Genomic DNA, 576,716 nt, shown 5'->3' with positions numbered 1-576,716 from the left:
ATGAAGTGTAAGGCTTTCCAAAGCTGCCGAATAGTGTTTCTTTCTCTATTTCAAAGGTATTCTGCCTTGTATAACACACATTTACAACTCTAGTCTCCTTTAAGTAAAGAATATTGGATTCATACAGTGTTTCATGTGATCTTAACTCCAATTCAGGATTTCCCGGATCTTAGCTACTTTTCTACACTAAGAACTGACTCGGAGAATCTCTTTCAGCTTTTCTAAACGAGTTCTCATCTGTTTACAGTCAATTTCTCTGAATTATTCATGTTTTCATGTAGTTTCCTATATTCTGCCTTCTGGTCCAAGTTTAAGCTTTGCCCACTTTATCAAACAACTTCCTACACACTGTTATGACCTGAGGCAGCTCGGGAACATTGTCTCTCAACTGTGTTATAGAGTGTAGTACTACATTACAGTGAAGTGTTTGGCTTTCCAAAGCTGCCGAACGTGTTTCTTTCTCTATTTCAATGGTATTCTGCCTTGTATAACACACATTTACAACTCTAGTCTCCTTTAAGTAAAGAATATAGGATTCATACAGTGTTTCATGTGATCTTAACTCGAATTAAGGATTTCAGGATTTAGCTACCTTTTCTACACTAAGAACTGACTGGGAGAAACGCTTTCAGCTGTTCTATACGAGTTCTCATCTGTTTACAGTCATTTTCTCTGAATTATTCACGTTTTCATGTACTTTCCTATACTCTGCCTTCTGGTCCAAGTATAAGCTTTGCCCACGTTATCAAACAACTTCCTACACACTGTTATGAACTGAGGCAGCTCGGGAACATTGTCTCTCAACTGTGTTATAGAGTGTAGTACTACATTTCATGAAGTGTAAGGCTTTCCAAAGCTGCCGAATAGTGTTTCTTTCTCTATTTCAAAGGTATTCTGCCTTGTATAACACACATTTACAACTCTAGTCTCCTTTAAGTAAAGAATATTGGATTCATACAGTGTTTCATGTGATCTTAACTCCAATTCAGGATTTCCCGGATCTTAGCTACTTTTCTACACTAAGAACTGACTCGGAGAATCTCTTTCAGCTGTTCTAAACGAGTTCTCATCTGTTTACAGTCAATTTCTCTGAATTATTCATGTTTTCATGTAGTTTCCTATATTCTGCCTTCTGGTCCAAGTTTAAGCTTTGCCCACTTTATCAAACAACTTCCTACACACTGTTATGACCTGAGGCAGCTCGGGAACATTGTCTCTCAACTGTGTTATAGAGTGTAGTACTACATTACAGTGAAGTGTATGGCTTTCCAAAGCTGCCGAACGTGTTTCTTTCTCTATTTCAATGGTATTCTGCCTTGTATAACACACATTTACCACTCTAGTCTCCTTTAAGTAAAGAATAGAGGATTCGTACAGAGTTTCATGTGATCTTAACTCGAATTAAGGATTTCCAGGATCTTAGCTACCTTTTCTACACTAAGAACTGAATTGGAGAATCTCTTTCAGCTGTTCTAAACAAGTTCTCATCTGTTTACAGTCATTTTCACTGAATCATTCATGTTTTCATGTAGTATCCTATATTCTGCCTTCTGGTCAAAGTATAAGCTTTGCCCACTTTATCAAACAACTTCCTACTCACTGTTATGAACTGAGGCAGCTCGGGAACATTGTCTCTCAACTGTGTTATAGAGTGTAGTACTACATTTCAGTGAAGTGTAAGGCTTTCCAAAGCTGCCGAACGTTTCAATGGTATTCTGCCTTGTATAACACACATTTACCACTTTAGTCTCCTTTAAGTAAAGAATATAGGATTCATACAGTGTTTCATGTCATCATAACTTGAATTAAGGATTTCCCGGATCTTAGCTACCTTTTCTACACTAAGAACTGACTTGGAGAATCTCTTTGAGCTGTTCTAAACAAGTTCTCATCAGTTTGCAGTCATTTTCTCTGAATTATCCATGTTTTCATGTTGTATCCTATATTCTGCCTTCTGGTCAAAGTATAAGCTTTGCCCATTTTATCAAACAACTTCCTACTCACTGTTATGAACTGAGGCAGCTCAGGAACATTGTCTCTCAACTGTGTTATAGAGTGTAGTACTACATTTCAGTGAAGTGTAAGGCTTTCCAAAGCTGCCGACCGTGTTTCTTTCTCTATTTCAATGGCATTCTGCCTTGTATAACACACATTTACCACTCTAGTCTCCTTTAAGTAAAGAATATAGGATTCATACAGTGTTTTATGTGATCTTAACTCGAATTAACGATTTCCCGGATCTTAGCTACCTTTTCTACACTAAGAACTGACTCGGAGAATCTCTTTCAGCTGTTCTAAACGAGTTCTCATCTGTTTACCGTAATTTTCTCTGAATTATTCATGTTTTCATGTAGTTTCCTATATTCTGCCTTCCTGTCCAAGTATAAGCTTTGCCCACTTTATCAAACAACTTCTTACACACTGTTATGAATTGAGGCAGCTCGGGAACATTGTCTCTCAACTGTGTTATAGAGTGTAGTACTACATTTCGTGAAGTGTAAGGCTTTCCAAAGCTGCCGAGTGGTGTTTCTTTCTCTATTTCAAAGGTATTCTGCCTTGTATAACACACATTTACAACTCTAGTCTCCTTTGAGTAAAGAATATTGGATTCATACAGTGTTTCATGTGATCTTAACTGGAATTAAGGATTTCCCGGATTTTAGCTTCATTTTTTACACTAAGAACTGACTTGGGAAATCTCTTTCAGCTGTTCTAAACAAGTCCTCATCTGTTTACAGTCATTTTCTCTGAATTATCCAGGCTTTCATGTAGTTTCCTATATTCTGCCTTCTGATCCCAGTATAAGCTTTGCCCACTTTATCATACAACCTCCTACACACTGTTATGAACTGAGGCAGCTCGGGAACATTGTCTCTCAACTGTATTATAGAGTTTAGTACTACATTTCAGTGAAGTGTAAGGCTTTCCAAAGAAACCGACCGTATTTCTTTCTCTATTTCACTGGCATTCTGCCTTGTATAACACACATTTACCACTCTAGTTTCCTTTAAGTAAAGAATATAGGATTCATACAGTGTTTCATGTGATCTTAACTCGAATTAAGGATTTCCCCGATCTTAGCTACCTTTTCTACACTAATAACTGACATTGAGAATCTCTTTCAGCTGTTCTATACGAGTTCTCATCTGTTTACAGTCATTTTCTCTGAATTATTCATGTTTTCATGTACTTTCCTATACTCTGCCTTCTGGTCCAAGTATAAGCTTTGCCCACTTTATCAAACAACTTCATACACACTGTTATGAACTGAGGAAGCTCGGGAACATTGTCTCTCAACTGTGTTTTAGAGTGTAGTAGTACATTTCAGTTAAGTGTAAGGCTTTCCAAAGCTGCTGAACGTGTTTCTTTCTCGATTTCAATGGTATTCTGCCTTGTATAACACACATTTACCACTCTAGTCATCTTTCCTAAAGAATATAGGATTCATTCAGTGTTTCATATTATCTTAACTCAAATTAAGGATTTCCCAGATCTTAGCTACCTTTTTTACACTAAGAACTGACTGGGAGAATCTCTTTCAGCTGTTCTAAATGAGTTCTCATCTGTTTACCGTCATTTTGTCTGAATTATTCATGTTTTCAGGTAGTTTCCTATATTCTGCCTACTGGTCCAAGTATAAGCTTTGCCCACTTTATCAAACAAGTTCCTACACACTGTTATGAACTGAGGCAGCTCGGGAACATTGTCTCTCAACTGTGTTATAGAGTGTAGTACTACATTTCATGAAGTGTAAGGCTTTCCAAAGCTGCCGAATAGTGTTTCTTTCTCTATTTCAAAGGTATTCTGCCTTGTATAACACACATTTACAACTCTAGTCTCCTTTAAGTAAAGAATATTGGATTCATACAGTGTTTCATGTGATCTTAACTCCAATTCAGGATTTCCCGGATCTTAGCTACTTTTCTACACTAAGAACTGACTCGGAGAATCTCTTTCAGCTGTTCTAAACGAGTTCTCATCTGTTTACAGTCAATTTCTCTGAATTATTCATGTTTTCATGTAGTTTCCTATATTCTGCCTTCTGGTCCAAGTTTAAGCTTTGCCCACTTTATCAAACAACTTCCTACACACTGTTATGACCTGAGGCAGCTCGGGAACATTGTCTCTCAACTGTGTTATAGAGTGTAGTACTACATTACAGTGAAGTGTATGGCTTTCCAAAGCTGCCGAACGTGTTTCTTTCTCTATTTCAATGGTATTCTGCCTTGTATAACACACATTTACCACTCTAGTCTCCTTTAAGTAAAGAATATAGGATTCGTACAGAGTTTCATGTGATCTTAACTCGAATTAAGGATTTCCAGGATCTTAGCTACCTTTTCTACACTAAGAACTGACTTGGAGAATCTCTTTCAGCTGTTCTAAACAAGTTCTCATGTGTTTACAATCATTTTCACTGAATCATTCATGTTTTCATGTAGTTTCCTATATTCTGCCTTCTGGTCCAAGTATAAGCTTTGCCAACTTTATCAAAAAACTTCCTACACACTGTTATGAACTGAGGCAGCTCGGAAACATTGTCTCTAAACTGTGTTATAGAGTGTAGTACTACATTTCAGTGAAGTGTAAGGCTTTCCAAAGCTGCCGAACGTTTCAATGGTATTCTGCCTTGTATAACACACATTTACCACTTTAGTCTCCTTTAAGTAAAGAATATAGGATTCATACAGTGTTTCATGTCATCATAACTTGAATTAAGGATTTCCAGGATCTTAGCTACCTTTTCTACACTAAGAACTGACTTGGAGAATCTCTTTGAGCTGTTCTAAACAAGTTCTCATCAGTTTGCAGTCATTTTCTCTGAATTATCCATGTTTTCATGTAGTATCCTATATTCTGCCTTCTGGTCAAAGTATAAGCTTTGCCCACTTTATCAAACAACTTCCTACTCACTGTTATGAACTGAGGCAGCTCAGGAACATTGTCTCTCAACTGTGTTATAGAGTGTAGTACTACATTTCAGTGAAGTGTAAGGCTTTCCAAAGCTGCCGACCGTGTTTCTTTCTCTATTTCAATGGCATTCTGCTTGTATAACACACATTTACCACTCTAGTCTCCTTTAAGTAAAGAATATAGGATTCATACAGTGTTTTATGTGATCTTAACTCGAATTAAGGATTTTCCTGATCTTAGCTACCTTTTCTACACTAATAACTGACTTTGAGAATCTCTTTCAGCTGTTCTATACGAGTTCTCATCTGTTTACAGTCATTTTGTCTGAATTATTCATGTTTTCATGTAGTTTCCTATATTCTGCCTTCTGGTCCAAGTATAAGCTTTGCCCACTTTATCAAACAAGTTCCTACACACTGTTATGAACTGAGGCAGCTCGGGAACATTGTCTCTCAACTGTGTTATAGAGTGTAGTACTACATTTCATGAAGTGTAAGGTTTTCCAAAGCTGCCGAATAGTGTTTCTTTCTCTATTTCAAAGGTATTCTGCCTTGTATAACACACATTTACAACTCTAGTCTCCTTTAAGTAAAGAATATTGGATTCATACAGTGTTTCATGTGATCTTAACTCCAATTCAGGATTTCCCGGATCTTAGCTACTTTTCTACACTAAGAACTGACTCGGAGAATCTCTTTCAGCTGTTCTAAACGAGTTCTCATCTGTTTACAGTCAATTTCTCTGAATTATTCATGTTTTCATGTAGTTTCCTATATTCTGCCTTCTGGTCCAAGTTTAAGCTTTGCCCACTTTATCAAACAACTTCCTACACACTGTTATGACCTGAGGCAGCTCGGGAACATTGTCTCTCAACTGTGTTATAGAGTGTAGTACTACATTACAGTGAAGTGTATGGCTTTCCAAAGCTGCCGAACGTGTTTCTTTCTCTATTTCAATGGTATTCTGCCTTGTATAACACACATTTACCACTCTAGTCTCCTTTAAGTAAAGAATATAGGATTCGTACAGAGTTTCATGTGATCTTAACTCGAATTAAGGATTTCCAGGATCTTAGCTACCTTTTCTACACTAAGAACTGACTTGGAGAATCTCTTTCAGCTGTTCTAAACAAGTTCTCATGTGTTTACAGTCATTTTCACTGAATCATTCATGTTTTCATGTAGTTTCCTATATTCTGCCTTCTGGTCCAAGTATAAGCTTTGCCAACTTTATCAAAAAACTTCCTACACACTGTTATGAACTGAGGCAGCTCGGGAACATTGTCTCTCAACTGTGTTATAGAGTGTAGTACTACATTTCAGTGAAGTGTAAGGCTTTCCAAAGCTGCCGAACGTTTCAATGGTATTCTGCCTTGTATAACACACATTTACCACTTTAGTCTCCTTTAAGTAAAGAATATAGGATTCATACAGTGTTTCATGTCATCATAACTTGAATTAAGGATTTCCCGGATCTTAGCTACCTTTTCTACACTAAGAACTGACTTGGAGAATCTCTTTGAGCTGTTCTAAACAAGTTCTCATCAGTTTGCAGTCATTTTCTCTGAATTATCCATGTTTTCATGTAGTATCCTATATTCTGCCTTCTGGTCAAAGTATAAGCTTTGTCCACTTTATCAAACAACTTCCTACTCACTGTTATGAACTGAGGTAGCTCAGGAACATTGTCTCTCAACTGTGTTATAGAGTGTAGTACTACATTTCAGTGAAGTGTAAGGCTTTCCAAAGCTGCCAACCGTGTTTCTTTCTCTATTTCAATGGCATTCTGCCTTGTATAACACACATTTACCACTCTAGTCTCCTTTAAGTAAAGAATATAGGATTCATACAGTGTTTTATGTGATCTTAACTCGAATTAACGATTTCCCGGATCTTAGCTACCTTTTCTACACTAAGAACTGACTCGGAGAATCTCTTTCAGCTGTTCTAAACGAGTTCTCATCTGTTTACCGTAATTTTCTCTGAATTATTCATGTTTTCATGTAGTTTCCTATATTCTGCCTTCCTGTCCAAGTATAAGCTTTGCCCACTTTATCAAACAACTTCTTACACACTGTTATGAATTGAGGCAGCTCGGGAACATTGTCTCTCAACTGTGTTATAGAGTGTAGTACTACATTTCGTGAAGTGTAAGGCTTTCCAAAGCTGCCGAGTGGTGTTTCTTTCTCTATTTCAAAGGTATTCTGCCTTGTATAACACACATTTACAACTCTAGTCTCCTTTGAGTAAAGAATATTGGATTCATACAGTGTTTCATGTGATCTTAACTGGAATTAAGGATTTCCCGGATTTTAGCTTCATTTTTTACACTAAGAACTGACTTGGGAAATCTCTTTCAGCTGTTCTAAACAAGTCCTCATCTGTTTACAGTCATTTTCTCTGAATTATCCAGGCTTTCATGTAGTTTCCTATATTCTGCCTTCTGATCCCAATATAAGCTTTGCCCACTTTATCATACAACCTCCTACACACTGTTATGAACTGAGGCAGCTCGGGAACATTGTCTCTCAACTGTATTATAGAGTTTAGTACTACATTTCAGTGAAGTGTAAGGCTTTCCAAAGAAACCGACCGTATTTCTATCTCTATTTCACTGGCATTCTGCCTTGTATAACACACATTTACCACTCTAGTTTCCTTTAAGTAAAGAATATAGGATTCATACAGTGTTTCATGTGATCTTAACTCGAATTAAGGATTTCCCCGATCTTAGCTACCTTTTCTACACTAATAACTGACTTTGAGAATCTCTTTCAGCTGTTCTATACGAGTTCTCATCTGTTTACAGTCATTTTCTCTGAATTATTCATGTTTTCATGTACTTTCCTATACTCTGCCTTCTGGTCCAAGTATAAGCTTTGCCCACTTTATCAAACAACTTCATACACACTGTTATGAACTGAGGAAGCTCGGGAACATTGTCTCTCAACTGTGTTTTAGAGTGTAGTAGTACATTTCAGTTAAGTGTAAGGCTTTCCAAAGCTGCCGAACGTGTTTCTTTCTCGATTTCAATGGTATTCTGCCTTGTATAACACACATTTACCACTCTAGTAATCTTTCTTAAAGAATATAGGATTCATTCAGTGTTTCATATGATCTTAACTTAAATTAAGGATTTCCCAGATCTTAGCTCCCTTTTTTACACTAAGAACTGACTGGGAGAATCTCTTTCAGCTGTTCTAAATGAGTTCTCATCTGTTTACCGTCATTTTGTCTGAATTATTCATGTTTTCATGTAGTTTCCTATATTCTGCCTTCCTGTCCAAGTATAAGCTTTGCCCACTTTATCATACAACTTCTTACACACTGTTATGAACTGAGGCAGCTCGGGAACATTGTCTCTCAACTGTGTTATAGAGTGTAGTACTACATTTCATGAAGTGTAAGGCTTTCCAAAGCTGCCGAGTGGTGTTTCTTTCTCTATTTCAAAGGTATTCTGCCTTGCATAACACACATTTACAACTCTAGTCTCCTTTAAGTAAAGAATATTGGATTCATACAGTGTTTCATGTGATCTTAACTCCAATTCAGGATTTCCCGGATCTTAGCTACTTTTCTACACTAAGAACTGACTCGGAGAATCTCTTTCAGCTGTTCTAAACGAGTTCTCATCTGTTTACAGTCAATTTCTCTGAATTATTCATGTTTTCATGTAGTTTCCTATATTCTGCCTTCTGGTCCAAGTTTAAGCTTTGCCCACTTTATCAAACAACTTCCTACACACTGTTATGACCTGAGGCAGCTCGGGAACATTGTCTCTCAACTGTGTTATAGAGTGTAGTACTACATTACAGTGAAGTGTTTGGCTTTCCAAAGCTGCCGAACGTGTTTCTTTCTCTATTTCAATGGTATTCTGCCTTGTATAACACACATTTACAACTCTAGTCTCCTTTAAGTAAAGAATATAGGATTCATACAGTGTTTCATGTGATCTTAACTCGAATTAAGGATTTCAGGATTTAGCTACCTTTTCTACACTAAGAACTGACTGGGAGAAACGCTTTCAGCTGTTCTATACGAGTTCTCATCTGTTTACAGTCATTTTCTCTGAATTATTCATGTTTTCATGTACTTTCCTATACTCTGCCGTCTGGTCGAAGTATAAGCTTTGCCCACGTTATCAAACAACTTCCTACACACTGTTATGAACTGAGGCAGCTCGGGAACATTGTCTCTCAACTGTGTTATAGAGTGTAGTACTACATTTCATGAAGTGTAAGGCTTTCCAAAGCTGCCGAACGTGTTTCCTTCTCTATTTCAATGGTATACTGCCTTGTATAACACACATTTACCACTCTAGTCTCCTTTAAGTAAAGAATATAGGATTCATACAGTGTTTCATGTGATCTTAACTCGAATTAAGGATTTCCGGGATCTTAGCTACCTTTTCTACACTAAGAACTGACTTGGAGAATCTCTTTCAGCTGTTCTATACGAGTTCTCATCTGTTTACAATCATTTTCTCTGAATTTTTCATGTTTTCATGTACTTTCCTATACTCTGCCTTCTGGTCCAAGTATAAGCTTTGCCCACTTTATCAAACAACTTCGTACACACTGTTATGAACTGAGGAAGCTCGGGAACATTGTCTCTCAACTGTGTTATAGAGTGTAGTAGTACATTTCAGTGAAGTGTAAGGCTTTCCAAAGCTGCCGACTGTGTTTCTTTCTCTATTTCAATGGTATTCTGCCTTGTATAACACATATTTACCACTCTAGTCATCTTTCCTAAAGAATATAGGATTCATTCAGTGTTTCATATTATCTTAACTCAAATTAAGGATTTCCCAGATCTTAGCTACCTTTTTTACACTAAGAACTGACTGGGAGAATCTCTTTCAGCTGTTCTAAATGAGTTCTCATCTGTTTACCGTCATTTTGTCTGAATTATTCATGTTTTCATGTAGTTTCCTATATTCTGCCTTCTGGTCCAAGTTTAAGCTTTTCCCACTTTATCAAACAACTTCCTACACACTGTAATGACCTGAGGCAGCTCGGGAACATTGTCTCTCAACTGTGTTATAGAGTGTAGTACTACATTACAGTGAAGTGTAAGGCTTTCCAAAGCTGCCGAACCTGTTTCTTTCTCTATTTCAATGGTATTCTGCCTTGTATAACACACATTTACAACTCTAGTCTCCTTTAAGTAAAGAATATAGGATTCATACAGTGTTTCATGTGATCTTAACTCGAATTAAGGATTTCCGGATTTAGCTACCTTTTCTACACTAAGAACTGACTGGGAGAAACGCTTTCAGCTGTTCTATACGGGTTCTCATCTGTTTACAGTCATTTTCTCCGAATTATTCATGTTTTCATGTACTTTCCTATACTCTGCCTTCTGGTCCAAGTATAAGCTTTGCCCACGTTATCAAACAACTTCCTACACACTGTTATGAACTGAGGCAGCTCGGGAACATTGTCTCTCAACTGTGTTATAGAGTGTAGTACTACATTTCAGTGAAGTGTAAGGCTTTCCAAAGCTGCCGAACGTGTTTCTTTCTCTATTTATGGTATTCTGCCTTGTATAACACACATTTACCACTCTAGTCATCTTTCTTAAAGAATATAGGATTCATTCAGTGTTTCATATGATCTTAACTCAAATTAAGGATATACCAGATCTTAGCTACCTTTTTTACACTAAGAACTGACTGGGAGAATCTCTTTCAGCTGTTCTAAAAAAGTTCTCATCCGTTTACCATCATTTTGTCTGAATTATTCATGTTTTCATGTAGTTTCCTATATTCTGCCTTCCTGTCCAAGTATAAGCTTTGCCCACTTTATCAAACAACTTCTTACACACTGTTATGAACTGAGGCAGCTCGGGAACATTGTCTCTCAACAGTGTTATAGAGTGTAGTACTACATTTCATGAAGTGTAAGGCTTTCCAAAGCTGCCGAGTGGTGTTTCTTTCTCTATTTCAAAGGTATTCTGCCTTGTATAACACACATTTACAACTCTAGTCTCCTTTGAGTAAAGAATATTGGATTCATACAGTGTTTCATGTGATCTTAACTCGAATTAAGGATTTCCCGGATTTTAGCTACATTTTTTACACTAAGAACTGACTTGGGGAATCTCTTTCAGCTGTTCTAAACAAGTTCTCATCTGTTTACAGTCATTTTCTCTGAATTATTCTTGTTTTTCATGTAGTTTGCTATATTCTGCCTTCTGGTACAAGTATAATCTTTGCCCACTTTATCAACCAACTTCCTACACACTGTTATGAACTGAGGCAGCTTGGGAACATTGTCTCTCAACTGTGTTATAGAATGTAGTAATACATTTCAGTGAAGTGTAAGGCTTTCCAAAGCTGCCGAACGTGTTTCTTTCTCTATTTCAAAGGTATTCTGCCTTGCATAACACACATTTAAAACTCTAATCTCCTTTAAGTAAAGAATATAGGATTCATACAGTTTTTCATGTGATCCTAACTCGAATTAAGGATTTCCCGGATCTTAGCTACCTTTTCTACACTAAGAACTGACTTGCAGAATCTCTTTCAGCTGTTCTAAACGAGTTCTCCTATGTTTACATTCATTTTTTCTGAATTATTCATGTTTTTATGTACTTTCCTATATTCTCCCTTCTGGTCCAAGTATAAGCTTTGCCCACGTTATCAAACAACTTCCTACACACTGTTATGAACTGAGGCAGATCGGGAACATTGTCTCTCAACTGTGTTATAGAGTGTAGTACTACATTTCATGAAGTGTAAGGCTTTCCAAAGCTGCCGAATAGTGTTTCTTTCTCTATTTCAAAGGTATTCTGCCTTGTATAACACACATTTACAACTCTAGTCTCCTTTAAGTAAAGAATATTGGATTCATACAGTGTTTCATGTGATCTTAACTCCAATTCAGGATTTCCCGGATCTTAGCTACTTTTCTACACTAAGAACTGACTCAGAGAATCTCTTTCAGCTGTTCTAAACGAGTTCTCATCTGTTTACAGTCAATTTCTCTGAATTATTCATGTTTTCATGTAGTTTCCTATATTCTGCCTTCTGGTCCCAGTTTAAGCTTTGCCCACTTTATCAAACAACTTCCTACACACTGTTATGACCTGAGGCAGCTCGGGAACATTGTCTCTCAACTGTGTTATAGAGTGTAGTACTACATTACAGTGAAGTGTAAGGCTTTCCAAAGCTGCCGAACGTGTTTCTTTCTCTATTTCAATGGTATTCTGCCTTGTATAACACACATTTACAACTCTAGTCTCCTTTAAGTAAAGAATATAGGATTCATACAGTGTTTCATGTGATCTTAACTCGAATTAAGGATTTCCGGATTTAGCTACCTTTTCTACATTAAGAACTGACTGGGAGAAACGCTTTCAGCTGTTCTATACGAGTTCTCATCTGTTTACAGTCATTTTCTCTGAATTATTCATGTTTTCATGTACTTTCCTATACTCTGCCTTCTGGTCCAAGTATAAGCTTTGCCCACGTTATCAAACAACTTCCTACACACTGTTATGAACTGAGGCAGCTCGGGAACATTGTCTCTCAACTGTGTTATAGAGTGTAGTACTACATTTCAGTGAAGTGTAAGGCTTTCCAAAGCTGCCGAACGTGTTTCTTTCTCTATTTCAATGGTATTCTGCCTTGTATAACACACATTTACCACTCTAGTCAACTTTCTTAAAGAATATAAGATTCATTCAGTGTTTCATATGATCTTAACTCAAATTAAGTATTTCCCAGATCTTAGCTACCTTTTTTACACTAAGAACTGACTGGGAGAATCTCTTTCAGCTGTTCTAAAAAAGTTCTCCTCTGTTTACCGTCATTTTCTCTGAATTATTCATGTTTTCATGTAGTTTCCTATATTCTGCCTTCCGGTCCAAGTATAAGCTTTGCCCACTTTATCAAACAACTTCTTACACACTGTTATGAACTGAGGCAGCTCGGGAACATTGTCTCTCAACTGTGTTATAGAGTGTAGTACTACATTTCATGAAGTGTAAGGCTTTCCAAAGCTGCCGAGTGGTGTTTCTTTCTCTATTTCAAAGGTATTCTGCCTTGTATAACACACATTTACAACTCTAGTCTCCTTTAAGTAAAGAATATTGGATTCATACAGTGTTTCATGTGATCTTAACTCGAATTCAGAATTTCCGGATCTTAGCTACTTTTCTACACTAAGAACTGACTCGGAGAATCTCTTTCAGCGGTTCTATACGAGTTCTCATCTGTTTACAGTCAATTTCTCTGAATTATTCATGTTTTCATGTAGTTTCCTATACTCTGCCTTCTGGTCCAGGTTTAAGCTTTGCCCACTTTATCAAACTACTTCCTACACATTGTTATGAACAGAAGCAGCTAGGGAACATTGTCTCTCAACTATGTTATAGAGTGTAGTACTACATTGCAATGAAGTGTAAGGCTTTCCAAGGCTGCCGAACGTGTTTCTTTCTCTATTTCAATGGAATTCTGCCTTGTATGACACACATTTTCCACTCTCGGCTCCTTTAAGTAAACAATATAGAATTCATACAGTGTTTCATGTGATCTTAAATCAAATTAGGACTTCCCAGATCTTAGCTACCTTTTCTACACTAAGAACTGACTTGGAAGGAGGATCCAAGATGGCTGCTCAGGTAGACACCTAGCCACAGCAGCTCAGAACAATTTCAAGGGAATACAACTAAAATGTAGAGTGGACATTGCCCAGAGCTACAGGTAGTCGACTGACTGAAAACTCTACAATAGGAAGGAGGGAGAAAACCAGAAGGAAAATCATAGGAGCTGAAAAAAAGCCTAAGGTACGGAGACATGCGGCGTGCTCGCAGGCACGCGCGCGGAGAGGTGGCAGCCAGAGAGGAGGAGAGGGCTGGGTGCTGCCTGGCGTTCCCTAGCAAGAAGGAAATAGAACCCCCAGCCTGGGCTGAACCCCCGAACCGGCAGCACTGAGCCCCAAGTTATGGGCCAGACCCTGGGGACCCAGGCTCCGGCAGGGGGAGACAATCCTGGGGGATGGCGAAAGGCGGGGCCCCCGGAATCGCGCGCACATGGCGCGCAGAGAACTGAATGTTGACTCTGATGCTGGATTACCCTAGCTGGAAGAAACAAAGCCTCCAGCGGCAGCTCTGAGCCTCAGTCCAGACCGCCCCGAACTCCACGTCTGGGCCAGTCCCTGGGGACCCAGGCTTGGGCAGGGGGAGACTGAGCTGTGAGGTGGAGTCCTGGGAGCGAGGCGAAAGGCCGAGCCCCCGGAGTCGCGCACACTGTGCGCAGAGGACAGTCTGTTGACTCTGATCCTGGACTCCCCTAGTGGGAGGGAGAAAGAAAGCTCCAGACTGGAGGAACGCGATGAGGAGCAGGAGCCCCTGCCGGACACCGGCCAGCCGGGCGCCAGCAAGGAGCCGGGCGACGGGGCCCCCAGGGGGGGGGTGCCCCTGAGCCTTCGACTGCTGAGCGCGGGCAACAGAGCCAAGGATGGGGGCTGCTTCCTGGGCGGTGCCGACCCCGGCAACAGGCTGGAGCAGCGCGGGAGCCCGCAGAGAACAAAGGGGTGCCACAGGCCAACCTGCTGAGCTCCCAGGACAAGGAGGAAGAAACCAAAGAAGTTCTCAATGTGAAGAAATCAAGTGAGAGCAAATGATAGTAAAATTACTTAAGAAAGAATACAAAGAAGATCTTGAAAAATCAAAGACTAAGTCAGAACTCAACGCACCAGCCAACATTGCAACATAAATGCGTTTTGTTTTTTTTAAAAAAAGAAAAAAAAAGAGACAGAATGTTGGAACAGCGGCGACCAGGCCTAGAGTGGCCAGGCACAAGGCAGTGGCAGCTGGGCCCGGAGCAGCAGTGGCCAGGCCCCAGAGCAGCAGCAGCCAGAACAAGAGCATCAACGGCCAGCACTGGAGCAGCCAGACCTGGGGCAGTGGCAGCCAGGCCTGAGGCAGAGGCGGCCAAGCCCAGGGTGGCCAGTCCAGGAACACCCAGACACAGAGTGGCTGGGCCCGGAGAAGCCGGGCCCAGAGCAGCCGGGTTGGGAGCAGCCAGGCCCAGAACAGCAGTAGCCAAGCACGGAGCAACCAGGCTGGGAGCGGCCAGGCCCGGAGCAGCCGGGTCGGGTGCGGCCAGGCCCGGAGCAGCGGCTGCCATTCTGGGAGCGGCCAGGCCCAGAGCAGCTGGGTCTGGTGTGGCCAGGCCTGGAGCAGCGGCTGCCAGGCTAGGAGCGGCCAGGCCCGGAGAAGCAGCTGCCAGGCTGGGAGCAGCCAGGCCCGGAGCAGCCGGGTCTGGTGTGGCCAGGCCCGGAGCAGCGGCTGCCAGGCTGGGAGCGGCCAGGCCCAGAGCAACAGCTGCCAGGCTGGGAGCGGCCAGGCCCGGAGCAGCCTGGTCTTGTGCGGCCAGGCCAGGAGCAGTGGCTGCCAGGCTGGGAGCGGCCAGTCCCAGAGCAGCCTGGTCTGGTGCGGCCAGGCCAGGAGCAGTGGCTGCCAGGCTGGGAGCGGCCAGGCCCGGAGCAGCAGCTGCCGGGCTGGGAGCGGCCAGGCCCGGAGCAGCCGGGTTGGGTGCGGCCAGGCCCGGAGCAGCGGCTGCCAGGCTAGGAGCGGCCAGGCCCGGAGCAGCGACTGCCAGGCTGGGAGCGGCCAGGCCCGGAGCAGCCAGGTCTGGTGCGGCCAGGCCCGGAGCAGCGGCTGACAGGCTGGGAGCGGCCAGGCCTGGAGTGGCCGGGACCGGAGCAACCGGGCCCAGAGCAGCCGGGTTGGGTGCAGCCAGGCCTGTAGCAGCAACAGCCAAGTCCAGAGCAACTAGGTCGGGAGCGGCAGTGACCAGACCTGGAGCAGATGGTTGTGGAACGAACCAGAGCAACAGAGGCCAGGCCCGGAGCAGCCAGGCCCGAAACAGCTGGCTCCTCGCCTGTACCTGCCCACGGCTGCCTCTCAGACATGGCTGGAAACTTTTGCGAGAACTTGAGGGTCTGCTGAATCAAGTGATGAAGGCTCAGATCTGGATGTGTTGAGTTAGTATAGCGCTGGGGTGTTGATCTGTGAGTGCCTTGGGTGGGGCCTGGATGAGGCTGGTTGACCTATTTGAAAATGTCTTTTGTGTGAAGTGTATCATTGGGCATGTGGAGGTATTATTGATATGAGAAAATGCTAAGTAACAAATTTACTATCTGAAAAGGGATTTACTATCGGGGGGGGAAGAGACTGAACATAAACTGTGCACCTATGGATGAGGACAATGGGGGATGGGGAGGGGACAGAGGGTGGGGTGGGAACCTGGTGGAGGGGGGAAGAAATGAGGAACCTTTGTAATAATATGAACAATAAAGATTGATTTAAAAAAAAAAAAGAACTGACTTGGAGAATTTCTTTCAGCTATTCTAAATGAGTTCTCATCTGTTCACAGACATTTTCTATGAATTATTCATGTTTTCATGTAGTTTCCTATATTCTGCCTTCTAGTCAAAGTATAAGCTTTGCCCACATTATCAAACAACTTCCTACACACTGTTATGCACAGAAGCAGCTCGGGAACATTGTCTCTCAACTATGTTATAGGGTGTAGTACTACATTGCAGTTAAGTGTAAGGCTTTCCAAAGCTGCCGAACGTGTTTCTTTCTCTATTTCAATGGAATTCTGCCTTGTATGACACATATTTACCACTCCCGGCTCCTTTAAGTAAACAATATAGGATTCGTACAGTGTTTCATGTGATCTTAACTCGAATTAAAAATTTCCCGGATCTTAGCTACGTTTTCTACACTAAGAACTGACTTGGAGAATCTCTATCAGCTGTTCTAAGAGAGTTCTCATCTGTTTACAGTAATTTTCTCTGAATTATTCATGTTTTCATGTAGTTTCCTATATTCTGCCTTCTAGTCAAAGTATAAGCTTTGCCCACATTATCAAACAACTTCCTACACACTGTTATGCACAGAAGCAGCTCGGGAACATTGTCTCTCAACTACGTTATAGGGTGTAGTACTACATTGCAGTGAAATGTAAGGCTTTCCAAAGCTGCCGTACATGTTTCTTTCTCTATTTGAATGGTATTCTGCCTTGTATGACACACATTTAACACTCTAGGCTCCTTTAAGTAAAGAATATAGGATTCATACAGTGTTTCTTGTGATGTTAACTCGAATTAAGGATTTCCCGGATCTTAGCTACCTATTCTACACTAAGAACTGACTCGGAGAATCTCTCAGCTGTTCTGAAGGAGTACTCATCTATTTACAGTCATTTTCTCTGAATTATTCATGTTTTCATGTAGTTTCCTATATTCGGCCTTCTAGTCCAAGTATAATCTTTGCCCACTTTATGAAACAACTTCCTACACATAGTTAAGAAACAGAAGCAGCTCAGGAACATTGTCTCTCAACTATGTTATAGAGTGTAGTACTACATTGCCGTGAAGTGTAAGGCTTTCCAAAGCTGCAAACGTGTTTCTTTCTCTATTTCAATGGAATTCTGCCTTGTATGACACACATTTACCACTCTAGGCTCCTTTAAGTAAAGAATATAGGATTCATACAGTGTTTCATGTGATCTTAACTCGAATGAATCATTTCCCGGATCTTAGCTACCTTTTAAACATTAGGAACTGACTTGGAGAATCTATTTCAGATGTTCTAAACGAGTTCTCATCTGTTCACAGACATTTTCTATGAATTTTTCATGTTTTCATGTAGTTTCCAATATTCTGCCTTCTAATCCAAGTATAAGCTTTGCCCACATTATCAAACAACTTCCTACACAATGTTATGAACAGAAGCAGCTCGGGAACATTGTCTCTCAACTATGTTATAGAGCACATGTGTCAAACACAAGGCCCGCGGGCCTAATCCAGCCCGCCAGGACTTGCAATTTTGCCTGAACCTCGCTGTCATCACTGCTCTCCCCTGTCAGTTTATGACATTGTCAGTTTATGACTGTTCAGTAAACCATTCGGCCCGTGATTTAGGCTGGATTTTAGATTTTGTCCCCTTCTCTGATTGAGTTCGACACCCCTATTATAGAGTGTAGTACCACATTGCAGTGAAGTGTAAAGCTTTCCAAAGCTGCCGAACGTGTTTCTTTCTCTATTTCAATGGTATTCTGCCTTGTATGACACACATTTACCACTCTAGGCTCCTTTAAGTAAAGAATATAGGATTCATACAGTGTTTCATGTGATCTTAACTCAAATTAAGGATTTCCCGGATCTTAGCTACCTTTTCTACACTAAGAACTGACTTGGAGAATCTCTTTCAGCTGTTCTAAACCAGTTCTCATCTGTTTACAGTCATATTCTCTGAATTATTCATGTTTTCATGTAGTTTCCTATATTCTACCTTCTTGTCCAAGTATAAGCTTTACCCACATTATCAAACAACTTCCTACACGCTGTTATGAACAGAAGCAGCTTGGGAACATTGTCTCTCAACTATGTTATAGGGTGTAGTACTACATTGCAGTGAAGTGTAAGGCTTTCGAAAGCTGCCGAACATGTTTCTTTCTCTATTTCAATGGTATTCTGCCATGTATGACTCACATGGACCACTCTAGGCTCCTTTAACTAAAGAATATAGGATTCATAGAGTGTTTCACGTGATTTTAACTCGAATTAAGGATTTCCCGGATCTTAGCGACCTTTTCTACACTAAGAACCAACTTGGAGAATCTCTCAGCTGTTCTGAAGGAGTTCTCATCTGTTTACAGTCTTTTTCTCTGAATTATTCATGTTTTCATGTAGTTTCCTATATTCGGCCTTCTGGTACAAGTATAATCTTTGCCCACTTGATCAAACAACTTCCTACACATTGTAATGAACAGAAGCAGCTTGGGAACATTGCCTCTCAACTATTTTATAGAGCAGGGGTGTCGATCTCAATCAGAGAAGGGGCCAAAATCTAAAATCCAGCCTAAATCGCAGGCCGAATGTTTTACTGAACAGTCGTAAAGTGACAATGTAATAAACTGACAGCGGAGTGCATTGATGACAGCGCGGTGCGGGCCACATTGCAAGGCCTGGCGGGCTGCATTTGGCCTTGTGTTTGACACATGTGTTATAGAGTGTAGTACTACATTGCTTTGAAGTGTAAGGCTTTCCAAAGCTGCCTAACATGTTTCTTTCTCTATTTCAATGTATTCTGCCTTGTATGACACATATTTACCACTCTAGGCTCCTTTAAGTAAACAATATAGGATTCGTACAGTGTTTCATGTGATCTTAACTCGAATTAAGGATTTCCCGGATCTTAGCTACCTTTTGTACACTAAGAACTGACTTGGAGAATCTCTTTCAGCTGTTCTAAACCAGTTCTCATCTGTTTACAGTCATTTTCTCTGAATTATTCATGTTTTCATGTAGTTTCCTATATTCTGTCTTCTGGTCCAAGGATAAGCTTTGCCCACATTATCAAACAACTTCCTACACACTGTTATGAACAGAAGCAGCTCGGGAACATTGTCTCTCAACTATGTTATAGGGTGTAGTACTACATTGCAGTGAAGTGTAAGGCTTTCCAAAGCTGCCAAACATGTTTCTTTCTCTATTTCAATGGTATTCTGCCATGTATGACACACATTGACCACTCTAGGCTCCTTTAAGTAAAGAATATGGGATTCATACAGTGTTTCATGTGATCTTAACTTGAATTAAGGATTTCCCAGATCTTAGCTACCTTTCCTACACTAAGAACTGACTTGGAGAATCTCTCAGCTATTCTGAAGGAGTACTCATCCGTCTACAGTCATTTTCTCTGATTTATTCATGTTTTCATGTAGTTTCCTATATTTGGCCTTCTGGTCCAAGTATAATCTTTGCCCACTTTATCAAACAACTTCCTACACATTGTTATGAACAGAAGCAGCTTGGGAACATTGTCTCTCAACTATGTTATAGAGTGTAGTACTACATTGCAGTGAAGTGTAAGGCTTTCCAAAGCTGCCGAACGTGTTTCTTTCTCTATTTCAATGGAATTCTGCCTTGTATGACACTCGTTTACCACTCTCGTCTCCTTTAAGTAAACAATATAGGATTCATTCAGTGTTTCATGTGAGGAAATCTTTCATTAGAGTTAAGATCACATGAAACAGTGTATGAATCCTATATTGTTTACTTAAAGGAGCCTAGAACGGTAAATGTGTGTCATACAAGGCAGAATACCATTGAAATAGCGAAATAAATCCATTAAGCAGCTTTAAAAAGCCTTACACTTCACTGCAATGTAGTATAACACTCTATTACATAGTTGAGAGACAATGTTCCGGAGCTTCTTCTGTTCATAACATTGTGTAGGAAGTTGTTTGTATATGTGGGCAATGCTTATACTTGGACAAGAAGGCCTAATATAGGAAACTACATGAAAACATGAATAATTCAGAGAAAATGACAGTAAATAGATGAGAACTGGTTTAGAACAGCTGAAACAGATTCTCCAAGTCAGTTTTTAGTGTAGAAAATGTATCTAACATCCAGGAATTCCATAATTACAGTTGAGAGCACATTAAATAAATGTATGTCACACAAAGCTTGAAAGAGAGAAATAAGCAAATTGAGCAGCTTTGGAAAGCCTTACACTTCACTGAAATGTATCATTAAACTCTATAACATAGTTGAGCGACAATGTTCCCAAGCTTTTCAGGTTCATAACAGTGTTTAGGTAGTTGTTTGTCCATGTTCCCAATGCTTATACCTGGACAAGAAGGCCTAATATAGGAAACTACATGAAAACATCAGTAATTCTGGGAAAATGACAGTAAATAGATGAGAACTCACATAGAACATGTATAAAACACTTCTCCAAGTCTGTTGTTAGTTTATAAAAGGTATCTAAGATCCAGAAAATCCTTAATTAGAGTTAAGATCACATGAAACAGTGTATGAATCCTATATTGTATACATAATGGAGCCTAGAATGGTAAATGTGTGTCATACAAGGCAGAATACCATTGAAATAGAGAAATAAACACATTAAGCAGCTTTGGAAAGCCTTACACTTCACTGCTCTGTAGTATTATACTCTATAACATAGTTGTGATACAATGTTCCCGAGTTTCTTCTGTTCATAAACCTTTGTAGAGGTTGTTTTTATATGTGGACTATGCTTATACTTGAAAAAGAAGGCCTAATATAGGAAACTACATGAAAATATGAATAATTCAGAGAAAATGTGTGTCATTCAAGCCACAATACCATTGAAATAGAGAAATAAACACATTCAGCAGCTTTGCAAAGCCTTACACTTCACTATAATTTAGTATTACACTCTATTACATAGTTGAGAGACAATGTTCGGGAGCTTCTTCTGTTCATAACAGTGTGTAGGAAGTTGTTTGTATATGTGGGCAATGCTTATACTTGGACAAGAAGGCAGAATATAGGAAACTACATGAAAACAGGAATAATTCAGAGAAAATGTCAGTAAATAGATGAGAACTCGTTTAGAACAGCTGAAACAGATTCTCCAAGTCAGTTCTTATTGTAAAAACGGTATCTCAGATCCAGGAAAACCTTAATTAGAAATAAGAGCACATTAAACAGTGTATGAAACCTCTTTTATTTACTTAAAGTAGCCTACAATTTTACATGTGTGTCACACAGGTCTTGAAAGAGAGAAGTAAGCAAATTGAACAGCTTTGGACATCCTTACTGTTCACTGTATTGTAGCATTAAACTCTATAACATAGTTGAGAGGCAATGTTCCCAAGCTTTTCGGGTTCATAACAGTGTTTTAGGTAGTTGTTTGTCCATGTTCCCAATGCTTATACCTGGACAAGAACGCCTAATGTTAGAAACACGAGAAAACATCAGTAATTCTGGGAAAATAACAGTAAATAGATGAGAACTCGCCTAGAACATGTATAAAACACTTCTTCAATTCTCTTGTTAGGGTATAAAAAGAATCTAAGATCCAGGAAATCCTTAATTACAGTAAAGAGCTCATTAAACAGTGTATGAAACCTCTATTATTTACTTAAAAGATACTAGAACTGTAAATGTGTGTCATACAAGCAAAATATCCTTGAAATAGAGAAACAAGCACATTTCAGCATCTTTGGAAAGCCTTAGACTTCACGACAATGTAGTACTAAACTCTATAACATAGGTGAGAATCAATGTTCCCGAGCTTCTCAGGTTCTTAACAGAGTATGAGCTAGCATTGAACATGTAGTGAACACTTCTCCAAGTAAGTTATTTGTGTAGAAAGGTATCTAACATCTAAGAAATCCTTAGAGAAAAGAGCACATTTAACAGTGTATGAAACCTCCATTATTTACTTAAAGTAGCCTAGAACTGTAAATGTGTGTCATGCAAGGCAGAATATCCTTGAAATAGAGAAATAAGCACATTTAAGCAGCTTTGGAAAGCCTTTGACTTCACTGCAATGTAACATTAAACTCTATTACATATTTGAGAGACAATGTTCCAGAACTTCTCAGGTTCATAACCGTGTGTAGGAAGTTGTTTGTCCATGTTCCCAATGCTTATACTTGGACAAGAAGTCCTAATATTGGAAACTAGAAGAAAACATCAGTAATTCAGAGAAAATAACAGTAAACAGATGAGAACTTGCATAGAACGTGTAGAAAAGACTTCTCCAATTCAGTTGTTAGTGTAGAAAAGTTATCTAAGATCCAGGAAAACCTTAATTAGAGTTAAGATCACAGTAAACAGTGCATGAATCCTATATTATTTACTTAAAGGATCCTAGAACTTTAAATGTGTGTTCATACAAGGCTTGAAAGAGAGAAATAAGCACAATTAAGCAGCTTTGGAAAGCCTTACACTTCACTGCAATGTAGCATTAAACTCTATTACATAGTTGAGAGACAATGTTCCAGAGTTCTCAGGTTCAGAACCATGTATAGGAAGTTGTTTGTCCATGTTCCCAATACTTATACTTGGACAAGAAGGCCTAACATTGGAAATTAGAAGAAAACATCAGTAATTCAGAGAAAATAACAGTAAATAGATGAGAACTCGATAGAACGTGTAGAAAACACTTCTCCAAGTTTGTTGTTAGTGTAGAAACGGTATCTAAGATCCAGGAAAACCTTAATTAGTGTAAAGAGCACATTAAACAGTGTATGGAACCTATATTATTTACTTAAAGTACCCTAGAACTGTAAATGTGTGTCATACAGGGCAAAATATCCTTGAAATAGAGAAACAAGCACATTTAAGCAGCTTTGGAAAACCTTTGACTTCACTGTAATGTAGCATTAAACTCTAAAGCATTGTTGAGAGACAATGTTCCGGCGCTTCCCGGGTTCAAAACAGTGTTTAGGTAGTGGTTTGTCCATGTTCCCAATGCTTATACTTGGACAAGAAGTGCTAATATTAGAAACTAGAAGAAAACATCAGTAATTCAGAGAAAATAACAGTAAATGGATGAGAACTGGCATAGAACATGTAAAAAAAACTTCTCCAAGTCAGTTGTTAGTGTAGAAAATGTATCTAAGATCCAGGAAAACCTTAATTATAGTAAAGAATTAAGAGCACATTAAACAGTGTATGAAACCTCTAATATTTACTTAAAGGTGCCTAGAACTTTAAATGTGTGTCACTCAAGGCTTGAAAGAGAGAAATAAGCACAATTAAGCAGCTGGAGAAAGCCTTAGACTTCACTGCAACGTAGCATTAAACTCTAAAACATAGTTGAGAGACAATGTTCCCCAGCTTTTCAGGTTCATAACACTGTTTAGGTAGTTGTTTGTCCATGTTCCCAAATGTTTCTTTCTACCTGGACAAGAAGGCCTAATATTGGAAACTACAAGAAAACATCAGTAATTCAGGGAAAGTAACAGTAAATAGATGAGAACTGGCATAGAACAAGTACAAAACACTTCTCCAAGTCTGTTGTCAGTGTATAAAAGGTATCTATGATCCAGGAAATCCTTAATTAGAGTTAAGATCACATTAAACAGTGTATGAATCCTATATTATTTACTTAAAAGAGCCTAGAACTTTATTTTTTTTAACCTTTGAAGCACCTTTTTTTTTTAATCAATCTTTATTGTTCATATTATTACAAAGGTTTCTCATTTCTTCCCCCCTTCACCAGGTTCCCACCCCACCCTCCGCCCCCTTCCCACCCCCCATTGTCCTCATCCATAGGTGCACAGTTTATGTTCAGTCTCTTCCTCCCACCCTTTCCCTGAGAACAGTCAGTCCACTCCCCTCCCATATCACCGACTCTACTACAATGAACAGCTATTATTGTTCATCAGGTTTTTCAATCTCCTTTTTTGTTGTCGTTGTTGTTGTTGTTGTTGTTGTTTTTAATTAATAAACTTTTACACTTCTAAGAATAAATTTTAAAATCTAATAATTTTAAACTATGTTTTTTTTCTGCCCTGGGAATTGAGAAGCAAACTTGTTTACATGTAAACTTGCCCTTTGGCTATCAAAAGGTGTAGCCATTCAAGTGTAAATGGACTCATTGTTTAAACATGGCTGCTGGTTGGAATTGGATTACCTGTTCTGGGTGGGAAGGGCTTGTCATTCCCTTTCTCCATTAAAATTAAGGTGTTAGCTTTAAAACCTCTCTTTGGCAAGAGACCTTAAACTTTCAGAACTTTAAATTTTTCAGATAGTAAATCAGTTACTTAGTATTTTCTCAAATCAATAGTACCTCCACATGCCCAAGGATACACTTCACACAAAAGACATTTCCAAATAGATCAACCAACCTCATCCAGGCCCCACACAAGGCACTCACAGATCAACACCCCAGCGCTATACTAACTCAACACATTCAGATCTAAGCCTTTATCACTTGATTCAGCAGACCCTCAAGTTCCCCCAAAAGTTTCCAGCCACGTCTGAAAGGCAGCCTTGGGGCGGAGGCAGGCAAGGAGCGAGCTGTTCCAGGCCTGGCTGCTTTGGGCCTGGCCTCTGTTGCTCTGGTCCACTCCACAACCAGCTGCTCCGGGTCTGGCCTCTGCCGCTCCCGACCTGGCTGCTGCTGCTCCGGGCCTAGCTGCACCTGACCTGGCTGCTCTGGGCCCAGCTGCTACGGGCCGGCCACTCAGGGCCTGGCCACTCCGGGCCTGGCCACTCCCAGCCTGGCAGCTGCTGCTCCGGGCCTGGCAGCTCCCACCTGGCTGCTCCGGGCTTGGCAGCTGCTGCTCTGGGCCTGGCCATTCCTGACCCGGCTGAAGAGCCTAGAACTTTAAATGTGTGTCACACAAGGTTTGAAAGAGAGAAATAAGCACAATTAATCAGCTGGAGAAAGCCTTAGAATTCACTGCAACGAAGCATTAAAATCTAAAAGTTGAGAGACAATGTTCCAGAGCTTCTCGGGTTCATAACCATGTGTAGAAAGTTGTTTGTCCATATTCCCAATGCTTATTCTTTGACAAGAAGGCCTAATATTGGAAACTACAAGAAAACATCAGTAATTCAGAGAAAATGACATTAAATAGATGAGAACTTGTATAGAACAGGTGAAACAGATCCTCCAAGTCAGTTGATAATGTTGAAAAGGTATCTAAGATCCAGGATATCCTTAATTAGAGTAAAGAGAACATTAAACAGTGTATGGAACCTATATTATTTACTGAAAGGAACCTAGAATTGTAAATGTGTGTCATACAGGCAAAATATCCTTGAAATACAGAAATAAGCACATTTCAGCATCTTTGGAAAGCCTTAGACTTCACTGCAATGTAGCATTAAACTCTATAATATAGGTGAGATACAGTGTTCCTGAGCTTCTCAGGTTCATAACAGTGTGAGAACTCCCATTTAACATGTAGAAAACACTTCTCCAAGTAAGTTGTTGGTGTAGAAAGGTATCTAACATCCAGGAAATCCTTAGAGTTAAGAGCACATTAAACAGTGTATGAAACCTCTATTATTTACTTAAAGAAGCCTAGAACTGTAAATGTGTGTCATACAAGGCAGTATATCCTTGAAATATAGAAATAAGCCTTACACTTCACTACAATGTAGTATTAAACTCTATAACATAGTTGAGAGACAAGGTTCCTGAGCTTCTCAGGTTCTTAACAGTGTAAGAACTAGCACTGAACATGTAGAAAACACTTCTCCAACACTGCTTAAATGTGCTTATTTCTTTCTTTCAAGCTTCTATGACACACATTTACAGTTCTCTTAACTCTATAATTAAGGATTTCCTGGATCTTAGATAACTTTCTACACTAACAACTTACTTGGAGAAGTGTTTTCAACATGTTCTATTAGAGTTCTCATCTATTTATTGTTATTTGTTCTGAATTACTTGTTTTCTTCTAGTTTCGTATATTCGACATTCTTGTCTTATTATAAGCATTGTTAAAGTTTTTAATGCTACATTGCAGTGAACTCGAAGGCTTTCCAAAGTTGCTTACATGTGCTTATTTCTCCATTTCAAGGATATTCTGCCTTTATGACACACATTTACAGTTCTAGGCTCCTTTAAGTAAATAATAGAGTTTTCATACACTGTTTCATGTGCTCTTCACTCTACGGATTTCCTGGATGTTAGATACCTTTCTACACCAACAACTTACTTGGAGAAGTGTTTTCTATACGTTCTATGCGAGTTCTCATCTATTTACTGTTATTTTTCCTGGATCTTAGATATCTTTTCTACACCAACAACTGAGTTGGAGAATCTGTTTCACCTATTCTATACCAGTTTTCATCTATTTATTGTTATTTTCTCTGAATTACTCATGTTTTCTTTTAGTTTTATATATTAGGCCTTCTTGTCCAAGTATAAGCATTGCCCACATGTACAAACAACTTCCTACACACTGTAATGAATCTGATAAGCTCGGGAACATTTTTTCTCAACTATGTTTTAGAGTTTAATACTATATTGCAGTGAAGTCTAAGGCATTCCAAAGCTGCTTAACTGTGCATATTTCTCTCTTTCAAGCCTTGTATGACACACATTTATAGTTCCTGGCTCCTTTAAGTAAATAATAGAGGTTTCATACACTGTTCAATGTGCTCTTGACTGTAATTAAAAATTTCCTGGATCTTAGATAACTTTCTACAATAACAACTTACTTGGAGACCTATTTTCTACATGTTCTATGAGAGTTCTTATCTGTTTACTGTTATTTCTTCTGAATTATTCATGTTTTCATGTAGTTTCCTATATTAGGCATTCTTGTCCAAGTATAAGCATTGCCCACATGTACAAACAACTTCCTAAACACTGTAATCAACCTGAGAAGCCAGGGAACATTGTCTCTCAATCATGTTTTAGAGTTTAATGCTACATTGCAGTGAAGTCTAAGGCTTTCCAAAGTTGCTTAATTGTGCTTATTTCTCTCTTTCAAGTCTTGTATGACACACATTTAAAGTTCTTGGATCCGTTAAGTAAATAATAGAGGTTTCATACGATGTTAAATGTGCTATTTATTCCAAGGATTCCCTGGATCTTATATACCTTTTCTACACTAACTGAATTGGAGAATCCGTTTCACCTGTTCTATACCAGTTTTCATCTATTTACTGTTATTGTCTCTGAATTATTCATGTTTTAATATATTTTCCTATATTAGGCCTTCTTGTCCAAGTATAAGCATTGCCCCTACATACAAACAATTTTGTACACACTGTTAAGAACCTGAGAAGCTTGGGAACATTGTCTCTCAACTATGTTTTAGAGTTTAATGCTACATTGCAGTGAAGACTAAGGCTTTGCAAAGCTGCTTAATTGTGCTTATTTCTCTCCTTCTAGTCTTGTATGACACACATTACAGTTCTAGGCTTTTTAGTAAATAACAGAGGTTTCATAGACTGTTTAATGTGCTCTAATCTCTATTTAAGGATTTCCTGGATCTTAGATACGTTTTCTGCACTAACAACTGACTTGGAGGAGTGTGTTCTACATGTTCTATGCGTGTTCTCATCTACTTATTATCATTTTCTCTGAATTACTCATGTTTTCTTGTAGTTTCCTATATTAGGCCTTCTTGTCCAAGTATAACCATTGCCCACATCTACAAACAACTTCCTACACACTGTTATGAACCTGAGAAGCTCGGGAACATTGTCTCTCAACTATGTTATAGGGTTTAATGCTACATTGCAGTGAAGTCTAAGGCTTTCCAAGGCTGCTTAATTGTGCTTATTTTTCTCTTTCAAGCCTTGTATGACACATATTTAAAGTTCTAGGGTCCTTTAACAAATAGAAGTTTCATACACTGTTTAATGTGCTCTTAACTCTAATTAAGGAGTTCCTGGATCTTAGATACCTTTCTACACTAACAACCTACTTGGAGAAGTGTGTTCTACATGTTCTATCCGAGTTCTCATCTATTTACTGTTATTTTCTCTGAATTACTGATGTTTTCATGTAGTTTCCTATATTTGGCCTTCTTTTCCAAGTATAAGCATTGCCCACATATACAAACAACTTCCTACTCACTGCTTAAATGTGCTTATTTCTCTCTTTCAAGCTTCTATGACACACATTTACAGTGCTCTTAACTCTAATTAAGGATTTCCTGGATCTTAGATAACTTTCTACACTAACAACTTACTTGAAGAAGTGTTTTCAACTTGTTCTATTAGAGTTCTCATTATTTATTTTTATTTGTTCTGATTTACTAATGTTTTCTTGTATTTCCTATATTCGGCCTTCTTGTCTTATTATATGGTTCATTACAGGGTGTAGGAAGTTGTTTGTACATGTGGGCAATGCTTTATTATATGTTTTATGCGAGTTTTTATCCATATACTGTTATTTTATCTATATACTGTTATTTTCTCTGAATTATTCATGTTTTCTAATAGAGGTTTCATACAATGTTAAATGTGATATTTACTCTAATTAAGGATTTCCTGGATCTTAGGTGCCTTTTCTACACTAATGACTGACTAGAAGAATGTGTTTCACCTGTTCTATTGGAGTTCTCATCTATTTACTGTTATTGTCTCTTGTTTTGATGTATTTTCCTATATTAGGCCTTCTTGTCCAAATATAAGCATTGCCGCCTTATACTTTGTAGACACTGTTAAGAACCTGAGAAGCTCTGGAACATTGTCTCTCAACTATGTAATAGAGTTTAATGCTACATTGCAGTGAAGTGTAAGGCTTTTCAAAGCTTCTTAAATATGCTTATTTCTCTATTTCAACGATATTCTGCCTTAATGACACACATATACAGTTCTATGCTCCTTTTAGGAAATAATAGAAGTTTTATACACTGTTTCATGTGCTCTTTTCTCTAATTAAGGATTTCCTGGATCTTAGATAGCTTTCTACACTTACACTTACTTGGAGAAGTGTTTTCTACATGTTCTATGAGAGTTCTCATCTATTTACTGTTATTTGTTTTGTATTACTCATGTTTTCTTATACTTTCCTATATTAGGCGTTCTTGTCCAAGTATAAGCATTGCCCACATGTACAAACAACTTCCCACACACTGTAAGCAACCTGAGAAGCTAGGGAACATTTTCTCTCAACTATGGTTTAGAGTTTAATGCTTCACTGCAATGAAGTTTGCAAATCTGCTTAATTGTGCTTATTTCTCTTTCAAGCCTTGTATGACACATATTTTCAGCTCTAGGCCCCTTTAAATAAATAATAGAGGTTTCAAACACTGTTTAATGTGCTCTTAACTCTAATTAAGGATTTTCTGGATCTTAGATACCTTTCTACACTAACAACTTACTTGGAGAAGTGTGTTCTACATGTACTATACTAGTTCTCACCTACTTACTGTTATTTTCTCTGAATTACACATGTTGTTGTCATGTAGTTTCCTATTTGAGGCCTACTTGTCCAAGTATAACCATTGTGCGCATGGACAAACAACTTTCTACACAGGGTTATGAACCTGAGAAGCTAGGGAACATTGTCTCTCAACTATGTTTTAGAGTTTAATGCTACATTGCAGTGAAATATAAGGCTTTCCATAGCTGCTTAAATGTGCTTATTTCTCTATTTCAAGGATATTCTGCCTTGTATGACACACATTTACAGTTCTAGGCACCTTTAAGTAAATAATAGAGGTTTTATACACTGTTTAATGTGTTCTTTACTCTAATTAAGGATTTCCTGCATCTTAGACACACTTTCTACTCTAACAACTGACTTAGAGAAATCTTTTCTACCCGGTCTATGCCACTTCTCATCTATTTACTCTGAATTACTCATGTTGTCTTCTAGTTTCCTATTTGAGGCCTACTTGTCCAAGTATAACCCCATTGTGCACATGTACAAACAAGTTCCTACACACTGTTATGAACCTGAGAAGCTCGGGAACATTTTCTCTCAACTATGTTATAGAGTTTAATACTACAGTGCAGTGAAGTCTAAGGCTTTGCAAAGCTTCTTCAATGTGCTTATTTCTCTATTTCAAGGATATTCTGCCTTGTATGACACACGTTTACAGTTCTAGGCTCCTTTAAGTAAATAATAGAGGTTTTATACACCGTTTCATGTGCTCTCTACTCTAATTAAAAATTTCCTGCATCTTATATACTGTTTCTAAACTAACAACTTTACTTTTTTTTAATTTATATAATTAAGCAAACTTCTAAAAAAAAAAAAAAATGTTGCCATAGGAGTTTGGAAGAAGTTTATAGTCATTCAAATGCAAAATACCACATTCCTTAGCACACTTTGGGGGAAGTTTTAGCACAAAATCTGGCCTCACATTTTTTCATGCTTAAAAGACAAAGACAGATCTTAAATTTTTTTCTTTCTTTTTCGCTTTCTGAAGTAATAAGTAGCACCCAATTTGGCCAAGATCATCATTTCCCTGCGAATTCTTTCATGATTTTTAAAGAAAACTTTAATCTCACTGCAGGGGAGCAGATAGCCTTGCCTTCTCCTGGCACCTTTGAATTTCTCCACAGCAGAGGCAGTTTCAGCTGTGGAGTCTCATTTCTTATTACAGATTTTAAATTCCAAATACAAACTAAGATTTTAATTAGAACCACATTCTTTAAGCTTACAAGATTCTATAATAAAATTTACTTTATATTTATAACCTAATTCTTCCCCATTAGCCTGACTGAAAAAGACGTTCCCACACTACTTACAGTTCTCGACTCTGCAGCTGGCCGTGGGCTTTGGGTGCAGTGAAATTCCCTCACCTTTTTTCTGGTGAATCTTCCACACCTTTTCTGGTGAATTTTCCATACCTGTCCCGGTATAATTTTCTTTCTTCCTTTGCTCTTAGGCAAAAAATACCTTCTCCAGAAGTCCCGAGTTGAAGGTGCAAGATATAGGACTCTCTTTCATGGCCCGCGTAGAAAGAGTTCCAATTCCAGGTTCAGGTTCTGGAGAAGGGGCAGCTCACAATGGAGTGTCCTGGGATGCTCTATGGGCCTTGACATCAAGGAGAGAGCTGTTGTCAAGTCCGAGAAAATCACTTTCCACTCTGGGGGCACTGCCAGGGTCCCTCCAAAGGTACTTACTGGTCTGGTTGCCCGCCTCCTTGTTCCAGAAGCCCCACCCCCTTGTTCATTCGACCAATGAGCGAACAGCACATGCCAGGCTGCCCTCCTCAGACACAGAATAGCCCCCACCTCTGGGAGCCCTGTCAGGTGCCTAAATCCACCAACCGCACTTGGGCCTCTGCTCACAGGGTGCCTCCTGGGTCCCCAGGCCTGGGCAGACCAGCCAGCCCCCACTTCAGGACAGCCATGGGCCTCTGGAGCCTCAGGGGAGGCCCAACCCCTTAGCTCCCACCAAGGGGCAGCTCACAACAGAGTGTCCTGGGACACCCACAGGCCTGTCTGTGGCCTTTGACATCGGGGACAGAGCTGTGTCAAATCCGAGAAAATCACTTTACACTCTGGGGGCACTGCCCGGGCACCTCCAGAGGTACTTATTGTTCAGGTCACCAGGCCCTGAGGGCTGGATTTCAGCCCCATTCGAGGGAATGCCCTGCCCAGAGGACAAGGGACCCTCTTGCTGGCTTCCAGTCTGAACCACAGTAGAGTGGGTCTTTGGCAGTTATAGGACTAGCTTTCACAGCCCACTTAGAGTTCCAATTCAAGGTTCAGGTTCTGGAGAAGGGCCACAAACAAATGAAAAGAGACTTGAAGAAATTCAATTTGGTGTATGGGGTGCCAGGCAGTAGTCCAACTCTAGTGGGAAAACTACTACTACTACTCTGGCCCTGCCATCCCCTTTAATTGAGGCTTTGGGGAAAACATATCAGGGAACATAAACAGAAATTTACATGTAGCCATTAGGCAGGAAATAAAAGAAACTTTCACAGGACAAAAAAGGTAGCATCTGTTTCAGCTAAAAATATCTCAACTAAAGGTTAGAGCAATTAAGGTTGTTGACCAGCCTTCCTGGCTTCCTGTCAACATCTCTTTTTTAGTGAAACTGATTTGTTTTCCAGCAGGCGGCCACTTGTTCATTCGACCAATGAGCGAATAGCACATGCCAGGCTGCCCTGCTCCTCAGACACAGAATAGCCCCCACCTCTGGGAGCCCTGTCAGGTGCCTAAATCCACCAACCGCACTTGGGCCTCTGCTCACAGGGTGCCTCCTGGGTCCCCAGGCCTGGGCAGACCAGCCAGCCCCCTCCACATTCAAAGGGCCCCAGGGCCCCAGCCAATCAACCACTTCCAGTTGTTGCACCTGGCCCCAATCCATTCTTCCCTTGACTGATGCAGCCAATCAACCGGTCTCCACGCCAAACCCCCCAGCAACCTCTTTAGGTCCCGGCTGCGGGCAGGCCAGCCTGCCAGTCACCCATATCCCTGCTGCAGCCTTTCTCCTGCTTGCCTCACCACTTCATGCTGTTCAACTGGCACTGCTCCCTTGTTCTCATGACCACCTCCAGCTGGTTACTTGACCACGCCCCCTCGTTGACTTGACCGGGTTCAGCTGTGGTCCTGGGCCCGCCTCCTTATTCCAGAAGCCCCACCCCCGTGTTTAATGGACCAATGAGCGAGCAGCACCTGCCAGGCTGCCCTGCTCCTCAAACACAGAATAGCCCCCACCTCTTGGAGCTGTGTCAGGTGCCTAAATCCACCAACCGCACTTGGGCCTAAAACCCCCAAAGGCACAAAGCAGAGTGCTAACAGGGGGACTCCCAGGAACCCAAGCGTGGGCATACCAGCCAGACCACCCTTCAGGACAGCAATGGGCCTCCATTAGCCTGGGGTATCCTACGATGGCCACAGCCCTGTCACATTGGGGAAGAGCTCTGTCAAGTCCGAGAAAATCATTTTCCAATGAGGGGGCACTGCCCAGGCCCCTCCAGAGGTACTTACTGATCCAGCCGCCAGGCCCTGAGGGCCAGCTTTCTGGCCCATTCATGGGGAACACCCTGCATTGACAACAAGTGAACCTCTTGCTGGCTTCCTGTCTGTAGTTGAAGAAGGTGGGACTTTTGCTGAAGCCAGCAAAAGGTTCCCTTGTCCTCAGGGCGGTGCATTTCCTGCAATTGGGGAATAAAGCAGGCCCTCAGGGCCCGGCTACCCAACCAGTAAGTACCTCTGGAGGGGCCCGGGCAGTGCCCCCAGAGTGGAAAGTGATTTTCTCCAACTTGACACATCTCTCTCCCCGATGTCAAAGCCCAACCCTAACCCTCAACCTAACCCTAAGGCTAATCCTAACCCTAACCAGTGGGTAAGGCCCTGGGACCCTGTGAATGGGATTGAGGGTCCCAAGTGGCCACAAAAGCCCCACCTTCCTGAGCTCACCGTCATGAGCTCCAGACTGGAAGCCAGCGAGAGGTTCCCTTATCCTCAGGGAGGGGCGTTCCCCGCCAATGGGGCATAAAGCAGGCCCTCAGGGCCCGGCTACCCAACCAGTAAGTACGTCTGGAGGTGCCCGGGCAGTGGCCCCAGAGTGTAAAGTCATTTTCTCGGATTTGACACAGCTCTCTCCCCGATGTCAAAGGCCACAGACAGGGCTGTGGACGTCCCAGGACACTCTGTTGTGAGCTGCCCCTTGGTGGGAGCTACGGGAGTTGGGCCTCCCCTGAGGCTCCAGAGGCCCATGGCTGTCCTGAAGGGGGGCTGGCTGGTCTGCCCAAGCCTGGGGACCCGGGAGGCACCCTGTGAGCAGAGGGCCATGTGGGGTTGGTGGATTTAGGCAATTGACAGGGCTCCCAGAGGTGGGGGCTATTCTGTGTCTGAGGAGCAGGGCAGCCTGGCAGGTGCTGCTCGCTCATTGGTCTAACGAACAAGGGGGCGGGGCTTCCAGAACAAGGCGGCGGGCCCAGGCCCACACCTGAACCCGGTCAAGTCAACGAGGGGGCGGGGCCAGGTGAGCAGCTGGGTTAAGTGGAACATGACTGCAATACATTTTGCACAGTATATTCTAAGTTGCCTTATTTTGCTTGATTGTTGACCTCGGGGTGTGCTTCCCATCATGGTGCTGGGCTAGTGGAACTCAGGCTGCTTCTCTTACCCAGTGCCAGGCCTGGGGACCTCAGGCTGTGCTCCCCACCCCAGCACCAGGCCAAGGGAGCTCAGATCACACCTCTGGCCCAGCAGGGATTGACAGGGAACCTCAGGCCACAATCCCTCCCCCAGCACCTGGCCAAGTGACCAGAGGCTATGCCCCCCCTTGTCTGGCTGGGCTTGAAAAGGGACCTCACACCATGCCCTTCAACCAGCAGGGCTTGACATGGGACCTCAAGGTGCATCCCCAGTGTCACGTAGGTATAAGCCCTAAGTGTTGGTCTCCATCCTCTGAGTACAGTTCGAGCCTGGAGGAATGTCTGAGCCTCCAGGGCAGTCTGGTAACTCACCTGAGCATCTGGGTTATGGAATAGTTGTTTGAATTACACCTGATACAACACTATGTTCCAGTTGGGCCAATTAAGCCTCGCCATGAAGGTCTGGGACCTGGATGTAAATCTGGGTGCTCAGGCATGATGTGGTCACTAGGGGGCGCTATGAGCCCAGGCGTGAGCTTTGGGACCTCGGGATGATGAAAAGGTGTATAGGATTAGCCGGGTTAATTGGCTTCCAATTAAGGAATAGGCACTTGCTGCCAGTATGGTTTCCAGGAATAGCCTTCTGGTATTCGCCACAGTGGTCTCCGACCATGAGGTTGGTCTGGGCCCTTGATGGATTTCAGGGTCTTGGGAGGACTTTTGGGCCCGGCAGGGTGGTCTGAGCCCTGGGGGTGGTCTGGTACCTTCCCCTAAGACTGTTTCCCAAACTTCTCTCATGATGAGAATCACCTGGTGGAGTTGTTAAAACACAGATTCCTGAATCCCAACTAAGAAGTGCTAAATTAGAATTTTTGAGAACATATAGGTAAAATTGCATACCTAACTTAGTGCTCTGTATATAACATCTGTCTTAGAGCACTAGTTAAGTATACAATTTTACCTATATGTTCCCAAAAATTCTAGTTTAGCACTTCTTAGTTGGGATTCAGGAATCTGTGTTTTAACAACTCCACCAGGTGATTCTCATCATGAGAGAAGTTTGGGAAACACTGCCCTAAGACAACACTGGCTTTTGGAAAAGGTGGTCTTGCTTACCAATTGAGAAGTAGACCCAGGATACAAGCGTGGAATCTGTGTTTTAGGCCTGTGCCCTGGAAAATCTTCTCTGCCATGCCATGATAATCTGGGTCCCAGTTGCATGTGTGAGCCCCAGGTGGAGGTCTGGGTCCTCTGAGGGCAATTGGGGCACAGAGGAAAGTCTGAGCCTCCAGGGCGGTCTAGTACCTCACCTGAGCATCTGGGTTATGGAATACTTGTTTGGATTACACATATAGATCTCTTCCCTGATATAACTCTGTGTTCCAGGTTTGTGGCCTGGGCCCTGTGTGGGCCTATTAGGCCCCGCCATGAAGGTCTGGGACCCAGATGTATGGCTGGGTGCTCAGGCATGGTGTGGCCACTAGAGGGCGCTATGGGCCCAGGTGGGTTTGGGTCAAGGGCAGGACCTCAGGATGATGAAATGGTGGTCAGGACTAGCCTGGTTATTTGGATTCCAATTAAGGAATAGGCCCTGGCTTCTGGTATGATTCCTCAAAATGGCCTTGTGGTTCTCGCCATAATTATCTGCAAACCAGAGGTAGGTCTGTGCCCCGGACAGAGGAATGGGTATTAGGAGGGCCTTTCTAGCCACAGAGGGACTTCTGGGCCCCTGGGGGGTGGTCTACCTCACCTGGACCTCTCGATTATGGAAATGGTGGTCTGGATGACAAATTGAGAAGTATACCCAGGATACAAGTCTGGATTCTGTGTTTGAGACCTGGGCCCCGGGATAATATTCTCGGCACTGTGGGAAAATTCTGGGTCCTAGATGTAGGTGTGAGCCCCAGGTGGAGGTCTGGGTCCTGTGAGGGCTGTTCGGGCCCAGAGGAAAGTCTGAGCCCCAGGGACGTTCTGGTACCTCACCTGAACATCTTGGTTAAGGAATAGTTGTTGGGGTTATGCATAGAGATCTCTTCTCCTGATACAACTCTGTGTGGGGAGCTGCCCTGAAAGCATGGGTCTCACTTGTTGAGACATAGCTCTCTTTTCCTCCCTCGCTACACAGCAGGCAGTAGGAAACTACTGCTCTTTGCAGTTATCAGGAATTGTTTTGACTTTCAGCACAAGGATTGTGTGTATTGCTAGCCTTGACATTTACTTGATCTGGTTAAAAAAGTCAGTAGACTTAGTGGCGCAAAAATATTTTTCGTAAACAAGGAACTTACTGCTTTTGCCTAGTTCGTTGTGTGTGCTTAAATATGCTGTTTGGAATAAACTCGGGACTGCAGAATTCGGTCTCAGTCCTCTCGACCCCATCTTTTCTTGTCTGTCTTTTTTCTCATCCTCACCCCCTCAATTAGGTACTGTTCATTGCCAGCAGGTTCCAGCAACTCTGTGTTCCAGGTTTGTGGCCGGGGCCCTGGGTGAGCCTATTAGAGCCCACCATGAATGTTTGGAACCCAGGTGTAGGTCTGAACACAAACTTGGCTATCATTTTCCTTTCTTAGTGCTATAAGTACTTTGATACTGTTATATAGCTCTATGAAAATGAATTGTTAAGTGTTTCAACACCCATTTTTCCCAAAAAACACCAACTAATTTTGACAGTAAAGACAAATGTAAACAGTACCACACCAAGTTCTCAGCCTTTCAACACCTTTTCCCCATGACCACATTGTATTAGTCAGGTATATATTTCTAGTGTATGAAGCACGTTTCTAAAAATCTTTGTAGTGTGTAGTTTTGAATTCTCAGTGTTACACTCACATTTGTCCAGTGATTGCAGCTCATTCATTGTGAATTCAAAGGCTAATACACCACAACCCCTCCTGGAACCCGAATGCTAACCCTAAGCCTAGCCCTAAAGCTGGCCCTATCCCTCAAACTAACACTGCCCTCTAGACCAGTGTTTCCCAACCTTCTCTCATGATGAGAATCACCTGGTGGAGTTGTTAAAACACAGATTCCTGAATCCCAACTAAGAAGTGCTAAACTAGAATTTTTGGGAACATATAGGTAAAATTGTATACTTAACTAGTGCTCTAAGACAGATTTTATATACAGAGCACTAAGTTAGGTATGCAATTTTACCTATATGTTCTCAAAAATTCTAGTTTAGCACTTCTTAGTTGGGATTCAGGAATCTGTGTTTTAACAACTCCACCAGGTGATTCTCATCATGAGAGAAGGTTGGGAAACACTGCTCTAGACCTCACATTGATGGCATCAACATTCCCAGCTTGTCCCTAGGCCAAAACAATTACCACCTGAACAGCTGAGCCTGTCCACCTGGCCCCTCCCACTTCATGACGTCAGCACTTCCGGTTTCAATGCTTCACCAACCTTCTTTCAAAAAACGCCAACTCATTGGCACTGAAGTATAAAGATAACCAGTATCCACCTCGTTTCTCTGGTTTTTTAACATGATTTTCCTGTCATTACACAATGTGTTACAGATATGAAGGCTCTTTGTTAATGCATTCCTAGTGTTCTAAGCTCGTTCTTAGACATTAACCTAGCTTCTGTTTGTGAGTTTCCAGAGTTTATTAACCTTCTGCCAGTGTCTGTAGCTCCTTCATTGTGAATTCCAAGTTTGAAACAACGTTTTTACATTAGTACCAGCACTATAAATAACAATTATGATCCTTTAAGGACTATCCTGCCTTTCCCAGCGCTTTGAAGGCAAATTCTCAATATTTCAACACTCAGTGGATATGTGAAAGTTCTCAAACGAATTCCAAGTGTTGTAGGACACTCTCACACATACATTTTTCTGGTCTGTTATTTGGATCTCTGAGAGTGTTTACATTTTAATACAGGTATCATAAGTGCTATGTAAGGAACATTATTACTACTTTGTACACAAGCTTGGCTATCGGTTTCATTTCTTAGTGCTTTAAGTACTTTGATTCTGTTATATAGCTCTATGAAAATGAATTAAGTGTTTCAACACCTGTTTTTCCAAAAGAAACACAAACTCATTTTTACAGAACAAATGTAAACAGTACCACACTAAATTCTCAGCCTTTCAACATGTTTTCCCCATGACAACATTGTTTTATTTAGGTATTAAATCTATTTAAACATATATTTCTAAGGTATGAAGCATGTTTCTAAATATCTTTGTAGTCTGTAGTTTTGAAATCTCAGTGTTACACTCACATTTGTCCAGTGATTACAACTCATTCATTGTGAATTCAATGGCTACTACATCATAACCCCTCCCGGAACCCGAATGCTAACCCTAAGCCTAGCCCTAAAGCTGGCCCTATCCCTCAAACTAACACTGCCTTCTAGACCTCATATTGATGGCATCAGCACTCCCAGCTTGTCCCCAGGCCAAAACAATTACCAACTGAGCTCTTGAGCCTGTCCAGGTGGCCCCTCCCACTTGATGATGTCACACTTCCGGTTTAAATGCTTAACCAAACTTTTTTCAAAGACTACAATTCAGTGGCCCTGAAATGTAAATGTAACCAGTATTGAACTTGCCTCTCTGATCTTTCAAAATGATTTCCCTGTCACTAAGCAATGTTTTACACATATTAAGGCTCTTTGTAAGTATTCCTAGTGGTTCCAGCTCATTCTGAGACATTACCCTAGGACCTAGGTTATCATTGTGAATTTCTGGAGTTTGATTCCCTTTTTTCCAGTGTTTCTAGCTTACACTTTGTGAATTCCAAGTGCTTAAACAGCATTTGTACATATATACCAGCACTTTAAAGAAGAATTATTATCATTTGAAAGACTATTCTACCTTTTACATTTGTATCCTTTCAATACAAACTCAGTATTTCCACATTTAGTAGAGATGTTAAGCTTCTAAAACATATTCGAGGTGTTTTGGATACACTCTTTCACATTCCCCTGATCTGATATTTGGTGTTTTTAGAGTTTTAACATTTTAATACAGTTATCATATGGGCTTTTTAAAGGTACATTATTACTACTTTGAACTCTAGCCTATCATTTTGATTTCTAAGTGTTTTACATACATTCATACTGTTAAATAGCTCTAAGAATACGAATTTTCCAGCGTTTCACCAACTTTCTTCCAAAAGTGCCAACTCATTTTGATGGGAATCATAAATGGAAACAGTATCACACTCATTTCTCAGGTCCTTAGACACGATTTTGCAGTGACAAAATTGTGTTGTTCAGATAGTAAATCTATTTGAGCATGTATTCCTAGTGTATGAAGCACTTTCCTAAATATTTCCCAATTTGTCCTTGTGAATTCTGTGTTACATTGACATTTGTCCAGTGACTAAAGCTCATTCATTGTGAATTCCATAATCCTAAACCTAGCCTGAACCCTAACCCTAACCCTAACCCTAAACCTAACCTTAACCCTAACACCAACCTGAGCCTGAAACCTAGCCCTAACCCTAACCCTCAACCTAAACCTAACCCTAACCCTAGTGCTAATCTAGATGACCTCAGCACTCCCAGCATGTCCCCTGGCCTAAAGGATTACCACCTGAGCACTTGAGCCTGTCCAGGTGGCCCCTCCCACTCAATGATGTCACACTTCCGGTTTAAATGCTTAACCAACCTTCTTTAAATGATGACAACTCATTGGCACTGAAATGTAAATGTGACCACTATTCAACATGCCTCTCTGATCTTTCAAAACAATTTCCCTGTCACTAAGCAATGTTTTACACATATTAAGGCTCTTTGTTTATGTATTCCTAGTGTTTTCAGCTCGTTCTGAGAAATTTAAATTGTTTTTCTCTCTGTCCTTTTGTTGTTGTTTGCTTGAATGTTGATTATATCTAATTTTTATGCTTTTTTGTGAGAATGTTTTGTTTGTTCTTTTTTGTTTGTTTGTTTTGTTAGCTTTGCCTTTGTATGTTTTTTCCTTCTATTTTCCCTTGCCTTGCTTGATATTAGCTGATGTTTTAGTGTGTATTAATCTCCAGGTACTCGTTGCTGGTATTTGCTGGGATCAGTGGTTCTAATGGAGTTTTTTCCCCAAATATATAGTTTGTTCCCCTTTTTTTCATAGCCTCTTTCTTGTCTCTCTCTTACTTTTTTTTTTTTTTTTCCTTTTCCCAATTTCATTTTGACACTCCTTTTTTATCTTCTTCTTTCTCTCCTAACCCCTAATTTGCCTTTCTCTGCTGGTCATCATTATTGGAGATTATTAATATAGTGAATACATTTCTGTTCAGTGCCTTGTGTGTTATACTGGTTATTTTGTATTTTGTGCCTTTATATTAATGCAGGAGAGAGAGAACTACATAACTACACATCCTGAGAAAAGAGACCAGGAGGAGACAAAGAAACAGCCTGCATATAAAAGAAAAGCAGGCATCACCAGAAAAGGAAGAAACAAAATAGAGACAAGGAAACTATCAGAAAAGAATTCAGAAAAATGGTCATAAGGTGACTGAAAAGAATGGAAGACAAATTCGACAATATGAGTAAGAACCAAGAGAAAATGAAGAACTAAGAAGAAATGAAAAATGACATCACTGCTGTAAAGAACTCAATAGGATTAGTCTAGAAGAGGCAGAGGACCACATAAGTAAGCTAGAAGACAAGGTGAGAAAAAATACTCTGGTAGAACAGCTTCTAGGAAAAAAAAAGTTAAAAAGCAGGAGACCCTAAGGGAACTTTGGGAAAACACAGAAATAAAACAACATCCACATAAAAGGGGTTCAAGATGGAAAGGAAACTGAGCAATAAATAGAAAACCTGTGTTAACGAAAAAAACATTGAAACCTGTAAAGAATTTTTTTGTGAGTTTATTTGAGCCAAAATTGTCGACACGTGCCGGGAAGCAGAACCTCAACGGATTGAGATAATGCTCCGGAGAGTGGCGGGTTACATTTCTATATTTATACATTGCAATCAAAGGAAAGGGTCATAGGTGAGTTACATGAAATTCGTTGGCGATAGATTAGGGAGGTGGGACAAAGTGAAGCGGGGAAACCTCTGGGATAGGGTAAAAGGTTAAATGATGGACATGAGCTTCTTTCACAGAGATGGATACAGGATACTCTAAAGCACATGTGTCAAACACAAGGCCCGCGGGCCAAATCCGGCCGGCCAGGCCTTGCAATGTGGCCCGCACCGCACTGTCATCACTGCACTCCGCTGTCAGTTTATGACATTGTCAGTTTATGACTGTTCAGTAAACCATTCGGCCCGCGATTTAGGCTGGATTTTAGATTTTGGCCCCTTCTCTGATTGAGTTCGACACCCCTACTCTAAAGTAACAGTTGACAATTAACTTGATAACAATAACAATGAGGAATGTCTCGAGGCCATTTGTTGTGCCCTGAGGGGTCTGGGGTAAAAGGAAGTTACAAGTTACCCAGACATCTCGCAGATATGTTATCTTAGATGCAGGAAGGCAGAGGGGCTCAGTAAAAGATCAAAGTTGATCTTTGTCAGGTGAAATCTCTGGGACATGACTACCTACTATAACCTGTTAGATTAGGGGTATCGAACTCAATCAGAGAAGGGGCCAAAATCTAAAATCCAGCCTGAATCTCGGGCCGAATGGTTTACTGAACAGTCATAAACTGACAATGTCATAAACTGACAGCGGAGTGCAGTGATGACAGCGCGGTGCGGGCCACATTGCAAGGCCTGGTGGGCTAGATTTGGCCCGCGGGCCTTGTGTTTGACACATGTGTGTTAGATAATTAATTTTCAAACCATCTCTTGTGGTTATCTTAGGTCTCTGGGTTTGCAAGACCGCCACACAGGCCTTCCCTGAACTTGTCAGGTTAGCTTGTGGCTTTTTTCTTTCACACCTGTTTGAAGACATAATGACAGGAAACTTTCCTGATATAGGGAAGAAAAAAGCCACACAAATCACAGAAGCTCAGCGTACCAAAATGAACTGAAAATGAACCGAAAAAGACCAATGTGAACCGAAAAAAAACCAATGAATCAAAAAAGCAAAATGAACAGAAAAAGACATATCATAATGAAATTGGCAAACACCAATGACAAAGTAAGAATTTTAAAAGTGTCCAGAGAGACACAAAAAATTACATGCAAAGGAACCTCCATCAGACTAGCAACTAATTTCTCAACAGAAACTATCAGGCCAGAAGGGAAAGGAATGAAATATACAAAGTCATGCAAAGGAAGGGCCTGAATCCAAGAATACTGTACTCAGCAAGGCTATCAATCAAAATTGAAGGTGAAATCGGGAGCTTCACAGACAAAAAAAGAACTAAGGGAATTTATCACCACGAAACCAGCAAAGCAAGAAATGCTAAAGGGTCTTCTTTTAAAAAAAAGGGGGGGGGGCGGGGAAAGGAAGCAAAGAAGGAACACAGTGGTAAAGAATAAAAATTGTGACAAATAAGTACCTATCAATAATAACTTTAAATGTAGATGAATTAAATTCCCCAATCAAAAGACACAGGGTAACAGATTGGATAAGAAAACAAGACCCATATATCTGCTGTCTACAAGAAACCAATCTCAGGGGGAAAAATAAGAAAAAGACCACACACAGACTGAGGGTGAAGGGATGAAAAAAAGGTATTCCAGGGAAATGAAAATGAAAAAAAAAAAAAAAAAAAAAGCTGGGGTAGCAATATTTATATCTGATAAATTATATCTCAAAGTGAAGGACATAACAAGAGATAAGGAAGGCCACTTCATAATACTAAAGGGAGCAATCCAACAAGAAGAAATAATTCTGGTAAACATATACCCACCCAACACAGGAGCACTCAAATACATAAAATAAATAAATAAATAAATAAATAAATACTCCTGGAGGATATTAAGGGAGAGATTGACAGCAATACAATCATAGTAGGAGACTTTAATAACTCACTATCACCATTGAAAAAATCCTCTAAACAAAATATCAGCAAAGAAACATCAATCCTAAATGATACACTAGACCAGATGGAATTAATTAACATATTCAGAACATTTCAGAAACATTAATCCTAAATAACTCACTAGACCAGATGGAATTAATTGACATCTTCAGAACATTTCAGAAACATCAATCCTAAATGACTCACTAGACCAGATGAAATTAATTGACATCTTCAGAACAAAGCCACAGAATATACATTCTTTTCAAGTTCACATGGGTCATTTTCAAAGATAGACCATATGTTGGGACATAGGCAAAGTCTCTTCAAATCAAAAAGATACAAATCAGCCAGGACTGGTTTGGCTCAATGGATAGAGCCTCGGCTTGGGGACTGAAGGGTCCTGGGTTCGATTCCGGTCAAGGGCATGTACATGGGTTGCGGGCATGTCCCCGGTGGGGGGTGTGCAAGAGGCAGCCGATCAATGACTCTCTCTCATCGATGTTTCTAACTCTCAATCTCTCTCCCTTCCTCTCTGTATAAAATCAATAAAATATATATTTTTTAAAAAGATACAAATCATATCAAGCATCTTCTAAGACAGGGGTCCTCAAACTTTTTAAAGTGGGGGCCAGATCACGGTCCCTCAGAGAGCTGGAGGGCCGGACTATATGAACTACTAATTCCTACTGTAACACCTCGGCTGTGCTCACTGCCCAAAAAACCTGGCAGGCCGGATCAGACTCCTCTGCGAGCCGCATGTGGCCTGCGGGCCGTAGTTTGAAGACCCCTGTTCTAAGACCACAGTAGCATAAAACTGGAAATCAACTACAATAAAAACAATCCAAAGAATCAAACATATTGAGACTAAACAGCATGCTATTAAACAATGACTGGGTTACCAGAGAGATCAAGGAAAAAAATTTTAAAAACATCATGGCAACAAATGACAATGAAAACACAACAATCCAGTCTTGAGAGGAAAGTTCATAGCTTACAAGCCTACTGAAAAAAAAAAAAGGTAATAAATTACCTAACTCTACAACTAAAAGAGTTAGAAAAAGAGCAACAAAAAAATCCCAGTATAAACAGTAGGAAGGAAATAATAAATGTTACAGCAGAAATAAATGACATAGAGACCAAAAAACAATACAACAGATTAACAAAACCAAGAGCTTTTTCTTCAAAAGAATAAACAAGATTGATGAACCTTTGCCAGGCTCACCAAGAAGCAAAGAGAAAGGTCCCAAATAAACAAAATCAGAAATTATAAAGGTGAAATAACAACAGACCCAACTAAAATACAAAAGATTGTTTAAAAATACTATGAACATAGGAACGAAGATGGCAGCATTAGGTAAACACTCCTAAACGGCTTCTGGGCACAACAAGTCCAAAAAAACTCTATAAAACAAACGTCTATCTCCCAAAAACCAAACGAAAGCTGGCTTTCAGGAAGCCCTACATCTAGACTGAAAGAGAAAGTGGAGAATCCAGGGCACAAGCGCTGAAAAACTGAGGTAGGGCGGGCGAGGACGCGATAAGGGCTGGTGGTGGATCCAGGCTGGCAGAAGGCAATGCTTTCTTCAACCTAAAGAGAGACAAGTGCCTGAGCTATCTGAAATCCAATTTCTGGGGAGAAGCTAGACTGTCTGCCATTGGGTCAGAAAGTGAGGCTGGCTTGCTTGCAGAGCTGATATTGTTTACTGTGCTGTGGTGCAAGACATGGGGAGATGTGGGGACACCATCAGATAGGCAGTGAATGGAGGGCAGCCATCGCTGTTGGCCACGCCCCAGCCTAGTGACACCCTGAGACTCTGCCCCTCACAACACATCCAAGCTACAGGCATTGGACTTTGCATATGAATGACCCTCTCTGTTGCAGTTTAACAAAATTGCAACCTGGGGCAAACAGATCCAAGGAGGACAAGACTGTAGTTCACACTGTAGCTTCTGTGACAGTACTGGCCTCAGACAGTAGCTGAGACCCAGAAACCAGAGTTCTAGTGCTCAGTTTCAATCCCTCACACCCATAAGTGACACTTTAGGGAGATGGTCTCAGTGAGCACCAAAGCCCCACTGAAGGTGTGTCTCCAGTGCAGCAATTCTTCCTTTATAGACACAGCAGATCCTCACAGACAATTGGCCTGGAGGTCAATTCCTCCAAGTGTACCAACAGCAATCAAGGCTTAATTACACCAAGACTGTGCACTAAGCCCACAAAGGGATATAGCAAAAGTGACCACGTCAAGTGATTGAGGAAGCTGAGCTACTGACCCCTATAGGCCACCGACCACACAAAGCCAATCTATCAACACAGGGAGAGAGCAAAAATGAGGAAACACAGAAACATGACACTTATGGGAGAGATGGAGGAGAGTAAACTAATGGATGACATACAGTTCAGAACACATAAGATTACTCAAGAATCTTCTAAAAACCTTTGAGAAACTTGATGAGACCTCCAAGAAGCTTGGTGATACCTTAAAGTACCTTAATGAGAATATTAAAAAAAATGGAAAAGGATCAGCCAGAAATTAAGCATACACAGTCTGAAATAAAGAATATACAGAAATTCAACTATAGATTAACATGCCCAAAGAATCAAACCAAAGAACTGGAATATAAGAAAGCAAAAATCATCCAACCAGAGGGTCAAAAAGAAAGAAGAATCCAAAAGTGTGAAGATAGTGTAAGGAGCCTCGAGGACGGCTTAAAACGTACCAACATCCGGATTTTTGGGGTGCCAGAAGAAGAGAGTGAGCAGAATATTTAAGGCTTAATGGAAGAAATAATGACAGAAAACTTTCCCTACCTGGTGAAATAAATAGACCTACAAGTTCAGGAAGTACACAGGACCCCAAACAGGAGGAATCCAAAGAGGACCACACCAAGACACATAATAATTAAATGCCAAGATCAAAAGACAAAGAGAAAATCTTACAAGAAGTAATAGAAAAACAACTAGTTACCTACAAGGGAGTACCCATACGACTGTCAGCTGATTTCTCAACACAAACTATGCAGGCCAGAGGGAATGGCAAGAAATATTCAAAATGATGAACATCAAGAACCTACAACCAAGATTACTCTACCCAGCAAAGCTATCATTCAGAATTGAAGTTTAGATAAAGAGCTTCACAGACAAGAAAAAGTTAAAGGAGTTCATCAACACCAAACCAGGATTACATGTAATGTTGAAGGGTATTCTTTAAGAAGAGGAAGAAGAAGAAAAAGGTAAAGGTAAAAAATTATGAAGATCAAAAAGGCATCAAATACATACCTACCAACAAGCAAATCTAAAAATCAAGAGAATAAAAAAAAATCTGAAGAACAAAATGGACTGGTGAATATAATAGAATCAAGGACATAGAAAGGGATTGGACTAACAATTCACAGGGGGAAAGGGTCTGAGGGGTGTGGGAAGAGATTGGACAAAAATCTTACATCTACGGATGAAGACAATGGTGGGGGTAAGGGCGTGGGGTGGGGTTGGGAATAAGGTGGAGGGGAGCTAAAGGGGGAGGGGAAAACCTGTAATAATCTGAACAATGAATATTTATTTTAAAAAATAATATAAAAAATAAAAATACTATGAACAACTCTATTCCAACAAACTGAACAACCTAGAGGAAATGGATATATGCCTATTAAAATATAACCTTCCAAAACTCAATCAGGAAGAATCTAAATAGCTCAATAGGCTGATGACTATAAAAGAAATTGAAGCAGTCATCAAAAAGCTTCCAGCAAACAAAAGCCCGGGGACAGTTGACTTCACAGGAAAGTTTTACCAAACATTCAAGAACTAAAACCTATCCTCCTCAGACTATCCCAAAAAATTCAAGAGGAAGCACCACTTCCAAGCTCCTTTTATCAAGCCAGCATCACCCTAATATCAAAACCTGTTAAAGACAACACAATGAAAGAGAATTACAGGCCAATATTCATCATAAACATAGTTGCCAAAATCCTCAACAAAATTCTAGCAAATCAGCTCCAGCAGTACATCAGAAAGATCATATATCATGACAGAGTAGGATTTATGCCAGGAATGCAAGGATGGTACAATATCTGAAAATCAATAAACGTGATACATCATATAAACAAATTGAGAGATAAAAATCATATAGTCATATGAATTGATGCAGAAAAAGCATTTGATAAAATCCAACACCCTTTCCTGATAAAAACTCTCAACATGTGGGAATAGAAGGATCATACCTCAACATAATAAAAGCTTTATATGATAAACCAAAACAAACATCATACTCAATGGGCAAAAACTAAAATCATTTCTTCAAAGAACAGGAACAAGACAGGGATGCCCACTCCTATTTTTTCCCCACTCCTATTCGACATAGCACTGGAAGTATTAGCCATCGCAATTAGACAAGAAGAAGAAATAAGCAGCATCCAAATTGGAAAAGAAGAAGTAAAGCTGTCCTTATTTGCAGATGACCTGATATTTTACATTAAAAAACCTGAAAGGCTCCATCAAAAAACTAATAGATTTAGCCGAAACTGGTTTGGCTCAGTGGTAGAGCGTTGGTCTGCGGACTGAAAGGTCCCAGGTTCGATTCCGGTCAAAGGCATATACATTGGTTGTGGACACATCCCCGGTGGGGGGATGCAGGAGGCAGCTGGTCGATGTTTCTCATCGACATTTCTAGCTCTCTATCCCTTTCTCCTTCTCTCTGTAAAAAAATCAACAATATATATATATATATATATATATATATATATATATATATATATATATATAAACTACCATATTTTCCGGCGTATAAGATGACCTTTGAAATGAAAAAAAAGCCTGCTCAGATTGGCCAGAGTCAGAGAGGCGGTCTATTAAAAAAAAAAAAAAAAAAAAAAAAACTGGTGTTGCCTCGGAAGTGGGGGGTAGTCTTATACGGAAAATATGGTAATAGATTTAATAAATGAATTCAGCAATGTAACAGGATACAAAATTTATGCCAAGAAATCTATGGCTTTTCTATACAGCAATAGTGAGCTTACAGAAAGAGAGACTAAAAAAGCAATCCCATTCACCATCGCACCACAAAAATTGAGATATCTATTAATAAACTTAACAAAGGAGGTAAAAGATCTATATGCAGAAAACTACAGGCCACTGAAAAAAGAGATAGAGGAAGATGTAAACAGATGGAAGAACATACCATGTTCATGGATTGGTAGAATCAACATCATTAAAATGTCCAATCTATCCAAAGCAATCTATAGATTCAATGCACTCCCCATTAAAATACCAATGGCAGGAGAGAAACCAAGATGGCGGCATAGGGTAGACACCTGAATGCAGCCTACCACAACAAATTTGAATTTAGAACTGGAAAACGGGAAACATTGCCCTAAAGTGCTGGATGGCTGGCTTAGAGGAGGCTCTACCATCTGGGAAGGAGAGAGAAGGCACGCTGAACTGTGAAGGTGCGGAGAACTGTGCGTGCGAAAAGGCGGCCACCCGACTTTGCTGCTGGCTTACTAGCGGAGCAGGGAGAGGGCGGGCCAAGTTTGCTACTTGCTTACTCCTTGCGTGTGGAGAGGGCGGACAGCTAATGCGCAGCTAGCTTTTTTGTTCAGGAGGAAAACAGAACCACTCTATTGCTCTGATAGACGGCCCCAGACAGGGAGAGGTCAGACTGCCAGGCAGTGGGCAGAGATCTCTCGGAGGTGTGTGAAGCCAGTGGCCATTACTGCGGGACTCAAAAACCAGACCCTCATAGGGAGGAGCTGAATAAAGCTTGTCTGCACCACCCCGAGACTCCGCCCCATCCAAGCGGAGCACCAAAGCCCTTCAGTGGCTAGCTTTCTCGTTCGCCGTGAATAGGACTCTCCCAGGGAGGGACAGAAAGAAATCCAAAGCTTGTCTGTGCCTATACCAAAGAGGTGCGCGCGCCTACAACCAATCTTGCAGGATCACCAAAGCCTGGCTGTGCCACCCCAAGACTTCGCCCCTTCCAAGCCGAATACAGAAACCCTCCTAGCTGAGACACTTCTGATCCTCATAGCCAATTGGCTTGGAGATCAACGCTTACCAGTGATACCAACAACAAGCAAGGCTTAACAACAAGACTGCACACACTGCCCACAAAGGGCTACACCAAGACTGTCCACCTCAGGTAACTGGGAGGCTGACCCACTAAACCATATAGGACACCGTAGCACATAAAGCCACCCTACCAACTCAGGGAAGCTGTGAAAATGCCGAGACAATGAAACAGATCACAAACAAAAGAAATGGAGGACAAGAAGCAACTGGATATAGAGTTCAAAACCTTGCTTATAAGGTGTTTCAAGAATTTCCTGGAAAATGCCGATAAAATAAATGAGACCTATGAAGATATGAAAAAAGGATCAATTAGAAATAAAGAATACATTGTCTGAAATAAAAAACAACAACAATTATACAAAGTCCTAAAAACAGAATGGAAGATCGCAAGAATCAAGTCAAAGATTTGGAACACAAAGAGCCAGAGGACATTCCTCCACAGAAGCAAGAAGATAAGAGAATCCAGAAAGTTGAAGATAGTGTAAGAAACCTCTGGGACAATTTCAAATGAACCAACATCAGAATTATGGGGGTCTCAGAAGAAGAGAGAGAGCAAGATACTGAAAGAATACTGGAAGAAATAGTGACAGAAAACTTGCCCCACCTGAGGAAAGAAATAGACTTACAAGTCCAGGCAGCACACAGAACCCCAAACAAAAGGAATCCAAAGAGGAACACACCAAGACACATCATAATTAAAATTCCAAGAGCAAAAGACAAAGAGAGAATATTAAAAGCAGCAAGAGCAAAGCAGGTAGTTACCTATAAAGGAGCACCCATATGATTATCAGCTGATTTCTCAACAGAAACCATGCAGGTCAGATGGGAATGGCAAGAAATATTCAAGGTAATGAATAGCAAGAACCTACAGCCAAAAATAATCTACCCAGCAAAGCTATCACTCAGAATCAAAGGCCAGATAGAGATTCACAAATAAAATTTTTTTAAAAAAGCTACAGGAGTTCTTCACTGCCAAACCAGAATTATATGAATTGCTGAAAAAGGTTCTTTAGGAAGAGGAAGAAGATATAGATAAAAATTATGAACAATGAATACGTAACTATCAACAAGTGAAACTAAAAGCCAAGGGAATTAAATAACCTGATGAACAATATTAACTGGTGACTATAATATAATAGAATCAGAGGTATGAAAGAGGAGTGAACTGATGATTCTCTGGGAAAAGGAGAGTGGGGGATGTGGGAAGAGACTGAACATAAACTGTGCACCTATGGATGAGGACAATGTGGGGTGGAGAAAGGGCAGAGGGTGGAGTGGGAACCTGGTGGAGGGGAGCAATGGAGGGGGGGAAATGAGGAACATTTGTAATAATATGAACAATAAAGATTTATTAAAAAAAAAATACCAACGGCATATTTCACAGATCTAGAAAGAACTCTCCAAAAATTCATCTGGAATTTAAAAAGACCCTGAATAGCCACAGCAATACTGAGAAAGAAGAATAAAGTAGGAGGGATCTCAATACCAGATTTCAAGCTGTATTACAATGCCAGTGTTCTCAAAACAGCATGGTATTGGCACAACAACAGATAAATAGATCAATGGAATAGAATAGAGAATCCAGATATCAACCCAAATCACTATGCTCAATTAATATTTGACAAAGGAGACATGAACATACAGTGGAGTCAAGACAGTCTCTTCAATAAATGGTGTTGGGGAGATTGGACAGATACATGCAAAAACATGAAATTAAATCACCAATTTTCACCATACACAAAAATAAACTCAAAATGGATACAGTACTTAAATATCAGATGGGAAATCATAAAAATACTAGAAGAATCCACAGGCAGCAAAATCTCAGACATATGCCAAAAGAACTTCTTCACTGATACTGCCCCTAAGGCAATGGAAGCTAAAGAGAAAATAAACAAATGTGACTACATAAAAATACAAAGATTTTTCACAGCAAAAGAAACCATCAACAAAACAATAAGAAAGCCCACTGTATGTTAGAACATATTTGCAAATGTTATCACTGATAAAGGTTTAATCTCCAACATCTACAAGCACCTTATACAACTTAATAAAATGAAGATAAATGATCCATTTTAAAAATGGGAAACAGACCTAAATAGATTTTTTTTAACATATATTTTATTGATTTTTTTACAGAAAGGAAAGGATAGAGATAGAGAGCTAGAAATGTCGATGAGAGAGAAACATCGACCAGCTGCCTCTTGCACACCCTTTACTGGGGATGTGCCCGCAACCAATGTACATGCCCTTGACCAGAATGGAACCTGGGACCTTTCAGTCCACAGACCACTGAGCCAAACCGGTTTCGGCTAAATAAATTCTTTTTGAAAGAAGACAGAAGGAAAGCCAAGAGACACATGATAACATGCTCAAAGTCATTAATTATCCAAGAGATGCAAATCAAAACAATACGGTGCCATCTCACACCTGCTAGAATGGCTATAATCAACAAATCAACTAACAACAAGTGTTGGCAAGGATGTGGAGAAAATGAAACCCTCATGCACTGCTGATGGGAATGCAGACTGGTTCAACTACTGTGGAGAACAGTATGGAGTTTCCTCAAAAAACTTAAAATGGAACTCCCATTTGACCCAGTAATCCCACTCCTAGAAATATATCTTAAGAAACTAGAAACACCAATCAGAAAGGATATATGCAGCCCTATGTTCATAGCAGCACAATTTACAATAGCTAAGATTTGGAAACAGCCTAGGTCAGTGTTTTTCAACCTTTTTTGGGCAAAGGCACACTTGTTTCATGAAAAAAATCACGAGGCACACCACCATTAGAAAATGTTAAAAAATTTAACTCTGTGCCTATATTGACTATATATAAAGTAATTCTCTTGAATAGGAATCAAATAAACACAAAGAAAGTATTTTATAATTACTTTATTATGAAATATTAAGTAAACAAAATAGTGAAAAATTATAAAATTCTTGTCTGCACCTACGGCACACCAGGCAACATCTCGCGGCACACTGGTGTACCGCGGAACAGCGGTTGAAAAACGCTGGCCTAGGTGCCTGTCAGAAGATGACTGGATCAGAAAAATATGGTACATCTACACAATGGAATACTATGCTGCCATAAAAAAGGAAGGAATTCTTTCCATTTGCAGCAACCTGGATGAAATTGGATAACATTATGCTAAGTGAAATAAGCCAGTCAATGAAAGAAAAATTCTACATGATCTCACTCATTTGTGAATAATAACATTATAAACTGATGAATAAAAAGATAGATACAGGGTCAGTAAAGCATCAAACAGACTGTCAAATTATAGTGGGAAGGTCAAGGAGAGGTGGAGGAGATGAGATCAACTGAAAGACTTGTATGCATGCATATAAGCATAACCAATGGACGCAAAACTCTGGGGGTTGAGGGCATGTATGGGAGTGTGGTGGGATGGGCGATGGTAAGATATGTACACATATAATACCTTAAATAATGAAAATAAAATATAATATAAATAAAATAAAATAAATAATACAGACCAGTAAGCCAGGTAAAAGAAGGCAGTATGTGGGGACAGGGGGGGTGGTAGATGCCCGAGCCACCTGCAGCAGCTGGAAGAAACAGCAGCGGTGAGAAAGTGGGAAATGCCAGACAATAACCTTACATCTGAGCTGCTTACCAATAAATTAAAGGATTTAAGTATTTGGCTTACTAATTAAAAAGTTAAAATTACAAAAAAAAAATAATGAAAGTATAAAAAAAGAAAACATTCCCTTTGAGTTAGAGGGCTTCCAGTGCCTTGAACTCTCCCAGAGAGGCTGAAAGATTTAACCCTTTAAGTTAGGGTAGGGGGCCAGAGGCCCTGTTCTTACTTACAAAGAAACCTGTGAGAAATGTCAAGGTCTCTGTCAGGAAAGAGGACAGGTGGGAAAGCAAGAGCCTAATGCCCAAGCCACCACCGGAGTATTTTGCTATGTGAAAATTTGCCTTTCCCTGCAGCCCTGGCTGTGTTTGGCTCACCACTAGACACCACGCAATGGTGAGATACCAGGATGGCAAGGCCCTGTAACTGGTAAACAAAGTTAAGAGGAAAGGGTAAAGGGAAGGCACTCTCCATGGACCAGAGAGCCTTTAGGACTTTAAGACTGTTCTAGAAAGGAGGAGTCTGACTGAGGGACTGGCCAAAACCCCACTGGGCTGGGAGGACCTGAGGCTGTATGTTGAACTTGTAGACCAAAGATTGCTGGGCAGACGTTCAGGCTTAGTTGTGTAAAGGTTGGCTTCCTATATTCAGCAAAATAACTTTCTCCCATGCCAGAATGCATTTTAGGGAAATTAGACAGACTGTGTTTGTGACTAGAGAGAACTAGCTGCCATGCACAGCCCTGCCAGTGGATTGCAGAGAACTGAGTAAGGTGACTTTCCTGCTATACTTCCAGGTCCTGGTTATAGCCAAGAGCATGGATCACCCTACATGACCTTAGAGCAATGCCCTACATCAGTGTTTGGCAAACTCATTAGTCAACAGAGCCAAATATCAATAGTACAACGATTGATATTTCTTTTGAGAGCCAAAATTTTTAAACTTAAACTTCTTCTAATGCCACTTCTTCAAAATAGACTTGCTCAGACTGTGGTATTTTGTGGAAGAGCCACACTCAAGGGACCAAAGCCGCAGTTTGCAAACCGCAGTTTGTAAACCACTGCACTACTTGAAACACTTGGCTGATGCCTTCTTCTCATGAACATGGCTCCAGAGAGTCAAGGACAATTTTACTTTGTTTAGAAAGGTAAAATATAAACTTAATTACCTTCCTGAGATGTTTGTATAGCCCTACCATATGTCATGTTTGGTAGCAGAAGATTTGGCTGACAGAAGCAGCTGCAATGCCAATGTTATACTTCATTATGTTAATACTAGAGGCTCAGTGCATGAAATTTGTGCACTGGGGGTGGGGATTGTCACCCCAACCTGCACCCTTTCCAATCTGGGACCCCTCAAGAAATGTCCAGCTGCCAGTTTAGACCCAATACCTGGGGGATCGGGCCTAAACCATCAGTCGGATATCCCTCTCACAATCTTGGACTGCTGGCTCCTAACCACTCTCCTGCCTGCCTGACTGATTGCTCCCTCACCACTTCCCTGTCAGTTTGAATGAATGATACCTAACGGCTCCCCTGCTAGCCTAATTGCCCCCAACTGCCCTCCCCTGCTGACCTATTCACCCCTAAACTGCCCTCTCCTGCAGGCCTGGTCCACCCTAACTGCCCTCTCCTGCAGGCCTGTTTCCCCCCAACTGCCCTTCCCTGTCAGACATCTTGTGGTGATCATCTTGTGACCACATGGGAGTGGCCTTCTTGTGACCACAGCGGGGTGGCCATCTTATGCAAGGGCATGATGGTCAATTTGCATATTACCTCTTTATTATACAGGATGTTGTATTAACTTTTAATTCTCTTAGATATTTAAATGAAACTGCCACCAATTACTATAGAGCTATGTAGGTCCACAGGCTTTAGTAATCTTTGGGAGTAACTGGCAAATGTCCAGTTGGAAAATGACACTAACTGTCATTGTTATAGCCATATGTTAGCTATCTTAGAAAAGGGTTATATAAGGTTAAATCCCAAATGAAATAAAGCGTACCTAGCTGCCAAAAAAGCAGGTACCCAAATGGGCAAGGAAAATCAGAAAATCTTAAAACAGGTCAGTATATTTTTCTCCTTATATAATTCCTCCGAAATTTGACAATTCTTAATAAATAAATAATACATTCCTTTGCATAAATTCAATAAGACTGGTTTCCAAGAGTGGTTTTATTAACTAAAAACTTTTACTGGATTATCATGTTTTAAAGAGCCCTTTCTGATCTCTAAAGACTTGAAGCCAATAAGAGTGCCACAGAGAAAACCTGGTATCCTGCTTGGTAGCTCTGAAAATAGCTGGTGCTAGAGCATCAGGCCCATACCCTACCATCACTGATGGTTGGTCAGAGCAGAAGGAGAGCAATAAGGGCACCTCTGTGTCGCTGCAGAACCCCCAAACACTCTAGGCAATGAGGAGTAGGAGGGCAGCTGAATAGCTTGGCTTCCCAGCCCTATGAGGCACATTAAGATTCAATCACGAAATTCCAGCAAATGTAGTCAGTTACCATTCTTATTGTGTTTATACAAACAATCAGGCCAAATTGAATACACATAAGGGTAATTTTAAGGAGAAAAATTTATATTTCAATAGAGGTTATTAAAACTGAAATGTTTTCTTTCCCTTGCATTGGACCATTTGTTACAGTTTGTTTCTGCCAGGTCACAAGCACACCTCCTTCTGTGCCCAGGCCTTATTGTCCCTATGACAGACAGCAAGGATCTCTTGGCTCTGAAAAGAAAACTCCATCCTTCTTCAGCATGGAAGTAACCAGAGGAACCCCACTGACGTCCATTTTCCCTGAAAGAATTCAGAGCCAAGATCCTTGAGGTGATATATTAGGCAGTAAGGCAGACATGAGCAGAGCAAAGATGATGAGCCAGGAGTAACTAAGTCTTTTCACTCCTACATATGTGAGACAAGGTGCATTGCAAACAGGATTCTCACCCAAAGACTTGGCCCCTAGAATAGGCCAGTAGCCTACTTGTCCAAAAGACTTAACCCCGCTGCATCTGGGTGGCCTGCCTGCCTCTGGACAGTAGCAATTGCTACTATACTTGTCAAGGAAGCACATGAAGTAGCCCGGAAGGCTGCCCTAATGTGTAGAGGCCCCAACTGCACTAGAATGTGTAGTGGGGCCTCTACACATTCTAGTGACTCTTTAGACCCTGACCTACCCACCTCACCAGCTTATGTGAAACCCAATCTAAAAAAGCTGACATCCATAACCAATCTTTTTAAAAAAATATTTTTATTGATTTTTTTTTTTTTTTACAGAGAGGAAGGTAGAGGGATAGAGAGTTAGAAACATCTATGAGAGAAAATCATTAATAGCTGCCTCCTGCACACCCCTTACTGGGGTTGTGCCCACAACCATGGTACATGGCCTTGAAAGGAATCGAACCTGGGACCCTTCAGTCCACAGGCCTATGCTCTATCCACTGAGCAAAACTGGTTAGGGCCATAACCAATCTTTATTCAAGTCCTTATAGGCTTTACAGTCCACCAAGAAAGCAGTCCAGAAGCACAGTCAAGAAGCTCTGCCTGTACCAACTTCTGATCCTGTCCATCCTTTCAAACCCTGTACCTCTCTATATAGGTAAATAAATTTGCCACCCAAGGACTAACTCCTACCTGGAAAGGACCACACACTGTCATCTTGACCACCCCAACAGGAGTCAAGGTCAATGGGATCCAGATGTGGCTTCAGCACATTGGGCTTAAGGCAACCCAAGCAGAATAAAGAATCCAAAACTCTTTAACAGACCCACTAAAGCTGAGTCTCTTGTATATATTCCTGGTGCTCATTCTGGACCATTATTTTATAAACTGATTTATTAACTTTATACAACAGAAAATTAATTCTATTTAAGTTCATGGTCCTCAGGGGTAGATATGATCCTCTCCCCAACAATGACCCTCAATAGTCAATAATTTGACTCAGTACATAAAACTAGTGGGAAATGAAGCATACTAGTAATCCCTCTTTTGGAAAACCTGCTATTTGAAATTCTCTGCTATTTTTAGATAGTCCCTTGCTCTGTAAGTGAACTCTGTCATTTTTAGATGGTCTCTTATTCCATAAAATAACTTTGCTTTTTAGCTTAAATAATAGGGAAGATAAATTTAACTGCCTGAACTGGCAAGCTATCCATTCAACATAAGGGGCTGATACAGTGATACTCATATGTACTCCCATACCAGGTGTCTGTATAAATATGATATGTACTCAAGGTTACAAGTTGTCTATATATATGTGACAGGTGTTTGTTAGATATGATATATACTCAAGGTTATAAGCTGTCTGCAAAAATAACTTACACAAAGACCTAGAATTATATAAAAAGAGAATACTCCTTCCTGTGTTTGTTCAGAATTTGACAGAGGTATTCTGCTCTGAACCTGCATGAAATAAAGATGACTCCTAACTAAATGACCCATGAAGTCTTCTTGTGTAGCTCGCTGATTTACTATACAACAAGAGCAGGTGATATTTAGGAAAAGTGCAGCACACTTGGCAGGTTATGTTTATAAGATAACTCCAAGACAACGGGACATGCACAGGTGTGGGTGGTCAACAGGCTCCTGCTAAAGGTCTAAAGCTGAAGCAATTAGGCTAACATCCATCCTGAAACCAGGTATTTCCATGGAAATCTCTTAGAAAACAATGGGGGAAATTATAGATTCTTTCTCAACTTACCTAACAGTTTAAAATCAACATGCACAATGCAAAGCTGTGGTCATATTTATTATTCCCAACTTTGGAATGTTAAACAAAAGCTTTACATCCAGAAACTAAACTAGTAGATTATTCCAAACTTCATTAATAAAATCACCCAGTCCCAAAAAAAGTTACTTTAGATAACTTGATAAATCTTAGTTCAGGACAGGGTAAAGTAGATGTACTTCCAAAGTATACATTCTATAAAATATCTGGTTACTTTCTTAAGTGGGAGAGAAACAAACTTCCTTCTAAACTCAAGGTTTTCCTCTGGTCTAATAATCATATATGACACAGATTAGCAACAGAAATAACCACCTGTAAGACATACATATGGATGGGTCCCTCACATACATGAGTTAGAGACCTTGCCTGCAGGAGAGGCTGAAACAGAAAGAAAATATGGGTACACACACAAGGCATTTGGAACTTGGGGCCTTCAAGTCCTTGCAAAATGGCATGAGAGAAGCTTTAGTAGAGAGATGCTATTCTTAATATGTACGTTAGGGGGCAGCAGAGATGACTATTTCCTTGGGCAGGAAAAGGGGTGGGGCCACCAGTTTTGTCTGAGTCTTGATAAACAGCTTAAGATAAAAATTCCATAAAGCAGTATCACCGTGGTGGAATGATGATCCCTTCATAAGGAATATGAATTGTCTGTGACACCAGTATTCTTTAGATTGGCAAAATGCATGAACAAATTCCTTTCTAGAAATATACTTCCTCATGGTACAGTTTTTTAATGTCCCACAGGACATGTTTGCTAACAGTCCTAATGTCTTTAGTTCCTCTATAAGATGTAACAAACATGCATACATCTATGTTCAGTAACCCCACTTCTCACCAAAACTCTCACTATATCACCACACACAATAAACTAAAACAAACCGTTTCCCACACTAGCTATCCCCTGCTGGTCCTCGGTAGGCAGACACTCTTTCTGCCTCATCTTTCCTCAGGTTTTGTGGAGATGCCTGTGGTCCTATGGAAATGCCCCAAAGTGTCTGCTGAGGTACGTAGAGCGGCCTCAGCGACATGGTGTCGCAGAGGCAAATGTCTCGGGCTCACTTTCTAATAGGGCTGAGCTGCCTGCGCATTCACTGGACGCCAGTACCACAGGCTGAAGGCACAAGCGCCATGTGGGTCAGAGAGGAAACTCAGGTGCTCCCTGCAAAGAACGTGACACCCTGGGAGACGGAATTCCACAAGAACCACTGCAGGCATCTGGATATTGTTGTGTGTTTTTTTTCTCAATTCTCATGCGTCACTTTCTAAGGACCACTCTATACTGTAAATAAGAATCAATAATCTTGACCTTTTAGTTTCCAGAATTCACCATCAAGTTTCCCTCTTTGAAATTGTAATATTTGTCATATTGTGACTTTCTCAAATTATCTACAGCAGACACAATTTCATTTACATAAACTTCTGATTTCTAGAACACCATACGTCCAGACCCTGACTTCATTTTAAATGCAAAGAAAGTTGTTCCTACTTCATTGAATCATTAAAAAACTTAAAACTAAGAAAAAGAATTTTTCTACCTTCTCACATATTTCTTCATGTTTTTCCCAAGCTTAAACTGCCTACATATGTGTGGCAGGGTTTTTTTTTGTTTGTTTTTTGTGTGGGTTTTTTTTTTTTTTTTTTTTTTTTGGTGTTTTTTTGCATTTAATCATCACTAATTATACAGAGAGAGAGAGACAAGGGGAGACAGACAGAGACACATCCATGAGTCAGAGAAATGTGGATTGGTAGCTGGGATCCCAGCCTCACCCTTTGTTGTGCATAGGAGGACAGTCAAGCCACCAACAGCTCTACACAGGTTTCTACATAGCTAACACACAGTATCATTGTTCTTGTAAAGCTGGGAAGAGGGAAACAAAAAGCAGCTTAGCACAGAAGGAACAGGAGAGAGCCAGGAGGGGCACATTGGCTCCTGGAGAAATAAAACTCCAAGTGACAAAAGTGAGCAGAGAAAGCTGGCCTCACTTGTGGCCCAGCTCTCATCCTGACCATATCCCCATAGCCAGCCCCACTGTCCTCAGCTCCTCCCCCTGCTCCCCTCTCCCCTCAGCTCCTCCCGCTGCTCCCTTATCCCCTCAGCTCTTTCCCTGCTCCCCTCTTCCCTCTGCTCCTCCCCTGCTCCCCTCTTCCCTCTGCTCTTCCCACTGCTCTTCCCTCAGTTCATCCCCTTGCTCCCTTCTCCCCTCAGCTCCTCCCCCTGCTCCCCTCTTCCCTCAACTCCTCCTATGTTCCCCTCTCCCCTCAGCTCCTCCCCCTGCTTTCCTCTCCCCTCAGAGCCCAACCATGCTGCTTCCTTCTCTTCCTTCTTCAGGCAGTTTCTGCACTTGGGAAATGTGAGGGAATTGAGTAGTTCTTCTAAGTTAACAAGTCTATTGTTAGGAAACTGTTTATGTCACTTATAATACTTCAAACCTAAATTGGTAATTTGCGTTTTCTCTTTTTTCTTCCTGATTAGTCTAGTTAGGGTTGAATAACATTTATTGATCTTCTCCCCCCCCCCCCAAATAAATATTTGGTTTTAGTATATTTGTATAGTGTTTATTTATCCTTTCCTAAGTACTCATTTCTTTGTTCAACACTTTCAGCCATATACCATGGACTTAGTTTGCTTGTTTTTCTAGCTTAAGGTGGCAGTTAGGGCTACTGACTATGCTTTCCTTTGTGTCTAATGACTTGAAATTTTTCTTAATTAGTTATTTAACTAGAGGCTTGGTTCACAAAATTCATGCATGGGGAAAAGGGGGTGCTGGTGTCCCTCAGCCCAGCCTGCACCCTCTCTAATCTGGGACCCCTAGAGGGATCAGGCCTAAATGGGCAGTCTGACATCCCTCTCACAATCCAGGACTGCTGGCTCCCAACTGCTTGCCTGCCTGCCTTCCTGATTGCCCCTAACCACTTCTGCCTGCCAGCCTGATCACCCCCTAACCACTCCCATGCCAACCTGATTGATGTCTAACTGCTTCCCTTACAGCCTGTTTGCCCCAACTTCCTTCCTTCACCAGCCTGGTCACCCCTAACTGCCCTCCCCTGCAGGGTTGATCACCCCCAACTGCCCTCCCTTGCAGGCCTGGTCCCTCCCAGTAGCCCTCCCCTGCTGGCCATCTTGTGGTGGCCATCTTGTGTCCACGTAGGGGCAGGATCTTTGACCACATGGTGGTAGCTATTGTGTGTTGGAGTGATGGTCAATCTGCATATTACTCTTTTATTAGATAGGATAGAGGCTTGGTGCATGGGTAGGGGCCAGCTGGTTTGCCCTGAAGGGTGTCCCGGATCAGGGTGGGGGATCCCTTGGGGCCTGGGGCATGGGGCAGCCTGGGCGATGGCCTGTGGTGGTTTGCAGGCTGGCCACACCTTCTGGTGACCCAAGTGGAGGCCCTGGTATCTGAAATTTATTTACCTTCTACAATTGAAACTTTGTAGCCTTGAGTGGAGGCCTAGGCCAGCTAGGGTAGGTGGAAAGCTTGGCTTCTTCCATTGCTAGAGAAACCCAAGCCTCCCTCCTGCTCTCTGTGGCCGCAGCCATCTTGGTTTGGGGTAATTTGCATACTCGCTCTGGTTGGTGGGTATGGTTGGTGGGCGTGGCTGGTGGGTGTAGCAGTGGTATGGTTAATTTGCATAATTTTCTTTTATTAGACAAGATTTTATTCCACAAATTTTAATGGGTTGTGTTTATATTCAGTTTCAAATATAGTCTAATTTTTTTCTGAGTTTCTTCTTTGACCCTTTTCCACCAAGGGCCATTTGGATATTTTTAACATCCAAAGTTATGAACTTAAAAATTAGCCTGCTATATTTTGTCACAAATTTAATTAACCCTCCACTAATGCCATGGCAGGGCCAGACCCAGCGATTTCTCGGGTCTAATAAAAGACCTGCAGAACAGACCTTCCCCAACTCTGATGTAGAAGATTGTAGTTTTATTCCCAACAATTTTTGTGACTGAATTCTAAACTAATTATTCTGTATGAAAGAATGTACACTATATATTTCAATTCTTTTCCATTGAGACATTTTTGTGGCCTAGAATGTAGTCAGTCGTGGTGAATACTCCCAATACATCTGAGTGGAAAATGCTCTCTTCTGCTGTTGGGTAGAGGTTTCTATAAATGACAATGAACTTAAATCAAGTAATAAACCATAACTCTCAGGTAAAGATATTCTTGTTGGTTCCCCCCCCTAATTTGTTCTATCAATCACTGAGAGAAGAGTGTTAAAATCTCAAGGTTTTCTGGAATTGTCTATTGCTTCTTTCAATTTTGTCAGTTTTGTGTATTTTGAAGTTATATTATTTAATCATACATATTTAGGAATATCTTTTTGTTGAAATTATGTTTTCATTATTATGGAATATCCCTTTAACACTAATGATTTTCATTGTTGTAATATTTCTTTAATGAAATATTAATATTTAATTAATACAACCACTTTACTTTTCTTATAATATTAATGTAGCCACTGCAGCTTTCTTATAAAAATTTTAGGTAATTTTAAAGAAATGATTTTACTTGCAAACCTTTTGGTGCCTTTATAACTTTACAATTAAAATGTGGGAACCAGGGGGGCAACTGGTGTGGTTTGGTGATTGAGCATTGACCTTTAGGCCAGGAGGTCCCAGATTTGATTCACAGTTGGGGCACATGCCTGGGTTTGGGGCTCAATCCCCAGTGTGGGGTGTGTAGGAGGCAGCCAATTGATGATTCTCTCTCATAATGGGGACTTTGAAACACGGGGACTTGGAAACACGAAAAGGCGGAGACAGTTGACAGCAGCCATTGCTCTTTGCCAGGCCGCAGCCTAGTGACATCCTGAAACCCTGCCCCTCCCTGAGGCCCCACCCCCCACATTCTACAAATCGGCCCAGGCTCCACACAGCTGCTTTTGCATATAAATGGCCTGTATTGTGACAGCTTAACAAAATAAACTGCAGCTCCAGCTCCAAAACTGTCAAATCCCAAGGAAAGAGGAGAAAACTGGAGTTCTTGCCATAGCTCCTGCTGGGTGGCCTCAGACAGTAGCTGAACTGTACACCCCCTCCCCCCCCTAGAGATCTGGAAACTAGTGTATCTAGTGGTCAGTGAGAGACAAGACCAGATTTCAACTACTCTCATAAGGGACACATTCAAGAGGCAGACTCAGTGAGCACCAAAGCCCTACAGGAACAAGTCCTCCCCAATAAACATGTCTCCAGCACAACAATTCTTTCCTTATAGACACAGCAGGTCCTCACAGCCAATTGGCCTGGAGGTCAATTCCTCCCAATGACACCAACAACAATCAAGACTTAACTACAACAAGGGTGTATACACAGTCCACAAAGGGGTGCACCAAGAGTGCCCACCTCAGGTAACTGGGAGGCTGACCCATTGAACCATATAGGACAGCCAGGCCCACAAAGCCACCCTACCAACTCAGGGAAGCAGCAAAAATGCCGAAAAAAGGAAGGAGATCTCAAACAAAAGAAATGGAGGAGAATGAAAGACGATATAGAGTTCAAAACCACGGTTACAGGTTTTTCAAGGATTTCCTAGAAAAGATCAATAAACTTAATGAGACCCTCGAGGATATGAAAAAGAAATTAAACCAACTAGAAATTAAACATACACTGACTGAAATAAAAAATATTATACAGAGACCCAACAGCAGACTAGAGGAACACAAGAATCAAGTCAAAGATTTGGAATACAAAGAGGCAAAGGACACTCTTCCAGAGAAGCAAGAAGAGAAGAGAATCCAGAAAGTTGAAGATAATGTAAGGAGCCACTGAGACAACTTCAAGCATAACAACATCAGAATTATGGGGATGCCAGAAGAAGAGAGAGAGCAAGACACTGAAAACCTATTTGAAGAAATAATGTCAGAAAACTTCCCCCACCTGTTGAAAGAAATAAACTTACAAGTCCACAAAGCACACAGCACACCAAACAAAAGGAATCCAAAGAGGACCACACCAAGACACATCATAATTAAAATGCCAAGAGCAAAAGACAAAGAGAGAATCTTACAAGCAGCAAGAGAAAAACAGTTAGTTACCTACAAGGGAGCACCCATACCATTGTCAGCTGATTTCTCAACAGAAACTATGCAGGCCAGATGGGAGTGGCAAGAAATATTCAAAGTGATGAATAGCAACAACCTACAACCAAGATTACTCTACCCAGCAAAGTTATCATTCAGAATTGAAGGGCACATAAAAAGCTTCACAGATCAGAAAAAGCTAAAGGAGTACATCACCACCAAACCAGTATTATATGAAATGTTAAAAGGTGTTCTTTAAGAAGAGGAGGAAGAAGAAAAAGGTAAAGATAAAAATTATGAACAACAAATACATATCTAACAACAAGTGAATCTAAAAGTTAAGTGAATTAAAAATCTGAGGAACAGAATAAACTGGTGAATATAATAGAATCCAGGGCATAGAATTGGAGGGGATTGATAATCCTCATGGAAAGGGGTGTCTGTGTGGGGGGTTCGGGAAGAGACTGGACAAAAATCATATACCTATGGATGAGAACAGTGGGGGGAGAGGGGAATGTAAGGGCAGAGAGTGGAGTTCCCCAGGTGGAGGAGAGCTATGGGGTGGGGGGAGAAACAATTATAATAATCTGAACAATAAATATTTATTTTTAAAAAATAAAAATAAATAAAAAAGAAAATAATAATAATAATAATAACTCAACTCACATTCCCTTCTCTTAGGGTATTTCTAGGTGGTCAGAAACATTTGAAATCATTGCTTTTGCTACATAATATTGTGTGTGTGTGTGTGTGTGTGTTTATAGGTCCTGCCATGTGTGAACCATTTATTGGAAACCATTGTGTAAGACTCCAGGTTCGGGTGAAGGAGGAAGACAGAGATAGGCTTGGAGGTTTCTTTCTTCTGTATCAGCACCTACTGACAGTTATAGGCCATCAGCTGCCTGATGGCGCTGGGTGTATCGCGGGCGAGATGAATGTATAAATTACTGCATTGCTTTCCTCGATTCCTATGACCTCTAACCTTTGTTTGCATGACATGCTTTGTTAGGTACATTGTGTATGAATAAATATAATGATCATTAAAAAATATTCACATAAGCATTTGTGTTGAATATCAAAATATCTGTGTAGCCCTGACTGGTTTGGCTAGGTGGATAGAGTGTCACCCTGCAGACTGAAGGGTTCTAGGTCCAATTCCAGTCAAGGGCATATGCCCAAGTTGATGGCTTGATCTACAGTAGGGGGCATGCACGAGGAAACTGATCAAGATTCTCTCTAATCATTGAAGTTTCTATCTCCCTCTCCCTCTCTTTCCCTTCCTCTCTGAAAACCAATAAAGTATATTTTAAAAATGTATCTGTGTAGCATTATAAAGACCAGTGTTTCTTAAAAAGTACCCACCTTATAGCATATATTAAATTATGGAGAATATAAACTAATCTAATGTAAAGGATGGAAAATGAATGATTGCATGGAAGACTGGGAAAGTCAGAAAGAGAGATTATAAATGGGCAGGAGGAAAATGAAGAATGTGGGAAATGTAGAGTTAGAGTTGTTGGTATGGAAAATAATAATTAACAAATAAAAATACAGGAATAAACTCTGCTTTCACCTGTGCCTCAGTTGGGTGGTTGTCATCCAGTGAACTAAATGGTCCCTGGTGAATTCCAGGTCAGTGCACAGACCTGCCTGGGTTCCCAGTAAGGAATGTGTGGGATGGAGCTCATAGATATTTATCTCTCCTTTCTCTCTTCCTAAGTAAAATAAAATAAAGGTATTTTAAATACATATATTTTTTAAAAGAACAAGAGATGTGTTTTGTGTACACACAATTGAAAGCCTACTTTTGCCACACCTTGTATATAGTGACAGATAAAATTATTTCACATGTGATGGCTTCACAGCTTTAATGCACTTTCCTGCATGTACGCTCTTATATCCTAGGATAGGGGTGTCGAACTCAATCAGAGAAGGGGCCAAAATCTAAAATCCAGCCTAAATCGCGGGCCGAATGGTTTACTGAACAGTCATAAACTGACAATGTTAACCAGAAATGTGAATTTAAAATGAGTGGAACAATCTTTTCCTTAACAGTGCTGTTAACCAACTCACATGCTATCAAGCAAAACAGTAATATTGGTATCAAGCAAAACAGTAATATTGGAATGTACCTAAAATGCTCATTGTTTTGTTTTCTGGCTAGATGTCTGACACCGTTTTCCCCGGATCAATGAGTCAATGTTCGGTTTTATTTCTTGGGCTGTAGCAACCCGCAAAACAGCGTGGAGGTTGTCATCGTTAATGCGTGATCTGTGCTTGTTTTTGTTCAGATTCATTATTGAAAACATCTGTTCACAAAGATAGGTGCTCCCGAACATGGATAGAATACGGGCAGCATGAAGTCGGAGCTCTGGCATTGAGTCAGGGGGCAGTAGAGGGTAGAAGTCCTCAATTTCAACATCCTGAAACCTTGATTTCAGGCCACTGTCAGACTGAAGCTCGATTATCTCCATCTGAAGGTGATGGGGCACATTGTTGACATCAACTGTAAAAGGATTGGCAAAGATGTCAAAGCCTGAGTGCTGTGTTCTAAAGTCAGAGAAGCGCCGCTCAAATTCACTTAGTAAACGGCTAACTTTGGTAGCCAGCCGACTGCAAGGAAAAGTACCAGAAATAGTGGTTGAGATACTCAAACAAACGAGAAAGTGGGCAAGATTGTCCTGTTCCAGTTAGGACTTCCATAGTTGAAGTTTACGCTGGAATGCTGTGATCATGTCAGACATCTTCGTGATGACTTGTTTGCGTCCCTGCAGCTTCAGATTCAGTTGGGCGAGATGCTCGCATATGTCACACATCATAGCAAAATCACATGGCCAGGTGGGATCTGACAGTTCAGGCAAGGGCTTTCCTTTACTTTCCATGAAAAGAGCAATTTGTTCTCTGAGCTCAAAAAATCTTTTGAGGACTGCGCTCTTGCTCAGCAGCCATCTTACTTCTGTGTGGTATGGCACGTCTCCATGCTCTGCACCCACCTCCTGTAAAAACTGCTGGAACTGGCGATGATTCAGGCCACGTGCCCATATAAAGTTAGTAGTTTTAATGACTGTGGTCATTATGTCATTCATGTCCAGAACTTTTCCACACATAGCCTCTTGGTGGATAATGCAATGATAAGTAATCAAGGGTGTGTGGCAGTGACTTTTTTGCATTCTTTCCTTCATTATTCCAACCAAGCCTTTCTTTTCTCCGCACATTGAAGGTGCGCCATCGGTAGTTAGCCCCACCAACTTTTCCCAGGGTAATTTAAAATTATTTATAGATTTCTCCACAGCCTCAAATATATCTCACCAGTCGTCGTCCCATGCATGGCAGCTACATCCAACAGTTCCTCAGTGACAGAGAGGTCGGTCTTTGTAGCACGTATAAAGATGGACAGCTGCGCTGTATCAGTGTTGTCTGTGCTTTCATCGATAGCAAGTGAAAAAGCGAGATAACTGCATGCCTGTTCGGCCAGCTGTGATGATAGATTTCCTGAGAGTTCTTGAACTCTATCTGCAATGGTGTTTCTTGACAAACTGACATTTTGAAAACTCTGTATCTGGTCTGGGCATTCTTGCTCACACACTTTTAGCATGCATTGCTTCAAAAAGGCACCCTCTGAAAAACACCTTGAAGTACGGGCAATTTCTTCAGCCACTATAAAGCTTGCTTTCACTGCAGCATCATTTTTCGCTGTAGCCTTTGTAAACATTTGCTGCTGTGATTGTAGTTTGCCTTTTAGTTCTTTAACAATTTTATGCTTTTCTTCCAAAGTATATTTGCCATACTTAACATTATGTTTGGTGTCAAAATGACGACGTATATTGTACTCTTTCATCACCGACACTGTCTCATAACACAATATACACACTGGTTTGCCCTCTCTAAGCACAAACATGTATTCATTTTCCCATTTGTCATTAAATTGTCTGCCTTCACCGTCAACTTTTCTTTTCTTGGACATTTTGGGATCAATATTGGCAGTAAAAGATGTAGTTAATTGGAAATCTGCGTTAGAAGGAAAAAGTTGAAAACTGCACAGGGATAGCTTGATTTGGCAGATGGAGTGGAGAAAAAAAAAAGTCAGTCGATAAATGCCTGGCTGGGTACAGATAGCAGATTCTGTTGCGATTTTTATGCCTGCACTTTATGCCAGGAACTGGCAGCTTCTGCTGTGTATTTTTTATGCCCGCACACTCACTCTCTCCTCTGCTCTGCCACCCGCACAACCACATCGGATGCCGGACTATAGGTCACGCCTCCTGAATCTCGCGTGACTTGTTATCTATGCGCATGCGTAATAGATAGCAAGTACAGCAGCCGGCGAGGCGGCCGGCGAGATCACAAGCCTCCTATGTCACCGCGCATCATTGTGATGGAACGCAGCGGAGTGCAGTGATGACAGCGCGGTGCGGGCCACATTGCAAGGCCTGGCGGGCCGGATTTGGCCCGCGGGCCTTGTGTTTGACATGTGTGTCCTAGGAGGAACATCATTACCGCACTGGTAGCAAACATTGGCAAGCAGTGAAGATTATGCCATAGGAATCAACAGTAATGGTGACTGGTTACAAAAGACACATCCTGAGACTGATTACAGGATTATCCTTCCTCTAGCTTTGAGTTCTTACAAAATGAGAAATGACCTTGAGGTGAACATGCTACAGAGGCCACGGGAACCCACAAAACCATTAAATTATTTTCTCTGCCAATGATTTCAGCTATAGGAAATAGTTATAGAGGTCCTGACAATATCTGTTCACAAAGGTCACACAAGCCACACACCCCGGAACATTTTGGATTTACATTCAGATGAGGCATTTTTCATCTAATTTACTGCAGTCTCTTCTATCACTATGAAGAGTTTCTGTCTCAATAGTAGTTTAACCTCAGAGTCTTGCAACGAATGCCAGCAACCCATATAATTTTGTATTTCACGGCATGTGGCTCCTTTGCAGTATGTGGGGAGGAGTTCCGCTCATCATTGCTGAGATTTATGTAGTACATACTGTGAACAGAGAACATAATTCATATTGTTCACAGAATCACAGTACAAGGCCTTCCCTTCAGGGTGACCATTGACCTCATAAACAAGGTACCAGGCTCCAAATTAAAACCACAAAGTCATGAAGCCTTTCTTTCAAGGCTTTGGGCAGCAATGAAAAATAAGCCCATTTTGAACAAAGTGTGATTTTCTACCAGCATACTCTTCCTTCAGAAGCACAGAAAGTTTTATGGCCCCATAATATCTGTTCACATCTACATGCTGACAGATTACAACTTTGCTTTCAAATCATCACAGGCAGTGAATAGAGCAAAGACAATTAAATATGAAAAAAAAAAAAACCACCTTTACAAAAATATCATAAACCAGAGCCATGTACAGCAAGCCAATTCATATTGGTGAAATAGGTCCTAAGCCAATCATCACAGAATAATATGAAAACCACAATGTCTCTGAAAGAGGTACCACTTCTTAACTGACTATGGGTGTTCTGGGAAAACCCTGGATCATGTCCATTTTCTAGTCAGAGAGAAAGGAATGAAGATTCTGCCAAGAGTTCAGAATATTCAGAATTTTCTCAAGCGCAAGTGAGCGTGCAGGGTTTGTGACTGATTCACACTGTTCAGGTGAGCCAGGTGGTGGAGGCTCACTCCAGCCACAAGCACTCACAGTGACATCAATGGCCTGGTCCGGATCACAAGTGCAAGCAACTCCTTAAAGTCTCACTTGTATATGAAAGTTATGAGGAATCTGAAATATAATAGCAATCATACTTAGGTAAAAACTGCTGTTTGAATTTTAACCCTACTGTTCTGACTTCGACCTTCACTTACTTGTTTTGTTCATCACGTGATGAGCTTAGGGAGGATGAATTCAAATTCTAAGCAAGGTTACAGGCAGAACTTCCTTTTTTTTTTATTAAAGAGCCAGCCCTATGTGCACTTAGTGGTTATCTTGATGCTGGCCTTGAAAAACAATGCTGTTCTATCCAATTGAGAAGGTGCACCTGGCATGGTATTGAGATTGTGGGCATATCTGGTCTCAGGCCTACAAGGTCAGACAGCTAAGTTTATCTTCATCATTCTTCAAATGGGCTAAAGCAAACTAGAAAGCAACATTTTATCTAGGAAGAACAGCAGAAAATTCCAAACAACAGTTTGTTGCAGAATGGGTGTTTTCCTTCTCAGAACCTTTAAAAATAACTACCTGCCCCTAAAGTTGCTCAGTCGTTTGGAGCCCGCCTGTGTGTGGTGCTCTTGCGGCTGCCCTGGCCAGATATTTTAATAAATTCTTGCCTGCTTTCTTAATTAACCCTTTGCACTCCACTGTCCCCTCTCAGGGGACATCAGAATTCTAGCATATCACTTGGATGTCCCCTCTCAGGGGACATTGCAGTTTATTAGTGATTACGGGGAATTGAGTTAATTCAACTCACGTTTCCGCCGCAAAGTAGCGTCGAGTAGCTGGTAGCCAATGTCCAGAATGGTTTAGAGTGCAAAGGGCTAATCATCAGCCTCCGGTGGTCTTATTTTGAACCCAGGGTTCGAACCCACAACAGAATCTAACAGGGTGTGTGTCCTGATAAAAGGGCTTTATATTAACGTAAATGTGTATCACAGATTCTCCTTCATCGTTATTCTCAGTAAAACGAATAAAATTCCCTGTGCATTTAAGGCTCTTCTCCAGTGTGAACTCTCAGGTGTCTAGTAAGGTTATATATTTTGGCTAAAAGATTTTTTAATCAGTACGTTCAAAAGGCTTTATCCCAATGTGTACTCTCTGATGTTGAATGAGTACATAGATAAGCCAGAATGACTTTCTATAGCAAGTATGTCAAACTTGCAGCCCACAATGAATATTTTTGTCGCCCAGTCAATATAATGGTATGTAAGAAATGTTTTAGCCAAAACCGGTTTGGCTCAGTGGTAGAGTGTTGGTCTGCGGACTGAAAGGTCCCAGGTTCGATTCCAGTCAAGGGCATGTACTTTGGTTGCGGGCACATCCCTGGTAGGGGGTGTGCAAGAGGCAGCTGTTCAATGTTTCTCTCTCATCTCATCGATGTTTCTAGCTCTCTATCTCTCTCCCTTCCTCTCTGTAAAAAAAAAAAAATCAATAAAATATATATTTTAAATGTTTTAATAAAAAATTCATAACTTAATTTTTACAATATCCTGTTATACATAATTATTAATAATATAAATGTTCACTAAGGACTGTGAACAGTATTGTATTACATCCATTTCCCTATGGGCAGGCACACCATTTCTCTACATTAATACTAGCAGTGAATATTTTAGCAGCCAATTGCCATGCCATTAGTCATAGTATGACTTGTTTGGTATGCACAACAGGAAATATTTTGCTTTCAGAGAATAAGAAAAAATATGTTTATTTGCACTACACTTATTAATTCGTGCAGTTATTCAGTGTCTGGTAAGTTAATGTTCAAGAAAAAAATATTAAATTTTTATTAAAATGTTCTATTATTTTATGTTAGCAATTACTCATTTATTTCAGTCCTTTGTATTCAGCATGTCTCTATAGAAATAAACCTACATTTCTTTGAAAATTGAAACTTTTGTTTTATTGCAGCCCACATACACTTAAACCTTGTCTATTTCGCCCATGTTAGCCTTTGAATTTGACATGCTTGTTCTATACTCATTATCCTCATATGGCTTTTCTCCTGTGTGAACTCTTTTGTGTGTATAAGAAGGTGACTCTTTTACCTAAAAGATTTGCACATTCACTACACTCATAATGTTTTTCTCCAGTGTGAACTCTCTGGTGTTATGTGAGGTTACCACTTTGACTGAAGAACTTCCCACAATCACTACACTCATATGGATTTCCACCAGCATGAACTCTCTGATATTTAATGACAGTTTTACTTTCACTGAAGGATTTTCCACATTCTATATATTCACAGAGCTTTTCTCCAGTGTGAAGTCACTGGCGTTTAATGAGGTTAGACATGTATCTTAAGGACTTCCCACAGTCACTACACTCATATGGATTTTCTCCAGTGTGAACTCTGTGATGTCTAATGAAGTAAGATCTGGGACTAAAGGACTTCCCACAGTCACTACACTCATACTACATTTCTCTAATGTGAAATCTATTATGTTTAATGAGAGCAGTACTTTCACTGAAGACCTTCCCACAATCAATACACTCAGAGGGCTTTTCTCCAGTGTGAACTCTCCCATGTTGAACGTGGTTAAAGATTTGCTGAAACACTTTCCCACATTTATTATACTCATAAATCATATCTCCAAAACAGAGACCTTTCTGATAAACAACTTTCTGTTTCTGGCTGGCAGCTGTTTCACATTCAACCCACTGGTGATGTCTTTTTCCACTGAGAAAAACCTGTGAAATCTCATTGTTACTGTGTGGCTCCTAAGTAGTAAGAGTGGCCTGGTACTGGAGAAGCCCTGAGACCAGTATCCAACTCACGTCTCAGCTTTTTAAACTTGATATCCCAGTGACTAAATAGTGTCTTTCAGATATTAAAGCTCTTTGAACATGTATTCCTTGTATACGAAGCACATTGTTAAATATTTCCCTGGCCTATCACTGAATTCTCATTGTTTGATTCACTTTTATCCACTGATTCAAGCTAATTCACTGTGAATTCCAAGGATATATTCAACTTTTTTCCATATATACCAGCTCTTTAAACCTAAATAATTACTATGTTGAACACTAGCCTAATGATAATTTTATTCCTATGAGTTTTGAATACATTCATACTGTTATATCAGGTCTATGAAAATGAATTTTTAAGTGTTTAACCAACATTCATTCAAAAACACAAACTCACTTATATTAAATTATAAATATAGCCAGTATCCAACTCAGTTCTTAGTTTTTTAACACGATTTTCTAGTGATTAAACAGTTTCCTTCAGATATGAAAGCTCTTTAAACATGTATTCCTTGTGTTTCAAGCACATTCCTAAATATTTCCCTAGTGTATCATTGTGAATTCCCAGTGTTGAGTTTTCTTTTGTCCAGTGATTCAGGATCATTCATTTTGAATTGCACATGTTTTTACAGCATTTTTCTATGTATACCTGCTCATTACATATAGGAATCTCTTTCAAGGCTTACATGGAAAGAGTTCCAATTCAGGGTTTGAGTTCTGGAGAAGGGTCTCACACAAATGAAAAGAGACTTGAGACCTGAAGAAATTCAATTTGGTGATATGGTGGGCCAGGGGGTAGTCCAACTCTAGTGGGAGAACTACTACTGCTCTAGCCTTGCCATCCCCTTTTATTAAGGCTTTGGGGAAAACATTTTAGGCAACATAAACAGAAATTTACATGTAGCCCTTAGGCAGGAAATAACAGAAACTTACACGGGACAAACAAGGTGGAGGCTGCTTCAGCTAACAAAGTCTCAACTAAAGGGTGAGTGGTTAGAGCAATTAAAGTTGTTGACCAGCCTTCCTGGCTTCCTGTAAACATCACTTTTAGTGAAACTGACTTGTTTTCCAGCATTTCCCCCATTTTCTTTCCTTAAAAAAAAAAATTTGCATATGCAGACTAGAAATAAAAAAAAAAAAAAAAGTGAAACAAGCAACAATGGCTATGCTAAGAGTCAAATGAAATCAGTCTGCAGTAAGTTTCTTTCTGGGCCAACAGTTTTTGAATCCCAGATTCAATGTCCAACAGTTTTTTGAGTACATGTCAGCAATGGTATCCAGATGGTGGACAAATGGTGGCAATGCAGTCCAACCTCTGGTTTGGTCCTGGGCAACCTGCAGTAGTGACGCACAACTGCTGACTGCTAGCATGGCAAGGCATTATCAGCATCTTCCATCTCTGGATTGTTTTTCCTCTTGTCTTTATGGCTGGAGTATTCCTGTCATTTCCTCTCTGTTGCAGAAATCCTCATGGTTTTGGAGTTGTTTTCTGAAAATATACAAACATATCTTGACCAAAAGTTAATAAAGGAATCTTTTCTATAAATTTCACTTGAGAGCCTTTTAATTTTTTGCCTAAACAATTTTCTTCTGACTTATTTTGATACCATGTGTGTTTTTCATCCTGCTGTTAGCATTACAAATGAAAATTAGTTTTTTAAAGAAAATAAATTCTGGATGTGTTTCCTTACATAATACTTTTCCACTATCACCTCTTTTTTATTTAATTATTAGGAGGCTTTTGGAAAATTTTTATAATGCAGTCTTCAAATTTTAATTTTTTGCACAAAAATATTACTGCTTTTAGGTTCATTACATGTTAAGCAATTTTACCATGAAATGAACTACCAATAGAAATTTTAGTTAATGCTTTAGAAACAGCTTTTTGTACAATGAAATTTTCTTGAATATTTACTTATTTCAATTAGCCAATTGGAATTAATCTGAAAACTTGACTACTATTTTACTGTAAAATTTAGTACTCTAACAATAATTTTAGTTTACCGTATAAATATTAATGCAAAGGATTATTTGCATCCTTGAGAAGACTCTAAGCATTCCTGGTATTAGACTAGATTTAGATATAGGGCAGCTGTTGTCAGCCAAGTCTCTGATGCCTGGGTCCTGATCTGAGCTAGACAAGTCTCCATTTGTTGCCTGGGTCCCAATCTGAGTTGGACAAGTCTCTGTTTGTTGCCTGCTTCCTGATCTAAGCTGGGCATGGGAAGCGCGAAGCAGCCATGGGGCAGGAGACCTCCCTCAGAAGAGGCGAAGGTTCAAGCCCCTGCAATGTTGAGGGGCTGAGGATCTGTGCCCCACCTCTGTTGACCCCCAAGTTCTCTCCTGATGGCCCCTCTGTGACTGTGCCTGTCTTAGGTTGTTCCTCCCTTGAGGAATCTTACCCCTCATTGGCTAGACAACCATCCTCCGGGGCCAAGCAGGGTGATGTGAGGTTTTGTTCTGTCTCCTTGGTAGCTTATGCCCCTATGGCCTCCATGCCCAGTACCTGCCTTGGGATCCCCTCGCCTGCTGGTGGGGCCCTGGCATTGATCATATATCTTGGGGAACCCAGGTTTCTTCTCCAGGGAGGGTCCAGCTTACACCATTGGACAAGAGACAGATAGATGGTACCAGCTACCACAAGGCTTCAACCTCAGCATAAATTGAAAACTCAGGCAACAGCTGTGGGTAATTGGATTGTGAGAAGAGGGTCTCTCTTTGGCAAAAAGAGCAAGAAGGGCCAATATAGAATGCTCAAGTGCCTTCCCAGGGGGCCTTCCACACAGTGGAAGGGATTAAATCCTTTCATGTGCTTTGTAAATTGCTGTCTAACATTCAAAAACTTAGATTTTTAAGTTTGTTTGGTATATGCTGGTATAAAATATAAAAATTATAATGACATTGTAGAATAATATCATATAAAGATATTCTTTACTCAAGGCCATGGCAATTCAATTTTAAACTAGCTTTCAATTTCTTTTCGAATAGATAAGGTCTTAGTTACATTTTCTGCACTTCTCCCAGGAGCAAGTAGTGATAGTCCCCTACTCTCTTTAATTTTTACACACAAAGGAGCAGTGGTTAATTTGTCCCAATAAAGATAATTCGAGCTGTACCCGTGCTACTTGGGTTGAGGAAATTGCCTGCTCAACCCTTAGAAACTCATTCCTAGCTTCATCAGTTAATGTTTGAGGAGAGGAAAAAGTAGAGTAACCTCTAAGTAAACTAAAAAAATTGTCATTTCTCCTGTAGAGATCTTCAGATAAGGCCTCAACCAGTTAATGTTCCCTAATAATTTCTGAAAGTAATTTAAAGTTTTAAGACAATCTTTTCTTATCTCCACCTTCTGAGGTCTGATGCATTCACTGGTTTTCAATTATGGTTCCCAAATATTGGAAAGGTATTTCTTTCTGTACCTTTTTTGGAGCAATTGTTAAGCCCCATTTAGAGAGTTCCTCTTCTAATTGGGAAAACATGGCCAAGGTCTGTACTTCTAATGGGCTTGCTAAGAGCAAGTCATCCATATAATGAATAATGTAACATTGGGAGTATTTGTCTCTTAAAGGCTGAACAGCTTGAACCACATATTTTTGACACAGAGTAGGGCTATTGGCCATTCTTTGAGGTAAAACCTTCCATTGATATCTTTTCATAGGCTCTATATTAATAGATGGCGCTGAAAATGCAAATCTTTTTTATCTTGAGGTGCCAAGGAAATAGTGAAAAAAAGAATCTTTAAGATCTACTACTATGAGAAACCAATTTAAAGGGATTTGTGAATGTGCTGAGAATCCAGGTTATAAAGCTCCCATGTTATGCATAGTAGCATTAACTGCTCTAAGATCATGTAACAATCGCCATTTTCCTGTCGCCTTTTTAGGGATTGTAAATATAGGTGTATTCCAAGGACTATTGGAAGGTTTTATGTGGCCAGCCTATAATTGCTCTTGTATTAATTCATGAATGAATTAATTTCTCCTTGGTTAATGGCCACTGATCCACCCATACAGGTCTATCATCTTTCCATTGTATAGGATCGGCATGAGGGTGAGGAGACTGAGCAGTGACCGCTCCTAAAAAGGTTGATATCCTATTTGAGTTATTAACTGCTTTCCATTGTCAGTAACAATACATGCCTATAAACCTTCTAAAATATTTAAAGTATATTAATGAATTTAAATATATATATATATTTTATTGATTTTTCACAGAGAGGAAGAGAGAGGGATAGAGAGTCAGAAACATCGATGAGAGAGAATCATCGATCAGCTGCCTCTTGCACACCCCCCACTGGGAATGTGCCCGCAACCAAGGTACATGCCCTTGCCCGGAATCGAACCTGGGACCTTTCAGTCCACAGGCCGACGCTCTATCCACTGAGCCAAACCGGTCCCAGCATATTTATTAATTTTTATTTAATAAGGCTTTCCATGCAATTTCAAGTATACTAGATCTGTTTTAAAAATATTTCCTTTAAGAAGAAATTTCTTGTATTACTCCCGGCCCTTGGAGCTTTCCAAGAATCATCTCTGTTAAGGTTTTGAAATTTTAACATGAAAAAAAACCATCAAACATATATCTATTGTTGTGCCCAAGTGTCATAAACCCCAAAGACTACCAGGGAGCTGAATCCGATACAATTGCAGAAAGCCTGTATTTATTTCGGACTAGTCCGAGCTGGGTCCCACTTACACAGGCAACGGCATGGCGGGAGAGAGAAAGAATTTAACATATCAATGGGTTTAATGCGGGGGCGGGGGGGGGGGGGTGCCACTATCTTGGCTGACCTGATTAGTTGAGTTAGGGCTAGGGTCCAATTACCAGGAGCTGGCCCCGCCCGGCCCTGCCCTCTCACCCAGCCCTGCCCTCTCATTCCCCGCTTGTCTTGAGACTTAACGGGCTCAATCATGGGACCATTTGCACTTCTGAAGGAAGGAGCCTTGATTTGACATTTTGGGGGAGTCCACGAGATGTGTCCAGTGGAGACACAAGACTACACAGCGGGGTCGGGAGTGTCCAGGGCTCAAGTGAGTCTTTCCTCCCGAACCAGTGTATGGGGGGGTGTGGGGACTCCTGCAGCCGGAGCGGCCACAAACAAAATTTCCAGTATCAGGCAGGTTGAGTGCACCATAACTTGAGCTTGAGGAGGTTGTCTCGGTCTCCTTCGATGCTCCATTGGTTGGCAAAGTCTTCCTGGATGGCAGAGGAGTCAGCTTGCCGAACATGGTTGTGGTGGACCCAGGTCGCAATGCTGTCCACTTTGAGGGTGGTGGGTGTCGTCAGCACCAGGATGTATGGTCCTTTCCAACGTGGTTCAAGGGTCTCCAGGCGGTGTCTTTTGACAAAGACCCAGTCTCCCGGCCGGTACTGGTGGGGCGTCAGGATTGGGCCAGCCTCATAGATGGCCTGTAGGCATGGCCAAATGTCCTCAAGTGCCCTCTGGAGCCTTCTTAAAGAAAAAGATATTTCTTGGTTTTCAAATTCAGTTAGCAGTTCTGCCTTAAGATTGGGAATGATAGGTGGGGCCTACCAAACATAATTTCATAGGAAGTGAAGCCTAGGGTATAGGGTGAATTTCTCACCCGATAAAGAGCATAGGGAAGGAGAGCCACCCAGCCCCCGCCAGTCTCCATGGTTAGTTTAGAAAGGGTCTCTTTTAATGTTCTATTCATTCTTTCTACCTGTCCTGAGATCTGGGGCCTATAAGCACAATGTAATTTCCAATTTGCCCCTATAGCCTTGGCTACTGCCTGTGTTACCTGTGAGATGAAATCAGGGCCGTTGTCCAATCCTATCATAGCTGGGAAACCGTACCTGGGTAGAATGTCCTCCAGTAGCTTCTTAGCGACCGTCTGGGCTGTTTCATGCTTAGTTGGGTATGCTTCTACCCATCCAGAAAAGGTGTCTACAAAAACTAGAAGATATTTATAGCCATACTTTCCTGGCCTTACCTCAGTGAAGTCAATCTCCCAGTGCACCCCGGGCTTTGTTCCTCTGAGCCGAGTTCCTTTTCCACTTGACCCAGCCCTTGCATTTGTAAGCTGGCAAGTTTTACAGGCTGATACAATTTGATCTATTCTGGCGTCTAGCTGGTGAATTTTGATCTTAGCATGCCGGACCAAATCCTTTAGTTTCCGGGACCCTAGGTGAGTCGATTGGTGTATGTGTTTCAACATTGGGATCCCAAGCTGGTCTGGTAGCAGGAACTTCCCCTCTGGAGCATACCACCAGCCTCTGACTTCCTTGTTCGTGGGGTGGCTTTTGATTCACTGTAATTCTTCCCGGATTGGCTGATCTGGCAGAATTGGATTCCCTGGTCTGGCAATTGCAGGGCCAGTGCAGGGATTGCAGTGAGGGCTACTTCTTTGGCCACCTGATCAGCCTTCTGGTTGCCCTTGGCTACAGGATTGTTGGCTTTCTGGTGTCCTGGGCAGTGGATGATGGCTAACTTGGCTGGGAGCCATAAGGCAGCTAGCAAGTCGAGTATTTCTTGTTTATTTTTTATAGTCTTTCCTTCTGCAGTCAACAGCCCTCTCTCCTGATAGATTGCCCCATGGATGTGAGCTGTGGCAAACGCGTATTGGCTATCTGTATAGACACTGAGTCATTTTCCAGCCCCTAGTGTCAATGCCTTTGTCAGAGCGATGAGTTCTGCCCGCTGGGCTGACATTCCAGATGGCAGAACCTCTGCCCATAAGGTGTCAGTCTCAGTTACTACTGCCTCATCCAAGTTTCTCATGAAGCTGCTCCCATTGGTAAACCATGTGGCCTCTGCATCTGAGAGGGGCTGGTCCATCAGGTCCTTCCGGAGCCCATGCACCTGTTCCAAGATCTCGGTGCAGTCATGTAGCAGGGTATCCAGGTCGGGGTCAGGCAGGAGAGTTGCGGGGTTGAGGGCTGCACTGGGGCGGAACTGCACTCTGGGAGGGTTTAGGAGGAGGCACTGGTAGTGAGTCATGCGTGCATTACTCATCCATCTATCACGTGGCTGTTTTAGAACTCCCTCAATCGCATGGGGGGTTGTAATCCAGATTTCTTGCCCTAGAGTTAGCTTGTCGGCATCCTTCACTAGGAGTGCTGTTGCAGCAATAATCCTCAAGCACGGTGGCCAGCCTGCAGCACTGGGTCTAGTTTCTTAGACAAGTAAGCTACTGGACGGCTCCAGGGGCCCAAGGCTTGAGTTAAAACCCCCTTTGCTACCCCTTTGCACTCATCTACAAAGAGGTGAAAGGGCTTTGTAATGTCTGGCAGTCCCAGAGCCGGGGCATGTAGGAGGGCCTTTTTCAACTCCTCCAAAGGTAGCCTCCTCTTTCTCTGTCCATTCAAATGTCTTCCCTTCTCTGGTAGCTTCATACATAGACCTGGCGATCTCAGCAAAACCCGGAATCCAGAGACAGCAGTAGCCAGCTGACCCTAAGAATTCTCTCACTTCTCTTCGAGAGCTGGGTATGGGGATCTTTAGGACAGTTTCTTTTCTGGCATCTGATAACCGCCACTGTCTGTCCTCCAAGATGTAGCCCAGATAACTTACCCTCTCTCTGCATATCTGTGCCTTCTCCGCGGATGCCCAATACCCCAAGACCCCCAGGGTGACCAGCAAATCCTGGGTTCCTTGTTCACAGTCCTCGGCTGTGTCAGCAGCAATCAGGATGTCATCTACGTACTGTAGGAGGGTGAGGCCAGGGTGCTCCCTTCTGTACTCACCCAGGTCTTTGTGTAGTGCCTCATTAAAGATGGTGGGCAAATTCTTGAACCCCTGAGGCAGTCGTGTCCAGGTGAGTTGTCCGCTGTAGCCCTCCTCTGGATCATGCCACTCGAAGGCAAACAAGGGTTGTCTTCTGGGTGCTAGCAGCAGACTGAAGAAGGCGTCCTTTAAATCTAATACAGTATACCAGATTCTGGTGTGCCCCAGGGAGCTCAAGAGAGTATATGGATTGGGGACAGTTGGGTGTATGTCCATGACTCTTTTATTTACTTTCCAGAGGTCTTGCACGGGTCGGTAGTCATTTGTGTGAGGCTTCTTGACCGGCAGTAGGGGGGTGTTCCAGGCAGATTGGCAGGGAACCAGCACCCCTAGACTCCACAGTCTCCGGATATGTAGCTGAATTCCTTCCCGGGTCTCCTGAGACATGGGGTACTGTTTGATCCTTACCAGACCTTCTCCTGGCTTTAGCTCCACTAGGACTGGGGTCCTGTGAGCAGCTAGTCCTACCCCTCCTGTCTCTGCCCAGGCTGTGGGGAATTCTCGTAGCCATCTATCCATGTTATCCCCCCTTGGGAGTGCCTCCTGGTGGAGGCGGTACTCACCCTCTAGCCTCAGAGTCAGAACGTGGATGGGGTGGCCCTCACCATCGGTGACCTGAGGCCCCCCTTGTCTGAAAGTTATCTGAGCTCCAAGCTTGGTCAGTTAGTCCCATCCTAAGAGTGGGTAGGGGCATTCCGGTATTACCATGAAGGAGTGGGTTACCCGGCTCATCCCTAAATCCACTGTTCTTCGGGTAGTCCATGAATACTGGTTCATACCAGTTGCCCCTTGCACCCAGGACTTTTTGCTAGCTAGTTTTCCTTATGGAGTGCAGAGGTGTCAACAAGGAAGTCAACAGGGGTCCCCTCCACTCTAAGAGTTACCCTGGGCTCGGGGAGGAGGTCTGAACCCTGACTCCCTTAATCACTTAGTTCATCAAGCCCCAAGACCTTTACTCGGTCTGTCTTGCTCCCCTTCCCACTTAGGACACTTTTAGGACATTCTCAAGCCCAATGCCCTATCTTCTTGCAGTATGCGCATTGATCCTTCTGCAGTTTCCACCTCCCTTCCCTGGAGGTCTCCTTACCCTTCTTTCGATCATTTGCAAGCTGTCGGAGGCAGAGGTCCCGTTTCTCAGGGGAGTCCGCAGTGGTGGCCCACAGGATCCTAGCCAGGTCTCGGGTCTGCCTGCCAGCCTGTTTATCTTCAGGGGGCTCCCAATTATTGTACACCTTTTCAGCCACCACCAACAAGTCCTGCAGACTCTTCTCTTCCAGTCTATCTATTATTTTCAATTTTCTCCTAATATCTGCAGCAGACTGGTTTACAAAGGCTACAATAACAGCTGCCTTACTCTCAAGGAGCCTCTGGATCCATGGGGGGTATAGGTGCGGAATGCCTCCATGATCCGCTCTAAAAAGACTGCTGGAGATTCATCTTTCTCCTGCTGTATGCTCCCTACCTTAGTCAGATTAGTCGGCTTTTTGGGAGCTGCCTGGAGATCCCCCATTAGAGCCTGGCAGTAGACCCGGAGCCTTTCCTTACCTTCTGCTGTGTTGAAATCCCATTCAGGCCTAGTCAGAGGAAAAGAGGTATCTATCTGAGCCTGGTTGGTGGTAGGATTCCCATCCATGCCTCGAACCAGCTCCAGGCCTCATTAAGGATCCTCTCCCTCTCCTCGGTAGTGAACAGGACCTGCAAGAGCTGCTGGCAGTCATCCCAGGTTGGCTGATGGGTAAAAATGATAGAATACAACAGATTAATAAGTCCCACTGGCTTCTCAGAAAACTCAGGATTTTGAGCTTTCCAATTATGGAGGTCGCTAGTGGCGAAAGGCCAGTAGTGATGGGGCTGATCACCCTTCTCATCTGGGGGACCAGTGGCTCGCAGGGGTAAAGTCTTAACAGTGGAGTTGGCAACAAAGGTGAATGGTTCCCTCTGGGCTCTTTGTCTGGTATATGGCAGGCTTCCCGCTCTCCTCGTGGCATCTGCTTCCCTCAATGGAGGAGAGTCAGGTCCTTCCTCCGGCACCCTGGGGAACTGATATGGGGGAGGAAAAATTAATTCTTCTTCAGTTCCCCCCTGCAAGACAGAGTAGGGGGGAGCTGATGGCAGGGTGGTTTTCTTCTCTGTCCTCTCCGTTCCCTGTAAGGCAAAAATAGGTTCTGGCTCTGAGGGATGCGGAACCACGAAGGGCTTAAGCCAAAAGGGTAGGTTCTCCATAAGGTCCTGCCACATGATAATGTATGGGAGCTGATCGGGGTAACCTGTCTTGGGTTGAGAGACGACACTCCAAACCCGGCGAATGGTATGGAGATCGAATGTTCCTTCTGGTGGCCATCCTACATTGAAAGCTGGCCACTCACTTCCAGACCTCCATACTAAAATTGTTAGCTCTTTCCTCTACTTCCTAAAAATGATTAATCACAATGCTCAAAGGAGTAATCTGAGTCTGTCCCATAACATCCATACCGTGAGTTCATAAAATAACACATAAAATCACAACAGCCACCAGGAGAACTCCCCACATCAACATTTTCAGTATTATAACAATTCAATACATTCAGATTTAAGTTTTTTATAGCAAATTTACAAACAAGAGCAAACTGAAACCCTTCCCTTACTTATACAAACCTACAAACAAACAAAGAACACAGGAACAGACGGGGGGGAGGGGGGGGTTCTAAGAACAGCCTTCCAACTCCGTGAAAGCGGCACCTAAAACTAAACGATGGCCTCACGCAGAGTACCTCATCCTGAGAGGGAATTCTATGTCCCTCCTAAAGGAGGATCAAAACGTCTTTTGATCTCTCCGGCCTGTGGTCTTCAATAGCACGTCCGCTAGACCTTTTGGGCACTTCCCACAGGGATCCATCTCTTCACACACTTCTACCGCGGCCAGACAGGCTCTCTGGATTCAGTGTCCCTCAGTCTTGGAGATCCCAGACGAGGCCCCAAATGTTGTGCCCAAGTGTCATAAACCCCAAAGACTACCAGGGAGCCGAATCCGATGCAATTGCATAAAGTCTGTATTTATTTCTGACTAGTCCCAGCTCGGTCCCACTTACACCAGCGACAGCATGGCGGGAGAGAGGGAGAGAGAAAGAATTTAACATATCAATGGGTTTTATGGGGGTGGGGGGTGCCACTACCTTGACTGACCTGATTGGTTGGGTTAGGACTAGGGTCCAGTTACCGGGAGCTGGCCCCGCCCCATTCTGCCCTCTCACCCCGCCCTGCCCTCTCACTATATCCATATATGATTTAAATATTATAATACCTTTTATTATTATCTTAAGATATCAATTAGATTTATACTAGTTTTTGCATAGAAAATTTTTGGTTGAGCCGGTACTGATTTGGCTCAGTGGATAGAGCATCAGCTTGTGGACTGAAAGGTCCTGGGTTCGATTCCAGTCAAGGGCATGTACTTTGGTTGTGGGCACATCCCCAGTAGGGGGTGTGCAAGAAGCAGCTGGTCGATGATTCTCTCTCATCAACGTTTCTAACTCTCTATCCCTCTCTCTTCCTCTCTGTGAAAAATCAATAAAATATATTTAAAAAAAAAATTTTGGTTGATATCACAAAATTAATCCTCTTTTAATAAACAATAATAAACAACTTATTTTGAATTCCTAATTATTAGAGAAAACATATTTTAATTATATAATTTCTCCCCATTTAATTTGCATTTTGAACTTTTAAAGCTGGAAAGTCAAATATATTTTGCATATCCTAGCTTAATAACACTTTACATTTCTAAGAAAAATACAAGATATAATCAATTAAGAGCTTTAATTCTGTTCTCTAGATTTTTTATGATGCAAATTTAAACTTTATTTTTTTATTTATATAATTAAGCAAACTTCCCCCCCCAAAATTTTTTTTTGCCACAGGAGTTTGGAAGAAGTTTGTAGCCATTCAAATGCAAATCACCACATTCCTTAGCTTACTGGGAGAATGGTCTTCCATTTTGTATTGTCACGTGTCTCTTTCTTCCCACATCCTGCTTACTTCAGAAGTTTCTGCAACAGGTCTGGCCACACATTTTTTTCATGCTTAATAGATAAAGACAGATCTCAAATTTTTTCTTCCTTTTTCGCTTTCTGAAGTAATAACTAGCACCCAATTTGGCCAAGGTAACACCCAATTTGTAAGTTCTTTTATAATTTTTAAACAAAGTATTGAGTAATCTCATTGTGGGAGAGCAGATAGCCTTGCCCTTTCCTTTGAATTTCTCCACAACAGAGGAGGTTTCAGCAATGGAGTCTCATTTCTTATTACAGATTTTATTTTATTTTTTTTATTTTTTAATACATTTTTATTGTTCATATTATTACAAATGTGTTCCTCTCCCCCCCCCCCAATTGCTCCCCTCCACCAGGTTCTCACCCCACCTTCTGTCTTTTTCCCATCCCCCATTGTCCTCATCTATAGGTGCACATTTTTGTTCAGGCTCTTCCCGCACCCCCCCCTCCCCTTTTCCCCAAGAATCATCAATCCACTCCCCTTCCATACCTCTGATTCTATTATATTCCAGTTAATATTGTTCATCAGATTTTTTAATTCCCTTGGTTTTTAGTTTCACATGTTGATAGTTACGTATTTGTTGTTCATAATTTTTTAAAATCTTCTTCCTCTTCCTAAATAACCCCCTTCAGCAATTCATATAATTCTGGTTTGGCGGTGATGAACCCCTTTAGTTTTTTTTTTTTATTTTATTTGTGAAGCTCTTCATCTGGCCTTTAATTATGAGTGATAGCTTTGCTGGGTAGATTATTTTTGGCTGTAGGTTCTTGCTATTCATCATCTGTTGAGAAATCAGCTTACAATCGTATGGGTGCTTCTTTATAGGTAACTACCTGCTTTTCTCTTGCTGCTTTTAATATTCTCTCTTTGTCTTTTGCTCTTGGAATTTTAATTATGATGTGTCTTGGTGTGGTCCTCCTTGGATTCCCTTTGTTTGGTGTTCTGTGTGCTTCCTGGACTTGTAAGTCTATTTTTTTCCCCAGGTGGAGTAAGTTTTCTGAAACTATTTCTTCCTGTATTCTTTCAGTATCTTGCTCTCTCTCTTCTGGGATCCTCATAATTCTGATGTTGGTTTGCTTGAAATTGTCCCAGAGGTTTCTTACACTATCTTCAACTTTCTGGATTCTCTTTACTTGCTTCTGTGGAGGAATGTCCTCTGGCTCTTTGTGTTCTAAATCTTTGTCTTGATTCTTGCGAACTTTCAGTCTGTTTTTAGGACTCAGTGTAATATTTTTTATTTCAGACAATGTTTTCTCCATTTCTAGTTGATCTCTTATTATTTCTAGTTGCTCCCTTTTCATATCCTCATAGGTCTCATTTATTTTATTGGTCTTTTTTAGGATATTCTTGAATAACCTTATAACTGTAGTTTTGAACTCAATGTCCAATCTTTTCTTTTCCTCCATCTCCATCCTTTGTGTCCTGCCTCTTGTCTGCATTTTAGTTGTTTCCCTGATTTGATGGAATAGTTTTGTGTGCTAAGCGTTCTGGTAGACCCCAGTAGCACAGCCTTCCCAGTTACCTGCGGTGGACAGTCTTGGTGTAGCCCTTTGTGGACTGTGTGTGCAGTCTTGTTGTTAAGCCTTGGTTATTGTTGCTGTCACTGGGAAGCATTGATCTCCAAGCCAATTGGCTGTGAGGATTAGCAGTGTCTCAGCTAGGAGGGCTTCTGTAATCCTCTTGGACGGGGTGGGGTCTCAAGATGGCACAGACAATCTTTGGTTCCCTGTCAGTCTCGCTTTAGAAAAGTCCTGTTTGCAGTGAGTTTCGGAAGATTGGTTGCAGGTGTGCGCACCTCTTTGGTAAAGGTGCAGACAAGCTTTGGATTTCAGCCAGTCCCTCCTTAGAGAAAGCCAGCCTCTGGGAGAGCTTCTGTGCTCAGCTTGGATAGGTGCAGACAAGCTTTGTTTTCCCGTTGGCTCCTCCCCAAGTCCGCAGTAATGGCCTCTGGCTTCACATGCCTTGGAGAGATCTCTGCCCGCTGCCTGACAATCTGGCCTCTCCCTGACTGGGGCTATCTATCAGAGCAATAGGATGATTCTGTTTTCCCCTAGAACAAGAAAGCCAGCCACGTGTTAGCTATATGCCCTCTCCACGAGCAGGGAGTAAGCCAGTAGCAAACTCAGCCCGGCCCACCCTCTCCGAGCACCAGGAGTCGGCCAGCAGCAATCTCAGTCCAGCCCTTCCTCTCCACGTGGTGGGAGGAAGCATGCGCCTTTTTGTACGCACAGTTCTCCATACCTTCACAGTTTCTGAGGGTCAGTGCGCCTTCTCTCTCCTTCCCAGATGGCAGAGCCTCCTCTCAGCTAGCAGTCCGGTGATTCAGGGCAATGCCTCCCCTGTTTTCCAGTTCTAAATTCAAATTTGTTGTGATAGGCTGCATTCGGGTGTCTACCCTATGCCGCCATATTGTTTTCTCCTTATTACAGATTTTAAATTCCAAATACAAACTAAGATTTTAAGTTGAACAAGAAACCACATTCTTTAAGCATACAAACAGAAATCCTATAATAAAATTTACTTTATATTTATAACCTAATTCTTCCCCATTAGCATGGCTGAAAAAGATGTTCCCACCCTACTTGCATATCTGGATTCTGCAGCTGGTCCGTGGGATTTTGAGTGTGGTGAATTTCCCTCACCTTTTTCCGGAAAAATTTCCACACCTTTTCTCGGTGTAATTTTTTTCCTTCCTTCGCTATTAGGCGAAAAATACCTTCTCCTCCAGAAGTCCCACATTGAAGGTGCCAGATATATCTCTGTTCATGACGCAAGATATATGAATCTGTTGGACACCAGATATATGAATCTCTTTCACGGCCTGTGTGGAAAGAGTTATAATTCAGGGTTCAAGTTCTGGAGAAGGGCCGCACACAAATGAAAAAAGATTTGAGACTTGAAGAAATTCAATTTGGTGATATGGGGGGCCAGGCAGTTGTCCAACTCTAGTGGGAGAACTCCTACTGCTCTGGCCCTGTCTAGTGTTTCAAACTCCGTCATTGTGAATTCCAAGTGTTTATATAGCATTTTCCCATATATACCACCTCTATTATCGTGAGTGGGTTACTATTTTAAAGACTATACTTTCACAGTTCATGGAATACAAATTTTTTTTTTTTGCAAATTCAATCTTTTATTTTTTAATTTAATAAATCTTTATTGTTCAGATTATTACAATTGTTTCTCCTTTTCTCCCCCCATAACTCCCCTTCACCTGGTTCCCAATCCACCCTCTCTCCTTATCTCCCCCAACTGTCCTTATCCATAGGTGTACGATTTTTATCCAGTCTCTTCCCGTACTCCCCATAAATACACCCCTTTCCCCCTGAGGACTATCAATCCCTTCCTATTCTATGCCACTGATTCTATTATATTCACCAGTTTATTCTGTTCCTCAGATTTTTAATTCACTTGAATTTTAAATTCACTTGTTGATAGATATGTATTTGCTGTTCATAATTTTTATCTTTTCCTTTCTCTTCTTCCTCCTCTTCTTAAAAAATACCTTTCAGAATTTTATATAATACTGGTATGGTGGTGATGTACTCCTTTAGCTTTTTCTTATCTGTGAAGCTCTTTTTTAAAAAAATATATTTTATTGATTTTTTTACAGAGAGGAAGGGAGAGAGATAGAGAGCTAGATACGTTGATGAGAGAGAAACATGGACCAGCTGCCTCCTGCACACCCGCAACTGGTGATGTGCCTGCAACCAATGTACATCCCCTTGACCGGAATTGAACCTGGGACCTTTCAGTCCACAGACTGATGATCTACCACTGAGCCAAACCGGTTTCGGCTTATCTGTGAAGCTCTCTATGTGCCCTTCAATTCTGAATGATAACTTTGCTGGGTAGAGTAATCTTGGTTATAGGTTCTTGCTATTCATCACTTTGAATATATATTGCCACTCTTGTCTGGCCTCCATATTTTCTGTTGAGAAATCAGCTGACAATCTTATGGGTGCTCCCTTGTAAGTAACTAACTGTTTTTCTCTTGCTGCTTTTAATATTCTCTCTTTGTCTTTTGCTCTTGGCATTTTAATTATGATGTGTCTTGGTGTGGTCCTCTTTGGATTCCTTTTGTTTGGTGTGCTGTGTGCTTTGTGGACTTGTAAGTTTATTTCTTTCAACAGGTGGGGGAAGTTTTCTGACATTATTTCTTCAAATAGGTTTTCAGTGTCTTGCTCTCTCTCTTCTTCTGGCACCCCCATAATTCTGATGTTGGTATGCTTGAAGTTGTCCCAGTGGCTCCTTAAACTATCTTCAACTTTCTGGATTCTCTTCTCTTCTTGCTTCTCTGGAAGAGTGTCCTTTGCCTCTTTGTATTCCAAATCTTTGATTTGTTTCTTGTGTTCCTCTAGTCTGCTGTTGGGTCTCTGTATAATATTTTTTATTTCAGTCAGTGTATGTTTAATTTCTAGTTGGTTTAATTTCTTTTTCATATCCTCGAGGATCTCATTAAGTTTATTGATCTTTTTTAGGAGATCTTTGAAAAACTTTGTAACCGTGGTTTTGAACTCTATATCGTCTTTTATTCTCCTCCATTTCCTTTGTTTGAGATCTCCTTGTGCTCTTTTTCCTTCTAGTGTAGAACTTCCACTTAGCCAGCTTTCCCATGGTTATGAGTGACAGATGTTTTGTATATTAGTTGTAGTTTTGAAATTGTTGTGCAGGCTGGAATTTTAGGTGATTATCTTTGCCTCCATCTTGGTTTCTTTGCTCTTGGAATATAAATTGTCTGTATTTCAACTGTGCACTAGAGATATTATGGTTCCACAAACATATTCCAAGTGTTTCAGACACAATCCTAGGCATTTCTCTGTCATTTTTAGCTGTGACAGTTTTAGCATTTTCATACAGGTGTCTGGGCCCTATAAAAATGAATGTTTAAAATGTTTAACCAACCTTCTTTCAAAAACGCCAACACTTTTGTACTAACTTATAAATGTAACCAGTACCCAACTCAGTTCTCAGCACTTTGAACACAATATCACAATGAGTAAACAGTTTTTTTAAAGATATTAAAGCTCTTTGAACATGTATAGCTAGTGTATGAAGCACTCTCCTAAATATTTACCTAGTCTATCAGAGTGAATTCTCAGTGATTACTCACTTAAGTCTCATTCAAGCTCATTCATTGTGAATTCCAAATTATAATACACCATAACTTTTACCACAATGCTACCCATAACCCTAGCACTAACCCTAACCCACACCCCAACCCTAAACTTAGGCCTAGCCTTACTCTTAACACTAATATTACCATAACTCTAACCCTAACCCTAAACCTAGTCCAAAACCTAACAATAACCCTAACCCTAACCTTAATCCAAAACCTAACCCTAACCCAAACCAAAACCCTAATCCTAACACGGACCCCAAATGTAACCCTAACACTAATCCTAGACCTAGCCATAACCCTAACCCTAACCCTAACCCAAGACATATCCTAGTGCTAACAATAACCCTAACCCTAACTGCAACCTTAAACCTAGCACTATCCCTAATCCAAGCACTACCTCTAACCCTAACCATAACCCTAACTCAAACCTAGACCTAAACCTAGCAATACCCTCGCAGTAACCTTAATCCTAATGCTAACACTAGCCCAAACCCTAAATATAACCATAACCCTAACCATAGGCATAGCCCTAACTCTAATCCTAGCCCTAACTCTAATCCTAACCCTAACTATAACCCTAACCCTAACTCTAAACCTAACCCTAACACTAAACCTAACCCTAACCCAATCCTATAACTAGAAGTAACCTTAACCCAAACCCAAGCTCTAGCCTAGTGATAACACTAATCCTAACTGTAACCCTACACTAGCTAAGGTGACCAGACATCCCACTTTTGGTACGACAGTCCCTATTTTTAACAATTTGCCCTGTGTCCTGCGGCATTTTTTAAAAAATCCAAAAGATTTAAAAGATTCTTTAAAAAAAAAAATTGGGACTTTTTTAAAATGCCACGGGACGTGGAACAAATTGTTAAAAATTGGGACTGTCCCGCCAAAAGCGGGACGTCTGGTCACCTTAACACTAGCACTATCCAGAACCCTAGCCCTAGCTCAACCCTAACCCTAGGCCTTACCCTAGCCCTACCCTAGCACTAACCTTAATCCTAACCATAACCCTAACCATAACCCTAAATATAACCCTAGCCCTAACCCTAGCCATAGCCCTAACCCTAATCCTAGCCCTAACTCTAATCCTAACCCTAACCCTAATCCTAACTCTTACCCTAACCCTGAACTGTCAAGTCAGCTGTATGAAAATAACTTTTTTAAGGTATCTGAGCCTTATGAAAATGAATTTTTAAATGTTTAATCAACTTTCTTTCAAAAATGCCAACTCATTCAGACTAAATTTTAAATATAACCAGTATCCAACTCAGTTCTCTGCTTTCGACCTCGATATCTCAAATACTAAAGAGCTTCCTTCAGATAATAAAGCTCTTTGAACATGCATGCCTAGTATATGAAGCACATTTTTGAATATTTCCCTGGCCTATAACTGTGAATTCTCATTGTTTGAATAACTTTTATCCAATGATTCAAGCTCATTCATTGTGGATTCCATGGATTTATACAACCTTTTTCCATATATAAGTTATTTAGACCTAAATTATTGCTATGTTGAACACTAGCCTAATGGTCATTTTGATTTCTATGAGTTTTTAATACAATCATACTGTTATATCAGGTCTATTAAAGTGAATTTTTAAGTGTTTAACCAACTTTCATTCAAAAATGCCAAATCATTTAGACTAAATTATAAATATAACCAGTATCCAACTCAGTCCTCTGCTTTTTGAACACATTTTCTAGTGATTAAACACATTTTCAAGTTTCCTTCAGATATGAAACCTCTTTGAACATGTATTCCTAGTGTTTCAAGAACATTCCTAAATATTTCCCTAGTCTATCATTGTGAATTCTCAGTGTTTAATTGTCTTTTGTCCAGTGATTCAGGATCATTCATTATGAATTTCACGTGTTTTTACAGTGTTTTTCCACATATACCAGCTCTATTATTGTGAATGATAACTATTTGAAAGACTATCCTACCTTTCACAGCTCTTGGAATACAAATTGTCTGTATTTCAACTGTGCACTAGAGGGATTAAAGTTCCACAAACATATTCCAAGTGTTTTAGACACATTCCTAGACATTTACCTGCTCTGTAATTCTTAGCAATGAGACTTTTAATGTTTTCATACAGGTATCTGGGCCCTATGAAAATGAATGTTTAAATATTTAACCAACCTTCTTTCAAAAACCACAAATATTTTAGACTAAATTATAAATGTAAACAGTATCCAACTCAGTTCTCAGCGATTTGAACACAATATAATGATAGAGCTAAACTAAACTGATTCCATTAAGTCTTTCTTGTTACTTTTATAATGCTTCCTTCTATAATGTTTCTTTTGTTCTGTACCTGCTGCCGTTCTGCAACTCCTCCTACTGTCCTTCCCTGTATACCACGAAAATGTAACAATTACACAAACCTGCCAATAAAAATGCAAGGAAGTGGACTCAGTCCACATTAGGCAAACTGCACAGTGCTCCTGTGTGACCAGACCACAGATCCTGCCCCCTGACCAACCGATGGTGCCACAGACGTTCCCCCTGCCCGCTGCTTTGGACACCCTATAAAAAGCCCCTTCCTGAAAATAAAAATAAAAATTATGAACAACAAATATGTAACAATCAACAAGTGAATCAAAAAACCAAGGGAATTAAAAAACCTGATGAACAATATTAACTGCTGAATATAATAGAATCAGAGGGAAAAGAGGAGTGATGGGTGTGGGAAGAAACTGAACATAAACTGTGCACCTATGGATGAGGACAATGGGGGTGAGGAAAGGGCAGAGGGTGGGGTAGGAACCTGGTGGAGAGGGGGAAAAATGAGGAACTTTTGTAATAATATGAACAATAAAGATTTATTTAAAAAAAAAAAGCCCCTTCCTCTCAAGGTGTTCTCTCTCTCTCTCTCTCTCTCTCTCTCTCTCTCTCTCTCTCTCTCGCCATTGTGCTGGTGATGGCTGGTGACGGGAGCTCATGCTAGCATGGAATTAAAGACTCTTTTGTTTTTGCATCGGACTCGGCTCCCTGGTGGTCCTTGCAGATCTTGAAATCTGGGCATAACATTTGGGGGCTTGTCTGGGATCCCCAACACCCGCAGGGACCCTGACCCGGAGAGACCCCTGACCCGGAGAGCCTGACTGGCCAAGGTAGGTGTCTCTTTGTTCTTTGTCTCTTTTGTGTAAGCTCACTTCTGAAATCTGTAGTGCCCAACACGGCCTAGGTGGATGCACTGCTTGAAGTTCATGGGTGGGATGAATCGGGAGACATTCCGATCCTCCATCCATCCAGAGGGACGTGTACTCCCCTCGAACTTCTGGGATGAGGTGGGTCACTCCCACTGTTCGGAGTGAGGCCGTTGTCCGCACTTTCGGTTAATGGCCCTTTGTTTGTTTGTGTCTGTTATTTTCTGTTTGTTTTTGTGGACTCTAGATAGACATCATAGGACAGACTCAAACCACTCCTTTAAGCATTATAACATCATTTCAAAGAGGTTAAAAGGAGAGCTAGCAACCTCAGTGTGGAGGTCCGGAAGGGCCGGTGGCAAACTTTTTGTTCTAGTGGCCAGCTTTTAGCATCGGGTGGCTGCCTGAGGGGACCTTCAATCTCCCCACCATCCACCGGGTGAGGGACATCATCTCTCAGCCCAAGAAGGGACATCCTGATCAATTCCATTACATTATTACTTGGCAGGACCTCGTGGAAGATTCACCCTCCTGGCTTAAGCCCTTTCTGTCCCCGTGCCCCCCAGAGCTGAAACCTATACTTGCTTTGCAGGAAACAGAGAAGGTAAAGAAAAAGGATCTCACCCTGCCTTCAACACCCCTCTACCCCATCTTGCAGGGAAGAACTTAAGAGGAATTAATCTTTCCTCCACCATACCAGCCCTCTAGGAGCTCACAAGGGGGTGTTCCTCCACCGCTGGGAGAGGCAGACACAGTTGGGGGTGGGGGGGGGGAATTCCAGGGCGAAGAGGGGAGTAGTTCTGCTTCCTGTGGGGAGCCGCCCTTCACCAGACAAAGGGCTCAGAGGGAACTGTTCAGTCTGGTCGCAGACTCCACAGTAAAGGCTTTGCCTTTAAGAGCGGCAGGGCCCCCAGATGTGGAGAGCAACCAGCCTTTCACTACTGGCCCTTCGCCACTAGTGATCTATACAATTGGAAAGCTCAAAATCCTAAGTTTTCTGAGAAACCTGCAGGGCTTATTGATTTGTTAGATTCTATCCTTTTTACCCATCAACCAACCTGGGACGACTGTCAGCAGCTTTTACAGGTTCTGTTCACCACCAAAGAGAGGGAGAGGATCCTCAACGAAGCCCGGAAAATAGTTCCGGGCATGAATGGAAATACCACCACCAACATAGCCCAAATAGATGCTTCCTTTCCCCTGACTAGGCCTGAATGGGATTTCAACACAGTATAAGGTAAGGAGAGGCTCCAGGTCTACCACCAGACTCTAATGGGGGGTTCTCCACATGGCTGCTAGGAAGCCGACTAATCTGGCCAAGGTAGGGAATGTGCAACAGGAAAGGGATGAGTCCCCGGCTGCCTTTCTGAAGCAGATCATGGAGGCATTCTGTACCTACACAACCATGGATCCAGAAGCTCCCAATAGCATGGCGGCTGTGGTCATGGCCTTTGTAAACCAATCGGCCGCAGACATTAAAAGGAAACTGCAGAAGGCAGGCTGTGGGAGAAGAGTTTAAAGGACCTATTGGAGGTAGCTAAGAAGGGTACAATAACAGGGAGCCCCTGGAAGAAAGGCAGGCTCCTGCTGTGGCGGCTGCTAGCAGCAGACAAACCCGAAACCTAGCTAAGATCCTGCTCGCCACCATCGCGGACTCTTCGAGGAACGGAACCGCCGTCTCCGCCAACTCGCCAGCAACCAAGAGGACGGAAAGGGGACCACCGGGGTGGGAGACAGAAGCTGCAGAAAGATCAGTGTGCTTACTGTAGGAAGATGGGCACTGGAAACAAGAATGTCCAAAAAAGGGAGGCGAAGCGGATCGAGTGAAGGTCCTGGAGCTGAATGAACTGAGTGATTAGAGGAGTCAGGGTTCGAACCCCTTCCCCGAGCCCAGGGTAACTCTTAGAGTGGAGGGAACCCTATTAACTTCCTTGTCGACACCGGAGCGCAATACTCGGTCCTCTGTACCCCTCAAGGAAAATTAGCAAACAAAAAATCTTGGGTACAAGGGGCAACTGGTATGAGCCAGTATTCATGGACTACCCAAAGAACAGTGGATTTAGAGACAGGCCAGGTATCCCACTCTTTTAATGGTAATTCTGGAATGCTCCTACCCCATTAGGGCGAGACTTGCTCACTAAGATCGGAGCTCAAATAACTTTTAGACAAGGGGGGCCACAGGTTACTGATGGCGAGGGCCACCCCATTCAGGTCCTGACCATGAGGCTGGAGGATGAGTACTGGCTTCACCAAAAAGCCTCTCCAGTAGAGGACAGCATGGTCGAATGGCTGCAGGAGTTCCCCAGGTCCTGGGCGGATACAGGGTGAGTGAGGCTTGCCACCCACAGGGCCCCAGTCCTAGTAAAATTAAAACCAGGGGGAGGCCCAGTGAGAATCAAACAATACCCCATACCTCAGGAAGCCCGGAAGGGAATTCAGCCACACATTCGGAGACTGAGGGGCCTAGAAGTACTGGTCCCCTTCCAGTCTGCCTGGAATACCCGCTCCTGCTGGTCAAGAAGCCCCACACGAATGACTACTGGCCGGTACAAGCCCTCTGGGAAGTAAATTAAAAAATTATGGATATACATCCAACGATCCCCAACCCATACACTCCCCTAAGTTCTCTGCGCCCCCCCCCCCCCCACACGTGTCTAGTATATTGTGTTAGATTTGAAGAATACCTTTTTCAGTTTGCCACTGGAACCCTGCAGTCCACCCCTGTTCGCCTTCAAGTGGCATGACATGGAAGAGAGCTACAACTGACGTAGACCCGGTTCCTTCAGGGGTTCAAGAACTCACCCACCATCTTTGACGAGGCCCTGCACAAGGACCTGGGTAAGTACCAGAGAACACACCCCAACCTCACTCTCCTTCAGTATGTGGACGAAATCCTGATTACAGCAGACATGGCTGCGGACTGCAAGGAGGGGACAAGGGACCTGCTGACCTCCTTGGAGGCCCAGATATGCAAAGAAAGGGTGAGTTACCTGGAATCCATCCTAGAGGGTGGACAGTGGCAGCTGTCAGATGCCAGAAAAGAGACTATTTTGAAAATCCCAACCCCCACCTCCCAAAGGGAAGTAAGGGAATTCCTAAGATCAGCTGGCTACTGCCGCCTCTGGATACCGGGTTTCGCAGAGATTGCCAGGCCCCTATATGAGGCAACCAAGAAAGGAAAGGCATTTAAATAGACTGAGAGAGAAGAGAATCTTTAAGCAATTGAAGAAAGCCCTCCTAAGCGCTCTGGCCCTGGGCCTGCCAGACATCACAAAGCCCTTCCATCTCTTCGTAGATGAACCCAAAGGAATAGCAAAAGAGGTCCTGACTCAAACCCTGGGCCCCTGGAACCGCCCAGTGGCTTATTTGTCCACGAAGTTAGACCCTGTAGCTGCTGGCTGGCCTCTGTGCCTAAGGATTATAGCAGCAACAGTGCTCTTGGTCAAAGGCGCTGGCAAGCTGACTCTGGGGCAGGAAGTCTGGATCACCACCCCACACGCCAATGAGGGGGGTCCTAAAACAGCCTTCTGATAGATGATGAGCAACACACGTATAACCCACTATCAGAGTCTCCTTCTCAACCCTCCCAGAGTACAGTTTCTCCCCAAGGCGGCCCTCAACCCTGCCACCTTGCTGCACAACCCCAACCTAGATGCCCCCTTACATGACTGTGGAGGAATCCTAGAGCAAGTGCATGGGCTCCGGAAGGACCTGACCGACCAGCCCCTTCCAGATGCAGACGTCGCCTGGTTCACAGATAGAAGCAGCTTTGTATGGGAAGGAAGCAGGTATGCAGGTGCAGCTATAGTCACTGAAACAGACACTGTATGGCAGAGACACTGCCCTCCGCGACATCAACCCAGAGAGCAGAACTTATGGCCCTCACCAAGGCCCTGACACTGGGAGCTGGGAGGTGGCTATACATCTACACAGACAGCCATTATACATTTGCCACTGCTCACGTTCATGGGAAAATCTACCAAGAGAGAGGGTTACTAACAGCAGAGGGGTGGACTATAAAGAATAAACAAGAGATACTAGACTTGCTCTCAGCCTTATGGCTCCCCCCAAATTGGCCATTATACACTGCCAAGGGCACCAGAAGGCTGATGACCGAGTGCCAAGAGAAAACCACAAGGCTGACAAGGTGGCCAAGGCAATAACCATTTCTCTGATCCTCACCATGGCCTTACAGCTCCCAGACCCAAGGGACCCAGTTCTGCCAGTTCAGCCAGGATATTCCCTGGAGGAGTTACAACACACTAGGAAGCTTTCCCAAGCAAAGGAGAAGGGGTGGTGGTAAAACCACAAGGAGAGCTCATACTGCCAGACCAGCTTGGAGTCTCCATAATAAAACACATGCACCGGTCCACTCACCTGGGGGCTCGTAAATTAAAAGACTTAATCCGACATGCGAGAATTAAGATCCACCAGCAGGACATTAAAATAGGACAAGTTGTATCTGCCTGCAAATCCTATCAACTCACAAATACAAGAACCAGACCGAGTAAAAAAGGAAGCAGACTCAGAGGAACCAAATCTGGAGCACAATGGGAGGTCGACTTCACTGAAATTAAACCAGGAAAGTATGGCTATAAATATCTTTTAGTATTCGTAGATACCTTCTCCGGATGGGTAAATGCATATCCAACTAAGCATGAAACAGCTCAGACGGTAGCTAAAAAGCTACCGGAGGACATCTTACCCAAGTAAGGTTCTCCTGCTGAGATAGGGTTGGACAATGGACCAGCCTTTGTCTTGCAGGTAACGCGGACAGTGACCAAGGCCATTGGGGCAAATTGGAAATTACATTGCACGTATAGGCCCCAAAGCTAAGGGCAAGTAGAGAGAATGAATAGAACTCTAAAAAAAAAACAAAAACCAAAAAACAAACCACTTATCAAATTGACCAGAGACTGGGTAGCTCTCCTTCCATATACCCGGGTTAGGAACTCCCCCTATACCCTAGGTTTTACTCCTTTTGAGATCATGTTCGGCCGGCCACCCCCTATTATCTCTAACCTTAAAGCCGAATTTCTTACAGAATTTGAAAGTCAAGAACTATTTCTTTCCTTGAGAGGGCTCCAGAGGGTGCATGAGGACATTTGGCCGCACCTCCATGCTATCTACGAGACCAGCCCAGCCCTGACTACACATCAGCATAAGCCCTGGGTCTATGTCAGAAGACACCGCCAGGAGACCCTTGAGACACATTGGAAGGACCCCTACGCCGTGGTACTGACGACCCCCACTGCTCTCAAAGTAGACGGTGTTGCAACCTGAATCCATCACACCTACGTTTGGCTGTGATCCAGGAAGACTTCGTCACCAAATGGAGCATCGATCAAGATCAACACAACCCGCTCAAGCTCAAGCTATCGCACACCCAACTCGCCTGACATTGGTAACTCTGTTGACTCTATTCATTGTCATCCATACCGCCGGGAGTCCCCACACTCCTTACAATCTTACCTGGCAGATCATAGACACTAACTCAGGGACAGTACTCAATCAAACTTCCCAAATCCATCCCAAAGACACTTGGTTCCCGGACCTCTATGTAGAGCTCCTCACCCTTTTTCCAGATAACAGCCATAGTCTGGGGGCTAAGGACTTCAGTGCCTTCCATTTCTATGTTTGCCCCAGGCTTTCACAGGGTTACACCCGGAACTCAAGTGGAGGGGCAGAGGACTACTTCTGTGCTTCCTGGTTGTGTGTCTCGACCACGCTCATCTGGTGGACTCCACTGAAAACTGGGGACCTGATAACCGTGACACGACTGGAGGTGCTCTTATCCTGGGCGGGGTATTGGCTACTATGTCTGGAAGGACCACTATAACCCTGTACGAATATCTTTCACGGAACAGGGAAAGAAAGCGACATGATGGGACACTGGTAAAATCTAGGGAATCAAGGGGGCCCAAGACATAGGGATGCTGTTCACCATCCGGGTACTGGTAGCCCGGCAGCCTTCAGTGGGGGTACGGCCAAACCAAAAACTGGCCCCCCAGTCTGCCCCAACACGAACGTCCCCACCCAGGGACACCATGCCCTTGGCTTCATAGCCCTCTGCATTCCCAGTCCCTATCAGGACATCACCTGCATCTTCTACCCCGACTCACGGCCTTCCACTTGATGCAGACCCCTTGTAAAGCACGGTTGTCAGGGCATACCATATTCTAGATGCTTCAAAGCCTGACCTGACTAAGTCATGTTGGCTCTGTCTAGATATCCAGCCATCATACTATGAAGGCATTACTCTTAGCAGCAAGTATACCACAGCCATTAATTCCAGCTCCTGTAGATGGCAGCAGTTTGTTGCAAAACTAACCCTCCAGGCAAGAACTGGGCAGGGCACTTGCATAGGCCACGTGCCCCCTGAACAGTTGCATCTCTGTAATGAGGCCCTTACTGTTCCCAATAGGACAGTCTATCTACTTCCCCCTGAGAATGCATGGTGGGCCTATTCCAGTGGCCTCGCTGCCTGCATCCACTCAGGAATCCTCAACTCCCCGAAGGAAGGCTTTTACATAATCGTCCAATTGATCTCCAGGCTCCTATTATATATCATACGTGGGACGAGATACTTAACAGATTTGGCTCTGCCAATCCCAGAAGCAAGAGAGAAACTATTACCGCCCTGACTATGACAGGACAAGAATTATGGAACACTAAAGCCAGCCATAGACTTAGATATAGAAAAAGTTAAAAAGTCAGTCTCCCATCTACAGCAATCGCTCACTTCCTTATCGCTCACTTCCTTATCGGAGGTAGTATTACAAAATAGAAGAGAATTAGACTTATTGTTCATACAGCTAGGGGGCCTTTGTACGGCCTTAAGAGAGGAATGTTACTTCTACCGTGTTTCCCCCAAAATAAAACATCCTCCGAAAATAAGACCTACTTACAGGTTTCCTTCTGAGTGAAATAGAAGGCATCCCCCCGAAAATAAGGCCCCCCTAGGCTCTGTCTCAGAATGAAAATTAATTTACCATAAACTGGTCGCTAGGGCCGCCCCAACTGGTCTAGCAACCAGTGAAAAAGAAAAAGCTACTCCATGGAGTACAAGAAAGAAATTGTGGAAGACCCTTGGGGTCAAAATCGTACTGCTTTCTGCAAAGAGAAGATGTTGAGTATCCGATTGGTCTGAAAATGGCGAGCAGAGTATGGTAACCTCATTGAACAAATGGACAAGGGAAATGCTAAAAAGCACAAGTGTGGATCAGGTCCGCAACCATTATTTTCCGAGCTGGAAGACCTAATCTGTGAATGGGTTGTTGACAGGAGAGCAGAGGCTTTGGTTGTGAATAGGGCTCAGATCCAAGAATTTGCCCTTGCAATGGCACCACAGTTTGACATAGCCCCCGAAGACTTCAAAGCATCACAACACTGGCTGGATAATTTGCTTTAGTGAAGTGAACTGTCTTTAAGAAGATCTACATTGTTTGGGTTGGAAGATACTCAAGCTATTAAGCGAGCACTTGCATTCAAGTCCTTTATTAATGATGCTGACTTCTCTAAATACAATCTTTCCAACATGATTGCTATGGATGAAACTGCAGTGTTTATGGGCCAATCATCTCAAACAACAATTGAACAGCAGGGTGCCTCCATCGTGTACATTCCCTCCACTGCTTACAAAAGTGCACATGTTTCCTGTATTTTGGCAATTCATCTGGATGGCACTAAAATCCCACCTTTAATCATTTCTAAGGGCAAGAAGGAAAAGGTTGAAGGTGTTTTGGGTGTTTTTATTCTTGAAACTGAAAAAGCCTGGGCCACACAAGCAGTTATAAGGAAGTGGGTCGATTTAATGCTGCTGCTTGTTATGCGAGGGAGCCAAAGAGGTCTGCTTGTCTGGGATGCAGCCAGCACTCGCCGTGCTAAAAACATGAAGACATTTCTTCACGAAAGAAAAATAGATCAGATAATGATTCCCGCAGGAATGACGGCCTATCTCCAGACTCTTGATATTGCAGTAAACAAGCCATTCAAAGACAATTTGTGCACAGAAATTAATGACTACATTGAAAATAGAATAGAGAGAAATTAGTGTGGAAACTTTGTGAAACCTAAACTGCAAGAAGTTGTGACTTGGGTGAAGAATTCCTGAGAGAAAATCACTGACAGTTGCATTGCAAATGCACTGCGAGCAGGCTACCTTGACAAGAAGCACTCAATTAAAGACAGTGCTATTGCTAAACATGAGAGATTTGGTCCACTGATTCTGAAAGAAATGGAGTCACAAGAAATTCACCAGGAAATTCAGGAATTGGATTGTTATGATGATGTTCCAGAAGATGATGACATGATTGTCATTGAATAAATGAGTAAATTCTTGATACTGTATGATTCACAGTTTGTCTGGTTTGTGTTGACAACTACCGTACTACTGTACGGTGTACAGGTAATAAAATTTCCTTTATTTTCATTTAACAATAAATGTGTACTGTATTCTTCTTCATGGAAAAATAAGACATCCCCAGAAAATAAGACCTAGCACATCTTTGGGAGCAAAAATTAATATAAGATACTGTCTTATTTTTGGGGAAACAGGGTAAAATTGGTAAAATTGCTTAACATGCAATGAACCTAAAGCAGTCATATTTTTGTGCAAAAAAAATTAAAATTTAAAGTTATCAAGACTGCATTATAAAAATTTTCCAAAAGCATCCTAATAATTAAATCAAAAAAGGGGAGATAGTTGAGTAATGTTATGTAAGAAAAAATATCCTGAAAGTCAATTGCATTTAGAAATTTTTACTTTGAAAACTAATTTTCATTTGTAATGCTAATAGCAAGACACCCATGAAAAAACACATATGGTGTTAAAATAGATAAAGGAAAAATCATTTGGACAAGGACAGAAAGGATTCCAATTCAAATTTGCAGAAAAAAATCCTTTATTAACTTTTGGTGGAAAATAGATTTGTATGTTTTCAGAAAACAACTCCAAGACCATGCAGATTCCTGCAACAGAGAGGAATTGACAGGAATGCTCCAGCCATGAAGACAAGAGGAGAAACAGTCTAGAGGTGGAAGATGCTGACGACGCCTTGCCATGCTAGAAGTCAGCAGCTGTGCGTCACTGCAGGTTGCCCAAGACCAAACCAGAGATAGTCAGACCTGCATTACCACCATTTGTCCACCATCCAGAACTGAAATATCATTGCTGATATATACACATAAGAAAATGTTTGGCATTGAAACTGGACTCAGAACTGTTGAACATTGAAATTGGGACTCAAACATTTTTTGTTCTTTTTTTTAAAAAATATATTTTATTGATATTGTACAGAGAGGAAGGGAGAGAGATACAGAGTTCGAAACATCAATGAGAGAGAGTCATCGATCAGCTGCCTCTTGCACACCCCCTACTGGGGATATGCCCACAACCAAGGTCCATGCCCTTGACCAGAATCGAACCCGGGATCCTTCAGTCCCCAAGCTGACGCTCTATCCATTGAGCCAAACAAGTTTCGGCCATTTTTTGTTCTTATATGTTTATTTCTGGTCTGCAGAGGCAAGATTTTTTTAAAAGGAAGAAACAGGGGAGATGCCTGTAACCAATCATTGTCTCACTAATAGAAAAATGTCAAAGGCTGGTCAACCTTGAAGCTCTGAAAGGGCAGAGCCAACCACTCCCTATCTAATTGAGACAATGGTAACTGAGGCAACTTCCCCATCTTGTAATCATGTAAACCCTTACTGATATGATAATCCACTTATTACCTGCCTAAGGGCGATGGGTGTCTCCCAAACCTGCTTAAGGGTAATGGGTGTATCCCATAGCCTCAATAAAAGGGATAGCAAGGCCAGAGCTGGCTCCCATGTTGCCAAATAAAATTTCTTCTAGTCTCTCTTTATGTGGCCCCACTAAAGAACTGGGACCCTGAGCCAGAAACCTGGACCATGCGGGATGTGAAAGGGATTTCCATAGCCTAGGCCTAACCCTAACCCTAATTGTAACCATAAAACTAGCACTAACCCTAACTCTAGGTCTATCCCTAGTTCAACCCTAACCATAACTCTAATCCTAACCCTAGCCCTAGCCCTAAACCTAAATATAATCCTAGGCCTAATCCTAGCCCTAGCCCTAACCTTAATTCTAGCCCTAACTCTAATCCTAACACTAACCATAACCCTCACCCTAACCCTAACCTAACCCTAAACTGTCAAATTAGCTGTGTAAAAGTAATTAAGGTATCTGAGCCTTATGAAAATGAATGTTTAAATGTTTAAGCAACCTTTTTTCAAAAACACCAACTCATTTAGACTAAATTTTAAATATAACCAGTATCTAACTCACTTCTCTGCTCTTTGAACTTGATATCCCAATTACTAAACAGCTTCCTACAGATATTAAAGCTCTTTTAACATGTATTCCTAGTATGTAAAGCACTTTTTAAAATATTTTCCTGGTCTATTATTGTGAATTCTCATTGTTTAAATCACTTTTATCCAGTGATTCAAGCTCATTCATTGTGAATTCAAAGGGTTTATAGAACTTTTTTCTATATATACCAACTCTTTAAACCTAAATTATTACTACGTTGAACACTAGCCTAATGATCATTTTGATTTCTAAGAGTTTTTAATATATTCATACTGTTATATCAGGTCTATGAGAATGAATTTTTAAGAGTTTAACCAACTTTCATTCAAAAACGCAAACACATTAAGATGAAATTATAGATTTAACCAATATCCAACTTAGTTCTCAGTGTTTCTATAAGGATTTCTCAGTGATTAAACAGTTTCCTTCAGATATTAAAGCTATTTAAACATATATTCCTAGTGTTTCAATCACATTCCTAAATATTTCCCTAGTCTATCATTGCGAATTCTCAGTGTTGTGTGCACTTTTGTTCAGTGATTCATGCTAATTCATTGTGAATTCCAGATGATTATACACCATAACCTTAACCTTAACCTTAACCATAACCATAACCATAACCCTAGCCCTAACTCTACCCCTACCCCTAGCTCTAGCCCTAGACCTAGCCTGAGCAATAACCCTAACCCTAACCCTAGCCCTAACCCTAATCCTAACCCTAGCCTTAACCCTACACCTAACCCTAACCCTAGCCTTAACCCTAACCCAACCTTATCCCTAGCCCTAAAACTAACCTTAACCCTAATTCTACCTTTAATCCTAATCCTAACACTAGGCCTAACCATAAACCTAGCCTTAGTCCTAACCCTAGCCCTAGCCCTAACCATAGACCTAACCCCAGCATTAACCATAATCCTACCCCTAGCCCTAAACCAAATCCAATCCCTAACTCTAACCCTAGCCCTAAACCTAGTCTATCACTAAGCCAAACCCTAACACTAACTCTACCCCTAACCACAACCCTAACAATAGAACTAACCCTAGCCCCTAGCCCTAGCCCTAAATCTAACCTAACCTTAGCCCTAACCTTAACCCTAACCCTAGCCCTAACCCTAACATTAGACGTAACCCTAGCCTTAACCTTAGTCCAGCCTTATGTCTAGCCATAACCCTAGCACTCACCCTAGAACTAGCCCTAGCCCTAGCTCTGGCCCTAAACTTAACATGAACCCTAGCCCAAACATAACCCTAACCATAGATATAACCGTAATCATAAAATTAGACCTAACCCTAGCCTAAACCCTAACTTAGCCCTGGCCCTAAGCCTAACTCGAAGTCTAGCCCTAACTCTAGCCAAATATCTAAGCCTAATCCTAACCCTAACCATAATCCTAGAACTAATCTTAATTCTAACCCTACCCCTAACCATAACCCTAACCCTAACACTAGCCCTAACCCTAACCCTAACCCTAACCCTAAACTGTCAAATTAGCTGTATAAAAATAACTTTTTTTTTTTTTTTTAAATATTTTATTGATTTTTTACAGAGAGGAAGAGAGAGGGATAGAGAGTTGGAAACATCGATGAGAGAGAGTCATCGACCAGCTGCCTCTTGCACACCCCCTACTGGGGATGTGCCCGCAACCAAGGTACATGCCCTTGACCGGAATCGAACCCGGGACCCTTCAGTCTGCAGGCTGACGCTCTATCCACTGAGCCAAACCGGTTTCGGCTATAAAAATAACTTTTTAAGGTATCTGAGCTTTATGAAAATGAATGTTTAAATGTTTAACCAACCTTCTTTCAAAAATGCCAACTCATTTACACTAAATTTTAAATATAACCAGTATCCAATTCATTTATCTGCACTTTGAACTTGATATCCCAGTGACTAAATAGTTTCCTTCAGATATTAATGCTCTTTGAACATATGTATGAAGCATATTTCTAAATATTTACTTGTCTATCATTGTGAATTCTCAGTGTTTAATTTATTTTGTACAATGATTCAAGCTCATTCATTGTGAATTCCAAGGGTTTATCACTCTAACCCTAACCCTAACCCTAACCCTAGACCTAACCCTAACACTAAACTTATCATAGTTCTAGCCCTAGACTGAGCCCTAATACTAGCTCTAACCATAAACCTAATCCTAACCTACAGGCCTAGTTCTATCCCTGGCAATAACCCTAACCCTAACACTAGTCCTAGCCCTAGCCCTAACCCTAGCCCTAGCCCTAACCCTAACCCTAATGCTTACACTAACTCTAACTATCCCCAGGCCTAACTCTAACCCTAGCACTAATAATAGCCCTAACCCTAAACTTAACCCTAACCCTTACAATTAACCCTAGCCCTAACCCTAACTCTAACTCTAACCCTATACCTAGTCCTAACTCTAACTCTTACCATAATCCTAAACCTACCCATAGACCTAATCCTAGCCCTAGCCCTAATTCTAGTCCTAGCTCTAGCACTAGGCCTAACACTAGTCCTAGATTTAACCCTAACCTTAACAATAAACAGTCATATAAGCAGTATGAAAATATTTTTTTCAAGGTATCTAAGCCTTATGAAAATGAATGATTAAATGTTTAATGGAACTTCTTTCAAAAATGCCAACTCATTAAGACTGAATTATATGTAACCAGTATCACACTCACTTCTCAGTTCTTTGCACAAGATTTCCCAGTGACTAAATTGTGTCCTTCAGATAGTAAGACTCTGATCATGTATTCCTAGTGTATGAATCACATTCATAAATATTTCCCTAGTCTATCATTGTGAATTCTCAGTGTTTGATTTATGTTTGTCGTGTTTCAAACTCATTCATTCTGAATTCCAAGTGTTTTATACACCCTAACCATAACCATACCTCTAGAGCTAGCCCTAATCGTAACACTAACCCTAAACCCTAATCCTCACACTACTACTAGCCCTAGCCCTAACCTGATCCCTAAACCTATCCCTAATCCTAACCCTAAACCTAGCCCTAGCCATAAACATATGCCTAATGCTAATCAAAACCCTACCCCCAACAGCAGCCTTAGTCCCAAACCATAGCTCTATCCCTAAACCTAACCCTAACCCTAACACAACTCCTAGTCCTTTCTCTTACCCTCGTCCTAACCCTAACCTTATTCCTAACCCTAAACCTACTCCTGGCCCTAACTCTAGCACTAATCCAAGCCCTACCCCTAACCCAAGACCTAACCCTAACTTGAGAGCTAACCCTACCCCTAAACTTAGCCCTAGCCCTAGCCATAACCTTAGGCTTAATGCTAACCCTAATCCTAACCCTACCCACAAACCTGGCCTTAGTCCCAACTTGAGTCCTATCCATAACCCTAAGGCCACTCCTAGCCCTAGACCTAATCGTAACCCTAGCCATAACCCTAAACCTAAACTAGTGCTAAGGCTAGCCCTAGCCCAAAACCTAACCCTAGCCCTAACCCTAAATTGTCATATAAGATGTATGAAAATAATTTTAAGGTATCTGATCCCTTTGAAAACGAATGTTTAAGTGTTTAATAAACCTTCTTTCAAAAGCGCCAACTCATTTAAACTGAATTATAAATGTAACCAGTATCCAACTCAGTTCTCTACACCTTGAACATGATTTCCCAGTGATTAAAGAGTGTCCATCAGATATTAGGACTCTATTAACAAATATACGTAGTGTTTTAAGTACATTCCTAAATATTTCCCTATTCTATCATTGTGAATTCTCAGTGTTTGATTCACTTTTGCGCAGTGATTCAAGCTCATTCATTGTGAACTCCAAGTGTTTATACAGCCTTTTCCCATATATATACCAGCTCATTAAACATAAATGAGTACTTATTTGAACCCTAACCTAACTATCATTTTGTTTCTTAAGAGATTTGAACGCTTTCATATTGTTATAACAGATCTATGAAAATGAGTTTTTAAGTGTTTCATCAACTTTCTTCCAAAAATGCCAACTCAATTGAACAGAATAATAAATGTAAACAGTATTGCACTCACTTCTCAGCTCTTTGAATAAGATTTCTCAGTGACTAAATTGTGTCCTTCAGATATTAAACCTCTTTAAACATGTATTCATAGTGTATGAAGCACATTCCCATATATTTCCCTGGTCTACATTGTGAATTCTCAGTGATTTATTTTATCGAGTGATTCAAGCTCATTCATTGTGAATTCCAAGAGTTTATACAGCGTTTGTTCCATATATACCCGCTCTTTATTTTTTTTAATATTTTTTATTGATTTTTTACAGAGAGGAAGGGTATATTAGATAGAGAGGCAGAAACATCGATGAGAGAGAAACATCGACCAGCTGCCTCCTGCACACCCCACATCGGGGATGGCCTGCAACCAATTATACCCACTCTTTAAACATAAATTATTACTACTTTGAACACTAGCTTATCATTTTGATTTCTAAGAGTCTTGAATACTTTCATACTGTCATATCAGCTGTATGAAAATTACTTTTTAAGGCATCTGAGGCCTATGAATATGAATTTTTAAATTTTTATTGAACCTTCTTTCAAAAACGCAACTCATTCAGACTGAATTACAAATGTAACCAGTATCCAACTCAGTTCTCTACTAGCCCTAGCCCTAACCTGATGTTTCAAATACATTTTTTTAAAATAAATCTTTACTGTTCAGATTATTACAAATGTTCCTCTTCCCCCCTCAATTGCTCCCCTCCACCAGGTTCCCACCCCACCTCTGCCCTTTCCCCACCTCCCATTGTTCTCATCCATAGGTGCACAGTTTTTATTCAGTCTCTTCCCACACCACCACATCCCTTTTCCCTGAGAATCGTCAGTCCACTCCCCTTCCATACCTCTGATTCTATTATATTCACCAGTTAATATTGTTCATAAGATTTTTTTTAATTCCCCTGGCTTTTATTTTCACTTGTTGATATTTATGTATTTGTTGTTCATAATTTTTATCTTTATCTTCTTCCTCTTCCTAAAGAACCCCCTTCAGCAATTCATATAATTCTGGTTTGGAGGTGATGAACCCCTTTAGCTTTTTTTATTTGTGAAGCTCTTTATCTGGCCTTTGATTCTGAGTGATAGCTTTGCTGGGTAGAGTATTTTTGGCTGTAGGTTCTTGCTATTCATCACCTTGAATATTTCTTGCCATTCCCATCTGGCCTGCATGGTTTCTGTTGACAAATCAGCTGACAATCGGATGGGTGCTCCTTTATAGGTCACTACCTGCTTTTCTCTTGCTGTTTTTAATATTCTCTCTTTGTGTTTTGCTCTTGGCATTTTATTTATTTATTTTTAAAATATATTTTATTGATTTTTCACAGAGAGGAAGGGAAAGAGAAAGATAGCTAAAAACATTGATGAGAGAGAATCATCGACCAGCTGCCTCCTGTACACCCCCCACTGGGGATATGCCCGCAACCAAGGTACATGCGTTTGACCGGAATCAAACCTGGGACTCTTCAGTCCACAGACCAACGCTCTATCCACTGAGCCAAACCGGTTCAGGCTGCTCTTGACATTTTAATTATGATGTGTCTTGGTGTGGTACTCTTTGGATTCCTTTTGTTTGGGGTTCTGTGCACTTCCTGGACTTGTAAGTTTATTTCTTTCACCAGGTTTTCTGTCACTATTTCTTCCAGTATTATTTTGGTATCTCTTCTTCTGGGACCTTCATAATTCTGATGTAGGTTTGCTTGAAATTGTCCCAGAGGTTTCTTACACTATCCTCTACTTTCTGGATTCTCTTATCTTCTTGCTTCTGTGGAGGAGTGTCCTCTGGCTCTTTGTGTTCCAAATCTTTGTTTTGATTCTTGATATCTTCCAGACTGTTTTTAGGACTCTGTGCAATATTTTTTATTTCATACAATGTTTTCTTTATTTTTAGTTGATCCCTTTTTATTTCTAGTTGATCCCTTTTCATATCCTCATAGGTCTTGTTTATTTTATCAGCCTTTTTTAGGATATTCTTGAAAAACCTTATAACTGTAGTTTTGAACTTAATGCCCATTCTTTTTTTCTCCCCTCCACCTCCTTCCTTTGTGTCCTGCCTCTCCTCTGCATTTTAGCTTCTTCCCTGATTTATTAGAATATTTTTGTGTGCTAGGTGTTCTGGTAGAGCCCAGTAGCACAGCTTTCCCAGTTACTTGAGGTGGACAGTGTTGGTGTAGCCCTTGGTGGGCTGTGTGCAGTCTTGTTGTTAAGCCTTGCTTGTTGTTGATATCACTGGGAAGCGTTGATCTCCAAGCCAATTGGCTGTGAGGATCAGCAGTGTCTCAGCTAGGAGGGCTTCTGTACTCCACTTGGATGGGGCGGAGTCTCAGGGTGGCACAGCAAGTGAGTCCCGCAAGATTGGTTGCAGGCATGTGCACCTCTTTGGTGTAGGCACAGACAAGCTTTGGATTCTTCCTTCCTCAGGAGAGTCCTATTCATGGCGAAAGAAAAAGCCAGCCTCCGGGAGAGCTTCCATGCTACACTTGGATGGGGCAGAGTCTCGGGATGGTGCCGACAAGCTTTGGTTTTTTGTCAGCCCCACAGTAATGGCCGCTGGCTTCACACACCTCCGAGAGATCTCTGCCCACTGCATGGCAGTCTGGCCTCTCCCTGACTGGCGCCGTCTATCAGAGCTATAGGGTGGTTCTGTTTTCCTCCTGAACAAGAAAGCCAGCTGCGTATTAGCTGTCCCCCCTCTCTGCGTGCCTGGAGTAAGCCAGTAGCAAACTCAGCCCGCCCTCTCCGCAAGCCATGAGTAAGCCAGCAACTGATTTCTCAACAGAAACTCATCAGACCAGAAGGGAATTAAATGAAATATATAAAATCATGCAAGTAAATGTTCTGAATCCAGGAATACTTTACCCAGCAAGGCTATTAATCAAAATTATAGCTGAAATCAGGAGCTTCATATTAATAAAATAAAATAAAAAGACTAAGGGAATTTATTACAACCAAACCAGGAATGCAAGAAATTCTAAAGGGTCTGCTGTAAAAAAGGAAAGAAAGAAAGAAAGAAAGAAAGAAAGAAAGAAAGAAAGAAAGAAAGAAAGAAAGAAAGAAAGAAAGGAAGGAAGGAAGGAAGGAAGGAAGGAAGGAAGGAAGGAAGGAAGGAAGGAAGAAAGAAAGAGAGAGAGAGAAAGGAAGAGAGAAAGGAAGAAAGAAAGAGAAAGGAAGCAAGAAAGAAAAGAAGGAACACAGCTGAAAAGAATAAAAATGGTGACTAATAAGTACCTACCGATAATAACTTTAAATGTAAATAGATTAAATGCCTCAATCAAAAGACATAGGGTTACAAATTGGATAAGAAAACAAGACCCATATATCTGTGGTCTATAAGAAACCCACCTCAGAAAAAAAGACGCACACAGACTGAGGGTTAATGGATGGGAAAAGTTATTCCAGGCGACTGAAAATGGAAAAAAAAAATCTGGGGTAGCAATACATATATCTAACTAAATTAGATCTCAAAGTGAAGGACATAACAAATGATAAGGAAGGCCATTTCATAATACTAAAGGGAGCAATCCAACAAGAAGAAATAACTCTAGTAAACATATATGCACCCAATATAGGAGCACCCAAATGCATAAAAAAAAAAAAAAAACTCATGGAGGATATCAAGGGAGAGATTAACAACAATACAATCATAGTAGGAGACTTTAATGCCCCACTATAACTCTTGGGCATATCCTCTAAACAAAAAATCAGCAAAGAAACGTCAATCTTAAATGACTCACTAGACCAGATGGAATTAATTGACATTTTCAGAACATTTCAACCCAATGCAACAGAAAATACATTCTTCTCAAGTGCACATGTACATTTTCAAATATAGACACTATGTTGGGACATAGGCAAAGTCTCTTCAAATTCAAGAAGATAGAAATCATATCAAGCATCTTCTCAGACCACAGTGGCATAAAACTGGAAACCAACTACAATAAAAACAATCCAAAAAAATCAAACACATGGAGACTACGCAGCATGCTATTAAATAATGAATGGATTACCAGAGAGATCAAGGAAGAAATAAAAAACATTATGGCAAAAAATGACAATGAAAACACAACAATCCAAAATCTATGGGACACAGCAAAACAATCTTGAGAGGGAAGTTTCATAGTTATACAAACCTACTGCAAATAAATAAACAAACAAACAAACAATGGTAATAAATCACCTAACCTTACAACTCAAAGAGTTAGAAAAGGAGCAACCAGAAAGGCCCAGTGTAAGCAGAAGGAAGGAAATGATAAAGATCACAATGGAGATAAATGACATAGAGATCAAAGAAACAATACAAAATATCAACAAAATCAAAGCTGGTTCTTTGGAAGGATAAACAAGATTGATGAACCTCTAGCCAGGCTCACCAAGAAGCAAAGAGAGAGGACTCAAATAAACAAAACCAGAAATGAAAGAGGTGAAATAACAACAGACCCACAGAAATACAAAGGATTATTACAAAACACTATGGACCAATTTATTCTAACACACTGGACAACCTGGAGGAAATGAACATATTGCTAGAAAAATATAACCTTCCAAAACTCAATCAGGAAGAATGTAAACAACTCAATAAGCCAATAACTATGGAAGAACTTGAAGTAGTCATAAAAAAACTTCTAGCAAACAAAAACCTGAGGCCAGATACCCTCAAGGAAGAACTAAAACCTATCCTCCTCATACTATTCCAAAATATTCAAGAGCAAGGAACACTTCCAAGCTCATTCTATGAAACAGCATCACCCTAATACCAAAACCAGAGAAAGACAACACAATGAAAAAGAATTGCAGGTCAATATCCCTCATGAACATAGATGCCAAAATCCTCAACAAATTTCTAGCAAATCAGATCCAGCAGTACATCAGAAAGATCATATACCATGACCAAGTAGGAATGCAAGGATGGTACAATAACGCAAGTCAACAAATGTGATACATCACATAAACAAACTGAGAGATAAAAATCACATAGTCATATCAATTGATGCACACAAAAAAAGCATTTGACAAAATCCAAGACCCTTTTTGATCAAAACTCTCAACAAGGTAGGAATAGAAGGATTATACCTCAACATAATAAAAGCTATATATGATAAACCTACAGCTAACATCATATTCAATGAGCAAAAACTAAAATCATTTCCTCTAAGAACAGGAAAAAGACAGGAGATGTCCACTCTCACCACTCCTGTTTGACATAGTACTGGAAGTATTAGCCATTGCAATTAAACAAGAAGAAGAAATAAAAGGCATTCAAATTGGAAGAGAAGAAGTAATGCTGTCCTTATTTTCAGATGACATGATATTGTACATAAAAAAAACCCTGAAAGTCTCCATCAAAAATCCAATAAACTTCATAAATGACTTCAGGAATGTAGCAGGATACAAAATTAATGCCAAGAAATCTATGGCCTTCCTATACACCAATAGTGAAATTACAGAAAAAGAGACTAAAAAAGCAATCCCATTTACCATTGCATCAAAAAAATTAAGATATCTAGGAATAAGCTTAACTAAGGAAGTAAAAGACCTATACGTGGAAAACTACAGGACACTGAAAAAAGAGCTATAAGAAGATGTAAACAGATGAAAGAACATGTTCATGAATTGGTAGAATCAACATCATTAAAATTTCCATACTACCCAAAACAATCTACAGATTCAATGCACTGCCCATTAAAATACCAATGGCATATTTCACAGACCTAGAAAGAATGCTCCAAAAATTTCTCTGGAATAAAAAAAATTACCCCGAATAGCCACAGAAATCCTGAGAAAGAAGATTAAATTAGGTGGGATACCAGATTTCAAGCTGTATTACAAAGCCACTGTTCTCAAAAGAGCCTGGTACTGGTACAAAAATAGACTTATAGATCAATGGAATAGAATCTAGAATCCAGATATCAACCCAAACCACGATGCTCAATTAATATTTGACAAAGGAGACATGAACATACAACGGAGTTAAGATATTTTCTTCAATAAATGGGGTGGGGAAAAATATACAGATACATGCAAAAAAAAAATGAAATTAGATCACCTACTTACACCATACACAAAAATAAACTCAAAATGGATACAGGAATTAAACAAAAGATGGGAAACCATAAAAATACTAGAGGAATCCACAGGCAGTAAAATCTCAGACATATGCTGAAAGAACTTCACTGATACTGCTCCTAGAGCAATGGAACCTAAAGAAAAAATAAACAAATGAGATCTGATGTCAGCAACTTTTCTGCATCAGAGAATAAATGGCTTATGGTCCCTTTAAAATCCAATTCTTTTCTCATAAGTTGACAATCATAGACAATATGCAAACAAATAGGTGTGACTCTATTCCAATAAAATTTGTTGACAATAACCTGCAAATTCCATATAATTGTACTACCCTGTTTCCCCGAAAATAAGACAGTGTCTTATATTAATTTTATCTCCCAAAGTTGTGCTAGGTCTTATTTTCAGGGGATGTCTTATCTTTCCATGCGCTAGGTCTTATTTTCAGAGGATGTCATATTTTCAGGGAAACACAGTAGTTGCCCAGTGCACGAATTCATGTACAGGTGGGGTCCAGCTGGCCCGCCCCAATCGGGGCCAATAAGGGCCAGGCTGCGAGGGGGAAGTGAGGGCCCTGTAGGAGATCAGCCAGCCCCAACCTGGTGTGGGGGCCAACTGGGGATAGGGCCGAATGGAGGGAAGGGATGCAGGAGGTTGGAGGGCTGGCTTTGCCCCCGATTGGGCATCATAGCAACTGGTCATTCCTGTCATTCTGGTCTTTCTAGTCGCTTGGCTTTTATATATCTACTAGTGGCCCAGTGCACAAAATTTGTGTACATTAAAGGGGAATGTATATACATTTTAATTTTTTTATTAAGGTATCACATATTTGTCATCATCCCCCCATTCCCATCCCACACCCCTGCCCACGCATGCTCCACCCCCTTGTTGTCCTTGACCACTGCTTAGGCTCATATGTATGCATACACACAAGTCCTTTGGTTCATCCCTCCCCCTTATTCCCACCCTCCCCTACCTTCCCTCTGAGGTCTGATAGTCTGATCTATGCTTCCTTGACCCTGGGTCTGTTTTTATTCATCAGTTATATTGTTCACCATTTCCCCTAGAATAAACTTACCTAAGGAGTTAAAGGAACTATATGTGGAAAACTACACAACACTGAAAAAAGAGATAGAGGAAGATATAAACAGATGGAAGAACATACCATGTTCATGGATTGGTAGATTCAACATCATCAAAATGTCCATACTACCCAAACCAATCTATAAATTCAATGCACTTCCCATTAAAATACCAACAGCCTATTTCACAGACCTAGAACAAACTTTCCAAAAATGTATCTGGAATTTAAAAAAGAGCCCAAATAGCTACAGCAATCCTGAGAAAGAAGAACAAAGTAAGAAGGGATATCAATACCAGATATCAAGCTATATTACAAAGTCACTGTTCTCAAAACAGCCTGGTATTGGCACAAGAACAGACATATAGATCAATGAATAGAATAAAGAACCCAGAAATTGATCCAAATCACTATGCTCAATTAATATTTGACAAAGGAGACATGAACATACAATGGAGTCAAGACAGTCTCTTCAATAAATGGTGTTGGGAAAATTGGACAGATACGTGCAAAAAAATGAAACTATACCACCAACTTACACCATACACAAAAGTAAACTCAAAATGGATAAAGGTCTTAAACATAAGATGGGAAACTATAAAAATACTAGAGGAATCTATATGCAGAAAAGCCTCTGACATATGCCGAAAGAACATCTTCACTGATACTGATGCTAGGGCAATGGAAGCTAAAGAGAAAATAAACAAATGGGACTACATCAAAGTAAAAAGCTTTTGTACAGCAAAGGAAACCATCAATAAAACATTAAGAAAGCCCACTGCATAGGAGAACATATTTGCAAATTATATCAATGATAAGGGTTTAATCTCCAATATTTACAGGGAACTCATGCAAGCAGCTTTAAAAAAGAAAATAAAAAACTCAATCAAAAAATGGGCAACTGATCTAAATAGACACTTTTTGAAAGAAGACAGAAGGCAGGCCAAGAAACATATGAAAACCTACTCAAAGTCAGTAATCATCAGAGAGATGCAAATCAAAACAATAATGTGGTACCATCTCACACTTGTCAGAATTATCAACAAGTTAACAAATGACAAATGCTGCTGAGGATTCAGAGAAAAAGGAACCCTCGTGCACTGCTGGTGAGAATGCAGACTGGAGCAGCCACTGTGGAGAACAGTATGGAGTTTATTCCAGAAACTAAAAGTGAAACTCCCACTTGACCCAATGATCCCACTTCTAGGAATATATCCCAAGAAACTAGAAACATCAATCATAAAGGATATATGCACTCCTATGTCCATAGCAGCACAATTCATCATAACTAAGATTTGGAAATAGCCTAAGTGCCCACCAGCAGATGAGTGGATTAAAAAACTGTGGTATATCTACAAAATGGAATACTATGCTGCAGTAAAAAAGTAGGAGCTCTTACCATTTGCAACAACATGAATGGAGACGGAGAGCATTATGCTAAGTGAAATAAGCCAGGCAGAGAAAGATAAATATCACATGATCTCACTCATTTGTGGAATATAATGAACAACATAAACTGATGGGGGGGGGGGGGAATAGATCCAGAGACAGAGAAACATCCATCAGAACATCAAACCTCAGGGAAGAAATTGTGAGTTAATCAAAAACCCAAGAATGCCTGAGAACGCCTTCTTAGCCATGCTAGCAATCATCAGACGTACGGTAATATTACCTGGGGCAAATGAGGAAATATTTTGGACTTATGCTCCTGACCCTTCATGACTAAGACCCCTTACATGGGCTGATCCCCCTCCTGATGTAGTCACCAATAACATCAAACACCTTGGTCATACAGGAAGACCTTGGGTGGGACAAGGAAATATAATTACACAAGGGTCTCCATCTAGCTTCCCTTTTGTATGACACAAAACCAAACCATTGCTCCTTTGTATGTAAAATTAAAGAGAGATTTTTGGCTTGTGCAGACACCAAAGGAAAGGACTGTCATTACTTGCTCCTGGGAGAGGTATAGAAAATGTAACAAATACCTTGTCTATAAAAAAAGAAATTGGCAGCCAGTTTAAATTGAAATTGCCATGGCCTAAGCAAAGAATATTCTTACATGATATTATTCTACAATGACATTATAATTTTTTTCTCAGATTTGTGTTACCCCCATTACCTATAATAGTACCTCGCACCCTTTGGGTATCAATAAAAAATCTTTTCTTTGGTACTTGAAGACAAAGGTAACACATCTCTAGATATTTTAGAATTACAATAGCATATTATCCCAAACAAACTTACAAGCTAAATTCTTTGAATATCTGGCAGCAATTTGAAAAGGACATGAATGGATTTAATCCTTTCCACTGTGTAGAGAGACCCTTAGGAAGGCACCTGTGCATTCTATATTAGCCCCTCTTGTCCTTTTGGCCAAGAGGGACCCCCTTCTCACAATCCAGGTGCTCATAGCTGTTGCCTGAGCTTTCTGTTTATGCCGAGTTTGAAACCTCGTGATGGCTGGTATCATGGATCTGTCTGGCCCAGTGGGGTGAGCAGGGCCCTCCCTGGAGAAGAAACCTGGGTTTCACAAGTTATGTGATCAGTGCTGGGGCCCCACCAGCAGGCAAGGCGATCCCAAGGCAGGTGCTGGGCATGGAGGCCATAGGCTACCCAGGAGATAGAACTGAACCTCACATCACCCTGCTTAGCCCAGGAGGATGGCTGGTTAGCCAGAGATGGGTAAGATTCACCAAGGAAGAAACAACCTAAGACAGGCACAGTCGCAGAGGGACCATCAGGAGAGAACTTGGGGAGCAACAAAGGTGGGGCACAGACCCTCAACCTCCCCAACTTTGCAAGGGCTTCAACCCTTACACCTTCTGAGGGAAGTCTCCTGCCCCCACGGCTGCTTACCTTCTCATGTCCAGCTAAAATCATCGTGACCTGGGTAACAGACAGAGACTTGGTTGACAGCAGCTACTCTCTTACTGCAATAAGACTTGTTTGAGTTGTCTTGTACCCATGGTGAGGGGAAGGGGTTTTTGATATCTAAATCCAGCCTACCACCAGGAATGCTTAGGGCCTGATCAAGAAGGCAAATAATCCTTTCCACTAATATTTACATGGTAAATAGTATACAAGTTTTCAGGCTAATTTAAATAGGATAATTGAAATAAGTGAATATTCTAGAAAAATTAATTGTACTGGACAAAACAGTTCCTAAAGTGTTAACTAAAATTTTTATTGGTAGTTCATCTCATGATAAAATTGCATAACATGTAATGAACCTAAAGCAGTGATATTATAGTGCAAAAAATTAAAATTTAAAAGCTATCAAGACTACATTATAAAAATTTCAAAAGCCCCCTAATATTTAAATAAAAAAAGGGGGGATGGTAGAAGAATATCATGTAAGGAAAAATATCCTGTAAGTAAATTACATCTAGAAAATTTTTACTTTAGAAAATTTAGTGTAATGCTAACAGCAAGACACCCATGAAAAACACATACGGTATCAAAACAATACAGAGGGAAATCATTTGGGCAAAAAATGAAACATGATCCTAAGCCAATTTTATAGAAAATATTCCATTACTAACTTTTGGTCGAGAATATGTTTGTATATTTTCATAAAACAACTCTGAGACCATGTGGATTCTGGCAACAGAGAGGAATTGACAGGACTACTCCAGCCATGAATTCAAAAGAGAAGCATTCCAGAGATGGAAGACACTGACATGTCACCTTGTCAAACTAGTGTGTCACTGCAGGTTGCTCAGGACCAAACCAGAGAGGGTCAGACCTACATTACTACCATTTGTCCACCATCCAGAACTGAAATATCATTGCTGACATGTACTCATAAGGAACTGTTTGGCATTGAAATTGGGTCTCAAAAGAACTGTTGGCCCAGAAAAAAACTCACTATAGACAAATTCATTTGCCTTTCAGCATAACCATTATTGCTTGTCTCATTTTCGGTTCTTATAAGTGTATTTCTAGTAAGACATGATCTCACTCATCTAGGGGAAATGATGAACAACATAACTGATGAACAAGAACAGACCCAGGGTCAAGGAAGCATAGATCAGACTGTCGGACCTTAGAGGAAAGGTAGGGGAAGGTGGGAATAAGGGGGAGGGATGAACCAAAGGACTTGGGTGCATGCATACATATGAGCCTAAGCAGTGGTCAAGGACAACAAGGGGGTAGAGCATGCGTGGGCAGGGGTGTGGGATGGGAATGGGGGGATGAGGACAAATATGTGATGCTTTAATCAATAAAGAAATTAAATATATACAATATATATATATATATTTCCTCTAATTAATTCCCCTCTAATGTACACAAATTTTGTGCACTGGGCCACTAGTAGATATATAAAAGCCAAGCGACTAGAAAGACCAGAATTACAAGAATAAGCAGTTGCATGCTCGCTTCGGCAGCACATATACTAAAATTGGAATGATACAGAGAAGATTAGCATGGCCCCTGCACAAGGATGACACTCAAATTCGTGAAGCATTCCATACTAAAAAAAAAAAAAAAAAAAAAAAAAAAAAAAAAAAAAAAAGAATGACCAGTTGCTATGAAGCCCAATTGGGAGCAAGGCCAGCCCTCCAACCTCCTGCAGCCCCTCCCTCCATCCGGCCCTATCCCCAATTGGCCCTCACACCAGGGTGGGGCTGGCTGACCTCCTGCAGGGCCCTCACTTCCCCTTCCCAGCCTGGCCCTTATTGGCCCTGATCGGGGCGGGCCAGCTGGACCCCACCTGTACATGAATTCGTGCACGTGGTAACTAGTACAATTATATGAAATTTGCAGATTATTGTCCACAAATTTTATTTGAATAGAGTCACACCTATTTGTTTGCATATTGTCTATGACAGTCAAACTATGAGAAAAGAATTGGATTTTAAAGAGACTATAAGCTAGCTCAAGAACTTTGCTACTAGAAATAAGTTGGCAACCATTTGGTTTTCAGAAGGCATTTTGGTATTGAATCAGAAGTCTTTGTCCTTACTGTTCAATTTCTAGATATTGATCCTGAGGACTTAAGAGTTCATTAGCTCATTATTCAGTAAAGCATTATTTAGGTAGTAAAAATCCAACAGAGGTCTGTATCATAACAGCCATTGAAAATGTAAATTACGTTAATGTGCATTTAAATAAAGACCTTAAACAAGAAAAAAAAAAAAAAAAAGAGACCATAGGCATTTACTTTATGATGCAGAAAAGGTTGCTGACATCTGATCTCAGATTGTGAATTCCCTTTATAATTTTTACATAGCTCTTTAGAAACATTGGTGAGGTCTGTTTTACTAGAAACAATCATTTTCATGATAGATAACTATGCTTTTGACTTTCATGGATATAGAAACATTCTGGAACATCCTACCTAATAAAGAGTGAATATGCTAATTGACCCTTACACCATTGCAAAGATGGCGGCACCCACAGCCAATAAGGAGGGAATATGCTAATTGACTGCCCTGCCCTAAAAAATGGTGATGTCCACAGCCATATGATGGAGACACATAGTCCCCTCAGCCCCACCTGCCTCTGGAGTCCCCCTGTCTTATCAGCCCCCTAGTCCCACAAGGGCCAGCCTGTGGTATAGGCTAGCCTTGGATGGCAGCTGCCCAGCCACCTAGGGCTGCCCAAAGCTCAGGTAACCAGTGCTGGCAGTGGCAGCAGCAGAGGTGTGATGGGGCGTCGCCTTTCCCTGATTGCTGGGTCGCCTCCCACCCCTGAGGGCTCCTGGACTGTGAGAGGGAGAAGGCTGGGCTGAGGGACCGCCCCCCCCTCTTCCAGTGCATGAATTTTCATGCACTGGGCCTCTAATCTATGCATATGCTTTTATAATTTCATGTGATGGTAGTGTACACTCAAGTGGACCAGTCCATGGCAGCTGCTGCTCTCTGTACAGGCTCATGATGGATCTCAGAAGCAATGGGAGTGTTTGAATGAGTGTCTGGTCCCTGAAGGCCATAATGTTCAGACCATTTATACTCATTGTAAGTTGCCACTAACAACACAAGAATTGTGTTGTGACTTGTCAATGTGTTTCATGATATCATAAAAGACTGATGCTAGTCTTGGTGTCTAAACTGTCATAGTCAACTAGTCCCCAAGACCAAGATTTCTTCTCAGACAGTCTAAAGAACATGGGGTCCCAGTAGCTCAGCTGTGGGCCTTACTCTTGGAGAGTCCCAGAGATGCTCAGGGCCACAACATCCCTGGCCTTTGGCCTCTCTCTTAGAGATTCCTAATGAGGCCTAGTGCCTGGGCAGCCTGCACCCTGGGCATCTATCCTGTAAGTTCAAATGATGCCTTGTAGCCTAATACATCCAAATTATATGAAATTCACACTCTAGTATCCACAACTAAAGATTTATTTGAATGCAGTTTTAATACAGGCCAAACACCATTTATCTACACTCCGGCTGGTCAAGAAACAGCTTGCTGACCTTTGGTCTAGGACAGTGGTCTGCAAATTGCATCTCTCAGCCACATGCGGCTCTTTGGCCCCTTGAGTTTTTACCAAAGGCCAGCTTAGGAGTACCCTAATTAAATTAATAACAGTGTACCTACCTATATATCATAGTTTAAGTTTAAAAATTTTGGCTCTCAAGAGAAATTTCAATCGTTGTACTGTTGATAGTTGGCTCTGTAGACTAATGAATTTGCCAACCACTGGTCTAGGATCTTGAATTTTCTTTATAACCTTTGCATAGCCATTTAAGTACTTTGGAGAAACCAGTTTTTATAAAGATAATTTATTCATACTAAGTAACAATTCCTGATTATAAAAATGTCTGTAATGATGTTTTATAAATCCTTGTGAAGTTGGAGTAACTCAAATGAAAGCAGCCCACTGCAGCTGCTGCTCTCTGTACAAGTCCTTGATGGAATTCAGAGGGAATGGGAGCTGGAATGAGCACAAGCCTATCTGGTGCTCAGAAACTCTAGCCTCACTGTAAGTGGCCCCTGCCAGCACAGAAACAAAGCCTGGGAGAGTGCGAAGATCCCAGCCAGTGGGCAACCAATCACCTGCTGGGCTTTGGAGTGTGGTGCAGGGCCCTAGCTTCCAGCTGAGCCTGCCACTTGGTGTGTCTACCTTCAGAGAGAGATCTCTGCCTCTTGAGAATGAGATATCCAGCCTGTTAACATGCCGAAGCTACAGGGTATTGAGGGACCAGTAAGATGTCTACTCACAAAGGGCTGGTGGTGGCACAGTGCAATCCTGCCAGTATTAGGGAAACTGACACAGTGGAGCTGGTAAAACTGGAGCCACTGATAGAGAAGAACTGCAAATGGGAAATCAATGACCCACGTAAGGAAGAGCAAGCATGCCAAGGAGGAGGAGGTGCGGTCCTCACCCTTCTGCTGCATGCACTCCATGCCCTGGAGAAGATGGAGAAGTTCATGTGTGAGGTCTGGAAGAGAGCTGGTGGGCCATCAGTATGATGTGCTCCCTGACTGGCTGAAGAACTGCGATGCACTGCCTCAGGCCATACGCCACCCATCCCTCTTCAAGGAGCATCTCCCGCATCCATACAGAATGCAGCTGTAACTGGGCTCCCCTGCTTGGGTTTGTGCTGTTTTCTTCCTGGGACTCGACATGCTCACACCAAATATGTATTCCACGGCTCCTGTAGGAGAAAGTGTTTTTTTTGTTGTTGTTTTTTTAAATATATTTTATTGACTTTTTACAAAGAGGAAGAGAGAGATATAGAGAGTTAGAAACACCGATGAGAGAGAATCATTGATCAGCTGCCTCTTGCACACTTCCTACTGGGGATGTGCCTGCAACCAAGGTACATGCCCTTGACTGGAATCGAACCCAGGACCTTTTAGTCCACAAGCTGATGCTCTATCCACTGAGCCAAACCAGTTTTGTCCAGAAGGTGATTTTGGAATGTTCTTGGGGCAGTGCTCTGCCTCAGCTCTGCCTGGCTCTTTCCCACCATCTACTGCCATTCATAGAGAGTTTCTGGGACAGTTTCCATCCTGGATTATTCAAAGATTGCTCTCCTGAGTATGGGAGCTGTGTCCCTAGGCTCTGTCACTCTTTCTATTGCTTCCACAGCCACAGCTCACCTCTTTTCCAACGTCTGTGTCCTGGGCATTTCTGCCATCATCATGGCACAGGGGGACCAGTCAGTCCAAATCACTAGCAGAAAGTGAAGGAGTGTTCCTGGAACTTGGCTTGAGTGGCCTTGTGCCCAACATGCACTTTACTATCACCAGGGCCAAACACCAGGGTGGCTTTCGCTTAGAGATTCTTGCAGTAATTACCGAGAGACACAGGGGCCTCTTAGGGCAGGGCTGACAGGAAGTCAATGCTGTCTGCTCCACCCTGAGATTCTGCCCCATCCAAGCTGAACACAGAGGCTTTTGCAAGTCTTGTCTCATAAGGGTGTCTCCAGCACAGAAGTTCTCCCAGCATAGACACAGCTGATCCTCACAGCCAATTGGCCTGAATTCAATCCCTACCAGTGATCTCAACAACAATCAACACTTAACTAGAACAAGACTATGCACCAAGAGTGTCCACCTCAGGTAACTGGGGATGCTGTGCCACTCGGCCCTATAGGACATCTTGCACAAAGCCACTATCAACTCAGGGAAGCAGCCAATTGCAGAGACAAAGAAACAGATCACAAATGAAAGAAATGGAGGAAAGCAAATGACTGGCTAGAAAGTTCAAAATCATGGTTATAAAGGTTTTTTTCAAAGAATTTTCTAGAAAAGGACAATAAATTTAGTGAAACCCTCAAAGATATGAAAAAGGACTAACTAGAAATTAAGCATATACTGACTGAAATTAAAAAATAATATACAGAGATCTAACAGCACAATAGAGGATCACAGAATCAAGTCAAAGATTTGAAATACAAAGAAGCAAAAAGCACTCAACCAGAAAAGCAAAAAGAATCCAAAAATATGAAGGTAGTATAAGGAGCCTCTAGGACAACTTCAAGCGTACCAACATCCAAATTATGGGGGGTGCCAGAAGAAGAGAAAAAGCAAGGTACTGAAAATCTATTTGAAGAAGTAATGACAGAAAACTTCCCCCACTTGAAAGAAATAGACTTACAAGTCCATGAAGCACACAGCACACCAAACAAAAGGAATCCAAAGAGGACCACACCAAGACACATCATAATTAAAATGCCAAGAGCAAAAGACAAAGAGAGAATCTTACAAGCAGCAAGAGAAAAACAGTTAGTTACCTACAAGGGAGCACCCATACCATTGTCAGCTGATTTCTCAACAGAAACTATGCAGGCCAGATGGGAGTGGCAAGAAATATTCAAAGTGATGAATAGCAACAACCTACAACCAAGATTACTCTACCCAGCAAAGTTATCATTCAGAATTGAAGGTCAGATAAAGAGCTTCACAGATCAGAAAAAGCTAAATGAGTACATCACCACCAAACCAGTATTATATGAAATGCTAAAAGGTGTTCTTTAAGAAGAGGAGGAAGAAGAAAAAGGTAAAGATAAAAATTATGAACAACAAATACATATCTATCAACAAGTGAATCTAAAAGTCAAGTGAATTAAAAATCTGAGGAACAGAATAAACTGGTGAATATAATAGAATCCAGGGCATAGAATTGGAGGGGATTGATAATCCTCAGGGAAAGGGGTGTCTGTGTGGGGGGTATGGGAAAAGACTGGACAAAAATCATATACCTATGGATGAGGACAGTGGGGGGAGAGGGAGGTAAGGGCAGAGAGTGGAGTTCCCCAGGTGGAGGGGAGCTATGGAGGGAGGAGAAACAATTATAATAATCTGAACAATAAAGATTTATTTTTTTTAAATAAAAATAAATAAAAAAGAAAATAATAATAATAAAAACTCACCTTCAATTCTAAATGATATCTTTGCTGGATAGAGTAATCTTGGTTAAACATCCTTGCTATTCATCATTTTAAGTATTTCTTGTCATTCCCTTCTGGCCTGCAAAGTTTTTCTGAAGCAAGTCCTGCTGCATAGGGGTGTCACTTGCACAGCAGCTCTCCCACTGAAGGCACAGCTGGTCCTCACAGCCAATTGGCCTGGAGGTCAACTCCTCCCAGTGACACAAACAGAAACCAAGGCTCAACTACAAGATTGTGCGCAAAGCCCACGCAGAGGTGCACCTAGAGTGTCCAGCTCAGGTGACTGGGGAGGCTGAGCCACTGGGCCCTGCAGAACGCCTACTACACAAGGCCACTCTGACAATTCCAGCTCTACCCAATACACAGAGACATTCATAATCTCTTAAAATAAGCCAAGATAATTTCAAAAAGGATTTTTTATTTTAAGAAAAAAAGAGGCAAAATTAAAAATCGCATTCAGCATTTACTTTGCAGAACCCATTATAGAGGTAATGAAACTGCCAAGATTAAGAATGGCCCTTCAAGCTTTTTCCTGAAAGACCAGACTCAGCGTCTCAGTCTCAGGCTGCACTAGTTTTGAACGTGTCTGTGAGCATCTGTATTTTATTGCCACAGATGCTGTGTATCTGTGAGCATGGTGTGAGTATGGTTGATTTTTGCTTTACAACATCTTGGCTCAGGGGAGGTTTTCTGGGAATGTTCTACTTTCAGCCAGCGTCGAAAGCTAAGTACATACATGAGGAGAGAGAGAGACTTATGAAATCGATAGTTATATTCTTAGAAATATAGTTTCTTAAATCTGAAATTGTCTTAATCTGTTAGTTGTAATTCATCCAATATAAAACACATTTTATGCTTTGTGCATGAACTTTGGTGGCACAGAAATGGCAAGAATGTGTGTTGATGGTACTTGAAACTGATAATAGGGCCACAGTTTTTCTCTTTGTTTTTTGCAACTTGAAATGCTTACCATTGACTGGATAGTGGGGACAGGTCATTTAAAAATCAATCTTGTATCCAAAGACTGAGAATAATGATGCTGAGATCTGAGATTCTGGATTTGAAACATTAGCTTAGATATGCAGCATTTATGCCCTCAGGGTGCACTACGAAGTCCCGCTGGAAGTTCTGGGCACTATGTCACAGTGGTGCTGGCGTGACATGTGTCTCATCCCTGGTCCTAGCTGCCAGTCTCTGTGCTGAGTGTGTAGCAGAAGTGTGACAAATCCTGGGATGGGGAGCCTTTCCTCTTGTTGTGGAGGTCTGAACCTATGGCCCATTGAATAAGCTCTCCCTTCTAATGGCTCTGTTTCCACAGAAGGGCCTTCTCCATAGAGGGCAGGGGAGCCTCCTGCCGTAGAGAAGCTTCCCTCCCTATAGAAGATCTCCCCTTAGAGAGGAGGGTAGAGGGAGCTCCCAGCAAGGAGAGCTCATCCCTAGTAAATGAGGCCACTCCACTTCTTGAATAAAGGAGCTTCTTTCTAGAAAGGAGGCTCTAGGGCAAGCATGTCAAAATTCACAGCCCAAGGGCTGCATGCAGCACATAACGAATATTTTCACAGCCCAGCCAATATAACGGTATGTAAGAAATGTTTTAATAAAAATTTTGTAACTTAATTTTTATAATATCCTGTTATACATAATTATTAATAACGAACTACAACATTCGCTAATGACTGATTACACAATCACGTTGCATTCATTTCCCTTATGCACTTTACTCGCAGGCACACCATTTCCCTCCACTAATACCAGCAGGGAATATTTCAGCAGCCGATGGTCACATCATTAGTCTTGGACTGACCTGTTCAGTGTACGTAACAGGAAATATTTCGCTTTCGGAGAACAAGAAAAATAGGTTTATTTGTGTTACATTTATGAATTTGTGTAGTTATTCAATGTCTGGTAAGTTGATGTTCAAGAAAAAAAACGTTAATTTTTATTAAAATGTCCCATTATTTTATGTTAACAAGGACTCATTTATTTCAGTCCTTTGTATATAGCATGTCTCTATCCCGGAATAAACCTATGTTTCTATGAAAATGGAAGCTTTTGGTTTTTTTTGCAGCCCACGTAACTTACACTTTGTTTATCTGGCCCCTGTTAACCTTGGAGTCTGACATGCTTGGTGTAGGGAGAAACCTACTCTTTGGAGAGGTGGACTCCCTTGGCCCTTCCAGGGAGTGAGCCCAGGCTAAGGGGGTCTTTCTTTTCTTTTTTTCTAGTGGGAGCACTTCTCCAGAAGGCCAGCGCCTTCTTTGGGGGGCTCCCTAGCCCTCACTAAGAAGCGAACCCTCTCTGGGGAGGAAATCCACTCTACAGAGGGAGACCCTCCCCTTTGCTTTGGGGGAGCCCCCCTCCCTAAGGAGGGGCCCATTTCAAGGCTGGAGGCTTTCCTCGCTCAGAGTTATCGCCCTCTGGGGAAGGAGCCTCTTCCCACACCCCTGGAGCCAGGGGGCCGGCGCTTGCACTTCCCAGCCTCTGGGTCAGGAGGCCAGAGACCAGCGCCCGCCGCGAGGCGGGAGGCCTTTTCCACCCTCCCCGCCTGGCACCCAGAGGTCGCAGCCCGAGAGGAGAGCGCGGCCCAGAGTAACCGGTGGGGGCTTGACGCCAGGGACAGTGAGCGACGCAAGGGGCGTGACGCGCTGGGGGCGGGGCGGGGCCTGGCAGGGAGCACAGGGCCTATCGCCCCGGAAGAGGCGGTCATGTGACTGGGAAGATGGCGGTTTTTCCCTGGTAAGCGCTTTCCCCGGCCCAGCCGTGTGGACCCAGACGAGCTCCTTGCAGCCGGCGGGAGGGCCTGGTTCTCTCCGCGCCAAGCCCCGGCCCTGAGATAACCGTTCCCGGCTTCCGCTTTCCGAGTCGAGCTGGGGTGGGTTCTAGGGGCGCTGGAGGCCAAGAACGACGGACTCCGCCCTGAGGCTGGCCGGCCCGGAGACCCGTTTGCTCCCCGAGTTCCTCTTCATCTCGCCGAGTCTTGGTTTCTCGTCCGGAAAAAGGCGCCGCTCGTCCAACTGGGTGCGGGCCCTGTGCCGGGCACTGGGAGGCCGGGCTCGTAGACTGTTCTGCTCGCGGAGCTGACAGTTCCGCGAGAACGATTCACAGGATAGAAGGGGGGCTCAGGGATGGTTCCCGAGAGGCAGAGTCAAACTGGGTTTTGCAGCATGTATAGGAGTTCATTAGTGGAGGAAGTGGCATCTGCGAAGGCTCCAGGCTTAGCGGGGCTTTCGGGGCTTTCAGGCCCCCATGGTGCTCCGAGTGTGTGGAGAACGCGAGCAAGTTGTGATGGTGATAGTGGAAACATTTGGGATTGAGCTCTCCCGGATGTTTCAAAAAGGGCAATACTTTTCTGATAGTTCTTTCCAAATAATGTGAAGTGGTTTTACATCGAGTGAACAAATGAAAGAATATACACTATACAGCCCTAGACCTTAGAAATAATCAGATACAGGCACACCTTGGAGATTTTGGTGATTGGGTTTCAGACCTCTGTGGTAAGTGGAGTATCTTGCCCTCGGTTTGTAAAAGAGAAAGCACATCTGTGAAGTACAGTAAAGCGGTTCGCCTTACCAAAGACCCAGGCATTATAGAAAATGCTGTAAAATGAGGTCTGCCTGTACAACCTGGTTTCCTGCTTGTTTCACAGCTATCTTCCCTGCATTCCTTTCACCCAGCTCATTGTCTTCCTCCCAAAGCTTTGGCATGCTAAAGCAGGATGAGGTGCCACTGAGCTTCTCGCCCCGACTTTTCTTTGACCTGGTCACGCCAAGCAGCTTTTAGGCAATTATTAAAGCTCAAGCACAGAAAACAGGAGAAACATCTGGCCTTAGTTATCTGGAATGTTGTCATCAGAAAATTTAAGAAGCTGCTGTTTTCATTTTTACCTCTCGGTATGTTTTTATCTTTACTGTTTTTCATTTTAAAATTACGAGAGGAGCCACTAGCCTTTTAGCATCTGGGGTCTGTCATTGTTTTTGACCTATATCAAGCCTTTATTTTGTGCCTGACACTATCTCATTTAACTCTCAGAACAACCCCATTTTTCAGATGAGGAAATTAAAGCAGAAGGATGAGTCTGTTCACTTAGTCAGAGAGCCTCACTCAGCAGGAGTGCAGAAGTTTTTCAGCCCAGAGCCTGGGACCTTACTCCTTTTGAGTTGTGGGCTCCCCAAGTCCAGCTGTGTTGTCTTGGATCTCAGAATCCCTCTTTTCACAAACTTTTAAAAAACCATGCACATAACATTTCCTGTTTACTCCCTTGTTACAGCACCCTCAAAATCGCCACCAATTGGTTAACCTAAATTTTTACATCATTTAAAAATTTTACTGTTGGTGAGGGAGGATGGGATTGTGGGAGAACAAAACTATGTGGCCAGATTGTCATTAGTAAATTAAAAAGTCACTCAATAATTAAAATAGCTGACAAAAGTATGTAGTGGATTTTGGCATCTCCAGTATAAGGAGGTAAACTTGGTAACGAGTAGCAGAATTTCTACATATCATATTCTCAAATGTAAATTATTCAAAAATAGGATGTTGTCTATCTTTAATGCATATATGTCACCTAGGGATTTTGTTAAAATGCAGTTCCTGATTCTGTAGGGTAGTTCAGTGCTCCCCAGCTGATGCCCTTCCTAGGGACCCAGGGACCACACTTGGAGTAGCCTTGGGCTAGACCCATCCAGGAGTAGAGGTGTGAGATGTTGGCCTTTTTTTTCCTGTGGCGTCTGACAAGGAACCAGAGGAGCCTTTTGCATCTCTGGGGCCTGGGATTATGGGTGGGTGTCTGCTGAGCAGCTCTGTTAGCAGGAAAAGGGAAAGGCTTTTTGTGAGAATATCCACTCAGAGGTCGCGGTTCGCCTTACCAAAGACCCAGGCATTATAGAAAATGCTGTAATGTCTCAAACTGCAAGAAATGCTGAGGAGCAAAAAGTAAATTTGAGGAAATAATGGAAGAAGTGATAGAAAAAAATAAGCAGCTTGACATGACTTCAGGAAGGATATTTATTTTTTTTAAGGTTTCCTAGAAGTCATTATTTATTTTCCAAAGACTTGTCTCCCCTCAAACTTAAATATATATGTATATGCATACACTTATATCAAAGCTCAGTCCTTTAAAAGAAAGGTAGACAGTTGCTTAATTTTTTTAGGTTCTGAAGACAACTAATAGGTGATCTATTGAATTTTTGAATTCGAGAATTGGACTACCTTGGTTTGCATCTCTTTCTCATTTGCTGCTGTCATCTGACAAGTTACCAACACTAACAAGTTTCAGCATCTCTGAAAAATGGGCATCATCATAGCATTGTTGACATAAGAAACACCCAAACCTGAGGAGAATTTTTATGAGCTTATTTGAACCAACCTTACAACAATTGCTGAGAAGCAAAATCTCAACAGACTGAGAAAATGCTTCAGAGACTGGTACAGTGTATTTTGCACAATAGAATCAAAGGAGGAGATGTAAGGAAGGTTACGTGAAATTCATTGGTGGTAAAATGGGGCAGAGGACAGCAGAATTAAAGGAGAGATGCATACTGCTTTTACTTGGTGGGTACAGGATAGTTAATTAACATTTACAGCAAATAGAGATGGTATGCAGAGAACAAGGTAACAATGAGGGGTTCTTTGGTCTCTTGCTCTGGTGGGGAGGTTGCGCCCTAAGAGGTCTGGAACAAAAACAAAGGTCATTACTCTGACATTCCAAAGACAAGTTATTTTAGTTGCAAAAGGATAGGTAAAGATTTACCTTTGTCAGGAAGCTGCAGGCTTAGCATGTGAATACCTGCCATGACTGGCTTTTAGTTAGGATTTTGTTGTTGTTGTTTAGCCCATCCTATACTGTTATTTCTGTTTCTCTGAGTTTTTAAGGCCACCGTGTAGTTTCCCTTGAGCTGTCAAGTTTAGTATATGGCCCCCTTTTCTTCCACAGCACCTACCTCCTAGGGTTGATTCCATGAGGAAATAGAGGTAAAAAAGTTGGCCTGGTTCTTGGTTTTCAGTAATCACCTAGTACATGGGAACTATTATTATACTGTTGCATATCAAGTCATATAGTGCTTTTGAGGTAGTGCTTTTCTCAGCTGTTGATTGACTTGTTAATTATAATAGGGATTAAAACATATCTGCAGCTGAATTTCAGGTCAGATTTCTGCTCATTCTGTTGATCAAGCAGGTGATCTGAAAGGAGAACAAGTGTAATTCTGTTTAAAAACTTCATGATGGGCTATCATTCTGACTTATTTATTATTGGGGTTTTCTTATTACTTTATTTTTTATTCAATTTATTGGGTTGATATCCTATATAAAAGGCTAATATACAAATCAACCAAACAATGGAACAACTGGTCCTTATGACACGCACTGACCACCACGGGGCAGACATTTAATGCAGGAGCTGTCTCCTGGTGGTCAGTGCACTCCCACATTGGGAATGCCACTCAGCCAGAGCTGGGTTCACATCTGGCTAGCACAGCGGAGGTAGCGGGAGCCTCTCCCACCTTCACAGCAGTGATAAGGATGCCCCTTTCTCTTACCATGAAGACTGTAAGTATGGTTGTTTTGTTTTTGAGGCTCACTTGCGGACCAGGTGTTTCTTGAATCTGTAGTTTGATGTCTGTCTTTAGTTTGAGAAAAATGTCAGTCTTATCTCTTAAAAACTGCTTCTGCCCATTCTCTCTTCCTCTTTGGTTTCCAATTGTATTTGTGTTAGACGTTTTCTTCATGTCTCTATGTCTTCTATACTCTTATATTGTATGTACTTCCTGCCTTTGTTTTCTTCCTGCTTCAGTGTAGATACTCTCTTCCCTTATATTGTCATCTCAACTTGTTAAGCCCTCACAAGACTGATGAAAACTGCTCTTCACCTATTTTCTGCTTGGCTTCTCTCTTTTGTTCTACATAACTTAACTGGCAAATACTTTGTGGGGAAACCAGGATTTCTCTGTTCTCTGGACTTCCTTCTTTTCATAAGCTCTTCCTTCAAGCCCTGGCTGTCTCCATAGCCCCAAACCCTAGATCAGAGGTTCCCAAACTTGTTTGTGCCGTAGACCCCTTGCCATGTTTTTCGGTTTTGGGTAGACCCCCTACTTACCTGATATTGATTTTTTTGTAAATTTCTAACGGTAGTGAAGTTTAGTGTTAAAAACTTGAAATAAAAACACATGTTAAGTTTTATACATTTATTTATTGAATTTAAATTAAAACTACTCAAAATAAAATTTTGTATCTGTTATATAAAATATACGTAACATAAAATAAACTAAGCAATAAGTAAATGTTTTTAGTGGGAAGGATGAACCTGATGCTTTAATACTAAATTATCAACATTTGGTGTCAATTTTGTAAGGTTTAATCTTAAATCTCCTCGGCTAATGATGTCCATCCAGTCTGTTTCTTTTTTTCGTTAGGAGATCGGTAACAGCGCTAAACCCCCTTTCCACAAGGTATGACGATGGAAAGGAAATAAAAAATTTCCTCGCTATATTCCATAATACGGGATAAGTAACGGGTATGTTTTTTTGCAGCCAGAATTGCTGATATCCGTTTTTAAACTGAACCTTAAGTTCTTCGTTTGTACTTATTTCAGTCAGTTCCTCTTGTATTATGACATTCGTTTCTTCTATTTCACCATATGGGTTAATTATCCACGGTGGTATTACCATAGTCAAAACATCATCAAACCTAGTTTCAAAATAATGTACCTACTTTTCTCCAGCATTCTCAAACAAAATAACACTGATTCACTATAATTTGTATGATAAACTACCAGTTTATATTTTTTTAAATATTTTCTCAGCACTTTCCTATTCAAGATTCAGGAAACGAATGAACGTATTTTTCTCACATTCATATTTATAGAGTGACGAATTGAACAAGTCGGTGCAAGTTCACGAAGCTTTGAGACAAAAATTGGCAAGAATGTTTACTGCGTGTATGCTTGTAACAAGATGATACTGGTATATCATTATGTGCAGGTTTTTATCCTACAACTTACACAATTTTATAAACATATATAATAAATTTTTTACTTCATAGGTACTTTTATAAATAATGTATATGTTTTTATATTATAAGATAATATGATGTAAGTTATTAGGTACTATCAGTGTATGTTGAGATCCACTATCATGGACCCCCATTTTCATTTCATGGACCCCCAAATTTTTTTTTCGCTGACGTAGACCCCTTGCAGGTTGTCATAGACCCCTGGGGGTCAATATAGACCACTTTGGGAATCACTGCCCTAGATGAACTCTCCAGTCCTGTAAGGTTTCCTGGAAAGGGGCTTTAAGGAAACCTTACAGGACTGGAGAGATCATCTCTCTTCCTAGTTCCAGCCTCTCATCCATGTCAAGAATAAACAGGTGCCCTGTGGAAGCTGGCTTCCCCTTGGTGAACTTCCTTTGGTGTCTGGCCTGGCAAGTCTTATAAGCCTTAGTAGCTCCTTTACTTTCACATTGATTAAATTTTTTTTTTTTTCATTTAGCATTTCTGCTTGATCTTCTATAAACCACCTCATTATTGAGAAAGGCTCAACAACAAATTTTTGTAACGTTATATATTTCCATTACCTAATTGGTTTCTGGGTTTTGCTGTTTACCAGGCATTCCAGGAATAGGAACTATAAGGCTGAATTTGCAACATGCCGTCTGGAGACTGTGCCATTGGAGTTTGGAGACTATCACCCACTGAAACCCATAACTGTAAGTTTTGTCAAAGGCCTCCCTAAATGATATCCCTGTTCCATAAAATTACAGGCAATATTTCTGGGTCTTTAATGTCTTGAGAGCAGTAGCTTCTCTTGCATATTTATATCAATCAGTTTCTTCCCTGCCCATTTTTTTTTTGTGGTGTTGACCTCATCCACCATCATTTTTTAAAAATTAAGTCTTTATTGTTGAAATTATTACATATATCCACCTTCCCCCCACCCCTTTCTAGCCTACTCCCACTGCCTGCCCCAGGCCTTCACCACACTGTGTCCATGGGTTATGCATTTGTACATACAAGTTCTTTGATCTCTTCTCACTCCCACCTTCCCTCTGAGATTCATCAGTCTTTCCATGCTTCTATGCCTTTGGATCTCTTTTGTTCATTAGTTTAATTTTGTTCATTAGAGTCCCCATACAAGTGAGATTATGTTATACTTGTCTTTCTGTGACTGACTTATTTCTGAAGTCTGTTTTGTTGCATTGATCTATATGCCTATTCTTGTGCCAGTACCAGCTGTTTTGATTACAGTGACTTTGTAGTATAACTTGATATCTAGTATTGTGATTCCTCCAAATTTCTCTTTCTTTCTCAACATTGTTGTGGCTATTCGGGGGTCTTTTTTAATTTCATATAAATTTTTGAAGTGTTTGCTCTGTGAAATATGTCATTGATGTTTTAATAGGGATTACATTGAATCTATAGATTGCATTTGGTAGTATGGACTTTTTAATGACATTGATTCCCAATCCATGAACATGGTATATTCTTCCACGTTTTTATATCTTTCTCTACCTTTTTTTTTCAATATCCTTTGGTTTTCCGAGTGCAAATCTTTTACCTTCTTGGCTAAGTTTATTCCTAAGTATCTTAATTTTTTTCTTGTGATGGTAAATGGGGGTGCCAGAAGAAGAAGAATCGAAGCAAGGAATAGAAAACCTGTTTGGACAAATAATGGCAGAAAAATTTTCCTAACCTGGCAAAGGGAAAGGTCACTCAAGTCCAGGAAACAGAGTCTCAGCTAAGATGAACCCAAAAGGCCCACAACTAGGAACACATTAATTAAAATTGCAAACATTAAAGACAAAGAAAGAATCTTAAAGGCTGCAGAGAGAGACAGAAAGTTACCTACAAGGGAGCTCCCATTAGCATGTCAGTTTAATTCTCCATAGGAACACTTCAGGCCAGAAGGGAATGTAATGAAATATATTACAAAATGAAAACCAAGGGACTGACCCCAAGACTACTCTATTCAGCAAGACTGTCATTCAAAATCAAAAGATACCTAACCAGTCTGGCTCAGTGGAAAGAGCGTCAGTCTGTGGATTGAAGGGTTCCAGGTTCGATTTCGGTCAAGAATACATGCCTTGGTTGTGGGCTCAACCCCCACTGTGTGGAGGGGTGCAGGAGGCAGCCAATGAATAATTCTTCCTTATCATTGATGTTTCTATCTCTTCCCTTCCTCTCCAAAATCAATATATTTAAAAGGAATCTAAGTGAAATAAAGAATGCCACAGGAAAAAGAGGAGGCTAAAAGAGTTTTTAATACCACCCAGACAGCAATGCAAGAAATGCTAAAGGGACTGCTGTAAAAAGAAGAAATACAATAGAACATAGGCATACAGAATAAGAATGGTATCCCTAATCGGTTTGGTTCAGTGGATAAAGCATCAGCCTGCATACTAAAGGTTCAAGTCTGGTCAAGGGTACTTGCCCGGGTTTTGGGCTCCATTCCCAGGTGTGGGCATGCAGGAGGCTGCCAATCACTGATTCTCTCTCATCATTGATGTTTCTATCTTTTTCTCCTTCTCCCTCCCTCTCTGAAATAAATAAAATGTATTTTAAAAAATGAATAAGAATGGCAACAAGTAAGTACCTATCAATAATAACCTTAAATATAAATGGCTTAAGTTCTATCAAAAGATATAGGGTAGCATAGGGGTGTCGAACTCAATCAGAGAAGGGGCCAAAATCTAAAATCCAGCCTAAATCGCGGGCCGAATGGTTTACTGAACAGTCATAAACTGACAATGTTAACCAGAAATGTGAATTTAAAATGAGTGGAACAATCTTTTCCTTAACAGTGCTGTTAACCAACTCACATGCTTTCAAGCAAAACAGTAATATTGGTATCAAGCAAAACAGTAATATTGGAATGTACCTAAAATGCTCATTGTTTTGTTTTCTGGCTAGATGTCTGACACCGTTTTCCCCGGATCAATGAGTCAATGTTCGGTTTTATTTCTTGGGCTGTAGCAACCCGCAAAACAGCGTGGAGGTTGTCATCGTTAATGCGTGATCTGTGCTTATTTTTATTCAGATTCATTATTGAAAACATCTGTTCACAAAGATAGGTGCTCCCGAACATGGATAGAATACGGGCAGCATGAAGTCGGAGCTCTGGCATTGAGTCAGGGGGCAGAAGAGGGTAGAAGTCCTCAATTTCAACATCCTGAAACCTTGATTTCAGGCCACTGTCAGACTGAAGCTCGATTATCTCCATCTGAAGGTGATGGGGCACATTGTTGACATCAACTGTAAAAGGATTGGCAAAGATGTCAAAGCCTGAGTGCTGTGTTCTAAAGTCAGAGAAGCACCGCTCAAATTCACTTAGTAAACGGCTAACTTTGGTAGCCAGCCGACTGCAAGGAAAAGTACCAGAAATAGTGGTTGAGATACTCAAACAAACGAGAAAGTGGGCAAGATTGTCCTGTTCCAGTTGGGACTTCCATAGTTGAAGTTTACGCTGGAATGCTGTGATCATGTCAGACATCTTCGTGATGACTTGTTTGCGTCCCTGCAGCTTCAGATTCAGTTGGGCGAGATGCTCGCATATGTCACACATCATAGCAAAATCACATAGCCAGGTGGGATCTACAGTTCAGGCAAGGGCTTTCCTTTACTTTCCATGAAAAGAGCAATTTGTTCTCTGAGCTCAAAAAATCTTTTGAGGACTGCGCTCTTGCTCAGCAGCCATCTTACTTCTGTGTGGTATGGCACGTCTCCATGCTCTGCACCCACCTCCTGTAAAAACTGCTGGAACTGGCGATGATTCAGGCCACGTGCCCATATAAAGTTAGTAGTTTTAATGACTGTGGTCATTATGTCATTCATGTCCAGAACTTTTCCACACATAGCCTCTTGGTGGATAATGCAATGATAAGTAATCAAGGGTGTGTGGCAGTGACTTTTTTGCATTCTTTCCTTCATTATTCCAACCAAGCCTTTCTTTTCTCCGCACATTGAAGGTGCGCCATCGGTAGTTAGCCCCACCAACTTTTCCCAGGGTAATTTAAAATTATTTATAGATTTCTCCACAGCCTCAAATATATCTCACCAGTCGTCGTCCCATGCATGGCAGCTACATCCAACAGTTCCTCAGTGACAGAGAGGTCGGTCTTTGTAGCACGTATAAAGATGGACAGCTGCGCTGTATCAGTGTTGTCTGTGCTTTCATCGATAGCAAGTGAAAAAGCGAGATAACTGCATGCCTGTTCGGCCAGCTGTGATGATAGATTTCCTGAGAGTTCTTGAACTCTATCTGCAATGGTGTTTCTTGACAAACTGACATTTTGAAAACTCTGTATCTGGTCTGGGCATACTTGCTCACACACTTTTAGCATGCATTGCTTCAAAAAGGCACCCTCTGAAAAACACCTTGAAGTACGGGCAATTTCTTCAGCCACTATAAAGCTTGCTTTCACTGCAGCATCATTTTTCGCTGTAGCCTTTGTAAACATTTGCTGCTGTGATTGTAGTTTGCCTTTTAGTTCTTTAACAATTTTATGCTTTTCTTCCAAAGTATATTTGCCATACTTAACATTATGTTTGGTGTCAAAATGACGACGTATATTGTACTCTTTCATCACCGACACTGTCTCATAACACAATATACACACTGGTTTGCCCTCTCTAAGCACAAACATGTATTCATTTTCCCATTTGTCATTAAATTGTCTGCCTTCACCGTCAACTTTTCTTTTCTTGGACATTTTGGGATCAATATTGGCAGTAAAAGATGTAGTTAATTGGAAATCTGCGTTAGAAGGAAAAAGTTGAAAACTGCACAGGGATAGCTTGATTTGGCAGATGGAGTGGAGAAAAAAAAAGTCAGTCAATAAATGCCTGGCTGGGTACAGATAGCAGATTCTGTTGCGATTTTTATGCCTGCACTTTATGCCAGGAACTGGCAGCTTCTGCTGTGTATTTTTTATGCCCGCACACTCACTCTCTCCTCTGCTCTGCCACCCGCACAACCACATCGAATGCTGGACTATAGGTCACGCCTCCTGAATCTCGCTTGACTTGTTATCTATCTGCATGCGTAATAGATAGCAAGTACAGCGGCCGGCGAGGCGGCTGGTGAGATCACAAGCCTCCTATGTCACTGCGCGTCATTGTGATGGAACGCAGCGGAGTGCAGTGATGACAGTGCGGTGCGGGCCACATTGCAAGGCCTGGCGGGCCGGATTTGGCCCGCGGGCCTTGTGTTTGACATGTGTGGGGTAGCAGAATGGATAAGAAAACATGACCCATATATATGCTGTTTACAAGAGACCTATGTCAGAACAAAGGACTCACACAGACTGAAAGTGAAGGGATGGAGAAAAATATTCCAAGCAAATGGAAATGGAAAAAAAAGCTGGGGTAGTAGCAATACTAACATCTGACAAAATAGAGTTCAAAGTGAAGGGCATAACAAGAGATAAGGAGCACCACTTCATAATACTAAATGGATTGATTCAAGAGGCTGTAACTCTGGTAAAGATATATGTATATCTAATACAGGGGTATCCAAATATATAAAAAATAACTTCTGGAGAAAATCAAGTGAGAGATCAACAGTGATATAATCATAGTAGGGTACTTTTAATACCCCACTGACATCACTGGAAAGATCATCTAGCCAAAAAACAAGGAAACAGTGATCCTAAACAACACACTAGATCAGTTCGAATTGGTATTTTCAGAACATTTCACCCCAAAGATACAGAATAAACACTCTTCTCAAGTGCCCATGGGACATTTTCAAAGATAGACCACATGTTAGGACTCAGGCTAAGTTTCTACAAGTTCATGAAGATTGAAATCAAATTAGGCATCTATTCGGATGAAAAGGCATAAAACTAGAAATCAACTACAATAAAACCAAACATATGGAAGTTAAATAGCATGTTATTAAACAATGAATAGATTACCAAAGATATCAAAGAAGAAATTAAAAACATCCTGGAAACAAATGAAAATGTACACACAACAATCCAAAATCTATGGGACACAATAAAAGCAGTCCTGAATGGGAAATTCATAGCACTACAGTCCTATCTAAAAAAAAAAACAAAAAACAAAACTAAAAAAAAACAAACAAGAAAAACTTGTGGTAACTTGTCTATCACTAAAACTTAAAAAGATTTAGAAAGAGAACAATAAGAAAAGCCCAGAGCAAGTACTAGAAAGAAATAATGAAGACCAGAGTGGAAATAAATGACATAGAGACCAAAGAAACAATACAAAGATCAATAAAACCAAGAACTGGTTCTTTGAAAAGATAAACAAGATTGATAAATCTTCAGCCAGACTGATCAAAAAACAAAGCAAGGACCAAAATAAATTCAGAAACGAAAGAGGAAAAGTAACAGTTGACATCACAGGAATATAAAGGATTGTAAGAAAAATACTATGAATGACTATATTCCAACAAACTGGACGATCTGGAAGAAATGGACATACAGAAAAATATGTATGTATTAATATGCATTCTTCCAAAACTCAGGAAGAATCAGAAAACCTGAATAGGATGATAATTACTGATGAAATTGAAGCAGTAATGAAAAACTTCCAGGAAACAAGAGCCATGGTCCATTTGGTTTGGTAAACAGTTTTACTGGACATTCATAGAAAAACTAACACTGATCCTCCTCAAATTATTAAAAAATTAAGAGGGACACTTCTAAGCTCTTTCTATTTTACACTAATTCCAAAACCAGATAAAGGTAATACAATACAAAGAGAGAATTATAGGCCAATATCCCTGATGGACATAGAGGCTAAAATCCTCAACAAAATATTATCAAATCAGATCCAGCAATACATTAAAAGATTATCCACCATGATTAAGTGGGATTTATTCCACTTGGGGCTGCAAGGCTGGAACAATAGCCTCAAATCAATAAATGTATATCACGTAAACAGATTGCAATACAAAAATCACATGATCATGTCGATCAATGTAGAAAATGCATTTGACAAAATTCAACACCTTTTCTTGATAAGAACTCTCAGCATAGTGGGAGTAGAGGAATCATAACTCAACATAATAAAAGCCATATGTAAAAAACCTATAGACTAGATTATACTCAGTGGGCAAAAACTAAAACGATTACCCTGAGAACAGGAATAAGACATGGATGCTTACTTTCACCACTCCTATTCAGCATAGTATTAGAAGTCCTAGCCATAGTGATCAGAGAAGAAGAAAAAGTAAAAGCCATCCAATTGGAAAAGAGGAAGTAAAACTTATTATCAGCAGATGACATGGTATTGTACATAGAAACCCTAAAGACCACCGAAAAAACTACTAGATTTAATAAATGAATTTGGCAATGTAGCAGTATAGAACATTAACACCCAAAAATTTATGGCATTTTTATACACCAATAATGAGCTCTCAGAAAGAGAAATAAAAATAAATTTACCATTGCAACAAAAAAAATTAAGATGCTTAGGAATAAATTTAACCAAGGAGGTAAAAAATTTGTACTCGGAAAACTACAAGACATTGAAAAAAGATAGAGGGAGATATAAACAAGTGAAAGAATATATTATGTTCATGGATTGGTAGAATCAATATCATTAAAATGTCCATACTACCAAAGCAGTCTATAGATTCAATGCAATTTGTATTAAAATACCAATGGAATATTTCACAGATCTAAAACAAACTCCAAAATTGTTTATGGGAAAAGACCCCAAATAGCCACAGCAGTCCTGATAAAGAAGAATGAAAGTTGCAGGGCTCTCAATACCAAATATCGTATCTAATAAAAGAGTAATATGCAAATTAACCATCACTCTGCTATATCCACAAGCCAGTCAGGAGTGAGTATGCAAATAAACCTCATATTTCAGGCCTCTAGTATTTGATAATGATACATCCAATGAGGGTTTATTTCTAAAATATACATGGAACTTACACAGCTTACCAAAAGGAAGACAATCCAACTTTAAAATGGGCAAATGAACTAAATAGACTTTTCTCCAAACTGGACATACAGATGGCCAAGAGACATATGAAAAAATGCTCAAAGTCACTAATCATCTGAGATATGCAAATCAAAATGACACTGAGGTTTCACACCTGTGAGAATGACTGTCATTAACAAATAAACAAGTGTTGGTGATGATGTGGAGAAAAGGGACCCTAGTACATTGCTGGTAGGAATGCAGACTGGTATAGCCAATGTCTAAACCATTTTGGAGTTTCCTCAAGAAATTAAAAATGAAACTGCCATTTGACCCAGTGATCCCACTTTTGAGAATATATTTCAAGAAATCAGAAACACCAATAAAAAAGAATGTATGCATCCCTGTGTTCATAGCAGCACAATTTACAATAGCTAAGATCTGGAAACAGCCCAAGGGCCCATCACTAGATGAGTGGATAAAAAGTTGTGGCACATTTACACCATGGAATACTATGCCGCAGTAAAAAGGAGGGATCTCTTACCCTATGAGACAGCATGAAGGGACTTGGAGAGTATTATGCTAAGTGAAATCAGTCAGTCAGAGGAAGTCGAGTATCACATGATCTCAGTCATATGGAATCTAATGAACAAAATAGATCCAGAGACATAGCATCGTGGAATAGACTGGGGAACCTCAGAGGGAGGGTGGGGGAAGAGGTCAGCCAAAGAACTTTTATGCATCTGTGCGTAACCCATGGATACAGACAATAGGGTAGTAAAGGCCTAGGGCAGGGGCTGGGGCGGGTAGAAAAGGTCAGTGGGACATACATAATACTTTCAATAAAGATTTAAAAAATAGCCTTTCGCCGCTGCGGCAGCAGCCATGAGTATGCTCAGGCTTCAGAAGAGGCTGGCCTCCAGCATCCTCCGCTGTGGCAAAAAGAAGGTCTGGTTGGACCCCAATGAGACCAACGAAATCGCCAATGCCAACTCCCGGCAGCAGATTCAGAAGTTGATCAAAGATGGGCTGATCATCCGGAAGCCTGTGACTGTCCACTCCCGGGCTCGATGCCGAAAAACACCTTAGCCCGCAGGAAGGGCCGGCATATGGGCATCGGTAAGCGAAAGGGTACTGCCAATGCTCGAATGCCTGAGAAAGTAACCTGGATGAGGAGGATGAGAATTCTTCGCCGGCTAATCAGAAGATACCGGGAATCGAAGAAGATTGACCGCCACATGTACCACAGCCTGTACCTCAAGGTGAAGGGTAACGTGTTCAAAAACAAGCAGATTCTCATGGAACACATCCACAAGCTGAAGGCAGACAAGGCTCGTAAGAAGCTTCTGGCTGACCAGGCCGAGGCCCGCAGGTCTAAGACCAAGGAGGCCCGCAAGCACCGGGAAGATCGGCTCCAGGCCAAGAAGGAGGAGATCATCAAGACTGTCCAAGGAGGAAGAGACCAAGAAATAAAGCTTCCCCTTTCTTACCTGTACATAGTGGCCTTGGTGGTTACATGGTTCGGTCATTTAATAAAAGTAGCCTTCATCTAAAAATAAATAAATAAATAAATAAAATAAAATAAAATAAAATAAAATAATAAAATAATAAAATAAAATAAAATAAATAAAATAAAATAAAATAAAATAAAATGGAGTGGAGCCTAACTAGCCCTCCTGGATATTGCTCTCTCTTAGCAGAATCTGGTTGGATCCTTTTGGCTCAGAGGTTTCCCTGGGCTAATCATCTGTAGCTGGAGAGGGGTTAGGGCCCGTGGAACACAAACATGGCTCCATACCCAGCACCTTCATCTGCCCTTCATACTGAAAACCAGGCCCAGCATTGGGAGGAGTTCTCCAGAAAGGAAGGCATTGGCAGTCACTACTTGCAGTGATGGGATAGTGGTGCTGAGCATGGACACTGTCCTCAGAGTGCGATGATCCTGGGAGCTTGCAGGCGCTGGTTATCACCCTACCTTTGCTGTAACATGCAAATTCTCATGCAGTAGGTCTAGTGGGGTTTGAAATCTTGCATCTTCTATAAGCTTCCAGGTGATGTGGCTATTGCTTGTTCAAGGACTGCACTCTTGACTTGAAGGTCCTACAAGAATGTTATATTACCACCTTCTAAATACAAGGGCCTGTCTCTTCCTTCCTGACCTTGAGTTCCCCCTTTCCTTCCGTGACTGGGATTCAGAGTCATGTCAATTTGTCACAAAATAAGAGACCCTGAGGCAAAGAAATTGTCAACTATGGGAACGAGGGAAATCCCTTTCAAGTGTTTCAGGGGAAGAGTTGGAGGAGATTCCATCTCACCACCATGATTGTTCCCACAGGTCACGGAGTCCAAGACTAAGAAGGTGAGCCGAAAGGGAAGCACCTCTTCCACATCCTCGTCCTCCAGTTCCGTGGTGGACCCGTTAAGCAGTGTGCTGGATGGAACCGACCCCCTCTCTGTGTTTGCAGCCAATGCTGACCCTGTGGCCATTGCAGCTGTCAAGGTACTGTATCCTACTGGTGGTTGGGCCTGTGGGTATAGGAATGAGGTTTTCATGGTTTTCTTTTTAAACCACATCGGTGCTTTCTGGTTGTAACAATTCACAGAATCCAGACCTGCACAGAGTGCAGCTTGTATAGCAGGTGGCCCTGAAGGTGAGAGGCTGTTGCAGATCATGAAGATTTTCCTTTCTTTTTAAAAGCATTTTAAAATGCTTTCTTCATTTTCATTTTTCTATTTTTATAATTATTTTTTGAAAATTTATTCTTGTGTAATTATGTAGTTAATTCAATTAGTTTTTCATATAAAAAGTCAAAACAATTAAAATGTTAGGGAAGCAGGAATGTTGGAATAGATTGGCATAGCCTCAGGTCCCCCAGCCCGGTGGTGGGGTGTGGGGTGCGGCTTGAGGTCCCCTGTCAATCCCCACCATGTGGGACGCACAGCCTGAGGTCCCCTGTCAAGCCCCACCGGGTGGGGGCATAGCCTCAGGTCTGTTGCCCTGGCCCAGTGCCACGCAGCCTCAGGTCCCTACTGATCGCTTGTCACAGCTCATTATGACTTATTATAGGAATCCTAGCTCTGTTGTGGTGCAAACATCTTGTGTTAAGGGAACCCTGCCTCCACTGTGGGTGCATCCATCTTGTGATGGTGTGATGAAGTGAGGGTCAATTTGCATATTACTTATTTATATAGGATAGTAATAATAACAGTATCACCTTCCTGTATGGCAGGCCTTTCTAAGTGCATTCTAAGTTTAGTTCTCATATCAACTCTAGAGGGAGGTCTTATGATTCCTACTTACAGAGGCCCACACAGAGTAATAGAAATGCTATGTCACATCCGAGCTGGAATTCCAACTGGCCAGTCTGATTGCAGAGTCCACACTTTTAGCCTTCATTCTATGCTGGCATTCACATACTTATTTACTTTTTTAAAAATGTAATTTGTATTTTATACGTTACTAGAGGCCCGGTGCACGAAATACATGCATGGGGGTGTGTGTCCCTCAGCCCAGCCTGTACCCTCTTCAATCTGGGACCTCTTGAGGGATGTCTGACTACTCTTTTAGATGGGATCAGGCTTAAACAGGCAATCGGACATCCCTCTCACAATCCAGGACTGCTGGCTCCAAACTATTCACCTTCCTGCCTGCCTGATTGATGCCTAACTGTTCCCCTGCCAGCCTAATTGCTCCTAACTACCTTCCCTTGCCAGCCTGGTCTCCCCTAACTGCCCTCTCTGTGGGTCTGGTTCCCCCAAACTGCCCTCCACTGCAGGGCTGGTTCCCCCCAACTGCCCTTCCCTGCAGGCCTGGTTCACTCCAACTGCCCTCCCCTGCCGGGCTGGTTCCCCCAACTGCCCTTGCCTGCAGGCCTGGGTCCCCCTCAACTGCCCTCTTCTGCCAGCCTGGTCACCCCTAACTGCCCTCTCCTGCAGGCCTGATTGTCCACATCTGCCCTCTCCTGCTGCCATCTTGTGTCCACATGGGGGCAGCCATCTTGTGTGTTGGAATGATGGTAAATTTGCATATTGCCTCTTTAGTATCGGGTCTAGTAATAATTAATGTCGTTTTTAAACATTCATTTAAAATCTTGCTTGGCATTGACTTGTATTGACATAACCTTCAAACACGTGGTATCTACAGAACGTGTGAAGTGCAATTAACAAGTTTTGCTTGAAAAAGTTTGTGTTTGGTTTGGTTTTTGTTGCAAAACTAGGGCTAAGAAGATGGCGGATGAAGAGCATATTCGGCACTGCATGCTTTACGAATTCCAATTAGGAAGAAAAGCAAGTGAGGCTGCAAAAAACATCTGTAGTGCTCTTGGTCAAGATGCAGTTAGCGCCAGAAAATGCCAGCGTTGGTTTGAGAAATTTCGCGAGGGAAATTTTTCGTTAGATGACAAGAGTGGTCGAGGCCGTGTGTCCAATTTTGATCAAGAAGCTCTTCAAGCTCTTTTGGTGCAAAATCCTCAAATTACCCAACAAGAGCTTGCGGCAACTTTAAATTGTTCACAAAAAACAATTTCCAATCAATTGCGTGCACTTGGCAAAGTCCAAAAGTTTGGAAAATGGGTTCCTCATGAGTTGACCGACAACAACCGTAATCAGAGTCACAATTTGCAGTTCGCTCCTCTGTCGTCAAAACCTTTTGCCGTTTTTAGAGCAAATTGTTACCGGAGATGAAGAATGGGTGCTGTATGTTAATTTGAAAAGGCGGCTCAATGGTTGGACAAAAATGAGGCTCCGCAGCCCACGCCAAAACCTGACTTGCATGCGAAAAAAGTGATGTTGTGTGTTTGGTGGAATTTTAAAGGAATTCTTCATTATGAACTTTTACCATCTAACCAAACCATTGCAAGTGCAGTGTATAGTGCCCAATTGGAAAGGTTAGCCCAAGCTTTAAGAGAAAAAGAACCCGCGCTGATTAATCGGAAGGGCGTAATTCTTCACCACGATAACGCACGACAGCATACTGCAAGAATCACTGCTGAAAAACTGCGCCAGTTGGAATGGGAAGTTCTCCCTCAACCTGCATATTCTCCTGATATTGCCCCTTCCGATTACCATTTGTTTCGTTCTTTGCAAAACTTTCTTCTTGGAAAAAAATTTAATAATGAAGAATGCCTCAAAAATGCATTGACCGAATTTTTTGCATCAAAATCACAAGAATTTTACAACAGATGGATTAAAATGCTTCCTGAGCGTTGGGCACAAGTAGTAGAAAACAACGGCAACTATATTGTTGATTAAATTTTGTTGTATTGTTTAAATAAATTCGATTTTAAAGTATTAGAAAACGACATTAATTATTACTAGACCTAATATGTAGGATAGGATTTTTAACATGACATAATGTCTTGGAGAACTTTCTATGTTAATACTTCTAGAACATTCTTATTTTGAATGGTTGCATTATATTCTAAAGAATAGGTCTTACACAGTTTAGTTCTTCATTCCCCTTCTGACATACACAAACTGTTTCTGGTGTTTTCAGGTACAGATGGAGGTGCCTTGGTCTTTGAACATGTATACATGTTGTGCATACATGCAGGCATTCAGGGGTTCTGCAGGATAGCTTCCTAGAAGCTCATTACTGACTTAATGCAATGTGTAGTTATGGTTTGATGGCTATTGCCAAATTGTTCCCCTGAAGGGCTTCACCAGTGTGTGCTCCCCCCAGCAGTATTTCAGAGTCTCTGTCTCTTTGCACCCTTGCCGACCTGAGTATTGTTAGTCATGTTAACTCTTTGCCATTCTGATTGTTGAAAAATTATCTAGTTCAGTTTTCCTTTTCTTGATCCTTTTATTTTTTGTTAATCCTCATTTAAGGATATGTTTTCCATTGCTCTTCAGAGACAGTGGAAGGGGGGAAGCAGTAGAGAGAGAAAAAAAGAGAGAGACAGAGATCCATTAGTTGCCCCCTGCACAAGCCATGCCCAAGCCCCAACCAGACTAGAATGGAACCAAAGACACTTTGGTGCTCACACCAAAGTTCTAACCACTGAGCAACTGCAGCCAAGGCCTTTTCTTGATTCTTAATGAGTTTTAGCACATTTTGATATGTTTATTGGCCATTTTTGTTGAATTGCCCTAATTTTTTTTTTTTTTTTAATCATAGCAAACCTTTTGGTAGATATATTTTATTCTACAGTGAAGTACGTGCTGCCTTTTAAGTTTTTTCCCATTGATTTTTAGAGAGAAGGGGAGAAAGAGAGATAGAGAGGGAAAGGAACATCCATGAGAGGGGGACACATTGGTGACCTCCTGCCCTGACTGGGGCTAGGGATTGAACCTGCCACTCAGGTACATACCCTTACCTTCAGAGTATGGGCCAACACTCTAACCATTGAGCTCCACTGGTCAGGGCTGCCTTCTTACACTTAAAAAAAAGATATAATTGACAAAATTATAAGTTATTGAAATATACAACGTGATGACTGATGTGCATATACATTGTGAAAGGATCCCCCATCAGGTTATTTAACACATCCAGCATCTCACTATTTAACCTTTTTTGTGACAATATTTAAGTTCTCTTAACAAATTTTAGTTATACAACACCATGCTTAATCAGTGTTTGCTTATACTTTTTAATTTTTAGAATAAAATTATGTTGGCACTAAAGAGGCTGGCTTGTCTTTCCTTAGGACAGCTCCAGGAAGAAAGGTGAAAGAGACCAGAACTCCATTGTAGGATTGGATTTTGAGCCTTGGACCAGCAAACGAGGAGAAATCCTTGCCCGGTACACGACCACGGAGAAGCTCTCCATCGTGAGTGCTGTGACTGGCCCTAGGGTCTCCCTCTATGTAGTAGTCATTTCTTTTTGTTATGAGTCTCCACCCAATTTCAGTGTGTGGGTTTCTCCCCCGGACCAAGCAATTCTACACCACCAGCTGGGGATCCTACAGTTCTCAATCTGACACCATCTACCTAGACATGGATCTGAACCTGCAGGTTATTGGCTCATTGTGACCTCTTTTTTTTTTTTTTTTTTTTTAAACATATTATTGATTTTTTACAGAGGGGAAGGGAGAGGGAGAGGGAGTTATAAACATGGATGAGAGAGAAACATCCATCAGCTGCCTAATGGGTATGTGTCCACAACCAAGATATACTTCCTTGACTAGAATCAAACCTGGGACCCTTGAGTCTGCAGGCCAATGCTCTATCCACTGAGCCAAACAGGCTAGGGCTGTGTCACCGCTTGTTCAAGTTGTTAGAAGGAAGAAAGGGGAAAGTAGGATGTACTCTCTTGCATTTAGAGACTTCCAGGAGTCCCCCTCAACACATCCAGTTAATTTATCTGGAAGGTAGCCACAGGCTGTGTGCAGATGCAAGGGAAGCTGGGAAATGTGACATTTTGCCCACCAAAACTCCACCTATGAGCAGGGAGGAAAGCAGGACCTTGGTAGGCAACTAGGATGGTGCTGTCCCCTCCTCTCTCTCAGGGTGTGTTCTTGTTGAGCAGAATGGCAGGGAGAACTTTTGGACTGTTAAATTATTTTTCTTATTTTCTACTAGAGACCCAGTGCACGAAATTTGTGCACAGGGGGTGTGGGGGTTCCCTCAGTCCAGCCTGCACCCTCTCCAATCTGGGATCCCTCTCACAATCTGAGAACACTGACTCCTAACTGCTCACCTGCCTGCCTGCCTGATCACTCCTAACTGTCCCCTCTGCCGGCCTGGTCACCTCCAACTGTCCCCACCCTTCCCCTGCCAGCCTGTTCACCCCTCACTGTCCCCCTCTGCTGACCTGGTTGCCTCTCACTGTCTCCCTTTGCTGACCTGGTCGCCCCTCACTGTTCTTCCTGCCGGCCTTGTCGCTCAGTCATTTGGTCTGCCCTCACTAACCCCTCTGCTGGCCTGGACGCCCCACGTAGCCTGTTCGGTTATCCATTCGGTTGTATTGGTTGCAACAGTTGCTTAGGCTTTCAGATATAGATATAGATATAGATATAGATATAGATATAGATATAGATATAGATATAGATATAGATATATAGATGTGCATTCATTTAACTTAGAGCATTGATTCACATTTGGGCGGAATGTTATCCCCCAGAGGACATGCTGCATTGTCTAGAGACCTTGTGTCACAGCCGTGAGTGTGCAATTGGCATTGAGTAGGTGGAGACCAGGGGTGCTGCTGAACATCCCACAGGGTACGGGGCTCCGACAACAGAATTTTTCAGCCCTTAATGTCATCAGTGCCGAGGTTGTGGACCCTGATGTCAAGTAGGCTAAGTGCTGTCACGTGACTCCAATGCCCTCATAATTTTGCTATTCCTTACTTCGAGAGAGAGACCTGAATTTAGTAGAAATTACAGTCTCCAGTAGTTTCTACTAGGTATATTTTCACCCTCTTAGTAAATATTTCTAATTTTCATTTGAATAAATAAATTAATTTGTTGGAAAATGATGGGTCTTATTGTCTTAGTGTAACTTGAGTACTAATTTAAGTAGTTTATAGGTGTGTGTGTGTGTTTGTCATACAACCCAGTACATTTTAGAAATTATTAACAATTTTTTTTTTTTTTTTTGCCTCTGCAGAATCTGTTTATGGGCTCTGAAAAAGGTGAGTTTTTGTTGTTGTTATTCTGAAGGGATTCTCTCATTAACTTGAATATAATTTCACAAAAGAACAAAGTTTGTTATCCAATTCTGATGATTAATTCAACTGAAGCTATTATTTCCTAGATTACATATAGACTTAGTAGAATTGAAATTCGTATTTAGATGATGAATGGAAGAGAAGACCATGGAGTAAGATATGGGCTCCTTGCTTGCTTTTAGGGTTACAGAGCAGTAGTCTCTCCCATGTAAAACACAGATTCGCTGGTTTAAGGTAACCTGCATTCAGATGCACTGGCCGCTGGTTACTGACACAGCACGTCTCAGTGTCCTCTGCTGAAACATATGTTCAGAAGCTCCGGCCCAGGGTTCCCAAGCCAGCTGTGCAGCATAGTCATCCGAGGCTTCATACATTACAGGCTGCTAGTCCCACTGGGTTTTTGACCTAATCCTGAGGAACGGGCCCAGGATTTCTTTTTGAAGCTCCCCGTGATTCTGAAGCGATTGATAGATGGTGTTCCTCTGGGGTGTGGGTGAGCTTGGCCTTGTGTTATGTGTAAATTGCCAGTGTGGCAGCTGCAGCTCTCGCCCATTCTCTGCAGGCTGAGACAGCACATTGGGAATCAGGAGAGTCAAGCAAGCACCTTTGCTATTGACATAACTTGGACCCCAAACCATAAAGAAGTAAATCTTAGCATTGTATATCCAACAGTTTGGAAAAACAAAACATATTACTGATATCTCCTGTGGAGAGAATGTGAGCAACCGGGACTCTGATGTTACCCACTATATAAAGTACTCTTGTGTTACCTATTAAAGTGGGATGCTGCCAACTCCTCGGCCCAGAATTTCTACTCTAGGATGTACCCTACATCAGAAATCAGAGTTGTCTTGCAGACCAAATCTGGCCCACTGTTTGGTTTTGTAAATAAAGTTTGATGGAAACACAGCTATGCCAGTTGGTTTACAGATTGTCTATGACTGCTTTTGTGTTATATTGGCAGAGTTGAGTAGTGTAGAGACTGTACGACTCATAAAACCTAAAATTATATGTCTGGCTCTTCACAGAACGTTTTTCTATCTCTGCTCACATATGCGTTTTTAAAGTGTGGTCCTCAGACCACAGGTGACTGGGAGCCCATCAGAAATGCAGTCATAACCCTGCTAGATCTCCTGAAAATAGAATCTGAATGTTAACACATCCTGAGTGATTCCTGCCCGGAGGAACTGCATGCACACATGAGCAGAAGACAGTACAGCAATAATCCTGGCAGCATTGTTCAGAATGGCCTCTACAAGAAACAAGCCCCCGTGGACTATAGAGTAGAAAAAATTGTGTTGTCCTTGCATAGTGGAGCAGTGAAAAGCAGTGGTGGTTACAAACATCTAATATTATCTATGAAAATGTACATGTGTGCACAGTTCTGTATATAGTATATTTCAGAATGAAGGAAATAGAAAAAGGTTTAAAAAAAAAACAAATTATTTAGAAACTTCTTACTTTAGTAATTATTAGTAATTAACTAATGGTACCATGCTCTCATTGATCCCAGACAAATCTGAGCAAGCACCAGAGCTAAGAAGCCAGTGCCTTGGAAGAATAAATCTAGCTCCTGAAGTGAATCTGGCAGCAGGAGCAAATGGCCCTTGATCTAGAACAGATGCCCCTTGAGAATGAGAAAGGCTTTGAAATAGGAGGTGCTGGAGAGCAACAGGCAGCTGCACAGCTAGCTCTGCAGCTGGCTTGTGGCCTGAAGGCATTCCTTAATCTGTCTGTTTTTGAGGCTGGTCCTCCACTCCCAGGGGTAGCTTTTAGGTAGAAATGTTTCTGAGGGACTGTGGTTAGGGAAGAATGTTGCCCGCTGAAGTGTAAAGTCAAAGATGCCTCCGGTGGGGGTGTTGGTGAGAGGAAAGCCCCCCATGTGACAGAGTCCATGTCGTTTAGGCAGAGCCGGGCCTGCCGCGTTCGCAGTGTCGGAGAAGGTTCGGACCAGGCTGGAGGAGCTGGATGACTTTGAGGAGGTGAGCAGGTCATTGGCTGAGCACAGGGCTCTGTGGTCTTCCCTTTCTTCTGCCAGTGAGCTCTGCTGGCTGCTCCAATGAATTCTCGAGCTGTGCATTGTGCCTCCTCCTCAAGCCCCATTGATCCGGGAAAGAGGCCCAGGAGGTGCTCAGGCTCAGGCTGGCCTTCTGAAATTGTCTGAGCAAGCTCAGGTCGTCTGGAACAGGTCTCACTGTGCACCCATGGAGCCATCTCCCAGGAAACGCAGGACAAAGGTTTGCATGTGAGGCACTCTTCCGGGCTTGCATGTGCTCAGAAAACATGACTCACCCAGTGCATTGACAGACATCATTTCCTGGTGTTGCCATCGCAACAGAGAGCTTCCAGCCAGGCTGAATAGAGGGTCTCTTTTTACTACCTCAGCCCAAAAGGGACACATGCCCACCCCCCCCTGCTCACAGCCTGTTTGCCCAAACTAGTCACATGGCCCCTCCTACTGCAAAAGGGCAGGGAGGGCCCTATCTCAGAGTCAAATGACCAGTGGGATCAATCCCAGTTTTCTGACCCTTCTATGTGTATTTCTTTCACAGTGTTCACTGGTTTCCAAGGAACATTCATATAAAAAATATGTGGTTCCTCACTTCCTCCTGTGGGCTAGAGTGACCCTGCCCCCTGTGAACATAGAGCTTCTCAACTATAGACAAGGATCGCTGAGCACACACTGTACCAGGAGCTGTGCTAGTCTCCACACCGTTGATACACCCACATGGTGGCTTTGCTCTCTGCATAGATGCTTGCTGTGGTCTGTTCTGTCCTGGTGCCCTCTCTGCTCTAACACACCCCCCCCCCCCCGCCTGCTCAGTACTGAGCTCGTCTCAAGCATTGCTTCCTCCAAGAAACCGTCTGTGACCGCCCTGGAATGCATTCCTGTTACCATACGTCTTGCATTCTGAGATGAACCTTTTCTTTGAATGTCCCTGATATTAGACTGTGTCTCAATTCGTATATGCTGGTGACCTGCGGTCTTTCCTTAGTGGCACGGGAACAGTTGTACTTCTTGCAGTGGGCACTGGGTTCAGGGAGCTGTTATTTCTTCCCAAGCATTTATTTCAGTTTGTATTAATGTTCATCTTGCCCTCTGCCTTAAATTCCATTAGTGCAGAAATTTTTGCTTATTTTTGCATCTTGAACATCTGGCATACCATGCCTGGCACACCGTGGGCTCCGAGAACTGTGTTATCTCTGGCTGCAGAGGAAGCCCGGGGAGGAGAGCAGCTCATTCAGAGCCATGTGGTAGGAAGGGGCTGAGCTGGGAGTTAGCCTACCTCAGACTGGCCTCCAAGGCTAGTCTCTCAGTCACTGCACTCTGCTCGACTTTGCAGAAAATGCAAAGAACCTGTTTATTCATAAGACAAAACTATCAATGCACGGTGGCTTATGAGGAAAATGAGAGAGTGAGTTTCAGTTGGTGCTGTTCATAGAGTTGGGAGTCGGATACTTTTCTTTTTGTGCTTATATGTTCCCTCTTGCTTCCCACAGGGATCCCAAAAGGAACTGTTGAATTTGACTCAGCAGGATTATGTGAATCGCATAGAGGAGCTTAACCAGTCACTGAAGGATGCCTGGGCCTCAGACCAGAAAGTGAAGGCTCTAAAAATAGTCATCCAGGTCAGGTCTAGTGATTTTTTTTCCTTCATTTTTTTCAGAACTTCCTATGTAAAATTACTCTGTGGATAATTAGGGTTTTCCAAGGCCTGCCTTTTCCATCTGTTACATTTTCATGTATTTACTGTGAATCTGTGTTTTTCAAGTTGGCCAATCTCAGAGCGACCTGTGCAGCTCCCTAGGTTGTGCATGGCAGAGTTCCAAGTTGCTGAGACCTGTACTAACAACGCCCTCTAAGGTGTGTTTTTCACTGGCCCTGTACTGCCCCTGGCCTATTGATGATTTTACAATCTAAAGATTGATCAGCTATATTTTGGGTCTCCTTGACTAGATTTTCTTTGTGTCTTTGGGGCTAATAGTTGTATGTTTCTGATATGTACATTTTTGAGTCATAGTCTGCATAATTATGTGACGAAGGAAATATGTTTCTGGTGTTAGGAGAGTTACATTTGTTGATGAATTTGTTGATCTGTGACAACCCTTGTATCACAAGAGCAGGTTCTCTGGGCCCTTAAGATCATCCTGTTTTGGCAGACCATGCTCAGAAATACACTGTAAAAGAATGTATGAATGCTCTCTCCACTAACATTAGTTTGCCTCAGTGGAGAGAGCATTGGCCTGCGGACTGAAGGGTCCCAGTTTCGATTTCAGTCAAGGGCATGTACCTTGGTTGCAGGCACATCCCCAATAGAGGCTGTGCAGGAGGCAGCTGATCAATATTTCTCTCTCATCAATGTTTCTAACTTTCCCTCTCCCTTCCTCTCTGAAAAAAAATGAATAAAAAAAAATATATATATATAAAAATATATATATTATATATATATAAAATATGATATATATATTTTATATATATATTTTTTAAATGAAAATTAAGGAAATTTATTACCTGTATACAGTACGGTAGTACAGTATTGTCAACACAAACCAGACAAACTGTGAATCCTACAGTATCAAGAATTTACTCATTTATTCAATGACAATCATGTCATCATCTTGTGGAACATCATCATAACAATCCAATTCCTGAATTTCCTGGTGAATTTCTTGTGACTCCATTTCTTTCAAAATCAGTGGACCAAATCTCTCATGTTTAGCCTAGGGGGGCCTTATTTTCGGGGAGATGCCTTATATTTCACTCAGAAGGAAACCTGTAAGTAGGTCTTATTTTTGGAGGATGTCTTATTTTCGGGGAAACACGGTAGTTATATACCTAAGACAACTGAAAACATGTGTTCATCCAAAAATTTGCATATGAATGTTCATAGCAACATTTTTCATAACTAGAGGCCCAGTGCATGGATTCGTGTACCAGTGAGGTCCCTTAGCCTACCCTGAGTCCTCTCCCAATCCGGGACCCCTCAGGGGATGTCAGAGAGCTGGTTTCAGCCTGATCTCCACAGGCCTAATTAGAATTTTAAAAATCCCTCTATGTTGTTACATGAAGCAATAGTTCATTAATTTTTATTTCTGAGTAATATTCCATTGTGTACATTTCTACAGTTGATTATCTAATATATTTGTTAATGTCATGTGTTTTGTCTTTACATATTCAGCAAATACAACATATTGTCATTTTTGTTTTAGATAGTTAGCTTTTAATATAATACAAAAGGAAACAAAATTTATGTTACCTTTATTCCATTTCCAATGTTCTTTATTTCTTTATATGGATCTAAGGTTCTGACTCACAGCGTATTCATTCTGCCTGAAGAACTTTCTTTAATATTCCTTACTGAGTAGATATGCTAACAATGAATTCCCTAATTTCTGTTATAAGTAAGTTGTTAAATTTTTGAGTGATATTTTCACTGGGTATATAATTCTGAACTGACACGTTTTGTTTGAATAAAATATATATTTTTATTAATATGATTTTCATTATGATTTTCAGAACAAAGTTAAAAGAATTTTTGAACAGCCATTTTAGTTCAGAAGGACAGATTCCATTTTTGTGAAATGTCATGGCAATGTGCCATTTGTTTTCTCACCTGTTGCCCTGGAGAGAGGGTTAGGAGGCTTTGCACTGGTGCTTGAAGTCTATGAAGGTGGTAATTTCTATTATGGCAGGTGCTGTTTTTTGGGGGAAGTTTCATGACCAAGGCCAACTCTTAGTTCCTGACTTCCCTTCAATCACTATTGTTAGTTTTCAGAGTAAATATTTGTGAAGAAGGGTCCTCTCACCTGGACACATGTGACAGGGTTGTTTACTGAGGGGCTTAAGTGAGAAAATAGCTAAATTAGCAAGTGCTTCTTCAAAATATCTTTATTGGCAGCATCTCTGCATATTGTTTATATAATAGAACTGTGACTTCTTTACCATGTGGAGATTCGATTCATTTCTTTGCAAAGAACATAACCAAACATGATTCATTACCTCCACCTCTGATTAATTGTAACTGTTTTACTTTCAATACTTTAAAGACTGCCGCCTTTATTTAATAAAGACACTGAAGCTGCAGAGTGTAGAGAAATGAGACTAGTTTACCTTATTTGCTCTGCAGTAAGGTTTTTGTTTTTGAGTTTTATTTAAATACTAGAAGTCCAATGCACGAAATGAGTGTAAGAGTAGGCCTTCCTTCCCCCAGCTGCCGGCACTGGCTTCCCTCTGGTACCTGGGACCTAAGCTTCCCTCTCAGCTCTGGCTTTGTCCAGAAGGTCGTCTAGAAAGGCGTCTGATCTAATTAGTATGTTATGCTTTTATTATTATAGATATTTTACATATCCTAAAATCCACCATTGTAAGTGTGCAATTCAGTGATTTTTTTTTTATGAGTTTACAATTGTGCGACTAATATCCAATGTTAGAACATTTTTGTTATCCTCCCTTTCAGATTCCCTCAAGCATGTTTGCAATTAAATCCCACTGCCACTTCCAACCCCAGGAAACCTGCTTTTAACTCTGTAAACTTGAATTTCCTAAACATTTTATGCAGGTGGGATCATTCACTATGTAATCATTTACATCTGCCTCTTTCCTTAGCATAAGGTTTTTGAGGTTCTTTCATGTTTCAATGCCAGTACTTTGCATCCTTTTACTGCTGACTGGTATGAATAACCCTCTTTTACTTATTCATTAATAAGTTAATGGACAGCCCTAGCCGATTTGGCTCAGTGTATAGAGCATCAGCCTGTGGACTCAAGGGTCCTGGGTTTTCTTTCGATCAAGGGCATATGCCTGGGTTGCGGGCTTGGTCCCCAATAGGAGGCAGCCAATCATTGATTCCCTCTCATCATAGATGTTTCCATCTCTTCCTCTCCCTACCTCTCTGAAATCAATAAAAATTGATTTGAGGGGGAAAAATACGTTAATGGATAGATTGTTTCCACTCTTGCTCTTACGAGTAATGCTAATATGAACATTGGCATATAAGTCTTTGTGTGGGCACTTTTTCATTTCTCTAGGATAGATTCCTAGGAATGGAATTGCTGAGTTATATACTAAGTTTATGTTTAAGTTTTTGAGAAATCGCTGACCTGCTTTGCAAAATAGTTACACCACCTGCCTGCATTCCCACCAGCAGTACATGAGCTTTCCAGTTCTTGTCTTTATTATAGCCATCCTGGTAGATGGCATCTCATTGTGGTTTTAATTTGTATTTCCATACTGACTAATGGTGTTGAATATATTTTCATGGGCTTACTGGCTTTATTTTTTAAATCCTCACCCAAGGATATTATTTTCCCTTGATTTTTATTTATTTATTTTATTTTTAATTTTTATTTAAAAAAATTTTTTTTATTAAATTATTATCTGTGTACATATCTTACCATTGGCGCCGCCGCCCCCCCACACCCCCCACCCCCTCCTCCGGACCATACATGCCCTCCTTCCCCAGAGTTTTGTGTCCATTGGTTGTACTTATATGCATGTATACAAGTCCTTCAGTTGATCTCTTATCTCCCCCAGATCTCCCTTCCCTCCCTGCTGTAATTTGACAGTCTGCTTGTTGCTTTACTGTCTCTATATCTATCTTTTGGTTCTTCAGTTTATAATGATCTTTATTATCCATAAATGAATGAGGTCATGTGGTGTTTCTCTTTCATTGACTGGCTTATTTCACTCAGCATGATGTTCTCCAATTCCATCCAGGTTGCTGCAAATGATGAGAATTCCTTCTTTTTTATGGCAGCATAGTATTACGTTGTGTAGATGTACCATAGTTTTTTGATCCAATCGTCTGCTGACGGGCACCTAGACTGTTTCCAAATCCTAGCTATTGTAGATTGTGCTGCTATGAACATAGGGATGCATATATCCTTTCTGATTGGTGTTTCTAGTTTCTTGGGATATAATCCTAGGAGTGGGATTACTGGGTCAAATGGAAGTTCCATTTTCAGTTTTTGAGGAAACTCCATACTGTTCTCCACAGTGGTTGCACCAGTCTGCATTCCCACCAGCAGTGCACAAGGGTTCCTTTTTCTCCACATCCTCGCCAATACTTGTTGTTTGTTGATTTGTTGATGTTGGCCATTCTGACAGATGTGAGATGGTACCACATTGTTGTATTGATTTGCATCTCTCGGATAATTAGTGAATTTGAGCATGTTTTCATGGGCCTCTTGGCCGTCCTTCTGTCTTCTTTTGAGAAGATTCTATTTAGGTCCATTGCCCATTTTTTAATTGGCTCATTTATCTTCCTTTTATTTAGTTGTATAAGCTGTCTGTAGATGTTGGAGATTAAATCTTTATCAGTGGTAACATTTGCAAATATGTTGTCCCATACAGTGGGCTTTCTTGTTTTGTTGATGGTTTCTTTTGCTGTAAAAAAGCTTTTTATTTTGATGTAGTCCCATTTGTTTATTTTCTCTTTAGCTTCCATTGTCCTAGGGGCAGTATCAGTGAAGAAATTCTTTTGGCATATGTCTGAGATTTTGCTGCCTGTTGATGCCTCTAGTATTTTTATGGTTTCCTGTCTTATGTTTAAGTCCTGTATCCATTTTGAGTTTATTTTTGTGTGTGGTGTAAATTGGTGACCTAGTTTAATTTTTTTGCATGTATCTGTCCAATTTTCCCAACACCATTTATTGAAGAGACTGTCTTGACTTCATTGTATATTCCTGCCTCCTTTGTCAAATATTAATTGAACATAGTGATTTGGGTTGATATCTGGGTTCTCGATTCTATTCCATTGATCTATATGTGTGTTCTTGTGCCAGTACTAGGCTGTTTTGAGAATAATGGTTTTGTAATACAGCTTGAAATCTGGTATTGAGATCCCTCCTACTTTACTCTTCTTTCTCAGAATTGCTGTGGCTATTCAGGGTCTTTTATTGTTCCAAATGAACTTTTGGAGAGTTCTTTCTAGGTCAGTGAAATATGCCATTGGTATTTTAATGGGGAGTTCATTAAACCTATAAATTGCTTTGGGAAGTATGGACATTTTGATGATGTTGATTCTACCAATCCATGGACATGGTATGTTCCTCTATCTCTTTTTTCAGTGTCGTGTAGATTTCCACATATAGGTCTTTTACCTCCTTAGTTAAGTTTTTCCTAGTATCTTAATTTTTTTTGGTACTTTGGTAAATGGGATTGCTTTTTTAGTTTCTGTTTCTGTAAGTTCACTATTGGTGTATAGAAATCCCGTAGATTTCTTGGTGTTAATTTTGTATCCTGCTACATTGCCAAATTCATTTATTAAGACCATTAGTTTTTTGATGGAGTCTTTTGGGTTTTTTATGTACAATATCATGTCATCTACAAATAAGGATAACTTTACTTCTTTTCCAGTTTGGATGCCTTTTATTTCCTCTTCTTGTCTAATTGCAATGGCTAGTACTTCCAGTACTATGTCAAACAGGAGTGGTGAGAGTGGGCATCCCTGTCTTGTTCCTGTTCTTAGAGGGAATGATTTTAGATTTTGCCCATTGAGTATGATGTTGGCTGTGGGTTTATCATATATAGCTTTTATTATGTTGAGGTATGACACTTGTACTCTCACCTTGTTGAGAGTTTTCATCAGGAAAGTGTGTTGGATTTTATCAAATGCTTTTTCTGCATCAATTGATATGACTATATGATTTTTATCTGTCAATTTGTTTATGGATGTATCACGTTTATTGATTTGTGGATATTTTATCATCCTTGCATTCCCGAAATAAATCCTACTTGGTCATGGTGTATGTTCTTTCTAATGTTCTGCTGGAGCCTATTTGCTAGGATTTTGGCATGTTTGTTCATGAGGAATATTGTCCTGTAATTCTCTTTCATTGAGTTGTCTTTATCTGGTTTTGGTATTAGGGTGATGCTGGCTTCATAGAAGGAGTTTGGAAGTGTTCCTCTTGATTTTTTTGGAATAGTCTGAGGAGGATAGGTTTTACTTTTTCCTTGAATGTTTGGCAAAACTCTCCTGTGAAGCCATCTGGCCCTGGGCTTTTGTTTGCTGGAAGCTTTTTTATGACTGTTTCAATTTCTTCCCAAGTCACTAGTCTATTGAGATTTTTAGATTCTTCCTGATGGAGTTTTGGAAGGTTGTATTTTTATAGGAATAATTCCATTTCCTCCAGGTTGTCCAGTTTGTTGGAATAAAGTCGTTCGTAGTATTTTGTAACAATCCTTTGTATTTTGGCGGGGTCTGTTGTTATTTCATCTCTTTCGTTTCTGATTTTGTATATTAGAGTCTTCTTTCTTTGTTTCTTGGTTAGCCTGACTAGAGGTTCATCAATCTTGTTTATCCTTTCAAAGAACCAGCTCTTGGTTTTATTGATCTTTTGTATTGTTTCTTTGGTCTCTATGTCGTTTATATCCGCTCAGATTTTTAATATTTCCTTCCTTCTGCTTACACTGGGCTTTTCTTGTTGCTCTTTTTCTAACTCTTTGAGTTGTAGAGTTAGGTAATTTGTTACCATTTTTTCTTGTTTTGTTTTTTTTTTTTTTTGCAATAGGCTTGTAGGGATGTGAATTTCCCTCTCAAAACTGCTTTTGCTGTGTCCCATAGATTTTGGATTGTTGTGTTTTCATTGTCATTTGTTGCCAGGATGTTTTTAATTCCTTGATTTCTCTGGGAACCTAGTCCTTGTTCAGTAGCATGCTGTTTAGTTTCCATGTTTTTGACTTCTTTGGATTATTTTTATTGTAGTTAATTTCCAGTTTTATGCCACTATGATCTGAGAAAATGCTTGATATGATTTCTATCTTCTTGAATTTGAAGAGACTTTGCCTATGTCCCAACATGTGGTCTATCTTTGAAAATGACCCATGTGCACTTGAGAAGAATGTATATTCTGTGGCATTGGGGTGGAATGTTCTGAAGATGTCGATTAATTCCATCTGGTCTAGTGAGTCATTTAAGATTGATATTTCTTTGCTGATTTTTTGTTTAGATGATTTGTCAAAGGGTGACAGTGGGGTATTAAAATATCCTACTATGATTGTATTGCTATTAATCTCTCCCTGAATGTCCTCCAGCAGTTTTTTTTTTTTTTTTTTTTTTTATGTATTTGGGTGCTCCCGTATTGGATGCATATATATTTACCAGGATTATTTTTTCTTGTTGGATTGCTCTCTTTAGTATTATGAAGTAGCCTTCATTATCTCTTGTTATGTCCTTCACTCTGAGATCTAATTTGTCAGATATAAGCATTGCTACCCCAGCTTTTTTTTTTTCTTTTTTTCATTTCTATTAGCCTGGAAAACCTTTTTCCATCCCTTTACCCTCAGTCTGTGTGTGTCTTTTTTTCTGAAGTGGGGTTCTTGTAGATAGCAGATATATGGGTCTGGTTTTCTTATCCAATCTGTTACCCTATGTCTTTTGATTGGAACATTTAATCCATTTACATTTAAAGTTATTTATTTTTTTAATATATTTTATTGATTTTTGTACAGAATGGAAGGGTGAGAGAGAGTTTGAAACATCAATGAGAGAGAGTCATCAATCAGCGCCTCTTGCACACCCCCTACTGGGGATATGCCCGCAACCAAGGTACAGTACATGCTCTTGACCGGAATCGAACCTGGGGCCCTTCAGTCCCCAAGCTGACGCTCTATCCATTGAGCCAAACTGGTCCTGGTGATTCACATTTAAAGTTATTATTGACAGGTACTCACTTGACGCCATTTTTATTCTATACCTCTGTGTTCCTTCTTCGCTTCCTATTTCTTTATTTTTACAGTAGACCCTTTAGCATTTCTTGCATTGCTGGTGATAAATTCTCATTTCTTCTCGGTTCTTCTTCATTTCCTCTTGGTTCTTCCTCCTATTGTCAAATTTGTCTTCCATTCTTTTTAGCCATCTTATGATCATTACTCTGAATTCTTGCTCTGGTAGGTTTCTTGCCTCTAACTGGTTTACTTACTTTTCTGGTGGTGCCTGCTTTTCTTTTATATGCAGGCTATTTCTTTGTCTCCCCATGATCTCTCTTTTCAGGATGTCTGGTTATGTAGTTCTCTCTCTCCCTATCCCCGAGAAATCTGACCTTTTCGCTGTGCGGGGGGGCACTCCTTTGAGTCCAAGTGTTTGTGCCGCCTGGGATCAGCGTTCTGGGGCTCACAGCTGCTTGGTAGTCGCTGTGGCTGTGGATATTCAGGCCTCTGACAAGATCCACTCTTACTTTCAAGATGGCGAGATTTCCCCGTCCAAGCCAATAGGTAGCTCCGCGAAGGGACCCAGCCCCTCCATAGGTGCTTCCCTCCCTGTCAGGGGCCCTCTGGTCAGCAGCCCCCGAGTTTCTCCTGGTGTTCGGCTTTCTCTCCCAGCCCGACCCTCAGCTGCTCTCTCTTTCTGCTTCGGGACAAGGCTCAGAATCCACCTATCTATTCTTCCGCCATTTTGTCTCTTAGGTAATTATTGATAGATATTTATTGCCATTTTAATTCTTTAAGCCTATATTTCTATTTTTTTTTCTTCTCATTACAGCAATCCATTTAGCGTTTCTCGTGGTGTTGGTTTGTTGGTGATAAACTCCTTTAGTTTTTTTCATTTGTGTGTCTCTGAAGCTCTTTATTTCCCCATTTTTGAATAGTAGGCTTGCTGGATATAATAATTTTGGTTTCAGACCCTTGCTTTCCATTACTTGGAGTATTTCATGCCATTCTCTTCTGGCCTGTAGCTTTTCTGATGAAAATAAGCCTATGGGAACTCCTTTGTAGGTAATAAATTGCTTTTCTCTTGCTGCCTTTAAGGTTTTTTTTTGTCTTTATTTTTTGTCATTTTAATTATGACGTGTCGGGACATGAACCTGTTTGGGTTCTTCTCAATTCTGTGTTCTCTGAATTTGTGTAACATTTTCCTTCACCAAGTTACGGAAGTTTTCTGCTATTATTTCTTCAAACAAGGTTTCTGTCTCTTTTTCACGTTCTTCTGATATGAATATTTTTACATTTCATGTTGTCCCACAGCTCCCTTAAGCTGTCCTCCCGAATTTTATTGGTTTTTCTTTTTGGTTCTCTGAGTGTTTTTTTGTGTGGGTTTTTTTTTTCCTACCCTGTCTACTAGTAATTCACTGTCTACTAGTAATTCACTGATAACCCGGCTTCCCCTAATCTGCTGTGTACTCCTTCCATGGTGTTCTTTATTATCGCTATGGCATTCTTCATTTCCAACTGGTCTTTTTTCATAGTGTCTATAACTTTGCTCTTGCTGTTAAGCATCCTTATCGTCATTATTCTGAACTCTATATCTGATAAATTTCTTATCTCCATTTCATTTATCTCTTCTTCTAGAGAATTCTCTTGTTCTCTTACTTGGGGCTTGTTTTTTTGTATCCCCCATTTGACTGCCTGTTTGGGTTTGTGTCTTTATATTAGGTGGTGCAGGACAATGTCAGACATTGTTTGTTACTGGCCCTGTGTAACCTCTTTGGAGCTATCAGCAATCCACATTTTGTGGCTCCCTTGGCTGGGGCTGGATGCCTTTGGAAAGGACCAGAATGTACACCAAGATATGCTTTTTTTTTTTTTTTTTTTTTTTTTTTTTTTTTTTAATTAGATTTGGAAAGACTCAAAAGTCTCCAGAGACCTCCTTCTGCCTGCAGTGCGATTATTATTCAGGTTTGATTAGCTTCAGGCTATGACCACAGGACTGGAAGAGAGGTTTTCCAACAGGTGGGGTAATTGCTTCTGCCTGTAGGCTAATGGTTATCTTCAGTCTCTTAATGGGCTTGAGAAACTTCACCGAGTGTAATGAGGCATTTTCCAATAGGGTAGGGCTATTGCTTCACCTTAAGTATAAGCTGCTTGGATGATAAAGGTCTGCTAAATAAAGGTATCCCCTGTAGTGTGAGGGAACAACTCAGTACAGGAAACTGAGGTGCCTGCCTCTAAGTTCTAACCCCAGAGTCCCCAACCCTGGCTTCTGCTCACACAGCTCCCTGTATTCTCTCTGCCAGTGCCCAAGGTGAGTGACTGCACATCAAATTGTGTGTGTTGGCCCTTTAAAAGGGTGCCTGCATTTCCAGCCGTCTCTCCTTGGCAGACAGCAACCCTGCTGCTTTTCAGAGCACCTTAATCAGTTCCAGTGCTTTGGGTTGGGGGACCCAGCTTGGGAATTACCATATTTTTCAGACCATAAGACGCACCGGACCATAAGACGCACCAGTTTTTAGAGAAGGGAAATGAAGAAAAAAAGATTCTGAGACAAATAGTGTCCTAAAATATTTTATGTGCATTAAAACCCAACATCACAGTCATAAACACATGTAATCAACCCTGTAAAGTAAACAGCAGCATTTAGAACCATTTTAGAGCCAGGCAAGCACACAGAGACCACACAGAGCAGGGCAAGTAAAAAAACTTTTTTTTTTACAGTATATGTGTAGGCTATATTTGGACCATAAGACGCAGGGACTTTTTCCCCCCACTTCTGGGGGGAAAAAAGTGCGTCTTATGGTCCGAAAAATACGGTAGATCCTAGAGTTCTCAGTGGCAACCTGCCCAAAGCTTAGATATCTCTCCCTATTTTCAGCTGCTGTCTGAGGGAGCCCGAGCCTGGCCAGCCCTTTTGCGCCTCTACCCTTCCTACCAGTCTCTGTGTGGTCTCCACTTTACATCCTTGATTATCGGGGTTCTCTCCATCAAGTATTCTGTTGGTTATTGAGGATGCTTATTCTGTATTTTATTTATTTTTTATTTCTATAAAATTTAATAAATCTTTATTGTTCAGATTATTACAATTGTTCCTCTTTTCCCCCCCTTTGTTTCCCCCCACCTGGTTCCCACCCCACCCTCTGCCCTTACCCTCCCCTCACTGTCCTCATCCATAGGTGTATCATTTTTGTCCAGTCTCTTCCCATACCCCTCACATCTCTTTCCCCCAAGAATTGTCAGTCCACTCCCTTTCTCTGCCCCTGATTCTATTATATTCACCAGTTTATTTTGTTCCTCAAATTTTTTATTCACTTGATTTTTAGATTCACTTCTTGATAGATATTTGTTGTACATAATTTTTTTCTTTACCTTTTTCTTCTTCTTCCTCTTCTTAAAGAATACCTTTCAGCATTTCATATAATATTGGTTTGGTGGTGATGAACTCCTTTAGCTTTTTCTTACCTGTGAAGCTCTTTAGCTGACTTTCAATTTGAAATTGAATCACTGAATGATAACTTTACAGAGTAGAGTAATTTTGGTTGTAGGTTCTTGCTATTCATCATTTTGAATATGTATGGCCTCCATAGTTTCTGTTGAGAAATCAGCTGACAATCTTATGGGTGCTCCCTTTTAGGTAATTAACTTTTTCTCTTGCTGTTTTTAATATTCTCTCTTTGTCTTTTGCTTTTGGCATTTTAATTATGATGTGTTTTGGTGCGGTCCTCTTTGGATTCCTCTTGTTTGGAGTTCTCTGTGCTTCTTGAACTTGTAAGTCTATTTGTTTCACCAGGTGGGATAAGTTTTCAGTCATTATTTCTTCAAATAGGTTTTCAGTATCTTGCTCTTTCTCTTCTTCTGGCATCCCCATAATTCTGATGTTGATATGCTTGAAGATGTCCCAGAGACTTCTTACAATATCTTTAGATTTTTGGATTCTTTTTTCTTTCCCAGTTGAGTGTTTTTTGCTTCTTTGTATTTCAAATCTTTGACTTGATTCCTGCGTACCTTTAGTCTGCTATTGGGTCTTTGTATAATATTTTTTTATTTTAGTCAGTGTATGTTTAATTTCTAGTTGGTCCTTTTTCATATCCTCGAGGGTCTTACTAAATTTATCAGCCTTTTCTGGGAAATTCTTGAAAACCTTATAACAGTAGTTTTGAACTCTATATCCAGTTGTATATTTTCCTCCATTTCTTTCATTTGTGATCAGTTTCTTTGTCTCCGCATTTTCTCTACTTTCCTGAGTTGGTAGGGTAGCTTTGTGTGCTAGGTGTCCTATGTGGCCCACTGTGTCGGCCTCCCCAGTTACCTGAGGTGGACACTCTTGGTACACCCCTTTGTGCATTATGTGTACAGAGTTGTTTTGTTAAGTCTTGATTGTTGTTGGTATCACTGGGAGGAATTGACTTCCACACCAATTGGCTGTGAGAATCAGCTATGTATATGCCAGGAGAACTTCAGTGATGGAGACTGTCTTAGGAGACAAGACTTGCAAAATTGCAAAAGCCTCTGTGCTCAGTTTGGATGGGGTGGAGTCTCAGGGCTGAGCAGACCATCTTGGCTTCTTGTCAGCCCTACCCTATGATGCCCCTGGGTCTCAGTATCCCTTGGTAACTGCTGCAAGCACCTCTGAGCGAGAGCCGCCCTCAAGTTTCACCTGCTGCCAGACAGTCCAATTTTTCTCCCAATGAATCTGGATTCCCATATTCTCCCTGGAACTGGAGTTCAGTGTAGTGAGGGAGCTTCCATTTCTCACCCGCTAGAGAAAGCCAGTCCTTTCTTCATGCACTGGTGGGTGCACCTACGGACCTCTGCCTTTCGAGGCTGCCCTGAGTTTCCGCCTGACAGTCCAGAATCCCCCTGTATAAGCCTGGGTCCCCAGGGTCTTGTCTTGAACTGGGGTTCTGCACACGGGAGCTTTTGTTTCCTTCCCGCTAGAGAAAGCAAGCCATGCACTCAGCCGCCCACACATGTGTCTCTGTACCTCAGCCTTTTGCAGCTCCTCTGATTCTCTGTGTGCTTTCTCTTTCCTTCTAGTTGTAGAATTTCCACTCAGCCAGCTTTCCTATGGTTCTGGATGATGTTCGTTTTGTCTTTTAGTTATAGTTTTGAAATTGTTGTGCGAGGCAGCAGTTTAAGTGTTTACCTACGCTCCCATCTTGGTTTCTCCTCTTATTCTGTGTTTCAGTTGTGATTCCAGTTTGTTCCTGGGAGCATATTAGTATAGCTTCTATTTACTCTGCCACCATTTCCCCAAGATATATTTCTTTTGAAACTCTTGGATCCCACTATACAGTTTGTTCCAACACCATTATTTGTAAAAGCTCTGCATTGTTCCTGCCCCAGTGCCCACTTCCCTCTCCAGAACCCAGGCTGTGTGCTCCTAACCTGGCAGCTGCGGGCCTTACTCTCTTCAATGTGGGGCATGTAGCTGCTTATTGTGAATGTGGCCGCACTCTGAGGCACTAAGGTCCGGGACCACATCTAGGTGAATGAGCAGCAACAGGGCTGTGGGCCCCAGGGCCTGGACTTGATTTTCTGGTTTGTGTGCAACCAGTTTGGGCACCAGGTGAATTCAGAACAAAGAGATCCTAAATTCCCTCAAGTGTGTCACACCTGTGGTGAGTTCGAGCCCAACTGCATGCTCTTTTGAGAAGTGCTAGGTGAAGTACTCCGCTCCTCACCTTCCTGTGGGAGGCCCTGCCACTTTCAGTGAAGCATGACGCTCCTGCGCTCTTGGCCAACCCCAGGTTCACCACCTGGTCTCCGGTGTGCCCCATTGCCCGGAACTTCCACAACTCCGGTGTGTGTCATTTCCCGGAACTTCCACAACGTCCTGGTGGGTCTGTTTGGGATGCCTGCACACAGGGACAGCCCCATCTTCCAACCAGTGACATAGAGGCTTCCTCACCCTGATACCCGGCAGCATAGATAGCACTGCCCTCTGGGGATTCATTTCTACTGCGTTTCCACTAGACCTGGGTGGAGGAATGTCTGATGTCCAGGAAAATACCCCCAGACATCCTAGCCTCCCACTCCCACACGATAGCTTCTCACAATACTATCCAGTGTCAGCAAAACATTGAAAAATAAGTAAAATCTCCCAGATGATTTAGAACACTGGCTAGAGGAACGCTCAGTCCACTCTGGGTGTCCTGACCCAGCTTGTCTGCGTGAAGCGGCACCTAGAGCCCTTATGCTGGCTTCCTGCTACCTCCCTGGAGGCTTTGAAAAGTAGTTTTGGAGTGGAGCCAAGATTCTGTATTTTTAACACATGATTCTGAACTGCACCAAAGCTTTAAAACTGATGGAGTCTTCAAAATTGAGATTAAAAAGGTAACTTCAAATTATACCATTGTTATGACTTTAACTTTGAATTAAAGAAAACTCTGCTTTCTCTAGCTGCTTTGGCTCAGTGGATAGAGCGTTAGCCTGTGAACTGAAGGGTCCTGGGTTTGATTCCAATCAAGGGCAGTGCCTGGGTCGTGGGTTTGATCCCCAGTGGGGAGGCTGTGGGGTGGGGGGGTGTAAGCCAAACTGCTTTTCTCTCATCATTGATGTTTTCTCCCTCTTCTTCCTTCCTCTCTGAAATCAATAAAAATATATTTAAAAACAAACCCTCTGCTTTTTATTATTCTTTATATATTGTATGACACCATCTTAGGAGAAAAATCAATGCACAGATGTTGGGAAGCTGGCTGTGTTTAATTTGAAATCTTATGTTGAACTCTCTCATCTGTGAGAGGCTGTGGGGAAACTTGGGAGATGAGACACCCCTGGGAACCCAGAACTGTGCAATGTGAACAGTCCCTGGAGTCAGAGTTGCCTGCCTGTCCAAGCCCAGAAGTCCCACGGTGGTTGTGTCATTTGGAGTGCTCCTAAAAGGCATGTGGAAAGCCCACCACAGGGCACCAGGAACAGCGAGTCCTGTGTCCACCCAGGTGCGAGGCTTGGAGTGGAGCTGAGCCTGCATCATCGTTTCACAGCCCACGTGTCCCTCCCTCCGCTCTCCCCAATGACATGGGCTGTGAGAGGATGTTGTACACATAGGACACGTTTACTTTTAGGCATGTATTGCTAAAGAGAAATCTGGTGAGTCTAACAGTTTAGATATTGGGTAACAAAGTGAGAACAGATGATAACCTACTTCTTGATAGGGTGAACTTATACTATTCAATACTGCTCTCTGCAGGTTGGAAATGCATATTAAATGCCCAGATATTGTTAAGTGAAATTTTTGTACCTGAGGATCATCTATTGGAATAACAAAATAGAGCAAATTTTTTAGTTCCTTACGGGCCATTATATTTAGTTCTCCAAAATAGAAATTGATTTTTTGTTTCTGACTTAATATGGGTATTTAAGGCCAAATTGTGTGGCTCCTGGGCTCGAGTGGTAGTGTGGCACTGAGAAGTAATTCCCTGCGGAGCCCAGACGCCCTGGCATTGAGGGTCTTGCTTGTAGAGATGCAGGGGTGCCCTGAAGCTTCTCATGCTTGTTCTCAAGGGCAGCGGGAGTGAGTGTGAATGGTAGATACTGATTTTAAGAAACCCTGGAGCTTATTTAGGGGGTCATTTCACAGAAAAGAATGTGTAAAGATTGAGATCCTCCTGAAATAAACCAGAGGCCACCATGCTTAAAGGCAGTTGGTACAAGGAGGGGAGTCATGTGCAAGGACCCTGGTGGGAGATTGTCCCTGGCTCCCCTTGGTTACCTTGAGTGCTGACCTGGTTTATGTCTGAGCAGAGACCCTCTGGATGAGCGTCCCAGCCCTGTTTTTTCCTCAGGGCGACTGTAGTGGCCTTGCTGGGAGGCTCTGATGTGAGCAGTCTCGCTCCATGTCAAGTTCAGTGATGTTGCTTACCAGCGAATGGTGAGGGCTGGGCACAGGTGAGCACCTGTGCTTGTTTGTAGAGATGATTAAATTTCTAGGCCGGAGTGTTCCAACCATTAGACATGACAGTGAGTTTTCTCTCCTCTTCTCTTTTCCTAGTGCTCAAAGCTTCTTTCGGACACAAGTGTCATTCACTTCTACCCAAGCAAGTTTGTCCTCATCACGGACATACTTGATACCTTTGGTAAGTACTAGTCATATTCATCTTAGATCTAGGAAATATGATTTTTTTTATTTTTTTATTTGCTGTTTTTTGCCAAAAGTTCGATAGTGGAGTTGTTTCAAATTAGGTTCTGCCTAATCTGTGGTTTAAGTAATGAAGCAAGTCACGGGGGAGACCACCTCCCACCCCTGCTCATTAACCAGGTATTATTTTTGAAAGACTCTTAGACTGTATTTCCTAACCTTCTAAGAGGCACATACCGTGAGGGGAGCAGGGCATGCTCACAGGCTGTCTACCCCAGCTGCATCCACCGCTATATGAGGTCTCTGGCCCTCTGTCAGAACTGCGCTCGCACTTCTTCCAGCACTTCCCTCCCCTCAGGCTGCTTCTGCCTGCAGCAGTGGCAGCACCACGTAGCTCAGCTCATTGCCTGAGCTGGAATCCTGAGCATCTTTTCTCCTGTGCCCCACATCCAGGTCTAAGTTCTTCACTTCAGCTTCCTAGATCTCCTCAGTGTGTCCCAGAAAATCCTTAGTTCCGGCCACGTCCTCCCCCCAGAGATGCCACAGCTCTTATGAGGTTTCCTGTGTCCTTGTGCTCCTTCAGGTAGGAGCCCAGCAGAGAGGCCTGGACTAAGGATGACCCAAACCCTCTTGGAGAAATGGGCCTCTGTGCTGTGGACAGTGGTTAGTGGCAGAGCATCATGCTGTTAGCAGTTTGCCCAAAACAGGCAGCCGTTCAGTCTGTGCAAGATGCGGGGCAGTGCAGTGCCCACCAGAAGTAGCAAGCAGAGTGGCCCTGAGCAAGCACAGTCAGTCAGAGCAGAGACACCACTGTCTCACTAAGGAAGGACTGGGGGCTGCTTATTACCCATTGAGAGATCGAATGTGGCAGAAAACAAATCTCAGCCAGACCCATGTGGCTCTGCACAGGAGACCAGGGACCTGAACATATCAGCCTGGACAGGTGATAGAAAACCTGGCTCAAACTGGTCTTGGCGACAGGGAGTATTTATTGGTCTAGTTTGAACAATCCAGAGGGAGTTTCTGGCTTCAGGTACAGCTGGATTTGGGAAGTCACATACTTGTTTCTTCAGGACCATGCTTTTTCTAGCATTTTTCCTGGGGTCTGCTTCATTCTCCACCTCTCCCAGGTGGCCTCAGTGTCTGCTAACTGCCCGCAGGACAGAGAAGGAATTTTTTCTGAGCATTCCAACCAAAGTCCCAGAATTCTTTCATTGGCCTGGCATGGATCACATGGCAGTCCCTGAGCCATGCTTGGTATCTGGGGAGTGACACGTGCAGATTCCAGGCTGGTGTTGTCTTTGTACCATAAGGTCATGGGTTCGATTCCCACTCAGGGCACATACCAGATTGTGGGTTTGATCTCTAGTGGGGGTGCTTACCGGAGGCAACCAATCAGTGTTACTTTCACATTGATGTTTCTCTCTCTTTCTCTCTCTCCCTCTTCCCCCCTCTCTAAAAATCAATGAACATATCCTCAGGTGAGAATTAAAAAACCTTTAAAAGAAGTTATGTCCCAACTGAAAGACAGACTTCGTCAGGTGCAGATGACCCAGAGAGCCATTGTCTGGCTGCACTAGGCACTGAGGCTACATCAGCAAATAAGGGACAAAAATTGCTGCCTCCTGGGCTTCTGTGCCAGTGAAAGAGGGTTTGCAGAACAAGTAGTAGGTCAGCCTATTGTGTGGTAGATGGCAGTCAGTTCTGTGGAGGAAGAAAGTGAGAGCCAGGTGAGGGGGATAAAGGTAATGCTAGGGGCGGAGAGGCTACACTTTTCAATAGTGTGGGCACAGGGGCCTCGCCAAGAATTGATAGGTGGCTTCGTAGCTGAGGGAGCAGAGAGAGAAACCACAGGTTCTGTGGGTGGGTGTGCAGGCCCAGGTAAGGCCAAGGAACAGCTGGTGCGAAGACCCTGGGTGGGAGCATGGCTGAGAGGGAGGCCAGGGCACTGAGGTGGGGTGAGCAGCAGGGAGGGGCAGTAGCTCACAGGGCCCTAGATCCTGGTGGATCTTGAAAGCAATTGGAGGACTTAGGCTTTGAACCTGAGGACATGAGGAGCCATAGGAGTGTTAGGCAGGGCTGGGCTGCAGCCCTATTTGAGTTCTAATGACCTCCCTGTGGCTGCTGTGCTGAGCCTACGGTAGCCATTGTAGGTGGAAAATGGGGGTCATGTGGGCCCTGGAAGGGATGGAGATGGGGAGGATTACCCAGAATGGATGGTTGCATTAGGCTCACAATAGATATCAACTCCTACACTTCTTGGGCTTCCACTTGTCCTGGAAGCAGCTTGTCCCAGGGGGAGAGGGCACTGTCAGGGAGATGGGTTGATGGCTGCCTGGTCCTCCTGAGAGTCCTGTTTCTCATGGTGAATGAGCACTTTGTCCTCCTGCTTCCCTTCACTGGCCTCCTGCAAGTTCCTTTTGCATGAGTCAGCATCCCTGGTGAGGTAGACTCCAGCCTGCCAGCCAGGCCAGATCCTGGCATTAACCTCGTGAGAAGCTTGGCTGCCATCCTGCCAGCCATGCTGCCTTCCCCCAGTCTTGGCTCAGCAAGCCGGGGGCAGAGCCGGTGCCCACTGTCCTGGTTGGGCCAGGAGCTGACGATGATGAATGGTGACAAACCCTTAACAATGTCCTTGGGCCTGACTCTTCTAGGTGCTTTAGAATACTAAGTCACATTGTCTTCCTGCAGGCCTATGAGGTAGGGTGTGGAATAATCCCATCTCACCGGTGAGAAACCTGAGTCACAGAAGTAAAGTGGCCCCAGGCCACAGGGTAGTGAGTTCTCTCTGCTGCCAGAGCACCTGTTTTATTTTCATGTACGTGGTGCATGAGGGAATTTGCTCTCTGTGAAAATTACAAAAGCGTATGCCTTTGACCCAGTAGTTTTATCTCTGGGAGTTTATCCTGTGGCAGCAGCAGGAGATTGGAACAACCCAGGAGGCCATTCCCAGGGGATGTCTGTTTCCTGAGACACAGGAGGCCCCTAGCGCAGGGTCTGCTCTGCAGAGGTGGGAGGGTCTCCGGGCTGCATCACCACGGGGAGAGTCAGGATGCAGACCAGCTGTAGAGCCAGTTCTGTTTTTTGCACATAATCACTTATATTTGCTTGGAGAAATATCAGAAGGACACCCAAGAAATGAGTTAAGGTGGGACCTCTGAGGGTAGTGCGAGTAGTGAGGTAATGGACAGGCTGAGAGAGGAGCTGTGGACAACACTCCTGCTGCCTTTGGGAACTTGGAGCTGCGGGAATGGGCTCCCATTCAGAGTTTATTCAGACGAGCACTCCTTCCCTTTGCTCCACACCCGTCCCGGTGACTTCAGGCTTGCTGCGAATGCATTTCTGAGGCAGGTGCTCAGGAGACTTATGCTTTGGGACTGCTGAGCTGCTCCCTCCTTACAGCAGGACTCACCTTATTGGTTGGGACTCGGAATGCTGTGGGCCATCTCACACTTCTGCTCCACAGAAGGCGCCTGACCAGGCCAGGGCGGTGTTCTGTGGTGGTGGCCAGGCCTGCCACAGGCTGGAGCACCGTGCTGGGCAGGGCAAGGGGCTCCGGACAGGGGCATGGAGCAGGGACATGAGTCGTCGCCCATGCAACTGAGCATGAAGGCACGGGCTGGCTCTCACAGAGGTCCCTAGCTCAGAGCTACGCACAGTCCACCCACATTCTTTGTCTCACTGCTACAGAACTTGACTTTGTTTTTTTGCCTGTAAAATGGGCATGATAGACCCTGTCCAGGGGGTTTCTGGAGGGAATTAGATGAGAGAAGGCCTAGAAAGCATATATACTTTTTCCTCCTATAATTGCTTTCTGGCAGGATCACTGTAAATCAAGCATGTCAGACTCCAAGGTTAACATGGGCCAGATAAACAAAGTATACGTTTACGTGGGCTGCAAAAAAACAAAAGCTTCCATTTTCATAGAAATATAGGTTTATTCTGGGATAGAGACATGCTGAATACAAAGGACTGAAATAAATGAGTCATTGTTAACATAAAATAATGGGACATTTTAATAAAAATTAATATTTTCTCTTGAACATTTACTTACCAAGCACTGAATAACTACACGAATTCATAAATGTATAGGGCACGATGACGCAGCTGATGCTTTCTTAGCACTGACTATGCCAAGCACTATTCCAATACTTTACACCTATTTTTCTTGTTCTCAGAAAGCAAAATATTTCCTGTTGCACACACCAAACAGGTCAGTCCAAGACTAATGATGTGGCCATCGTTAGTCTGAAATATTCCCTGCTGGTATTAGTGGAGGGAAATGGTGCACCTGTGAGTAAGGCGCATAAGGGAAATGAATGCAACGTGATTGTGTAATCAGTTATTAGCGAATGTTGTAGTTCGTTATTAATAATTATGTATAATAGGATACTGTAAAAATTAAGTGACTAAATTTTTATTAATATGTTTCTTACATACCTTTATGTTGGCTGGACCATAAAAATATTCATTTTGGGCCACATGCGGCCGTTTGACATGCTTGGTGTAAAGTATTGGAATAGTGCTTGGCATAGTCAGTGCTAAGAAAGCATCAGTTGCGTCATCATCACTGTAGGTATTTTAGTGCCCTTGATCTTTAGAAAGTGGGTCAGGAAAGGAAATATATTGAGGATGGGGCATTATTTCTCAAAAGTAGTTTTCCACTGGCTTACTAAAGAAAAAAAAAAAATCACCAAACTTGTTTGGCCAAAATGATTTGCTATTGAAGTCCCCTTAGAATGCGGAAGTGAAATATACACCTGGTGGTGGTTTCAGAGGTGGCGAGCTTTGTGGATGGAGTGAAGCATTTCGTGCTCTCCAGACTGATCTGTGTGCCGCGGGAGGTGAGAAATTGGCAGCAGCCCTGCATGGCTCACTGTGATGACCCCAAGTAAACTCTATGCAGGCCCCTGCCTGGCTCCGGGGCTGTCACAGAGGCAGCCACTCGCTGCACCGGGTGAGGCTGCGAAGAGCTCGCGGTCGCAGGCAACCGGGCACTTCTGTCAGGAGGACTAAGGCAGGTGGCTCTGAGCAGTGGGGGTGCTCGCAGGCTTCCTGGCCCTTCTGAACTGAAGCAGGGGTTTGGAACTGGGGTTCTCATCCTGGCTGCACACCTAGGAGCCTCAGGCTGCACCCTGACCATTATCTTGGCTCCTCTGAGCATGTGCAGAGGCATGCCCTCCGTGCTCTGATGCTCAGCCCCGAGTGAGAACCCCTGGCTCAGACAGCAGAGGAAGGCTTGCTGCTGCTGCTGCTGCTGCTGCTGCTACTGCCGCTGCCGCCGCCGCCGCCGCTGCTGCTGCTGCTGCTGCTGCTGCTGCTGCAGAGGTCGCCATAACCAGGCAAGTGTAAAATGAAGATGGTTCCTGCCCGCATCAGTGGCTCTTGTATGTGAGCATGTATAAAAAGTCCCTAGCAAGGTTATCAAAATTCATACTCCTAGTCCTCACTTGCCAAAATACTCTTTTCTACATGCTCAGTGGGTGTCTGTAAGGTTGTGGTGTAAGTAGTCCCCGCTGCAGAGGCTTCCCTCCTGTCACCCAGCATTTTGTCCTTGCTTAATGATGTCATTTGATCTCACGTGTTTGACCATAAATGGTCTTAAAAACTTTCTTGACTCTTTTTCTGTGGATGGACAAGGATGTGGTTCTTTATTACCCTGAATGATGGAGTTATGGAGTGAAAAAAAAAAAACATGTGATCACAGGGAAATATTTTTGACATAAAAAGTGATTTGTGAGGGTCTGGAAAATGAATAGAACTGTAAATTTTATCTCTTGATTATTGATAGCATTTTCTAAAAGCCAAGCATGGAATAAGCTAAGCTTTCTATGCTAGGTTAGGGGTCGGCCTATAGCCCAACTCCTTTATATCTACTTGTTTTGTAAATAAAGTTTTATTGGAGCACATCCATTTGTTTACATACTGTCTATGGCTGCTTTTGAGCTGCAACAGCAGAGTAGAGTATTTGTGACTGTGTGCGAGGCACCAGCCTGGGTACTAGAAATACATTTGCGTAGAACAGACACAAACCTCTTCCCTTGGAAAACTTCCAGTTGAATCTCAGATTCTGTTCTCTGGGCCCAGGCAGGTCCCATAAAGGATGCAGCAGCTGCGATGGGAGAGGGAGTGGAGACGGCACACTCGGGGTACTCCGCGTGCCATTGCAGGGCAGCTGCACACCTGTTTTAACGGATTTTTATCCTAAAGGGGCAGGTTGTGTGTGAAGAAGGCGGCAATCTGGGTTTTCGTGTGAATTCTCCTCATTATTACATGTTGGCACCTAATTAAAAAAATGTTAAAACACCTTGTGGGCCATCGTGTGGTGGGTCGAGCAAAATGGGTCAGTGCTGGTTTTTTCTTTTTTCTTTTTTCTTTTTTTTTTTTTTTTTAAATCAATCTTTATTGTTCATATTATTACAAAGGTTCCTCATTTCTTCCCCCCTCCACCAGGTTCCCACCCCACCCTCTGCCCCCTCCCCATCCCCCATTGTCCTCATCCATAGGTGCACAGTTTATGTTCAGTCTCTTCCTCCCTCCCTTTCCCCGATAGTAAATCCCTTTTCAGATAGTAAATCTGTTACTTAGCATTTTCTCATATCAATAATACCTCCACATGCCCAATGATACACTTCACACAAAAGACATTTTCAAATAGGTCAACCAGCCTCATCCAGGCCCCACCCAAGGCACTCACAGATCAACACCCCAGCGCTATACTAACTCAACACATCCAGATCTAAGCCTTCATCACTTGATTCAGCAGACCATCAAGTTCCCGCAAAAGTTTCCAGCCATGTCTGAGAGGCAGCCTTGGGCAGGTACAGGCGAGGAGCGAGCTGTTTCGGGCCTGGCTGCTCCGGGCCTGGCCTCTGTTGCTCTGGTTCGTTCCACAACCAGCTGCTCCGGGTCTGGTCACTGCCGCTCCCGACCTAGTTGCTCTGGACTTGGCTGTTGCTGCTACAGGCCTGGCCGCACCCGACCTGGCTGCTCTGGGACCGGTTGCTCCGGTCCCGGCCGCTCCGGGCCTGGCCGCTCCCAGCCTGACAGCCGCTGCTCCGGGCCTGGCTGCTCCCAGCCTGGCAGCCATTGCTCCTGGCCTGGCCGCACCAGACCCGGCTGCTCCGGGCCTGGCCGCTCCCAGCCTGGCAGCTGCTGCTCTGGGCCTGGCCGCTCCCAGCCTGGCAGCCGCTGCTCCGGGCCTGGCCGCACCAGACCCGGCTGCTCCGGGCCTGGCCGCTCCCAGCCTGGCAGCCGCTGCTCCGGGCCTGGCCGCACCAGACCCGGCTGCTCCGGGCCTGGCCGCTCCCAGCCTGGCAGCCGCTGCTCCGGGCCTGGCCGCACCAGACCCGGCTGCTCCGGGCCTGGCCGCTCCCAGCCTGGCAGCCGCTGCTCCTGGCCTGGCCGCACCAGACCCGGCTGCTCCGGGCCTGGCCGCTCCCAGCCTGGCAGCCGCTGCTCCGGGCCTGGCCACACAAGACCCGGCTGCTCCGGGCCTGGCCGCTCCCAGCCTGGCAGCCGCTGCTCCTGGCCTGGCCGTACCAGACCCGGCTGCTCCGGGCCTGGCCGCTCCCAGCCTGGCAGCTGCTGCTCCGGGCCTGGCCGCTCCCAGCCTGGCAGCCGCTGCTCCTGGCCTGGCCGCACCAGACCCGGCTGCTCTGGGCCTGGCCGCTCCCAGCCTGGCAGCTGCTGCTCCGGGCCTGGCCGCACAAGACCCGGCTGCTCCGGGCCTGGCCGCTCCCAGCCTGGCAGTCGCTGCTCCGGGCCTGGCCGCACGAGACCCGGCTGCTCTGGACCTGGCTGCTTCCAGCCTGGCAGCTGCTGCTCCGGGCCTGGCCGCACAAAACCCGGCTGCTCCGGGCCTGGCCGCTCCCAGCCTGACAGCCGCTGCTCCGGGCCTGGCTGCTCCCAGCCTGGCAGCCATTGCTCCTGGCCTGGCCGCACCAGACCCGGCTGCTCCGGGCCTGGCCACTCCCAGCCTGGCAGCTGCTGCTCTGGGCCTGGCCGCTCCCAGCCTGGCAGCCGCTGCTCCGGGCCTGGCCGCACCAGACCCGGCTGCTCCGGGCCTGGCCGCTCCCAGCCTGGCAGCCGCTGCTCCGGGCCTGGCCGCACCAGACCCGGCTGCTCCGGGCCTGGCCGCTCCCAGCCTGGCAGCCGCTGCTCCGGGCCTGGCCGCACAAGACCCGGCTGCTCCGGGCCTGGCCGCTCCCAGCCTGGCAGCCGCTGCTCCGGGCCTGGCCGCACCAGACCCGGCTGCTCCGGGCCTGGCCGCTCCCAGCCTGGCAGCCGCTGCTCCGGGCCTGGCCGCACCAGACCCGGCTGCTCCGGGCCTGGCCGCTCCCAGCCTGGCAGCCGCTGCTCCTGGCCTGGCTGTACCAGACCCGGCTGCTCCGGGCCTGGCCGCTCCCAGCCTGGCAGCTGCTGCTCCGGGCCTGGCCGCACAAGACCCGGCTGCTCCGGGCCTGGCCGCTCCCAGCCTGGCAGTCGCTGCTCCGGGCCTGGCCGCACGAGACCCGGCTGCTCCGGACCTGGCTGCTTCCAGCCTGGCAGCTGCTGCTCCGGGCCTGGCCGCACAAGACCCGGCTGCTCCGGGCCTGGCCGCTCCCAGCCTGACAGCCGCTGCTCCGGGCCTGGCTGCTCCCAGCCTGGCAGCCATTGCTCCTGGCCTGGCCGCACCAGACCCGGCTGCTCCGGGCCTGGCCACTCCCAGCCTGGCAGCTGCTGCTCTGGGCCTGGCCGCTCCCAGCCTGGCAGCCGCTGCTCCGGGCCTGGCCGCACCAGACCCGGCTGCTCCGGGCCTGGCCGCTCCCAGCCTGGCAGCCGCTGCTCCGGGCCTGGCCGCACCAGACCCGGCTGCTCCGGGCCTGGCCGCTCCCAGCCTGGCAGCCGCTGCTCCGGGCCTGGCCGCACCAGACCCGGCTGCTCCGGGCCTGGCCGCTCCCAGCCTGGCAGCCGCTGCTCCTGGCCTGGCCGCACCAGACCCGGCTGCTCCGGGCCTGGCCGCTCCCAGCCTGGCAGCCGCTGCTCCGGGCCTGGCCGCACCAGACCCGGCTGCTCCGGGCCTGGCCGCTCCCAGCCTGGCAGCCGCTGCTCCTGGCCTGGCTGTACCAGACCCGGCTGCTCCGGGCCTGGCCGCTCCCAGCCTGGCAGCTGCTGCTCCGGGCCTGGCCGCACAAGACCCGGCTGCTCCGGGCCTGGCCGCTCCCAGCCTGGCAGTCGCTGCTCCGGGCCTGGCCGCACCAGACCCGGCTGCTCCGGACCTGGCTGCTTCCAGCCTGGCAGCTGCTGCTCCGGACCTGGCCGCTCCTAGCCTGGCAGCCGCTGCTCCAGGCCTGGCCACACCAGACCCAGCTGCTCCGGGCCTGGCCGCACCCGACCCGGCTGCTCCGAGTCTGGCCGCTCCCAGCCTGGATGCTCCGTGCTTGGCTACTGCTGTTCTGGGCCTGGCTGCTCCCAACCTGTCTGCTCTGGGCCGGGCTTCTCCGGGCCCAGCCACTCCGTGTCTGGGTGTTCCTGGACTGGCCACCCTGGGCTTGGCCGCCTCTGCCTCAGGCCTGGCTGCCACTAGTGCTGGTTTTTTCCTACAGGCTGTCCATTGCAGCCTCTTGTCTAGAGTATGATGGGACTGTTCTCTGGAATGATTGGAGGTACCTGAGGCTACTAGGACCCTCTGTTCCAGTTCAGACATGCTCTAAGAGGAGCATGATCACTCATCTGCCTGTCATAGAAAGTAAAAGCCCTTCTAACATTAAAAACAAAAGTAAAGAAACGTGGCTTAACTTTTGTCCTCTAAGTGGCAGGATATTATCACAAGTTCAGGTTTGTCCATAGACATCCCTGTCCCCTGAGCCAAGGCTGATTTTTAAAAATTATATTTTATTGATTTTTTTACAGAGAGGAAGGGAAAGGGATAGAGAGTTAGAAACATCGATGAGAGAGAAACATCCATCAGCTGCTTCCTGCACACCTTCTACTAGGGATGTGCCTGCAACCAAGGTACATGCCCTTGACTGGAATCGAACCTGGGACCCTTGAGTCCGCAAGCTGATGCTCTATCCACTGAGCCAAACTGGTTAGGGCAAGCCAAGTCTGATTAACGTTTACTCTGAAGAGCATGACGATGTCTTTTCTTCCCAGGAAACCTCGTGTATGAGCGCATCTTATCCATGTGTGTGGGCGACCACAGCGTACTTCCAGGTAATGTCATAGCTGCTGCACAGGCTCTGTTCTGCCCTGGAGTCAGGAGTGGGCGAATATGAGATCGGGACTTATTGAGACCTGGCACCACATGTGTTATTTACGGTGTGTTAGAAGTACAAGATCATCTTTACAGGGTTCTCATCTGTCTTCTGATGAGATCAGAAGGGCTTCAAACAGCCTGGCTGGGAATTTAGGTGAGTATTTGCACAAGAATGAAAAGGTGTTTGCATTTAGGTTATCTGAACTTGCACAACCACTTAAATTCCTCTGCTGCTTGACATTTTAATACTTTTTCTACATTTCTTTCCTAAGAAGTAACCTGCTTTAAAAAACCAACTTTGTATTAAAGAACAGTGTCAAGTAAATCAGTGGCAGATGCTTTGCCTATACAGTCTTTGCCCAAGTGATATGTGTCTTAACTGTATTGCTAATCAATTTCAAATTCTCAGAAGGTTGTAATGTGAGTAGACTATAAATTTCTTTGGTCATATAAGTGGTGACGATAAACTCGCACTAGCAGCTCCTTGAACTCTTGTCCCTCTCTGTATCTGGCACCTATAAGTAACGCCCTTGCCCACATGCTGGGCCAGGTGTTCTCTCCCCTCACTTTACCTCCTTCTGTAACAACCAGATGATAGTATCAGCAACAGTGACCCATTATCTGACCTCTTCATTTATTCTTTATTTATTTATTTCCATCATCTGTGTATCAACTTGTATTTGAAAAACTACTTAGTATAGTTATGTTTCATAAAGAGACAGAACCCTACAGACCTTTAGGGCCAGAGGAGCTCTTACGAATGCTTTGGTCTCATTTCAGATGGACAGGCCCATCGCAAATTAGTCAGGGACTTGCCCATAGCCGCTGCCAACTTGCTGAGGTGCTAGACCTGCACTGTCCGGCATGGCCATCACATGTGGTTTCTGAGCACTTGAGATATGGCCAGTCCAACTGAGCTGTGCTATGAATGTTAAAAATACAGTGAATTCCAGAAACTTCCTACAGATAACAGACAAGAAGCTACCTCACTAATAATTATTTAAATACAGATTATATGTCGAAATGGTATTTGGATGAATTGGGTTAATGAAGTATGAATTTTGTCTTTTTTATTATCTTTTTGATTTATCCTTTTGCTCACATGGATTTCGATTGGACTGCATTGAACTGGACTGCTCTAGACTTCCCAACTCTGTGATGTTTCTAACAGCGCCTCCATGTGCTAGTTTTTTCCAGATTGAGAATCTGGAGGTCCCCAACTGGAGAGGCCTTCTCTGCCAGCTTCAGGAGTGGGAAATGCAGGTGCTTTATGCTGCCAGCTTGCTCGCCATACACTGTGCCAGCAGGCAGAAGTAACCCATAGGTGTTTCCTTGGCTGCAACAGTAGTAGTTAGTTTAATGTTCTTTGATACAGGTTCTACTACTACCTACTGTTGTCTCTCTAACTGTTTAAAAATATACTAGAGGCCTGGTGCACAAAAATCGTGCACTGGGGGTCAGGGGGTGTCCTCCCATCCTGGCCTGCATCCTCTAGTATTCCGGGTCCCCTAAGGGGATGTCCGTGGGGGGCAACAGTCGAACATCCCTCTCATGGTCTAGGACCCCTCGCTCTCTACCGCTGCCTGCTTGCTGCTCTCCATAGTGCTGCCACGGAGGCAGGAGATGCTCTTGCCACTGCTGCTACGCTCACCAGTGGTGACCCTGGCTTCTGGCTGAGCGGCGCTCCCACTGTAGGAGTGTACTGACCACAGGGGGCAGGTCCTGCGTTGAGTGTCTGCCTCCTGGTGGTCAATACGCATCATAGTGACTGGTCGTTCTGGTCATTCTGCCATAACAGTTGCTTAGGCTTTTATTATATAGACTAGAGGCCTGGTGCATGAAATTTGTGCACGAGGAGTATGTGTCCCTCAGCCCGGCCTGCACCCTCTCCAATCTGGGACCCCTCGAGGGATGTCCAACTGCCCGTTTAGGCATGATCCCCGGGATTGGACTAAACTGGCAGTCGGATATCCCTCTCACAATCCATGACTGCTGGTTCCCAACCACTCACCTGCCTGCCTGATCGCCCCTAAGTGCTTCTGCCTGTCAGCTGGTCACCCCCTAACCATTCCCCTGCCAGCCTGATCAACGCCTAACTGCCCTCCTCTGCTGGCCTGGTCACCCCTAAACTGTCCTCCCCTGCCACCCTGGTCGCCCCCAACTCCCTCCTCTCCCGGCCTGGGCACCCCTAACTGCCCTCTCTTACAGGCTTGGTTGCTTTCAGCTGTCCTCCTCTGCCAGCCTGATCGCCCCCAGCTGCCCTCCCCTGCAGGCTTGATTGCCCCTAACTGCGCTCTCCTGTCGGTCATCTTTTGTCCAGATGGCAAGGGCCATCTTTGACCACATGGTGTGTTGGAGTGATGGTCAATTTGCATATTACCTGTTTATGAAATACTAGTGGTCCGGTGCCCAAAAATCATGCAGGGGTGGGGGGAGTGTCCCTCATCCTGGCCTGCACTCTCTCCAATCTGGAACCCCTTGAGGAATGTTCAACTGCTGGTTTAGGCCTACAGTGATCAGGCCTAAACCAGTAGTCAGACATCCCTCTCACAATCCAGGACCGCTGGCCTCCTAACTACCTGCCTGCCTGCTTGATCACCCCTAACCACTCTGCCTGAAGGCCTTCTCACCCCCAAATACCCCCCCTTGCTGGCCTGATCGCCCCAAAATGCCCCCCCTACTGGCCTGCTCTTTCCCAACTGCCCCCCGCCCCCCTGCTGGCCTGCTCTCCCCCAACTGACTCCCCTGCTGGCCTGCTTGTTCCCAGCTTCTCTCCTGTTTGCCCCCAACTGCCCCTCCCTGCCAGTCTGCTCACCCCCAACTGGCCCCCGGTCTGATCACCCCCAACTGGGCTCTCCCCTCCCCCTTCTCCCCCTCTCCCCCCCCTCAAAAGCCTGCTGTCCCCCAACTGCCTTCCTCTCCTGGCCTAATCACTCCTAACCACCTCTGCCTTGGCCCTGCCACTATGACTTTGTCCAGAAGGACATCCAAAAGTTCTCCCAGAAGGTCTCCTGACCTAATTAGCATATTACCCTTTTAGTATAGATGATGATTATCTTCCTGGCTCCCAGAAGCATTCGAGTTTGCATGTACTGTAATCACTTTTTTCTTCCAATTTTTATTAATTATACAAACATTTTAGAGCAACAAGTAAGAAAAATTACTATTAACTTAACTCCCTAAGTAAACTATAAAAGTTCAAGATAAAAGTGGATTTTCATATTCACTTATAGTCCTTGTAAAGTTATTAATTAGCACTTTTATCACTAAAATTCTTCCTTTCCTGAAATACCTTTCGTTATTTTTTCACTTTGAACAATGCAATTCAGGCTTTTGTTTTTTTGAAAATGGTTTCTTCTTTTTCCCCCCTCTTAGTTAAAATCTTCATCTGCATGTGTTCTCTGGTTCCAAGAACTTGAAGGGGAAAGAGATAAACCTTTCTCAAAAATGTTAGTAATTTCTGGGATATGACTCTTTACAATAATTATGAAGGAAACTTTTGAAACCCACTGTGCAGAATTCTGCCTGAAGAAAGGAAGAGTAGAGAGAAGGCTGGTGGCATGTGTGCTCATATTCCTGTTTGAATCAAGTTCTCACTGATGGGTTTCGTTTCTGAGCCTTTACCTTCAGCAGCTCTTTTGAGTTTAGAAAGACAAAGCATCGTTTGGGCCATGGAAAGGAAAGCTACTATATTAGATGTAAAGGCATTCATTTTTCTCATTACTTCTAATCCAGCATATATGTGAAATGGTTATCTGCTCTGATAAAATGTTATTTTCATCTTCGGAGAAATAATTAGGTTTATTGTTGTTCTTGTCATCAGTCATGAGCATACATCCCCATCTTCAGTTTTCTCATGGTTGACGTGGGCCACAGCTGGAGAAGCAAGCAGGGCCTTGAACTCACCTGGCCTGCCCGGTGCTGAGGTGACGTTGTGTAGAGGCCTCACTGCTACTGTAGAGACTTTGCAAGTGACAGACTCGTTGGTTTCCTCCCTCTTTCTAACGTTGTCAAAAAAGTCAGGGTTAGAAAAAGCAGCACTGAGAGAAAAACAAGTGGGAACTCAAAGGAAAACCCTCTGCTGTTTGTCACATCAAAGTCTGTTCTGAGTGAAATTCCAAATTCTGAATTCATTCCACATGTGGCAGCCAAATGTCACAGTATAACTCACATCATGCCATTCTTCCACGTAGAACTCTTCCAGGAGCTTTCGTAGCACTTAGAGAAACACTCAAACTCCTCTCTGAGGTCGCTACCTGTGTAGCCTGGCTTGTGGTGCCTGCCTCTCTCCTTGCCACGCTGGCTGACTTTCTGTTCTTTGACCATGTCAGAGGTCATTGCTACTTCAGGGCCTGCATACTTGCTGTTTCTTCTTCCTACAAATGCATTTTCTCCACATCTAGGCATGCTGTCTCCTTGTTATCAGGGCTCAGCTCAGATGACTCCTCTGCAGGAGCCTTCTCTTGCCCCCATCTAATGCCTCTCCCCCCACGTTACTCTGGTCCAGTACCTAGTTTCATACCATTCATCATGTTGACTGTTATTTGCTTGGTTATTCTGTTCCCTGTTTATTATGTTTCTTCTGTCATTGGGAGGTAAGTTTCGTGAGGACAGAGCCTGTCTTATGTACTGTGATTTCCCCAGACTGAGAGCCCTTCCTTCAGTTGGTTCTTAAAACATTTGCCTTGCCCTAGCTGGTTTGGCTCTGTGGATAGAGCATCTGCCTGCGAACTGAAAGGTCCCAGGTTCAATTCCGGTCAAGGGCACATGCTTGGGTTGTGGGTTTGATCCCTAGTGGTGGAATTACAGGAGGCAGCTGATCCATGATTCTCTCTTATCAAGGATATTTCTGTCTCACTCTTCCTTCCTCTCTGAAATCAATAAAAAAATATTTAAAAAACAAAAACAAAAAACATGTGCCTTAAATAAAGTAAAGCTATAAAGGAACATAACATTTAATTTGCTGTAATGTGATAAAGTCTTTCATAACATAAAACCTCTAAATCTTTTCTTGAGCTGGTAAGCAGGTTATTATAGAGCTGTAGTCAATATGTGTACCCTGGGCTGAACCTCAGTTTCCACCACTGGGATGTGCAACGGCCTCAGAGACTGATTTTGCTTTGGGATTTCAATTCATATTGTTCAGCATATGAAGGAATAGAACCCCTCTTCATTTCCACAAGGCAACATTGACAAAGGAATTTCAGAATGATTATTAAGTTTTCTTGTCTGGATCTTTTGGAACTTGAAAAAATGTTAAGTGTACAGATTCAAGCCAGGTAAGGGAAAATGGTAACTTCTCTTCCCATTGGAAATGGAACAATAACTCAGGAATGAATGAAGCATGTGAGGGTATCCAAAATAGATTAACACCTGAGATTGCAATTCCAAAACATCAGCAGTTGTGTAGGGTCTGTTGTGCTCAGAGGTTGATCTTCTTGCTGATTCCACAGGGATTTGATTCCCTGAATTGCAGCAGAAAGCAGAACCAAGGGCAAAAATGACTCACGGCACAAGATGAGAGCCAGACAGCTAACGTTCTTTTGCTATATTCTGAAGTAATTAACTCTTCCCTTTTTGCTAGAATCCTGAGCATATAGCACATCTAGGGGTGTGGCCAGGCTCCCACCTGTATAAAAACCACTTAGGAGGAGACGTTGCAGGCAGAGGCAGCGAGTGGCGTTGACGTTGCTGAGGTGTTGGCGTTGTCTATTTTTAATATTTCTGTACTTTCATTCCTTATTAAGATGTAAGACAGCATTAGTATTGGGTGTCATTATGCCCAGAAGTTCAAAATAACATTGAGAAGGCCAGGGCTAGGGGACAGCTAGCCCCAGGACCAGGGATCCTGACTTCTCTCTGTTGCGCTCATGGTTATGGAAGTTCCAGCCATTACACCTGCATTCCAGCCAGCAGGAAGGATGAAGGAGTGAAGGTCAAGCTCCTTTTTATACAGCTGTTTCCTAGAGGTTGCGCTTCTGTTGATGGCCTGGGACAAGAACTTGGGTACATGGCCATACTTAGCTGCAAGCATGACTGTTTGCCCAGCAGAAAAGTGAGAGTTCTACCACTGCAGAGGAAGAGGAGAGATAACAGTAGAAACTGGCAATTTTGCCACAAGTGACTCAAGTCTGAGGGCAGTGCTGAGCTGGAGCCTAAGTGGCTGCTTTCTCGCCTGATCAAGGTGCTCAGAGGATCCACCCCCAGGTCTGGCCTATGTGCTGTTTGGAGCACGGGCTTTGGTCACATCTCATGTTACAGTTGCAGGTTTCTAAAGCTGCTGGAATTCTTACAATATTATCATGTTACTGGTGGGTATACCAAGACTAGTATTAGAGCAGTGGCTAAGCACGTCTGCCGTGGAGCCGACTGCCCGAATTGAATTCCAGCGCTTCCCTCTGCTTGCTCTGTGCCTTGGGTGGGTTGCTGGATTTCTCTGCTCCCAGGATGGTAAAGGCCCATCCTTCGAAGGCTGCTGAGGGATTAGTGAGCTGAACACTCAAAGTAGCACCTGGCCCTTAGGATAGCACCCATTGTCACCAGTTGTTTTCCTAATACAGACTATGGATGGCAGCCACCCCTTTCTGCTCCACTAGTTTTCCTGGCCCAGGACTCCCAGCAGCTGTCACAGATCCTGAGGGTTAGGAAGGCTAATGGGTATTACTTTTGTATTACAGGGAACTTCTCTCCAGAGAATGTAAACGACACCGCCAGAGAAACGTGCTTAAACTGGTTTTTCAAGATCGCTTCCATCAGGGAGCTCATTCCAAGATTGTATCCTTCTTTGATGATTGTAAAGAGGCTGAAAGCAAAGCCTTGCACCATGAATAGAAACGGTGACATCGCGGTGAGCACAGGCCTGCCACATTCTAGGAAGCCTTGGGCCCCTGGCTTTCCTCTAGCAGTTTTCCAGTTTTTTCCTTTAACCACAGTGTGCACCAGGCCTTTCTTTCCAGTGAGGGATTAACTCTTTCCATTTAAATGGTTTGTTTTCAAGTGTTTTCTCTGGTTTCACCAATTTGAGAGGGTCAAGCATCTCTACACAAATGCCAGTATTGAGAACAGAGAACTGGGCTGATAACACACACTGAAATCTTAGTTATCTACAGTTCAGGTTTTCTCTGTAAATCTTCATTGGAAACGCTCAATACCTGGTTTGAATTTCAGTATGCAACCAGGAATCAGCATGTAACATTTTCCAAATTTTGTTTTAAATAGCTGTAAGACCTTGAAAACCAAATACAAAAGCCACAAGCCACTAGCTCACTTATTTCTCTGATTGTTAAGAGCCATTGTGTTTTTCTTTCATTGATTGGCTTATTTCACTCAGCATGATGTTCTCCAATTCCATCCAGGTTGCTGCAAATGATGAGAATTCCTTCTTTTTTATGGCAGCATAGTATTCCATTGTGTAGATGTACCATAGTTTTTTGATCCAATCATCTGCTGATGGGCACCTAGGCTGTTTCCAAATTCTGGATATTGTAGATTGTGCTGCTATAAACATAGGGGTGCACTCATTTATGGATAATAAAGAACATTATAAACTGAAGAACCAAAAGATAGATATAGAGACAGTAAAGCAACAAGCAGACTGTCAAATTACAGCGGGGAGGGGAGGGAGATCTGGGGGAGATAATAGATCAACTGAAGGACTTGTATACATGCATATAAGTACAACCAATGGATATAAAACTCTGGGGAGGGAGGGTATGTATGGGAGGGAGTGGGGCAAAAAAAAGAAATAAATGTCAAGAGCCTTGAAATAGAAAAAAAAAATAAAAGAAAATATTTTAAAAAAAGAAAAGAGCCATTGTGGCTCTCTCTTCTGAAGATACACTTAGTTATGCTCATAAGTAGTTATTTCTCCCCTCTGGGAGTGTGCCGTCTGTAATTGTCTTTCTTAACGGAATGCTTTTGTAGTTACGTGGAAGCATCCATCCTGAAGTGTAACAAGTTCCTCTCCAAAATGTAAGGCTCTTCCTAAATGTCCAGAACCATAACATTTCCAAAGAATCAGCTCCCTCTCCCCATGGCAATGTCATAATCGCTGTTCTTATTTGGTTACCTAGATGCAAATCTTCCATGCACTTTCTTATTTTATCCAAATGAAAATTGAATAGAGTAGAGGTACCATTTAATCCTCATTTTACTGATAAATGAGCTCAAGCTGGGAGAAGTGGTTGAGTGGCTCGCTCACCCAGATGAATCCTGGTCGGCCATTGCGGTCTGTGTGGTTTGAGCACCTTGTGTGGCGTCTGCCCTCAGCTCCCTCCTCGGTGAGCAGGGTCCTGGGCAGCGTGTGAGCTGCATGCACCACAGAGCAGCATGGCAGCATGCCTCCACGCTCTGCTGTGGAGACAGGCGGTGAAGACCACGTCAGGAGTGGAGCCTTCGTCCTGGAGCTCCGGGCTGCTCTGGGTCACCATGGCCATTGTTTGAGGGCAGTCACAGAGCCGCTGGGAAACCCGGAGTCCTGTTCGGTAGCACACAGGTAGTAACCTCCCTGATGCTGTGGCCGACTCGGGGTTCCACAACGGTGGGCTTAGAATCTAGTGTACCAGCCATGCTTGATGGGATTAGGGGTGCCTGTGTTGTCTGGGGACAACACTGGTGTGGAAGGAGCAGTTATTTTGCTTCACTAGTTGGTGCAAGGTGCCCCACGCAGAGGGCGTCAGTCCCGTTTGCAGGAGAAGTATAATAAATACTGCACAGTTCCCATGTTGGGGGCTGCCGGCGCCAGCCGGCGTGCGGGGTCCCAGATGTTCAGGCAGTGCTAAGGACTATACCAGAGTGGACAAAAGGAGGATTACAGTTGTGAGTATGCAAAGTAAGAGATTATTCTTATATTATTACTTCTTCATTCTTATATTATTCATTTGTATTACAATTGTAAACTTTATTTTGCCCACCCCGTAATAATGGGAGATCAGGGGGTACCCATCCACAGGAAATAACTGGAGGACAAATACATGTGACTTCAGCAGGAATAAAGTGAAGGTTAGACTCTCGCCCTTGGAAATGGTAAAGATGAAAGAAACCAATGAATGAATGAATCATGAATGAAAGGCTGTTGGTACAGAGCCTTAGAAAACTGACCATTTGACCTTGGTTTGTTTCTAAAACCTGACTTCCTCTCCCTGAATTTGGGGAGTTTGGCTTTGTCTTTATTTTAAAAATGAGAGCCCAGGGAGCTCTCCTGTGGGGTGTAATGCTGCCTTCTTTTGCCTCTGACAGGGGTATCTCAGAATGTCTGCCCCGCCTGACCTGCATGATTCGAGGGATCGGAGACCCGCTGGTGTCGGTGTACGCCAGGGCCTATCTGTGCCGGGTAGGCCCTCAATGGCTGCGCTCCCAAAGGTGGCAGCCTCCCGTCTCCTTCAGTGTTGGCATGGGCTTCTGTTTTCTTTCCCCCCCAGTCATTACTTATCCTTCCTCTTCCACCTCCACCCGCTCCCTTACCCCCCCAGTCATCACACTTATTCCTGTCCATGAGTTTCTTCACTTTTTTCTTTTTTTCTCAATCCCCCCCCCAAAAAAAACAAAACAAAACAAAAACAAAACAAAACAAAAAAAACCCAGAGCTGTCTGCCTGCACTCTATGAGTCTGTCTCTGTTTTGCTTGTTAGCTCAGTTTGTTCATAGATTCCAATATCAGTGAGGTCAAGTGGTGCTTGTCTTTCTCTGTCGCTATTTCACTTGCATGTGCTCTCCGGATGCATCCATGCTGTCACAAAGGATAACATTTCCTTCCGTTTCATGGCAGAGTAGTATCCATCCTGTAAAGGTCCCATAGCCATTTTATCTGCACATCTCCTGGTGGGCACTTGGGCTGTGTCTGAATCTTGGCTGCTGTAAATAATGCTGCAGTGAACACAGGGTACATACTAGTATTCTTTTGAACTAGTGTTTTGGTTCTTCAGATAAATTCCTCGAAGTGGAATTGCTGGGCCATAAAGTAGTTCCATTTTCATTGTTTTGAGGCAGCTCCATACTGTTCTCCACAGTGGCTGCACCAGTCTGCATTCCCACCAGCAGTGCACGAGGGTTCCCTTTTCTCCGAGTCCTCACCAGCACTTGTCTGTTGCCTTGTTGCTTTGTTAATGGGAGCCGTTCTGACAGATGTGATGTCTCATTGTGGTTTTTATGTGCAGCTCTCTGATGATAGTGACATTGAGCATCTTTGATATATCCATTGGCCATGTGTATGTCCTTTTCAGAGCAGTGTCTATTCAGGTCCTTGACCCATTTTTTAATTGGATTGTTTTTGGTGTTGAGTTTTATAAGTTCTTTATAAATTTTGGATACTAACCCCTTACCAGATATATCGGTCGGTGAACATGTTCTCCCATTCAGTGGATTGTCTTTCATTTTGTTTATGGTTTCCTTTGTTCTGCAAAAACTCTTTAGTTTGATGTAGTGCCATTTGCTTATTTTTTTCTTTTGTTTTCCTTTGCCTGAGGAGACATATCAGAAAAAAATATTGCTATGAGAAGCATCTGAGATTTTATTGCCTATGCTTTCTGCTGGGATTTTTATAGTTTTGAGTTTAATATTTAAGTCTTTAATTTAGTTTGAGTTTATTCTTGTGAGATTGCAGACTGGTCCCAGGAAGAATGGTGATGAAATGTACTGTATCTATTGAAATCATTTTAGCAATCCAGTGCTAACTAAGAAACATTCAAACCTGTAAAGAACTTTTATGAGTTTATTTGAGCCAAATGTCTACAATTGCCCAGAAGCAGAATCTCAAGGCATTGAGCTAATGCTCTGGAGAATGGTGGTTTTTCTTTTCTTTTTAAAAAAATTAATTTTATTGATTTTTTTTTTTTTTTTTTTTACAGAGAGGAAGGGAGGGGGATAGAGAGTCAGAAACATCAATGAGATAGAAACATCGATCAGCTGCCTCCTGCACACTCCCTACTGCGGATGTGCCCACAACCAACGTACAGGCCCTTGACCGGCATCAAACCTGAGACCTTTCAGTCCGCAGACCGACACTCTATCCACTGAGCCAAACCGGTTTTGGAGGAGAGTGGTGGTTTTTCACTTATTTTTATAAATTGTGGTCAAAGGAGGAGATGTAAATATAAATTCCAATGGTGATATATTAGAGAAGCAGGAGAAAGCAAAGCAGCAAACCTCTGGGATTGGATAAAAAGTAAAATGATAGACATGTACATCTTTGACATAGGTGGGTGCAGGATAGGTAACAGGCAGCAGTTTATAACAATGAGGGGGTTTGTGGTCTCTGCTCTGGACCATCAGTTGTGCCCTGAGGAATCTGGAAAGAAGGGAGGTTACATGTTACCTGAACATTATTCCAAAGGTATGTTATAGATAATGACAGCAGGCTCAGTTAAGATAAAAATTGATGTTTGTCAGGGAAGATACTGGCATAGGACAGGACTACCCACCATAAACTGCTTTTTAATTAAAACGTTTTCATTTCAGACCACACTTTGTGGTCACTTTAGGTCTGAGTTTGCAAGGCTACCATGCAAGCCTTCTCTGACACATGCTGATGTGGTCCCTTTCCTCCCCACCAGCCAGTGCATTAATTCCCCTGATTGAGTAGTTCCTAAAAACTTTTGGCAAAAAGAATGAGACAGTGCACATCAGTAAGAATTCTTACAGTTTGCAAGTGGCAAAAACCCAGGCAAAAAGAGATTGGTTTGAAGAGTCTCGGCATAGTGTAGGCACGGCTAGGTCCAGGGCCTTAGAGCATTGCCAAGATTCATGCTCTGTCTCCCTCTGCTTAGTTTTCCTCTGGATTGACTGAATTCCGAGGCTGCTATTTCCACATAGTGACCCATAGCAGCTTCAGGCTTTCATCATTCAACGTAGGAAGCCCTGTAGAATGGAATCCCTTTTCCCGGTAGTTCTAGCGAGTCTCCTGGCTGATTCACAGTGAACCATCTTGGGTCACTCGTCTGGTACTCCTCCCTGGAACTCAGGTTGGCTGGGTCCTGCTCTGCCCCAAGTTCCTGATCTGAAAGTATGATCCCCACAGACAGCAACAGTGAGACAGGACAGTGGGTGGAAATCATGAGCAACTGCCAGTGTTCCTCCAGGTAGAAATCTTTCAGGTCCATTTGGCTGATGGGAAGGGAAAACAAAACAGCAAAGCAATGAGTGGAGCTGAGTGAGGGGGTGTGGGTGGGGGGAGGGGCGAGGAGGAAAGTGTGATTAACGCCTCTTCTCAGTCAAGGCCCTTCTAGCCCATGTTACTGCTTGTCCACTGGACCTGTGTTTGCTGTCATGGAACAGATCATCATTTTCTTCCTCAGTTATAATTAAGTGGAAGGAAAGACTATAGAATCCAAACATAGTAGAACTGGATCTGACAGCCATAGAGCTGCCCTTGGAACTTAACACCCTTGAGTTGCATAATCCTTCTCAGGAATTCCTCACAGCCATCTACAGTAGAAATCCTCACTACTGTTAGTTAATCTTGGAGCTTCTGGGGAATGAGGAGAGTAGCTGTCCCTGTTGGCAAAAACCAGGCCCCAGAAAAGCAACTTCCTTGTGAACTTGATTTTGTGCTAAAGCCAGCGAGTGTTTGAGCAGCATAAAGGACCATTGCGATGCTTCACTTTGTTTTAAGCACATGAGCTCCTTCTATAGCTCAGATTACACACTTTCACTCAACCTCAGCCTCTGGCCACCTTCTCTTTGATAGCAAATTCTTTCAGCTGAAAATGCTAGTTTTTTTCTTAATAATGAACATAGGAACCAGTGGATTATAGCAAAGAATGAATTCATATATTTTAAGAATGCAACAATGAAGTCCCAGTTGACTCTCTTACATACCATAATCCATGTATGTTTATCACTTTTCAGAGAGGAAGAGAAAATTGTACCCACAACCTTGAAGTACATTCCTCCTTAGTGGTATATTGATTGTCCATCTGTTCAGATTTGGCCATCTGTTCAGAAATACATTCATTACATCTGGGAAACTGCAAAGATGATTACTGCAAATATTGTCCCTTATTTATTAAAAAGAGCTCTGTGCGCCCTAGCTGATTTGGCTCAATGGATAGAGCGTCAGCCTATGGATTAAAGGGCCCCAGGTTTGATTCTGGTCAAGGGTACATGCCTGGGTTGCGGGCTTGATCCCCAGTAGGGGGTGTGCCAGAGGCAGCCAGTCAATGATTCCTTCTCACCATTGATGCTTCTATCTCTCTCCCTCTCCCTTCCTCTCTGAAATCAATAAAAATATATTTAAAAAAAAAAATAAAAGAGCTTCTGAGCTTTCATTAAAAGGCTTTTTAATGAAAATGGTATATGTTTATTTGAATAACAGGTAAATAAAAAAGAATAAAAATGAACTTTCTGGACTTCTCTCTGCCTGTACATAACAACATCTGTGTGTATATTTTTTATTAACAAAAACGACACCATACTGTGTATATTACTTGCTGTCTGTTTTACCCATAGTCAGGGTTCTTTCATTTTGTTTGCCTGCAGGTGGGAATGGAAGTAGCCCCACATCTGAAAGAAAGTCTAAATAAGAACTTTTTTGACTTCCTCCTCACATTCAAACAGGTAGGAGAACAGCTAATTGATGTAGCAGTTGCTCTGAAAGTTGAGGTTGCTTATGCTCTTTAGATGTGTAAACCCTGGAAATCACACTGGCCTCCAGCACAGGCTATTGAAACCTGTTGATGGCGCTCATCAGGCAGAGCTGAGGTGCATTGTTGACAGGAGGCATCTCCAGTTGATCAGACTTTCTAACGCCTGCGGCTCCGTCTTCTCGGTCTCCTGCTTTGTGCAGCGCACATTTCCTGAGCAGCTCAGCTTAGTGACATGGAAAGCTTTGCTTGTTTTCCTAGTTTTGAAAAAAAGCCCTGGAAAACCAGGCCATTTCTGTCAGTGTCACCCACATATGCACAGACATGCAGTTGTGAGCTACATGCGCTCTGTTTCTCATGCTCCTTTCCCTCGTGACTAAGTGTGTCTTTGGTCTCCTGTAGATTCATGGGGACACAGTACAGAACCATCTGGCAGTCCAAGGGGTGGAGCTCTCATCCTACCTCCCCTTGTACTCACCTGCCATGGACTGGATCTTCCAGTGCATTTCCTACCGTGCCCCTGAGGTAAGTGCCATGCGCGTTGGTATGATGTTCACATTGAGGGGCAGTCTTGGGCTCCTCTCTCCTGTTCTATGGGATGACCTCTGCATCTGTGTGCCCCGTAGGGTAAATGGGGCCCTTTCATTGCAGAGGGCTTACCACTGTGGCTGGTCAGTACACAGCACTTTTCCTAATTGTCTTGTTACAACTCTGAGATGGATGTGTGGAAGTACTTACAGGTGGCCACACAGCTAAAAAGTGGTGTAACTGCACTTAAATCCATGGAAAAAGTTTATTCAGTGGTGGGAAAGAGAAAAAGGGGCCTTTTCTACAGAACAAGGATACATAGTACAAATCAAAACTCAAGTATACCTGCCCTTCCCCAGAAACTGCAAACCACATTGGCAGCCCTGAAGAAAAAGGATGTAACTGACTAAGCAATCCCACTCTTAAGAATATCGCATAGAAACGATTGGACAAGTACACGACCCACATGCATATGTGTGTTATCAGAGAAAACATGTCTCGCCTCCCCTGGTTACTGCTGGGGATAAAGTCCTTGCAGTATCAAGAAAAGGAATTTTCTGAGACACGTACAGGAGGATGTGATATAGCAGCTTCATTTTTTGTGTGGAATTACAGCCCTGGGTATTCAGAGTCCCATTTCCCTAGTCCAGTCCTGGAAGAAATGTTGCTGAGATTTTAGAGCTAAATCAGAGCCAGTGTCCCGGGTTTCCTCTCCATATTGGAGCGGGGCTCAGTTTCACACCAGACTAGTTGCAGTCCATCAGTCCTCTTGAGTGTGGAGGTCTGAATGGCTGTGGGCCAAGCAGGACCATGAGCCAAGTGTGCCAACAGGAGCCAAGAGAGCGAACTTCTTTGTTCAGGGGTTAGTGTCCCAGATCTTCCCGTGCTTACGTGGCCTTTCCCAGTGGCTTCTGCTCCAGGTGTGACTGACGGCAAGTACGGTCCCTATGTCATCCACTTTTTTGGGCATGCATCTGTCTGCTCTATGTTGGATCCCTGCCCATGTTTTAGGGAACATGCCCAGAATGTCTGGTCTTTCCTTTGCTGCTTTTGTTATTAATTACTAGTTAATTACAAGGGTATTGTTTCCCCCATAGAGAGAAGGAACCTCTTTGTAATCTTACAAAGGATGAGTAGACAAAGGTCTTTATCTTTTTGTGGCTGCTCCCTGTTTTTAAGGGGCATAGTCCTGCCAGTCCCAAGACCCAGACACTCTCCCCATCTGACAGAGAAGGAGCAGCAAAAGGGGAATGAGCTGCATGCAGGGAGGAGGGGTTTTGCAAAGTCCAGGTCTGTCTGGTGTCCCTGGGAGATGGCATCCTTGTTGTATTCAATAAATGACAAGCTTGACCAGAAGTTTAAATGGCATCATTCAAAAGTGAGAATTACAGCAACTACAGGTCATGGGAGAGGTAAAAACCCATGTGATAAAGGGAAAGGCTAACTTTCAGTGTCTCCCATTAGGTTAGGGAGTAGTTTCCTCTGTCTGAGGCCCACTTGTCCACCATACTTAAATTAAGCTAAGGGAAATAGTCTAAGGTTTCCCCGTGAGAAACTGTGGGCCTTTCTTTTTTCTTTCTTTTTTTAATATATTTTTTATTGATTGATTTTTTCGCAGAGAGGAAGGGAGAGAGATAGATAGCTAGAAACATCGATGAGAGAGAATTATCTACCAGCTGCCTCCTGCACACCCCCTACTGGGGATGTGCCTGCAACCAATGTACATGCCCTTGACTGGAATTGAACCCGGGACCTTTCAGTCCACAGACCGATGCTCTGTCCACTCAGCCAAACCGGTTTCGGCAACTGTGGGCCTTTCTATGTGGGCAGAAAAGGGAAAGGAATTTCAAGAGAAGTATATACTTTATTGTCTCAACTCTAAATCCAGACTGTTGAGTCCATATTTCAGGAGACAGTGATACCGATTGCCTCTGTATTGAGGCCTGTATTGTTTGAGCAAGTACTTAGGTAAACAAGGGCAGAAGCATACATTCTATGAAAAAGAAGGAAACAAAATATTAATATTCAGAGCAGATCATAAGCCTGTGGAAAAGACTTGCAGATGCAAGGCCCATGATGGAATGAAAGAACACAATGACGATGAATTCGATGGGATGCTATGGACCCTTTAAAATGGTGGTGACTTGTGCAGATCTGTCTCTCCTCTCTTAAGGGTGTTCACAGTACAGTGCTGAATGAATACAGGAGGCTGTACACACTGCTGTGATGTCCTGAGTGTAGTGGCCTAGTGTACAGTTGTGGGCTCTGGAACTTGGATGCTGGGCCTGAATCTCTTCTGTTTATAACCGTCCAGATAAAGTAGAGGCCAAACCATGTCTGTAACCACCCTGAGCCTTTCCATCTGGAACAAGGGAGCAGAAGAATTCCACTTCTAATCTGGTGCATGGATGAAACCTGCCAAACCATTTGCAGTGCTTAGGGGAGTGCCCATGTGTGGGGTTGGAATGACTGTCCTGTTGCCAGGATTGCAACATGGTTTCTGTATTCCTGAGAGTGAGCTGGGAGGGTGAGATTTTACATCATTTTTCTTGGCCTGTGTTTTCTAACTTTTCAGCAAGTATTTTTTTATAGTTTGAATTTTCCAAATTCACTAGGGACATCTTGTATTTCAAGTGGGTTTATTACTATAAAATAAATTGGTTTTTAATCAAGCCAGTATAAACAGAGGTTATTTGAAAGGTGCAGGCCATTCTCTGCCATCAAGCATAGTCTCAGTAACCACATGCTGGCCAGGCTCCTGGGCAGAGGTGGTGGGAATTTTGCCTGTCCACAACCACCTACCTTTCAGCTAAATGCCTGGGACCCATGGACAGACGGACATGTTTGGAAGTGAGGACACTTATTCTCCCCCTTATTTTAATGAAAGGCAAAATCAGATGTAAAATAAAATGCTTGTGTCATAAGGTGTTCTTCCTTTTATTTTAAATTCTGATAAGCTTTGATTCTTAGGGCACTTAAAGAAGGAATGTGAGGAGTCTTAGAAAAAACTAACCATTTTCAAAACGCATAATGGATGTCAGTGTAGAGGACGGTGTGGAAAATGTATGTGGCTGTATGATGCCTAGAAGCTCGGTGACAGTGGCTGGGATGTGTCGACAAAGAAGTTAGAGCTGTGTGTGTCTTAGCAGGTCCTGCCTCCAAAGTAGGGGGTGGTCAAGTTTGGCTGCAGTATTTGGTTATATCCAAGACAGTCCAGGGAAACCCAGCAGAAAGGAGAGCCATGTAGATGCGAGTGAGGAGTGATGCCTTCAGCCACAATATCTGACATCCACAATTTCTCATTGAAATTGAAATATAAAATACCTTCCCCCCAAACATCAGAGTGATTCAAAAAATCTTTCTTGTTGTTTGATGACAAGCTTTTCTTCCCTTTACAATTAAAACTATAGTAAGTTAAATAGGATTATGCTTCCCATTTAAGGCACATTCTACATATTCTATATAATAAAAGAATAATATGCAAATTGACCTTCATCCCAACACACAAGATGGCTACCCCCATGTGGACACAAGATGGCTGCCACAAGATGGCCGGCAGGGGAGGACAGTTGGGAGGGACCAAGCCTGCAAGAGAGGACAGTTGTGGGTGATCAGGCCCACAGGGGAGGACAGTTAGGGGTGATCAGGCCTGCAGAGGAGGGAAGTTGGGGGTGACTAGGCCTGCAGGGAATGGCAGTTAGGGATAATCAGGCTGGCAAGGGAGCATTTAGGCATCAATCAGGCTAGCAGGGGAGTGGTTATGGGTGATCAGGCTGGCATGCAAAAGTGGTTAGGGGCAATCAGGAAGGCAAGCAGGCAAGCAGTTGAGAACCAGCATTCCTGAATTGTGAGAGGGATGTTCCAGATTGGAGAGGGTCCAGGCTGGACTGAGGGACACACATCCCCGTGCAGGAATTTCATACACCGGGCCTTTAGTGTTAATAAAGGCGGGATCTGTTAAGACACACACAGCTCTAACTTCTCTGCCGACACATCCCAGCCACTGTCACTGTGAAAGTGGACATCCTTGTCTTGTTCCTGATCTTAGGCAAAACGTTTTTTAGCTTTGACCCTTGAGCCTGATATGGATTGTGGTGTATTATAGTACCCTTTATTATGTTGAGGCATGTTGCCCTCTGTTCCTGCTGTGCTGAGAGTTTTTATTAAAAATGGCTGCTGGATTTTGTCAAATGTTTTTTCTGAATCTATTATCCTTCATTTTGCTTATGTGATGTATCACATTCATTGATTTGTGACTATTATACCGCCTTGCATTACTGCGGTAAATCCTACTTAGTCATGGCATATGATCTTTTTTTTGTTGTTTAAATATATTTTATTGATTTTTTTACAGAGAGGAAGGGAGAGGGATAGAGAGCTAGAAACATCAATGAGAGAGAAACATCAACCAGCTGCCTCCTGCACACCCCCTGCTGGGGATGTGCCCTCAACCAATGTACATGCCCTTGACCGGAATCGGGCCTGGGACATTTCAGTCTGCCAAACCGGTTTTGGTCATGTGATCTTTTTAGTGTATTTTATGGATTTGACTTGCTTATATTTTGTGGAGGATTTCTGCATCTATGTTCATCAGGAACATTGGCCAATAATTTTCTTTTTTTGTAATGTCATTAGCTGGTTTGTTATCAGGGTAGTGCTGATCTTCTAAAGTAAGTTTTCCTTTCTCTTTAAATGTTTGAAATAGTTAGAGACTAATAGGTATGAATTCTTTGAATGTTCGGTTAAATTCACCTGTGAAGCCATCAGGCCAGGACTTCTTTGTTGGGAGTTTTTTATTACTGCTCCAATTTTGTTAGTTGTTACCAATCTATTCTATTTCTTCTTGATTCAGTCTTAGAAGATTGCATGTTTCTAGTAATTTATCTATTCCAGGTTGTCTAATTGGTTGGCATTTATTCATAGTATTTCCAGATATTCCCTTGATATTCGTTTGTCACCTATCTTTCATTTCTGATTTTATTTATTTGGGTCCTCTACTACTACTACTACTACTACTACTACTACTACTACTACTACTTCTTCTTCTTCTTCTTCTTCTTCTTCTTCTTCTTCTTCCTCTTCCTCTTCCTCTTCCTCTTCCTCTTCCTTCTTCCTCTTCCTTCTTCCTCTTCCTTCTTCCTCTTCCTTCTTCCTCTTCCTTCTTCTTCCTTTGTCGTCGTTGTCGTCTTCCTTCCTTCCTTCTTCCTTCCTTCCTTCTTCTTTCTTCCTTCTTCTTCCTTCCTTCTTCTTCTCCTCCTCCTCCTTCCTCTCCTCCTCCTCCTTCCTCTCCTCCTCCTCCTTCCTCTCCTCCTCCTCCTTCCTCTCCTCCTCCTCCTTCCTCTCCTCCTCCTCCTTCCTCTCCTCCTCCTCCTTCCTCTCCTCCTCCTCCTTCCTCTCCTTCTCCTCCTGCTCCTCCTCCTCCTCCTCCTCCTCCTCCTCCTCCTCCTCCTTCTTCCTTCTTCTTCTTCTTCTCCTTCTTCCTTCTTCTTCCTCCTTCTTCCTTCTTCCTCCTTCTTCCTCCTTCTTCCTTCCTTCCTCCTCCTCCTCCTCCTCCTCCTCCTCCTCCTCCTCCTCCTCCTCCTTCTTCTTCTTCTTCATCATCATCATAGTTCTTCTCTGTTCCTTTTCTATTCTGTTGTGTGTTGATGACTCTTTGTTGTGCTGTGTTTGGATTATTTTCTTTATCTCTTGTAGATTTGTGATTTGTGATTTTCATGTGCTTCAAATATGCCAAGCTATTTCCATGCCAGTCTACTTTAAGTTGATGGTCCCTTAAGTTCGAGCACATTTTAAAATCACTACTATTTTTACTCACCTTCTCTATGTTTGTTTTCTTTTTACTTTTTTAGTGTGTGTGTCCCTTGATTTATTGTTGAGATTATACATGATCTTTCTACTTTTGTACTAGCTTTATAGTTGATTGATCCACTTCTTTTACTGTGTCTTTGTCAGTGTGAATTTTTTCATATATATAATTTTTTTTCCATAAAACATATACAGTATATGTTAAATATAAAATGTTTTAAAATGTGTTTTTATTGATTTCAGAGAGAGGAAGGGAGAGGGAGAGAGATAAAAACATCAATGAGAGAGAAACATCAATCGGCTGCCACCTTCATGTCCCTTACTGGAGATTGAGCCTACAACCCAGGCATGTGCACTGACCAGGAATCAAACTAACAATCTCCTGGTGCATGCTCATGATGCTAAACTGAACCACATCACCTGGGCTTATATATTTTTACTCGTATTTCTTTAATCTATTTTTTCTACTTAAAGAAATGCTTTTAACATACTTTACGATTCTGAATTAGTGGTGAACTCCGTTAGCTTTTTCTTGTCCTTCAATTCTAAATGATAGCTTTGCCGTGTAGAGTAATCTTGATTATAGATCTGTGCTTTTTATTACTTTGAATATTTCTTGCCATTCTCTTCTGGTCTGCATGGTTTCTGTTGACAGTCTCATGGGAGCTCCCTTGTCAGTAACTAACTGTTCTTCTCTTGTTGCTTTTAAGATTCTCTCTTTGTCTTTTATGTATGGCATTTTAATTATGCTGTGTTTTGTTTTGGGCCTCTTTGAATTCATCTTTGGGACTCTGCTTCCTACATATATATTTTATTTCTTTTTCCAGGTTTAGGAGAGTTTTTAGTCATTATTTCTTCAAATAACTTTTAATCCCTTGCTCACTCTCCTATGATATGAATATTGGTATTCTTGATATTGTCTTAAACTGTTCTTCGTTTAAAAAAAATTTTTTTTAATTTTAATTTTTTGCTGTTCTTTTTTTTTTTTTTTTTTGATTTTGTTTTTTTGCCCCCCTCCCTCCCTCCCATACATACCCTCACTCCCCAGAGTTTTATGTCCATTGATTGTACTTATATGCATGTATACAAGTCCTTCGGTTGATCTATTATCTCCCCCAGATCTCCCTCCCCTCCCCACTGTAATTTGATAGTCTGTTGCTTTACTGTCTCTATATCTATCTTTTGGTTCATCAGTTTATAATGTTCTTTATTATCCATAAATGAGTGAGGTCATGTGATGTTTCTCTTTCATTGATTGGCTTATTTCACTCAGCATGATGTTCTCCAATTCCATCCAGGTTGCTGCAAATGATGAGAATTCCTTCATTTTTATGGCAGCATAGTATTCCATTGTGTAGATGTACCATAGTTTTCGGATCCAATCATTTGCTGACAGGCACCTAGGCTGTTTCCAAATTCTGGCTATTGTATATTGTACTGCTATGAACATAGGGGTGCATATATCCTTTCTGATTGGTGTTTCTAGTTTCTTGGGATATAATCCTAGGAGTGGGATTACTGGGTCAAATGGGAGTTTCATTTTCAGTTTTTTGAGGAAACTCCACACTGTTCTCCACAGTGGTTGCACCAGTCTGCATTCCCACCAGCAGTGCACGAGGGTTCCTTTTTCTCCGCAACCTCGCCAACACTTGTCGTTTGTTGATTTGTTGATATTGGCCATTCTGACAGGTGTGAGATGGTACCGCATTGTTGTTTTGATTTGCATCTCTCAATTTTTTGCTGTTCTAATTGGGTGTTTTCCATTGTCGTGTCTTTCAGGTCACTGATTTGATCCTCTGCTTCACTTAATTTGTTGTTGATTCCCTCTAGTGCATTCTTCATTTCAGTTATTGTCATCTTTATTTTTTATTGGTTCTTTTTTCATGGTTTCTATTTCCTTTTGCATGATTTCTATCTCTGAAATTCTCAATGAGTTCATCCATTCTTCCCATAAGTTCATTAGCATCCTTATAACCAGGGTTGGGTTTGAACTCTGTATATGGTAGATTGTTTATCTCTATTTTGTTCTTTTTCTAGATTTTTGTCCCGTTCTTTCATTTGAGATGTATTTCTTTGTCTCCTCATTTTGGCTGCCTCCCTGCGTTTGTATGTGTTAGATAGGGTTTTGTATGTCTCCAGGTCTTGGTAGAGTTGCCTTATGTAGAAGGTGTCTTGTGGGGCTCGGTGGCACAGCCTCCCTGGTTATCTGAACTGGGTGTTCTGGGATGTCCCTTTTGTGGGTTATTTGCACCCTCCTATTGTACTCAGGCCTCGATTTCTGTTGGCACTTCTGTGGGTGGGTTTGATCCTCAGATTGACTGGCTGTGAGGGATGGCTGAGACTAGCAGATGAGCTGCTGTGTAGAGGCCAATCCCACAAAGCTGGTCAGATGAGCTAGTTGGCTGGGGTTGAGCCTTAGTGAACCACCATGCTGTTAGCAAGGTAACAGAGAACACAGATTTGGCCCCTGCCTGTGCCTGGCTGGCGAGATGAAAGGAGAACTAAGCAAAGGAACAGTGGTGCTGCTAGTGCGTCCACCCCCGGAGAGAGTTCCCTGACTTATGCCCCTCCTGCCCTCACTCTGGAGTTAGTGAATTCATGCTCTCTGTATGCCCCATGTGCTTTCTGAACTACTGTCCATGCCTTAGGGTGGGCGAGTTTGTGTGTTGGCCCATTATAAGTACATTTCTCAGTCTCCTGCAACCCTTTGTCTTTCTCATATACAATTTTGACTGATTTTCACAGCCAGATGTGGAGAGAACTCTCTCCTGGCACCGGTGCTTTGGGTTGGGACTTGGTGTGGGGGTGGGACCTGCCCTTCACAAGGAGGGGTCGTCAAAGGAGGTTTCGCAGCTGAGCTACCCCTACTCTTAACCATCTCCCTGGGCTGTGGGCTCTGCCCTTCCCACGGCTCTACCCTTCCTCCCAGTCTTTCTGTGGCTTCTTCTGTATATCCTTAGTCATAGGAGTTCTGTTCAGCTCGTCTTCAGATGCTTCTTAGTGATGGTTGTTGTATAATTTAGTTGGAATTTTGTGTGGTTTTGCGAGAAGTTGGGCATAGAGCTTCCTGCTTAGCCATTCTGACTGAATATCGCACAAGTGTGTTCTTTTCATTCTTTCAAATTAAGAAAAAAAATCTCAAGAGAAAGAGAATAACATGAAAAATTAAAAATTTCTCCTTAGTACTTACTATATATAATTTCATTTTATTCACATTGAAGTAATTTATTTTTTTGAGAACTGAGCTATATTAACTCTGAATCGGGGGAATGGGCATTAGCTGTTAAGATTAGTTCATGATTTCCCCCCCATTTACATTTCTGCTTCAGTTAGAAAAATAAAAACAAAAAGATAATGTGCATATTTTTTAGTTCTCTTTTACATGAAGCAGTATTTATAAGCATGGGGGTTGGAAGGTTATTTAGTAAAAGCAGAACACACATTTGTGAGCAGTCTGGGTTACTTATGCATTAGTTTTGATGTAGAAGTGCAGTGCTGTCCTGACTTAACTTTTGTTACCTCTGCTTTTCAAGTGGATATATAATCCTCATCTGCAGACAGTCTTTAAAAATACTTAAAATTTGCAATGTAATAGTGATTCTACAAATCCATGTGAATGAAATGTCACACAGACAACACCTTCCTCCCAAGATAATGAGTGCATGCAAACCCTGGTGAAACAGTCTGATCAACTTATTACAGCAATGTCAGTGTCCTGGCTTAAATAATACACTATATTCATGGGAGATGTAGCCTCTGGGGAAAGCTGGATAATGATTACCCAGGACCTCTGCTATTTTTGCAATTTCTTATGAGTCTGTAAATGATCCAAAATAAAAAACTAAAAAAATAAAATAAAAATCCACCCATTAGTGGCAACTTGAACAGCAGTGTTATATTTATGATATGGTTTCCTCAGGCATCTATGCTAATAATAGCCTAGGTGGCATCACACCTTCACATTGTCACAAGATGGCTGTCACAAGATGGCCACCTCACGCGGAGGAGGCGGGTTGTAGCAGGGAATGGCAGTTGTGGGTGATCAGGCTGGCAGGGGAGGGCAGTTAGGGTACAATCAGGCTGGCAGGCAGAAGCAGGTAGGGGTAATCAGGCAGGCAGGCAGGCAAGAGGTTAGGAGCTAGTGTTCCTGGATTGTGTGAGGGACGTCTGACTGCTGGTTTAGGCCTGATCAGTCGGACATCGCCAGAGGGGTCCCAGATTGGAGAGGGTGCAGACCGGACTGAGGGACATCCCCCACCGTGCATGAATTTCGTGCACCTGGCCTCCAGTTAAATACAATGATATAGATTTGTAGTATACTAATGTGGGAGGAGCAAGGCCCGTGCTAGATTCTTTAGTAAAAAAGGCAAGTTGCAGCCCAGAATGTGTACTACGATTCACATTTATAAAACAGCAACAAAAATATTAAACCTCGTGGTTTTACAACAAAAGCTACATATTCCCAGGGCACAGACAAAGATTTAGATGATACTGAACATCATAGTATCAGCACTGGGGAGTCCTGGGACGTAGAGGTTGGGAGATGGGCATTTGCTTTGTTCCTGCTGCACAACAGGACTGTTTGAACTTTTGACCATAATCATTTCTTATTTTTATAATTTTTATAAATTAAGTATGTCAATAAAGAAAATGTAGGGGCCTAATAAATCCTATGGCTCTGCTGTGTGTCTTGCAGACTAGGGTGCTGATTTGCAAGTTTTTCAATGGTTTTACTCAGCCAACAAGCTTGTTTTGATCTCAGTCTGGTTTGAACTGTTGTACGCCTTGTTCTTGCCAAAGATAATCAATCCTGTTACTTTCAGATACAAAAAAAAATTAACCTCCATCAGATCTGCCTGAGCTCCATAACAGCTGGCTCCCTGGACACTTATGAGTATTCCTCTATGACAGTGGTTCCCAGCCTTTGGGGGTCGAACGACCCTTTCACAGGGGTCACCTAAGACCATCGGAAAACACAGATATTTACATTACAATTCATAACAGTAGCAAATTATAGTTATGAAGTAGCAACAAAAATAGTTTTATGGTTAGGGGTCATCACAACATGAGGAGCTGTATTAAAGTGTTGTGGCATTAGGAAGGTTGAGAACCACTGCTCTATGACAACAGAGCTTTTGTTTTTTTAAAGTTATATTATTGGATGCATTTTTAATGTGTTCAGGTCTTATAAAAAGAGAACACTTTAAGCATTTGTTTTGTCTTAATGGCCAGATATTTTATCCATATGCTGCTGATGCACACAAGTGCACATGCAGTTGAGAGAATATGCCACATAAGCCAAGGGTTTCTGTCTGACTGACTTTCTCACTTCCCTGTCCCCAGTGCCTAGGACAGTGGCTCGCCCATTGACGTTGCTCAGTGAGTGGTTTCTGTGTGGGCTGGGGATATCTCTGATAATTCCACTCTGTGTCTTGCTCAGCCTTGCACAAAACTAATTTGATACTGAGCTTCCAGAATGACATTTCAAATGTCTATATTCTGCGAGTGGGGAGGCCATTGGTGGTATCACCTGTTTTATCCTCTGCTGAAGTGCTTTTTTGCTGCAAGGAACAAACACCCAGCTGGCCCATCAAAAACAACTCCATGTGTTCCCTTAATAGCAAGTGCAGGCTTTGGGCCAGTCAGGTCTGTCCATCTCTCAGCTCTGCTGCCTCCAGATAGTAGAGGAGCCGCATTATGTCCAGACATGGCTGCCTCCAGAGGTAGAGAAATGGGAGTCTCCGGTTTCTTGGTTTTCTGTTTAAGACCAAGGAAATCTTTCCTTGGGACCTACAATTGGTGGGGGAATAAGACCACCATGACTGTTTGGCCTATATCAGTTTGCCTAGTCTGTTTAGGCTGCAATCACAAAGTACCACAGGTTGAGTGGGCTATAAACAACACATGTAGATTTCTCAGTTCTGGAGGCCAGGAAATCCATGGTCAAGAGGCTGAAAGTGTCTGAGGGGGTCCACATCCTGGTTATTCCTGTGTCCCACCTGGCAGAGATGACAAAGATTTCTTGGGTCATGTTTGTAAGGACACTAATTCTACTCAGGAGGGCTCAGCCTCATGGCCTGATCACTGCTCAAAGCCTCCACCTCCCAGTGCCAGCACTTTGGGGTTAGGTGGCCATTCTGACCACAGAAGGCTGCTGTATAGACTGGAAGGCTTCAACCACAGAACCTTACTTTCTCACAGTTCTGGAGGCTAAAGTCCAGCATCAAGGGCCCAGCAGGCTTGGTGTCTGGTGAGGCTTTCCCCCTTGGCTTACAGACCTCCACCTTCTCACACGTCCTCATAGAGTTTTCCCTGTCCGTGTGCCTTCCTGGTCCCTTCCTCTTCTGTTGGATTAGGACCCCACCCTTATGACCTTGTGATATTCAATACCTCCTTAAAAACTTGATCTCCATACACCATCACATTTGGGGCTAGCGTTTCAACATATAAATGTGGTATCATAATTTATTCCCTAATTGAACCCAGCCTGATTTTTGTTGGGAGAGACAGGAATATGAATAAAATCAAGGTTTTGGGGGTGGTGGTACCAGCAGTTCCTCCACAGTCAGCTGCCACCTTGATAGGGTGGCATTGCACTGAAGAAGACTTGTTTCATTTTTGGACTTTGTGGCCAGACTTAAATGCAAGTCTCATTTCCACCTAGCGGGTGGCTCCGTCTCTCTGAGCTCTGGCTTGCTTTGCTGTGAAGGGAAGGGAGGTGGGGTAGTTCATATGAGCATCACAAGGCTGCTGTGAAGAGGAAATGGGAAAGGTATGAGAGGTACTTAGCCCAGCACCTGTGCATGGTGTGTGCCCCTGTCAGTAGGGCTCTTGTCCATGGGGTGACATTGTCTGGAAAAACTTGGGGATAAGTGTTGCTTTAGGTTCTCCAACATGAGGATTTTTTTGTGTTGCTTTTTGTTGTTGTTGTTTAAGATAATTTTATTGAGAAGTGAGAGGTGGGGAGAGGTGAGGGGTAGCTACAGCCACCTAAGCCCCACCAGGGGGAACAGACCCCCTCCTCGCTTCCCACCTCAAATGGCCTCCCCTGTACTATGGGAGGACTTTGTGTAGACTGCCCTGGTGGAGTAGAAAGTGGCTGAAATGGTGGCAGCTGGGGCTGGCAGCAGTGCTACTGGGTGCTGGGCAGCTTGTAGGGCTCCAGGATGAGTACAGAGAACGTGTTGACTTTGTCTACCCCCTGCACCTCATGGGGAAGCAGAGGCAGCTTCACAATGTGGAAGTCTTCATGCAGGTCCTCCATCTGGGCCAGGTACTTGGCCTGGACCTTATGGCGGGCCTCACACATCTGCAGGGCTTCTCAGGGGCTGGGAAGACAAGTTGCTTGACAGTGATGTTTCTCGTGTCGGTCTTGCATTTGGCCAGCTCTTGGATCAGCTGCTGTGTCTCCTACAGAGACAGGAACTCAGTGATGCGCACACAGATGAAAGCTGTAGGATCCTTGAACTGCTTGCTGACAGAGTGGATGACAGGCAGCGTCTCTTGCAGCTTGGAAGCCAGCTGGTCTGCTTTCATATCCCCTAGGCCCAGCATGTTGCACACCTGTGAGATGAAGGGGCCGATCTGGTTCTTGATCTGCATGAGGTGGCTTAGGTCCCACTCCACAATGGTGGGGAAGTTGAGCAGCCTCCGGGTGTGGCCTGTGGGCACTGTGTCAAACACCACCACTGAGAAGTTCATGCCTTTCACCAGCCTCATGACCTCTGCTTAGCTGATGGCCTCTTCAATGCCTGGGAAGGCGCTCGTGGCCTCCTGCATCATCATCTTGCCCATGCTTAACGCGTCCTCCTCGAAGAACTAGTCAGGCAGTCTGCCACTCCAAGGCTGGGGTCAGTTTCCATGGCAAGGAGGTTGTCATAGCCTTTGATCTTGGTGGGTACCTTAAAGAACTTCTGGTCCAATGCATTGGAGATGTTGTGGGCTGGGTCCCTGGAAACGATAAGAACACTCCCCGCCCCTTGGATAACTGGACTGCTAGACTGAAGCTGCAGGTGGTCTTGCCAATGCCATCTTTGCCCCTGACGAAACTCATTTAAGGCTGTGCTGCTCGATGCTGTTGCTAAGCATGGGTTCCAACAACTCCACATCAGGCGCATCCTCGAACTCCACTTCAACCCCGCACTGGGCCACTTTTGTCGCCATCTTGAAACAGACTCATGTCTCCAATATGATTTTTAAAACCTTCCCAAATTGCCACCTGACAAATAATTCTTCCATGGATGTTTTTAAAAACAGACGCTTTTTTAAAGTTATGTAATTGTCTTAAGGTAGCTCTGGAGCTATTGATAGTACATCAACTAGTAAAGCATTAATTTTCATTTGGGGCAAAAAATATGCTTCAGAATTTGCGGAGAGGAAATTTGGTGAAGAGCATGGCCTCTGATGAAAGACGGATGTCACTTCCAGCCCATGCAGCTAGCTGTGTCCCCCGGGCCAGCACGCTTTCTCCTCTGTGAAACGGGAGAAGAGGAGCTTGCCTTCAGGTGGTTGTGAGTGGTGAGAGCATAGGTGCTAAGTGCCCCTAGCCGCGAAAGGTGGGCACTGGGCACTGGCTGTGTTTGTTTTACTGAGAATCCACTGGCACCGCATGAGCGGGGAGGGCAGTGGGGAGTCATAGTCCTGTATGCCCCTCACCTCCTGCAATAGTCCTGCAGGGACGGTGCTACCACCTTTATCGTCTGCCTGAGGAAGCCCAGGCCTAATGAAGTCAACTGACTGACCCAAGGTCTCACTGTTGGTAGTTGATGAGACTATATTTGCACCCATGTGAAATGCCACAAGGTGCACTTTCTCCCCCTCCTCATCCCTACTGGGAGGGAGACTGGGGAATGCACAGGAGGCTTGCGGTGAGTACTGTTTCAGAAATCTCTTGTAAGAAGTGTTGCTTTAGATTCTCCCATGTGATGATTTTTATTGTTTAAAAACTTTATTTTTAGAATCTGCTAACCGAGATGATGGAGCGATGCAAGAAACTAGGAAATAAGTAAGTGTTTTAAAGTTAATAAGGCATGAGGTTGCAAATAGAGTTGGTTGCTTTTTTTGAGCTTGGCATGCTTATGTGGGCAAGAGAGCCACAAGATGGGTAGGACAGTCATCTTTCCTGGCAACATATGCCCTAACTTTAAAGCAGCTTTCTTCAGAGGGCTCTGTGATTGGGTATGCATTGTCTTGCAGTGCCTTGCTGTTGAATTCTGTGATGTCTGCTTTCCGAGCCGAGTTCATCGCCACCAGGTCCCTCGATTTCATCGGCATGATCAAGGAGTGCAGTGAGGCTGGCTTCCCCAAGGTATGGCCTGGCTTTCGCTCAGCTGGAGGATGGGCAGCAGGGTTGCCTCAGTACCTCTGAGGGGAAAGTCAGGGGTCAGGGCAGCTTGGCCAACAGGATCAAGGGAGGCTCTGTCTGAAGAACAAGCTGGACGATGAGTGGAGATCGGGATTGTCGGACGTGTAATTGCTGAGCATCTGGTCCTCCTGGGAGCCCTAAATCTGTAAAATTTGCTCATGTGAAGTTTTTAGAAAAGACTTGGGTCTTATGTCTCTATAAAAATATATCTTTACTCATTATTTATGAAAAGCCTCATCCAGCAGGACATCAGGCCACAGTTAGACCATACAAGCCTGGCTCCTTGCTTGCCCTTCTCCCTCTACCTTGTGAGGTCTGTGGTAGGATTCAGAAAGGCCATGGGAAATGAGCCCTGAGGGAGCTCAGTGTGACAGCCTGCAGTTGTTCTGATTTAAAATCTCCAGTAACATAATGCTTTTGTGTTTTTCTTAGCATCTTCTTTTTCGCTCACTGGGGTTAAACTTGGCCTTGGCTGATCCTCCTGAGGGTGATCGACTTCAGATTCTCAATGAAGCTTGGAGAGTTATTACTAAATTGAAGAATCCACAGGTGGGTGACCATTCTGACCTTAGATCAGTTGCTTTTTGTCAAAGTTATGTGGTATATTCAGGTACCTCATTTGTTTAAGAAATCTACTTCTTGCCCTAGCTGGTTTGACTCGGTGGATAGAGAACCAAAGGGTCCCAGATAGAAAACCAAAGGGGCCGAAACCGGTTTGGCTCAGTGGTAGAGTGTCAGTCTGCGGACTGAAAGGTCCCAGGTTCGATTCCTGTCAGGGGCATGTACATTGGTTGCGGGCACATCCCTGGTGGGGGTTGTGCAAGAGGCAGCTGGTCGGTGTTTCTCTCTCATTGACGTTTCTAGCTATCTATCTCTCTCCCTTCCTCTCTGTAAAAAATCAATAAAAATGTATTTTTAAAAAAAGAAAAAGAAAGAAAAGAAAACCAAAGGGTCCCAGGTTTAATTCCGGACAAGGGCACGTATCTTGGTTGCATGCTCCTCCCCGGCCCAGGCCCTGGTCAGGGCTTGTGCAGTGCAGGAGGCAACCAGTTGATGTGTTTCTTTCACACTAATGTTTCTCTCTGTCTTTTGATCTTCTTCTATTCTCCCTAAAAATCAGTGGGAAAATATCCTCAGGTGAAGAGAGAGAGAAAGAGAGAGAGAGAGAGAGAGAGAGAGAGAGAGAGAGAGAGAGAAGGGGAGGGGAGGGGAGGGGAGGGGAGGGGAGGGGAGGGGAGGGGAGGGGAGGGGAGGGGAGGGGAGGGGAGGGGAGGGGAGAAAGAGAAAAGAAAGAGAGGAAGGAAGGAAGGAAGGAAGGAAGGAAGGAAGGAAGGAAGGAAGGAAGGAAGGAAGGAAGGGAGGAAGGGATTGTATTGCTAGCCTACAGTGGAGAACTATAGCTTTGAAGATATATTTCTCTGGTATTTTTACCCTAATTATGTCTTATTCTTGAGGCCTCAAGATGCACTAAAAGAGCAAATTTATAAATATTTGAAACTTTTAAAGACCTGTGACTTTGAAAACAGCAGCCAAAATACAGCAAGCAGTCTGTAGGATATTATTTCCTTGTTGATTTTTTTGTCTGGAAGATGTAGCCAGTGATGTGAGTGTAGTATTAAAGTTCCCTTCTGTGCTGGGACCAGTTTGGCTCAGTGGATAGAGCGTCGGCCTGCAGACTGAAAGGTCCCAGGTTCGATTCCGGTCAAGGACATGTACCTTGGTTGGGGGCACATCCCCAGTAGGGGGTGTGCAAAAAGTAGCTGATCGATGGTTCTCTCTCATCGGTATTTCTAACTCTCTATCCCTCTCTGTGAAAAATCAATAAAATATATTAAAAAATAAAATAAAATAAGTTCTCTTCTGTGACTATATTGTTGTCGCTTTCTCCATTAAAATCCACACAGTTTTTAAAAATATATTTTGGTGCTCTTATTTTGGGTGCATGTGTTTATAAGGGTTATATTTTTCTTATTGGATGGATCCCTTTAGTGTTATGTAGTTACCTTTTTTGTCTTTTGATATGGCCTTTGTTTATTGCAAAGCTGGCATGCCAGTGGTTGAATGTTGACCTATGAACCAGGAAGTCACAGTTCAATTCCCCGTCAGACTGCATGCCCAGGTTTCAGGCTTGATCCTCTGCGGGGGTTGTACAGGAGACAGCTAATCACTGATTCTCTCTCATCATTAATCTTTCTATCTCTCTTTCCCTCTCCCTTCTTCTCTGAAATAAAAAGATATGTAAGTATATATGGAAAAAAGATTAATTTGTTGATATTTAGAGTGAGAGCAAGGGAGATAGAGGGAGAGAAATAGAGAAACATCCATGTAAGAACAAAATATCAGGCTGCCTCCTACACACATCCTCAGGGGATCAAGCCTGTGACTCCGGCATGTGCCCTTGACTGGGAATTGAACTGACAATGTCCTATTGCATGGATGATGCTTAGCCAACTGCGTCTCAGGCTATGGGCTTTGTTTTGAAGTCTATTTGGTCAAATATGAGTATTGCTACCCCAATTTTTTCCCCTTTTCATTTGCATGGAATATTTTTTCTCCATCCCTTCTCTCTCAGTCTGTGTGAGTCTTTTGTAGACAGCATATATATATATATATATATATATATATATATATATGTATGTATGTATGTATGTATGTTATGTTATGTTATGTTATGTTATGTTATGTTTTCTTATTCATTCAGCTACCCTAACTGTTTTCATTGGAGCATTTAACCCATTTACATTTAAAGTTATATCAATAGATACTTATTTATTGTCCTTTTTTTCTTTATGCCTATGTTCCTCTCTCTGAATTTCTCCTTCTTATAGCAGTCCCTGTAACACTTCTTGTAATGCTGGTTTGGTGACAGTGTACTCCTCTAGTCTTTTCCTGTTTGGGGAGGTCTTTATTTTGCCTTTAATTTTGAATGGTAGCCTTGCTGGATAGAATAGTCGTGGATTCGGGACCTTGCTTGCATTACTTTGAATACTTCATTCCACTTCCCTCTGGTCTGAAGTGTTTCTGTTGAGAAATCAGATGATAGTCTAGTGGGGACTCCCTTGTAGGCAACTTTCTGAGTCTCTCTCTTGCTGCCTTTAAGATCCTTTCTTTGTATTTAACATTTTTCATTTTATTTATTTATTTATTTATTTATTTATTTATTTATTTATTTTTTGTTCCATGTATTTATACATTCATTGGTTGATTCTTTTTTTTTTTTTTAAATCAATCTTTATTGTTCATATTATTACAAAGGTTCCTCATTTCTTCCCCCCTCCACCAGGTTCCCACCCCACCCTCTGCCCCCTCCCCATCCCCCATTGTCCTCATCCATAGGTGCACAGTTTATGTTCAGTCTCTTCCTCCCTCCCTTTCCCCGATAGTAAATCCCTTTTCAGATAGTAAATCTGTTACTTAGCATTTTCTCATATCAATAATACCTCCACATGCCCAATGATACATTTCACACAAAAGACATTTCCAAATTGGTCAACCAGCCTCATCCAGGCCCCACCCAAGGCACTCACAGATCAACACCCCAGCGCTATACTAACTCAACACATCCAGATCTAAGCCTTCATCACTTGATTCAGCAGACCCTCAAGTTCCCGCAAAAGTTTCCAGCCATGTCTGAGAGGCAGCCGTGGGCAGGGACAGGCGAGGAGCGAGCTGTTTCGGGCCTGGCTGCTCTGGGTCTGGCCTCTGTTGCTCTGGTTCGTTCCACAACCAGCTGCTCCGGGTCTGGTCACTGCCGCTCCCGACCTAGTTGCTCTGGACTTGGCTGTTGCTGCTACAGGCCTGGCCGCACCCGACCCGGCTGCTCTGGGCCCGGTTGCTCCGGTCCCGGCCGCTCCGGTCCCGGCCGCTCCCAGCCTGTCAGCTGCTGCTCCGGGCCTGGCCGCACCAGACCCGGCTGCTCCGGGCCTGGCCACTCCCAGCCCGGCAGCTGCTGCTCCGGGCCTGGCCGCTCCCAGCCTGGCAGCTGCTGCTCCTGGCCTGGCCGAACCCGACCCGGTTGCTCCGGGCCTGGCCGCTCCCAGCCTGGCAGCCGCTTGTCCAGGCCTGGCCACTCCCAGCCTGGCAGCCACTGCTCCGGGCCTGGCCGCACCCGACCCGGTTGCTCCGGGCCTGGCCACTCCCAGCCTGGCAGTTGCTGCTCCGGGCCTGGCCGCTCCCAGCCTGGCAGCTGCTGCTCCGGGCCTGGCCGCTCCCAGCCTGGCAGCCACTGCTCCTGGCCTGGCCGCACCAGACCCAGCTGCTCCGGGCCTGGCCGCTCCCAGCCTGGCAGCCGCTGCTCCTGGCCTGGCCGCACCAGACCCGGCTGCTCCGGGCCTGGCCGCTCCCAGCCTGGCAGCTGCTGCTCCGGGCCTGGCCGCTCCCAGCCTGGCAGCCACTGCTCCTGGCCTGGCCGCACCAGACCCGGCTGCTCCAGGCCTGGCCGCTCCCAGCCTGGCAGTCGCTGCTCCGGGCCTGGCCGCTCCTAGCCTGGCAGCCACTGCTCCGGGCCTGGCCGCACCCGACCCGGCTGCTCCGAGCCTGGCCGCTCCCAGCCTGGATGCTCCATGCTTGGCTACTGCTGTTCTGGGCCTGGCTGCTCCCAACCCGGCTGCTCTGGGCCCGGCTTCTCCGGGCCCGGCCACTCCGTGTCTGGATTTTCCTGGATTGGCCACCCTGGGCTTGGCCGCCTCTGCCTCAGGCCTGGCTGCCACTGCCCAGGTCTGGCTGCTCCAGTGCTGGCCGTTGATGCTCTTGTTCTGGCTGCTGCTGCTCTGGGGCCTGGCCACTGCTTCTCCGGGCCCAGCTGCCACTGCCTTGTGCCTGGCCACTCTAGGCCTGGTCGCCGCTGTTCCAACATTCTGTCCCTTTTTTCTCTTTTTTTTTCTTTTTTTAAAAAAACAACAACGCATTTATGTTGCAATGTTGGCTGGTGCGTTGAGTTCTGACTTAGTCTTTGATTTTTCAAGATCTTCTTTATATTCTTTCTTAAGTAATTTTACTATCATTTGCTCTCACTTGATTTCTTCACATTGAGAACTTCTTTGGTTTCTTCCTCCTTGTCCTGGGAGCTCAGCAGGTTGGCCTGTGGCACCCCTTTGTTCTCCGCAGGCTCCTGCGCTGCTTCAGCCTGTTACTGGGGTCAGCGCCGCCCAGGAAGCAGCCCCCGTCCTTGGCTCCGTTGCCCGCGCTCAGCAGTCGAAGGCTCAGGGGCACCCCCCCCCTGGGGGCCCCGTCGCCCGACTCCTTGCTGGCGCCCGGCTGGTCGGTGTCCGGCAGGGGCTCCTGCTCCTCGTCGCGTTCCTCCAGACTGGAGCTTTCTTTCTCCCTCCCACTAGGGGAGTCCAGGATCAGAGTCAACAGACTCTCCTCTGCGCGCAGTGTGCGCGACTCCGGGGGCTTGGCCTTTCGCTGAGCTCCCAGGACTCCACCTCACAGCCCCGTCTCCCCCTGCCCGAGCCTGGGTCCCCAGGGACTGGCCCAGATCTGGAGTTCGGGGCGGTCTGGACTGAGGCTCAGCACCACTGCCTGAGGCTTTGTTTCTTTCGGCTAGGGTAATCCAGCATCAGAGTCAACATTCAGTCCTCTGCACGCCATGTGCGCGCGACTCCAGGGGCCCCGCCTTTCGCCATCCCCCGGAATTCCGCCTCACAGCCCCGTCTCCCCCTGCCGGAGCCTGGGTCCCCAGGGTCTGGTCCATAGCTGGGGCTCAGCGCTGCCGGTTCGGGGGTTCAGCCCAGGCTGGGGGTTCTATTTCCTTCCTGCTAGGGAACGCCAGGCAGCACCCAGCCCTCTCCTCCTCTCCGGCTGCGACCTCTCCGCGCGCGTACGTGCGAGCGCGCAGCATGTCTCTGTACCTTAGGCTTTTTTTCAGCTCCTCTGATTTTCCTTCTGGTTTTCTCCCTCCTTCCTATTGTAGAGTTTTCAGTCAGTCGACTACCTGTAGCTCTGGGCAATGTCCACTCTACATTTTAGTTGTATTCCATTGAAATTGTTGTGAGCTGCTGCGGCTAGGTGTCTACCCGAGCAGCCATCTTGGATCCTCCAACATTTTTCATTTTAATTCTGTGTCTTGGATCTCTCTAGTCTAATGTTTATTGGGACTGTCTATGCTTCCCGAACTTGTGTCATTTTCCCCTTCACCAGGTTAGGTAAGTTTTCTCTCATTCTTTTATTTATTTATTTTTTAAATAATAAATCTTTATTGTTCAGATTATTACAATTGATTCTCCTTTTCTTCCACATAGCTCCCCTCCACCTGGTTGCCACCCCACTATCTGCCCTTATCTGCCATCACTGTCCTCATCCATAGGTGTATGATTTTTGTCCAATTTCTTCCCACACTGTTTTCTCAACAAGAATTGTCAGTCCACCGGTTTGGCTCAATGGATAGAGCGTCGGCTTGGGGACTGAAGGGTCCCGGGGTTCGATTCCGGTCAAGGGCATGTACCTTGGTTGCGGGCATATCCCCAGTGGGGGGTGTGCAAGAGGCAGCTGATCGATGACTCTCTCTCATCGATGTTTCTAACTCTCTGTCTCTCTCCCTTCCTCTCTGTACAAAATCAATAAAATATATTTAAAAAAAAAAAAAAGAATTGTCAGTCCACTCCCTTTCCTTGCCCTTGATTCTTTTATATTCACCAGTATAGTCTGTTCATCAGATTTTTAATTCACTTGACTTTTAGATTCACTTGTTGATAGATATCTATTTGTTGTTCATAATTTTTTTCTTTACCTTTTTCTTCTTCTTCCTCTTAAAGAATACCCTTCAGCATTTCATGTAATCCTGGTTTGGTGGTGATGAACTCCTTTAGCTTTTTCTTATCTGTGAAGCTCTTTATCTGACCTTCAATTCTGAATGATAACTTTGCTGGGTAGAGTAATCTTGGTTATAGGTTCTTGCTATTCATCACTTTGAATATTTCTTGCCACTCCCATCTGGCCTGCATAGTTTCTGTTGAAAACTCATCTGACAATCATATGGGTGCTCCCTTGTAGGTAACTAACTGTTTTTCTCTTGCTGCTTGTAAGATTCTCTCTTTGTCTTTTGCCCTTGGCATTTTAATTATGATTTGTCTTGGTGTGGTCCTCTTTGGATTCCTTTTGTTTTGGGTTCTGTACGCTTCCTGGACTTGTAAGGCTATTTGTTTCACCAGGTGGGGTAAGTTTTCTGTCATTATTTCTTCAAATAGGTTTTCAGTATCTTGCTCTCTCTCTTCTCGCACCCCCATTATTCTGATTTTGGTATGCTTAAAGTTGTCCCAGAGGCTTCTTATACTATCTTCAACTTTCTGGATTATTTTCTCTTCTTGCTTCTCTGGAAGAGTGTCCTTTGCCTCTTTGTATTCCAAATCTTTGACTTGATTCTTGTGTTCCTCTAGTCTGCTGGTGGGTCTCTGTATAATATTTTTTATTTCAGTCAGTGTATGTTTAATTTCTAGTTGGTCCTTTTTCATATCCTCAAGGGTCTCGTTAAATTTATCGGCCTTTTCTAGGAAATTCTTGAAAAACCTTATATCCGTGTTTTTGAACTCTATATCCAGTCATTTGTTCTCCTCCATTTCTCTTCCTTCCTTCCTTCCTTCCTTCCTTCCTTCCTTCCTTCCTTCCTTCCTTCCTTCCTTCCTTCCTTCCTTTCTTCCTTTCCTTTCCTTTCCTTTCCTTTTCTTTCTTTCTTTCTTTCTTTCTTTCTTTCTTTCCTTCCTTCCTTCCTTCCTTCCTTCCTTCCTTCCTTCCTTCCTTCCTTCCTTCCTTCCTTCCTTCCTTCCTTCCTTCCTTCCTTCCTTTCTTTCTTTCTTTCTTTCCTTTATTATACAAAAAAAGGGAAAACAAAACTTCCACAGTTGGTCTTTAGGTTAGGCAGACACCTTTAAGCCACTCCCTCCCCATCCCATGATACAAATTCAAGTTGTGATTGTTGTTGAAACCTACAAAAACACTCCTTAAATATTGGAGAAAAAAAAGGGGGGGGGATGTGGGGGTCCTCTCACCCCATCCGTCCCATCCCAGTGCCAAAATGCACTCAGAGTGCCCTCTTACAGCACCAACACCCCCACCCCCACAGCCCTGTACAGTATTGAAAAATACTGTAAGAATTTTTCAATTTTTAAAACAGGAAATAAAAAGCGCCCCATTCAAAGTTGTTTTTAAATGAAAACACATTCCATTAAAACACAACAGCACAGGGGCATTCACACAGGGACTGGGGTTCTCTGCAGGAGCTCTTGGTAAGAAATAGAACCTGTGAAGCCCTGTGCCTAATTTCAGGATAGGAACAAAGAAAGGGGAGTGGGAGTGGGGAGTATCCCTCCCTAGCTCCCCCAACCCCAGCACCAAGTCCAAGGCAAAGATCCTTTGGGAGCAGGATCTGCTTTTCATATCTCACCTCCTAGGTGGAGTTCCCACTCTCCCTCTCCCCCCCCCCCCCCCTTTTCTTGGCTTTCATTCAGAGGGGGGAAGGTTGAAAAGCACAGAGACCCAATTAAATAGCTCACTGACATGATTGCAAAAATAAATAAATAAATAAATGAATAAATAAAATAAACCCACGGAGACAAGGTGGCTTGGCTTATTAAGGATCTAGAAATCAGGGGACCAACATTTTGGGGATAGCTGGGAAGGGTTAGAGGGACAGGTGCAAAACCAGCTTTTACAGAACTCTTCCCCAGCTGTGGGTTTGGGCTGGGATGGGAGGACAGGAATGGAGCAGACCTGAGAAATTAAAAGAAATGGAGGCAGGGGAGCTGGAGGATATGAAGGCAGGAGGGATAAGAGCTTAAAACACACCTCTTGAAGCCCAGGTCCTCGCCCTGGGATGGGCTTGAGGCTCTTACCACCAAATACAAGCTTTAATTTTCAGCTGGTCTGCCTCCCTCCTTGCCATACTGCTGGAGACCAGCAGCAGCTCAGAGTCATATGCCCTGGCAGAGGGAAAATTCTAGGAATCATCAGAGAGTGGCTACAGTACACCCCCTTTAACTGAATCAGAGATTAGGCAAAGCAGAGGGTGTAGAGAAAGGGGCCGCCCAAGCCTGTCCCCACCAGGATCAATGTCACCCTGGCCTTTGTCAACCCTTTTATCAGATTCATGGACTGATGTGGGCTCCCCCCCACCCCTTACACACACACACACACACACACACACACACACACACATGTGCCTTTGCACACATCCACAGGTACACCCATGCTATGTACAGGACACACACACACACACACACACACACACTCACTTTTCTATCCTTATAAAGTTTTAAAAATTCTCAAACTTATTCCCCTAACTCTCCCGGAGAAATGACAACAGAAATGGCAGCTGAGATCAGTAGGAAACATCTCGTTGATAGCTTAGAGCTTAAAAAATACATATACACATATATAAAAAACACCTCTGCCCCCTTCCCCAAGAGTGGGGTCCAGGTAGCTCCTTCCTGCAGGGGACAGGGGAGAAGGCAATGGGGCAGGGCCTATTTCTCACAGGCACATGCCCTCCTCTCTCTACATTCCCTGCCTCTAGTTCCAACGTAGGGGGTCCAGGCAGCAAGCCCCTTAGGGAAGAGAGGGGTCCTTCCCAAGCTTCCATCCCCCCCTCCTTAAGTTGGGCTGTAGGTATAGAGGTCCTCACTGTACTCTTTGGGGACCCCTCTCCCTCCACTCCCAGGTCCATTGTCCATGCCAGAGTCGCAAGTGCAGAAGAATGGTGGGACGGTCCAGTCCACTGGTGGCTCAGTCTGATGGTTGCCCTCCCTGGAGAGTCCGCAGGGCAGATGTTTCTGAGCCTGCAGAGTCCTGGCTTGTGCTCCTCCAGTCCCTTCCCCCACCATACTTTGTTTAAAAAAGAAAGAAAATGGGGAAGGCCAGGAGCAGAGGACAGAACAAAGGGGAAAAACAAAGGCGGTCAGTTGGAGAGGAGAGCCCTAGGTAGGGCTGAGCCTCAGTTGGAGTCAGAGTCTGAAGAGTCCCCTGAGGAGGAAGAGCTAGAACTGCTACCCTCAGACTCATTGTCTTCATCTTTGTCGTTATCCTCATCATCCTCTTCATTCTCATTCCCGTCCTCGCCCTCATCCTCACTGCTGGACTCTGAGGAGTCCCCGCCATCCTCAGAGGAGTCCCCATTATCATCATCTTCCTCTTCATCCTTGTCCTCCTCATCCTCCTGACTCAGATTTGGACTGTAGTGTAGTCCAGCTGGACTTGGGGTTTGGGCCTCGCAGCTTGGTCATGCTGTTACATTTATTGGAGATGTACTCTTTATATGCTACACGGTCTTGGGGAGATGGCCTCTTGACCCAGAGGTTCCAAGTGCACTTTGTACTGCTTCTGCTGCTCCTCGGCCAGCTTTTTGTAGTGCTCCTTCTGGCTCTGGGAGATGCGCTGCCAGTGGCTGCCAATCTCCACCATGCTCTCCTTCAGGGGCAGGTGGTTCAGCTCCCTGTTGGACAGCAGCTCCTGGGAGAACTTCTGGTAACCGTTCATGGGAGGTTTCTTGGGTTCTCCCTGGAACTTCATCTTCTTGGATGAGTTTGCAGCAGCTGGAGGTGCCCTCATCTCACTCAGCTATCTCTCATATTGCTTTTGGTCTTCAGCTGCCTTCTTAATCCACATCAGTTTCTCCTTCTTTCCATGTTGTTCCAGGTCATCTCCATGGCTTTCAAGCCTTCACCCAATCATTCTTTAAGTGGGCCAGGTAGTTACCGATGATGCTTTGTTGCCAGATCTCCTCTGCTCTTTTGAGTGACTCTGGCAGTTGGCCCCTTTCCTTGTGCTCCCCAGCTGGCTTCCTCTCGGACTGGACCTTCAGCACTGCTTCCTGGGTCTTGTATTGGCCTTCTTTTTTCTGATAAGTCGTTCCACATGCAGGCCAGCAGGCGAGTCAGTTCGCTTTCCGAGAGCTCTGGTCACTCCTCCTGCAGCTGCCGCCGCTTCTCCTCAAGAAGATGAACATGGCTGACACTGGCCTCTTAGGCTTCTCGGAGCTGCCCTCGCCCCCTTCCTGGGAGGGCTTCTTGGAGGCCGGCTGATGGTTTGCTTTTTGTTGATGTTCAACATCTTTTCTTCCCCCAGGACCCACTGCTGCTCTTCCTCTGACAGGCTCTCTAGAAAGCAGAGGAGTGCCACTTCATAATCTTTCTTTTTCTGGTCACACGTCTTGTGATAGGCATCCTTCTCCTTCTGGGAGAGCAGCTTCCACTGCTGGCTGCATAGCACCATGCGCTCTGTGCTGGGCACGTCCTTCATGTTGGCCATAAGCTCTGTGAGTAGCTGTGCGGAGGTGGCTTGGTAGGTCACCCATCAAATTTGTCCTTGAGCTGGTGTTCAGCCTTGGTGAGGGTGGACTTGGTGATGCCCTCCTCACTGATGTTCAGCTCAGGGTGCTTCTGAATATAGTCACGCATAATCTCCTCATACTCCTTCCGGTGCTCCAGGGCCTTATGAATCCATTTCAGCCTCTTTTTGTCCGAGAGCTGAGAACCACTGCTTCCCCAGGGAGTCCTTTACCTCCTTTGTAGTGGCATCTGGCCGAACCTTGAGATACATTTTCTTCTCGTGGGTGTACCACAGCTGCTGGGGGGTTTTGGGCTTCTTGGGGATGTCTAACTTCTTAGCATTCTCGATTAAGTCAGGGTGATCCTCCCTGAATCGGGCCAGGTTTCGCTTGAACTCCTGTTTCTTCCTCTGGAAGTCCTGAATTACTTCATCTTCTTCTTCTCGGGCAGTTACTTGTATTTCTTGGACAGAGTCTTGGTCAGGTCCAGGTTGCTCATCTCAGGTTGAAGTTTAGCATACTTGGCCCGCCTTTCCATGAAGAAGTGGAAATAAGGGGTCAGGGGCTTCTTTGGGAAGTCTGGGTGTTTCTTGAGTTTTTTGCCTTTGTAAGGATTTTTAACATCGAGGATCAGTTCTGTCAATGTACGGAACTTTCTCACCTCGTTAGAAATCTCCACCCATTTGAGCTTGCCCATGTCTCCAGAAAAGTCTTTAAATGCTACTTTTCCCCAATCTATATGTGACTCAGTGGTTTTGAACTTGGAACTGTCATTGGATGGAAGGTTGTTCTTCATGCATTCTAGCAAAGTCACCATGTCTTCCTGAGCCCAGCGGTCTTGGCCTTTGTAGGCGGCCATTTCTAGATCTGTGGGGCAGTCTGCTTCTCTGTTCATTCTCCAGCTGCCCAGCCACCTCCTTGCTCACACTGGCCGGGCAATCCAGGTTCAAAGCCACCTCACTCTGCGGAGCTGTCGGGAGGGCTGGGGCTTGGGGCTCATGGGGCTGGAGCCGGCAAACATGGGTTGAAAGCTACGGTAGTCAAGCTATGCAGCTGCCGCCAATCCCCACAGAGAAATCGTCCTCCTACCCCCGCTTCCATTGCTCTGTGTTTCTTTTCCAATCAGCTGGTCGCTTGGCGGCTCCTCCATGTTCTGGCCAAGCCCGCTGCCTGGAGCAAGCTTCACTCCATCTGCTTGCCTGGCTCCTCGCTCCCCTATCCCTCCTCCATTTCTTCCATTTGTGATCTGTTTCCTTGTCTCCTCATTTTTGCTGCTTCCCTGAGTAGGTAGGGTAGCTTTGTGTGCTAGGTGTCCTCTATGGTTCAAAGGGTCAGCCTCCCTAGTTACCTGATGTGGACACTCTTGGTGCTCCCCTTTGTGGACTGTGTAAGTCTTGATTGTTTTTGGTGTCACTGAGAGGAATTGACCTCCAGGCCAATTGGCTGTGAGGACCCGCTGGGTCTATAATGGAAGAATTGCTGTGCTGGAGACATGTTTATGGGGCATGACTTGTTCCAGTGGGGCTTTGGTGCTCACTGAGTTTGCCTCTTGAATGTGTCCCTTATGAGAGTAGTTGAAATCTGGTTTCATCTCACAAAGATCACTAGATAAACTAGTTTCTGGATCCCCAATGGGATGCAGGTCAGCTACTGTCTGAGGCCAACCCACAGGAGCTACAGGGAGAACTACAGTTTTTTCTTTGCTTGGGGGTTCAGAAGTTTTGGAGCTGCCTGACTGGAACTGCAGTTTATTTGGTTAAACTGCTACAGGGCAGGCCATTTATATGCAAAAGCTGCCACTGGGAGCTTGGGTGGGTTTGTAGATTGTGCAGGGCGGAATCTCAGAGTGTCATTAGGCTAGGGTGTGGCAAATAGCGATGGCTGCCAGTCAGCCTTCTCTGCCTTTCCGTGTTTCCAAGTCCCTGCTTCCCACATCCCGTGCTCCAGCGCAGTAAACAATGATTGCTGGGCGCACCTCTGCAAAAAGGGGACCCTCACTTTCCTACCCGATGGCAGACAGTCCATCTTATCCCCGTAGGCATCTGAGTTCCCCGTGTCTCCCCAGAAACTGGATTTCAGAGTAATCGAGAGCTTGTTTCCCTTTGGGTTGAAAAAAAGCAGCGTGCCCAATTGCCCACACCAGCCCAATTCGTGTGCCTCCGTACCTCAGCTTTTCAGTGCTTGTGCTCTTTCCTCTTTCCTTCTAGTTGTAGAACTTCCACTCAGCCAGCTTTCCCGTGGTTCTGGGTGATAGATGTTTTGTCTTTTAGTTGTAGTTTTGAAATTGTTGTGTGAGGCAACAGTTTAGGACTTAGGGGTGTCGAACTCAATCAGAGAAGGGGCCAAAATCTAAAATCCAGCCTAAATCGCGGGCCGAATGGTTTACTGAACAGTCATAAACTGACAATGTCATAAACTGACAGCGGAGTGCAGTGATGACAGCGCGGTGCGGGCCACATTGCAAGGCCTGGCGGGCTGGATTTGGCCCGCGGGCCTTGTGTTTGACACATGTGGTTTAGGTGTTTACCTTTGCCGCCATTTTGGTTTCTCTCATTATTTCTTTAAACAGGTTCTCTGTTTCTTGCCCACATTCTTCTCATTCTGGGTCTCCTATGATGTGGATGTTGCTACGCTTCATGTTGTCCCAAAGTTCCTTTAAGGTACCTTCCTGCTTTTTAATTCTTCTTACTTTTTGCACTCTAATTGAGTGTTTTTATCTAACTACTACTTCAAATCACTGATTTGGTACTTTGCTATATTATATTTACTTTTAATTCCTTCTAAAAACATCATATATGGTGTTCTTCATTTCTGACTGTTTCTTGGTCATGGTTTCTATTTTCTTTTCATGTTGTTGAAGTTCTTACTAAATTCCTTATAATTCTCACCAAGTTCCTTGAGCATCCCTATAACTATTAGTTTTCATGGGGTGGCCTTATGTAGTGGTGCAGTGTCAGATCTCCTGAGCTGGGTGCTCTATGGTTGTGCATTGTGTGGATTATGTAGGCCCTCCTGTTGTAAATGGGTCTATTTATTTATTTATTTTAAAATACATTTTAAAATGAATTTTAGAGATGAAGGGAGAAGAATAGAAACATCAACGGTGAGAGAGAATCATTGATTGGCTGCCTCCTGCATGCCTCTTACTGGGGATTGAGGCTGTAACCCAGGCATGTGCCCTTGACCAAAGTCAAACCCGAGACCCAGCCGAAACTGGTTTGGCTCAGTGGTAGAGCATCGGTCTGTGGACTGAAAGGTCGATTCCGGTCAGGGGCATGTACGTTGGTTGCGGGCACATCCCCGGTAGGGGGTGTACAAGAGGCAGCTGGTAGATGTTTCTCTCTCATCGACGTTTCTAGCTCTCTATCTCTCTCCCTTCCTCTCTGTAAAAAATCAATAAAATATATTTTTTTAAAAAACAAACCCTGAGACCCTTCAGTCCCCAGGCTAACACTCTATCCACTGAACTACACCACCTAGGGCAGCGCTTGATTGTTGTTGCCTTTTTTTGGGGGGAGGATCTCCCCTCAGCTGGCTGTCCCCAACCACATCATGTGAGCAGTTGTGCAGCTGCTGACAGAACCAAACAAAACAAACAAAACAAAAATATACAAAAGACCCAACAACAACAAATATGACTACAAAACAAAGCAGAATTAGGAAAGAGAAAAGAGAGCAAGAAAAATAAATGAAAAGATAAAATACCGGAAAAGAAGGAGGAAGAAAAGAGAATATGAAAGAATAGAAAGGGGAAAAGTACAAATAAAAAATAGGGAAAGGAATCCTAGCCAGTTTGGCTCAGAGGAGAGAGCATGGCCATGAAAGGTCCTGGATTTGATTCCTGGCAAGGGCATGCACCTCAAGGGCATGCACACTGCCCTTAGGAGTGTGTGCAGGAAGCAACCGGTGCACGTGTCTCTCACATAGATGTTCCTCTTTTTGTGTCTTTTCCCCTCCCTCTCTAAAATTCAGTGGGAAAATATCCTTGGATGAGGATTAACAGCAACAAAAAAATAAAAGCATTTATTTCTAAATCTGCTTTGGAAAAAAAAAAAATAGGGAAAGGAAAAAACAGTATAAAATAGGAAGGGAAAAATTATGAAAAGGAAAAAGGAAGAGAAGGAAGGAGAAAGAACAAAAATACAGGGAAATATAAGGAAAGAGAGCCCTCTCCATGGTGACTCAGTTGGTTGGGCATTGTCCAATACACCATAATAGTTGCCGGTTCAATTTCTGGTCAGGGCACATGCCCGGATAATGGGCTCAATGCCTGGTAAGGGGTGTGCAGGAGGTAGCTGATCAATGTTTTTCTCTCTCCCTCTCCCTTCCCTCTCTCTAAAAAGCAATACAAATATTTTTAGGAAAAGGGAAAATAAGAAATATGAAAGAAAGACAAAAATAATAACAATGTCATAGAAAAATAAAGGAAAGAATGTCCCCAAAAGCAAAGTGCACTTGGTCTTGGCAGAGTTTAGTGCCTCCTGGTTCCCTTTGGATACTGTTCTGTTATGGAATGAGGCTGTTTTACATTCTGTGTGAGTTCCCTGGGAGATACTTTGGTGCTAGTCTCTGTTTGAAGCTGTCCACGTTTGGCTCTGAGCAACTTTTCAATGCTTTCAGTGATTCAGGCCCTGGTTGCACTTCGAGGGGCCAAGCTGCACTCTGGGTCCAGCTTGTTAGCCTTAAGGGGCCCAGGAACAGTCAGCAAACATCATAAGGCCCCTGGAGGTTCTCCTTCTACTCCTCTGCCTACCAGCCAGTTGTCAGTCTTAGCCACTGAAAAGGTTGCTTCTGAAGGGGCTTTTGATGGAATTGGGAGAATGAGGCCACTGAGTGCTGTTCAGATAGATGGTGGGTGTGTTCCCCTGCCCCAAAGCCACACATCTGAGTCTCTCCTGGAATATTTCCCTGTTGGTAGGGCAGTGCTTTGAGTGCAGACCTGTGGAGTCTGCTGCCACCACCTTTTGCAGCGGGGGTTTGGGATCTGAAAAAGAGGCCGATGCACAAATGAAAACATAGGCAAGACACGTGAATTTAGGAGGCATGGGGGCCAGGGAGAAACCTCTCTCTAGAGGAGGCACCGAAACCTGGCCTTGTCTGCTTTTTATTCAGTTTTAGATACACATCTTGCTCTCAGTAAAGCACAGCAAACAGGTAGCAGACAGAGTGTCTCAAACAGCAGTAAAGATCAGTGAGGCTCAGTAAAAATCTACTTTGAGGCTATCATGTCAGAAAATTGCTTCAAGCCACCGCTATCTCAACTGAACAGTGGTGCTTGGTGTTAGCCCTGCTTATCCTTCCCTCTATGACAGTATTGGGAAAGCCATGGCTTCCCGGAGTCTGCTGGACGCCAGGAGTTCCTATCAGCTCTCTTGTGAGGGAGAAGCATCAGTGTAGTTTAGTTACCAAAACTAGGGAGAATGGCTGCAACCCAAAGTCAGTCACGGATGCTCCCCGAGACTGCCCAGAGGTAGGCTTGGCCTCAGCTGCGGGCTCCTCAGCAGAGGTCGAGATGCAGGGTGGGCCTAGCAGGCTTCCTGCAGGTGGTTGAGCTGTATCTCCAAGGTAGGGTTTGCCTTTCCCCAAGTGGCTGCTGTTTGAAGGGCTTGGGCATCTCAGAAGAAGTGGCTGCTAGGGTGTGGGTGGGTGGACAGGGATGATCAAGCTCAGTTTCCCAGTCTCCATTTCTCTGTATGCCTATCCCCAACTCCAGCTTCTCAGGCAGCACCAGGTGCACTGCCCTCATGCACCAGCGCCTCATGTGAGTGGCTGAAGGGAAACCCTGTGCTCTGGTGTTCTATTCTGCTTTTCAAGTGGCTTTACCTCCAACTGTCTGCCTCTCTCCCTGATGGATAGGAGTTACCACCTTTCCCAGATACATGTTAAGGGGCCATATCTCAGCTCTACCACTCTGGACTGGGGAGTGTTAGAAATAAAGTGAGCTCCGCAAGTCAGGGGTCCTGGTAGAATACAAAACACTTGGGAGCCAGGCAGCAAGGCAAACATCTTTACTTCTACTTAGAAGGGTGCACACATATGGTCTGGAAGCGCGTGCACACGGAGCAGACTGTCTGCTTTGTTTTATAATCCCTGACGCACATGACCTGTCCTTTGCTCTTGATTGGAGCTCAGGCACACAGTCTTTCACGATTGGCTAATTCAAAGGAGGGATTGGCCTTTGCTGTTTTAAGTTGGTGGCCCCCAGGGGAGCTGCCAAGTCGTGGGGCCAACATGATAGCTGTCTAAACTGTTCTTTGACAAAAAAGATGACATGTTCTCACAGGAGCCTAGCCTGAGTCCAGGCCTCACTTCTTTCAGGGATTCCCCACCCCAGCCTGCACCTGTGAGAGCAGCAGCCCCTCTGACAACTGCTGTTCATCTAGTCTTCAGTTGTTAGTTCCAGGTGAATGTGCCCACATTTAGTTTTATTTCTAACTAGGGTTCCAGTGCACAAATTAGTGCACCTTGAAAGGAACAGTGGGCTGCGAGGCTGCGGTATGCACAGGGGCAGGTCTTGACCCATCCTCTGTGCCCATGCCTGGCCCCTCCCACCGCAACCCCGGTCCCCTGTGTGCCAGCCCCACTTGCATCCGCTGATGGCACGGAGCAGTTGGGTCCAGTGCCACCAGTGGGTGTGAGTTGGGCCGGTGCCATTAGCGGGTGCAAGCAGCAGTTGCTGCCCTGATCACCCCTTAGGAGCAGGGGGAGGTGGAGAAGCCCTCAGGGGTGATCAGGGATGGCAGCCACTGCTTGCACCTGCTGATGGCGCTTAGTGATTGGGACTGGTGCCGGGCACCGGCAGTGTGTACGAGTAGAGGCTCCGGCGCCAGCTGCAGGTGTCAGTGCCTGGCGGGACCGTGGCACATGGGAGCAAAGAATTTTCAGTTACCACCAGAGGCTAGCCCCGCTGACAGTGACCAGTGCCCTGCCTTGGTCTGGCACCCCTGCTCACCTGCTCCACCATCCCACCATGATTATGTTCCCCATGTTCCGCACATGCCCCCTGTGGTCAGTGTGGTCAGTGCATGTCATAGCAACCAGTTGTTCAGTTATTCTGCCAATTCAGTCTATTTGCATATTAGCCTTTTATTACATAGGATTTGGTTCTGGGAGGAGTTATAAGAAGGATCCACCTACTAGGCTGCCACCTTGAAAACTGTTCTTCAAGGCTTTCTTAATTTTTACATCAGGAACACACCAGGTATGGCCTATAGTTTGTTTTTTAAAGGCGGGAAGCCTGATTTTGAAAAATCACATTTTCGGCAAATCTGAAACCTTTCAACCAGATCTGCCCACCGCTGAATATGGTGGGCTCCCTGCTGTTGTCTCCCTTGCCCCTTGATTTTTCCCATTCTTCGATCCTGGTAGAGCTTTCTGTTATCTGTCTTGGTTGGGTAGTTTGGTCAATCAAATGTTGCTGCCTTAGTTTGTTACCAGTAGGAATCCCCAGTTTGGAGTGTGGTGAAGAAGGAAACTGTTCAGCACCAACAGCTTAATTGTGACAGCCTGGCTGTGGTGACAGCCACTGGCCTGCTTGCTGGCCCTGAGCCAGGCCCCGTTCTGGCTAGACAGCCCCTGCCTGGCACTGTCTGCTCCACTCTGTTCCTCTGAGATGTCCTCAGGGTCTCCCCTTTGGTGTTTCAGCTCCGATTGGAAAATGGAGCACACTTTCCCTTTTGCAGGAAAGGGAAAGTGTGCTTCTAGAGCAGAGGGAATTGACTTACAGAGACAGAAAGCCCTGCACCTGGTCCCTTATTAGTTCTTCCTCACCCAAATGAGGACTCCAAATCCTTGCAGTTTGTTCCAAAAGGCACTATCCTGATTGGTCAGAATTGAACTGCTCGGATTGGTCAGTGCAGAAGCCAATAAGGATATAGCTGCATAGCTCTGATTGGATGGGGAAAGCCTCAATCCTATTGATTGAAATAAGGTTCAAGCAACTCCTTTATTTTTTTTAAATTCTTACCTGATTGTATTTTTCCATTGATTTTTAGAGAGAGTGGACGAGAGAGATAAAGAGAGAGAAAAACATTGATGTGAAAGAAATACATCAATTGGTTGCTTCCTGCCTGCACCCTGACCAGGGCCTGGGCCAGGGAGGATGCTGAAGCTGAGAAACGTGCCCTTGACCAGAATCAAACCTGGGACCCTTAGGTCTGCAGGCCGACACTCTGTCCACTGAACCAAACTGGCTGGGGCTCAAGCAACTGTTTTATAAAGGGTTGGCTTGGGTCCTGGACCCAGTATAGACAGGCAGTTGGGTGCAGAGGCAGGCAGCTTGGTGCAGGCTGCTCCCTGAGTGCAGCTTGCTGGAGAGGCCCGTGGAAATGGCTGCTGGGCTCTGCCTTTGAATTTTGAGCCCAGTTAGCCACCAGGAGCCCTTCTTAGTAGGTGTCTTCTTTCTCAGGGCCTACAGTTTCAAGCAACTTACGTTTTTCTGTAATTCACATCTCAGGGTAAAATATATTGGTGGGCAGAGTTTTCTGTAGATGAAACACTCTGGAAAGTCCTACCAGTTGTCAGCTCTTTTCATTGTCATAGCCCGAGAAGGGCTTCGTGTGTGACGAGCTTCTGCCATCGGTCTACACGGGGTTCTCACTGGATGTCTTTGCTTTTCCCTGCAGGACTACATTGATTGTGCCGAGGTGTGGGCAGAGTACACTTGCAGGCATTTCACGGTATGTGTGGCTGTGTTTTTGAAATAATTACTGTATTTTCCGGCGTATAAGACAACCCCCCTAATTTTACAGTTAAAACATAGGTTTAGGCCTATATTCGCTGTATAAGACTACCCCCCACTTCTGAGGCAACACCAGTTCTTTTTTTAATAGACCGCCTCTCTGACTCTGGCCAATCTGAGCAGGCTTTTTTTCGTTTCAAAAGTCGTCTTATACGCCGGAAAATACGGTGTATATATATTTTTAGGCATTTTACAGTGATAATTATTCTTAACTTGTAAAAGTCCATCCTTTGTTGTATAGTGTGACAGAGCATTCAGATGTGTGCTATAGCAAGAGGGTTCACATGTGAATTTGGGGGAAGCTGCATTGTGCAAAACTAAGCAGCTTTTCACTATAATATATGTTAGATGCTTATATGCTGAAGTCTCAATGACTTTCCATGGGGTCTGGCAAGCAGCAGTTCCCAAACACATTTGACTGCCATGTAATTACTGTCTAAGCACACAAACACACTCTTCCTGAGGCCCTGCCTGGGACCTCAGTTTGGGAAATACTGGGATTTTCAAAGAGCAGAGACTTTAAAATAGGTAGAACTGGATTTGAGTCCTATTGCCAGACTTATTTACTTTAAGCAGCAACATTTGAGGTAGGCATTGGGTCACTTGACTTGTGGGGGCTAGTCTGTGCTCTTACACAATGTCAGTGCGCTTTGCAGCACCAGAGAGGGACCTGGTGGGGGCAGCAAGTGGCACCATTGATTTTTCCAGCATGTAGGGAAGCAGGGGCTTGGGAACGCCCAGAGCCTGTGGGAACGGTGCTTCCGTCCTGACGTGATGTGGACAGAGCCACTGTGAAGCTGTGATATGGGAGGGATTTTCCCCTTCTAATATTTCCAGCATAATATTTGAAACTCTTTTCTGGAGGCTGTGTACTATATTCTGAACATATTAGTCCTTTTCTCCAGAAAAATGGTCATTGACTGCCCTTCAGTGTCTAATGGGGGTTTCGTTCACTTCCCATTAGAAAAGAGAGGTGAACACCGTGCTGGCTGACATCATCAAGCACATGACTCCAGATCGCGCCTTTGAAGACTCCTACCCTCAGGTACACATGTGCATTTCCTTTTTCACTGCTGGAGGTTTTCTTATTAGCATGTGGCAAGGGTCACACCAGAAAGTCAGATGATCCTAGCTCTGTCATACCCTGACTGAGTACCCTTTACTCTTGTGCCTCAGTTTTCTCCTCTGCAAAATGAGGACCACCCTCAGTGGTTGTGAGGAATAAGTGAGGTGTGGATGGGAAGCCCAGGAACTCAAGTAAGGTGCTTGTGTTTTTCAGTTAAACTAACTTTTTATTTGGGAATAAAGTGTGTTGTAAAGTTTAAAGAATAGCTCGGAAAAATCCCATGATTCCTTACTCAGATTCTCCAGCTATGAACATATTTGCTTTATGATTATCCTTGTGTGCACACATACTCATATGCATGCAGATCTTCTCTGAATCGTTTGAAGATAAGTTACACACATCTTACCACTTTGCCTCTAAAGCATTCAGTGAGTATTTGATTCCTAAGGACAAGGACATGCTTCTGTGTAACCCAGGGTAGTGGGCAGCTTCAGGATATCACAGGGCCTACCGCAGGGCCCTGCTCTCCTCGTCACTGGACTCAGTCGTGCCCTGAGAGCAGGTTTTTCTCCTTCTATGTGGGACATAAACAGTATGTCGTGCACGTAGGTCTTGGTGAGGGTGTGGCTGTAGATGTCGGTCTCAGGCATGGATGAAGAGTGGCGTGTGTGCATTAGAATTTTTGTTGAAGAAATTTTGGTAAGACCTTGAGTGCTAGGGGCCCAGTTAATTGAAAACTTTAAGTATCAGTGAATTTAATGTGGACCATTCCTGAGAGAGACTGGAATTAGACTAGACTATGATTCTGTCCTATTGAACAGCATCCTATAGCAGGGGCCCTGAGGGCAGCTTGCATTCATGACATCCACCTGTATTGGTCATGAGCCCGTGGACTGAAGTGGCCTTCTCTTACTCCAGGCCAGGAGTAGGGAACATGCCTGGTAAGCCTGGAATATTTCTTGTGCCAGAAAAAAAGGACGCACTAAAAATACTGACAGGGTACAGGGACCTGAAAAGGACCCAGAGCAGCTTGGTAGGGGCCCCTGTGAATTCCCAATTTGAACATCAAAAACATAAGGACAGTGGTAGGTTATAACCCACTGACTAAAATAGGGATCCAGCGGACTTTCTGATGATGAATAGGAATAAATAGATGAAGGGAAAGGGGTTGGGGGTGCCAATTGAGAAATGTGGAAGAAACAGTAGAATTGAAAAAAAATCACCATTTTCAGTCATCACAGTGAGCAGATAGGGATAGGGTGATGGATTAAAGTATTATAGTTCCATCACTGTTCACTTTCCTCCATTTGATAGCAGCGCAGTGGCGGCGGGGGGATGCATGTGTGACTGCACTTAATTTAAGACATTCCTGGGCTAAAGGGTTTGTTGTGGATATGGTTTCAGAAACCGTTTTAACCAGACAGTATTGCAGTTTCTTCATCTTTTGCTTGACTGACCTAAAAAGCTACTTAATTATGAAATAGGACCTTACCTTTTAATATTCTGTTTCTAGAACATGAGTAATTTCCTTTGTGAAGGATTTGTAACCAGGAGCGTTTTCAGTAGAAACAAACTATCTGTCAGTGAGTTTCTCTTAGCAGTAATGCGGCAGGCAAGGTTTGTGTTTAACTTAGAGGTGGCTCCTTAGGCCTCTCTTCCTGTGAGGCCCGTCAGCAGCTCTGTGTGCACTCAGGTGCAGATGGTTTACCCAATCCTAGGGCCTTAGGCCCACGCCCCGCCCTCCTGGGGGATGTGACCTTTAACTCCTGGCAAATTCAGAATAGTCAGGTTGGGCTGTTTTGTGAATGAAGGTCTATGGGACGCAGCCACATCCGTGGTTTACCTGCTATCCCTGGCTGCCTTCTAGCTATAGAGGTGAGGCTGTGTTTGGTGATGCCTGTGTGGCTACAGAAACTTCTACTCCTCCTGGATAGTCACAGCTGACGTTTGGAGGCTGGAGGGCAGGTACCGGTACCTGAACCATCCCTCTCAGCCCTCACATGGAGCTAACTGCCGCCTTGCTCTGCCTGTTCCAGACCAAGACGCTGTTTCCCAAGGCTCAGTCCTTCCAGACGGTGGACAGCCCAGGGTGCCCTTCTGGGGGTTGGGATTGCAAGTGATGCACGGGTGGCCTTTTAAACACACCCACGTTATATCAAATAAGATGTGTATTTTGTTTTATTTGCAGCTTCAGTCAATAATTAAGAAAGTGATTGCTCATTTCCATGATTTCGCAGTGCTCTTCTCAGTGGTAAGTAACATTCCTTAGTTAGTTATTTGTGGAAATTTGTATCTGAGTCAGAGGTTCTCTTAGTGTTTCAGTCATTTTTCAAGGGGCCCTGGGCCAAAAGAAATCCTTAACGGTTCTCTTCATAAAGTAGCTACGTCTAAACAGCTTAAGTATCGATGTCATCACAGCTCAACCAGCAGCTGAACAACATGATGCGCCTAGACCAGTGTTTCCCAAACTTCTCTCATGATGAGAATCACCTGGTGGAGTTGTTAAAACACAGATTCCTGAATCCCAACTAAGAAGTGCTAAACTAGAATTTTTGGGAACATATAGGTAAAATTGTATACTTAACTAGTGCTCTAAGACAGATTTTATATACAGAGCACTAAGTTAGGTATGCAATTTTACCTATATGTTCCCAAAAATTCTAGTTTAGCACTTCTTAGTTGGGATTCAGGAATCTGTGTTTTAACAACTCCACCAGGTGATTCTCATCATGAGAGAAGTTTGGGAAACACTGGCCTAGAGACGGACAGAAAATATGATGTAGCTCATCATTCCTTAACCACTGGAATGTGTGCTCCAGTGGCACCCGTTTCCCAAACTGGACATCCTCTTCCGCTGTGACTTCACGTGGGGCTTGCTTTCATCACACAGCCTGATGTTGAAACTGAAATAACAGCTGCCTCAATGCCTGACAGCTGAGATTTATTTTGTTTCTCTCAAAAAGTTACAAACTCTGAGACGTCCTGTCAAGTTTGCTGCAGTGCACGGGGCTAGCGCACCCTGGGCGCCTGTGTACCGTGCCGAGGGGAGGAGTCCCCGCTCACGTACACTCACAAGACGGCAAAGTTTTGGTCTTTCCTTTATTTAAAAGTAGAGGCAGGATACCATAGCCACTCTCTGAACAACTCTGAGTCTTTTCTTTGCTTGCCAATGTCACTGTGAAGAGACTGAAGCCTACCTTTCATTTTAGCACACAGAAAGCTTTGGTCACCTAAATGTTGTCCAGCCCTTGCTGGCAGGCTCAGTGGCTACAGTGTATGCCCCTGCACCGAATGATTACTTGGTCTGTCCTCGCCCCCATGGGGGCTTGTGCTGTGTGCAAGCAATTGATATCAATTGATATGTCTCTCACCCTCCCCCCTCCTTTCTCTCACCTTTTCCCCCTCCCTCCCTTTCATTCTCTAAAAATCAATGGAAAAAATATCCTTGGGTGAAAATTAACAAAAAAATAAAAAGTAAATGTTGCTCAGATGGTGCACCAAAATGTTAACTGGCCCCAGCCTGACCCCTGGGCACAAGGAGGTTGTTTGAACAGCAGTTGTTTCTAACCTCTGGGTCACCTCCCGCATTCGGAGTCCTCGCTGATCTGCCCTAGAGACGAGCAGCTCTTTTGTCTTCAAAGAAGAAAATGACCCATGTATTCCTTTTAATAATGTATATAAATAGCATGGAGGTGTTTTTTTCTTTTTAAATTTTGTTTTTAGGAAAAATTTCTGCCATTTCTGGACATGTTCCAAAAAGAGAGTGTGCGGGTGGAGGTTTGCAAATGCATCATGGAAGTTTTCATCAAGTAAGTGTGACTTTGTCATTGAAAACTTCGATTCCTAGTGCCTTTTGAAATCTGTTGGTAAGAATCAGTGTACATGCCTGAGGAGCAGTGAGAGGGAGACCTCCAAAGGAGCAGTCACGCTGAAGGCTGTGCTTTGTGCTGAAAAAAACAGGACAGGGCCATCACCTGCATTCACTCAGATGTGCTATTGGAAGGAACAGGCTATTGATGAGCTAACTTAGGAGGAACGTTTTAAAAGATAAAGTTGTATTTATCAAGGTATCAGAGCTAGAAAGATTTGAATCGTCTCTGGGTAGATTTGTGATCTATTTTCAGTTTAGTTTCTTTCATGTTATTAAATCTATTTCCCAAAAATGTGTACTGCTGGTGGTACATGAAATAACTGTAGGTAGTCCATGGAGGAGAGGTTTTCATTTTCATTTGTAAAGTTGTTTATATTTATTTTAGTGTATGTTAGTTAATATATAACTAGTGCAGTTGGTGATTTTATGTATATTTTTTCTAAAATATTAAGTATGCAGAGTTTAGAAAATTGAGATAAATGTTGCTTAAATATATGTTTTAAGCTTTCCTTGTGTTATCTTCCTAAAAGGCTAATTTCATATGCTTGGAATAAATACACCAACTTTACTTTCATAAGGATTTGTTTGATTAGCTTGTCCTTTTATATTATTTGAAAAACCCAATTAATAAGTGCTCCTGGCAACTAATACAGTTGAAGATAGGTCGTTAGCCACTTCAGGGAGTTTAAGAAACATGATGAAATAAACCCCTTTGCTTGTATTAGGAAGTGTAGCAGTTTGACCAGGATTCTGCAGTTACTAGAGATTACAGTATGTGGTGAAGAGCAAACTTGTATTGAAAGAATTAAGAGAAAATTAGAACATGGCCCCTCAGTGGTGAACTGGGCCATGGTCAGTGCAGTCGGATTCTGGCTGCTTCTCAGTTATGTATAGTTGATGAGAATCAGATCCTTGCTTTCCTTGTCCTCAGTGGCACAGCTTTCACGACTGTCTTCAATTGTTTCCCAGGCATCAGCACGAGCCCACCAAGGATCCAGTCATTTTGAACGCCCTCCTGCATGTGTGCAAGACCATGCATGATTCCGTGAAGTAAGCTGCCACGTCACATAGGCTGGGTCTCAGTGCCACATGGCAGTACATGAGGCGATGGCTGCTGGAAGCTGCCACTGTGAATTCTATGTTATGGGGCTATTAAGGTTCTTGCCATCGAGGACTTTCCACTCTAGGAGAGCAGTGAGGCTAAGGGTACCTTCCTGAGAAAATGACACAACATATGTTCTTATAATGGAAATTCAAGTGAGAGAAAAGGCTGGTTTCAGCCAAATGAACTCAAACCCCTGTCTCCAAGAGATCTCTGAGAGTGACAGCTAATACATTAGTGAGTTCACTTATTCAGTAATATAGCCTTCACATGTTTTCCTCATTATTAACCAGTTTTTATTTTATTTTATTGATTATGGTATCACATAATTGTCCTCATTTCCTCATTCCCATCCCAGACCCCTCCCCACATATGCCCCCACCCCCTTGTTGTCCATGGCCACTGGTTAGGCTTATATGCATGCACACAAGTCCTTTGGTTGATCTCTTCCCCTTACCCTCACCCTCCCCTACCTTCCCTCTGAGGTTTAAGAGTCTGATCGCTGCTTCTCTTTCTCTGGGTCTGTTTTTGTTCATCAGTTTATGTTGTTTATTATTTCCTCTAGATGTGTGAGATCATGTGATCCAAGAAATACCCTTGTAAGAACTGAAACTGAGACAAGCCATAATAGTTATGCTGAGAAGCAAATGAATCAGTCTGTAGTGAGTTCCTTTCTGGGCCAACAGTTCTTTTGAGTCCCAATTTCAATGTCAAACAGTTCCTTATGTGTACATGTTAGCCATGATATATCAGATCTGGTTGGTGGACAAATGGTGGTGATGCAGGTCCGACCGTCTCTGGTTTGGTCCTGGGCATCCTTCAGTTACACGCAGCTGCTGTTTGCTGGTGTGGTGGGGCGTTGTCAGCATCTTCCATCTCTGAACTGTTTCTCTTCTGTCTTCATGGCTGGAGCACTTCTGTCTATAACTCTGTTACAGGAATCCAGATGGTCTCGGGGTTGTTTTCTGAAAATATACAAACATATTCTTGACCAAAAGTTAATAAAGGGATATTTTCTATAAATTTGACTTGGGATCCTTTTTCGTTTTTGTTTTTTTTTTCCTCCAAATGATTTTCCTCTGGCTTGTTTGACACCATGTGTGTATTTTCATGAGTATCTTTCTGTTAGCATTTCTAATTAAGGTTAATTTTCTAAAGTACAAATTTTTTAGATGTAATTTACTCACAGGATATTATTCCTTACATGATATTCTTCCACTGTCACCCCCTTTTTTAATTCAAATAATAGGCTTTTGTAAATTTTATAATGTAGTCTTGATAGCTTTTACATTTTAATTATTTGGTATAAACTATGACTGCTTTAAGTTCATTACATTTTACTCAATTTTACCATGAGACGCTCTGCCAATAAGAATTTTTGTTAACACATTACGAACAGTTTTTTTGTACAGTACAACCAGTATTTCTAGAATATTCATTTATTTCCATTAGCCAGTTTAATTTCCTCTAGGAAATTGTCTACTATTCAACTGTCAAACTCAATACTCTTAACAACAGTCTTATTTCCCATGTGTGTATTAGTGGAAATGATTATTTGCCGTCTTGAGAAGGGCCTGAACATTCCTGCTACTAGGCTGGACTTGGATATTAAAAACCCACTTGCCCACACCGTGAGTACAAGACCTCTCAAACAAGTCTTGTTGCAGTGAGAGGGCAGCTGCTGTCAGCCAAGTCTCTGTCTGTTACCTGGGTCCCAATTTGAGCTGTGCATGGGAAGCGAAGCAGCCATGCAGGCAGGAGACCTCCCTCAGAATGGGAGAAGGTTCAGGCGCCTGCCACGTTGCAGGGGGGAGTGGTAAGGGTCTGTGCCTCACCTCTGTTGACCCCCAAGTTCTCTCCTGATGGCCCCTCTGCGACTGTGCCTGTCTTAGGTTGTTCCTTCCCTGAGGAATCTTACCTGTCTGGCTAACCAGCCATCCTCCAGGGGCAAGCAGGGGGATGTGAGGTTTAGTTCTGTCTCCTTGGTAGCCTATGCCCCTATGGGCCCCATGCCCAGCACCTGCCTCGGGAACGCCTCACCAGCTGGCGAGGCTCGGGTACTGATCTCATATTTTGGAGAACCCATGTTTCTTCTCCAGAGAGGGCCCAGCTCACCCCACTGGGTGAGAGACAGATCCATGGTACTAGCCACCATGATGCTTCAGCCTCGGCATGAACTGAAAGCTCAGGCAACAGCTGTGGGCACCTGGACCACGAGAAGAGGGTCACTCTTGGCCAAAGGGGCAAGAGGGGCTAATAATAGAATGCTCAACTGCCTTCCCATGGGGCTCTCTACACAGTAGAAGGGATTAAATTCTTTTATGTCCTTTTTAAATTGCTGCCAGACATTCAAAGGATTGGTTTGTAAGTTTGTTTGGGATAATTGTACAGTATGCTGTTTAATTCTAAAATATCTAGAGATGTGTTACCTTTGTCTCCAAGCACAAAAAAAAAAAAAAAAGATTTTTATTGATACCTCAGGGTGCGAGGTACTATTATAGGTAATGGGTATAACCCAACTCTGGGAAAAATTTTAATGACCTTGTAGAATAATATCATGTAAGGATATTTGTTCTAGGCCATGGCAATTCCATTTTAAACTGGCTGTCAATTTCTTTTTGTATAGACAAGATCTTTGTTACATTTTCTGCACCTCTCCCAGGAGGAAGTAGAGATGGTCCCTTCCTTTGGTGTACTCACAAGCCAGAAACCTCTCTTTAATTTTACACACAAAGGAGCAGTGGTTTGATTTTGTGTCATATAGGTGGGATGCTGGGTGGTGACCCCTGTATAATTATACTTCCTTGTCCCACCTGTGGTCCTCCTGGATGACCAAGGTGTTTGGTATCATCAGTGACTACTTTGGGTGGGGGAATTAGCCCACATAACGGCTCCCACCCTTGAAGGATTAGGAACATAAGTCCAGAAATACTTACCCAATAGCCCCAGGTTATATTACCATACAGCTGCTGACTGCTAACATGGCAGTAAAGGCGTTCTCAGGTGTTCTTGGGGTTCTGGTTACCTCACACTTTCTTTTTTAAAAAATATTATTAATATTATCATTTTTTACATATGTGTTCTTATCCCCCCCCCCCCATATCCTCTACCCTCCACTCATACTACACCCCCCTGTTATCTGTGGCCATTGATGAGGCCCATATGTATGCACACAAGTCCCTTGGTTGATTTCTCCCCCTTACTCCTAGCGAGCCCCTCCTTCCCTGAGGTTTGAGGTTCTGACCAACATTACTCAGTCTCTGGGTCTGTTCTTCATCAGTCTATGCTGTTCATTATATTCCACAAATGAGTGAGATCACGTGATGTTTATCTTTCTCTGCCTTGCTTATTTCACTTAGTATTAGGTCTAGTAATAATTAATGTCGTTTTCTAATATTTTTTAAAATCGAATTTATTTAAACAATACAACAAAATTTAATCAACAATATAGTTGCCGTTGTTTTCTACTACTTGTGCCCAACGCTCAGGAAGCATTTTAATCCCTCTGTTGTAAAATTCTTGTGATTTTGATGCAAAAAATTCAGTCAATGCATTTTTGAGGCATTCTTCATTATTAAATTTTTTTCCAAGAAGAAAATTTTGCAAAGAACGAAACAAATGGTAATCAGAAGGGGCAATATCAGGAGAATATGCAGGTTGAGGGAGAACTTCCCATTCCAACTGGCGCAGTTTTTCAGCAGTGATTCTTGCAGTATGCTGTCGTGCGTTATCGTGGTGAAGAATTACGCCCTTCCGATTAATCAGCGCGGGTTCTTTTTCTCTTAAAGCTTGGGCTAACCTTTCCAATTGGGCACTATACACTGCACTTGTAATGGTTTGGTTAGATGGTAAAAGTTCATAATGAAGAATTCCTTTAAAATTCCACCAAACACACAACATCACTTTTTTCACATGCAAGTCAGGTTTTGGCGTGGGCTGCGGAGCCTCATTTTTGTCCAACCATTGAGGCCGCCTTTTCAAATTAACATACAGCACCCATTTTTCATCTCCGGTAACAATTTGCTCTAAAAACGGCAAACGGTTTTGACGAGAGAGGAGCGAACTGCAAATTGTGACTCTTTGATTACGGTTGTTGTCAGTCAACTCATGAGGAACCCATTTTCCAAACTTTTGGACTTTGCCAAGTGCACGCAATTGATTGGAAATTGTTTTTTGTGAACAATTTAAAGTTGTCGCAAGCTCTTGTTGGGTAATTTGAGGATTTTGCACCAAAAGAGCTTGAAGAGCTTCTTGATCAAAATTGGACACACGGCCTCGACCACTCTTGTCATCTAACGAAAAATTTCCCTCGCGAAATTTCTCAAACCAACGCTGGCATTTTCTGGCGCTAACTGCATCTTGACCAAGAGCACTACAGATGTTTTTTGCAGCCTCACTTGCTTTTCTTCCTAATTGGAACTCGTAAAGCATGCAGTGCCGAATATGCTCATCATCCGCCATCTTCTTAGCCCTAGTTCTGCAACAAAAACCAAACCAAACACAAACTTTTTCAAGCAAAACTTGTTAATTGCACTTCACACGTTCTGTAGATACCACGTGTTTGAAGGTTATGTCAATACAAGTCAACGCCAAGCAAGATTTTAAACGAATGTTAAAAAACGACATTAATTATTACTAGACCCGATATAATGCTCTCCATCTCTATCTATGTTGTTGCAAATGGTAGGAACTCCTTTTTTACCATAGTATAATATTCCATTGAGTAGATGTACCACAGTTTTTTAATCCACTCATCTGCTGATGGGCATTTAGGCTGTTTCCAAATCTTAGCTATGGTGAATTGTGCTGCTATGAACATAGGTGTCCATATATCCTTTCTGATTCGTGTTTCTAGTTTTTTTGGGTATATTCCTATAAGTCGGATCATTGGGTCAAATGGGAGTTCCATTTTTAGTTTTTTAAGGAAACTCCATACTGTTCTCCACAGTGGCTACACCAGTCTGCATTCCCACGAGCAGTATAAAAGAGTTCCTTTTTCTCCGCATCCTCGCCAACACTTTTTGTTTGTTGATTTATTGATGATAGCAATTCTGACCAGTGTAAGAGGTTGTTTTGATTTGTATCCCTCTGATGATTAATGACTTTGAGCATGTTTTCATATGTCTCTTGGCCTTCCTTCTGTCTTCTTTTGAAAAGCGTCTATTTAGATCAGTTGCCCACTTTTTGATTGGGTTGTTTATCTTCTTTTTGTTAAGTTGTATGAGTTCTCTGTAAATGTTGAAGATTAAACCCTTATTGTTGATATCAATGGCAAATATGTTCTCCTATGCAGTGGGGTTTCTTGTTTTATTGATGGTTTCCTTTGCTGTGCAAAAGCTTTTGATGTAGTCCCATTTGGTTATTTTCTCTTTAGCTTCCATTGTGCTAAGAGCAGTATCAATGAGGAAGTTCTTTCGGCATATGTCTGAGATTTTCCTGCCTGTGGATTCCTCTAGTATTTTTATGGCTTCCAGTCTTATGTTTAAGTCGTGTATCCACTTTGAGTTTATTTTTGTGTACGGTGTAAGTTGGAGGTCTAGTTTCATTTTTTTTGCATGTATCTGTCCAATTTTCCCAGCACCATTTGAAGAGATTGTCTTGACTCCATTGTATGTTAATGCCTCCTTTGTCAAATATTAATTGAGCATGGTGGTTAGGGTCGATATCTGGATTCTCTATTATATTCCATTGGTCTGTATGTCTGTTCTTGTGCCAGTACCAAGCTGTTTTGAGAACAGTGGCCTTGTAATACAGCTTGAAATCTGGTATTGAGATCCCTCCTACTTATTCTTCCTTCTCCGGATTGCTGTGTCTATTCGGGGTCTTTTTTTATTCCAGATAAATTTTTGGAGTGTTCTTTTTTAGGTCTGTGAAATATGCTGTTGATATTTTAATGGGGAGTGCTTTAATCTATAGATTGCTTTGGGTAGTATGGACATTTTAATGATATTGATTCTACCAATCCATGAACATGGTATGTTCTTCCATCTGTTTACATCTTCCTCTATCTCTTTTTTTTTCAGTGTCTTATAGTTCTCCACATATAGGTCTTTTACCTCCTTAGTTAAGTTTATTCCTAGGTATCTTAATTTTTTTGGTGCTATGATAAATTGGATTGCTTTTTTAGTCTCTCTTTCTGTAATTTCATTATTGGTGTATAGAAATGCCATAGACCTCTTACACTGGTAAGAATTAATATCATCAATAAATCAACAAACAAAAAGTGTTGGCGAGGATGTGGAGAAAAAGGAACTCTTTTATACTGCTGGTGGGAATGCAGACTGGTGTAGCCACTGTGGAGAACAGTATGGAGAAATCTATGGTAGTATCTTACTACCTTGCAGAATTCATTTACTAAATCTAATAATTTTTTGATGGAGTCTTTTGGGGTTTCTACATACAGTATCATGTCATCTGCAAATAAGGACATTTTTACTTCTTCTTTTCCAATTTGGATGCCTTTTATTTCTTTCTGTCTGATCACTATGGCTAGTACTTTCAGCACTATGTTGAACAGGAGAGGTGAGAGTGGGCATCCCTGTCATGTTCCTGTTCTTAGAGGAAATGGCTTTAGTTTTTGCCCATTGAGTATGATGTTGGCTGTGGGTTTGTCATATGTGGCTTTTATTATGTTAAGGTATTATCCTTTTATTCTCACCTTGCTGAGAGTTTTTATCAAGAAAGGGTGTTGGATTTTGTCAAATTTTTTTTCTGCATCAATTGATAAGACTATATGTTTTTTATCTCTCAATCTGTTTATGTGATGTATCACGTCTATTGATTTGCGAATATTGTGTCATCTTTGCATCTCCGCGATAAATCTTATTATATTTGGTAGTGATGTATGATCTTTCTGATGTACTGCTCTATCTGATTTGTTAGAATTTTGTTGAGGATTTTGGCATCTATATTCATGAGGGATAGTAGCCTGTAATTCTCTTTCATTGTAATTCTCTGGTTTTGGTATTAGAGTGATGCTGGGTTCATAGGAGGAGCATGGAAGTGTTCCTTCCTCCTGAATTTTCTGGAATATCTGAGGAGGATAGGTTTTAGTTCTTCCTTGAATGTCCATGCTGCATTCTGCAGGCTGTAGGCAGCAGCTTTCTTTTAGGGCAAAACTTAGAAGGCTCTTTAATGGACACAGATACTGGGGTGGTGGGGGCTTGCCTGAGGTGGAAATGGCTAGGGGGCTGTCAATTAGGGAAAAAGGAGACATACACTTAGTGGCCAGATTATGATGATCTTTAAACACATAATAATCTGGCCACTCAGTGCATATCTTATACTAGAGGCCTGGTGCACGAAATTTGTGCACGGGTGGGGGTGTCCCTTAGCCCAGCCTGCACCCTCTCCAATCTGGGACCCCTTGAGGGATGTTAAACTGCCCTCTCATAATCCAGGACTGCTGGCTCCCAACTGCTCACCTGCCTGCCTTCCTAATTGCCCCTAACTGCTTCTGCCTGCCAGCCTAATGACCTCCTAACCACTCCTCTGCCAGACTGATAGATGTCTAACTGCTCCCCTACCAGCCTGTTTGCCCCCAACTTCCCTCCTCTGTTGGCCTGGCCATCCCTAACTGCCCTCCCCTATATAGTTGATCGTCCCCAACTGCCCTTCCTTGTAGGCCTGGTCCTTCTCAACTGCTCTCCCTTGCAGGCCTGGTCCCTCCAACTGCCCTCCCCTGCTGGCCATCTTGTGGTGGTCATCTTGTGTCCACGTGGGGGCTTGATCTTTGACCACATGGGTATGGCCATCTTGTGTGGTAGAGTGATTGATGGTCAATCTGCATTTTACTCTTTTATTAGATAGGATAGAGGCCTGGTGCACAGGTGGGGGCCAGCTGGTTTGCCCTGAAGGGTGTCCCAGATCTGGGTGGGGGTTCCATTGGGGTGTGGGGCAGCCTGGGCAAGGGGCCTGTGGTGATTTGCAGGCCAGCCATGCCCCTTGACTACCCAAGCGGAGGCCCTGGTATTGGAATTTATTTACCTTCTACAATTGAAACTTTGTAGCCTGGAGCGGAGCCAAGCCCCATGCTCACTCCATTTCTGTTTGGTTTTAAGTATCTTCTATAATTGAAACTTTGTGTCCTTGAGTGGAGGCCTAGCCAGGGTGTGTGGAAAGCTTGGCTTTCTCTATTGCCAGAGAAATCCCAAGCCTCTCAACTGTTCTCTGTGGCTGCAGCCATCTTGGTTGCGGTTAATTTGCATACTCACTCTGATTGGCTGCTGGCCGTGGCTTGAGTGGATTGATAGTTAATTTGCATATTACTCTCTTATTAGATAGGATAATAAAAGACTAATATGCAAATTGTCCCCTCGACCAGTAGTTCAACCAGCAGGCAGGCCAGCCAACCATCCATGTCTCCTCCCCCTGGCCAGGCTGGCCGGACCCCACCCATGCAAAAATTCATGCATCGGGCTTCTAATACAGCGTTTTTCAACCGCTGTTCCGCGGCAGTGTGCCGCGAGATGTTGCCTGGTGTGCCGTAGGTGCAGACAAGACAAGAATTTTATAATTTTTCACTATTTTGTTTACTTAATATTTCATAATAAAGTAATTATAAAATACTTTCTTTGTGTTTATTTGATTCCTATTCAAGAGAATTACTTTATATATAGTCAATATAGGCACAGAGTTAAATTTTTTAACATTTTCTAATGGTGGTGTGCCTCGTGATTTTTTTCATGAAACAAGTGTGCCTTTGCCCAAAAAAGGTTGAAAAACACTGCTCTAATACACACACACACACACACACACACTGAGTAGCCAGATTATTATGCGTTCAGAGATCATAATAATCTGGCCACTTAGTGTATGTAAAACTGTAGACAATGAAAACAAAACAAAACTTGGAAGGCTCTTAATTGCTTGCATTCACATCCCATTGGCTAGAACTGTCACATGGCCATACTTAGCTGCAGAGGAGACTGGGAAATGTAGTCTAGGAGAAGGAAGGAGACCTGGTGTATTAGAGGTGTTTTGCAGTTTCTGTCAATAGTTATCTTTCCTAGAGCAGATCAATAAGCAAAACTCTTGTTTTCTGTTTTCTCTGGGCTCTTTTTTCAGAATAAATCAGGGCCCTATTTATAATCTTTCCACAATGGTTCTCAACCTTCCTAATGCTGCAACCCTTTAATACAGTTCCTCATGTTGTGGTGACCCCCAATCATAAAAATTAGTTTTGTTGCTACTTCATAATTAATTTTGCTACTGTTATGAATCGTTATGTAAATATCTGTTTTCCGATGTCGTTTGACCCCCAAGTTGAGAACTGCTGCTTTACAAGTACAGTCTAAACTATGAATCCTTGGCATTTCCTTATACATATATTTTTGTTCAATTTGTTAATAGAAGAAACTGAGTTCTGTGATTTACTTTAAGATCCATCCCCAAAATAAGACATATTGACAGATGGAGAGGGAAATAGATGTTATGTGATAAAGTAAATATTATAAAATGATAATGGTAAGATCTTGATTGGTGGGTATATGGGTATTCATTGTAAAATTCTTTTCAACTTTTCTGCCTAGTTAGTTTGAATTTTTTTATTTTGTTGAACAAAAGTTCTCTGAATTAGATTTGAAATGGAACCTTTTGCTCCATTTCTGCCCAAATTCCAAAGAATAAAAAGTTACCACTAATGAATGAATTTTAAGAAGAGTAACTTTGAGATGTGAAACACTTGTAAATCTAGAAAATGTTGTTACCTGTTAAATTGCTCAGTTCCTATATATTTTTCTTTGGAAGCTCATTTATCACCCAGTGTTAATTCTGTACCTTGTTGATTTCAGCGCCCTCACGCTGGAGGATGAGAAGAGAACGCTGGCCTGTCTGATTAATGGGTTTGTAAAGATGGTAGGTATTGAGGACTTGGAAAGGGATGTCATTGTTTCTCTGTACTTGGGTGGACAAGTTAGCATGTTCCCTGATGCTTCTCGTTCTTATTGAGATAAGATAAGGCTAGAAAACAGATTCCATTGGCCAGGCTCCTGGGATAGAGAGCACCAGGACAAACTGGCCTCAGGGAAAGTCCTGGGAAGAAAGAGGGGGGCTTACTGGCTCATGTGACAATGGTTCTGGAAAGAGCCCCGCAAAGGAGCTGCTAGAGGTGGGACCTTTGTGTCTCCGGTCTAGCTCTGCTCCCGGGGCCCTCCTAGGCAGGCTCGCTCCCCACGAGAGCCCAGAAGGAAGAGTCCCAGCAGCTTCATAGGATTGAGTCTGTTGGATCGATGTGAGCCCATTCCAGACAAATGGCTGTGGGGAGAGCAAAGACGACCGGCCAGGCCGGGACGCTCCCACAGCCGGGCAGCCCACTTCCATGGCCAGGAGGCTCCCTGCATTCCTGCTCTCTGCCAGGGGACAGTGAAACTTGGCTGTGCACACGTGTGCCTCTCCCTTCACCTGTTACTTGCAGCGTGGACAGCTCACCCCAGGCCTCGGTGTTTCATTAATCGCACAGTTCTGTAGTCGGATGGGCTTGAGCTGCTCTGGGGGCAGGGTGGGGGCTCAGTTCTGGCTGAGTGCCTCACTTCTCCGAGTGACCGCTTTCTTCCCCTTCTCCCATCACTCAGCCACCATTTTACCTGGTTGGGCAGACGCAGGGCTGCAGGACCTAAAGGGTGCAGGTTCAGGAAGGGCAGTGAGTTGCAGGACGGCCCTTCGTAAAGTGGGGAAAGCGACTCCATGTCTGGGAAGAAGAGTCCCCAGGGACCCTGAAATGCCCAGCAGACTGGGAGTTATTGCAGCTTTCTCTGGGAGCATCCACTGTGCATCCTTGCCAAAACAGCCCTGCCTTTGTTCTCAGTGCGCAGAGCTGACACCAGTGTCCTGGCTTAACAGGCATTTGAGACCAAGGCCGAGATAGGAATAAGTAGGTCACCTTGAATTAACTGAGGAAATGTGACTCATCCAGCAGCAGGGCCAGCTGAGCTATCCGCCAAACGCTGTGGGTAAAAGACCAATTTGGATCAAGTGCAGGCCATGTTAGGAAATGTATCTATGGCTTTGAGCCCTTGATTTATATGTCGGTCATATGGTCTTTATCTTTTTATGGCTTTGTGTGAAAGCCTCTGAGTTATAATGGAAAAGAATATGAGGAAATAAGATGTGAAACCTAGCTACAGTGGAAATAGTAAAGTTAAACTCCTGGACCAGAATTATTGCTGTAGCAGTCAGTTTGTCCTACTAGCCAGCTAGTCATCAGTTTGGAGAAATGGAGAAGAAGGGATTTATAATGGGGGAGAAGCCTCTGTCTGGGGCTCTGGCAACAGCGGCCACTGAGATTAGGAACCACATCAGGGAGCAGGAATCCTGGCCAACAGCACAGGCCTCCTTCGTGCTCGAAAAGGCACAGCTGACAGAGCTCCAGTGCTTCCTCCCCAGTTCTCCTTCTATCCAGGGATATTTTTTTTATATTTTGAGATTCTGTGTTTTATTGTTTGTTTTTGTTAATCCTCACCTGAGGATATTTTTTTCCATTAGAGTGAGTGGAAAGAAAGGTTGGGGGGGCGGGGGGGGAAGGAGAGAGAGAGAGAGAGAGAGAGAGAGACATTGATGTGAGGGAGACATATCGACTGGTTGCCTCCTGGACTCACCCAGACGAGGGGAAGGGAATGAACCTGCAACCTAGTACATGTCTTTAGGAATCAAACCTGCAACCCTTCAGTGCCATAGGCCAATGCTCTGTCCACAGAGGTTCCATTTCATACCCTTCAGCCTTTCTGTGTTCTGCTCCAGTGCCCATGTAATGGTGATGAGGTGGCAGTAGTAACATCTCAGCAACATGCTGAAGCGGGCATTGTAGTCTGGTCAGAGTATATCCCAGTGCGTGTATGTGCGCGCGCACACCTGCTTGCATGCCCTTCCCACCTAGTCACTGGTGGCTCTTCATCTCAGCATCACCCCGCTCCCCTCTCCCTTCCCCCTCCCCTCCCCCCCCAAGCTCAGGCAAAGCCTGTTCAGCCTCTCTTTCTTTGATTCTAGGTATCCTTTGGTCGTGATTTCGAGCAGCAGCTAAGTTTCTATGTCGAGGCCAGGTCGATGTTTTGCAATCTGGAACCTGTTCTTGTGCAGTTGATTCATGTAAGGCTTTCCGTTCATTCATTCTCAGCAAATGTTTATTGGTCATTACACGCCAGAGCCATTGAACCTGGACTCCCCTGGTTCTGAGATGTGGCAGGCTTTTCTCAAAGGTTGATGCAATCTAGAACTTACTGAAATCTTTAAGTGGTTTTATTGACTCCTTTTCTCTGAAATGTGTTTATTCTCGTTCCTGCGTGCTAGCAGCAGAGGCGTGAGGACTGGCTGTGGTCGAGGGACGCTGACCCTGGCCTTGCTGCCTCACCGGAATGCCCACTTCCTTGGGACGCGGCCTTTTCGTGGTGCTCAATTCAAAAGAAATCAATGTCATCTCTGTTTATTCAGCAGTTAGGCTCAGACAACTTAATTATTTATGCCCTAACAACTTGATAGCCTTTTAAAACAATAGTATAATAGATGTAAATTAAAAATATGTTTATTTTTATGTCATTCTTCATTGACCATAATTCCTTTCTGATGAAGTGTGACTGCACAGCCTTTCAAACCCGAGTTGGGGGGACACACTACCTTTATTTTCTCTTCCATGTTGCCTTTCCCACATTGAGTTTTGCTCAGAACTTGCGTTTATCACACCCCAGCTGTGAAAAGATGCAGCCTCAGGGTAAGGGAATTGACTCTGGGCTGCCTCTCTCTGGGGCTTTGCCCAGTGCTCAATAATTGTTGTTTTCCTGGAAGAAAAAAAAGGGGGGGGGGGGGAGAAAAAAAAAATAGGTTTCCCTGTGAGATTTCACATTTGGGAACCTAGGTCCAAACTTTTAACATCTGGAAAAATTCCTTAAGGCTCTTTAGTCGCCTCACATGAATTTCAAGAGGAGCAGCTGTATTATGTGTGATTGCTGGGTGCCAGGCTGTGGAGCATTACTAAGCTTAACACCTGCATGTGGAGACTTTGTGACAGGAGGGAACTACCCACCTCATGGCTGAGGGTTCAATGAGGCAATGAGTGCACAGCTCTTCGGCAGCACCTGGCTGTGGTCCGCAATGCTGTGTGTGGCTCATTATCTCACTTATGGGCGTTGCTAGTATGGCTTAGCTGAATTGCATGGTTATGCTCAGATTTGGAAATATCAGATCTTTAAGATCTTAAGCTTAGTGTATGGATTTCCAGAAATGGAGTAGTGAACTCTAGCTGTTCATTAAGCCAGAAAGTGGTCATTTATAATGCAGAGGATAGGCATGGCTAACTCAGTGAGAGCCTTCATTCTACTTCATGGCTACCACGGGCCAAATAAATAAGGGGTAAGTGTATGTGGCGCAAAAAAGCAAAGGCTTCGGTTTTTATAGAAACGTAGGTTTATTTCAGTAGAGACATGCTGAATACAAAGGGCTGAAATAAATGAGTCTTTAGCGTAAGGTAATAGAACACTTTAATAAAAATTAACATTTTTTTTGACATTAACTTACCAGTCACTGTTTAACTGCACAAATTAATAAGTGTAACGTAAATAAACCTGTTTTTCTTGTTATCTGAAAGCAAAATATTTCCTGTTGCGCACACTAAACAAGTCAGTACAAGACTGACGACATGCCAGTTGGCTGCTAAAATATTCGCTGTTAGTATTAGTGGAGAGAAATGGTGTGTCTACGCATAAGGCACATGAGGGAAATGAATGCAACTCAATTATAGTAACCAGTCGTTAGTGAACGTTATAGTTCGTTATTAACAATTATGTATAACAGGATGTTGTAAAAATTAAGTTACGAAACTTTTATTAAAATGTTCCTTAGATACCATTATATTGGCTGGCTGCATGGGGCATGAGTTTTACATGCTTGGTATACCCTCTGGAGATGTTTGCACAACCCAGATGGAGTCTACCTGATGACCCATCTGGCACTTCAGGGTTCAGGGCTAATCAGTCTTGGTCCCACGTGGTTGGTTCTCACTGAACTGACTGCAGTTCATGTTCGGATGTCTGTGGAAGATCTGAGCCAGCCTTTATTCATTCCCATTTCTGTTTTACTCATTAACAAACCCAGAGTGTGAGCCGGTTAGCAATGGAAACAAGAAAAGTGATGAAGGGGAATCATTCCAGAAAAACTGCTGCCTTTGTCCGGGTATGTTCTGAAGAAGAGACCCACAGACTGAACTCGGTGGGCTGTGCGTTTCCCAAATTAATTTTCCTTACATGTCTATGGGCCGGCCAGTGTCTGAATGTTTCTGAAAGCAATGGTCAGTGGAGCCTAAGTTTGCACATCTGCTAAGGTGGCCGAGGGTGGGCTTGGGGCAGTGTGCCAGCCCAATTTGCTGTAATTATGCTATCTCTGGAAGGTCTAATATCTTTCCCCCAACTATGGATCAGTTCCCAACTCTGAAATAAAATGTAAGCTTCTTGAGTGTACTGCTGGAACTTGTATTTAAGGAACACAACCCAGGTCTTTAAAAATGAAATCCTAGGCAAAACAATGAAATCCAGGCATCCCAGCCCTGCCCCTTCTCTCCTCATCCTCTCTCTTCAGTCAACCCCTTCAAACTCTTTATAGCAACTTCTTCTAATTACCTACATTTTTAAAGTTTTTAATATATTTTTATTGGTTTCAGAAAGGAAGGGAGAGAGAGAATCATTACTTGGCTGCCTTTTATCTCCACTTTTAAAAGGAACTGGCTTTCAAATAGCTACCTTACTGCTGTTAGGTGTTATCTCTGCCTTCCCTTCAGTGATGGGAGGGTTTATTTTTTAAGCACCTTCACTCCTTACATGCCCCTCCTCCCAAAGAGATAGGCACTGCAAAGGCAAGAGTGAAAGTTGGGGCTCAGAATCAGAAATTATTTTAAGTGTTTTTGCCTGAAAATATGGACATATGAGAACAGGTGTTCTGATCCACTGTGAGAGCATTGCCAGCTGACCTGCTGTTTCCTCTCTCCAGGCCTGTGTTGCCTACTGCTTCATTACCATCCCCTCCCTGGTGGGCATCTTCACTCGCCTCAACCTCTACCTGCTTGCTGGCCAGGTGGCCTTGGCCAATCAGTGCCTTTCCCAAGGTAAGCCCCTCCCCTCCTCTCAGGCCCCCTGCCTGGAGGAAAGTGACCCACAGGGCATGTGCGCATGTGCATGAGAGTAGGTGGGGTGAACAGGAGGAAAGGGAAAGTAATCAAGGACGAATTTTAATTATTTCCTTAGTAGGATGCATCTCAGACACGCCCACATTTAGAGTCAGACAGGCTACAAAGGGTGGCTGATTTCCTGTAAGGACCATCTTAAATCGCAGACATGCAGGGCTGCCTGTGCCCAAAACATCTTAGACACAAGGCTGTGTCCTCCCCGCATATTGTACCTGTCATGGTTGATGTGGGTTTGAAGCCTCAAACAGACCCTGGAGGAACTAGAAAGGACGGTGAACAATGCAGCTCGCTGTTGGGGATGAAGACTCCGCAAGACCTGGCTTCGTGCTCACTGTGCCTGGTTTATTTGGGAGGGATCCCTCCATTGTCTGCAGGGTGATAGGGAGTTCGAGGGGGAGGGAAGGAAGCCAACCAAGGGGACCCTCGTGGGAAGGTCCTGCTGGGAGCAGCTGCTGTCCACTCCGTCTGAGACCTCCTGGAGGGAGTGCTAACGGCCCCGGCGTTAACCCAACCTTTCCTCATCTGTCACTGACCCCTGCTGCTGCTGGGGCACCAGCTTCCCTCAACTCAGGCCTGTGCCTCACGTGAGCCAAGAGGATGCCCTCAGCGAGGATCACTGTTTCTGCTGGAGGCTCTTGTCTCCTGAAGTGTGGCACGTAGCAGGGCCTGCCCAGCAGGCTGTAGCACAGACTGGAAGAATCCTGCATTGTTTAAGGAGTGTTGGTTATATGGGGAGGCTGTTGCACAGCTACACAAGGCCAGGCCTGTTGTTGGGCTCCATTTTCCAGGTAAGAAAACTGAGGAGGAATGGCTAGGAGCCAGCACTCAGCCCCTGCTCTGGCCAAGCCCGTGTCCTTTCGCATGGATAGAGGCATGTGCAGTGCAAGCCTCAGGAGGCTCAGTGAGAGCTCAGGAGTTTCTCTAGCTCTCCCTGGGGCGGACTGACGCTTTCAGGACTGTCTCCCCGGCCGCCATCTCTCACCTGACATCTGTCTGCATCAGAGGGAGCCGCCAGCCCTGGCTCAGTGTGGAGGGTATGCAGGGATGGTCAGACCATGGTCCTTCCTCTCTTTAGCCCTTGGCCTGGCAGTCTGACACCTGGATCTGCGTCTTGATTCATCTGGGGCAGCTCTGGGCACCTGAATCTTCATACGTGACTGCTGGCCCAGGCCAGGAGCTCAGCTGGTTGGGGCGTTGTCCCAATATGCCAAGGTTGTGGGTTCCATCTCCAGTTGGCATATACAAGAATGAACCCGTGAGTGTGTGACTAAGTGGGACAACACATCCATATTTCTCTCTCAAATCAATAATAAATAAAATAAAATAACATGATTATTATCCAAGAACCTTTTCAAAACCTGCTTGGTCTTGGTTTCAAGTCCTGGGAACTCTTGTGTCCCACCCTTGCATTTGGAGTTAAACTCGACCCCTTGTGGGTGCGTCCCCACATGGCCTGGTCCTGCGGCCTCTGTCCTGTCACACCGCTCTTCAGCCTCGCAGGCATTTTTCTGTTCTGTGAGCAGGTGAAGCTGCCTTCTGACTCTGCCTTTGCACTTGCTGCTCCCTCTCTGTGGCGTGGTCTCCTGCAGATATTCGCATTAAGGAGTCAGGCAAAGGGAACCACGGTCGGTGCGGCCACCACGGCCAGGTGGGGTGGTTTCTGACTTGTGTTTCCTCATCGCTGGGGCCCCGCCCACCAGGACTGCACAGCCTTCTGCCCTCACTGTCTGCTGGTACATGTGGGTTTTCTTCTAGGGCCACCTTGGCCAGGGGGACATTTAGCATGACACAAACACTAGCAGCTCCACCCAACCTGCTGTGCAGCATGAAGATCAGGTTGGTTCATCCCATCGGTTTGAATGTCAGAGGTTTTAACACTTATAAATCGGTTTCCTCTTTTTATTTTTAATCTTATTGATTTCAGAGAGGGAGAGATATAGAAACATCAATGATGAGAGAGAATCATGGATCGGCTGCCTCCTGCACACCCCCAACGGGATTGAGCCCACAACCCTGGCATGTGCCCTTGACTGGAATGGAATCAGGGACTCTTCCATCACAGGCCGATGTTCTATATCCACTGAGCAAAACCAGCCAGGGGGAGTGCCCACGTGTGGAAGCGTCTGCGTGTGGTATTACGCTGCGTTGGGCAGGACTCTGGTTTAATTGAGGGTGCTGCCCACCAGCACCTGCTCTCTGGATGTGGCTGGGAGGTGTTTCCCACTGGAGGTGTGTTTGCACCAAATACTTTTGATCTTGTCAGGCAGTTAAGAACTTCACTTCTTGGCTCATTGTTTTGTCTGTTTTGACTTTGGCACTTTTTCTATAAAGAACTCTGTCTTCTACCCCACCCTTCCGTCCTCCGGTCTCTCCTTGTCTCTATCCCCTCTGCTCCCTTCTATCTGCTCCTCTTTTCATCTCCTCCTTTCTCTCTTCCCCCTTGCTTCCTTCCATATCTTCATTTCTTGGATGATTTTGTGGAACTATTACCTAGTCAGTAGCCCTAAAGCTTACTTATGTGCGTGCGAGCATGTGTGTAGTACATGTGTGCATGCATGTGTGTATGCATGTATGTGGATTGTATGTGTGCATGTGTATGCCTGTGTGTGTGTGTGTATGTGTGCATTCCTTCAGACATTAGATTGTTATTTCTCTAACAAAACTTGGTTAAGTGAAGATGGGCCGGAGCCTCTGCGCACACAGCCTCCTGCACCTTATTCCCAAGTGAAGTGGCCTGAGAACCACACTCTCCCACATGGGCAGTGGGCAGGGTCAGTGGGACAATCCAGGTTGAGCTCTTGGCCGAGGCAATCGTGAATTCTAGGCTTTCTTTGAACATGTGCCACTTGTTTTTTCACTTAATAACCTAAAGCCAGTTTGGCTGAGGTTCTCTGACTGATGCTCAAAGAAGAAGGGAGGATGGGAGGCAGCAGCGCACCTCCACTGGGAATACCACCCTCAGGCGGTGTTCGGGAACCTTTCCCAGGCCTGCCTGCCATCCCAGCCATGCAGCCGATGCCCTGGGATTCTCAGGCCTGTGGCGAAGAAAGCAGAGCCTGTGTTTTTTTCCCTGATGGACTTTCTTGTCTTGCAGCTGATGCCTTTTTCAAAGCCGCCATCAGCCTCATCCCAGAAGTCCCCAAGACAATCAATGTCGATGGAAAGATGCGGCCGTCAGAACCCTTCCTTCTAGAATTCCTCTGCAATTTCTTCTCAACTTTGTTAATAGTTCCGGTGAGTTCCCCACGAGAGCTGAAGGTGGTGTCTGTCTCTGACCTGCTGACGTGGCGTCCTCGGCCCTAAGCATGCAGGGTGTTCTGTCTGCTGGTTTGTAGTCAGATGTTTGAATGTCTCAGTGTATTTCCCACTCATTTTGTGTCCTGAATGTATTAGTGGAGATTCTCCATGTGGTCAGGGGGTCATTTAGTGATTTAGGGGTGCAGTCTCCAGGACCACAATGCCTCGATGGACTCCCAGGCCCCCTCTGCACTCTGCAGTCTTGGGTAATAGGTGATATTACTGGGCTGCAGTTTTTTTGTCTATAAAACAGGAGTAATAATAATAACAATAATAATAGTATTTACATCTAAGCATTGATGGGTGAATATGCATATGTGTTTGGGACAGCGAGTTGGCTAGTAGGAGGCTCTGAAAAAGGGGATGGCAAGTATTAGAAACAAACCCATGACAGTCGAGACCAAAGGGGCCATGAGGTAAAGAACTGGCATTTTCTGTGGAGTGTAGGTGAGCTTTAGGCTTGGGCGGGAAGAACCAGCATCCCCGCCCCCAGGATACACACAGGAGGGGCTCTTAGCCCAAGCTCCAGCCATACCTGAGGGTCTCAGGGCGGCGTGAATTTAGACGAGAGAAAACATGATGTCTTTGTTCTTACAAACCTCATGAGATGTAGCCTCTCCCTCTGCTATAAATTATAGGCACTGAGCCAGTATTCGTCACAATAGCTGGGACTTGTCACCAATGAAATCACCATGTTCTCTCGCCAGGCAGCTCGGTTGGAGCATTTCCCCGGGCATCAAGGGTTTCGAGTTCGATTCCCAGTCAGGTTGTAGGTTCCACCCCAGTTGGGTTACATGCATGAGGCAACTGATTGATGTTTCTCTCTCACATCTATGTTTTTTTCTCTCTCCCTTCTTGCCTCTTCCTCTAGAAACAATGAAAGACTTTTCCTTGGGTGAGGATTAGAGAGAGAGATAGATGAGAGGATTAGAGAGATAGATGAGAAGAGATGAGATGAGATGAGAGAGAGAATAGATAATTTAGATAGATAGATGTTAGATAAGTTAGATAGATAGATGATAGAAAGACAAATACATAGGAATCACCAGTATACTCATATCACAATCTAGGTGTGAAAGATATTTAAGAACATTGATTATGTGCTTCTTTCCCTAAAAAGCACAGAAGTTATTGGTCTGTTATCTAATGGTGTTCCCCAAGGAGTCATAGATTACACATGATACCTATCCTGAAGAAGCATTGTGGGGACTGTTTAGTGAGTTAGCTTCCTTGGTGTCTTATATGATTGATGTTCTGCATAGTCCTCTGGGGAGCCCATCATCCTCATAGGTGGGGCAGCGTCCGGCGCAGACGGGCAGGCTCTTGGTGAATCCGAATGGGCAGGAATCAGGATGCTGGTTGACACATAGGTCCCTGAGACCTGTCCCAGAGTGTCCCCTGAGCCATGAAGTCCAAGTGGCCCTAGAGTCACACTGAGGAACACCCTACTGTACTTGGGACATGAAAAGAACTTGGCTCATGGACAGAGCTCCTTTAGGCTTTAAAAATATCCTACAGTTAATAAATAAAAATAAATAAATAAAATAAAATAAAAATATCCTACAGTTGGTTGTAGTGACGGCTGCCCAGCTCTGCATGTATGAGCAGCTGTTGGCTTATGCATTTTAAATGGTGAATTACTGGGCATGTGAAGTGTGTCCCAGCAACTGAGGAGACAAAAAGGACTCGGCTCCCACAGCTCCCCAGTCAGGTCCCACGCTTTCCGGAAGAAGAGCTCTACTCTTGACTCTGCGTGTTCAGATCTGCTCAGTCCTTCATAATCAGTTTCTCCCTTGCTTAGTCCAGGTAACTTCCGAGGAAGGAGCGAAGGAAGCAGGGCTCGGAGGAGGGAGCTGGCCTGTGTCGCTGTGCAAGGGCTTTCGGGAGGCATTTCCTCTGCACATGCGGTTTTCTTTGTGAAAAATCCCCAGAGCCCAGTGACCAGCCTGTACTTAGAGTCAGAAGCTTGCATTGATCCTGACCCAGTGGCGCTGAGGCCAGTGACTGAGGGCAGGTGTTGTAACTCCTCTAAGCCTCAGTTGGCGCTTTCCTAAAATGTCACCAAGAACCCCTGCTGGGAGGGTGACGGCCGGAGCAGGAAGCTATGGATGCCTATCGCAAGCCTGCAGTTAGGTCAGGACTGAGGCAGGAGGTAGAGTCGAGTGTGTCATACACTTGCTGGCCACATAGACATGGGAAACATTTGGGATGAATTACCCATTTTTAAAAATTGATAGGTCACAGAAAAACCTAGATTTTCAGTTTCTCTTAAAAAATCAGGTCCTGTCATGTGGGGTCCCTTCCCTGGCCTGGCCCATTGGCCACAGCTGGGGAGAGCTGCCCTGCTCAGAGTGGTGGTGTGGGTTGTTTCTCCAGTTCCCCATGGCACCTCCAGACCCATGGGACCCATTTTTGTTGCCCAATTCTGCACCAGCAGTTGGACATCCCTCTCACAATCCGGGACTCCGAACCACTTGCCTGCCTGCCTGCCTGCCTGATTACCCTTAACCTCTTCTGCCTGCCAGTCTGATCGCCCCCTAACTGCTCCCCTACTGGCCTGATTGATGCCTAACTGCTCCCCTGCTGGCCTGATCTCCCCCAACTGCCCTTCCGATTGCCCCCAACTGCCCTCCCCTGCTAGCTCGATTGCCTCCAACTGCCCTCCCCTGCCGGCCATCTTGTGCTGTGGGGACGGCCATCTTGTGATGGTGTAAGGGCATTGCATGAGGGCGTGATGCCGCCTAGGCTTTTATTATATAGGATAACATGATGTCCACACCACGTCTTGTGTGGCCAGTTACACACAATCTGTACCTGACCCCACCCAGTGGGCCCAGCACCAATATAACCAGTGGGTTTCACATCACACAGCGAGTGACCGAACTAGCCACACAAGTGGCACCAAACCCTGTGGGAACAACCATGCCCCATTGGGCAGCCTCTGTACAGCACCTCCTATAAAGTAACCAAGATTTACTCTTATAGCCACTCAGCAGGAAGGGTAACCACCATGAAAGGGCCAATAGCATTCAAGACACAACTACAATGGGGGTGCCTGCACAGAGCATACAGAAACATCACTGGACCACAGAGCTCAGGTGATGTGGAGGACTGTGCCACTGAGCCCCAAGACTCCCAAGACTGCACATGTACCATGGCTCACACACCACAGTTGGGGTGAGGCTCACAGCCAGCCAGCCTGAGGACCCAACCACCCACAACAGGCCAATACAATCAGGAGCCAAGTTCAACAGAAGGGCCACATAACCCCCACCGCTCTCCCAGGCCTGTTCATAGCCAGTCTCAGGCACTTCACCTCCATAGCTGCCAAGGGTGGGCCCTGAGTTTCGGTCTGGATTTTTCTCTTGCTCAGACCTGGGAGCATATACCTTTATGGTTCTCTGCTAGGATCATCCTGAACATGGGGTCCTGTTCCTTGTTCGAGAGCTTCTCAACGTGATCCAGGACTACACCTGGGAGGACACCAGTGATGACAAGATCCGCATCTACACCTACGTGCTGCACCTGCTGTCTGCCATGAGCCAGGAAACCTACCTCTACCATGTGGACAAAGGTAGCCAGGCCTCCCACCAAGTGCATGGGGCTGACATTTCATGAAAGTCAAGTAAAATGTCTTCTTTATTTATTTATTTTTTTTATTTAATCTGCCTTGTGCTTGCCTACCACAGACTTCCACTTCCAGTCCACCATTTCACTAAACTTGCCCAGTGTAAGAATTACCTGGTTCCTGAGCCTGTCTGCCCTACTAAATTAGAGTCTAAGGAAGAGACCTGAGATCTGTGCATTCTAAAAAGCCTCCAAGGGCCCAGATTTGACACATAGATGAATCCAGAAAATCCCTCCGTGGGGTCGGTGCTGCCTGTGGTGTCCTACAGAAGAGCCTGTTTGGTGGTTAGTGTGCACATGCATGAGCAGCACCCAGTCGGCTCAGACCCCAGCCTCAGGCGCCTTGGTCTGGGTATTTGCCCATGCCTCCCAGTGGTGCCAGCTCGGCCAGCCCGGCAGATGTGGGGAGGAAGGATGGCATGGTGGCCAGTGTTGCCGGCCTGAACTTGCTGCTGCAGCTTTGGAAGCAGCACCTCATATCCTGTGTGTGGCAGAGGCATCCCAGTTCCAGCCACTGCTCTCTGAGCCTCGGTTCTAATTTTTGATTTCCCCAAAAATGGCCCTGTTGTTAAAAATGCTTTGCCCAGTAATTATATACTTGGGGGTTTAAGCAATGTTCTCTCTGTGTGAAAGGTTCAGGGCACAAGTCTGAGTGGGAGTCCCGGCCCTGGCTCTCAGGGCTCTGTGGCCGGGATTGGAAGCTGGTGGGAGAGATGTTCCCAGGGAGACTCCCCCTTAGGGGAGGGGAGCTTCCACTGAAGGCAGGTGCCACACGACGCCAGGGACCTCTTTCTCCTTGAACCTTCCTAGCACTGTGATGAGAACAGGCATCCCAGGCATCCGTGTCCCCACCAGGGGAGACTTGGAAAGACCATGTGGTTTACCAGCCAAATGGACGAGGGCCCAGCCCCTCGTAATGGGAGTGGAATTCACCTGCAGGACTTGGGGCACATATTACGCTGCCTCCTTGATTACAAAGTAAAAATGTCTTAAGTGTAATAGGATATACTACCACAGACTATTACAGCTCAGTGAGCTGTCACCCAGTGAGAGCACCCAGGTAGCCACCGCTTAGGTGGCCACCACCCATAGCAGGAAGCTCGGTACTGCTGGTCCCCAGGCCCATGCTTGTTCTAGTGGCACCAGCGCCTTCCTCTCTATCCAGATGGCACTCGCCTGCCTGCTGGCACTCCCAGTTTGGCTTTATGTAAATGAGCTCTTTCAGGAAGCATTCTTTGGTGTCTGGTCTCTTTGACTCCATGTTGAGTCTCTGAGATTCCTCTGCGCTGGAACTGCAGTCCTACTCACACTGCCCTGTCTGCCCACGGGATGTTGCACCAGGGTTCACTCCCTGTATGGACAGGCATCTGTGTTTTCAGCCTGGCTGAGTGCATGTGGCTCTTGTGTGCTGGGTGTGCCCTTGGCCGCTCCGGATGGTGGTGCTTGGCTCTGCTGGTTCTGGGCAGTTTCTCAAAGGTTGCATCAGTGACACTCCTCATGAAAGGTTCCAGTCGTTCCCAGTGTGGCCGGTCATTATGATTGGGATGCTTTGATACATGTCATTTGCATTTCTCTGAGGGCTAATGAGGTTGAGCACAGTCACTGTATCTGTGGGCAGGTTATCTCCTCTTTGTGATGGGCAAGTGGAGAGGTCTGTACAGAGGCCCTTTCAGAGGAGGGCTCTCCTCTCCAGGTAACCTCCCCACACAGGGAGACCTCAGCATGGAGCTACAAGGGTGTGGCTAGGGCTACAGGCTGAGGCTCCTTCCTAGCTTGGAAAGAGGAAAGGGAAAGGATGGGTTTTCTTTGCCTTCTTCTTGACCCAGCTGCACTGGTGATTTGACCTGTCAGGAGGAAGCGGTGTGAGGCTGCAAGTTCCCTGTCCCACCCACTCCTCATTCTAGGGAGCCTTTTATTTTAATTTTTCTCTTAACCCTCACCCGAGGATATTTTTCCATTTGTTTTTAGAGAGTTTTTAGAGAGGGAGACACAGAGAGAAACATCGATGTGACAGAGACACATCATTTGGGTTGCCTCCTGCACGTGCCCCGACCAGGGCCTAGGCACCTGTAACTGAGGTACAGGTCCTTCGGCCAACGCTCTATCTGCTGAGCCAGACCTGCAAGGGTCAGGCAGTCTTTGAGTAAATGTGTGAGTTAGGGCTTCTGAAAAGCTGGCCCAGATCTTTTTGCATTTATGGACGGCTTGGCTGCTTTTTTCCCAGATTATTAAAGAGAAAGTTCTGAGGTTATCTAGAGCAAGCACTCCAGTGCTTCATGATTGAGAGCAGGTGTGTGGTATGGAGGGGAAGAGCATTTGGGGGTGGAGGGTGGTACCTGGGCATCCCCGTGCTTTCCCTTTAGGAGGGTGGTACCTGTGCTTGTGCCCCACTTGAGTGTTGGGGGAGGTGAGGGTGAGCCCAAGAGTATCAGGAAGGCTGATTCTACATGGGAGAGCTCTGTGGACTGTTTTCCACTTCCTGTGGCATGGACAATTAAGAGCACTGCAAGTTATATTCCTGCAGAGAAATCAAGATGGTGGCATATGTAAACACCTGGATTCACACAACCACTCAAAACAGTGGTATACCACTAAAAGACAAAACAGGTATCATCCAGAACCACGGGAAGGCTGGCTAAGTGGAAGTTATACAACTAGAAGGAAAGAGAAAAGTACACTGAAACTCGGAGGAGGTGCAGAGGTGCGGAGATATGGAGGCACATGCGAAAAGGGCTGGCAACTGGGTATGCTGTTGTCTTCTTCAATCAGGAGGGAGATACAAGCTCCTGACTGCTCTGAATTCCAGTTCCGGGAGAGACTCTGGGGTCCCAGACTCATATGGGGAGAAACTGGACTGCCTGGTTTTGGGCAGAACTCAAGGATGGCTTTCTCTCAGAGATGCTTGCAGCAATCATTGTTCCTGCACGGTGCTGCGGAACACAGAGACAGAGGACCTCTTTTAGGCAGGGCTGACAGTCAGCCATTGCTGTTTGCTCCACCCTGGTGATTCCCTGAAACCCTACCTCTCCCAATTTACAACCCCACCAACGCTGTGTGCAGAGGTTTTTGTATATCAATGGCCTGGCCCTTTGCAATCTGAAACCTAATATACTGTAGCTGGGTCAGAGAGCCCCAAACCCTCCAAAAGAAGGCCCAAGGCTCCACAGCAGCTTGCATTGCTTCAGAGCTGGGCCTCATCTGGGCATCTCCAAACCCCAAACAAAGAGGAGGAATCTACAGATCTCTCTGTAGCCCCTGCTAGGTGGCCTCTCCTTGGAAATCCAAGAGCCAATGTACCCAGTAGTCAGAGAAAGACCATCCAGACTATAGCTCTTCAGATCCATAAGAGACACACTCAGGGGGCAGACTCAGTGAGCACCAAAGCCCCACTGAAGCAAGTCTTGCCCCATAAGGGTGTCTCCAGCACAGAAGTTTTCCCATTGTAGACACAACTGATCCTCCCAGCCAATTGGCCTGGAGGTCAATTCCTCCCAGTGATACCAACAACAATCAAGGCTTAACTACTACAAGACTGTGCACACAGCCCACAAAGGGGTGCACCAAAGAGTGTTTACCTCATGTAATTAGGGCCGTTTAGGACACCTAGCACACAAAGCCACTCTATCAACACAGGGAAGTAGCCAAAATGTGGAGACAAAGAAACGGGTCACAAATTAAAGAAATGGAGGAAAGCAAACTACTGGATATAAAATTCAAAATCACGGTTATAAGGTTACTCAAGAATCTTCTAGAAACTGCTGAGAGATTTAATGAGACCCTCAAGGATATGAAAATGGACCAACTAGAAATTAAGCATACACTGACTGAAATAAAGAATAATATACAGATCCAACAGCAGACTAGAGGATCCAAAGAATCAAGCCAAAGATCTGAAATACGAAGAAGCAAAAAATACCCAGCTAGAAAACAAAAAGAGAATCCAAACATATGAAGATAGTGTAAGGAGCCTCTGGGAAACTTCAAGCTTACCAACATCAGAATTATGGGAGTGCCAGAAGAAGAGAGAAAGCAAGATATTGAAAACTTATTTGAAGAAATAATGACAGAACACTTCACCTGCATGGTGAAAGAAATAGACAAGTCCAGGAAGCACAGAGAACCCCAAACAAACGGAACTCAAAGAGGACCACTCCAAGACACATCATAATTAAAATGCCTAGGGCAAAAGACAAAGAGAGAATCTTAAAAGCTGCAAGAGAAAAACAGTTACCTACAAGGGAGATTATCAGCTGCTTTCTCAACAGAATCTGCAGGCCAAAAGGGAATGGCAAGAAATATTTAAAGTGATGAATAGCAAGAACCTACAACCAAGATTACTCTACCCAGCAAAGCTATCATTCAGAATTAAAGGTCAGATAAAGAGCTTCATAGATACGAAAAAGCTAAAGGAGTTCATTACCACCAAACCAGGATTATATGAAATCCTGAAAGGTATTCTTTAAGAAGAAGAAGAAAAAGGTAAAGACAAAAATTATGAACAACAAAGTGACAACAAATACATATCAACAAGTGAATCTAAAAAGTAAATAAGAAGTCTGATGAATGAATAAACTGGTGAATATAATAGGATCAGCAGCATAGAAAGGGAATGGCTACCAATTCTTGGGGGGGAAAGGGTGTGGAGGATGTGGGAAGAGACTGGACAAAAATTATACACCTATGGATGAGGACAGTGGAGCAGGGTAAGGGCAGAGGGTGGGGTGGGAACCAGCTGGAAGGGAGCTATGGGGGGAGGGGGGGGGGAGAGGAACAACTGTAATAATCCGAGCAGTAAAGATTTATTAGTTAAAAGAATAAAGTACATAAAAACTTATTAAAAGGGAAATAAAATAAAATGCATCGTGACTTGAAAAAAAAAACTTATATTCCTGCAGATGCAGTGAATTGAACTCATTTTATTAAACACCCTAAACCACAAAATGTATTAGTGCCATTACCAGCATGGCCTCTGGTTTATCAGATGTCACCACACCTTGGACAGTGCTTGACCATGTCCAGGCCACGAGGAATCAGCAACTGAGCGCACATGGGCACTGCATGGAGGAAAAGAGTGGGCTCTGCGGATAGGGCTGTGACTCCATTATGGGCCCTAAATGTCACAGCAGCCCTGCCTACCCCCTCCCCACCCCAGAGAGAGGAAAGAGAGAACTACTGAAGCCTCACACAGGGACTTGAAATGCATTCCGATCAGTCATATGCCAGACACTGCCCCGCCATTACAGAGCAAGCAGCAGGCTGTATGTGCCGACAGGAGACTCTTCCAAGGGTAACATGTGGAAGCCAGCTGCCTTGCCTCCCTCCCAGAGGTCAGCTCTAGGTCTGTTCAGCCCACAGAAAGGACGGGGGAGGCCCAGCTGACTAGACACAGAGAGTGGGGACTTTTGGGCAAGAGATTTTCAAAGGATTCAAGTTCGAAGGAGACATACAGAGCTTTAGGGTCAGCGTTTGGGAGCTTGGAGTGGGGACTAGGCATGCAGCCAGCTGAGTAGAAATAGCTAAGGCTCCAAAGCGGTTCTTGGCTTTGTAAACCAGCTGGGACCACCTTTGAGCCTGTTTCCCATTGGTCCAGAGATGTCAGTTCCAGGGGAGATGCCAGTATCCCCTGCCTGTGAGGACTCACGGTCCATGCTAAAAGCATCCCGTCCAGTGCCTGGTGCTGCCTGATGGGCACCATGATTCTGATGGCACTCCACACCCTGGCCTCTGGCTCCAGTATCCAGAAGGCTCCAAGGCTGGTGGGAAGTTTGGCTATTCCATGTGTCCTGCTGTGGTTCCTGCCCCTGCTGACCTGCCCGCTAGTGCCTTGCCCACCAGCACAGCCGCAATGTCTCCACTCTGCTTTGTCTCCTTAGTGGACTCCAATGATAGCCTCTACGGGGGAGATTCCAAGTTTCTGGCTGAGAACAACAAACTGTGTGAGATGGTGATGACTCAGATCCTGGAGCACCTGAGAGCCCTGGCCAAGGACGAGGTGAGTGCCCTGCTAGCCCAATCCCACTGCTCACTCACTTCCTCTAAAGGCATGAGTTTCCAGGGTGGTTGGATGTGGGTTCGTTCTGGAAAAGTTCATGGAAGTGATGTGTTCATATGTGACCATGCAGCCTCACTCAGCTCTTGGTGGGCCTGCTGCCTCCTGGAGGCCTCACTGCCCAAGGACATGACAGCGCAGTGCCCCTACATCCATCTGTGTTGTCACAAGTTGTCAGAGTCCATTCTTTTTGATGGCCAACTAATACTGCACTGTATCCATGCATCACCTCTCCTTTATCCATTGCTTTGATGGGCACTGGGGTTACTTCCTTATTTGGCTGTTGTAAATAAGGCTGCAGTGAACACAGGAGTAAATATATATTTTCATATTAGTGTTTTGTATTTCCTTCGATAAATACCCAGCAGTGCAATTGCTGAATCATATGTCTCTATTTTTAATTTCCAGAGAAAGGTCCATACTGTTTTCAATGGTACCTGCACCCGCAGTCTCACCAACAGTGCACAGAGATTCCCTGTTCTCCACATCCTCACCAACACTTGAATGTTCACTTATTGATGACTAGAGGCCCGGTTCACAAAATTCGTGCACTGGAATCAGGCCTAAACGGGCAGTTGGACATCCCTCTCACAATCCAGGACTGATGGCTCCCAACTGCTTGCCTGCCTGCTTTCCTGATTGCCCCAAACCGCTTCTGCATGCCAGCCTGATCATCCCCTAACCCAGGGGTCCTCAAACTTTTTAAAGTGGGGGCCAGATCACGGTCCCTCAGAGAGCTGGAGGGCCGGACTATATGAACTACTAATTCCTACTGTAACACCTTGGCTGCGCTCACTGCCCAAAAAACCTGGCGGGCAGGATCAGACTCCCCTGGGGGCTGCATGTGGCCCGCGGGCCGTAGTTTGAAGACCCCTGCCCTAACTACTCCCATGCCAGCCTGGTTGATATCTAACTGCTCCCCTGCCAGCCTGTTTGCCTCCAATTTCTGTTATCTGCCAGCCTGGTCACCACTAACTTCCCTCCCCTGAAGGCTTGATCACCCCCAACTGCCCTCCCTTGCAGGCCTGGTGCCTCCCAAATGCCCTCCCATGCAGGCCTGGTCCTCCCAACTGCCCTCCCCTGCTGGCCATCTTGTGGTGGCCATCTTATGTCCACATGGGGGCAGCTATCTTGATCTTATGTGTTGGAGTGATGGTCAATCTGCACATTACTCTTTTATTAGATAGAGGCCTGCTGCACAGGTGGGGGCCAGCTGGTTTGCCCTAAAGGGTGTCCCGGATCAGGGTGGGGGTTCCCTTGGGGCATGGGGTGGCTTGGGAAAGGGGCCTGTGGTGGTTTGCAGGCCAGCCATGCCCCCTGGCGACCCAAGTGGAGGCCCTGGTATCTGGAATTTATTTACCTTCTGTTGAAACTTTGTAGCCTGGAGCAGAGCCAAGCCTCCTGCTTGCTCCATGGCTGCCACCATTTCTGTTTGGATTTGTTTTACTTTCTATAATTGAAACTTTGTAGCCTTGAGTGGAGGCTTAGGTCATCTAGGGCAGGTAGAAAGCTTGGCTTCTTCCGTTGCCTGGGAAACCCAAGCCTCCCTCTTGTTCTCTGTGGCGGCAGCCATCTTGGTTGGGGTTAATTTGCATACTCGCTCTGATGGGCTGGTGGCGTGGCTGGTGGGTGTAGTGGAGTGGTGGTTAATTTGCATATTACTCTTTTATTAGGTAGGATAGATAGCCACTGTAACAAGTGTGAGATGATATCTCATTGTGGTTTTAATTTGCGTTTTTCTGATGAGTTGAGCTTTGTCTATTGGCCTTCTCAGTGTCATCTAGAGAAATGTCTATTCAGGTCCTCTGCCCATTTTTTAATGGATTTTTTGGTGTTAAGTTATATGAGTTCTTTATAAATTTTGGATATTAATTCTTTATTGGATGTATCATGGGAGAATATTTTCTCCCATTCAGTGGGTTGTCTTTTTGTTTTGTTGATGGTTTTCTTTAGTGTGCAAATCTTTTTTAATTTGATGTCGTCGCATTTGTTTATTTTTACTCTTGTTCCCCTTGCCTAAGAAGACATATCTATTAAAAACAAATCACTGAGAGAAATGTCAAAGAGTTTACTGCCTATGGTTCCTTCTAATAAGTTTATGGTTCCAGGTCTTATATATAAGGTGTTTCCCAAAAGAAGATATACACACACTTTGAATAATTATAAAGGCAGTGCTTATTAAAACACATTTCAGTTTCAAAATTGAGCTATCAATTGAATAAAGACCCCGAATAGCCTCAACAATCTTGAGAAAAAAGAATAAAGTTGGAGGGATCGCAATACCAGATATCAAGCTGTATTCAAAGCCACTGTAACGCAAACAGTCTGGTACTGGCACAAGAACAGGCATATAGATCAATGGATCAGAACAGAGAACCCAGAAATCAATCAATGCCATTACACTCAATATTTGATAAAGGAGGCAAGAGCATACAATGGAGCCAAGGTAGTGTCTTCACTAAATGGCGCTGGGAAATTTGGACAGATACATGAAAGAAAAAAAAAAATGAGTGAAACAAGACCATCAACTTACACCATACACAAGAATAAAGTCAAATGGATAAAGGACTTAAATGGAAGTCAGGAAACCATAAAAACACACACACAAAAAAAAGGTAGGCAGCAAAATAGCAGACATCTCACGGAGCAGAACTTTCACTGGTGACAATACCTCGGGCAAGAGAAACAAAGGGGAAAATAAACACGTGGATCCATATCAAACTAAAAAGCTTCTGCTTAGGAAGGAAACTACCAACAAGGTGAAAAGGGAGCCCACTGTAGGGAGAACATACTTGGCAATTATACATCTGATAAGGGGTTAATTTCCAAAATACATTAAAACTTCTGCAACTCAAAAAATAAAAAATAAAAAAAATCTGCAACTCAGCCCAGGAAGACAAGCAATCCAATTAAAAACTGAATAGACACTTCTCCAAAGAGGACATACAGATGGCCAAGAGACATGAAAAAATGCTGAACGTCACTAATCAACAGAAAGATGCAAATTAAAACTGAGATACCACCTCACATCTGCCTGAATGGCTGTCACTAAATCAACAAGCAATAAGTGCTGGTGAGAATGAAGAGAAAAGGAACCCTTGTACACTGCTGGTGGGACTGTAGACTGGTGCAGCCATTATGGAAAACAGTGTGGAGCTTCCTCAAAAAATTAAAAATGGATCTGCCATTTAATTCAGTGATCTCACTTCCAGAAATATATCCTTCGAAACTTGAAGTACCAATCAGAAAGATTGTATGCTCCCCTATGTTCATAGCAGCTTTTTTACAGTAGCTAAGACCTGGAAATAGCCCAAGTGCACATCAGTAGATGAGTGGATAAAAAAGCGGTGGCACATTGATACCCTGGAATACTATGCAGCAGTAAGAAGAAGGATCTCTCACTATTTGAGACAGCATGGAGGGACATGGAGAGAATTATGCTAAGTGAAATAAGCCAGTCAGAGAAAGACAAGTATCACATGATCTCACTCATATGTGGAATCTAATGAACAAAATAAACTGACAAACAAAATAGATCCAGAGACAGGGAAACATGCAACAGACTAATAATTCTCAGAGGAAAGAGGATTGGGGGGGTGAGGGGGGAGAGATTAACCAAAGAACTTACATGTATATGAGAGGCCTGGTGCATGAAATTTGTGCTCTCGGTGGGAGGGGGTCCCTCAGCCCAGCCTGTGCCCTCTTGCAGTCCGGGAGCCCTTGAGGGATCTCCATCTGATGGCTTTGGCTCGCTCCCCATGAGCCGGCAGTTGGACATCCTTAGAGAGGCTCCTGCCACAGCCACTGCGCTCACTAGCCATGAGCCCTGCGTCTGGCTGAGCGGTGCTCCTCCTGTGGGACTGACCACCAGGGGCCAACTCTTGGTGGACAATGTGTGTCATAAGAGACTGGTTCTTCCACCGTCGGAATGAAACTGGCTCTATGACATCCACCAAGGGATCCTGGATTGTGAGAGGGCGTAGACCAGGCTGAGGGACCCCACTGGTGCATGATTGGGGCCAGGGAGGAACATGGGAGGTTAGTCAGCCAGGAAGGGACCGTGGGAGAGCTGCAGGGCATGTCTGGCCTGTCTCACTTAGTCCTGATTAGCTGGACCCCACCAGCAAGCTAACCTACTGGTAGGAGCATCTGCCTATGGTCATAAGTGCACATTGTAGCGACTGGTTGACCGGTCGACTGTCTGCCCCCTGGTGGTTAGTGCGCATTATAGTGAGCGGTTCAGCAGCCTCAGCATTTCATTAGCATATTACGCTTTGCTTGGTTGAATGGCTGACCGGACACTTAGCTTTTATTATATATGATATGATAGCCCATGGACACAGATAATAGTGTGATATAGGCCTGGGGAGAGGGGTGGAAGTGGAGAGGAGAGGGTCAAGGAGCTTATTCTTGTACATAACATAAGAAAGTGTTTTTTCCATATATCTGTCCATTTATTGAAGAGACAGTCTTTACCTCATTGCATGTTCTTACCTCCTTTTTAATATACTAATTGACCATAAAAGGGTGGGTTTATTTCTGGGCTCTATTCTGTTCCATTAATCTGTATATCTATTTATGCCAGTACTATGCTGTTTTGATTCCTATGGCCTTGTCGTGTAGTTTGATATCAGGTAATGTGATTCTTCCAATTATGTTCTTCTTTCTCAAGATTGCTGTGGCTATTTGGGATCTTTGGGGATCCCATATAAATTTTAGGATTATTTGTGCTATTTTTTTTGAAAAATGCCATTGGTATTTTAATAGAAACTGCTTTGAATGTATAGATTGCTTTGGGTAGTACGACATTTTAATAGTAATTCTTCCTATCCATTAGCATGGTATTTATCCATTTATTTGTATCTTCAATTTCTTCATTGTCTAACAGTTTCACCTCTGTGGTTATATTTATTCATAGGTATTTTACTCTTTTTGATGCAAATATTGTGCCCTGCTTCTTTACTGAATTCATTGTCAGCTCTAACCATGTCTTGGTGGGGTCTTTTAGGGCTCACTCGCTATAGCTGTGTCGTCTGAATAATCGTTTCACTTCTCTTCCGAAGCAGCTGGGCTTTATGTGCCTCATCTCACTTGCTCCTTCCCCTGGCAGCTGTGACATTGTGCCTCCAGCACAGAAGCTGGATACAGGAGGGTAGGCAGCTTGCCCTCCAGGAGGCCTGTGGCCAGCATCACCACTGTCTGGCCCCAGTCCTGGCTAATGCCAGACAGTAACCTCCCTTTTCTGTTTCAGGCTCTGAAACGACAAAGCCTCTTGGGTCTTTCCTTCTTTAACAGCATCTTGGCCCATGGGGACCTGCGCAACAACAGGCTCAACCAGCTCTCTGTCAACCTGTGGCACCTGGCCCAGAGGCATGGCTATGCGGACACCAGGACCATGGTGAGACTCAGGGGGCCCCACGTTCCTGGGGCCGGGGTGTGTGGTGAGCCACCTGAGCCTCCTTGCCGGAGCACAGCTGGCGCAGCACAGCAACAGGGCCGGGAATCCAAGAGCCCTGCTTCCCCTCCTAGAGGCGCCAGGCCCAAGATCGCTGCAGAGTCCTTTCCTTGATCTACAAAATACAGTTAGAAGTTTATTCTCTCTGAATAAAAACTACACATATTAAAAGATCAGTAATTCCTGTTCAAATCCAAATGGATTTGAGGGCAGTTGTTAACCCAAGAGGTTTTATGTAAAGACTAGAGGCCTGGTGCACAAAATTTGTGCAGGGGGGTGGAGGTCCCAGGGGTCGGAGCCCCTCAGCCTGCCTGCACCCTCTCACAATCTGGAACGTTTGGGGGGGATGGCCCTCTTGCAGTCTGGAACCACTGGCTCCTAACTGCTTGCCTGCCTGCCTGATCGCCCCTAACCACTCACCTGCCTGCCTGATCGCCCCTAACCACCTCTGCTTGCCTGCCTGCTTCCCCTAACTACTCCCTTGGGGGTGGAACCAGCCTGGGCGAAGGGCTGTGGTGTCCTGGTCTCTGGTTGTTCCACTGTTTTGGTCGCTGGGCTTTCATTATATAGGACTAGAGGCCCCATGTATGAAATTTGTGCATGGGGGGTGAGGGGGGCGCAATTAGCATTAGGGGTGTCCTTCAGCCCAGCCTGCACCCTCTCCAATCTGGGATCTCTCTCACAATCCAGAACTGATGACTCCCAACTGCTCGCTTGTCTGCCTTTCTGATTGCCCCTAACCACTTCTGCCTGGCAGCCTGATCACCCCCTAACCACTCCCATGCCAGCCTGATTGAAGTCTAACTGCTCCCCTGCCAGCCTGTTTGCCCCCAACTTCCCTCCTCTGCCAGCCTGGTCACCTCTAACTGCCCTCCCCTGCAGGCTTGATTTCCCCCAACTGCCCTCCCTTGAAGGCCTGGCCCCCGCCAACTGCTCTCCCCTGCTGACCATCTTGTGGCCATCTTGTGTCCACATAGGGGCAGGATCTGTGACCACATGGGGGCAGCCATCTTGCGTGTTGGAGTGATGGTCAATCTGTATTTTACTCTTTCATTAGATAGGATAGAGGCCTGGTGCATGGGTGGGGACAAGCTGGTTTGCCCTGAAGGGTTTCCCAAATCAGGGTGACGGTTCCCTTGGGGTGTGGGGCGGCCTGGGCGAGGGGCCTGTGGTGGTTTGCAGGCCGGCCACCCGCATCACCCCTTACTCTCCTCCCCTCCCCCTTCCCCCTCCCGCTGCCCAAGCAGAGGCCCTGGTATCTGGAATATATTTACCTTCTACAATTGAAACTTTGTAGCCTGAGGCAGAGCCAAGCCTTCTGCTTGCTGTGCTGGCAGTCATTTTTGTTGGGATTTATGTATCTTCTGTCATTGAAACTTTGTAGCCTTGAGTGGAAGCCTAAGCCTGCCAGGGCTGCAGGAGCTTGGCTTCCTGCATTGCCTGGGACAACCCTAGCCTCCTGCTCTTCCAGTTCTGTGGCTGCCACCATTTCTGTTGGAATTTATTTACCTTCTATAATTGAAACTTTGTAGCACTGAGTGAAGGCCTAGGCCAGCAAGATCAGGCAGAAAACTTGGCTTCCTCCATTGCCAGGGGAACCCAAGCCTCCCTCCTGCTCTCTGTGACCACAGCCATCTTGGTTGGGTTAATTTGCATACTTGCTCCTGATTGGCTTGTGGATGTAGCAGGGTAATGATTAATTTGCATATTATTCTTTTATTAGATAGGATATTGTTGGTTTCCTCTCCTCATTGTCCTCCAAAGACTTGACCTGTCCTGTGCTAAGAAAAAAGCAGAGGGTCCCAGCATGGCTGGTTTGGTGCAGCCTTGGCTCTGAGGGTAGGGAATTATCAACAGAAAGGAAATGAGTGCTTACTTTTCCTTCCAGGTGAAAACTCTGGAGTACATCAAGAAGCGAAGTGAACAACCAGATATGACTCATCTGTCTGAGCTGGCCCTCAGACTTCCTTTGCAAACAAGGACCTGATTTTGCCCCAGGGGCTCTGGTGCCAAATCCAGAAAACACCTGCTTTTTACTTTCTTTTTACATAGACAGTTGGCTTAAGCTTTGGCCTCTGCCCAGGTTATTCTGACATGAAGTGGCATTGTAAGAGCATTAAATCCCATCTTGTTCACTGAGTGGCAAGATACAAGTAACATCTTTCTTTTTGGAGGGTAGGGTGTCTTTTTTTTTCTTAATTGGAAAAAGAACCTTAAAAGAGCCACTGTTTGCTCTCCCTGATTTGAGTTTGTAATTAAATGTTGCCTACAGCACCCTGGGCCATTTATAAAAGGCAGGCTCAAAAGATTTTTCTATCAAAAAGCAGCTCTTATTGGATTCGAACATGTTCTGTAATAATGGAATAAACCTCCTGAAGGAATGTTATGTTCATGGCTGTTCATTTCATTGTTTCTGATGCTCTTCATCCAGAAGGAGAATGTTGCTAAATATGCTGCCTGGTTTGCTGGGCAGTCACAATTCTACATGCAATTCTTTTTTTCTTTTTTTTTTAATATATTTTATTGATTTTTGACAGAGAGGAAGGGAGAAGGATAGAGAGCTAGAAACATCGATGAGAGAGATACATCGACCAGCTGCCTCCTGCACACCCCCTACCGGGGATGTGCCCGCAACCAATGTATCGATACATGCCCTTTACCGGAATCGAACCTGGGACCCTTGAGTCCACAGACCAACGCTCTATCACCTGAACCAAAAAGGTTTCGGCTGCAATTCTTTTTTTTTTTTTTTAATATATATATATATATATATATATATATATATATATATATATATATATATATATATATTTTGATTTTTTTTTTTTTTTTTTTTTTTTACAGAGAGGAAGAGAGAGGGATAGAGAGTTAGAAACGTCGATCACCTGCCTCCTGCACACCCCCTACTGGGGATGTACCCGCAACCAAGGTACATGCCGTCGACCCGAATCGAACCTGGGGACCTTTCAGTCCTCAGGCCGACGCTCTATCCACTGAGCCAAACCGGCTTCGGCATGCATGTGATTCTGTCTGCTTTTTACTGTGTCTCTGGGAGCCTGATGTATTACCACTGATGAGCTTCCCCTGACCTTTTATTTTGAATCAATAAGAGTATTAATATTATTGGCTGTTGAAGAGAATGCATCCAGGTTGTAGATTAAAAGCACCCAAATTATTGTGTGGGACATAGATTATATTGGTCTTCATCTGTGAAACACGATTATAACTCACAGCCAATCTCAGCAAAGGGGCTAATTTTAAAAATTTATATAAACTTAAAGTTTTAACAGTTTCACTACCAAGAACATCCTGTAGATTTTCTGGCCAATAGTGGCATCTCCACCCACAAGGACTTCTGATGAGAAATGGTGTCCACTAAACAGCAGGTACCAAAGAATGCCTTCATGGAACAGAATACACAGAAACTCAGAGCATGTTCATTGCCCAAACACCCCCAAGTGGCCTTTATTTTACAAAACTATTTCCAATACTTTTACTACGATAGTATTTAAATGAAAAAATTCACAAAATCACAAATGTCCCTTAAAAAGTTACTTCTACGTTGAGGCTGTACATTTCAAACAGAATTAGTTCCAAAATCTGAGTACTGTAGGTGGGTCATACATGTACCAGAGCTGCTGTGTGGCCTGGCCCAGCAAGGCTGATTTCTACGCCCAAGAATATATTTTCCAGGCTCTTTTTTTTTTTTAGAGTAGAAGGGACAGAGGCACATGGAAGGGACATAGGTGGAGGGGAGGGAAGTGGCAGAGAAACATTGATGTATGATCGAGAGACAGATTGGTTGCCTTCTGCATGCTTCCCAAATGGGCCAGGGATGGAACCTAAAATCCAAGTACCTGGCCTTGACCTAAAATCAAACCCGTAATCTTTTGATGCACAGGCCAATGCTCTAACCACTTAATATTACTGGCCTGGGCAGAGTTGTAGGGCTCCTGGCCAATGCTTGCTTGCCTAGGCCCTGGCAGGCCTGCCTCACCTCTGCCCGCTCTTCCCACCAGCATCCGTCCTCACTGCCCCTGGCTAGCTGGCCTGAGGAGAATCTTCCTCCATGTCAGGGGCCACAGGCTTTCCATCTTCCTCTGGAATGTTCTAGTTTCTTGATGAGCTGGCTGGAATTGCTATGGCCATCTCTCCACCGGTCTGAGGAGCCACTGATGGAGCAGGGAGGAAAGAACTGTTCTCTAGTGAGATGCTGGGTCAACCCCTCTATTAGGACTTCCTGCCGTGGGAGACGGAGTCTTCTGGCCATGTAGGATGTGTGTAGGAGGCATTCAGCCAAATGATGTGAAAATGTCCCCATCAGGACTTATATTTTGGGAAGCAAAATTCTAGCTGAATGGGGAGAAAGTGGTCAGGGTCTCTGTACCCAGAGCTCTCTGGCTGCTGTGGAGTTCAGGCTGGGACCCGGTCCCCATGGTGCATGGGGCAGCCACACCTGTTTGGTTGGCTATTCAGATGCTTCCTTGCCTGCAGCTACTCCAAGACGGAAAAGGAAAGTGAGCTTGTTACTCTACTTATCACTAACTACTTCCTGTTTGCAATTTAGACATGTAATAGACTTCTGTTCCTTCAATCAGTTTTTTTTATTCCCAGTCAGTATTCTGGGAGAAAGTCCCAGAGGGGGACATCCAGAGCAGTGAATGTAGGGCTTGAGGTACAAAAGTACACTTGGCACATAGTGGCTGGGTGACCCTGGACATGTTATTTATTACTTCATCCCTGAACCTCAGTTTCCTCATCTATAAGATGGGGATAAAAACAGCACCTATTGCATAATTAAAATTAAATACCTCAATGCAAGTAAAACATATGAGTATGTGTCTGGCACATACCAAGTCTTCAACAAACAGCTGATATTTATACATGATGTCTTCAATCAGGGATGGAGGGCCAGCACAGAACATAGTGGATTTTGGCCATTCGCAAGTTCTCTCAGCTCCTGAACCATGTGCTGCCCCCTCGCAGGCGTCCAGCACATCGAGTCTTCCTTAACCTTTGCAGGAACTCAAGTGGAACACTGGTCAGGGGCTCTCATCTGCATAACTGAATACCAAAAGCAGTTTTGACTCGGGAGATAAGACAGTAGAGTTTAGTCTTCAAACTTGATGGACTTGGAAGCGTTCCTATCGATATAGAAGACTTTGTCTGAGGCGGCGAAGCCGAGGCCAGCGCGCCTGCCGTGCTTCCGGGTCAGGGCCCGCGCGTAGTCCTGCTGCAGGCTCTGCTGCAGGCTGCGGGCCGCCAGCCTGTCCAGCGCCATGTTGGGCCTCCTGGTCGTGTCAGGGGTGCGGCCGAATGAAGGGGACAGATTTTTAAAGCCGCCCATAAGTTTGAGAAATTTCAGCTTCTGGTCCTCATTTTCAAAACCAGCAGTATCCCACTGGCCAAACTGAGTTCCCTGTGTTAGGAGAAAAGCGGTGTTATTTTCCTCATTCCCAAAGCGCTTTCCCTTCCCTGAACCATTTCCCAGGGAGGACCCGGCGATCAAGTGCTTGTTCCGGACCAGACACTTGCTCCATCTGCATCAGGAATGCTGCTCCTCCCACTTTACTGATACACTAGCAGCTTAACTAGGACACAAGCCTAATCAGTGACCCCACTAGAATCCCATCTCACATCTGGCCAGCACCAGAGAGCACCTTTCACCTGTTAAGCTGCCTGCCCGCTTTACTCCTCCCGTAACTCATGGCTTATAGCCTGGCACACCTCACCACCTGGCCACCCATCCAGCCACCAGCCCGAGGTTATTGTCAAGTTAGAGGAGGAAGAGGAGGAGGAATAGGGCAAGTGGCAATGTGAAATACATTTCTATTCACAGAGGTTTGTAGCAAGAAGGGAGTGGGGGCTCAGAAGTACAGGGTCCACACAGCCAAGTCAGAGGCTAAAGCCAGACCCTGAACTTAGGGCTCATGATTCCTGTCCAGAGCATCCCACCACCTATGCAGAAATCACTCACTTTCACGAAAATGCAGGTGAGCTCCTCAGAGCAGTGACCTAAGAAAAGAAGCCCTTCCTTTCTGAGTCTGTGGACAGGCAAGAACTCGGCTCAGCTCCTCAAGAAAACGAGAACTCTGAAGTCATGTATCCCAGGGTCAGGAAGGAAATGAACTCGGGACAGTTCTGAGCAGGGTGTGGGGGATCTCTGTCACTCAGTGCCTCACGGTGCCAGGAAGGGAGGGCTCAGGATACTGACAGACTGCCTCAAAAGTGCTGGCATTGCACTTACTGTCCATGTCTGAGTTCCAGATGCTTCCGTTTTGCCTGACTCACGATCAATTTCTTCCTGCAAGGCCTTTCGCCTCACCTGAGCAAGGGGGAGGAAAGACAAAAAGAAATGAGATACATAAGTTATCCTCTGAGCTGAAAACACAGAACAAGGACGGGGCAGAGGGACTGGGGGGGGACAGGAGAGCCCAGCTTTACTCAGCTGCAACTTGAGGGAGGCATTTGTCCAAAGGAGCTCTGAGCATCTTAAGGATTGTGATCCCTAAGCCTGAAAGCAGGCAGGCCTCACTTCTTGCCGAGCCTTTCCTTCAAATGAATTTTCTAGAGGCAGATCCAAGGTTGTGGCAGCCTAGGAGGGCACTGAGCTGCCCTCCCAAGGTCACATGGGATGTGCAGTACACTAGAGCAAGTCCTCCTGAGAAACAACTGAGGGCCAAAGGCGCAGCTTCTGCACCGCAACCAAGAGACCTCAGAGTGCTGGGCCCCGAGCACGCTCGAGGGAGCTGGGAGCTCTCCGGGCCGGAGGGACAGTGAGCGCCAGCTTCCATTTCCCTTCACTTATAGCGGGTGGAGCTCTACCCAGGGTCTCGGGCTCACTTGCAGGGCAACAGTAGTGTAAACCCAACCACCCCACCTGGACTAGCGCCAGCAAGACGCGGATGCCACACTGAGCATAGAAGGGGCCCAGCACCTGGACACTAATCCAGCAAGTATATCAGGGTTCTGCATGCTCCCGCTGGGTGTGTGCCAATCTCGCCGCCTGGAGTGAGTGCAGAGCTACCGTGTTTCCCTGAAAATAAAATATCCTCCGAAAATAAGACCTTCTTGCAGGTTTCCTTCTGAGCAAAATATAAGGCATCCTCCCAAAAATAAGGCCCCCCCCACCCCCCAGGCTCTGTCTCAGAATGAAAATTAATTTATCATAAACTGGTCGCTAGGGCCGCCCCGACTTGCATCTAGCAACAAGTGACGTTATGTGGAGTCCTGACATCACTGCTGTGTGGAGGCGGAGTGGAGGTTGGAGTGAGCGGTGAGCGCGGGGTAGAAGAGAGGAGACTTTCACAAATGCATGTAGAAGAACAGGATTAGTGCGGATGGGACACGGCGAAGGTGGTGAGTGCTGGTTTATCTCTGGTAACACTACCTGATGCTCGCGGCCGCCCTCATGATGACTGAAGGTTCTCAGGCAATGGCAAACCCTGCTCCAGCCCAGATCCAGGCCCCAGCAAGCCCAGTGAAGGTCCCCAGGCAGGCCCCAGGGGTAAATGTCTGATAAAGGGGTAGGGGGGATGTCTAGTGAAGGTGTTCAGTGGCACAGGAGTGGGGGGAGGGGGATCACTTAAAATGACACAGGAGGATCAAAGGGGGCAATCAAAATGGCACAGGAGGATTAAAAGGGGTTACTAAAATGGTAATTCCCCCTCTGATTCATCTGTGCCATTTTGATTACCCCCTCTGATCCCCCCTGTGTCATTTTAAGTGAACCCCCTCCCCCCATTTGATACCCCAATTCCTTTTTTTTACCCCTAAAAATGAGCGCAAAGAGAAAAAGCTACTCCGTGGAGTACAAGAAAGGAATCATGGAAGACCCTTGGGGCCAAAATCTTACTGCTTTCTGCTAAGAGAAGATGTTGAGTATCCGATTGGTCCGAAAATGGCGAGCAGAGTATGGTAACCTCATTGAACAAGTGGACAAGGGAAATGCTAAAAAGCGCAAGTGTGGATCAGGTCCGCAACCATTATTTTCCGAGCTGGAAGACCTGATATGTGAATGGGTTGTTGAAAGGAGAGCAAAGGCTTTGGTTGTGAATAGGGCTCAGATTCAAGAATTTGCCTTTGCAATGGCACCACAGTTTGACATAGACCCAGAACGAAGACTTCAAAGCATCACAACACTGGCTGGATAATTTCCTTCAGTGAAGTGAACTGTCTTTAAGAAGATCTACAACATTGTTCAGGTTGGAAGATACTCAAATTATTAATCGAGCACTTGCATTCAAGTCCTTTATTGATGATGCTGACTTCTCTAAATACAACATAATTGCTATGGATGAAACTGCAGTGTTTATGGGCCAATCATCTCAAACATCTGAGCAGCGGGGTGCCTCCTTAGTGTACATTCCCTCCACTGCTTACGAAATTGCACGTGTTTCCTGTATTTTGGCAATTCGTCTGGATGGCACTAAAATCCCACCTTTAATCATTTCTAAGGGCAAGAAGGAAAAGATTGAACGTGTTTTGGGCGTTTTTATTCTTGAAACTAATAAAGCCTGGAACCACAAGCAGTTATAAGGGAGTGGGTCGATTTAATGCTGCCACTTGTTATGCGAGGGAGCCAGAGGTCTGCTAGTCTGGGATGCAGCCAGCACTCACCGAGCTAAAGACATGAAGACAGTTCTTCACGAAAGAAAAATAGATCAGATAATGATTCCTGCAGGAATTACGGCCTATCTCCACTCTTGATATTGTAATAAACAAGCCATTCAAAGACAATTTGCGCACAGAAATTAATGACTACATTGAAAATAGAATAGAGAGAAATCAGCGTGGAAACTTTGTGAAACCTAAACTGCAAGAAGTTGAGACTTGGGTGAAGAATTCATGGGAGAAAATCACTGACAGTAGCATTGCAAATGCACTGCGAGCAGGCTACCTTGACAAGAAGTACTCATTTAAAGATAGTGCTATTGCTAAACATGAGAGATTTGGTCCACTGATTCTGAAAGAAATGGAGTCACAAGAAATTCACCAGGAAATTCAGGAACTGGATTGTTATGATGATGTTCCAGAAGATGATGACATGATTGTCATTGAATAAATGAGTAAATTCTTGATACTGTATGATTCACAGTTTGTCTGGTTTGTGTTGACAACTACCGTACTACTGTACCATATACAGGTAATAAATTTCCTTTATTTTCATTTAACAATAAATGTGTACTGTATTCTTCTTCATGGAAAAATAAGACATCCCCAGAAAATAAGACCTAGCGCATCTTTGGGAGCAAAAATTAATATAACACACTGTCTTATTTTCGGGGAAACAGGGTAGAAGGTGCTGCCACGTGTATACCCAAGCAGCCCTGCTCAGACCCAGCTTGTGCAACAGACAACAGAAGCAACAGGGAGCACCTTAGGGACACCTGGATCCTGAGCAGGCCCACCCAGGTGACCAGGGCAAAGAGGCAGGCAAACACCAGGATGCCTCCCTCACCAGAAACCCACATCATCTGGCCAGGCAGCAAACCAGGCCCTGAGCACATCCAACCAGGTGACCAGTCGCCTGCCAAATGACTGTTCAGTAAACCATTCGGCCCGCGATTGAGGCTGGATTTTAGATTTTGGCCCCTTCTCTGATTGAGTTCAACACCCCTACTTTAGACTGAAAGACACAGGCTGAACGTGAAGGCCTAGAAAAGGCTATACCGTGAGAGGAGGAATGAAGTTGGGGTAGCAATACTCATATCAAACAAAACAGACTTTAAAACAAAGACTATAAATAGGACAAATAAGCCCCTGGCCTGACCAGGTGGCTCAACTGCTTGGAACATCTTCTGGTATTGTGATTCTGCCAACTTGGTTCTTTCAAAAGATTGAAATGGCTATTCCAGTCTTTTTTTTCTTGTTGTTCCATATGTATTTTTGGAGTGTTTGTTCTCAATCTATGAAGTATGCCAATGGTATTTTAATAGGGATTGCATTGAATTTATGAATTTATGGGTAGTATGGGGATTTTAATGTTGATTCTACCAATCCATGAACATGGTATATTGCTCCATTTGTTGATATCTTCCTCTCTCTTTTTTCAGTGTCCTATAGTACAGTCTTTTAACTCCTTGGTTAAGTTTTTTCCTAAGTATCTTAATATTTTTGTTGCAATAATAAATGGGATTTTTTTTTTTTTTTTTTTTTTTTTTTTAGCCATCGATTTCTGTGTGTTAATTTTGTATCCTGCTACATTGCCAAATTCAGTTATTAAATCTAGGTTGTTTTTTTTTTTGTTTGTTTTTTTCCTTGTTAAAAACTTTACTGTTTAAAGTATTACATATAGTATTACATGTCTCCCATTTCCCTCATTGACCTCTCCCCGGCCTCCTCCTCCTCTCCCCCACATGCCCTTACCCACCTCCTGTCTGTGTCCACTGGTTATGCCTATATGCATGCATGTAAGTCCTTTGGTTGATCGCTTACCCACACTCACCCACGCCCACCACCACCTCCCCTGCCTTCTATCTGAAGTTTGACAGTTATTTGATGCTTCTCTGTCTCTGGATCTATTTTTGTTCATCAGTTTCTGTTGTTCATTATATTCCACAAATGAATGAGATCGTGTGATATCTATCTTTCTCCGACTGGGTTATTTCATTTAGCATAATGCTCTTAGTCCATGCTGTAGTGAATGGTAAGAATACATTTTTTACAGCAGCATAGTATTCCATTGTGTAAATGTAAAAGAGTTTTTTAATACACTCATCTGCTGATGGGTACTTAAGACTATTTCTAAATCTTAGCTATTGTAAAGTGTGCTGCTATGAACATAGAGGTACATATGTCCTTTCTAATTGGTGTTTCTGATTTCTTGGGATATATTCCTAGAAGTGGGATGAATGGGTCAAATGGGAGTTCCATTTTTTTTTTTTTTTTTAATATATTTTATTGATTTTGTACAGAGAGGAAGGGAGAGAGATAGAGAGTTAGAAACATCGATGAGAGAGAGAGTCATCGATCAGCCGCCTCTTGCACACCCCCTACTGGGGATATGCCCGCAACCAAGGTACATGCCCTTGACCGGAATTGAACCCGGGACCTTTCAGTCCCCAAGCCGACGCTCTATCCATTGAGCCAAACCGGTTTCGGCGGGAGTTCCATTTTTAATTTTTTGAGGAACTACAATTCATAATTAAATGTCAAAAAAAAAAAAAAGTCTTGGTACAGAAGGCTTCACAGGTGAATTCTACCAACCATTTAAGAAAAAATTAATACCTATCCTTCTCAAACTATTCTAAAAACTCAAGAGAAGGGAAAGCTCCCAAACTCATTTTATACGACTAGCATTACCCTGATACCAAAACCAGACAAAGATACTAAACACAAAAAGAAATTACAATACAAGGCCAATATCTGTGATGAACATAGATGCAAAATCTCTCAATGTGTTGTTAACTAATGTCCCTCATTTTAATTAAATGAATTCAATTTAAAAAGATGAATGGGCCCAGAAAAAGAAGTCACTTTATTTTTAATAACATCTTCATTCTTTTACCTAAAAAATACCCTCAACAAAATATTAGCAACTAAATTCAATAATACATTAGTAACATCATGCACAATGATCAAATGGGATTCACTCAAAGTATGCAAAAATGGTATAATTAATGTGATATACCAGACTAACAAAATAAAAAATAAATATCATGATCATATCAATAGATAAGTAAAAATTTGGCAAAATTCAATATCCATTTATGATAAAAACTCTCAGCAAAATGGAGGGAGGCAATATACCTCAGCATAATACAAGCAATATATGAGGTACCCACAGATAACATGTCATACTTAAAGGGGAAAGCCATAAATCTTTTTTTCTTTCAGATCAGGAAGAACACCCAGGTTCATCACTTTTAGACAATATAGAATATGAAGTCCTAGCATGGCAATCAGACAGGAAAAAGAAATAAAAGACTTCTAAGTAAAAAAGAAAGAAGTGAAACTGTCGCTATTTTCAGCTAACAAGATGTTATATAGAGAGATCCCTGAGATTCCATTTAAAAACTATTAGAACTCTTGACCAGGTGGCCTTAGTTACTTGGAACATCGTCCTGTACACCAAATGGTAGCAGGTTTGATTCCCAGTCAGGGCACATACCTGCGAGTTTGATCCCCAGTTGGGGCAGGTATGGGAGGTAACTGATGTTTCACTCACATTGGTGTTCTTTCTCTCTCCTGCCTTCCCTCCTCCTGTCTCTCTAAATCAAGAAACATCTTCAGATGAAGATAGAAAATTAAAAAAAAAAAACTATTAGAATTAATGAATTCAGCACAGTTGCAGGATGCAAAATCAGTATGCAAAAAACTATGCATTTTTATACACTAATAATGAAATATCAGAAAATTAAGAAAGGAATCCCATCTAAATTGCAAAAAATAATTACCTAAGATTAAATTTAAACAAGGAGGTAAAAGCCATGAACTTTGAAAACTTTAAGACATTGATAAAAGAAACTTAAGAAACAAAGGAAAGAACATGCTATGCTCATGAATGAGAACACTACATATTGTTTAAACTAGAGGCCCGCTGCACAAAATTCATGCAAGAGTAGGCCCTTGCAGCCCTGGTTGCCTCATGGCCTCGTGGCCCAGCCCACTACCCACTGGTCGTTCCAGAAGATTGTTCCAGAAAGTTGTTCTGGAAGGTCTTTCTTCTCTCCGGTCTAATTAGTATATTAGCTCCTTATTATAGAGGATGTGCATATCACACAAAGCAATCTATAAAGTCAAAGCAATTCCTATCAAAATACCAATGGCATTTTTCACAGAACTTGAACAAATAACCCTAAAATTTATATGGAACCACAAAAACCCCAAATAGCCAACGCAATCTCAAGAAAGAAGTTGGAGGTATTCTACTACCTGATTTTAAACTACACTAACAAGGCTATAATAATCAAAACAGAATGCTACTGGCAAAAAAGCAGACACATAAATCAATGGAACAAAATAAAGAGGCCAAAAATAAAACAATTCTTGAATGCTAATTAATCTCCTAAAATGGATGCAAGAATATACAATGGGGTAGAGACAGTTTGTTCAATAAATGGTGTTGGGAAAACTGGACATATACATGCAAAAAAGAAAAAAGAAAAAAAGAAACCAGACCATTTTCTTGTTCCATGTACCCAAACAAACTCAAAATAGATAAAAGACTTAAATGTTAAGACCTAAATCATCAAACTCCTAGAAGAAAACATAGGCCACAAACTCTTTGGCATTGGTTTTAGCAGGTTTTTGTGTTTGTTTTTGATAGGAGGGATGTCTCCTAGGACAAAGACAACAAAAGCAAAAATAAACAAACGGGACATCAAACTAAAAGGATTTTGCTGAGTGAAGGAAACCATCAACAAAACAAATAGGAAAACTACAGAATGAAGAAGATATTTGCAATTGATATCATCACTAAGAGGTTAATATCCAAAATATATAATGAACTCATACAACTCAACATAAAAAAATCCAATTAAAAAATGGGCTAAGTAGTCATAGCAATCTTAAGAACAAGGAGGCATCATGCTACCTGATACCAAACTATATTACAAGGCCATCATAATCAAACTATATGATGATGGCATACTAACAGACACAGAGATCAATGGAACAGAACAGAGAACCCAGAAATAAACCCATGCCTTTCTGGTCAATTATTATTTAACAAAGGAGGCTAGGATAAAGATAGTCTAGTCAATAAATGGTGCTGGAAAAAATTAGATATGTGCAAAAAATGGAAACTAGACCATCTTACACTATACCCAAGAATAAATTAATAAAGAATTAAAGACTTAAATGTCAGGCTTGAAACCATAAAAATCCCAGAAAAAACACAAGCAGCAAAATCTCAGATATTTCTCATAGAAATATTTTTCTGATATATCACCTCAGGCAAGAGAAAAAAAAGAAAAAAATTAACGAATGGGACTATATTAAACAAAAAATTATTTGCACAGCAAAGGAAACCATTAACAAAATTAAAAGACAACTCACTGAATGGGAGGACATATTCACCAATGATACATCTGATAAGTGGTTAATATATCCAAAATTTACAAAAAGTTATACAACTGAACCCTAGGAAAACAAACCAATTAAAAAGTGGGCAAAGAATCTAAACACATTCCTCAAAAGAGGACATACAGATGGTCAAGAGACACATGAAAAGATGCTAAACGTCCTTAATCAGAGAAATGAAAACTAAAACTACAATGAGAACAGCTACCACCAATAAATCAACAAACAACAAGTGCTGGCCAGGATGTGGAGAAAAGGAAACCCTAGTGCACTATTGGTGGGAAGGCAGATTGGAGCAGCCACTGTGGAAAGCAATGTGGAGTTACCTCAAAAAAGTTAAAAACTGCCTTATAACCCAGCTATTCCACTTACGGGAATGTATCTGAAGAAACCTGAAACACTAATTCAAAATAATATATGGACCCCTAAGTTCATTGCAATGTTATTTACGACTAGAGGCCTGGTGCCCAAAAATTCATGCACTTGGGGGTTGTCAGCCCAGCCAATGCCCTCTGGCAGCCGGGGGAGCAGGCCTAGGCCATCAATTGGACGTCCTTAGCTGCAGAGGCAGGAGAGACTCCCGCCACCCCTGCTGCACTGGCCAGCCATGAGCTGGCTTCTGGCTGAGCAGCACTCCCCTGTGGAAGTAAACTGACCACCAGGGGGCAGCTCCTGCGTTGAGCATTTGCCCCCTGGTGGTCAGTGCATGACATAGCAACCAGTCATTCCTGGTAGTTCCACCTTTAGGGTCGATTTGCATATTACCCTTTTATTAAAAAGGACAGCCAAAATTTAGAAGCAGCCCAAGTGCCCATCAGATGAGAGGATAAAAATGTTGTGAAATAATTACACAATGTATTTTATTTAACCATAAGAAAGAAGGAAATTTTACCCTTTGTGAATGAGTGGATGGACCTGGAGAGCATTATGCTGAGAGAAATAAGCCAGTCAGAGAAAGACAAGTACCATATGATATCACTCATATGTGGAATCTAATGAACAAAATAAACTGATGAACAAAATAGAAACACTCATTTTGAGAGGGGTTACTGGGCCAGGTGAAAAATGTGAAGGGATTAATAAAAATAACAAAAACTCATAGACACACACAACAGTGTGGTGCTTCCCAGAGGGAAGGGGATCAGGGAAGTAGAAGAGGAAATGGAATAAATGGTGACATAAAGAGACTTGACTTGGGGTGTTGAATATACAACACAATACACAGATGATGTGTTATGGAACTGTACACATAAAACCTGTATAATTTTATTAAGCAATGTCACCCTAATCAACTTATTAAAAAATAATGGGCAGAGGACCTGAATAGACACTTCTTCAAAGAGGACATATGGACATAGTGATACTGCAAATTAAATGCAATCATTAGGGAAATGCAAATTAAAACTGAAATATGGTAGCAATCATACTTAGGTAAAAACTGCTGTTTGAATTTTAACCCTACTGTTCTGACTTCGACCTTCACTTACTTGCTTTGTTTATCGCGCGATGGGCTTAGGGAGGATGAATTTAAATTCTAAGCAAGGTTACAGGCAGAACTTCCTTTTTTTAATTGAAGAGCCAGCCCTTTAATAGTGGTTATCTCGATACTGGTCTTGAAAAACAATATAGTTCTATCCAATTGAGAAGGTGCACCTGGCATGGTATTGAGATTGTGGGCATATCTGGTCTCTGGCCTACAAGGTCATACAGCTAAGTTTATCTTCATCATTCTTCAAACAGGCTAAAGCAAACAAGAAAGCAACATTTTATCTAGTAAGAACAGCAGAAAATTCAAAACAACAGTTTGTTGCAAAATAGTGGTTTTCCTTCTCAGAACCTTTAAAAAGAACTACCTGCCCCTGAAGCGGTGCAGTCATGTGGAGTCTGCCTGCGTGTGGTGCTCTTGCGGCTGTCCTGGCCAGATATTTCAATAAATCTTTGCCTGCTTTTTTTAATAAATCATCAGCCTCCGGTGGTCTTATTTTGAACCCAGGGTTTGACCCCACAACAAAAACACATGAGATATCACCTCACAACTGCCAGAATGGCTACATTCAATAAATCAACAAACAGTTATTGGTGAAAAATTAAAAATAGAACAATTTCATCCTAGCCAGTATGGCTCTGTGGATAGAGCATTGGCCCACGGATTGAAGGGTCTCAGGTTTAATCCCAGCCAAAAACAGTTGCAGGCTCGATTCTTGGCCCCGGTTGGAGGTAGGGAGGGGGAGATGTGCATATGGGAGGCAAGTGTGAGAAGCAAGCCTTGGTGGGATCAAGGGAGAGCTGGTGGGCTCAGGGCCGCTGCCACCCTGGGAGGCCCTTGGAGTTCGCTTCTGAAACCACAGGGACCCGCTCCAGTGAGGGCTGGGGAGGAAGCGCCCAGCACCAGGTGCCTGCTTAAAGAAGTGGGTCAAGTCGCAGCCACGGGATCTGGCGGGGCTTCTCACCTCGGACCATCGAGGCTGAGCTCTGGTGGGGGCGGCAAGTGCCTCCAGGATCGCTGTCTGCCCTTGGGCCCCCTGCAGACACTGGTGGAGCGGGCACAGGTTGAACATCTTATTGAAAATGGGACACCTGCGCCCTGCGCCACCACACCCCGCTCCTCGGTGAGTAGAGGGCAGCGGGATCAAAGGCACAGCTTCAGGACCCCATTAGGAGGCACAGGGGCTCTCGAGGGGCTGGGAGCAGAGGGGCCCAGTCACCAGCTGACAGCAGGACGGACCCAAGGTGCCTCCAGCCACACGCCTAGCGCTGAGCCACGTACCCTCACTCCTCCCTCCGGAGCTCAGCCATAGGAGGTGCTGGCCCTGGGGTGTTTTTCCTGTTATCTGGCTGGAAGTACAGGAGGCAGTTGAATTGTCATTATTGTAATTTACAATAATTTCTCCAAACTCAGAGCTATTTTCTTTCCAAATACATCAGGGGCCAGGAAATGTTCAAAGAACTGGGGAATCATTCCCAAATCAGGAAGGGAAGTCACAGGATGTATCCTATTGCTACGAATACAGTATTTCCTACTACTTACCACATATACAGTGTAATGTATTAGATGCTTTCCTATCGAATGTAGTAAGTATTCCATAGTGTAATACTGGTAGATATGTTATAATTATGGCGATATGTCATATCCTATCTATACTAAGAAAAGGGTAATATGCTAATTAGACCAGGAGACATTCCAGACAAAGCCATGGTGGCGAGGCCTAGGCAGAGGCAGTTAGGGGTGATCAGGCCAGGAGGGGAGGGCAGGGGGTGAGCAGGATGGCAGGTGAGTGGTTAGGAACCAGCAGTCCTGGATTGTGAGAAGGATGTCTGACTGCCGGCTTAGGCCCGATCCTTGTGGACATCCCCCAAGAGGTCCCAGATTTGAGAGGGTGCAGGCTGGGCTGAAGGCCATCTCTCTTCCCCAGCCCCATGCATGAATTTCGTGCACTGGGCCACTAGTATTTTAATAAAGAAGCTGGGTACGCCAGCTTGCATAATGCACCTCCTGGCCTCAGTCTGGGAGCATTGAGAGAAGTGGTTCTGGTGTGGGCCAATATCCATTTCTGTCTACGCCCTATCTCCTGATAAGTAAGTGGGAGCTGGACTTCCTGGAATTGGGGTATTTCATAAACCTGGCAGTACAGCAAAGTAACCACATAGACTCAGCCTTGGACCATTACTAATGAGGTGACTTGGGGCACTCACTCACCTCACTGACCCTCATATAAGTGAAGACCAAAGGATGCTTCTCAAGGATGCTTGCCCTGTTCCCAGCCCTGGTTTTAGGTTCTCCCCCTGCAGTGGGCACAGGGAGGAGAGCCCCAGCATGAGGTTCCAAGTCACCAACTGGCCTGCAGCCAGGCTGGCAGAGAGGGTCTCCCACCATGACATGGCAAAGGCAGAGCTCCCTGTATGGAAGGGGGGGGCCACAGGAGCCGGCCTGACAGCCTCTGAAGTCGTGGGTGCTTCCGAGACCAGGACCTTGTGGCCTGATAGGAGGGGGGGATGAGGATGGGGCCATACCTGGTCTATGTGTGCCTCGTCCATGTTGCCTTTCTTCTCCAGCACCACCTCTAAGTCTGTGTCAGGCTCCTGCACAGGAGAGCAAAGGGAGTGAAAGTCAAGCATCTGCTGGCCTCTGCCCCAGCACCACCCCAAGCCCCATCACCTGCAGAATATCTGACATCCTTTCTCTTCCATGATTCTCCCCTCAGAACCATGGCACTGACCTATTTGACAGATGAAAAAACTAAGGTTCAGAGAAGTGGAGTGACTATCACGAGGTCACCCCACAGATCAGGGGCAGGACTGATACTAACCTAGGTCTCTTGACTCAGGCTAGGTGCATGACCTTTCCTGCTACAAGTAAACTGACCTCCTTGGGTGACACCAAACCAGTGAGAGGCCAAGGGCCCCATCTATAGTGGGGGATGGGCGGTGGTGGAGAGGGGGAAGATAGCAAGAGCCAGGAAATGCAGAGGTGGGCTCAAGGTCTTGATGGGTGTGGGGAGTGGGGCTCAAGCTTACTAAATTCTCCTCCATATCACCTACCCCCACCCACAGGTCCTGGCTGCTGCCTTCTTACCTGCCTAGAAAACCATGAGTGTCTAACTCCTGCTTTCCCACCCCCAACCTTGGTCCATCCCACAAGCAATTCAGGTGAGCTTTAAAAATTCAATCAGAGTATGCTGTATGCTTAAACATACACAACTTTATGTCAACTATATCTTCTTTAAAAAAACCTGTCAGAGATGCAAATCAAAATGACAATGCAGTACCATCTCACACCTGTCAGAATGGCCAACATCAACAAACAACAAGTGTTGGCGAGGTTGCGGAGAAAAAGGAACCCTCGTGCACTGCTTGTGGGAATGCAGACTGGTGCAGCCACTGTGGAGAACAGTATGGAGTTTCCTCAAAAAACTGAAAATGGAACTCCCATTTGACCCAGTAATCCCACTCCTAGGAATATATCCCAAGAAACTAGAAAACACCAATCAGAAAGGATATATGCAGCCCTATGTTCATAGCAGCACAATTTACAATAGCTAAGATTTGGAAACAGCCTAGGTGCCCATCAGCAGATGATTGGATCAAAAAACTATGGTACATCTACACAATGGAATACTATGCTGCCATAAAAAAAGGAATTCTTATCATTTGTAGCCACCTGGATGGAATTGGAGACCATTATGCTGAGTGAAATAAGCCAGTCAATGAAAGAGAAACACCACATAACCTCACTCATTTATGAATAAGGAACATTATAAACTGAAGAACAAAAAGATAGATACAGAGATAGTAAAGCAACAAACAGACTGTCAAATTACAGCGGGGAGGGTAGGGAGATCTGGGGGAGATAAGAGATCAACTGAAGGACTTGTATGCATATAAGCATAACCAATGGACACAAAACTCTGGGGAGGGAGGGCATGTATGAGAGGGGGGGCAATTATATGTACACAGATAATACCTTAATTAAAAATGAAAAACAAAAAAAACCTGTCAGATCATGTCACCACTCCTCAAGACTCCTAGGGCCCCCATCTTATTTGCTCAAAATCCAAACTTCTGTGGCCTCCATGGCTGTCACCGAGCCCCCGCCACCCCAGTCTCTTTGCTCGGCCAGGCCCTCTGCACTTGCTGCTGTAGCTGCACGAAAGGCCGAAGCCCTCACGACCTCAGCTCCCAGGGCCATCCTCGCTGGCTGACTCTGACATGGCTGTGCTCAGCTCCCCCGCTCTGAGGGACTCCATCAGTGAGACCTCAGGCCGGCCCCTTTCCCTGGTCCTTCCGTAACAACAATCGTCCTTTCCAACTGCATCTGGCAGAGCTGAGCACAGGCCCTACAGACACCTTCCTGCTGACCCAGCTCCTGGGGTTCGTCCTTCAGTCAGTATTAACTGAGCCTCACCTCTCAGGAAGCCAGTTACATATGTCAATAAATCCCTCTTCTGCCTTAAGTCCGTTTAAACAAGGTTCTGACACTAAAAAGTTGAGTGCACGCACACGCGCGCGCACACACACTCCCAACTTCCACCCTGAAGGACAACCTACCTCCTTCCAAAGTTCTGCTACTTTGTCCTTCTTCTTCTTCTTCCTCTTCAGAGCTGGCTCCTCAGTGCCTGGCTCCTCGGCCTTTTTAGTGGGCTTCGTTTTCTTCCTCACAGGGGCCTTGAGGCTGTCTCCTACGGGGATATATTCTGAAGCCTCAACTTTGACTGGCTTCTTCGCACATCTTTTCCTAAGGCTGCTCTCCGTGGACCCAGCGGGCTTGGGGTGGCCAAGGCGGGTGTCTTCCTCCTGATGGGTTTTCTTTTTCTTCTTGTTCACGTGTTCCCTGGGGCCCCCCTGCTGCCTTTTCTGCACCAAGGCTGCCTGTTCCTGGTCATCCTTTCCCACTGAGCACGCGTGCAGGGTGTCCCGAGCCTCACAGACCCAAGGGTCCCCGACTAAGAAGGCTGCTGCCTTCTGGGCCTTTTTCTCCCTGTGTTTTTTGAGCTTTCTGCCAACTCTGGTCACTTCCTCGACCTGTCTGGGGTCCAGGGAGGTCTTCTCCCTCACACCAGGGGACAGGGCCAGAGGCCATGAGGACTTCCTCTTCTTTTTCTTCTCCCCATTGAGGAACTCGGATGGACCAAGAGCCTGTGTCCTGGGGCTGGGAGACTTCTCTGTCTGCCTAGCACGGAATGTGGTCTCAGGTTCTAGGTGCTCCTCACAGACGGTGCTGTGCTCCTTCTTTTTCTTCTTCTTTTTCTTCACTAGAGGGGTCTCGCGTGCCCGCCCTTGGATCACATTCTTCGTGGATGACATAGCTGTGGTGGGACAGACCTCAGTGTAATAACTGTTACTGCTCAAAAACAAGTACTGAGTCTCTGGTTCTACCTTCTTCTTATTTTTCTCTGGAAGCCGAAGGCCCAGGTCTCCTTTGTGGTTCTTGGTGATCATTCCTGAAAAAGAAAAAAAAAGGTGTAAGTTATCCCTACACCAGGCCAGCCTCTGTACAGTCCGACTAGATATTGCCAAAAGTCATGTTTCTTTGTGTGGATGGTCTGAAATGGTAGGGAATCGGAAAATGGTCATGATTCCTGTAGATCCAGGACGAATAAGACTAAAGAAATAGAATGGTGCTAAAATCCACTCAACCCCAGGCTCAAATCCAAATCACTCCCTTGCTTAAAGTCACTCACCTATTCTACCTGAACTTTAATTCCCCATCTGGAGAATGGGGGAAATACTTCTCAAAGAATAAAGAAAATAACCCATGGAAAGTGTTTGCTACGTTGTTGACTCTTTTCGCTTAACCTCCTTCTCCTCAAGTCTTTAAGCATAGTGATTCAACAGAAATTTACCAACTGCCCCACCCTGTGCCTGTCATAGAGGGTATAACTGCAATCAAACCAGAAAAATCAGGACTGCCCCCAAGGGCTCCCTTTTTCTGGCGAAGGGTGTAGTATAAAAACCCTGAGACCAGCCCTTCTTGCCCATTCCCACCGCAGACAGTGACTGTGGCAAAACTAACCTGTTAACTTGGTTCATCTAACAGCTCTTCCACTTTGTGTCTGGAAACTAAGTCCCCCAACCTGCACTCCGGTTGATTTATTATCCCTATTACTTCCCCGTGACTCGTAATAAGAGCAGCAGCAAGGTATGGTGAGAACTCCAGTTAGAGCTGAAAATACCTGTGCTCAAGTGGTGACTCTGATAGTCTTGCCTCATAGCCATTGACTTCTTCAGGCCTCAGTTTCCTCATCCATAAGAGAGGTTGAGCCGAAACTGGTTTGGCTCAGTGGATAGAGCATCGGCCTGAGGACTGAAGGGTCCTGGGTTCGATTCCAGTAAAGGGCCTGTATCTTGGTTGCGGGCACATCCCCAGTGGAGGGTGTACAGGAGGCAGCTGATCAATACTTCTAACTCTCCACTCCTTCTCCCTCCTCTCTGTAAAAAATCAATAAAATATATTTAAAAAAAAAAAAAAAAAAAAAGAGAGAGAGGTTAAACTAAATCGCGGTGGAGTTGGGGAGGGAGAATGAGGGCATCCAGCCTGCAAGCTTGTTAACTTTCAAATAAATTTCTCTTAATGACTGAAGGTGACACACAGCACCTTGGGGGGAGGTAGGGGGGGGGGGTCAAGGAGGCGCCTATGAGAAGGGGCTGGAGCCCTCAGCACATTTCAGCTTCTAGCTGGGCTATTTCTCTCACTCTAGTCAGCACCCATTTCCTGCTGCTCCCTGGAGAACGCAGAGGCCAGAAACAGTGTGCCCTCCTGGCAGCTTTACACAGTGGGAGGGCAAGGCCAGGAGCTTCTCGGCTTGCAGCTCTCCAGCATCAGAGCCCCGGGCCTCATACTGGACCTGCCAGGCCCGAGGTAGAGCTCAAGTGTGTTTATATGGCTCCAGGCCACACCCACTTATTCACTCCCGTCTTGTTCTCTGATGGCAGGTTTGGTTCTGGAGGACTGTAATAAAATGAGTAGCACCATAAAGCAAGCAGCAATCCTTTGCTGGAGGAGGGTGGCCTTTAATTTGTAAAAACACAACCCCTGCGAAGTGCAATGAAGCGAAGCACAATAGAACCAGGCCTGTCTCTACGCCCAGAGCCTAACTCTGTGCCTGGCAAGTAACAAGTGTTCACAGTACTCACTGAATGAGGGATGCACATTGAAGATACAAAGATGAACAAGATGAAACACTGCCATCTACAATTAAGTAGGTGGGGGAGGAAAAGGGGTGTAATCCTATAGAATAAAATGCTAATATGCAAACTGACTAAATGGCAGAACGATCCCTCGCAATGATGCACACTGACCACTAGGGGGCAGATGCTCAGTGCGCTCCCACAGGGGAGCCCAGATAAGCCAGAAGCCTGGAGCTAGGCTCAAGACTGATGAGCATGCTGGGTGGAGCCTTTCCTCCCTCCCTCTGCAGCAGTTGGATATCTCCCCCGCACACTGCCAGAGGGAAAAGGCCAGGCTGAGCACCACCCGACCACTGAGTGCACGAATGTCCTGCACAGGCCTCTAGTAACACAGGCAATAGAGTAATGCAGGGTTTCTAACCCAGACTGGCACACTTTCTGAAGAACAGTTTTCCAGCTTGGGTAACTGCAGGTTGTTGGCACTAATCCCCAAGTCAAAGGAACTGGATGGGATGACGTGGGATGGAGGCATGCTGGTTTGAACAGATGCTCTAAGACAGCGTTTTTCAACCGCTGTTCCACGGCACACTAGTGTGCCGCGAGATGTTGCCTGGTGTGCCGTAGGTGCAGACAAGACAAGAATTTTATAATTTTTCACTATTTTGTTTACTTAATATTTCATAATAAAGTAATTATAAAATACTTTCTTTGTGTTTATTTGATTCCTATTCAAGAGAATTACTTTATATATAGTCAATATAGGCACAGAGTTAAATTTCTTAACATTTTCTAATGGTGGTGTGCCTCGTGATTTTTTTCATGAAACAAGTGTGCCTTTGCCCAAAAAAGGTTGAAAAAAACTGCTCTAAGATACCCAAGTAGAGATGTTGGGTGGGCAGGTGGATATATGGGACTGAGGCTGAGGGCTTACTAGGCCAACACATAAGTTTTGGAATATCTACACTAATAAAAGAGAAACATGCAAATCACATCACCCCGCTACGCCCAACAGCCAATCAGAGTGAGTATGCAAATTGAACCGAAAACATGGCGGCAGCCCCCTGGCAGCCCCCGCCCCATTGCGGGGAGTCGGAGAAGTCAGGTGCCAGTGCCTGAGGCTGGCTGCAGCCATGGAACCAAGAAGCCGCCTGCCCCATGATCCCAGGCAGCAGCCAGCTGGAGAAACTGCCCACTCACGTCCTGGGGGAGACAAGAAACTGGATGCCACTGCCTGAGGCTGGCTGCAGCCCAGGAGATGAAGAAGCCGCCTGCCCTGGAGAAGTTGCCCCCACTGCATCCGAGGGAAGATGGAGAAGCTGCCCATCTGCGGTCCAGGCGCCACATCTACAGCTGGCTACAGCCAGGTGGACGGAGAGGCCACCCACCCTGAAGTCCAGGCACAAGCACTTGCGGCTGGCTGTGGCCTGGATGATGGAGAAGCTGCCCACCCTGAGATCCCAGGTGCCAGCACTTGTGGTTGACCAGAGGGAGGAAAGCACGGATCCCCGGTGCCTGTGGTTGGCTGGAGGGAATCCTGGGTGTCGGGTGTGGGGCGAGGCAGAGGTGGTTAGGGGCAATCAAGGCAGCAGGGGACCAGTTAGAGATCAAGCAGGCAGGCAGCAGTTAGGGGCGATCAAGCAGGCAGGGGAGCGGTTAGGAGCCAGCAGTTCTGGAATGTGAGAGCAATGTCCGACTGCTGGTTATCCCACGAGGGGTCCCAGATTGGAGAGGGTGCAGGCCAGGCTGAGGGACACCCTAAACCCCCCCCCCCCCCCCACACACACACACACACACGAATTTCGTGCACCGGCCTCTAGTATGGATAATATTTAAGCGCTGAACAGAAAGAGTCTGAAACAGAACCTTAGGGAATAACGACATTTAGGGAGGGGGCCGCAGAGAAGGAGTTGCTGGCAAAGGAAAGGGAGAGGGTGCAGACTGCAGAGGGGGAGTGAGGGGCCCCGGGAGCAAGGCGGTGGAGGAGTGGCCAAGGCCAATAGAAACAAAGGGCGCGGGGAGATTGTCCTCAACCCAATCCCCTCTCCCCACTGAGGACCCCTCTCCCACCCCGCGGCCGCCAAGTACTCGCTCCTTCATGGACCAACAAAGCGCCTCGCTGCGGCCTCCAGGAAACGCTTTCACCTCGTCGCGGTGGGTCGGGCTGGCAAACCCGAACTCACTTCCCTGGGTCCCAACCGGCAACGGGCGAACAGCGGCTGGCAGGAGGCCCAGGACTGGGTCCGAGCGGGAAGCCGGCGCGCAGGAGGCCGGGCTGGGGGCCCCCGGCCCGCCTCGCCGCGCCTCCCGCTGACAGGCAGGCTCCAAGGAGGGCGGGCTTCCCGGAGGCGGCGGCCTCTGGTCAGGCGGGCGCCCGTTGTGCCCTGTTCGCCGCGAGAGGCCCCCGCCCCGCCCTCAGGGTCCCCGCCGCCCGGGCCGTGGCCCTCACCTGCGGGCCGCCCCGCTCCGCCGCCACACAACCCGCTCCGCCGTGACCCGGAAACCGACCTGAGACGCCGGCCAGTCGCCCACGTGTTCCAGCTTCTTCCGGGTCGTGGCCAGGCGGGGAGTGCGGTTGCCGTGGAAACCGCGACCATGGCGGCGCCCGGGAGGGTGGGCAGCCGCTCCGCACAGCTTGAGGAGTGGGCCGACTCCTTGGAGCCCGTTCCCACCGCGTGTCCCGCGCCCCTCGAGCGGCCCGCGGAGCCGGGAAAGGCCACGGAGCAGCCGGGCAGGTCCCTGTGGGAGCGGATCTGCGAAGGTGGGCGGGGCCGCGGGGCGGGGAGCGGGGCCGGCGGGGCCGGCGGGGCGGGGCGGGGCGGGGCGGGGCGGGGTGGGGTCGGTGGGGCGAGGCCGGGCCAAGGGGTTGGCGCCCACCGGGGTGATTGAAGCGGCCCGGGTTTAGCGCTGGGCACAGGCCTGGAGGTTTGCTTGTGAGGGTGCGGCGCTACCTCCGGTCCGTTTGGCGGAGGGGAGCTGTGTAAAACCGGGCCAGGTGCTGCGAACCTCGTTGCGAACCTTCAGGGAAAAGAAAGGCGGAGCTGAGACCTTTATCCGCCGCTGAGTTCCTGCTGGGGCCCAGGAGCCTGACTTTCCAGGAGCTGGAGAGCTTGGTTGCTGGTATTTGTGGCCCACACGTTGTAGCATGGGCCAGCCACTCTCAGGATTAATCCCTCTGCGCTTCTCACCTTCCCAGTGGGCCCTCACCTTCTCTGTGGCCCTCACACATCCCCCGATCCTGAGGCCCCATACAGAATACTCCTTGTACCTTGGGCAAGTTATTTAACGTTACTCTCTCGCTAAAGTGAGCGTAAAATGGTTCCCATTTTATGGTGTTAGGGGGATGCACCTGAACAGTCACAGAAAGTGCTTAGAAAACTGATCGATTGATAGCAAGAGCTCAATAATGTTAGCTCTTAAGAAGTAATGTGTGTGTTTTTTTAATGGAACTCCCATTTGACCCAGTGATCCCGCTTCTAGGAATATATCCCAAGAAACTAGAAACACCAATCAGAAAGGACATATGCACCCCTATGTTCATAGCAGCACAATTTGCAACAGCTAAGATTTGGAAACAGCCCAAAGTCCCATCAGCAGATAAGTGGATTAGAAAACCATGGTACATCTACACAATGGAATACTACACTGCTATAAAAAAGGAATTCGTTATATATATATATATATATATATATATATATATATATATATATTACTGATTTTTTACGGAGAGGAAGAGAGAGGGATAGAGAGTTAGAAACCGATCATCGATCAGCTGCCTCTTGCACACCCCCCACTGGGGATGTGCCCACAACCAAGGTACATGCCCTTGACAGAATTGAACCTGGGACCCTTCAGTTTGCAGGCTGACATTATCTACTGAGCCAAACAGGTTTCAGAAAGAAAAAAAAAAAAGAAGGAAAAGAAAGAACGAAAGAAAAAAACAAAAAGGAATTCTTACCATTTGCAACAGCATGGATAGAACTGGAGAGTATTATGCTAAGCAAAATAAGCCAGTCAGAGAAAGATAAATATCACATGATCTCACTCATTTGTGGAATCTAATGAATAACATAAACTGATGGAGAGACAGAAACATTGGTCAGACCGTCAAACCTCAGAGGGAAGGCAGGGGAGGGTGGGGGTAAGGAGGAGAGATGAACCAAGGGACTTGTATGCATGCATATAAGCCTAACTAATGGACATAGACAACAGGGGGTGAGGGCATGAGTGGGGGATGTGGGGGGCATTAGGGGATTAAGGACACATGTAATATCTTAATAAAGAGAAAAATTTATAGATATTTTTTCTGCTAAAAATAGTATATTTTCCCCATTTCTCTGTCTAGTTGGTTATTACTAGGCCAATAAAATAAATTAATATTTTTATCTTATATTCATATAGAATTCTGTTATAAAGAATTGTTATATTCTTTATAACATTGTTAGTAGGTCCCTAGTTTTATAGATAAATTAAATAAACATTGAAGGCAAAAAAAAGTGATGTAAGCTCCTCCAGGTCAAGAACTCGGCTTTTTCATTCTGTGGCTGCATCACTGCCTCAGCCATCTGACAGCACTGTCCAGTAGAACTTTCCAGTGTGGTAGCCACTAGCCACATGCAGTTATTGAGCACTTGAAATGTGGTTAATACAGTTTTGGAACTGAATTTTTTATTTTACTTAATTTTAATACATTTAGTTAGCCACCTGTAACTAGTGGCTACTGTACAGGTCAGGAAATGCATGTTGACTGAAAAAAAGAACGAATGCATAGTATGTTGGTCCAGGCCAGAGAGAGTGATGAATTGAGAGAAGTGGGAAATAGGAGGAAGAGAACAGTGGACTCAAGAGTGATAGATGCCCTCAAAGGCTATCCATTCCAACTTCCATCCTGTGCTCGCTTTCCTTCTCCATGCACACAGTGCATGGTGCATTCTATTCAGAAAATCTTGTACCCATTGGTCTTTATCTCCTTTGAGCTAATCACTCTACCCTAAGGAATCCAGTCAGAGCCAAAACAGGTGTGGCTCAGTGGATAGAGCATCAGCCTGCAGATTCAAGGGTCCTAGGTTCAATTCCGGTCAAGGGCATGTACCTTGGTTGCAGGTACATCCCCAGTGTGCAGGAGGCGGCTGATCGATGTTTCTCTCTCACAGATGTTTCTAACTCTCTGTCCCTCTCCCTTCCTCTCTGTAAAAAAAACCAATGAAATATATTTAAAAATCAAAGCTACAAGAGATAACATTCAAATTTTTTTAAAAAAAGAATCCAGTCAGATATTTGAACGTTGTTATTGTGGCTGTCTTTTTCCCAGAGCTTTCAGTTTTCCGAGCCAAATAGCTGTTCATCAGACAATTTGCCAGTGGTGTTGGTTAGAGAAGCTGCTTAGCATCCCTCTGAGAGCAGAGTCATTCTGTACCTACCCGCTGTGAGGGTTAAGGTGGTGTATGCAAAGGAGCTCAGCAGCATTTCTGGCGTTTTAGAAGTGCTCATACTTAAGTGTTATTTTTGGCAAAGAAACATGGTTTGCATTGTGTTTCAGAATCGTGAGGTTTATTTTAGTAAAACAGGCCTGTAGGGAGAAAGCAAACAGGAAGGGTGCTCTCCGAAAAGCAAGGGACTTGATATGGTTACAGCATGAAGTTAAAGAGGTCAAGATGGTGAATTGTACACACTGGCACACTAATGACTATTGTAACTTAGAGGAATAAGCCCAATTTCTTAAAATATTCTAACAAATGCAGTTCCCTATAACAAACATAGAAAATTCAGTTTCTCACAACAAACATGAGAAATAGGATTTGGGGGAAATCCTATCTTCGAGGTTAGTATTACATTCTTTTAGGAAACATATTTAAAAAGCAAATTCCCTGCCCTGGCGATGTTACCCATTGGTTAAAGTATCAGCCAGCACAAAGAAGGGTCTCAGCTCCAATTCCTGGTCAAAGACAGGAACTGTGCCTGGATTACAGGTTAGATCCCAGGGGAAGGGTGGTGCAGGAGGCAATCAGTCAATGCTTCTTTCTCTCTATACCCCCCCACCCTTCTCTAAAATATCTGGAAAAAATATCCTTAGGTGAGGATTAACAACAACAAAAGAGTACATTGGCTGAATAAATGTGGTACATAATACTTGTAGCAGCCTTGAAAGATTCAACATAGTGGGCTCTCAGTAAATATCAAGGAATGAATCAGTAGATCAAGGGTCAAAAGTAATTTGCCATACTCTTTGGTTCATTTATTCATTCATTGCTTCATTCATTCAGCAAGTATTCTGTGGGAGTATGATGGTGAGCACAAACAGACCCCGGTAATTCAGTCACAAAACACACAGTCTATTAGATTAATTTTTACAAATTCCAAAAAAGGTAAAAGTAGTATGAGTTTTTAAGAAAAAGGACACTGTTACAAGGTTCTAAACTTGGATGATTTGACCTAGTTTAGATCTAAAGTAAATAAATGTATGTATTGCATATGTATGTATATTAGTAAGTGCATTGAAAAGATTAGGTTGGACCTATGCCAAATCTAACTGGCTATTGGTTGTAAAGACATTATGTGTGATTTATACTCTCTACATGACATCTCTGTATTATTTGGAATTTTCTCACAATAGCTCTGGCAATCAGGTAAAGGGATAGAGCTGTATATTTCTTAAGTTCAGATAAATAGCTTTCGCACTATTTTGGTGATTCTCAAAAGGTTGGGGAAAGAAGGGTGAATCTGCATGCTTGAGAGGGGGAAAAAGTGGTAGAGCTAGAACTATTGTGATGGGCAGAATTCTCAGTGGCCCAGCCCCCAAGATTCCCCTAGTGCACTTACCTCCCAATTACTGATCAATCACTAACCTACACATTGCTGTCTAGAGACTTTTCTGAACTAATTATATGTCGGTAATCAGTTCACTTTAAATTAGAGAGATCATTATAGGTGGACCTGACCTAATCAGGTGAGCACCTCAACAAGTCAGAGAGATTGAAGCAGAAGACACTTGTGCTTGCCTTCAATGAGCAAATGACCATGTGAACTGCCCTGTGACAAGGCCCTGAGAGCAGCCTCTAGGGCTGAGAGCAGCCTCACCACCAGCCAGAAAGGAGATGGGGACCCAGACCTACAGACACTGAGTCCTGCCAACAACCATCGAGCTCGCAGAGGACTCCAGCCCTCGGATGCGGTCACAGCCATGGCCCACACCTTTGTTTCAGCCTCATGAGACCCATACCCAGACTCCTGACCCACAGGAACTGAGATAATAAATCTGTGTTGTTTTAAGTAAGTTTGTGATAATTTGTTATTTTGGGAATCAAAATTGCTTGTCACCTGCCACCTGGTATACTTGTCTCCAACCTGATACCTAGTAATTTAAAAAAAAAAAAAATGTTTTTGCTTAGAAATGCTCTACTGTCTGTTAAGAAACTAGATAATTAAATAAAACTTGTGTCCAGGACAACTATATTTCATTAATATCCTCTTTCCCAGTAAACCTTTTTTTCTCTCATCAATGCAAAGCAACTCTACAATTACCTTTAAAACATTGACCTTTCCAGAAATACATGTATCAGTCTTTCCTGGCAGGTGGAACTGCTATGGCTGCGGGCATTTTCTGCCCTCTCCCTGCAGCAGCCTTCTCTGCAGAGCATGTGTGGAATGTTCTGTGCCTGAAACTCTCCAACAGGTGGGCTGTGATCAGCCTTAAACCTGGCAATGGTACTCCACCTCACTGCATATAAAAACCATCTGGAGAACTTTAAAAGCACTGATTCCCAGGCTCTCACCCCAGACCTCCTAGTACTGAATCAGAATTTCTGGGGTTGGGCCAAAACAGCAGTTTCAAAAAGCTCCCAGGTGGTTCTAATGTGCTGCGAGTATGAGAAATTGCTGATGTTTACAGAGGACTTCTCCAGTGTTGGGCGCAATGCAAGCCCCTGTCTTATGAGATGCTGGTTCAGTCCAGCAGGCCTGGGGCGGACTTGAGATTTGGATTTCTAGCTCCCAGGGATGCCGGTCTGCTGGGTGTGGCCATGCTCTGAGTAGTGAGGCCTATGGGCTGGCTTTTCCAGTCATGTGCTCCAGACAGGAGTCTTCCCGCTGCTGCTGCTTTTGCCCTCCTCACCTTTTCCTCTTTTTCTCTCCCCTCTCCTCCCTGGATGTTATATTCTTCCTAGGATCCTCCTCATTCTCTTGTAGTTATCATAATTTGGGTCAAAATTTAAAGTCGTATTCTGAGGAAAAGTCTTAAACTCTTTACATAAAGCCTGGACTCTTCACACAAGTGAATAATTATTCATTTTAAATAAGGAAATTTACATTAATTATTAACTTGTAATGGCCAGTTATTTTTCATTTCTGTAAACCCCCAACCAAGATAGAACTTAAGAATTTTTACTTAGAGGAGAGAAAACTACCTCACAGACTGCAGTTGGAGTGGAACTGATGGTTTGCCTGCCCTCCTTTAGAGTACGAAGCGGAGCTGCCCCCCTTTCCAGAGGAGTACAGAATCCAGCCAGAAGCCGTGATTTCCGTGAGTCCTCCCCCCCCCCCCCCCCCCCGCAGCCATAAAGGAAAGCTCTCAGCTGAGAACAGTGCTGGTAGCTGGGGACTATCACACAGTGTCGTGAGAGGAAAGACACTGGAGCTAGAACCAGGAACATTATGCCAGAATATATAGCTTTGCTTTTCAAATTAACCATTATTTTTTTTTAAGTTTCCCATTACCTTATTTATTTATTTATTTATTTATTTATTTATTTATTTTTTAATTGATTATGGTATCACATAATTGTCCTAATCCCCTCAATCCCATCCCAAACACCTCCCTACATATGCCCTCACACACATCCCCCCTTGTCCATGGCCACTTGCCAGACCCATATGCATGCACACAAGTCCTTTGGTTGATCTCTTCCCCTTTACCCCATCCTCCCCTACTTTCCCTCTGAGGTTTGAAAGTCTGTTCAGTGCTTCTCTTTCTCTGAGTCTGTTTTTTTGTTTGTTTGTTTGTTTTTTGTTTTTTTATAGATTTTTATTGTTCATATTATTACAAATGTTTCATCCCCCCCTCCCCTCCATTGCTCTCCTCCATCAGGTTCCCACCCCACCCTCTGCCCTTTCCCCACCCCCCATTGTCCTCATCCATAGGTGCACAGTTTATGTTCAGACTCTTCCCACATCCCCCTCTCCCCTTTGCCCCAAGAATCATCAGTTCACTCCCCTTCCATTCCTCTGATTCTATTATGTTCAACAGTTAATATTGTTAATCAGATTTTTTTTTAATTTCCTTGGTTTTTAGAATCACTTGTTGATAGTTATGTATTTGTTGTTCATAATTTTTATCTTTATTTACTTTCTCTTCTGAAAGAACCCCCTTCAGCAATTCATATAATTCTGGTTTGGTGGTGATGAACTCCTTTAGCTTTTTTTTTTTATTATTAGTGAAGCTCTTTATCTGACCTTCGATTCTGAGTGAGAACTTTGCTGGATAGATTATCTTTGGCTGTAGGTTCTTACTACTCATCACCTTGAATATTTCTTTCCATTCCCATCTGGCCTGCATGGTTTCTGTTGAGAAATCAGCTGACAGTCGTATGGGTGCTTCTTTATAGGTAACTACCTGCTTTTCTCTTGCTGCTTGTAAGATTCTCTTTTTGTCTTTTGCTCTTGGAATTTTAATTATGATGTGTCTTGGTGTGGTCCTCTTTGGATTCCTTTTGTTTGGAGTTCTGTGCGCTTCCTGAACTTGTAAGTCTAATTCTTTCACCAGGTGGGGGAAGTTTTCTGTCACTATTTCTTTCAGTATGTTTTCGATATCTTGCTCTCTCTCATCTTCTGGGACCCCATAATTCTGATGTTGGTTCGCTTGAAGCTGTCCCTAAGGTTTCTTACATTATCTTCAATTTTCTGGATTCTCTTGCCTTCTAGCTTCTGTGGAGGAGTGTCTTCTGGCTCTTTATGTTCCCGATCTTTGACTTGATTCTTGTGATCTTCCATTCTGTTTTTAGGACTCTGTATAATACTTTTTATTTCAGTCAAAGTATTCATTTCTTGTTGATTCCTTATTAATTCTAGTTGATCCCTTTTCATATCCTCATAGGTCTTATCCATCTTTTCTAGGAAATTCTTGAAAAACCTTATAAGCATAGATTTGAACTCTATATCCAGTCGCTTTTTGTCCTCCATTTTTTTCGTTTGTGATCTATTTCGTCTCGGCATTTTCACAGCTTTCTTGAGTTGGTAGCCGTAAAAGTCTGTGTTCTACTTGGATGGGGCGGGGTTTCAGGGTGGAGCCTACAGCTTTGGCTTCCGTCAGGCCCTCCCTATGCGGGTCCTTCAGTACTCGTTGCAAGCGCCTCTGAGAGAAAGGTGCCCTCGATTTTCGCCTGCTGCCAAACAGTCTAGACACTCCCCCAATGAGCCCGGTATTGGGGTTCAGTTCAGTTGGAAGTGGGGTTGGAGGTTGCGTTCAGAGCAAACTGGAGCCCCTGTCTCCTTCCCGCCAGGGCAATCCCGCGGCACAGCCAACCATCCCTTCTCTGCGCGCAATGTGCGCGCTGCCGGGACCTCCTTTAGCCGCTCCCCCGGGATTCCGCCTTACAGCCCAGCTCCCTCTGGATGAGCCGGGGTCTGACCTAGAACTGGGGTTCAGAGCAGTCGGAACTGGGGCTCAGCACAGTCGGATCTTTTATCTCCTTCCCGCTAGGGAATGCCAGCCAGGCACTCAGCCTCCCTCCTCTCCACGCGCTCCGCGTGTCTCCGTACCTTAGGCTTTTACAGCTCCTCCGCTCTTCCTTCTGGTTTTCTCCTTGCTTCTCATTGTAGAATTTCCAGTCAGTCAACTTTCCTCTAGTTCTGGGTAATGTCCATTTTATATTTTAGCTGTATTTTATTGAAATTGTTGTGTATGGCTGCGGCTAGGTGTTTACCTGTCAGCAATCTTGGAATGACCCCCTCTCTGAGTCTGTTTTTGTTCATCAGTCTATGATGTTCATCATTTCCTCTAGATGTGTGAGATCATGTGATCTAAGAAATACCCTTGTAAGAACCTAAACTGAGAAAAGCCATAATGGTTATGCTGAGAGGCAAATGAACTAGTCTATAGTGAGTTCCTTTCTGGGACAACAGTTCTTTTGAGTCCCAATTTCAATGTCAAACAGTTCCTTATGTGTACATGTCAGCCATGCTATTTCAGATCTGGTTGGTGGACAAACGGTGGTGATGCAGGTCCGACCATCTCTGGTTTGGTCCTGGACATCCTTCAACAATACGCAGCTGCTGTCTGCTGGTATGGCGAGGTGTCATCAGCATCTTCCATCTCTGAATTGTTTCTCTTCTGTCTTCATAGCTGGAGCACTTTTGTCTATTCCTCTCTGTTACAGGATTCCAGATGATCTTGGAGTTGTTTTCTGAAAATATACAAACATATTCTCGACCAAAAGTTAATAAAGGGATATTTTCTGTAAATTTGACTTGGGGTCCTCCCCCCCCACCCCCCCACCAATGGCTTGTTTTGACACCATGTGTGTATTTTCATGGGTATTTTTCTGTTAGTGTTTCCAATGAAGGTTAATTTTCTAAAGTACAAATTTTTTAGATGTAAATTATTTGCAGGATATTTTTCCTTACATGATATTCTTCTACTGTCCCCCCCTTTTTTTAATTTAAATAATAGGAGACTTTTGGAAATTTTATAATGTAGTCTTGATAGCTTTTACATTTTAATTATTTGGGATAAACTATGACTGCTTTAAGTTCATTACATTTTACTCAATTTTACCATGAGACGCTCTGCCAATAAGAATTTTTGTTAACACATTACAAACAGTTTTTTTGTACAGTACAACCAGTTTTTCTAGAATATTCATTTATTTCCATTAGCCAATTTAATTTCCTCTGAGAAATTGGCTACTATTCAACTGTCAAACTCAACACTCTAGCAACAATCTTATTTACCATGTGTGTATTAGTGGAATTGATTATTTGCCTTCTTGAGAAGGGCCTGAGCATTCCTGGTACCTGGCTGGATTTAGATATTAAAAACCCTCTTTTCCATACCATGAAATCCTGTTGCAGTGAGAGGGCAGCTGTTGTCAGCCAAGTCTCTGTCTGTTACCTGGGTCCCGATTTGAGCTGTGCATGGGAAGCGAAGCAGCCATGGGGGCAGGAGACCTCCCTCAGAATGGGAGAAGGTTCAGGCACCTGCCATGTTGCAGAGGGGCGGGGGTGGTAAGGGTCTGTGCCCCACCTCTGTTGACCCCCAAGTTCTTTCCTGATGGCCCCTCTGCGACTGTGCCTGTCTTAGGTTGTCCTTCCCTGAGGAATCTTTCCTATCTCTGCTAACCAGCCATCCTCTGGGGCCAAGCAGGGTGATGAGTTTTGGTCTGTCTCCTTGGTAGCCTATGCCCCCATGGGCTCCACGTCCAGCATCTGCCTTGGGTACCCTCACCTGCTGGTGAGGCCCAGGCGCTGATCTCATATATTTGGGAACCTATGTTTCTTCTCTAGAGAGGGTCCAGCTCACCCCACTGGGCAGGAGAGAGATCCATGGTACCAGCCACCATGGGGCTTCAGCCTTGGCATAAGCTGAAAGGTCAGGTAACAGTTGTGGTCACCTGGATCACGAGAAGAGGGTCATTTTTGGCCAAAAGGGCAAGACCGGCCAATATAGAATGCTCAGGTGCCTTCCCAGTGGGCCGTCTGCACAATGGAAGCAATGAAGTCCTTTCATGTTGTTTTTAAATTGCTGCCAGACATTCAAAGGATTGGTTTGTAAGTTTGTTTGGGATAATTGTACAATATGCTGTTGTAATTCTAAAATAGCTAGAGATGTGTTACCTTTGTCTCCAAGCACCAACAAATTATATATATATATATATATATATATATATATATATATATATATATATATATATATATATATTTAAAAAATGATTTTTTATTGATACCCCATGGTGCGAGTTACTATTATATGTAATGGGGATAACCCAAGTCTGGGAAAAATTATAATGACCTTGTAGAATAATATCATGTAAGGATAATCTTTGCTCTAGGCCATGGAAATTCCATTTTAAACTGGCTGTCAATTTCTTTTTGTATAGACAAGGTATTTGTTACATTTTCTCCACCTCTCCCAGGAGGAAGTAGTGATGGTCCCTTCCTTTGGTGTACTCACAAACGAGAAACCTCTCTTTACTTTTACACACAAAGGATCAGTGGTTTAATTTTGTGTCATACAGAATGGGCAGTTGGGTGGTGACCCCTATGTAATTATACTTCTTTGTCCCACCCGTGGTCCTCCTGATGACCAAGGTGTTTGGTATCATCAGTGACTACTTTGGGCAGGAGGCTCAGCCCAGATAAGGGCTCCCACCCGTGGAAGATCAGGAACATAAGTCCAGAAATACTTACCCAATAGCCCCAGGTTGTATTACCATATAGCTGCTGACTGCTAGCATGGCAGTAAAGGCATTCTCAGGTGTTTATCAGTCTGTGCCGTTCATTATATTCCATAAATGAGTGAGATCAAGTGATGTTTATCTTTCTCTGCCTGGCTTATTTCACTTAGCATAATGCTCTCCATCTCCATCTATGTTGTTGCAAATGGTAGGAAATCTTTCTTTTTTACCGCAGCATAGTATTTCATTGAGTAGATGTACCACAGTTTTTTAATCCACTCATCTGCTGATGGGCATTTAGGCTGTTTCCAGATCTTAGCTATGTTGAATTGAGCTGCATATATAGGGGTGCATATATCCTTTCTGATTCGTGTTTCTAGTTTCTTAGGATATATTCCTAGAAGTGGAATCATTGGGTCAAATAGGAGTTCCATTTTTAGTTTTTAAAGGAAACTCCATACTGTTCTCCACAGTGGCTGCATCAGTCTCCATTCCCACCAGCAGTGTAAAAGAGTTCCTTTTTCTCCGCATCCTCGCCAACACTTGTCATTTGCTGATTTGTTGGTGATAGCCATTCTGACTGGTGTAAAATGGTACCACATTGTTGTTTTGATTTGCATCTCTAATGATTAATGACTTTGAGCATGTTTTTATATGTCTCTTGGCCTTCCTTCTGTCTTCTTTCGAAAAGTGTCTATTTTTAATTGGGTTATTTACCTTCTTTTTGTTAAGTTGTATGAGTTCTCTGTAAATTTTGGAGATTAAACCCTTATCATTGATATCGTTGGCAAATATGTTCTCCCATGTAGTGGGGTTTCTTGTTGTTTTATTGATGGTTTCCTTTGCTGTGAAAAAGCTTTTTATTTTGATGTAGTTGCATTTGTTTATTTTCTTTTTAGCTTCCATTGCCCTAGGATTAGTATCAGTGTAGAAGTTCTTTTGGCATATGTCTGAGATTTTCTTGCCTGTGGATTCCTCTAGTATTTTTATGGTTTCCCATCTTATCTATATCCACTTATATCCCATCTTGTATCCACTTTGAGTTTATTTTTGTGTATGGTGTTAGTTGGAGGTCTAATTTCATTTTTTTGCATGTATCTGTTCAAATTCCCAGCACCATTTGTTGAATAGACTGTCTTGACTCCATTGTATGTTCATGCCTCCTTTGTCAAATATTAATTGAGCATAGTGTTTTGAGTCAATATCTGGATTCTCTATTCTATTCCATTGGTCTGTCTGTCTGTTCTTGTGCCAGTACCAGGCTGTTTTGAGAACAGTGGCTTTGTAATACAACTTGAAATCTGGTATTGAAATCCCTCCTACTTTACTCTTCTTTCTCAGGATTGCTGTGGCTATTTGGGGACTTTTTTAATTCCAGATAAATTTTTGGAGTGTTCTTTCTAGGTCTGTGAAATATGCTGTTGATATTTTAATGGGGAGTGCATTAAATCTATAGATTGCTTTGGGTAGTATGGACATTTTAATGATGTTGATTCTACCAATCCATGAACATGGTATGTTCTTCCATCTGTTTACATTTTCCTCTGTCTCTTTTTTCAGTGTCATGTAGTTTTCTGCATATAGTCTTTTACCTCCTTAGTTAAGTTTATTCCTAAGTATCTTAATTTTTTTGGTGTGATGTCTGGTAAATGGGATTGCTTTTTTTAGTCTCTCTTTCTGTAAGTTCATTATTGGTGTATAGAAATGCCATAGATTTCTTGGCATTGATTTTGTATCCTGCTACCTTGCCAAATTCATTTATTAAGTCTAATAATTTTTTGATGGAGTCTTTAGGGTTTTCTATGTACAGTATCATGTCATCTGCGAATAAGGACAGTTTTACTTCTTTTCCAATTTGGATGCCTTTTATTTCTTCTTCATGTCTGATCGCTATGACTAGTACTTCCAGCACTATGTTGAACAGGGGTCGTGAGAGTGGGCATCCCTGTCTTGTTCCTGTTCTTAGAGGAAATGGCTTTAGTTTTTACCCATTGAGTATGATGTTGGCTGTGGATTTGTCATATATGGCTTTTATTATGTTGAGGTATGATCCTTCTATTCCTACCTTGCTGAGAGTTTTTATCAAGAAAGGGTGTTGGGCCGGGACCGGTTTGGCTCAATGGATAGAGCGTCGGCTTGGGGACTGAAAGGTCCCGGGTTCAATTCCGGTCAAGGGCATGTACCTTGGTTGTGGGCATATCCCCAGTAGGGGCTGTGCAAGAGGCAGCTGATCGATGACTCTCTCTCATCGATGTTTCTAACTCTCTATCTCTCTCCCTTCCTCTCTGTACAAAATCAATAAAATATATTAAAAAAAAAAAAAAGAAAGAAAGGGTGTTGGATTTTGTCAAATGCTTTTTCTGCATCAATAGATATGACTATATGATTTTTATCTCTCAATTTGTTTATGTGATATATCATGTTTATTGATTTGCGAATATTGTACCATCCTTGCATCCCTGGGAAAAATCCTAGTTGGTCATGGTGTATGATCTTTTTTATGTACTGCTGTATTAGATTTGCTAGAATTTTGTTGAGGATTTTGGCATCTATGTTCATGAGGGATATTGGCCTGTAATTCTCTTTCATTGTGTTGTCTTTATCTGGTTTTGGTATTAGGGTGATGCTGGCTTCATAGAAGGAGCTTGGAAGTGTTCCTTCCTCTTGAATTTTCTGGAATAGTCGGAGGAGGATAGGTTTTAGTTCTTCCTTGAATGTTTGGTAAAACTCCCCTGTGAAGCCATCTGGCCCTGAGCTTTTGTTTGCTGGAAGCTTTATGATGACTGCTTCAATTTCATCCATAGTTATCAGCCTATTGAGATTTTTAGTATCATCTTAAGTTTTGGAAGGTTCTCTTTTTCTAGGAATGTGTCCATTTCCTCCAGGTTGTCTAGTTTATTTGTATAGGGTTGTTCATAGTATTTTGTAACAACCCTTTGTATTTCTGTGGGGTCTGTTGTTATTTCACCTCTTTCATTTCTGATTTTGTTTATTTGGTTCCTCTCTCTTTCCTTTTTGGTGAGCCTGGCTAGAGGTTCATCAATCTTTTTTATCCTTTCAAAGAACCAGCTCTTGGTTTTATTGTTTCTTTGGTCTCTATGTCATTCATTTTTGCTTTGATCTTTATTATTTCCTTCCTTCTGCTCACTGTGGGCTTTTCTTGTTGCTCTCTTTCTAATTCTTTGAGTTGTTGAGTTAGATTATTTATTAATCCTTTTTGTTGTTTTTTGAGGTAGGCCTGTAAAGCTATACACTTCGCTCTCAGGACTGCTTTCAATGTGTCCCATAGGATTTGCAATGTTGTATTTTTATTGTCATTAGTCTCCAGGATGTTTTTAATTTCTTCTTTGATCCCATTGATAACCCAATCATTGTTTAGTAGCATACTATTCAGTTTCCAGGTGTTTGAATTTTTTGGAATGTTTTTATTGTATTTCATTTCTAATATGCCATTGTGATCTGAGAAAATGCTTGATATGATTTTAATCTTTTTAAATTTGGGGAGACTTTGCTTGTTATTCAATAATGTGGTCTATTTTTGAGGATGTTCCATGAGCTCTTGAGAAGAATGTACATTCCTTGGCTTTGGGGTGAAATTCTCTGAAGATGTCAATTAGGTCCATCTGGTCTAGTGTATCATTTAGGATTGCTGTTTCTTTGCTGATTTTTTGTCCAGAGGATTTATCCATTGATGTCAGTGGTGTATTAAAGTCCCCTACTATGATTGTATTGATGTTGATCTCTCCCTTGATATCTTCCAGGAGATTTTTTTATGTATTTGGGTGCTCCTGCATTGGGTGCGTATATGTTTTACCAGAGTTATATCTTCTTGCTGAATTGCCCCCTTTAGTATTATATAGTGGCCTGCCTTATCACTTGTTACGGCCTTTACTTTGAGGTCTATTTTATCTGATATAAGTATTGCAACCCCAGCTTTTTTCTCGTTTCTGTTTGCCTGAAAAATGTTTTTCCACTCCTACACTTTCAGTCTGTGTGAATCCTTTGCTTTAAGGTGGGTTTCTTGTAGACAGCAGATATATAAGTCATGTTTTCTTATCCATTCAGCTACCCCATGTCTTTTTACTGGTGCATTTAATCCATTTACGTTTAATGTTACTATTGATAAGTACCTGTTTGTTGTAATATTTACCCTTAGTGTCTGTGTATCTGCTTGTCTTTATCTTCTTTTTACAGCAGTCCCTTCAGCATTTCTTGCATTGCTGGCTTGGTAGTGATAAACTCTTTTAGCCTTTTTTTTTTTGGTCTGTGAAGCTTCTGATTCCACCTTCAGTTTTGAATGGTAGCCTTGCTGGGTATAGTATTCTTGGGTTCAGTCCCTTGTTTTGCATCACTTTGTATATTTCATTCCATTCCCTTCTGGCCTGGTGTATTTCTATTGAGAAATCAGTTGATATTCTAATAGGAGATCCCTTGTACGTAACTTTCTGTCTCTCTCTTGCAGCCTGTAGCATTCATGCTTTGTCGTTGATGTTTGTGAATTTAATTATGATGTGTCTTGGTGTCGGTCTTTTGGGGTTCAACTTGTTTGGGACTCTCCGTACTTCTTGGACTTGGATAGATTTTTTCTTGCCAATATCAGGGAAGTTTTCTGACATTATTTCTTCCAGGAGGTTCTCTATTCCTTCCTTCTCTTCCTCTCCTTCTTTTATCCCTATTATTCTAATGTTGTTTCGTTTTGTGTTGTCCCACAGCTCCCTTAGGCTCTCCTCTTGCTTTTTAAGTCTTCTTTCCAGTTGCTGCTGTGTTTGTGTTTTTTTTACTACTTTGTCTTCTACTTTGCTGATGCGGTCCTCAGCCTCTTCTAGTCTACTCTTTAAGCCTTCCATTGTGTTTTTTATTGCAGCTATGTCATTCTTCATCTCCTCTTGGTTTCTTTTCATGTTGGTGACATTTTCATTCAGCTCCTTGTAATTCTCCTTGAGTTGTGTTTAATTGTCATTGAGTTGTGTGCATTTGTCCTCTAGCCATTTAAACATCCTTATAGCCATTGCTCTGAATTCTGTCTCTGATAAGCTGCTAGCCTCAAATTCATTTAACTTCCTTTCTGGTGATTCCTCGTTTTCTTTCCTTTGGGGATTACTTTTTTATCTTCCCATGTTTTCCTGTAATGCTTTCATTATAGATCCACTTGCTTTGCTGCTCAGGTTTCTTGGGGGATGGTGCAACTAGCGTAATCTCTCAGTTTTCCTGTGTTTGTTAATCTAGTGTAGCTCCCTACTTGAGCTATTTGGGTTCTCTTGGTGTAGGCCTGCGAGCTGGAGAGGCACAACTGTGGTGTCTAGGAGTCAGCCACTGTTTGGGGGAGAGACCCAATTTTTGCTTTCCTGCACACTTAATTGTAATCACACTTGCCCTGCAGGACTCACAGTATGCCCTAGGAACTGTCTGCTGGGGTGTTGGGGCTCAGGTTACCTGCTTTTTGGAAAGATGTGACTGTGTTGCCTGGGGTTCTGCAGTTGTGGGGTGGGCAGATCCAGCTTTTGCTGTTGTACCCGTGGTGGATAGGCGCTTACATCCAGTGGCAGTTCACAGGAGCACCCTCGGTGCGTTTGTCAGTGAGCACACCAAAGGACTCTGAAGGGCTCTGGCAGTGTAGCCGTGCAATTGAGGTGCCTATGGTTGGAATCCAGACTAAGTGAATACAAAGCCTCTACTGCTGGGGAGGAGTGCGCTTCCTACTTGTTCAAGATTGCCCCAAAGAGGAGCTCACAGTGGCTCCCACTAGCGCGCTGTGGTTAGTTGTGCTCAGTATGCCAGGTTGCCAGGATGTTGAGCTCTCAGGGTGCAGAACTTCGATATACTCCGAGGGGTCTGTTGAACAGCTAGGGTGAATGTCTCAAACCTCCAGGAAGAGGGAATTCAGAATTTCCACTGTGGGGCCATGCCACCCAGACTGCACAGAAACACACCTTTGGGTGCTTTCAGGGACTCCCTACTGCCACCCAAGGAGATGCCCAGAAGTGGGAGTAAAGTTTCCAGGCTTGCCTATGGGACGGGGAATGCGTAAGTCCCTGTCTGCACCAAAACATACCCTCGGGTGTTTTCAGCCTCTCCCCACTACTGCCCAACAAGACACCCGCTAGAAGTACTAAGGTGTTCAGGCCTGTCTCTGTGATGATGAATGCACGCACCCCAGCCCGCACATAAACACAACCTCGGGTGCTTTCTCCCTCTCCTACACGCTGTCTAAGGAGATACCCGCTAGCAGGAGTAGATTGTTCAGGCCTGCCTATGGAAGGGGGAGCGTGTGCACCCCTGTCTGCCCAGAAACACACCCTTGGGTATTTTTGGCTTCTCTCCCATGCCGCCTTAGGAGACGCCCCACAAGTAAAGAGTTCTGGGCTTGTTCGCTAGTGCGTGGACTTGGAGATGCCTGGCAAGCCCAGTAAAATGTTTCAGGTTTGCGCACAAACGCGCACTGCCTGGAGACGCCCGGCTAGCTAGCCAAATAAAGAGATCCAGGTTCGCGCGCAAACACGCACGGCTTGTAGACTGCCTGGCTAGCCAGGTAAAGAGTTCTGGGCTGGCGCGCAAACACACACTGCCTGGAAATGGCTCAGCTAGCTAAATAAAAAGTTCCCGGCTCTTGAGCAAATGCGCACTGCCTGAAGATGTCCGGGTTGCCAAGTAAAGAGTTCTGGGCTGGCGCACAGGTGTGCCCTGCCTGGAGAGTGCGGCTTGCTGAGCAAAGAGTTCTGGGCTTGCGCGAATCCGCAGTTTGGCTGTTGTGGAGGAGTTTTACTTATAGCTGCGAAATGGTGGGTCTTTGGAGATTAAGGTCCCAGTGTCCTCGGGTCTGCAGCTGGGGTCGCAGGACACTGGCTAGAGTAGGGGTGTCGAACTCAATCAGAGAAGGGGCCAAAATCTAAAATCCAGCCTAAATCTCGGGCCGAATGGTTTACTGAACAGTCATAAACTGACAATGTCATAAACTGACAGCGGAGTGCAGTGATGACAGCGCGGTGCGGGCCACATTGCAAGGCCTGGCGGGCTGGATTTGGCCCGCGGGCCTTGTGTTTGACATATGTGGGCTAGAGTGTGTGCTGGGCCAAGGGGCAGCTCCAAAGCCTATCTTGTTGGTGATGTTCAAGACAGCGTGGGCTCCGTGCTGGAGTCCCGCCGTCCAGGGAGTGCCGGCAGCGGTGATAGTCTCTCCTTGTCCAGGTGAGGCTGTCATCCAGCTCCTGCTGCTCCAGCATGATTTAACTTTCCCTCACTCACTCATACACACCCCATGCACTTCCACACACACTCCTTTCGCACTCTTACTCACTTCCTCTCTCTCAGCTCTGTCCTGCTAGTCTCCATCTTTCTCCGCAAGCCCATTTTTTTTTTTTTAATCTTTTACCAATCTGCATGGCGCCCTGAGTAATTCTCCTTCCAAGGCTGTTTTAAAAAATTTGTTTCTAGAAAATCCATTGGAAAGGAGAGTTGGATAGAAAATGCTGCTGTGAGCCTAGCTTCACACATATTGAGGGGCAGGAGCAAACAGGGGGAAATGTGGGCAGCAGACCAGTGGCGCCCCAGCCAGATTTTCACTTCACGCTCTTATTCATTATCATCCCCTTTTCATCCTCACCCTCTGAGAGCATGAAGCCCTCGGGAATCCTGGTGGAAAGATGGACTCCCATCCACCCAGGTTCAGGCGGTGGGTTTGTTACGCCCAGACTTCGTGATCCCCAAGGACCACCAGGGAGCCGAGTCCAATGCAATAAACAAAAGAGCCTTTTCCATGCAAGCATGGGCTCTGTCCCACTCACACTGGCATGGCGGAAGAGAGTGAATTTCGCCCAGTCCAGGGGCTTTACTCCGGTCGATGGTGATGTCACTGCCTCAGCTAACCCTGATTGGTTTGGTGAGGGCTAGGGTTCAGTTACAGAATGGAGGATAACTCTGCCCTGCCCCACAGTGGAGTCAGGAGCCCATCCTCGCCCCGCCCTGCCCTCTCAGGTTCTGGGATGCTGCTTCCCCTCTCTTACCTGACAAATCTAATTCCTGTTTCTTCTGGAAATGTCAGCACATCTCTCATCCACAGTGGTCCTCGTATTCTCCTCTCTGATAGAGGGTATTCTTTGTTTGCCATTTATGTGTCTCATGAGGGAAGAAATCTAAGACTTGTGCTCAATATGCCCCCTAGAACCTAAAGTCTGACGCAAAATTGTATTCCTGTCTTAGGTTACAAAAGAAAATGTAATTATTTAAGCTATTTCTATGAATTGATTTTTCCCACCCCCACTAGGTTTCACCAATGGAAGAAAGCCTTTTCCATGGCTTCAGTGCAGAGCACCGTTACCCATTTACTCATTGGGCCACAGACTCACACATACCTTGCACTCAAATCAAATCGGAAACAACTGATCCCAAAACCTGTAAGTAAGGCATATTTCCTCTTTCCTGGTTTGGGGTTTATCATATTGCAAAACCACAAGGTGGGGTTGGGATGGACAGACAGACCTCAGAGAGACTATGTAAATAACAAATCTATTCTTGTTTTCATTATTAAAAGAAGTAGCCTTTTTTCATTGATTTATCTTTAAGGTTGAAATCTTACCTAGTAATAGACAAACATGTAAATTGACTATACCTCACTATGCCACCAGCCAATCGGGAGTGATATGCAAATTAACCTAACAAAGATGGCAGCTAATTTGCATACACCCTGCTGAGTGCTGGGGCCAGATGCTTGCATCGTTGCTATGGTGACAACACAGGGTTCTGCCTCCCCCCCAACTACCCTTCCACCACCACCCCCCCCCCCCCCCCCCCCCCGTCTCTCAGGGCTTCTGGGCAGCGTGGGAAGGTGGGGCTAGAGCAGAAAGTGGCTGCTCTGGGGCAGGAGTGGAAAGGAGCTAGGCCAGAGTGGAAAGGTGGTGCTGGCAGCCAGGGAAAGGAAAGCCCATTCTAGCACAAATCTTCCCTCGGGCTTCTAGTATAATGATAAATAACTAGCATACTCTGATTCTGTTAAATACAGAGGGGCAAAAATGTGAAAAGTAGAAGAAAATACCATGCTGCCCTGCTTTGGGGGTTGAAGCCAGAGATATAGATCTGCTGCCTGCACCCCACTTCTTCTGGGCCCCCCGGGGTCAGGGCCTCTCCAACTGCTTTGTTCTGTTCTCTCTGCTTGTGGCCTTGACAACCAGTGCCTTAATGACGATGCCATGGGGCTCTATCCACTGTACCCTCTGTTCCTCTCTGACTTTAGTTCCCCCCTCGTCCTGTGCTCATTTCCCCAGCCTCACTGTTGCCCTGGCCCTGTGTAGTGCCTTCCTTGAGCCCTCACTGGACTACAGAGGGGCCCAACTCAGCAGCCTGAGTAATACTGAAGGCCATGTTATTTCCTAGACAGTTCTTTTTCTGGTTCAGAAGCAAATGTTCCTCCCAGATTAACTTGGTTGTAAACTCTGAGAAAGAAGACACCTACCGTGTTTCCCCGAAAATAAGACCTAGCGCATGGAAAGATAAGACATCCCCTGAAAATAAGACCTAGCGCAACTTTGGGAGAAAAAATTAATATAAGACACTGTCTTATTTTCGGGGAAACAGGGTACTAAAAGGGTTCCTAGTAACTAACAGGGCTCAAATGATAAAAAGCAGAGACCAGCAGCCATTGCTAAACAGGGGTTTCTCACCCAAGCCATGCTTTAAGGAGAAGATTTTACTGAACTGCCTACCTGCACTGTTTCTGCTAACCCTTATAAAGGAGTCCCTGGAACCTATTTCAATCCATAGCATTGAGGCTTTCCCTGTCCAACTGGAGTTGTGTAGCTCCCACCAACCAGACCAGCTCTATTCTGACCAATCAGGACAGTGCTTTTTGAACCAATCAAATGATAAGGATTTGGATTCCTCATTTGCATGAGGACAGACCAATTAGGGACTAGGGTCTGGGACTTCTGTCTATAGAAGCCCTCTGGCTCTAAGAGTCCACTTTCCCTTTACACAGAAGGCTGAGTGTCCCCAGCTGAGTTGAGTGCAGAGCAGACGCATGCAGAGCAGAGCTATCTAACCAGAAAGGGGCCTGGCCCCAGGGTGCCCACAGCTATGCTGCATCACGATTGTTTTGCACTGAATAAACTTTCCTTCTTCACTACACTCTCAAGGATCATCACGGTGACAGTCGACCATGACCATGGACCATCAGTTGACAGCCCTTTGGAATCTTCAGCTGGGCATCTTATTGTTTGTTTTAGGTCCCCCCAAAGAATATTTGGAAACGTTCATCTTTCCAGTTCTACTTCCCGGTATAGCGAGCCTGCTTCACCAGGCAAAGAAAGAAAAATGTTTTGAGGTCAGTGGTTTTATTTCTTTACTAGAGGCCCAGTGCACAACATTCATGCACTGGGATGGGGATGGGGTACAGTCTGGGACCCATTGGGGGATGTCTGACTACCGGCTTAGGCCCACCTGGCTCAAGTAATACTGACCTCAGACATCCCCCAATGGGTCTTTAGCTCTGCTGCTGAGGGAAGAGAGGCTCCCACCACTGCTGCTGCACTTGCCAGTCATGAGCTCGGCTTCTGTAGGAGAGCACTGACCACCAGGGGGCAGCTCCTGTGTTGAGTGTCTGCTCCCTGGTGGTCAGTGCTTGTCATAGTGACCGGTTGTTCCACCGTTCAGTCAATTTGCATTTAGCCTTTTACTATATACATTCATTTTTATCATATGATAACTCATTACCTCAATATCATCAAGTGGTTGTTCTCCAAATGACCTTTTGAGAGCGAGAGCCTGTGATTGGGGTCACTCAGCTCTAGCCCAGCAAGGGGTTGTGTACACACATACCCTGCCCTCTGCTGGCCACTGGTTCTTGAGGGTTACTTGCCAGGTTTCTTGGGCCTGCTCTCCGGTTTGTTACTCCTTTGCTTTTCTCATGCACTGAATTCATCAGCCCACCTCTAGCCTCTTCTCCCTCCCCTTCATGCAAGATGCCATGCATGGACCTTGCTTCAGGAGAGGCCTGCACAGCAAGCACTCATGCGCACTAGTCACTGTCCCACTGCAGCCATCACCTTCTGAGTCAAGTCTCCGTCTTGGCACAGCCCCACATAAATACCCTTAGAGACTCCCTCTTTTTGCCATGTGACAGGACACACTGGGTGTGTATGTTCCCTGCACTTTTAGAATACTAGAGTTTTGGGTGACCCACATGGAAAAAATAAAAGAGCAACAACATTTAATATTGACCAAGCACTTGGCAAAATGATACCTTAAAAAAATGGCAGTAATCATAGTGCCACCCCAATCCGTTTGATGGCCCCAGGGTCTTTAAAACAATCCCGGGAATGGTGTCACCACGTGGTTGCCCCTCAGCACAGGCTCTCTGTATGACCAGAAGGGGATCCTGCACTGATGGGCTTGTAACTGAGGAGACATTACTTTGGTATTATTCTAAAAGAAATGCTTAGTTCTGAGACATGAGTGAATTCAAAGGGAACCTCCATCCTGCCTCATTCCCCTGACTTTCCATCACAGACCGGGTCCTGATGAAACCAGAGAAGACCACCAGGAACAGAACCCCTTTTGACTAACAGCTGGGGGTGCTCTGCTCAAGGAGGGTAAACAGACTGCTCCAGGCCTGTGGGCTCCCTTCACCTGCACATTCACTGCCGCTGTGATGACAATGCTGGTGTTGTGGGGTCAAACCCTGGGTTCAAAATAAGACCACCGGAGGCTGATGATTGATTTAAAAAAAAAAAAAAAAAAAAAAAAAAGCAGGCAAGAATTTATTGAAAAACTGGCCAGGACGGCCGCAACAGCACCACATGCAGGTGGACTCCACACGACCGCACTGTTCCAGGGGTAGGCAGTCCTTTTTAAAGGTTCAAACCACAGGAATTTTCTTTTGTTCTAAATTCTAAAGGCTGGGAACATTGGAATGTGGCCCTATCTTGCAGAAGCAGAACTCGGTGGTTAATCTCTAAAGGTTATCTATAAAGGTTATCTACAGTTTCTACCCCTAAAGCTACTGAGTCAGTGGGAATCAATCTTCTGTATTTATGGTCCCAGGCACAGGAAAATTACCTTACCCTCCAGGTCTCCACCTGAAAGCTGAGGTAAATATCATGTGTTTACTCAGGTGCAGGAGCCAGACCAGAGGGGTTAAAAATTCAAACAGCAGTCTTTACCAAAGTATGGTTGCTACTATATTTCACTGGGAGGAGTGCTACAGGAGCCATCTCCCTGAGCACTGGTCAGGTCATCTCATTTTCTCTTCCCAGCACCCTCTAAGCCAGAGCCCCTTCACATCAATGCCCTTGTAGGAAGAAGGCCCCTGGAACTCAGGAAGTTGAACATTACCTACATTAGCCCACCTAGTGATCCAGGAAGCACATCTTCAACCAAGGCCAGGTGATACTAGGGCTTGGACTTTCGTCCCTCCCAGTAATGGGAGGTGGAGACTGTCCACGAGAAAATCCTGCGTTTATGTTCATAGCCATTTTCTGGAGGACAGATAGCAAGTTTTCTTAGGTTATAAAATCTAAACTGCTTTTAATTCTAATGTATTTTTTATTTGCTCATTTGGCTTTCCCTGACAACTTAAATCTTGTCCTCTACTTAAATTGACCTTCCTCTACCCTGTGGTGTTAACAGGGGTTGAGTGTGGCCAGATGAGTGGGAGTGAGGCCGGAGGCCAAGCACAGAGCCCTCAGCCTGGCCTGCCATTGTCCAGTGGCCTTGCCTCTGGCTTTAGGACCTACTGCTAAATAAGGGAGACCTCACAAATCACATTTCAGGGAACTTTTATTTTAATCTTGCTATTATTGGCCAGTGTGTTGTATGTTCAGTGTGTTATTCCTTTTATTGGACTTCCCAAAGGATGGAATGCAATAATTAAACAATAAAATGAGCACAAGCGAATAACTTTTGTTTGCATGTGTTTAAAAATATTTTAAAACAGCCAAAACCGGTTTGGCTCAGTGGTAGAGCGTCGGTCTGTGGACTGAGGGGTCCCAGGTTCGATTCCGATCAAGAGCATGTACATTGGTTGCGGGCACATCCCCGGTAGGGGGTGTGCAAGAGGCAGCTGGTCGATGTTTCTCTCTCATCGACGTTTCTAGCTCTCTATCTCTCTTCCTTCCTCTCTGTGGAAAATCAATTAAAAATATATTGAAAAAAATATTTTAAAACAGATTAAATCATCCAAGTTCAGTTTTATTCAGGAAATGTTAATAAGCCCTACTGTGTGCTGATCACGGTCAGGCCTGGGGCACAGAAGGAACAAAATACAGCCCTGCCCTCAAGAAAACCAGCCTGGTAGTGAAAGATAATGGTGAACAAAGGCTGTTTTTAACTTTTTATCCTCTGAAATAAGAACAGCTGTGGCAAAACAACTGGAGTGGCTCTACTCGAAATTCACTTCTAGACCATAAGGCAGCTCTATATAATTGTGTAGCCTTTATGCAAGTGTACTTAGCTGTGATTCTTCTCATTTTTTTGTTTTATTAATATTTTTAAATTTAATAAATATTTATTGTTCAGATTATTACAGTTGTTTCTCCTTCCTCCCCCCCAATAGCTCCCCTCCACCCAATTCCCATCCCACTCTCAGTCCTTACCTCCCTGACACTGTCCTCATCCATAGGTGTACAATTTTTGCCAAGTCTCTTCCCACAACTACTTTCCCCCTGAGAATTATCAATCCACTCCCTTTCTTCGTCCCTGATTCTATTATATTCACCAGTCTATTCTGTTCCTCAGATTTTTTATTCACTTGATTCTTCGGTTCATTTGTTGATAAATATGTATTTGTTGTTCATAATTTTTATCTTTACTTTTTTCTTCTTCTTCCTCTTCTTAAGAATACCTTTCAGCATTTCATATAATACTGGTTTGGTGGTGATGAACTCCTTTAGCTTTTTCTTATGTGTGAAGCTCTTTATCTTACCTTCAATTCTGAATGATAACTTTGCTGGGTAGAGTTATCTTGGTTATAGGTTCTTGCTTTTCATCACTTTGAATATTTCTTGCCACTCCTTTCTGGCCTGCATAGTTTCTGTTAAAAAGTCAGCTGACAATCGTATGGGTGCTCCCTTGTAGGTAACTAACTGTTTTTCTCTTGTTGCTTTTAATATTCTCTCTTTGTCTTTTGCCCTTGGTATTTTCTTTATGGTGTATCTTGGTGTGGTCCTCTTTGGATTCCTTTTGTTTGGGGTTCTCTGAGCTTCCTGGACTTGTAAGTCTATTTCTTTCACCAGGTGGGGTAAGTTTTCAGTCATTATTTCTTCAAATAGGTTCTCAGTACCTTGCTCTCTCTCTTCTTCTGGCACCCCCATAATTCTAATGTTGGTAAGCTTGAAGTTGTCCCAGAGACTTCTTTCACTATCTTCAAATTTTTGGATTCTTTTTTCTTTTTGTTTTCCCCTTGAGTATTTTTTGCTTCTTTGTATTTCAAATCTTTGACTTGATTCTTACATTCCTCTAGTCTGCTGTTGGGTCTCTGTATAATATTTTTATTTCAGTCACTGTATGTTTAACTTCTAGTTGCTCCTTTTTCATATCCTCAATGGTCTCATTGAATTTATTGGCCTTTTCTAGGAAATTCTTGAAAAGAAAAACCTTATAACTGTGGCTTTGAACTCTATATCATTTGTTTTCCTCCATTTCTTTTGTTTGTGATCTGTTTTGTTTTTGTTTTCTTGTCTCGGCATTTTCGCTGCTTCCCTGAGTTGGTAGGGTGGCTTTGTGTGCTAGGTATCCTATATGGCCCAATGGGTCAGCCTCCCAGTTACCTGAGGTGGACACTCTTGTTGCACCTCTTTGTGGACTGTATGTACAGCCTTGTTGTAATTAAATCTTGATTGGTGGTGGTGTCACTTAGGGGAGTTGACCTCCAGACCAATTGGCTGTGAGGACCCGCTGTATCTATAATGGAATAACTGCTGTGATGGAGACACACTTATGGGGTAGGACTTGTTTCAGTGGGGCTTTGGTGCTCACTGAGTCTGCCTCTTGAATGTGTCACTTACGAATGTGAGTAGTTGAAATCTGGTGTCATCTCATACTGACCACTAGATACACTAGCTTCTGGATCTCTAATGGTGTGCAGATCAGCTACTGTCTGAGGCCACCCTGCAGGAGCTACAGAGAACTACAGTTTTCTCCTCTTTGCTTGGGATTTGGCAGTTTTGGAGCAGTCTGACCAGAGCTACAGTTTTTTAGGTTAAGCTGAATAAGGCAGGCCATTTATATGCAAAAGCCACTGTGTGGATGTTGGGTGGGTTTGTAGATTGTGCGGGGTCGGGTCTCGGAGTCACTAGGCTAGAGTATGGAAAACAGCGATGGCTGCCAGTCAGCTATCTCTGTGTTTCCGCATTTCCAAGTCCCCATGTCCTGTGTCCCAGTGCAGTAAACAATGATTTCTGGGCACACCTCTGCAAGTAAGCCACCCTCATTTTCTGACCCGATGTCAGACAGTCCAGCTTCTCCCTGTAGGAGTTTGGGTCCCCAGCGTATCCACAGAAACTGGAGTTCAGAGTAATCAGGAGCTTGTCTCCTTTCAGGTTGAAAGAAGCAGCTCATCCAGAAGCCCACTAGCAGTCCGATCTGTGCGCCTCCGTACTCAGCTTTTCAGCACTGTGCACGTCTCAATGCTCTTTCCTCTTTCCATTCAGCCAGCTTTCCCGTGGTCTTGGGTGATAGACATTTTGTCTTTTAGTTGTAGTTTTGAAATTATTTACGAGGCAGCAGTTTATGTGTTTACCTATGCTACCATCTTGGTTTCTTCTGATTCTTCTCATTTATAACCCTTCCAACGACACAAAAATCAGCTAAAGGGCAGTGTTGAAGATTTCACAATGAGCCTGGCTGGCATGGCTCGGTGGTTGAGCTTTGACCCATGAGCCAGGAGGTTATGATTCAATTCCCAGTCAGGGCCCATGCCTGGGTTGCGGGTTGGGGGCTTGATTCCCACTGGGGATGTATGCAGGATGCAGCCAATCAGTGATTCTCTCTCATCATTGATGTTTCTATCTCTTTCTCCCTCTGCCTTCCTCTCTTAAATCAATTCAAATATTTTTAAACAATGATTTTTTTAAAAAAAAGATTTTACATTGAGAGTTGTATATCTAATGTCTACCCATCAATAATTTCTTAACAAGGGGGTAGAAAGAGTTTTACCCTCTAGGCAATGGTAAAATGCTTTGAAAGAATCAACAGAAATTTCTATTTGTATTGGAGATTAATGGGGGGTCCTTGTGAGAACTCTTATTTCCTTTTTGACCTCCCACAGATGTCCTGCCTTTTGCACTAATGAAAGTACCCTACAACTCTAGAGATGCAGGGTACTTGCATGGGACATTCAGGTTTAAATGATCAAGGAATGTAGAAAATGTGGCTCATTCAAAGGGTTAAATTTGCAAGAATTAATAAACTTTAAAGACAGCCAGGCACACTGGAGTTCAAAATTGACTCTTCCCTTTCAGAATGCCCTAGATAATCTCTTTGCCTATTAAAGGAATAACGCAAGTGCTCCTGTGACCAGGAGGAAGAGGGGACATATTTAGTGATGCTCACAGCATCACAATGGGATGTAACTGTCCTGCCACAGTTCTCCAGGCTGGGCTGGTCAGCTCAGTATTTTGAATACTACACATAGGCAAGATGGGTGAATTACCATTAACATATTTTATTTCCTGACTTAGGATTTCTTAACTAAATCTGATTTTTTCCTTTCCATATTTTCCCATCCTACATTCCATCCTGACCCAACCCTGGCATGTAGTCTTATGTTATTTTTGAAGGCTTCTAATTATACTAGTGGCTCTGTGCACAAAATTCATGCACATTAAAAGGGAATTCATTAAAAGAAATATTTGAATATTGCTATTTCCCCTTTCTCTAAAATAGAAGTGTCAGAGATGAAAGGATATTAGTAAAATATATATGAAAATAATATATAAATTTATTAATAAATTGGCCAGGGATGCAGGCAGGTGGCTTCACCTAAGTGCTGGGCAGGGACACACACCGGCAGTGCCATGTCTCAGGTCAGGGACACAGGCAGGCAGTGTCACATCCCTAGCCATGAGTGCATGCAAGCAGCATCACGTCAGCACAGGGCGTGGACACAGGCAGGCAGCGTCATGTTAGCGCTGGGCAGGTCTACACATGCCTCTGCTAGGAGCTGCCTGCACACACCTCCACTGGGGCCTCCCTGGGCTGGCTGTGCAGAAGCCTTCCTAGTGATGACAATCCCTGCCCACCCTGTCCTGCTGTGCATACCTCCTGCCAAGCAGTTGTGATATTATGGTGTCCCAGACAATTTGCGTATTCCTCTATTATTACATGGGATTATTGACATCTTAACATTTGACAGACCCAAGTAGCACTCCTATTATCCCGATATGCACACAGCCTTGCATTTTCTTGATTCAATTGGAAATACATGCTTAAACTGAATGTTAACTGGCTAGAATTAATAACTCAGCCTTCTTGTCTGTCTCCACAACTGGACTTCAAATGGCTATAATACAGCAGCATAGTTCTTTACTTATTGGGGCCATTTAAATTCTCTTGCGCTAGAGAACAAAAATGGTGACATAGGTAAATATCTGTACTCGCCGCCTCCCACAACCACATCAAAATTATGACTAAAATACAGAACAACCATCATTCAGAACCATCTGATATCTGCATGATTGAAGTCTCACAACTAGATAAATGAAGAAGAAAGCACACTGAAACCCATAGGAGGGGCAGAATGTGCTGTTTTTGTTTAATTGGGAGGCCACCTGTGAAGAACAAGAGGGTCCCAGCTCAGGGTTCCAGTGTTGAAAAGAGAAGTCCCTGTAACTACAGGCTATAAAAACCAATGGGGATTGTGGCTGAGTGACACTAAGGCAGCCGGAGATTGAGGCAGTCTCTCTTAAAGGGCCAGTGCATGAACTTCCCACTTCCTCTGAGCTCCATCGCCAGGTGACAGCATTGGGGGAACCAGGGACAGATGGACAGGAACTGGCATCAGGGTAGGAACTCTGAGGCAGCTTTCTCCCAAATTGGGTTGGCCGCAGGGGTCATTGTTCCTGTGATAGGACCTCCCCTCTCCCAGGACTGACTGAAAGCCATATCTGAGTTTCCATTAGCATGCCCCAACTTATCAACAAAAGGCCCAAGACCCAGCACTAGCAGCAGTCTGCCTTGCTTCTCAGAAGGGCCTCACCAGGGCATCTGCAAGCCCAATATAAGTATCAGCCATCTGCAGATCCCTCTGTAGCTCTTACCAGGTGGCCCAGGCAGTGGCTGACTTTGCACCTCTCAGGAGGCCACAGACCCAGTGAACCTGGTGGACAGATTCAGATCATAGCAGATTACAACTCTACACATCCACAAGTGACACACTCAAGAGGCAGACTCAGTGAGCATCAAAGCCCCACTGAAGCAAGTCCTGCTCCATGGGGTCTCTCCTGCATATCAGCTCTTTCACTGTAGGCACAGCTGGTCCTCACAGCTAATTGGTCTGGAGGCCACTTCCTCCCAGTGGTGCCAATAGCAATCAAGTCTCAACTACAAGACTGTGCACATAGCCCACATAGCCCCTAGAGTGTATAGCTCCGGGGAATGGCAAGTCTGAGCCATTGGGCCCTGCAGGACACCTACTACACAAAGCTACTCTACCAATTCCAGGAGATATAGCAGCTCTACCTAATGCATAGAAACAGGGAAGCAGACAAAATGTGGAGACAAAACATTACAAATGAAAGAAGTGGAAGCAAGCAAACTACTGGATACAGAGTTAAAAACGATCATTATAATGCTACCCAAGGCTCTTCATGAGACCATCAGAGGTCTTAATAAGAATGCCAAAGACATGAAAAAACAAACAAACAAACAACAAAAAAAACATACACACACACACACACACACACACACAAAAAAAAAAAAAAAAAAAAAAAAAAAAAAAAAAAAAAAAAACAGGCAGAAATTAAACATATCCTAATTGAAATAAAGAATAATTTACAGGAATTCAAGAATAGAGTAGAGCAGAGGATTCCGGGAATCAAATAAACAATTTGGAATATGAGGAAAACACCCAAGCAGAAGAATAAAAAGAAAAACAAATCTAGAAATATGAAGGTAGTGTAAGGAGTCTCTGGAACAACTTCTGATCTACCAACATTCACATCATAGGAGTGCCAGAATGAGAAGAGAGAGAGCAAGATATTAAAAACCCGTTTGAAGAAATAATGGCAGAAAACTTCCCCTACCTGGTGAAAGAAATAGACTTACAAATCCATGAAGTGCAGAGTCCCAAACAAGAGGATTCCAAAGAGGACCACACCAAGACACATCATAATTAAAATGCCAAGAGCAAAAGACAAAGAGAGAATCTTAAAAACAGCAAGAGAAAAGCAGTAACCTATAAGGTAGAGCCCATATGACTGTCAACCTGATTTCTAAACAGAAACTTTACAGGCCAGAAGGGAGTGGCAAGAAATATTCAAAGTGATGAAAGCAAGGACCTACAACCAAGATTACTCTACCAAGCAAAGCTCTCATTTAGAATTGAAGGTCAGATAAAGAGCTACCCAGACAAGAAAAAGCTAGAAGAGTTCACCACCACCAAAACAGTATTATATGAAATGTTGAAGGGTAATCTTTAAGAAGAGGAAGAAGGAGGAGAAGGAGAAAAAATATGAATAATAAAATTATAATAAATACATATGAACAATTGAATCTAAAAATAAAAAAACAAGGAATCTAATGAACAAAATAAACTGAATAATATAGAATCAGAGGCATACAAACGTGGAACAGACCGATGAATCTCAGAAGGAGGGGGGGGCGGAGATTAGCTATGAACACAGTAGGGTGGTGAAGGCCTGAGGCAGGGTGGGAACTAGGTAGAGGGGAACAAAGGGCACTGGGGGTGGGGAGAGGGGACAACTCTAATACACTGTACAATAAAGATTTTAAAATAAAAAAACAAAAATTTTGTAACAGATGTCACATTCAAATACCAATCTTGTTTAATTAAGGTAAATTCACTATTAAGAAACAAGGACTGAGGAAACCAAGATGGCTGCATACCATGTTACCCAAAAAATAAGACATCCTCCGAACATAAGACCTATTTGCAGGTTTCCTTCTGAGTAAAATATAAGGCATCCCCCAAAAAATAAGGCCCCCCTAGGCTAAATATGAGAGATTTGGTCCACTGCTTCTGAAAGAAATGGAGTCACAAGAAATTCACCAGGAAATTCAGGAATTGGATTGTTATGATGATGTTCCAGATTATGATGACATGATTGTCATTGAATAAATGAGTAAATTCTTGATACTGTAGGATTCACAGTTTGTCTGGTTTGTGTTGACAACTACCATACTACCGTACCGTATACAGGTAATAAATTTCCTTTATTTTCATTTAACAATAAATGTGTACCGTATTCTTCTTCATGGAAAAATTAGACATCCCCTGAAAATAAGACCTAGCACATCTTTGGGAGCAAAAATTAATATGACACTTTCTTATTTTTGGGAAAACAGGGTAGTTAAACGCCTAACTGCAGCCTCTCACAACAATTTCAAAAAATACAACTAAAATATAAAGTGGACATTATCCAGAACTACAGGAAAGTTGACTGACTGGAAATTCTACAACGAGAAGGAAAGAGAAAACTGGAAGGAAAATCAGAGGAGCTGTAAAAGGTTAAGGTACGGAGACACAGTGCACAAGTGGGGAGAGGACGGAGCCAGAGAGGAGGGGCAGCTGAGTGCCTGGTTGACGTTCCCTAGCGGGAAGGAGATAAAAAGCTCCGGACTGTGCTGAACCCCAGTTCCGACTGCATTGAACCCCAGTTCTGGGCAAGACCCTGGGGTCCAGGCTCATACAGAGGGATTCTAAACTGTAAGGTGGAAACTCAGGGGAGCAGCGAAAGGCAGAGCCCTGGAGTCTTGCACTTTGTGTGCAGAGGAGGGACTGTTGACTGTGCCATTGGATTGCCCTAGGGGAAGGAGACAAAAGCTTTGGACTGTGCTGAGCTCCAGTTCTGACTGCACTGAACCCCAGTTCTAGACCAGACCCTGGGGACTCCAGCTCACACAGAGGGAATCTGGGCTGTAAGGCGGAAACTCGGGAGCGGCAAAAGACAGAGACCTGGATCACACACATTGCACTCGGAGGACTGCCTGTTGATTTTGCCGCTGGATTGCCCTAGCAGGAAGGAGACAAAAGCTCCAGTCTGCTCTGAACACTACTTCCAACTGCATTGAACTGTAGTTCTGGGCTCATTGGGGGAGAGACTAGACTGTCTGGTAGCGGGCGAAACTCAAGGGCACCTTTCTGTCAGAGGTGCTTGCAGTGAGTACCAAAGGACACAGGAACACTGAGATTCAGGAACCTCATAGGGCGGGCTGACAGGAAGCCAAGGCTGTAGGCTCCACCCTGAAACTCCACCCCGTCCAAGCTGAGCACAGAGACTTTTGAATAAGGTTGTCTTCCAGCATAGACACAGCTGATCCTCACAGCCAATTGGCCTGGAGGTCAGTTCCTCCCAGAATTAAGACTTAACTACAAAAGACTGTACACACAGTCCAGAAAGGGGTGCACCAAGAGAGTCCACCTCAGATAACTGGGAGACTGACCCACTGAACCGTATAGTACACCTTAACACACAAAGCCACCCTACCAACTCAGGGAAGCAGCGAAAATGCCGAGACAAGAAAACAGATCACAAACAAAAGGAATGGAGGACAAAAAGCAACTGGATATAGAGTTCAAAACCACGCTAATAAGGTTTTTCAAGAATTTCCTAGAAAAGACCGATAAAATAAATGAGACCTATGAGGATATGAAAATAGATCAACTAGAAATAAAGAATACATTGTCTGAAATAAAAAATATTATACAGAGTCCTAAAAACAGAATGGAAGATCGCAAGAATCAAGTAAAAGATTTGGAACACAAAGACCAGAGGACACTACTCCACAGAAGCAAGAAGACAAGAGAATCCAGAAAGTTGAAGATAGTGTAAGAAACCTCTGGGACAACTTCAAGTGAACCAACATCAGAAGAGAGAGAGCAAGATACCGAAAACATACTGAAAGAAATAGCGACAGAAAACTTCCCCCACCTGGTGGAAGAAATAGACTTACAAGTCCAGAAAGCGCACAGAACCCCACAAAATGAATCCAAAGAGGACCACACCAAGACACATCATAATTAAAATTCCAAGAGCAAAAGACAGAGAATCTTACAAGCAGCAAGAGAAAAGCAGGTAGTTACCTATAAAGGAGCACCCATACGATTGTCAGCTGATTTCTCAACAGAAACCATGCAGGCCAGACGGGAATGGCAAGAAATATTCAAGGTGATGAATAACAAGAAACTACAGCCAAAAACACTCTACCCAGCAAAGCTATTACTCAGAATCTAAGGCCAGATAAAGAGCTTCACAAATAAAAAAAAGCTAAAGGAGTTCATCACTGCCAAACCAGAATTATATGAATTGCTGAAGGGTGTTCTTTAGGAAGAGGAAGAATTATTCTCCGGTGGTGCTTTTCTTGCCACCATAAAGATAAAAATTATGAACCACAAATATGTAACTATCAACAAGTGAATATAAAAACCAAGTGAATTAAAAAACCTGATGAACAGTATTAACTGTTGAATATAATAGAATCAGAGGTACAGAAGGGGAGTTGGACTGATGATTCTCGGGGAAAAGAGGAGTGGGGGGTGCAAGAAGAGACTGAACATAAACTGTGCACCTCTGGGTGAGGACAATGTGGGGTGTGGAAAGGGTAGAGGGTGGGGTGGGAACCTGGTGGAGGTGGGAAAAATGAGGAACTTTTGTAACAATATAAACAATAAAGATTTATTTTAAAAAATAAAAATAAAATAGAAACAAGGACTGCACTTCACATTTGGTGATGCAGAATCCTTCCAGAAAACTTCCCTTGTACATGTTCTATGGCTAGTGGAATCTCAGACACACAGGTAATAAGAATGCTACTCTGGACAAAGCAGGAACATTGCAGGCTGGGGGTCTCAGAGCAAGGAGGACAGCCAGTTGTACACTTACTGCAGGAAAGCATGGCTGAGGCAAACTGGAGGCTTTTGCTCTTGGGATGGCAAAGGACAAGTGGATACACAATTCAAATACTTCTGTAACACTGAGACGGCCAGAGTATGACCAGGGGCTCTGGGAAGCCTCTAACAGTTAATTCACCAAGCACTAGTATCATGTGGCTTTAGGTGTTTTTAAACCACACAATAAAGAAAAACTTTTTTTTACTAAATAAATAAATAATTAATTGAAAGCATTTATAATAAGTTGCTAAAGAATAATTGTTCATTTATATTTACCCTTCTAGCCATTTTTTTTCTTGCCCTCTTCATTTTGTTTTGCGATATGACAGAGCCCCAATACTACATAGGAGTACCCACTAAATATTTGTTGGATAAATGAATGAATATGGTTCTTTAAAAGTCAGGGTCTACTTTCAAGATAGCAGTTAAGTTTGAGAACACTTGTCCGTTTGCCATGGTGATTACTTAAGAGGCAACTTCCTGCCTGTCCCTGCAGTGTCCAGATTGGAAGTAGGCTGGGTAGGCTGCACAGGTCTTTTGGAGCCAGAGCAGAGAAAGGAGTAAATCCTCAGGATTGAGGCTGGAACTCAAGAACAATCGTTTCCAGCACTTTTAGGCCCTCTTCAAGCCCTGCACCTGCAGGCACTCATGGAATCCTGCGGGGATTCTCCGGTGGGTGCTTTTCTTGCCACCATACAGAAGAGAGCTATGCAGCCCCAAGGCTGAGCATGCCATGATTCACAGCAAGCAGACTGGTTCCTGAATCCAGAAGTTTGATCGCTAGACCATGTTGCAGATTGGCCTAAGGGCTTGCCAAAGCAGAGACCAGATTCTGACTGGAAAGGGGTCTGGAGGCTGTGCAGGAGAGAGTGAGAAGCACCAGGGGGCAAGCCCTTCATTTAGGTTGTCCTATAAGTACATGACACTCCAAAAAGATAAGGGAATATAGCAAAGTGACGGGGGGAGAGGCACTGCCTGACTATTGTGCTGTAGAGCACGTGGCCTGGTGTGCATATGCCTGGCGAGTGTGTTTGTGTCTGCACACATGCATGGGAGGGGCTTGGGCAGTACCTGGCCTCAGAATCAGATCCATCATAAACACAATGTGGTTTTCATTTTGATTCATTTAATAACCTGATTTTTTTTTCTATTAAATTTTAATTACTCAATTTTTAAAGGAAATCTCTGGGACAAACACAAAATAGGTTGTTTCCATTCACTGTTGTTCACTCAGGGAGGATGGGCACTTCTGCAGAACTGCCACCTAGGCCTCGATTTCCTGGATGAGCTAATGGACATTAACCTGATTTTTTTAGTTTATGTCATTTTTAATTTGTCATTTTGTCATTTTAATATTATAAATTGTATTCCAATTAGTTTCATAAAGATCCTAATCAAACATAGGGTGTCCCCCAAAAATGCAAACACACTTTAACAGCTGATAGCTCAATTTTGAAAATGAAATTTATTTTTTTTTCTGATGCACCATTTCCGGAGGTACTGCAATGCCGGGACGATGCGTGGATGGAGTAAGTTCCTATTCTATCTCTCTATTCCAAAAATACATTTAATATAATGGACCCGTGGGCCATGAGTTGACATGCTTGGTGTAGACTGACTTATGTATCATATATACAGCTCTTTTCAAGTTTTTGTAATGACTCAGGATGGCCAAATTCAGTGGCCTGTTCCAGGGACAGAAAAGAAAGTGAGTGGGCCAGAAGCAGAGCGCACATGCAAGGGATAGGGGAGGGGCGGTCCTGCAGCAGCCACATTATGGGTTGGTTAGCCACCTGTTGGGACCCAAGTACTTTTTAGTGCCCTTCTTACTATCCTAAAATGAAAAGCTGCGATAACATTGCCGGTTTGCCAGTTGCCGCGTTGCTGTGTTGTGTAACAAACTACATGAACATTCCATGACTTCAGACAACAGTGACGTATTATCTCTATGGCTGACTGGGCAGTTCTGCTGTTGGTCTCATCTTGACTCACTCCTGTGGCTGCATTTGGCTGGTGACTAGGCAAGAGGGGAAGTCCAGTCGCTTCACTCCCGTGTCAGGCCTTGGAGCTGGCTCAAGGTCGCCATGTGCCCTTGTCCTGCCGAGGCCAGACTTGTGTCTTCACAGCCTGGTGGTTTCAGGCAGTTTTTCATGAGGTCAAAGGCAGCAAGGGAAGCCCTGGTATCCAGAACCCCAAAAGCATCATTTCCATAACAGTCCATTGGTCCAAACAGCTCACAAGGCCAGCAGGTGACAAAGCACTTCAGTGAGGTCTAGATTCCTAGAAGTATCGATAGCAGCAAGGTCACATGTAAAGGGGTTAGGAGGTACAGTTAATCAGGGGCCACCATCATCATCATCTATCTATACAGGAACTTCAAAAATATGTACAGTGGTCATTTACATTTTAGTGGACTATCACATAAAGGAGAAGTAAAATAAAAGTCAATATACAGATGCATAAAACCCTAATATGTAAATAGACCTAATGGCAGAACAAGTGCACAACCAAACAACCGGTCATTATGCCATGTGCTGACAACCAGGAGATGCGCATAGAACATGGCTGGCGTCGGCCAAGGCAGAATGATGGAGCAGGTGAGTGGGGGCTCCAGACCAAGGCATCAGGGCAAGACTCTGGCAGTTACTGAAAATTCTTTGCTCCTGCATACCTTGGCCCTGCCAGGCACTTGCACTTGCTGCCGGCCCCTTGTGCTGGCACTGATCACTTGACACTGTCAGAGAGTGTGAGCGGCACCTGTTTGCCTTGATCATCCCTGAGGGCTTCCCCACCTCCTCCTGTTCCTGAGGGGCAATCGGGGCAGCTGTTGCTAATGCCATCCACTGGCACCGGCACCAATTGCTCTGTGCTGTCAGCTTGTGGGAACGGCAGCAGCAGGAGTGGGGCTGCCAGCAGACAGGAACGGGTACTGCAGCAGGAGAGGTTGGGTGGGGTTGTGGAGGATGGACCAAGACCCACCCCTGTGTCCACAGAAGCCTCGAGGTCCACAGTTCCTTTCCTTTTTTAAAAATTAAATTATTATCTGTGTACATATCTTACCATTGCCCCCCCACTTCCATACATGTCCTCCCTCCCTACAGTTTTGTGTCCATTGGTTGTACTTACATGCATGCATATAAGTCCTTCAGTTGATCTCTTATCTCCCCCAGATCTCCCTTCCCTCCGTGCTGTAATTTGACAGTCTGCTTGTTGCTTTACTGTTTCTATATCTATCTATTGGTTCATCAGTTTATAATGTTCCTTATTATCCATAAATGAGTGAGGTCATGTGGTTTTTCTCTTTCATTGATTGGCTTATTTCACTCAGCATGATGTTCTCCAATTCCATCCAGGTTGCTGCAAATGATGAGAATTCCTTCATTTTTATGGCAGCATAGTATTCCATTGTGTATATGTACCATAGTTTTTTGATCCAATCATCTGCTGACAGGCAACTAGGCTGTTTCCAAATCCTAGCTATTGTAGATTGTGCTGCTATGAACATAGGGATGCATATATCCTTTCTGATTGGTGTTTCTAGTTTCTTGGGATATAATCCTAGGAGTGGGATTACTGTGTCAAATGGGAGATCCATTTTCAGTTTTTTGAGGAAACTCCATACTGTTCTCCACAGTGGCTGCACCAGTCTGCATTCCCATCATCAGTGCAAAAGAGTTCCTTTTTCTCCGCATCCTCGCCAACACTTGTTTGTTGATTTGTTGATGTTGGCCATTCTGACAGGTGTGAGATAGTACCACATTGTTGTTTTGATTTGCATCTCTCGGATAATTAGTGACTTTGAGCATGTTTTCATATGTCTCTTGGTCTTCCTTCTGTCTTATTTTGAGAAGATTCTATTTAGGTCCATTGCCCTTTTTTTTAATTGGCTCATTTATCTTCCTTTTATTAAGTTGTATAAGCTGTCTGTAGATGTTGGAGATTAAACCTTTATCAGTGATAACATTTGCAAATATGTTCTCCCATATGATGGGCTTTCTTCTTGTTTTGTTGATGGTTTCTTTTGCTGTAAAAAAGCTTTTTTAAAAAATATATATTTTTATTGATTTTGTACAGAGAGGAAGGGAGAGAGATAGAGAGTTAGAAATATCAATGAGAGAGAGTCATCAATCAGCTGCCTCTTGCACACGCCCTACTGGGGATATGCAACCAAGGTACATGCCCTTCACCAGAATCGAACCCGGGACCTTTCAGTCCCCAAGCTGACACTCTATCCATTGAGCCAAACCGGTTTCGGCTGTAAAAAAGCTTTTTATTTTGATGTAGTCCCATTTGTTTATTTTCTCTTTAGCTTCCATTGCCCTAAGGGCAGTATCAGTGAAGAAGTTCTTTTGGCATATGTCTGAGATTTTGCTGCCTGTGGACGCCTCTAGTATTTTTATGGTTTCCAGTCTTCTGTTTAAGTCCTGTATCCATGTTGAGTTTATTTTTGTGTGTGGTGTAAGTTGGTGATCTAGTTTCATTCTTTTGCATGTATCTGTCCAATTTTCCCAACACCATTTATTGAAGAGACTGTCTTGACTCCATTGTATAATATATTCGTGCCTCCTTTGTCAAATATTAATTGAACATAGTGATTTGGCTTAATATCTGGATTCTCTATTTTATTCCGTTGATCTATATGTTTGTTCTTGTGCCAGTACCAGGCTGTTTTGAGGACAGTGGTTTTGTAATACAGCTTGAAATCTGGTATTGAGATCCCTCCTACTTTACTCTTCTTTCTCAGGATTGCTGTGGCTATTCGGGGTCTTTTATTGTTCCAAGTGAATTTTTGGAGAGTTCTTTCTAGGTCAGTGAAATATCTCGTTGGAATTTTAATGGGGGCTGCATTGAACCTATAAATTGCTTTGGGAATTATGGACATTTTGATGATATTGATTCTACCAATCCACGAACATGGTATGTTCTTCCATCTGTTTACATCTTCCTCTATCTCTTTTTTCAGTGTCGTGTAGTTTTCTGCGTATAAGTTTTTTACCTTCTTAGTTAAGTTTATTCCTACGTATCTTAATTTTTTTGGTGCAATGGTAAATGGGATTTCTTTTTTAGTCTCCATTTCTGTAAGTTCACTATTGGGGTATAGAAATGCCATAGATTTCTTGGCATTAATTTTGTATCCTGCTACATTGCCAAATTCATTTATTAAGTCTATTAGTTTTTTGATGGAGTCTTTTGGTTTTTTTTTATGTACAATATCATGTCATCTGCAAATAAGGATAACTTTACTTCTTCTTTTCCAATTTGGATGCCTTTTATGTCCTCTTCTTGTCTAATTGCAATGGCTAGAACTTGTTCCTGTCTTGTTCCTGTTCTTAGAGGGAATGGTTTTAGTTTTTGCCCATTGAGTATGATGATGGCTGTGGGTTTGTCATATATGGCTTTTATTATGTTGAGGTATGATCCTTGTACTCCCACCTTGTTGAGAGTTTTTATTAGGAAAGGGTGTTGGATTTTATCAAATGCTTTTTCTACATCAATTGATATGACTATATGATTTTTATCTTTCAGTTTGTTTATGTGATGTATCACGTTTATTGATTTGTGGATATTGTACCATCCTTGCATTCCCGGAATAAATCCTACTTGGTCATGATGTATTATCTTTGTGATGTTTTGCTGGAATCAGTTTGCTAGAATTTTGTTGAGGATTTTGGCATCTATGTTCATGAGGGATATTGGCCTGTAATTCTCTTTCATTGTGTTATCTTTATCTGGTTTTGGTATTAGGGTGATGCTGGCTTCATAGAAGGAGTTTGGAAGTGTTCCTTCCTCTTGAATTTTTTGGAATAGTCTGAGGAGTATAAGTTTTAGTACTTCCTTGAATATTTGGTAAAACACTCTAGTGAAGCCATCTGGCCCTGGGCTTTTGTTTGCTGGAAGCTTTTTGATGACTGCTTCAATTTCTTCCCAAGTCACTGGTCTATTGAGATTTTTAGATTCTTCCTGATTGAGTTTTGGAAGATTATATTTTCCTAGGAATATGTCCATTTTTCCCAGGTTGTTCAGTTTCTTGGAATAGAGTTGTTCATAGTATTTTGTAACAATCTTTTGTATTTCGGCGGGGTCTGTTGTTATTTCACCTCTTTCGTTTCTGATTTTGTTTATTTGAGTTCTCTCTCTTTGCTTCTTGGTGAACCTGGCTAGAGGTTCATCAACCTTGTTTATCCTTTCAAAGAACCAGCTCTTGGTTTTGTTGATCTTTTGTATTGTTTCTTTGGTCTCTATGTCGTTTATCTCCGCTCTGATTTTTATTATTTCCTTCCTTCTGCTTACACTGGGCTTTCCTTGTTGCTCTTTTTCTAACTCTTTGAGTTGAAGAGTTAGATAATTTGTTACTATTTTTTGTTGTTTTTTCAATAGGCTTGTAGGGTTATGAACTTCCCTCTCAAAACTGCTTTTGCTATGTTCCATAGATTTTGGGTTGTTATGTTTTCATTGTCATTTGTTGCCAGGATGTTTTTAATTTCTTCTTTGATTTCTCTGGTAACCCAGTCCTTGTTTAATAGCATGCTGTTTAGTCTCCATGTGTTTGATTTCTTTGGATTATTTTTTTGTAGTTAATTTCCAGTTTTAAGCTACCATGATCTGAGAAGGTGCTTGATATGATTTCTATCTTCTTGAATTTGAAGAGACTTTGCCTATGTCCCAACATGTGGTCTATCTTTGAAAATGACCCATGTGCACTTGAGAAGAATGTATATTCTGTGGCATTGGGGTGGAATGTTCTGAAGATGTCGATTAATTCCATCTGGTCTAGTGAGTCATTTAGGATTGATATTTCTTTGCTGATTTTTTGTTTAGATGATTTTTCCAAAGGTGACAGTAGGGTATTAAAATCTCCTACTATGATTGTATTGCTATTAATCTCTCCCTTAATGTCCTCCAGCAGTTTTTTGTTTTTGTTTTTGTTTTTATTTTTTTAATGTATTTGGGTGCTCCTGTATTGGGTGCATATATGTTTACCAGGGTTGTTTCTTCTTGTTGAATTGCTCCCTTTAGTATTATGAAGTGGCCTTCATTATCTCTTGTTACGTCCTTCATTTTGAGATCTAATTTGTCATATATAAGTATTGCTACCCCAGCTTTTTTTTTCATTTCTGTTCGCCTGGAAAACCTTTTTCCATCCCTTCACCCTCAGTCTGTGTGTGTCTTTTTTTCTGAAGTGGGTTTCTTATAGACAGCAGATATATGGGTCTTGTTTTCTTATCCAATCTGTTGCCCTATGTCTTTTGATTGGAGCATTTAATTCATTTACATTTAAAGTTATTATTGATAGGTACTCATTTGACACCATTTTTATTCTATACCCCTGTGTTCCTTCTTTGCTTCTAATTTCTTTATTTTTACAGTAGACCCTTCAGCATTTCTTGCATTGCTGGTTTGGTGGTGATAAATTCCTTTTAGTCTTTTTTTGCCTGTGAAGCTCCTGATTTACTTTCAGTTTTTAAAAAAATATATATTTTATTGATTTTGTACAGAGAAGAAGGGAGAGAGATAGTTAGAAACATCGATGAGAGAGAGTCATCGATCAGCTGCCTCTTGCACACCCCCTACTGGGGATATGCCCGCAACCAAGGTACATGCCCTTGACCGGAATCAAACCCGGGACCTTTCTGTCTCCAAGCCAGCGCTCTTTCCATTGAGCCAAACTGGTTTCAACTCACTTTCAGTTTTGACTGATAGCCTTGCTGGGTACAGTATTCTTGGATTCAGACCCTTTCTTTGCAATTCTTTGTATATTTCATCCTATTCCCTTCTGGACTGATGAGTTTCTGTTGAGAAATCAGTTGCTATTTCTGATGGGGGTTCCTTTATATGTAACTTTCTGTCTCTCTCTGACTGCTTTTAAGATTCTTACTTTGTCATTGGTGTTTGCCAATTTAATTATAATGTGCCTTCGTGCCAGTCTTTTGGGATTCATTTTGCCTGGGACTCTGCAAGCTTCTTGTATTTGTGTGGGTTTTTTCTTCTCTGTCTCAGGGAAGTTTTCTATCATTATTTCTTGAAACAGTTTTTCCGTCTCTTCCTCAGTTTCCTTTCCTTCTGTAACCCCTATTATTCTAATATTGTTTTGTTTTGTATTGTCCCAAAGTTCCCTTAGGCTCTCCTCCTGCTTTTTAATTTTTTTTTTCTAGAAGCTGCTCTAATTAGGTATTTTTTTTTTTCATCTTGTCTTCTAGCTCACTGATGCAGTCCTCTGCTTCTTCTAGTTAGTTTTGATGCTTTCTATTGAGTTCTTTACAGTAGGAATGTCATTTTTCATTTCTTCTTGGTTCATATTTATTTCCTCTTGGTTCTTCTTAATTTCCTCCTTGGTTCTTACTCATATTGTCAAATTTGTCTTCCATTCTTTTTAGCCATCTTATGATCATTACTCTGAATTCTTGCTCTGGTAGATTGCTTGCCTCTAACTCGTTTACTTCCTTTTCTGGTGATGCCCGCTTTTCTTTCATTTGTGGGCTGTTTCTTTGACTCCCCATGGTCTCTCTTTTCCAGATGTCTGGTTATCTAGATCTCTCTCTCCTGCATTGATTTAAAGGCACAAAATACAACACAACCATGTATAACACACAAGGCACTGAACAGAAATGTATTTGCGATATTAATAACCTCCAATAAAGGTGACCACTAGAGAAAGGCAAATTAGGGGATAGGAGAGAAAGAAGAAGAGTAAAAAGAGAAGAGGGAGGGAGAAAAAGAAAGAGATAGGGGGAATGGGGGGGGAATATCAAAATGAAATTGGGAAACAGGGAGAAGAGAGAGAGAGAGAGAGAGAGAGAGAGAGAGAGAGAGAGAGAGAGAGAGAGAGAAGAAAGAAACTAAGAGAGAAAAGGGGAACAAACTATATATATACGGGGAGAGAATTTCAATAGAACAACCACTAACCCCAGCAAATGCTAGCAATAAAACCTGGAGAATAATACAAACTACAACACCCACTAATATCCAGCAAAGCAAGGGAAATCCAGCGTCCTTTATTTATTGAATTTACTATTGAATTTAGAACCCTCCCCAATGTAATCATAGGGTCCTTATAAGAGAGGCAGGAGGGCCAAAGTCAGAGAAAAGATGTGAAAGTGGAAGCAGAGGTGGAAGCGACTGTATTGCTGACCTTGAGATAAAAGAGGGCCAGGAGCTGAGGAATGCAGGTGGCCTCCAGTGGCTGGAAAAGGCAAGGAAACAGTTTCTCCTCCCCGCTCCCTTACAGGCCCCAAAAGGAGCCTAGATGTCTGAGCCAGTTACTCTACCCCTGCAGTGGGCAGGAGAGTATTGCACAGCAAAACACTGCCCTGTCACCGAAATATTCTCAAATATCCGATCTGAGCCACAAACCTAGCTCCATTGAATACGTAAATACAGATCTTTTTGCATTGTTTTAACACATATGGATTTTTTTTTTTTTTTTTGCAGAAAAGCAACTGCCTTGTAGTTCAAGAAAAAGCTATGTTTTATTCAGAACCTAAGTTTCTCACCATTTCATAAAATCACATCACCACAGACAATATCAGTGACAGTATCTGAAGGGTTTAACCTGCCTTTTGTAGTTACTGTGTTCACGGTGATTCTGTGCATAGGTGCAAGCAAATGCCCACTAAATACCTCATGCAGTTTTACTTGAGCTTTAGAAAATGAAATTCATAGCACTAGTATTATAAACAATTAGAGCCCAGTGCATGAATTGTGCACCTTGAAAGGTCCTGTGGGAAGAGGGAAGATGGTGGCATAGGTAAACACCTGTACTTGCTGCCTCTCACAACCACATTAGAGCTGCAACTGGGGATCTTATCTGAGACCTGAAAAAACAACACAACTGTGGAGACTACTGAGCAGCTGTGAGGCCCCGGTCGGTGTGAACATGCAGACTCCACAGAAAGGTTGGCTTTTGCTGGGGATAATGTGGGGTGTCTGGGTCCCGGCAGCTGAGGCAGCAGCTGCAGAAGCTGTGGCAGCAGAAGCTGCAGCAGAAGCTCGGCCCCCGCTGGGGCAGAGACAAAAGTGCGCACGCTGGGACCGCGGAAATCTGTGTCCACAAAAGCCCCCCGCTGTTGGGTCTGGAGTGATCCTAGAGAGTCTTATCTCTAGGGAGCAACCCATTCTGATCAGACACGGAGGGAGAACATAGGAATTGGAAAGGTATGCAGTCTGTTTGTAATTGCGCACAGACCGGCCCATATATGTTTATAGCCATGCTTCCCTTTCTTTCCCCCAGCAAGAGCAGCACTGATTGGTTCATTTCCTAGCTTGGTTGGGAGTTGAGGGGCTTTGCTTCTCTGCTCTGAAATTTGTCCTCTAGCTTGTGGGGCATGATTTTTGCCAGGTGGCTGTAGTAGCAGACTTTTAAAAATACATTTAATTGATATTTAGAGATAGATGAACGGAGATGTTCCTTAGAAAGGAACATCATTGATAGGCTTCCTCCTGCCCCTTATTGGGGATTGAGCTAGCAACCCAGGCATATGCCCTGACCAGGAATCAAACCAGTGACATCTTGGTTCCTGAATTGATGCTCAGCCGCTGAGCCGCACCAGCTGGGCTGTAGTGGCAGTTTTGACTGACCCATCCAAATAGGGAGAACATTCCCTTTTGGCCATGAATAGCATTTTATTGTTACACACAGCATCAGTTAACTTTTACTACATAAGGAACTACCTCAAAAGTTGGTGCTTAACACAACAGTTTAGCTCTCTGTTCTATAAGGCAGCTATTTAGATGGCTCTGCTGGGCAGTTCTTCTGGCCCTGGCTATGCTCATTCCTGTGTCTGTGGTCAGGTACCAGGTAGGCTGGGTGCTGGCTGAGCTAGATGGCCTCAGCCCTATTCCAGGATTTCTCATTCTCCATCAGTTAACCCTGGCTTGTTCTTCTGGTGTCTGGGAGGCTGGCAGATTCCAGTGGATGTCTCAAGGCCACTGGGGCCTGACATGTCATCACTTTCACAAAGGTATTGGATAAAGCCAGTCCCAGGCCAGCTCAGATTCAGGGAGTTAGGAAGCAGACTCTATAGAATGGGAAGAGCTGTGAAGTCACCTTCAAAGGGTGTGGAAGGAGGATGACGATGGTGGTCCTTCTGCAGGTTACCTCAGATGCTGTTAGGAATAGTATGTCTTTAGCAGTGAGGGGCAGGCTTGATTCTGGCTCCAGCCTATTTGCCTCAGGGAAGTTACTTTCTGCAAGCTCCCCTGTCCAGATGGCCAGGGTGACAGAGTGGATCTAAAGAGGCAACGTGGGAGTAGAGCCAGCTCTGGGGACCAAAGGTTTACTCTTCCATTTACTAGTAAGTGACTTTGGGCCCTGTGACTGTCTTCTAATTTATGGGAATAATAATGACAATAATAACTTAATAACATGTAGCTGTTATGAGGATAAATGAGTGAAGTAAAATTTGAAATTCTGGCACATACAAAGCAGTTATTACATATTAACTGCTGTTAACATTATGCTTGGAAAGTTGCAAGTCTATAAAAGCAATGCCATTTTCCCACCCCACTTCTGGGTGGCCAGTTGTTGCTTGGATGCATGGAAGGTGATACCCTTAAAAGGGGATGCTTTCTGGATATTACACATCCCCAAGGATGGCCTTCCTTCATCATTCCAAGAATTCCAGTGCCTTAAAAATATGTGTTATGCCAAAACCGGTTTGGCTCAGTGGTAGAGCGTCGGTCGGTGGACTGAAAGGTCCCAGGTTCAGTTCCGGTCAAGGGACTGTACATTGGTTGCGGGCACATCCCCAGTAGGGGGTGTGCAAGAGGCAGCTGGTCGATGTCTCTCACTCATCGACGTTTCTAGCTCTCTATCTCTCTCCCTTCCTCTCTGTAAAAAATCAATAAAATATATTAAAAAAAATATGTGTTAGTAAAAATCTACACATATCTCTCAGAATGAAGGAGATGCAATATGAAGAGCCTCCGGGAATGAAGGGGCTGCTGGAATCACACCTAGTGACCGAAGGAAGGAAAGAAAGGAAAGGACAAGAAAGACAGATAGCAGGCTTTTCCGATGCCTCTTGAGAATTGCTGTCTGAATGATAGAAGCTATTTTTTAATGAATGAAAATAATGTTTCAGTTGATTAATTTAAAAAAGATTACATCTTAAAATGTTACCGCCCCGCTAATAGTTCAGGAAAAAAAATTTCTCTTGCTACTTTTTATGGGAAACCCACGTTATAAAATAGTTCCAGATTCGAAATATGTTTAAATGACTAATCTTTTGGAATAATAAAGGTTTTATCCAGGAAACGGAGAAGAGAAATGAAACAAAGCTTTTTTGAAATCAAACTTCTATGAAAAAAAAAATCTATGGATTTTTTCCATGCTCCTTTATGAAAAGTTATATTATTGATAATGTTCTGAAATCAGGTCTGCAAACTGCAGTGCATGCGGCCTGTGTTTGTAAATAAAGTTTTATTGGATTACATTCACACCCATTCCTTTGCATGATGACTGTGTCCAGTTTTGTACGACAGTGGCAAATTGAAGGAGTTGTAACACAAGCCAAGATACTTACTGTCTAGTCTTTGAGAAAAGCTTGCCGACCTCTGTTCTGAAGTCCTGGTGCTGTACAGGTTGATAGTAGTGGTTGTTGCTAGTATGTGAGGGATAGTTGAAGGGAAGTTTAATGATTAAGTTAAATTCACCTGAATTTAAGGGCCTTCTAGGTATATGCGCTTGGACCTTGGTAGCTTTGGGATTTGTAACCTTAACCTTTCTAAGCCTCAGTTTCTGCCTTTGTAAAATGGAAGTAATGATAATAGTACTCACTTTATATAAGGGATTTTCATGGGAATTAAGATGATGCATTTAAAGCATTTAGCTCAGTGACTAGCACCACTACAGGAAGTAGTTGCAATAAAATAAGAACTCAATTAAATTGGGAAAAAGTTCCTTAGACCTGGGATGGAAGACAAAATGAGGGCAGTATATAAGGAGGAGGTGAACTGAGAGTGGCCCCATGGGGTGGGGGGTCAGACTCAGCACAGGGAGGGCTCTGGCAGGTCCCCGAGGAAGGCTGGAGTCCTGGAGGCAGGCAGCGGCTGGAACCCTTCTTCAGCTTCTGCTCCCAGGGCTCCTGGGAAGATTCCTCAGGTGCTGCGAGCCTCAGCCATCTGATCTGTTCAGTTGGGAGAGAGCACCAGGCTCCTGCCTCCTCGGGGCTGCTGGGAGGGTTGGATGAGATGATCCAGTGCACCACTTAAAACATGGTGCTCAGTATGGGCAGCCACTGCCACTAAGGACTGAGCTTGAGGAGCGACTCATGGAGGAGGGAGTGTCATTGTAAAGACCAAGGGAGGAGAGGTGGGTCCAGGTTGGCAGTGACACGAAGATGGAATCCATTTCCAGGCAGGAACAGTGAGAGGGACCAGGACAGACAAATCTCAGAGTGCCTGCCAGAAGCATGGCCGGTGCTGTTGTCTGCTCTGAGCACAGGCAGGCTCGGAGGGAGCATCCAGGCCCTTGGTCTCCGAGATGTGACTGGGAAGCAATTTGCAAATAATGTCGATGCTAAAATAAATAAATAAATAATAATAATAATAATAATAATAATAATAATGTGGGTGCTGAGACAGGAATTTTTTGTGGGAGTCAAGTTTTGATGAAGACCTGCCAGTTCCTTACTGAGTCTTGGTTGACATGGATCTTCCTGATGCTCTGTCTGTCATCACACCTGCCTTCCCTGCTGCCATGGGCTGCTTGGAGTCTGTGTGAGTTAGGAGGGGAAGGATTTAAAACAGGAAACCGACTTTCAGTTGCTAAGTAAAATCCCTTAGCCTGAGGCTGACTGGAAGCTGTGGTCCCTCTCCTGTTCTCACAGCTGCGTTGTGTTCCGTTGGAGCAAATCAAGCTTGAGATGTGGAAATGTCATTGTAAGAATTAAACATTGCAGTTAGGTTGATGCTTTTAAATGATCTCCCAATACCCTGCCAATACCTTTGAATTAGTTTAACTGGAACACGAGAGACTGGAACTTAATTAGAATTTAATTGGATTGCTATTTTAGACAGCGGCTAGCAGCTGTGCTGTGCACTTCATTTGGAAATGCTTGTGTAACATGGGTGATTTTTACTTAAGCAGTGTCTGACAAGAGGCTTCTATTGTTAGCATGGGAAGAAGCATGGATTCAAGAGTATATTTCAGTGGAAGTCGGGTCTGTGGCTCACATGCCCACGTGGCTGTGGTAACAGGCAGGCCCTGCAGCGGCAGAGCCCTGCCAAGCAGACCGAGTGGAAAGGAGTGTTGTTTGTAGGTAGATCTTCCCGGCAGCTTCATCTGGGAGCCCAGACGACGTCTCTCACTCCAATTCTTGATCCCGTTTCCTATGGCTTCGTGCCCCCCTGAAACGGCCCTCCCCTCGTGGCAGCAGCCTATTCCCATAAGGCTCGAGGGGAGCAGAGCTAGAGTTTCTCTCTGATGGAACCGATGCAGGTCAGTGACCTACTTTGGAATGAACCCTGGGAACTAAGAGGATTTGGTGGGGTCTTAAGCAAAGGAGCCCTACCCAAGGAACATAGCTTAGAGTTGGGAAGGCAGGTCCCAAAAAGTACTCAGGTTGCTGCTCCCAGAAGACAGAGGGAGGCTGGGCAGTTATTTTGGCTGGGACTCATGTTGCCGGCAGCAGAAAACTGGCTTCACACAAAGGGGAGATTTGACTCCAGAGATCAGAAATTTCTGAGATAAAGACAGAAGGCTTCAGCCATGGCTCATGTGCACTGTGGGTAGAACATCAGCCCATGCACAAAATGGTCTCGGGTTCAATTCCCAGTCAAGGACCCATACCTGGGTTACTGGTTGGAACCCCAGCCCCAGTTAGGGCACGTGAGGGAGGCTTCATCTCTCACATTGATGTCTCTCTCTCTCTCTCTCTCTCTCTCTCTCTCTCTCTCTCTCTCTCTCTGTCTCTCTCTCTCTCTCTTCTCTTTGTCCCTCCCTCCCTCCCTTCCCACTCTCTAAAAGTCAATGGAAAAAATAGCCTCAGATGAGGATTAACCAAAAAAAGAAGGCAAGCTTCGGGGCCTGTTGATTTGGGGCTCAGTGGAGTTGGTTTGCTTCTGCCTCTCTGGTTGGCCTCTTGCAGAACTGGCTTTGTTCTTAGGCTGCCTTCCCTGGTGATGCCAAAACAGCTACAGCCCCTGGTCTGGGCGTCTCTACCCACTGTATCAGCCACAAGGAGAGAGTGGCCAAACTCTTAGAAACGTGAAGGGAGTCATTTCTCAGAAGCTCCGGCACGTCTCCTCCCACACCTACCACTCTGACTTTGACCTTCCCTTTCCTGATCCAGCCAATGCCTTGGCCAAGATGAGTGAGGGCCATATAGGTTAGGTATAGGAGGATGGTTGAGAGGCTTCTCTGAGCTGCCTTATCAGGGTTCCCTGGAGCTGGACATGGGGTTAATCCTCTACAGACATCACACTGCCACCCAGCAGGAGGTGGTTGCTGGGCATGGAATGAACCACAGTAGGGCCATGTCTCAGTCTTTACTTTCTCTCTAGCATTTAGCACAGGGCTTGGCATACCGTCCTCAGGAAATGTGCACTGAACAGCCAACCTGGAACAGTGCACCTTGCTTAACTTGGAAAGATATTGGGAGTCTTATGAGTGAGTAGAATGATGGCTGAAAATAAATCTTATCCAGCTTTAAATATGGATGCAATGCAGTCTGGAGAGAGGTCATAAGACCTCCTGCCTCTTTTCCTATCACATGCAACATCGCAACTTCCCTTTCGTTTATGGTTACTCATCACACTCCATTACAATGAAGAGCATTGTAAATACCGTTTCCCCAAAAATAAGAAAGGGTCTTATATTAATTTTTGCTCCCAAAGATGCGCTAGGTCTTATTTTCAGGGGATGTCTTATTTTTCCATGAAGAAGAATACGGCACACATTTATTGTTAAATGAAAATAAAGGAAATTTATTACCTGTATACGGTACGGTAGTACGGTAGTTGTCAACACAAACCAGACCAACTGTGAATCCTACAGTATCAATGACAATCATGTCATCATCTTCTGGAACAACATCATAACAATCCAATTCCTGAATTTCCTGGTGAATTTCTTGTGACTCCATTTCTTCAGAATCAGTGGACTAAACCTCTCATGTTTAGCCTGGGGGAGGGGGGGGCCTTATTTTGGGGGGAATGCCTTATATTTTACTCAGAAGGAAACCTATAAGTAGGTCTTATTTTCGGAGGATGTCTTATTTTCGGGGAAACATGGTAATAGTTGGCATCAGGAACTGTTTCTAATTCCTATTAAGTCCTTTGATGATCTCATGACACTGAAATTTTCTACTGTGAATAATTCAGTAAAACAAAGCATTTTTAAAAAATGCTTTGCCCATTTAGCAGTCATTTATTGTATTTTTTAAAAAAGAAATAAAAATACCTGAATATCTTCTAAAAGATGCCAGGGTTCTGGTCAGAAAGGGAAGAAACTCCATTCCGTAGCCTTGAGCAATAAGGGGAACCAGAAACACCATTAGCTTTTGTTTAAAAAAAAAAAAAATTCCTGAGGAGTGGAAAAAATAGATTCTCACAGAGAGGTGTGACAATTATTCCAGCCTGGCTGCTTTTCAGCCATAACCTTGTGGCCCATGCTGGAAGTCTTGGTCAATAATTTGTGTTATGAGTACATATTTTTAACTTTTTTTGAGAAGTATCATTTTTCTCTAATGAAATTCTTAGGCGGAGGGTGGGGAATGAACCAGTGTTTGAAGTTTGACCTCTGGTTAGAGTCCAAATGTGTGCTCATATCTGCGATCCTGGATATCAGTCGTTTCATCATATTGAGGGATGGGTGGGGTCTGGGAGTTTACTGTGGAGATATCTACATGGGAAAGGAGGCTGTGGCTTTCTGAATGCACACCAGGCCCACGCTTTATCTGCAGCCCTTGTCCCTGCTTTGCCATGTCCCCATCTTCTGGGCCACTAGTGATGGAGCTGGGTTAAGCGTCAGGCCCTGGGGTGGCCACTCTAGATTGGGAAGTGCTAGCAACTGGCCTGGTCAGCTGGCTCTATCCAATGGGATGGTCCGTCCAGGGAGGGCCTACCAGCCTACTCAGAATCTTCTGTGAGGGTGTCAGACACAGCAAACAGAGACCATAAGGGGAGCAGAAGAGGAGCGGGCAGCAGGCAGGAGAAAGCCAGGAGTTAGCAGAGAGGAGAGTCAGTCGGGAGAAGGCAGCAGGAAAAGTCCCAGCCTGAGAGCTGAGTCTGACCAGGAGTAAGAACTGCTGGTGGTGGATAGCGGGCAGCTTGTCCTGAGGCCTGAGCAGCATTGGCATGTCTGCTTCCTGAGTCCTGGCCCTGTCACCAGCCAGAGGAATCTTCATCCTTCTTATAGTAACCCATGTGCTAGATTATATTAGTGTTCAAAAATGTCTGTGGCGCCGAAACCGGTTTGGCTCAGTGGATAGAGCGTCAGTCTGCGGACTCAAGGGTCCCAGGTTTGATTCCGGTCAAGGGCATGTACTTTGGTTGCGGGCACATCCCCAGTGGGGGTGAACAGGAGGCAGCTGGTCGATGTTTCTCTCTCATCAATGTTTCTAGTTCTCTATCCCTCTCCCTTCCTCTCTGTAAAAAATCAATAAAACATTTTTTTTTTAAATGTCTGTGGCTTCTCCCTGAGGGAGGTGTGGCTGTGGGACTGCTTTGGGATGAATAGACATGGCAAATGCCATTTCTAAACACACTTTAAGAGTGAAAGAGTGGCTCACCATGTTCTCTTTGGGGGATAAATAGCCATATCTCAGAAAGATCTTTCCCTGCCGGCCTGAGGCCTGCGGTGAGGACTGCATGGAGCCAACCCCAGCTGCCTGAATGCTCGTGTGACCTGGGTAAGGACCAACTACTGATGGTATAAACTTCTCAGAATTGTTGCAGCTAAATCTTGTCTAAAGTGACTTAAAAAAAAAAAAAGTAACCAAGGTAACCCAAGCACATTTCTCACTCTCACAGCCGTGGCCAGCTACTCTGCACCTCACAGGCCTCCTGGCATATGCTTGATTTTGCGGGGTATGACACTGCGGAGATGACTCTGAGGATGACCTGGGGGGATCACCCTGTGGGGATGACCTTGCTGGGGGTGATTACTTTATTTGCCTGATGCAGAGTCAGTGACTTTCCAAAGCGAGTTGTTTCCCTTTCATTCCCCTATTGCACATGTACACAATAGACTGCATACACACAAGATGATGTGAGTGTGTCTCCTATCATATGTGTTTCCAACAAACAAATCAGCACAATACTGTATGGGTGGAACCCTCCTGCCTACATTTTCTCTGCTTGAAGTTTGAATCTTTCATGATGATGTTCTCCTCTAAGCTTCCCTCCCTTAATCTTATAACATTTTCCCCAGCATATAGAAGAGTTGATAGAATTTCAGGGTGGACACTCATATTTTACCTCCGGGATTTTTTAGTTGCCACTTTTCTTTATTTGCTTCTTTGCATAAGCATCCAACAATCTATCAATCCAGGAGTCACAGACTCATGATGATGTAATGAGGTCTTCTTCCTTGACATTTAGTCTTTTTCTTTTCAATTCTGCATTTTTTAAAATTTCATTTGAACCTTTGAGGCTGTCTTACCTGTTTCCTCTGCTCACCCAAACTTGCACATTTTCACTCTACCAATCATGAACTTGGTGTGTTTGCATTAAGTAAACCCACTCTCTTAATTGCACACTTCACAGTTTTTCTATTACTTTCTCTCTCTATTTCTTCAATCACCACAAATTTCCATTGGCTTTCTCTTCTCTCAGCTCCCAGCAGATAATGTAAAACAACAGAGAACAATATCCCCATTGTTCTGCCTGTCTGAGTATTCCCAGCACAACCTCATCCAGAGCAGAAGAAAAACATAATATCTTCCATTTTATTTCTTTGCAACAAAGTGATTACATTTGTATTCAAGACCTTCATACATCAAACCATTTGGCAATTTTAAGTCTTTATTTTTTAATTAATTATTTATTTTTTAAAAAATAAAATCTTTATTGTTCATATTATTACAAATGTTCCTCATTTCCCCCCACCTCCATTGCTCCCCTCCACCAGGTTCCCACCTCACCCTCTACCCTTTCCCCACCCCTCATTGTCCTCATCCATAGGTGCACAGTTTAGGTTCAGTCTCTTCCCACACCCCGCATTCCCCTTTTCCCCGAGAATCGTCAGTTCCCTCCCCTTCCATATATCTGATCCTATTATATTCACCGGTTAATATTGCTCATCAGATTTTTAAAATTCCCTTGGTTTTTAGATTCACTTGTTGATACTTACATTTTTGTTGTTCATAATTTTTATCTTTATTTTCTTTCTCTTCCTAAAGAAGCCCCTTCAGCAATTCATATAATTCTGGTTTGGCGGTGATGAACTCCTTTAGCTTTTTTTTATTTGTGAAGCTCTTTATCTGGCCTTAGATTCTGAGTAATAGCTTTGCTGGATAGAGTATTTTTGGCTGTAGGTTCTTGCTATTCATCACCTTGAATATTTCTTGCCATTCCCGTCTGGCCTGCATGATTTCTGTTGAGAAATCAGCTGACAATCGTATGGGTGCTCCTTTATAGGTAACTACCTGCTTTTCTCTTCCTGCTTATAAGATTCTCTCTTTGTCTTTTGCTCTTGGAATTTTAATTATGATGTGTCTTGGTGTGGTCCTCTTTGAATTCCTTTTGTTTGGAGTTCTGTGCGCTTCCTGAACTTGTAAGTCTATTTCTTTCCCCAGGTGGGGAAGTTTTCTGTCACTATTTGTTCCAGTATGTTTTCGGTATCTTGCTCTCTCTCATCTTCTGGGATGACCATAATTCTGATGTTGGTTCACTTGAAGTTGTCCCAGAGGTTTCTTACACTATCTTCAACTTTCTGGATTCTCTTGCCTTCTTGCTTCTGCAGAGGAGTGTCTTTTGGCTCTTTATGTTCCAAATCTTCGACTTGATTCTTGCGATCTTCTATTCTGTTTTTAGGACTCTGTATTATATTTTTTATTTTAGACAATGTATTCTTTATTTCTTGTTGATCCCTTATTATTTCTAGTTGATCCCTTTTCATATCCTCATAGGTCTCATTTATTTTATCGGCCTTTTCTAGGAAATTCTTGAAAAACCTTATAAGCGTGGTTTTGAACTCTATATCCAGTTGCTTTTTGTCCTCCATTTCTTTTGTTTGTGATCTGTTTCCTTGTCTCAGCATTTTCGTAACTTCCCTGAGTTGGTAGCTTTAAAAGTCTCTGTATTCAGCTTGGATGGGGCGGAGTTTCAGGGTGGAGCCTACAGCCTTGGCTTCCGTCAGCCCTGCCCTATGAGGTTCCTGAGTCTCAGTGTTCCTCAGTATCCTTCAGTACTTGCTGCAGGAACTGCTGAGAGAAAGGTGCCCTCGAGTTTCACCCACTATCGGACAGTCTAGGCTCTCCCCCAATGAGCCCGCAACTGGGGTTCAGTGAAGTTGGAAGTGGGGTTGGAAGTGGCATTCAGAGCAGTCTGGAGCTTTTGTCTCCTTCCTGTTAGGGCAATCCAGCGGCACAGTCAACCATCCGTTCTCTGCACGCAATGTGCGCGCCTCTGGGATTTCCTTTCGCCTCTCCCCTGGGTTTTCGCCTTACAGCCCAGGCTCCCTCCATATAAGCCTGGGTCCCCAGGGTCTGGTCTAGAACTGGGATTCAGTGCAGTCGGAACTGGGGCTCAGCACAGTCCAGAGATTTTGTCTCCTTCCCACCAGGGCAAGCTGGCAGCAGAGTCAACAGTCCATCCTCTGAGCGCAGTGTGCATGCCTCCAGGACTGCCTTTTGTTGCTCCCCTGAGTTTCAGACTCCCTCCTTATGTGTCTGGGTCCCCAGAGTCTCACCCAGAACTGGGGTTCAATGCTGTTGGAACTGGGGTTTAGCACAGTCCAGAGCTTTTATCTCCTTCCTGCTAGGGAACACCAGCCAGGCACTCAGCCGCCCCTCCTCTCTGGCTCTGTCCTCTCTGCACACACAACGTGTCTCTATACCTTAGGCTTTTACAGCTCCTCTGATTTTCCTTCTGGTTTTCTCTTTCCTTCTAGTTGAAGAATTTCCAGTCAGTCGACTTTCCTGTAGTTCTGGGTAATGTCCATTTTGTATTTTAGTTGTATTTTATTGAAATTGTTGTGTGAGGCTGCAGTTAGGTGTTTACCTATGCCGCCATCTTGGTTTTCCTTCTATTTTAAGTCTATTTAATAGAACGATTCAAGCTGCCTTCTCTCCATAGAAGGAATCTTTTTTTTTTTTTTAATATTTTTTTATTGATTTTCCAGAGAGAGGAAAGGAGTGGGACAAAGAGTTAGAAACATCGATGAGAGAGAAACATCGACCAGCTGCCTCCTGCGCACCCCCTATTGGGGATGTGCCCACAACCAATGTACATGTCTTTGACCGGAATTGAACCTGGGATCCTTGAGTCCGAAGACCAATGCTCTATCTTTACTGAGCCAAACCAGTTTCGGCAGGGAATCTTTTTTGTTAATTACTTGATTGATTAAGGTATCACATATTTGTCATCACCCCCCCCCATTCCTATCCCAAACGCCCCCCTGCATGCCCCCACCCTCCTATTGTTCTTGACCATTGGTTAGGCTCATATGCATGCACACAAGTCCTTTGGTTGATCTCTCTCCCTTATCCCCACCATCCCCTACCTTCTTTCTGAGGTCCGACAGTCTGATTGATGCTGTTCATAATTTCCCCTCGATGAGTGAGCTCATGTGATACTAAAAATACACTTATAAAAAATAAATAAATAAATAAATAAAAATACACTTATAAGAACCGAAAATGAGACAAGCAATAATGGTTATACTGAGAGGCAAATGAATCAGTCTGTAGTGAGTCTCTTTCTGGGCCAACAGTTCTTTTGAGTCCCCGTTTCTATGTCAAACAGTTCCTTATGTGTACATGTCAGCAATGATATTTCAGTTCTGAATGGTGGACAAATGGTGGTAATGCAGGTCCAAACCTCCCTTATTTGGTCCTGGGCAACCTGCAGTGATGCACAGCTGCTGACTGCTATTATGGCAAGGCATCGTCAGCATCTCTGGACTGTTTCTCTTCTTGTCTTCATGGCTGAAGCACTCCTGTCAATTCCTCTCTGTTGCAGGAATCCACATGGTCTTGAAGTTGTTTTATAAAAATATACAAACATATTCTCAACCAAAAGTTAATAAAGAAATCTTTTCTATAAATTTGACTTGCGATCCTTTTTCATTTTTTGCCCAAATGATTTTCCTTTGTCTTGTTTTGACACCATGGATGTTTTACATGGGTGTCTTGCTGTTAGCATTGTAAATGAAAGTTAATTTTCTAAAGTAAAATTTTCTAGATGTAATTTACTTACAGGATATTTTTCCTTACATGATGTTCTTCTACTATCCCCCCTTTTTTGATTTAAATATTATGAGGCTTTTGGAAATTTTATAATGTAATCTTGATAGCTTTCAAATTTTAATTTTTGCACTAAAATGTGACTGCTTTAGGATCATCACATGTTACACAATTTTACCATGAGATGAACTACCAATAAAAGTTTTAGTTAACATTTTAGGAACAGCTTTTTTGTCCATTATTTGATTTTTCTAGAATATTTGCTAATTTAAATTAGCCTGAAAACTTGACTACTATTTTACTGTCAAATTTAACACTCTAGCCGAAACTGGTTTGGCTCAGTGGATAGAGCATTGGTCTGCGGACTGAAAGGTCCTGGGTTCGATTCCAGTCAAGGGCACGTACCTTGGTTGCAGGTATATCCCCCATAGGGGGTGTGCAAGAGGCAGCTGGTCAATGTATCTTTCTTATTGATGTTTCTAACTCTTTATCCCTCTCAATTGCTCTCTGTGTAAAATCAATAAAATATATTAAAAATTAAAAAAAAATTTAATACTCTAACAATCATCTTATTTTACCTTATAAATATTAGTGGAAAGGATTATTTGCCTTCTTGAGTAGGTCCTGAGCATTCCTGTTGCTAGGCTAGATTTAGATATAAAAAAACTCCAGTTCCCCACATCATGGGTACAAGACAACTCAAACAAGTCTTATTGCAGTGAGAGGGCAAGTCTCTGTCTGTTACCTGGGTCCCGATTTGAGTTGGGCATGGGAAGCTAAGTAGCCATGGGGGCAGGAGACCTCTCTCATCAGGGTTGAGGGTTCAGGCCCCGCAAAGTTGGGGGGTGAAGGTCTATGCCCCACCTCTGTTGACCCCCAAGTTCTCTCCTGATGGCCCCTCTGCGACTGTGCCTGTCTTAGATGGTTCCTTTCCTGAGGAATCTTACCAGCCGTCCTCCAGGGCCAAGCAGGGTGATGTGAGGTTCATTTCTATCTCCTTGGTAGCCTACGCCCCCATGGCATCCACACCCAGCACCTGCCTTGGGATCCCCTTGCCTGCTGGCGGGGCCCCAGCACTTGTGAAACCCAGGTTTCTTCTCCAGGGAGGGCCCATCTCACCCCACTGGGCCAGAGACAGATCCATGGTACCAGCCATCACGAGGCTTCAACCTTGGCATGAACAGAAAGCTCAGGCAACAGTGGTGGGCAACTGGATTGTGAGAAAGGGTCCCTCTTGGCCAAAAGTGCAAGAGGGGCCAATATAGAGTGCTCAGGTACCTTCCTAGGGGGCCCTATACACAGTGGACAGAATTAAATCCTTTTAAGTCCTTTTTAAATGGCTGCCAGATATTCAAAGAATTAGTTTGTAAGTTTGTATGGCCTAATTGTACATTATGCAGTTATAATTCTGAAATATCTAGAGATGTGTTACCTTTGTCTCAAAGCACCAAAAAGATGATTTTTTATTGATACCCAAGGGTGCGAGGTACTATTATATTATAGCTAATGGGGGTAACACAAATCTGGGAAAAAATGATAATGACATTGTAGAATAATATCACGTAAGGATATTCTTTGCTGTAGGCCATGGCAATTCCAATTTAAACTGTCTGCCAATTTCTTTTTGTATAGACAAGGTCTTAGTTACATTTTCTATCTCTCCCAGGAGCAAGTAGTGATAGTCCCTTCCTTTGGTGTCCACACAAGCCAGAAACCTCTCTTTACTTTTACATTCAAAGGAGCAATGGTTTGATTTTGTGTCATACAAAAGGTAAGCTGGGTGGAGACCCCTGTGTAATTATACTTCTTTGCCCCATCCATGGTCTTCCTGGATGACCAAGGTGTTTGGTATTATTGGTGACTACATTAGGAAGGGGATCACCCCACATAAGGGTTCTTACCTATGAAGTGTCAGGAACGTAATTCCAAAATACTTCCCCATTTGCCCCAGGTAATATTACCATACAGCTGATGACTGCTAGCATGTAAAAAGATGTTCTCAGGCATCCTTGGGGTTCTTGTTACCTCAAAATTTCTTTTTTATTTTTAAAATTTTTTAAACTTTTATTATGATTATTTTTTATATGTGTCCTTATTCTCTTATTATTACCCTTTCCCAATTCATGCCCCATCCCCCTGTTTCTGTGTCCATTGATTAGGCTTATTGCATGTACACAAGTCCCTTGGTTGACCTCTCCCCCTTTCTCCTACCGACCCCTCCTTCCCTGAGGTTTGAGGTTCTGATCAACGTTTCTCAGTCTCTAGATCTGTTCTTGTACATCGGCCTATGCCGTTCATTATATTCCACAAATCATGAGATCATGTAATATTTATCTCTCTCTGCCTGGCTTATTTCACTTAGCATAATGCTCTCCATCTCCATCCATGTTGTTGCAAATGGTAGGAGCTCCTTCTTTTTTACCACAGCATAGTATTCCATTGTGTAGATATACCAGTTTTTTAATTCACTTATCTGCTGGTGGGCACTTAAGCTGTTTCCAAATCTTAGCTATGGTAAATTGTGCTGCTATGAACATAGGTGTCCATATATCCTTTCTGATACATGTTTCTAGTTTGGCTTTTATTATGTTGAAGTATTATCCTTCTATTCCCACCTTGCTGAAAGTTTTTATCAAGAAAGGGTGTTGGATTTTGTCAAATGCTTTTTCTGAATCAATTGATATGACTATATGATTTTTATCTCTCAATTTGTTTATGTTATGTATGTATCACATTTATTGATTTGCAAATATTGTACCATCCTTGCATCGCCAGGATAAATTCTACATGGTCATGGTGTATGATCTTTCTGATGTACTGCTGTATTTGATTTGCTAAAATTTTGTTGAGGATTTTGGCATCTATGTTCCTGAGGGATATTGGCCTGTAATTCTCTTTTATTGTTTTTGGTATTATATCTGGTTTTGGTATTAGGGTGATGCTGGCTTCATATTATAGAAGGAGTTTAGAAGTGTTCCTTCCTCTTGAATTTTTTTGAATATCTGAGAAGGATAGGTTTTAGTTATTTCTTGAATGTTTTATAAAATTCCCATGTGAAGCCATCTGGCCCTGGGCTTTATTTGCTGGAAGCTTTTTGATGACTGCTTCAATTTCTTCCATAGTTATCAGCCTATTGAGATTTTTAGAATCTTCCTGAGTAACTTTTGGAAGGTTGTGTTTTTCTAGGAATCTGTCCATTTCCTCCAAGTTATCTAGTTTGTTAGAATATTTTATAACAATCTTAGTATTTTTATAGTATTTTTTTTAACAATCTTTTGTATTTCAGTGGGATCTGTTGTTATTTCACCTGTTTCATTTCTGATTTTGTGTATTTGGGTCCTCTCTCTTTGCTTCTTGGAGAGCCTGGCTAGAGTTTCATCAATCTTGTTTATCTTTTCAAGAACCAGCTCTTGGTTTTGTTGATCTTTTCTATTGTTTTTTTATGGTCTCTGTGTCATTCATTTATGCTCTGATCTTTATTATTTCTTTTCTTCTGCTCACTGTGGGCTTTTCTTGTTGTTCTCTTTCTAATTCTTTGAGTTGTTGAGTTAGATGATTTATTACCAATTTTTCTTGTGTTTTGAGGTAAACTTGTAGAGCTATACACTTCCCTCTCAGGACTGCTTTCAGTGTGTCCCATAGGATTTGCAATGTTGTGTTATTATTGTCATTAGGATGTTTTTAATTTCTTCTTTGATCTCATTGATAGCCCAATCATGGTTTAATAGCATGCTATTCAGCTTCCAAGTGTTTGGATTTCTTGGAATCTTTTTATTGTAGTTTATTTCTAATATTATGCCATTGTGGCCTGAGAAAATACTTGATATGATTTCAATCCTTTTGAATTTGGGGAGACTTTGTTTGTGACACAATATGTGGTCTATTTTTGAAAATGTCCCATGTGCACTTGAGAAGAATGTATATTCTGTGGCTTTGGGGTGAAATGCTCTGAAGATGTCAATTAGGTCAATCTGATCTAGTGTGTCCTTTAGAATTGCTGTTTCTTTGCTGATTTTTTTTTTTTTTGTCTAGAAGATTTATTCAGTGATGTCAGTTGTGTATTAAAATCCCCTACTATGATTGTATTGTTGTTGATCTCTCCCTTGATATCTTCTAGGAGATTTTTTGTATTTGGGTGTTTCTTCTTTGGGTGCATATATGTTTACCAGAGTTATATCTTTTTGTTGAACTGCTCCCTTTGGTATTATGCAGTGGCCTTCTTTATCTCTTATTATGGTCTTTACTTTGTGGTCTATTTTATCAGCAATAAGTATTACAACCCCTTCTTTTTTCTCATTTCCATTTGCCTGAAAAATGTTTTTCCACCCCTTCACTCTCAGTCTGTGTGAATCCTTTGTTCTGAGGTGGGTCTCTTGTAGACAGCAAATATGTGGGTCATGTTTTCTTATCCATTCAGCTACCCTATGTCTTTTGATTGGTGCATTTAATCCATTTACATTTAATGTTATTATTGACAAGTACATGTTTGTTGTCATATTTTTCCTTAGTGTTTGTGTTTTTTCTTGCCTTTTCTTTCTTCTTTGTACAGCAGTCCCTTTAGCATTTCTTGCATTGCTGGCTTGGTAGTGATAAACTCTCTTAGTCCTTTTTTGTCTGTGAAGCTCCTGATTGCACCTTCATATAGGAATCTCTTTCACGACCCGAATGGAAAGAGTTCCAATTCAGGGTTCGGGTTCTGGAGAAGGGCTGCACACAAATGAAAAGACTTGAGACTTGAAGAAATTCAAAAGTTAATAATGGAATCTTTTCTATAAATTTTACTTGGGATCCTTTTAATTTTTGCCCATATGATTTTCCTTTGACTTATTCTGACATTATTAGTGTTTTTCATCCTGCTGTTAACATTACAAATGAAAATTAGTTTTTAAAGAAAAAAAACTTTCTGGATATGTTTCCTTACATAATATTTTCCCACTATTTCCCCCTTTTTATTTAATTATTAGGAGGCTTTTGGAAAATTTTTATAATCCAGTTTTCAAATTTCATTTTTTTTGCCCAAAAAGATGACTGCTTTTAGGTTCATTATATGTTAAGCAATTTTACCGTGAACTACGAATAGAAATTTTAGTTATTTTAGTTAATACTTTAGAAACAGCTTTTTGTACAATGAAATTTTCTTGAATATTTACTTATTTCAATTAGCCAATTTAAATTCATCTGAAAACTTTACTACTATTTTACTATAACATTTAATACTCTAGCAATAATTTTTATTTACCCAATAAATAATAATGCAAAGTATTATTTGCATACTTGAGAAGGCTCTACCACATGTGTCAAACACAAGGCCCGCGGGCCAAATCCAGCCCGCCAGGCCTTGCAATGTGGCCCGCACCGCGCTGTCATCACTGCACTCCGCTGTCAGTTTATGACATTGTCAGTTTATGACTGTTCAGTAAACCATTCGGCCCGCGATTTAGGCTGGATTTTAGATTTTGGCCCCTTCTCTGATTGAGTTCGACACCCCTAAGTCGTGTTTCCCCAAAAATAAGACATCCTCCGAAAATAAGATCTAGCGCATGGAAAGATAAGACATCCCCTGAAAATAAGACCTAGCGCATCTTTGGGAACAAAAATTAATATAAAACACTGTCTTATTTTCGGGGAAACAGGGTATTAGACTGGATTTAGCTATAGGGCAGCTGTTATCAGGCAGGTCTCTGTTGCCTGAGTCCTGATCTGAGTTGGACAAGTCTCTGTTTGTTGCCTGCCTCCCGATCTGAGCTGGGCACGGGAAGCCGAAGCAGCCATGGGGCAGGAGACCTCCCTCAGAAGGGGTGAAGGTTCAAGCCCCTGCAATGTTGGGGCATGAGGATCTGTGCCACACCTCTGTTAACCCGCAAGTTCTGTCCTGATGGCCCCTCTGCGACTGTGCCTGTCTTAGGTTGTTCCTCCATTGAGGAATCTTACCCATCATTGGCTAACCAGCCATCCTCCAGGGCTAAGCAGGGTAATGTGAGGTTTAGTTCTGTCTCCTAGGTAGCTTATGCCCCTATGGCCTCCATGCCCAGTACCTGCCTTGGGATCCCCTCATCTGCTGGCGGGGCCCTGGCATTGATATCTTGGGGAATCCAGGTTTCTTCTCCAGGGAGGGCCCAGCTCACACCATTGTGCGAGGCAGATCCATGGTACCATCCACCACGAGGCTTTAACCTCAGCATAAATTGAAAACTCAGGCAACAGCTCTAAGTAATTGGGTTGTGAGTAGTGGTTCCCTCTTTGGCAAAAAGAGCAAGAAGGGCCAATATAGAATGCTCAAGTGCCTTCCCAGGGATCCTGCCACACAATGAAGGGATTAAATCTTTTATTGTGCTTTTTAAATTGCTGCCAAACATTCCAAAAATTAGTTTGTAAGTTTGTTTGGTATATGCTGGTATAAAATATCAAAAATTATAATGACATTTTAGAATAATATTATGTAAGGATATTCTTTGCTCTAGGCCATATATCAGTCTGAAATAACATTTCTAATTGCTTCTCAGTGAGGGGGGGAGGTAGATACATTGGGGCTCTCCCCCTCAAAGCTGTTTACAATGTTTTCTAATTTGAAATAATAATTGGGTCAACAGTTCTACATATGTAACTGCAGTTGTAGAGGATTGATGTCCTAGGTGGACCCATTCAATAATGGCAGGAGATTTTTTATTTTGAAAGATGACTCCAGTGGGACTATTTGCAGTGGGGTTAATTTGTCCTAGTAAAGGTAATTCGGGCTGTACCCATGCTACTTGGGCTGAGGAAATTGCCTGCTCAACTCTTAGAAACTCATTCCTAACTTCATCAGTTAATGTTTGGGGAGAGGAAAGAGTAGAATCACCTCTAAGTAAACTAAATAAATTTGTCATTTCTCCTGTAGAGAGATAAAGCTTCAACAAGTTAATGTTCCCTAATAATTTCTGAAAGTAATTTAAAGTTTTAAGACAAGGAGTACAACCAAGATGGCTGCATAGGTAACCGCCTAATTGCAGCCTCACACAAAACAATTTCAAAAAATACAACTAAAATATAAAGTGGACATTATCCAGAACTACAGGAAAGTTGGATGAATGAAAATTCTACAACCAGAAGGAAAGAGAAAACCAGAAGGAAAATCAGAGGAGCTGTAAAAGCCTAAGGTTGCGTGCGTGGAGAGGACAGAGTCAGAGAGGAGGGGCGGCTGAGTGCCTGGCTGGCGTTCCCCAGCGGGAAGGAGATAAAAGCTCCGGACTGGGCTGAACCCCAGTTCCGACAGCACTTAACCCCAGTTCTGAGCGAGACCCTGGGGACCCAGACACATACAGAGGGAATCTGGGCTGTAAGGCGGAAGCTCAGGGGAGCGGCAAAAGGCAGAGCCCCTGAGCCACGCACATTTTGCCCAGAGGACTGACTGTTGACTCTGCTGCTAGATTGCCCTAGTGGGAAGGAGACAAAAGCTCTGGACTGTACTGAGCCCCAGTTCCAACTGCACTGAACCTCAGTTCTGAGCGAGACCCTCAGGCCCCAAGCTCATACAGAAGGAATCTGGACCGTAAGGCGGAAGCTCAGGGGATTGGCGAAAGGCAGAGCCCCCTAGTCATGCACATTTCGCGCAGAAGACAGACTGTAGATTGAGCCGCTGGATTGCCCTAGCGGGAAGGAGACATAAGCTCCGGACTGTTCTTAACCCCACTTCCAACTGCACTGAACCCCAGTTGCGGGCTCATTGTGGGAGAGACTAGACTGTCTGGTAGCTGGCAAAACTCTAGGGCACCTTTCTCTCAGAGGTGCTTGCAGCAAGTACCAAAGGACACTGAGGAACACTGAGACTCAGGAATCTCATAGGGCGGGGCTAACCAGAAGCCAAGGCTGTAGGCTCCATCCTGAAACTTGGCCCCATTGAAGCTGAGCACAGAGGCTCTTGCAGTTTTCCACGTCTAGTCGAATAAGGCTGTCTCCTGGCATAGATGCAGCTGATCCTCCCACCCTACCAACTCAGAGAAGAAGCGAAAATACTGAGACAAGGAAACAGATCATAAACGAAAGAAATGGAGGACAAAAAGCAACTGGATATAGAGTTCAAAACCACACTTATAAGGTTTTTCAAAAATTTCGTAGAAAAGGCCAATAAAATAAACAAGATCCCTGAAGATATGAAAAAGGGATCAACTAGAAATAATAAAGGATCCACTAGAAATAAAGAATACATTGTCTGAAATAAAAAATATTATACAGAGTCCTAAAAACAGAATGGAAGATTATAAGAATCAAGTCAAATATTTGGGACACAAAGAGCCAGAGGACACTCCTCCACAGAAGCAAGAGGAGAAGAGAATCTAGAAAGTTGAAGATAGTGTAAGAAACCTCTGGGACAACTTCAAGCGAACTAACATCAGAATTATGGGGGTCCCAGAAGATGAGAGAGAGCAAGATACCGAAAGAATACTGGAACAAATAGTGACAGTAAACTTCCCCACCTGGGGAAAGAAATAGACTTACAAGTCCAGGAAGCGCACAGAACCCCAAACAAAAGGAATCCAAAGAGGACCACACCAAGACACATCATAATTAAAATTCCAAGAGCAAAAGACAAAGAGAGAATATTAAAAGCAGCAAGAGAAAAGCAGGTAGTTACCTATAAAGGAGCACCCATACGATTGTCAGCTGATTTCTCAACAGAAACCATGCAGGCCAGATGGGAATGACAAGAAATATTCAAGGTGATGAATAGCAAGCACCTACAGCCAAAAATACTCTACCCAGCAAAGCTATCACTCAGAATCTAAGGCCAGATAAAGAGCTTCACAAATAAAAAAAAGCTAAAGGAGTTCATCACCGCCAAACCAGAATTATATGAATTGCTGAAGGGGGTTCTTTAGGAAGAGAAAGAAAATAAAGATAAAAATTACGAACAACAAATATGTAACTATCAACAAGTGAATCTAAAAACCAAGGGAATTGAAAAACCTGATGAATAATTTTAACTGTTGAATATAATAGAATCAGAGGTACAGAAGGGGAGTGGACTGACAGTTCTCCGGGAAAAGGGGAGTGGGGGGTGCAGGAAGAGACTGAACATAAACTGTGCACCTGTGGATGAGGACATTGGGGGGTGGGGAAAGGGCAGAGGGTGGGGTGGGAACCTGGTGGAGGGGAGAAAATGAGTAACTTTTATAATAATATGAACAATAAAGATTTATTTTTAAAAAAAGAATGGAAATATGAATAAATCATTAACTTTGTTAAAAAAAAGTTTTAAGACAATCTTTTCTCATCTCCACCTTCTGAGGCCTGACACATTGGTTTTCAATTATGGTTCCCAAATATTGGAAAGGTGTTTCTGTAACTTTTCTGGAGCAATTGTTAAGCCCCATTTAGGGAGCTCCTCTTCTAATTGGGAAAACATGGCCAAGGTCTATTCTTCTAATGGGCTTGCTAAGAGCAAGTCATCCATATAAAGAATAATGTAACATTGGGAGTATTTGTCTCTTAAAGACTGAACAGCTTGAGCCACATATTTTTTACACAAAGTAGGGCTATGGGCCATTCCTTGAGGTAAAACCTTCCATTGATATCTTTTCATAGGCTCTATATTATTAATAGATGGCCTTGAAAATGCAAATCTCTTTTTATCTTGAGGTGCCAAGGGAATGATGAAAAGCAATCTTTAAGATATACTACTATGAGAAACCAATTTAAAGGGATTTGTGAGGGTGCTTGGAGTCTAGGTTGTAAAGCTCCCATGGTATTCTTAGTAGCATTAACTGCTCTAAGATAATGAAACAATCTCCATTTTCCTGTCGCCTTTTTAGGGGTTGTAAATATAAGCGTATTCCAAGGACTATGGGAAGGTTCTATGTGACCAACCTCTGTTCTTATATTAATTCATGAATGACTTAATTTCTCCTTGGTTAATGGCCACTGATCCACCCATACAGCTCTATCATCTTTCCATTGTATAGGATCAACATGAGGGTGAGGAGACTGAGCAGTGACTGCTCCTAAAAAAGGGTGATATCATATTTGAATTATTAACTTCTTTCCTTTGCCAGTAACAATACATGACTGTAAATCTTCTAAGATATTTAAAGTATATTAATTTTTATTTGATAAGGCTTTCCATGCAATTTCAAGTATATTAGATCTGTTTTTAAAATATTTCCTTTAAGAAGACAGAATAAATTTCTTGTATTACTCTGGGCCCTTGGAGCTTTCCAAGAATCATCTCTGTTAAGGCCTTGAAATTTTTAACATGGAAAAAACTATCAAACATATATATACCGTGTTTCCCCGAAAATAAAACATCCTCCGAAAATAAGACCTACTTACAGGTTTCCTTCTGAGTGAAATATAAGGCATCCCCCCAAAAATAAGGCCCCCGCCCCCCCAGGCTCTGTCTCAGAATGAAAATTAATTTCACAAGAAATTCACCAGGAAGTTCAGGAATTGGATTGTTATGATGATGTTCCAGAAGATGATGACATGATTGTCATTGAATAAATGAGTAAATTCTTGATACTGTAGGATTCACAGTTTGTCTGGTTTGTGTTGACAACTACCGTACTACCGTACCGTATACAGGTAATAAATTTTCTTTATTTTCATTTAACAATAAATGTGTACCGTATTCTTCTTCATGGAAAAATAAGACATCCCCTGAAAATAAGACCTAGCGCATCTTTGGGAGCAAAAATTAATATAACACACTGTCTTATTTTCGGGGAAACAGGGTATATATATATATATATATATATATCCATATATGATTTAAAAATTATAATACCTTTTATTATCTTAAGATATCAATTAGATTTAGGCTAGTTTTTGCATAGAAAATTTTTGGTTGAGATCACAGAATTAATCCTCTTTTTTAATTAGACCAATAATAAGCAACTTATTTTGAATTCCTAATTATTAGAGAAAACATATTTTAACTATATAATTTCTCCCCATTTAATTTGCACTTTGAACTTTTAAAGCTGGCAAGTCAAATGTATTTTGCATGCTCTAGATTCTAGAGTCTAGAGTCTAGATTAATAACACTTTACATTTCTAAGAAAAATACAAGACATAATCAATTAAAACCTTCAATTCTGTCATCTAGATTTTTTGAGGCAAATTTAAACTTTACTTTTTTATTTATATAATTAAGCAAACCCCCCCCCCCCCCCCATTTATTTATTTATTTATTTATTTATTTTATTTTTTGCCACAGGAGTTTGGAGGAAGTTTGTAGCCATTCAAATGCAAAATACCTCATTCCTTAGCTTACTGAGAGAATGGTCTTCCATATTGCATTGCCATGTGTCTTTCCCTTCCCACATCCTGCTTACTTTGGAAGTTTCAGCAACAGATCTGGCCACATTTTTTTATGCTTAATAGATAAAGACAGATCTCAATTTCTTTCTTTTTTGCTTTCTGAAGTAATAACTAGCACCCAATTTGGCCAAGATAAGAATTTCCCTGTGAGTTCTTTTATAGGTTTTAAAGAAAACTTTTAAGTAATCTCATTGCAGGAGAGCAGATAACCTTGCCCTCTCCTGCCACTTTTGAATTTCTCCGCACCAGACGCGTTTCGACAGTGGAGTCTCATTTCTTATCACAGATTTTAAATTCCAAATACAAACTAAGATTTTAATTTGAACAAGAAACCGCATTCTTTAAGCATACAAACCAAAATTCTATAATAAAACTTACTTTATATTTATAACCTAATTCTTCCCCATTAGCCTGGCTGAAAAAGACGTTCCCATCCTACTTACAGTTTGTGACTCTGCAGCTGGCCGTGGGCTTTGAGTGCAGTGAATTTCCCTCACCTTTTTTCTGGTGAATCTTCCACACCTTTTCTCGGTGTAATTTTTTCCTTCCTTCGCTCTTAGACGAAAAACACCTTCTCCTCCAGAAGTCCTGTGTTGAAGGTGCCAGATATAGGAATTATTTTCATGGCCAGCATGGAAAGAGTTCCAATTCAGGGTTCAGGTTCTGGAGAAGGGCTGTACACAAATGAAAAGACTTGAGACTTGAAGAAATTCAACTTGGCGATATGGGGGGCCAGGTGGTAGTCCAACTCTAGTGGGAGAATTACTCCTGCTCTGGCCCTGCCATCCCCTTTTATTAAGGCTTTGGGGAAACATCTTAGGCAACATAAACAGAAATTTACATGTAGCCCTTAGGCAGGAAATAACAGAAACTTACACGGGACAAACAAGGTGGAGGCTGCTTCAGCTAACAAAGTCTCAACTAATGGGTGAGTGGTTAGAGCAATTAAGGTTGTTGACTAGCCTTCCTGGCTTCCTGTCAACATTTCTTCTTAGTGAAACTGATTTGTTTTCCAGCACCTTCAATTTTGAATGATAGCCTTTCTGGATATAGTATTCTTGGATTCAGACCCTTGCTTTGCATCACTTTGTATATTTCATTCCATTCCTTTCTGGCCTGGTATGTTTCTGTTGAGAAATCAGTTGATATTCTAATAGGAAATCTCTTGTAATTAACTTTCTGTCTCTCTCCGGCAGCCCTTAAGATTCTTACTTTGTCATTGGTTTTCATCAATTTAATTATAATGTATCTTGGTGTCGGTCTTTTGGGGTTCAACTTGTTTGGGATTCTATGTGCTTCCTGTACTTACATGGTTTTTTCCTTGCCAATATCAGAAGTTTTCATTATTTCTTCAAACAGGTTTTCTATTCCTTGCTTCTCTTCCTCTCCTTCTGGTATCCTTATTAAGCAATATTGTTTTGTTTTGTGTTGTCCCAAAGCTACCTTAGGCTGTCCTCTTGCTTTTTAAGTCTTCTTTCTAGTTGCTGCTGTGTTTGTGAATTTTTTCCTACTTTGTCTTCTAATTCACTGATGCGGTCCTCAGCCTCTTCTAGTCTACTGTTTAAGCCTTCCATTGTGTTCTTTATTGCAACTATGTCATTCATCAACTCCTCTTGGTTCTTTTTCATGCTGGCGACATTCTCATTCAGCTCCTTTCATTTATTTATTTATTTATTTATTTATTTATTTATTTATTTATTTTGCCCGCCCCCCCCCCCCATCATTCAGCTCCTTTTAATTCTCATTGAATTGTGTGTATTTGTCATCCATCTGTTTAAACTTTCTTATAACCATTGCTCTGAATTCTTCCTCTGATAAGCTGCTAGCCTCAATTTTATTTAACTCCCTTTCTGGTATTTCCTCTTTTTCTTTCCTTTGGGGATTGCTTTTTTGTCTTTTCATGTTTTCCCGTAACGTTTTAGTTGTAGATCCGCTTGTTTTGCTACCCAGGTTCTTTTGGGGATGGTGCTACTGGTGTAATCTCTCAGTCCTCCTGGGCTTGGTAATCTAGTGTAGCTCCCTACATGATCTATTTGGGTTCTCTTGATATAGGCCTGCAAGCTTGAGAGGCACTACTGTGGTGTTTAGAAGTCAGCAGTCTTTCAATTTTTAATAAAAGGGTATCAGCAATGAGATAAAGGACTATAAACAATCTCCAGCCACCACTATATTTTCTTACTAACAAGTAGAATAAAGCTTTTAGTGAAAAATCTCCAGCACTTTCCTTTTGGTAAGAATTAACCCCACAGCAGTGTTTTCAACCTTCTGTAAGAGTCTAAAGTGTGTTAATTCCAAGTGGAGGGATAAAAAGAAAAACTATTCATAATAAAAAAATTATGGGAAGAAAACTTAGAGAAATTGTCCAGATATAGATGAGCAATTCCTGCTTATAAATGTCAGAATTTCTGTTCATGAGTTCTTCCTGCTTTAATCTGTGGGAGTTGAGTGGTGAATTCGTTCCTACATTTGCTCACTGCTCATTGACCACCAGAGTGGACACTGACCAAGGCACTGACCAAGCACTGCAGACACAGAGGTAAAGGCAGATGCCCTCCTTAGACAGCTCAGAGTTTGGAGGGAGGATAAGTATCACATGACCTCCACATATGAGTGAGGTCATGTGATACTTATCTTTTTCTGACTGACTTACTTCACTTAGCATGATACTCTTGCCAGATTCATTTATTAAATTTAATAGTTTTTTGGAAGAGTCTTTAGGGTTTTCTACGTACAGTATCATGTCATCTGCAAATAATTGATCTTGGGTCAAATGTCAGTTCCATATTTAATTTTTTTGAAGAGACTTCATACTGTTTCCATAATGGCTGAATTCCCGCCAGCAGTGAACTAGGTTCCCTTTTCTCCACATCCTCGCCAGCACTTGTCCTTGATTGACTTGTTGATGGTACCCATTCTGACAGGAGTGAGGTGATATCTCATTGTCATTTTAATTTGTATCTCTCTGATAATCAGTGACTTTGAGCATTTTTTCATATGTCTCTTGGCCATCTGTATGTCCACTTTGGAGAAGTATCTATTTAGGTCCTTTGCCCATTTTAAAAAATATATATTCTTAATATATATTTTTAATGATTTCAGAGAGGAAGGGAGAGTGAGAGAGATAGAAACATCAATGATGAGACAGAATTATTGATTTGCTGCCTCCTGCATACCCCTAGTGGGGATTGAGCCCGCAACCCAGGCATATGCCCTTGAATCAAACCCAAGATTTTTAGACTATAAGTCACTGCTCTATCCACTAAGCAAAACTGGCTAGGGCTGCCCATTTTTTAATTGGATTGTTTGTCTTCCTTCTATTAAGTTGTATGAATTCCATATACATTTTGGATATTAACTCTTTATCAGATGTATCATTGCCAAATATGTTTTCCCATTTCATTTTGTTGACGGATTTTTTAACTGTGTAGAAGCTTTTTATTTTGATGTAGTTCCATTTATTTATTTTCTACTTAGTTTCCTTTGCCATTGGAGATGTATCTGTAAACATATTTCTATGAGACATGTCTGAGGTTTTGCTGCCTGTGGTTTCTTCTAGGATTTTTATGGGTCCCAACTTACATTTAAGTCTTTTATCCATTTTAAGTTTATTCTTATATATATTGTAAGTTTGTGTTCTAGTTCATGTTTTTGGATATATCTGTCCAGTTTTATCAATAGGAGACTGTCTTTTCTCCATTGTATGCTCTTGCCTCCTTTACCAAATATTAATTGAGCATAATGGCTTGGGTCAATTTCTGGGGTCTCTGTTCTGTTCCATAGATCCCTGTTCTTGGGCCAATACTAGGCTGTTTTGATTACAGTGGCTTTGTAGTACAACATGATATTGTGATCCCTCCCAACTTTCCTCTTCTTTCTCAAGATTGCTGCAGTTATTTGGCGTCTTTTTTTGAATCCATATAAATTTTTGGAGTATTTGATCTAGCTCTGTGAAATATGCCATTGACATTTTAATGGGGATTGCATTGAATCTGTAAATTGCCTTAGGTTATATGGACATTTTAATGATGTTAATTCTACCAATCCATGAAGTACAGTAGTTTTTTGGTGGAGTCTTGAGAGTTTTCTATGAATAATGAGTTTTACTTTCTGCTTTCCAATTTGGATGCCTTTCTTTTTTCTTCCTGTCTGATCACTAGAGTTAGGACTTCCAGCACTATGTCGAACAGGAGTGGTGAAAGTGGGCATCCCTGTCTTGTTCCTGTTCTTAAGGGAAATTGTTTTAGTTTTTGACGATTGAGTATGATATGACTATATGACCTTTATCATGCTGTGATATGATCCCTTTATTCCCACTTTGCTGAGAGTTTTCAATCAAAAAAGGGTGTTGGATTTTGTTGAATGCTTTTACTGCATCAATTGATTTGATCTTGTGATTTTTGTCTTTCAATTTGTTTATGTGATTGCTGTACCTTCACAGCAAGTTCAGGATGACTTGTAGGAGGGCCATCAACATAAGAAATATGAATTTTGAAGGCATGGGGGGGGGGGCAGGTGGGAACCTTTTTTGTGAAGACACTCACAAGACTGGATCCCATCTACTTTTATTCACTTTGAATACACATTTGTCCTTGAGCAATGCATACAGACAGAACAAAGGTATAGTCTAGTATACAATGTAAAGATTATCAGGTCAGGAAATCGCCTCAAGCCATGGCAATCACAGCAGGAGCAATCTTGTGTTGATTCCAGCCCTGCTGGGATCAAGGTCCATTGGCCTTCCAATGTCTCTTTTGCACTTTTATGCTAAATGCTGTTATGCTTTGGCCTCTGGCATGTGATATATCACATTTACTGATTTGTGGATATTGTACCAGCCTTGCATGCCTGAAATAAATCCCACTTGGTCATGATTTTATTTTTTTAATATATTGCTGGATCTGATTTGCTAATATTTTGTTGAGGATTTTAGCATCTGTGTTCATCAGGGATACTGGCCTGTACTTCTCTTTCTTTGTGGTGTCTTTAGCGGGTTTTAGAATTAGGATAATGCTGACCTCATAAAAAGAGATTGGAAGTGTTCCTTCCTCTTGGATTTTTTGGAATATATTGGGGGAACGGGGGGGGGGGGGGGGGGGGGGAGATAGGTGTATTTGTTCACTTTCCTTGGAATTGCTATGTCCTCTTTCCGAATACATCACATTCTGAAATGCCAGAGGTGAGCACTTCAAAAAGTGAATTGGGGGAGGGCACAACTCAACCCATAGCACCGCCTTCTCTCCTCTCTCTCATCTCCTCCTAGCACCTCCCATTGGTGGCACCCAACTAGAGAGGAAAGGAGCTGGTTGATGTGAACCATAAAATGAGCCTCTGAGAGGGCAGGGCGGGGCAAGGATGAGCTCCCAACTCCACCCCGCAGGGCGGAGTTATCCCTAGCCCTCAAAACCCCTGGACTGGGAGAAATTCGCTCTCTTCCACCATGCTGCCGGCATGAGCTGGGGGGCCCATGCTAGCATGGTGAAGGCTCTTTTGTTTATTGCATCGGACTTGGCTCCCTGGTGGTCCTTGGGGGATCACAAAGTCTGGGCATAACACCTCCAGGGGCCAGGCAGGGTGCAGAGTAGACGTGGGTGGGCAGAGAGGCTGCTAGCAGACCCTGTGTGGCCTTCCTTCAGGGCAGGAGCCCTGCACCAGCCACCCACACCTCTAGACTTACTACGCATGAGCCCTGCCCAGGAGAGCAACCCTCCACCTCCCAGTTAGATAATATGTCTCTTAAAGAAGGTGACTTGTTGTTTGGGTCACAAGGGACTTGAGATGGACTGGGAGGCAGGTACCTGCTGCACCACTGAAAGCCCAGCCTTCTCTCCATGACTCCAGGCCGTGTCCCTGGTTTCCAAGCCTCTCTGTCACCAAGGACTGCATCCAGCTGCATGGAGGAAACTCAAGGCCTGGGAATAGCCTGGGTGAAGCTCATATCTACCTGCGTGTCAAGATGTCCAGAGCAGGCCAGGCCCTTGGCTCCCGGAAGTCCTCAAAGACCAGGATCCAAACTCACTGTTCCCCGTCTTCAGCTGGCAGCTCCCCATCTTCGGCAGGTGGCTTTGGCTACTGCACACCCAGCCGTGCACCTGTGATCTAGGCTGAAAGTAGAGGAGACTCCCGGGAGGGGGGGAGGGGGGGGCAGAAATGAAGAGCAGAACTTGCTCAGAAACCATAGGGCACGGCCACTCCTATCTCATTGGCAGAACTGTGTTTCTTTTCCGGTGGGAAGCAGGGACATGTCGTTTGTGCCCTGGGCTGAGAGTCAGGCTCCTTAGTCCAGAGGAAGTAGCGAGCTGCTCTGGGTGCGCAGCAGGCAGGGTCGGCTGCACCAGCCAGTGTGCCTGCGGATGCGCCTCCCCATCTAAAAGTGAATCTAGACCTGGAGTAATCTGTTCTGAGGATTTGAGTGAACTGGGGGGAAGCAATAACTATAATTATTCCAATTTAAATAAATCCTGAGAATGGTCTAAAGCCCTGGTTGGCAAACTGTGGCTTGCGAGTCACGCTCTTTGGCCCCTTGAGTTTTTAGCAAAGGCCAGCTTAGGAGGGCCCTAATCAAGTTAACAACAATGTACCTACCCATATAGTTTAAGTTTAAAAAATGTGGCTCTCATAATGTTACAGGGTTCCCGAACAATCAAACAATGCAGGAGGAGAGTTTGGAGAGTCTTACTTTATTCATCATGCGATGGGCTCAGAGAAAATGAATTCAAATTCTAAGCAAAGGTACAAGCAGAGCTTCCCTTTTTATAAAGGAGCCAGCTCTCTGTTTAATTAGTGGTTATTCGCTGCTGTCCTTGAAAACAAACACAGCTAAATTTATGGGCATACCTAGTCTTGACCTGCAAGGTCAGACAGCTAATTTTATGATCCTCATTTTACAAGCAGGCTAAAGCAAACATTTTTAGAAACAGTAGAAAATTCCAAACAGCAGTTTTTTACAAAATAGGGGTTTTCCTTCTCAATAAGAAATTTCAATTGTTGTACTGCCAATATTTGGCTCTGCTGACTAATGAGTTTGCCGACCACTGGCCTAAAGCAAGTAATAAGCTCCCTGCTGTGGGCCTGCCTTGCATTAGCACTGCTGCAGACCTGGCTTGTCCGGAGGACGGGAGACGTGCTCAGGATTCTTGCTGCTGTACTCATGAGCTACGTGGAGGACGCGTGCGTGTGTCCTGGGGCACAGCAACCAGTTAGCCTCTCTTCCTTTGTCCTGCTTAGACATGTGAGCATAGAATGTAATTTAATTCTTTCTTCTCTCTTTAGAGGAAAAGGACCAAGTTCATTGCCTGTGATTTTCTGACTGAGTGGTTATACAAGTAAGTTTTTCATGAATATTCGGTGATCCTAAAGATTCAATAATGTTGCTTTGCAAGCAGAATAGCGACAATTGACTTGAATTCTTCCTTATTGTTTTCTTGTCAATCAAACATGACATCATGACCAGCCAAAATCCAAAGAGGACAGGGGAGCCGTTCACAGATTTCTTCTCCATTCCCTTTGTGGAGCAGTGGCTGAAGCAACAGTAAGTGCTCACAGAGGTTTGAATAATTTATTCCTGATTTAAAAATTGTTAATTTTCTCCACTAAGAGAACTAACTCATGTAACCACCAGAGCCCCAGGCCAGTTACACCTGTGGCTCTCGCCTCTCATTGTTTTCAATGTAGGCTCAGGGCATGTACCCATGCAGTGATTATTCCAGAAACACTTGAGAAACAAAATAGAAAACTTTAGACACTCTTATCCTAAATAACCGTCTCTCCATCCTCGCCCTCTCCCTTCCTCCCTGGCTTCTCTCTCCCTTCCCCTTCTTTGAAGGTCATTATGTCTCAGGAGAAAGGACTGAAGTTTTCTAATTATTAATTTTTGGTTATATGCATCGGTTCTACATTCAAACCACTAGGACATGACAGATAAGATTAAAACTCTCTTTGACTATCCTTCTAAAGTAAGTCTTCTCACAGAAATAATCAGTTTGGTCGATAGTACATCTTCCCAGAGCTCTTAAAATTTGTTATGAACCCTTTGAAGTTGAGCTTTAGCATATAAAATTAGTAATACTACTTATGTGGGCTGTTTTTGTCAGTGACATAGCAACAAAACTAACTGAGCACCTGTGTCAGCATTCGTGGCTTCATAAAAATTAAAATGGTACTAATGTAACTCAGTGCAATACATCCTTACTGAATACCTACCAGGTGTCTGCATAGAGTGGGTGCTGTCGCCTTGGGGTGAGAGGCATGCTTACACTGGAGGGAGTCCATGGGGAGGACTCTGATTGAGATGGTGGCAAAGCATTGTGGGAGATGGGTTGTCCTGGGGGACTGGTGCCGGCTTAGGTGGGGCAGTGGCTAAGCTGGTTTTGAGAGGCAAGATCTCAGGTGTGATCTCCTTCCTGAGTATGCCCTGGACAGGAAGAGTCTCAGGCAGACAGGGGCCAAGGTCCTCAGGGGAATGAGGGCAGGAGCCAGGAAACTCTCTGGTCCCGGTTTCCCAACCTCGTGCTATTGACTGCAGGGCAGCTAGGCTGCACTCACCTCGGAGATGGCTGAGGCCAGACAGTGGGAAGGCAGGCCTTCCTGTGGTCATGCCCAGAGCTCAGATGTCACGCAGGAAAACGGCCCCTGGGTCATGGGGAGAAGGGCAGATGTGGCCCCAAGTGAGATGCCTCCTGGCATTGGGGAGGCCTGGGACACCTTACCAAGACCTGGTTCTGAGTGTGCACAACCCACCAGCCAGTTCCCTTCCATCATCTCTCCCTCCCTCCCCACGCTCCTTCACAACCCAGCTCTCCAGCCACAGTGGAAGGAGGGTTGCTGTGGTCGGAGCCTTGGGCCGGCCGTAAAGCATGGCTCCAATGATCTCAGAGAGGTCCTAGCGAAGGGGCATGGCTTTTTAGATGGGTCAGACAGCTCTTTCTGTGGAAGATTGTAAATCTTTTAGGATTTGAAGACCACTATGGTCTCTGTTGCAGCTGCTCAACTTCGCCATTATAGAGAGAACATGGGGACAGATGTACGTGGCTTTGTTCCAATCCATCTTTATTCACAAACGCAGATTTGGCCCAGGGGCTGTAGTTGGTGCTCCCTGCCCTATGCGGACACCAATAACCTTCCCACCCATAGTCTAACGCAAGGGCAGGTGATAGAAGTAGAAGTGAGTGGTTGGGGAAGGTGGAAGGCTGCAGAAAGTTATGATTAGGGCAGGAATGTGGGAAGTCAAGATGTGGTCTCCATGACAACCCATTCTGAGTGGTAACTGTTCCATCGAGCAGCTGACATGAGGGAAGATGGGATGTGGAATGGTGTGGACTTGGAGCCATGGTGCTGGAGGTGTCCTCGGTGTGAGTGTGAAGTGTCTGGGGGCTGTGGGTGGGTGGGGGGTTGAAGAAGATGACAGCATGTCAAATTCTGAAGCCATCCAAGAGGTTTCGGAATGTCGCAGAAGTCTGAGGAGTGTGCATGGCCCCTTCTTCCTGGTGATGGGTTTAGGGACAGTTGGGTTGTAGTGTATGTGCACTTTGTGCTAATTCAGGGCTATGCTAGTCTAGGGAGATAAAGAGAGAAAAATTTTGTAAAATGCAAGCAATTCTATTCTGGAGGTGAAGCATAAAATAGGGCACAAGACTCAGATTTTCCCTTCACTGTTCTCAGAGCAGATCATAAAGCAACTACTGCCTTATGTCTGTCCCTGGTCACCTACCCAGTCACCTGCTAAGCACTGATATAATGTTTAGTCAAGTGCAATTCTGAACACTTTATAAATGTCATCTAATTCAGCTTGTATTACAACCCGAGAAGGCGGAAATGTTACTGTCCACATTGTATCAGGCTAGCCGAGGCTAGTTTGTAGTTACAACACTACCAAAATACCAGCGGCTCAACCCAGTAGCAGAGTATGTGTTGCTCCTACAATGACTGGTCCAGGTTGGACAGTCCTCTTATAAATTATAATATTTGGAATATGGGATCTGTGAGGTCACTGAAGCAAAGGAAGAAAAGGATGGAGGAGGCACCCAGTTCTCAACCTTCTCACCTCTCCTTACTGTCGCTCCTCCCATGGCCCCAAACCAACTGCAGGGGAGGCCCCGGGAATCTCTGTGCTCGTTGATACGGTGACAACCACACTTCTGGGAAAGAGCTGAGGCCCAAGCCACATTGAGGAACGAGCAGAGGAGGGATTGGAGGAAGCCTGGCTTCAGACCGCACTCTGACAGATGTGGCTAATTACGGCTCTTTGGGGTGATTTGTACCAAAACGGGAGGAAGCTGCCCTGTGAGGCTGACTGGCAGATGCTGTGTCTTGTGGGTAATGTAAGGATGGTGAGGGTAGACTCTGACCGATGTGATTTTTATCGTACATCCTTATTTTAGAGTAACTCCAAGTAAGTGCAAATCCCCTTTAGATAAGGAGTGTGCGGGCACCTGGTGCCTCGGACATTCCTGCCTATTTGCCGGGGCACCGTGGAAACTGAGTGTGGTCTCCTCTGAATGTTCTGGGTCAGACAGACTGCGCAGCTGCCTTCAGTGCTTGGTGTCATGTGCCTGGGGGCTGTGACTATTTGTCAGGGGGTGGCTGCTGATTGCTTGTCACAGAAATGGTGGGCTCTTCTCAGAAAGTTTCCCCATAATTTAACATCTCTCCACTCTGTCCATCCCTTCTCACTTAACCATTTATTTTCCATGACTTAGAAACAAAACAAAACAAAACAAAAAAACACTGCATTTTTATGTAGCCAAGGATATTGACAACCCTTTAAGAAGTCTCTTAGGTTTATAAAAATAACTTAAGATTTATCATATATAAAGTACATATATCTGTTAAATAAACTGTGCAGTGAAAAGGAAATGTTTAAAATCAAGACTAGTCATAAAATTAAGTCTAGTCTTCCCAAAGGATGTTTGACTCCAAACAGCAGGAATGTTTATTCCCTTCACTGTGTAGTTTTTTTAGGTTTTCTATCGTTCACAATTACAAGCCCGGCCAGTGTGGCTCAGTGGTTAAGTATCAACCTATGAACCCTGTCGCTATGGTTTAATTTCTAGTCAGGGCACATACCTGAGTTTTGGCCTGATCCCCAGTAGGAGGCGCACAGGAGGCAGATGATCCATGATTCTCTCATCATTGATGTTTCTCTCTCTGAAATCAATAAAAAATTATTTTAAAAAATAATAATCACAAAACTAAAGGGTGTTTATCCTGTTTCTTTTCATTGCATTTTCTTGCTGTCTGCGATAGCCGTTTGTTTTCTCTGGCCCTGAATTGATTCCCTTCTGTTGGCTGCAGCACTTCTTATGTTCCTGGGGGTCACCATCCTCATTCTCTGCTCCTAGACAGTGAGCCATCTGACCCCTCCTGGGCTCTGCACTGGGCTTCTGTGTAGCCTGGCACCCCAGCAGTGACTCCACCTCCACCAGGGTTACTCCACACTGGCTCAGTCAGAGAGTCTAGAGATTTTTCAAGAAGAAACCAGGAAAAATTTCTCTCTTTTCCTCTAAACATGGAGCTTTGGAGAGGATCCAAGATGGCTGCACAGGTAAACACCTAACCGCAGCCGCACACAATTTCAATAAAATACAATTAAAATATAAAATGGACATTACCCAGAACTAGAGGAAAGTTGACTGACTGGAAATTCTACAATGAGAAGCAAGGAGAAAACCAGAAGGAAGAGCGGAGGAGCTGTAAAAGCCTAAGGTACGGAGACACGAGGCGCACGCGGAGAGGACAGAGCCGGAGAGGAGGGGGAGGCTGAGTGCCTGGCTGGCGTTCCCTAGCAGGAAGGAGATAAAAGCTCCAGACTGTGCTGAGCCCCTGATCTGACAGTGCTGAACCCCAGTTCTAGGCCAGACCCTGGGGACCCAGGCTCAAACAGAGGGGAGCCTGGGCTGTGAGGCAGAATCTCAGGTGAGCGGCAAAAGGCAGAGCCCCTGGAGGTGCGCACATTGCGCGCAGAGAAGGGATGGTTGGCTGTGCCACGGGATTGCCCAGGCAGGAAGGAGACAGGGGCTCCAGACTGCTCTGAACACCACCTCCAATCCCACTTCCAACTGAACTGAACCCCAGTTCCGGGCCCATTGCGGGAGAGACTAGACTGTTTGGTAGCAGGTGAAACTCGAGGGCACCTCACTCTCAGAGGTGCTTGCAGTGAGTACTGAAGGACCCTGGGGATTACTGAGACTCAGGAGCCGCATAGGGCGTGGCTGACGGAAGCCAAGGCTGTAGGCTCCCCCCCTGAAACTCCGCCCCATCAAGGATGCTGCGAAAATGCCGAGACAAGGAAATAGATCACAAACGAAAGAAATGGAGGACAAAAAGCAACTGGATATAGAGTTCTAAACCACACTTATTAGGTTGTTCAAGAATCTCCTAGAAAAGGCCAATAAAATAAATGAGATCTATGAGGATATGAAAAGGGATCAACTAGAAATAATAAGGGATCAACAAGAAATAATAAGGGATCAACAAGAAATAATAAGGGATCAACAAGAAATAAAGAATACATTGTCTAAAATAAAAAATATAATACAGAGTCCTAAAAACAGAATGGAAGATCACAAGAATCAAGTCAAAGATTTGGAACATAAAGAGCCAGAAGACACTCCTCTGCAGAAGCAAGAAGGCAAGAGAATCCAGAAAGTTGAAGATAATGTAAGAAACCTCTGGGACAACTTCAAGCGAACCAACATCAGAATTATGGGGGTCCCAGAAGATGAGAGAGAGCAAGATATCGAAAACATACTGAAAGAAATAGTGACAGAAAACTTCCCCCACCTGGTAAACATGGAGCTTTGGAGTGACAAGCCTTGAGCTGCGCAGGGCAACCACCTAAAGGGGTTATGCTTGCTGTCCAGCAGTGCTGAGAGTGGCTGGGGCCTGCATCCTGCAGGGGTGGGGCCCTTGTCTCTACCGAGGCCATGTGGATGTGTATAACAGCACTTGCAGGCCCTACAATATTACCAGCTGAAAAATTAACTGCTGTATTAGGTCAAACGTGTAATTACCTCACCAGGGCCAGACCAGGGCCCTCAGCACAGAGGGCCTTCTGCGCTGAGGGCCAGATGCTGTTTTGAGCCTCCGTACAGGGCCTAATGTCAGCCCTACTAAGTGAACCAGAAAATCCTTTTTTTTCCTGTTTGTTAAGCCCAGCTTGAGTTAGGTTTCTAATACTTGAAAACAAAAGAATCCTGACTGATATGTGTTCCAGCAAGGTATTCACCCAACTACCCTCCAGGAATCCGCATTAGCCAGCTTTCTCTAGGTTCTGCTGCAGTAACAAACACCCCTCACATCTCAGTGCCTCGTGACAACAAAGGCTTATTCTTCACACTGTGACCGGGTGGCTTTGCTCCATGTCTCTTCAGCTGGGACCCAGGGCAAAGGCACAGCCTCCAGCAGAGGGAGGAGAGCGTCGGAGGCACGTACGGCAAGCGCCACGCCTACTCGCATTTCGTGGCCAGCCTCACAAGGAAGCGGTGCTACAGGGATGTGACTCCACCCAAGGGAGAAACCGAAGGCGTGTGACAGGAGGGATGCAGGGTTCTCCCGGGAAAAGAGGGTGCTGGGGACACGGCAGCGTGCTGCCCACTCTCCTGGGCTTGGCCAGCCGTGGTTCCCTTTCAGCATCACATCTCCTGTTGGCTTTCTTCCTGGTGTGAAGCCAGCACCCCTCCTTTGTGGTACACAGCCCTGATTCACCCCCCAGTCAGAGCAATGAAACTATTTGCTATCATATTAAGAGCAGAAAGAGTTTCACTTTTTATTTTATTTTTTATTTTTTTTAAAAATATATTTTATTGATTTTGTACAGAGAGGAAGGGAGAGAGACAGAGAGTTAGAAATATCGATGAGAGAGAGTCATCGATCAGCTGCCTCTTGCACACCCCCTACTGGGGATATTCTCGCAACCAAGGTACATGCCCTTGACAGGAATCGAACCCGAGACCCTTCAGTCCCCAAGCCGACGCTCTATCCATTGAGCCAAATCGGTCTCGGCTCACTTTTTATTTTAACTGAAAAGAATTAATCAGATTCATTTGCAAGAAAACATCACTAAATAAGCCCCAGCAACAAAGATGGCCTGTGTCCCAGGAGAAGGTGGTGAAGGATCGCTCAGGCAGAGGCCTCCGGGAAACAGTGTGTTTCAGGAGAGAAAAGAAAAGGTTGCTTCGGGTGAAGTATCTTTTCAGCTAAGCTCTCCCCTTAGATAAGCAAAGGGAAAGCGCCCAGTGCTCCCCTGGCGCTGGGAGTATCTCCTTACCAAACTGAGGGAAACCAGTGTCACCATGTCCCTTCAGGACAGGCCAGTCCAGCCCTGCAGCACCTACTGACGCTGAGTTTGGTGGTGGATGGGAATGCTCAGGCCTTTACTCAGTCCAGCAGACAGCGTGCTCTGCACAGGGAAGGAGGGGGAGGGATGGGGAGGGGCCAGCAGACAGCTGTGGTTCCTGTGGGCAGAGCTCTTTGGTTGGTTGTGTGGATGGGAAGGTAGATTCTGTCTCAGTGCAGCAAAGGCCGGAGGGGCTCATGGGGACAGCGTGCTCCAGCACATTGCTCTTCAAGCCAGCAGCCGCCTCAGGCCGGCAGGAAGGAGAGCTGCTTGCTGACTGGGGACGAGCAAGGACTAGTCCTCTAAGAGGCCTCCTGCAGGCAGGTGGTGGTAGCCTTCTCTGAGCCGAGTGGCCTGCTCCCGCCGCCTCCTGCTTTTCCTGGGAAGATGCGGGAACCTGGGGAGGCAGCATGGCAGATTCGGTCTCAGGTTCAGTTCTGCCGTGTACTGGTTGGCATGTCCGTTTTATGGGAAATGGACGGCTTAAAACAATACATATTTACCCTCTCACTTGCTTCTGGAAGCCAGAAGTCCAAAGGCAGTGCCTCAGGATGCTCCCGGAGCTTGTTTTCTCGCCTCCGGTTTGGGGCACCACGTCCAGGGCCGGCCTGGCATCACTCTGGCCGCTGCTTCTGTGCGCCGGCTCCTCGCCCTCACAGCCTGTGAGCTAGGCCACCTGGGTCCCACCAGGTTCCTCCCATGTGAAAGTCCATTTTGCCGTGTGCAGGAGCTTGCTATGTGCGGGAGCATGCGGTATGAGGGAGCATGCCGTGTATGGGAGCATGTCGTGTGAGGGAGCTTGCCCTGTGTGGGAGCTTGCGGTGTGCGGGAGCTTGCCGTGTGCGGGAGCTTGCCGTGTGCGGGAGCATGCGGTGTGAGGGAGCTTGCGGGTGTGAGGGAGCTTGCCGTGTGCGGGAGCATGTCGTGTGCGGGAGCATGTCGTGTGCGGGAGCTTTCCGTGTGCGGGAACGTGCTGTGTGCGGGAGTGTGAGGGAGCATGTCGTGTGCGGGAGCTTGCCGTGTGCGGGAGCATGTCGTGTGCCGGAGCTTTCCGTGTGCGGGAACGTGCCATGTGCGGGAGTGTAAGGGAGCATGCCGTGTGCGGGAGTGTGCCATGTGCGGGAGCATGTCGTGTGAGGGAGCATGTCGTGTGAGGGAGCATGTCGTGTGAGGGAGCTTGCCGTGTGCAGGAGCATGGAGTGTGCAGGAGTGTGCCATGTGCGGGAGCTTGCCATGTGCGGGAGCATGTCGTGTGAGGGAGCTTGCCCTGTGCGGGAGCGTGCCGTGTGCGGGAGCGTGCCGTGTGCGGGAGTTGAGGGAGCATGCTGTGTGCGGGAGTGTGCGGGAGCATGCCGTGTGCACAGGGTGTGGAGGTGTCTGGGGAGGCTGTCGGCAGCCTGCACAGCCTGGTCCCTGGCGCTCACCCGACGCCTCTGAGGGATCCTCCTCTCCCCTGGGAGGGAGGTGACCTGCAGAGAAAGTGCTTGAGCAGTAAGGACAGACAGGGTGCTTTGTTGCAGCCACAGACAGGGAAGCTGTGGAGGAAACGGTGCTGCTGACAGCACAGGCAGCTCTCAGCGTGGAGGAGGTGGGGCCTGCCTTAGAGAGCAGGGGGCTCTGAGGGGTCAGGCCCTGGCCTTCTCTGACATGGCCTGTGAGGCCCAGAGAGGGGGGAGGGGATGGGAGGTCACCTGGCGTGAGGCTGTGGACATCATGGTAGAGTTTGAATTCTTTCTTCTGAGTGTGATAGGAACCTCTTGGGGGTTGAGCAGAAGAGAGGAAGGGCCAGTTTATCTTTTGAAAGATCACTGTGGTGCTGGTGGGAGCTGACTGAGGTCAGCCTGATGGGTCAGGGTGGAGTGGCGGCACTTGGCGCCGAGGTGGCAGGAAGAGGCGGGACTGGGGAGGTAGTGGTGTCGGCCTGAGGCTTGTGCTGGGTGGGGTGGGGAGAGAGGCCCAGCACTCCTTGGAGGCTTGGGCCCAAGCTGTTGAGAGGAAGCATGTACTGGGACGTGAGGGAAGGCACGCTCCATCTGAAAATGTAATGGGTTTAGTGAAGAAGCACAACTCACTGGGAATAAAATATGAACCTTTATTTCTTTTGTCCCCAGTAACTGTGCCACTATAGAGCACGGAATCTCTCTTCCGTTTGGGATGCTGCCCTTTCATGACTTTTGGGGTCAAATTCCATAACTTCCATTGATTTTTAGAGAGAATGGGAGGGATGGTGAGAGACACGGAGAGAAACACTAATGTGAGTGAAATACATGGATTGATTGCCTTCCTCATGTACACAATCCAGGGCCTGGGATGAAGCCTGCAGCTGAGGCACAGGTCCTTGACCAGAATCAGACCCGGGACCCTTCCATCTGTGGGCCGACACTGTCCACTGAGCCACACCAGCCAGTTCAGGTCACTCTGTTGTTAGTCTCATTCACTATTTGGATTCCTCTTGCTTATTTTTAAAGTCTTAATGGTCAGGGCTGTCCTGAAGTAAGACTCATTGTTCCCCCTGGCCCGCCCCCGCTGCAGCCCCCTGATGCAGAAGGGCTGCCCTCTGTGCGTGCACGAGCCTCAGGGCACACGGCTCCAGTGCCCGTCACTGGCAGTGTCCGTGATGTCACTCACAGGCCAGGGCGCCACTCGCACTCGCTGCTCCTGTCAGAGTGCATGGCTCTCCTCACTCACCGCGTGATTCAGACGCACATGTGTTGCTATATCACTAACTTTTAACACATTTTGATAATTTTATTTCAATATAATTGGTTTGCTTTAAAAATATATATTTTTGTTGATTTCAGAGAGGAAGGGAGGAAGGGAGAGGAAGAGAGAGATAGAAACATCAATTACGAGAGGGAACCACCGATTGGCTGCCTCCAGCATGGCCCCCATTGGGGATTAAGCCCACAACCGGGACATGTGTCCTTGGCCAGAATCAAACCCAGGACCCTTGAGTCCGAAGGCAGGCGGTCTATCCACTGAGCCACACTGGCGAGAGCTTGGTTTGCTTTTTAATCTTATTTATCATGTTTTTTAAACATCATTCTGAGAAGGACTCCCAATTGCCATGGTGGAAAGGCATCCATGGCAGAAAACAAGTTTGGGTCCCTCGAAGGGGTTGGAGCAGGTGGGAAGGTCCTTTCCTGCTGGTGCGAGGAAGGCCATCTGTCCCTTCATTACCCTCCCTGCCGACCCCTGCCTGGGCTCTCCATCGCGGTCCGGGCAGATTTACCAGAGAGCGTGTCTGCCCCCAGTTCTGTATGGTGGCACCTGCTGGGTGGGCAACTTCCAGAGGAGGAAGCAGGACTGGACTCGGATTTGCCTCGCGAGTGATGCAGCCAGGTGAGGGCAATGACTGCTTGTCATCTTTAGGGGCGGTAGCTGAGCCGAGAAGCAGATCACACCCTGTGACCGTGACTTCTCAAGTGCTTAACCCTCCAGAGCCAGGAGGCGGGGGTTGGCGCTGTCCCTCCCATCATGGGAGCTGGGCTTGCACTGACCCCCCTAGCGCCGGTCTCTCCGTCCGGACGGCACCCCACCCCAGGGAGTCTAGTGGACTTCTTCCAGATGCTGAGTTCACTGCTGGAGATCGAGATGTCTTCAGCAAGGAGGCTTGGGAACCAGTGAAGGCTGCGGGCAGGGTGGGGAGCGTGTTTACTGAAAGGGGTGAAGTATGAAATCGGGGCCGCGAGAGGCTTCTGAACAGTGTTGAGTCAGGCTTGTGTCCTGTGGTCAATGGCTTTGCCCCGGGTTGTGCTCTCATTTCCGAGAAAACTTCGTAGCCTCTGACCTATGAACTGTGGGCAGAGCTTGGGCCCTGAGATCTAATTCAGTATAAAGCAAGCTTTTCCCCTTCCTACTTTGTTTTGCTTAAATGCCATTTGATGGTACATCTTGCCATAGGACTGGCAGAGAAACAAACAAAAACTAAATTCTCAGATTCCCTGCGCGTTTTGTAAGCATGCTGTCTTCTTAGGCTGCAGGTCTTTGCACAGCTTCTGGGGGGAGGGTGTGCACACACACACGCTCAGGAAAAGTAATTCCTGTTCCTTCTCAGAATTCAAGCGTTGATTCTTGAGATACTTAATTCACATGAAGTAATTTGGAAAAAAGAGCATTTTCAACAAACTTCTTCTTGGGAAGGTCCTGGGCAGCACTGCTGGGCCCTTGGGGTGTGCAAGGTTGTGTGCTCGGGGATGCCTGCCTCACAGAAGCTGGGGCGCTCAGGTGGCCTGGCTGCAGACGAAACCCCTGCCTGGCCCCGTGGCCGGCCTGCTCATCCACCCTACCCTGACCCCCGGGGAGTGGTCGCCTCCACTCAGGCCCTTATTTTTATTGGAGCCGAAGCCAGTGACACTGATTCCAAAGGGAGCCTGGCCTCTGGCTGCAGGCGGCTGCTGAGGTGAAGGGTGTTGCAGCTGCTCTCTGACGATGACGCCCTGGTTGGCCGGGCGGACATGGGCTTTCTCACACCCGGTCTGGATCTGAGAACCAGACTGCGCCTCATTGAGCCATGAGGGCGGGTGTCACGAAAGGCGGCCTCCTGTGACTGCTTAGCGGCCTGAGCCTCGTGCCGCCTCCGGAAGTGTCCCTGTGTGCGGGGCAGACGGTTCCTTCCTGGGGAGAGAGAGCCCCTTGTGTGCCCTGCCGCTGGCCCACCTGCTGGCCCAGACTGCAGCCTCCTTTCTCCCACTGCTCCAGGACAGGAGGTCTGGTCTTCTGAGGGTCTATTGGCACCAGTGGTGAAAATATGATAGGAAAATCGCAGCTGAATGGAGAGGCGCCCTCATGTCCCAGGTGCAGGTGGCAGCTGTGCGTGCCCTGCTGGCTTGTCAGGGCCCATGGAGCTGCAGACTTTCCCGGTTGTCATCTAGGCAGGTGGCTAGGTTTCCTCTGTTTGACCTACAGCTGGGGATCCTCTCCTTGGTAGTGACGTGGGAGCTGCCTGCTCCTCTTTTCCGGCTGCTCTTTGGGTTTCTGGGTCAGTTTGCATTCTCGGCAGAAAGCAGTCAGTGACCTTGAACGAGTCCCTTGGCTGCCCTGAGCCTGTTTCTTCACTCCAGAGGAAGGAGCACAGTAACTCATGGTTGATGTTGTGAGGGTTTCAGGCACTGGTGTGTGGGGAATGCGTGGCCCACTCTGCCAGGCACAGAGGCTTGGTCCCAGCATCCTCGTGTGTCCCCTCTGAGCCCAGCTGGTCCCAAGTGCCGATGGCCTTGAGGAGCGAATAGGCCATGTCTGCCCTGGTGGGCTTTTGGTTCGGGTGTTACTTGGATACCCACAGAGCTCTCTCTCCAAAGTGGCCAACGACTAGAAAGGAGGGTGCACAGACTGCCTGGGCCCTGATGGACGCAGAGGGCATCTCTCACTAGCAGTCGCAGAGAGACGGGAAGAAAGAACAAGGGGGTTAGGAAAAGAGGTGTCAGGGCTCCAGCCCTAAGGTGCCTCTGAGCAAATTAGGAAAAGACACTCCCAGCCCAGGACAGGTCAGCCCTCACCCTTGAACAATCAGGCTTAGAGTTGGGCTCTCCGCCCCTTGGGGTGCCCTTGAGCAGAGAGCCACCTGCTGCTTCACAGCACCCTGGCTGGTGCAGGAGGACACGAGGGGGAGGGCCTGTGCGGAGGGGGAGGCCGCATGGCTGAGCACAGGAGGGGCTGAGGGAGGGCTCCAGGTGGACGCCAGCAGGTGCTAACCCATGTATGGTGGCATCACTCTCCCCGTCCCTGCTGGCACCCGGGCCTGGGGAACAGGTCTTCCTAGAAGCTGCTGGCTTTTAACTGATGAAGGAGAGTTCCTTTCGGGGTGGGATTTGTTAATGTCCCAGAATAAGGACAGTGGGCGAAAAGAGGCATTAAGTGGAAAGCCGGGAGCTGACACATCTCCAGGGCCGGCCTCCAGAAAAACATGGATGCTCCCTCGCAGCCCAAAGAATGCCTGCCAGTAGGGAGAACGGGAACAAGCAGGCCATGAAGGAGAAAGCTCCACATCCTTCCCAAAAAAGGGACAGAGCAGTAGGGAGAGGGCCACCTCACGGGCGTGAGAAGTAGAAGAGGCTCCGGAGGACAGGCTGTGGCCAAGGAGGCAGCCTCAGCGGCACTGCTCATTCCGTGTCTTCGAGGCCTGCATGCTGCTCCTGGATTGGATCTCTTTGATTCTGGAATAATTCTAGAGAGCATTCCTGCCTTCACACAGACATGTGCGCAGGGCAAGGTTTTTATGGAGGTGGTGGGGGGTGGTGGTTTTTAAGTCGGATCCTGCATTGTTGCCAATCAACTTGGCCATCTGTGCCAGACTGGCTGCTGCCAATGTCTGCCCTGCTGAGGTCTGGTGTGAGCATGGCATTGGGAGGGAGCCTGGGCCCTGACTAGGGCACTAGAAGCTGTGTGACCATGGGCAGCTTACTCAACTTCTCTGTGCATGGGCTTACAGTCAAGTGATGGCATCCTAGGGAGTCAAGGCCAGGGCATTGGGGGTCCCTCACGTCCAAAGCCAGGTCTGAGGCTCCTGCCCTGGCACAGCCTCTGTGCGGCCAAGGACTCGCAGAGACTGTGTGTGTGAACTGCGTCTGAAATGGTCTCCTTCTGCTCTGCAGAGGTTGCTGTGTTTTGGGGAAACATAAGGAACCAACAGTGATTCAGGCTTGTAAGTTCTTATCAGCAGTTCGGATCTCTAGAAAGCTTTAGAAAGAATTTAGAATTTAGCCATGCTTTTGTTTTGTTTTAAATATATTTTTATTGCTTTCAGAGAGGGAAAGGGAGAGACAGATAGAAACATCAATGATGAGAGAGAATCATTGATCGGCTGTCTACTGCACACCCCCCACCAGCTGTGCGTGTTCTACTATCTATACTAATAAAAAGGTAATATGCTAATTAGACCATATAGACCAGACGTCTTCTGGACATCATTCCAGACATCCTTCTTGACAAAGCCATCTGAGGTCCTGGGTGCCATCAGCTGGCCTGGGTGAAGCCACAGCCTCACGGGGTTCCTGGTGCCTGCGGTCGGCCAGAGGGAGGGAAGCCTGGGTCCCGGGTACAGGGGCCAAGGCAGAGGTAGTTAGGGGCAATCAGGCAGGCAAGCAGAGGCAGTCAGGGGTGATCAGGCAGGCAGGCAGAGGAAGTTAGGGGTGATGAGGCAGGCAGTGAGTGGTTAGGGGTGATTGGGCAGATAGGCAGGCAAGCAGTTAAGAACCAGTGATCCCGGATTGCGAGAGGGTGCAGGCCGGGCTGACAGATCCCCCCCCCCCCCCTGCACAAATTTCATGCACCAGGCCTCTAGGCCTCCTATATAATAAAGAAATAATGTGCAAATTAACCCTCATGCCCTCACAAGATGGCTGCCTATCACCAGGCCAGCAGGGGGGTTAGTGAAGGATGACCAAATGACTGAACAGTAGGCTGCTTGGGGCGACCAGGCTGTTGGGGGGGGGAGGGGGGGCTTGAGGGGTGACCTGGCTGGCAGGGGGCGGCATTTGGGGGCAAACAAGCCAGCGGGGGAGGGGGGGGAGTTGGGGCCACCAGGCAGGAAGGGGGGGGCAATAAGTGGTGACCAGTGGGGGGGGACAGTTGGGGGTGACTAGGCTGGCAGGGGGAGCAGTTGGGGGGCAATTATGTTGGCGGGGGGGAGCAATGAGGGCGAGTAGGATGGTGGAGGGCATTTGGGGATGACCAGGCCGGTGGGGGGGGGGCAGTTAGGAGCAATCAGGCTAGCAGTGAGGGGGAAGTTGGGGGCACCTGGCTGGCAGTGGAGGGGAGTCAGGGGTGATCAGGCTGGCAGGAGGGGCAGTTAGGGGTGAGCAGGCAGGCAGGTGAGCAATTAGGAGCCAGTGGTCCAGGATTGTGAGAGGGATTTCTGACTGCCAGTTTAGGCCCGATCCCAGGGACATTCCCCAAGGTGACACAGATTGGAGAGGATGCAGGCTGAGCTGAAGGGACTCCCCTCACCCTGTGCATGAATTTTGTTCACTGGGCCTCTATCTTATCTAATAAAGAGGTAAAATGCCAATTGACCATCACTCCAACACACAAGATGGCCACCATCATGTTGTCAAAGATGGCTACCCCCATGTGAACATAAGATGGCCACCACAAGATGACCTTCAGGGGAGGGCAGTTAGGGGTGACCAGACCTGCAGGGGAGGGCAGTTGTGGGCGATCAGGCTGGCAGGGGAAGGCAGTTGGGAGGGACCAGGCCAGCAGAGGAGAGTAGTTGGGGGTGACTGTGTCTGCAGGGGATGGCAGTTCGGGGTGGCGGGGGGGGGGGGGAGGGGGGCATCAGGCCTGCAGGGGGAAGGCAGTTGTGGGGGGGACCAGGCCTGCAGGAGAGGGCAGTTGCGGGGGGGGGCGGGGACCAGCCCTACAGAGCAGGGTAGTAGGGGGCAACCAGGCCTGAAGGAGATGGCAGTTGGGGACAACCAGGCCAGCACGGGAGAGCAGTTAGGGGTGACCAGGACAGCAGAAAAGGGCAATTAGGGGTGATCAGGCCGGCAGGGGAGGGCAGTTGGAAAGGACTAGGCCTGTAGGAGTGGGCAGTTGGGGGGAACCAGGCTGGCAGGGGAGGACATTTGGGGATGACTGGGCCAGCAGAGGAGGGCCATTAGGTGTTACTGGGCCAGAAAGGGACGGCAGTTGGGGGTGACCAGGCCTGCAGGGCAGGACAGATAGAGGCGTCCAGGCCGGCAGGGGAGGGCAGTTAGGGCTGACCAGGTCGGCAGGGAGGGCAGTTAAGGGAAATCCAGTCGACAGGGAAGCAGTTAGACATAAATCAGGTTGGCAAGGGAATGGTTAGGGGGTGATCAGGCTGGCAGGCAGAAGCAGTTAGGGGCAATCAGGCAGGCAGGTGAGCAGTTGGGAGCCAGCAGTCCTGGATTGTGAAAGGGATGTCCAACTACATCCCTTACTACATCTTTTCTTACTACATCTTTTAAAAAGTATTTTTTAAAAGATGTAGTAGAAATTACATATATTCTTGAATTTATGCCACATTAAACTGGAATGTACACTGATCAGAGATAAATTCTAACATTTTCCTTTCAGGAAATAGGTTCCTTAATTTCCCTTCACTACAAAGTTAGGGGAGGAGCCTTTCATTACATGTCAGTCACACTGCAGTGTGTGAAAGCCCTTCTGCTCGGCGTCGGCTCTATCTCCATGGACTCATGTCAATAAGTGTGTTGCGCCTTCAGGACTAACTGTACATTCACCAACCTCAGTCCTTCAAAGCAGAGCAGGCTAGCACTGACTTAAGATTATGCTGGTTGAAATAAAAACACGTTAATTCGTGTCTAAGCTTTTCTGTCAGAAGTGAATGCACTGTCAGAGGCCTTGCTGAAGCGGAAGGACGTTCTCAGGGGCACATGGCCATCTTCTTGCTTTCCAGCCCACGGCCGCCCATCCCACTGTCCCTGCTGCTGACAGAAGAGGAGGCGGCGCTGAGCATCCAGTCCTTCTGGAGAGCCTACTTGGTGAGTCCTGGCCGCAGTGGTGTGTGGGTGCTAGGCTTTCCTGGTGCGAGAGCCCCTGGGGAAGAGACGGATTGGAAACAGGATATTACAGTTGACTCCCAGACTTCAGAAATAGGGTTCTCTGTAAATACTTCTCACGAGTTTAGAACTTTTACCAAAATTTATTTAGCAATTATCATTAAAAATACCCTCCAATCTTTTAAAATTGGGTTGACTGGCCAGTGTTACCTAACAAATAATATAACAGCCCTGGCCAGGTGGCTCAGTTGTTTGGAACATTGTCCCTTATGCCAAAAGATTGTGGGCTCAATTCCCAGTCTGGGCACACACATACCTAGGTTGCAGGTTTATTCCTGGGCCAGGTGCAACTGATCAATTTTGCTCTCTCACTTCAATGTTTCTCATCCTTTCTTTTTAAAATCAATTTTAAAAATCAATAAAAACAAATCCTCAGGTGAGGATTGAAAATATATATATTAATAAAAGTGTAATATGCTAATTAGACCAGACGACCTTCTGGATGAAACTGGGTCCTGGGTGCCTGATGGCGGCTGGAGGGAAGCCCGGGTTCCGGGTGCCAGAGGGAAGCCAGTGCCGGCAGCAGGAGGAAGGATGCACAAATTTTGTGATTCCAGTCTCTAGTGTTACGTACAGACAGACAGCAATACATGTTCATTTTAGAAAAGAAAATTCGAAAATCCAGATATTCATATAAAGCAAATAAAAAAGTCACAGGTAACTCTCTCACCAAAAGATTATCGTTGTTGCCCCAGTTTGGCTCAGTGGATAGAGCATCGGCCTACAGTTGAAGGGTCCCGGGTTCGATTCCAGCTAAGAGCACATGCTCAGGTTGCTGGCTCAATCCCTAGTAGGGAGCTTGCAGGAAGCAGCCGATCCATGATCCTCTCTCATCATTGATGTTTCTCTCTCTCTCTCCCTTTTCCTTCCTCTCTGAAATCAATAAAAATATTTTTTTAAATATTACCATTGTTCACATTTTGATGTAAACATTTCCAAATTTTAATACTTAGAATAACGTAAATACCTAACATACAGAAATTAACCTTTTCTTTTAAAACTCATCTTCCTAACCACTTTTCTATTAGTTATTTCCAGTTTATCATTATTATAGTATACTAGAGGCCTGGTGCACGAAATTCATGCACTGGGCAGGGGATGGTATCCCTCAGCCCAGCCTGCACCCTCTCTAATCTGGGACCCCTCAGGGGATGTGTGACTGCCAGACAGGGATCAGGCCTAACCCAGCAGTCAGACATCCCTCTCACAATCTGGGACTGCTGGCTCCCAACTGCTCTGGAGCTGTGGAGGGCTGGGCCAGCAGGACACTCAGGTGCGCCACCTGCTGAGGGAGGTGCTCCCAATGGGCAGGGCCCCAGCCAGACCCCCTCCAGCCTCTTCCTCTCCCACCCGCCGCAGCTCCATTCTGGGGCCTCACAGGAGTTGTTGGAATAGAGCAGCTATCTCTGCTGCCAGCATACGCCTGGCCTCTGTGTGAAGAGGTGACCAGAGGCAGCCGAGCTTCGAGGCAGGAGGACGGAGCTTCGAGGCAGGAGGGTGGAGCTGAGGACGGGGCTGGAGCACCTGGATCCAGCCGGACCAGGAGACCTATCATAGGGATTCTGCCACAGTCTGGAGCCCTAGCAATCACAATGACAACATAGACATTTCCAGCTCTTGATCACTTGTGCATGAAGGAGGTTATAGGTACAAAATAAAACTCTGGGTCCACCATGTAGAGCTGCCACTGAGGTGTGCCAGGAGAGACTGGCCAGGCTGGCAGGAGGCGGAGCAGGAGGGAAGCTCACCCACGGAGCAGGGTCCTCTACAACATAATTTGTATTATTTAAGTAGTACATTGCCATGTGGAGAAAGCAGATGATCCATAAAAGAATCTTTCCTGTTCATGGAGGAATTTTTTTACACTATTGATGGCATTGACACTGCTCTGTGCCTGCCTCTGCCTTAGTGATGTGTTGGGAGTATCTGCTCAGCACACAGAGATCTGGCTCAGCAGTTCAAAGGCTCTCTGAGAACCTTTCTGTGCCTAAATCCAACCATGACTTAGTTACCCCAGTTGGTTGGACATTCTAGTTTTCTCTCCCATGTAAAATATATTATGAAAAAATCCTTCTTCGTGTATCTTTGTGCACTTATCTGATTTTCTGTGTAAGATTGATTGCTAGAAGCTCCAAAGAGTAAGCACCCTTTTTCAGAGTTTCATCATTATTGCTGAATTATCTTCTGGAGAGGAGGGACTCTAGCTTAGACCTGTTTGTAGGCACCAACAGTGCACGCAGGTGTGCCCTAAGCATAGGTTTTGATGGCAGAGTGGGGAGAGGAAGAGATTGTGAGTGTGAAGTGTGCTGGGGAAGGCGGTGTGTGACATTGCTTAGGGGCATGCGCAGGCAGCACTGTTGTGCCCAGGTGTGTGGGGTGTGTGCTGCGGACCTCAGAGGCTCTGAGGAGCCGGGAAGTAGGTTGAATGGCCACTAGATACACACTTCATTTTTTTAAATTGAACTTTTGGGGTGGCATTGCTATTGGAATTGTATAGGTTCCAGGTGTATGATTTTTATAACACATTGCATTGTGTGCCCACCACCCAAAGCCAGATCTTCTTCCATCACCATGCTGGATCCCCATAACCCTTTACCCTCCCCGGCCCCAACCACCACGGTTGTCTGTGTCTGTGTCTGTGAGGTCTTGATGCTTGTTTTTCCTGTTTGTTCGTCAGCACGCACAACCCTGTCAAGTCTCCTCGAGTCACCTTTATCACACTTTCACGCTCTTCTGCCCTAACCCACCTCCCCTCTGGCCATCACCACCTCGTGTCTGTGATGGTTTTTGTTTTGTTTATTTTTTGCTTAATCCCTTCACCTTTTTTCACCCAGCTCCCACCCCTCCTTCTGACAGCTGTCCTCTTTTCTGTGTCTATACATATGTTGCTATTTTGTTAGTTTATTTCGTTTATTAGATTCCAGGTATAAAAGAGAAATCACATGGTACTTGTCTTTCTCTGATTGGCTTATGTCATGTAGCCAGGTCCATCCATGATGCAAAAGGCCAAATAGTACACCAACTTTTTTATTCACTCATCTACAGGTGGGCACTTAGGACATTCTTGTAGCAATCATTTTTTCTGATATGTCTTCTCAGGCAAGGGAAGCAAAAGAAAAATAAACAAAGGGGGCTACATCAAAATAGGTTTCTGCACAACAAAGGAAGCCACTAGCAAGAGGAAAAAGGAGCCCTCTGCATGGGACAATATATTCCCCAATGACACATCTGATAAGGGGTTAATATCCAAAATTTATAAAAACTTATACAACTGAACACCAGGAAAACAAACCAATTTAAAAATGAGCAAAGGACCTGAATAGACACTCTCCCAACAGACATAAGAATGGTAATCATCACTAATCTTCAGACAAATGCAAATTAAATTGACAATGAAGTATCACCTCACACCTGTCAGAATGGCTACCATCAAGTCAACAAACAACAAGTGCTGGTGAGGTTGCAGAGAAAAAGGAACCCTCATGCATTGCTGGTGGGAATGCAGACTGGTGCAGCCACCGTGGGAAAAGTATGGAGTTTCCTCAAAAAACTGAAAATAGAACAGCCATTTGATCCAGTGATCCCCACTTCTAGGAATATATCCTAAGAAACTAGAAACACCGATCAGAAAGGATATATGCAGCCCTATGTTCATAGCAGCACAATTCACCATAGCTAAGACCTGGAAACAGCATATTTATTTTTTGTGAGCCTCCCTGCCACGCAACGGCGGACCCACAGGGCGGGAGCCCTCCTTACTGGTGGGAGCTGGCAAGACAGCGAGGACTGAGCTAGGAGACAGTCTATGAAACACTAGGTTTTGATTCAGAATCTGAGAGTTTTCTTTCTGAAACCATACATCTTTTAAATAAAATGTATTGAATATTGTTCAATAATTCAATAATGCAGTCATTATAAAATAAATATTGGGCCTTTTGTGGAAATAGAAAAACCCATCCTAAAATTCACTTGGAATCTCAAAGAATCCCAAATGGCCAAAATAATCTTGGAAAAGGAACAAAACTGGAGGACTCATTCTTCCTGATTTCAAACTTATTCCAAAGCTACAATCACCAAAACAGTGTGGTAGTGGCAGAAAGACAGACATTCGGATCAGCAGAATAGAACTGAAAGCCCAGAAATAAACTCTCACACATATGGTCAAATGGTGCCAAGACCATTATTCAATGGGAACACTTAGTCTTTTCAATAAGTGGTGCTGGGAAAACTGGATGTCCACATGCCAATGAATGAGCTGGGCCTTTATTTAAAACTATGTACAAAAATGAACTAAAAAAAATGGGTCAAGAGCAGAATCCAAGATGGCTGCTCGGGTAGGCAACTAGCCGCAGCCGCACACAACAATTTTAATAAATACAACTAAAATATAAAATGGACATTACCCAGAACTACAGGAAAGTCGACTGACTGGAAATCCTACAACAAGAAGCAAGGAGAAAACCAGAAGGAAGCACGGAGGAGCTGTAAAAGCCTAAGGTACGGAGACACGCGGCGCACGCGGAGAGGACGGAGCCGGAGAGGAGGGAGGCCGAGTGCCTGGCGGGCGTTCCCTAGCGGAAAGGAGATAAAACTCCGACTGTGCTGGGCCCCCGACTGCTCTGAACCCCAGTTCTGGGCCAGACCCCGGGGACTCAGGCTCAGCCATAGGGAGCTGGGCTGTAAGTCGGAACCCCGGGGTAGCGGAGAAAGGAGGTCCCGGAGGCGCACTCACTGCCCCCAGAGAAGGGACGGCCGGCTGTGCCGCGGGATTGCCCTGACGGGAAGGAGACTGGGGCTCCAGACTGCTGTGAACGCCACCTCCAACTCCACTTCCAACTGAACTGAACCCCAGTTTCGGGCCCATTGCGGGAGAGCTTACACTGTTTGGTAGCAGGCGAAAATCGAGGGCACCTTTCTCTCAGAGGCGCTTGCAACAAGTACTGAAGGACCCTGAGTCTCAGGAGTCGCATAGGGCGGGGCTGACGGAAGCCGAGGCTGTAGGCTCCACCCTGAAACGCCGCCCCATCAGGAAAGCTGCCTGCGAAAATACCTAAACCAAATAGATCACAAAGGAAAGAAATGGAGGACAAAAAGCGACTGGATATAGAGTTCAAAACCACACTTATAGGGTTTTTCAAGAGACTCCTAGAAAAGGCCGATAAAATAAATGAGACCTATGAGGATATGAAAAGGGATCAACAAGAAATGCTAAGGGATCAACAAGAAATAAAGAATACATTGTCTGAAATAAAAAATATTCTACAGAGTCCTAAAAACAGAAGGGAAGATCGCAAGAATCAAGTCAAAGATTTGGAACATAAAGAGCCAGAAGACACTCCTCCACAGAAGCTAGAAGGCAAGAGAATCCAGAAAATTGAAGATAATGTAAGAAACCTCTGGGACAACTTCAAACGATCCAACATCAGAATCATGGGGGTCCCAGAAGATGAGAGAGAGCAAGATATCGAAAACATACTGAAAGAAATAGTGACAGAAAACTTCCCCCACCTGGGGAAAGAATTGGACTTACAAGTCCAGGAAGCACACAGAACTCCAAATAAGAGGAATCCAAAGAGGACCACACCAAGACAAATCATAATTAAGATTCCAAGAGCAAAGGACAAAGAGAGAATATTAAAAGCAGCAAGAGCTAAGCAGGTGGTTACCTATAAAGGAGCACCTATACGATTGTCAGCTGATTTCTCAACAGAAACCATGCAGGCCAGACGGGAATGGCAAGAAATATTCAAGGTGATGAATAGCAAGAACCTACAGCCAAAAATACTCTACCCAGCAAAGCTATCACTCAGAATCGAAGGTCAGATAAAGAGCTTCACTAATAAAAAAAAGCTAAAGGAGTTCATCACCACCAAACCAGAATTATATGAATTGCTGAAGGGGGTTCTTTCAGAAGAGAAAGTAAATAAAGATAAAAATATGAACAACAAATACGTAACTATCAACAAGTGAATCTAAAAACCAAGGAAATTAAAAAAAAAAAATCTGATGAACAATATTAACTGTTGAATATAATAGAATCAGAGGTATGGAAGGGGAGTGAACTGATGATTCTTGGGGAAAAGGGGACAGGGGAATGTGGGAAGAGACTGAACATAAACTGTGCACCTATGGATGAGGACAATGGGGGTTGGGGAAAGGGCAGAGGGTGGGGTGGGAAGGGGGCGGAAAAGGAACACTTGTAATAATATGAACAATAAAAATTTATTTAAAAAAAAAAAAAAAAAATGGGTCAAGAACCTAAATTTAAGACCAAAACAGTAAAATGCTTAGAAGAAAACATGGGACAAAGTTCATGGCTCTGGATTTGGCAGTGATTTTTGTATATGAACCGAAGGCACAGGTAACAACAACAACAACAACAAATGGGCAAGTTGGACTTTATGAAAACATAAAAACTTTGTCTATCATAATATTCTACCCACCATTGCATGAGGTCTCCGGGCTTATGCATCCTGCAGCATCTCAAAACTGCTCTTCTTTTTAAGGCTGGATTAATATCCAGAATATACAGAGAACTCCCAAAATGCAACGACAAAGAAAATCTGTTTATAAAATAAGCAAAGGACTTGAACATACATTTATTCCAAGAAAATATATGAATGGCCGATAAGTACATGAAAAGATTTTCAACATCATCCAAACATTAGGAAAGGTCATGGAGATGAAAAACCACCTCACATCCATGTAAAACAAAAAGCAGCAAATGCTGATAGGACTCAGGGACATTGGAAAGCTCATGCACATGTATTTGGTAAGGCTACTACGGAAGACAGTATGGAGGGTCCACGAAATTAAAATAGGACTACGATAGGACCTGGTGACTCTACTTCTGGGTATGCACACACAATAATTAAAAGAAGGTCTCAGCCGAAACCAGTTTGGCTCAGTGGATAGAGCATCGGCCTGCGGACTGAAGGGTCCTGGGTTCGATTCCGGTCAAGGGCATGTACCTTGGTTGTGGGCACATCTCCAGTGGGGGGTGTGCAAGAGACAGCTGATCGATGTTCCTCTCTCATCAATGCTTCTAGCTTTCTATCACTCTCTCTCTTCCTCTTTGTAAAAACTCAATAAAATATATTTTTAAAGAAAAAAAAAAGAAGAAGAAGGTCTCAGGCATTTGTACACACCGGATCAGAGCAGCTTCATTCACAATAGCTAACACATGGAAGCAACCCAAGATCCCATTAATAGCTGAATAAGCAACATGTAATCATCTATACTACGGTAGTAAAAGCCTAGGTGGCACTTTTGTCCTCGTGTGACGGCCTCACATCATCACAAGATGGCCCTCCCCACGTTGTCACAAGATGGCCGCAACAAATGGCCTACAGGAGAAGGCCGTTGAGGGCCATTGGGCCGGCAGGGGAGGGCAATTGGGGGTGATTGGTCCCACAGGGATTGGGCCTAAACCGTCAGTCAGACCCGAGGGGTCCCCGATTCGAGAGGGTGCAGGCCAGGCTGAGGGACCACCCCCAATGCACAAATTTTGTGCACTGGGCCTCTAGTATATACATAAGATGGTAAATTATTCAGCCTTAAAAAGGAGAGCAGTTCTGAGATGCTGCAGGATGCATAACCCCGAGACCTCATGCTCAGTGACAGCCTCGTCACAAGAGGACAACCACTTAGGTGTGACTCCGCTCAGGTGCAGTTCTTGGGAGAGTCAGAATCATAAAGGCAGAAAACGCAGTGGGGGCTGGGAGGTGGAGAATGTAGTTACTGTTTCATAGGAACAGAGTTTCCATTTTGCAAGATGAAAAGGCCATGGGGATGGACAGTGGCTTTGGCTACACAACACTAGAAATGCCTTCAGTGCCACTGCACCACACCCTCACAGTGCCTGAGCTGGTATGCTTTATGTTGTGTACATCTCACCACAAGAAAAGAAGAGGGGAGAGAGATGAGTTCAAGTGGGTTTGATTTTGTTGACGTTGATTATTCCCCTGAAAGGCCACTTCTCTCTATTTAGAGATGACCTATATAGTTAGGTAGAGAATAGATAATGAAAACAGCCCAAGATAAAAACCAAGCAACTATGAAAAGGCGCTTCAAAGAATACAAAGGAGAGGTTTGTTGTTTCTCCCAGATTTCTGGCAGAAAGAAGAGACCCCAACAAGGGGCTCTGTGCTCAAAGGAGGCAGGCACTTGCCCGGTTAGGCTGCTGGCAGGCTGGCGGGCGTGGGCAGGACAATTTTATGTGTGTGTGAAAGATCGCTTGACATTCTCATCCTTAGCTTCCCTTTTTTGCTCTTGAATGTTACAGCTGAATGGAAAGACGTGTTTTAGTCTTTCAATGTGCAACAGGTCTTATGGTGACTTGTTAAAAAGGGTGCTCTGGCAGTAGGCAGATCTGCGTGGATCCTAAGGTCTGTCTGCTGACTGCTGACTGTGTTTGGTTATTTAGCTGCTGAACGCGGTTCCTTGTCTGTAGATGGAATAATGATGGTTCCTGCCTATGCAGACTGGGTCCGATGGTCAGTGCACAGCCAGTATTAGCTATGTCACTGTCACTACGGGGTTACCGGTCTGTTTTCCTTGCTGGGGAATCTCGTTAAAGCCTGCGAGTTTCCTCCTTGTACTGCGCAGGCCCCAAGCATGCCCAGTCCCAGGCTTTGCACCTGCTGTTTGTTCCTGGTCTGCAGCCGTCCCTGAGGGTCCCTTCCCTGCTTCACTCAGAGTTCTTGAATGTCCTTCCTGGTCTCCCTTTCTAAAACACTTTCCAAAACAGCACTCCCTTCACTCACTGCACTGCCCTCTTGCAGGCTGCGCTTTCTGCCTGTCACTTACCACACATTGATACCCACTTGTCTACTGCCTCACCCTGACTTTCAGAAGGGGGCCACGAGGGTAAGGCTGCTTGACTTGTTCGTCCTGTACCCCAGCTGTCTGGCACACATCAGGCACTTTGTCGATATTTTGGTGAGTAAATGAACCTTAAAGGTTCTCGCTAGTGAGGCATGTGAAAATGAACACCAAACTGTATTGTTCATCTTATAGCTCCTTCCTGGGGACATCCGTGGGCACCCAGACACGGACTTCTGTGGGGGGTCGCTTGTGCACCAGGAACCTCACCCTGCAGCTGTGCTTGTTAATCTCCCAGGTATGACACCTGAAAAAAGTCTCTTGAGGGTGTCACTGGCCTTTGTCACAGTGCGAAGGTGCCTGGGCTGTGGGAAGCTTCCTCGTGGCGTGGAAGTGGAAGGGCACCGTGGGAGGAGAAGGGCAGGCCACTTCGGAGACCAGGTGACCAAGGCTCTGCAGTTTTCATCTCTCCCTCTTCCTCTGGGAGCCAGCTGCCACGGCATGGACAGCCCTCCAGAGACACCTCCGTGAGAAAGCCAGGCCTCCAGCCCGCAGCCCGGGAGGGAGTCCCACTCCATCTGGCCAAGCTCCCCCGCCCCGGCCGCTGTCCACTTGCACCTTGACCGTGCCCTCATGCAACCCTGAGTCCCAGTCCCCCGCCCGCTGCATCTCAACTCCTGACCCTCAGAAAATGTCCAGGATAATGAGTGTTTGTGGGTTAAGATGCCAATCTTGCGGGTTCATTGACAAAGCAGCAGTGGAGACTTACAGTGACTCTGGCTGCTGTAGAGAGTTAAGAGACTGTTAGGAGCTGAAGAGCAGTGGAAGCAGGAAGAAGCTATTATAATAGCTACACTTGCCGCTCAAATTGTGGCGCTAACCAGGGCATCATCTTCATGGGACAACTGGTTGGAAATGCACTATCTAGGCCTCACCCCAGACCCACTGAGCAGGGTTCCGGGGACTCTTCCCTGTAGTTACAGACTATGGAGGGGGAAGCCAGGCTGTGGAGGGAGGGGACAGGGCCAGGCTGTGGAGGAAGGGAGGGGACAGGGCCAGGCTGTGGAGGAAGGGGGGGACAGGGCCAGGCTGTGGAGGGAGGGGACAGGGTCAGGGGTCAGGCTGTGGAGGGAGGGAGGGGATAGGGCCAGGCTGTGGAGGAAGGGAGGGGACAGGGCCAGGCTGTGGAGGGAGGGAGGGGATAGGGCCAGGCTGTGGAGGAAGGGAGGGGACAGGGCCAGGCTGTGGAGGGAGGGGACAGGGTCAGGGGTCAGGCTGTGGAGGGAGGGGTCAGGGATGGGGGGTGGGGGCAGGCTGCTGTTTGAACCCAGCTCACAAGCCCAGGACCTTCCCTGTGCTACTGAATTTTCCCAGCTCAGTCCCCTTCCTGTGAGTTGGAGGTAACAGAGGTGCTGCCTCGGGGGGGTGTGATGGCATCGATGATGGACGTCAGTGGTCAGCACAGCACCTGGCCCGGGCGAAGGCCTCACAACTGCTAGCTGCTTGTTGACTTGATCAGAGCTGTGCATTTTCTTCCCTAAGAATATATTTCTGATTATTTCCTGATACTTTTTCTTAATATTGTTATTCCTTGTCAAAGAAATTGCTGTTTTTCAAAATGTCTTCAAGATAATCAGAAAGACCTTTGTCTGACCCAGCGTGATTCCAGCCGTGTCCCAAATGCAGGCGCCTAGATTCTATCACCAGTTCCCAGGCCCAGTTCTCAGGGAATCCTCAGGGCATAGCGGGTAGGGGGGGGGGGGGAGGCGAGGGGGGGGGGGGAGGCCACAGCACTATAAATAGTGCGTTCAGGCTGTGAGGGGCCGGGCCTCCCTGCAGGCCCTGCTCCTGCCCCACCAGGCCTGTGGTTGGTTAAATGTTACAGCTGTAAGTGATTTTCCTGATTCTGCCCAGAAAATGTTTTGGCAACCTGCCAGACTGCCTGTAAAGCCCCCTTTTATTTGCTCAGTCACAACATATCCCAAATAGATGGCAAAAACTGATAAACCTAACTCCCAGGAATAAGTGGGAAAACTACACGTCAGCACAACCAGCTGCAGACTCTGTAGGGCCCAGCAGAAAATAACCTGCACAGCCCTTATTCACACTTCTAAAGAGCTTCTAGCTGTGACATCGGCATGAAATGAGGGTGTGGACTGTGTTCATAGCAGCACAATTCACAGTAGCTAAGATCTGGAAACAGCCTGAGTGCCCATCAGCAGACAAGTGGATAAAAAGCTGTGGTACATCTACACCATGGAGTACTATGCAGCTGTAATAAAGAAGGATCTCTTACCCTTTGAGACAGCATGGAGGGACCTGGAGCGTACTATGCTAAGTGAAATAAGCCAGTCAGAGAAAGACAAGCATTATATGATCTCACTCATATGTGGAATCTAGTGAACAAAATAAACTGAAGAGCAAAAGAGATCCAGAGACATAGAAGCATAGAGCAGAGTGCAGGATCTCAGATAGAAGGGGGTGGGATGGGTGGGTGGTAGTTAATCATCCAAAGACCTTATATGCATGTTCTCATCACCCATGGACACAGGCAATAGGGTGCTGAAGGCCTGGGATGTGGGTGCAGGCTGGAGGGGTCAATGGTAGTGGTGGGGGGGCATGTAATACTTTCAACAATAAAGTATTATCCTAATATATAAAAAGGCAGAGGCTGTCACGACCTGAACGACTGGACAGATGACCAAACAGCAAGCTGTGGGCGCAGCAGGCTCGGGTGGGCAGGGACTTGTGGCAGCAGGGACGGAAGCAGGGGAGGGGGGCCGGGCAGAAGGCGGCCTGTACTCCCCACATGGTGGAGGTGTGGCTGTGAGCGCCCCTGATGGCCCACAAGCACTGCTTCAGCTCGGCCCGCGGCTCTGCTTGGCACCACTCACCGCTGCCGCCACGTGCAGTGGTATAAACACCTGTGTAAGTTAACAGAAGCGCAGGCACCACCTCCATGCCACTCCCCACTTCCCTCAGTCCCACCAGCCCTGAGGCGCCCTCCCTTAGCTGTTTCCAGCAAGGCCTTTAGGAAGACCTGCCCTCAGAGCACACCCGGCTCTGGAGGCAGACAGCACCGCAGGCATCACGCAGGCAGCCCACTCCCTGTGTGCCCAGGATCTGGGAGGACCCCAGCGACAGGTGGCACAGGCCCCAGCGACAAGGGGGCTGTGGTAGCGGTGACCCCTACGACTGATGGCTTGCTGGTCATCTATGGAGCCCTGTCAGCTAGCCGCCCTCGCCCTCACCCTCTCTGCTGGCTGATCCTGGTGCAGCCTCCTGGCCCAGAAGGTGCAGGGTCGCAGGGACAGCCACCTTGGCGGGCCAGATTGACGTCCTCCTGGCAGCACCATGCAGATTTGCAGACCCATGAGGGCACAGGCACAGGCCTCTGGTGCATACATCCTTCCCCCACCCCCACCCCCACCTCCTTGTGAATGTCCCCCAGCGCGCTGTCACCCACGTGCACCCGCTCCAGTCCCGGACCCAATGCGCACATTCCCCCACCCCTCCACCGCACTGGCCTCAGCCCAGCACTCAGCCCAGCACGCCCACACCCGCCACGGGACATGCACAGCCCCTCTGGTACCCCACGTCCTCGGAGAGCTCCTGTGCTCTGGGTGCTGAGGGTGTCTGTGAGCCTGGTGCTCTGGGTGCTGAGGGTGTCTGTGAGCCTGGGCTCTGGGTGCTGAGGGTGTCTGTGAGCCTGGTGCTCTGGGTGCTGAGGGTGTCTGTGAGCCTGGTGCTCTGGGTGCTGAGGGTGTCTGTGAGCCTGGGCTCTGGGTGCTGAGGGTGTCTGTGAGCCTGGGCTCTGGGTGCTGAGGGTGTCTGTGAGCCTGGTGCTCTGGGTGCTGAGGGTGTCTGTGAGCCTGGGCTCTGGGTGCTGAGGGTGTCTGTGAGCCTGGGCTCTGGGTGCTGAGGGTGTCTGTGAGCCTGGTGCTCTGGGTGCTGAGGGTGTCTGTGAGCCTGGTGCTCTGGGTGCTGAGGGTGTCTGTGAGCCTGGGCTCTGGGTGCTGAGGGTGTCTGTGAGCCTGGGCTCTGGGTGCTGAGGGTGTCTGTGAGCCTGGTGCTCTGGGTGCTGAGGGTGTCTGTGAGATGACAGGGACAGGCCTCCTCTCCGGGGCTGATGCTGGGGCTGAGGCGGGGCCGGCGGGACAGACACACTGGTGGGCCCGGCGCCCTCGCTGAGGTGCCTTAGGCCAGCGTTCGAGATGGGGAACCCAGAAGAGGCGAGGAGTCCGTCCTATCAGGGAACTGGGGTAGGGGGGTGGGGGGGTGGGGGAGTCGGGGCTACTGCAGAGGAGGAACGTGCCCTGGAGGTGCCGGCGCCGTGGGCGAGGCCGCCCTGACAGCCTCCCTCTCGTGGGGCCTGCCCATCCTGCTGGCAGCGGGTGAACGAGAGGAAACACCGGTTCCCCGCTGCCCGCCAAGGCGGAGAGCCGAGTGGGGAGACATGCAGTGAGTGTCTGGGGATTTCTAACCTGCTGTTGGTTCCTTTCACCCAAAATGCATACACACTCTGAATATCTACTAATTCCAATGAGTTTAAGTATGAAAAGAAAGAAACAATGGAGCTGTCATCTGTTAAAAGTTCATCCCCCCAGGGTGTGGAGAGGGTTTAGAGAGGGTGCAGGCTGGGCTGAAGGACACCCAACCCCGTGCACAAATTTTGTGCACCGGGCCCTCTAGTTTAAAATAAAAAGAAACAAGGGTGTGGATCTGAGCCCCTAGCAGCTGGCCTACGGTCCAACTGTCCTCTAGTCTTTCTTTAAAGGGCTAACCAGTCTCCTGGAGGCAAAGTTAATGTGTAAACTGCTAAATCTTAGTGACATAAAACCAAAAGAATGGACTATTTCCCAGGATTCTGTGTGTTAGCTGCTGGCTCCTCCCTGACTCACTTGCAGAGCTGCACTCAGTGGTGACTAGGGGTGTATGGAGGGGGGGACGGGAGGTTAAATTGGCCGCAGCCCTGTACCCCCTGCATGGGGCCTGGTGCTGGCTCCTGACTGAGGCCTGCAGGGTTCCACATGCTCTCATCCTGCAGAAGCCAGACGCACCATCTTCCATGATGGAAGGAACTTTCCAAGGGACAGCAATGGAAGCTCCCAGTCTTGAAGCCAGACTCTGGAACCTGCTCCAAGGCTCACCTGGATGCTAAGCTGGGCTTAGATGCCCCCACATGATGAGGAGAGCAGCAGAGCTGTCCAGGGCTGGGCCCAGGGAGCCGGGATTGCCGGGCTCAGCATCAGGCTGCTCACACGTACTGGGCTGCATCCCAGCTCTCTGGGGAGCCTGGTAGCACACAAATTGCTGGCCATCCCCCCAGAGTATCTGGGCCAGGAGGCCAGGCCATGTAGTTCTTGGGCAATGTTGACACTGCCGGTGTGGGGACTGCTTTGAGCCACCAGTGAAGGCATTAAGTGTCCAGAGCAGTGGCTCTCACCCTTGACTGTACACTGGAAACATCTGGGCAGCTGTAAGCACATAAATATCAGTTCTGGGTATTCCTGCAAGGAAAAAGTCAAAGCATTGTGCAGTGCTATGGACTTTGGCATAGCAAACTGGCCTATAATTTAATCCTGTAAATCATTGCAAAGGTCACTGAATACCTTCAGTGCTTTTACAACTTAGTCATCCCCTGATGAGTTGGGTAAGCAAGTACCAAGAAAAGTTGGAGGAACTTTATCTCAATTGTCATCAAGTGACCTATTGGGGAATTCCATTTTTCCAAGTCACACTGTGATATGCTTTATTGTTAAAGGGACTTTGTAACAAAAAGGCATGGCTTCCTGGGAAAGGCCGCCCAGCTCTGCTTGGGGAGACCACTGGAAGGCAGCTGCCTCAGTGCAGAGCCTGGACTTGGACTCCCAAGACCTAGGCGATCAGTGGCACCCAGCAAGGAGTGGGTCTATGTCAGTCAGACATCCCCCAGGGGCTCTGACACTGCAAGAGGGCACAGGCTGGGCTGAGGTACCCCCTGCCTCCGTGGCCCCTATGCACGGCCTCTAGTTTGATTGAAATCAAGAACAATAAAGGGTTTCTCATCCAGACCAATCCAACCCAGAAGGATATGGGGTAGAGATGGAAAGCCCTTGCACCCATTTCCTCCCTCCCTGATAAACCCACACTCTGTGTGCCCTTCCAAACTCTCAAGATAAACCAAGTATAAAGAAAGAACCTGACTGTAACGAGGCCCAGCCGACTTGCTGACTACAGTCGGTGCCACCTTCCTTTAGTAACCAGGAGACCCTCCAGTCTGTTCTGTTGAGGGTGTCAGTGTTAGAGTGCAGAGACGAAGGGTTTTGTGGCCTTGAGTCCCTGGTACAGAGAAGCCTGGGGAAAGTTGTGCATGATCTTGTTTAGCCCCAAGGAGGGTCTGGGCTTACCCAGACCAAGAATGTTGAGGATGCCTACTCCTATGACATCAGGCTTTCAGAACTACAGAAAAAACACAGATCTGTAACTGGAAAGAGTCTGGTGATTACCTCATGTTCTATGACATTCATGTAGGGCTGCGTTGACTCTGAAATTGGCATAATTATATACTTTATAAGTAATTTTTAATTTAATGTTAACATTTTTATTGATTTCAGAGAGGAAGGGGGAGAGAGAGAGAGAGAGAGAGAGAGAGAGAGAGAGAGAGAGAGAGAAACATCAATGATGAAAATCATTGATTGGCTACCTCCTGCACAACCCCCTGCTGGGGATGGAGCATGCAACCTGGGCATATGCCATTGGCCAGAATTGAACCTGGGACCCTTCAGTCATGTTTTCATATGGAGTGCGTGTTGAAATGACATTTTGGATCTCATAGCTTAAATAAAATATGATTTTAAATATAAAGCCAGCAGCTTGTTTTAACATTTAAGAGGCAACTGCAAGGAAATCTGAAACTGCATATGTGGCCCCATCATATTTCTATTCCCACCTCCGTCAGAACTGCAAAGCCTCCCGCTGTATTTATGTTCACACTTTATGTAAACTTTAGAGCAGAGATGGCTCATTGGAGCCGGAAGCTGTCAGATGGTTTGTAGGGTCCCATGTGGGGCTAACAAGCTGAGCTCACCCAAGTGGAAGGGGACTAATGATTTGGGGGATGTTCAGGTTCAAGGGGAACTCATGTTTTGGGGCATTCAGTTCCAGGGGAACTCACGCTTCCGGGTTTTTTCAGGTTCGCTGTGACCCTGAGATCCAGGAGCTGCGTCAGTGGCAGAAGAAGCTGCGCGAGGACAAGCACATCCGCGAGCGGGTCAGACTCTTCTGGGCCAAGCAAGAGCAGAAAGGTGGGCCGCGGAGTGGAGGCAAGGCCTCATCTCAGAGACTCTGGCTTGCTATTTCGGGATGGGCCCTGGCACTGTGTGAATGCTGAGGTTCCTGGTCTGACGGGCAGCAGGATGAGCACTGATGAGCTGGGCCCCAGTTGCTTTGTGCCCTTTACCATGTGGGTGCTGCAGGTCTGAGCTCGGGGCAGGAGAGGCCCGCTCATCGTGAGTGCACTTGCTGTTTGTTGTGCTATTTGTCTTCACTGCTAGTGTGAGCTCCATGAGGACAAGACTTTCCCTAGTCCAGTACCTGCCACAAAGTGGGCCTAAATGAGTACTGGCTGAATGAGTGAGTGAGTGAGTCAACAGGTGAAGGAGTGAATGAGTGAGTGAGTGAGTGAGTGAGTGAACAAGTGAACCAGTGAAGGAGTGAGTGAGTGAGTGCGTGAGTGAGTGAATGAGTGAACAGGTGAAGGAGTGAGTGAGTGAATGAGTGAACAAGTGAAGGAGTGAGTGATTGAGTGAGTGAATGAGTGAACAAGTGAAGGAGTGAGTGATTGAGTGAGTGAATGAGTGAATGAATGATTGAATGAGTGAATGAGTGAGTGAATGAATGAGTGCAAAGGTGAAGGAGTGAGTGAGTGAGTGAGTCAACAGGTGAAGGAGTGAGTGAATGAGTGAGTGAAGGAGTGAATGAGTGAGTGGGTGAGTGAACAGGTGAATGAGTGAGTGAGTGAGTAAACAGATAAAGGAGTGAATGAGTGAGTGAATGAGTGAGTGAGTGAACAGGTGAATGAGTGAGTGAGTGAGTGAGTGAAGGAAGGAGTGAATGAGTGAATGGGTGAGTGAACAGGTGAAGGAGTTAGTGGGGTGTGAGGCTTCAATGAGTGGCTCACAGCACCAGTGCAGGCGTGCACGTTGGGGTTCTTGTCCACTGTCCCTTGTTAAGAAGTTTGAGCTGTAACTGACCACGCAATTGCGTTTCAGACCCGGGAGAGCAGCAGGCATGCTTCTCCCTGTTGTGCTTACTCTTGTGAGTTGGCTGGTTCTGTTGGCTGATGGAGGTGGTGTGCCATGTGGCAGGGAGTGGACAGTGAGTGCCCAACAGCCAGGGCAGAGCACACATTCTCCTCCTGACCCAGAGAGGAGGACAGCCAGCAGGACGGGGGTCAATAGTGCCCTAAACACGTCCCCAGATCTGCAGGGCATGAGGAGGGCAGTCTGCACGCCTGAGGAGTCAGCCAGGTGGTCGTGGAATCCTGTCACCTTCATCTGGGGACCCTGACCCAGCCGCCTCATCATGCCTCAGGGGGCTGTGTGCAGAGTGGGACTGACACAAGCATCTGTCTAGATGGATGTTGGAGGGTCAGAGGAGAGGATCTTCAGAACAGGTCCTGGCACGTGGTTCTTACACGTGGTTTTGAGAGTATCATTGCGATACCCATGTACTTTCACATCACAGGGGTTGCTTTCTGCCACCTACTCAGCTCCCTGGGGTCCATGTCAGGACTGGGCTGTCTTTTCCATCCTGATGCCCCAGGCCTGGCATGGCACCTGGCATAGAGCCTGGCACAGAGCAGGCAGTATATGCATACTTGGTGGTTGGATCCCTGGGCTTCAGTCTGCAGATGAAGAAAGGGAAGTCCAGGGACTTGCCCAAGGCCACCGCCTGGGGGGAGCACTTCCTGTGCTTGCACATGCCTGAGGGGTTCTCACCAGACACCCCAGGAATCCCCTGACCACGGCATATTCTTGTCCAGTGTCTGGGCATCAGGTTCTTGCTGTTTGTGTTGTGTTAAGCGAAGCCCCCGTGTAGGAGCAGGGACCGCCTGCCACTAAGTGTCCCATCGCGTGTCCCCACGCTGTCATTTGTCAAGCTTGTGCACAATTATTTCCAGATTTGAGCCTTAGGAATCAGGTTGCTATTGTGGAGATTGAGAGAAGTCCTCAGCCAGGGTGGCACTGTGGTTAGACCCACAGACCTCTGATGAAGCCATTTGAAAATGAATGGAAACATAAGTTAGTCCTTCTTTAGATTTGCAAAAAAAAATACAGGCAGAGCCTGCTGGCGTTGCTCAGTGGTTGAGCATTGACCTATGAACCAGGAGGTCTCAGTTTGATTTCTGGTCAGGGCACATACATGCCGGGTTGTAGACTTGATCCCTAGTAGGGGGTAGCTGATCAATGATCCTCTCTCATCATTGATGTTTCTCTCTCCCTCTCCCTCCATCTCTGAAATAAATAAAAATACATTTATAAAAGAAGAAAAAAAAGACAAGCAGAGTGATGGCAAATAAAAATAGCATTTTTTTTTTTTTTTACTTCATTTAGAAACCCCACAAACCATCTGTGTGCAAACCCAGCAAACAAACACTGTTCTCCTGGGGAAGCCACTTATTCAGACTGCACTCTGTGCTGTGGTGTGAATACACTCGCCACGCTCACTGCCTGGGCAACGGCGGCGCAGCCAGGAGGCCAGAGGCCCAGCGCCAGCTTTGGGTGGCTGTGGTCATTTATAACCATCTCATGTTACTCAGTTAGAGGCACCCCAAACAAGATTTTCTTTCAGGACAGAGGCTGGTGACGTTATCCTTGAGTCTCTATCGGGACAGTTGCAGGAATTATTTTAAAATGTTGTGACAAGAATTGCCGCTAATATAATCCCAAAGAGGATACCTAAGGCATTTTTGAGATGCCATCAAAAGTACCTTCTGAGTTATGTCTTTAGCTTCATATAGTCAGTAACAGTTTTCCTTTGTGCTCTGTAACAGACTATCTGTATTTAATTGGAAATCTAGTAAGAGGAGAAAGAAAGAAACCATGAGTGTTCCCATAGCATCAGATTGTGTGTGTGTGATTTATTTGTGTACCAATACTCTTTAAATGACTTTATCATGTCGTCTTGGTATTTTAAAGAAAGAGGGTGAAGATGGCTGACCTGTCAAAGGAAACAAATGGTTTACTTTTATTTGTTTACCTGTTTATTCTCTAGCTCCTTTTTAAAGTGGTTTGTAGTTGCTTATTTTTAGTATATGTGGTAATTAGGTTAAGGAAAAAATTAAGTAGGGAAAAGATAGAGCCACTAAATGGAGTAAACAAAATACTTAACTCCAAGGCCTACTCTGGTGGCTTGTATAATAGATTTCTTACAGACAAAGCAGAGAGGGAGTAGGGTCTGTCACATAACCTATAGTCTCCATAAGAAAGGAGGATAGGCCAGTGGCCCTGGCCCTTTCTCACTATATGTGATGTGCAGGGGGTCTCAGCAGTGTTCCTACATCACAGAGAAGCATGGTGAGCAGTAGGCCCACATGGTGAAGGCAGAACACTGACTCCGAGGGCTTCTCCTTCAGGAAGACCCTGTGATGCGATGGGAACCACCCTTCCCCAACCAGAACACGGGATCCTTCAGCAGCACATGCAGGAGGAGGGAGCCAGGAAAGCCTGGAGGGATGAGGGGGAGATGGAAAACCAGAGAAATTCTTTCCCTGATTTTAAATCTAGAATTTTAAGTGTAGATCCTAATGATAGAGCATAACCACTAGGGTTGGGTTTTAAGAGCGATTTAAGGCACAACCTCATCATGGCCACCCCACATCTAGTGCCCTGGGTGCCCTGGGGCATGCAGTGCTTAGATCAGGAAGGGTGTCTGGAGCTGAGGAGTGGCTGTGATTCACACACTGAGCCTTGTTTCTGCGTGACCTCCCGCTGCTCTGGGGGAGGTGGGGGTGTTCTCTCTACTGCATAGGCGAAGCCAGGCTGAGATGAACGGGCTCAGGCAGGGTAGCATAGCCAAAAGGGCCAGAACAACACCTGCCTACTGCCAGGGAACCCAAGGCCACCTCATGCCATGTTGTCCTAGTCAATGTTACCGTGGTGCCAATGGGCATGCTGACCCAGGCACAGCTTCCGACAGGGAGCCAGGACCCAGCGAGGCAGTGACCATGGGCCAAGGAATCAAGGAGGTTTGGGGGTGGGGAGGCTGAGTCCCCAGCCCCAAGGGATCTACCGCCATGTTCCTGGGAGATGTTTCTTTGGAACAGGAAGCCGGGGCAAGTGAAGGATAAGGACCTTCCCTCACAAGTTTCCTGCCCATGGAGGGATTAGGAACAGCAAGGACTTCACCACAAACAGGACGCTGGGCTCAGAACACATGGTCCGGGGCTTGGGACGGGGTTTGGGCATTCACTGTACCGCAAGTGACTAACACACATGCTCTATTGTCTAACAGCAGTCAGCTACTCAGTGACTTATTTTCCAGAGACACCCACTGTCAGCTCATGGCATTTCTCCACCCATTCACCAACATAGAAGTATATTTAGAAAAGCTATATCCCTTCTCCGGAAACCAAGATGGCGGCCTAGGTAAGTACAGAAGCTGCCGCCTTGCACAACAATTTCAAAACAACTATTTAAAAGACAGAACGGACATCATCCAAAACCACAGGAAAGCTGGCTGGGTGGGAAATCTACAGCTAGAAAAAAGGAGAGAGGCTCACAGATCAGGGGAGCCACAAGTGCTGAGGTAGGGAGATGTGAGCTCAGAGAGGAAGGGAGGCCGAGTGCCTGGCTGGGGGAGGGGAAAGGAAGCCCCTGACTGCACTGAACCCCAACCCTGGCCGAAACCCTGTGGACCCAGGCTCATGTGGGTGGAGTCTAGACTATAGAGAAAGGCATCTGGAGACTCAGAGACTGGGAGACTTGGAGGAGCTGGGAGCCGCAGCGTGCGAGTGAGTGTGCGCAGAGAGGTCTGAATGCGAAAGTTGCCATGGCCTCTCCATAGCGGAAGGAGTCAGAAGCTCCAGACTGTACTAAATCCTAGTCCCAACTGCACTAGGATTAAAAATATTATACAGAGACTCAATCCAGTTCTGGGAGAGCCCCTGGGGAACCCACGCTCTTACAAGGGGATCTGGACTGTTAGGTGGAAACTCAGAGGATATCTGGAAGGCAGAGATCTGAGGTGCGTGCATAAGGGCAGGGCTGGAGGGAAGCCAAAACTGTCAGCTCAGCCCTGAGACTCTGCCCCATCCAAGCTTTTGCAATTTTCCAAGTCTAATCCTATAAAACTATGTCCAATACAGAAGGCATCATGGCATAGACCCAGTTGATACTCACATCCAAATGACCTGGAGGTCAATTCCTCCCAGTGATACCAACAACAATCAAGACTTAACTACAACAAGGCTGTACACACAGTCCACAAAGAGGAGCACCAAGTGTGTCTATCTCAAGTAACAGGGGAGGCTGACCCACTGGGCCATAAAGGACACCCAGCACACAAAACCACCCTACCAACTCAGGGAAGCAGCAAAAATGCTGAGACAAGGAAACAGATCTCAAACAAAAGAAATGGAGAACAAAAGACTGGATATAGAGATCAAAACCACAGTTATAAGGTTTTTCAAGAATTTCCTAGAAAAGGCTGATAAATTTAATGAGACCCTCAAGGATATGAAAAAGGGCCAACTAGAAATTAAACATACACTGACTGAAATAAAAAATATTATACAGAGACCCAACAGCAGACTAGAGGAACACAAGAATCAAGTCAAAGATTTGGAATACGAAGAGGCAAAGGACACTCTTCCGAAGAAGCAAGAAGAGAAGAGAATCCAGAAAGTTGAAGGTAGTGTAAGGAGCCTCTGGGATAACTTCAAGCGTACCAACATCAGAATTATGGGGTCCCAGAAGAAGAGAGAGAGCAAAATACTGAAAATCCATTTGAAGAAATAATGTCAGAAAACTTCCCCTACACAGTGAAAGAAATAGACTTACAAGTCCAGGAAGTGCACAGAACCCCAAACAAAAGAAATCCAAAGAGGACCACACCAAGACACATCATAATTAAAATGGCAAGGACAAAAGACAAAGAGAGAATCTTACAAGCAGCAAGAGAAGAACAGTTAGTTACCTATAAGGGAGCACCCATACGATTATCAGCTGATTTCTGAACAGAAACTATGCAGGCCAGACGGGAGTGGCAAGAAATATTCAAAGTGATGAAAAGCAAGAACCTACAACCAAGATTACTCTACACAGCAAAGTTATCATTCAGAATTGAAGGTCAGATAAAGAGCTTCACAGATAAGAAAAAGCTAAAGGAGTTAATTACCATCAAACCAGGATTACATGAAATGCTGAAGGGTATTCTTTAAGAGGAAGAAGAAGAAAAAGGTAAAGAAAAAAATTATGAACAACAAATAGATATCTATCAACAAGTGAATCTAAAAATCAAGGGAATTAAAAATCTGAAGAACAGAATAAACTGGTGACTATAATAGAATCAGGGGCAAAGAAAGGGAGTGGATTGATAATTATCAGGGGGAAAGTAGTGTGGGGGTGCAGGAAGAGACTGGACTAAAATCATATACCTATGAATGAGGACAATGGGGGGAGGAGGTAAGGGCAGAGGGTAGGGTGGGAACTGGGTGGAAGGGAGCTATGGGGGGGAGGAAAGGAGAAACAATTGTAACAATCTGAACAATAAAGATTTATTAAAAAAAACTTTTAAGTGTATTTACACTCACAAGGTGGGGCAAAAGTAGGGTTAGAGTTGTGAGTATGCAAAACAGCTTATTCTTGTATTATTATTTGCTAGTTATTATATTATTGTCCATATGAACAACTGTAAACTAAATTTGCCTCACTATATTTATAAACATACAACTATATTACATATAGTTACTGTAACTTCCTGTTTTCTTCACTTGGCAATATATCAGTGACATCTTTTCATGTCAATATATATAAATCTATCTCATCATTTTGTAGATATGCTCTTGGTTATTTATAGAACTATTTCTGTAGGATAAATTCATAGAAAGGGAATTGCTGGTCAAAGAACATGAACTTATTAAGTGTACACAGTGACCACCATATTGTCATTCAAAAACATTGTACCAATTTACAGGTCATGTCACCAACCAACTTTGGAACTTTCTTTGTGTGACCTAACCTTTGTTCTTAATTTTCCCTTCTATGAAATGAGAATGATTATGTCTCAGGGATAATTAATTAGAAATAAAATCATTGCTTTGATAATACCATGGCTCCTTAAGAAGAAATAATCTGTAAATTGAAGGTGTCACTTCTATTTTAATTTTTCTTTCATACATTTTCCATTATAACCTGTAAGAGAAATTAAAAATGGAATCAAATACGTCTAGTCATTTCATGCCTTGCTATTACTTCCATCCGTTCTATTTTTAAGACTTGCCAGTGGTGGGGATATTCTATGACATCAACTTTCATACATGTCTTTTCACTTAAAACTTTTCACAGCTAAGGCATATCTTCTGTTGAAATGCTTAAAGATCCCCTACTACTTGGCTGAAATTAAAAAGTAAAAAGAAAGATGATGTCCTTCTATAAATTATCTGCCCCAAAAGTTAGAATTTAAGTTTCTATAAATGGCTGCTTTATTACTTTGTTTGATTGCTCAGCATTTTTCTTTACAGATGGATAGATGCAGAATGCTTTCATAGGATCTAGATAAATCTAAAAACTTCTGGAAGGGTCATGAGCCATATTTGATTAAGTTTCTCACTTACTAACTGTGAAACCTGTACGGTTGGTTAACCTCTCCATGACTCAGTTTATAATAAAATGGAAATGCTAATATTAGTGACCAACCATCAAGTTTTGTGAGGATTAAATTACTTGGAATAGTTCCTGACTCATCATAATAAGTGACCAATCAATGTTAACTATTATTAGTCATGTAAAGGTTAAACATACAGTTAATATATGTTATTATTAAGAACATTAGCTTTGAGAACCAATATGGTGGCATAGATAAACACCAGTACTCATTGCCTCCCACAACCACATCAAAATTACAACTAATATTCAGAACAACCATCATTCAGAACCACCTGAAAGCTGCCTGAATGGAAATCCTACAACTAGAAAAGTAAAGAAGAAAGCACACTGAGACTGGTAGGAGGAGCTGGTCTAACACCTATGTGTGGCATGTTTTTAATCGGAAGGCAGATCATGGCGGTGGAGGATATTCAGGATTCCATCACTCAAACCAGCAGGGATTGTGGCTGAGTGACACGGAGCTGTTCGAGACTCAGGCAGTCCTTCTTAAAGGGCTGGAACATGAACCTACAAAGTCCTACCTCCTCTGAGCTCCAGCATCAGGCAGTAGCTTTGGGTGGTTCAGGACATGTAGGAAAGAATTGGATGGTCTGACATCGGGGAAGCAACTAGGGGATGGCTTTCTCCCAGACAGTGGTGTTTGCAGGGGTCATTGTTTCTATGCCAGGACCTGTCATGTGGCAGAGCTGACTGGCAGCCATATATGAGTTTTCATAAGCCTGGCTCACACTGTCCCTTCCACCTTGGTGATTCCCTGAGACCCCACCTCATCTGTCTTGAAGCCCCACCCAAGCTGTTTGCACCAGTTTTTCCATATGAATAGCCTGTCCTGGCTCAGGCTTCATACTTTGCTAAAATATTTTAAACAAGCAGTATCTGGGGTTACCATGCCCCAAACCTACCAATAAAAGGCCCAAGACCCGGCACTATCACCAGCCTGCCTTATTCACAGCTTGGCCTCACTTGGGCACTTTCAAGCCCGATACAAGTACAGCCATCAGCAGATCACACTGTAGCAATGCAGTGTCTGACTTTGCACCTCCTGGAAGGCCCCAGTCCCAGTATACCTGGTGGTCAGTGTCAGACCACACCAGATTACAACTCTCCACATCCACAGGGACACACTCAAGGGGAAGACTCAGTGAGCATCAAAGGCCCATTGAAGCAAATCCTGCTCCATAGGGGTGTCGCCTGCACAGCAGTTCTTCACTGTAGGCACAACTGGTTCTTACAGCCCTTTGGCCTGGATGTCAACTCCTCCCGATGATACCAACAGCAACCAAGGCTCAACTACAGCAAGTCTGTGAGCACAGCCCACACAGAGGTGCACCTAGAGTGTCCAGCTCAGGTGACTGGGGAGGCTGAGCTACTGGGCCCTGCAGAACACCTACTACACAAGGCCACTCTGACAATTCCAGAAGACAGAGCAGCTCTACCCAATACATAGTAAAAAAAACACAGGGAAGCAGCCAAAATATGGAGACAGAGTATCATATCACAAATGAAAGAACAGAAGAAATCTCCAGAAATAAATAAATGAAATGGAAGCAAGCAAATTACTAGATATAGAGTTCAAAACTATGGTTATAAGGTTGCTAAAGGATCTTAATGAGAGCTTCATTAAGAGTCTTTCAAGGATCTTAGTGATTTAAAATAGGTGAAAAAGGACCAGTCAGAAATTAAACATACACTAACTGAAAAAAGAATAATTTATAGGGAATCAACAGTCGAGTAGAGGATTCCAAGAATCAGATAAACAATTGGAATATAAGGAAACAAAAACACCCAATAAGAGCAAAAGGGAAAAGAATCCAAAAATATGAAGATAATGTAAGGAGCCTCTGGGGCACCTTCAAGTGTACCAACACTTCCATTATGGGTGTTCCAGAAGGAGAAGAGAGAGAGCGAGATACTGAAAACCTATTTAAAAAAATAATGACAGAAAGCTTCCCCCACCTGTTGAAAGAAATAGACTTACAAGTCCAGGAAGCACAGAGAATCCCAAACAAGACGAACCCAAAGAGGCCCACACCAAGACATAATTAAAATGCCAAAGTTTAAAAACAAAGAGAGAATCTTACAAGCAGCAGGAGAAAAGCAGTTAGTTACCTATAAGGAGCTCCCATACGACTGTCAGTTTATTTTTCAGCAGAAACCTTGCAGGCAAGAAGGGAGTGGCAAGAAATATTCAAAGTGATGAAAAGCAAGAACCTACAACCAAGATTACTCTACCCAGCAAAGTTATCATTCAGAATTGAAGGGCAGATAAAGAGTTTCACAGACAAGATAAAGTTAGAGGAGTTCACCACCACCAAACCAACATTACATAAAATGTTGAAGGGTATTTTTTTTTTAATGTTGGTTCAATTAAACAGTTGTATCCTTCTCTTTGTTTAAAAAATGTATTTTTACTAGAGGTCTGGTGCATGAATTTGTGCATGGGTGTGCTCCCTGGCCAGCGATCAGGGAGGAACTGCGGGATGTTGACCAGCCACAGGATGTTGGCTGTGGGAACACACTATCAGAGAGCAGCTCCTGCATTAAGCGTCTGCACCCTGGTGGTCAGTGCACATCATAGCAACCAGTCAACCAGTGGTTCCAGTTGTTCAGTTGACTGGTCTCTTAAGTTTTTATATATATAGATTGATTTCAGAGAGGAGGAAAAGGGAGAAGGAAATAGAAACATCAATGATGAAAGAGAATCATTGATTAGCTGCCTCCTGCATGCCCCACCCTGGGGATTAAGCCTGCAACCCAAGCACGTGCCACTGACCAGAATTAAACTTGGTACCCTTCAGTTCACAGGCCAACACTCTGTCCACTGAACCAAACCGGCTAGGGCTTGAAGTGTGTTCTTTAGGAAGAGAAAAAAAAAAGAAGAAAATGATCAATAATATGAACAATAAAATGACAATATATAAATATCTATCAAGAATTGAATCTAAAAATCAAAATAAATGAACAAGAATCTAATGAACAAAATAAACTGATTACTAAAATACAATCAGATGCATGAAAACATGGAACAGACAAACGAACTTCAGAGGGAAGGGGGGAAAGGGTGTGGGGAGAGATTAATCAAAGATCTTATATGCATACTAGTATATGCATAACTATGTATATACACAGACAACAGGGTGGTGAAGGCCTGGGGTGAGGTGGGATCTGGGTGGAGGACAATGGGGGAAAGGGAAGAGAGACATCTGTAATACTCTCAACAATAAAGATATTTAGAAAATGTGCCTGGTGCCATGGCTGGTTTGCTAAGTGGTTAGAGCATAGCCCTGCCGACTGGAGTCATGGGTTCAATTTCCGGTCAAGGACTCGTTCCTCGGGGCAGATTCCCTAGTCCTGGTAGGGATGGGTGTGGGAGGCAGCCAATAGTAGTGTTTCTGTCAGTTTGATGTTTCTCTCTTTCTCTCTCTCCCCCTCCTACCTCCCTTCCACTCTCTCTAGAAATCAGTGGGAAAATATCCTTGGGTGAGGATTAAAAGAAAAAAAGAATATTGGCATTTGGCTCGGCCAGGTGCCTCAGAATATCAATAAACATATCCTCGGGTAAGGATTAAAAAACAGAAAAGGACACTGACTTTGGGGTCTGACTGAAAGGGAGTCCTGGTCTTGGGTGAGCTGCTAGACCTCCAGGTCTGTCACTCCCTGGTCACATGGGTGTGGCTGGGGGATCCTGTGGGGATTAAATAGGATTAAATGCCTTGTATGGCATTAAACAGATCCCGGGTACAGAGTGGATGATGACTGTAAAGAAAAACAAGAGCCCTAACCTGTTTGGCTCAGTGGATAGAGCGTAGGCCTGTAGACTGAAGGGTCCTGGGTTCCATTCCGGTCAAGGGCATGTACCTTGGTTGCAGGCACATCCCCAGTGGGGGTGTGCAGGAGGTGGCTGATGGATGTTTCTCTCTCATCGATGTTTCTAACTCCCTATCCTTCTCCCTTCCTCTCTGTAAAAAATACGTTTGAAAAGAAAGAAAAACAAGAGGAGATGTTTCTTCCAGGGGGTCTCTTAGAGCAGTGGTTGTGAATGGGCCTTCAGGAATGGGCCTTCACGTGGCTGTGAACTGGAGGGCACGGTCCGCGCGTCCCCTCTCAGCGGGAATGTGCCGTGACCGTGTCAGCAGCACCCTAATGCTGTGGCCTAGCTGTGGGACCCGGGAGCCAGCCCTCCCCTGAGGCTCTTCTCACTGATGCAGCTTCATCTGGTTCAAAACCAGGGTTCTGAGTTCCTGGTCCAAAGCTGCAATTTCCCAGCTCGATGAGCCCCGCTGTCCTTGGTGAGAGAGAAGGCCTGTCAGAGCTGCTGGGTGTCCCTGCCGCTGCACAGGAGGCCTGCTGGTCCGGCCGCAGAGAACTGCTGCTAGCGCCGGAGGCAGCTTTGGTTTGAGCATTTGACCTCAGAGCAGCAGCGAATGGAGTGTTCTCGGCTTTTGTCGGGAGAGCAGACAAAAGTGGTTAGAGCATAGCCCTGCTGACTGGAGTCATGGGTTATGACTTGACCGGAAATTGAACCCATGACTCCAGTCGGCAGGGCTATGCTCTAACCACTTAGCCCAGGAATTGGCATTTGTGCCTGATCCTTGGTGAGGAGCAGAGGGAGGTGGGCTGGGTAGTTGGCCCTTGAGGAGCCTTCGGGAGAATTAGGGGGGTGTTGAAAGGAGAATTTTGAAGAATAGGATGTTGAATGGAGATTTTGTTTGATCGTGTGTTTGAAGAATATGTTCTAGACCAGCGGTCGCCAACCCGTGGTCCACTGGTGGTCCTTGAGGTTGTGACCGCTGCTCTGGACCGAGGCTTTCCTATCACACTGGGTCTGTCACACCCGGGAGTGACTCCTTCTGAAGGACGCTGCAGTGAAGAGGACGAGGCCGGGGATGGCTCCTGCCCTGTGGCATGCCGGCCTGCATAGCCGTGTGCCTGTCCCTTAGTTGCCAAGTAAATCGGCATGTCTGCAGAGATCATGATCGTCATGAAAGCTCCAATTCATTGAGTGCCTACTAAGCTCCAGGCACCCTACATGTTATTCTTACCTTCACAGAAGATTTAATAAGTAGAAGCAGCTATTGTGCCCTTCCTGCAGGGAGGAGACTGGCTCTGAGGCTGAGCCCCATGCCCTGGGCACAGCTACCGGGGCGGGGCTGAGGTGGGCACAGCAGCCAGTGAGGGGCTGAGGTGGAGGTGGAGGCGGGCCGGGCTCAGGCACACCCAGAGCCACACCACAGAGCAAGTGAGAGGCTGGCACTGCCGCGCCTGGGAGAAGCAGACAGAAGGCCACGTGGAGTGTGATTCCACTTCTGTGAACTGCCCAGAACAGGCTCATCTACAGGAGCGAGCATGGGTTGGCAGTTTTGTCCAGTGGTTAGAGCATCGGCCCACAGACTGAGGGGTCTCGAGTTTAATATGGGGCAGGCAGGAGGCAGTCAATAGATGTGTCTCTCTCACATCAATGTTTCTCTCTCTGTCCTCCCTCCCTTCCACTCTTTCTAAAATGTGAAAAACATTCTCCGTTGAAGAGTAACAAAACACATTAGAATGGAAGGATTCTTTGGAAAGTTGCTGTGCTGAGTGTGATGCTGCCCCTGTGTTGGGGTGTGACCCGAGATTGATGAGCATTTCGGGGCGGTTCTCTGTGTAGATCTGTGGTTTCTGTAACCCCAGTCATTTTCCCGCCCCCTCCTGGACTGAGCTCCCTGAGGCCAGCGGCGCCCTGCATCACCCCGCTGAGGCTGCGGAGTGGCCTGGCTGCTCAGTGCTGAGTGCGGAGCCTGCAGCCTCTCCTGGCGGCTCCCGCAGCCTCAGGCGGATCCTCAGACCTGGGCGAGGCTGGTTGGCTCTTTCCCATCTTTCCCACACTTGTCCCATCAACCCATTTCTGCTGGGGAGATGGGGGTAGCCCTCAGGATCTCTGAGATTCGGACCATGAAGGCCGGCGGGGGCCCAGGAATTTGCATTTGTGCCTGATCCTTGTTGCCAAGGCCACGTCTGGGCAGCACCATGTGAATGGTGGCCCCTGAACTTGCTCCCACATCTGCAGCCACAGGCAGCCCCTAGTGCCGGGGTGGAGGCCAAGGCTGGCCAGGAGGGGTGTGCTGCACGCAGGCCTTTCCTATCCTGTTGCCTTGCCTGGAGCAGCGGGGGTACGGCTGCCAGGCTCCACCTCCACCCTTCTGGACGGGCTGTGCCCGCCTCCAAGGGGACAGGGCAGTGAGGCGGCGGAGCTGCTGCTGCCCCCACCCCCAGCACCTCCCTGTGCTGGCTGCATCTGCCAAGCCTAGGGGAAACCACTGAGGAGACGTCATTGTTTTCACATTTTTAGCAAAGTCACCCTGCACCACGTCCCAGGGCCAGAAAGACGCCTGAGGAAAGGGCTGCACTCTGCTGCCTCTGGGCCTAACAGACAGTCCGCTCTGGTGTGGGGCCCTCCCTACTGGCTTCCTGCTGACACTGATGGGACACCCCCTCCCACCGCAGCTTTGTCCTTTCTGCCTTCTAGTCACTCCCACGTTCATTTCTTTCTCTTTTTCCGGGAGGGCTGTACACTTGCAAACCACAGTGCCTACAAAGCACACGTCCTGGCAAAGCATTCCCGTGACACCTCCCTCCCCCCACTCCCACCCCCCACACACACACACTCCCAAAGCCTGTCCCTCACTCACTTCCGATAATAGTTCTTGGCTTTTCTTCAGAGCTCCTGCTTAGGGGCGTCCCTCGGCGTTAGACCTGCTCACACAGAACCAGCCAGGCCCACTCCTGCTCAGCACCTTCCTTTGGCCTCGGGCCAGGGCTGCGCTGAGGGGAGCTTGTTGTCCACGGAGCCCAAGAGGCACTCACCAGCAGCGGGCAGCACCCGGTGCCTTCCACACTCTGATGCCAGCCACGTGGTTAGTCCACACGGAGCGGTGGGGCACGCTCTGGGGGGATGCCCGCCTGGCTTACGGAGGGCCAGCTCTCCAGCGGCTGCACCACACAGACTCAGACTGATTGCGGGGGGGGGGGGGGGGGGATCATGGGGAGGCTCCACAGCCACCTGGGCAGGCCCTTCAGTGGTCGGCAAACTCATTAGTCCACAGAGCCCAATCTCAACAGGACAACGACTGAAATTTCTTTGGAGAGCCACATTTTTAAACTTAGACTATATAGGTAGGTACATTGTTATTAACTTAATTAGGGTACTCGTAAGCTGGCCTTGGCTAAAAACTCAAGGGGCCAAAGAGCTGCATGTGGTTCGAGAGCCACAGTTTGCCGACCATGGGTTTAGGTGGAGCGGCTGAGTTCATATCTTCACTACAGCTTGAAGGAGGGTCCCTAGCATCCTGCCAACCCCTCCCTCCAGGCTTGTGATCTGAAAGAGATGGGGCCAAAGTGTAGCTAGGGAGAAAGGTTGTAGGCATGGGGAGGAATTGGGTAAAATTCTGGAATGCAGACTTTGGAGTGACGGCCTTTGGGGAGGGTTGAGGAGCTAGAGAGCCCAAGGCTGGAGCTCCCAACTCCCGGAAGCCGGTCCCCTCCCCCTGCATTAGTGGCGCTGGGGGCCTGGCTACCAACTGAACGGCTGGGGGGTCTTTAGGGTCATATTTCTTTTTCTTTCTTTTGTTTTTCATTGACCAGCTGCCTCTTGCATACCCCCTAGGGATCGAGGCTGCAATTTAGGCATATGACCTTGACCAGAATTGAACCTGGGATCCTTCAGTCTGCAGGCTGATGATGCTCTGTCCCAGTGGTTCTCAACCTGTGGGTCGCTACCCCTTTGGGGGTCAAATGACCCTTTCACAGGGGTCACCTAAGACCACATGTGTCAAACACAAGGCCCGCGGGCCAAATCCAGCCCGCCAGGCCTTGCAATGTGGCCCGCACCGCGCTGTCATCACTGCACTCGGCTGTCAGTTTATGACATTGTCAGTTTATGACTGTTCAGTAAACCATTCGGCCCGCGATTTAGGCTGGATTTTAGATTTTGGCCCCTTCTCTGATTGAGTTCGACACCCCTACCTAAGACCATCGGAAAACACAGATATTTACATAACGGTTTATAACAGTAACAAATTACAGTTATGAAGTAGCAACGAAACTAATTTTATGGTTGGGGGTTACCACCACATGAGGAGCTGTGTTAAAGGCCGCGGCATTAGGAAGACTGAGAATCACTGCTCTATCCACTGAGCGAAGCTGGCGAGGGCAGGGTCATATTTCTTGAAGTAACTCCAGCCATGGTTTGAGTTTCTCAACTGACTGATTAGCAACACATGGAGCTTCGACTAAGCCCTGCGGCCCAGCCAGGCCCGGCCCACACGCTGGCAGAGGGCGAGAGGGCACAGTAGGCTGCAGAGGTTCCTCAGCGCAGCCAGGGGCCAGAGTCCGACTGCAGCGCCCACCAGAGGTCGGGGAGCACACAGGGGGCTCCGCGGAGGTTCTGACTGTGGGTCGGGGATTTGCTTTTCCCCCACGTGCCCAGTGATGCAAATGTTGCTGGCCCCACCCTTGGAGAGCCCTCTGGTACCCGTGTCTACCTGCACACTGCCCCTGGGCCTCTTCCCGCTCCGTGCCACGCCCTCAGTGGGAACTGGCAAATGCTGCCCACCAGGCCTGGGCCACCGCAGTCAGCTGTAAACACAGCCAGCGTGGCTGGGAGGCCCGCTGTGTACAGTGCATCCGTCGGGCCTCCTCACCCATCAGCCAACAGGGTTTCCATGGGGATTGCCCAGACACAATGCACATTGAAGTGTTCCATGTTCCCAGAGCACAGGCTCCATGTATGGAAGTGTCCTGGTCTGAGTTAATGCAGTGATGAGCACCTAAATGAATGCAATGCATGCACATTTTGCTAGTTGTTAAACAAAGGCGACTCTGGGGGATGCCATTTCCAATTCTTCTTTGTCACCTGGGCATTTTTACACACCAGCAGTGTCCAGGATGGGGAGGTGGGGGCCAGGATGGGAAGTAGGGGCGGGGCCAATGGAAATGCTGCAACTGCAAGTCCACACAGACAGTGATTTGGAAATGGATTTTGAATAACCATTTCCCTTGGGCAGCCTGTCACCTGAGCCGGAAGCTGCTGGGCTGGCCTGCCTGCCTGAAGCTCCAGCCGCTCCCACCTGGCAGCCACACTGCGTGGGTCAGGGTCCACGTGTGGCCTCAGTCACTGGGAGGCAAGGACCAGGACCGAGTGGGCTTGCCCAAACCCTGCCCCGCACGGTGGAAACGGCCATCCTTTCTGCCCCGCCGGCTCCACAAAAGCCAGCGGGCCTGTGCCTCGCTTAGAAGAGCCCTCAGCGCTCCCATCCGCAGGACCTGACCCTGAGCCACAAGCCCAGGCTCCCTCCTCTCCCCAGGAGCCGGGCTTTCCTGGGGGAGGTGCTGCTATCAGTTGGGACTGCGTTCCTCACAACCATCCACGCTGTGTTCAGCTCCCTCTCCTCTGACTTAGGAAATAATCCGGATCCCAGACCAGGGAAGTCTGAAAAGATGCCCTTCTGACCTTGTGCTGACCCCAAGCTATCTGGAGTTTTTAATTTGGGGGGGGGGGGGGGGTGAGGGGTGAGTGTGACACAGGGTTGAGGCTGGAATCTGTCATCTTCAGAGAAACTTCCTCCTCTGTCCCCCACCTGCAAGTGCACACTGCCCTCCTCACCTGACCTGGGTGGCCGTAGACCCCATGTGCGGCCTGGGGACAGCCCAGCGGCTGGCAAACTGGCCTTCTCCACACACCAGTTCTCAATTTCCAAATGGCCAGTCTGTCCAGGCGGAGAGCCAGTCCTGACCTCTTCTTCTGTGTCTTTGCAGTGAAGCAAACCATGGAGGAGCAGGAGGCGGCGAAGGAGGAAGAGGCCGCTGTCGTCCCGACCTGCGCTCCTTGACCAGGGACCTTCCTTCTGAGCACCAGGAACCAGGTTCAGGCAGAGCCCAGTTATGCTTCCTCTGTTGGTGTTTCTTTACCAACTAGATTTAACAGCTAGAAAACGTAAAACAGCGCTTGCAAATGCAAGCAATTCTTGCTTTACTAGTCTTTCTGCATTATCCCTAAATTTTATTCTTTCAGCCACCTATCTCCTCAGCGTCTCAGTGTTCTGCACCATCGTCTTTAAAACGTACAACACACTCCAGCTGCAGGCAGTAAAGTGTCCTGTTTCCCGTGTCCCACTTTGGCTGCCTGGCAAAGAGCCATATTTAAATGTAAGTCCCGACCCCATGTGGTCGTTTATCTGGCACGTGCTCTCCACAGGAGCTGGCCCTTTCCTCCCACCACCGAGATGAGTCAGGCCCGGCAGGTGGCGCGTGGTCCGGCCCCACACCGGCAAGCTCCTCATTTAGTGGGCAAGCTGGAGTATGACCCTCATTTGGCCATTAACCAGGATTTTCCCATTCACAGAGCCACAGGCAGCCTTGGGGCTGTACTTGGTTGACAAGCTACCACACATCTTATGTAAATAGTCAAGCCTTTATTTTTGTGTTAAGAATAGCATTTTGAAAATAAAATCCATCTGCTGATGCTTTACAACCTTTTCAATTTGTAATACTTATATACAGTCATGTAGAATGCACCTTGATTGTCTTGAAATTTCTTTAATGATTTTTTTCTTATAAGTATGCGACAGTCAGCCAGCGGAGGATTACAAAACACGCATTAGTACATTTAATAAATACATATTATCTATCAGAAATGAGCTGTAGCTCTTTGTCGTTAATACACAGCATCATCAGGCCACGAAAGCCACAATCTCCTTTCAGTTTGGGGTGCTACTCGGCATTGGCCAACCTGGGAAACCCTACATCTGCAGGGACCGGAGCAGAAGGCACTGGATCCTAGCTTCCAACCACAGACCTGAGACGCTGGGCACACAGCTTCCCGGCACGTCTGCCAGCTCTCCAAGCTGACCTCCCCTTCCTCTCCAGAGGAGACACCAGCCTCTGAGGACCAGTCCACATTAGGGGGGCACGCGTGGCTGTTCACGGTGGCTTTGTAAGCGAATGTGGGAAAGTGTGCTTACGATTGGGTCTTTTTACCACCGATGCCCTCTTCAGATCTTCCCCAACAGAAACAGGTGCCATGTAACTTTGTACTTGAGCTTGGCTCTGTGGGGGCAATGGGCTGTGCCTCCGGCACAGATACCCCCCTGTACCTTCCGGTGATGCCACTAGGAAGCGGCAGTCCTCGCACTCTCCCCCACCTCCGCCCAGGTCTGCTCAGCCTGCCCATCCCGGCGCCCGAAGGAAGCAAAGCACAGAGCAGTCACTGTCAGAGGCTTAAAGGAAAGAAGGGAAAAGATCTCAGTCCTCGACACGAAGCTGTTCCACGAGCAGGGTCAAAGGTTACATGCCGGCAGTCGCTGCCCGGAGCTCACCTGGCATGCTGGGCACCTGCACGCAGGGAAGGGGGGTGCGCACACCCCCTGCGGCCAAGTCCTGAGTCCCGGGTCGGGTTGGGGCTCCGAAGGACTCCAGGGATCGGGGCTGCGCCACCATTTCCTGGCACAAGGATGTGAAACGCAGGCGGCTCCCAGTGGCCTGGACACAGGTGTTGGAAGATTTTTATATTTTGAGAATTCTGGGTCTGTGTGCAACTGCCCCTTCCCCCCCCTAACCCCTCCCCAACCCCCCCCCCCAGTTCCCACTGCCCCTGCTGCTCCTGCCTCAGGGCTGGGGTGGGGTCCTGAGAACGGCCGGACCCTGGGCTGGGCGTGGGCAGCAGAGACTAGGCCTTGAGAAAAGTCAGGTTCATTAAAACACACACAGCTCAGACACATTGGTTATGAGAGGCCAGTTCCCCTCACCAAATACTAACCTTTCCCAGTTTTCTAAAGGTTCAAGTTACTGCCCCAAGCCGCCAGCTGAGACTCACTGAGAATTGTTAGCAGTGCAGTGAGGGCTGGTGCCAAGCCCTTGGAATTGGGGGGGGGGGGTTGTAGGGGGAGGGGGGATTGCTGGGGACAGGTGGGAGCCACGACAGGCAATGGGCTTGGAGGGCTTGAACCATTTGCATGCACCTTGCAGGCACCAGGTTAGCGATGACCACTCCCGGCTCCATGTGCACCCAGCTCGCAGCATGCCAGCCACCCTCCACCGCCCCGCCCCCGGGCTTCAAGCTGGAGGCCCCAGGCCAGCCTTTGAAATGAATGAGGCCAGGTAGGGAGCACCTTGCCTCTCTGCCTGGGACAGGGGTTCGGGCCCGGGAAGCGCAGTGGCAGATGGCCACTTTCTGACTGCCATGGTCACCCCGCTCCCAGACCGCACCCCTTCGGCACCTGACACACCTCCAGGCCTCTCCTTTGACTCACACCCACAGCCTCCCATACTGCTCCTGACCCCGAAAGTGCAGGCGAAGTCCCGTGGGCCCCCCATGGGCGCCACCTCCAGGAGGCCGCGGGCCGTGGCGCCCCAGCCCCCGGCTTGCTGCTGCTTGTGAGGAGCTAACACTACAGGCAGCTAGCTTCGCTTCAGGGGCGGTGAGGGAGGACAGCCTCCCGGGCAGCGGGCTCACAGCACACTGGCCCTGGCCTGGGGTTCCAGAGCTCCGGCCGGAGGTGCCTGTGCGGCCTCGTGGCTGACTCCTCCAGAGACAGCGGGTGAGCCCTCAGAGGTCGCCTGCGGCTCTCACCAGAGGTGTCTTCCCGAGTAACTCGGTGGTGCGGTTGGGATCTGGAAACAAGGAAACACAGGAAGCTCTGTGTTCGGAAGTCAGCATCCCCTCGGCACAAGGCGTGCGGCCCGCCTCCTCCCGGGCCCCGCCTCCTCCCGGGCCCCGCCTCCTCCCGGGCCCCGCCTCCTCCCGGGCCCCGCCTCCTCCCGGGCCCCGCCTCCTCCCGGGCCCCGCCTCCTCCCGGGCCCCGCCTCCTCCCGGGCCCCGCCTCCTCCCGGGCCCCGCCTCCTCCCGGGCCCCGCCTCCTCCCGAGCTGGGAATCGGGGCCCTTCGTTCTCCGGAAGCCCACCTTCCTTTCTCTGCGTCACGTGCCAGAATAAATGTTTTCTTACTCAGAAACCCTTCACCTTCTGAGTCAGAGTGTCCTTCCCTCTTGAAGGGACCAGGGGGGCGTGGGACTGACCTCTGGGGCCACCTTCTAATCATATCAATGGTAACAGCGGGGGGCAGCCCAGTGAGGGGTGAGGGCTGCAGTGTGGGAGTCTGGGGCCTTTCCCACCCGCAGGGTAACGCTGACAGCACCCACAGGCAGGAGCCCAGCCCCAGAGCAGCAAGCCCCGACCACATCCCACACAAAGCCTGAGCCCGGCACGGAGTGCACTGATGGGGAAAAGCAGCCCATGCGCACATGCAGAGGCGCATGCGCCTGGGAGGAAGCAGGGCCTGCGCTGGCCTTCGATGTGGGGATGAGAGGGTGTCTGGTTCATGGAGAAGCAACAGGAGGCCATTCACAGGCGAGAGGCAGTGATGGTGCTGGGAGCCTGTTTGGCACCAGCTAGCTAACCTGCTTTTATGCTCATGGAAAGGAAATGAGAATCACTTCATTTCCCAAGATAACTCTTCAGGAGGGGGCTGGCCCAGGGCCCAGCTGGCACAGGGCGGGAGGGCTAAGGGGCCTGACTAGGTTTTGTGTCAGTAAACTCCGCTTTGTGATTCTGGGATTTTCCTAAGTCACCTCCCAGGGAGAGAGAGGTACATTCTGTATAATGAAACCCAAGAATTCACTGGGGACAAGAGCCCCTAGATACAGAGACACTTGAAGCAATCGGTAGGTGGTACACAGGGTTCATTAAAACACCTGGTGCAGGTGGTACAGCGGGTGCAGGTGGTACACAGGGTTCATTAAAACACCTGGTGCAGGTGGTACAGCAGGTGCAGGTGGTACAGCGGGTGCGGGTGGTACACTGGGTGCGGGTGGTACAGTGGGTGCGGGTGGACCAGCGGGTGCGGGTGGACCAGCGGGTGCAGGTGGTACACCGGGTGCAGGTGGAACAGCGGGTGAGGGTGGACCAGCGGGTGCGGGTGGTACACCGGGTGCAGGTGTAATAGCAGGTGCAGGTGGTACAGTGGGTGCGGGTGGTACAGTGGGTGCTGCTGGTACACTGGGTGCAGGTGGTATGCTATAGGGGCCTGGGTGTGTGGAGATGGGGAGGAGAAACAGAAGTCTCGCCGCGTTCCCATGCTACATCTGCTAGAGCTGCTGTCTACACAGGCTGAGCAACCCCTGCAGAGCTGTGTCCCTGTGGGAGCTGTTCCACTCCCTGTTTCTGCCCAAACGTCCATTGTGATACTCACAGTCCCGCCGTTCAGCACCACAGCCATCTCAGTCGGCTGGTACACATTGCTTCTAAACGGAACGCTGGGTCTGCTTCCCAAACTGCTGTTGCGGAACCCTGCTGTCCGGAGAGCTGGGAGAGGCAGGAGCCACACACACCCAAAACAACAAGGAAGAGAGACCGCTTTGTGTTCCTCCCCGCATCAGCTCGCTCAGGCCCGCAGCCCTCCCCCCCCCCCCCCCCCCCCCGCCCTTTGTCACAGCCCGACTCCCACAAGTCACAGAGGGGCTTTGTTCTCTGCCCAGCCACCCGTCCTGGGCGGGAGGGAGGGAGTTTGCAGAGTCCAGGCTGCAGCTGCTGAGGTGGCCAGGCCAGGCCTCCCCTCCCCACCTGCCAGGCTCCAGGGGACAAGGACACACCTGCACTCCAGGTCCCTTTGGACCACAGACTCACTACAGCAGGCCGCTCGTGGCCAGCTCAACATCACGCCGTCAGCATGGCTGCGCCCCACACACAGAAGCAGGGAAAGCACGGACCAGGCACGTGACAGAGGGCAGCTCACAGGACAGGCAGGGCCCAGAGGAGCCGGGACCAGACGGCGGCTCCTGCTGAACAGCAGAGAACTAAGATCGGAAGGAGATAGCTGTCAGGCTCTCCTCTGCAAGGTGGTGAGCGCGTTTCTGACCTGCTGTGTGCTTTCGGAGATTCTCTCTCCCTTTCTAATAAAAGCCTAATGGCACAGAGGAACTTCATGCATATTGCTACGCCTGTGAGGGCTACCACTGTGTGATGCCACTCTAATGTCCTGGAAAAGGTAAAGCTAGAGACTGGAGGCACTGGTGTGCTGGTAGTGCGCCAGCGATGAATGGCCCTGCCCTCCACCTCCCATGGCCCTGCCCTCCACCTCCGGAAGCCACCAAGGGCCTTCCACTGGGAAGCGACTGGCGCAGGTTTAAAGAGCCCTCAGGCCTAATGCGGTCTGAGCCCAAATCCCTCCCGGAAGAAAGACTTCCTTCCTTTCCTGCTCTTGGAAAGGTGAGCCTGCTAACACCACCAAGATGTGCCCTGAGGTGCTACCTCCGTCAGCGTGTCTTCACCTTCTCCCTCACACGCCTCATCCTTGTTGGCACTTATCCATGAGCAGCAGGCTGTGCGTGGTGCCTGTCAGGGCCTCCTTGGGGGAAGGGAATGAGGAAGCAGAGGCTGTAGGAGGCTGAGCCACAGGCCACCTCTGAAAGCCAAGGCAGCTTTCCAGGAAGGGGGACTGAAAGGCCAGCAGGTGAAACGCAAGACACAGGGCGCTGCAGCTCGGTCGGGCTGCTGCGGGGCCGGTTCCTTATAGTAGAAGCTGGCTGAGGCGAGCGCCACAGCTGACCACAGCTGCTCTCACCAGCACGGGAGCGTGGCCAGGTGTCCCTGCAGGCAGAGCCAGGGCTCCTGGGGCAGAGGCAGCTCAGCCAGACGCCAACTCAGCCTCTTTGCTTCCTGAGGACACGGCTTGCCTGGAGCTGTCCTGCGTGTCCCATGGAAATGTCAGTGGCTACACATGTGGGTTGATGCAAAACAGGGCTATTTAAAAAGTCTGACAACATACAAGGCTGGTAAAGACGTGAGGAGATAGGGCTCTCATACGATGATTAGAGGGGGCAGTATGTATCAGACTACAAGGCACAGATTCTTTGGTGCAACTTTAGGTGCAGTCTTGGAATTTTTTATTTTATTTTTTGCAGGGAGTTAGTTGATCAAGGGCACTTGGCTGTCTGGGCACTCTTCCTGCCTGCCTGCCTGATTGCTCCCAACCACTCGCCTGCCTGTTTGATTGCTCCTAACCACTCTGCCTCGGCCCCTGCCATGGTGGCTTCATCTGGTTCGGGTGTCAAGATACAGAAAAACAGGACTGTTCACTGCACAGCACAGCTCTATATAGGAAGCCAGAAACACATGCGACATTCGCCAGCTGGAGATAAGAAACTACGTCACGTGTGGAAACAGACACGTGGCTCCGCAGTTACTAGCAGGAGAGGCCTCGGCCGTGGTGCTGAGTGAGGCAAGCACACTCCCAGCCCAGCGTTCAACCTGCTTCCACCTTGCAGTCACTCAGAGCTTACAACGTCTGGGCCCAGAGACTTACAGAGGAAGGGACAGTCCGTCTTTAAGCTGCTCAAGGGACTCTTTATGTGCAGCTAGGTTAAGAACAGCTCTATGGCATCATCATGTATGTGTGTGTGTGTGTGTGTGTGAGAGAGAGAGAGAGAGAGAGAGAGAGAGAGAGAGAGCTAGAGAGAGAGAGAGAGAGGCTGGCAAGATGGGCACTGCCTTTGGGCAAGGTATTTTGAGCAATTTTTATTATTTCCATTTGTTGAGCCTCCTACATGAGTATTACTCAACTTATTTATCAGAAAGGGGTAATAACACTACTATATTATTTTCTTTGGGGAAGAAAGGGGACTAAAAGACAAGTTCCTTGGCTTTGGTACATGTCAGGGTGTAACAGATGAGGGCAGGGGCACCTCCGGAACCCCTCCATGCCCTGTGCCTGCTGGTCCTGACCTGGGTGCAGTTCCCTTGGTCTCTGATCTTCCTCGGACAGATGTACCGGTTGCATTGCCACAGGAAGGGATGCATGTGATGGGAGCCAGAAAACCACTTCCCCCTCCCCGCTCTCCTGTGCACTTAGCGTTGAACTGGACCAGTGGCGGGCTTCATCTCTGTGACAGGGGACTGAACCCCTTCTCCTCAATGCACAGAGCATCCTGCTGCATCAGGGACATGAGGGCACCAACGTGCTCAGAGAATAATTCTGCCTGGTCCACACCCCGGCTCTGCCTCATGGGGTCACCGTAGGTATTAAACAAGATTAGCTACTAAAATGCACAGGATGGTACTGGTCCATGAGTGCACACAACCAAGGTTAGCCACCCACTTTGAAGACCCCAAAATACACGGGCAGTCCCAGCATCCCCACTTCACTGCAAGGAGACGAGACCTTCAAGCTCCTAGTGTTCCCGGGTAACAGAGCTTTCAGAGCCTGACGTGACAGATCAACAAGGAGTGTGCAAACTCACACCCATTTCAGGCAATGCTTTACCATCGCGGCCCTGAGGTCTGTGGGGAAGAACCTGCTCCAGAGGAGCCAAGTAAGAGGCTCCCGGGCCGCTGGGCCCCGCCGGCTGCTGGCCTCTGCGCGCCCTGCCCACTGTGCCCTCTGGGCTCCCAGAGATGCCCATCCCGACCACGCCAGCCAGCTCTCTGTGCCTGGCCTCAAGCTCTGCTCTCAGAGAGCCCAGCCAGAATCACATCCCATGCCAGGCATCGTGGGACCCCTTGGCGTGGTACCCCAGCATGGCACGTCTCACAGCAGTGCCACGAAGCACCTTTTATTTTTAGAACAGATGAGAGAAACGACAAAGCCCCACATCTGGAAGCAGCAGAGACAGCGGCTGAATCCAGCCACCTGACTTGAGGGCAATTTCTGCACTCGTGATGCCAGAGGGAGGGGAGGGCCCAAGCATTGCCCTCATCACCTGGCACCCGCGGCACATGCCCGGCCAGGGCAATGAATGCTAACTGATGGTGGGCGTGGCTGGGCCAGGGGGCAGGGGCACTGCAGGAGGAGCAGCTGTGCGCTGGGGTCGCAGGTGGGCGCTGCGGCCAGCTGCTGCTGGCTCGACGGGCGGTGGGGCCTGATCCAGCTTTTCTAAGCCCGAGACCTGGATTTTTACATTAAATTACGGGGCAATTTATGGGGCACCATTCCAAGTACAAATCCACCTCTGGGCCAGTTTCCACCCAGGGGCAGTGCTGTGGGCTCTGACCTGCCAGAGCTGCCCGCCCCCGTCCCCAGAGCGGCGGGGAGCCGCGCAGGCGCCGCCCGCAGCCAGCCTACCTGCGCCGGGCTCCTCCAGGGCGAAGGCCTTGTTGTCCAGGCAGGGCGGCGCGTCCTCCTCCGGCGCCGGCTCGCGCGCCCGGGGCGGCGCGGCGAAGAGGTCGGGCGCGGGACGGCGCGGCGCGGGCAGCAGCGCGCAGCGCACCTCGGGGACGGCGTGGCACAGCACGAACACCCAGCCGCTGGCCACCAGCGCCACGGCCTGGCTGGGGTCGCGCCAGGCGCCGCCGGGCCGCAGCCGCGCGTTGCCGTACAGGTACATGGCGAGCCAGGCGGCCCAGACGAGCGCGGCGAGCGTGGCGGTGAGCAGCAGGCCGGCCGCGCGCCGCCGCCAGCGCCCAGCCCCGCCGCACAGCGCCCGCAGCGCCAGCGCCAGCGCGGCCGCCAGCAGCGCCGCGGCATAGCCCAGCGCCAGCGCGAAGTCGGCGGGCTCGTAGGCGCAGGCCGGCCGCGCGGCGCGCAGCACCGTCAGCACCAGCCACTCGGCCGCGATGACCACCTGCACGAGCGTCAGGCCGAGCGCGGCGCCCAGCAGCTGCGGGCCCGGTGGGCCGCGGCCGCGCCGCCCCAGCGCCCGCACGCGCCAGGCCTGCGCCGCCAGGCAGGCGAAGCAGAGCGCGAACAGCACGCCCCACAGGAAGCGCCGCGCCGCGCACACCGCCTCGCCCTCGCGGATGACGAAGGCGAAGGAGAGGCCGAACAGGCCCAGCGTGCCCAGCAGGAAGAGAAAGTGCAGGCCCAGCGGCTCCCGCTTCTCCGGCTCCGTGATGAAGGGCAGCCGCACCAGCAGGATGAGCAGCAGCAGCAGCGTGATCAGGGCGCCTGCGCCGGCCGCCGCCTCCACCACGATGCCCCAGACGGAGTCCAGGTCGCACAGGGACACGTACTGCGGGAGGAGGCCCAGCCCGCAGCCGCGGGTCGTGCTGGCGTTCTCCGCGGCCCCCGCGGCCGCCGCGCACAGCAGGAGCAGGGCCGGCGCCCCGCGCGCTCCCATCCTCTCCGGCACCGCGTCTGAGCAGGAAAGCGGGGTGGGGGTGGGAAAACACCAGTGCATCGTAAGCCTACCAGTCCCGGCACCGCGCCAGCCCACGTGGCGCCTCGGGACACTCAGGACAAGCCTGCCGCCCCCCTCCCCGAGGGTGGGTCGGGTACTGGGGTGGGTGGATTTGGGCCCCATATGCACCCGGGGCCAGGCCCAGGGAACAGCCTGACTCATCACCAGCACCTGGAGGAGAGGGGAGAGCGAGGCTCCCTTTCCAGGAATATCGTCATAGTCTTTGACTTTGAGGCCATATCTGACCTCCAAAAATCTGGCAGTAAAACGAAACCTTAAAGAGACAGCATGGCACAGCCACCACAGGCCCTTCAGTCTCTCGTGGCAGCAGCTGGCATGTGGTGACATGGTCCAGGCCCGCACACAACACAGCCAGTCCTTACCCAGGGACAACCCCCTCCTCCCCGGAGGCGGGCACCTGCCCAGGGCCATACAGCCAGCTCCCGGAGGCCTCCCGCACTCCAGCTGCAGGACTGTGAGCCCAATGAACCAGCTCCCCGCTCCATCCTGAGTTCCCACCCTCACATCCCCTCCAGAGCTTCCCCCAGAACCCATCTCACATCCCATGCCAGCCTCTCCCAGGGATGCCCACAGACGCTCCCTGGCACCACTCTGGACCCCACGGAAGCCGGAGTCCACAGCAGCCACCTTAGCCCAGGGCTTCCGCCCTCCTGCCCTCCACTCGGGCGCTTCTTTGAGCCACAGCAAGGACCGAGGTCCCCACTGCAGGCCGGGGCGTGGCCACACTCCCCTTTCTCTCCATCAGAGCTTCTGTCTCTTGGTCAGTCACATCTCTCCGTGCCTGTTCACCCTGCTCCAGGGTCCCTCTCCCCTGCCCTCCCTGCCTGCCCCCAGGGACAGCGTCTGCCTCGATCGTCAGCATAGACAGGGTTTCTCCGCCTGGAGACTCCTGACACTTCACGCCTGGTCATTCCATGTTGTGGGCTGTCACTGGCCTCCACCCACCAGCTGCCTAAAGCAGCCCACCTCCTGCACTGACACCAAGACCGTTAGAACTGCCATGACCCTCGGGGTAAGGTCATGGGTAAGCATCTCTGGCACCGGAAAATGGAGGTCACAGGCCCCTTCCTCCACCCACCACAGCTTAGGCTTGGAAGGGAGCCAGGCTCCTGCCTCAAGGCCTCCGGTCCCCTCTGTGAAGCACCTCCAGCCAGCTCACTGCCGAGCTCCAGGAGCCCGGGGCCTCCCTGAGGGGCCGGGTATCGGCCCCCTCCGTTCCCACCGGGACCCTGTGAAGAGCTCCACCTACCGTGGCGGGGAGACCCAAATGGGGTGAACTGTTGATGCCACTGACCAAGAAGGAGTTGGTGCTGCAGGTCCGGCCCTGCACCTGCAGATGGGAGCGGGCGGGCGGCAGCGAGGCGCTTGGCAGAGATGCTCTCACACAGCAGCCCACTCCCAGGTCAGCAGCGAGGATGCACCCCCGACATCGGCACTCTGGCCACGGCCACTGAGGCCTTGTCCACACACCGCCTGTGTAGGTATTTACTTAACTGGCTCCCATGTCCTTAAAATCAACGCATTTAAAAGAAAACAAGCCAGTCCTAGCCAGTTTGGCTCAATGGATAGAGCGTAGGCCTGCCAACCGAAGCGCCCGGGTTCGATTCTGGTCAAGAGCACGTACCTCGGTTACAGACTCTTCCCCAGGCCCTGGTCAAGGCACATGCAGGAGGCAACCAATCGATGTGTCTCTCTCACACCAATGTCTCTCTCTGTCTAACCCTCTCCTCTGTCTTCCACTCTCCCTAAAACTCAATGGAAAAATACCCTTGGGTGAGGATTAACCAATAAATAAACAAATTAATGAAGGAAACAACCCATTGAAACACTTCTCTCATGAAATGCTGAATTGAGTGATGCAACTCACGTTGCAGACCCAGTGGCAGAGCCCACGCCACCCTGAGGGGCATCGCCAGCCAGAGCAGCTCCACAGCGCTGTGCGGAAGGCAGGCATCGGGGAGCTGTGCCCCCTGAGGCCCTGCTCCTGCGGAGCCCTGCATGGCCCACGTCGCGTCCACGGGCCCCACAGAGCCGCCCGGGCCCCACAGAGCCCCCAGGCCGGCAGCCAGGCTCCTCCCCGAGTCAAGGGACAGTGGCCTGTCTTGGGACACTTCTGGTTGTCACACTGGGGAGCAAGGTGCAGCTGGCATCTGTGGGTAAGGCCTGGGTGCTGCTAAGGCTCCCACAGTGCACGGACACCCCCTCCCCGCAATCATACAAAGAAAGACCAGCCCTGAATGTCAGGGTTCTGGTTGAGAAGGTCCGAGGCCACCTGGGGTGAGCGGCCAGCCTCGCCTCATCTTGTCCCCTCCTTGGCCTCCTTCTCCCTCAGGGGACTCACTCCCCCAGGCCAGGCTCCACGCCGAACCTGGTGCCCCATCTCCCCACTTCATGCTGGCCTTCCAACACGAGACACACCAGGGAGCAGTGACCTCCGGACGTGACCAGCTCCTCACCTCGCAGCCACTCTGGCAGGGCCAGGTCTGGCTCCTGGCCCTCTGACAGGCGATGGGCACACCTTGCTTTCTGCTTCCTTCCTGCGGGGCCTTCTGACGCGCCCCCTGCTGCGTTTCCCCTGGAGAGCACCACACGCCCTCGCTGAGCCCGACCTGGGCCCGGCAACCGCTCCCCGAAGGCACACAGCCCCCCAGGCCCGGGCGGCCAGCCTGAGGACATCGCTGGAATTAACTGCCAAGAGGTCTTCTAAGCCAAAGGGAGGAGACGTGGAGCTGGGGCCCCGTGCCGGCCAGGAGGAAAGCCCGGAGGAAACGGCCGGTGCCAGGTGCGGGACTGGGTGCTGGGGCGCCCGCAGCTGCCTTCGGCGGTGCCTGAAGCCAGGTGCCCGGACCTGCCTGCTAGCAGCCAATCACCTCCCTTTTATGGATTAAGGCAGTTTGGCTGGATTATATCACTCGTCAAAGAGAAGCCTCACACTCACACCCCCTCTTACACTAACTCTCACACTCTCGAACCCTCTTATACACACCCTTATACTCACCCTCTCTCATACTCTCACACTCACACCCTCTCACACTCACACACCCTCACACTCACTCTCACTCACACACTCTCACACACTCACACACCCTCACACTCACTCTCACTCACACACTCTCACACACTCACACACACTCACACACACACACACACACACACTCTCACACACACTCACACACACTCACACACTCACACTCACACACACACACACACACTCACACACACACACACTCACACACACACACACACACACACACTCACACACACACACACATCTGCCAAGGGGAGAGCTCCAGCCACAATGGCCTTTGTTCCGTTCCCCCTCCTCACTCCCTCCTCCCAGCCCTGGAACTGCACTGCTCTCCACTGTGTCCCCCAGCAGCTCAGCACACTGCCCCTCCTGCCCCCCCATGGCACCGCCCCCCATGGCACCGCCCCCATGGCACTGCCCCCCATGGCACTGCCGCCCGGAGACTCCGGCTCCCTGGTGAACAACCTGTCAGAGAAGACCGGCTCCTGCAGCTCCCCCAGCCCTCCGGCTGGAGGCCCTTCCAGCGGGCCAGGAGGAGGGGCCCTCCGCCGGGGGCCGGGGGCCGGGGGCCGGGAGGAGGGGCCCTCCGCCGGGGGCCGGGGGCAGGGAGGAGGGGCCCTTCGCCGGGGGCCGGGGGCCGGGGGGCGGGGGCCCCATCCGGGTTCCCGCCCGCAGCCCGGCTTCCGGGGGTAGCGCCGCCGCGCCGCAGTCTCCAGTCCGCTCCGGCTGAAGTTCCGAGGCTCCCGGCCAAGTCCCCTCCCGCCTCCAGCCCTGGAGGCTCCCCGGCCCCCGGCCCCCCGGCCCCCCGGTCCCCGGCCCCCCAGTCCCCGGCCCCCCGGCCCCCGGCCCCCCGGCTCCCGGCCCCCCGGCCCCCCGGCTCCCGGTCCCCCGGCCCCCGGTTCCCCGGTCCCTCAGCCCCCCGGTCCCCCGGCCCCCGGTCCCCCGGCTCCCGGCTCCCGGCCCCCCGGCTCCCGGCCCCCCGGCCCCCGGCCCCCCGGCCCCCCGGCTCCCGGTCCCCCGGCCCCCGGTTCCCCGGTCCCTCAGCCCCCCGGCCCCCCGGCTCCCGGCCCCCCGGCCCCCCGGCCCCCCGGCCCCCCGGCCCCCCGGCTCCCGGTCCCCCAGCCCCCGGTCCCCGGGCTCCCGGCTCCCGGCCCCCCGGGCCCCGGCCTGGCGGCGCAGCGGCCCCAGAGGGAGGGAGGGAGGGAGGAAGGGGGCTCTGTCCGGGCGCCGGAGCGCCGTGGCCGCGGGGCGGGGGGTCGCCTGCGGAAGGCCCTCCCGCGGGCAGCCAGCTCCCGGACGGCGCGGGGCGGGAGGCAGGAGCCCCAGGACAGGGCCCGGCCCCGCCATTGTGAGCGGCCCCCCGAGCCAGCCTGGCCCTCCGCGGCCCGGGCCGCCCCCCAGCTCGCCGCGCAGCCCGGCCCCGCAGCGGCTTCCACGCAGGACTGGCCCCCCGGCTCCCCGGCACCACGTCCGCCGCCTCACCCGCGTCGCCCCGACTCTCCTCCCAGACCTGGGTCTCTGCCTGGTCCGGGGGCAGCCCCTCCCGCCTCCCTGCTCCCCGCGGCCCCGCACCGGATGCCCCCTTCCCCAACGCGCTCACCCCGTGGGGGGTGAGAAAAGGATAAGAACCCCCATGCCCTCCCAGTTCCACGCGGGAAAAGTTTCTGGAGTCCTTACAACGCTCTCCGCCGTTAGCAGGGCTCCACTCACCGAGCCGCACGGCCCGCAGCGCCCACGCTCCCGCTGGCTCCCGCCGGAGTCACATCCCCGCGCGCACCCGGCCGACCTCCCTGCGGGCCCTGGTGAACCTCTGCGACGCCAGGACCCCCGCCCCCACCGCCGCGCACCGCCGCAGCCGTGGCCCCGCCCCCGCAAAGCCCGTCTCCCTGACCACGCCCTCCTCAGACCCCGCCCTCCCTCCATGGCCCCGCCCCTCTCTCAGGCCCCTCCCCTGAAGCCTCAGCGATGGGGTCGGGACCCCCCTCGCTTGCTAAGGGGCGCGCTGAACCCCCACACCAATCGCGCACACCCGCCGGCGCAGCTCCTGGGTCCTTGTCCCAAATCCGCCTCCCCGCGTCGTCCACCGGGCGCCGGGCGCAGCCGCCGTGTCCCAGGCTGGTCCAGCAGCAGGAACGCTCAGGCTCCAGGCGCAGTCCAAGCGGCGTCGGGGACGGGGCCTTGGCACGTCCAGGGCCGCTCCAGCGCGGGTTCCTGAACGTACCCTCCCACCCAGCCGCGCCAGACCCAGAATGCGCCATCCCCCGGCAGGCACACCCACCGCTTGGCCTCTTGCACGCAGGTCCAAACGCTGCTCTCTTCAGCCAAGCCCCACTCCATGACCCCCGACACACACACACACACACACACACACACACACACACCGACCCCGCCACGTGTCCGGTTTCTGAGGACACCGGCTCAGCACCCGCGTCCTTGGCCTCCAAACACGTTCACACGTCCCCTTGGTGCGCCCCTCGCGTGCCCATACACAAGACCCTCCCTCCCCCGCCACCAACGCAGCACATGGCACACACCCACGCACACCATTCTTGGGGTGCGCTCACACTCGGTGGCCGCGGCCTCCGGCTTTGTGCTCCCAGACACTGGGCACAGGCAGGAGCCCGCTGATGAGCGCAGCCTGGAGGGAGGGTCCAGGCAGCCTCGCTTGCAGAGCCCACCTTGGCTCCTAATCCCCCGTACCCACCATCAGAGACGGCATTGCTCTCACTGGGCCTGGGAAGGTGCTCTCCACGTGCTGCTCCAATGGGACAGGTTCCCTAGTTGACCTGCAGGGCAGATTCCTCAGGTCTCCCCTAAAAACACCCTAGAACTTGAGGACCCCACAACTCCAGAGGACACAACAGGGAGATGGCCCCTGCTCCCCACCTCCCTGTAGGTGGGGTGAGGCGGGGAGGCAAGAGGGTGGGGATAGTTGCCTGCCCTGATCTCTGGGGACCATGGACCTTTCCTCATCCCCTCCGGAGCCCATCTTCTGCTGGTCGGGCCACGGACACATCCCCGTGAATATCTTCTATTATTTTTAGTATGATGGAAGGAAAGGGCAGCTTTATCTGCTGAGGTAGCCTCTGTGTCTATCGGGACTAGTAATAATTAATGTCGTTTTTAAACATTCGTTTAAAATCTTGCTTGGCGTTGACTTGTATTGACATAACCTTCAAACACGTGGTATCTACAGAACGTGTGAAGTGCAATTAACAAGTTTTGCTTGAAAAAGTTTGTGTTTGGTTTGGTTTTTGTTGCAGAACTAGGGCTAAGAAGATGGCGGATGAAGAGCATATTCGGCACTGCATGCTTTACGAGTTCCAATTAGGAAGAAAAGCAAGTGAGGCTGCAAAAAACATCTGTAGTGCTCTCGGTCAAGATGCAGTTAGCGCCAGAAAATGCCAGCGTTGGTTTGAGAAATTTCGCGAGGGAAATTTTTCGTTAGATGACAAGAGTGGTTGAGGCCGTGTGTCCAATTTTGATCAAGAAGCTCTTCAAGCTCTTTTGGTGCAAAATCCTCAAATTACCCAACAAGAGCTTGCGACAACTTTAAATTGTTCACAAAAAACAATTTCCAATCAATTGCGTGCACTTGGCAAAGTCCAAAAGTTTGGAAAATGGGTTCCTCATGAGTTGACCGACAACAACCGTAATCAAAGAGTCACAATTTGCAGTTCGCTCCTCTCTCGTCAAAACCGTTTGCCGTTTTTAGAGCAAATTGTTACCGGAGATGGAAAATGGGTGCTGTATGTTAATTTGAAAAGGCGGCCTCAATGGTTGGACAAAAATGAGGCTCTGCAGCCCACGCCAAAACCTGACTTGCATGCGAAAAAAGTGATGTTGTGTGTTTAGTGGAATTTTAAAGGAATTCTTCATTATGAACTTTTACCATCTAACCAAACCATTACAAGTGCAGTGTATAGTGCCCAATTGGAAAGGTTAGCCCAAGCTTTAAGAGAAAAAGAACCCGCGCTGATTAATCGGAAGGGCGTAATTCTTCACCACGATAACGCACGACTGCATACTGCAAGAATCACTGCTGAAAAACTGTGCCAGTTGGAATGGGAAGTTCTCCCTCAACCTGCATATTCTCCTGATATTGCCCCTTCCGATTACCATTTGTTTCGTTCTTTGCAAAACTTTCTTCTTGGAAAAAAAAATTAATAATGAAGAATGCCTCAAAAATGCATTGACCGAATTTTTTGCATCAAAATCACAAGAATTTTACAACAGAGGGATTAAAATGCTTCCTGAGCGTTGGGCACAAGTAGTAGAAAACAACGGCAACTATATTGTTGATTAAATTTTGTTGTATTGTTTAAATAAATTCGATTTTAAAAAAAAATATATTAGAAAACGACATTAATTATTACTAGACCTAATAGAACAGTGTCTGGCGCACAGTGGAGGATCTTTACAAATTTGCTGGCGCCCCTCCTCAGAGTTCCTGCTGGCCTCGGGAAGCGGGCTGCACTTCCACCTGGTGGTACGAGATCCTTCCCTTTTCTTTTTATTAATTGAAGGGGGGTGGGGAGGATTCACTGTCCACTGGTTGTTTCTTACATGTGCCCTGACCCGATGGATCACTCCAACCACCTGACCGAGACCCTTTTCTTCCCAGAGTAACCGAGGGCAAGTTCACCCTCTAAGCTGCACCCTTCCTGAGCAAATGGAGATGATGTTCGAACATGCCTGTGGGGCTGCTGTGCAGAGGAAGCACAGGTGCATGCTTCGCGTAGAGTCTGGCGTGTGAACAGCTTTGGTGAGTGGATGAACATTACCCTATGGCTACGCTCCCTCTGCTGGCTTCTTCACAGAGGGCTTTCTGTGGCCAGCTTAGCTCTGGGGGATGATGCGTCGGCAAGCAAAGAATGAAAGGAGAGGAGAACATCTAGTGGCAGGTGCAATCCCCCCAAAGTTCACTGACCCGGGGTCATCATCGTCATCATCACTCAGGTAGCGTGTGTTTGTCAGGCACAGCTCAGCCATTCCCCTTAGTTAAAGTATTCAGTGCTCCCAGCAGTGCTCCAGCCACACACTCTCCACCCGGGTGCAGATGGGGACAGGCCCAGAGGGACTAGTGACTGGCCCACAACCATACAGTTGGCAGAGCTGTGTCTCTCAACACGGGCTAAACGAGTGTCAAGGTCAGGCTCGTTCAGTCTCCAGCCTTGGAAAGAACAGCCTCAGGGACTGTCAGGCTCTCAATACGCCATCCACCTTGGGGGAGTGGAATGCAGAGGTCCCCTGGCTATTTCCTCACCAGAAAATGGAGCAGGCACTGCCACGGCTCCCACTGGCACCTGGATTCAGGTGTCAGTCTGACTGTGGAGTTTGTCTCCCCAGCTAACCTGCAGCTCCCTTAGAGCCGCCGCCATGTGGGAGGTGCTCCGTGTCTGCGCTGTCCACTCTGGCAGACCTGGCTGCACGTCTCCACTGGGCACTTTATTATTCTTTTTAATTTTTAAATACATTTTTATTGATTTCAGAGAGGAAGGAAGAGGGAGAAAAGGATAGAAACATCAGTGATAACAGAGAAACATAATAGGCTGTCTCCTGCACGCCCCACACTGGGGATTGAGCCTGCAACCTGGGCAGGTGCCCAGACAGGGAATCAAACTGTGACCTTCTGGTTCATAGGTCACACTCAACCACTGAGCCACACCTGCCAGGCTTGAGCAATTTATATGTGACTAGCATGACTTCGAACTGAACTTTCAGTTTTGTTTACTTTTAATTAGTTTGCATTTAAATGGCCTCGGGGGGAGTGGCGCTGTGACAGAGGACAGCCCCCAGCTCAGGAGAACACAGCCCTGTCTGCCGCCAGCCTCGTGCTGGCCAGTGCGGGCAGCTCCGCAGATGCTTGTTAACTAAATGACTTGCTTTCTTCTGTAAAGTCGGTCTATTTTGTATCCAAATCCCAAAAAAGAATCCTATTTTCTTTGCTAAGTAGATCATCTTCCGAATGAATGTGCCGCTCGGGATTCCAGAGTTCTCACAGTCCATTTGCATGGATCTTCTTGTTTTAAGGGCAAGCCTCTGGCCCTGCCAAGCTGCGCTGTGAGGCTGAGTGACTTCTCCCAGGCCGCCCAGCTGGTCAGCAGCAAGGCTGGATGCAGCCTCACCCCTGTGTGAGGGCCTCCTTCTCCATCCCACGGCCTCACAGGGAACATTTCTCGAAGAATCAACTTAATTCCTTGGAAGAGCAAATGGAATGGAATGGTGGGGGTCCAGGCACCGACAGATACGGGACTGACACTCCCATGGGTGTGTGCTCAGTCCCACGCAGGGGACGGATGGAGGTGGGTCCTGCACTCAGGGGCCCAGGTCAGGGGCAGGCCACTTCGCTGGAGCGTGAGATGGGGTAGCACAGGCCCTGGGAGGCATCCTGGCTGATGGAGCCCTGGCCGCCCTTGCTTGGCAAGGCTGAGAGGGGCTTGGGCTCCCCAGCCCTGACTATCCCTCTGCAGAGAGGACGGGGGACACTTTGGGACAGTGGCATCTCTGGACATATTGTTGTGGGCGACCCTCGAATGACGACCACCAGTCAGCCAAATTGGAATTTAGGAAGCCTTTATTATGAACTTGAGTCCAGGCTCCCGTCTCAACTGACACAGCAGCGAGCAACGAAAGCCCCGACCCACTCTAAGCATGCTACTTTATCCCCGTCTTAGGGATGCCTGGCAGATTATGATTGGCTAAAGTTTTAAAGAAAGGTCAGTTATAAGTTATAGAAAAATTCCACTAGTACAGTAATATGTAAGTTTATACAACACCTGGGGTGGGGGTTTATTTTCAGCTTAAGCAGTCTCTGTTTGACCTGGTTTAGTCTGTTTGTGCTGCTTTGCGGCTACTGGAAACAGGACGTGCCTGCCTGGGGGTTGAGCCTTGCAACAGAACTATTTTATGGCTAACAGTTATGCTACATTCTCTGTTGTGGGTCTGGTTGCTCGTTCCTTCCCTGGCCTAGAGCCCTGCCTCGACCGGGTCTTGCTGGCCACAACAATATCCTGGGGGTGAGCGCCAGGATCACTGCCACTGTTATTTCATGCCAGTGCCAGATGCCACTACGCAATCACATCTTCCTTTCCGGTGAACCCATGGTCTGGAACACACGCTTCCCGCTGCGCCAGATCAGACCTCCTGCAAAGGGCTCCACCATCTCCGGGCTCTCAGCAGATGCCGGACCAATGCCCACAGCCTAGCGGCACCACCTGCTCTCCTTCCCTCTCCCTGCCCCTGCGCCCATGTCTGTGGGCCAGGACTGCATGCAGCGGCCTCGCCATGCCCCCGATCTTGGAGAGCCAGTGCAAGGGGCACTCTCCCAAGGCCCCCAAAGCCAGCCGCCAGTTAGGAAACACCCAGGTCTAACAGGGGGACTGTGCTGGCACAGGAGGGGACAGTGCTTTGCTGCCCCACAACAAGCCTTGGGGCATTGATGTCGAGCTGGGCACTTCGGAATGAGGAGACTCAGGAGAAGCCTCTGGCCCTTTACCTGCCAAAGGAACTTTGCCGGAGGGCCCTGGGCTTTACACTACAGGTGACAGGAGCCCATGGGCAGGGAGCTCGCCAGGCCGTGTGCCCAGGCCTCCCCGTGGGCACAGCTAGAGACACGCAGGAGCCTGCCTGCGCCACCTTCACCCCCCCACACACAAGCTGCCTTCCGTCTTTTCCCAACCACACCCCCACCGCGCCGGCCTCCTGGGGCCCGTGTGGCACCCTCCTGCCCTCCCTGCCCTGCCTCATGCTGACGCAGTGGCCAGCCTTGCCTGGACAGCTGGGAGGTGGGAGGAGCTATACTTTTTCGCCCCCACAGCAGTCAGTGGGATGTGGGGGTTCAAAAGATCAAGCTCCTTTCCTAGAGCACGAGGAACACATTTGTGTGCGTGTCTTCCCCCCCCACCCCCGCGGGTGCGGCCTCCCAGCAGGTCCTCTTAGGTCCAACAGGGCAGAGTGTCCAGAGAGGCCCGCTGTCCCCAGGCTTCCCACCTGCGCTGTTTGTTTTGGAAAATACAGTTATTTTTCATAGAAATAGTTTACATTAATAGGCAATTAGTTCATTATCATTATGTTTAGATGAATACAAATTTAAAAAACATTCCTTGGCTTTAATTTAAAATATGGTAACCCACCCAAACACAAACTCTTTGAGGTCTTCCAGCAATTTTTAAAGGGGTTCCAAGACTGTAAAGTTTGAGAACCACTGATCTAGGCACCTTTATCCGAACCATCTCTCCAAAAAGAAGTGCAAACAGTTGTACAGACCTTCTGTGCCAGGCGCTGTTCTAACCCCTGTGGCAATCCTGTGCGGTGTACTATGTCCCCATTAAAAAAAACATGATCTTACTGATTTTTAGAGCGAGAGGAAGGGAGAGGTATGGAGAGACGAGAAACATCATTGATTGGCTGCTGCCTCCCACATGCCCCTTCCTTCTGGGGTTCCAACTCTCAGTCTAGGCACGTGCCCTGACCGATGGCCTCTTGGTTCCTGAGCGACACTAGCGGGGCTCCATTTTGTTTTATAATATATATATATATATATATATATATATATATATATATATATTTTATTGATTTTGTACAGAGAGGAAGGGAGAGAGATAGAGAGTTAGAAACATCAATGAGAGAGAGTCATGGATCAGCTGCCTCTTGCACACCCCCTTCTGGGGATGTGCCCGCAACCAAGGTACATGCCCTTGACCGGAATCGAACCCGGGACCCTTCAGTCCCCAAGCCGACACTCTATCCATTGAGTCAAACAGGTTTCGGCCATTTTGTTTTATTTTTTTAAATTTCCACGTTTTTAAAGTTATAAATGGCAAATGAAAATTGTATACAATTAAGGTGTACAGAGTGGTGATTTGGTATAGGAACACAGTGTGAAATCATTACCACAGACAAGCTGATTGAGACATCTACCACTCACATATTCATCATTATTGTGTTTTGTGGTCAAACCACTTAGGATCTATTCTCAGCAAACTCCCAGCACACACTATGATATTGTTAACGATCGCACCCGGCGCCTGGGCTCACCTGATGCTGATGTCTGTCCTTCACCAGCGTCTTCCCATCCCAGGCCCCTGCCCGGCAGGCTCTGGTCTGCTCTCTTTGCAGGAGTCGCCTTCCTGGATCCCACCGTGAGTGAGGCCGCGCAGTGCCTGTTCCTGTCTGACTTCCCGGGCAGTCCTCCAACCCTCCACGTGGCTGAGAGTGGCAGGTGCCCTTCCTTTAAGGCTGGTGATACTCTGTTGCACAAACAGCACATTGTCTTTGCTGTCCACCTGTCCATGGGCACAGGCTGCTTCCCGGCTCGCTGTCCTGGCTGATGCTACCGAGAACATGGGGAGTGGATGTACTGTTCTCAGCAGTGGAGGGTGAGGCAGAGAGAGGGGTCCCACGTGGCCGGGCTCCTGTGCAGGGAGGGAGGCTGCTCCGGGGGCCTTGTCCCGCCTAAGCCTGAGGTGGGAGAGGCTTCCCCCCCTCCTCTGCCCCCTCGTCTCCTCCCTCCCCTCCCTCTTCTCCCCCCCCCCCCCCCCCCCCCCGTCCCCCTCTTTCACTTCCTGTGGAGGGCTCCGCCTAGCCCTCTGTGACACAGGCTGAGGTGGGAGCTGTGAGGCAGGGGTGGGAGCTGAGTGGCTTGCTCACACAGGCCCTGGGACAGGGGAGGCAGACAGGAAGGGAGTGAGTCAGGGAGGGAAGGAGCCAGGAGCTGAGGGAGGAGACAGACAGGCACAGAGCAGAGGGACATGCGGTTGTCAGCAGGTGGCTGCCACCCAGGAGAGAACCAGAGGAGCCAGGTGGGCTTTCCCTGTCTGTCCTACCAGGCCAGCGCCCCGCCCTGGGCACTCTTCCTCTCCGCCCCGGACGGACTCCAGAGACCCCAGTATGTTTATTGTTAGCTTACTGCTTACCCACTAGAGCCGCTCTGGGTGAGTGAGGCCTAGCCACCTTCAGCCTTAGACCGGAGGCAGGCCCAGCACTCCCAGCACCCGCAGTGTCCGGCCTAGCGGAGGGGATAAGAAAACAGTGATGCACACACATCTGGGGGTCATAGTTCTTACTGCCATATTTCAGCGGCCTACCTGGGGGCTGACCAAGGCCTTCCTGCAGGGTCTGCGCCCCCCCCCCCCCCCCCTCCGGCTCCTCCCAAGTCCCCAGCTTGGAAACCTGTGCCTCGTGGTGGCATTTGGAGGGGGCTTTTGGGAGGAGGTGAGTTCAGGAGGTGGAGCCCTTGTAGATGGGGTTACCACCCTGACAAAAGGGCCCCCTCTCCCAGCCCGTGACACCCCAGAGAAGCCGCAGTCTGCAGCCTGGACAACCCCGGCCTCAGAGCCTGAGAAGTCAGTGTTCACCTCCCCTGTCTGTAGGTCTATATAGGTCTGTGGTGTTTGCCACAGCAGCTGAACTGGGACCCCATCAGGAGCAGGTCAGATGTCCTGATTAGTTCTGTGAGCTAAACATGCCATCCTGGCTTGGGGGACGGGGAGGAGGAAGCGGCCCATCTTCCCAGCTGCCAAGGCTGTCTTCCTGCCCATCAACCTTCTCCTCTGCTGCTCACTCCTCCCCCGAGGCGCCTACAGCCAGCGCCACTGGGGCCTGACCGGGGACGTTGGCTGTGGCTCTGGTGGCACGTTCCCTGGAGTGCAGAGCCCACCCTGCCGCCTCAGAGCTGCGGCCCAGTCTCCACCCAGCCTGCGGGCGCGGCACTGTCCTCCAGCCCACTGTCAGGGCATTGGAGGGGAGCTGAGCTGCTCCTCTCCCTCTTCACGCCCCCCTCTCCCCCGCCTCTCTGGCCTGCCATGGGTCTCACGTGGGAATGTGCCACCCACAGTCTCGCTCTCTTCTTGTTCCAACAGCATTTTGCTGTCTCACGCTTTGGGCTTTGTCGTAAGTTGCTGGATGAGATGGAGTGGAGAGGGAGAAGTCATGATACTCCTGACAGCTTTTTGTTTAATTTATTTTATTGTTTAGATTTTGTTCTGTGTTTCCTTTTTCTTTTTTTCTAAAGAATTGTACGGATGTATGTATGTATGCATTGGGGGTGCCATCTGTATATGTAAAAGCCTAAGCGACTGTGACAACCAAAAGACCAGAATGAGGGTCGACCAGTCGCTCTGATAAGCACTGACCAGCAGGCGGCAGATGCTCACTGCAGGAGCTGCCCCCTGGTGGTCAGTGTGCTCCCTCAGTCAGCCTCCCGCAGCCCCTTCCCTTGGCTGGCTGGTCCCCTTGATAGCTTATATACTAGCTTATTTCACTTAGTATAATATCCTCCAGGTCCATCCATGCATTCACAAAGGGTAATGTTTCTTTCTGTTTCTACGGCCAAGTAGTATTCCAGTGTGCAAATGTACCACAGCTGTGTTATCTGCTCATCTGCTGATGGACACTTGGGCTGCTCCCAAATCTTGACTATCATAAACAAAACTGCAATGACATAGGGGTGCATATATTCTTTCAAATCAGTGTTTTAGGGTTCCTAAGTTATATACATAGAAAGGGATCACTGGGTCATAAGGCAGTTCCATTTTTAACCTGTTTTAGGGAACTTCATACTGTTTCCACAGTGGCTGCACCAGTCTGCATTCCCAGCAGCAGTGCAAGAGGGTTCCCTTTTCTCCATATCTTTGCCAACGCTAACTTTATTTATTTACTTATTGATGATAGCCATCGTGACTGGTATGAGGTGATATATCATTGTGGTTTTATTTTACACCTCTCTGATCTAGCATCTTTTCATATGTCTGTTGGCCGTCTGTATGTCCTCTTTGGAGAAATGTCTATTCAGGTCCTTTGCCCATTTCTTAAAGTGAATTGTTTGTGGTTTTGGTGTTGAGTTGTGTGAGTTATTTATACATTTTGGATAGTAAATTCTTATCAGATGTCTCCAGGTGAATATGTTCTCCCATGCAGTGGGTTGTCTTTGAATTTTGTTGGTGGTTCCTTTGCTGTGCAGAAGCTTTTTACTTTGATGTAGTCCCATTTGTTTATTTTTTCTTTTGTTTCCCTTAACCTATGAGATTCATGGGAAAAAAAATATTAGTATGTTAAATATCAGAGATTTTATTGTCTGTGAAACTTCCTGGTTTTAAGTCTAACATTTAAGTCTTTAATCCATTTTGAGTTTATTCTTGTGTATTATATAATGAAAGGGCAGGGCAGGGCTAACTCCTCGGAATGAGAGGGCAGGGCGGAACTCCTGATCTTCCATTTTGTGTAACTGGACCCTAATCCTCACCCAACCAATCCAGGTCAGCCAAAGCAGTGATATCACCACCCCTATAAAACCCCTTGATCTGTTGAAGCTGGTGCTCTTCCACCACGCCACTGTCAGTGTAAGTGGGACAGCATGGAACAGGCTTTCTGCTGGTGGTCCTTGGGGATCATAAAATCTGGGCATAACATTTGGGGGTTTGTCTGGTATCCCCAAGACCCTGAGGGACCCCGATCTGGAGAGCCTGACTGGGGTAAGTGTGTGTCTGTGTGCTTCTGTGAGCGTTCTGGAGGGACGTGGAATCCCCTCATGTTGGTAGTGCTGAAGAGGTTGTTACGCACAGACTTCGTGATCCCCAACGACCACCAGGGAGCCGAGTCCGATGCAATGAACAAAAGAGCCTGTTCCATGCTAGCATGGGCTCCTCCCACTCACGCCTGCAGCATGGCGGAAGAGAGCGCGAATTTCGCCCAGTCCAGGGGTTTTACTCTGGTTGGTGGTGATGTCACTGCCTCGGCTAACCCTGATTGGTTGGGTGAGGGCTAGAGATAACTCCGCCTTGTGGGGAGGAGTTGGGAGCTCATCCTCGCCCCGCCCTGCCCCTTCAAGGTAGGTGGACGCACTGCTGGAAGACCATGGGCCAGAGGATTTGGAAGACGTTCTGACCTCCCAGGAGGGCCCCTCACAGGCAGAAGAGACATGGAATCCTCTCCCAGGACAAGATGGTCGCTTCCGCTGATGGGCATGAGGCCGAGGTCTGTTTTTCTTCTAAGGAGTTGAAATGTTGATGTTAGGCACCCTCTTCTTGTTGGTTGTTGTGTTAGTGTGGAGGTCCAGAAGGGTTGATGGCAGACTTGTTGTTCTAGAGTAGGGGTGTCGAACTCAATCAGAGAAGGGGCCAAAATCTAAAATCCAGCCTAAATCGCGGGCCGAATGGTTTACTGAACAGTCATAAACTGACAATGTCATAAACTGACAGCGGAGTGCAGTGATGACAGCGCGGTGCGGGCCACATTGCAAGGCCTGGCGGGCTGGATTTGGCCCGCGGGCCTTGTGTTTGACACATGTGTTCTAGAGAGTGGCCAGCTTTCAATGTCGGATGGCCACCAGAGGCCACCGCTCAGCGTGAGGCTGTCGTTCGGTTTGGCTTCCATGGAGTTGGAAGACTGTTCTTAGGGGCCCTCTGTCTGTTTCTGTGTTCCCTGTTTGTATGTTTCTATAAGTAAGGGTTTGAGTTTGCTCTTGTTTGTAAATTTGCTGACTCTTTCCCCCCAGAGCAGGCAGGAGGTGGGGGAGGGGAGAAGAGGCCTCATACTCGCTATCTTTTAGACATCGGGGATTTCTGTACTCATCTCAGGCGGAAAGGCCGGTTTAAAAATGAGTGCACATAGTTTTTGAGCTGGGCTTAACTCTTTTCTGTGTACAGAATAAAACCCTAAACTGTTTTTTAGCTTTAAGGATGGTGGAGATGAACTGGGAGATGAATTAAAGCTAGTTTCCCAAGACATTTTTTGAAATTTCCTGCCCTGAGGCAAGTAACCAGCAGGAAGTAGGTAGCAAGTTTACATATGAATGGCTAAGGGTTTGCCTCTTGATTCCCCCCAGCTTCAGGTAGGCAAGTTTTGCCTTCAGCTATCTTTAAAGAATGTGTTCCTTTGCATTTAAATGGCTACACCTTTTGCTAGCCAAGGGACAGGTTTACATGTGAATAGCTACAAGTTTGCTTCTCAGTTTCCCTGGGCAGAAAAAAACATGGTTTAATTGTTGGATTTTGGAATTTATTCTTGAAAATATAAAGGTTTATTAATGGGGAGCTGCTGGATGTTTGACTTGCGAGTTCTGAAAGTTCTAAGATTCAAATTGAATTGGGAGAAGTTCCAAAAGGTTAAAAGCAGAGACCAAATTCTAAAGTTAACTACTGTTTGTCTCAATTGGCCATTTAAGTTTGATGTGAATAATGATTACAGTACATTGTAAAATCTTTAGAAGAAAAAGAAAATATTTTGAGGGCCACTTGGTCCTTGTGTGTGTGTGTCAACTTTTAAGTTATAGTGTAGAGGCTGAAAGAAATAATATAGAAAAATTCCCCTGCTAGCCCAAACTTCCCATGAGAATGTGACCTTTAGAACTGCCCCAGGAAAAACAGGGTATGAGCCACACAGCACCAGACCACCAGACTCAGCCCCTAGAGGTAGTAAACTGGATGTATTATCAACACAGCACCAGACCACCAGACTCAGCCCCTAGAGGTAGTAAACTGGATGTAGTATCAATGTCCTGCGGCGGTTCCACCCTGTTCCTTGTGATAATGTCTATCCTCCCCTCAAGGAATTCCTGTCCCTCTTTCTAGAAGACCCTCTCCCCTTGTCCTTTGTTCTAACTTTGCGGTTTTTGCCTTTATAAGCCTGTAAGAAGTTCTGCTCGGGACTTGACTTGGCTGCTCCTGCGTGAGTAACAGGTCAAGTCCCAGCATGCTGGTATTAAATCCTCTTGCTGTTTGCATCAAGTGTGTCTCTTGCGTTTGACTGGGTCGTCGCTGATCCTGGGTCAGGGCAGGGGTCTCCTTCGGGGGGTCCAACAATAGTTTTAAGATCAATAATATTAATGGAAACACACTCAGGCAGAGGGGCTTTTCAGAAAGATCAGGGAGTCTGAGTGCAACGTAGGGGTCACCCGTTCCCCTACTAGCAGGAGGCAAGCGCCTTTCCCAGTGGGAACAGAGAGTGGACTCCCAGTGGGAAAACGCCTCAGTGGGAGCACCTGGCGTCCATCCCCTCCAGGGGTTGTTTTGAGCAGCAGTGGCAGGGACAAGGAGAGAAATTCCCTTGTGACCCTCTGCACTCCAATGAGACCCAAGAACACCCTGCTACTGCTTGGACACTTTTCACTGAGTTCTGTTAGGGCGCTTAGAGGCACAGTTGGAAGTCCCCCCATTCCCCCTTTTCAGGCTTATCAAAATCTGAGATCTGTATCTGTAGGAAAAATGTGGCATTTTAAATTTCAAGCGACTGGAGACCTGGGAACAGGGTACTGGACCTGCTCCCTCCTCCCTTTGCCTTTTCTATAAGATTTGAGGCATGCTTATGTATTTTTGAAGGATATAGAAAGAAGGTTTGAAAGTTAATTTGATAAAGGTTTTTGTAAAGGTTGTACATGTGATGAGAAAGGAGAACACAGAAAGAGAGAGTGTCCTGGCAGGTTAGCTAGAGAAGCAGGAGGAAGAGGACTGACAGGACTGGGGCTCCTTTCCATTAAGCCCCTAGGGTAACCTTACACGTGAGAGGCAAATCTGTTAGTTTCCTGGTGGACACTGGGGCAGCCTATTCAGTCTTGACAGAGCCGATGGGTCCCATAACTTCTCAGAAAACATCAGTCCAGGGAGCCACCGGACAAACTGACTGTTTTCCTTGAACATCAAGAAGGACTGTGGACCTCGGAAGGAACATGTACTAGGGGAATCCAGCTGCTGAACTGGACCAAAGTGGAACAACGGGCCTTTGAGGAGCTAAAGAAGGCTCTTGTCTCAGCACCTGTCCTAGCCTTGCCAGACATCACGATGGCCTTCCAACTCTAGTGAGTGATGTAAGGGGCATTGCCAAAGGGGTTCTCACGCAGTACTGCCATCATCACCAGACATGGTACTGTTCACGGATGGGAGCAGTTACATTCAGGATGGGATCTAGCAGAGGCAGCGGTAGTCACCCTGGACCACACCATTTGGGCACAGTTCCTGAACTTTTGGCCTTAATCCAGTCCCTTTGATGGGGACACTGTGCCATCCACTGGGAAAGAGGGTTACCAACTACAGCCGAAACCCTCTCCTACACAGAACAAGAGCAGGAATTGGCTGAACAGAAGCAAGCCATTTGTTAACGGAAAAAACAAACAAAACCCATTAAAACCTGTAAAGAATTTTTTTGGTGAGTTTTTTTGAGCCTTACTGTCGACATATGCCAGGAAGCAGAACCTCAACGGATTGAGATAATGCTCCAAAGAATGGCGGTTACATTTCTCTATTTATACACTGAAATCAAAGGAGGGCATAGGTGGGTTACATGAAATTCATTGGTGATGGAGTAAGGAGGCGGGAGAAAGCAAAGCGGTGGGAAACTCCTGGGATTGGATAAAAAGTAAAATGATGGACATGTACTCAGGTGAGTGCATGAACAATTAACATAATAACGAATGTATTTGAGGCATCTGTCCTGGTGCCCGCCACATTTGGTTGTGTCCCAGGGGCTCCAGAAAAAGGGAAGTTACAAGTTACCCAGACATCTCATAGATATGTTATCTCATCTTAGAGGCAAAAAGGCAAATGGACTCAGTAAAAGGATCAAAGTTGATCTTTGTCTGGGAAAATATCTGGGACATGACTACCTACTAAAACCTGTTAGATATTTAATTTTCAAACCATCTTTTGTGGTTATCTTAGGTCTCTGGGTTTGCAAGACTGCCATGCAGGCCTTCCCTGAGCTTGTCAGGTCAGCATGTGGCTCTTTTCTTTCACACATTGAAGGACCAGATGGTTGGTGGACCCTACCAGATGACAGACTGTTGGTCCCAGAGGCTCTAGGTCAGACGTTTGTTGCCCGGTGACATCAGGTTACCCACTTAGGTGTCACCAAGACTTCTGAACTTCTGTGAGGCAGATACTATAAGGTAATTAAAAGTCTAGTTGCTAGAAGTACTGTCTGTGCACAGGTAAATGCTAAGCAAGGTAAGGGGGCCCACCTGGGAATTCGGGCCCCAGGGAACTTTCCCAGGAGAGCATTGGTAGGTGGATTTCAGAGATTAAACCACCAGCATTAAGGTCTAGTTTTTGTAGACACTTCAGATTAGGTTGAAGTATACCCCACTAGGACAGAAAGTGCCTCTATAGTAGTCAAGAGATTACTCCAGGAGATTATACCTAGATTCGGGTTGCCAATAGTCATAGGATCAGATAACAGCCCAACCTTTGTAGCCAAGGCATCTCAAAGTATAGCTCAAGCTTCAGGACAGGTATGAGAGGACTCAGAAAAGGAGTTTAACTAAATGTGTCCTAGAACCAGTGAAAATTGGACCAACCCCCTGCCCTTCGCCCTCTATGGGCCAAGTGTACCCTGTACTGGGACTGGTTCCCCTCTTTTTGGGATCATGTATGGTAAACATCTCTCCATCCTTCCCAGGGTTGAGAGGGCAGGGCGGGGCGAGGATAAACTCCTGACTCCACTGTGGGGCAGGGCGGAGTTATCCTCCATTTTGTAACTGAACCCTAGCCCTCACACAACCAATCAGGGTCAGCCAAAGCAGTGACATCACCACCGGAGTAAAACCCCAGGGCTTGGCATAGTTCACTCTCTTCCGCCATGCTGTTGGCCTGAGTGGGACAGAGCCCATGCTAGTATGGAAAAGGCTTTTTTTGTTTATTGCATCGGACTCGGCTCCCTGGTGGTCCTTGGGGATCACGAAGTCTGGGCATAACAGGGTCAGGAAGAAATTGAAAGTTTAAATTCATAACCATTCCCTTGCTCAAGTCCTTACAGGCTATGCAGTTTGCTTGTTCCAGATGCACTGCCAGTGCCCACCACAGACCCCGTAGCCCAGAAACTTAATGTGGGTAAAGAAATTCACTGCCCAAGAACTCAAAGGGACGCTACACTGTTATCCTGAGCACGCCCACTGCTGTTGAAGTAGATGGCACCCAGACCTGACTACATGACTCCCAGCTCCTGCATGGCCTGGATCCTGGCAACTAGCGGCCTCACCTGTGATATCCCTAGCCTGGGCTCCATGCAGGCCAGGAGGATGCCTGCAGGAGGGGAACTGGACTTCAGTGAGGACAGTACTGATGGGAACTGTGGTACTGGGGGTCTTGGAAACTGTAAGAACATTTTTACTAGCCAGTGAGAAAGTCCAGGGCTAAGTAAGGCTAGATAACAGAACAGCGAATGTCCTTAAAGGAAGTGGGCTGAGTCAATGATTTCACTCATGCACATAAGACAAGGGGGGAATGAAAGGGCAGGGCGGGGCTAACTCTTGATCCTCCATTTTGTGTAACTGGACCCTAGCCCTCACCCAACCAATCAGGGTCAGCCAAAGCAGTGACATCACCACCCCTATAAAACCCCTTGAACTGTTGAAGCTCGTGCTCTTACGCCATGCCGCTGTTGGTGTAAGTGGGACAGAGCTCATGCTAGCATGGAACAGGCTTTCTGCTATTGCATCAGACTCGGCTCCCTGGTGGTCACGAAATCTGGGCATAACAATAGCATAAAAACATGGTCATTTTTTTTTTTTTTGCACATACCTGTCCATTTTCCTCAGCACCATTTATTGAATAGACTGTCTTTATCCCATCGTATGCTCTTGCCTCCTTTGTCAAATGTTAAATGACTGTAAAGGTGTGGGCTTGTTTCTGGGCTCCCTCTTTGGTTCCATTGGTCTGTGTGTCTATTTTTATGCCAGTGCCATGCAGTTTTGATTACTATGGCCTTGGAGTATAGTTTGACATCAGGTAGTCTGATCCTTCCAACTTTGTTCTTTCTCAGGATCACTGTGGTGCCCTGGCCGTTGGGCTCAGTTGGTTGGAATGTCATCCCTGCACTAAGAGGTGGCAGGTTCGATTCCCCATCAGGGCACACACCCTGATCGGGCATGGGAGACAACGATCATGTTTCTGTCTCACATTGAGGTTTCTCTCCTTCTCTTCACTTATTTGTCTCTCTTTCAGTTTTTTTTGTTTGGTCAGGCAGGGAGAAGCCCAGAGCCCATGCAAGCATCTGCAAAGTAGATGGTGACAAAGATAGCTGGTGCCTTCCTAGACCCCTGGCCTGAGGCAGGAATTCCTCACCAAACAGTGGTATAAAAGTACCTAGCTGCTTTTTGGTGTAAATTTCCTGGCCCACCCTCGCACCAGTGAGCTTCCAGATTAAAACCTCCCCTTCTTAGTGGCCTGGACTCCTTGTCTTGCCTCTCCATTGCAAACCTCTCACTTTCCTTGGTATCTTATGATTTTAAGAGCACAGGATTTTTACATCCTTGGTTAAATTATTCCTAGAAATTTTTTTGATGCAATTTTAAAAATTAAGCTTATTGAGGTGACGTTGGTAATAGGATCATATAGGTTTCAAGTGTAAGTTCCTATGATACAGAATCTGTGTATTGTACCCTGTGCCCCGCTGAAAGTCACACCATCCTCCATCCTCTTTGTCCTTCCCTCCCGACCCCTCCCACTTCCTCTGTTGTCTTTGTCTACCAGTTTCAGTTTTGTGTCCACATATGAGTAAAATGACAGGGTGCTTGGCTTTCTCCGACTGACTTCTTTGCTTAGCATAATGTTCTCTTGCCATCTGCAAGAGCATGGGTGGGCCTGGAGGGTCAGACAGAGAAAGAAAAATACTATAGGCTCTCACTGATAAAAAACAAAATAAAGAATCAAAACAGAAACAGACTCACAAATGCAGAGAACAAACTAACAGTTCCCAGAAGGGAGGGGCTGAAGGGCAGGGTGGAAAAGACGAGGGACTGAGAAGCACAAGTCGTGGTCACAGAATAGTCAGAGGGAATGAAGTATAATAGCTGTGAGGTGCAAGGTAGCACTAGAATTATTGAGGGGCTCACTCCATAAGTCATGTAAGTTCTAATCACTACCTTACACACCTGAGACTAATGATGTTGTAATGTCAGCTGTAACAAACATAAAAATTATTTAGAATAATTCCAGTCCTGCCTGGCCAACAACCCCTGCACCAAGGGCTCCCTGGTTCTTCCCGGTCAGGGCACAGGCGGGAACTGCGGGCTTGATCCGGGGCAGGGTGGGTGGGGGTGGGGGATGCAGGAGGCGGCTGATCCATGTTTCTCGTCTCTCTCATTGATGTCTCTATCACTTCCCCCTCCTCCCTCTAAAATCAGTAAAAACATATATTTAAAATAATTCCAGTCCTGTTAGAACTGACCTGGTCAGGGCAGACGAAGAGCGAAGACCTGTGCTCGAAAGTGCCATTGGGGGGCGTTCTGGGGGACACAGCACAGGGCGGGGTGTGGTGCCCCAGCCTCAACAGGGGGACCAGGCCTGGGGGCAGGGAAGGGGGCCTCCTCTGCCGCCCAGAAGCCACGTTGCCCCAGGGCCTGGCTGGATTTCCCATCTCACAAGGGCCCAAGCCCTCTCTGCCTTCCTGCCCACAGCTCCTCTGCCCACGGAGGGGACTGCAGTGCGGCGGCCCGCCACCGGGTGGCGGTGCTCCCACCTTTGTCCCCAGCTGGGGGCAGCGCGGGAAGGCTTCTCTGTCCCTGAGTGACAGCGATTTTGGCTTCAGAGGGGAACCTCCTGGTTCCTGGCTCTGTGCTTCCCCTCCGCTGCCTGGGGATGAGGAGGGTGAGGGTGTGAGGAGGGGGCGCGGGACGCAATGCGGACCTGGGGTTCAGAGAGGTCACACAGTTCCTCCCCAGGATGCCACCTGCTCCCGTGGGCACCGAGGGGCGGGCGGGGCGGGAGAGGAGCGGGAGGACCCAGAGATGTGAGACTCACACCCAGCCCCGGAGAAGTGGAACCAGAAAGGGGCTGTCTCTGCCGCTGGGGTAGACCTTGAGACTCAGTGTTTTCATCTGTAAAATGGGAATAAAGAATTGCATGGCACATGTGTCTAGGTGGGGTGAGATCTTCATTCTGACCCCTCAGTCCCTATGTTGGGAGAACTTTGGGGAATCAGACACCTGATAGAGCCCACTTCCTAGATGTCTAATTGAAACTGGACAGCCAGTGGGTCCGGGCAGCCTGCACTACTTGCGCCAATTCAGCAGAGACACGCTTGAATCATAGGAGCGTTCGCTCCAATCCCGCCGGCAGCGTGGGTGAGCAGCTGGTCAGCCACAGAAACCTGCTGGGCCCCCACCACAAGCGGCTGCTTCTGTTGGTACAAGTGCAAAGACAACTGGGAAGTGGGCAAAAGGAGTAAGAAGTGATATGCAAAGTGGGTGCAGGTTACAGTTTGCAGGCCACGCAGGCGGGTTTGCAGAGGGCTGGCACCTCTGGTTTCCCCAACAAGGCTGTCAGTCCTTCTGGGGTCACAGGCAGCTCTCCGGCGGGAGGCGGGGCCGCCTGCCCAGGCGAGCTCCCAGGTCTCATGCAACTCCCAGCCAGGTTAGAACGTGCCTCCTGTAATCAGAGCAAAGCCATCGCAGTTAACAGCACGATATCTATTTCTTGTCATTATAGCTGGTCCCCAATATTCCACCTCTGCCCCCAACATAATCTTAACCTCTCTGAGCCCCAGCTCCCTCCCGTGCAAATGCAGCCAATGGCATCATGGGTCAATGAGCTGATCAGGTGGGGAGCCCAGCACTGCAGCGTGCTGTACATGCTCACTACAAGTTAACACTGGGAAGCAGGGGCAGGGGAGGCAGCAAAGGTCAGAATGGAGGTTGGGAGGCTCAGACGCAGTTCAGGTTTAACGCTGGAGAACACCTGGTCACCTCCTGGGTGAATGAGGGAGGCTGAGGGTCCAGGACTGGCCTGGAAGTACTGATAAAATGACCGTGCTTGACAACATGTTATTTCTTTTTATTTATTTATTTATTTATTTATTTTATTTTTTTTTTAAATAAGTTTTTATTGTTCATATTATTACAAATGTTCCTTCCCCCCCTCCCCACCATTGCTCTCCTCCACCAGGTTCCCACCCCACCCTCTGTCCTTTCCCCATCCCCCATTGTCCTCATCCATAGGTGCACAGTTTATGTTCAGTCTCTTCCCACGCCCCCCTCTCCCCTTTTCCCCAAGAATCATCAGTTCACTCCCCTTCCATACCTCTGATTCTATTATATTCAACAGTTACTATTGTTCATCAGATTTTTTTTTAATTTCCTTGGTTTTTAGATTCACTTGTTGATAGTTACGTATTTGTTGTTCATAATTTTTATCTTTGTTTACTTTCTCTTCTGAAAGAACCCCCTTCAGCAATTCATATAATTCTGGTTTGGTGGTGATGAACTCCTTTAGCTTTTTTTTATTAGTGAAGCTCTTTATCTGACCTTCGATTCTGAGTGAGAACTTTGCTGGATAGATTATCTTTGGCTGTAGGTTCTTACTATTCATCACCTTGAATATTTCTTGCCATTCCCTTCTGGCCTGCATGGTTTCTGTTGAGAAGTCAGCTGACAATCGTATAGGTGCTCCTTTATATGTAACTACCTTCTTTGCTCTTGCTTCTTTTAATATTCTCTCTTTGTCTTTTGCTCTTGGAATTTTAATTATGAGGTGTCTTGGTGTGGTCCTCTTTGGATTCCTTTTGTTTGGAGTTCTGTGCGCTTCCTGGACTTGTAAGTCTAATTCTTTCGCCAGGTGGGGGAAGTTTTCTGTCACTATTTCTTTCAGTATGTTTTCGATATCTTTCTCTCTCTCATCTTCTGGAACCCCCATAATTCTGATGTTGGTTCGCTTGAAGTTGTCCCAGAGGTTTCTTACATTATCTTCAATTTTCTGGATTCTCTTGCCTTCTAGCTTCTGTGAAGGAGTGTCTTCTGGCTCTTTATGTTCCAAATCTTTGACTTGATTCTTGCGATCTTCCCTTTTGTTTTTAGGACTCTGTAAAATATGTTTTATTTCAGACAATGTATTCTTTATTTCTTGTTGTTCCCTTATCATTTCTTGATGGTCTCTTTTCATATCCTCATAGGTCTTATCCATCTTTTCTAGGAAATTCTTGAAAAACCTTATAAGCGTAGATTGGAACTCTATATCCAGACGCTTTTTGTCCTCCATTTCTTTTGTTTGTGATTTATTTTGTTGTCGCATTTCGCAGTTACAGATGGGACGTGGTTTCAGGGTGGAGCCTGCAGCTTTGGCTTCCGTCAGCCCCGCCCTATGCGGGTTCTTCAGTGCTCGCTGCCGGCGCCTCTGAGAGAAAGGTGCCCTCGATTTTCGCCTGCTGCCAAACAGTCTATGCTCTCCCCCAATGAGCCCGGTATTGGGGTTCAGTTCAGTTGGAAGTGGAGTTGGAGGTGGCGTTCAGAGCAGTCTGGAGCCCCAGTCTCCTTCCCATCAGTGCAATCCCGCGGCACAGCCGACCGTCCCTTCTCTGCGCGCGGTGTGCGCGCCGCCGGGACCTCCTTGCCGGGACCTCCTTTCGCCCCCGCTTCCCCAGGGTCCCGCCTTACAGCCCGGCTCCCTATGGCTGAGCCTGGGTCCCTGGGGTCTGGGGAACTGGGGTTCAGAGCAGTCGGGGGCCTAGCACAGTCGGAGTTTTATCTCCTTTCCCCTAGGGAACGCCTGCCAGGCACTCCGTCTCCCCCTCCTCTCTGGCTCTGTCCTCTCCACGCGCCGCGTCTCCGTACCTTGGGCTTTTCCAGCTCCTCCACGCCTCCTTCTGGTTTTGTCCTTGCTTCTCGCTGTAGAATTTCTAGTCAGTCAACCTTCCTGTAGTTCTGGGCAATGTCCGTTTTATATTTTAGTTGTATTTTATTGAAATTGTTGTGTGCGGCTGCGGCTAGGTGTTCACCTGCTCGCAGCCATCTTGGATGATCGATACATACTGACAACATGTTATTTATTTGTTTCTCATGGACATCCAGGAGTTGGGCCCTATTGCTAAACCCATTTTACAGCAGTGGAAACAGGCTCAGAGAAATTAGTAACTTGGCTGAAGTTATACAGGAGACTCTGAACTTTCAATGTCAAAGCCACTGTGCAGAACCGTCTTCCAGCTCCACTCATGTCCCTCCCCCTCCCTGTGTCCTCAGGAGGATGAAATCTATGGGGCTCACTGCGTGGTGCAGGTTCTGACCATCTTCCCTCATAGATGGTCGCTAATTCTTCCAAAGAAACATAAGAATTGTAATCTGGCTCTTGGGGAAATCAGAACCAACCTTTTTTTTTTTTTTTAAACGATAACAATTTTAAGTTATTTTATTTATTTTACTTTTTTAACATAATAATTCCCACCATCACAGGCAGTCTGTGTGTATAGTGTACCCACTGCCCAGTTTCAACAGGTATCAACATTTGTCATCTACGTAGTTTCATCTATTTCTCAACATAGATTTCTCAAATTTAAACTTAAAAAATCTTGTCAAACCCACCCCAATTCTCCCTCTATACAATTCCCCTCCGACTTTATTGAGATATAACCTCTCTATATAAAAGCCTAACCGTTATGACCAGTCGATTGCTTGCTATGATGTGAATTGACCACCATGGGGCAGATGCCCAACTCAGGAGCTGCCCCCTGGTGGTCAGTGTGCTCCCACAGCCAACCTCCCGTGGACCCTCCCCCTGGCTGGCTAGCCCTGATTGGCCTCAATCGGCTCCAGTTGGCCCCTACTGGGACTGGGCAAAATAGTCCCAATCGGCCCGATCACCAGCCAGGCCAAGGAACTCCACCCATGCACAAATCCGTGTACCGGGTGCAGTTGGGGGCGACTAGGCTAGCAGGGGGGGATGGGCAGTTAGGGGTGACCAGGCAGGCAGGTGAGCAAGATGGAGGCAGTGGTCCCGGATTGTGAGAGGGATGCCCGACTGCCGGCCTGATCAACCAGCAGTCAGACATCCCCCGAGGGGTCCCAGATTGGAGAGAGTACAGACTGGACTGAGGGGATCCCCCTGCACAAATTTCATGCACCGGGCCTCTAGTATAATATGATAGCAGTACAGTCCCTAGGGCAGTAATTGGGACCATCTTCCCTGGTTGCCTGCAGCTGGCCCCACCCCCACTGCCACCCACCCCTGGTTCCCCATTCGCCATCGGGCGATCAGAGTCTGCCGGCCAGGGAAAGGGACTTAGAGGTGGTCAGTGTGCCGCATAGTGACTGGTTGTTCTGCTGTCAGGGTCAATTTGCAAATTACCTTTTTATTATATAACATAGAGGCCTGGTGCATGGGTGGGGGCTGGCCGGCCTGCCCGCCCTGATGGGGCCCTGGATGAGGTGGGGGTTCCTGCTGGGAGCAGGGCCACCTGGGACAAGGGGACTTGGGCAGTTTGCCACTGGCCATGCCCCTGATCAGGGTAGGGGTTTCTGCTGGGGCAAAAGGCTACAGGCTGGCCACACCCTCAATCGAGGTGCGGGGGGTCTCCACTGGGGGACAGGGCCAGCTGAAGCAAGGGGCAGGGTCATTCTGGCCTCTGGTCATTCTAGTCATTCAGCTGTTTCAGTCACTGGGCTCTTATTATATAGGGCGAGAGGCCTGGAGCACAAAATCTGTGCATGGGGGGAGGTCCACTCAGCCCAGCCTGTTCCCTCTCTAATCTGGGACCTCTCAGGGGATGTTCAACTGCTGGTTTAGGCCTGATCAGGTCTAAACTGGCAATCAGACATCCCTCTCACAATCTGGGACTGCTGGCTCCTAATTGCTCACCTGCCTGACAGATTGCCCCTAACTGCCTCCCCCTGCCATCCTGGTTGCCCCTAATTGCCCCCCTGATGGCCTATTTGCCCCCAGATGCCCCCCCCCCCCCCCCCCGCCAGCCTGGTCACCTCCAACTGCCCCCTCCTGCCAGCCTGGTTGCCCCACACAGCCTGCTATTCAGTCATCCCTCACTAACTCTCCTACTGGTTTGGTCGTCGCATGCAGCCTGCTGTTCAGTCATTTGGTCGTCCTTCACTAACACCCCTGCTTGCCTTGTTGTCCCATGCAGCCTTCTGTTTGGTTATTACTGTGACTGAGTCCCATACAATTTTCATATTCCTCTATTATTAATATCCTATCTAATAATAGAAACACATGCAAATTGACTGTACCTCCCCTATGCCAACCAGCCAATCAGAGTGAGTATGCAAATTAACTCAACCAAGATGGTGCTGGCCATGGAGCTGGAGTGAGCAGGAGGCTTGGGTTGCCCCTGGCGATGGAGGAAACCAAGCTTCCCGTCCTGGCCTCTGCTCAAGGCTACAAAGTTTCAATTATAGAAGATAAATAAATCCCAGATATCTGCTTCCAGCAGGCCCTGGCCTCCACTCAAGGAGGTGCAGAAAAAAAAAAAAAAAAAGGAGTGACTGGGAGTTTGGGTTGCCAGGGGCCATGGCTGGCCTGCAAACAGCCATCAGCCCCTCACCCAGGCTGGCCTGGCACACCACCCTTATCCGGGACACCCTTCAGGGAAAACTAGCTGGCCCCCACCTGTGCACCATGCCTCTATACTAATAAAAGGGCAATATGCTAATTAGACTGGGAGACCTTCCAGGAGATCTTCCGGACGTTCTTCTGGACAAAGCCATGGTGGCAGGGCTGAGGTAGAGGCGGTTAGAGGCCAAGAGGGGAGGGCAGCTGTGGGTGATCAGGCTGGTGGGGGATGGGGCCATTGGGGATAAGCAGACCAGCAGAGGGGCCAGTTGGGGCAAGTAGGCCATCAGTGGGAGTCAGTTGGGGGTGATCAGGACAGCAGAAGGGGGGGCGCAGTTTGGAGTGAGCAGGCCAGCAGAGGGGCATTTTGGGGTGATCAGGCTGGTGGGAAGGCATTTGGGGGCAAGCAGGCCAGCGGCAGGGGGTGGGGGAGTGACAGTTGGGGGCGAGCAGACCAGCATGCAGAGTGGTTAGGGGCAAACAGGCAGGCAGGGAGGTGAACAGTTAGGAGCCAGCAGTCCCGGATTGCAAGAGGGATGTCTGACTGCCGGTTTAGGCCTGACCCCTGTAAACCGGCAGTAGAACATCTTTGGAAGGGTTCCAGATTGGAGAGGGTGCAGGCTGGGCTGAGGAACACCCCCCACCCCTGCCCCGTGCATGACTTTTGTGCACCGGGCCACTAGTAGATGATATAACAGCCACCAGGTGCTGAGATCACACTCCAGGCTTGGACATTCAGATACAGCCTCTCCTAGTTCCCAGTAAAACTATGAAAAAGGTGAAAGTTATTAGCCCATTTGACAGGTGGGAAAACTGAGTCTTGGAGAAATGAATGACCCACTGGAGTCCATTGCATGGGTAAGTTGCAGAACCAGGCTCTGAACCTCAAAATCTCAAGCTTTAAAGACATGACTTTGTGCCTGACATGTCACCTTTTGCTCGGGGTCTTCTTTGGCGGGGGTGAATGGTGTTGGGGAGATTTGCAGGAGAAATACTTATATGGAGCCTTGGTGACCAGACCAAGTATTTGTTGACAGTGTGGTTAGACAAAACTCATGAGTACAGCCACCTCCTCTTTCTGGGATTGGCTATTGGGTGTCAATGGGCAAGGTGCCTCCTTCTGGCAGGTGGGTGGGCTCAGCCTGTGACCTGAGCACCATGAAGTGCTGCTGAGGGCAGCCCTCGTGCAACCTGCTGGGCTCCCGGCTCCCAGGGGCCAGCCAGGCTCGGGGCAGCAGCAGAGATGAAGAGCAATGGGCGCTTGGAAGCTGTTGGCTGGGGTTGGGCACTTGGTGCTTCCTGGACTGGCCTCTGACTGCATAACTTACTCTGTGGACTGCAGGAAGGAAGGCGTGTCCGAGGCGAGTGGATCTGGGTTGTGTCCACAGGAGTGCTCAGAATGTGGTCAGACAGGCTGGATGTCTGTCCCCTATTCCTGTCTTTAAGAAAATTTAGAAATAATACATTTAACATACAGTTCATGATTTTAAACAATTCATGCATATTCATAGAGCTGGGCAACCATCATCATCCAATTTCAGAATATTGCTATCACCCTTCCCCCAACCCCAAGAAACCTTATCTCTACTTGTAGTCACCCCCTTCCCTTTGATCCCTGGCCCCTGGCCACCACCAGTCGCTCTCTGCCTGGAGGACTTGCTGATTCGGGTGTCTTACACCAATGGAATCACACAACCGAGGGAGGCCCTTCGTAAGGCCTTCTTCTGCCAGCATGTCCTTAAGGTGGGTCCGTATGGAGCAGGTCTACTAAGGAAGGGAGCTAGAAGTCAATAAAGGCAGCAGACATTATTAAGCAATAGAGGCCCGATGCACAAAATTCGTGCACTCAGGGGGCCCCTCAACCTGGCCTGCACCGTTTAGCAGTCCAGGAGCCATCCTTAGCACCGCTGCGGAGGTGGGAGAGGCTCCCGCCATCGCTGTGGTGCTCACCAGCTGTGAGTGCAGCTTCTGGCTAAGAGGCACTCCCTGATGGCCAGGGGCAGCTCCTGTGTTGAGTGTGTGCCCCCTGGTGGCCAGTGCACATCATAGCGATCGGTCTTTCTGCTGTTTGGCCTTTTCTTACGTAGATGAGGAACTGAGGAACGAGAGCACAGGCTCGCTTCCCTTGGAGTCACATTTCACCCCAGTGCTTCTGCCCTGAGACCCCATCCCTGGAGGAGGACATACGGGGAGGAGCACAAACAGCAGGAGCAAGTCCTCTGTGTGCATGCACATGTGCATGTGAGTGGAGGCCGGAGGGGCCCTGAGGGCGGGGCCTGTGGGAGAGGGATGGGTGGGTAAGGGGCACAGAACCCAGGCGATGTAGGAAGCAGACTGGTGAGGGGTCAGATCCAGCACAGCTGGGAGGGCTGGCAAGTTCATTGGTCAGCTTGGAGGGTGCCTGGTCCTTCCCAAGCCCAAGATAGAGAATCCCAGCTGAACAAAGCGTGCTCTTCTCCGGACACCCTGTGTGCTCTCTCCCCACGCAGGCATGTGTGTATGTGTGTGTACGCACGAGTGTTTATGCATGCACACGTGTTCGCATACGCATGTATTTGTATGTGTGTGCACATGTATGTTTACATGTGTGTGTGTGTGTATGGGCGTGCAGCTGCGTGGACTCCTGGTGCCACCCAGGCCTGCGGGCACAAGCAAGGCGTGAGAGCAGAGACACGGACTGAGCCAATAGCCACAGCTTCTGGCCTGAGGAGCACAGGCTGGGCCAATGGTGATGAGACATTGGGAGTCCCGGGCGCTCCTTTGAGTTTACATCTGGTGCCACCCACACCCCCAAACGTGGGCCCAGATGCCTTCCTGAGACTCCATGAAGGACCCCCTCTCCGGAGCAGGAGCTCGCTGCTCTTTGTGGGGTGCTCCACATTCCTGTGCCAATGGGTCCTTGGCCCCCACTTTCTGACTGTTATGACTAGCACTGCTCTGAACACTGGTGTCCATGTTTCCGTGTAGACAAATGTCTCCATGTCTGCTGGGCTTCCACCAGGAGGGGAGTGGCCATGGTTAACTTTCTGAGGAGCTATCAGACTTGGTCATGGCATCTGCTCTGCCCCTGGTTGGAGACAGACCTCACTCTCTGAGCTTTGGTCTCCTCCTCTGTCGAATGGGAACCTCCCTGGTTGTGCTGCTGATGGAATAAAACAAAGGAGGAGAAGTCCCTCAGCAACGTCCCTGCCAAGCCAAGCACTAATAAACACCAGCTCTTATCATTATCTACCTACCTGCTTACTTATTTATGAAAGGAAAGCAGCCCACATATCCACAACCGCACCGGGAAGAGGAGCGATACGAATAGGCTTAGGAAATCAATGGAACGTGAATAGTGGTGGTTCCTGGAGTTAAGTGGGGACGGACTCAAGGTGAAGGCTGAGTGTGTCTGCACTCGGCACTCCTCCCCAAGGGCCTCCTCCCGGCCACAGGCTCGGAACCAGACAGGCTGTGTGGGGCTCTTCCCACCCGGCCCTCACTTGCAGAATGCCCCTAAGGCAGCAAAGACTGGGCAGGTCTTTCCTCCAAGGCTGGTGGCAGGTGGAGGAGAGTCAAGGAAGAGGCTTTGGGAAATGCTGGCGGCTGTCTGCTGCCTTCGCAATGGTCACAGTAGGCCCTGCTACAGGTTGTAAGCCCTACTGTGTACCAGGGGATTGTCCAATGCTGGCTGTTGATTATGACAACTGTGTGTGTCATTTTGGTCAAAGATGTAATCCTATATAATAAAAGGCTAATATGCAAATCAACCAAATGGCAAACGACTAGTTGCTATGACGTGCACTGACCACCAGGGGGAAGACGCTCAATGCAGGAGCAGCTCCCTGGTGATCAGTGCGCTCCTACAGGGGGAGTGTCATTTAGCCAGATGCTGGACTCAGGGCTGGTGAGTACAGAGTGGTGCGGAGCCTCTCCTGCCTCTGTGGCAGCGCAAAGGACTCCTTGGGGGATTTCCGACTGCTAGCTTACATCCCCTGAGGGGTCCTGTACTGCGAGGGCACAGGACAAGCTAAGGGACCCCTCCCACCCAGTGCATGACATCCGTGCACTGGGTGGGAGTGGTTTCTGGTAAATAAATAACACTGTGTCCTAATATGTGTTAGGTGCTCTACTAACTTTCTTACATGCACTATCTCCTTTAATCTACATCATGAACCCATGGGTTGTTTCCATTTATTTCCCACTAGAGGCTTGGTGCACAAATTTGTGCACGAGTGGGGGCCCTAGGGATAGTCTGCGGAGATGGGGCCTCAGCTCATGCTCCCAGCCTTGCAGCCCAGCTCTCACCCCCAGCCTCACAGCCCCATCTGGCACCCTGCCTTGGCCTGGCGCTGCCCCCTCATTTGCTCCACCATCCTGCCTGCAGGACAATCAATCAGGGCCTGGCCCCCTGCCTGGCTTCCTCAGTGCCTGGGAGCTGGGTGGCATCCCTGCCCCCCGCCCTTCTGCCACTGCCACTGGTCACTGTCTGTGCGAAATCTGTGGGGCAATCGGACCCCTGCTCACACTTGCCTTGACCTGGCACTGCCTGTTCACCTGCTCCTCCATCCCACCACAGTCTTGCTCTCATCAGAGCTGGCAGCACCTCCACTCCAGGGCCAGATGGCCCCTGCATGCTGTGTTCCACGCTGCCCCCTGGTGATCAGCACATGTCATAGCAAGTGGTCAAACAATGGCCCGAGGGGAAATTTGCATATTATGCTTTTATTATATAGGATATTATATAGGACTAGAGGCCTGGTGCACAAAATTCGTGCACGGGGGTGTGTGTCCCTCAGCCCATCCTGCACCCTTTTCAATATGGGACCCCTCTCACAATCCAGGACTGCTGGTTTCCAACTGCTCACCTGCCTTCCTTCCTGATTATCCCTAGCCACTTCTGCTTGCCAGCCTGATCACCCCTTAATCACTCCACTGCCAGCCTGATTGATGCCTAACTGCTCCCCTGCCAGCCTGTTTGCCCCTAACTGCCCTTCTCTGGAGGCCTGGTCCCCCACCTTCCAACTGCTCTCCCCTGCAGGTCTGGGTCCCCCCCAACTGCCCTTCCCTGCAGGCTCAGTTGCCCCAATTTCCCTCCTCTGCCAGCCTGGTCACCCCTAATTGCCCTCCCCTGCAGGCTTAATTGACCCCAACTGCCCTTCCTTGCAGGCCTGATCCCTCCCAACTGCCTTCCCCTGCTGGCCATTTTTGTGGTGGCCATCTTGTGTCCACATGAGGGCAGCCATCTCATGTGTTGGAATGATGGACAATTTGCATATTATTCTTTTATTAGATAGGATAGAGGTCTGGTGCACAGTGGGGGCCTGCTTGTTTTCCCTGAAGGGTATCCCAGATCAGGGTTGGGGGTACCCTTGGGGTATGGGGTGTACTGGGCAAGGGGCCTGTGGTGGTTTGCAGGCCAGCCATGCCCCCTGGTGACCCAAGTGGAGGCCCTGGTATCTGGAATTTATTTACCTTCTACAATTAAAACTTTTTAGCCTGGAGAGAAGCCAAACCTCCGATTGCTCTGTGGCCAAAGCTACAATAATTTTGCTTGGATTATTTATCTTTTATAATTTTGTAGCCTTGAGCAAAGACAGGGCTGCAGAAGCTTGGCTTCCTCTATTGCCAGGGGCAACTCAAGCCTCCTGCTCTCTCCAGCTGCCATCATTTTTGTTGGGATTTATTTATCTTCTATAATTGAAACTTTGTAGCCTTGAGTGGAGGCCTGGGCCCACCAGGGTGGGGTGAGGGGGCAGAAAGCTTGATTTTCTCCATCACTGGGGAAACCCAAGCTTCCTGCTCTCTCTGTGGCTGCAGCCATCTTGGTTGGGTTAATTTGTATACTTGCTCCTGATTGGCTGGTGGGCATGGTTTGTGGGTGTAGTGGAGGTATGGTCAATTTACATATTACTATTTTATTAGATAGGATTTTGCATACAAGGACATGGAGGCTCAGAGAATTAAAAGGAATTTCCCAGTAAGAAGTGAGCTGGAATATGAACATGGGGTTTGATCACAATGGAAGGTGGGAATGGGGATTGCTGGGGTGCATGTGGGCAGGGGTCCTCCTTTGCCTTCTCCTGGTTCTATACCTTCTCCTGTTCCCTGTGCTCCTGCCCCCCTGGCCACCTCTGTGTTCTGGAACTCATCAATCCCCTCTTCTCCTCTGAGCCTCTGGGCTTGCCCGTCCCTAGTTGGGCCTTGTCCCCATCACACTCAAGCTACTCCGGGCCTCTCAGCTTGTCCAAGAGGCTGCTCTTTCCTCTCAGTAAGTGTCCCTGTTTGGTAACAACTCTGGTGACATGTAGACACCACATCTCTCAGCCTCTCTTGCAGCACCCTTGTTCACGTGACCAATTTCTGGCCTATGAGATGAAAGTGGAACCCTCTATAAGACACAACCAGCTCCCTAATGGGTGAGGGAGTGTGCCCTTTGCTCTCTGTCCTTGCAGGTCCTGCTGTCTAGGTGCAGACATGGGGGCTGCAGTTCTAGCAATCACTCTGGGCTGAGCTTGAAAACAGAGTCGCGTGCAAAGGAAGCTGGAGTAGAAGGACAGGACCAGGACAGACGGGGCTCCTGAGGGATGGGCCTGCCCCTCGGTCCTGGCTGAGTGCCTGCCTGACTGCCTGTGAGATGAAAGAAAGAAACTGCCCCCGGAAGCCGCCATGCTGGCTCTGTTTCTCACAGCACAGTGAGATTCTTAACTAACATCATTTCTAAACTTAAAAGTCACTTTCTCTGGGTGACTTGTGTGAAGCTCAAACCAGGCCCTGTCTTTCTTTTCTCTCATCACACCTGGCTTTTCCTTCTTGTCCCTGTGCAGGGAAGAGAAACAGATGCTGCTCCATGATGTGCCTCCCCACAGCACTATGGGACACAGGCCAGGGCCACTGGGCGTAGTTAGGTGCACTGTGCCCTGCATAGACCTGGGCATCCTCAGGGTATGTGTGTGGCAGTTCTCAGAATTGAATTGTGCACAACCAGCATGTACTGGCAGCCTGGTTACAAGGCCAGGTGGGACCTTGACCTGGAGGTTTGTCAGTGTGCCTAGCACTTAGCATAATGCTGGACCATCATAGTCCTTAAGCATTGGTCTCAGGACTGACCAATGAACAAAAATAACGGATGCCCTGGGCCAGGTACCAAGGGCACAATGGGGCCTGCTCCCCTCTAGCCCAGGGAGGACACAGAATTGGGGGACCCAGAGAAGGTGGTCTCATTGCCTGGGGAGCTGGAGGCTTTGTTGTCAGAGGAAGCCCTTCTTTTATTTGCCTCAGTTTTTCATCTGTAAAGTGGGGACATTGTTGCAGAAAATTTGGTTTGGTTTAAGCTTTACTCTCAAGTGTCTTTTCTTTTACATATTTGTTTCAAGGAAGCAACGCGTGCATGACAGAAGACTCAATAACACAAAGGCACAACAGAAAGCAAATTACATTTTGTACCTGCCATCCTCTGTGCAGCCACTACCCACCTCCCCCAACTACAACTTTTGTTAAAAATGCTGACATTTAACTAGTTTTTTTCCAAAGGGAATAAGTTTCTCTTTTACTTCATGAAGGTAGTTTAGAAACCAGCATTATAGAGTGGGGTGTCTGATGGCAGAGCCCGGGTGTGGGCTGTGCGTGGCCGGCGCGGAGCACAGCCGTCCGGCAGTGTGAAAAGTGGCCTCCGCTCCCAACACTTGCAGTTGCTCCCGTCCTGCTTCTCAGCCTCCCGTCTTGTTGTTGGTGATGTGTGAGCGACACCATCAGTGTCCTGTCTAGTCAATGACTGGATGCATGTACGTCTGGCAAGATGATGGCCGCAGCGAGTCTGGCTCACCTCGGCCACCACGCAGCTGCTCGTTTCCTGTGATGGGAACGTTTACGAGCTGCTCTCAGCCATGCTCAAGGGCACAGTAGAGCATTTTCAACCAATCACCGGCTAGCACTCCCATCCCTTAACTTGTGCGATTTTGCACCTGCTTCTCCCACCTCCTGCCTTGGCAACCACCAATAAGCTCTGTGCTCATTTTATTTTTATTTTTTTAATATTTTTTTTATTAAGTTATTATTTTTGTACATATACCAATGGCCCCCCCCCCGCTCCCGTACATACCCTCCCTCCCCAGAGTTTTGTGTCCATTGGTTGTACTTATATGCATGTATACAAGTCCTTCAGTTGATCTCTTATCTCCCCCAGATCTCCCCAGCCTCCCCGCTGTAATTTGACAGTCTGCTTGTTGCTTTACTGTCTCTATATCTATCTTTTGGTTCTTCAGTTTATAATGTTCTTTATCATCCATAAATAAGTGAGGTCATGTGGTGTCTCTCTTTCATTGACTAGCTTGTTTCACTCTGCATGATGTTCTCCAATTCCATCCAGGTTGCTGCAAATGATGAGAATTTTTTCTTTTTTATGGCCGCATAGTATTCCATTGTGTAAATGTACCATAGTTTTTGGATCCAATCATCTGCTGATGGGCATCTAGGCTGTTTCCAAATCCTAGCTATTGTAAATTGTGCTGCTATGAACATAGGGGTGCATATATTCTTTCTGGTTGATGTTTCTAGCTTCTTGGGATATATTCCTAGGAGTGGGATTACTGGGTCAAATGGAAGTTCCATTTTCAGTTTTTTGAGGAAGCTCCATACTGTTCTCCACAGTGGTTGCACCAGTCTACATTCCCACCTGCAATGCATGATGGTTCCTTTTTCTCTGCAACCTCGCCAACACTTGTCATTTGTTGATTTGTTGATGTTGGCCATTCTGACAGGTGTGAGATGGTACCGCATTGTTGTTTTGATTTGCATCTCTCGGATAATTAGTGACTTTGAGCATGTTTTCATGTGCCTCTTGGCCTTCCTTCTGTCTTCTTTTGAGAAGATTCTATTTAGATCCACTGCCCATATTTTAATTGGGTCATTTATCTTCCTTTTATTAAGTTGTGTAAACTGTCTGTAGATGTTGGAGATTAAACCTTTATCAGTGATAACATTTGCAAATATGTTCTCCCATACAGAGGGCTTTCTTGTTGTTTTGTTGATGGTTTCCTTTGCTGTAAAAAAGCTTTTTATTTTGATGTAGTCCCATTTGTTTATTTTTCTCTTTAGCTTCCATTGCCCTAGGGGAAGTATCATTGAAGAAGTTCTTTTGGCATATGTCTGAGATTTTGCTGCCTGTGGATGCTTCTAGTATTTTTATGGTTTCCTGTCTTATGTTTAAATCCTGTATCCATTTTGAGTTTATTTTTGTGTATGGTGTAAGTTGGTGATCCAGTTTCATTCTTTTGCATGTATCTGTCCAATTTTCCCAACACCATTTATTGAAGAGACTGTCTTGACTCCATTGTATGTTCGTGCCTCCTTTGTCAAATATTAACTGAGCATAGTGATTTGGGTTGATATCTGGGTTCTCAATTCTATTCCATTGATCTATATATCTGTTCTTGTGCCAGTACCAGGCTGTTTTGAGAACAGTGGCTTTGTAATACAGTTTGAAATCTGGTATTGATATCCCTCCTACTTTACTCTTCTTTCTCAGGATTGCTTTGGCTATTCGGGGTCTTTTGTTGTTCCAAATGAACTTTTGAAGAGTTTGTTCTAGGTCAGTGAAATATGCTGTTGGTATTTTAATTGGGAGTGCATTGAACCTATAGATTGCTTTGGGAACTATGGACATTTTGATGGTGTTGATTCTACCAATCCATGAACATGGTATGTTCTTCCATCTGTTTACATCTTCCTCTATCTCTTTTTTCAGTGTCATGTAGTTTTCCGTGTATAGGTCTTTTACCTCCTTAGTTAAGTTTATTCCAAGGTATCTTAATTTTTTTTGGTGCGATGGTAAATGGGATTGCCTTTTTAGTTTCTGTTTCTGCAAGTTCACTATTGGTGTATAGAAATGCCATAGATTTCTTGGCGTTAATTTTGTATCCTGCTACATTGCCAAATTCATTTATTAAGTCAATTAGTTTTTTGATGGAGTCTTTTGGGTTTTTTATGTACAATATCATGTCATCTGCAAATAAAAATAATTTTACTTCTTCTTTTCCAATTTGGATGCCTCTTCTTGTCTAATTGCAATGGCTAGTACTTCCAGTACTATGTCAAACAGGAGTGGTGAGAGTGGGCAACCCTGTCTTGTTCCTGTTCTTAGAGGGAATGGTTTTAGTTTTTGCTCATTGAGTATGATGTTGGCTGTGGGTTTATCATATATAGCTTTTATTATGTTGAGGTATGATCCTTGTACTCCCACCTTGTTGAGGGTTTTTATCAGGAAAGGGTGTTGGATTTTATCAAATGCTTTTTCTGCATCAATTGATATGACTATATGATTTTTATCTTTCAATTTGTTTATGTGATGTATCACATTTATTGATTTGCGGATATTGTACCATCCTTGCATTGCTGGAATGAATCCTACTTGGTCGTGGTGTATGATCTTTGTGATGCTCTGCTGGAGCCGATTTGCTAGAATTTTGTTGAGGATTTTGGCATCTATGTTCATAAGAGATATTGGCCTGTAATTCTCTTTCATTGAGTTGTCTTTATCTGGTTTTGGTATTAGGGTGATGCTGGCTTCATAGAAGGAGTTTGGAAGTGTTCCTTCCTCTTGGATTTTTTGGAATAGTCTGAGGAGGATAGGTTTTAATTCTTCCTTGAATGTTTGGTAAAACTCTCCTGTGAAGCCATCTGGCACTGGGCTTTTGTTTGCTGGAAGCTTTTTGATGACTGTTTCAATTTCTTCCCAAGTCACTGGTCTAGTGAGATTTTTAGATTCTTCCTGATTGAGTTTTGGAAGTTTGTATTTTTCTAGGAATATGTCCATTTCCTCCAGGTTGTTCAGTTTGTTGGAATAGAGTTGTTCGTAGTATTTTGTAACAATCCGTTGTATTTCGGTGGGGTCTGTTGTTATTTCACCTCTTTCATTTCTGATTTTGTTTATTTGGGTCCTCTCTCTTTGTTTCTTGGTTAGCCTGGCTAGAGGTCCATCTATCTTGTTTATCCTTTCAAAGAACCAGCTCTTGGTTTTGTTGATCTTATGTATTGTTTCTTTGGTCTCTATGTCGTTTATCTGTGCTCTGATTTTTGTTATTTCCTTCCTTCTGCTTACACTGGGCTTTTCTTGTTGCTCTTTTTCTAACTCTTTGAGTTGTAGAGTTAGATCATTTGTTACCATTTTTTCTAGTTTTTTGCAGTAGGCTTGTAAGGACATGAACTTCCCTCTCAAAACTGCTTTTGCTGTGTCCCATAGATTTTGGATTGTTGTGTTTTCATTGTCATTTGTTTCCAGGATGTTTTTAATTTCTTCCTTGATTTCTCTGGTAACCCAGTCCTTGTTTAATAGCATGCTGTTTAGTCTCCATGTGTTTGATTTCTTTGGATTATTTTTATTATAGTTAATTTCCAGTTTTATGCCATTATGATCTGAGAAGATGCTTGATACGATTTCTATCTTATTGAATTTGAAGAGACTTTGCCTATGTCCCAAAATGTGGTCTATCTTTGAGAATGTCCCATGTGCACTTGAGAAGAATGTATATTCTGTGGCTTTGGGGTGGAATGTTCTGAAGATGTCGATTAATTCCACCTGGTCTAGTGAGTCATTTTGGATTGATATTTCTTTGCTGATTTTTTGTTTAGATGATTTGTCGAAGGGTGACAGTGGGGTATTAAAATCTCCTACTATGATTGTATTGCTATTAATCTCTCCCTTAATGTCCTCCAGCATTTTATTTATGTATTTGGGTGCTCCTGTATTAGGTGCATATATGTTTACCAGGGTTGTTTCTTCTTGTTGCATTGCTCCCTTTAGTATTATGAAGTGGCCTTCATTATCTCTTGTTATGTCCTTCACTCTGAGATCTAATTTGTCAGATATAAGTATTGCTACCCCAGCTTTTTTTTCATTTCCATTTGCCTGGAAAACCTTTTTCCATCCCTTCACCCTCAGTCTGTGTGCATCTTTTTTTCTGAGGTGGGTTTCTTGTAGACAACAGATGTATGGGTCTTGTTTTCTTATCCAATCTGTTACCCTATGTCTTTTAATTGGAGCATTTAAACCATTTACATTTAATGTTATTAATGATAGGTACTCATTTGACGCCATTTTTATTCTATACCCCTGTGTTCCTTCATTGCTTCCTATTTCTTTATTTTTACAGTAGACCCTTTAGCATTTCTTGCATTGCTGGTTTGGTGGAGATAAATTCCTTTAGTCTTTTTTTGTCTGTGAAGCTCCTGATTTCACCTTCAGTTTTGATTGATAGCCTTGCTGGGTACAGTATTCTTGGATTCAGACTGTTCCTTTGCATGACTTTGTATATTTCATCCCATTCCCTTCTGGCCTGATAAGTTTCTGTTGAGAAATCAGTTGTTAGTCTGATGGGGGTTCCTTTATATTTAACTTTCTGTCTCTCTCTGGCTGCTTTTAAGATTCTTACTTTGTCATTGGTGTTTGCCAATTTAATTATAATATGTTTTGGAGTCGGTCTTCTGGGATCCATTTTGCTTGGGACTCTGAGAGCATCTTGGATTTGTGTGGGTTTTTTCTTCTCTATCTCGGGAAAGTTTTCTGTCATTATTTCTTGAAATACGTTTTCCATGTTTACCTCAGTTTTCTTTCCTTCCGGAACCCCTATTATTCGAATATTGTTTTGTTTTGCATTGTCCCAAAGCTCCCGAAGACTCTCCTGCTTTTTAATTTTTTTTTCTAGAAGCTGCTCTAATTGGGTATTTTTTTCCATCTTGTCTTGTAGCTCACTGATGCGGTCCTCTGCTTCTTCTAGTCTGCTCTTGATGCTTTCTACTGAGTTCTTCATAGTTGCAATGTCATTTTTCATTTCTTCCTGAGACATCTTCATTTCCTCTTGGTTTTTCTTCATTTCCTCTTGGGTCTTACTCATATTGTCAAATTTGTTTTCCATTCTTTTTAGCCATCTTATGATCGTTACTCTGAATTCTTGCTCTGGTAGGTTGCTTGCCTCTAACTTGTTTACTTCCTTTTTTGGTGATGCCTGCTTTTCTTTCATTTGTGGGCTGTTTCTTTGTCTCCCCATGGTCTCTCTTTACAGGATGTCTCTCTCCTTTCCATGGGTGATTGAGGAACTCCCTTGAATCCAGGTGTTCGCGCCGATTGGGGCATCACAGCTGCTCGGTGGTCTCCTCTGCTGTAGGTTTTCCAGGCCTCAGAGAAGATCCTCCTTTCCTGGTAAGATGGCACAGCCTTCCCTCCGGGAGTCCGCCGCTGCCGCAGTGCTCGATAGAGATAGAAACATCTATGAGAAAGCTCTGTGCTCATTTTAAAAACTCCCCTGCAGTGAGACCTCAGGTGCCTGCCTTACTCCGTCTGCCCTGGCTCGCCCTGCATCTCGTGGTGTGGGTTCGCATCTCCCCGGTGTGAGGGGCGGTGAGGCCATGCCTGCACTGTCCACCATCAGTGTGGCCCATCACAGAATTGTCTGCAGATCTGCTGCTGCCCTGTTCGTCCTTCCTCCAGTGTATGTGTCTGTCCAGTGTTATCTCTATAACACAGCTATACGTATGTTACCTATGTATCCATTTTAATATTTTTAAAATAGAAATTTATTCTTTTAAAATAGTTAATTATTTATGTTAAATCCAAAATGTAAGTTGAGAAAATAATAATTATTGCTGATAATTAAGTGATCATTACTGAAAAGAATTTTGTCCATCACACACTGTTTTACACATTGTAACTTTCATTTAACAAAACCTCTAGGGATCTTCACATTGGCCCGACCCCTTACTCCGGGTAACCGTCGTCCAGTAGGCATTGCATTGGTGCCATGCTGAGGTAGGTGTAAACAGAGCTGGGGCCATTGCTGCCTCCGATGATGCTAAGTGGATCTCCCTGTGCTCATGTGTTCTCACATGTGTGCAGTTTTACCAGTTGGTTAAATTTCCATTGGAATTGCTGGCTCAAAGATGAAAACTGTTTCTAATTTTCATTGATGCTGCCTGCCTGGGTGGCACCAGATTGCCTTCTAAGCAGCCTGCTCACCCCTGACCTTGCTTGCGTATGACCAAACTTTTGCATGCCTGATGCCATTAGGTTTGTTGTTATGAGGGAAGGGACCATGCTTTCAGGTGTTCAAGAACCATCTGTGTTTTCTCTGATGTCAACGGCCATTGTTTCTCTGCCTTTTCCTGCAGACACACTTCCTAAACAAGAGGTGACTGTCTAGTTATCAACATCTTTATCTTTCCAATGTGACAGGTGAGAGTTTTATCCGTTGTGGCTGTCCCTGTCTTTGGATGAGGATAGCACATTGTGTGTATTTTCTCTGCAAACTCTGCTCAGGCCCGTGCAGCAGGGTTCCTAGCTGGGCTGCGGGAAGGTCCCAGGGACACGTTTGAAGGACGTGGGGTTCAGCCTCCCTGGGGCCTCCATGCAGGGCCCAGGGTACTTCTCAGGAGACTCAGCTGATGCTGACATGCTCCTGCCTCTGAGCCAGGGCCATTCGGAGTCCCCATGCAGCACAGAGGAGGAGGGCTTGCAGGCAATCAATGCCCTCCCCTTGGGGTCCTGGGGCTTGCAGACGCAGCAGCTCAGCCTAACACAGCTCAGCCCTTGTTGCCATGGAATCTGGTCAATACATAGGCACTGAGATTGGGAATCAATTCCCCTGTGCCCCTGCTCTGGGGTTCATGGTTTCACAGGACAAGGGGAAAACAGACACTGGGTCTTCAGAGCAGCACAAAGATCTTTAAAATTATATATATTCATTGGTTTCAGAGAGGAAGGGAGAGGGAGGGAGAGAAACACCAATGATGAGAGAAAATAATTAGTCAGCTGCTATTAGGGATGAAGCCCACAATAAGGCATGTGCCCTGACCAGGAATCAAGACCATGACCTCCTGGTCCATAGGTCAGTGCTTCACCGCGGAGCCACACCAGCTGGGCCCTTCATCTGTTGATGAACCCATAAGTTGCTTCCATATATTGGCTATTATAAAAAATGTTGCAATGAACATATGGATGCATTATTTCTTTTCACTTTAGGGTTTTGTTTTTCCCAGAAAAATACACAGAAATGGAATTGCTTTGTTTCTTAGTAGAGCCTTTTTTAAAAAGTTGAACTTATTGGATGACATTGGTAAATACGAATATTTAGGTTTTGGGTGTTAGTTTCTATGTTACATCGTGTACCCACCACCGAAAGTCACACCTTCTCCTGCCACCATATTTTAGGACCTCCTTCCCACCCTCTCTATGACAATCCCCATACTGCTGTTTGTGTTCATGAATTTCAGTTGTATATTTCATATATGAGTTAAATCATATGGTTCTTAACTTTTTCTTACTCAGTTTACTTAACATAATATTCTCAAGGTCCATCCATGTGGTTGTAAATAGCACTATTTCATCCTTTCTTGTGGCTGAGTAGAATTCCTTTGTTTGGACCATATCTTCTCTATCCAGTCACTTATCTCGGGATACTGGCTATTTCCATGTCTTGGCCACCATGAATAATGATGCAATGGACATAGGGGGCATGCATATATCTTTGTGAATACATGATTTTGAGGTTTTCAGGTGTATACCCAGGAGAGGGATTGTTGGGTCATATGGTTGCTCTGTTCTTAATTTTTTGAGGAATCTCCAGACTGCTTTCCACAGTGGTTGTATCAGTCTGCACTCCCACCAGCAGGGAATGAGGGCTCCCTTTTTCTACAATACTTGTAGAAATACTTTGTCTCCAATACTTGTTATTGCTTTTCTTGTTGATAATGGCTATATAACAGATGTAAGTTTTGATTTGCATTTCCCTAATTGCCAGTGAGGTTTAACGTCTTTCATATATCTATTGGCTGTTTGTATATCTTCTTGGGAGAGGTGTATTTTCAGGTCCTCTACCCACTTTGTGATTAGGTTGTTTGTTTGGTGTTGAGTTTTATGAGTTCTTTATACATTTTGGAAATTAAACCTTTGTTAGAGCTATTGTTTGCCAATATCATCTTCCATCTGGTTGGCTGCCTCTTAGTTTTGTTGTTCGTTTCTTTGGCTGTGCAGAAGTTCTTCAGTTTGATATAGTCCCATTCATTTATTTTTGCCTTTACTTCCCTTGCCTTTGGGGTCAAGTTCATAAAATGTTCTCTACCACCCAGGTCCATACATTTGGTACCTATATTTTATTCTATGTGACTTATTGTTCCAGGTCTTATATTTAGATCTTTGGCTCATTTTGAATTAATTTTTGTATATTTTGTTCATTTTTTTGCATGTGGCTTTCCAGTTTTCCCAGCACCATTTATTAAAGAGACTATCTTTACTCCACTGTGTGATTCTGACCCCTTTGTTGAACATTATCTGCCCATATACATGTGGTGTTATAGCTGAGCTCTCTATTCCATTCCATTGATCTGTGTGTCTGTTTCTCAGCCAATACCATGCTGTTTTGATTATGTAGCTCTGAAGTATAATTTGAAGTCAGGTAGCTGATACCTGCAGCTTCGTTCTTTTATTCTCAGAATTGCTTCAGGGTCTTCTGTAGTTCCATACAAATCTGATGGTTTCTTTGTTCTATTTGTTTAAAAATTGACATTGGGATTTTGATAGGGATTGCATTAAATTGATGTATTGCTTTGGGTATTATGGCCATTGTATCTATGTTGATGTTTCCAATATATGATCATGGGCTATTTTTCCATTTTGTTGTGTCTTTTCAATATCTTTCGATGTTTTGTAATGTTCAGTGTATAAGCCTTTCACATTCTTTAAGTTCATTCCTAGGTATTTTATTCTGTTGGTTGCAATTGCAAAAGGAATTATTTTTTTCATTTCTGAAGTTTTGTGGTTAGAATATAGGAATACAATGGATTTTGCACATTGATTTCGTATCCTGCAACCTGACTGTATTTGTTTATTGTTTCTAATAGTTTTTTTTTTTTGTGTGGGGCTTTCTATATACAGAATCATGTCATCAGCAAAAAGTGACAGTTTGACTTCTTCCTTCCTTATGATGCCTTTATTTCTTTCTCTTGCCTCATTGCTCTGGCTAGGACTTCAGCATTATGCTGAATAAAAGAGGGGAGAGTGGACATCCTTGTTTTATTCCTGATATTAGAGGAAAAGTTTTCAATTTTCATCATTGAGTATGATATTGGCTGAGGGTTTATCATAGGTGACTTTTATTATTTCCTTCTATTATTATTTTATTGAGTGTTTTAATCATAAATGGATCTTGTATCTTATCAAATGCTTTTCTGCATCCATTGATAAGATCATGTGATTTAAAAAAATATATATCTTATTGATTTTTTACAGAGAGAAAGGGAAAGAGATAGAGAGCCAGAAACATCAATGAGAGAGAATCATCAACCAGTTGCCTCCTGCACACTCCCTACCGGGGATGTACATGCAACCAATGTATATGCCCTTCACTGGAATCGAACCCGGGACCTTTCAGTCCGCAGGCCTACGCTCTATCCACTGAGCCAAACCAGTTTTGGCAGATCATGTGATTTTTATCCTTTCTTTTGTTAATGTGGTATATTACGTTGATTGATTTGCAATATTAAACTACCTTTGTGCCCCTGGAATGAATCTCACTTGATTGTGATGTATTGTTTTTCGGATGTGCTGTTGTAGTCAATTTGCTAGTATTTTGTGTAGCATTTTTGCATCTGTATTTATGAGAGATAGTGGTCTTCAGTTGTCTTTTTTGTTGTCATCTTTGCCATGTTTTGGTATCAGGGTTATGTTGGCCTTGTAGAATGTGTTAGGAAGTAGTGCTTATTTTTTAATTTGTTGAAAGACTTTGAGAAGGACAGGTGTTAAATCTTCTTTGAATGTTTGTTAGAATTTACTGGTGAAGCCATCTGGTCCTGGACTTTTTTTGGGGGGAGTTTTTTGGTGTTTGTTTCAATTTCCTTGCTGGTGATAGGTCTATTTAGATTTTCCAATTCTTCATGATTTAGACTAGGCAGGTTACATAATTCTAGAAACTTACAGTTTCTTCTAGATTATTGAATTTGGTGGAATATAGTGTTCCATAACATTCCAGTATGGTCCTTTGTATATCTGTGATGTCTGTGGTGACTTCTCTCTCATTTCTCATTTTGTTTATATGGGGCATTTCACACAGGGTGCTGTGGGAGAGGCCAGAGGAAGTGGTGTGCAAGCGAGTGCCCAGCCAGGGGAGGGGGTGCAGGGTGGCGCTTGCTCCCAAGCTGGCTGCTGTCCTCCAAGCCTGGCCTCCCGCGGTGAGACGGGCACCTGTGCCCTCAGCAGCTCCGCCCCTCCGGGCTGACTCAGGGGGACCTGGCTGGCTCTTTGTTTAATTGGAGTGTAGCATATGCTCAGTGGGGAAAATGGCATGTGTTTGCGTCCGCACACACCACCAGCAAGGTCAGCCCTCAGGGTGTTCCTCTGCTGGAGCATGAGGTCCTTTCCTCCTGGTGGGGCAGAGGGCGCTGCTCACATCGCCCCACCCACGCTGTGACTGCGGCCACATGACCATCAGCCGAGGGGCACAGACAAGAACCCGGAGTGACTCTGACGGTTGTGAAGGCCAAGGCCTGAGGCCTCCCTGAGTTGAGGTCGGGTGTCAGTGGGGGTCATCCCTGTGGGGCTCCAGAGAATCTATTCTGTGGTTTAGTGGCCCAGCCAGGCATCAGGGTCCCCACCTCATCTCAGGAGCTGCTGGCAACCTTGACTCCATCTGAAATCCTAACCCCTTGCCATGAAACACGCATGTTCACAGATCCGGGGGTGAGGGTGTGGACATCTTTGGGGGCATCATCTGGCTACTGCACCTGCCAACATACCCTGTTCAGTCACTGGGATGGGAATCACCTCCAGTCATTCTACTGCTTTCACTGTCAGACAGGCCAGATGCCTGAGAGGGTTGGGGAGGAGAGACCTCACATGTATGAAGCACCTAATGTGCGTCCCACACTTAGTTGTGTGGTTTCATCATGATGATCTTACTTGTCCATAGAGATGCTTTCTGCTGCAAGGACTGTAGAGCCTGCCTTCCCGGGCCTGGCCAGCAGGTGGCGACAGAGAGCCTGGGGACAGAGCGGGCTCTTTCAGCCCACAGTCGCCTGGGTGGGTTCTGGAGTTCCCCAGTTTTTCTTGCTGCTGTTTCCCCTGTCAAACTGGGCTGCCCCTGCTCTAGGCAGCAAAGAGGGAGCAGAGGGGAGGGTGGCACCAGCCACAGCTGTTCCGTTATTCACTCAGAAATGCAAACTCTATTAATCAGAAATGCAAACTCTCTCCCAGGTGTCCATCCACACAGTAGGGCATTTGGTCAGATGGCCATGCCAGCTGGAAGGGAGACGGGGAAGAGAAAGGAGTGGGTGCAGAAGCAGTGGGATAGCCGATGGTGCTGGCTCTTAGATGTCTCACACTGAGGGCTACACTCCAGCCTTGAGGCCACATACATTCCAGCACCTACACTGACTTTTGAGCACTTTTACTTATTTATTTACTAGAGGTCCGGTGCACAAAATTCATGCAAAGGGGGGTGTGGGGGTGTCCCTCAGCCCGGCCTGCTCCCTCTCCAATCTGGGACCCCTCGGGAAATGTCTAACTTCCGGTTTAGGCCCAAGAATCACTCATGGGTTGCTTCCTGTATGTCCCCCTCTGGGGATGGAACCCACACCCCAGGCATGTGCCCTGACCTGGAATCGAGCCGTCACTCCTGGTTCATAGGTGGGTGCAGAGCTATGCCTGTCGGGCACTATGAGTTTATTTTTAGGGCTCAGTGTGAAAGGTGAGCCTCTGGATCACCTTCCTGGGCCTTCTAAAGGGAGCCCAGTCGGTCTGAGCCCACCTCCTGAGTCGGGTTTGCACAGTGAGCCAGAAGGTGCAGCATCATTGGCTCAGGCTCGGGCCCAACTCGAATTTCCCTGCCTGAGCCCATCTGCTGACCAAGAGGGGCAGCTTTTGTCCCAGACACTCCTGGGGGGCTCCCTATGTGCCAGTGCTCCTCCACCCAGCTGCCCGGCCCTCGGGGCACATCCTCTCCTCCAGGCACCTGTCTGATCTCTGCCAGGGCCCTGACCATGGCAGCGCCTGCCGATGGTACCTGCTGCTTTACCTGGAGGCCCCACGGCTGTGGGGGATGCACTTGGGCAGGGCAAGCCCTTCACCGGGCCCTGGGAGTGTGGCGGCTGGTAGCACTGGACTTGAAGTGGCACCGTCTTTTCCCTCTCCAGCCTGTCTTTGCTGCAGGCAGATGATGGCCATGCCCAGCATGTAGTTGACAGTGCAGTGATGGAGCCGCCTGCCACTATGGCTGGCCTTCTGCCTATGGAAAGCGCATGCTGGCTGACCAGGAAGGCGTGAGGAATTCCTTCCAGGGCTCAGGGGCTCAGCCAGCCTTGCCCCAGTGGGTGAAGAAATCCCAAATGCTCTCCTTGTATGAAAACATTCACAGTGACTCTGGTTTTTCACTGGGTGTCTGTGAGAGCCCCTTCCACATCCCACGAGGTTCAGGGTTCCTCTTTGGGGTTCCGTTTCTGGAGATGGCCGCACACAAAATGAATAGAGAGGCTAGAAAAGAGTTAATTTGGGAAAATGGGGGGCTATGCAGGAGTCCACCTCTGGGGAAGGACTACCACTGCTCTGGCCTCGCCACCCCTTTTATCCGAGGCTATGGGAAACACCCATATCCTTTAGGCAGGAAATTCCAATAATAGACAATCAGCAAGAATTTACATATGACTAACTGGTGGAGGTTGCTTTAACTACCAATGTCTCAACTAAACAATGAGTGAATAGCTTCGACCATTCAGAGCAATTAAGATTGACCAGCCTTCCAGATTCCCTTTTCACATTTCTCTGTTAGTGAGACAATGTTCAGTTTCAGCATCTCTCCACAATTCTTTCCTTTGAAAAATCTTGCATCTGAAATATGTAGAGAGCCACCGAAAAGGCACATGGACATTCTTTTAATTATTATCAGCTGAGCCCAAGGGCACTGGCAGAATCCTGTAATCAGTACTGATTTCTTAATCCATGTGAAACAAATAAGACCTTGAGTCACCCAGGTCTTGATATGCTAAATCTTGTACCAAAAAATAAGGAGCTTACCCACATTTTGATGACTAGGATCTGGGCACACCCAAAACTCCTTTTGACCTTAAACTCCCCTTTGGAAGCCAATAAATATGCTGTGTTGTCTACACTGGTGTGACTGTCTCTCCATCAGAGAGATGGCACCCACCTAGCTCCCAGCTTTATGAATCTATTTCTGCCTCTTGTCTCTTTCTCTAATTTCTTAATCCCCAGCTCCTCCCCTCAGGAACCTGTCATTTTTCTGTGCGGGATGCAGAAAAAGGAGAAAAACCACAGAAATGAATATATAAGAACAAAAAATGTTTGAGTCCCAATTTCAATGTCCAAAAGTTCTAAGTCCAAGTTTCAATTTCAAACAGGTCTGAATCCATGAGTCCAAGTTTCAATGTCCCAAAGTTTCTTATGTGTACATGTCAGCAATGATATCTGGATGGTGGACAAATGGTGGCAATGCAGGTCCGACCTCTGATTTGGTCCTGGGCAACCTGTAGCGACACACAGCTGCTGACTGCTAGCATGGCAAGGCATTGTCAGCATCTTCCATCTCTGGACTGTTTCTCCCTTGTATTCATGGCTGGAGAATTCTTGTTAATTCCTCTCTGTTGCAGGAATCCACATGGTCTCAGAGTTGTTTTCTGAAAATATACAAACATAATCTCAACCAAAAGTTTAAAAAGTAATCTTTTCTATAAATTTTGAAATATAGTGGCAACCGTACTTTGGTAAAAACAGCTGTTTGAATTTTAACCCTGCTAAGTCTGGCTCTTGCATCTGATTAAAACACTGAGTACTTACCTCAACTTCCAGGTGTGGAGACCTGGAGGCTAAGGCAATTTTCCCTTGCCTGGGACCAGGACCACAGGAGAGCGATTCCCACTGACTCAGTAGCTTCAGGGATAGAAACTGTAGATAACCTTTAGAGACTAACCGCTGAGCTCTGCTTCTGTATTATCGCTATTGCAAGATAGGGCCACATTCCAATGTCCAGCAGGATGTGGCTAGCAATGACTCTGTGGGCTGACCTCAGTCTTTAGAATGTAGTCTTTAGGATTTAGAATTTAGGAAAAAGGAAAATTCCTGTGGTTTGAACCTTTAAAAGGGACTGCCTACCCCTGAAACGGTGCAGCTGTGTGAGACCACCTGTGTGTGGTGCTCTCACGGATGTCCTGGCCAGATATTTCAATAAATCCTTGCCTGCTTTTTTAAATTAATCATCAGCCTCTTATTTTGAACCCAGGTTTCGACCCCACAACAAATTTTACTTGGGATCCTTATTATTTTTTTACCCAAACAATTTTCCTTTGGCTTATTTTGACACCAAGTATGTTTTTTCATTGGTGTTTTGCTGTTAGCATTACAAATGAAAATTAGTTTTTCAAAGTAAAAATTTTTGTCTAGATGTAATTTACTTATAGGATATTTTTTTCCTTACATGGTATTTTCCCACTATTTCCCCCCATTTTTTAATTTAGTTATTAGGAGGCTTTTGGAAAATTTTGATAACTTTAAATTTTATTTTTTTGCACAAAAATACGACTGCTTTAGGTTCATTGCATGTTAAGCAATTTTACCATGAAATGAACTACCAATAGAAATTTGTACAATTAAATTTTTATGAATATTTACTTATTTCAATTAGCCAATTTAAATTAATCTGCAAATTTGATACTCTAACAACAATCTTAGTTTTATACTGTAAATATTAATGAAAAGGATTATTTACAACCTTGAGAAGGTTCTAAGCATTCCTGGAGTTAGGCTGGATGTAGTCTCTGTTGCCTGGGTCCCGATCTGATCTGAGCTGGGCTAAGTCTCTGTTTGTTGCCTGGGTCCCGATCTGATCTGAGCTGGGCTAAGTCTCTGTTTGTTGCCTGGGTCCTGATCTGAGCTGGGCATGGGAAGCATGAAGCAGCCATAGGGGCAGGAGACCTCCCTCAGAAGGGGCGAAGGTTCAGGTCCCTGCAATGTTGGGGGGTGAGGATCTGTGCCCACCTCTGTTGATCCCCAATTTCTCTCTTTTTAATTAATGACCCTTCTGCGACTGTGCCTGTCTTAGGTTGTTCCTTCCCTGAGGAATCTTACCCGTCTTTGGCTAACCAGCCATCCTCCGGGCCAACCAGGGTGATGTGAGGTTCAGTTCTCTCTCCTTGGTAGCCTACTCCCCCATGGTCTCCACACCCAGTACCTGCCTTGGGATCCCCTCGCCTGCTGGCGGGGCCCCTGTATTGATAATATATCTTGGCGAACCCAGGTTTCTTCTCCAAGGAGGGCCCAGCTCACTTCATGTGCAAGAGACAGATCCATACCAGCCACAATGAGGCTTCAACCTTAGCATGAACAGAAAGCTTAGACAACAGCTGTGGGCAACTGGATTGTGAGAAGAGGGTCCCTCTTGGCAAAAAAGGCCAATATAGAATATTCAAGTGCCTTCCCAGGGAGTGCTCTACACAGTGGAAGGGATTAAATCATTTCATGTGCTTTTAAAATTGCTTCCAAACATTCAAAGAATTAGTTTGTAAGTTTGGGATAAATTACCATATGCTGTTGTAAAATATCAAAAATTATAATGACATTGTAAAATAATATCATGTAAGGATATTTGCTCTAGGCATGGCAATTCAATTTCAAACTGGCTGCCAATTTCTTTTTGTATAGACAAGGTCTTAGTTACATTTTCTGCACCTCTCACAGGAGCAAGTAGTGATAGTTCCCTACTTCCTTGTCCCATCCATGTTCCTCCTGTAGAGATCTTCAGATAAGGTCTTAACCAGTTAATGTCCCCTAATAATTTCTGAAAGTCATTTAAGGTTTTAAGACAATCTTTCCTTATCTCCACCTTCTGAGGCCTAATGCATTGATTTTCAATTATGGTTCCCAGATATTGGAAAGGTGTTTCTTTTGGTACCTTTTCTGGAGCAATTGTTAAGCCCCATTTAGGGAGCTCCTCTTCTAATTGGGAAAACATGGCCAAAGTCTGCTCTTCCCGTGGGCCTGCTAAGAGCAAGTGTAATGAATAATGTAACGTTGGGAGTATTTGTCCCTTAAAGGTTGAACAGCTTGAGCCACATATATATTTTTTAATTTTTAATAAATATTTATTGTTCATATTATTACAAATGTTCCTCATTTTTCCCCCTCCATTGCTCTCCTCCACCAGGTTCCCACCCCTCCCTCTGCCCTTTCCCCATCCCCCGTTGTCCTCATCCATAGGTGCACAGTTTATGTTCAGTCTCTTCCCGCATCCTCCACTCCCCTTTTCCCCGAGAATCGTCAATCCACTCCCCTTCCATACCTCTGATTCTATTATATTCAACAGTTAATATTGTTCATCAGATTTTTTAAGTTCCTTGGCTTTTAGATTCACTTGTTGATAGTTATGTATTTGTTGTTCATAATTTTTATTTTTATTTTCTTCTTCTTCCTAAATAACCCCCTCAGCAATTCATATAATTCTGGTTTGGCTGTGATGAACTCCTTTAGCGTTGTTTTTTTTTTTTTTTTATTATTATTTGTGAAGTTCTTTATTTTTCTTTTTTTTTTTTTCTTTTCTTTCTTTCTTTCTTTCTTTCTTTTCTTTCATTCTTTTTTTTTTTTTTTTATCAATCTTTACTGTTCATATTATTACAAAGGTTCCTCATTTCTTCCCCCTTCCACCAGGTTCCCATCCCACCCTCCGACCCCTCCCCACCCCCCATTGTCCTCATCCATAGGTGCACAGTTTATGTTCAGTCTCTTCCTCCCTCCCTTTCCCCAAGAACAGTCAGTCCATTCCCCTCCCATATCACGGACCCTACTACAATGAACTGCTATTATTGTTCATTAGGTTTTTCAATCTCCTTTTGTTTTATTTATTTATTTATTTATTTTAATTAATAAACTTTTACACTTCTAAGAATAAATTTTAAAATCTAATAATTTTAAACCTTGTTTTTTTTTCTGCCATTGGAATTGAGAGCAAACTTGTTTACATGTAAACTTGCTCTTAGGCTATCAAAAGGTGTAGCCATTCAAGTGTAAATGGACACATTGTTTAAACATAGCTGCTGGTTGGAATTGGATTACCTGTTCTGGGTGGAAAGGGCTTGTCATTCCCATTCTCCATTAAAATTCTTTATTTTTTTTTATTTTTATTTTTTAAAATATATTTTATTGATTTTTTTTTTTTTGCCCCGCTCCCTCCCTCCTACACAACCCCTCCCTACCTAGAGTTTTGTGTCCATTGGTTGTACTTATATGCTTGTATAAAAGTCCTTCGGTTGATCTATTATCTCCCCCAGATCTTCTTCCCCTCCCCACTGTAATTTGACAGTCTACTTGTTGATATACTGTCTCTATATCTATCTTTTGGTTCATCAATTTATAATGTTCTTTATTATCCACAAATGAGTGTGGTCATGTGGTGTTTCTCTTTCATTGATTGGCTTATTTCACTCAGCATGATGTTCTCCAATTCCATCCAGCATTAAAATTAAGGTGTTAGCTTTAAAACCTCTTTTTGGCAAGAGACCTTAAACTTTCAGAACTTTAAATTTTTCAGATAGTAAATCAGTTACTTAGCATTTTCTCAAATCAATAATACCTCCACATGCCCAAGGATACACTTCACACAAAAGACACATCCAAATAGATCAACCAACCTCATCCAGGCCCCACACAAGGCACTCACAGATCAACACCCCAGCCCTATACTAACTCAACACATCCAGATCTAAGCCTTCCTCATTTGATTCAGCAGACCCTCAAGTTCCCCCAAAAGTTTCCAGCCACGTCTGAGAGGCAGCCTTGGGGTGGAGGCAGGCGAGGAGCGAGCTGCTCCGGGCCTGGCCGCTCTGGGCCTGGCCTATGTTGCTCTGGTCCGTTCCACAACCAGCTCTTCTGGGTCTGGTCACTGCCGCTCCCAACCTGGCTGCTCAGTGCGTGGCTGCTGCTGCTCCAGGCCTGGCTGCTCTGGGTGTGGCTGCTGCTGCTCCGGGCCTGGCTGCACCTGACCTGGCTGCTCCGGGCCTGGCCGCTCCTGGCCAGGCAGCTGCAGCTCCGGGCCTGGCTGCACCTGACCCGGCTGCTCTGGGCCTGGCTGCTCCAGGCCCGGCCGCTCCGGGCCTGGCCGCTCCCAGCCTGGCAGCTGCTGCTCTGTGCCTGGCTGCTCCCAACCTGGCTGCTCTGGGCCCGGTTGCCCTGGGCCCGGGCGCTCCGAGCCTGGCAGCTCCCGGGCTGGATGCTCCGGGCTTGGCTGCTGATGTTCTGGGTCTCACTACTCCCAACTTGGCTGCTCTGGGCCTGGCTTCTCCGGGCCTGGCCACTCTGGGCCTGGGTGATCCTGGACTGGCCACCCTGGGCTTGGCCACCTCCGCCTCAGGCCTGGCTGCCACTGCCCCAGGTCTGGCTGCTCCAGGCTTGGCTGTTGCTGCTCTGGTTCTGACTGCTGCTGCTCTGGGGCCTGGCCGTTGCTGCTCCAGGCCCGGCTGCCACTGCCTTGTGCCTGGCCACTCTAGGCCTGGCCGCCGCTGTTCCAACACTCTGTTCTTTTATTTATTTATTTATTTATTTATTAAAAAAATATATTTTATTGATTTTGTACAGAGAGGAAGGGAGAGAGATAGAGAGCTAGAAACATCGATGAGAGAGAGTCATCGATCAGCTGCCTCTTGCACACCCCTATTGGGGATCTGCCCACAACCAAGGTACATGCCCTTGACTGGAATCAAACCCGGGACCCTTCAGTCCCCAAGCCGACGCTCTATCCATTGAGCCAAACCAGTCCCGGCTATTTTTGTTTTTTTAAACACACATTTATGTTGCAATGTTGGCTGCTGAGTTGAGTTCTGACTTAGTCTTTGATTTTTCAAGATCTTCTTTGTATTCTTTCTTAAGTAATTTTACAATCTTTTGCTCTCACTTGATTTCTTCACATTGAGAACTTTTTGGTTTCTTCCTCCTTGTCCTGGGAGCTCAGCAGGTTGGCCTGTGGCACCCCTTTGTTCTCCGTGGGCTCCTGTGCTGCTTCAGCCTGTTGCTGGGGTCGGCGCCGCCCAGGAAGCAGCCCCCGGCCTTGGCTCCGTTGCCTGCGCTCAGCTGTCAAAGGCTTAGGGGCACCCCCCCCCCCCCCGGGGGCCCAGTCGCCCGGCTCCTTGCTGGTGCCCGGCTGGCTGGTGTCCGGCAGGGGCTCCTGTTCCTCATCACATTCCTCCAGTCTGGAGCTTTTTTTCTCCTTCCCGCTAGGGGAGTCTAGGATCAGAGTCAACAGACTGTCCTCTGTGCGCAGTGTGCGAGACTCCGGGGGCTCCGCTTTTCACAGCTCCCCCAGGACTCCACCTCACAGCCCCGTCTCCCTCTGCTTGAGCCTGGGTCCCCAGGGATTGGCCTAGAACTGGAGTTCAGGGCAGTCAGGAGTGGGGCTCAGCACCGCCGGAGATTTTGTTTCTTCCCATTAGGGCAATACAGCATCAGAGTCAACATTCTGTCCTCTGCATGCATTGTACGCGTCTGCGCGCAGTGTGCGCGACTCTGGGGGCTCCGCTTTTCGCCACTCCCCTGGGATTCCGCCTCACAGCCCCGTCTCCCCCTGCCTGAGCCTGGGTCCCCAGGGTCTGGCCTAGGATTGGGGTTCAGAGCAGTCAGAACTGGGGCCCAACATGGTCGGGGCTCCTGTTTCCTTCCCTCCAGGGCAATCCCGCATCAGAGTCAACATTCCTTTCCTTGTAAGCAATGTGTGCGACTCCGGGGGCTCGGCCTTTCGCCGCTCTTCCAGGACTCTGCCTCACAGCCCCATCTCCCTCTGCTTGAGCTTGGGTCCCCAGGGATTGGCCTAGAACTGGGGTTCAGAGCAGTCCGGACTGAGGCTCAGCGCCACCGGAGGCTTTGTTTCTTCCGGCTAGGGTAATCCAGCATCAGAGTCAACATTCAGTCCTCTGCGCGAAATGTGCGCGTGACTCCGGGGGCTCTGCTTTTCACCGCTCCCCTGGGATTCTGCCTCACAGCCCAGTCTCCCCCTGCCGGAGCCTGGGTCCCCAGGGTCTGGCCCATAACTGGGGCTCAGCGCTGCCGGTTCTGGGGTTCAGCCCCGGCTGGGGGTTTTATTTCCTTCCTGCTAGGGAGCGCCAGGCAGCACCCAGCCCTCTCCTCCTCTCCGGCTGCGACCTCTCCGCGCACTTGTGCGTGCGGGCGCGCAGCATGTCTCCTTACCTTAGGCTATTTTTCAGCTCCTCTGATTTTCCTTCTGGTTTTCTCTTTCCTTCTTGTTGTAGAATTTTCAGTCAGTCGATTACCTGTAGCTCTGGGCAATGTCCATTCTACATTTTAGTTGTATTCCATTGAAATTGTTGTGTGCTGCTGCAGTTAGGTGTCTACCTGAGCAGCCATCTTGGATCCTCTCCTCTGTGAAGTTCTTTAACTGGCCTTTGATTTTGAGTGATAGCTTTGCTGGGTAGATTATTTTTGGCTGTAGGTTTTTGTTATATATCACCTTGAATATTTCTTGCCATTCCCGTCTGGCCTGCATGGTTTCTGTTGAGAAATCAGCTGACAATCGTATGGTTGCTTCTCTTGCTGCTTTTAATATTCTCTCTTTGTCTTTTGCTCTTGGAATTTTAATTATGATGTGTCTTGGTGTGGTCCTCTTTAGATTCCTTTTGTTTGGGGTTCTGTGCTATTCTTGGACTTGTAAGTCTATTTCTTTCCCCAGGTGGGGGAAGTTTTCTGTCACTTTCTTCTAGTATGTTTTCAGTATCTTGCTTTCTCTCTTCTTCTGGGACCCCCATAATTCTGATGTTGGTTCACTTGAAGTTGTCCCAGAGGTTTCTTACACTATCTTCAACTTTCTAAATTCTCTTGTCTTCTTGCTTCTGCGGAGGAGTGTCCTCTGGCTCTTTGTGTTCCAAATCTTTTACTTGATTCTTGTGATCTTCCATTCTGTTTTTAGGACTCTGTATAATATTTTTTATTTCAGACAATTATTCTTTATTTCTAGTTACTCCCTTTTCATATCCTCATAGGTCTCATTTATTTTATCAGCCTTTTCTAGGAAATTCTTGAAAAACCTTATAACTGTGGTTTTGAATTCTATATCCAGTGGCTTGTTGTCCTCCATTTCTTTCATTTGTGATCTGTTTCCTTGTCTCAGCATTTTTGCTGCTTCCCTGAGTTGGTAGGATGGCTTTGTGTGCTAAGGTGTCCTATATGGTTCAGTGGGTCAGCCTCCCAGTTACCTGAGGTGGACACTCTTGATGCGCCCCTTTGTGGACTGACTGTGTGCACAGCCTTGTTGTAGTTAAGTCTTGATTGTTGATGGTATCACTGGGAGGAACTGACCTCCAGGCCAATTGGCTGTGAGGATTAGCTGTGTCTATACTGGGAGACAGCCTTATTTACTAGGCTTGGAAAATTGCAGAAGCCTCTGTACTCAGCTTGGATGGGACAGATTTTCAGGGTGGAGTCTACAGCCTTGGCTTCCCGTAAACCCTGCCCTATGAGGTTCCTGAGTCTCAGTGTTCCTCAGTGTTCTTTGGTACTTGCTGCAAGCACCTCTGAGAGAAAGGTGTCCTCGAGTTTCGCCCGCTACCAGACAATCTAGTCTCTCCCCCAATGAGCCCAGAACTGGGGTTCAGTGCAATTGGAAGTGGGATTAGAAGTGGGGTTCAGAGCAGTCTGGAGCTTTTGTCTCCTTCCCGCTAGGGCAATCCAGCGGCACAATCAACAGTCCCTCTTCTGTGCACATTCACATGTGTGCCTCCAGGGCTCTGCCTTTCGCCGCTCCCCTGAGTTTCCACCTTACAGCTCAGATTTCCTCTGTATGAGCCTGGGTCCCCAGGGTCTGGCCCAGAACTGGGGTTTCAGTGCAGTTGGAACTGAGGTTCAGCACAGTTTGAAGCTTTTATCTCCTTCCCACTAGGGAATGCCGGCCAGGCACTCAGCTGCCCCCTCCTCTCCGACTCCGTCCTCTCCCCACGCACACACTGTGTCTCCGTACCTTAGGCTTTTACAACTCCTCTGATTTTCCTTCTGGTTTTTTCTTTCCTTCCAGTTGTAGAATTTCCAGTCGGTCAACTTTACTGTAGTTCTGGATAATGTCCATTTTGTACTTTAGTTATATTTTTTGAAATTGTTGTGCGAGGCTGCAGTTAGGTGTTTACCTATGCCACCATCTTGGTTTCTCACTCGAGCCACATATTTTTGACATAAAGTAGGGCTATTAGCCATTCCTTGAGGTAAAACCTTCCAATGATATCTTTTCATGGGTTCTATATTATTAATAGATGGCACTGAAAAGGCAAATCTGTTTATCTTGAGGTGACAAGGGAATGGTGAAAAAAAACAATTGTTAAGATCTACTATTATAAGAGACCAATTTAAAGGTATTTGTGAACGCACTGGTAGTCCAGGTTGTAAAGCTCCCATGGTATGCATTGTAGCACTAACTACTCTAAGATGATGTAACAATCTCCATTTTCCTGTGGCCTTTTTAGGGATTGTAAATATAGGCATATTCCAAGGACTATTGGAAGGTTCTATGTGGACATCCTCTATTTGTTCTTGTATTAATTCATGAATGACTTAATTTCTCCTTGGTTAATGGCCACTGATCCACCCATACAGCTCTATCATCTTTCCATTGTATAGGATCGGCATGAGGGTGAGGAGACTGAGCAGTGATTGCTCCTAAAATGGTTGATATCCTTTCTAAAATATTTAAAGTACAATATATTTACTAATTTTTATTTGATAAGGCTTTCTATGCAATTTCAAGTATATTTGATCTGTTTTAAAAATATTTCCTTTAAGAAGAGAGAATAAATTTCTTGTATTACTCCAGGCCCTTGGAGCTCTCCAAGAATCACCTCTGTTAAGACCTTGAAATTTTAACATGAAAAAAAACAACAACCCATCAAACAAATATCTATAAATGATTTAAATATTATAATACCTCTTATTATCAATTAGATTTTGAACTGGTTTTTACATATAAAAAATTTGGTTGGGATCACAGAACTAATCCTCTTTTTTAATTAGACCAATAATAAACAACTTATTTTGACCTAATTATTAGAGAAAAGACAAAATTTTATTTTCTCAAAAATAAGTTTTTATGCCGAAGCCAGTTTGGCTCAGTGGATGAGCGTCGGTCTGTGGACTGAAAGGTCCCAGGTTCGATTCCGGTCAAGGGCATGTATATTGGTTGCGGGCACATCCCTGGTAGGGGGTGTGCAAGTGGGAGCTGGTTGATGTTTCTCTCTCATCGATGTTTGTAGCTCTCTATCTCTCTCCCTTCCTCTCTGTAAAAAATCAATAAAATATATTAAAAAATAAGTTCTTATACTTTTGACATTGATTACCACAACTATATAATTTATCTCAATTTAATTTACACTTTGAACTTTTAAAGCTGGCAAATCAAATATATTTAATATTTTGTCATTTCAAAATACCTAAACCTTTAACTTTATTATTTATATAATTAAACAAACTTCAAAAAAAAAAAAGTTTTGCTGCCACAGGAGTTTGGAGGAAGTTTGTAGCCATTTAAATGCAAATTACCACATTCCTTAGCATCTTGGGAGAGTGGGCTCCATATTGGATTTCTACCTGTCTCCCTTCCCCCACATCCTGCTTACTTCTGGGGAAGTTTTAGCAACAGATCATGCTTAATAGATAAAGACAGATCTCAATTTTTTTTTTTTCTTTTTCGCTTTCCAAAGTAATAACTAACACCCAATTTGGCCAAGATAACACCCAATTTGCAAGTTGTTTTATAATTTTTAAACAAAGCATTTAGTGATCTCATTGCGGGAGAGCAGATAGCCTTGCCCTTTCCTGCTGTCTTTGAATTTCTCCGCACCAGAGGCAGTTTCAGCAGTGGAGTCCCACTTCCCATTACAGACTTCAGACTCCAAATACCAATCAAGATTTCAATTTGAAAAAGAAACCACATTATTTTATAGCCTAATTCTTTCCCATTAGCCTGGCTGAAAAAGATGTTCCCACCCTACTTAGAGATCCGGTTTCTGCAGCTGGTCTGTGGGCTTTTGCATGCAGTGAATTTCCCTCACCTTTTTTCGGTGAATTTTCCACACCTTTCCTCGGTATATTTTTCCTTCTTTGCTCTAGGCGAAAAATATCATCTCCTCCAGAAGCCCAGTGTTGAAGGTGCCAGATGTGGGAGCGTGTCCGGCGTGGCTCAGGGTTCCTCTTCGGGGTTCCATTTCTGGAGAAGGCCGCACACAAAATGAATAGAGAGGCTAGAAAAGAGTTAATTTGGGAAAATGAGGGGGCCATGTCCACCTCTAGGGGGAGGACTACCACTGCTCTGGCCTCGCCACCCCTTTCATTGAGGCTGTGGGAAACACCCATATCCTTTAGGCAGGAAATTCCAATAATAGACAATCAGCAAGAATTCACATATGACTAACAGGTGGAGGCTGCTTTAACTACCAATGTCTCAACTAAACAGTGAGTGAATAGCTCCGACCATTCAGAGCCATTAAGGTTGACCAGCCTTCCAGATTCCCTTTTCACATTTCTCTGTTAGTGACAATCTTTTCAGTAAGACACATGTCTTTTTAAATCAACCCATTACTCTTTTTATTTTAAAATATATATTTTATTGATTTTATACAGAGAGGAAGAGAGAGGGATAGAGAGTTAGAAACATCGATGAGAGAGAATCATCGATTAGCTGCTGGCAACCAAGGTACATGCTCTTGACCGGAATCGAACTTGGGACCTTTCAGTCTTCAGGCCAAAGCTCTATCCACTGAGCCAAACTGGTTTGGCAACCCATTACTCTTTCTTCCCCTTTCTCCCCCCCAGAGGCGGTCTCAGCAGTGGAGGCCCACTTCCCATTAACCAGCCAGGTTGCTAAGCTGGTGTTAACACCATCATGCAGTGGTGATAGCGCCTCTGCAGCTCCCAGGCAGTGTGTGAAATCGCTTTCCCAAGTGCTGCCCAGTGCAGTTAGCACCTTCCACGCTGGCTTCCCACCAGTGGGGACTCAGCAGAAGAGTCAGCAGGGCTGCATCAGCTGCCCGCATCCTGTGCTCAGAGAAGGCAGGGCCTTTGTGGCCTGCTCCCCTGGCTGCACTCTCCCCTGCGCGCTCAGTTCTGGCACTCTGGGCCCCCTGGGGCTGCTCTGTACAGGGCTGGCCCTAACGTAGAGCATGTGCTTCTCCAGGCAGTGGGCAGACCACTTGTGATTGTGTCCATGGGACAGGATCGGGGCAACTCTGGCACTAAGAACGCTATCCCTGCCTTCAGTGCCTGGTCTAAGCTCCCGGAACCCCCATGCCAGGTGGATGAGGAGCTGGGTGAGGGGTGTCAGCAAAAGGAAGCTCAGCGGGAGGCTCCTAGTGGAGCTTCCTCCAGGCGCATCTTCAGGCAGCCGGCCTGTGCGTAGCCCTGCCTGCGACGTGAATTCTCTCCCAGGGTAAACACCATGATTCCCAAAGTTGCCAGACTTGATCTTAAAATGGTTTACAAGGTCTAATAATCTTGTTTGAAATGAAATCTACTCATTAATCTGTTCATAAAACAGAGCAAACTTAGGCCAAGCCTGTCTATTCCACAACCAGAAACAGCCTCCTTGACACCAGAGAGGGGCTAGGTAATGGAAGGGCAGGTGGTAGCTGAGGGAAGGACTGAAGTAAAAATAGGAAGTCCTAGAAGATGTGGGTTCCCACAAAAATGGGGCACATCCTTGTTTGCTACTTACGAGCTGTGTGATCTTGGGAGTTCTATCCACCCCCTTTGGGCCTTAGTTTCCTCATCTATAAAATATGGTTTATAATAATACTGATCTCATGGAGTTGGTTAAATTCATGTGATGCTGCTGGTACATAATAATAATACCAAACTATTATCAAGATGATGATGATGATGATGATGATAGTAATGATGATGATGGTAGTGGTATTGGTGATGATGATGATAGTGGTGGTGATGTTGATGTGATGATAGTGGCGATCTGATGATGGTGATGATGGTGATGGGGGTATTGGTGATAATTATGGTGATGGCCATGATGGTGGTGATGATGATGGTGGTGGTGATGATGGTGATGGTGGTACTGGTGATAATGATGGTGATGGTGGTGATGATAATGATGGTGATCATGGTATTGGTGATGGGCATGATGGTGGTGATGATAATGGTGCTGGTGGTACTGGTGAGAATGATGGTGATAGCCATGATGGTGGTGATGGTGATGGTGGTAGTCATTATTCTGATGACAGAGAAGAGTAATGTATACAACTGAGTTAGTAATGAAAAGTGTGGTACTGGAACAGAATAGAGTCTAGAAGCAGGAACGCCCTATATGGACACTTGAGAGACAAGAGCACAGGAGAGAAAGAAGGGCTGCTTCAATATATGTGCTAGATCAAGTGACTATCTATATGGGAAAATGAAGCTTGGCCCCAACATCACATAAAACCCAACACACGAAAGGTTATTTTTGGATAGCCTTTCTGAATGCGGAAAGTAATACAAAAAGCCTCTGGGACAGCACCACCTGCTGGGGCCTTCCCAGGAGGTTGATGCAATCTGTGTGTCCCCGTTGCTCACTGACGCACATTTTAATAGTGAGCCAGATAACTATGTCTTAAAAGCGAGAATGAGGACAGCTGCTTCCTCTTCCGTTTCCCTCAATCCGTGTGGTGAAATTCGTTCCTTTTGTTCCCATGTGATGAGCAAAGCTTGGGATGGGTCTTGGCAGGAAAACCATTGTCCTGGTCCCATCTGTAGCATGCCTGTGTGGCAGGCCGTGACCCGGGCCCATGCCTGCAGTGGTGCATGGTTTCTGAAGCTGTTCTCCAGGACCCATCGTCTCTCTCAAGGCCTCATGAACACCAGTGCCAGGGTCTGGATGCGGATGCAGCCCTTTTCCAGCTGGCTCCAAATACATGGAGTTGACATTGTCCTAAAAGCAGACAGGCTATTAATAAACAGACTAATACATAAACAAGCCAGCCAGCCCCGTGGTGCCAGAGGGATGGAGGAGCATAAGCGGAGGGCGGCTGTGACAGGTGTGATCTGGGAGCGTGGCCTTGAAGCAAAGAACTCGGGGAACTGTCAGAGCCAGGCTGCACTTCTTAGGGAAGAGGTTCCAGTGGATTAAGGAATGAATGCAAAGGCCTGTGGTGGGAACGAGCCTCGGAAGAGTGACCAGAGGGCCACATGGCTAGAGGAGGAAGGGCAGGTCACGTGAGGGAGATGCGGTCAGGGGCTGATGGGGCCAGAGTCTGTGGCACCTCACAGAGCTCTGTCACCTCTTTATTCCAAGGGAAACATCAGTGTGGCGGGGAGGACCAAGGCTGGGCAGGCACAAGGCTGTTCCCAAAGGCCCACGTTGGCTCCCTGTGGGCCAGGAGAAAAGCCAGGGGCCTGCTCGAAGCGGTGGTGACAGTCCAGAGAGGGGCGGCGCTGGCCTGGAGGGGCGGCGGCGGAGGCTGGGAGAAGTGGCAGTTCTGCATAGATTTTGAGGATTTGCAGATGGAATAAATGTGGGGTTTTTTTTTTGAGAGAGAGAAAGGTCAAGGGTGGCACTGAATGGTTGGAGGCAACTTGAACCGAGACCTGTGAGGTGGGAGGGGTGATGGTCGGGATGTGCCGGTGGGTTCGGCCGGGACATGCTGAATTGCCAGCGCCTGCCTCCTGCAGAGCCGATGAGGGGCGTCCTGGCAGCCGGGCCCTGTGTGCGCATGCCTGGGGACACTCAAGGGAGTCTCTCACCTCGTGGCCAGCGAAGGACACCCATCGCAGAGCGTTACTTTCGACATCCGAGCCCAGTGAGAGCCTGCGCTTGAGCCCACATCAGAAACCACCTTCCGCGCAGAATTCCTCTCCCGCTTAAGGAGGTTTTAGGTGTAAAAAGAAAATCCTCGCGTGCTGCAGTTCAACTGTCCTCCGTCTGAGCTCAGATCCAGACCAGCCGCCTCACACTCACCCGGAAAAAAAAGGTAAAATCCCGCTTTAGAGACTCTAGCTGGCTTCGAGCGCAGCAGCCTTCACAGCTTGGCCCGCCGAGCAGCGTGTCAGGCAGGGACAGAAGGTCCATGCCCTGGGGGGTGGGGGTGGGGGGAAGCACCCACCTGCCTGTGCAGCTCCACCTGCAGGAATGGGCCCTGAGAGCCGATGTCTGTGCAGGAAACCCAGGAGGCTCCGCCCGGCCTCTCAGACGGACGGGAGTCCCTCCCATGGGCTGGGAACCAATGGAAGGCTCCAGGCCCGAAGCCCAGGGAGAGAGGGGCCGGAACAGCCAGAGGGGAGGAGTCGGGTCCTCCTGGCCTCTGCCTGCAGCCACGCCTGCTGGAGAAAGCAGCAGGAGACGGGCAAGGGGAGCAGACTCGGGTCCCTAGTGCACTGGCCAGGGCTTGACCGCTTAAACACATTAGTGGGTAAAGTTTCACCGAGATGAAATTCAGAGCAAAACTCACAGTGAAATCCGACGGTACAGAGTGGTGAGTGCTGACAGGTGTGTACAGCTGTGTAGCCATTTACATGCCTTCAGGAAATCCTCTTCTGCTTCTCCCCATGTCAGAGGCAACCACTGTTTTGATTTCCACAACCATATTTTTATTTTTAAAATGATTTAAAGCGCCTGTGCTTGGTTCTCCCCCTCCCGCTAGGCTGTGAGATGCAGCCTCTGTGCCTGGCCAGTCCTTTCTCCTGGTTGCCATTGTATCGCACCGAATGGCGGCCGCACCTGCTTGCTCTTCCTCCTGCTGGAGCAGGTATACCCGTGGTGCTTCTGGGAAGGAAGCTGCTGTGACGGTGCGCGCCGTCTGTGGGCACGGCACCCGTTCTCTTGGTGCGGACCTGGTGGGGTGGTGGGCAGATGTGGGGTCACCTTCTGTATTAGGAATGGGTGCTGCCCCTTGGTGGCGGCCTGTTAGCGGGATGGGCGGAGGAAGAGGGCGAGCAGGGAGCGGAGGGCCTGCAGCACGCAGATCAGTCAGGGCCTCAGGCCTGGGGCCTGCGGTTATGGACACGCAGGGTGAGCTGGTGGGAGCAGGAGCACCAGTGCTGCAGCCCTACGAGCTCCGCCTACTGTTCTGGGCCCTGCCGCCCGCATCCCCTGGCAGCCAGGAGATCCTGCGTCAAGGGGAGCAGCCGGCCCTCCTGGTGCTCCTGGTACTCCCGGCGTTCCTGGTATTCCCATTGCTCCTGGTGCTCCCTCTGTTTCCGGTCCTCCGGGTCCTCCTGGTCCTCCCAGTCCTCCCGGTGCTCCCTGTGCTCCCAGTGCTCCCGGTCCTCCCTGTGCTCCCGGTGTTCCCGGTGCTCCTAGTGCTCCCATTTCTCCCAGTGCTCCCGGTGCTCCCGGTGTTCCCTGTGCTCCCGGTGCTCCCATTTCTCCCGGTGCTCCCGATGCTCCCAGTCCTCCCGGTGCTCCATTTCTCCCAGTGCTCCTGGTGCTCCCGGTGTTCTCTGTGCTCCCGGTGCTCCCGGTGTTCCTGGTACTCCTGGTGCTCCCAGTCCTCTCGGTCCTCCTAGTGCTCCCAGTGCTCCCGGTGCTCCCGGTCTTCCCGGTGCTCCCAGTGCTCCCGGTGCTCCCATTTCTCCCAGTGTTCCCTGTGCTCCCAGTGCTCCCGGTGCTTCCTGTGCTCCCGGTGCTCTCGGTCCTCCTGGTGCTCCCATTTCTTCCAGTGCTCCCTGTGCTCCCAGTGCTCCCAGTGCTCCTGGTGTTCCCTTGCAGCTGGAGAGAGCCGCAGTGTGGAAGCAAGTCTGCTCCCACTCTAATGGTGAGTGTGACTGCCCGGGACCTTCTGGATGGCCCAGCCGCTGTCTATAGCTTTCGGTCTGAGTAGCAGTGTTTACAGAGAAGCTGCAAACTTGGCTATTAAACTGGGAAGTCTCCTAATTAGAACATGTGTGCACACCACACAGGTCTGTGGGCCAGCACATCCCGGGCCCCTGGTTACACTCTCAGCATCTTCTAGGCAGCTGCTCCAGGCCAGGACACTGGTTAGTGAGGAGTGAGACAAGGTCCCTGATGGGCGGGCTCAGGATTGGGAGTCAGGGATGCATGGGGAAATGCCTGGGAACAGCCAGCTCTGCACCAGCCGGAGCCAGCCCCTTCATGGCAGAGCTTTCTCCTGCAGATGAAGACACCAGACAAGGTCCAGACAGCCTTCACATGGCCTCACCTCAGACACTCACTCTCCTCTCGGTTTGTCAGATCAAAGTCTTCCATCAGCTGTCTGGTTCTGTCTTATTCAATTAAATTTTTAAATTCAATTTGCCTTGTGCATTCATCTTCTTTGAAATCTGAGAGACGACAGTGCCCACTCCAAACTGAGAGTAAATGGCTGAATTAGATTTCAGAGATGATTCAAGGGGACGGCTCTTCCCAGAGACCAGCAGGCCCTTCAAGGCAGCCTGAACCAGCAAGAGCTGCCCTGAAGGGGGGGAGGGAGGAAGAGGGGAATGGAGGCAGTGGGGAGGGGAGAATTGGCTGGAGGTGGGAAGTGGGAGGGGAAGGCTGGCTGGGGGTGCTGAGGGACAAAAATAAACTTAAAATGAATAAAGGAGTTAAGTGTAAGACGGAAACCATAACAATCTTAGAAGAATTATATTATAGGCAGTAAAATCTCAGACATATGTCATAGCAGTATCTTTACCGATAGAACTCCTAGAGCAGTCCAATGCAAACTAAGGAGAAAATAAACAAATGGGACCACATCAAAATAAAAAGCTTCTGCACAACAAAAGAACCCATCAACAAAACAACAAGAAAGCCCACTGCATGGGAGAAAATATTTGCAAATGTTATCTCCAATAATCTTCAAAATTTATAGGGAACTCATACAACTTAACAAAAGGAAGGTAAACAATCCAATCAAAAAATGGGCAAAGGATTTAAATAGACACTTTTCAAAAGAGGACATATAGAAGGCCAAGAAACATATGAACACATGCTTTAAGTCACTAATCCTCTGAGAGATGCAAATAAAAATGACAATGCCGTACCATCTCACATCAGTCAGAATGGCTACCATCAACAAATCAACAAAGGACAAGTGCTGGCAAGGATGTGGAAAAAAAGGAACCCTCGTGCACTGCTGGTGGGAATGCAGACTGGTGCAGCCACTGTGGAGAACAGTATGGAGTTTTCTCAAAAATTAAAATGGAACTCTCATTTGACCCTCTACTCCCACTTCTAGGAATATATCCCAAGAAACTAGACACACCAATCAGAAAAGACATATGCACCCCTATGTTCATAGCAGCACAATTCACCATAGCTAAGATTTGGTACCAGCCCAAATGCCTATCAGCAGATGAGTGGATTAGAAAACTGTGGTACATCTACACAATAGGATACTACGCTGCCATAAAAAGAAGGATTTCTTATCCAGCAACAGCATGGCTGGACCTGGAGAGCTTTATGCTAAGTGAAATAAGTCAGTCGGAGAAAGATAAATATCACTCATTTGTGGAATGAATAAAATCATGAAACAGAAACATCAAACAGACTGTCCAACCTCAGAGGGAAGGGGGGTGGAAAGAGATCAACCAAAGGACTGGCATGAGTGCATATAGGCATAACTAATAGACACAGACAGCAGGGGGGTGAGGGCATGTGTGTGTGTGTGTGGGGGGGGGGGGGGGGGCAATGGCCAGGGAGAGGTCAATGGGGAAAAAGGAGACTCAAGTAATACTTTAAACAATAAAGAATTTTAAAAATATGTTTAAAAACCCTACAAAAATAACCTTGGGTGAGGAGCGGGGTAGGAACACGAAACAGCCAGTCTAAGACTCGTGGCTGCCACTTTAGAGGCCTGATGAAGGGGACAAAAGTGAACTTCCTAAGTGCGAGAGGATGGGTTCAGCAGGTGGTTCACTAACACAAAGCAGGCCTCTCTCCGAAGCTGCCCGAGGTGGTGTTCTGGAGACACCGTGCTGGCCCTCCCCTTCCGTGGGCACGAGCCTCTCCGGCCACGAGTAGAAATGCACATCAGGGCCAGGGCCCCGGAACACACATTTTAAAATTTACCTTTATTGTTGGCAGTATTACAGGGGTCCCCTCTTTTTCCTCCATTGACCTCCTCCATTTCAGCCCCACCCCAGACTTTCCCCGCACTTGTCTGCTTGTGGGCTACGCATATATGCATGTGAGTTCTTGGTTAATCTCTTCCCGTCCCTACCCCCTCCCTCTATCCCCTTCTCTCTGAGAATTATTAGTCTGTTGCATGTTTCCATGTCTCTGGATCTGTTTTGTTCCTCAGTTTATTTTGTTCATTAGATTCCACATATGAGTGAGGTCCTGTGATATTTGTCTTTCTCTGACTGGCTTATATTTCACTTAGCATAATACTCTCCATGTCCCTCCATGCTGTTTCAAATAGTGAGAGATCCTTCTTCTTACTGCTGCATAGTATTCCAGGGTATCAATGTGCCACCGCTTTTTTATCCACTCATCTACTGATAGGTGGATAAAACTAGAGGCCTGTAAGCGAGAGGCCTGTGCACTGATTCATGCACCAGTGTGGTCCCTCAGCCTGGCCTGTGCCCTCTTGCAATCTGGGACCCTTTGGGGGATGCTGGACTGCCAGTTTCAGCCAAACCCTGGCAGGCCAGGTCTGGATGGAGCCTGCCCTGTGCCACTCCTGCTTATCCCGGCCCCACTGCACCTGCCATCACTGCCATTCAGTAGCTATGGAGGCGGGAGAGTCTCCCACTGCTACAGCTGTGCTCACCAGCCGTGAGCCTGGCATTGGGCACCTGGTGGTCAGCTGAGTGACATTCCTGCAATGGGAGTGCACTGACCACCAGGGGGCAGCTTCTGCATTGAGCATCTGCCCCCTTGTGGTCAGTGCACATTATAGTGACTGGTCAAAAAGTTGACTGGTTGTTTAGGGTGTTATAAATATGACTAGAGGGCTAGCGCACAAATTTGTGCATATGTAGGGTCCACGGGAGGTTGGCTGTGGGAGTGCACTGACCACCAGGGGGCAACTCCTATGTTGAGCATCTGCCCCCTGATGGTCAGTACATGTCATAGTGACCAGTTGACCAGTCATTCAGTTGACTAGTCATAATGATTGCTTCAGGTTTTTATATATGCAGATGACACTGCTATGAAAATAGGAATGGATATATTCTTTCTGATTGGTGTTTTAAGTTTCTTAGGTTATATTCCCAGAAATAGGATCACTGGTTCAATGGTAGCTCTATTTTCAATTTTTTGAGGAAACTTCATACTGTTTTCCATAATGGCTGCACCAGTCTGCATCTCCAGCAGCAGTGCACTAGGGTTCCCTTTTCTCTACCTCCTCACAAACACTTGTCATTTGTTGAGGGTTGACGGTGGTAGCCATTCTGACAGGTGTGAGATGATACCTCATTGTCATTTTAATTTGCATCTCTCTGATGATCAGTGACATTGAGTATTTTTTCATGTCTTGTGGCCTTCTGTATGTCTACTTTGGAGAAATGTCTATTTAGGTCTTCTGTCCATTTTTTTATTTGGTTGGTTGTTTTCCTTTTGTTGATTTGTATGAGTACTTAGTACATTTTGGATATTAATCCCTTTATGAGATGTATCATTGGCAAATATGTTCTCCTGTATAGTTGGCTCCTTAATTTTGATGCTATTTTCTTTTGCTGTGCAGAAACTTTTTATTTTGATGCAGTTCCATTTTTTCCCCTTTGTTTCTCTTGTGCGGATGTTGTATCAGAGAAAATTTTGCTGCATGAGATGTCTGATATATTTCTGTCTACATGTTCTTCTAGGATTTTGATGGTTTGACAACTTACATTTAAGTCTTTTATCAACTTTAACTTTATTTTTGTGTATGGCACATGTGTCAAACACAAGGCCCGCGGGCCAAATCCAACCAGCCAGGCCTTGCAATGTGGCCCACACCGCACTGTCATCACTGCACTCCGCTGTCAGTTTATGACATTGTCAGTTTATGACTGTTCAGTAAACCATTCGGCCCGTGATTTAGGCTGGATTTTAGATTTTGGCCCCTTCTCTGATTGAGTTCGACACCCCTAGTGTATGGTGTAAGTTGGTGGTCTAGCTTTATTTTTTTACATGCAGCTGTCCAGTTACCCCACCACCATTTATTGAAAAGAGTGTGTTTACTCTATTGTATAACAAGTCAATAAATGTGATACATCAATGTTCTTCCTTCCTTTATTAGAGATTTATTTAGCATAGTGGCTTGGGCCAATTTCTGGGTTCTCTGGTCTGTTCCATTGGTCTATATGCTTGTTCTTATGCTGGCACCAGGCTGTATTGATTGCAGTGTCTTTGTAGTATAACTTGATATCTGATCTTGTGATCCTCCCCAACTCTGTTCTTCTTCCTAAAGATTGCTGTGGCTGTTTGGAGTCTTTTTGGTTCCATATAAATTATTGGAGTGTTTGTTCTAGATCTGTGAAGTATGCCACTGATATTTTCATGGGGGTTATATTGAATCTATAATTACTTTGGGTAGTATGGACATTTTAATGATGTTAATTCTACTAACCCATGAACACGGTGTATTCTTCCACTTGTTTATATTCTTCTATTTCTTTTTTCAATGTTCTATAATTTTTCAAGTACAGGCCTTTTACCTTCTTGGTTAAGTTATACCTAAGTATCTTAATTTTGTTGTTGTTGCAATGGTAATGGGATTACTTTTTAAATTTCTCTTTCTGAGAATTCATTATTGGTGTATAAAAACACCATAGATTTCTGGGTGTTCACTTTGTGTCCTGCTATGTTTCCAAAATTCTTTATTATATGCAGTTGTTTGGTGGAGTCTTTGGGGTTTTCTATGTTTCATGTCATCTTCCAAGAGTGAAAGTTTTACTTCCTTTTTTCCAATTTGAATGAGTTTTATTTTTCTTCTTGTTTAATCTTTGTTGTTAGAATAAGAGTGGTTGTTAAATCATAAGTTGACAAGCCTGTCTTGTTCCAGTTCTTAGGGGATATGGTTTTAGTTTTTGCCCATTGAGTATTATGTTGGCTGTGGGTTTGTCATATCTTTTATTATGTTGAGGTGTGATCTCTTTTCCCAGGTTGCTGAGATTTTTTAAAAAAAATCAATCATTATTGTTCATATTATTACAAAGGTTCCTCATTTCTTCCCCCTTCCACCAGGTTCCCACCCCACCCTCCGACCCCTCCCCACCCCCCATTGTCCTCATCCATAGGTGCACAGTTTATGTTCAGTCTCTTCCTCCCTCCCTTCCCCCCCCCCCCCCCCCCCCCCCCCCCCCCCCCCCGAGAACAGTCAGTCCACTCCCCTCCCATAACGCTGATTCTACTACAATGAACCGCTATTATTGTTCATCAGGTTTTTCAATCTCCTTTTTTTTGTTGTTGTTGTTGTTGTTGTTTTAATTAATAAACTTTTACACTTCTAAGAATAAATTTTAAAATCTAATAATTTTAAACCTTGTTTTTTTTCTGCCCTGGGAATTGAGAGCAAACTTGTTTACATGTAAACTTGCCCTTAAGCTATCAAAAGGTGTAGCCATTCAAGTGTAAATGGACACATTGTTTAAACATAGCTGCTGGTTGGAATTGGATTACCTGTTCTGGGTGGGAAGGGCTTGTCATTCCCTTTCTCCATTAAAATTAAGGTGTTAGCTTTAAAACCTCTTTTTGGCAAGAGACCTTAAACTTTCAGAACTTTAAATTTTTCAGATAGTAAATTAGTTACTTAGCATTTTCTCAAATCAATAATACCTCCACATGCCCAGGGATACACTTCACACAAAAGACATTTCCAAATAGATCAACCAACCTCATCCAGGCCCCACACAAGGCACTCACAGATCAACACCCCAGCCCTATACTAACTCAACACATCCAGATCTAAGCCTTCCTCATTTGATTCAGCAGACCCTCAAGTTCCCCCAAAAGTTTCCAGCCATGTCTGAGAGGCAGCCTTGGGGCCAAGGCAGACGAGGAGCAAGCTGTTCCTTGCCTGGATGCTCCGGGCCTGGCCTCTGTTGCTCTGGTCTGTTCCACAACAAGCTGCTCTGGGTCTGGCCACTACCGCTCCCGACCAGGCTGCTCCGTGCGTGGCTGCTGCTGCTCAAGGCCTGGCCACACCCGACCCGGCCGCTCTGGGCCCGGCCGCTCCAGGCCTGGCCGCTCCCAGCCTGGCAGCTGCTGCTTCGGGCCTGGCAGCACCTGACCCGGTCGCTCTGGGCCCGGCCATTCTGGGCCTGGCCGCTCCCGACCTGGCTGCTCCAAGCATGGTTGCTGCCGCTCCGAGCATGGCAGCTCCTGGTCTGGATGTTCCGGGCTTGGCTGCTGATGTTCTGGGTCTGGCTGCTCCCGACCTGGCTGCTCTGGGCCTGGCTTCTCCAGGCCTGGCCACTCAGGGCCTGGGTGTTCCTGGACTGGCCACCCTGGGCTTGGCCACCTCCGCCTCAGGCCTGGCTGCCACTGCCCCAGGTCTGGCTGCTCCAGGCTTGGCTGTTGCTGCTCTGGTTCTGACTGCTGCTGCTCCAGGCCCGGCTGCCACTGCATTGTGCCTGACCACTCTAGGTCTGGCCACTGCCATTCCAACATTCTGTCCTTTTTTTTTTTTTTTAAAAACGCATTTATGTTGCAATGTTGGCTGCTGAGTAGAGTTCTGACTTAGTCTTCAATTTTTCAAGATCTTCTTTATATTCTTTCTTAAGTAATTTTACTATCTTTTGCTCTCATTTGATTTCTTCACATTGCAAACTTCTTCAGTTTCTTCCTCCTTGTCCTGGAAGCTCAGCAGGTTGGACTGTGGCACCCCTTTGTTCTCCGCTGGCTTCTGTGCTGCTTCAGCCAATTGCAGGGGTAGGCACTGCCCAGGAAGCAGCCCCAGGCCTCGGCTCCGTGGCCCGTGCTCAGCGGTCGAAGGCCCAGCGGCACACCCCGCCCTGGGGGCCCCGTCGCCCGGCTCCCTGCTGACACCCCGCTGGCCGGTGTCTGGCAGGGGCTCCTGCTCCTCATTGTGTTCCTCCAATCTAGAGCTTTTTCTCTCCTTCTCGCTAGGGGCATCTAGCATCAGAGTCAACAGACTGTCCTCTGAGGGCAGTGTGCGCCACTCCAGGGGCTCGCTTTTCGCCGCTCCCCCAGGACTCCACCTCACAGCCCCGTCTCCCTCTGCTTGAGCCTGGGTCCCCAGGGATTGGCCTAGAACTGGAGTTTAGGGCAGTCAGGAGTGGGGCTCAGCACCGCCGGAGGTTTTGTTTCTTCCCGCCTGGGCAATCCAGCATCAGGGTCAACATTCTGTCCTCTGCGAGCAATGTGTGCGACTCCGGGGGCTCTGCTTTTCGTGGCTCCCCTGGGATTCTGCCTCACTGCCCCGTCTTCCCCTGCCTGTGCCTGGGTCCCCAGGGTCTGGCCTAGAACTGGGGTTCAGAGCAGTCTAAACTGGTGCCCAGCACGACTGGAGCTCCTGTTTCCTTCCCTCCAGGGCAATCCCGCATCAGAGTCAACATTCCTTCCCTTGCGCAACTGCGGGGGATCGGCCTTTCGCCGCTCTCCCAGGACTCCATCTCACAGCCCCTTCTCCCCCTGCTTGAGCCTGGGTCCCCAGGGATTGGCCTAGAACTGGGGTTCAGAGCAGTCGGGAGTGGGGCTCAACACCGCCAGAGATTTTGTTTCTTCCCTCCAGGGCAATCCAGCATCAGAGTCAACATTCCATCCTCTGAGCGCAATGTGCGTGACTCCGGGGGCTCTGCTTTTCGCCGCTCCCCTGGGATTCCACCTCACAACCCCATCTCCCCTGCCCAAGCCTGGGTCCCCAGGGTCTGGCCCATAACTGGGGCTCAGCACTGCCGGTTCTGGGGTTCAGCCCAGGCCGGGGTTTTTATTTCCTTCCTGCTAGAGAACGACAGGCAGGCACCCAGCCTTCTCCTCTTCTCTGGCTGCGTAGCATGTCTCCGTACCTTAGGATTTTTCAGCTCCTCTGATTTTCCTTCTGGTTTTCTCTTTCCTTCTTGTTGTAGAATTTTCAGTCAGTCGACTACCTGTAGCTCTGGGCAATGTCCATTTTATATTTTAGTTGTATTCCATTGAAATTGTTGTGTGCAGCTGCGGTTAGGTGTTTACCTGTGCAGCCATCTTGGATCCATATCTAAAGTTCTGAAAGTTTAAGGTCTCTTGCCATGAAGAGGTTTTAAGCTACACACTTTTTTTTAATGGAAGAAGGGGTGGACAGGCTCTTCCCCCCCCCCCCCCCCCCCCCGAACAGGTAATAAAATTCCAGCCAGCAGCCATCTTTAAAGAATGTGTTCATTTGCATTTGAATGGCTACACCTTTTGCTAGCCAAGGGACAAGTTTACCTTGAATAGCTACAAGTTTTCTTCTCAGTTTCCCCGGGCAGAAAAAACATGGTTTAGGTTAATTGTTGGATTTTGGAATTTGTTCTTGAAAACATAAAGGTTTATTAACAGGGAGTTGCTGGATGTTTTACTTGCAAGCTCTGAAGGTTTTGGGATTCGGATTGAATTAAGTTATATAATTGTGGTAACTAAATGCCTAGAGTATAGCAATTTGTTTTTGAGAAAGTAAAATGTGTTTTCTCTTAAATAATTAAGAATTCAAGATATATTACTTGTTTGGTCTGATTTAAAAAGGGGAAAGAAAGAAACCTTTAATTTATTTAAGGCTGAGTGCTCTGACATATAGCAAACCATCCCACGTGGCCACTGGGATACCTTTTTCCAGGGCTGCTTGCTCTCTGTCAGAGGGGAATCGGCCCACCTAACAAAATTTCTGTCCATGTTTAAGGTATGAAGTTGTAACAATTGGGGTCCAAAAGGCTAAAAGCAGGGACCAAATTCTAAAGTTAACTACTGTTTTCCTCAATTGGCCATTTAAGTTTGATGTGATTAGTGATTAAAAGGAAAATATTTTGTTGGCCACTTGGTCCTTGTGTTTGTGTCAACTCTTAAGTTATAGTTTTAAAATAAGTAACACCCCCAAGCAGAGGGGCTTTTCAGAAAGGTCAGGGAGTCTGATTGCGGTATAGGTGTCACTGGTTCCCCTACTAGCAGGATCAAACGCATTTCTCAGACGGAACGGAGAGTGGACTGCCAGATGAAAACACCTTGGTGGGAGCATCTCCTTCGCCAGCTGTGCTCCCTGTCTCCACCCACCCAGCCTACATCCCCTCGCAGGATTATTTAGAGTAGCTGGGGGCAGCAGTAGGCCGTGGTGTGGAGAGAAATTCCTTTGTGACCCCCTGCACCCCAATGAGACCCAAGAACCCCTGGCGACTCCTAGGACACTTTTCACCGTGATCTGTTAGGGGCTTAAATTCCCCCATTCCCCTTTTTCAAGCTTATCAGAATCTGAGATCTGTATCTGTAGGAAAAGTGTGGCATTTTAAATTTCAAATGGCTAGAGGCCTGGGAACAGGGTACTGGACCTGCTCCCTCCTTTCTTTGCCTTTTATATAAGATTTGAGGCATGGTTATGTATTTTTGAAGGATATAGAAAGAAGGTTTGAAAGTTAATTTGATAAAGGTTTTTGTAAAGGTTGTACATGTGATGAGAAAGGAGAATGGAGAAAGAGAGAAAAGGCCAGCAACTAATAGGAAGGAATTAGTATGCCTATTGTAAGAAGCTGGGGCACTGAAAGAGAGAATGTCATGGCAGGTTGGAGAAGCAAAAAGGGAGACTCAGACTCCAAGGGTCTTTAACTTAGAGGAGAAGGACTGAAAGGACCGGGGCTCCTTTCCATTAAGCCCCTAGGGCACATGTGTCAAACACAAGGCCCGCGGGCCAAATCCAGCCCGCCAGGCCTTGCAATGTGGCCCGCACCGCACTGTCATCACTGCATTCCGCTGTCAGTTTATGACATTGTCAGTTTATGACTGTTCAGTAAACCATTCGGCCTGCGATTTAGGCTGGATTTTAGATTTTGGCCCCTTCTCTGATTGAGTTCAACACCCCTACCCTAGGGTAACCTTACAAGTGAGAGGCAAACCTGTTAGTTTCCTGGTGGACACTGGGGCAGCCTATTCAGTCTTGACCAGTAACCTCTAAGAAGACATCAGTCCAGGGAGCCACCAGAGACCTCAGAACTGAGGGTATACAGCTGCTGAACTGGACCAAAGTGGAACAATGGGCCTTTGAGGAGCTAAAGAAGGCTCTCGTCTCAGCACCTGCCCTAGCCTTGCCAGATGTCACGAAGCCCTTCCACCTCTATGTGAGGGAGGTAAGGGGCATTGCCAAAGGGGTTCTCACTCACACTCTAGGTCCCTTGAAGAGACCTGTTGCCTATCTGTCTAAGAGGCTAGACCCTGGGGCAACAGGGTGGCCAGTGTGCCTCCAGGCAGTGGCCACCACAGCATTGCTGGTGAAGGGGGCAGATAAGCAGACTCTGGACCAGGAGCTAGCTCTGACAACAACCCAGACACTGGCCATCAACACTGCCAGCCTGCTTCCAGATGATGATCCAGAGGAACCCATTCATGACTGCACAGAGGTAACAGACACAGTGCTGCCAGACGAGGTACTGTTCTCAGATGGGAGCAGTTACATTCAGGATGGGATCTGATATGCAGGGGCAGCGGTAGTCACCCTGGACCACACCGTTTGGGCACAGTTACTGAACTTTTGGCCTTAATCCAGGCACTGTGCCATCCACAGGGAAAGAGGGTTACCAACTGCAGCTGGAAAGGATATTATGCCCCCAAACCAGTGGGGCCTTTACAAGTCTTAGAAACCCTACCGGACCCCGACCTACGATAGGCCCCCTCCTACACAGAACAAGAGGAGGAATTGGCAGAACAGAAGCAAGCCATCAAAGGACCAGATGGTTGGTGGACCCTACCAGATGACAGACTACTGGTCCCAGAGGCTCTAGGTCAGATGTTAGTTGCCCAGTGACACCAGGTTACCCACTTAGGCGTCACCAAGACTTCTGAACTCTGTGAGGCAGATACTACCAAGCTTAGATAAGAAGGCATAGTCACTAGAAGTACTGTATGTGCACAAGTAAATGCTAAGCAAGGTAAGGGGGTCCCCCCGGAATTTGGGCCCCCCAGGGAACTTCCCCAGGAGAGCATTGGAAGGTGGATTTCAGAGATTAAGCCACCAGTATAAAGGCACTTGTACATGCTAGTTTTTATAGACACCTTCTCAGATTAGGTTGAAACATATCCCACTAAGACAGAAACTGCCTCTATAGTGTCAAGAAATTACTCCAGGAGATTATACCTAGATTCAGGCTGCCGGTAGTCATAGGAGCCGATAACAGCCCAGCCTTTGTAGCCAAGGTACCTCAAAGTATAGCTTAAGTCTTAGGACAGGCATGAGCAGGACTCTAAAATGTTTAATTAGATTTGTTCTAGAAAATGGTGAAAACTGGATCAACCTCCTGCCCTCACCCTCTTATGGGCCAGGTGTACCCCCTACTGGGATGGGTTCCCCCCTTTTGATATCATGCACCTCCCTTCATCCTTCCCAGGGTCAGGGAGAAGCTGAAAACTAGAATTCCTAACCATTCCCTTGATCAAGTCCTTACAGGCTCTGCAGTTTGCTTGTTCCAGATGCACTGCCAGTGCCCATTGCATACCCTGTACACACCTTCCAGCCTGGGACTCAGTATGGGTAAAGAAATTCACTGCCCAAGGACTCACCCCAACCAGAAAGGGATGCTACACTGTTATCCTGAGCACACCCACGGCTGTTGAAGTAGACAGCACCCAGACCTGGCTACACCACTCCCAGCTCCTGCACCAGAAAATGACCTGGATCCTGGCAACTAGTGGTCTCCCCTGTGAGATCCCCATCTTGGGCTCCAGGCAGGCCAGGAGGAGACTTGATGCCTGTGGGAGGGGAATTGGACTTCAGTGAGGACAGTACTGATGAGAACTGTGGTACTAAGGGTCTTGGTAACTGTAAGAACGTTTTTAAAGGAAGTGGGCTGAGTCAATGATTTGACTCAAGCACATAAGACAAGGGGAAATGAAAGGGCAGGGCAGGGCTAACTCCTGATCCTCCATTTTGTAACTGGATCCTAGCCCTCACCCAACCAATCGGGGTCAGCCAAAGCAGTGACATCACCACCCCTATAAAACCCATTGATCTGTTGAAGCTCGGTCTTTTCCGCCACACCACTGTTGGTGTAAGTGGGACAGAGCTCATGCTATCATGGAACAGGCTTTCTGCTATTGTATCAGACTCAGCTCCCTGGTGGTCTTTGGGGATCATGAAATCTGGGCATAGCACCACCTGGACCTGTGACCTAATCAGCCTTCCTATTCCCCTCCGGTGGTCCAGAACTTGAGACCCCTTTATGTGGAGAGCTGGGAATGAGGAGGGAGGAACAGAGAAAGAGGGGGAGGAAGAGGAGAGCAGGGGAAGAAGAGATAGGGAAGAAGACAGGAAGAGGGAGTTGCAGATGCCAGAAGGGGGTACTGGCCCATCGAAATGATGGATCTCGGACTCTCAGGTACCACTGCCCTGCCTTTTGGAGTAGGAGTGAGAGGTGAGGAGAAGGGAGAAGGCTCACTCACTGAGTGTTGGGGGCGAAGGAGGCTCTGGTTCTGCCTTTCTCAGGGACTTTGATTGTCAATCATATCAACTATTCACTGAGTTTTCAGTGTGTCAGGTTTCGTGCCTACCTCTTTAAATGAGTTATCTAGACTAGTCCCCAAAGAGAGGGAGGATGCAATCAGTCCTATTGTGCAAACCAGGGGACTGGCCTCTGGCTCCGTGCTGACAATTAGGGTCCCCTGGGAAGTAGAGTCTGGCTGAGGTTTCAGTCTAGGTGTCTGCTGTCAGACCCTATGTGTTTTAAAAGCCACTTTTCTAACAAAGTGATCACATGTCCTGACCCGGAACAATCCAGGCTGAGTGTCTACAGGGCAGGTTGCCAGCACAATGGCACATTCTGGTTGGTTAAGACTAGTTAAGAGTTGGTTAAGACTAGTTCGTTCCCCACTGCGTTGGCTTGATGGGCTAGGGAACAAATGCTGGACCCACCACATGTCCCCCTGAGCTACGGGGGCCCATGTGAATGTCCCAGTGGCCCTGTGCCTTGGCGGGCCATCCAGACAGGTGTTCACAGGTCCTCAGAATTTCCCCAATAGGACTCGGCTCTCATGCCCACACTAATAACTCGATTATGAGTTTACCCTCCATTGGCCATCATCCCTCCCCTTTCATTCTCCAGTCCCTCCTGGCATTTCCTGGGACCTAATAAATAAGCACATCTTGTGTCAGACTCAAACCAAGTCAGCCATCGTGGCACAGGCTGCTCATGACTCATCCAGGAGTCATCACACCCCTTCCTCATGGTCATGACCCACAAGGACAACCATAGGGACACATTTTCCAGGCTTCTCTGTAGAGAAGGGTGGCCAGTGGTGTGTGACCAGATGTCATCAGGAGAGATTTCTGGGGAAAAATTGGTAAATGGGCTAACCCCGCTGGGAGGCTTCTCTTTGCTCTCCCCCTCCTCCTCGGATGTGGCTGCTGGAGTGGCAACAGTCAGTGCTGGTGTGAGGTCATGATGAGGGTGGAAACCACAGGCTAAGGTAGCTATGGATGGGCAGAGGACTTGAGCGTATTTTCTATGAGAGAAAAGTGCTCCTCTACTGGACAGAGCCACTACTTTATGACTTTCTGTTCTACAGCTGAGCTCCATGCAGTAGTTTTCCCCATGCCACACAGGCTAGGCGTTCACCATAGAACATGCAGGCGAATGTGAGGAAGAGTGCAAGTCCCCATGGGGGGCTGTGCTGCACCTCATCTGCCCCTCAAAGGAAGCACTGGTGTCCAGATGCTGTGTGTGTTGCTGGCATCAGGCTTCAGCTGTCGGCTCCTTCCATGTGCCATGTGTGCAGAAAGCCACTGTGAGAGACCACATCCTTCATGGCTTAGGGTTCAGGATCTGGAGAAGGGCCGCATGCAAATGATGAGACAAGACAAGAAATAATAATTTGGAAATTAGGGACCAGGCAGAGAGTCCAATGCAAGAGGAAGGACTTCACTGCCCAGGCCTTGCCAACCTTTTATTCAATTTTGGATACACATATAGCCCTTAGGCAGGCAATTCCGGTAACAGACATACTATCTTAAAGGTCAGTAAATATTAGTAAAGATTTACTCTGAAACTATTTGGTCAGGAAATTGCTTGAGCCACCATTGTCTTGACTAAACCAGTGGGTGGCAAATTGTGGCTCGTGAGCCACATGCGGCTCTTTGGCCCATTGAGTTTTTGGCAAAGGCCAGCTTAGAATATCCTAATTAAGTTAATAACAATGCACCTATCTACATAGTTTAAGTTTAAAAAAATTGGCTCTCAAAAGAAATTTCAATCGTTGTACTGTTGATATTTGGCTCTGTTGACTAATGAGTTTGCTGACCACTGGACTAAACAATCAGTGCATAGCTTTGGCCCTTGCCAGAGCTCAAGGTTCATGAGCCTTCAGTGTTCCTTGTTTACACTTTTTTTGGTTGTGAAAACAATGGGTAACTCCCAACAAGCCACCTCACCTGATGACACACCCTTTCCATGGTGGTCCCTCCAGTGATGGGTGGAGCGGGGGACATAAAGGTCTGGGGACCCCCACCCATCTGGGGGACACTCTGAGGCCTGTTCCAGAACCAGGCTCCCTGCACCGCAGCTCCCATTCTGCTGCAGCTCCTGCTCTGCTGCTCCCCACCTTGTCCTCCCTGCCATGCATGGCCTCCTCAGTAAGCACATGCCCCACTACCTCAGCTCAGGCTGCTTCCTGGAACCACCTCACCAACCTCCTTCTCGGAGACACCCTTGTGGATGTTTGGGCACACACCAAGGTGGGCTTTCAACCCCCATACCCTTTCCACATGTGATACTTTCTGGTTTTGCTTTTACAGAACCAAGTCACACTGCACAAACTCTTTCTGTTTGATACGGTGCTGTGCAGGGTTAAAAGTGCAGACACTAAAGATGAGTTTGAACCCAAAACTTGCCTCTGCTTAGGTGTGGAAGCTTGGATACATGCAGCCTCTCTGAGCCTCAGTTGTTCCCTTCCAGAGGTTGCCAGTACACGTGCAGTGCTTACAGCAGGACAGAGTCCATCTACATATATAAAAGGCTGATATGCTAAGTATCCAACCATCCAGATAATGATGTAACATAGCAATGCCTGGCTTCCCCTCCCTAGCAACTAGCCTCCTTGGAGTTTCTTCAGCCCAGGAACACAACTTGCTTTATAGCCAGGTACAAACATTTTACACTTTAACCAACTGTCTGTGAAGCATTTTCCTGTGCCTCATCTCATTTGATCCTCACAGAAGTCCTGGAGTAGATAGATAGGAGACTCAGCAGAATCTTATTTTCTTTTCTTTAGCTAGAAAACAGAAATTTAGAAAGCTTAGAAACTTTGCCAAACTAAAAACAAGTAAGAAATGGTGGACCTTGAAAATGACTTTGGGTTTTCTCACTGCACAGAATGTAGTCAGACACTGCTGCAGTTAAATATTTTACCCCTTGTTCTCTTTGTGTGATCTACAATAATAATCTGCTTCCAGTTGATATTAACTGCTGTGTTGCTGACAATTACCTGAAAGAGAAGTTGGGGCGCTTCACTGGGCTGGAAAAAGTTTACCTACATCAGAAAGCAGGTCTAATTAAGCAAGTTTATTCTATCTATATTATAAAAGGCTAAGTTGACTTGTGCATGCATGGTACATATAAAACTCTCACTGGTGCCAACTGCATGCTTGTGTTTCAACCTGTCATTGTCAATCATGAATTTGGTTGACACTTCTATTATAAAGAAAGGGCGAATTGCAATATTAAAATATTTCTTCTAATTAATTTCATTTCAATGTGCATGAATCTGTGCACTGGGCCACTAGTCCTCAATAAATATCAGCTGTCAGTAGGATTTCACAACTGGATTTCAAACATGGCACCTGTATTCTTATCTCTCGTTATATTTAATCACTCCATGGTATTGTGTTGTAAGAGTGGGCCATAATTGATTTAACCCATCTTCTCTCATGGAAGGTTGTTCTTGGGAGAGGGGCCAGAGTGTGCAAAGGCCAGAGGGAGAGAGGGCAGAACCTGACTCTGTGTGGGGGAAATGGGCAGGGAGGGCAGAGTCAGCCCTGGGAGCCTGCAGCCTAGGTTCGGACCTGACCCTGTGTGGATGCCAGAGGCAATGACGGCTCTCTGGGGTGACCTTGCAGACAGGGACTCCAGGCCCAGGGTAGATATTCATGAGGAGGAGGAGCGATTCTTCTTGGGGACTCAAGGTCAGGCTGGCCCTGGGCTGGGAGTCTTTGACGCTGGAGACAGGCAGGACAGGAGTTCAAGCTGCTGCCTATTTTCCCCAGAAGCCACTGCTTCTGGCCTCCCCCAGAACAACCTTTCATCATCAGCGATCACTGCCTTCTCCTGAACACACTCCTCAAACAGCACTCCCGGAGGCCGGAGGCAAACACTGATGGCAGCTAGCTGCTGTGGCACAGTCAGTCCACTCTGGGAGGGTGGGTGCTGGGCAGGAAACAGCAGTGCCGGGTGGGCGAGGGCGCAGGCCCGTGGTACCTCTGCGCTTTGGACACCCGTGAGCAAACAGTGTTCTCAAACTCCCTCTTGGATGAAGGAAAAGGCCTCTCTGGCTGGAGCTGTTTTGCAATTCACATCTGATGAAACTTATTCCCTGGGAAAGGCTGGGCATGGAAGGGAATGGCACCATACTCAGCTATGTAGTGGGCCCCTAACAACTATCTCCTTTGAGCTGATGGGTGGGCAGCACCCATTTGGAGGCTTTGGACAGTAGCCTGGAGGTGGGAGGTGGGTGCCAGGGATGGGTGGACCCGCAGTGAATTGCTTCTGGGGCTGGAAGGAGGCAAACACTGGCTCTCTTGTTCTTCATAGGAAATGAAGTGGGGTCCCCACGTGTTTGCAAAGGGGTGTGTACATGCTGGAGGTCCTCTTCCCTGGCAATGATTAACCTGACCAACTTTTTAAAAAATATATGTGCTTATTGATTTCAGAGAGGAAGGGAGAGGGGGAGAGAAACATCAACGATGAGAGAATCACTGATCTGCTGCCTCTTGCATGCCCCCCACTGGGGACGGAACCCACAACCTTGGCCAGAATTGAACCTGGGACCCTTCTTTTCAGTCCACAGGCCAACGCTCTATCCACTGAGCCAACTTGGCAGGGCTAACCTGACCAACTTTTAAAGAAATGCGTGATTTTATATTTGAGTAGTCAACATTTCCTCATGATTCAAACTTCAACAGCATGAAAGGTCTTCCCGGCCAGCCTCCCCTGCCTCTCCTCCTAGCATCAGGGTCTCAGCGAGGTGGCCAGAAGGCGCTGGTCTTTCTCCTCATCGGACATCAGGCTGTGAGGCTCTTTCTCAGCCCACCCCTGCGGCTAATCAGCCTTCTGATTTGCCCTCATCTACTCGTCAGCCCTTCTTCCTCCTTTTCCCCTTTTGCTTCTCTTTTCCTCCTCCCTTGCTTGTCTGTCAGGGTTCCAGGGCCCAGTGTTGCTGTGCCACTGCTGCAGGCACTCCGCACGCATGCACGCACGCAAGCATGTCATCCAGCAGATGGCCATCCTTCATCCGGGCAAAGACCCCTTCGCTTCACTGCTAATCAATTCTCCTTTGTCCTCTCTGCCCAGGCACAGCATCACCATTGTTTAATTTAGTCCCTTATGTTCTTTAAAAAAAATTCAAGAAAACACTGAGTCTGCGCCGGTTGGGCCTCGTACTGTGTCCTGGGCTGGACCCTGGCTGAAGGGTCTTCTGTCCCGAAACTTCTGAGTTTCCCTTTGCTCTGCCCCACACCAACCACTTTCCAGACTGCTTCCCGCCCACCTTCTCCTGTGCACCTTCCTGTCTCTGTTTTCCGGTTCCTGTCTTCCTCTCTCCCACTTTCCTCCTCATAGTGCGTGCTCTGGGCCAGCCACAAGAGCCATCACCCGCCCGGTGATGCAGTGGGCCGGGGCCCTACTCTCTGCGTCCCCACACCCTCGCTCCTCACTGGGAGCAATCCCGTTTGTCCTAGAGGTTAGGGGATGGCAAGGGGTGAGGGAATGGCAGGCAGGGTGTGCAGAATGCCCATCCTCTGTGGTTGCCCATCCAGATTGCTTCCCAGCAAGGGCTTGAGTGCTCTCCCCACTGTGCTCTCTTGCCCCTCCCCCTTCTCACTCCTCCTTTTCCATCCTCACCCTCCAAAGCCCTTAGGAATCCCTCCCTCTTGCTTGGTTAGGGTCTCCCTTTCCAAGGACAAACGCAGAACTTAGCTGAAGGCCACCAGGGGAGGACAGGACGGAGGGAGCAGAGCAGCTGATCCCAGAAGAAGTGGGTGTCACTGTCCGCAGAGAATTAAAATCAATATGCAAACTAGGAGTGGGCAAGCCTGAGCTGTCAGTGATAACCTCCCCTCCCCCTGCACCATGGCCTCTGTAGGCGATGCCAGGCAGCAGTGTGAGTCTGGAGTGGGCTGGGCTCCAAGTGTCCCCAGGCCCTCAGCCAGGCTGCACCCTGCACCCTCGGAGAGGGACCCCCCCGTGTGGCTGTGAGCTCCCAGGCACCCGGTGGTGCTCCATAGGAAGTGAGCCTCCTGGCCTCACGCCCCGGCTCAGTCCAGTGTTCCCTGAACAAGTCTTCCTCCCGAGGCAGCAGGTCTCTGTGGGAGCCACGTGCCTGCACGTCCCTGAGCCCGCCCGAGGGACTGCTGAGGACACCTGGAGCGCGGATGCTGGGGACGTGAGCCGGTCCGAGGAATACGAGCGTCACATGGCCTCATTCACATGTGGAATCCCATGAGCAAAGCAAAAAAGCAAAACAGACAGACTGACAGCACAGAGAACAGACTGACAGCTGTCAGAGGAAAGGGGCTGAGGTGAAGGGATTAAGCAAAAAGACAGAACTCACAGACAGACGGCAGTGGGGAGAGGGCAGAGGGAAGGGAGGTGGGGGCTAAAGGAGGGTAAAGGGGATGAATGGTGATGGATGGAGACTTGGCTTGGGGTGGGGAACAAACACACTACACAGATGAAGTGACGGAATTGTACACAGGAAGCCCATGCAATTGTATTAATCCAAGTCACCCCAATAAAGTAAATAAAGACTAAAAATCCACCTGTGTAAACTGGGGGTTCATTGGCTTTCCCCAGCAGTTCCCGGGTTGGGCGGCACTCGGAGCAGCAGGAAGGAGCGTGCTTGAGAGGCAGGGGATGGAAGGCGAGGGGGAGAGGGGGTTCCTCAGCAGGTCCCCTTCCCGAGGGTGGCCCGAGGTCTGGAGGGCAGCCGCTCACTGGTGCTGCTCGGGATCCAGAGGGCCCGGCTGCAGGGTTCATCCTGGGAGAGGCTGGTGGCAACAGGTTAGGCATGAAGTCTTGGCTTAACGCAGGCTTGGCACAGTGACTCCGTTTTGGGTCCACTCTTCTCTCTCTCTCTCTCTCTCTCTCTCTCTCTGATCTTTCTCTTTAAATAGTTCTTATGAAACATGAACGGCCTACTGAAAAGGTTGCAGGACGATGAAGGAGAGTTGATCTCATGGGCCACGCTTTAGTTACCTTCCCTCCTGTGCTTGGCAATGCCCCTGCCCGTGGTCACCTCATTCCCCTGCTCTTCCCGGCACAAAGCCTTGGCCCCACGCGGTTCCCAGCGCCCTGGCAGCGTGGGGCCTGGAACCAGTGCTCAGCAATATTCATGCCCCTGAGCTCGAGGGCCACGCACCGCGAGCGCAAGCCCAGCTTCTGGGCTCGGGGCTCTCAGTGCCTCAGGGGAAAGGTCCAATGTGTCTTCATCCAGCCACACAGAGGCCGTGCCCAGGGGTCTGCACTGGGAAAGCCGAGTCCTTTGGAGCTAGCCGTCTGCCTGGGCCCAGGAGGCCTAGACCCACACGGTTGCGTGTTCACAGTTGCGTGTTCACGGGTGAGAGTGGATGTGCCGACCGCCAGGGGATTGGGTCACTGAGCGAGAGAGAAAGAGCTCTGTGCTCCCTGGGGTTATGACCAGGAACTTTTCAAAATGGCCAATCAGCTCCCCAAGCTCTCGGGCTGTCGATGGGCCCGTCCTGCCATGAGCCCTCTCCGGGTGAGACCAAGGCCTCTGCGGTCCGCCTCCCCTGTCGACCTGCTCACCTCCTTCCCCTGCTCCCCCGCAGTCCACACCGTGGAAGGGGGCGGAGGGGCGGGAACCATGCTGGCCTGGAGTGTGTGGGGCTGCAGCCAGTCCTGCTGGTGACGCCAACAGGCTTCTGCCCCAGCTGTCCACACTTAGCAATGTCTGTGCCCTGGCCTCGGCCTATCGAACCAGCTGACTGCAGCCAAGCTCTCACGCACTCAAGGCACCCTCTGCGTGCCGGCACTCCCGGGGCGACACAGAGGTGCCCTCTCCTGCCCCCAGCTTACCCTCTGGTGCCGGAGACAGCACACTTCCAGCAGTAGGAATGGCAGACGTTTCAGGCTTTGTGGGTCATGGATGGCTTTATCACATTTTTTCTCTGAAAACCTTTACAAATATAAAAGCCATTGTGTTAGGTCTTATCACATGATTGAATCGATGGGAACTGATCATCAGGCACTTCACAAGGACATTCCCTTTCGCTGGGCCACATCCCACCTGCTGAGACCATTATCCCTCCCGGACCTTCCCAGGATTCTCTGCCCAGAAAAGCCACATAGAGCCCCTTAGAGCCTCCAACTCCCCCACACAGGGGGCTGGCGCCATCCGGGGCTCGGCCATGGGTTCCAGGTGACCCAATTCCCAAAGAGATCTTCACCCCTTTGGCCTCGCGTGTCCCCTCAGTGACCCTGACACACTGCTAGCTCAAGGGCTGTACAGAGGCAAGCCAAAAACGATGTGCTGACCCTTGCCATAGAGGACTCAGTGAAATAACAGGAATAAACTAGCTCAGCAGATTCAAGACGACAGAACGTGTGAGCAAGCGCCTGGCGCAGCCAGCTCTGCCAACAGCAGTGCTTTCCTTGCCAACCTCGGCGTGCTGCCACCCAGCGAGACGCCGGGTCTGCCACCAGCCCGGACTTGGCTGATTGGCTCCTGCAGAGAGCAAGGGCCTCCAGCTCCACCTGCCACAGGGCAGGGGGCAGAGTCGCCCCTCCCGCCATCGGCCAAGGCCACTGGCTCCTGCCTGGCCTGGGATACACTCCGCCAGCGCCTCTCCCCCAGGGAAGCTGCCGGACGGGATATCGCATTCCCGCACGGGCGCCTGGCTCTCCGCAGGCCACGCTGCCCTGGGCACTTTTCGGAGACCGAGCACCTGATCTCTGGGACCAGCACGTCCTCCTCCTGATGCACTGTTGCCCTTATCACCTGCATGTGCAGGCCCTGGTGCCGTGGTGACATGCCGTCTCCTCTCTGCTCACCCCCATATTCTTTTAAAAACGCACCTTGGATCTCCGGCCTTCCAGACCCGGCAGGCTTCACCTCAACCCCAGGATGACGTGTGAAGAACAGCACATCTGCGGTCTGCTGTGCCGCCTCCAGCCTCGGCTGGCCCCTTGGAGCCCAGTTTTGCTGAATTACGTACTTTGGTGCCCAGAAATCCTGCGCTGTGCTGGCCCCGAGCTCTATGCGTGCTGCTCTGTACTTGGAATCCCTCTCCCTCCTTGCCAACGGGAACAAGCTTGTTCTTTTCAACGCCACTTTGCTGTCACTTCCTACGAGCCTTCCCTAGTGTCCCTGATGGAGTCCTTTCTCTGCTCTGAGCTCCACTTACACTCATTCCAGTCCTGTCACCAAGTATAGGCTGACTGAGTTTGACTTCCAGCTTACTCTGCTGTTAGCTGTGTGACCTCAGGTAAGTTACTTAGCCTCTCTGAGCTTGAATCTCATGGGTAAAGTGGGATTGACAGTGTACCCGCCTCACAGACTGCTTCTGTTTTGAAGAGTGGGTGAGACAAAGCATGCAGGTGTCACCACACTGGAGGTGCCCATAGTAGCTGTTCATTAAGTTTGTCCACATGAGCTCTAGAGGAGATGGGGTCAGAGAGGGCAGGGACATGGTGTACTCACCCTGGACCCCAGCATCTAACAGTGCCTGCTTGATTCAGGTGTTACGTTCGTTTTTGTTTGAATGCTGGTGAATGAATGTCATGAAGAAAATCATTCCATTTGATGTATCAAAACGTAGATAGGGGTGTTCATTGCAGCCTTTGGGGAGTAAAACACCAAAAGCTGCTGAAAGCATAGCCATGCATACTGGTCCTTTATCAGAGAAGACTTTGCAATGATTGAAAACAATGAGGTCACTCCATATGTGATGACAGAGAAAAATCATCCAGAAAACATTCTGGGGGAAAAAGCAAGTTTATGTCAGGAGGTACCAAGGCGTGTGTGTGTGTGTGTGTGTGTGTGTGTGTGTGTGTGCATTTAAAGAAAAATGATTTGATGGCCATATGATAAACTGTGAATAGTGGTTATCTATGGGAAAAAAGGAAAGGGGGCTTTTTTGTTTATTATACTAGCATTGACATATTTATTTCATTAAGATATAATTGACATGTAACATGGCATATGTCAGCTATTGGTGCGTTTGTCCACTGCAGTGTGATCGCCACCGCAGCTGCTCACCCCGCACATGTCAGGTGACCATGGCTTCTTGGTGGGCTCGTTCACACCGGCCCCCAGCCACGCGGAAGTCTGGGGCACAGCGTTGCTGACTCTGTTACTATGCTGGGCACTCACATTGATTGCCAGGACTTACTAATCTTCTAAGTCCAAATTTGTAGTCTTAAACTTCTCTCCCATGTGCCAACAAAGCTTTATTTACAAAGCAGGCAGCCAGCTGGACTTGGCTGTGGTTGCTGGCCCCAACCTTCACTGGCCCAACCACGAGGGTGTGTCCCATCTCTGTCTTCTGAAACCAACGAGGCTCCCTCTGACTCAGTTCTTCACGTGTAAGACATGTAAGGGGTGCAGCCCCATTTCTGACAGGTGATGGGGAGGCCATGGAGAATGACCTCGGGTTGGCCCACGAGCTGGACCCAGGCAATAGGGGCCCCTCGGCCCCCTGGCCTTGGGCTGTGTGCTCTCCTGCCTGCACCCGCGGGAGCTGCTCCCAGGATGAGGCCTGGAGAGGTCAGGGGTTGATCTGGAAGCACCGATGCTGAACAAACTCTACGACCCTGGTGGCGGGGCCGACACCCTGGGTGTGTGGCTGCCCATGACCAGCCTCTCGGGAGCTTCCTGTGCCTGTGAGGCCTGCCTCCTCCAATGGGATGGCCTCCTCTCTGTTCTGTCCTTGCCCTGTGAGGACCGGACAGTTTGCAGCCAGCCAGCAGTGGGAAGGAGGTTCTGGCCGGCCTCTGAGGGTGCTGGCGACCTTGGTGCTCCCCAGCTCACACAGGCACCTCTCTCCTTCTTACAGACACCTCCCTCTGTCCACTCTCTTCTCAGGGGACCCGTGGCTGGATTTAACACCCAGCCCAATCCTGGATAACTTCACCTTAAAGCGCATCTTCAAAGACCCTGTTTCCAAACGCGGTCGCATAGGTCCTGGGCTTAGGACTTGGACATAACTGTACGGGGAGAAGCTTCAGCCATTACTGGAGGAGGGCAGCCCGGATACCATAACCGTCTGATCTCCATAAGAAGCCGAGCCCAGGGGACCAAGAGCAACTGATTCCTGCCCAGGGGAAGCCTCTCTCCCGGGCAAGGTCACTCAGGTTCTCGGCCTCAGAAACGGGTGGATGTGGTGCAGTTGTAGAGTCCTCTCTTTCCAAGTGACCTTCAACACCCAGTGGATTCTGTCTTCCTCTCCAGACAGTCCCCGCCACCACTGGGCGTGCCTGTTCACAGCCTGGCCCCGCCACGGCCCCTCCTGCCCTGCCTCTGCCCGCCTCACCCGCATCCACCTTCGCTCATCGGTGTTCATGCTGCATCCCACTCCAGAGGCCTTGGTGAAATGTGAGCAGGACCATTTACACTATAACCCAACCCTCTGCGAATGAACAGGTCCCTTCCTCTGAGAATGAACTCCAGGCCTGGAGGCCCTTCATGGCTGGCGCCTGCCCCCTCCGGCTCGCCATGCCTCTCGCCAGCCTGGCCGCTGCACCCAGCCACACCCCGCCTCTTTTAAACCTTTTTATTGATTCTGAGAAGGAGAGAGACACCGATTTGTTGTCCCACTTATTTGTGCATCATTAGTTGACTCTTGTATGTGCCCTGACGGGGGTCAAACCCACAGCCTTGGTGCACTGTGACGACACTAACACCACTCCCCGCTCCCGCCCCAGGCCAGGCAGGTTCCCGCCTCGGCCTGTGCACTCAGCAGCCTCCGTGGCCGGGAGTGCTCACCTGCCTTGCTGCTGGCTGGCTAACTGCTGCCATTGCTCAGGCCGGACGACTCCCCCATCCCGCGTCTACACCAGGCTCTCCTCTCCCTCAGCACCTGTGCACGTCCTCAAAGCCCGCCGGTCAGATTCCTCAGTTCTTTGTGTTCTTGTGCCTGTGTCCCAGCGGGCTAGAGCAACACAGGGAAGGTCCGCGTTGTCTGATCTGCTGTGACTCCTCAGTGGCCAGGCCCAGTGCCATCCCGGGGTTCCTCACGTGAACGAGGAATGCGGGCTGCGTGAGTACAGTGAGCTGGGCAGCTGTGTGGTGAGTGATGTCGCCCCTCAAACCCACAAAAGGGGCAGCTGCCTGCACAAGCCGGGCGTCAGCCAGAGCACCCCCTCCCCAGGGCTCCGGGGCCTTGTCTCGAATACGTCCTCTACCTCTGTTGACTCCTCTCCTCGGAGCAATGGAGGCGGCTTGAAGCCCTGTTCTCGCTCAGAGCCTCTGCAGGGAGCATTGCCTGAGCCTCTCCACAGGTGGCCAGAGGTCCTTGTAAAATGCAGGCCCACAGCATCCGCTCCAGCTCACACCCTCCGGCTGTGCTCACAGCTCCGCGCTCTCTGGTGCTATTTCCCTACGACTTGCCCTCGTCTTTCCCTTTCTCAAATCTTACTTCAGTGATCCCTACTGGCCTAAGAGTCCCTCTGACACCTTCCCTCCTCTTCCCCCCCCCCCCCCCCCCCCCAGCCCTCCTAGCTCATCAACAGGAAAGGCCTGCTCACCTTGCAGGCCCACCTGGGACCTCCTCTCTGCCCAGATAGTGTTATTGCTCCTTCTTTTTGCAGCCTGGCCGTGTGCCCACATCATTGCTGTTCTGCCGTCCCATGTAGTAGTTTGTTTTATTTCAGGACGATGTACCCGTTAAAGAGACTCCGCAGCTCAGCTCTGAGGGGTTTCCGAGGTCATAGGCTTCAGCACTGCCAGAGGCGGGACAGCTCCCTGCAGCCCTGGCCGGGGGGGGGGGGGGGGGGGGGGGGGGGGGGGGGGGGCAGGCGGTGGGGTTTGAATCAGGCTGTGCCACCTTCAGCTGTGGGATCCTGGGCACCTTCCTGCATCCCTTTGCCCTTCAGGTCCCTTTCAATACTTAGGCATGCGTTGTTGGAGGGCTAGAGGCGCGCACATGTGCACCCCGGGGAAGGCCTGGGCAGGGATGCACAGATACCACTGCTGTCTCGGTAGCAAACACTTGCTGAGCACGTTGTGTCTTCCAGACGCTGGGTTTGGAGCCTGAGGCTCACGGTGCAGCAGCCATTTCAACCTACCAAGCGTCTCCTAGTTCCCGCTTCCTGCCAGGCCATGGAGGTGCCCAGTGAAGACTTGCAGAGTGGTGGTGGCTGGCACCATCTCCATGCCCCCTGGAATCCCCATGTAGGGGTGCAGCAAAGAAGGAAACTTTATTCAGCACAAAGCAGCTCAATTGTGATAAAGCAGAACTGAGAAAAACAGCAGGACTGGAAAATGAGGCAGCCTCTGGCCAGGCCCCTCTCAGGCTGGACAGCTCCTCCCTGCTGCACCCTGCCCTCCCCTCCCTACCGCCCCTCCCTGCTCTTCCCCTCCTTGCCCTTCCTCTCCCTGCCCCTCCTTGCCCTTCCCTGCCCCTCCCTGCCCTTCCCCTCCCTGCCCTTTCCCTCCCTGCCCCACCCCTCCCCCGTCCCTCCCAGCCCCACTCCTCCCTGCCCCACCCCTCCTTCCCCGTCCCCTCCCTGCCCCTCCCTGCCCTGCCCCTCCCTGCCCCACCCCTCCCTGCCTCACCCCTCCCTGCCCTTCCCCTCCCTGCCCCTCCCTGCCCTGCCCCTCCCTGCCTTAGCAGGCGTCTCCTTTTGGGCCCACAGTCCCAACCATCTCCCAGGGAGCATTTTGCTGCTCTTCCTCCCTCTGCTGTGGCTTTAGGAAGGGGCCCTGGGACCTGGGCACTGATCCTGGTTCTTCTGCACTGAGCAGGGTGGCACTGTGGTTGCACATGCTTGTCCAGCGTTAATTACAGTTTCCAGGTGGGCGCCATGCCAGCTGCTGGCTGAGGGCTCTGGACACACCGCCCTGTCCAGCAAACACTGCCCTGGAGCCTCAGGCAGAGGCCCTGCCAGCCGTGTGTCCTCCTGGCTGGCCAGTTGCTGCCTTCCAGGTGCCCTGCTCACACCATGCTGTGCACTCCAAGCGCCTCCCTCCCAGCAAGGGAAGGTCTGGGCTCTCCCGGCTCTAGCCCACCGCCAGCCATTCCAGGGAGGGGTGGCGGGGTGGAGGGAGGGGCACTGGGGAGGACCTGCCGGGTCTGGCCGTGGCTCAGGTCCCAGAGCCCCCGCATTTGCACGCGGCCTGTGTTCCTGCTGCTGCATGACGGCCTTGCCCGCACGTAGCACTGTAGCAGGTGCCCTGCACAGGCCTCCTCAGGAGGCAAATGCAATTAGGCTGCTGCCATGCCTGCCTCGGGAGAGGAACCGAAGGCCAGGCACGGGGCTGCAAGGGCCTGTGCGTGTGTGTGCATGTGCATGTGTGTGTGTGTGTGTGTGTGTGTCTTTGTGTGTGTGGTGTGTGTAAGTGCATTCATGTCTTGGGTGAGCTCCTCCAGGACTCGTGGGCCTTGCAGGGAGGGGGAAAGGATGCTTTTCATTCTCATCGGTGCCTTAGCTCACCTTTCAGTGAGACAGCTATGGGGCTTCACCTGGGTCAGGTCGTGTGTTAGTTCCTTCTGTGCCGTTTCAAACACCTCGCCTGTGCTGAGGTGACGCTGTCCTGTCGCAGGAGGAGAGTCAGACTTGGAGGCTCCCCGCCCTCCAGCGGCTGCTTGTCCGGAAGGAGGCGGCCCCGGCGCCAGGCACAGCCTCAGCAGTAGGTCGCAGGCAGCAAACCTCGGACTTGTCATCCGGGAGAGCCTTCCGTGCCCACATTGCCTCCCGTCTCCGTTGCTGTGCCTCGTGGTGGACAAAGTGGCTGCGCAGTGACTTAATCACAGTTCATCTGACCCCTGCAGGCGGCTAGCTGACCCCCACGTGCTGGAGTGGCCAGATTCTCCATCGGGCTGGCAGGGAAAGCCAGCACTTGGTGGGTCTTCAATGCCAATAAGTGATTTATGTCGCAGGAGCTCACATCCCATCGGCGGAGAAAAGGCACGTGTGGATGCCTCACCTCAAGAGGGTGTCTGCCCAGAAGGTCCCACTGCCTCCCGCCGCAGCCCCCTCCCCCTTCCTGTGTCCAAGTGAATCTTCCAAACATCTGCGAGGTCGCTGCTGCGTGCGTCATCGTCAGTCACACAGGGGCAGACCCAGCCGCTGGCACACGCAGACCTGGCCAGGCCGTGGCGCCCGCCCCCCCCCCCCCCGCCCCCCCCTGCTTTCTGCTGGTTGCAGAGAAGCCTGGGAAGGCACTTGGCATTCCTCCTTAATGACCTTCAGCTAAGCCCAAGGCGACAGGCAAAGCCAGGTCTGGGTTACACGTCTCACCAAAAAGGCAGATGTGTTCTCAGCACTGACTCTTACCTTTGCCCAGGTGGTGGGAAGTGGGTTTTGATATCTAAATCCAGCCTAGCACCAGGAATACTCGGGGCCTACTTAAGAATGCAAATAATCTCCTTTGTCTTGACTTTTGGTGAAACTTCCTGGTGTTGGGGACGCTGCCTCGGCTCTGGGTCACTGTCTTTCCCTCAGAAGCTGGCAGTGGTCCACCGGGCCCAGACTTTCCCTTCTCTCTCTGTGTCTGTCCTTTCCTTTTATTTCTCTATCCCCTGCCCCTTTCCTCGAAGAACCGGATTATTCTCTTTCCGTGCTGGACTCGGAAAAGAGAGACCCCGCCACAGTGATCTGTCCTAGAAAACGTTCCATTTGCACTTGAAAAAAATGTATATTCTGCTGCCTTAGCGTGAAATGTTCTTAAGATATCAATTACTGGTCTAGTGTGATATTTAAGGTTGCTGTGGTCTTGTTGACTTTCTGTCTGGAAGGTCTATCCGTTGAATATCAATGGGGTGGTAAAATCCCCGGCTATGAATGCATTGCTGTTGATCTCTCCCTTTATGTCCATCAAGATTTGCTTTACTTATTTAAGTGCTTCTGTGTTGAGTACATAAATGTTTTGAAGGATCATACCCTTTTGTTGGATTGCTCCATTTATCATTATGTAGTGTCCCTCTTTGTCACTTGATATAGCTTTTGTTTTAAAGTCTATATTGTCAAATACAATGTAAGTATTACTATCCCAGCTTTTTTTTTTTCCTTTCCCTTTGTATGAAATATCTTTTCCATCCCATTACTTTTAGTCAGCATGTATCTTTCATTATGATACATAGTAATATGTGATATATAGTAATGCTTTCTTATCCATTTGCCTATCCTCTGGGGATTTTTTTACTGGAGCATTTGATCTGTTTACATTTTAATTGATTATTGATAGTCATGTATTTATTGCCATTTTACTCTATTAACTATGTTCCTCTGTTTTGTTTTAAAAGGTCCTTTAACATTTTTTATAATACTGATTTGGTGGTAACGGACTCCTTTAACTCTTCATTCCCCCCCCGTTTTTTGGTGTAGAAATGAGTATTTATTTTAAAAAATATATTTTATTGATTTTTTTTTTCAGAGAGGAAGGGAGAAGGTTAGAGAGTTAAAAACATCAATGAGAGAGAAACATAAATCAGTTGTCTCCTGAATACCTCCTACTGGGGATGTGCCCACAACTAAGGCACATGCCCTTGACTGGAATCGAACCTGGGATCCTTCAGTCCACAGGCTGATGCTCAATGCACCGAGCCAATACCATTAGGGCTCCTTTAATTTTAAGTGATAGCCTTACTGGGTAGAATAGTCTTGGTTGTAGGTCTTGCTTTTCATCACTTTGAATATTTTATGCCAATTTTTTCTGGCCTGAAATGTTTCTGTAGATAATCAGCTGACAGTCTTTTGAGAGCCCTGTGGATAACTAACTGTCTCTCGAAACTTTCTATGATTCTCTCTTTGTCATTTTAATTATGTGTCCTAGTGTGGGGCTCTTTTGGTTCATCTTGTCTGGGAGTCTCTGTGCTTCTGGGACTTTTGTGTTTTTTCCTTACCAGGTTAGGGAAATTTTCAGTCATTATTTCTTCAAATAGTTTCCCAATGCCTTACTCTTTCTATTCTACTTTCTGTACTCTATGATGTGGATGTTGTTACACTTGATGTTGTCCCAGAGGTCTCTTAAAATATCCTCCTTATTTAAAAACTCTCTTTTTTGGTACTTTAGTTGGCTGTTTTATACTACCTTGTATTTCAAATTGCTGACTCGATCCTCTGTTTCATCTAATCTGTTATTTATTCCTTATAATGTATTCTACATTTCAGATACTGTATTCTCCATTTTTGACAGTTTTTTCTTAATGGTTTTTATGTCGTATTATGCTTTTTATCTCTTTGCTTAAGTTATTACTGAATTAATTCATTTTTTCCCTAAATTCCTTGAGCATCCTTAGAACCATTGTTTTGAACTTTTGATCTGGCAGATTGCTTGCCTCCATTTTATTTAGTTCTTTTTCTGGGGATTTATCCTGAACTTTAATTAGAAGCATGTTTCTTTGTGTCTTCATTTAGCTATCTATTTTTACTTGCTTTTGTGTATTCAGTAGACCTGCTATATCTCCCAGTTTGGTAGGATGGCCATATGTTATAGGTCTCCTGTGGGGCTCAGTGGCACATTCAATGGCACCTGAGCTAAGGGCTCCAGGAATGTTCCTCCTGTGGGTTATATGAGCTCTCCTATGGTAGTGGAATCTTGATTGCTGTTGACCCATTAGTGGATGAGGTTGACTCTCAGCCTGGCTTCTTCTGCAGTTATCCAACTGCAGGTTATGACCTGCTGGATGGGAGCTGACTCCATGAGATGGAATTCACCTCAGCAGCATCTGGTGCCTGCCAAGGTTTCCCTGTGAATGTACAGCTTGTGGGTCTAGTTGGTTTCTATTCTGATGTGGTCTGAAGCATGTCACCTGGTGTGCTGCTTCTGGAGCTTCGTAGGATGGACTCCAGTTTAGGTCAATGTTAGACATTGCTTGTGACCTACGCTGGGCTACAAAGTGGCCCTTGATTGGTAGCTAACTCTTCTGGGCCCAGGTGTGTTTGAGAGGGGCCAAGCTGCATATCAAGTTCAGCTTCCACCTGTATGAACTGGGGAAGGTCTGCCAAGGATCCAAGGCACAAAGGGACCCACCTCCACCTGCTGACTATCTGTTAGGCTCGTTTGGTGTTGCATGAGGTAGGTTCTCAGTAAGTCATCAGGTAGGGGTGATTTGTGTTTACCAGGTTGGTAAAGATTCATACTTGGTGCCAGAGCTGGGTCTGAGGCCACTTAAGGAAAGTATTGGGGTCCTCTAAGGCTAGTCACCATCTGAGGCCAGAAGACCTTTACAGCAGGGCAAGGCCTCAGGGATCATCAGGATGAGGCCAACCATGTTTATCAGGCTAAAACAGGTTAAGGTTAGGATGTGTGGAATGGGAAGGTTGTGCACAGGAATTGTGCACTAGTTGGGGTGCCTGAGATAATGGCTTTGCAATAGGACCACACAAGTCAGCCTTACCCTGTGTGACACTGACACCTCCCGAGTCTGCTTGGACCTCCTGAGAGCCTTCCAAGAAAGACTGACCACAGGCACACAGCACAGCCCTGATCTCTCTATACGTGGGGGCTCAGCAGGTGCAGCCCCCAGGATTTGGGGTGGGAGGGGCTAGTGCAGTGTTTCAGGTTAATGCCCTATAGAGAGGGATGACTGGCCCAGGAAAGATGGCACTGATAGGCAGTCCAGGAGAGGAACTCAGCAAGGGACATGGGAGTGGTCCTTCCAGCACTCTACATGGAGCCACACCACCCAGCTCTCCCTGTTTAAGCTACCATCCTCTGCCTGAGCCCAGGGTGCATGTCCATGCATGAGGCTGTGTGTTGGCCTGTGAGAGGGTGCCTGTGTATCTGCAGATAGAGTCTCTGATGGTTTTCACGGCCAGATGCTATGTGGTCTCCTCCCCCTGGCTTGGTGCTTTGGGCTGGGGAGCTCAGAATGGGACCAAGGACCCATGTTCCTCAGGTGGTGCCCATGTAGCTGAGATATCCTTCCTGAAACACAATTTCCGCATGTGAGTGTGGGGCCAGCCTGTTTTGCATCACCACCCTTTTTACAATTCATAAGATTGCTCCTTCATAAATCCTTGGTTACGAGGCTTCTGTTCAGCTAGTCCTTAGTTATTCAGGCTGATTTTTATAATTTAACTAGGGGCCCAGTGCAGAAAATTCATGCACATGTGGGGGGTGTCCCTCAGCCCAGCTTGCACCCTCTCCAATCTGGGACCTCTTGAAGGATGTCTGACTGCCAGTTTAGGCCCAGTGGGATCGGGTATAAATGGGCAATCAGACATCCCTCTCACAATCCAAGACTGCTGGCTCCCAACTGCTCTCCTGCCTGCCTTCCTGATTGCCCCTAACCACTTTTGCCTGCCAGCCTGAACACCCCTAACCACTCCCCTGCCAGCCTGTTTGCCTCTAACTGCTCTCCCCTGCAGGCCCGGTCACCTCCAACTTCCCTCCTTTGCTGGCCTGGTCACCCCTAACTGCTCTTCCCTGCAGGTTTGATTACCCCCAATTGCCCTCCCTTGCAGACCTGGTCCCTCCCAACTGCCCTTTCCTGCTGGCCATCTTGTGGTGACCACCTTGTGTCCACATGGGGGCAGGATCTTTGACCACATGGGGGCAGCCATCTTGTGTGTTGGAGTGATGGTCAATCTGCATATTGCTCTTTTATTGGATAGGATAGAGGCTTGGTGCATGGGTGGGGGCCAGGTGGGTTGCCCTGAAGGGTGTCCCGGATCAGAGTGAGGGTTTCCTTGGGGCATAGGGTGACCTGAGCAAGGGGCCAGTTATGGTTTGCAGGCCAGCCACGCCCCCCCGGCAACCCAAGTGAAGGCCCTGGAATCTGGGATTTATTTATCTTCAACAATTGAAACCTTGTAGCCTGGAGCAGAGCCAAGCCTTCTGCTCGCTCCTTGGTGGCAGCCATTTCTGTTGGGATCTATTTATTTTCTATAATTGAAACTTTGTAACCTTGAGCGAAGGCCAGGACTGCAAAAGCTTGGCTTCCTTCATCACCAGGGGAAACCCTAGTCTCCTGCTCTTTCCAGCTCTGTGGCTGTCACCATTTTTGTTGGGATTTATTTATCTTCTATCATTGAAACTTTGTAGCATTGAGTGTAGGCTTGGGCCAGCAAGGGCAGGCAAAAATTTTGGCTTCCTCCATTACTGGGGAAACCCAAGGCTCCCTTCTGTTCTCTCTGTGGCCGCAGCCATCTTGGTTGGGTTAATTTGCATACTTGCTCCTGATTGGCTGGTGGGCATGGCTCATGGGTGTAGAAGAGATATGGTCAATTTGCATATTACTCTTTTATTAGATAGGATTGTGATTTCTATTTGATCCTGGGAGGAGGTGAGTGTAGCTTCCACCCACTCAGCTGCTATTTTGGATCTCCCTTCATACATTTTAATAAATATATATTGTCTGTCTTGCTCAAACCAAAGTTGTTCCCAAATGATTTCAGCACCATGAGAGGAACACAGGCTATTGTTTTAAAGTGCCAGCACCTATGCTTGAAAAAGACCAAGAGTTGTAATTTGTATATAACAGTATTTGCAAAACAATGACATTGTAAATATAAGTGAGGATGTTGCAGGAAAGTTTAAAAAGTATATACCTTTGTAATGCCTCAACCACCAGTAGAACCTATATTATTTAATCTGCAATCTTGTGGGAATCAGAACCATATGATACTATGACCTGCTCATTTCTGACTCCTCAGTCATGAAACTATAGGATGTCTTAAGCCTAAATATCAGCCTTGCATGATGAAAAGGCTGATAGGAATGAGCTGTTAATTCAGAAAAATGTCCTAGTGAAGAGGCTCATGGGACTAGATAGGACTGGGCTTGAAAACAAACTCATAAGCTCCTCACTGTGACCTTGAGATAGTTTACTTTAATTGCCCTGAGACTCAGATTTCTCTTCTGAAAAATGGAGGTAATAATATTCCCTTCATGAGTTGTTGTGATGATTAAGAGAGGTAAGAAGACAACATCAGTTTCTGACTTAATATTCCCACATGGCTTCCCACTATTCCTCAGCCCACACATCTCTCCATGATTTTGCTCCTGCCTGCCCCTCCCTGCTTTGTTCCACACCACTTTCCCAGGGGCACTCCAGTCATTTCCATTCCAAGGCCCTTGCCCTTGCTGCTGCCCGAGATGGATGCTCACTGTATGGCTGCCTCCTTGTGATTTGGGATCGAATTCTGTTGCCACATTCTTGAAAAGACCTTCTCTGCCTAACTTACCTCATCTGTTCTGCCTGACTCCAGCTGCTCACAATTATTTATTTACCAGCACTGATCACTGCCTGGAATTTTTTTACTTCTTTGTGTGTTGTCTCTGCCACTAGAATGTAAGTGTCCCAAGGCAGGGTTCCACCTGTCTTTTTTGCTGGTGAGTCACTACTTCTGTAATAGATCCGGACACATAATCATTTCAACTCATATTAGTCAAGTAAATGAATGACCACAGAGTACTTAGGACATGTGGTTATAAAATGAGTGCCCACCCTCTTGACCTTCTCCATTTTGATTATTTTTTATTTTTAAAATATATCTTTATTGATTTCAAAGAAGAAGGGAGAGGGAAAGAGAGATAGAAACAGCAATGATGAGAAAGAATAATTGATCGGCTGCTTCCCACATGTCCCCTACTGGGAATCAAGCCCATAACCCAGGCATGTGCCCTTGACTGTAATCGAACTGGGACCCTTTAGTCCACAGGCTGACACTCTATCCACTGAGCAAAACCAACTAGGGCGACCTTCTCCCTTTTATTCCTAAACATGTTCAAGTTGACAGTTTGATCATTAGAAATTCTAAGCATCAAAAGAGAAATGTCTAATTATATCAGTTAGAAAACAAGTACGTGATGGTCTATAATATGTTTTTGGGAAAGCGCTAGAAAATTGTTGGAAAGAGGATCTATGAACATCAAGATTGTGTGATTTGGGTCAGGGGATCTCTTAGGCCTTAGATTCCTTTGATATCTGAGTGACATGCTCTCTGAGGTCCCGCCAGGATCCAATGGCAGAGAACTAAGACTCTAACTTTTGCTGCATATTCTTCAATGGCTTTTTGTCTCACTTCACCCTGGACATGTTTTTACTGTTTTAATTTTGGGGGTCTGGTCCCTGTGGACTGCACTACTTGCTCTCTCTTCCAGGCTGACTTCTGTTTGAGCTCGGCCAGGGGAGGCATCAGATGATATCAGGGAAGGGAGAGCGAGGTCCGGCACCACCCTCCTGTCTGGCATCATGGCCCTCGCCATGTCATGGGTGCTTGCTGGGAGGTGGCCTCCACAGCACAGCCTTGCAGGGCTGCAGGTGTGGTTCTGGCTGTCACCCACAGGCTCTGGAGGGAAGGCTTCTAGTTCCTCAGTGCCTCAACGGCTCCTGTTGGTTCCCTTACCTTCACTCAGATCACTTTTAACAGTCTCTTGATAAAGGCTTTTCATTGAAACTCTGAGTGAAAGTTGCTTCCCTCTAAAACTGACTGACAGTCCATGTGGAAATATTTCTGAGAATATGTCTATGGACCCTTTGTGAAGACTGTTTGTGAAGTTAGGAGCATCATGTGGAGATTTCTTCTTGGAATTTGATCTGGAGGCTTCATGCTGCGTCTAAGCCTCACCCTCCTGTCCTGTCTCCGGTGGAAAGAAAATGTGCTCCTCTCACTCACAGGCAACAAAGCACCTGACTCCTCCCTCAGAGTTGATGAGAAAGTATCCTCTTTCCAGTGGCCCTGGCGTATTTTCTGTTTTGTTTTTTGTCTTTTTAGCAGAAAAGTTTTATTTTTCTGGCATGACCATGACATATTCTCTCAACAAACCAGGAAACTCATGGTGTCTATTTATCCCAGTTAACACAAGCCTCTTCTTGTGGTGCCTAGCAAGTATGTGGATTCATTGCACGTCTCCACAGAGGCTGAGCCATCACACTTAGCTGAGCATACCCATCAGAGGCTTATTACACAGTTCAGCTGCCATCACTTCACTCTTGTCCCACCTCCTTGAATGGTGAGAAAAATTAATCGTGGCCATGCCTAACAGCATCTGTGTGTGACCTTGTTAGCAAAGTCTTTGCTTTCCTATACGTCTCTCTCACTGCTTATAAGTTACTTTCATTCTCCAAGTTGATGCAAAGGTGGATTGTGACAACAGTTTGTAGTGACTATCAGAATTAATGGTGGTTTGTGAGGAAAATGCATAGCAAGCATGAGAGCTATGCAGTCAATTTAAAATATTTCCCTCATAGGAGGAGGTCATACCAAATATTTTAATTATGATGCTTTTATAATAGACTAGAGGTCTGGTGCATGAAATTTGTGCACAGTGGGGAGGTTGTGTCCCTCAGCCCAACCTGCATCCTCTCCAATCTGGGACCCCTCAAAGGATATCTGACTGCTTGTTTAGGCCCAATCCAGGTAGTATCGGGTCTAAATGGGCAGTTGAACATCCCTCTCACAATTCAGGATTGCTGGCTCCCAACTGCTTGCCTGCTAGCCTGCCTGTCTGCTTGCCTTCCTAATTGCCTGTAACTACTTCTGCTTGCCAGCCTGATCACCCCCTAACCACTCCCCTGCCAGCCCGATTGCTCCTAACTGCTCTCCCTTGCAGGCCGGGTCCCTCCCAACTGCTCTCCCCTGCAGGCCTGTGTCCCCCTACAACTTCCCTTCCCTGCAGGCCCAGTTGCCCCCAACTTTCCTCCTCTGATGGCCTAGTCACCCCTAACTTCCCTCCCCTGCAGGCTTGATCACCCCCACCTGCCCTCCCTTGCAGGCCTGGTACTTCCCAACTGCCCTCCCCTGTTAGCCTGATTGCCCACAACTGCCCTCCCTTGCAGGCTATCTTGTTGTGGCCATCTTGTGTCCACATGGGGGCAGCCATCTTTGACCACAAGGGAGCAGACATCTTGTGTGTTGGAGTGATGGTCAATTTACATATTACTCTTTTATTAGATAGGATTAGATAAGTTAAAGGCCTGGTGCACAAGGTGGGTGGAGGCCAGGTTCAGAGTGGATGTTCCCTTGGGGCATGGGGCAGTTTGGGTGATGGGCCTGTGGTGGTTTGCAGGCCAGCCATGCTGGTATCTGGGGTTTATTTATCTCCTATAATTGAAACTTTAAAGCCTGGAGCAGAGCCAAGCCTCCTACTCGCTCCCTGGCCGAAGCCATTTTTGTTGGGATTTATTTATCTTCTATAATTGAAACTTTGTAGCCTTGAGTGTAGGCCTGGGCTGGCCAGGGCAGCAGGAAAGCTTGGCTTCCTCCATCGCTGGGGTCAACTCAAGCCTTCTGCTTGCTGTAGCTCCATGGCCGAAGCCATCTTGGTTGGGTTAATTTACATACTTGCTCCTGATTGGCTGGTGGGTGTGGCTTGTGGGTATAGCAGAGGCACAGTCAATTTGCATATTACTCTTTTATTAGATAGAATCCCCTGCTTGTATGTCCTAAGTTTGAAGAGTTGGAAAACTGTGCAATATACCCAAGTCTAAAAAGGGCAAAAAAATAATGTGACCTTTTGGAGTAATGAGTCAGAATCATGGAATTGATGATCAGTGTGGGAAGGATAGGGTTAGGTGACCTGCCTTCTCCTCTGGACAAAATCATTAACCTCTTTGGCCCTGCATCCTCCCCTAGGAAAGGACGTACACTTGGCGGCTCTTTTTTTAGTTCTATTGCTAATAATTGCCCTGTGAGGTGTGTCCTGGATTATTGTTACCCCTGTTTTAGGGGAGAAAATGGAGACCCAGAGAGATTGAGAACATTGCCCAAGACCACGCAGTTAGGAAGTGGCAGAGCCGGCAAAGCTATAGCTCACAATAATGGACTCAGACCTTGGCTTATTAACCACGAGATCTCCTGCTTACCTTGCAGGCAACTGGGGAAAAAACTAACTTGTGGCCCCACTTTTCTGCCTGAGGATGGGCTTTCTGAGATCTCAGGGCTTTGCTCAAGGTCATACATCTAGTCGATGGTGGAGCTGGGCCATAATCCCATGATTGTCTGACTTCTAAGTCTAAGCTCTTAGCCATTATGCTAGATTTCTACTTAAAATTGGCTCTCACTGTCTGGAAGACCCAAAGAAGGTGTGGTCATAAGAGCATTCAGATTTATACCCAGCAAGCTACCTAATTCAGGACCGTTGAACTCTGAGTTCCATAGCCTTAAATTCTGAGATATATCTGATTCACCAGGATGCAGGCTGGATCAGGTCTCATTCTAGCACCAGAACAAAGTATAAGCAAGATGCTCATTTAAACAATTTGAATCAGAGTTCTGCAAGGGCTTGAACATATATGCAAATACCAAACACCACGTGTGCCCCATATTAGAATTTATTATGATACAGACATGTCCAAGTACAATGTATTTTCTAATTAAGAAAATATGAACGTTTCCTAGTTTTCTATTATAACACTATCCCGTTATCTGAGCTGGCATAGCCAACATTAGTGTCTTATATTCACTTCAGATAAGCCTTCCCATGGGACCAGATGGTACAACTGTGCCGAGTAATCTTCTCCAATTGCAGCATTTACAGAATGAGTGTGTGCCCTCTCATGACCTGGCTTTTATGGTTTGTCTCTCTTCCTCCTCTTTTCCTTCCCCTCAAGACACGTCAGCACTCACATTGTATACCCGGAAGACAGTGCGTTTGGTCTAGACTCCACTACGTGTCCAGAAGGACAGACAGGGAGAACAAGAGGCAGCGAGCAGACAACCTTTGAGGAGGCAGAGACCTGGGAAGGCGACTGCCTAGTGCTGTCTGCAGCAGCTGCTTACACGGCAGCTCCAAGATGCAAGGCTTTGTTTCCAAACTGGCCTGGAGAAGAGACAAAATTAAAAAAATCATTTTCACGACTGCCCACAATTATTACTGTAAATAGTAATAAATTAAAAATAACAATAAATTAGAAGTCCATAGATTATCTGAAATGCATAATGAAATTTAGGAGACATGTATCAGCCTAACCCAGTGGTCGGCAAACCATCTCGAGAGCCACATGCGGCTCTTCGGCCCCTTGAATGTGGCTCTTCCACAAAATACCATGTGTGGGCGCACAGTCATGGACCATGCACAGAAGTTGGATTTTGGATCTAAAAAGAAATTTCAATCATTGTGCTGTTGATATTTGGCTCTGTTGACTAACGAGTTTGCCACTGACCTATTTTACTCAAAAAGACAGTCCCTCAGAGTGCCTACGAGAATTAGACCTTCTGTAAAGGATTAAGAAGTACCAATGGGTAGTAATGAAATAGCCACGGGTGTGAAGGACAGCATTTAATGCTGCAAAGTCAATGACATTGTGATAACTATATGAGGTGCCCGGAGGGTACTGGGAATAGCAGCAGACACTTTGAAGAGTATGTGATTATCTAACCCCGAAACTGATACAAAATAATACCGAAAGCAAACTGTAATTGAAAAATAAAAATAATGCAAGAAGAAAAATTAAAAACGAGCCCTCTTTTAACTATTGTTTTATCCAAACACAGTCAGAGGAAGGGCCACAGTGCTACGTGGTGCAGCCTCGACTGTTAACAGAAGTGGCCAGCCAGTGAACAAGGAAAGCACCTCCCATGCAGGCCCAGCTTCTCGTTCTGACAATCAGCAGCGGCCTTTCCTGTGTAACTGAAGCCGGGACGGAGAGCGCTGTGCATAGGCGCCTCTCCCATCTTCCGTGCATTCTGACAAAGGAGCTGCCCACCCTTCCCGGAGATGGCCCTAGGCTCGGTCACTGTGCTCAGAGGCATGAGGAAGGATGGGCTTACTCTGCATGTCGGTGTAGGTGGCCACTGGCAATGTTTGTTCAGAGGGGCGTGCTGGCATCTCCTCGCACTTGCTAAATGAACACACATTTGGCTACACATGCTCAGCAAAAAGAAACCGAGAAATGCCACTTCGGGGTGTGGGGGACTGCCCACCAAGCCGCTCGGGGTGTGCGTGCTGTGGGGAGGGTGCCCTGGGCAGCGGAACCTGCTGCTCCCAGTCTCTTGGCTCTAGGAGCCTCTGTGAATGGAGCCTGTCGCCGACCGGAGCATTGTCACCCACGTCAGAGCTAGACCTGTATCCCTGCACACAGCCAGCCGTCCTGTCCTCGGACTGAGAACAGCACCTGCTCCGTCGCTGGAGCGACTTGCTGTGTGCCCTTGTCCTAAGGGAGAGAGCATAGCTGGCCAGCTGCCTGTGGAGGTGCTGCCTGGCGGCCCGGCTCCGCTGGGCTTTGTTTTCCGCACTGACTTGTGAATGGAATTCTTGGGAAAGATGATTTTTACTGCAACTAGTAAAAAGGAGCGGGAATTAGGACAGCAGGACTAACAGGACCTAAAATTATATGGAGCCAGTACTGAGGGCACCCGCTGATGTTCAGGCTTCTGTGGCTCTGGTGCTCACTACTGCACTCACAGGTCCAACTCCCTGGAAAAGGGGACATGTCTTCTAATTTAGAAACAAAAATGCCAAGGAACCAAGGGTTCAGGCGGACCGTCTGCTGTTTGTTTGGTCACCAAGACTATTGCGCAATCCCAAAGTTGTCTGGGAGATTTCCTCCAGAACAGGGAATCTGAGAGAAGAAAAGGCAAATGACAGGTGCTCCAGTGTGGCTTTTCCTTCAAACACATCACTGGCCACAAAGAAGCTGATACAGTCAACTGTGTGCATGTGTGTGTGGGTGCACACACATGAGTGGTGATTTCAAGGGGAGAATAAATAAATAAATTTACATTTTGCAAAGGATCTGGGTTAAATAGCTTCACCTGCTATTTATCCTGTGCCATGTGTATCAAAGGGCACACAAGTGGACAACATGGCCACCATGTCAACTGTGTCTGCATGTATGTGCACATGCATGTGTGTCTGCACGTGTGTGTGTCTGCATGTGCGACTGGATGGCAAAGCCAGCTGTAGTGTGGGCAAAGCAGAGCATCCTGTCTTCACACCTGGAGAGCTACAGCTCTTGGCCCTGGAAAATTAAACCCAGTTCAGAAGTCACTTCCAATGAAAGGACTGGTGAGGGCTTCAGCAAGCAAGGAGGCGGTGGGCAGCTCTCCATGCGGAAGGCTTCGGGAAGCGGGGGCTGCAGCAGGAAGCTGTCTGACTGACAGGACTGCACACAGCTACTCGGATGAGCTGAAATGGCAAATGTGGGCTTTGTTTTTCTGGGCTCAAGAAAGCGCCCTCTCCTGCCATGCACCAGGCAGGGTCTCTGCTTTGAAGGAGATGGCTAAAATGTCCACATCAAAGGTAAAGAAAGACTGATCCTCAGACCTGGAAGTCTGAGGGTAGAATGATGTCGGTTAGGAGTCCTTCCAAAGAAGCTCTGGCCAGGGCCTGGTTGGGGTTCACACCATCGTTCTCACAGAGTCATTTTGCAGCGAGATGTGTTGGGCCACTCCAAAACCACCGCTTCTCCAGGACCAAGGGCAACCCAGGAAATCCCACATTGGTCAGCAGCGAGCTCCGGGGAAGGGCTTGAGGGGCTCCGGAGGGGTCCTGAGGCTCGTGTGCCACATACGGTGTGGTGAGTATGGCCGGCACAAAGGCCAAATCACAGACCATTGCACACATTTCTCTGCTCCCGTCCTTGCTGGCCACAGGAGGGTGTCACGACCTTGGAACTGGTAGGGACTTCTGCTGTCACCGTGCCTTTGTGAAAACGATGGCACCAGTGGGAACGAGACTCATGGCCTTCGCTCTTCTCTATCTTTTCTGGCCCGCAGTCTGAGCGGAGGGAGGCAGGCAGTCTCTGGGATGGATGGCGGGGTCACAGGGATGCTCTGGCAGGCGGCCGGCCCCTGCCCGTCCCGCTCGTACTGGTGTACCAGCATCTGGACGCAGTGTGAGCTGGCGGGGGACACCCAGGGGCTGCTGGTGATGGAGAAGCTGCGGCCGGGTCGGCGCGCGGGCTGCGGGCGGCAGGTAAACAGCGCGCGGAGCGTGGCGGCGGCCAGCGTGCGGAAGCGGCGGCTGACGAAGCAGTAGAGGAAGAAGTTGGCCGCCGTGTTGAGCAGCGCCAGCATGTCCGCCACTCCTGCCGCGGCGCGCGCCAGCCCGCGGCCCCCCGAGCCGTACAGGCCGCCGAGGAGGACGGCGACGCGCGGCGCCCAGAGCGCGGCGAAGGCGGCGGTGACAGCCAGCAGGATGGCCGTGGTGCGGCCCGCGGGGCAGCCGCGCAGGCGGAGCGCGCTCCGCCGCCGCAGCCGCCGCACGATGGCCCAGTTGAGGGCGCAGAAGACTGAGCAGGGCAGCAGGTAGCCGGCGGCGCAGTGCGCCCACACCAGCGCGTGGTGCGCGGGGGGCCGCGCGCGGCCCTCGGCCCAGAGGTCGGGCCACCAGTAGAAGGGGACGCCGGTGAGCAGCCCCGCGGCGCACACGGCCGCGATGACCCTGCGGGCGCGCGCGGGGTAGGACACGGCGTGGTAGCGCAGCGGGCGGCACACGGCCAGGTAGCGGTCCACGGTGAGCGGCACGGCCAGCCAGGTGGACGTGTGCACGGCCGAGAACTCCAGCGCGCCCAGCAGCTGGCTGGGCCCCGCGGGCAGCCGCGTGCGCAGGACGAAGTCCTCCAGCAGGAAGTCCATGAACACGACGAGGAGGAGGACCAGGATGTCGGCGGCGGCCAGCGCCAGGAGGTAGTTGTAGGAGGACTTCTGCCTGCGCGCCACCAGGCGGGACAGGATGACCACCGTCAGGACATTGGCTGCGGGGAGAGGAGGACCTGCTTTACCGGGAGCCGGAGGCCTCGCTGGCCGCAGGGCCCTGCACACGCCGCCCGCCTTCCGCAGGAGGGGAGGGACAGCCAGGCTTTGGATCGGTCACCTGTGCCCTGCAGAGCGCACGCTGAGGCTGGGGCGCTGCTCTTGACAGTTTCATGCTCAGGTGGCAGTTTACTTTTCCTCCCAGAAAGCGGATGGGCGGGGGTGCGGGGCCCAAGGAGCTGAGGGAACCTGCCCAGCCTCCCGCCAGTGAGTAAGGTCCCGGGACTCACCCAGCACCGAGCCTGCCCCCCTCCTGTGTCTGACCTCGAGGCCATATGGGGCTGTGTGTGCTCAGGTAGGAGACTGATTGTACACCAGTAAGAACCCTTTGGACTCGGGGCCCTCCTTTAAGTGGGTTTAGAATGTAAGAAGTGGGGAAGATCATGACCTTTCAATTAATCTAAAAATAATAATATTGATACTAAATAATAAGTGGTGTGTGTGTTTTGAGTAAGTGACCTACACACATGGCACACAATTTAAAATAACAAGAAAGTACATTCCCTCCAAACACCCAGTGCCTCTGCCCGGACACCACCTGAGCTGGCCCGTGTCCGTGCAGGGTGGCACGAGCTTTTGCTGGGATAGCAGCGCCATGTGATTTCTCTGGGGTCAGATTTGTTTGAAGCTGCATCCACATGATTGCTGATCAGTTTTGAAAACAAATGTCTCTGAATAGGGCGGCCTCTGGGAAGGCGCTGGGGAGCATTCTGCCACCACAGGGCAAGGGCCCTGGATGCCATGCAGCTCCCCGGGCAGCCCGAACTCACATCCTTGTGAGACCCTGCCTTGCAGAACCCAGGTCCTCTGTCTGACGTCCAGTGGCAAAGCTGGAATCGGGCTGGAATCTCTTTTCCTTTCTCTCCCTCCCTTTAAAATATTAAGCAATAGTTTGCATGTAAAATATGTCTTGAAATATACGTACTCCAGGGCACTCAAGTTAAACAAACTGTAACGATTTGTCATTTTTGCTTCAGCTCTTTTTAAAAAATTATTATTATTATTATTTTTAATTTAAAGAAATGACTCTATCCACACAGCTGAAGTTCTCTTAAATTCCCACAGGCTCATTCTCTTCCTCCTCCATTTCTCCCATAAGTCCAATTCTTTATTTTTAAATATATTTTTAAATTTTTTTTTTATTCTTCATCCAAAAGTATTTTCTATATTGATTTTTAGAGAGAGTGCAAGGGCAATGGAGAGACTGAAAGAAACACTGATGTAAGAGAGACACTGATTGGCTGCCTCCTGCACTTGCCCTGATGAGGGCCTGGGAGTCTGCAACCGAGGCACGTGCCCTTGGTCAGAATCGAACCTGGGATCCTTCAGTCCACAGGCCAACGCTCTATCCACTGAGCCACAGTGGTTGGGGCCCTGCAGTCCCACTCTTTCCCTCCCTCCTCTTCCCCATCCTTTCCCGCCTCCTCTAGCTCCTGTAGGGGCAGCCACAGTGCTGAGTCTTAGGCCACACTGTCTGCTCTCACTTCCTTTAGAGAGGCCACATCCAGCTGCTTTTCCACTCAGCACTGGCCCTGGAGGCCTGAGTGTTTTTGGGTCCTTGCAGATCTCTCTCACCCCTTTTAACAGCCCCATGGCATTGCTGTGTGTAAATGTGCTGTAGTTTGTTCATTCATATACATGCCTATACTGTGTAGTCATATCTCTGCAAGTAGATATACACACATCTATATATCTCTAGATCTGTTCATATATACACACATAGGGATGCACACAGATACACAGACATGCCAGTGTGTGTTTATATATGCACACACGATACATACATATGTGTGGGAAAAGCATTCCGGGCAGTGGGAACGGTAAGTGGGAATGAGGTGGGAATGAGCTTGGTAATCAGGGAAGAGAAAGGAGGCTTTAATCACTCCCACATCCCAGCTACAGAGGAGGAGACGCAGGCTTGTGTTTTTAGGTGATTTGCCCAGAGCCACAGAGTGAGTGGGTGGGGAGGGAGCAGGCGCCTCTGTTCCCCTGCCTCTAAGGCGTGCGGAGCTCTGCTCTGCTGATTTGGGTCAGAAGAAAGGTTCTTAGCGGGAGGAAAGGATTCCTGTCCCCTGACTTAGAAAAGCACCTCATTTTCAACCTCTTTTCTTCCACTGAGCCATGCCCAGGTACCTCACCCACCTTGCCCCCCAGCTGGGAGGCAGGAACAAATAGATGCTGGGTCTCCCCAGAGAGGAACTTTCTATGTATTCACCACTGTTTCTCAGCCCAGGCGGACCCTGCTTGACGGTGCTGCCAAACCTGTCCATCAAGCGCTTTCAAACGTCCTTTCCCTCTAAGGAATGCCTTCGCCATGCAGCCTCACAACCGCTCCGTATTCACGGCCACCTTGCCTAGGTCTCTGCTCACGGCCTCCTGGGAACAAAGCACAGACCTGCGTTCCGGGCAGGTAGATGCCCGGGCCCCTCCACGCCACTCGGGAGGTCCTTGCATGTGATAGACGCTGCACCGGAGGCCGCAGGGTGGACACTGTCCCCGGGGCCGGGTTCCCCCAGCACAGAGGACGCTGCGGGGCAGCTCCTGAACCGGGGTGTGGGTGGGTAGGGATAGGACATGCCCAGAACACATCTGATCTCCTGGGCACCTCAGGAAGCGCTTGCTCTGGTTGGAAAAAGTGACGCCTGTGACGTCAGCCAATGCACACGGCCCGGTAACATGCAGTCTAAGGAGGCTTAGTTATACAGAAATGGTTTTATGTTTGGAAACTTCTAAACACCCACCTGTGCACATTGGGAGGGACAGAGAGAGCGCAGCCCTAGTGGGTCAGCCTCCACCCCGCCTGGTGGGTGTGTAATTGGTAAGTAGGTAAATGCACACAAAGGGTTTAGGAGAGTATGGGCTGCATAGAAGACACCATCTGTGGCCTCTGCTCCCCTCTGCACCCATTTCACTCCTGTGGACCCTCTGTCCTGGCTAAACCCCACTCTCCCTGCCTCAGGGCCTTTGCCTACTCAGTTCCCCTTCCTGTACTTTCACATCCACTCTGTCTGGCCTCCAGGACTCAGTTTGTCCCACCCTGGGTAAGAGAGATTGATGACTCTGCCACTTTACTTTCCTCCTGTCTATGACAAAACAGACTCCTCCCACATAATTTTCAAGGAGGATAGGGACCATGTTAGTGGGGAAAGAAGGTGGGCATTTCCCTTCTACACTAATAAAAGAGTAAGATGCAAATTGACCATACCTTTGTGATGCCCACCAGCCAATCAGGAGTGAGTATGCAAATTAACCCAACAAAGATGGGTTAATTTGCATACTCACACAGGCATGAGCGGCCAGGGGCGGGGTGGGATGCTTGCGTTCCACATCACCCCAGCTGCTCCAGGCCTCTGAGTAACATAAGAAGGTGGAAAGGCAGTTCCAGGCCAGAGTGAAAAGGTGGCTCTAGCTGGAGCAAAGGTGGTGACAGCAGCCAAGGGAAGGAAGGCCTATTCTTGTATGAATCTTTATGTATCAGGCCTCTAGTTAGAAATAAGTGAGGATGTAGACAATCATGGCAGCAGTATCAGCAACAGTGATGAAGATGATAATGGGGTCTATACTTTCTCCTGCATAAGATAAGTGGTCTTAATCATTTTTTAACTTTAATAAATCTTTATTGCTCAGATTATTACAATTGTTCCTCTTTCCCACCCCCACCCCCATAGCTCCCCTCCACCCGGTTCCTACCCCACCCTCTGCCCTTACCCTCTCTCCCCACTGTCCTTATCCATAGGTGTACGATTTTTGTCCAGTCTCTTCCCGCACCCCCCTAAGAATTGTCAGTCTATTCCCTTTCTATGCCCCTGATTTACTTGTTGATAGATATGTGTTTGTTGTTCATAATTTTTATCTTTACCTTTTTCTTCTTCCTCTTCTTAAAGAATACCTTTCAACATTTCATATAATACTGGTTTGGTGGTGATGAACTCCTTTTGCTTTTTCTTATCTGTTAAGCTCTTTTTCTGCCCTTCAATTCTGAATAATAGCTTTCCTGGGTAGAGTAATCATGGTTGTAGGTTCTTGCTATTCATCACTTTGAATATTTTTTGCCACTCCCATCTGGCCTTCATAGTTTCTGTTGAGAAATCAGCTGACAATCATATGAGTATTCCCTAGTAGGTGGCTAACTGTTTTTCTCTTGCTGCTTTTAATGTTCTCTCTTTGTATTCTGCTCTTGGCATTTTAATTAAGATGTGTGTTGATGTAGTCCTCTTTGGATTCCTTTTGTTTGGGGTTCTGTGTGCTTCCTGGACTTGTAAGTCTATTTCTTTCACCAGGTGGGGGAAGTTTTCAGTCATTATTTCTTCAAATAGGTTTTCAGTATCTTGCTCTCTTCTTCTGGCACCCCCATAATTCTGATGTTGGTACACTTGAAGTTGTCCCAGAGGCTTTTTATACTATCTTCAACTTTTTGGATTCTTTTTTCTTTTCCTGTTGAGTGTTTTTTGCTTCTTTGTATTTCAAATTTTTGACTTGATTCTTGTTGATCCTCTAGTCTACTGTTAGATCTCTGTATATTATTCTTTATTTCAGTCAATGTATGCTTAATTTCTAGTTTGTTCTTTTTCATATCCTCGAGGGTCTCACTAAATTTATAGGCCTTTTCTAGAAAATTTTGGAAAAACCTTATAAGTGTGGTTTTGAACTCTATATCCAGTCATTTGCTTTCCTCCATTTCTTTCACTTGTGATCTGTTTCTTTGTCTCCACATTTTGGCTGCTTCCCTGAGTTGATAGTGTGGCTTTGTGTAGTAGGTGTCCTATAGGGCCCAGTGGCTCAGCCTCCCCAATTACCTGAGGTGGACATTCTGAGTGCACCCCTTTGTGGGCTGTGTGAACAGTCTTGTAGTTAAGTCTTGATTGTTGTTGGTATCACTGGGAGGAATTGACTTTCAGGCCAATTGGCTGTGAGGATCAGCTATGTCTATGCTGGGAGAACTTCTGTGCTGGAGACACTCTTAGGAGACAAGACTTGCAAAAGCCTTTGTCCTCAGCTTGGATGGGGCAGAGTCTCAGGGCAGAGCAGACAGCATAGGTTTCCCATCAGTCCTGCCCTTGGGTCTCAGTGTCCTGAGGTAATTACTGCAAGCACCTCTGAGAGAAAGCTGCCCTCAAGTTTCACCTGTTGCCTGACAGTCCAGTTTCTCCCCCAATGAGTCTGGGTCCCCAGAGTCTCTCTTGGAACTGGAGTTCAGTGCAGTCGGGAGCTTTTGTCTCCCTCCCACTTGAGAAAGCCAACTGCATACTCAGTTGCCAGTCTTCTCCACACATGCTGCCTTCTGCAGCTCCTCTGAGTCTCAGTGTGCTTTCCTCTTTCCTTCTAGCTGTAGAATTTCCACTCAGCCAGCCTTCCTGTAGTTCTGAATGTTGTTCATTTTGTCATTTAGTTGTAGCTTTGAAATTGTTGTGCGAGGCAGCAGTTCAGGTGTTTATCTATGCTGCTGTCTTGGTTTCTCCAACCAAGTGGTCTTAATCATAAAAGTAATAGCTTCTATTTAGCAATCTGTATTCTATGCCAGAAGCCTGGATACATTTTTTATGCTTAGTAGCCACTGCTGCTTGCTTTACTTTGAAAGTGGATGTTATTGGGTTCTTTCCTAAAGGTGGGCATTTAGGACGAGGCTGAGAGACCCACAAGAGTAATAGCTAGGACGTCACAAAGGCTTGAGCTGCATGCAGGCCCACCCATGCATTGCTGCCGGTGACACCCAAGTCAGCTGCAGGGCAGGACCTGCACCTGTGGCCTGCTGCCACCCTGATGTGCATACTGTTGGCTGCTCTGACTCCAGGCTGCCTGGGCCTTCTGTGCCTTCCCACTACCCAGGACGCAAAGGCCTTTCCTGCCTTGCTGGATCCCTGGGGTGACCAGGGGTTTCATGGTGGAACACAGAGGGATGGGTTTCTCTCTTGGAAGAGGGAACTGCTATGCAAAGTCAAGGACTCTGGGAAGCACGCTGTGTGTGAGAGGCATAGCTGGTGTGTGGGTCGTGGGGAAAAAGGACGTGAAAACCCAAGAACCCAGTGTGCTAACCTCAGGGAAATTGCTTTGAAACCCCCTGAGGAGGTTGTGGGGACTGAGGGGGACAATGGGGGCGGGTGAGCTTTACAAACTGGAAGTGTTTAGTTAGGCAAATGTTAGACATCATGAGACAGTTCAGAGGTCCCCTGACTGGGGTCAACAGTGAGAGAGCAGATAATTAAAATATGTGCTAATTTCTTTGCAACCCATATTCTCAAAGCATTCATAAATTTTAAAAAGTTATCATCTCATTGCTCTCATGTCCTTTTTCTAGGTGAAGAGATTATCACACATTTTAGAAGCTTATACAGTCAGATCTTGGAGATTCTCAGTAAGCTTTGTTGCCTCACTGCAAGGCCATGTGCAGCAGATTCTCTAGTCAAATGCCTCTCAGATGCATTCTGTCCTCTCTCTCCTTGGTCATCCTGGCACGGAAGCTCTGGGGTCATCCTGACATGGGAGCTCTGAGTGGGCAGTTCTGTGTCTGCTGTGTTTGGGGCCACGTCCTTAATGGCCAGTACCATGCCTAGCACAGAGTAGGTGCTTGACAACTGTTTGGCGCAGCATCTGAGCCTAGCGGCTGCCATATTCCACCCAAGCTCCTGCAGGCTGCTTGCTCCTACCGTGGCCTCTTGGCACTCAATTGCCTGCATTTAAACAAAACTCAGTTCACCTCCCCCAGTTTAATAAAATGCTATGGTAAATGAATTTAATTAATACTAAACACTAATGCTACCAGTGAAGAACCCAAACCTACAGGTTAGCCAAAATGCTAAGATGGGAAGCTAAAATGAGAGTTGTAACTGTGGAAGTAGGCATAATAATAATTATTATGTGCACATCCTATATAATAAAGATGTAATATGCAAATGGTTGTTACGCCATGAAGCGTAATGACCGACTGCGTAACGATCAGATCATGGACCAGCAGGAGTGTGAGGCAGTGAGCTACAAGCGGGTGGTGGAGAGCTATAGGAGGGGGCAGGGCAGCAAGCTATGAGAGGAGGCAGGAGGAGGGGGTGAGGGGGATCTACAGGAGGGCGGGGCAGCAGGCAGAGAGGTACTGGAGGGTGGCAGCGAGCTACTGGCGAGCTACTGGTGCACAGATTCGTGCGCAGGGCTACTAGTAATGTAATAATATGCTTAGAAAACTCAAGAGCATTTGTCAATGTGTTACTGGAATCAGCAAGAGGCTTCAGGGGGACCCAAGCCCAATACACACAGCGCTGGCTTGACAATGGTGTGGGAAAGGATTCCACACACAACAGCTGCCCAGGGCTACACCCTGAGCATAGGTAGCAAGTGGCCTCCTTCCTAATTGTGGTTGCACAGACACCAGCTCTCCAGGAAGCTTTGCTCACAGTCCCACGAGTCTTCCACGAAGTTCTCCTGTCAGCTCTAGCTCTTACCAGTGCGAACAGCCAGGTCTGGCCCAGGCTGCCCCATGGGACCAGATGCTGCCCTCCTTTCTACCTGGTGTGAAGATGCACCTCTGGCTCTGCATGGGCAGCCTCTGCGATTCCATCCCTGAGGCGCTGGTGGCTCTCACCCATCTCTACTTCACAATCAGAGACCAGGCTTTCCTAGAAACACCCACCTAGGTGGTCTTGGAACCAGTGTTCTGAGCAGATGGGAGCACAGGCTGATGTCAGGGTCAGAAGCCTGACCTTAAGCCACGTGACCATTAACCATATTCCTCATTGTCCTTATCTGTGGAATGGGGTAATAGCAGCATCCATTCAGTGTGGTTAGAAGGATTAAATTAGTTAATTTATGAAAAGTGCTTGAAACAGTGCCCAACAGGGGGTAAGCACTCAAGGAGTTAGTTATAATTTTGGTAAATGACCATTATTTCCACCAGCAATCGTGCTATCCAACTTTCAGTCAGGGATACTGCTGCATCTGGGATGGGGTGAGGAGGTGTAGATGCCGCATTGGGCCCCTGCTTTGGGACTCTTATGTCATCCCAAGCTTTTCTTCAGGACAGCAAAGTTTTATACTGTAGGGTACAAGATTGAATCACATAAATGGATATTTAAAAGGTAAGAAGTGGCCAACTATTGACAATTTCACATGGTACAAATAACACTTTTTAATTTACTTGTTTTTCCCACTGGACAGTACACATGTCGAAGCACATGTATTCACCCCTTTGTCCCCGGTCCTTGGTCAAGGTCCTCTGCTCAGGAGATGCTCAGTGCGTGCATATGATGGAGAAGCGGACATGCGGTCTGAGCACACTGCATATCGGCTCCCAGAAGGAGGAAGGTGAGTTCCAGATGGTGAGGCACAAAGTCCGATCTTTGGACATTGCAATTCACTTTGCATATTGGCCAGCCCTACATTAATGTTAATGTCTATTAATGATGACGCCTTTGAAGCACTAGGAATAGAGCCTGGCATGTGATAGGTGGTCAGTAAACACTCACTGTCTAAACCGCATTCTGAGTCCTTAGATGAAATGGAGCCAAGTTATGGCTGAAAAGGGAACCTTGGAAAATGACAGATATTTTCAGGGGAATTGTTTCATCACAAAAATCTACTTTAAAAAAAGAGGCAACTCAATTTTTATTGTGTAGGTGAGGTGTGAGGAGGGGAGAGAATTTACCTGCCTATCCTCGCTTAAAAATAAACATTTTAAATGTTGTTCTTTATAAAGATTCTCTTTTTGTAGAAAGTATTAATATGTCTCCCCCTCTTGCCCCAGTGACCCACTCCAGACCTCCCCATCCCAAGTCTTGTGTCTACGAGCTACATGTATGCATATACGTTCCCCAGTTGATCTCTCTCCTTCTCACCCTCACCCATGACTTCTCTCTGAAATTCTTCAGTCTGTTCATGGTTCTATATCTCTGGATCTATTTTGTTTGTCAATTTATTTGTTAATTATATTCCACATGTGAGTGAGATCATGTGATACTTGTCTTTCTCTAACTGGCTTATTTGCTTAACGTAATACTATCCAGGTCCCTCCATGTTGTCTCAAAGGATAATATTTCTGTCTTTTTTACTGCTACATAGTAATTTTTGGTGTAAATGTACCATGGCTTTTATATCCATTCATCTGCTGATGAGCACCTAGGCTGTTTTCAAATATTAGCTATTGTAAGTTGTGCTGCTATGAACATGGGGTACATACATTCTTTCCGATTGGTGTTTCAGGTTTCTTAGGATATAGTCCTAGAAGTGGGATCACTGGGTAAAATGACAGTTCCATTTTTAATTATTTGAGGAAACTCCATACTGTTCTCCACAGTGGCTGCACCAGTTTGCAATCCCACCAACATTGTACTGGGGGCTCCCTTTTCTTCACATCATCACACTTTTCCTTTGTTAATGGTAGCCATTCTGATAGGTGTGATTTTAATTTGCATCTCTCTGATGATTAGTGACTTTGAGCATTTTTTTATGTCTCTTGGCCTCCTGTATGTCCATTTAGAGAAGTGTCTATTTAGGTCCTTTGTCCATTTTTTATTGGATCATTTATCTTCCTTTTATTAAGTTGTGTAAGTTCCCTGTAGATGTTGGAGATTAAACCTTTATCAGTGATAGCATTGGCAAATATGTTCTCCCATGCTTGGCCTTTCTTGTTTTTCTTTTTATGGTTTCTTTTGCTGTGCAGAAGCTTTTTATTTTGAGGAAGTCCCATTTGTTTATTTCCTCCTTAGTTTCCTTTGCTCTGGGAGCTGTATCGGTAAAGATATTGCTATAAGAGATGTCTGAGATTTTGCTGCCTATCGTTTTTTCTAAGATTTTTATGGTCTCGTGACTTACAGTTAAGTCTCTTATTCATTTTGAGTTTATTTTTGTGTGTGATATAAATTGATGGTATCCCAACACCATTTATTGATGAGACTGTCTTTACTCCATTGTATGCTCTTGCCTCCTTTGTCAAATATTAATTGAGCATAATGGTTTGGGTTCATTTCTGAGGTCCCTGTTCTCATCTATAAGCCTGTGCTTGTGCCAGTATCAGGCTGCTTTGATTATAGTGTTTTTGTAGTATGACTTGAAATCTGGTATTGTGATCCTTCCAACTTGGTTCTTCTTTCTCAGGATTGCTGTGGCTATTTGGATCTTTTTTTGTTCCATATAAAATTTTGGAGTGTTTTTTCTAGGTCTGTGAAATATGCTGTTGATATTTTAATGGTGATTGCATTGAATCTGTAAGTTGCCTTAGACAATATTGACATTTTAATGATGTTGATTCTACCAATCCATGAATACAGTATTTTCTTTCACTTGTTTATATCTTTCTCTATCTGTTTTTTAAACATCCTGTAGTTTTCAAAGTACAGATCTTTTAACTGCTGGGTTAATGTTATTCCTAAATATCTTAATATTTTTTGTTGCAATTGTCATTGGGACTGTTTTTTCAGTTTCTCTTTCTGATAGTTCATAAAAATGCCATAGATTTCTTGTGTTGATTTTGTATCCTGCTATGTTGCCGAATTCATTTATTAAATCTATTCAGTTTTTGTTGGAGTCTTTAGGGTTTTCTATATACAATACCATGCCATCTGCAAATAGTGACAGTTTTACTTCCTATTTTCCAATTTGGATGTCTTTTATTTTTTTCTTCTTGTCTTATCACTGAGGATAATACTTTCATTGCTATGTTGAGTAAGAGTGGTGAAATGGACATCCCTGTATTTAAAGAATTGGTTTTAGGTTTTGCCCATTGAGTATGATGTTGGCTGTAGGTTTATCATATATGGCCTTTATTATGTTTCAGTATGATCTCTCTATTCCCACTTTGTTAAGAGTTTTTATCAAAAAGGCTATTGGATTTTGATGCTTTTTTGCATCAATTGATATAATCATGTGATTTTTTGTCTTCCAACTTGTTTATATAATACATCACATTTATTAATCTGGGAATATTATATCATTCATGCATCCCCAGAATAAATCCCACTTGGTCATGGTGTTTGATCTTTTTAATATATTGCTGGACCTGATTTGCTAATATTTTCTTGAAGATTTTAGCATCTATGTGTAGGGATTGGTTATAGGGTTAAGCCTCAAACTGACCTGCTGGCATAGCTGCAAATAAGTCCCAGCTTAGAGGGCACAGCCCTCTTAGCATAACTAAGCTTGACCTTATGATGCTCCCTAGATGCTTCCTAGGTGGCTAATGGGCTGTGGGAGGTGCAGCAAGTGCTGCCAAAACAAGTGAAACTCACAAGAACATTGTAACTATGGTAACCACTGCCATGTTTACCTCTGACTATAAAGTAAAGGCTCATCTTGCCTTCTGGATCTGTTCTATGGTCTCAGCCAGGCACAGAAGATCCACCTAGACCCAGCTTATTCTCTTTGTCTGTCTCTTCTTCATCCTTTGCCAGCCCTCCCTCAGGCTGTGCTGGCACGATACAAGTTACGCCCAATGAGGGGATGAGTTCAGCCCAAGTGGTGCCAAATGTGAGCCCGAGTATCAGGGAACTGCAATTGTCAGGTGAAAGGATGCTCCAGTGAAGCACATGCAGAAATCAAAAAGGAAGGCAAGGAGTGCAGTTTAGTACTCGCTAGGTGTAAAACATGGGAAATTCAGGATTACAGGGAAAGAATGTCTGAATATCCATTCTTAAGGCTATGCTCCAAGCAAGGGTCTGTTCTGTGAGGTATGAACAGCTTTTCAAATTTTTGGATTTTGTGAGTAAAACCTGCCCATGATTTTCTGAGGAAGAAAAGGTAAATATAGAGGCATGGGAGAAGGTAGGAAACAACTTTGAGATCATTATATAGCTGAAGGTCCAGAGGAAATGCCTGCTTCTTCTTTCAATCTGTGGTCCCTGATTTGGGACTGTCTAGAACCCACTCTAGAAGGGGAGTGGGTGAATGTGTCAGGGGAATGGAGACAGATGGGGGAAGGCTGCCAGAGACTCCCAACTCCACCATCGGCACCTCTGCTGCCTCCGTTGAAGGAGTTGAAGACTTCCAGTTCTATATATGGACTGACTTCCCCCATTGTGCTGGGGTTACTAGATACAGTATCTAAGGAAGCAATGGCTCATAGTGACTGGAATACTGTCTTGAAGGCTTGTCTCCCACCTGGAGATTACTTATTATGGAAATCTAACTGGGCAGAGCTTAGTGAGGAGCAGGCTAACAGAAACCAAGCACATGTACCCATTACAATGACTATGCTCATGGGCACTGGACCTCATGGGGCTTTGTACGCTCAGTTAGTATACCCCCTGCAAGCTTATCAGCAAATAAATGTATGTGCCACCAAAGCCTGGAGGCAGCTGGGAAAAGTCTTTAGACATACGCAAAATTAGGCAAGGCCCTGAGGAGCCATATCAGGATTTTGTGGCTCGCTTGTTCCAGGCCGTAGGCAGGGTTGTGGCTGACCCTGAGAAATGATACTAGTGAAGCAATTAGCTGTTGAAAATGCAAATGGAGTATGTCAAACGTCCCTGCAGGAAGAATGGTACTGTGCATGACCTCATCCGTGTATGTGCTGACATTGGACCAGCCTGTGTTCAAGGAGCAGCGTTAGCTGCCACATTGAAGGGGATGTTGTTCGCTGGTCAACAGAAAAGGAAAGGGGCTGCTTTAACTTGGCAGACAGGGCGTTTTGCTAATGACTGTAATGCTATAAGCAGAAGTCAAAGGGCTATAGAAAGTGGAAACAAGCAGTCTGGATTGTGTCCAAGATGCAGGAGAGGAAAGCATTGGGTGAGTGAATGCCGCTCCAAGGCTGACGTTGACGATAATGTAATACCCCTTAGGCAGGGAAAGTTCAAGTGGTCACAGCCCAGGCCCCACCAAACAGTAGGGGCCCTATCTTTAACCCCATTGCAGTCTTTCCAGCCGGTTCGGTCCCCAAACAAACTGTTCGAAACCTCTACCATGCCACCCCGGGAAGCACAGGATTGGCCCTCAGTCCCATCTCCCGATATGTGCTAACCCCAGAGATGGGGCCTCAGGCCATTGCCATGGGAGTGTATGGTCCCCTTCCCGCAGGCATGATGGGACTAATTTTAGGGAGGAGTAGTTTAACATCGAAGGTTCTGCCGGGGTGATAGATCAGGACTATACTGGAGAAATTAAAGTAATGGCACAAACAATTAATACTATTGTATAATTCAAGTCTTACCAGAAACAAAAATAGCACAAATTCTCCTTCTGCCCTCCTATCCAGAAGGGCGGCATTTAACCGGTTGACCCGTGGTGCAGCAGGTTTTGGGTCCAGTGATGGGGAATACTGGGCAAGATTAATTAAGCAGGGCCAGCCTGAGCTAGAACTGAGGATCAGTGGGAGTCTGTTAGAGGGATTGTAGATGCTGGAGCTGATGTCAGTCATTGATTTCGGACTCTGGCCGCAGGCCTGGCCTTTAAACCCCAGGCTTCCGAATTGCAAGGAGTGGGGCATGTTACCCAACCCTTGTAGAGTGCACAACTCCTTTGGTGGGAAGATCCAGATAGAAATACAGGCTATTTTCAACCTTATGTATTGCTACATTTGCCTGTTAACTTACGGGGTTGAGATATTATAGAGCAGATGAGAGTTTTCATAACAAGTCCCAGTTCCATTGTGACATCTCAAATGCTTATTCAAGGATTTCAACCTTGTAAGAGGAGCAGGAAAGAATCAGCAAGGGAGACCTTTATCTATCCCAATGTCCACTCAAAAGGAGAGGCAGGGATTAGGTTACCAGAATTTTCCACAAGGGCTTCGATTGTCTCTCCAACCCAGCGTACAGCAGCCACAATTACCTGGCTTGCAGATACCCATTTGGGTTGATCAATGGCCCCATTAGAAGAGAAGTTAAAAGTTGCACAAGAGTTGGTTCAAGAACAGCTTGAGGCAGGGCATATTGAACCCACTCACAGTCAGTCCATGGTACACACCCATATTTGTGATGAAGAAAAAGTCTGGTCAATGGAGACTATTGCCTGACCTAAGGGCAATTAATAAAACCATGGAGACTATGGGGCCCCTTCAGTCAGGGTCACCATCTCCAACAGGTATCCCATTGAAATATTATTTACTGGCCTTAGATCTTAAGGACTGTTTTCTTACTATCCCTCTCCATCCCGAGGATTGCAAAAGATTGGCATTTAGTGTCCCTGCAATAAATTTTAAGGAGCCCATAAAGAGGAATCAATTGAAAGTATTGCCTCAGAGCATGGCCAACTTCTCTGGACAGGTTGGTAACCATTGTCCAGCAAATAAGGTTTTAAAGTTTCTCTCAGTTACTACCTTTACCTTCCCAAAGACAGTGAAGTAACAACCTATATCTCAGGCACTAACCATTTTTACAGAGGGATCCAGTTCTGGAAAGGCTGGATCTACTGCAGGAGGGGAGCAAAGGTCTTTCAAAACCCTTATGTTTCAGCACAATGGGTAGAAATACAAGCTCTTACCTATACCTTGACAGATTTTGCCTTGGAACCCATTAGTGATAGTGCCTCTGTGGTAAGTATGGCCAAACTAATTGAAACGGCTACTATAGGGCACACTAATTCGGAGGAACTCTTCCATGTATTTTTCAACCTTCAAAAAGTCATTAGAGAACGACAGTTTCTCTGCTTTATTGATCAGATCCGATCTCATTCAGGTCTCCCTGGTCCATTAGCTATAGGCAATGATGCTATTGATCGCCTCCTTGCTGTAATGCAAGAGGCTACCCTGGTTTCTCTTGCCCAGTCCTCCCATGCTTTGTATCATCAAAAGGCTGCTGCCTTACACAAACAATTCCATATTTCTTGGGAGCAAGCTCGTCAAATTGTTAAGCAGTGCTCTCAGTGTGTAATTCATTGCCCTGTACAATTGTTGAGGGTTAATCCTAAGGGTCTTAAACCTAATCAAATTTGGCAAATGGATGTCACCCACATCCTGGAGTTTGGTAAGCATAGATGGGTACATGTTAATGTAGATACCTGCACCCGCTTTATCTTTGCCACTCCCCAAACGGGAGAGAGTGCCAAGCATGTAATTAATCATTGCCTAGCTGCCTTTGTGGTACTAGATCCTCCCTTAGAGCTAAAGACAGACAATGGACCCACATATGCTAGTTCTGTTTTTCAGCATTTTTGTCAGCAATATCAAATTTGTCATACAACTGTATCAGGTCAAGCAACAGTAATCTTAAAATGAAATTAATAAAACAGAAAGGGGGAGACTGGTGTTATATGTCACCTCAAAACAAGCTCAGTCATGCTCTTCATACTTTAAATTTTTGAATTATGATGCAGAGGGTCGTAATGCAGCCGAAAGGCATTGGGCCTCCTGTACAATTGCTTCTTCGGGGTTAGCCTGACGGAAGGATGTACAACCTGGACAATGGTTTGGACCATATCCAGTAATGATGTGGGGAAGAGGTTGAGTTTGTATCTTTTCAGAAAGAGCAGCACAGCCAATTTGGTTGCCAGAGTGTTATGTGTGTCACCACAATGGACCCAGAGAAGCTCCTGTCTCATCATTTAAAAGACTGAGAGTTGCCCTGATGGCAGCAAAGCGAAAAAGGAAGATGACAAAGCTACACAAGAGACAGAGGTGCCAACATGGGGTCAACTGAAGAAGTTAACAACTGAGGCCCAGTAGATGGTAGAAAAGCAAGATATGGGAGCTACTCCCTCAATCATGTTTCTGGATATGCTAACATTGGTTAGCTGCCAGTCTTCTGCAAACTCTTGCACAGCCACGTCCAAAGACTCTGAGAAAATCAGCAAAGAGACTTTCATTTAGTAGAAAAATGTTACTGTAGTTTGATTTCTCTACTATTGTTGTGTTGCATTGGCATTGTTTTATTAATAGCCATGTCTGGGTTTTGCATTGACATTGTTTTGTTATTGGGTTTTGCATTGACATTGTTTTGTTAATATTTTAATAGTCAGAATTTTGTTCTTAATGTTTAAGCTTTACTTTCATTATAGTGGCTTAAAAATAAAAGAAGGGTGAGATGTAGGTTAAGCCTTGGACTGACCTGCTGGCAAAGCTGCAAACAAGTCCCAGCTTAGAGGGCACAACATTCTTAGCATAATTAAGCTTGACTTTATGACACTCCCTGATTTTTCCTGAGTAGCTAATGGGCTGTGGGACTGAAGCAAATGCTGCCAAAACAAGTGAAACTCACAAGAACATTGTAACATTGTGACCACTACTTTGTTTACCTCTGACTATAAAATAAAGGTTCAGCTTGCCTTCTGGATCTGTTCTATGGTCTCAGCCAGGCACAGAAGATCCACCTAAACCCAGCTTATTCCCTTTGTATGTCTTTTCTTCATCCTTAGCCCGCCCTCCCTCAGACTCCCTGAAACTTTGGCTGTGCTGGCCAGGCATATCTATGACCTGTAGTTCTCTCTTTGTAGTGTCTTTACCTGGTTTGGGAATTAGGTTAATGCTGGCCTCATAAGAAGAGTTTGGAAGTATGCCTTCCTCTTGGATTTTTTGGAATAGTTTGGGGAGGATAAGTGTTAGTTCTTTGAATATTGGCAAAACTCTCCTGTGAGGCCATTGACACACACAGCTGCATCAGAAAGCAGCCTTTTCCTCAGCTTGCCAATTACATCACCTGCCAACAGAGAAGTTCTATCTCTGTCCCTAGTTTGATGAGGTTTTATTGTCAAATACTTCTCTGCGTCTACTATGTGATCATGGGATCCCCTCTTCCAGTTGTTACCATGGGGACTCCCACTGAGTGACTCTCCAACACGGAGCCAGCCTGGCGTGCCTGGGACGGAGCCCGCTGCGTCGTGATGTCACCACCTGGCCCATTCCTGGACGGACCTGCTAACGCCCTGCTGCGGAGTCTGCTGTCCATGCTCAGGAGGAGTATTGGTCCGCAGTTTTCTGTAATACCTTTGTCTGGATTTGATATTAGGGTAAGCTGGTGTTATAAAACAAGCAGTCAATTTTCCCTGAAATATGCTTTTTTAATTCTCACACAGGATATGTGTGTGTGTTTAGAGAGAGTGAATGGAGAGAGAAAGAGAGAGGGAGAAACATGGATGTGAGAAACACTGATTGGCTGCCTCCCATTTGCACCCTCGCCGAGTATCAAACCTGCAACCTTTTGGTGTTCAAGACAATACTCCTACGAACTGAGCACTGGGCTAGGGCCTAGGAAGTCATTTTTAAATGATAAAAAATGGCGTAGGGAGTGCGTGCTGTGTGCCCAACAGGTGTGACATGCTTAGCCCATTGGGCCTCCCGGAGCCCTGGGACGTGTCTAGATGCTCGTCTGCACCAGGGAAAGCCACTGTCTAAGGTCGCACACAGACAAGCTGTAGAGCCAGGACTCACACTCTGGTCCCCCTGGCCTAACTCTCACCCCATTTTCCTCATTTTCTCTGAAGATGTGTCTGGGAGGAAGAGAGCACCTGGAGGCCCAGTCCGCTCTTGGTCACCGTCTTCCACTTCTGGCTGAGGACAATGGCTGACTACCCTGTGCCAGGCACTGATGCCATCCAGGCTACAGGCAGGCACCTCCTTCACCTCCCAGTCAGAGGCCGAGCTGCCTCACCGGGCAGTTTGGAAACACTGGCACCTGCTTGGTGGCCACTTCTTCCTCCCCTTGCCTCCCCTTGCATCCCTGTGCCCTTGAGGTAGACTACCTCTGCGTCATCCTTTAATGTGGTTCTGCTCCTTCCTCCCTGTGGGCTCACTGCCCCTCCCCCCAGCACTGCCTCCTGCGTGCACGGCTTATCCCAGAGGCCCAGCTCCTGGTGGGCTCCACTCCCTGTGCCTCAGTTAGGAAGGCCTGGCTTACCTACCAAGGAGGAGGAAGGGATGAAGTATAAGGACCAGCGAAGCCAGCAATCTGCACGCTGAGTGCAGCCGTAAGGCTGTCAGTGCGAGGATTCCTGGCAGTGAAGGCGCGGGGCAAGGGCTCCACAGGTGACTGCGTTAATACCTGCGCGGAGGCAGGCACGGCTGCCCGATGTTCCAGGAGGAAATCGGGCACAGAGCAGCTGGGAATCCTCAAGTGGCAGAGCCCAGTCCGACCTTCAACATGAGAGGCCCTGCACCCACATCGGCCTGTTACGTGCACCCGCTGGGCAGGTCCTGGCGGCAGGGACTGGGCCACATGACTCTTCCCAAGCTCCCCCTCTTCATCCAGAAGACATGGCGGGAAGTGACTTCCTCCTAGTCACAGCCTCCCAGCTCACAGGCGTTCCCCACCCTCCGTTCCCCCCTCTGGCCACCATGAAGAGGACTCAGTTGGGCTGAGTCCTCTGCCAGGAAAAGGGATTCAATTAAAATCTCTGTTTTCAACAATGTCCCCAAGCCCCACGTGGTCACCTCACACCCAGCAGAGCGAGGTGGGGCGCAGGAGTGGAGGAAGAGTTTGCTAACTGCTCCTGGTATGTGTGTGTGTGTGTGTGTGTGTGCTAACTGCTCCTGGTATGTGTGTGTGTGTGTGTGTGTGTGTGTGTGTGTGTGTGTGTGGTGATGGGGAAGGAGGGTGTGTGTGTGTGGGGGGGTGATGGGGAGGGAGGGTGTGTGTGTGTGTGTGTGTGTGTGTGTGGTGATGGGGAAGGAGGGTGTGTGTGTGTGTGTGTGTGTGGTGATGGGGAAGGAGGGTGTGTGTGTGGGGGGGTGTGATGGGGAGGGAGGGTGTGTGTGTGTGTGTGTGTGTGTGTGTGTGTAGGGGGGTGATGGGGAGGGAGGGTGTGTGTGTGTGTGTGTGTGTGTGTGTGGTGATGGGGAAGGAGGGTGTGTGTGTGTGGTGATAGGGAAGGAGGGTGTGTGTGTGTGTGTGGTGATGGGGAAGGAGGGTGTGTGTGTGTGGGGGGGGTGTGATGGGGAGGGAGGGTGTGTGTGTGTGTGTGTGTGTGTGTGGTGATGGGGAAGGAGGGTGTGTGTGTGTGGGGGTGTGTGATGGGGAGGGAGGGTGTGTGTGTGTGTGTGTGTGTGTGTGTGTAGGGGGGTGATGGGGAGGGAGGGTGTGTGTGTGTGTGTGTGGTGATGGGGAGGGAGGGTGTGTGTGTGTGTGTGTGTGTGTGGTGATGGGGAGGGAGGGTGTGTGTGTGTGTGGGAGGGTGATGGGGAGGGAGGGTGTGTGTGTGTGTGTGTGTGTGTGTGTAGGGGGGTGATGGGGAGGGAGGGTGTGTGTGTGTGTGTGTGTGTGTGGTGATGGGGAAGGAGGGTGTGTGTGTGTGTGTGTGTGGTGATGGGGAAGGAGGGTGTGTGTGTGGGGGGGGGTGTGATGGGGAGGGAGGGTGTGTGTGTGTGTGTGGTGTGATGGGGAGGGAGGGTGTGTGTGTGGGTGGTGTGTGTGTGGTGATAGGGAAGGAGGGTGTGTGTGTGTGTGTGTGTGGTGATGGGGAAGGAGGGTGTGTGTGTGTGGGGGGTGTGATGGGGAGGGAGGGTGTGTGTGTGTGTGTGGTGTGATGGGGAGGGAGGGTGTGTGTGTGGGTGGTGTGTGTGTGTGTGGGGGGGTGATGGGGAGGGAGGGTGTGAGTGGGGGGTGGTGGGGAGGGAGGGTTTGTGTGTGAGGGGGTGGTGTGTGTGTGTGTGTGTGTGTGGTGATGGGGAAGGAGGGTGTGTGTGTGGGGGGGTGGTGTGATGGGGAGGGAGGGTGTGTGTGTGTGTGGTTATGGGGAGGGAGGGTGTGTGTGTGTGTGTGTGTGTGTGTGTGGTGATGGGGAGGGTGTGTGTGTGTGTGTGTGGGGGTGGTGTGATGGGGAGGGAGGGTGTGTGTGTGTGTGGGGGGTGTGTGTGTGTGGGGGGGGTGATGGGGAGGGAGGGGGTGTGTGTGTGTGTGTGTGGTGATGGGGAGGGAGGGTGTGTGTGTGTGTGTAGGGGGGTGATGGGAAGGGAGGGTGTGTGTGGGTGGTGTGATGGGGAGGGAGGGTGTGTGTGTGGGTGGGTGGGGGTGGGTGATGGGGAGGGAGGGTGTGTGTGTGTGTAGGGGGGTGATGGGGAGGGAGGGTGTGAGTGGGGGGTGGTGGGGAGGGAGGGTGTTTGTGGGGGGAGTGGGGAGGGAGGGAGTTTGGGGAGGTGGGGAGGGAGGGTGTGAGTGGAGGGGTGGGGAGGGAGGGTGTTTGTGGGGGGGTGGGGAGGAAGGGTGGGGGGGGTGGGGAGGGAGGGTGTGTGTGTGTGGGATGATGGGGAGGGAGGGTGTTTGTGGGGGGGTGGGGAGGAAGGGTGTGGGGGGGTGGGGAGGGAGGGTGTTTGTGGGGGGGGTGGGGAGAGAGGGTGTTTGTGGGGGGGTGGGGAGGAAGGGTGTGTGGGGGGATGATGGGGAGGGAGGGTGTGAGTGGAGGGGTGGGGAGGGAGGGTGTTTGTGGGGGGGTGGGGAGGAAGGGTGTGGGGGGGGTGGGGAGGGAGGGTGTGTGTGTGTGGGATGATGGGGAGGGAGGGTGTTTGTGGGGGGGTGGGGAGGAAGGGTGTGGGGGGGTGGGGAGGGAGGGTGTTTGTGGGGGGGGTGGGGAGAGAGGGTGTTTGTGGGGGGGTGGGGAGGAAGGGTGTGTGGGGGGATGATGGGGAGGGAGGGTGTGAGTGGAGGGGTGGGGAGGGAGGGTGTTTGTGGGGGGGTGGGGAGGAAGGGTGTGGGGGGGGTGGGGAGGGAGGGTGTGTGTGTGTGGGATGATGGGGAGGGAGGGTGTTTGTGGGGGGGTGGGGAGGAAGGGTGTGTGGGGGGGATGATGCGGAGGGAGGGTGTTTGTGGGGGGGTGGGGAGAGAGGGTGTTTGTGGGGGGGTGGGGAGGAAGGGTGTGTGGGGGGATGATGGGGAGGGAGGGTGTGTGTGTGGGATGATGGGGAGGGAGGGTGTTTGTGGGGGGGTGGGGAGGAAGGGTGTGGGGGGGGTGGGGAGGGAGGGTGTGTGTGTGGGATGATGGGGAGGGAGGGTGTTTGTGGGGGGGTGGGGAGGAAGGGTGTGTGGGGGGGATGATGCGGAGGGAGGGTGTGAGTGGGGGGGTGGGAGGAAGGGGGTGATTGGGGGTGGGGTGGGGAGGGAGGATGTGGGTGTGGGGATGTGGGGGTTGATGGGGAGGGAGCGGGCTACAGTGAGCACAGCGCTGGGAGTAGGTGCTGAGCCAGGGCTCCTCTCCTCAGTGTGGGCTACCCGCTGCCTCCTCCTCACACTGACAGCCTCTGGTCACAGCATGGCATCAGCACTGGAGGCCGGAGGCCTGAGCCAGTGCCCAGCTCCCGCCACCTCCCTGCCCGGCTCCTCGCTGCAGCTCGGGCGGCAGCCTCAGGAAGCCTGTTCACACGTGTGGAGACAGGACAGGACACGTAAGGCCACCGGTCAGCACCAGGCTGCTTCCCTGCACTGCACCTTCCGCACCCGCAGACCGGCCGCCCGTGGTTTTAAGAGCTTAACAAGGATTTCACCTCAAACCACCTCGCACAGTAAACAAACAACCATCATCAGCCCATGACCTTTATGTGAGCGGCCTGTCAATCATCTCTAAAATGCGGTCCCCGTGCCCACCGCCATAAGTGTACCCCTGTGAACCCAGGAGTCTCCAGGGCGCCCTGGGTCCCTTTGGCACACCGTAGGTGATCCTAACACTTATTGGGTGTTTAAACACAGAACTATCCTTCACTCTCTAATCTCAGTCCAAGGCCCTCCTTCCTTCTGCACTCTTAAAGTCTCCAGCCCTGGCCCAGCCTGTGGAGTCCGTGCCTGGCATGAGTAGGTGCCAATACTGTGGGTGGGAAAGGCGCCGCTGACATGGGGTTCAGGCTGTGAGGTGTGGGGTGATTGAAGGTCTGAGCTTCCCCTCGCAGGCCCTGCTCTGGCCAGCCTCTCCCTGTGCCTGTCTGTCCCTGACTGGCTCTGCAGGAGAACAGCCAGAGACGGTGGCTGCTCAGCCAGCAGGGAGGAATGGGGAGACCCTCTCCCCTGTGAGGGCTCAGAGGAGAGGGACCCGCCTCCTCTCCAGGCCAGCGACCTCCTGAGAGGCCCGCTCCCCAAAGAGAGCTCCCCAGAGCCGCTCCAGGGTCCGGCCATCAGTTAGCAATAAAACCTCACCGCTGGCTGGGCAGGGCAGGGCGTGGTGGGGAGGCAGCCTTAGTTCTGTGAAGTCCAAGTCATGGTTCTGGAACCTGGCTACCCAGGTGAAGGTTTGGAATGGAAACCTCACATGGGCTCTCAGACACAGCTTCCAAGCCTGGGTCTCAAACTGGAGTGGGGGGGGGGGCGGGGAGGGGAGGGAGGGGTGCCGGGATCCCGAGGGCAGAGGGTGCTAGGATCCTGGGGGGTGCTGGGATGGGGGGGTGCTGGGATGGGGGGGTGCTGGGATCCCGGGGGGGCTGGGATCCCAGGGGGTGCTAGGATCCGAGTCTGCACAGGGATGTCCCTCACCCATCTCCTGCAGGTGCTCACTGGGAACCTTTCTGAAAGCAGCCAGCTGGAGGGGGGGTGTCTCTCAGAGCCCAGGAGCCCCACCCCCAGCTCAGCTCCCGGGATCCAGCGGAGCTCCCGTGCACTTTGGAGAGGATGCTAGGATGTGGTGTTTGCCTACAGAGCTGCTGATGGACAGGCAGCACAGCCAGCAGCGAGGCTGGTCCTCAAGGAGGCTGCGGCCCAGGTGGCACCTTGGGGGCGCCCGCTCTGCACCCCTGCTCTGGCGGAGCACCCTCTGCCCCTGCGGCCCCCCCCTCCCCCCTCACACCCGGGTGTCCGCAGTCTGCCTCGTCCCAGAACCCCCTCCCTCTCCAGCTGGCCGGGCGGTCCTTAGGGGTGCCCAGTCCTGCCCCTCCCAACGCCTCCTTCCCCAGCGGAGCCTGCCCGCATCGGGCATCTGTCCAGCTGTGCGGTCAGGCACAGCGCCCCCCTGACCCCTCAGTCCCAGGAGGCGGACACACTCACCAGCACCCTCCAACCCACAGCACCGCCGCCACGCACCCCCCAAACAAACAACCAAACAAACAAACAAACACGTCCGCAGTTGCCTTTTAGGCTGAAACTTTCTCAGAGGAGCCACGGACTGCGAGGAGGAGGTGGACAGCCTGGGTCCCTGGCAGGGCGAGCGCTCTTAGGGCTCCACCCCCTCACCTGGCCCCCCCTCACCTGGTACCCCTCACCTGGCCCCCCTCACCTGGCACCCCTCACCTGGCACCCCTCACCTGGTACCCCCTCACTTGGCCCCCCTCACCTGGCACCTCTCACCTGGTACCCCCTCACCTGGTACCCCCTCACCTGGCCCCCCTCACCTGGCACCACTCACCTGGTACCCCTCACCTGGCCCCCTCACCTGGCACCCCTCACCTGGCCCCCCTCACCTGGTACCCCTCACCAGGTACCCCATCACCTGCCCCCCCCTCACCTGGTATCCCGTCACCTGGCCCCGTCACCTGGCCCCCTCACCTGGGCCCCTCACCTGGTAAGCCGAGGCCCAGCAGGAGGCTGTAGTAGACCAGGGGCAGGAGGCCCAGGCCGCAGGCCCAGCCGGGGGACCAGGAGCTGTTGGCGGCGAGTGGGGTGTGCGTGAGCTCCATGGGCGCCGGGCTCCCATGCGGGGCTGGGGAGCGGTGCCTTCTCCGCGGGCCTGCGCCTCCCTGGCCGGCAGCCCGCTCTCCGGGTCCCGCTCCCGGCACCGCTCCCTCTGGAGCGGAGCACAGCCTCGGGGCTCCCGCCTGGGTACCGCTCCGCTCCAGCCAGAGCCCCGGGCGGGGCTGGGGACCTTGCTCCCCACAGCCAATCACCACTGCCTGGCGGGTAGGGGGTTGGGGGGGAGGGAGGAGATGGGGGGAGGAGCTGGGAGGAAGAGGTGGGGGACGGAGGCGGGGGGGGGGGGGGATCAGAGGAGGGGCTCCCCGCTGCCGCGGGGGGGAGGGGGGAAAGGGGGGGCTCCAGATTAGGAGAGGAGGAATTCCTCTGGAAACCCCAGGGAGGCAAGGGAGGAGCGGGCGCCCCGCTGTGGGAGGGACGGTGGGGTGTGCCCTCTGCTCCTGCGGGCCCCTTCCCCCCCTCCCAAGTGTCCTCAGCCTGATCCCCAGCCAGTCTCCCGAGGACTTCCCACCCAGGGCCAGGAGGGAGGCAGCAGAGCCAGGATGCTCAGATGTTCACTCCCTCCAGAGGCTCAGCCCAAGGGAATGTGTCTGTGTCTGAGTCTGCATGCGTGTGTCTGTGCATGCATGTGTCTGTGCGCACGCATGTATGTGTCTGTGCATGTGTCTGTGCATGTGTCTGTGCGCATGCATGTGTGTCTGTGTGTATCTCTGTGCGCACGCACGTGTGTCGGCACGTGTCTGTGCACATGCATGTGTGTCTGTGCACATACATGTGTGACTGTGCATGTGTCTCTGTGCGCATGCATGTGTGTGTCTGCTCTTGTGTCTATGCATGCATGTGTGTCTGTGCGCATGTGACTGGTTCCAGAGCAGGAGCCTCTGAGAGGGTGCGGGCTGGCTTAGGGAAGCCTCCAGTCAGGACCAACGCTAGTGCAGCCTCTCAGACGCACACACCCACTTACAGACACACACACACATTCACACACACACTCACACACACATTCACACACACAGCCACTCACACACACATTCACACACACACACATTCACACACACACTCACACACACATTCACTCACACACACACAGCCACTCACACACACATTCACACACACACACACACACACACTCACACACACGCAGCCACTCACACACACACTCACACACACACACATTCACAGACACACACACAGCCACTCACACATTCACAGGCACACACTCACACACACACAGCCATTCACACACACATTCACACACACACACACACACACACAGACACTCACACACACAGCCACTCACACATTCACACACTCACACACAGACACACACAGCCTCTCACACACACACAGCCACTCACACACACATTCACACACACACACACACAGCCACTCACACACACATTCACACACACACACACATTCACACACACACACAGCCACTCACACACACACAGCCACTCACACACACATTCACAAATACACACACACACAGCCACTCACACACACATTCACAGACACACACACACACTCACAGACACACACACACTCATACACACACACCCACTCACACACCCACTTATACACACACTCACACACGCACACTCACACACTCAGACACCCACACCCACACCCACTCACAGACACACGTCCACTCACACACACACACAAACTCACAGACACATATCCACTCATACACACACCCACTCACACACACACACAAACACACAGCCACTCACACACACAGACACACACACACTCACACACACCCACTCAAACACTCACACACCCACAGAAACCCCCCCCACACAGCCACTCACACACACACTCACACAGACACACATAGCCACTCACACACACACACAGACACACACAGCCACTCACACACACTCACACAGACACACTCACACACTCAGACACCCACACCCACTCACAGATACACACCCACTCACACACACACACACACACACACTCACACACACACACACACAAACACACAGCCACTCACATACACAGACACACACACACTCACACACACCCACTCAAACACTCACACACTCTCATACACACACACACTCACACAGACACACACAGCCACTGACACACACTCACACAGACACAGTCACACACACAAACACCCACTCACATACACACACACTCATACACACAGACACACACACTCACACAGACACACTCACACAGAGACCCCCCACTCCCCCCACACACACACTCACACAGATACACACAGCCACTCACACATACTCACGCAGACACTCACCCACACACTCACACAAACACCCACTCTCTCTCACACACATACACACACACACACTCTCACATACTCACACACACACACACACACACACACACACATACAGCCACTCACAGGGGCATGCAGAGGGATGCCTTCATTCCACTCAAACACATGAAAACCAGGACATCCCCACCACCGTGCACACACATGCCAGCATACACACTCACAGGAGCCTTGGGGTGCGGTCTAGTGTAGTGTGTGGAGGCCTGGAAGGTCAGGAGAGGGAAACGGTGGGTCTGTTTCCCTGGAACCAGGTCCTCCTCAGGCAGGCAGAGGGAGAGCCCCAGGCAGCTTTCCGGGCCACAGCAGACCTGTGGAGAGAGTCAAAGCTTTCCGGCAGGGCAGCGGGGGCTGTGGTGGCTCAGAGGAGCCACAGTGCCTCACAGCCCCTAGGATGCCATGTCTATCTTTTCCCCACTTCCTCCCGGTCCCTGAGGTGGAGGGGACCCCACCCCTCAGGTCAGGAGAGGAAAGCAGGGGGAGCTGCTGTGCCTGCTGCACCCTGTTGAAAAGGGAGGCTGAGGCCCAAAGGGACAGAGTGTCCTTGGGCTCAGAGAGTGCAGGGCTGGCATCGCAGGCCAGGCCGAGGTAGGTACTGAAATTTGGTTGTGAATTTTGTTGTTTAAATCTAAACAACCCCAAACAAAAACAAAACCAACCATGATGATAATAAAGCGGTGCCACTCATAGAGGCTCAATAAATAACTGTTCTAAACCCTAAACACTGGATTGGTCTGCAGTCAGCTAGTCAGAGACTAACACTGGGGCTGAGGAAGGGAGGAGATGGGCCTGACAAAGCTCCCCATCCATATGACACCCCTGTAACCATCCAGCCACAGGCTGTAGCCCTGGCTGCTCCCTCTGCCTGGGGTGCCTTGTCTAGAAGGCCGCACTCACCTGCTGCTTCACCCCGTTCTTCAGGTCTTACCTTCTGGCCCCTCTCGTGGAGGCTAGCCCTAAAAACCCCACTGAATTGAACTCCCACCACCCAGTGCCTCTCCCTGGCTTACTGCTTCTCAGGGCCCCACTCTGGGCCACCATATGCTATTTATCAAGGCAGTTTCTTATCTTCCCCTCAAGGGGGCAGGTCCGTGGCATGTTTTGCTTATGGTGACATCACTGGCTTTTTCAGAGATGCTGCATGTGGCAGACTTTCAGGAGACACTGGGGAATGAAGAGCCCTGTTGTGCTCACTGGCTGGGCATGCAGGCACGGGAAAGTGTGTTTCTCTTTGCTTGTTTGAGCACAGGTCACAGCGTGGATGCACTAGGTTTGGGGAGGGGTATGATCTCAGGCTCAGCATGTACAGCCTGATATGACCAGCCACTGTACGACGATGTGTGTGACTTCCGGGCTGCAGCTAGACTCCTTATAAAACTAGAAACGTGGCCAGGCAGAGCTCCCAGGCTGCAGGGACTCCTGATGATCCTGATTGTGTCTGACTGCCCTTTCCCCGTACAGATGGGGATGAAGGACGCTGAGCCAGGAGGGGGCAGGGGCGCGTGCAGGCTGCAGTGTGGAGAATGGAGACTGGCCTGCAGCCTCTGTTTGGCAGCCAGTTCCCCTAGAAATGGAGGGGCTTTCCATCGGATGGAGATCTGTGAGGCCTAGGACAGACCTTTGGTCCTAGGGAAAGGGCAGATGAGTCAATATCAAGGGTGGGTTTTGCCACCTGACTGGCTCTTTGGGACAATGGCTACTTGCACAGACAACGGTGGTGGCTAAGGCCTCGCCGCCCCCTCCCCCCCCCCCCCCCCCCCCGCCACCCCATTCATTCTCTCTGAAGACTATTCTTTCAGGGACACAGGTGGGTGATAAGAGCTCACCTTTACTAGGAGATGCTGTGTTTTAACGCATCTTACCTTGTGCTTCTACTGGAAAGAAAGGACAGTTATCAGTCCCACTTTGCAGGTAAGAAAAGCAAGTCACAGAGAAGTTGGACAGTCTTCCGAAGGCGCCGGCTGGAGTTAGGTCCACACCAGGAGGGCTTCAGAGGCTGCACCCTTACCACTAGGGGAGCTCCGTCCAGTGGAAGGACAAACCTACAGCCCAAAACTGCCACAAGATACACTGTGGGTCCATGTGACACAAGGTAAGCCTGTCCTTCCTTGGCACTGTGTCTCCATGCCCAGAGCAGCGGCAGGACACTGTCCAGAAATAAATCTTAAATAAATAAACACGTAAACATAATAGGAATATACAAAGACTGTTGGGGGTGGGGGGGATTGCAAACTCAAATGTCTATAAGCTGAGGTAGCAATTAGCATGCCTATGGCAGCACTAATGTACATCTTTTTCTTTTATAAAGAAACTAGAGGCCCAGTGCATGAAAACGTTTCTGCACTTGGGGGGGGGGGGCAGTGGGGAATGGGACCTCTTGCAATCTGGGACCCCTCGGGTAGGGTCCCTAGGCCTGGCCTGAGGTCATGGCCTACCCTTCCCCTGGATGCTGGCATCTGGCCCCACCCCCACCACTGCCACTGCTTGCCATCTCCAGCACTGCCCCCTTCACGCCTCCCCCACTGGTCACCTCCCTCTGCAGGTGACAGTCCTGGGATGTGATCGCATGGCTGGCCAGGCCTCCCGCTGTGGGGTGATTGCTGGCAGGGCCCCCAGTCAATTACCCTCAGAGGGAGGCCTGCCCCCCGCTGCAGTGCTGCTGGCCACTGGCCTGGGCAGCCTCTTTTTTTTTTTTTTTTTTTAAGTAAGAGTAATGTTACTGAGTGATGCAGAAATGAGTACAATGAAGGGTTTATAAGATGGAAATGCACCACACCCCTTCCCTAGTACTTAGAAGCTAAACACAATGGCCATAACTGCTGAATATCTGTTCGTAGCAAACAAACCATAGCATATTTATACTGTATCATATCAAGTGATCATAGAAATCCATTTATATATTGCTTGTATAAAACATGTTTTTGTAAAACATATGTTAATAAAGAAAGTATAAAAAGCATGTGCAGTTGAAAGCCCTGCCAGGACAGCCAGGCTGTGGACAGTCAGTGAGCATGTGCTTTGGAGGGGCGCCCGTACCTTGTGCCCACGGCACCTCCCTGGTTGCCACTCCAGCAGGACTGAGCTGGACCACAGTGGGTGGGTACAGCAGGGCCTGGCACTGAGCCCTTCTCCATCCTTGCATCAGGATCAGGGTCAGGGTCAGGGCCAGGGCTGGGGGCAGGCAGATTATAGTTTCACTCTGAGTTCCGTACTCAGGCTAATTCTGGTTGCAACTCATGGCTTCTCCCAGCTGCTCGGAGGTCCTCTGGGTGGGTGCCCTGGTGGAGAGGCCAGAGAAGTGCCCACAGCTGCCTGGTTGGCGTCTCTCTGGCCCAGAGCCTCTGTCCTGCCTCCTACAAGCCTGACCCCAGGCAGGACAGCCCTCCTCCCTCAGGACTACTTTGGTCTCAGCGCTTGGTCCTGGGTTTCATCAGCCTGGGTTTCTCCTGGTGTGGCTGATCCAAGTTTCACAAAAAGCCCAGCGATGCTGGCCGTGCTGAGCCGCATTGAAGATCTTTGCATGCAGCAAGGAAGAGCCCTCTGGGACCCTCCTCCTCTGCCCTCTCCTCATCTCCTCCTCCTCCTCTTCCTCCTCCCAGGCCGTGGTCACTTCTTCTCCAGCTGCTGCAGCAGTGGGCTGCCTTCTGAGTCGGGGGTCTTTACCTTGTTGGTCCCGATGATGCAGGGGAGGCAATGCCGGCTGACCATCAGCTCCTGCCTCAGCTCCTCCTTCTGGGTTTTCAGCCCCACATTCATGAGCTCCAGCCACTCAGATTCCCCCTGCAGACACTCCATCTGCTTCGTCTTCTTGTTCCAGCAATGGGCTGCTGCCACTTTGTTCTTTTCCCAGCACCTTTTCCTCTACTCCTCTTTCTCATCCAGCTCACTTCTCACAGGCTGAGGCCTCTTGCCCAGTTTCACCTCCAGGAAGTGCAACGGGGTGATCATGGCTCCAGTGTTGTGGATGTCAGTGTATTTCAGCTCCTCTGCAGTCGGGGTGGAGCTGGGGACTCTGGTCAGAGGGCTGAGACCTGGCAGAGAGCCCGCAGTCACAGAAAGGTCCGGTATCTGCCCAGGCATCATAGCAGGAGGAGTGGCAGTCCAGCTCTGCAGAAGCCATGGGCAGAGGTGGCCACCCTGGTACCTGGGCCAGGCTGCAGGCGCCGTGCCCGCTCAGGAGCCACAGTGGCACCAGGCCCACCCTGCAGTGTCCACCACTGCCAGGCCTCCCATTGCAGCTGCCAATGTCCCTTCTGCAGTCCATGGTGGGTGGCCTGAGTCTCCCTCTTTGAGGCAGTTTTAATCATGGGGCTCTGCCTGCCTGCCTCATCGCCCCTAACCACTCACCTGCCTGCTACAGTACCCCTAACCACTTGCTGAGGGGCAGGGCCAGCCTGGGCAAGGGGCCGTGGTGGTTCTGGTGTCTGGTGAATCCACCATTTCGGTCAGGCTTTTATTATATTGGATATGCTCTCTCCCATTTACAATTGCATAGAAACCACACCTAGGAATACATTTAACCAAGGAGATAAAGGATCTGTATTCAGGAAATTGTAACACACTGAAGAGAGAAATTGAAGAAGATACAATAAATGGGAGCATATACTATGCCATAGATTGGAAAAATTAACATGATTAAAATGTCCATTCTGAGGACAAAATGGCAGCAGAGTAGACTGACGTGTCCCAAGCCTTGTCCCGGAGCAGACAGAATAACAGCTGAATCCATAACATTCACCCGAATTGGTGAAGGCGACACAGCTGTGACACAATTCCAGCCCAGAAGGGCGGAGGGCGCTGGAGAAAGAGAGAATCTAGGATCTGGGCTGGAGAGAACTGCGAGGCCTCTGAGCCCAGAGGGGTAGGGGGAAAGCACAGCGAGCCAGGTCCCCGGGACAGGCGTGGCGTCTGGCTGTGGAAAGAGGTCTGCAGGGCAGTGGGACCTCAGGGGGTTCTAGATCTGGCCCAAGTCACAAAGACAGACCAGAGGGGCAGGACAGGAGCTTGCAGAGGCAGTCTGTCCGCTCTGTGGCTGTGCTTTTCTTCACCGAACCTCGTTAGTAAGCCCTCTCGGACACGGACACGCTCCGGGGCTTCGGTGCAGAAGGTGTAGACTCGTGGCTTCTGGGGAGAGGCGGGAGAGGGTCTCGGAGGAGTGGCGACAAGTCTGGCGCTGACTCGCACCTGATGCCTGGGGCCTGGACAGCCACTTTCTCCTGAAGAGCTAGCCCTCCCTGCAGTCTCCAGGCACCAACATAGCCATGCCCAGAAAGCACCTGCAGGGCACACAGTCCCTGAGCCCGCAGGACCGGCTGAGGAGGGGCCTGCAGTCCCAGCAACAGGAGCCTGAGAGGTCCGGACAGCCCAGGAGAGTGGATCTTAAGCCAGCCATAGGAACAGCTCGGCACCTTTTCATTTTCATTTCTATTTTGTCATCTCTTTTTTCTTTATTTTCCTCTTTTCATTTATTTCTTTATTTTCTATTTCTTTTCTCATTATTTTCCCATCATCCCAATTTATTTTATTTTTATCCCAATTTTTAAATCAATTTAAAAAAATTATTATTATTATTTTCTTTCTTCTTATCCACTCATCCTCTTTCTACTTTCTCTATTCTGAACTGAGGTCCTCCCCATACTCATTCAATTCTTAACCTGTATATAAGATTCTGCCCCCACCCTCTTAACTGGGTATTGGTGTTTGCATGTTTTGGTTTATCTGTTTGTTCTCCAGTGTTTCTCCATATATATAAAAAAATTATTTTTTCTTTTTCTTTTTTTCCTTTTTTCTCAACCATTTTTTTCTCTCTTCAATATCATTTGTGCTCTCTTTTCTCTTCCCTAATTCTCTTTTCTCAGGTGGTCACTTATAGTGGGGTTATTGGAGTTGTGAGTACATTCGTGTTTTGTTCCCTTTATGTCTTGCCAAGGTGAATTTTATCCTATCTGGACAGTGCACTAGAGAGCAAGCCACATAACCAGACACTGGAGCCGAAACTCCATCCGAGAATCCGCGAACAGGTCAATAAAACTCCAGACCCAATCACAGAGGCAAGAAGAAGGCAGCAGTGAGGCAGAGAGCGGGAGGGAGGGAGCAGAGGAGGAGTGTGTTGTTGTGTGGGGTGAGTGTGAGTGTGTGTGTGAGTGTGAGTGTGTGTGTGTGAGTGTGTGTGAGTGCGTGTGAGTGAGTGTGTGTGTGAGTGCGTGTGTGCGCGTGTGAGTGTGTGTGAGTGTGTGAGTGTGTGTGTGAGTGTATGAGAGTGTGTGTGTATGGTGTGTGTGTGTGAGTGTGAGAGTGTGTGTGTGTGACTGTGTGAGTGTGTGTGTGTGTGTGTGACTGTGAGAGTATGTGTGTGTGAGAGTGTGTGAGTGTGTGTGTGAGTGTGTGTGAGTGTGTGTAAGTGTGTGAGTGTGAGTGTGAGTGTGAGTGTGTGTGTGTGTGAGTGTGAGAGTGTGTGTGTGAGTGTGAGAGTGTGTGTGAGTGTGTGAGTGTGTGTGAGTGTGTGTGAGTGAGTGTGTGTGTGTGAGTGTGAGTGTGAGTGTGTGTGTGAGTGCGAGTGTGTGAGTGCGTGTGAGTGTGTATGTGTGAGTGTGTGTGTGTGAGTGTGTGTGTGAGTGTGTGTGAGTGTGTGTGTGTGAGTGTGTGTGTGTATGTGAGTGTGTGAGTGAGTGTGAGTGTGTGTGAGTGTATGTGTGAGTCTGAGTGTGTGCGTGTGAGTGTGTGTGTGAGTCTGAGTGTGTGCGTGTGAGTGTGTGTGTGTGAGAGTGTGTGTGTGTGACTGTGTGAGTGTGAGTGTGTGTGTGTAAGTGTGTGTGACTGTGAGAGTATGTGTGTGTGAGAGTGTGTGAGTGTGTGTGTGAGTGTGTGTGAGTGTGTAAGTGTGTGAGTGTGTGTGTGTGTGAGTGTGTGTGTGAGTGTGAGAGTGTGTGTGAGAGTGTGTGTAAGTGTGTGTGAGTGTGAGTGTGTGAGTGTGTGTGAGTGTGTGAGTGTGTGTGTGTGAGTGTGTGTGAGTGTGTGTGAGTGTGTGTGTGTGAGTGTGAGTGTGTGTGTGAGTGCGATTGTGAGTGTGTGTGTGAGTGTGTGTGTGTGAGTGTGTGTGTGTGTGTGAGTGTGAGTGAAGCACAGATCCTGCAGGGATCCCTAACTAGGTAGCCTCTGCTACTGGTGCAAACAGTACCAGGAAGCAGGCTCTTCCCGGAGGCCTCGCCTTTTGGGGGGGAGCTACTGTGATGGGAGCCCAGCCTCACCTGCACCCAAAATGCCCTCGCAGAGACCTGCTGCCTCGGCTGTGGTCCTACCATCACCGGATGCCAGCCACCTCGGGCGCAGGCTCCTGTGAGCTCCGAAGAGCTCCCCTCTGGCGGCCCAGGCATTAGCCCAGCGCACCAGGGCCAGGAGAACAGGCAGCATGGTGAACGCGGTGCGGTCTGGCAGCCGGGAGGCTTTGCTGAGGAAGTGATGTTTGGACTGAAGAGAAAAGATAGAGAACGGAAAAGGTTAATGGGGTGAATGCATATGCGGCTGGGGTGAGGGCAACATCCCAGGGGGAGAAAAAAGCAGGTGCAAAGGCCCTGGGTCCTGGGTAGGGAGGAGAAGGATTCTGCTGGGACCAGCCAGCCAGGCAGCGAGTGTGAGCGCAGGGAGCTGGAGGCAGCGGTGAGAGAAGGAGGCTCCCAGGCTGTGGGAGTTGTGCCGTGATCCCGGCTTAAGCAGGGAAGCAGGATGCTCAGTTGAATACATGTGCTTTGCGGGAGGCAGAGGATTGATGGGGAGACAAGAATGGAGGCGAGAAGACAAGTGATGAGGCTACTGAGTTGGACACACAAAAAGTGACGGTGGCTTGGGCTAGGGTGGAACTAGCGATGGAGTGGGCTGTACCCCAGAAGTTAGGAGAGAGAGTGCATAGAGGGAGGGGGAGAAAGTGGGGAGAGGGAGACAGAGAGAGAGGAAGAGAGAGGGAGAGAAGGAGAGAGAAAGAGAGGGAGAGAGAGAGTGGAGGGAAGAGGAGAGAGAGAAGGAGAGAGAAGAAGAGAGAGAGGAAGAGAGAGGGGGGAGACAGAAAGGGAGAGAGAAGGAGAGGATGAAAGAGAAAGAAGGGAAGGGGGAGAGAGAAAGGGAGAGAGAGTGGGGAGAGAGAGGGAAGGAGAGGAGGAGGGGAGAGAGGGAGTTGGAGTGGGAGAGAAAGAGAGGGGATGGGGAGAAAGAGGGAGGGGGATGGGGAGAGAAACTGAGTGAAACAGAAAGAGAGAGACAAGGAGACAGGGATGTGGAGAGATACAGGCAGGTGGGTGAGGAGGGCGGGCACAGGTTTCGGACTGAGCTGCTTGAACCGGAGGGCTGGCAGGCGGGCTGGGGAGGGAGCAGGGAGCTCCTGGGACCTCTCTGCCCTGTGGCTCTGCCTCTGCAGTGTCCCTGTCTCCTGTGGCTTCTCCTCACATTCCATCCTCCTCTAAGGGCCGCCTCCTGCCAGGGAGCCTTCCCCACCTGCCTGCCCGCTCTCCTTTCACACCTCCCACACGTGTCACCGCCCTTCCCGGAGTGGAGACTCACAGGCAGGGGGTCCTGCTCTTGGCCTCGCCGGACAGGGCCACTGGCCGGGCTGCAGTGAGCCGTGTGCCCATGAGCAGGTCTGGGCTCAGCCTGGTCCCACTTCCCCAGCCTCTTCGCGGGCACCAAGGGGCCGGCTGAAAAGTACCCAAGCTGCTGGGCTTCGTTAGGTCTCTGGGTTCAGGGCCAAAGGTCGCTGTCCCTCTCCACCCGAGGGCTCTGCTGAGCGTGGGGTTCGCCCTTCAAGAGCAGGTTCTCAGAGACGCACCGTCTGCTCAGGGGCTTCCACCGCGGTCCCAGCAGGGGCAGGCTTCCCTGCCCTCTCAGCCAAAGCCCGGGGTGATGCTGACCGGTCCGCTCAGTCGCCTGGCTGCTCTGGGCCCAGTGCCAGGCTGGGAGCAGGCAGAGCGCTCAGACCACAGGAGCCTGAGGGGGACCCCGGGCGGGTGCCAGAGGCTGGGGCAGTGTCTGCAGGCAGAGTCCAGCCACCCGAGAGGTTTACTCGTGTCACGTAGTTTATGTCACGTAATGACTGATTTACTTTAAAAAGTAAAGTTTATTCTTTAGAGCAGGTTAGGTTCACAGCAAAGCTGAGTAGAAGGTGCAGAGGCCCCTCCAGTCCCAGCTGCCCTCACATGCTCAGCCTGCCATCAGCACCGGCCAGAGGGCACTCCCACAGCGATGACCCTCTGAAAGCCTGCCAACCACGGGCACAGCTCGCCTCCGATGCTGTGCGGGCTCCCAGCTGGGGAAGTGCCCAAACACCATTCTCCATGTGGCTCATAGTGCTCTCCCCGCCCCGGCTCCTCTGAGCCGTACACAGAGCTGGCCTCTGGCCGGGGACTCAGGCGGAGGCCAGGGGGAGGTGTGATCGCATGGCTAACTGAGGTGAGTCCCAGATTCCACAGGCTGATGGGTAGTGAGAAGAATGGCTAGACTGATGTATAAGCCAGGAGACATTAACAGCAGAATCCAGGGATTGGGCATATGAATTTTCACTGTAAAATTCTTCCCATTCACTGTCCTTGAAAATCCTCATGGTAGATACAGGAGGGAACATGTTTGTAGTGTGGCTCTGATGTGTAGGCTATTGCATCATTGTGGAAGCCAAGCCCTCTGAGGGGTGCGTTCCTCAGGAGCCTCCCCCCCGGGAGCGAGCGGTGCGGCTGCCCTGCCCAGCCCCTCCCGCACTCTGTCTCCTCCCAATGCCCTGTCTCCTTGGCCTTGGCCAGTGCTGCCGGAGTGGCATCGGGCCCTGGTACCTTGACACTGTCCGCCTTCCAGTAAGAACCCGCGCTTCATCTCGCTGTTTGTGCTACTCCACGTGCTTGGCCATGGCAGAGGGCATTTGCGAGCTGCTGAGGGCTTGTCCTGCTTCCTGCAGCCTGCACCTCCCTGACACAGACACTCCTTCCTGCCCAGCCACCACATTCCCTCAGCCGCCCTGAGGTCCAGCAGTGCCCACAGGTTTGCCAGGCACAGGGCAGCACAGCAGGAGTGCTGCATTCTCTCTCCCTCACAGCCGGCGGGGCCGAGGAGGGCCGTGCTGTCAGGAGGCAGAGAAGAAGGCAGACAGACTGAAGGACTCAGGCCTTTGCTTGGGATGAAGAGGGAGGCAAGGGTGAGGGAAGCATGTGTGTATGTATGTGCATGTATGTGTCTTTATTTATATGTGAACATGCATTCACATGTGTATACAAGCATGTACATGTGCGTGGTAGGTTGAGGGAGGCATAATTGACCAGATGTTGAAGCATAAGGTACACAGTCGTTTCTTTCTGGGTGGGAGAGTAACCATGAAGACTCACTTTGCTCCTGTCCCCTGATCTAACAGGAATGAGTGGGAGGGGGAGAGAAAAAAAGAGGAGAGGGTCAGAGAGGAGGGGAGGAAAGAAGAGGAGGGAGAACAGGAGAGAAGGAGATGAGGAAACAAAACCAGTCTGCCTTCCCAAATTTCCTACCAGGTGGGAAAGCAGAGGGAAGAAAGTAAAAATAAAGCCACATCTTAGGCTTGCACATTGTGATTAAGCATTTGAGGAATCTCTAGCCAGCAGTGACTTTACATCGGGGCTGCCCAGAACCTATTCCCTTCCAGCAGGTGCCAACTTTCTCTCAAAGAGCAATGCTCCCTGCCACGGGCCACTCCTTATGAGAAGAGGCCAGAGCCCTTGATCCAGGACAGCAGGGTGGGAGGCTGGCAGCGGGGTGGGTGGTGGTCAGCAGGGCGGGTGGTGGGGTGGGCGGCGGGCAGCACGGTGGGTGGTGGGCAGGTGCCATATGCATGACCACTTAGATTACTTCTTCTGGGGCACAGAGTCTTGAGTGAGTGAAACAAGGGTGGGAGGAGAGTTTGAATTTCCTCATCTCTGTGGGCACCACCGACAGGACGCGTCATCCTCTGTGGGGTCACAGCTTGGTTCTTGCTGCCTGCCCCTCCCAGATGCGTGGCTTCTTGTTTCCTTGTGAGACCCTCACCCCCACCTCTCATCCCCATGTCCATAGCCCATTATTCAGTCACCAGATATGGTCACAACCTGAATGTCCTTTGATGGGTGAATAAAGAACATGTAGTAGTAGTATATACATACAATGGAACATTATTCAGCTTTAAAAAAAAGAATGAGGTAGCCCTGGCCAGTATGGCTAAGTTGATTGGAGCATCCAAGAGGGTGTGGGTTCGACTCCCAGTCAGGGCATATACCCAGGTTGCAGATTCAATCTCCAGTTGGGAGGCAATCAATTGATATTTCTCTTTCACATCAATTTTTTTTTCTCTCTCTCTCTCTCTCCCTCTCTCTTCCTCTATCTCTAAAATCAATAAAAAACATATCCTTGGGTGAGAATTAAAAAAAAGAAAGAAAAAGGTATTTCCCGCAGATGAGTCTGGGCCCTGAACCTGATGAGATGTAGCAAAGGCTGAGCAGTTGCCACTGCTGAGAGGGGGGTACCTGTCAGACACCTGGTCCCTGAAGTTGGCCATATCCATCTGTCCTGGACAGCAGCTTCATGGCCAGTGCCTGGTCAAGACTGAGATTCACGAGAGGTTGGAGCAGGCCCTGGACCTGAGGTCCTGGAGCTGCTCATGAAAGCGCAGCCATGGCATCTCAGCAGGCAGCAGGATACATCCCCACATGCCCAGGGTTGGAGCGTCCCCCCAAGACAAAACTGGGATTACAACTGAAGTATAGGAAACCCTCCTGAATAACCACTGCCGACTGGAAGCTTATAGCCAAGGGCAGGAGCACATCGACACTGGTAGGCAGGGTCGAGGCGCAGAGGGCTGGCCCTGCACCCAACGGTGAAGGGAGTGCCAGAGGGAGAGCTCAGCTGCAGGTTTCCCTGAGGATTGTGGGGTCTCAAGCTTAGGCCGAGCTCCCCAGCTAGTGCACCCAAGCCAGGAGAAGGCGCCCACATAACTTCTGGCTGGAAAAAGCAGTGGGCTGTTGTCCACCAGGAAGAGACACAGGTGTCCTCTTAAAGGCCAACTCATAAATTCCATCCATAGCCACTCATTCTGGGCTCCAGCAGCAGGAGGGAAGAGTAGACTAGAGCTGTGTGAGGAGAGTCTGGGGTTGGTAGCTCTGGGGAGAGAGCTGAGAGGTCAGCTGCCAGGTTCCCTGTGCTGAGTCATCCTATATAATAAAAAGGGAATATGCTAATTGACTATCACACCTTCACAAAGATGGGGAGCCTACAGATAATAAGGAGGAAATATGCTAATTGACTGTCACACCCTCAAAGAGGGCGCTGCAGACAGCCAAAAGATGAGGGTGCCCAGTCCCCTCAGCCCCGCTGGGGTGACAGGCATGTGGCATGATTGGGCCCACCCCCAGGCAGGTCCGACTTCTCCTTGAACCTGCCTCCAGAGTCCCCCAGTCTCCTCAGCCACCCAACCACCCAGGGCTGGCCCAATGTGCAGGCACACCTCAGATGGCAGCTGCCCAGCCACCCCGGGCCACCTGAGGTTCAGGTAACCAGGGCCAGCCAAGGCTTGTGCTGCTGGCAGTGGCAGCAGCAGATGTGTGATGGGGGCATTGCTATCCCCTGATTGCTGGGTCATCTCCTGCCCCTGAGGGCTCCCAGACTGTGAGAGGGGGCAGGCCGGGCTGAGGGACCCCCCATCTCCAGTGCATGCATTTTCATGCACCAGGCCTCTAGTTGCTTCATAATGCAGACACCATCTTTCTTGGGGCATCAGTCTGGGGAAGAGCAATAGTCCCACACTCTGGAATACCTCTTGCCCCACTCTGCAGAGCACAGGGCTGCTTCAGGAACTGAGCCTAACAGGCATCTGGCAGTGGAGGCTGATCTCTGGGATCTTTGGGACAGTTGCTGACCTGCTGCCAGTCTGGATGCTGGTAAAAACCAGCCTCGGTGCACAGCTTGTTCCTTTCCACATGCACCCAGACCCAGCATAGGCAGCCACAAACATTGGATTGCCAGTAGCTCCAAACAGGTTGCCAGGGCCAGTCACAGGCAGCATCTTACACTGGCCTGCACCAGAATCCATCCCAAGAGGCCCAGAATCAATGCACCTAGTGTCCACCTTCAGACAACTACAGAGAAGGGTTCAATAAGCTTCACAGGAAAAAATCCAAGAGGCTATGTTGGCAAACACCAAGCCCTGTTGGGTGAATTCTGCTCTGTGCACAGCAGCTCCCACATGTGCTGGGGGTGAGCCTCACTGACAGTCACTGTGAGGGTTGATCCCACCCACAAAGGGACCAATAGCAATCAAGACTAAACTACAAGAGGACCCACATTAGCCACACAGGGCATTTTTCGGCACCCAGTTCAAGTGATCAAGGAGACCACAGCACTGGGTCCCATTGCTATTTACAACCACTCTACCAAGTCTGGGAATTATAGCAGATCTACCAAATACATAGGAACAAACACAAAGATGCAGCAAAAATGGAGACAAAGAAACCATCCCCAAATAAAAGAACAAAATTCTCCAGAAGAAGAGCTAAAGGAAATGGAAGTAAGCAATTTACCAGATATAGAGTTCAAAGTAATGATTATAAGGATGTCCAAAAACATGAAAAACAAACAAACAAACAAACAAAAAAACATAGAACCATGAAAAACAACCAGTAAGAAATGAAGAATGGCATATCTGAAATAAAGTATACACTGGAAGGCCTGACCAGCATGACTCAGTGGTTGAGCATCAACCTCTAAACCAGGAGGTCACAGTTTGATGCCTGGTCAGGGAACATGCCTGGGTTGTGGGCTTAATCCCCAATGGGGAGCATGCAGGAGGCAGCCAATCAATGGTTCTCTCTCATCATTTATTTTTTTCTCTCTCTCCTTTCCTCTCTGAAATCAATAAAACAATATTTTTCAAAAAGAATATACTGGAAGTTGAATGAAGCAGAGGACCAAGTCAGTGATTTAAAAGACAAAGTAGAAAAAAAAACCCCACCCAATCAGAGAAAAAAGAGTATTACAAAATGAAGAGAGTTTAGGGACCCATGGGACAACATGAAGCATAACAACATCTTCGTCTTAGGATACCAAAGGGAGATGAGAGAGAGCAAGTATCAAGAACCTAGTTTTAAAAAATACTTACTGAAAATGTCCCTAACCTGATGAAGGAGAAGACACACAAGTCCAGGAAGAGCAGAGAGTTTTAGAGTTTTAAGCAGGATAGACTCAAAGAGACCCACAGACACATCATACTTAAAATGGCAAAGGATAAAGACAAGGAGAGGAAGCTAAGAGCTGCAAGAGAAAGACAGTTACTCACAAGGGAGCTCTCATAAGACTGTCAGCTGATTTCTCAACAGAAACATTTTAGCCAAAAGGGAGTGGCATTAAATATCCAGTGATGAAAAGCAAGGACCACTTTATGAACAATTATATGCCAACAAATTGAACAATCCAGATGAAATGGATACATTCCTAGCAAATATAATCTTTGAAAACCAAATCAGGAATAATCAGAGAATCTGAATAAACAGATTACAATTAATGAAATTAAACCAGTAATCACAAAACTACCTACAAACAAAAGTTCTGGACTGGATGGCATCACAGGTGAATTTTACCAAATTATTCAAAGAAGTGCTATCATGTATCCTTGTCAAACTACTTCAAAAAATTCAAGAGGATCAAAGACTCCTAAACTCACTTCAATAAGCCCAACAATATCCTAATTCCAAAACAAGATAAAGACACTACAAAGAAAAAATATTACAGGCCAATATCCCTGATGAACATGTGTGCTAAAATCCTTAACAAAATATGAGCAGCCGGGACTGGTTTGGCTCAGTGGATAGAGCGTCAGCCTGTGGATTGAAAGGTCCCGGGTTCGATTCCGGTCAAGGGCATGTACTTTGGTTGCGGGCACATCCCCAGTAGGGGGTGTGCAAGAGGCAGCTGATCGATGATTCTCTCTCATTGATGTTTCTAATTCTCTATCCCTCTCTCTTCCTCTCTGTGAAAAATCAATAAAATATATTTTAAAAAAATATCTGAGCAAACCAAATCCACAATACATTAAAATGATCATAGATGGTGATCTGATGGGATTTATTCTGGAGATACAAGGTTGGTACAATATCCACAAATCAATAAACAAAAACAAAATGAAGGACACAAACTACATGATCATAACAATAGATGAAGAAAATGCATTTGTTAAAACCCAGCAGCCATTTGTGGAAAAAAACAAAAACAACTTTCTGTAGGAATAGAGGGAATATAGCTCAACCAAGTAAAGGTCTTATTTTTAAAATTTATTATTATCTTAAATTTTATCATTATTGTTGAAAGTATTCCACTTTGTTTGTTTGTGTTTTTCCCATTGACCCTCACCCAAAACTTGTCTCTCTCAGGCCTTCACCACTCTAACATCTGTGTTCATGGGCTA

At 46.2% G+C, this 576,716-nt stretch overlaps 6 protein-coding genes, 1 long non-coding RNA gene and 3 pseudogenes across 18 annotated transcripts; 3 read left to right on the top strand and 7 right to left on the bottom strand.

The window, feature by feature from the left end:
* Nucleotides 1-24,985: 24,985 nt before the first annotated feature.
* LOC311622069 lies at nucleotides 24,986-121,085 on the bottom strand. Its single transcript, XR_014794936.1, has 3 exons — nucleotides 120,796-121,085; nucleotides 30,899-31,187; nucleotides 24,986-25,053 (listed from the first exon to the last, which is right to left on the bottom strand). It is a non-coding gene; the product is annotated as an uncharacterized lncRNA (long non-coding RNA).
* A 4,846-nt stretch (nucleotides 121,086-125,931) lies between these two features.
* Nucleotides 125,932-269,066, top strand: VPS35L (VPS35 endosomal protein sorting factor like). Of its 2 annotated transcripts, none has more exons than XM_084882709.1 (31): nucleotides 125,932-126,045; nucleotides 131,915-132,014; nucleotides 141,539-141,703; nucleotides 145,851-145,973; nucleotides 147,754-147,778; nucleotides 149,720-149,796; nucleotides 151,316-151,444; nucleotides 167,458-167,542; nucleotides 177,682-177,741; nucleotides 184,462-184,558; nucleotides 185,708-185,755; nucleotides 187,022-187,115; nucleotides 191,258-191,335; nucleotides 191,764-191,886; nucleotides 206,652-206,698; nucleotides 206,890-207,001; nucleotides 207,491-207,607; nucleotides 226,940-226,993; nucleotides 228,020-228,100; nucleotides 230,310-230,372; nucleotides 231,845-231,930; nucleotides 232,962-233,042; nucleotides 242,886-242,949; nucleotides 245,077-245,175; nucleotides 247,174-247,251; nucleotides 248,062-248,176; nucleotides 251,352-251,491; nucleotides 254,963-255,128; nucleotides 261,055-261,173; nucleotides 266,526-266,628; nucleotides 268,574-269,066. In XM_084882709.1, the coding sequence occupies exons 1-31, from the start codon at nucleotides 126,029-126,031 to the stop codon at nucleotides 268,606-268,608; spliced, it is 2,781 nt and encodes a 926-aa protein (XP_084738835.1). In that variant the 5' UTR covers nucleotides 125,932-126,028; the 3' UTR covers nucleotides 268,609-269,066. The 2 variants fall into 2 exon arrangements, with proteins under 2 accessions (XP_084738835.1, XP_084738834.1); XM_084882708.1 differs by having other exon boundaries at nucleotides 125,933-126,045; nucleotides 266,482-266,628.
* LOC311622058 (large ribosomal subunit protein eL19-like) lies at nucleotides 140,046-140,691 on the top strand (annotated as a pseudogene). The gene has a single exon. The product of its transcript is annotated as a large ribosomal subunit protein eL19-like (transcript).
* Nucleotides 204,771-205,872, bottom strand: GET3 (guided entry of tail-anchored proteins factor 3, ATPase). Its single transcript, XM_084882762.1, is given in 7 exon segments — nucleotides 204,771-205,003; nucleotides 205,009-205,104; nucleotides 205,108-205,422; nucleotides 205,426-205,514; nucleotides 205,517-205,666; nucleotides 205,669-205,746; nucleotides 205,749-205,872. Coding segments are annotated over 7 exon segments (1,014 nt in total). The 5' UTR covers nucleotides 205,858-205,872; the 3' UTR covers nucleotides 204,771-204,826.
* LOC311620864 (nucleolar transcription factor 1-like) lies at nucleotides 216,984-219,221 on the bottom strand (annotated as a pseudogene). The gene has a single exon. The product of its transcript is annotated as a nucleolar transcription factor 1-like (transcript).
* A 1,057-nt stretch (nucleotides 269,067-270,123) lies between the features above and the next one.
* On the bottom strand, nucleotides 270,124-291,945 carry KNOP1 (lysine rich nucleolar protein 1; the record flags this gene model as incomplete). 2 transcript variants are annotated; one of them, XM_084882748.1, is made up of 5 exons in its annotated part: nucleotides 270,124-272,104; nucleotides 272,933-273,010; nucleotides 284,722-284,790; nucleotides 286,756-287,648; nucleotides 291,841-291,945. In XM_084882748.1, 4 exons carry the CDS (start codon nucleotides 287,644-287,646, stop codon nucleotides 271,796-271,798), a joined length of 1,347 nt encoding a protein of 448 aa, XP_084738874.1. In that variant the 3' UTR covers nucleotides 270,124-271,795. The 2 variants fall into 2 exon arrangements, with proteins under 2 accessions (XP_084738874.1, XP_084738875.1); XM_084882749.1 differs by having other exon boundaries at nucleotides 291,782-291,929.
* On the top strand, nucleotides 291,928-416,904 carry IQCK (IQ motif containing K; the record flags this gene model as incomplete). Of its 4 annotated transcripts, none has more annotated exons than XM_084882768.1 (9): nucleotides 291,928-292,093; nucleotides 297,786-297,850; nucleotides 310,978-311,107; nucleotides 312,932-313,029; nucleotides 366,681-366,733; nucleotides 366,862-366,939; nucleotides 383,126-383,210; nucleotides 399,286-399,397; nucleotides 416,774-416,904. In XM_084882768.1, the coding sequence occupies 9 exons, from the start codon at nucleotides 291,928-291,930 to the stop codon at nucleotides 416,845-416,847; spliced, it is 861 nt and encodes a 286-aa protein (XP_084738894.1). In that variant the 3' UTR covers nucleotides 416,848-416,904. The 4 variants fall into 4 exon arrangements, with proteins under 4 accessions (XP_084738894.1, XP_084738893.1, XP_084738896.1 ...); XM_084882767.1 differs by having other exon boundaries at nucleotides 383,036-383,210; XM_084882770.1 differs by lacking the exon at nucleotides 383,126-383,210.
* GPRC5B (G protein-coupled receptor class C group 5 member B) lies at nucleotides 416,778-431,021 on the bottom strand. 4 transcript variants are annotated; one of them, XM_084882744.1, is made up of 6 exons: nucleotides 430,883-431,021; nucleotides 425,070-426,080; nucleotides 421,203-421,315; nucleotides 419,586-419,626; nucleotides 418,333-418,495; nucleotides 416,778-416,942 (listed from the first exon to the last, which is right to left on the bottom strand). In XM_084882744.1, exons 2-6 carry the CDS (start codon nucleotides 426,061-426,063, stop codon nucleotides 416,898-416,900), a joined length of 1,356 nt encoding a protein of 451 aa, XP_084738870.1. In that variant the 5' UTR covers nucleotides 426,064-426,080; nucleotides 430,883-431,021; the 3' UTR covers nucleotides 416,778-416,897. The 4 variants fall into 4 exon arrangements, with proteins under 4 accessions (XP_084738870.1, XP_084738873.1, XP_084738871.1 ...); XM_084882747.1 differs by lacking the exon at nucleotides 419,586-419,626 and having other exon boundaries at nucleotides 416,782-416,942; XM_084882745.1 differs by lacking the exon at nucleotides 416,778-416,942 and having other exon boundaries at nucleotides 417,576-418,495; nucleotides 430,883-431,017.
* A 103,439-nt stretch (nucleotides 431,022-534,460) lies between these two features.
* On the bottom strand, nucleotides 534,461-558,968 carry GPR139 (G protein-coupled receptor 139; the record flags this gene model as incomplete). Its single annotated transcript, XM_084880832.1, has 2 exons — nucleotides 534,461-535,479; nucleotides 558,851-558,968. 2 exons carry the CDS (start codon nucleotides 558,966-558,968, stop codon nucleotides 534,461-534,463), a joined length of 1,137 nt encoding a protein of 378 aa, XP_084736958.1.
* A 5,930-nt stretch (nucleotides 558,969-564,898) lies between these two features.
* Nucleotides 564,899-565,390, bottom strand: LOC311622235 (jun dimerization protein 2-like; annotated as a pseudogene). Its single transcript has one exon. The product of its transcript is annotated as a jun dimerization protein 2-like (transcript).
* Between the last annotated feature and the right edge of the window lie 11,326 nt (nucleotides 565,391-576,716).

The sequence above is a fragment of the Pipistrellus hanaki genome (genome assembly GCF_964339955.1).
Source record: "Pipistrellus hanaki genome assembly, chromosome: 4".
NCBI lineage: Eukaryota > Metazoa > Chordata > Mammalia > Chiroptera > Vespertilionidae > Pipistrellus > Pipistrellus hanaki.
The sequence above is the reverse complement of the archived record's forward strand: the minus strand, read 5'-3'. Positions and strand labels throughout refer to the sequence as shown.

Coding starts and splice junctions, on each gene's coding strand:
- VPS35L (XM_084882708.1), top strand. Junction 191,336..191,763: donor TCCTCCTCACATTCAAACAG/GTAGGAGAACAG, acceptor GGTCTCCTGTAG/ATTCATGGGGACACAGTACA. Junction 207,002..207,490: donor GTGAGGCTGGCTTCCCCAAG/GTATGGCCTGGC, acceptor TGTTTTTCTTAG/CATCTTCTTTTTCGCTCACT.
- GPRC5B (XM_084882744.1), bottom strand. CDS start 426,063: ATGGGAGCGCGCGGGGCGCCGGCCCTGCTCCTGCTGTGCGCGGCGGCC. Junction 419,627..421,202: donor TGGTGCTGAACGGCGGGACT/GTGAGTATCACA, acceptor CCTTGTTTCCAG/ATCCCAACCGCACCACCGAG. Junction 418,496..419,585: donor TACTCGGGAAGACACCTCTG/GTGAGAGCCGCA, acceptor ACCTGTGTCCAG/GCCACTGGGAGCCGCCTGCG.